Source organism: Neodiprion pinetum, chromosome 4 (genome assembly GCF_021155775.2).
Source record: "Neodiprion pinetum isolate iyNeoPine1 chromosome 4, iyNeoPine1.2, whole genome shotgun sequence".
Taxonomy (NCBI): domain Eukaryota; kingdom Metazoa; phylum Arthropoda; class Insecta; order Hymenoptera; family Diprionidae; genus Neodiprion; species Neodiprion pinetum.
In genome coordinates, this window is record NC_060235.2 from 26,426,858 (window position 1) to 26,917,214 (window position 490,357).

A 490,357-nucleotide genomic window follows, 5' to 3' on the forward strand; every position below is an offset into this window, starting at 1 on the left:
GTGCATGCGGCCAGGAGTACTTGGCAGTGATCACGTCTTCTTGTTTGACCTGAGCAAATCATTCCTTCCGTCACGTGAGTTCATACATGCGAAGGCGAGTAGCTTGCAGAGGTAAAATGTAAAATAACGACAAGAACAACAGTTTCTAATCTTCGTTGGTGTAAAAACGCGCATTATTTGTTCCTTGAGGCTTGTCACGTTACCGCAGGAACCAGTCGCGAGCTCTCCGTCGTTTCTTTTTACAACCTGTATTCAACGCAATACTTCCGATGACCGCAGGAATGTCGTACAAAAATCGGCACAAGAAAATCCAAGCCTTGCTTGACTGTAAAGGACTCTTCTCTCATTCTGGCACCATCCTTGGTCGAAGAGCAATCTGTACCACTTCAGCGGTTCGATTGAAAAATCATGGATTGAAAATTATTACGAAATCAAAGAAAAACTAACAATAAGTGCGGGACTGAAGAATGAATGCTGGTTTACTGATTCTTCTAACGATAAAAGTCGATATTGAAGGATGCTATTTTTTTTAAATTCGTGTATAGAATTATCGAAGTAGTTTCGATTAAATCATGGTAATTATACGTGACTGAAAACAAGTTTTTCATGCTTTGTAATATCATTAGAAAGTTGAAAAACTGGTTGAAATTCTGTTGTATTTAGTAGATATTATTTTCAGCAAATTTGAATAACAGGAGCTACGAGAGCAATGTGAGGCAAGGTTTTGTAATTGAAACGTTCAAAGTGATTAAGCTCTGGTGTTTTAAATTTTAATGTCTTGGGCTTATTTTATCGATCATATAAATCCCCAGCAGTGGTCTGAAGAATTTTTTAAGAATAGATGTATCTAAACTGAATAAAAATGAATTCCTGTAAGCAGTGTAAAGAATCGGATCAAAAGCTTCAAGATTCAATTATTCCTAACGCTCCAATTGCAAGATCTTAATTCAATTTAATAATAAGAAGGCATCCTCTTTGCTTGCGTTATTCAAATTTGCTGAGATTCATTCTCAAAACTGAACGATAGTTACCAAATTCGAAAATTGACGCAATTCTGCGTTCTACTCAGAAATAATTTCGTTTGTTCATACAAAATTGGCCCTTCTTTTTGAATTCGAGCAAAATGGACTCAAATTTTGAAAAAAAAAATGTGTGAAGACAAACGTACGCCTTAAAAAATCGCATTGGAATGACGGTTCGAGATTGCTCTATTCCTCCATTTCCAACCGTTCTCCGAAGAACCTAATTAACCAGCTACCCGAATTCCCACGAAAAAAACAAATCTCCGTTAGCAGAGATAACCGTGACTTAATACACACCCTCCAACGAGAGCTCGGCGTGGCTGATTCGAGGACGTGATCAGGATAGGGCGAGGGACCGGGGTCAAGGGTTCACTTCCATCAACCCTAAAGTGATTCGAGGCTGGGTCGGGAAACAGGACCGCGTAAATACGCCCCGTACGGTAGTAGAGATCGTAATCTCAAGTCTCTTACGATTAAGCGAACTGCAGCTCTGCATCGGGACACTTGTGTGCCTTCGAATATAAGCGCGGGGGACGCACTAAATACTACGTAATTGATACAGGACTCCTAAAAGCCTTCCATCAAAGAGTTGCGGACCCTTTGCGCTACGCGGTAAGTTCCCGTTACAACAAGCGGCGGACGTTTAACTGGACGAATGAATGTTTTCTTCCGTACTCGAAAATTCTGACGTATATAATTCACTAATGAATTACGACGAGAATCCAGAACTCGGCATAACTTTAACGAGGTATTCTGCACTTCGGCGCATGGAAGTGGAGTGCCAATTTAAATATTGTTTGGTTTTATGGCTACTTAGAAGTTAAACCAGCCTCTTGGTAAATTTGTGATTATAGGGATGCCGGGATAGGAAATTAGCGGTAATAGCGGAGTTTGCAGTTGACCGATTTTGTATACTCTTTATTTTGTAACGAAAATAACAATCACTCGAAATGATCGCAACTCGTAAATCGCTATACTGATCGTGGGAAAACTATCATTTGTTACAATATTCAGAAAATTGTGAAAGGTAAAAGCGGAACAATCGTTATGATAAGGTTTCAATATTATTATAGTTGAAAGAAAATGTAGAACGAATGATTATTTCGAGTTTTTACAAGTTTCCAATGCCACATTTTCTGATTACTGCAACATTAAGCCTGAGGGGTTTCATATACCTGGGACGGCTAAAACTAGGGTTATGCTTGAGAATTTCTTTCGTATACAAAACTGAATTTTATTGAACAACCATTACATATCTTTTAAAGTATGACATTTTGTCCATGTTGTGTGAAAATTTGGTTGAAAAATTTTCAACGGTAAAAAAGGTACGGTTATTTTCCTGGAATGTGTTTTTGTTGTTAACTTTTGCGGTACCAGGTGTGCTTCCGCCATTTTTTACCTGATAAAATCAAATGTCTCAAAGTAAATAGATAAAACTAGTACTTATCGAACCGGAATTGAAAAATGTATAAAAAGTCCAAAACATACAAAACTTAAAAAATAGGAACTTAGATCATAAGATCCAAAGTATTAATTTCTCAATATACGAATTTACACTTTAAAATCCTGCGAAACAGCTTTTCGCATATTTTTGATTATTTGCACGAGAACTCGAAACAACGCTTAAATTTACTCGAACAATCCTGTCGAAATCCAACAATCAAATAAAATTTCAACAATCAATCCATGTCCGCTAAAAATCGTAGCGTGAGAACGGCTTATATGCAGAAAATGGCGCATGCAGAACAACCAATAAAATCTCTGCGAACGGCAAACGAAGTTAAACCGAACAAACACTGGAATCGACTGTCGCTCTGCAGGCGTCGGCTGGATATAATTCGAAAATCCAAATTAAACATCAGTTTTGCCCCGGGGGAGATGGCGTTAAAAATGCATGGATATATATAACGTAGCAGCGACGCAGGCGCACGCGACCGCAATTGAATCAAGTCGCCCTTCGTCGGCGAAGCGACAATGCGAGGAAATTGAAGAAGTAAAACGTGCCGCGTGTGAACCCTGATCCAACACTGATCACCCGCGATTTCTGCAACTGTCACGTGACACGTGTCGTCTCTGTAAATAGACAGACACCGTCGCATTATATCGTGTCTCGACCTCGTGCCTCATCAGCACCGTATTGTGTCCTTCTGTCGAGGCAAAAAAAAGGGGAAGAAAGGAGGAAAGGGAAGGACGGAAGGGCGGAAGACACCGGAAAATAGAGAAGGAGGGGAAAAACACCCCGGGATTCAAATTCGCATTCATCCCACCAACTTACGCGCCGCGTGAATCACCGTCCGAATAATCATAATTCAGGACCCGAATTCGATTTTTTCGCGTTCTCGTCAGATTTTTTGGCCCACTTGGGTAATTTTTTTTTTTCATAACAAGGCGTATCGTCAGCTCGAAAATGTTTCGAAACAAAAACACAACTAATTTTGAACAACGATTTGTATTTTTGAACTATAAAGTTGATAAAGTTGAATGTGATTTGAAATGGACCCGTGACCTGAAGAGAAAATTATTGAGTGTTGAATTTGAACTGTAAAAACATAATTATTCAGCCAAACATCGACCCTTTGAATTAATTTTAGTATTTTAAATTTTCAAATTGAGTTAGTTCATTACGAGATGTGGATATCTCTCTAAAAGTATAAGCATAGAAAATACTGGACTTTGAAACAAAAGCTTTTGCTACTTATGGTTCATTTCAAATCACTTCAAGATTGTTAAAAGCTTGGTGAATTCGTAGATTTTAGTCTACGATCGATGGCTCATTTTATCCCGAAGACTATTTTCCGTTAAGTCACGGAGACAGCTTTATTTTTCGGTAATCAATTTAATATTGTAATTTGTTGATCATAATCAATATTTGCGCAATATTGTAAAATTAATTCTTCAACGGTGACAACATGATAAGGAGAAGAATGTACCAGTAAATGCTCCTGAAAATAGTATTCTGAATAAAATGAGAATCAATTTATTAGATTTTGAACAATTGCAAAGTAATTTCAAACGATGTATCGATATTTAAGCTTTTTTGCGTGATTCTAAGTTTACGTTGTTTTGAAATTGAAACTTGCAAATATAATAATTCAATAAGAACTCAATGTAGGATTATCTCTTAATATAATTAATACAAAGTATGGATTTTTGTCCAACTAGCCAGCCTTTTTAAGGAGATTTGATCCCCCCGAAATGTATTTGCTCAGGTAATTCTATCGAATCACACATCACGAGCTAATTCGAATATAACCGGGTTATATTAAGTAATGATTTTATACCACTAATAAAGAATTCTGATAAATGTTCGTTGCATGTTTTTTAGAACATGTTTTATTTTATTGACCGTTGCAGCGTTGGTAACGAATCGTTCTTATACTCTGACGATGAGTTCATGCGGTTAGTTTAACTTCAACTATTATAGGATCTACCAGCTCTCCGAATAGAGAGTCTAAAATCTTAAACTACGAAGTTTATACGTAGATTATTATCGGAAGAAGACAAATGTAACAACAGAGTCGCGTAAGGAACAAGAAAAAGTTTGAGATACGTCCTGGATCGAGTTTCTGATTTCTTTTAGGAAGTTTTTTTTTTTCTTCATTCGTAACAAATTATAACGTACGGGTTGACATTATAGGTACCCATATCTATACTCTCAACACGGTATGCATTTTTTTTTTAAATTCTTTTCAACTTTTCTTTTACTTTTCATCCATCTTTCGGTGAAGCGAAGAGTGCAGTAAATTGATGTGGTTATAATTTACGAGGGCTTGCCGGGTAGTCATTGAATTTTAAAGCCACGATAAATTAACGCGATAATCACAGACGGCTGATGTTGAAAAGATAACACTACATGTAGAGCTGTCGGATTTTATAAACGGTGGAATAATTAAGTCATGTAGTATATTTAGTACTTGCGCCGTTTGCTGTGTCTTTTTTCAAACCTTTACGTACGAATGCAGACTCATGAGCGATGCAGCATGGCGTTCGACACTTTCCATCTATACAGCTGTATTGATTGTAAAAGTATTTTTTTTTATTTTGTGTTTTTTATTAATCATTTATAATGTTAAATTGCTCTTTGGAATATTAATTTTCATGGAATATTCTGCAAGTTGTTGAATAAAAAAATTTTAGAAATCAACATTTTGTTACTTGAATCAGAATATTACATTGGAAAAAATTGAAATTGTTGAGTAAAATTGTTTGTCTTCGATTTTCATGTTTTTAGGATCATCCGACTTCTTTTCGCCAGATCGCAAAACACTCGGAGTATCTCATAAAACAAGACATTACGAGTAAGATCTATTAAACTGATGGTTGTTTCTTTTTGTTTGCTTCAATTGCATTTTTGCAACAGACTAGTATCTCGATTCTTAGTATATAAATCTTAACAGTATACATATCAGCCGTATTTTCAACTATAACATTTCTTCACCATTTCCGTAAAATAATGGTATAACAAAAACGGAAGCCAAAAATAAAGGCAATTTCAATCAAAAATTGGTTCTAAATTAAGCCAAATAAATTGCCATGAAGTAAGAAAACTTTCTCTCGTCTATCGAAGTCACACAGAAGGTGAAAGAAAAAAAGATAAAGAAAAAAAAAAAACATTCAAGCAGCTTATCACACGAGAAAAAAACTGTCGCTTCACAAGGGTTCAATTTATAACCTTTCCACAATTTACGATTGCGTTATAAGTGTAAGCGGCTAGACGATCAGTGCTAATAAATTTAAAACAAATGATAACAGGCGTACATATATACATATAGACACACGTGTACAATTGTACATATGTACGTACATCTCAGTTATTAAACTGGCTCGTTTCTCGACGTACGGCGTTTCGTTATTCGGGCCTCTCGGCTGTAGACGGATATTTTGGGGCCGTTTTAAGGGGAGCGGACACTGGGCCTAATAACAGGGTGCCGAGAGCTAAACAAACATACACGCCCACGGCTGCGTCTCTCGTCAAAGGAATAAAACTAAAATGAGGAGAAAAAAGAAACGAAAAAGTTTGAGAGAGAAGCTGAAGAGGGGGGATGAAAAAATAACGGTACATGTTTCGATGATCCGCCAGAGGCGTACAGGTAGCTTTGGTGAACGAAGAGGAAGACGATGAACAAGAAACAATTTAGAAAAAATATTCTACCCAAGATTTATCTAAGAGATAGATTTTCAACGTTACACCGCGTCTGGCGCCGCTTCATCCCGAGCTGAAGTCGAGTGTTCCATCACTTAAGTGTCTGCAGCCCGCGGAGCTGCTTGGGCTTGAAGTTTATTCGTTACTCGCCGATAACTGAGAGCCCCGAGAATTTTTCGAGTCCTAGAGATTGCTCGAATGGCATTAGCCTCGATGTATTACCACTGAGAAACCTGTAAATACTTAAAATCCGTAAAATAGTAACGCGCCGAAAGTTTTTTGGTTTCATTGCTCGGTGAAAGGCCAAATTTCACGGATGGAAATCGACGAGAGGAAAGGATATTGCATTCATTTTTCTCGTTTCGATCGAATTCTTGATGATTAAATTTATTTTAGACCGATTAGGATGAACGCGTTGCACGGAACTACTTCGATTATGATTTAAAGTTACATGCTTACGGTGAAATCGTTTTGTCGGAGTAATTCTGTTTAGCGAATTTTTTTCACCACTGAGCATTACCATCTTCCGACTTATTTATTCGCCATAAAAAAGAGTTTAAATTACCGAATACTAAAAGCGATTAATTATTCTTTTTCCCTCATTAATAATATTGCAATAAATCGAGTCGAAATTGAATTGCGAACCGTCAATATATTTCGAATATTTCACAAATTGTGGATGTTATTCTCCGTTTTGGTTGAATCCAAACTAAAATACCTGTAAGTTTTTTCTTCATCGTGTAGGTAGGTACTTGCTAATTTTAAATAGTGAATAAATAACGAAGAGATAATCGAGGTTGATAACTATCGTAATTCTATTGAGCTTTTTTATTCCGCTTTCACTTGAAAAACTTTATGCAAGCGCACAGCAAAAAAGAAATCCTGAAAGAACCTTAAAAGCTGGCTTGGGGAGATCAATTATTTTAAAAATTGTTACTACTCAACCATATTGCATAATACAGAGATGATCCTGTAAGCATTTTGTAAATCATCGAGTGCTCCAAAAAAATGAAATGAGAACTTTCAGCCACTTAAAACTATTAAAGATGAATTTTTATATAAACTTGAAATTCGAACTTAATGATCTACGAATTTCACTCAATAGGCTCTTTAACGCTGAGTATAATTCTCCGCAATGTGCTTCCAGAATTATGTCCATGTCATCGATTAGTGCGGCTGATTGATATCAATTTTAAAAAATTCCATTCAACTTCCCCCATGTAATTTAAACGGTGAACCTTTAAATTCCGAGATTGTCCCTTAAACACTGGGTTCGGGAAATATATTCGGTGAAAATCAGCGTCAAGTTTATTCGACGATGAGGTAAATGCGTCGATGCTGCAGTGAAAAGTCGTCGGCAGTCACCCGATTGAAAGCAATAACATGCCGGGGAACGGCCCCCGTCTTACATCAGTCAAAACATACGTGACTTTAGCTTGGCGAGACCTTTACTACCTTGTAACGTTGAGTCAACGCTCCGCAAGCACTCCGGCTTGGACGTTGCAGACACACAATACCTAAATACCGACGTGATTAGATCCTCTTGCACTCAGCTTGATACCGATACGCTTGCGATTGTGGATTGAGGTGGGCATTTTACTCTGACGACAATCGGATGTGCTGCTTCGGTCTTTGATAAGTATGAAATTGTACTCTGAAGTTACTTTTTCATCAACGTGAAAAACGATTCTTCGGTGGAGGATTATCAGCCTTAAGTTATTTTAACCGGAGGTTAACTAGATTCTGGTAATCCGGTGTACCTCATGCGTGAAACTTTTGAGATTACGTACGTCGGTTGGAGGATTTTGAGGAACCGTTAAAATCGCCAGTACCGTGTGAAATCTCCAGGGGTTACGGAAATTTTTTTGAAATAATGGAGAATTTTTTGATACTATAGTGAAATCCACCGGAACATCACAAGACCTATTAAAATTTTTTGATGTATTGAAAAAACTCTTGAAAATCGAAATATTTTAGAAGTCTAGCAAAACTTTGTGTAAATTCGTCAAATTCTTTGAAAACAAGCTTTAATTTGTTGTGAATCTCTGAGATCAGGTTAATTTATTTGCAATCGACGGAAGCTTAAAAATTTAAATGACTGAATCCCATACATTTTTTAATAAGCTGCCAATACTTGTTGAAGTTCATTTAAATTTTTAACAGTGCTCATCAACACTCTTAACCCTCTAAGAACTAACGAATTTTTCAATAAAACTATTACGCGATCTTTCGAAATTTCGACACTTCAAATACGTCAAAGTTTAGAAAATCCTTTTAAATCTTGGAACCGTCTGTACGTTCTAATTAGAAGTTGATCATTGTGTAGCCTCCAAATTTGGAAACCCTTTTAGTCAAGCATGTACAAAGTAGTTTACTATATGTTTTCTAACGATCTCAAACACGCGTTCGATGTGTGAAAAGCATGCAAACACATCGATGAGTGTGCCTATGTATATAAGACGTAAAGAATTTCTCACTTCGAATTCTGAAAATTGACTTGAAGGTTCGAGACTGAAAAAAATGTCGTACATGAATATTGTCAGAATATTTTCGTAAAATGAGTATCGTTATTATACAATAAAGATTTTTTTATTGTAATACAGCACATACCAGACTTTCTGGCTTCGGTTACAAAGCTTATTAGAAGAATTTTTCTCTCAAGGTGTACAATTTCACGGCGGTACTCGACGAAAAGTTTCTCATACCTATGAACATGATTTTTTGAAAAACGATCATCCACGACACTTGATATCGACTTGGATCGAAAGATCTTTATACGTACTCTGCGTCACGGCTTCCCTTGAAACATGGCACAATATTCCGATTCGTCTGTACCCTGTTTGTATCACGGCGATAGGTTTTCGGTGCGTGGCCTTTCCAAATCGCGCAGTTAAAATTCCGAGAGTCGTAGGTGAGCGTAGTCGCAGGTGATAAATTCACGCTCTATACGATGTCTATAAAACCATGGACCGCCTGATAGATCGAGCGTGGAGGCACGGATAGAGGGAGATTCCTCCATGCGACTCGTGTCGTGTACGCAGACTCGTAACGCTGGAAAGAGGCAGCGCATCGTAGAAGGTTTTGAGTAAAAAGATGCGAGATAGATGACGAGGCGAGCGAGTCTGGTTTGTGGGCACAGCGCTGCCTGCAGCCCACAATTATGATAATGGGTACCGTCGTCTTGTTAGCCCAACATGCTCTCTTCTCTCCCTCTCTCCCCCCCCACTCCGCTGCTTCGTTCGATAACTATATGTATACACACACTCTCGCTGTTTTTTTCCACTCCCTCTTTTTTTCTATTTATCCCAGTTGTCGGCGGGTATCCTCTCGTCCTTTTTCCTCCGCCTTGAATCGCATCCAGGGTCACGCAGGTTCAACCAAAGCGGGGTGAGCCAACAATACGAGAACCCGCCGAGCGGGCGTATGGTACCATATGAATACATGTATCCCCCGTAGGAATATGTCTATATGCACACGTCTCTCGCGTGTATGTCAACAACAAGTAGCACCGACGGGGTTGCATACTATTTGGGGAAAAGTTGTGTGCATAACACACACTGGACGCTCGCCGTATCCCGGCATCTCTTGCGTTTCGTGATCTTCGGGGTTTCTTTGCCGAATTACAGATGAGAGCTTCTCGTTAGTATTTCTTTTAATCTATATTCAAGCTTCCTTCGCGTCTGCCGCGCTGTTCTGTGATTCGCCGGTGCCGAATGTCGTCACGCTGGTGGCACACCTCGCGGTCATTTGCAGCATCAAATTCAACGGTTTATTTGACATTCGGTCGCTCACCTTGACAACGTGCGGAAGAATTAAGTTGGCTGTGCTAAAATTTGTGATTGGTCTAGGTAAAATAGATCCACTAAAAGAATTTGCATGCGTGGCTAGTCTCACGATTTGTTCTTTCGAATGTCTTCGAAAAATAAAAGTTCAAAAAGAACTACTTTTTTATGAATTTTTTTTTTTTAACCTACGTGCCTTACTAGCGGGAGGGGGAGGGGGGAGGGTCATTCAAAAGTGATCGAAATTAAGCTGCGTAGTTTATGGACAGCACCTAATGTACAAATAACATTCCGGAAGTGTTTGATATTATATTAGGATCCCTGTGTAACGCATCATGTTTTATTTGAAGGATTTAATGGCTGATTATGTTTGTGAATATACTTGATGCCGAAGCAAGTATAAAGTGTCTTTGGAACGAATTTTTGTCTCGCCGTAAGCATCGCTGTACACGTTTATCTCGATTTAAAAGGCAAGACGTTGAGTGGCTGGTGCAGGAAAACTTCTTAAGCAATGTAATATATATATATCTATATAGTATAATATGCCTCATGATCATACTTAAAGTTTACCCGTCATTTAAGTTGTTAAAGTGCCGTAAATTTCTCTCAGAAAAATTATAAGAAAACTTAGACCGATGGTTTGAAAGCTTCGCAAGGTTTTGAAGAAAACAAATGAAAGATGAGAGAATAAATTTGAGAAATGCACAAATATAGGATATATCCAATGTTCGGAATACTCTATTTCTCATCAATTGCAGTGCTGAGATTTCCGAAAAGATGAAACGTTTGATGAATTAATTTCCAACTAAAATTATTTGCTGCACCGTACAATAGTAGTTGTTTCTTATTTCTACACGTATATTGAGGTGACGTTCGTTTCAACCTGACGGAATATCATTCAGCTGAAGAGAGTGAAAATTCCTTCAACTAGTTCCTATGGATTAAAAGGGCAAACTGAACCATTGAGGCCCGGGTCAAGCATAAAAGAAGATGAAACTGCAAGCTCATCAGAAAACTGTAAGTCTCGATAGAGAGATAGCGTTCTCATTTGTCGTTTCCGGAAATTTGCGGAATGGGTGAGTAATTCCGCAGGGGCGTCGCGTCGCGTCGCGTCGGGGTGTCTCAGCGATAATTACAGACGCTGCAATCAAGGCGGATTGTCACCTTGTAAAGAGACGCGATAACGGCGCAGGCTACCTTCACAAAAACTTTGGTGGGCTCTGCGGCTGCTGTAGATCCTCGGTGCGCCAAAGACGGAAGAAGCGCCGCGGCCGCGGCTCGATCTCGCGTTAAATCCGCCGCGGTAGGTGCGGCTCGGTTAAACTCCGCGGCAGTAGCCGTAGATATACCGCTGTTTGCCCAGATTAGGCCCGACAAAGGAGCTCGTTCTTACGCGCGCCGCCATGTTAACTCAGTCTTGATTTAACCGAAGCGGCTCTCTGCATTTGCTCGAGATTAAGAAAAGCCTCCTATCTCTGGGGCCTTGTTTATGTTACCCTCTGAAAAAATTCAAAACGTCACGCGGCGCGGCTCGTAATCTTCGAAGGGGCGCGGGGAAAGCTCGCAAGTCTCGTATCGTCGCCACGGTATGAAAGAAACGAGCCTCTCTCTTTCCCTGCTGTTTTAAATGTCAAGGGGGTATATATACGAGTATGCGGATGAAAAGGTGGATGAATTTTGGGAATTTATATCTTCACGGCCAATCCTTCGGGCTTCGTTTTATTCGGAAGTATTCTGTAGAGCAAGCTTCGTTTGCCTATTTTTGTAGTACAACAAATTAATCTGAAACATTGTTATTGACAATAGCGTCAACTATTTCTCTTGGTCGGATATTTTGCGATGCCCGTAATACCGCGAAATGACTGAACGGAATAAATTAAACGTAAAGATAGTATTCTTGGATATTTCATCTTCTACGGCATCAGTTTGGAGCTAAGCTTGGATTTTTCGGACAAAGCTTGCAAGTTTCTTTTATATTCGACATAAAAATGTAACAATTTAAAAAAGGAATCGTGAGAGAGAGGATAGAACGACCAGGAATACTGTCTCCTGATTCAAAGTAAATCAACTAAGCCGTTTTTGAGATACCACGGACATTATACGAGATTAAAAGTCAGAACGGACAAGGCACACAGTTTTTTTTTCACGATTACTGTCATACAGTCTGCAATTATGTTTCCTATAACAAATATTCAAGAAGTTGGCGAAAAAAATGGATTAGCGGCAAAAAATTCGCTAATGCATACCTCGTTGAAGCTGCTAAACGCACCTCGTGCATATGGATGTACGAAAGTAAAAACTGCCTTTGCATTCGATAGGCGTAGCTGTTGGGGAACGGAGTAAAGGGATGGTGGCTGTTAGGCGTCCGGGTGGTCTGTGAAATCAGCACGAGGCGAGGGGGGAAGAGGGTGAAAATCTTTTATTTTTCAAATAGGCTGTACCCATGCCGTCTGATCTGACGAAGAGATATATGGGTAAAGGGAACAAAGACGCGAGATGAAATTATAAGTTATAAGTATGGAGTCGACGAGTCGTCGTCCTCGTCGTTCCGTATTTTCAGCACGACCTTAACAGTTTTCAATTAGCTGCAAATTTGCGAAACAAGTTTCAGACCGGGCGATTACTTCGCAGTCCTTAACTTATCCTCTCCAAGAGAAGAGATCTCGTCGTGCAGTTTCCCCTCCGGCTCACTCACGATGTGCACCGAAGTAGGTATACGGTGCAACGGTGCGCTGATCACGCCGTCAGGTAATTTCTTCCTTGATGAAAAAAAGGGATCAAGAAATGATAAAGCAGGCCTCCGTCCGCCCGACGGAACGTGACGTCGAAAATGGACGAGGCGCAAAGGGGGAGGGGGGGTACATCTTGGACGGTCTAAAATCATACCTATTTTTAGGAGTTTTTTTTTTTAAAGCAAATGAAACCACTTAGAGCAATTTGAGTAGAATGGCTTTATTATTTATAGTTTGAAGAATATTTTAGATTTTTTTTCATTGAAATTAATAACAAAATGGCGGCATGCGTAACTTCTCGGGTGCTAACTTCTCACCTGGACGGCAGCCTTCTTGATCGGGCACGAATTACCAGACGTAGGCAATGGTATTACACCATCCACGCGGCTGCAGTGGAGCAATGAAAACGAGAGCCCCGAGGGCTGAAAGTTACGGTATCACGGATTACATTTTTGACTCCTCAGCTGCAGTAGCAGGGGCTCGATGATCTCCTCTATCACGTATCTGTTGCACAAAGCCATAACAGCCCAAGACCCTTCGGTGCACCGCGAGATTATCAATCCACTTGAGAAGACGTCACCTTGCCTCTCCGATTCGCAACGGCTGATACATTTCATTTCATGCCATTCACTGCCTGTCGACCTGCTGTTCGGACAAGTGAGAAGAAGAACTTGAGAGGATACGTATAGGTGTGTGATACCGTGAAATTGGATGACTGTCTTTGACGGACTGGAGTGTTGTACTCGGGAGAATTTTTCTGATAACGTACTTACCGCGCGGCTTTTCGCTCATATAATAATAATACTATCGAATGGTAGGTCCTTGTAAAGGAAACGTGCTTTACGTTAGGTATATTATAATTGCGTCTATGTAATCGTCTGCGTTAAAAATATTCCATGAACGTGTCTTTGTCCGAAGAGTTATGCAATTTGAGCGTTTAGTGAAGAAATTTAACTGCGTGTAACGTAACTTCATCTGGAACAATCGAATTACGAGTTAAAACTAGAGGATCTTGGAGGATGGAATGGGAAAACACTAATTGTTAGTTACTTTGACTATTCAAGCTTGTTTAACAATTGGAATATAATCCCATTCTAATTCAGCTTTATCGCATCGTATATCAGAGCAATAAATTTTCTACTACCTGTAATTATTCGTGAGAAAATTTTTTTGTAATGTAACGATCATAATTTAAAGGGTATCGATTTTGCTGGTGTAACAACCCGCGTTTACAAATGACCAAATTTAAGCCCATTTTGGGGGATTGCTGGAAGATCTTGATGCACCGCCATGCTGCAAGGTTGTTTTTAGTAATGACCACCAACGTTCCATCGTTCATTACTTATGCGACGGTCTCTCCGCATGCATCGTATACTTAAGTGTAACGCTCGGCGCATCGACATAATCGCATCCCTGGCCACACAGACTGGCACATAAATATATCAAACGAGGATCTTGGCACGGTAATCGACGATCACAAGAATCGTACGAAGAAAGAATGAATCGAGGACGATCCCCGGATTGATCGGAAACGCCTTTGGAGTAGTCGTCGGCTTGTTGGGATGTGGATGCGATGCTGGAAGTGAATCGAAGTGAAGTGGGATGCACTCTGTCCGAAGTTCGTAGGAGAAGGACTGTGGTTTGTTACCAATCGGACGCGCCAAGCCGGCTCTAAATGGGAATCCAATTTTATGGACTTCATTTTTTTGGCCGTTGATCAGTAACGCCGATTCGCCACAGCTGGCGATACCACTGCGACAAGTGTTGAAACTATCTTCCCTTATCCTATTCTCTGATCCGTCGCAAACGGACTCTCGGGCGAGAGAGGAGTTAGAGCGAGACCGAGAAGTTGTTACTCCACTATTGTCGGCAAGAAAATCTCATTTTATCCTTACAATGAAACTACTGCAGTCTCCTCGCTGGCGAGCCTTCCGTGGATGAATGAATGAATGTTTCCTTCAATAACGCGAATCAAGTTGTACGTATACAGATGCGTGTTCCACACGCGTTAATAGGACTTGGCACTCAGAAGTTGGATATAATTTGTCCTTTACAGCTCGATGTTATGTCCAGTCTTACAACATTCGATGAAAATTATATCCACGCTTTGTATTAATTGTTTCAACTCTCTGAAGTGATTTTAAGATACATTGTATTAAAAATACCACACTTTCTATCAATACAATGCACTCATGGATCACTGTACCAACAGTAACGTTGCACATGTGCGTACAGTGGGTCAGAGGCGTTTCCTATCATCGGAGAATGGATAACCCTTTGAACCCAGTGCATGTTTTCTTCAAGATGTTTTATTCCTATCTTTTTTTTTCCTTTTCAATGGACGACGCCGCGGAGGAAAGAAGAGTATAAGGTTCAAGCACACGTATGTCTACGCCAACGCATTGCTTACTTTCGGTTGTCGAGCTCGTATAATGACTCACATACTTGGATATAATATGCATACGAGGATGAAAAATAGAGGAGTTCAGCTAGAAGAAACGCTTGCGTTGTATGGCACAAGGCATTTAAAGATTCCTAGGCTATCCCCAAGTCGGAACCCGAAGGAGAAACATCAAAATTTAACGTGATCCGAATTTTAGATCTCCGTGCTGTTCCAACAGAATAGAAAATATCAGGCATCGTGATTTATGCCCTAAACTTGAATAAGAATCCTTAATACGGAAATGTGAGGTACTAATGTAAAGCGAACGAAATTACAGTTGGAGAAAAATTTACTAACTGGGCATACAGTAGCCTACGCTACGTTTGTGAATAGTTTCGTTCGTTCGGTTCGATGTAAATTCAAGTGTTTTTCATGCTATGTTTCTACTGCTGTTTACAAAAATAGTCATATTTAAGTAAACTGTTGGGACAGTGGCTAACTGTAAATTGGGCCTCAACAATTGTGCCTTGTTTTCGGTAAGATACTTGTTACGCTCAAAAAACGTATGAATGAATATCACTAAGTTCTCAACTTTTTTGAAGTCACCGACCATATGACGTGCTATCATTTGAATTGCAAAAGATAGCTTCAAGCAACTGGTAGAAAATAAGTCGTGTATGTCAAGACCTAAATCACAAGCAATAACTTCCAACGTGACACCGCCGTTCGTATACATTTGAAATTTTATTTCGCCTCTACGGTTATTCCAACTACTGGCAACTTGTCAAGCGCTATTGGACGCCAAATAAAACGATGGTAAAATTCGGCCGAGATTATGATTTAGCATCAAATATTTTACAGAACTCGCCATAGAGTATAAAGCGAAATAATGCTATCTACCGTTTCGAGCACACGCTCAATTGTCCGTCTTTATACGATTATAATCGGATAGTGAAACTTTACATGAGACGTTTAAAGGAGTGTTCTGGTCGATTTCTAAGTGTCGTAGGCCTTTTTTGCGTTTAAGATACACGGACGTTGATATTTGGTGATACATACGACAATGTTGCAATCGACCAGGGCACCCCCTTAAAAAGGTACCAAATATGAAACACGTATCTATTTTTAAATCGGTTGAATCCTTGTTCCAATTTATTTCCTCCCCCCAAGGAAACTCAATACCATCAGTTAAAGGCGATTGGCAGGTTAACGTTAAAGCGAACTAAAAGATTTTGAATGAAAAAATCGTCGACTACCATGACTCGTATTTTATTTTGATTATACAACTTTTGCAATGAAAATTTCTTAGCGTCTTTTACCCTTGATATGATAATTCATTAATCCCCTTCAATCATGATATTTAACTTTAATAAAACCAAAATTTCTTGGATATAAGGATATACGCGTTTAATTTTGGGAACCCTTCACCCGCCTACAAAAGCCTTAATCGATTTCAAGATGGACACTCGAGTACTTTGAAAAAAAAAAATTTTTGAGCTACAAAACATAATTTTGTATTTTACAAGCAATCAAATTTGATTGATATTGTAATATCCTGCTGTGCTCGCTCCAATATTTCATTTGTGCTTGATTATTTTCGATTTTTCTGTTACGTGCGCTTTCGAAATTTTTTTATTCAAGGACCGAAGGATGGACCCCCTCGTGAGAATTATTTTTTCAACGATGGCAAGGGCGGCGACGCGACGTTTCTAGGGACGAGAAATTGCTCCGAAGTAAGCACGAACAGACCGTAAGAGCAGAGCTTTGCTGACTTACGGCGAATGCACCATGGCACAGCGGGTGCTGCCGGGTCGTTCGGGTCTCTTCGGCCGCGTTCGGGCGTCGTCGTCATCAGCGGCGAAACGCGAGGCCAGCGTGAGCGGGCGAAGCCGATGGCTGAGCAGACAACTGGTTGTGAGTAGTAGAGTCGGAGCATCGCGATCGTTCGCGTCGTCGAATATAAAGCGTCGAACAGCATTCGATCTTTGAGAGAAAAACGCGGGTTCCAAAAGACACCGAAACCGGGGAAATTCGCGACGACGAATTCACCGAGGGTAGTAAAAAGCCCCGCGAGCATTCTCGTCGGCCAATATTCACTATTATCGACGAATTTCTACATCGCTCCGAGCTGTCAAACGCTCGGTTTATTTTCGGAGCTATTCTCGGCGGCTGCATTCGAGACACTCTTCATTCCCGATCGGAAAACTCGTGCAAATTTCATGTCAACACCCAACGAGCGAAAGGGGGATAGAGAGAGCTTGCGGCTGTTACGAGTGCGGGAATAACGCGCGAAATTTGAATCGCCGAACGGAAACGGTTCTGTTTTTGTTTTCGTTGTTGTTGGTCTTGTGCTTCACTCTGGACTCTGAAATTTCTTCCGCCATCCGAACGTGACAATTGACAAGTGTGTTTTAACCGCTTAATAATATGTAATGATTCCCTCGTCAACCCGGGTCGACTCCAGGGTTTTTTTCGGTTTTTAAAACTGTCCGATTTCGAGATGGTTTCCACGCTCTTCAAACTTGCAATTTGCTTCCTGATCCTTCGCCAAGGCGCGGGCAACTTCAACTTGTTCCTGAGCCAGGCAGAGGTTCGAAAACTAATGGGTAAGCCGATTTACTATTACTCTGGACGATCTGATTCTAATCTAGTTTAAACGCAAGTAAAAAAAGTTGTCATGAAATGAAAGCCATTCAAAATTGTTTCACACGTTCGTTCCATCGCGAATTCGTCTGCTTTACACAGCGAAATCAAATCTGATGATTTGTTTACTGCTTTTGGAGCTAATTTTACGGATAAAATTGAACTCGTAATGCCTAGTATCAAAAAAATCTTGAGGAACTATTCACTGGCTAGTTTGACATAGTCTTGAGTTTTGAAGTCCAAGACTCAAGACTTTGTCAGACTCTCGTAAGCCCAAGTAAACCACAGTACCAATCAAACTGGGCATTGAAAATGAAATTTTCTTCCCTTTGATCTGACACAGATCGATCAGTTTCGTTTTTATTTTTTTTTTTCTACCGGGATCTGAATTTCTAACTCACAAAACGAAAGGACGATAAAAGATAAACTTATGGTTTGTTCTGCCACACATAAGCGAGTACATAGATGAATCAAGTCTGCAAGTTCTTTTACACAACCGGTGGAAAGTTAAATAAAAAATGATTACCGAACCACCAAACATCCGTGAATATCTGGTAAAAAGACGAAATAGAAACGATTCTATCTGAATCGTGATGCGACGAAAAGTATCCGTCAGGTACACGCAGCCACGCCTTTAACAATGCCAATATCAGCAAAAAATAAAAGGATCCGAAAAGGCGTGCGATTCACCTGATGCTTGAGAAAAGAAAGAAGGAAGAGAAGGAGTTGACTTTAGTCGGACACACGGTGTTATTAGCCGGCCACAAGCCGTGCGGCGAGAACTACTGCCTACCTACATAAGTTATTTACCAGTTATCTCATCACTCGTCGTCTGTTTCAACTCACGTACACGCTGCACTCGAACTCTCAAGTGCATAGTTTAAATTCTATCAAATAAATCTCACGGCGCGACGGATTATCTTACTTTTAACGAATCACGCGACGTGAAAGCGAGCCACGCGTTAAATCTCATCGCAGACGGCTCGCTTCAAGCGATACGGAAATCTTTGTCGATTTTTGGAGAATCGGTCTTCTTACCCTGAGCATCGATTCACAGAATCGAACGAACGATAAAAATTAATCGGTTTTCAGAACCAAATTCACGTATTCGCATTACTGCCGATCGCTTGTTTCGGCAGTCATCATTTACCCACCGAGCGGGATAAGCAGAGACGTGAAATAAAACAATTGCGGAAATCCCGGCGTTGCTTCGCCTAATCTTTGCAATTCGCATCCGGTATCATCCGGGAAGATTTCCTACCGTAACATCCGCCTGACTCTGCGGTGATCGCACATTTGCGTTTATTGCGGCTCAGTGGGCAGCCTGCGAAATTTTGTTCGCTCTGTTGAACGTTTCACGCAGGAAAGCTTCTCAAAGACGAGGGTATGGACGGAATGAATTTTCAGAGGGAGCGTGGTCAGTCTCGGCGAAAATTATTATACCTTCAGCACTCTTGTTTGCGTAAACAGAGTGGATACGTTATTATAGATGAATCGGCCGTACCGTCTGAACAAAAAGTTGCGAGGAAAAACGGAAAAACATCCCTGCCGTACGTGTACTAATGGATCTGATTTTAAGGTAGGGGGGATTTAGGAAAAGGTTTGATAATTGAAACGTTCAATATGATTAAACTCTGGTGTCTTTGGGCCGATTCCAATGTTTTTGCAATCGTTCTACTAACTGAGCCCTGAAAATCTTCGAAATTTTTCTGAAAAAACATTTTCAAAAATCCTGCATTAAAGTAAGATTATAAAGTTACAAAGCGCCAATGTGATCGTTATCCGTTAAAAAAACACGAGATTTCAATTATTTAGAACGTTCGAATCGTAAGATCTTTTTTCCAGTGTTACATACATCAGGAACGTTAATTGTTTCGCTCGCATTCACGTATCGTCAGCGAAAATAGCATCGCTGAAGATTTTCCAAACGATTTTTGTCTCATTCGATATTCGAAATTTGTGTGAAAAGCGCGATCGGGGATGACTTACGCCACATCCAATATTATACATACCTTATACTATAACCGGAATATTTACGATCCATTATTCTCGACTCACCCCGCCAGCTCATTGTCAGCCAGGCGACGTATGTGCCGAGCTCTGCAGTGTAGGTACCCACACACCGGGGCTGTAATAAAATATTATAACGAGGGCCTTGTTAAACCGTGGAGGCGTGGGGCGCAACAGGACCGGTCCTAGTTTGTTTAGACACCGAATAATCGACAGTCACTTTTTCGTCCTTTATTTCTTTTCCCTTCGTTTCTCTCGCCCTCTCTTTCTATTTCTCGTCGCCTTTCTTCCCGCTCTCACTCTCTCTCTCTCTCTCTCTCTCTCTTCATTTTCTGTTTATTTTCCCGCTCCGTGGCTTCTCCTCCTCCTCCTTCTTCTTCTTCTTCTTCTTCTTCTTCTTCTTCTTCTTCTTCTTCTTCTTCTTCTTCTTCTTCTTCTTCTTCTTCTTCCTATTCCCAATCGTCGTTTCTCTTTTTACGGTGGGCCTTACGGAAAGGGGGCCAGAGGCCCTTCGGATCCTTACTCCCCGATGTATATATATGCAGACGATGGGTTGGTATATACCTACTTCTTTCTGACCGCTGCCCATATGGACTCCCAGACTCTGGTTCAAGGAAAACTGGGTTTCTCATTTCGAACCCGAACTTGCTACTAGGGTTCCCGAATGGGCGTTCTCTGGGGTAACTGATCGTGATGAATTAACACGAGTATTATGCAGCCGTGCTGTTTCGTGAATATGCAACAGAACCGCGATTGAAAAGAAAGAAAAATCTCATTTCGAAAAGTGTTATGAATTTTGGATTATTTTTTCGTTGTTGCTGCTGGTCAGGAAAATATATCCTCACGAGGATATATTTTCTTTTTACTTGTGACATTTCTTTTTATTACTCGACCAGTCTTAAAATCCTAATCAATTATTTTCAAATAAATTATGAAAAATCCTAGAGGGAATGTAAACGAGACGTAAAAGAGACAAAATTTCGATCAAACCTGAATGCAGATTAATGCAGTACAGCCATACCCGCGTCAGCAGTTGCGATACAACGTGGGCGACCTACCGTACCTACTATGTGTAGTATAAATTAATATTCTATAGCCGTGTAGGACAAGGTACATAGTTGTAATCGGCGCTACTTTATATTAATCAACGCTACGACGTCGACGGCTGTTATATACGCATTGTACGCGTGTGGTTGGTAATTCAGTTGCACCAGCACGCGCTTGACAAAGTTACACAATTACGTACAATACATACCGAGAATAGACATCACGTATAATAGATGTGATATGCCTATGCGCACGAACCACATCACCCTAAGAGCTATTACCGTTGGATGTATCGTTGCATTAATAATCACGTAAACCAGAGTAATTATACAACGCACGCTTTCCGCTTTAATTTTATCCCACTTAGTTAACAATATCGGTTGAGTGTGTTACGCAACGTGTAACGCACATTCATAAGCTTAAAGTTTAACTCTGGAAATAGCACCACCGTATTGATTGCTCGTTCCCTTGATTATAACGTTGCAAAATATACCGTCAAGTTGTCGGCTTAAAAAATATGCGCCTAATAATAATAATAATAGTAGTAATATTTCAACACCACGTTAGATAGACCAAATTTTTCTCTCGCTTTCATCAAATATCTAGTGTGACCAAGGATAGCGAATTTTTACACGGTTTTGGTAAACGTTGATCGTATATTTCTATAATGATTTGCCCAAAAAATGAAAGTTTGAACACTTGGAATTGTTAGGATATTTTTGTTACGAATTGTGTGGCTAGGCGAAGGTTCGTTTTTATAAAGTTCGTTATTATTGGTGGAAAAATAGTGTCGTAAGAGACAGGAGCTAACGAAAGAATAGATGATTGGAATTTTGTTCCGAACTAATGAAAATATTAATATGTTAATCCAGTAGTCGATGTGTTTGCAGTAACGTGCAATTTTTTTTCTTCGCGATATCATAAACGAATTTATTCGTTAGAATAAATAAATGACGAAACGATGAAATTTCATTTCACAATATCGACTTGGTTTTTTGACAAGCAAATAAATTACTCGACTCAAGATTCACATGAATAAATATTTTTATGTCCAAACCACTTTTTTACGATCCTTATTATTTAAGGATCGGTTTTTACCTTCATCTGCATAACAGTTTATCTGAATTTCCAAGAACTCGTGCAAATTCATCTCGAGATTCCTTGTATAATAAATGTCAAACCAAAGTATGGCATACGATCCCGCATACCTGACAGCGTGACCCACGGCGGCAAGAAGAATCGATAAAATTAGTGCTGCAGCCTATGAGAATCGAGGTAGCGGGGTATAAACAGGTCCCAAAAATCTGACCGTTATCTAACAACACCGGGATTCTGTGATCAGGGCGGCACCTCAGGGTCGTATATGGCATCCTATTTAGATAAGAGAGTCTGAAATTTGTCTCGAAATAAGGCTTGCTTGCCTGCCTCTGGTGACCCACTCGAACGGAACTAATCTTTGGCATGCGCCCCTTATAACCGCAAGTTTTAAACCCTGCCCGCCGGAATCAGGCGCCTTTTAGTCCAGCCCACGCTGTTAAATACTGTTGAGCTTAAAAGGAAATTGATTTTTCGAATACCTCTGGTCTCTGAAAGAGTCATCCGGTATCCTAAAAGACTTTCGACGTTCCACTTTAACTTGTTTGCGATTTTATAATTCGCTTTTGTGGTGAATTTTTGACTGAACTAAAGCAAAGACTACAATTTTCTCGAATAGAAACGAATAGATTTCATACAAATTAGCGATTTGATCACAAACTTAAGGTATTGATTGAAACGCAGCGGCGTTGCAATCTGCACGTCAACTACGGTACACACGTGCGTACATCGAGCCGGCTTGTAACAGGATTATTCACATGCATTGCGTGTATAATATCTATATCATCATTGGCAACTGAAATCTGAGGTTCAATCTCACCTGGCTCGTCATCACGCACGTCTGACGAGGATTGCCTGCAGCAAGAAGTAATATCATAGGTTGCAATTTTTCGTAAATAGCTTAATCCAGGGTAAACTGCCACTCCTTATTGTATGTGAAAGAGCGTCCATTACCTTGAAACTTTCTTCTGAATTGACTCGTGATAGTAGAATTGGCTATTTCAAAAATTAGTGTCTATCACGCCGGTGAAATTATATATTCATTAACCCAAACCACAATCGACGTGAGTTTTTCATAATAAAAACAACAATTTTTTGGTCTACTATGTTCAAATCAGCAACTATACACATGACGTGTCGTTCGTGTTAGGATATTTCACCGCTGATTACAGGATCGTGAGATTGTGTCCATATTTCAGAACGATGACGTTTTCGTCAAATCCAACTGAACGACCTCTTAGTGATCGAAAATTGAGAGATAGTACGAGGCAATTACAGCTCGGGAGAAGCTTCGAAAATAATTCCGTACAGTCGAGTATAACCGGTGAAATCAATCACCTTGGGGTGACATAAATCATTCGTCAGCCAACATCGATCCTCACCATACGCCGAATATTCTTATAGATATCTGATGGATCGACGTTACGCGTCGAGGGAACCGTAGGCGGGAAAAAAACGCTGGGGTATAAAATAATAACCATCCGAGATTAGAATCCCGTTTAATTTGGCCACGTCAAATCACTGGAAGTTGAACAGGAATCAACTGTCACGGGGCAGTGTCAAAACACTAAAACACACCGAAGCGAGGGGCTGGTTGGCTTGCTGGCTGGACGCTGCGATCCCGCAACGCTGGACCCAAAAGCCTGGCTTAGCGTTGTGCGTCGGGCTTTCGGATCCTACCTAGTTAGGGTCTGACAGGCCCATCTTGATGTTACCAGCGGAGTGGGGGAGACCTCAAAGGGCCCGCTGGGACCCCGTGAAAACGTTTATGTACGCTCATAGGCGCCGAGAGAACAAATTTCGACGAAAAATATCGTCCGGATTCGAGATTCGTATTCGCAGCGTTTCTTTACTTTATCATTAAATCAGCTTTCAGAGACTCGCGATTAAGTTTAAAAGCTTAACGATATCTAATTGTTCAAATCCAGCCAATTGGTTAATGATTGGAATTATTTTCAGATTTATTATACTCATCATGAAAAAAAGTTTGAAGATTGAGAACTTTGGCATTTCTTCAGATTTAATTAAAAAATTTCTAAACCTGCGTGTAACGAATGAATTCTCGAAAATCGTAGTTTTTCACTGTCGCAGTCAAGACTGATTGTAAGTATACAAGTATGAGTATGTGACCACTTTTTCTTATGTAAGTAGAAATTTTCAATTTGAATTAATTATTGGTACATTGTGTTCTCAAAATTATTATTTGACTCACTTTTTATCGCAATCGTAAAAAGACTTTTCGACGAATATTTTTCGTATGCCATAAATACGAAGCTGTCAAAAGAAACGTAATCACCTTAGCCTGGTCAGGTAATATATGAGAAATTTCAGAAATTTATTTGGAGGATTAGTCAACTGGAAATAAAATTGAGGCCATAAGAGATTAATTACGCTCTCAGTTCAAAAGGATATCTTGCTGGCTCCTTCAATAATTTACTACTAAGTAAGTTTAGTAATAAAGTTTTATGATCTCAGCGTTTCTGAGTAAAATAATTATACCTACACACTTTCGAGAACAGTCGGCCATAGAGATCCACCACGTCAAAGCACACAATTCACTACAAAACGTCATCTAAATAATTCTGTGGTGAATTTCGTGCGTTTAAAATATTTCAGTGACTTTTCCAAATGAAAAAGTCGCCATTCTTGTATTGTCGAGAAAATTTTCTCAGCGATAGTTCCATTCGTTTCTAATTAACCCCTTACCGTCTACAAACCCACATTATAAGTGCCAACTGTCCAACTATTTGTGTAAATGTAAAATCTTTGTTTTATCTCGATCATAATTCATGCAATAATGGGTTAAATAGTTCACTGTTCCCGGCAAATACCTTGAAAACTCGTCGCTATTACGACTGTTCAATCAGTTGTCATAAAAACGTTGAAAAAGAAAAAAAAAAAACAAATCACCAAGTCTGAAACGAGATTTCCATAGGGAAGAGAGCGACTCGTACAAAGCATCGGCGTTGGATTAACTCCAATCCATCACCGCGTAAGACTTATTGTCAGTTTGCAGTATAATTGAGAATGAGGCCTGACGATGTTCGCCGTTTTGCGTACCCACGTCTCGCAGGCAATAAGAAACGACCGCAGTCGAGGGACGTCGAGATGTCGGACGGCATGAGAGGAACGAGCAGCGACGCCTCTGGTTCCATCAATCTCCGAGCTCCTCGTTAAGACGGTCGCGTTATGCGCGATGCAGGATGAGCTTCAGAAATATGCGTGTGTCAGTCCTACGTGTCCTGATTATATCCTTCTCCCTTTCCCTTCCCGCTCTGCGTTGAAATAAGAAAAAGAACAACGAAGACGACACGCGAAGGACCTTCGCTCAATGATCAGGAATATTGGACATTTACATGCTCGGGGTCGACCCGGCGATGGACCCCCGTCGATTCCTCATCTCGAACGAACCACGGATTATTATTGTACATATTATATACGCCTATGTACCTATAACCTCACCGCGATTTATGTGCCTACTTGTGTATTTCGAATGCCGGTTATGCTTCTTCTCCTTCATCTTCTTCGCGTAGATCATATATACAAGATACTACACCTGTAAAACCGATCGTTATCCGCTGACAAATAATATGTTCGTTTTTAGGACACGAGTTCTTTTTTCCAACGAAATAGTTTTATTACGGCGACAATGGTTATTTGTTTTTTCTTCTCCACTGGAGTATATATTTTTTTTTTTTTCTCAAGTTTTCATATTGCGTTAAAAGTCAGGGTGGCCACAGTTCGTCTGAAAAACCTTAGCGAACGTCAGGGATTTCTTTTGGTTTAGACAAATTCTGTAAATTAAGATTTTTAATGCGACGCGGTATTTCAATTTTTCAACGATTGTAGTGTTAATTTAGATTAACTCTTCACGATTTTAATACTCGCTCACTCGATTGTTATAACATACATCTGTATAGAAGATGTAAAAGATGATAACAATAACAACGCGAATATTTTATAGGTACGTGCTTTAGATTTAAGATTTATTCTCTCGTGTATTAATGAACTGGACGTTTTTGAATATAGAGAAAATATTGCAAAACGCGATATGTCAAAGCAAGTAGTTGAGAAAACGACTCAATTTTGAATCAATTTAAGGACAAAACTAAAGTGTGTGAGTTTTAATTGAAACAAGGCGGAAAGTTTTGAAAAATCGGTGCCTAAAATTTCGACACAAAATTTAATATTTTAAAAAAGAGAAAAAAACAAAAACGGTGAAACAAAAGTCAATTTATGGAATTTCCCACAATTAAAAATTGACGGAAATGATGAATGATATCTATTCTAAAAAGTTACTCTGTACAGGAAACATTTTAAAAAGCATCCTGCACTGAGTGTTTTTCCTTTTATTTCGCGGCACATTAATCTGTAAAGATTTGTCAGGGAAAATTATCACCGAAGAAATTACGCAGAGTAGTTGGAAAACAGGTTTCACGATAAACAAATACATCCCTACACAAACATTGGATGCCCTTCCTCTATAAGCTTCTCCGGGAATTGAATTGGTAAAAAGTAAGTGCGGAACGGACGCGGACTCTGTTGCATTGGCGCAAATGCTCAGGGGATATTCGCCAGAGACTGTTTCAGCCCTCTCGGTCGTATATCTAGTTCTTGAGTACTGGGTACCTGGTCGAGTGTCTTTGAAATCCCTCGGGGCATCGGGGGAGCTCAGAGTCAATTCCATTACACGGCGATTCAAACGAAATAATTTCACACCCCTCTGTCACCCCATTTTCGAAAGTTTAAAAAGAAGGGCGTTTCGCGTTGCGACCCTAACTCAATTCGTTTCGAACCCGTCACGATAAAGCTACTTCGCTGTCAAAGTCAGCCAGTGAAACCGGAAATTACGCGTCTTCGCAGACAATAATTCACGGTTGATGTATAGCCCAAGTCTTCCACTTGCAGTTGGTCATTCGTCTCTTTTTGTACGGCTAGCAAATTTGTTTGATTCAACTTGAGCCACTTGACATTCTGCAATTCTTTGTACATCTGCGATGTGATATGTGTATTAGCACGGTAAAAGAGAGACCATTGACTACATTCAGTCACAAATGGAACAGTTATGGACATCGAATTGTTATCAGCGAAGGAACTTGAATGACTGAAGTATTGTTTGACATCACGAGGAGTCAATAGAGATAATGGCAATCACTGAAAATCATTGCGGGTTAGTTGAAATCGGATGATAACGACGAACAAGTCTCGTAGCAAGCTTTGGACGTCAGTGGAAATCACGTGATAAGTTATCGAAATCAATGTCAATTAACTGAAATTATTCCTTCGACTTCGAAGTGAAAAGCCTTTCGGTAATAACTATTTTTAAAATAAAAATTTATCTGTAATCCCTTTTAAATTAGAGCAGCAATCAACTTGAAATATATATATATATATAGGTAGCTATATATTTCTTACTATAGATGTTAAATAAAATTATAACAAATAAAACGTGACTATTACGTATAAGACCCGTATATATTTTTTCAATTTGTCAATCTCGGTTCTTTCTCTCTCTTTGTCTCGTTATGTTTCTTACTTCTCTCCAAACATTATTCTTCGTTCTCAGACCTCGCAAGCTTGCGAGGCAATCTCTTGAAAAGCATAATTTTTGATCCGTAGCAAGAACGTTCGAACACGTCCCATTCAACTCTAGTGTGCCATTATGTACACTTTCTTTGTACGTAAAAAGTATTATAAACGGGATAGAAAATATGTGATAGGTACCCCAACGTGACGTGCAGGTTCAAAATCGCCCCGAGACCGTAAGTTAAAGTAAAGCGTGTTTGAGTGACAGGATCTTAACGAGCATCTCCGGCTTCTCCCGCAAAGATGAGTCGTAACTTTTTACTGTTATATGCATTACACCGCGGCGGCGCGCCAGTTGAATATATTTATATTTTAATTGATATTTCATTTCATTCCACAACGGACCGAAATCTATTTTACATGTTCAATTTCGAAGAACGATTTTTTTCTTTTTTCCTCTTCACTTATGAAATTTTCTCTATCACGCTGTTGTTATCATTATTATTGCAAGTCGCAACTGCTTTTAGATGTTGAATTCTGTTGTGTCTATTTGTACATACCTATACGCACACGCCTGTATATGTATAAGTATACATTGCACGTATACCAAAGTCGGAGGATCATAAGGGAGCAGCTAACGAGACTGTGAAGTGGAGTTGGGTTGCGGGGCAGGGGGGGAGGGGGGTGATTTTTCCATTACCGGCAAGGCGGACAAACCCTTATGCTAGGTGACTCGACAAGAAGCTCTGATGGTTTCGAATACACGAACGTATCGTGTATAAGTGTGTGCGTGCGTGTACATTGTACACACATATATACTCGTATATATTTTTGTTGAAAGAAACAGCTTTTGACAAATCAGCGTTTAAGTGGTTCGTATGTTGCAGCCGCGGCGGCTAGCTCCGCTTTCCTGTTATACTTCTTCTTTTTTTCAGTTTCACACACGTGTGTATATATATGTATATTACCTCAGGCATTTTAAATCAAAACCGGTAAATGGGTTATTATTTGTTATTGTTATTATACAGGTACGTTTGGTTCTTGCAGCGTATTAAGATATCGTTGGCATGCTTTTATTCATTATCTGATTCTATCAAGATGCGTAGTTGATTCTGTAATAAACATTATATAGATTAGCTGCGACTGGAATAATTAAGATTTTCTTTTACGAATCTTATGAAATTTTTATCTCGATATTGAGAATTATGGGTAAGACGTATAACCTATAAACCATGTTTTATACAAGCGATTTTCATTCTCTTTTCATCAAAATAAATTATTCACACTGCTTTAGTTGCCCAATGAATTACATTTATCGGAATTTCTAATCAGCTCCAAAATATATGTTATAATATTCATGAGAACGTTTGCTGATGATTTAGAAAACTTTAATTATCACAAGGCTAAACTGGCAATATTAACGCGATGAAATATTGGAAAATAAATTACTATCTTGCAATTCAACAATGACTTTGAAGAACCTTAGTATTCAAAATATGAGTTTATGTTAAGATTTATTACAATCTGTTGAATTTCAGAGAATTCCAAAATTGCGAAAGAAAGATTTTTCATAAAAATGCGTCGTTACAATTCAACGTTGTTGATTAACTTGAGCGTCTTGAATCATTCCCTCTGTCGGGCCGGGTTTCTGTCTCGACTATTATCTGATGAAAATTCACAGGCAACGAGCGAATGAGTAAGTTTGATAATGTGTCCGAAGTATTTTCATTAATGTAAAATATGCATTTTTGTATTTATGCTAAATTTGGTGAAAATTGTCGCACGCAGTAAAAAATTTGTGTGAACTCTCGGAACCTGAAGCACACGTTTTAGTCCCCATACAAACTGTTCTCACATTTTTTGTCACACGTACAATAACAACTATAAAAAGAAGGGTGAAAACCTACAAATATTGAAATTAAAAAAATTCAAGCCGAAGGTGATCCTTATCGCGCATGTATGTATATGTATATATGTATGCACGAGACCTCTGGGCGGCTTTGCGTCCTCGACGGAAAAGGAGCAACATTGGAAAGCTGTTTAAAATTTTGCCGTTTGAAAAAAAGAAGGGGAAAAAAGTATACGCGGATATCTCGTCCGGGGATCGGGCCAACGGGGGGCCAACAGCCCTGCCTGGTGCAGTTATATGGACCCTGTCTGCCAGTCTGCCTTTTTAGTGTGAGCCTCATCCCCCTGGAGAGGCGGCCGCCTTGTCCTGCAGGCAAAGTGATAAATGGTACGCGACAATCCCTGTACACTCCTCGGGGAGTCGGTCGGTAAGGGAAGATATATCTATCCGAGGATCTCGAGGGCGTTTCAAGTGTGCGTACATTCGTGTACGAATGTATTATACAACGAAACCTCCACCGATCTCCAGCCAGGTCTCCGAATAGTCACCGTCACGTCTGCAGGGTAGGTCAGTGTTTCCGTCCCTTTTCGTGATAATGATTACGGCCAAAGTCGAGAGGGGACTCGGAGTTTATGCCCTACGACAGGGGTAGAAACATGATGAATAAAAATGGATTATTCCGCTGGATCTTGACTCGCCTGTCAGAATTTTCTTGAATAATGGAGAGGCTACGGTTCACTTATTCGTAAATTTTCTCTTGTTGTTCGTTTACCGCTCAACCATGCCGCATCTTTCTCCCTAGAACCCACGTCGGGAGAAAAAAGAGCATTCTGTAAGCGTCAACTGTTTTGCGACGTTGGAACCCCGAACCCAGGCACTTGACTGAAATTATACCGAATCATCGTATCTTGGAAGAAATTCTAGAATCACGGAATTGTTTTGCCGTACGGAATTAACTAGCAGGGTCTTAAACTTACTAGGGAATCGTATAAGAATGAATCGTATGAGAATGTTGAATTTTCATTTCATGAATTTGAAAACAGAGAAGATTGGCGGATAAATAGCCAATGATGTGATCGTTTAAAAAGTTTAAAATTTCAACTGGATTTTCGATCTTTGGCTAATCAACGTAAACGTGAGGTGAAATTATGGTATCCCTTGAAAATATGTTGTATTTATTTCAGTGAGTTTTCGAACTAATATGAACATTCTTAAATAAAAAAATGTCACGTCTGCCGCAGGTGCTTATCACAATAACTAAATTCCGAGGCATGATCGAGCAACTTTTTTTTCCAGGTATAAGGATAGCAGTCTTGAATACATAATAGGGTGAAAATTGAAATCCCCGTTTGCACAATCGGCACAGAATTGAGCCTCGTTAATACGGGTATTCCTAACTTTGGGTCAACTTTTGTTGGACATGTATTTGTTACTATATTGTTGCAAAATGGTAAAATGCACAGTGAAAAATATAGACACGCACTTCCTGCTGCGGTTTTCGGAGCGGCCATATGCTCGGCATTGTTCGCTAATGTCTCAATCACGCTTCCATCTGTCACACGAAGCCGTGGAACAATGCGCGGTATTATTTCTGGGATCAATCGGCTCCCCTGTGCCAAGTGCCAAGTGCCAAGTGCCACCTGCACGCACTTAAATGCTGGTTGAATTCTCTGCTGGAATAATAATGAGGAACAGTTGATTAGCGTTCCTTCTGTTATCATTATTCTTATTACTTTTTCCTCTTTTGGTGGGGCGAAGAATTTGTCCTATTTACTTTGGGAGCTGCAGGCTCCCTGAAACTACTCGTGTGAACAAATAACAGAGATGTGAACGAGGCTGGTACTTGAGTTTGCGTGGACCTACCGCATGCACTGCGTACACTCTTCAGAACTCGGGTGCATGACGTACTCAAAATTTATTTTCTCACAGTCTTCATCCGAAATACCAGTGTCATGTGGATAAATAACGGATGGCGTGTGGTTGCTGCATTAGGAACAGAAGTGTTTGTCCGAACTTTCTGATCTTTCGAAGTAAACCACGTCTTTCAACTCACGGACTGATTTTTCTAATTGGAATACTTTGTATCATACTTCGTTAAGAATTCGTTACATTTTCCTACCACACGAACGTCGCGTATCTGATACGTTCGCAAAAATACCGCAACTACTCTCGAGTGGTCAAGAATTTGAACATGTAACGCGATCGTGGATTGGATTGATTTTTTTGGAACTTAGCTGATATACCGATACCCTTGCTGATAGATCGCCGGGTCCTACAGGACGAGTTTATGTGCACAGAGAGTAAGAGGGTAAAAAGTAGTCGAGGGACTCTTGACGATGTCGTGGAAATTAGAATTGGGACCCTCGTTGGCGTTGAAGGAATCACGAGGGTCGGGGTGAGGAAAGAACGGGTGAGAACGTAATTTTTTTCTCGCCTTTTTTTTCACTATCGCCGAGTTTTACGGCTATGAAATTTCTGAAAACTTAGGGTAACCGGATATATCGGAGGGTTTTGGAGTGCGGCTGCCGCAGGCCGTGTCTCCCGTTTCTTATAATCCTTAAAGACAATTCTCGTAAAGCAAGAAGCCCAGCTAGTGCTTGATTATTCTCGTAACTTTATACAGCAAGGTCTCAAGGTGAGTTACGACCGGTGTCACTTAACTTACGCCTTCCTGGACTGCAGGCTGTTTCCTCGTCCTCAAGCTCTCCTATACTCGTTCAGGACCTTTGGGTGTATACAGACTTATGCGTTATTCAAAAGACCGACCTGCTTCCACCCTATTCCCTGAATTACACCCTTATCCTTCGAGCCGCCCTAGGATCTACCGGAAAATATGCTAAGCACCGGCCTGACGGCTACGTTATCTTGTAAATACGACACGCCACGGATTCGAAGATCCTGCAGAGTCCAAATCGTCTTGTAATACCATGCTTTTCCGATTAGTGCTGTGTGGGCGGGAACAAAAGTTGGGATGAAGTAATTCCGTCCTCTAAATTAAAGTCCTATTTCCTTGTTGCAAACAAGTCGCTTGATTCATTTATTTTCCAAGTGGTCTGTTATTATTGAAGAGTAGGTACCGATGTGAGAAACAACTATTTTATTCTACCTTCATACGTTACTGACGTACGAAAGTTACATGCAGTAATGAAAAAAATTTGAAATTTTACATTTTACGCATATCTACTACTTGAGTTCAGCGTTCACCAATAAAAGTAGCGAAGCCAAAACCGCTTTAGAAATTTCATGACAGGTTTTGAAACCATTTTGGAATTTCGGAAATAATTCGTTACACGTCTTTTGAAGTAATTTGAAAGCCTGTATTGAAATTGAGAAATCTGTAGTTCGTCGAGTTTGCATTCCTGCGGATTTCGATTCAAATAATAATCTTAATTAAGAAAAAACGTGATACTTGTGAATGAATATTTTCAAAAGGTATAGTCTTATAAACCCTTGCATCCAAAGGTGAAGGCTGAATCGAGCTGCTTGTTGTAACGACACCGAAGCGAGCAAAGCCGCGGTCAGAATCTTGCTGGCAAGTTTCGATTTTGTAACCGTGCCATGGGTGGGCATCGGTCGTGATCTCTGATCTTCTCGATTACATCTCGAAGATCGGTTCGAGTCAGATTTCGTCCCACGTCGACGAAGCTGACAACCGTTCTGCGCGAATTTGAAAAGGGACCTTCCGAGAGACGAGAATTCAAAAAGAGGCAAAAGCGACACCGAAAAATGAAATTACAGTCATCCTTTGTGCGCGGGCGTTGGTTCGTGGGGATCCGATATACCGTACTCTGCAACCGGTGCGTTTCTCTCTCTTTCTCGTTCTTCCTTTTTTTCTCTCTCACACTCGGTCCCTTGAACGGCAGTTCCTTATTCGTCCTCCTGCACACCGAAGGACCGAACAGGGCTGAAAGGGAGGTAGGAGGCGCAGGGTTCGTGTTCGAAGGTGCCGGGTTTCTGGGCCTATTCACACCGATCCCCGAGAGACTGGGCCCCGGGTCTTTATTGTAGACGAAATTTCTCTCTTTGCCCGGCTTCGCCTCGGCTCGTCAAACGAGTGAAAAGAGTATTTTGACAGCGGGGGACACGGCTGCCTGCAAAATTCTCCCGGCCGTTTCACGCCTCGCAAAAACCAAAAAAAAAAAAAGAAAAAAAAAGAAAGGACAGAAATTCTCCCTCTTTGGTCGATTGTGCCAAGTACTTGCAGCAAGAGCCTCGGTGGCGCTTCGAGACGACAGGTGTTTATTGATTATAAACTTAATTGCTCCCCGCCACTCGTTATCCTCGTTTTAATTGCACGCCGTCGACTCGTTCCTCTTAAGTTGCGACGCTTGAACACTGTGTGCAACGCTTTCGGTAAATACCGGGCACCGTTGTTCCTCCTGCTATGAAATGCTTGTTAAAATATATCTCAACACTGTATTTATTTATTGTCTTTTGGTTATTTTCATAGGCCGTAAGATCGTTCGGCCGAAAGTGCGCTTCGGGCCTCCATTCGAAAAAATTGTCCCCTTTGTACTCGAAACTGCAGCAGCTGCTTTTGTCGGCCGAGAATAACTCGTTTCACGGCGTATTTTTGTATTTCATATTAGGATGTTTCGTTCCTCGATATTCGCGAGAAATGAATTTTTACCGATTTCGGGGTGAAGTTGTTCCATGTATTCAAACCTTTCTTAATTCTGATTATGAAACGGAGATATAAAATTTATATTCATTCGTATACTTCGACATTATTGAAAACATTTTAACTACGCTCTTCCCATGCGACAATATCATATTTCAATATTATTATCACCTGGAATCGATTATTTCCTGTCATTCATTTCATGCATTAATGAAAATCACTCGTCAATGTGTCAGGGGTTATTGGCAATCATCTTGGAAATTGGAAAAAGTTCGAGAACGCAGAATGCAAAAATTTTTCAAAAACCCGAATCAAGCTCTGTGCAACGAGTGTCGTTCTATATATTTTCAATTTGCAGAATGAAAGCTGACGAAACAATGAATCAGCCATACAATTAAATAAAAGTTATCAATTAGACCAAACCACGTATTAAGTGAAAATGTACGAAATCATTTGAAACTCGCTGCATCGCTTTTAGTTCTAAAATGCGAGCCTTTAAATCATGCAGCAAGCTATTGAAAATTCCACGACATCTGAAGCTGTGATTTATGTTGACACGCGCTCGTGCCTGAAATTGCAATAAATTGAAAAGCCTGCTCATTTATCCAAAGGGTTTGAAGTTCATCTACCCGTGCATGCGAGTATACCAGCTACGCATGTACCCCAGGTACAACGTATATTTAATATATGTATACACGCGAGTGTACGTAACGTGTATTTACCTGCACGGACAGTGTTCGAACCTGGTAACCGCAGTAATTCAATTTAACGGCATCGTTAATAATTTTGCGTTTACCTTCACTTTGTACATCGTTTGCGTCGAGGTTTGCCGTAGATTCACCGTAGCCTGCGGATAGCAGTTTCTGCTGTTCCTGCAAAAAGCTGGGCAACCTCCGGCAGACGGACTAAAAGAGAAATTATTTCATGTGCAAACCGGGATTCGAGAAGAGTGGGACTGTCGTTTTTTCACTGTTTTGTGTTTTATGTTATGCTGATAACTGATAACTCTTCGGTATGTCGTGTTTTTACGCCTGCAGATACACGGCGCTGCAGGTCTCGGGTGAACGTTGTTGCGGAGAATTTTAAGATCGGACAGTGCTCGATTCTGTTGAAGGAACTATGAAATATCTGGATGTATCAAAGAATAGTTCAGCCTTCGAAATGTCAGAATATTCTAGCTACGGGCAGGGAAAGTTTTCTAAAGAAGTATACCTGCGACAATGGTGAATATGGCTAATCTCGTTGTCGTGAATGGAAGTAAATAGAAATATGCCAAGTAACAAAATTCCTCGCTACGTTTTGCAACTTATGGTCAATTCTTGCTTTGAAATAGCCATGGGAGAATTTATACTTTGATTGCGGGAATACAGCGAATTTAAAATAACGTTTTTCTCTCTCTGTAGTTACCCTGCATATTCATCGAAAATCCGTATGTTGGACATTTCCTGAAAGGTCACAGAATTTTGTGCAATAATGTCGATGATTTTCGCGAAGCTACCGACCTTACAAGAGTTCAGATTCCAAAGTAATTTCAGAAAATAAGTCTTCAGCCACTTTATAGATATATGTAGTAGGTATATACCATTTACTTCAATACTATTTACAAAAAAAGTATGCCAATTCAAAATTGCGACGGACGTTGAAAGATGAAAAACGTCAAAGAATTTAGATCCATTCAATATTTAGAGTTTATAATCCATTCAAATACGAATCTGTTGAAAAAATGTATTTTTCAACAGATTTGAAAGCAAAAATTTATCCAGCCGAATGACATTTCACTGCACAGTGAATGAATCGGATGAAATTTCTTTCTTCTCAACAAACTTGAAAGAATAATTTTCCCGAGTTTAACTGCGCGTTCTGCGATTTGTTTGAAAATGACTTACTTATAACGCGCCGCTCGAAAAAAATCGGCAATTGCGCGGAAAATAATTGCCTCTATGTGCAGGGTGGTCAGCATCTCGGTAACTACCATGGCCTGCAATCATCGCCAGACTCGTTGGCACTGATCCCACGCAGCCGGCCGGTTTAACTCACTGCAAGAAGGAGTCGATACGCATGCAGCTCGGTACACAGTCCTGCTTTTTATGCTCTGTGGTAATTTCTCCCCAGAAGGACCTCGGCATTATTATACCGTCGTCGGTACTTGTATTTGAGGCAAAGTTACATTGTGCCGTGTGTAGAAAAGCAGGGTGCGAGAGGTGGATAGGCGCGAGTATCGAGTCGTCACGACATGAAAACAGCCACGCACTTGCTCCATCACGGAGAGCGGTGGTGAGCTACATGCCTGTGCAGAACTCGCTGCCGCAGGCTTTGGAAAATGGCAGCTTTCACCCCCACCTTCCTAAATGCTACCCTTGTCGAGGTCTAGCACTTCTGAAGGGTCGTACTTTTCATTTGCAGTCAGGGGAGCTCTGGAAATTCAGACATCAAAGGCCTGTGGCGGAACTCGCTTTTCAACTCCGTACCACATTCTATATATATATATATATACACACACTCTGCTATCTTACCTCGGGGGCTCGCGAAACTCAGGAAATATATTTCTGGGCTATTTTCTCGCTCAAGTAAAATCTATGATATACCGTATAGCGAATTGGTTGCGAAGTCGTTACGTGTTGATGGGTCATTGAAACCTGGTTAGCATAAATGGGCGGACTTCAGGGTAATAATCTGTTATTTCGTTAATGGAATACAGTGTTGGTGACTGTTGTGCCGAGGCTTCAACTCAGTTTAATTCTTGACATCGAGTCGTTGACTTTAGTGTATAACAAGATATTTTTTCTCTGCACAACTAAATCAATGAAATCTGGACATTTCAAAAATCCCTAAACTTCAGGCATCAAGCTCTATAGTCTTGTGTGGCGTCAAAGAATGTTTCAACTCCTCAACCGAAAATACTGTCATAACTCAGCCGCACAGAATAAGTACTTTTTGTCAAATTTGTTCCTTCGACGAAGGTGAATGGAGCAACATTAAAACCGTTGCAAAACCCGCGAATCAAAAGTGATAAATCCACATCACAGATCGTGGACGCTACGAATGTCGATTCTGGAATTATGCTTTGAAAAGTAATCGTAGGATTAAGATTCAATTTTTCGTGGCCACCCCGTATAGAGAAAGATTTAAGGAAGTTCGGGCCGGAGTCGGGATCCGGTAACGAATGGCGATGATAACCGAGTCGAACCGCTGCACGAGTAGTCGAGGGTAACCTGCGAGCCGGTAACGAGACACGAAGAGGAAATTTTCAAGTGACTTGAATGCACGCGGTTGTGTACGTTGTTTGCTGCTGCATACCTGGTACAAGGCATAAGCCATGCGGGGGCGCCGATGTGTGGAATAAGTGTGCATACCGACTTATGCAGACATTCGCCTCGAGGTCGACCCACCGTGTCGCACGAATTCCTTTTGTTTCACCGCAGCAGATCGGCCTTTACCGGTTTTCTGCATCAGATATCGCACCCACGACCCAACCTGTGCCCTCAGCCCTCCTTCCTTTTATTCCTTCTCTTTCTCCTCCGGTGCTGCCGACTCCTGGGTTTCACTCGCGCACTTCGTTTTCTCTCCGGGCCCAACTCGCGTCCGGGTCCATGCAGGAATTGGTTTACCCGTGCTGGCATCGGCTAGTCGGAAGTTAAGATTCGTTAGTTTTTGCCCCGTCAAGCAAATCTACACTACTATGTAATAGAAATAAACATGAACGAATTCGCGTAACAAGAGTTAAGACATCAACAATTTGAAAAAAGATTTCATAATCATCACGTTCCAAACGATTAAACTAGTGCTTTTAATCTGATTTTTATGTTTTGGATTTATTTCGTTCATCGTGAAGATCTCGAGAGATCGTCTGAAAAAAAAAAATTCACCCATAGTCCTCTCCAGAGTGGATAAAAATAGATTTGTGTAAGTACGGCACAACAGTTTTCAGCTAAGTTTTGACGATCTCGTGATGGACCAAAATAAGCCCAGAAACATTAGACTCGGATCAAAAAAACCAGAGTTTAATCATTTTGAATGATCTAATTATGAAACGTCCGCTTCAATCCTTGCTCAATCCAGCTCAATCCAGCTCAATCCTGTGCTTCGAATTTGCTCAGATTTATTTTTATCTCATACTTGCTAAGGTTTTCATTTCATTCGTGTATACCATCGTTCGTGGGAATATCGTTGCTGGAGATTTCTTGACGCGCCTTTTCCTCTACCCAACGATAAGTCTTTTTTTTTTATTCACAGTGAATCCCATTCACCCGTCAACCTTTTGAAACTAAAAATTGCTAGCTTTGGAACGTTTCTTCTATTCTAAGCTGGTAACTCCGAAATTTTCCACGTTTACTATAGAATATATTTACGTATTCCTTTATAATTATTACATAATCTTCACTAGAACTATAGATACGTAAACATACGTATCCCGTGGTTGGCACACACCCAGTCAGCACAGTCCAATCACTCGTGACCAAAGGTTTCTTGGAAATCCCCCTTAATCTTGTGAATCAGATTCGCGTGACACCGCATAAGAGGGGGATTGATCAATATCTCCTAGTCATGGGATGCATGCTGTTGAATGGCGGACGAGAGCATTCGTCAAATTGGAAACCTCGGTCCGTCAGTCGTGTGCATTCTCGTAAGAAACGTCGAGGAATGCACGCGACATGCAGGCGTTCCGGTGCGAGCGGAGCAACACCTGCCCAGCATGTGTGCCGGTGGTAGAACTCGGAGGTTTCACGGTTAGGGGAGTCTGAGGCCGGCGGCGCGAGAACCGGGGTGGAGTTGTTATTTATTTTCCCTGTCAGGACCTATTGACAGCCTCCCTAAATCAGGAAGAGGATATCCTTGTTACTCGAAGCAGAAAAACCCCGGCTCCTCTGATTCTTTCCATTCGGTGTCGACTCAAGTTCAGTTCCCAACAATGCCACTGCGTCTTACAATCGGGGTATAACAATAATTACTCGACATCGCGAGGGAGGCAGCTGAACAAAATTAGCTCTAATGGGACCGTATTGAGTTCGATCCTCCGGCACATTGAAGTATTGGACGTATAATTTATTGCGAATTGGTTTGACCTCGATAGTCCCTGATTTTGTGTGCCCAAAGTCCAATAACTCACGGTCCCTTTGTTTCTTTCATCTCTGGAATGGCATAGCGGTCGAGGTAATCAGAACCGGGGTCTATAAAATATCGAATGTCGAATATATATCGGATATCAAATATCGCTTGTACATTGCGTCAGGCTGAACCCGCAAACAAGCGAGCAAATCAATAGACTGTAATTCTGTAAATTGTTGAACAGACTTTGAAGTGCCTTTCACTATAATGATCGATTGCACGAAATTCACTCTATGCAGTCTGACGTGAAAGACCGAGATGCCGCCTTCATTTCCACGAGTGCACAAAAATAACGTACCAAGAATTTTGATTCGCACCAGGATATCGTGCTTGCAACTTGTACGCCGGTTTTTAATCGACTGTTCTAAAATAAACTTACCGCAAACTCGTCGTTAACTGAGATTGTGTGATTCCAAGACATGAACTGCAACACTTCAAGTGAATTCATAGTCACACTTGTTACTTCAAGTGAATATGAATAATTTCTACGGATTCTATCTAACTTCTAGTATGATCAAAACCTCGAGTCGCATCACTTTCAGCCGTTCGTAGTGCCCGCCAACAAAAAAAAAAAAAACTAACCAACGTGGTTAATTTCGGTATCCTGAAGACTTCTCGTTTTCTACTTTGTTACATGATGTAAGGAAACAAGGTGAAACAATGCGCATACACTTTAGTTGAACCAATCAGAAAACATATCCAAGGTGACGTCATGTAGGCTCGATATTTTGTCCTTTAGTGTTTACATTATCATTTTTACAACTTTTGACTGCACAAACTGGCAATTTTCAGCAAACAGAATGTATGGAAATAAATAAGTAACCTCAAGTAACCTATTTACGTGATTTCTGTGACGTCACCTTGGATATGCGCAGACTGAGCGAAAATCGGTCTTCAGTTCCGGCACACCTTATTTCCTTACATCATGCTTTGTTAATTGAAAAAACGTCGCTGTAAGATCACCGCCAGATTTAAACGTGATCCTGAACTCCGTACCTGGAAGAAATGGCCAAGGGGTGAGGACTGGTCCCTAACGACGTCCGGCTCCGTTGCTGCGAGCCCTCGGGTCACCATGGGATATGCCAATTTCGTGTATCTCAGATTTACCCTGGAGAGGACTTCGCTTCTCCTCGAGGTCCCTGGCGTGTAATCGAGGGGCAAGATCTCCGGGGACCTTTCGGGCGACGGACCAACCTTCGGGTATAGTGCGCTTTTATTTTCTGACTCATCCTGCTGGCCATTCGTTCCTTCGTTCGTTCGTTATCGGATACACGATGCCCGTAGTGCAGTGCATCGCAGTCCAGCAGCCTACTTGTCGGATCCCTTCTCTCCGGCGATGGGTTCTCGATAAACGCCCGACGACTCCCTCGCGACATATCAAACAAACCAACTATGCTGCCCCTGGCAATAATGTACTCACTGGCCCACCGACGCCCCCCTATGCTGCTTTCAAACAGTCACCACACCAACCTCTGACGTCTCATCTCGTGTTACGTGACGTCATCTAATATGTTTAGACGCATAAACGAATGGTGCATTTTAGAAATACGACGGACCTAGTTTCGTTTGATTTTCTGAGATGCATTAGATTTGAATCTGCTCTGATTAAAGCCAAAAGAATATAGAAAATTGAAAGATCCGTTGGTGATTGGTAATCGTGGTTTTTTTTTGCCCTTCGGTCGTCGTACTTTTATCTCTTTAGTTAATTACTGCGGCAAATTGAAATGATCCCATGGTCGCATTCGGCGCCAATAACACTTGTCGTAAAATATGATTACGTATCTTTATAGACCTATAATACGAATTTGTTCTCCATAAAATAATAGTGCCTACTTTGACGAAAACACAGATTTGTCTTAGGAAATTCCTGAGGGAATCACTTTATGAGTGAACGTCTACAAATGGGGAAAACAGCAGCAATAATCCGAGGAACTAGAGTTGATCAAACTATTCAAAACAATCACTGACACAATATAATCGTTCAAAGTGTCTGAAACTCATTTTAGCTAATTAATCATAAGCAGGCGCTAGATTTATACAAGTAAGGAATTGACTAGTTGTTAAGGAAATTGTTATATTGCTGTTATTCGTTTCGTAGCCATCTACGCCCGTGAACAAAAAGTCGCGTGTGAGGATCATTTGTGTACCTATTCTACGGAATTAGTCTCGAAAAATGTTATTCGTACGGTAAATGCTTCTTCTTTTCTCAAGTGTTCGAGGCCGTAAAAATTTTAACGAAATCGTACAGATCTATTGCTACAATGATAAATACGCTTGGATCACGAGTTCCAGGAAGCTGATTTACTGTTTGAAAAATAGTGCAGTTCTTTAGAAAATTCTTACCCCCTGACATACTTGTGAACATTGGACTTGACCATAACTATTCATAAAAAATTCCATCTTGTTCCAGGGCTTCAGGCCGAGCTTTACTACGTTCGCAGCGGTGTAATCAACGAGTATGCAATGACGTTCGTGGTCCCGGTACCGGCGCAGGTTCACAAGCTGCACTTTACATGGGAAAGTCTAGCAGGTAGACCGGTAAGTCGTTTGAAAACAATTGCACCGTACCTTCTAGCAAAATATGAACTGATATTCTTTGTGGGCAGGTAAATGCACGTGTATGTACGGCTTGTCCCGGCCGTAACCATTCCGGGTAAAATGTATATATTTCAGCTCGTAAAGTGCAGCCGCGGTTGTGTACCCTTCGGTAATCATCCAAGCTGGCAAAACACTTCCAAGATTCGCCGTATGGTTACACGAGCGTATATAATTCCGACTCTCCGCTCCTTGCATCATTCGCGAGCCAGCAGACCGCGTGTATCCACTCTTATCGTTAACCCAGCCATCGAAGCGTGCGCGCAACTCTGCAACCCATTTCGTCCGCCCGTTCCGCAACCTGGTGAAGATGCTTACTGATGCGCGCTGCTTCCCAATGACGCAAAACGAATCGTATAAGAGTATCACGGAAAACCCGCTACTGTAGCAATCCGGAATCTGTTGATTGCGATGAGCTTGTGGAAAAGACGAAAGTGTGTTTTTCCCCCAAAGAATCACAGTATTGCTTCCGATGATCTCGGGAAATGATCGATGCACCTAGGTTCTTGGGATAGGAGAAGGAAGATCGAACGTAAGGAGATTAGCTGCAAGGTCTGTCCCCCTAATGCCCCTGATAACTCGTATTTACTTTGAACCGGGAAACTTGAAGTTCATTGGGAACTCAGCTGTTGGACAACCTGAAAACGACCATAAGTAACTTTCTTGGAAAACTATGCACTGCGCTTATCCTCCGGAATAGTGAGGGGCGGGAGTCTTCGCTGAAGAATTACAGCTCTCAAGGAATGGCAGACTGTACGGGCCCCGAAATTCACGGCATGTGGCGTACCTCGCGGTGTTGGATTGACTCGTTCAGGAGGAGTTTAAAGAAATCCACAACCACCCGGGAGGGGACAAAGTATAGCCACGGCTTGAGCCTCCTTCGGGTTGACACGGAAGAGTGACGAGCTGCTCGAAGACATCTGTCAGACGTCTTGACTTAACGCACGCGGTCGGTGTCCCAAATAGCTTTAAAAGGCCCGAACACGCGATCCTCGGCTGGTTGACCAGTGGTATTGGTACCTGCGATACGCGCACACGGCGCACGATGCGAACACAGTCACTTTGACCGGAACTTGAATTATTTCGAACTGCAGAGCACGATGAGCGGTCGATTCGTCGCCAATTTTGCCAACAGCATTTAACGCTTGAGTTCCTCGCAGCTGAGCACCGATCTGTGCAACCGGATGTCCTTCTCTTTTTGTTTTCTTCACAAATCGTTCTAGACTATTGTGATCAGCGCGTACTCGTCGAGTTTATATATACGTATATACCTATAGAAGCGGAAATTGACCCGCTGGGACGGAGAAAAATAGAGGGCTGCAAGGATATTGCATTTGTATTGTATCAACATGAAAAATGAAGATGATTAAATTGGAAATTATCTCATCTCAAATTTCGATTGGTTTCCGAAGTCACATCATGCGTGTTCTCCTCATGAATTACTCACTCGATACTAAACTTAAAACTGTAATGTCTTTCGTTGTGGTGCGATTTTAGTTTCAACAAAACGCAGACGGATGATTTTCGGATTCCTTTGCACGAACAGCGGTTCAGAATAGACAAATTCTGGTTCGCGGTATTGTCTTATTTAACACTAGAACTACCAGACCAGTCAAAATGACTCGTTTTACATGTTCACTTTAAAATCCCTACTTTGTGTCAAATTTTTTCAAATAAAAATTCAAATAAAGAAGAAATTCTGACGGCTGATCTGTATAAATTATATACGTTTTCAATTACTGTCAACCATTTTGATTCCAGCTACCTTATGCAATGTCGGTGAACATCAGCAACCCGTCGGCATTAACCAGTTCCTTGAACGTCTCTCAAGTTGGTGAAATTCCAATAGGCGGAGTGCAAACTTGGGCCTTGTCTCTAAACTGTGGGCCATACGACGCTGAGGTTGATCTTGCGCTTCGCATCGACGTTTCGCGGTCTCGTTATAACACAACGAGCGTAGTTCTTCGCCGGAAGAAAATATGCCTGAAGGATAACGGGTATCCCGGGCCGGAAGAAGTCCTCGTTGCTGCCCCCGGGTCCAGTTCCAGTGGCCAGATATTTTACGCCTCCATAGGCTGCGCTTGCGCCTTCGTTGCGGCCATATGTGTTCTCGTCGTCGCGTACTATGTGAGGGACAAGAAGACCCGAAGACATAGAGATCCTCTGCAGTAAGTAATCCTGAGAAACCTAAGGATGTCGGAGAATTTTGTATCAGGAGAAAATTATTAAATTTCCGTTTCTAACATGGGAAAATCAAATTTTGCATTCTTTATGGGGAACGATTGTAATTTTCATGCTAGAAATTTTACGTTCTCGAAACACTTTTCCTTAACTCGTTCATCCATTCGTTCTGGTAAACGAAGTTCGAAAAATTTTTTCGGTGGAATATTATGGGCCACTTTGGCAGTGTTTGGATAGGAGTGAAAATGGTTGGAACTTTTCGACCGATGATAAAGTAAACCGGCTTTTCATCTTTCGCCTCCAGAGAGTCACGGGGCCTCAGCTCTGCCTGCAGCGTAGAAAGGGGCGCGGGTGTTGGTCCAGCTCAGACCTTCTTACCTCCGGAAACACCCCCGCCTTTGTCGGCTGCTTCAACCTCCAGTTACAGGAGATTGGACGACAGACCCAGCCGAGAACTGCACGAAAGGATCCAGGAGATAACCGTTCAAAGGTTTGTTAATGGTTTATGCGTAAGCTGTTGTGACGGGGTTCTCAAAGGTTCAGAAAATCTGGAAAATGTAGGGACATTTGTCTCAATATCCGGAATTCACAATAGTTTTTTTTCTCTGCCGAATCTTATTCCGGCCTGTCACGATTCGTAAGTTACTGGATATTTCGATGTAATATCATTTTCTGAGCTGGCAATGTGATTGTAAAATTCACTCATTGTTAGGGTTCTAATTTCATGAATACTACTTTTATCACCGAAGTCCGAGTGCTTGACCACTTGCCACTTTGTATATATACGTCAGATTTCAAGCTTGTACGATTTCGTAAGATATCACACGGTTTCAAATACTTTATGGAATTTCGAAGTATTTTATAGAACTACAAAGATATTAGAGATTTCAAATGATTTCAGAAGATTTTATGGAATTTCAAATGATTTCAAGAGGTTTCCAATAACTTCGCGTGATCTCATGAGTAATGTACACCGAGTTCCAAACGCGGTCAACCCCTCGCCAAAGTCCAAAGTATTTGTATTCTATCTCCAGAGCTCAATGTTACGTATCTTTCTTTAGAATATTTACGACAATGTCATGCACACATAGTTCCAACTCAGGGCGAAAAGTGCTTTCTCAACATGCGGACGTGAGTTAAGGACGATTTTTCACGTCACTGTAGAACCGCGTCGACGTAAAAGGTACAACGATCAACAGCTCGATGCCTGAAATAAACTCTGTGCAGAGCTTCGGAACGCAATAGGTTGATCTATAGTCTTTACACGGAGTGAGGACGACGTGCACGTTGGTCTAATTTAGTCCGTTTCGAAAATAAAGGGCTGCTTGATCGATGTCGATGATCCTCACTACGTGGAACAACTATTCGACCATCGACGCGTCCCCTGGTATGATTTATTCAATCAGTATTCCTTCCCATCTCAAGGTGCAGAGTTCGCCTACTGAGCATCGAACTTGAGGGCACTTTTGGTCGAGTATACAGGGGCAGCTATCACGAGGAAGGCGCTCAGGCGCCGAGGGACGTTCTCGTCAAAACTGCCGCCGAACACGCCTCTCAATCACAGGTGAATATCGAGTTCCAAAAATAAATAAAACGTAAGAAAGAATAGTAATGTGCCAAAGTTTGGGAGATCAAAATGAATCACCGTTCAAAATGAAGATAAAAAAATTTGCCTCAAATATAGAAGCGATCAAAACTATCTTGATTTACTAGCAGTGGCGAAGAAAATACCGAAAGAAAGATCGTCAACAGGGTCTCGAAATATTTGCAAATGTTTGTTCTTCTTTAATTTTTCAGAATTACCAGAAAAATGAAGGTAACATTAGGTACTTCTTTCAGGGTTATCCGTGAACTTGACTTCCTTCTCTCCTCAAAACTTTTCAAATCGAATCCGATTTAGCCGGATTGACTTAAATCCGCTTTAAACGACAAAATACCGTTGCTCTTTGACAGGTCGCTTTGTTGCTTCGCGAGGGTTTGGCTTTATACGGACTCAGTCATTCGGCACTGCTCCCAGTCTTGGGTGTCTCCATTGAAGACAGAGGCGCGCCGTTCCTCTTGTATCCGCACACCGGCTACAGGAACATGAAGAGGTTTTTGGTCAGATGCAAATTGAGCAGCGAAGGCCCCCCCAGAGCTCTTACTACTCAGGGTGTTGTAGAGATGGCTCTACAGGCTGCCAAAGGTGCTCAGTACCTCCACAAGAAACGCCTCGTGCACAGAGACTTGGCCGCGAGAAACTGCGTGTGAGTATTTTCAATTTCTAACTATTTATGCGACGCCTTTGTTTTACGTCTATAGTTGAAACGCGTTTGTTGCGTATCTTTATCGTCTCACAAACCGATCAGCTTGTTCAATTAAGGATGCAAGTCGAAAACCCATATTTACTATTAATTTTGTTACGAAATAGTCGTAACTTAAGTATTTATCTTATTATTATACGCGTAAGTTACGAAGAGATATCTTTTAAAAGTGGATAAATGTAGAATACTGGAATCACACAGAGATTTTCTTTTTTCTTCGGGTGTCAATTCAATATTGCTATTTGTTGTTCATTATCAGTTTCGGTGCAATGTAGTAAAATTATATATTTCATGATGCCAACGTGATGGAGAAAAAGTGTCTGACTGTTAATGACTTTGTAGAAAAAGTCTTCTGAATAGAATGAGTCATCGTGGAGTGAAATCAAACTAATCATACCACATATTTATTCATTTTTAAGTAAAATTATTTGATTAAATTTAAAACGAAACGTTGGTATCTCCAATTGTATCATCAAGCGCGAGGTTCGGCAAAAGTTTTTAAAAAATTTTTTATTTTTATTTCGCTCATCGGAAGTATAAACGCCTTAAAATTTATCATGATCCATTTTTCGAAATTTCAGAGTGGACGACGACTTGAGAGTCCAGATAACGGACAACGCTTTGGCCAGAGATTTGTTTCCTCAGGATTACCATTGCCTGGGTGACAATGAAAACCGTCCGATCAAATGGCTAGCCATAGAAAGTCTGACAAACAAAACATTTACAACTGCTTCAGACGTGGTAAGATTTAAAAAGTCATAGTTCTAGTTAATGGAAATCACACCAAATCTGGTTACCAACTTATGACAAAAGATTATATTTTTTCCCAAACCCTTTAAAAACTCGTCATTTCATGTCGGCCCGCTTCCGAATTGGCCTGAAACGCGCTACTTTCAGCCTACTTTGCATGCACGAAATGACGCGTTTCAAAAGGGGCGGACAGAAAGTATTTTGTACACCACGGGCGGAATGTGAAAAATCGCCTCCTAGCCGCCCTTGATACACGATATACCATTTCTTTTCCCTGAAAGTTCCACTCCATGTGGGATAACGCGTATATTTATTTCAGTGGGCCTTTGGCGTTCTTCTATGGGAGTTGACCACCCTGGCACAACAGCCGTACGTCGAAGTCGATCCCTTCGAAATGGCCGCGTACCTGAGGGACGGATACAGATTGGCGCAGCCGATAAATTGTCCGGATGAGCTTTTCGCCGTGATGGCATACTGCTGGGCGATGTCCGCTGACGAGAGGCCGACTTTCAGCCAGCTAATTGTGTGCCTGCAGGATTTTCACACGCAACTGACGAGATACGTCTGAGTTGACAACGAAGGGGGAAATAGGAGAGTTGAAAAACGCAGAAGAATAAAACGAAAACAATAATCAATAACAAATGTACAAATTTAGTTTGATTCCGAGAAATCTCAACACGTATTGCTGTATGATCTATATATCTGTAAATATTTTTTTTCGACTAGTGTCTGTTGTAATTTTATAACGAATAACTAATTGCCGGGTCTACTTTAAGGGGCGAAGAAGTCCAGATCTGATTATCAGCTTGCCGGGCGTCAATTGACCCTGAAACTCAGGGTTAAATCGAAGAATGTCTAAGTTATCGAGAAAACGTCCAAGAATGTGTCGGTAAAATCGAAAGTCGTGAATAAACGATAGACGATAGATGTCACGATTAAAGTCGGGTGTGTAGAGTTCCAGTTTTGTGTTGTCTTTCTGTACATACGAACCACAGTGAAGTTCAGTTTTAAATCGAAAGTGACAATGATTCGCGGTTGTTATACTTAATTTAGAATTGTAACATAACTAAACGAGATTAAAGAGACTAAACAAGTATACAGTATGCTCATATTCTTCCAAAATTTTCCGCGAACTATTATACTTGAAGGGAAATACTAACAATAAAAGACGGTATTCCTAAAGAAAGGAATTTGAGACGGATTGGAACATTGACTTTCAAGTTTCAGTTGACGCTCTGGTCTCGATGCGATCAGAGAGAAAACAATTCTTCGTTGATTGTAACTATCGCTACGCTTACGTGCGCAGAATTGTATGCAACTGACTATTAAATTCCGTATCGATCATTATTTGACAACACGTTGAAAGTCCAAGGCCACGATTTTCACGCGATGAGAAAAGATAAGTTATGTTACAGGGGGAAAAAAATTAGCAAAAGATTGACTGCGATCAAGTTACTAAAGCAAATTCGGTGCCCGTGAATTATAAGCATACCTATGATATACGTATACGTAATTAAATTAAGGAAAAGAAAGAAAAGATTTTTGCTGTTGGCAATTCATCACTGCCAATATTTTGCAAATTTATTTTATTATTCCTGAAATTTGAAGAGAGTAGATAATAAAAGAAAATATACAGTTAAGACTAGATTACAGATGTGTATATGAGAATTTTGTATACCGCTTTGCTCGTGAAAAAAAAAAATGAAAAAAAACTATGAACGTTCGATGTGCCAATTTTTGTATTTTTGTATATATTTATTATAACCTAAATACCTTTGTAAATAGATAAATACATACTATAACTTTACATGTACTAAACAACATAACTACACGATGATTACAATAAACGTGTCATTGTCTCTGTAACCCGCGTCATTCTTCTGTTTGGTTTTATTTAGTTAACCTGAATAATTATTCGCATAAGTTAATAAGATTTTCTTACAATATTCTAGTAATAACTACTGAAAAATAACTCACGCACTTGAAGATAAAATAGCTCGAAAAAAGGACGTTCACGAAGGAATCATTCGTCAAGCTATGAAATATGTCTTGTCTGAGCTCCCAACCCTGTAATTCATATCTAGTGGGCGGGTTGGGTAACGAAATTAATGGTGTTTCGGTGACGTCTTGTTTAAAATGACAAATGACAAACGTTCTTTGAAATCGGATATCAAACGAAATTTATTCTCAAAAGGATCGTGACATCTGCAGCCGAGTTAAAAATGAGAAGGGACCTGGCACATGCTTCATTTTCTCGTTTTCTTTTTTTCGGTACCTTTTCTATTTCCTTAGACGTGATGCCGCATGGTGCTTCAATGTGGTGATCATTTGAAAATTAATTCCTGGTTTGATATGCGTTACAATTGCGAACTTGAAATTAATTGTTACGAATTTTCAGGTGAAAACCAAAAGGAGGAAATTCATACGCCACAAACTGCGGGTGAAAAATGAGAAAAGGTTAGTAAAAAATGAGTCGTAGTCTTGCTGCACACTTTGTTGTTCTCAATAAATCAAATCACCTTGAAGCACCTATGTAGGAATTCTTAAATTTTAATATTGAATTAGAAGCAACGTGTATTATTGTATACTCGATCAAACTTTTGTTAGCAAATGTCAGTTTTGCACAATTTTCGTAAATAAGAGAATCCATTCAATAATAATATTCCGAAGAACCTAAGTTTTGGTTTTGAGAAAGTCCTGGGAAAGTTCAAAAGCACTGTGTGTCGATTGATTGAACACGTTTTTATGACGTTGCGGTAAAACCCTTGAACAGTTTCAGGCAATTTTCGCAGCTCAGAAATATGATAATTTATTAAATCATAAATTTGCGGATATCCCATGATGAAATTCATAAAAACTTTTCATTTTTAGGCAACTGATCTCCGAAAGGCCACTACTCATAGAAATAAGAGGGAGCTTTCGAAGCATGAATTAAATCACCTAACGCACAACACGTTGATTTTCAAAGAATGCGATAAACGCGTCGGTGGTTCCCATGTTTAGAAATCGTACAGTGAGCAATTACGGCTTGTGATGTGTTTACTTCTGCATGAAACGGCCATCGATCTATGGACATATTCGAGCCGTCATTACCAGCTGTCATTTTGCCAATGCTTATGGCATCGATTAGTCACGGAACATTAGCCACAGTTCTTTATCAACTAGGCCCCTCTGCAATTCATAGGCCTTGGGAACGACCCGGCCAACAGGAAGTTCGAACGTGTGAAAAACCTACACCGCTGTTCCACTGTCAGATATATGTATAACAGTTAGTTAGGATACTTTTTAGGGAATTTCACGTATCTCTTTGAAAACACCATTGAGGATATATGTATGCCGCGTCGATAAAGTCAAATAATTTAATTGAAAAGGCTAGTTCTTGATTGTCTTTTATATCAGTTTGCTAAAACAGAAACATCGGTGGTCTAATTTTTATTAATTGATATACATTAATATTAATCTTTATACATAAAGAACTGCCAGACAATATATTTTTGTTTACATTTTTCGTCTTGTAAATATGCGAAGGAATGAAAAATAAATCGTGATCAATTCTCTGTGTAAAGAAGTAGACATTTTGTTTATATCCCTGGAATATTTATTCCGAGGAAGAACAAAGGTTTAATTAGAAAATGCGATAAGATTTTTAAATGTTTTCCTCGTAAACGGTACAAAACATGAAGGTTTAAACATTGGAGGATATTCCGATATCAATGTACACTGCACATATCCAAGTTGTAGCCGGATCGAAATTTCGACCTATTTCAAAAAGCTGATCGAAGGTTGCTGGATCAGCCCAAATTTCGTAAACACGAGAAACCTTTTTAGACCTATCAACACCTGCAGTGAACGGCTGAACTGACATTCAAGTGACTGTCAAATTGAGAATATCAATCGATTGACATTGAAACGAAACAACGCATGATGTAAGAAGCAGATAGACACACGCGTGTCGCTTCTTGGAACAAATCACGGGGACTCAGCCCCAAGCGGGTCAATTATATGGGACCCAGAACGTGGCCGTTGGCATGAGGTACGAAGTACAATGTACAAAGCTGCATATAACGATGAGATGGAAGAGGAGCGGTCATCGAACGCGGCTATCGGAACGTGACTCCAATTTGTGGCCGAGGTTCTGCGGTCATTTTATCTCCAAAAAATAAACATAATCCATATCCGCAGGCGGCGACCGATGCGATACACTTCAATGTGTATTATAATATGAGTAAGTACAGGTGATGCCCAAGGTGAATGTTGATTTTCACTTCTACCATTGACTTAAGTATCTCGTTGATATTTTTTGCCCGAAAATAGCCGTCGTATACTTCAGACTGTACGTAAAGTCTAACGCGAGTCTCACGAATGTTTAACAATATTCCCACGAACTTGTACCCGTTTACTCTAAGAAATTGATTTTACGTATCGTAGCCTTTGGACTCTGGCAGTAAAAAGTTCAGGTACTCCGAGCAAATTTGTCCATTAACTGACATAGAGATCTCGGATGCGGATCACTTCAGTCGATTTTATACATTATGTTGCGATATGAAGTTGTAAACTTGATTAAACGCGAGAGGAGAGGTTCTATAAAGAAACGTTGCACACGTTGTATAGATGCGTGAACCGCGAACAGAAAATAAACTTTACTTAAGTGCGGGGTGGGGTAGGGTGGGGTAGGGTCCTGGGGATGGTAAGAGGTGTAGGAGGTGATTGGAGGTAGTAGGGGATGTTAGGAGGTGTTCGGAAGTGGTTGGACAGGGTAGGAGGTGTTTGGAGGTGGATGAAGGGGGTAGGAGGTGTTTGGTGGTGGTCGAGGAGGATGAAGGTGGTCGGAGGTGGAAGGAGGTAGTTGGGGTGGTTCGAAAACTCTGGTTTCGAACTTCAATACTGTGTATGATATAACATTATGTATAATGATTTTAGTTTTCACATTTCAGACAAGAAATACGCACTTTATCTTTCCTGCCGATCCCAGACTCAAGCTACACTAGGTGGGGAATCAAAATCACAAACGGATAGGTAGAATGTTTCAGCTTCAGTTTATTTAATATGCCTTAACACGAGGACAATCGTTTGTACGTTAATGTACAGCACTCTCCAAAGATGTGAAATAATATTCAAGTCAAGGTCGCAAGGGAATGCTAAAAAATCATTGAATATCAAAGAAGAAATCTGACTATCATGCAAGGAAAAAGGAGTACATTGAACATTACGTCCATCTGGAAATGAAGAATGTTGTATGAGTAGTTGGCATAGTGGTCTGTAAGTATTGCTGAAGTGCGGTGTTGATTTCAACTTCTCAACGTCAAAAGCAATGAAGCTGAACAGCAGATTTGTATCTAGGTAGAAACGGATTACGATGTCAGTTAACTACTCCATTTCCAAGAAATAAAGGATACCGTGATTTTATTTGAGACCATAATATTGTTGGAAAAAATTATCACGATTATGTATACGATTGGTCATTTTTGAACAATTCTGAGTGAAATAGAGTAAGTTCATCTATTGTAAGTCGGATCGAAACTACACAGAGGGAAATCGAGTTGGAATAGTTACAAACATCTGCAAGAACGAGCTGCCACAAAAGTTGCGCAACATGCACGCGCTATGTACATAAATTGTGTATGTATATGTAATACATATAGGTAGCTAGGCAATTTACTTCGCGTATTGCTGTAATTGCAGGTCTTGACTTCGGAAGGTGACTGTCTAACCATACGTTCCACCAGTAAAAGGAGAAAAAGAAGAAGATAGAGAGGTGAAAAAAATGTTGGCATGTGTACGTCGCGACGTATCTCAGGCGTGATAAATCCGAACGATTTCGCGTGTCGTGTTTGTCGGGAATTGTTGTACTCAACAGATTCTCACGAAAAATAATACGTTAACCGTTTACAGCCTGTATAATCTCGGCTCCCTGACTCACGCATGCACGGCATAAATAATCTTCTTTTTCCTCGTACTTTTGTATATAGGAATATAATACACGCCACGATATACGGAGAAAATCAGAAGGTTCATGCAATTTGAAATCCCGTTTTTCTTTTATCGGGCTTCAGACGTCAATATTCTCCGGAACCTAATCTCGCGAGCGAGTTGCGTAAATATTTGAACTTACGAAATTTTTAATGAATTTCAATAAGCTTTAAGCTGTCCTATACGCAACGCGTGACGTTGTATGGAACCGACAATTCGACCCCCGTTGTTTGTTGGAAACTTTAGTTGGATCCTCGGAGGGTTACCGCTCACCGAAAACGACAGTGTTTTGTACTCAGCATAGGAAAAGTTTTTATGGAGCTGCCAATTTCATTTCAATACAACCACAAGCTACTGCAGGGTGTAGAATTCTGCTTCGCACCCTCCTCGTGTCAATAGAGAGGCTCAAAAGCCTGTTCGTTTCAATCTTCGAAAGTAGGGGACGACTTTATTGCCGCCAAAGAATTCTAAAGCCGCCGAAACGATTAATCCAGAGGGTGCATAACTCCATATCATTTTCAGTTTTAATCTTATTTTACATTATTTTCTAAATTCTCTTCTGCCAAGGGATAGGCGAAAATGCATCTTATCTTCCGACTCACGTTTACTTCGAAACATAAATGAAGTTAAAATATTACTAACCGTTTAATCGTGAGTGGAGCAAATTTCTTGTAATTTATGGCACAAAAATCGTTTGCAATCATTATAATGGAATATAATATGCAATAGGTATTTCTCTGTTCCTTGGCAGTGCTCATTTTTACAAAACAAGTGTGGATATGTAGCGTAGGAAAAAAGAATTTCTTGAAACAAGTGTGGTATTGCATTCAATCTTTGTAATAAAATCGTGGTATATGACTCACAGTATATGGTAAGAAATTTCATGTCTAGAAAAAGCCTGCAATTTTATATCCAAACCCGTTAATCGTATCAGTGAAAATAGCATTGAGAATACTCGATGAAGATATCTTCAACAGTTCTGCAAAATGCTGTTTGCCTTTTTAGTTATTTTATTTCATTAAAATATTTTTTGTCCTTTAGTTTATTATTTTTAGTAAATTTTAGGGTCTTTGAAAGAAAGTGAGAAGATCTAATTCAATACTTATCGTACCTTATTCGATTGGAATTCTCTCCCATGAGAGTACAAGCAGTAATTTAAAAGTTTTATAATTTGAACACCAGTTCCCTACAATTTGTAGAAATTTTCTTGGCGTTTTATGATACTCACATTACTTGCTGAAGTATCGTCTAGAATTCCATTACCACTTTCATGGTAATCGGTTTTTTTTCTGCATCATCCGCTAGTTGAATTAGTTTCCTTGACTGAGAAATGTTGACTGCTTAGTTGGAGACATCTTCTGACGTGTTTCAATCGAGTTTTTCTGGCGAAGCGGCTGATTATGAAAACAACGGTACTCCATAGTTCATAAAACTCATGGATTCGCGAAGCTGTAACGATACGTAAAAAAAAATTGATCCATTGCTCGCAGCGTATTCGGGCTGCGCCCAATCGATTTCTCTCGCATACTTACGTCGGAATGGTGCCAAAAAGAATTTATTCCAGCACTTTTCAAAATCGCCAAATTTTTTGCCAAAAACACAAAGCGGTTAGCCTTAGTTTTTCACCATTTTTGGGGTCGAAAATTTTTGATCTCAGATTCGATCTGAATGACCCTTTTCTGACTAATCAAACCCCCAGGAACTCAGAAAACGCAGCAAAAAGAGCGTAGGACCAACAGGAAAAAAACGACGACGAAGAAATCACCAGCTGAAAAATGTGAAAAACACGGGTTCTGATTTTTTGCATGTAACTCTTGATCCATTGCTCGCAGCGTATTAGGACTGCGCCCAATCGATTTCTCTCGCAAAATTACGTCGGCTTAGTATATGTAAGAATTTATTCCGGCACTTTTCAAAATTGCGAAAACTTTCGCCAAAAATGCAAAGGGGTTAGCCTTACTTTTTCTTCATTTTTGGAGCCGAAAATTTTTGGTCTCAGATTCGATCCAAATGACCCTGTCCTGACTGATTGGTCCCCCAGGAACTCAGAGAACGCAGCGAAAAGAGCGTGGGATCAACAGGAGGGAAATGACGAAGGAAAAAGCACCTGCTGAAAAATGTCGAAAACTCAGGTTCTGGTTTTTTGGCTGTAACTTTTTATCTGCTGCTCGCAGTGTATCGGGACTGCGCTTAATCGATTTGTCTCACAAAATTGCGTCCGAATAGTGCCAGAAAAAATTTATTCCAGCACTTTTAAAATATTAATCTTCACGTAATATTTTTGATGTGTTCTGATACTGAAAATATTTATTGCTATTCCAGGTACAACCCGAGGTGGTTATCGGTGGTTGTTCGAGGTGGTTGGCGATTGTTGGAGGTGGTCGGAGGTGGACGAGGAGGAGGACGAACTGAACTGAGTCTCAAAGCCCTGTTGACATAAAAGCAGCTATTCGATAGAAATTATAGTTTGTAGTTTACACAGCCCATTGCATGATATTTCATTATAAGTACATATGTTTCAATGCATTTAGGAATAATTTATCAAATATACAGAGGTCATGTGCAAATAATAAATGAATTCGACCGCAGTTTGATGTATTTATTAGAGCTTTAACAATAAATTTAGGCTTTGTTACTTCTTTTATTTTATTATGGATAATCAAAAACATTTCCGACTAATCGTGCTGTGGAAGCATGGGGATTGAACCAAAGGTAGCAAAAGATTAGAGACAGTGTATGTAGAGTACGGGTATTTTTCTAATAATGCAAATAGAATAGAATACCACGCCTTGCGAATTAGCTTTCCAGTCAGAGATGAATGATGAATTTTAAGGACTGCATTATCGTTGTTGAATACTCTACGCCTCATGGGAAACGAAAATCTGTAACGATAAAATTGATGCACCGGATCATCGTCGACTTTAACTTTTGAAATGTCCTACCATTTTCGAACACCTCCTACCTCCCCCTGCCACCTCCGACCATCAATGGCCACTTTCGACCACCCCCTATCACCTTCTGCCAGCGCCGACCACCTCCTAACATTTCCGAACACCTCCAACCATCCTATTTAGCTATATTACCAGATTAGCTATGATATGAAAAGAGAAGAATTATTCATTTCGAAATGGGATTCTATTCGACGCGCGCTCGATGTATTCCATAACATTAGTATTCATAATTATTCCAACAACTTTTCATTTGCTCTCTCGATCTTGAATTTTCATAGGCATAGAATCGAAACGTTGTTTTAGCTGGTCGCAAGTGAAGTATCTGCGTTGGGTAGAGGAGCAGAATTGTTTTTCGAAAAGTATTCGGATGGAAAAAAATTCAGAGTAACTGTAATACATCACGGATGCGCTAATTTTGAACGAGATGAAATGAATGCTTCGTATATGAGACGGTATTTAACGCTGCGTAGTGATTTGAAGACCTAGAAAGGTGACAGGGAGAGAAAGAACGACGCTTCTTAACACTTCGAGTGTATTTTAACACACATTTGAAAGATACGTGCGAAATTTTTCATCATCCAACTGTCGCAGAACGGCAGCGTTATTAGCCGACCCGTTCACTGAAGAATATATCTTGGGTCAACGGCTGACCATCGAAGGGCCTGGCCGCTTGAGTCTGGAATCGGCAGGAGAGATGAAGTGTGTATTTCTTGTATGAAACGTGAAAACTAAAAGCATCATACATCATATCATATCATCATACCTCATACATCATACATCATACATCATCATACATAGTATCAAAGTTCGAAACCATAGTTTGGATGTCGGACGTTCAGAAAGTGACGTCACCAATTCAAAATCAGCTAGCCGAATTCCTCAGTCTGGGAACAACCGCGTAGTAGAGCGGACGGATGAGAGGCGCGCTCCGCAAATTTCGAGTACCGGGTTCTCAACCTCCCGGATCTCGCGCTTCGGGTCCGCTACGCGGTGAAACTCGACTTCCAGGATAAGCGCTCCGTGGTTCCTGGTTCATGTTTACAATAAATTATTTCAATTCGTTTTTCGCGCAACCCCAAATTCGGTAGCTGTCAGTCCGCTAATAAAATTTCTCGACTTCCAGGATAAGCGCTCCGTGGTTCCTGGTTCATGTTTACAATAAATTATTTCAATTCGTTTTTCGCGCAACCCCAAATTCGGTAGCTGTCAGTCCGCTGATAAAATTTCTCGACTTCCAGGATAAGCGCTCCGTGGTTCCTGGTTCATGTTTACAATAAATTATTTCAATTCGTTTTTCGCGCAAGCCCAAATTCGGTGGCTGTCAGTCCGCTAATAAAATTTCTCGACTTCCAGGATAAGCGCTCCGTGGTTCCTGGTTCATGTTTACAATAAATTATTTCAATTCGTTTTTCGCGCAACCCCAAATTCGGTAGCTGTCAGTCCGCTAATAAAATTTCTCGACTTCCAGGATAAGCGCTCCGTGGTTCCTGGTTCATGTTTACAATAAATTATTTCAATTCGTTTTTCGCGCAACCCCAAATTCGGTAGCTGTCAGTCCGCTAATAAAATTTCTCGACTTCCAGGATAAGCGCTCCGTGGTTCCTGGTTCATGTTTACAATAAATTATTTCAATTTGTTTTTCGCGCAACCCTAAATTCGGTAGCTGTCAGTACGCTAATAAAATTTTTATAACTTTATCGTCTTCTCATAATCTTTCTGGTAGATTATATCCATAAAAAAATTATATTAAACCTTACACATTATTTTTGAATTGTTCTCATGCTGAAAATATTTATTACTATTCAAGGTATAACCTGAGGTGGTTGAAGGTGGTCGGAGGTGGACGAGGATTTGTGCTGGGTGAGTAAAACACTTTTATAATTATAATATTTGATGGCAATTGTAATTATATTTCATCTGAAATATTACAAACTTGTCACATTTACAATAAATTATTTCAATTCATTTTTTGTGCAAGCACATATTCAGTAGCTATGAATAATCTTATACAATTTATTATATTATTAATTAATTGATTAATTACATTAATCCTTACACAATATTTTTGATGTGTTCCTATACTTGAAGTATTCATTACTATTTCAGGTATTACCCGAGGTAGTCGGAGGTGGACGAGGAGGAGGACGAGGTGGACGAGGAGGAGGCGGAATGGGTCGTGGGAGAGGACCTCTCCTCTCCTCAGAGGAGTGGAGGGGGAGGGGCTGGGAAGGGGGAGAGGTGGGCGGGGAGGGGAAAGGGTCGGGAAGGGAAGGGAAGGGAAGGGAAGGGAAGGGAAGGGGAGGGTGGCGGGGTGGGGGCGGGAGGGGGGAGGGCGGCGGGGAAGGGGGAGGGAAGGTGAGCGGGGGGGAGGGGGAAGGAGGGGGGAGGGGGGGAGGGGGGGGGGAGAGGGCGCGGGGGGGGGGGGTGTACTGCTCTATTAACTATAACGGGCTCGCATCGACATCCGTCCCCCACTCTCTCCCTCCCTCCCTCCCGCCCTCCCTCCCTCCCTCCCTCCCGCCCTTCCCCCTCCCTCCCGCCCTTCCCCCTCCCGCCCCCACCGCCCTCCCCCCTCCCGCCCCCACCCCGCTACCCGCCCCTCCCGTTCCCTCCCCGCCACCCGCCCCGTTCCTTCCCTTCCCTTCCCTTCCGTTCCCGTCCCTTTCCCCTCCCCGCCCGCCTTGCCCACTTCCCTGCCCCTCCCCCTCCCCTCCTCTGAGGAGAGGAGAGGTCCTCTCCCACGACCCACCCCGCCTCCTCCTCGTCCACCTCGTCCTCCTCCTCGTCCACCTGGTCCTCCTCCTCGTCCACCTCCGACCACCTCGGGTAATACCTGAAATAGTAATGAATACTTTAAGTATAGGAACACATCAAAAATATTGTGTAAGGATTAATGTAATTGATCAATTAATTAATAATATAATAAATTGTATAAGATTATTCATAGCTACTGAATATGTGCCTGCACGAAAAATGAATTGAAATAATTTATTGTAAACGTGACAAGTTTGTAATATTTCAGATGAAATATAATTACAATTGCGATCAAATATTATAAAAGTGTTTTACTCACCCAGCACAAATCCTCGTCCAACTCCGACCACCTTCAACCACCTCAGGTTATACCTTGAATAGTAATAAATATTTTCAGCATGAGAACAATTCAAAAATAATGTGTAAGGTTAAATATAATTTTTTTATCGATATAATCTACCAGAAAGATTATGAGAAGACGATAAAGTTATAAAAATTTTATTAGCGTACTGACAGCTACCGAATTTGGGGTTGCGCGAAAAACGAATTGAAATAATTTATTGTAAACATGAACCAGGAACCACGGAGCGCTTATCCTGGAAGTCGGGAAATTTTATTAGCGGACTGACAGCTACCGAATTTGGGGTTGCGCGAAAAACGAATTGAAATAATTTATTGTAAACATGAACCAGGAACCACGGAGCGCTTATCCTGGAAGTCGAGAAATTTTATTAGCGGACTGACAGCCACCGAATTTGGGCTTGCGCGAAAAACGAATTGAAATAATTTATTGTAAACATGAACCAGGAACCACGGAGCGCTTATCCTGGAAGTCGAGAAATTTTATTAGCGGACTGACAGCTACCGAATTTGGGGTTGCGCGAAAAACGAATTGAAATAATTTATTGTAAACATGAACCAGGAACCACGGAGCGCTTATCCTGGAAGTCGAGAAATTTTATTAGCGGACTGACAGCTACCGAATTTGGGGTTGCGCGAAAAACGAATTGAAATAATTTATTGTAAACATGAACCAGGAACCACGGAGCGCTTATCCTGGAAGTCGAGAAATTTTATTAGCGGACTGACAGCTACCGAATTTGGGGTTGCGCGAAAAACGAATTGAAATAATTTATTGTAAACATGAACCAGGAACCACGGAGCGCTTATCCTGGAAGTCGAGAAATTTTATTAGCGGACTGACAGCTACCGAATTTGGGGTTGCGCGAAAAACGAATTGAAATAATTTATTGTAAACATGAACCAGGAACCACGGAGCGCTTATCCTGGAAGTCGAGAAATTTTATTAGCGGACTGACAGCTACCGAATTTGGGGTTGCGCGAAAAACGAATTGAAATAATTTATTGTAAACATGAACCAGGAACCACGGAGCGCTTATCCTGGAAGTCGAGAAATTTTATTAGCGGACTGACAGCCACCGAATTTGGGCTTGCGCGAAAAACGAATTGAAATAATTTATTGTAAACATGAACCAGGAACCACGGAGCGCTTATCCTGGAAGTCGAGAAATTTTATCAGCGGACTGACAGCTACCGAATTTGGGGTTGCGCGAAAAACGAATTGAAATAATTTATTGTAAACATGAACCAGGAACCACGGAGCGCTTATCCTGGAAGTCGAGAAATTTTATTAGCGGACTGACAGCTACCGAATTTGGGGTTGCGCGAAAAACGAATTGAAATAATTTATTGTAAACATGAACCAGGAACCACGGAGCGCTTATCCTGGAAGTCGAGAAATTTTATTAGCGGACTGACAGCTACCGAATTTGGGGTTGCGCGAAAAACGAATTGAAATAATTTATTGTAAACATGAACCAGGAACCACGGAGCGCTTATCCTGGAAGTCGAGAAATTTTATTAGCGGACTGACAGCTACCGAATTTGGGGTTGCGCGAAAAACGAATTGAAATAATTTATTGTAAACATGAACCAGGAACCACGGAGCGCTTATCCTGGAAGTCGAGAAATTTTATTAGCGGACTGACAGCCACCGAATTTGGGCTTGCGCGAAAAACGAATTGAAATAATTTATTGTAAACATGAACCAGGAACCACGGAGCGCTTATCCTGGAAGTCGAGAAATTTTATCAGCGGACTGACAGCTACCGAATTTGGGGTTGCGCGAAAAACGAATTGAAATAATTTATTGTAAACATGAACCAGGAACCACGGAGCGCTTATCCTGGAAGTCGAGAAATTTTATTAGCGGACTGACAGCTACCGAATTTGGGGTTGCGCGAAAAACGAATTGAAATAATTTATTGTAAACATGAACCAGGAACCACGGAGCGCTTATCCTGGAAGTCGAGTTTCACCGCGTAGCGGACCCGAAGCGCGAGATCCGGGAGGTTGAGAACCCGGTACTCGAAATTTGCGGAGCGCGCCTCTCATCCGTCCGCTCTACTACGCGGTTGTTCCCAGACTGAGGAATTCGGCTAGCTGATTTTGAATTGGTGACGTCACTTTCTGAACGTCCGACATCCAAACTATGGTTTCGAACTTTGATACTATGTATGATGATGTATGATGTATGATGTATGAGGTATGATGATATGATATGATGTATGATGCTTTTAGTTTTCACGTTTCATACAAGAAATACACACTTCATCTCTCCTGCCGATTCCAGACTCAAGCGGCCAGGCCCTTCGATGGTCAGCCGTTGACCCAAGATATATTCTTCAGTGAACGGGTCGGCTAATAACGCTGCCGTTCTGCGACAGTTGGATGATGAAAAATTTCGCACGTATCTTTCAAATGTGTGTTAAAATACACTCGAAGTGTTAAGAAGCGTCGTTCTTTCTCTCCCTGTCACCTTTCTAGGTCTTCAAATCACTACGCAGCGTTAAATACCGTCTCATATACGAAGCATTCATTTCATCTCGTTCAAAATTAGCGCATCCGTGATGTATTACAGTTACTCTGAATTTTTTTCCATCCGAATACTTTTCGAAAAACAATTCTGCTCCTCTACCCAACGCAGATACTTCACTTGCGACCAGCTAAAACAACGTTTCGATTCTATGCCTATGAAAATTCAAGATCGAGAGAGCAAATGAAAAGTTGTTGGAATAATTATGAATACTAATGTTATGGAATACATCGAGCGCGCGTCGAATAGAATCCCATTTCGAAATGAATAATTCTTCTCTTTTCATATCATAGCTAATCTGGTAATATAGCTAAATAGGATGGTTGGAGGTGTTCGGAAATGTTAGGAGGTGGTCGGCGCTGGCAGAAGGTGATAGGGGGTGGTCGAAAGTGGCCATTGATGGTCGGAGGTGGCAGGGGGAGGTAGGAGGTGTTCGAAAATGGTAGGACATTTCAAAAGTTAAAGTCGACGATGATCCGGTGCATCAATTTTATCGTTACAGATTTTCGTTTCCCATGAGGCGTAGAGTATTCAACAACGATAATGCAGTCCTTAAAATTCATCATTCATCTCTGACTGGAAAGCTAATTCGCAAGGCGTGGTATTCTATTCTATTTGCATTATTAGAAAAATACCCGTACTCTACATACACTGTCTCTAATCTTTTGCTACCTTTGGTTCAATCCCCATGCTTCCACAGCACGATTAGTCGGAAATGTTTTTGATTATCCATAATAAAATAAAAGAAGTAACAAAGCCTAAATTTATTGTTAAAGCTCTAATAAATACATCAAACTGCGGTCGAATTCATTTATTATTTGCACATGACCTCTGTATATTTGATAAATTATTCCTAAATGCATTGAAACATATGTACTTATAATGAAATATCATGCAATGGGCTGTGTAAACTACAAACTATAATTTCTATCGAATAGCTGCTTTTATGTCAACAGGGCTTTGAGACTCAGTTCAGTTCGTCCTCCTCCTCGTCCACCTCCGACCACCTCCAACAATCGCCAACCACCTCGAACAACCACCGATAACCACCTCGGGTTGTACCTGGAATAGCAATAAATATTTTCAGTATCAGAACACATCAAAAATATTACGTGAAGATTAATATTTTAAAAGTGCTGGAATAAATTTTTTCTGGCACTATTCGGACGCAATTTTGTGAGACAAATCGATTAAGCGCAGTCCCGATACACTGCGAGCAGCAGATAAAAAGTTACAGCCAAAAAACCAGAACCTGAGTTTTCGACATTTTTCAGCAGGTGCTTTTTCCTTCGTCATTTCCCTCCTGTTGATCCCACGCTCTTTTCGCTGCGTTCTCTGAGTTCCTGGGGGACCAATCAGTCAGGACAGGGTCATTTGGATCGAATCTGAGACCAAAAATTTTCGGCTCCAAAAATGAAGAAAAAGTAAGGCTAACCCCTTTGCATTTTTGGCGAAAGTTTTCGCAATTTTGAAAAGTGCCGGAATAAATTCTTACATATACTAAGCCGACGTAATTTTGCGAGAGAAATCGATTGGGCGCAGTCCTAATACGCTGCGAGCAATGGATCAAGAGTTACATGCAAAAAATCAGAACCCGTGTTTTTCACATTTTTCAGCTGGTGATTTCTTCGTCGTCGTTTTTTTCCTGTTGGTCCTACGCTCTTTTTGCTGCGTTTTCTGAGTTCCTGGGGGTTTGATTAGTCAGAAAAGGGTCATTCAGATCGAATCTGAGATCAAAAATTTTCGACCCCAAAAATGGTGAAAAACTAAGGCTAACCGCTTTGTGTTTTTGGCAAAAAATTTGGCGATTTTGAAAAGTGCTGGAATAAATTCTTTTTGGCACCATTCCGACGTAAGTATGCGAGAGAAATCGATTGGGCGCAGCCCGAATACGCTGCGAGCAATGGATCAATTTTTTTTTACGTATCGTTACAGCTTCGCGAATCCATGAGTTTTATGAACTATGGAGTACCGTTGTTTTCATAATCAGCCGCTTCGCCAGAAAAACTCGATTGAAACACGTCAGAAGATGTCTCCAACTAAGCAGTCAACATTTCTCAGTCAAGGAAACTAATTCAACTAGCGGATGATGCAGAAAAAAAACCGATTACCATGAAAGTGGTAATGGAATTCTAGACGATACTTCAGCAAGTAATGTGAGTATCATAAAACGCCAAGAAAATTTCTACAAATTGTAGGGAACTGGTGTTCAAATTATAAAACTTTTAAATTACTGCTTGTACTCTCATGGGAGAGAATTCCAATCGAATAAGGTACGATAAGTATTGAATTAGATCTTCTCACTTTCTTTCAAAGACCCTAAAATTTACTAAAAATAATAAACTAAAGGACAAAAAATATTTTAATGAAATAAAATAACTAAAAAGGCAAACAGCATTTTGCAGAACTGTTGAAGATATCTTCATCGAGTATTCTCAATGCTATTTTCACTGATACGATTAACGGGTTTGGATATAAAATTGCAGGCTTTTTCTAGACATGAAATTTCTTACCATATACTGTGAGTCATATACCACGATTTTATTACAAAGATTGAATGCAATACCACACTTGTTTCAAGAAATTCTTTTTTCCTACGCTACATATCCACACTTGTTTTGTAAAAATGAGCACTGCCAAGGAACAGAGAAATACCTATTGCATATTATATTCCATTATAATGATTGCAAACGATTTTTGTGCCATAAATTACAAGAAATTTGCTCCACTCACGATTAAACGGTTAGTAATATTTTAACTTCATTTATGTTTCGAAGTAAACGTGAGTCGGAAGATAAGATGCATTTTCGCCTATCCCTTGGCAGAAGAGAATTTAGAAAATAATGTAAAATAAGATTAAAACTGAAAATGATATGGAGTTATGCACCCTCTGGATTAATCGTTTCGGCGGCTTTAGAATTCTTTGGCGGCAATAAAGTCGTCCCCTACTTTCGAAGATTGAAACGAACAGGCTTTTGAGCCTCTCTATTGACACGAGGAGGGTGCGAAGCAGAATTCTACACCCTGCAGTAGCTTGTGGTTGTATTGAAATGAAATTGGCAGCTCCATAAAGATTATGAGAAGATTGTAAAGTTATAGAAATTTTATTAGCACACTGACAGCTACCGAATTTGGGGTTGCGCGAAGAAGGAATTGAAATAATTTATTGTAAACATGAACCAGGAACCACGGAGCGCTTATCCTGGAAGTCGAGTTTCACCGCGTAGCGGACCCGAAGCGCAGGATCCGGGAGGTTGAGAACCCGGTACTCGAAATTTGCGGAGCGCGCCTCTCATCCGTCCGCTCTACTGCGCGGTTGTTTCCAGACTGAGGAATTCGGCTAGCTGATTTTGAATTGGTGCCGTCACTTTCTGAACGTCCGACATCCAAACTATGGTTTCGAACTTTGATACTATGTATGATGATGTATGATGTACGATGTATGATGTACGATGTATGAGGTATGATGATATGATATGATGTATAATGATTTTAGCTTTCACATTTCATACAAGAAATACACACTTTATCTCTCCTGCCGATTCCAGACTCAGAAAAAGCACCTGCTGAAAAATGTCGAAAGCACCGGTTTTCGTTTTTCGGCTGTGACTTATGATGCGTTGATCGCAGCGTATTGGGACTGCGCCCAATCGATTTCTCTCGCAAAATTACGTCGGCTTAGTATATGTAACAATTTATTCCAGCACTTTTCAAAATTGCGAAAATTTTCGCCAAAAATGCAAAGGGGTTAGCCTTATTTCGTCTTTATTTTCAGAGCCGATGTTTCTTTTTGTCTCAACAAAAGAAAAAACTGATATAGACGGACATAGAGATAGTCAACGCATCCTCGAAGGACATAAATAAAGGTCATAAGATATAACGGTACGGCATGAATAATCAACAAATCAAATGTACCAAACCACGTCATTGAAATAGTGAAACGGTTTATAGTTTGGAATGGGAAATGTGAGAGATATATGTATAAATTCTGTGATTGGTTAGTTAAAGTTGTACGGTATTTTCGGAGGTTAACTAATGTAGGGAGCCTGAAGACGAGGCTACTAGACGGCGGAACATGCATAAGGTGTACTGTTCATATTTTTATCGCAACCGCAGATCTGCGGAGGCCATCGCAATTTACTTGAGATTATTATTACATCCTAAGACAATTATCCCTCCTTTGTGCCGCAGCTCGTTCTTCGCCTTGTTCCGTTGTTCACCTTCAAATGATTCTTATAGTCTAGATCTGGAATCCACAATTCCAGTCGGTTTTAGTACGTCCCTTGACTCTGCGAAGCTAGGCAGCATGGCTCCCAGTTCGCGGATCGTTTCCCTGCTAATTACCTGCAGCCTTACCGTTTTCGTAACTTATCCGGCCCGCGGGGCTGAAATATCGTCGAAAATTGACCTCGACGAGGAGCTGACCACACCGCCGTCCACCTTAAGCACCTCCGTGCTGAAGGCGTACGTCGACATCAATCAGGGCGGAGGACTCGGCCCTAAACCCCAACGAATCTCTTCGAAACAGCCGCCACGTGGATTCAGACAACCCGCAGGGAGGCCGGCCAATAACCATGAGGACGATGACGACGAGAACGAGTTCGTCAGCATCGATGATCTGTTCGAGGGAAACAGGCAGCAGATTCATCAGAACCCTTTGACCGGTTCACCTGCCGCCAACCGTCAGGTAAGAGGACTGAAGAGACTCGCTGATTGGGCGGAATCGGCTATGAATACGTTTGAATTAGCTATTACTACTCCATGGGATTATCTAATTCAATGTTTTAGCAGTTCTGGGTTAGTTGCCATCCATGAATTCATTGGGATATCTATTCAGTAATCAAAATTGTCGGCATTGTTTTTCGCCGCTCGACTGGATTTTGAAGAGGTTTAGCTCCCACAAGTTTAGCTTTCACAGAGTTATGCAATTGTTCCCCGTGCGATTTATAGTTAGTCGAATAAGGAAAAATAAAATCAAGAAACTTAAACTTAATGTTTATTCGTCGTAATAAAATCTATTTAACTTTCCAATGACAGTTCAAAGATAAGCCGAAAGATAAGCTGTCTACCTCAAGCCTAACAGGTTTCCATGCCAATTTTAATAATCGATTCATTTAACATGGAAAAATTTTAGTTCTATTCGTAAAATATTCAATGTTTTTCAAATTCATGCATAACTCCTTGGAGACGATTCTTCAAGTTTTCCGAAACCTCTGTAACAAAATATCGTTATCATCACTAGAACACACTAGGGAATTGTGTTTAAATTATTTAGAGCCGATTTGGGGGATTAATGTTAAAAAATTCGTCCGAGCCCTAAATAAAGACCACCCTATTATATATGTATACATTAAATGTGTTTTCATGTAACTTTTCTTAACATTGTTGAATTTCCTGATGAATTTACATTGAAATGAAAATAAGAATTGATGGTATTGATGAACAAAAATGGAAAATGAAAAAGGGCATACCTACGTTGTTATACTTGTATCGCTAACTTCAAGAACTGTTAGACTAGAGAAATACATCTCGTGACTAAGGTTGACCAATTTCGTGCAGGGATTTTACGGAACTGAGTCTGGAGTTAGGCCAACGATTATAAACAACATTCACGTAACAATAAACGCCAACGACTCCGGGCCCGGAGTGAACGGCTGCAAAAATGGCGTCTGTGACGTCAGGGTATCCTCGAAACCCGACGCCGAGGGAAACGTGATAACAAATGTTCACCTGAGCGTCGTCACCAAGTTGAATAAGACGCCGGTGCAGGTTACCGATGTTCCTGTGATTGAAGGAACGGCGGGATTACCAAGTCCCGATTTCGATCAGCTCCCGGCTTTTCACTTTGTCGATCAAAATGTTCGGCACACTGGCTCCTTCTTCGACAACAACATTCCTCAGGTAATGATACCTAATTTCGCAACAATGTATCTGCTTTCTGGAATGAGATTACTTCGTGCTAATGTGTATTAAAAATTCGGTTTTCGAATGATTTATACACCTCTACTTCAGAGAAACGAATTGATTCAACGTCAATCCATTGAATAATTACACGTGACAATTTCATATTTATTCATCAGAAGTATAATATTTTTTTTCGAGTAAAAGACAAACATTATGATTCACAAAATAAAAATATTTTAATCTAATTTCTTTCGTGAAATTTCGATGTGCGAATAAGATGTTAAAATTACGAAACATTATTTTTCCTGTTCTCTTCAACTTTTGACGTTAATTAACAATTTCTTCTGGTCAGTTTGTTGTTAGCTCAATATTCAACTCAGTTTTGTTTGTTTATCAGCGTTCTCACCGATGATACATTGGTTGCCGTTCATTTTTTCTTTATAAATTTTAATTCATTTGTCGATGAACTGTTTGAAAAAAATTCCGCTATCACGGATCACGTTGATGAATCTTTATATTTATATGACTGTAGATTCCTTTACTGAAAATAATTAGAGATTTGAGGAATCGAAAGCTGAGACAAACGATGAACTTTACATCTAATTTAATTCGATCATCGAGTAATTTGTATGAAAAACGTTTATTTGTTAATTCGCATGACAGACCATTAGCAAATTGATAATAATCAATAAATTGAAGTGAGTTTCGCCCAGAAAACTCGTAACGTCGGCTAATTCCTATATACATTTTCTACTATATACCATATACTATCTATTATGTGTCTCTACCATATTTGTCAAGTTAGTTTACACTGCTGTCATTGCGCGTCAAAAGTCAAGGCTAGTTTCAAACCGCTGAAAAAATAAATCGAATGACTGATCGCACCAATTAATTACAGGTGCAGATCAGAATAATTTATTAAGCATCTCAGCTTCGAACGCGTGAGACGGAAGGCCCTTTTACATCTCAAGCATAAATATTCAGTTTCACTACGAATTATCAAAGTGCTGATGTAGCGCTTGAACGACAATTACTGTTTTTGAACAATCCTACAACGTTCTGAAATAACGACTTATTATTATGCGGTGTAACGTTAATAGCACACCTGCCTGTGTAATTTAAATTCATTTCCATATACGTTAATTTTAATTAAATTCAATTCAGATAATCACGTGAAACTGTGCCAGCTGTACAATACAGAATAACGGATTGCTGAACTTTTTCTCACTTATAGATTCCAATTCACAGACAGGACGTTGACTCCTGGTATCACCAGCCGCAACCCCTTTTTCAGAGAGCTAGACCCGTTTGGTATTACGGGAGAAATTTGGACCGAGGTTTCAAAGAGTCTCGCGGATCTTGGCAAGGCCCTCGTGGGTGGACGGAGACCGGAAATTGGGGAATTATTGACGATAAAATCGAACCACCCCTCAGCAAAACGAAACTCAGCAACGAACGAGATTGACGGAGACTTTCCCAAGTGATCAGAAGTGTCTATTTTACGCATTTCATTAAACGACTTACTCATTCTTCATTTTATTCATTCTTGACGTAGGTGTAATACCTGCATGGTAGTAATAACGGTAATCAATAAGACATGATATTAAATAAAAACCTGATTGACTTACCAAATCTTCAAACCGAACCATATTCCACTCCCGGTCCTGCGTACCTGACTTATTGTTATTCTTTGGCTGATGAATTTGGAAGTGAGATTTCATATTCACGGAATTCAAATCATTGATGACGCAAAATTTTCGTCTGGTTTTGGATTAGTTATGGAAGAGCTGGGACACAAATAATGTATTCGATTCTATAATATGCAGAATATTAAAGCGATTATTTCGTGTTTGTGTTATTGATCTGAGTGGTCAGCAGTGGCACTGTTTGACACTTCCGATGCTTCATTTTCCGCAGTTCTTATTCCGAATCAAATGGTAACTCGATAATCGATCATATTTCCTCAAATGCACGAATTCGGTGAGTGATATCCAACTGAACCCAATCTTTATTCAAAATAAAACGATCCGAGATCGACCAATGAACTTGTTCTAATTTTAAGTGATTCTCATACACGTTCTTCGTCCGATGCCATCACGACGCCTGGCCGAGCATATTGGCGTACGTGAAATTGCATTGGGCAATAGCAAATCACTAGCTACCACTCTGACGCATCTTATACTGCGTGCATTATGTATACCAAATAACGAATTCACAAATCGCTCACATGTATAGTGATGAAGAACAGTAATGAAATGGATGAACGCATATTCTGTGAAAACAGCTGGAACATGAAGTGATAGGAACAAAATCGACGGAAGAAACTTCCGATTTTATGTTTCAGGCAAAGACACTTGTTAATCAGACTTATAAATGATTGTATTACATGGGAAAGTATAAAAATTCTCGTTAGAATAAGAAAACTCATAACAATATGTTCATCGTACAGAATTCTTCATATGAAAGTCGCGGCACTCGGCACAAGAAGACAATCATGAATTTACGATTTCGACGTTTCCATCTTCGAACATTGGATGCTAATTTCCATATTTCTTAATAATAAATTGAATAATATGCATACGCACAACAGATTACGACCTAATTCTACATGCTGAGGTACATAAATCTGATCTGTTTCATCGTTAGAATTTCACGCTGCTCAATTTTGCTTACAATGTAGGATTAATGCATTATAAAGAACCATATTAAATGGTTCATCGGTGCGGAAACATTGGACGGAAATTCGAACAATTTAACAGTAAACAAGATTTCAGGACGTTAGTGAGAACGGAATTATTGATCGTGCGAAACGCGCAGATGACTTCAATGAATAATACTAGGATAAACTGACGTAATATTGACATCGACGTATCCGCATTCGGTCAAATTATTCTTCGACCCTCTCGATAGTCACCTTTCCGTTATCATTTATTTCTTTGACATTTATTTTACGACTGTAGGGCTTGCCATCGGGACCAATTCCCGATATCGATTTGGAATTGGAGAAGGTTGAGTAACTGTTGCTGTTTTTTGACCCGGAGGCTGTTTGAGAGAATTTGGATTTGGCGCCGGGTGAATCCTAACGAAAAATAGAAAACTTTCTTAATTACATAATTTCGCTTCACACATAGCGTCGACCAACAAGTCTTCCTCTCCCGTTCAGAAAAGTGAAGAAAGTGACTTCCCGATCAAGCTGTTTCGATTAGCATCTTATACCGTTCAAAAGCTCACCGAATTGATTCCTGGACTTTCACTGGTGCTATCCTGGACAGTATTACCAGCAGAACTTAGGTGATTGAAATTGGATCCATAGACATTGGGGAAAACGTTGTTAATTCCAGATCCAAAATTGTTTGGAAAGTTGACATAAGCCGGAACTCCATATCGCATGCGATTATTCTGATTGAAGGACCTATTGATACAAAACAATACTGTTTTAGATACTGGTAGAACTTTCATCTGGGGGTGTACTTTTGTTTAATGTCACGTTAAGTTAATAAATTCCGAGTGTCATCAGAATATCGTCACTTCCTATGGATTCTTTAATACTCGGCTTGGGTATACCCAAGCATAAAAGTAGGAATCCCCCCCTCCCCCATCAATGCCTTTCCGTGGGTCCAAGAATGAAGTAAGAGTGCATCTGCACAGTTTCGTTCCTTGATATGTTTCAACAAATTCCGTCCGTGGAAAGTGTTAGTTGATTGGGACTTCCCAACTCTACTGGTTTATACCTAGTTGCTAGTTCATTTACCGTTTCAAATGAGAGTATGAAAGAGACATAATGCCGATGAAACCACAGCCAAGAATAATAAATATATCAAAGTGGAAGGCTATTACAGAGAATGATTGGATTCAATATCATCTTTGTGAGGTTTGACCCCTTTTACATGTTTTCTAATTTGATTCGGTTAGTTATATTATATGAGAAGTTATTGTTGAAGTTTGGCGAATCTTCGAAATTCGAAACTCGTCTTATCACGTTCGAAAAGTTGTGGCAGGCAGCTAAGTATGCTGATTCATAAAACACCGAAGAAAAATAAACACGAAGTGAAAGTTTAAACAACGCAATGCGTGCTATTGAATAAGAAGGTCAAGCCGGTAAGTCATCGTCACTTCTGAGTATGATTACCCGAAATCGCAGTATCTTTCTACTACGTAGAATAAATCATGGTTAAAACGCATAGTCGTGCACGTAATCAAAGCACTAGTAGATCCGCATGAGACAATGAAAACACAAAGTAAGCTGTTTTGTCGTTACATCAATATGTGACCATATTCGTGACTAAAAATAAGAGTGACGATATGCCTGGTTTGTTTCTACAGGTGCTGAAATTAAGGCGCAGGTTGAGTAACGCCAACTTATTTGCAGAAGAATTTGTGTCTAATGTAGTAGAGGTACTCACAAAATGATACCGAAGGAACAGGAAATACGAATATGAACCGTAATCCAAAAAAATGTTCATCGCTAGTTAGATACAGATCTTCTTGCAATAAACGCGTATTAGGTTTATTTGTAGGAAAAGTAAAATTTGTTTCATATTACGGTTGAAAGGGGCCCTTGGATCGAGCGCCGAATGCCTCCTGCTGCTCTTTGAGAGGATTGTCATTCTGCCGGAAAAAATCTCAAAAGTTAAAGCCGTCCGATGGAAAATCAGTGATTTCGTACCGATTGACTTAATAAAGAAAAGCAGGAATGTCCACCTGAAAATCCTCCGTTGACGCGGTACCGAAGATCGATTTTCCAGTGGAATCGATGTAGGAGTAGCTAACCACTCCAGGATTTTCAGAGTCAGTGTGTACTTTGTAAGACCAGGAGGATCCCGGGTTTCTAGAGGACGATGCACTGCTTGACGAACTATATGTTGACTTGCTGTCCCTGGTTAAACTCATCCCTGAGCTGCTGTATTCTTCCTGCGAGGATACTATGAATATTGAAAAAAAAAATTGAAGAAAATTTACAAAATTCATTGCAGTATTGAATGTATAATATTTGTCGAAGATACTACAATCGAGTAAAAAACATGGATTAGAAGGCTGTCGACAGTAGTAGGAATAACAGAGAAGCAGACTGATTCAACTTATCGTTAGTCAAAGTGTTACTTTTTTCTTATCTTTCAGTGCGATAAATTCAACCAGCGGGACATTCAGTTAGATTTCACTCCTTATGAAAATTTGGGATTTTGTTATACACAATTATGATATTTCTGCATCCTTTTCGCAATTAGATTTTAGATTAAATTTGTAATTTTGTTGTACCACGTAAGAGTACCTTCCCTGATTTATAAAAAAAAAAAAAAAAATCAGACTTCCGTTCTAGATTTTCTAGCTGGCAAAGGTTGAAAATTGTTCAAATCCAACAATTTTCAATTATTGTGGGGTTGAAAAGTTGCATCAGCGAAAACTACGCGAGCATTCGATTGGAACTTAGTTCATCTTTCTGGAATAAGGAATTTGAAATTTTTCAAATCATCTTTCGGTCGCCAAATATTAATTTGAAAGACTAAAATCGATAGTTCGACAACTTGAACAATTGTTACTTTTTTATTTTACGAACTTCTTTAAAGGAAGATAAAAATTTCAACGGCTTATTCAAGACAATACCTTAAATGGTTTGAAAGTTATACGTCGTTTGGAGAGGGAAAACGTGTTCCATATTTTCAATCGGCTTTTCGACTGGCAAGTGGATTCAATTTCGAATCATAAAAATTATGATTTTTACTCTCTAACAAATCTATTACTACTAAACCATTGCAGATATCATCTCGAATAACCGCTAAAATACCATTATTAGGCAGTTGTTTAGTCTGTTTGACTTGTAACCATCATCGTAACTAAAACAATTATTCGGTCTCTCCTTGTTTCACATTTGAATTAAATTATGTATGTGGTACTTAATAACGCATGAACGATTAAAACTTTACTTCCAATTTTTTTACAACTTGACAAATCAACGATACAGCATTTTAAAAAGGTATGCAATCGCATGCCATTACAAAAAATTCGGCAAATCATGTCTTTCAGCCGACCATAGAATGGTTGTAGATTATGAACATAAAAATCATAAATGCCCATGCTGGTGCATCAAATCTACTGCAACGTCGGACCATGGAAGATAACATTCAAAATCACGACTGTGTCATTGTTCAGATAAAAACTGCAACAAGGAGAAAAAAAAACGGAGATAGATTTGCGTATTCAACACATTACTAACTTATTCCAACGAAACCTAATCAATTAGTGCGTGGTTATCGGGATTCAATGAAGCTGACACATCTAATTTTTCGCTATTTCATACTTCCAAATTCCATTAGTTTCTTCGTTATCCAAAGATCAGTAAAAATCATGCAAATTGAGCCGCTAATAGTCGCGAAGTATGTCGCAACAAGATGCTGGAGAAGGTTTTATCATATCATGTGGAAGTATCGACGGAAATGGAAGATGACGTTATCAGAGACAGAAGATGCTCCGTGATCCCTTATTTTACCAATTTGTTGTTTCTTACAAATTTGCTGAGACTCGAGAGACATCGGCATCGTTATAAGCGTACATGGCACGTGTTAAACAAAGTAGGAGCAATTCAAAATGGTATTAAAAAATTAGACGCACCTTTTGCTCCGGCGGACTGCAAAAGGATATTTACCATCACTAGAAGGCAACAAAGCGCGCAAGTCCACTTGACGCTCATTTTAGCCAGAAAACTTGTTGTGTTAAAAAGGATAGAAAAACTTTGATGGTTTTCTTCGTTAACTTGTACAGTATGACTACACCTTGTTGATATTGCGAACTGGTATGCTCTTATCACACTCTAAACGTTGATGGTAATAACTGGGGGAAGCAGCCACTCATCAGGTTATATAGGATCAGTAGCTTCTGTTTACACTTCAGGTCTGTAGCAGCACGTTTGGCTTAACGAGGTTCAATACTTTGCAAGCATTGTCAAAATTCTCAATCAAATGATTTGAGAACACTCAAAACCACGAAAAGACTGTCGCCATTTGCGTTTTACTGACAGTCACCGGAAGATTTTTCTCAATAATAGAGTAATGCCAAGAACCTTTACCGTCACTGATTTCGAATCCGATGTCAAAATTTCAGAATTCAACACGATCGATCCAAAATAGCGGATCACCCTCATTGAAAAATCGGTTCGACTTCCATGATAATTCTTACGTTAGGCTTTGAGGAGTCGCTGATCCAGATTCCAAAATCGAAATCCGGAAATTCGAAATGGAGGACCCAAACTGGCAGACATTCTTTGTCAATATTGGCTGGAATTCCATGAAAATTAGTATTCTGGGGGTTTCTGGACAGCAGATCAGTCACTCATAAATGGCATATTGTTATTTATAAATGAAGAAAAAGTATATACATACCCAGATCACCTTCCATTGCTTCCTTAGATTGTTTTTGAAGAAATCCAAAACACGCTTGTCTTGTTTCGGCCGTTCCTAATCGTTTATGGAAGGAAAAATATTTCATTTAGGTACAAGGACTGAAGCCACAGAATTGGTAGCCAAACTCATTCACTCATTCTACAAATAATGTTTTAGATCTACGACGATGAAGTTCAGAGAATTAGACTACAGCTACGGGATGGGAAATGGTAGATACCACAAAATCACCTTCCATCTTTGGGATTCGAATTAAAAATTGTGAATTAACAACTCCGATTCTCGAGTTACACATTTTTATATGAAATTCAAAGGGACTTTAACAAAGTCAGGCCTCCATTTTCAGCGTTTAGGTTTGAATTTTAGGTTTGAAATCAGCAACCCTCAAAACTCTGTGGTAGAAATTTGTTGCAATTTGAAGCTGCTTCGCGAGCAAATGTTTGGTTATTGCTATGGCATAAGTGTAAAGAGCTTACAATATAAGAGTAAAAAAAACTAACCCTATTTAACAATAATATATTTCGTTTTGTCATTGTTCAGCTCTGCAAACATATTATGCATAATTACATATCTTTCTTGATATTCATTGTCAGTCACTTCGCACGGATTGAGCATAAGATTACATGCATCGAAAATGTAATCTACTGGTAATATTTGAGACATCGCCTTAAATTATTGTATTCCTTTACTAGGGCAAAAGACCGAAACGAAAATATCATTTTTTGTGCCAAATAATACAATTTACGTAGAATAGGATTCAAACCCTTTATAACTTCCTTCATCAAGGAACAGCTTCTATCTTTATCGTTCCTAAAATATCCTCAGTCACGCGAGTAGATCCTCATCCCGAAATTATTTATCATGCTTTATTGGAGAAAAATTATCCACTGAAATGTAATTACTAACTATTTTCCAAAACCGCGACCACTGCGAAGAGGTAACCTGTGGTCAACCATGCTCAGATATGTCCTTTAAAAGTGAAAAAACTTATTCTGAAATTGCAAACCAGTTGACGGTCAAGAAATCATTTTTTTCTGAAACAAATGTTCTTTGCTTGTATCAGAATCAGTTACTAGTGACTTATTCCAATGAAACACACGGCATAATGGAATCATTACAAGTACAGTACGTTTTGGACATTAATATAAACATGCCCTCCGAGATATATAAAAATATGTACGCACTTAAAAAAGCCGGAAAAGACCATATTGCAAAGTTTCAAGCACGTGTGTGACATTTGGTTTTCTAAAATATTATGCATACTCGTGGAAACCTGAAACGCTGGACATGAACCAGGCTACACCTGTTTAAACTAAGCAACCACTTCTCAGAAGCAGCTCTGACGGTCGTCGCGTTTTTACATGATAAATAGTTGAACAGCTGGTTTTTTCTTACTAGAAAAAAAAAAGAAATTAAGCTTATCAAAGTAGCTCGCTCCAAGGTGACATGAGGAGTGCAAATGCTTTGCTTATTATTATCAATGTACGTACCTAACGATAAGATGTAGATTTGAAACCGTAGCTACAGTGAAAAAGCTGAACTGATAGTCGATGGTACATTTGATGGTAGCAGCTGAGGCTGCGTAAAAACCGTATGACACTATCCGGTGGTGGTCAAGTGGGCACTATGTAAATTTGGAGATTGTATCTACTCTACATATAGACTACAGACTCGTGTCAGTTGTACGTAATTCTTTTAAGGTACATAGCAGAAATGGAACATAGAGCTTTGATACACGGTTCATTGGTGAACATTAATAAACGGCCAGTCATACTTTGGTATAAGGGAAATTGATTGACATTAAACTGGACAGAAGATTTTACGTCTGCAAATAAAAGATATAATATTAGTATAGAAATATATGTGAAAAATCGTGTATTATTTTGGCTTCCTTTTGACAAAGTTCTTCTTTCAGAATTTCCACGCTGTGTGAAACCATTCATCTTATTATAATGCTGTCCACTTTAACTTTTTAATTACTAGCAACGGCAAGTAGCGTAACTCGATGTAGACCGTAATATTTTGATGTATTTGATATTCGTTACTAGTTATACGACTAGATTATTAGTTGAGTTTGACGTTGAATATAGATTGGTGATACGAGAGCCATGATAATACAGAGACAAGTTGGCTGGTCATAAAAAAAATTCTACCCGGGTGATGTGGCTGGTTGAGAACAAAAATCTCTTATGAAAATTCTAGGGGCACAATCAGTATTTCACAAATTATAAAATCCAATTACAATTGGTAATTGAGTAATTCTGGTATGAAACTGCAAGTCGTATCGAAGACCATCAGCAAATTGGTGATAACAAGCTAATTCAGGTGAATTTTTGTCAGAAGGCTTCAATTATGTCCACATTCTGAGAAATTACCTTTCGGAGAAAATGCGAATTGTAACGTGACTAATTAAGAATATACATTATGCACGTTTAGTACATGTATTTACGTCGAATGTTATTTTAGCTAACACTGGTCTCTTTAGTACGTTCTAAACTCGCAGCCATTCTTAATCAGCTGGATAAATAAACTGAATCATTAACGACACCAAAGAATTACACGTGCATTTTATAACGATTTATCGACTGTCTCGATTCTAAACATATCAGATGAAAACACCTTCTAATTCTCAAATATAAATAATTAACTCTATCATGAATATTATCAACGTGCTGATATTATAGCGTAGTGTTAATTGTACACAATGGACTCACTGTATAATCTGATTTCATTCCCGTACAACTTGATTTCAATTAAATTCAATTCCAGTAATTACGTCACACCGTAGCAGTCGTACACGCAGAATAATGGATTACTGAGCTTTTTCGCGTGTGCAGATACCAATTTTCAGACATGACGTGGACTTCTGGTATATTACCAGCAACACCAAACATCTTTCAAGACAACTGTTCGGTATTACGCAACGAATTTTAATCGAGGTTTCAAATATTCAATACTTCAATAGATCTTCTTCCATGTTGAATGAGTCACGAACAAACGCGACAGAATCAATATTTCCGACTCTATGTGTAGGATATAAAAGATATTACTATCTGGTATAATGCTAATCTGTGGAGCTAGATTACCCGACAGTAGCGAATGCTTCATCCTCTGCAGCCGTTCTTATTCCGGATCGAAGTAGGTAAGTGACATTAGAATGTACCTAGTCTCTGTCCTCGCCACTCAATTCATATCGAAATGGCTAATTCATTGGTGTCAAATTTGAATAGAATCGACTGAAGATTTGAATATGAGAAATAAAGGGTACTGTAACGATTCTGAAGTGAACAGAAATTATATACGTGTAACGAATGTTACCCTCATCTTATTGCAACCCATTACTGAAAATCATCTAACGCAAAACGAGAAACGATCGAGAACGAAATGATCCACGATCGACTAGCGGACTCGTTACAATTGAAACATACCTGCTTTTGTCTGATTCAATTACGATGTCTTACGATCAAGAAACACAGCGTGTGTCACGTTAATAATTAGTGAATCACTAGTTATTTTTTCAGCTCTCGTTACACTACTCGCATATTGAGCAACACACAAAGAGCGCACATGTATACAGAGGTAAATTGTGCGGGGGAAAGTTGAGCCTCAGAAAAGACGGTCATGAATGCACGATGCGATGAATGTGGGGAGAAGGCCTTGGAGTGCCCCGTAAGAAATTACTGCGTTCCTCCGTATACGCCTGTTATAATATCCATTGTGCATACAATGCCGCGAAACAAAAACCGTCGGCAGTATCGTGTTTCCAAGTTGGACAATGACAAGCACACGAAAATTTTATATACGATTCTTTTTCCATGTATTTTTATTTTTTAGTCTATATATTTATTACACACGAAGAGCTCGTTGCAACATTTGTTTCCAGTAAATTCAGCTATACGCATACGCGCAACAATTGATACGAATTAATTCTACCTTCTTAAGTAATTATTATATCTGCTTTACTTGCTAATGATTTAACGTCACTCTATTTCGCTCGTTGTATCGCGTTGCATGAGATTGAAAAGTATGGGTGAAAACTTAACCCATGCAACAGTGAACGCGATTTCACGACGTGGGTATAATTGCCGAGAATAGATTTAGATTACGAATCAGGAGTGATCGAAATAAATAATCATACGTAAGTAACGATATTAAAAATAATAAAAATTTCATCAATATACCCCGGTGACATTTTTCTTCTTATGCGGACACCTATCGGTGTTTCGAAAGAACTGTGAGAACAGAATTTCCTAACTTGCCAGATAAAATTCAAGCCAGTCGAGATAACTTGAGTGAAATTTCACTAGGGTATAAGTAACATTATTCTCATATCATTGATATCCTGGCCAATATGCACGGGTATAAAAATTTACCAACATTGAATATCACATTTCGTAACAATTGACCATTAGGCGTATCTAATTATTCGATACTCATGATATGTACTACGTTAAACTGTCGTATAATATTAGGCTCGACGTGTAATGTGCTCTTTCCAAATCATTCTTCCAGCTTCTTGCGCGTTACTTTTCCGTTATCATTTACCATGGTCTCCGTTGATTTGTGACTGTAGCTCTTACCATCAGGACCGACTCCCGAGGATGACGACGAGCTTGAGGAGGTTGAACGGTAGTTACCTCCCGATGTAGCAGGTGCCGTTTCATAGTAGGTCGTTTCACCGGAGTCCTGTTAAGCAGTTGAAAATTTCGTGCTTCAACTTCACTCGACACAGAAAGTTGATCGCCCACTTTTCTCTTACAGAAAAGTAAGGAATGGGACGTATTGATTCGCGGAAATGTCTAAGCACGACTGTCCGATTGCACCTTTGTAAGAATATAATATGCCATGATTAAAATCTCACCGAGCCTATCACACCATATTGTGAGGATCCATCTGAGCCGACACTGGCCGAGGAAGCGGCATAATCACTGTTGGCATTGGGACCGTGGCTCATGCCATTGCGGACGACATCATTATTAGCGAAGGGAAAATTGTTCGAGAAGAAATTTGGTACTCCTCCATATCCCCCGAAATTATTCATACCGTAGAACCTGTTAATAGTGTAACAGAAAAAACGCTTTGTTGAAAATAAGGGGAGTACTTTCGTCAATGTGTATTCGGGGTTAATTTCACTTTATTATGCTAGTCCATTGACCCTGTCACAAGGACACCGTAACCTCTGATTATTCTGAACCCGTTGATAATTGGGCGCATCGTGCTGCCGCCTTGTATGACCTGCACCTCCTCTAGATTCTTCCATAGTCAACTTGGGCCTGGATACTCTAGCGTACAGGTAGACCCTTGGCCAGGGCTGGACCCGCTCGGAAAGGGCCGTCATGAATGCCTGTTCGCGGATCCAAGAGTATCCGTTACGCTTATCCCGGCTTCGAACGGGAGCGTAATAGAGAAAAAAAAGTACCGAAGAACCACCACCGAGAGAAGTTTTTACAGGAAAGTGAAAAGCTCCTCGATAAAATGGCGGGATGAAAGGTTGCCCCAAATGGGTTTAGCCTCTTTTTTACTTATTTCATTCGATATTTATTTGTTTCAACAACGAAAAATTCTTCCTGATATTTTATCAATCTTACGAAGCCTCGCTGCGATTAGGTCAAGTGATATTTAGAGGGGCTGAACCTCGTCGAAAGCGTATTGGTCATACAGTCACGTCTGTAATGCGTCGATGAAAAATAAACACATAACGAAAACTTCCAAAGCATGTCGTTCACGTCGTATCTGCTTCAAAGCGTGCGATGAAACAGGGTCTGCTTTCGCCCTACCGACGTATGATTAATCAGGAAATATCTTATAACCGTTTTAACCAAACTCCTCGTAAAGCTGATATCTACTCGCATGCACAAAGCGAAGGTAACAGTCACGATGCTCATTAGTTGAGAAGCAAATGACTGTATCTTATGTGTAAAATAAATAAACAATGGTCGAGTCGCCCAGTCTGTGGAGTAGATAGAAACACCAATAAACCACATATAGTTGTCAAAATGTAAGAATATAAGCCGTTGTGTAGTTACAATAATGTATAGCTGGTTTCATGCAAGCTAGAAATGCGTGTGGTGTCTGTAAATGTATAAACAAGTCGTTCAAAAAATGTATACTTGTTCACGGGACAACGGCCGTCTAATTACAGAGGCCACCGTCACCGTAGTATTCACGAAACGATAATGGAGGAACATAAAGTAAAATTCTTAAGCATAATTGAAGGGAACGTTTATTTGAGTGCAGCGTACATTTATCATTAGCAACATGCAAGCGTAATTCCTATAATACACATGCAATAAATTTGAGAGTAAAATTTGTTTCAACTTACGTCGGCAAGGAACTCTGGATCTGAGCTTGAATAGTCGCCTGTTGAGCTTGAATGCTTTTGATATAGTCCTGAACGAAAGCTTGCAAGTTAAAGCCGTACGCAAGATTAGAAAATAAAGACTGATAAAGTGGAAAAGCACCAACGTTGGTTTGAAAGTTTTCAGCTGGAGCGCGACCGGTAATTTTTTTCCCAGTCGAATCTGTGTACGTGTATATAACCTGTCCTGGATTATCGGGATCAGATGTTGTCGAGTAAGCGAAGGATCCTCCTGAAGGGTTACCGGAAGTGCTGGTAGATACAACCGCTGCACCGTCTCCGCTGGTTACGGTTTGGGTTGTTCCCTGACCGGTTCCTGTAGAAATTACGGAAATTGAGCAGTGCTCATGAAGTTCGACAGCATCGTAGACGAAAAAATTCATTGATGGTACTGCAGGCGAGTGTAAAACTACATTTGAGCTGATCCATCAACTTTCGGCCGGCCCTAAGGGTCAAAATTTGGACTGGCAGCCATTTGGATATGTTAAAGTGTAAACTAAGATACGAGAATCATTCAATTTTTAGGCATTCAATTATTATCGTTTACGAGAAAAGCATTGATTAGTTATGTCGCGTCTTTGTCGTTAAACCTTGGTCATCGAATGTTCAGCACTTAGTGTCAAAGACAAAAAATATGACCTCGTGTTTTTTATGTAAAAAAAATCTGATCTCGTATTTTTTGGCAGTTCCTTAGGATTCATCTCGATTTTTTCACGTAAGGAACACCAAGAATTCTAAAATGTGATGAAATTGATCCATATGTTTTTCATAAAGGATACGGACTTGAAGAAACAAAAATTGAACAATTGTCATATCTCAGTGTTTGCAACATATCCAAATTGAAGTCAGTTTGATATTTTCACCGTAAAAGGCTGGTCGAAAGTTGATAGACCGGCTCATCCGTTACCCAGGGGAAAAGTGCTCGGTGTCACGATATATTGCAAAACATTTGCGTCGAAGCATAACGTACTAAAAAATCGAAACGACTATGAATAAAAGCACATGCGTAAAAGCGTTAAAATAAAAATGACGGATTAAAACTTTATCAGCAACTCTTTGAATAATTTCCCGTAAATAGCGAGAATGAATTGAAAAACAGACCAACTCAACTTATTGTTAGTCAACGTGTCGATCTTCTATCTTGCCATTGTTCAATATTCAATTGATCCAAAAAATGGGAAAAGCTTCCCAGAAATTTATCTCCGTAATCTCAAATCGGAGATATTATTTCGCCGACCATCAATCTATGCGAAACTGCAATCTATCAACTTCGTATGACTTTGATTACCTGAATTGCTTGTAGAACTACTGCTGTAAGCGAATGCCCGTTTTTTCCTGACTATGGAAGCGGCTCCCGAGTCGAACTCGTTGAGGCTTCGCCGTTCTCTAACTGGCAAGAGAAAAAATTTACAACATAATGAAAATTTCACTCGATCACAAAGATACGCATTTACTCAACTGAATTTTGTTTACACGCAAGACAGTCTCTTATGGTAACCTGTATCAAGGTTATACCGCACGTCTCGCGTGAACGTCATATAACTTATGGATACAGATATGTGTGTCAATAACGGTTTTCCACAATATAACGCAGCTGAATAAACCATTCGCGAAATGGCACAATGTTGATATTTTTAAATTTATCATGTGACAGTAAACATGTTTATGTACGTGTTTTGCTTTTCCTTATTCACCGACAGCGGAGAAAGAGGCTTTAGAAAATTTTTGTTCGTGCCATGTTACAAGTAGATGAAAAATTATACAGCAAAACGGTGATTAGATCATAGATCTCACGTGTAACGAGCCCTTTTTTCGAGATCTTTGCTGTTTCAGGGTCTACACATCACTCTGGCTAAGCTGGAGAGTTTATAATATGAACTCAATATATGTCGCAACTTTTTTTTACAATTAATTTAATATCTATGTATACTAATTGTGGGCACTTCACGAACTCTTAGCTCTCATCGTCACTGCAACAACATGATACCTACAGCGCGTGTCTAATGGCATAAGGTCGTAGTGACCAAAAATACAATTTGGTAGCAAGAGGGGGTGGAGTTTTATTTTTTTTTCTCTAATATTTGCTCTGAACATGATCGAAACGGATAATTCTATTGAAATCAAGATTTTGAAAATATAAAGGCAAACGGTCGTATGTTAGGCAGATGCAACCTTTTTCCATTAATAAGTATACATGAAAACAAAGGTAACCGCCATTTTATTTTTTTTCGACTGCTCTGAAAGCAATTGGAACGCATAGATTAATCGAAATCTGCGATAATTCAAAAATCTTAGAAAAAAATTATCGACGATAAACCTAAATGATCGTAACCGCAAATTTTTTCTTTCCCCAATCAAAAGGCGTTGGTGGCAAACGCCTTAAAGACTACTGCAATACATAAAAAATTGAAGCTAACAAAGTTTTTTATGGTGAGGATGTCGATCTTATAAACGAAAATTATTCAAATCGTTAATTATCGAAATTATAAGGATAACAATAATAACTTTGGGTGGTTATGCCCTTATACAATTAGTGTAGTAGATAATTTTTTCATTTCTAATCAGGAGCAAAGAGTCGCATTCACTAGCATATACGACCTTTTGCTTTTAGTTGATAAATTTATACTTGAGGTCAACAAAAGTGGAAACAATTATTCTCGGTAGATGCGATCTTATGGATATAGTTGATAAAGGTTTTTACAGCTGAGTCAGTAGTAAAAGGTTGTATCAACAAGTACGTACGACCTTTTTCTCTTAGGTTTACTGGTATTAAACTTCAACGTTTCTCACCATATTTTCATGTTTTAAGCGTAGATACTTTCAAGAAAAAAATACACGCGCTTGTGTATTTTTCAACAGCAAAACGTCGTAAGATGGCGCTTACAACCTCACACCATTAGACAGGCGATATATTGTTTTCGAATTTATTCATATGCGTGACACTTTCACGAACACTAACTAATAGTTTTCCACGAATTCAGGTTAATTTCGATAAAACTGCGATTTCATGTTTCCTACGAGTACGAATGTGTGTCACTGTAAGCAATTAGCGGTATTATGACTTTCCATCGACTCAAGAACGATTAGATTAGAATTGAGAAGATCGTGACGACCCATGCATGCTGGCGCAGTAAACCTGCTGCACTATCAAACCGTAAAAGCGATACGTGGCATCAAAGAAAAACTAGTAAGTATATGTAAAATATGAAACCAATATATGTTTCACGGATAATCGTAATGTATTTATTAATATATATATATCTTCATTGCCATATATCACCCATTCAATGCAAACACTAACTGGTCAATAAACGAACCACGTATTTCGCAAGTTTATTCGATATATCTACGCACAGCGATTTGTTGGTCAATACATGCCCATTACTTAGGTTTACTCTGTGGGAAATAAATAGGTACATACATTGACAATATATTGGGTGTTTGTGGTGGAATTGCATGGTGATCTCATAGCGTCTTGTTATGTGTAAAATGTTCAATCTAACAATGACAACTGAGTATTAAATTTCTTGCGAAAATGAAAGGAATAAAATCAAATTCACGAATTGAAAGATAAAGCGTGCGTGGGTTAAGGTGCATCGCAAACTTGTTCTAAAAATATCTGTATCGCGCATCGATGGGTTAACGCGATGTTATCGGGTTCAAGGTAGCGTATCCATGTTGGTAAAACACGACATTGCACAACGAGACGCATCGTGCATTTTTACGTCGAAAAAGTGGCATCTAAATGTGTGGGAATTCTTCGTCGCCGGCTCGACTCACTTCCGTTACATGTTTATGTTCGACCTGACGACCGACTGATTGGATCAGCGATTCCGCAAAAACTATCGCAACAAGACTCGGGAGAAAAATTCTCCAATCAGTGTAGTACCCAAAAGCATAGATGAAAACGGAAGCCGACGTTATCGGAAAACCATAATTATCGGTGGTTCCGGGTTTTACTGACGTGTTGTCTCTTTTATACTCGTTAAAGTATGAGATAAGTGAATTCCTCGGTTGGACAGCCGACGCCGGGTCGTTACCTCAGCGTCTACACGATTGCGAGTGAAAAACAAATTTGGTATCACCGAATTCCGACGGAGCAAATTAAGAAGACTTTGAAAAGAACTAGGTAAGGTATCGAAAGACATCGACTCACTTATTGTTTCGGGTTTCGAAGGGGTCGCCTCGATGGCAATATTTGCTATCGCCAGGAGGAGAAAAAGGGCGCAAATCCACTTGACACCCATTTCTTTAATGAAAACTCGTCGAGCTGAGAAAAGAGTGAAACTTTGCCGGGTTCCTTATCCAACTTTTACGATATTATGCTACTTTAATACGAATGTTAACCGGTCTGGTCTTGTTACACTCTGGACGCTAATGCGAATGACTGCGGGGACTGGCCGCCCATCAACTTATATAGCACCGGTAACCTCTGTCTGCGCTTCAGTTCTGCAGACGTTCGTTCGACGTAACAAGCAACAACACTTTGCCGGAGCTCTCAATTGCACGATTCAAAGAGTCCAGGTGAAGCACACTGCCCGAGATTGCCGCACTGATATGGTTTCTGCAGCAGCATCATCTCGTATTTCAGAATTTTCAAACTAGTTAACACGGAAATATTGCATCGAGATTATGCTGATTTCCTCCCACATGTTATCGCAGAACAATTTTTCATATATTGATCTTTGCTGTGAAAATCCTTATCAGATAATTCACTTAATCTAACGTGAAGGGCTATTATAGTTCCGAGCATTGTGCTGTCAGCTTTTGTCAAGCTCAAAATATTGTGAACGAATATTTTGTATGAATAATATGTACCTAAATCAGAGGGTTGAAATACATGGTTAAAAGTTGTCCGAAACTTATATCTATTACATAATGTATTCCGTTTCAATGAAACTCCTGAAATTCGTTCAAATCCCGAATTAGTACGAAACTTTTTATCCGAGCATCGAATTTCCATGTCGAGTTCCTGTGTTGAGAGAAACAGTATTAATCTTTCGGCTGTATAATTCGACAGAATGATGTAACAATTTTTGTTTCTCAGTTTTCTCATTAATCAGTAATCTCGATAGAACGTCTGTAGTCGCCTCGTTCATGATTCTTCGTATTCGAAAAATCCGAAGCGTTGCAATTAAAATGCGATCAAGTTAACTTCCAAAGATCAATGCGCCTTAATTAATGTAAAGAATAATTACTTTTGCGACTATATTTTTTCAAATACATTCGCGAGTGAGCGGAATTGATCAAATTCTAATGTTGTTTGCTAGAAAAAGAAGCTCTTCTAGCTCTTCTCGAAGAGCAACTGTACATGCAACTTGTAAACTATGTCCTTAGCTTGCATGGAAAATCATGAAAGTAAGAAACGGATTCAAAACCGGCTTTCATATACCGATTTGCAAAAATTATTTCGCGGACTGGCTCAATTTCACCTCGACTCCGATTATTTACGTTTAAGGATATGTATATACGTATGGGATGTACAGTCAGTTTGAAAAATGTATTGGAAGAAAAACATTATGGAACGAGGGTGTAGACAGTGCCACTTGAGTCAATCTAGTTACAGCCAACTAAAGAAATTCATTGGATAGAATTAAAGGTTTTCAATCACTAAATTTTGAAGTGTAACCACCTCATTGTTTCAACTATATCATAGAAATTACGTTACTCTACTATTTTTCTTTTATTATATTTTAGTTCATTTTATTCGTAATTAAATTTACCGACGTTAATTTTTCCGAACGTTGATAACAAGCTGTTTACATCTTGGAAATTCAATGGTTAAAAAATAATGACCCGAATAACAGATACTTTGTTAATCACATTTACTTTAATTTCTTTCAGGCGCATCTTATCAAACTTTGTTATGTTTCTTTTTCGACATATTGGTGACCAGAGTGTACTCCCCGTACATCCTTAAATTAATCGTTATACCCATCGTTTATTTTCATCCCGACCCCTGCGTCACAAGTATTGCGACTCGAGACTGCAGCTGCGGCGTAAATCCGACAATTAGACACAAATACTTTTGTTAATTTTCCACATCGCAATAAGTCTATACAAAACAGGCTGGAATAATCGTGAGCATATCGCAGTTTCAGGGGTCAGTTCTTGGCCTCGCGGGGCATGATTCTCTTTGCATTGACCGTGATCTGTGAATTTATGGATCTGGTACATGCTAACTTGCGATCCTATATTGTGCTACGGTATACGTAAAATAATAATAATTTCTTGCTCGCCGATCAAACGTGTAACAAATTGAATCCGACGTTCACAATCGCTGTCTGAATCATCCGTAAAATTATTAATGCGAAGAAAAAAAAATACGAAGCGGAACATCGTGGTTCCCATTTTTCAATTTCTCCTCCCGAAGGGCAAGTCTACGTGTCAGGGTCATCGTGAACAGAGACCGATGATCATAGTCGACGACCCGCAGAGATAGAAACTATTTAAAGCCGGCAATAGTTGGTGTCAACAACGACGCATGGCTGTCACGTGCCGTGGCAATCGATCCAAGATCATGGCCAAGGCCGTTTTCTGTGAACTGCTAGATCTCGGTTTGTGAAAGATTTGCACAATTTCGTGGAAACCGATGAACATGATTAAAACGTCGATCCCTCTCGATGGAAGAAGTCCCAGAGTATGCGGTATGCGAACTTTGTATTATCATACATCCACATGCTCATGTGTAATGTCAGCCTTAACGGCGCCGGATAATTAAGTTCTACAGTGACTCGTAAAACGAGTATTTAACTCTTCGAAATCGTGATCGCGTTGTGATACGCATAGATATCCGGCGTTTCTTTGGCGTTGTGTAAAACGAAAATTTGAATGGTACACGGCTTACTTCATCTGGATGGATACTGGCCTTGGCCTTTTTTATTGTAAGCAGCATCCTTGCGCATCGGGTTCAACCAACATCCTGGTTGATTGGTGGGAAATTAGCTGCGCATGCTTCTCACTGACAGACCGAGATTTAATAAGATGTAATTCCCGATTCACTGTTAAATAGCTGGAGGCAAAGAAACAACAACAATCCTCGCAAATTATTGTTTGATTTTATAATTTGCAGCTACACTGAAATACTTGCAATGCCCGATCAATTCACGGTACAGGTAATCGATTCGTATACCATGATCTAGCAGCAAACGTGATAATTGGATGCAATAAAGAAGGAGATTGCCGTTTTTTTCCTCGCCTGTGGGTTGAACTTTGACTTGCTTATTTTTCCATCCTTATAACTTTGTTGGAAAAAACAAGTGAGTTCCAACCATGTTTTTACGCCCCAAAATATTTTTACAAATATCTACTCTAATCTAATATACATAAGCATGCAATAGTTGAGTAGTGATGATGCTGTGATTTGAAATTTCCATAGCGTCATTTAGATTCTTGAAATTATCGAATCACGGATGATAAAATTAAATAAGAATTTAAATGCTTTTATGCGAACGTGAATAATATCGTACACATAATGTTTTGATCTACGCATAAAGATTCAGATATAATTCCAACTGAACACAACATCAATGGTATAATGTTTAAAATTGGACATTATACATCCGCGCTGAAAATGCATGAAAAATATGAAATACCAAACAAGTGCTGAATGACATCAGAAGTTGTGCCAGAGACCCAAAACGGCAGCAGTTATCGGTAATCTCGATAAAAAAAAACCTGCTATCTCTACGCCTTTCAAATCACGATAATTAGTAGTTAGACTAGTTATTAATATGTTGTGTCGCATATAAGTGGAATGTAACTAACACTCGACATTACATGCCCCAATCCGTCAGTCTTTTGACAGTTTGATTGTGTTGAAATTTTGCGAATTACCGTTAAATTTACCGTTCATTATACGCATAATGCAAGATAATTGACACCAATGCGATGCGAAAAAACAAGTTCTAAAACACGTGATAATTCCACGAGAAAAACTTCGACATTCATACATATTACATCGTGAATAAGCCGATGCGGGTCACATTTCTAGGATTAAATGAGATTTGAGAGACGCATTACGTCGGGGCCTCTGGAATCCAAAACTTTCTAAAAGATGAATGATCCTCCATTGATGTTACAGCTTCCAGCAAATATTGGCGCAGGTCGTTAGCCCGAGTAATGAAAACGTCACAGACCCAACAATATTACGCCATAAGGAAAAACAATTTCAAGTTGCGGTTACTGTACAGTTTTTAATCGTTTTTATTTTTCACCATAGGCAAAAAATGTAGTCATGGATACGAAATAAAAATGAGCTTTGTGGCTCTAATTAAAAAATCTGGTACATACTACTATTCTTTTTGATCATGGTCACTCGTACTGTACTTATTTTCTTCTACAACCGTTATGCTAATTTGATTATCGTGCAACAATAAGTTAACTATCTGAAAAAATGTAACTAATCAAGCAGCCATATTTAATGCTTCAATAATTAAATATTGTAAGATTACCAACTGTAATTACCGTAAACAATTACTTGTGGCAAATTTTTGTCCACATATAACGGAGAGTCTCTGCCTGCGAAGTGGCGTATAATAAAAAAGGTAAAAACAAGCCACGTAAGCAGCTGCGAATGGCCGTAATACGATATTATCGGATGGATTGTATTGTCTTCAACTGATCATCCGCGTGACGCAAGCTCGGAAATTCCCGAGGAGAATGTCAGACAAAACTCGCTTACCTTCCGACCGAAGATTATACTTCATGTTTAATTCTCGAGAACCTCACCGCCGACGGTCTTAAATCCTTCTCACCTACAACTTTTCTTCTACGGGGTCAGCCAGTCCAGCTGTAACAAATCACGCCTCGTTAAATCCCGTCACGATAATCTGCAATGGGCTATTTGCACATGAATTTTAAACACTACCGAAACCCCTGACTTTTGGAATTACATCGACAATTTCTTTCAGGCCATCCAGTGGTTCCGAGTTCCAGTTTCCAGCAGTGTGATGGTCGAACCATTCCCCCGATTGTCCAAAACATGTTCCATCAGTACTCAAGGGTGAAGTTTAGCGGTAGACGCCAAGTCTTTGTAAAATAATTTCAATTTCAATTTCAATTTTTGTTCAATTTGAGGCAATAAATTTCCAATACAAATCCTCCCGGCATATAGGATCGTCAGTTCAAGTTAAATAGGTATCTCACAGCACGTGCCTTTTCCCATTCAAATAACGTATAGAACAATATGCTTAGTCCAGTTTCTTGACGAGATTTTTGCAAGATAATCGTGAATAGGATTAGTATGGATATAATAGTGTAAATAATTGAATCAATTTCGAATATCATGCAAGCTTGGGTTACGTAAGAACAACCAGAAAATAAGTATTATATTAGATAAATCAAGTCTTTTTGGAACTCTTGTTCAAAGTGGTGGACTAAATCCGGCCTTCCAAGGTCCACGAAAACAAAAACCTCGTTATTTATATTAAAATGAATACAGTCCATATGTCAGATAGGACTACAGGATTATTGTTAAGAATTCCGCGGAAATTCTGGAATGAATATGTTATTCCACGTGCTATTTGAATGGGAAAAAGTTACATGTTTTTAGTTGGGCAAAAACTAACTTTTAAGCCAAGATTCGTCAAAATCAAGAGAAAAAATTGCCTCCAATCTAAAACAGTTTGATAACGATTGGCCGTAACTCTGTTATGAAATTATTGATATATTTCAATAAACCAACGACAAAAGGTCTCTCTCTCCATTACACATGAAAAAAAAAGGAAACGTTTACTCAAGAGATGACAGACGACTTGAACATTCTCGAAGATTTGAGGGTTCGACAGTTTATGCATGAAAGAAGATAATATTATTATAGGATCGGATGGATGTTACATGTCGGAGGGTCACCAACCCCGACGATTTACCAGCTAAGGAATCCAGATATTCTATTATGAGCTTGGATTCGGGTCTAGCCTGTTATTTATCTTCTTTTTATCCTGAGGTAGGGCTGGCTTCTGGACGCAAGGAGACCTCTCAGGGCTGCTAACAAAAATATAGGCAACGCCTAACGGCAGTAGACTTAATCTCGTAGAGATAGTTTGAGATAGACCCTCGCTATCTTAATGGTCAACTTAAATACCTGTGGGACTCGAAAGGTATATAAACCGGATCCTTAAACGACGGTCCCTTAGTGTGGTTTGGTCAGTCGAAAAAAATCAGGTGCTCCTGAGTGTAAAATGAATTTTAAAATCATTCTCTTTCTCGCGGCAATCGTCGTCGTCAGTTACGCTGAGGTTGAAGGTATAAATTTCACACCTTGTCTAAGATTTTTTTTTCGACATAGTTATTCTGCGCGTATTTAGTTTCTCACGCTTCGTCGGATTGTCAAGTACATAATTTTACCGAAAAAACCATTTCATTACAATTATATAATGATAATTACCGAAAAACCGTTATTGTAACAAGATAAAGCTGTTGGAGAAAAAAAAATTACAAGAAACTGCTCAGTTATATGGATCAAGTCTGTATTCACTGCAGCTGTAGTCATTGCTATTAGATTCCTATTCAAGTTATATACTTTTTTAGATAAAGTACGTTCGCAATTTCCGAGGGAAATTCTCGAGGATATCATTGCCTGAAACCATTTTATTCAGACAGTCGACAACAACAATTTTACAAATGATTTTTTTATTGCGAACATAAGCTTCATCAATTGAATATTTTTTACTTATTGCAACTCAGTTATTGATCTTGAAAAAATTCTGACAATATCGAACTAAAATATAAATATTCAGTGAACAGAATCATTCGTCGACTGGAAAATCGTGAATTCAAGTCCAGGATAATCACATAACACGAATGACAGTGATATTTGTCAGGTAGTATGGCGTGTAACTGATAAATTTGAATTATCTGAATAAACTTTCATTATTGGTATACAAAGAGACATCAGCTAGGGAAAAACGGTAAGTCGAGGACGGGCGTGTTGTTACAAATGAGAATGTATGAATGTCAATCGTGACGTGACAGATTATTAAGTTGGGCAACAACGGCATAAGAATAATGTTTACAAAGTGAGTAAAATATAGATTATGTTTTCAATGACTCATTTCTCTCGCATTTCCATCGCACGGAAATTACGACTCAGGTTATACGGTGTATTGTTCGTGTTCTGAGAAAATGATTGGTTTGAATGTATGTTTTATATTATCTCCTTATATGTCATCATGTACGAAAAATGTATTTCAAGTGAAAAAATAACAGCTATACGATCAAATGTTACAAGTCTTGCAACAAAATCGAATAAAGATAAGCCATCTGAATCGAGAATCTCTATCATTGATGGTATCCCGAAATATTGTCTTATTTATGGTGGAAAAAATTTGAATTGGTAAATTATTGATTGATTTGACAGTAAAATAAATTATGTCTCCAAATCTTGTTAAATATGACGATGGAAGATTTCTTTTTCACTACACTCAACTCAAACAGGGTCATCAGTGAATCTGTAAATAAACAGTTTTTCATTCTCCACGATCCGTTCCATCGAAACTTCTAGGCAGTCTTTAGTCATGAATAAAGTCTGCGAAAAATGAAATAAAACATGTAAATTTCTCGGGCCTGTAACTTATCAGTCGCAGTCAATCATCCGAGAAGAAATTTACCTAGCACAAATACAAAGAAGGCGTATACTATTAATATGCAATGAAGCGTCCATCTTTTCGAATCTTCATGGTTATTTCCCCGAGACCTGGCTGTCCAGCTTGAACAGGTGTAGTTTGATTGACCTCCGGTGTTAACGGAGTCTGGCAGTCCGCGAATATGCATAAATTCTAAATGTGTGGTATGCACGTTTTAAAAACGGCAAACCCTTTTCACGATTCTGAAATGTGAAAATATTTTTGCATTTGACAACGTGTAGCATGTTTATAAGAATGTCTGCTAGTATAATACAATGATAACGATTGCAGTACGTCGGTTATTTCAAAAGGTGTAAAAATAGTCGGCAGTTCCATTCGTTGAAATAAGTGTGTATATGTATAATCACAGAAGCCAGAGAAAGCAGAGACGTACAAACAGAGAAGCTAGATTACATCGCAAGTCCCGATGCTGCACTTTATAGAAAACTATCCGGCTTTCCCATGAGGAGAAAAAGGTACTGGTTTCCCTCCGTGTACGATGAAGAAGAAGTCGCGAAGCCTTCGGATACCGATAAGAAGCTCGAGGCCATCATAAAATCGCTAGAGGAACTCATCAAGCAGTTGCAAGTGAAAAATTCTGGTGAGACGCTAAGCGACCAAATTCCTTGTGACAGCCAGGAAAATTAACTAACCGTCATCGCGCGCGTAGCAAATCATTATCGGCTTCCGAGGGCATTAACCAAAGTGAAACTAACAGAGCATCCGTCAAACTAATCACTCTGGGATCGGACGACGTTGGAAAATTTTACAGCTCGTCTGATTCCATCACAGTAACTCTCGCTCTCTCTCCCTCCCTTACTATTATAGAAAATCGCGATCAAGTTGCTTATACACTTTTTGCCCAGTACTGTGACTAACCATATTTCATTCATTCGTCCATTCATTCAAGCTCTCTCTCTCTTTCCCTCCCTCTCTCTGTCTCGCTTTAACAATTTCCACATTTCTGAATAATATGGCTTCCACTTTAAGGTGGTATATCGTACAAGTAGGTGACTAGTAAGGTGAATGAATTTTCGTAAATTATACTCCGACAACCAATTATAAAGTTCAACTGGGATTTGCTTTATTCAAAAGTACGTAGATCGAGCTTCATTAACGTGCTTTTTCATCAGAATCAATTATCACTAGGCACTGCTGTCCGGTAACATTCCAACTGATATACGAATATTGTGAATCTCGCAGCTCCTCAAAATGCTCAGCCTTACGTCTATTACCCAGTTCCTACGCGTCCAGGAACCGGGCCTTCTTCAGGACCAACTGCTCATTCTGCTCCAGTGACTCCTGCGCCTTCGAGGGCGTTCACACCTCCCGAAGTCTCGTCAATTCCCGAGTCTACGGTTCACACCATCAAGGTGGAGGTCGTGCCGTGCGCGAAATGTTTTCCTCAAGAGGAGCCGAGCAAGAAGAACCCGGAGGCAGAGTCAGAAAAGCGCGTGACACCCGCCAAACCGTCAAAGTCGGACAGGGACGCCGAAACGCCTGTATTGAACGAAGAGAAACCGGCAAATTCAAAGGAAGGTTCGAAAGATGATAGAGACACTCCGAAAGAGCCGCAGCCAATGAAATTACCCGAGTTTCCTGACGAGAAGGACTCGAAAGATTCGGATGTCACCGCTGATACAAGCGTATGAATGCCCGGGGTCTAACTTCGGTCTAGTTTCACCTGATTTACAAAAGAGCAAAGCAGATCTAGGAATTAGTAAAATAAAATTCTATAAATACAATTGCTAGGCCAAACATCCGATTTTTTATCTTTGCGACTATAATTGATTTCGTTTCAACTCTTTATTTTTCTTCGAAATCTCGAAATCTCGATTTCCTGTTACCGAGGATTAATTACCTGTGTATTTATTCATAGAAATTTCATATTCTTCTGTAAGAAACCTCAATGCAATAATATATTAATATTTTATAACCGGTTAGGTTTATACAATGAGGGATCTTGTGACGTTTGATTTTGTGATTTTAAACAACGACAGATTTCATAAATTTATAAATTTATATAAAGAATGTTAGCAAAGCATTTGCCCTTGAACTTTTCTGGTGTGTGAAATAACTAATTATATTAACGTTGAGGAGAGGATAAACTATTTACTGAGACCATTTCTGACAAGATCATATAAAGTTATACGCATTATAAGACTGATTTAGTTTAGAACATACAATTAGACTAGAACAAAATAACAGATTGATTGTATCCCTATACTGTATTGATAAGGATAAAATAGTGATGAAAAAAATATATAATTATTAATCTTCGGAAACGACTTACCAAAATTGACAATGCGAATTTAAAAATATTTATTGTAGTTCGATATCCATCAGCTGTTCAAATTCGATAAATATTAGTGGAATGCAGTGTTGAGGTGATGAGATTTTAATTAAGAACAATTTCGCGTTAAGGTGACACGTCATTAAATCTGTGAATTTTTTCGAATGACTCTTTTAACGATTAATAAAGGTTCTTGTAACAAATATTTTCTGCCTATGTATTTGGATCAGAATTGTATTCGATACATTTCTAAATATTCGTTGAAATAACGTCGAAAATAAGTGCCCCTCAAAAACGTGTTGCGTTAGAGATTTTTATTTTTTGTAAAACTTTGAGGTGATTCCAAGACTAAAAGTGACTATACCCCTTATTGAGACCGCGATATTTTCTGCTGCCTCATGATTGAGATGTGTTTCGAAGTCTCCACAGGTGATGCTTCTTGATTGCTACCACACGGTATGAAAGTGTGTCAACATTTTGTCATGTGTAAACGCTTCACTCTGAAATATGCAACATCTCGTTCCAGGTATTTCCAGGAGTAATAACGAAACACCAAGCTGTATCGGAGTAACCAATCGTACAAGCTAGTTCGTATATAATACGTTCTAGGATTATGTTTACTAGTTCCGAATAATTGTTACTTAACTCCGAGTATAGCCTCAGCCCCGCCACACAAATGCACGAGTGACAATGCTTTAATGATTCGGTAATCCCCAAGGTCCGAGACTACGTGTGTAGACGTGATTTTAGGTCCGTCCGTTTGGTTTCTTAAAATCTCTTAAATGGAGAGATTTTTATGATGCAAAAACCGTCGTGGCATGGAGCATGAGATACGCGTTCAGTAAACTTGATTTCAGCCAGGTTCTTTGAATTTTTTTTCTGAACAGACCGATCGAGCGGTTGCATTTCTTCCTTCCAACATGACTACGTGATTGTGCGGCAATAACGACGCTGCTGTTACACAGTATGCGACGCTTATAGAATCTCAATCAGTGATCTAAGGTCGTTTATACTTGTTAAAAAAGGGCAGTCGTCCAACTGGACGCAGTAGAATCGATTCAACCATGGCGATGCGCGTTTCGATCGTGTTTTTGAGTGCCTCGATCTTATGTTTCGCCGGGACATTGGCAGGTAATAAATGTACCATCCACGCTCTACTTTCCTCAAATCTTCGAATAACTCTTCACTCGGACTTTATACACCGACCTAAATCAACGTGCGTTGAAGTTACACTTTTACCGCTTCCAGATGATCGGATATTCTTCAACGCTGAGGATGAACGCCGGTGGAACACGCCGCCGGAACTCATACCAGAATCGGTTGGAAAATCTAAAGTGACACCGGCAGATCCCCAAGGAAGATTCCTGCCATTTTCTGCATCCTTTTCCCTAAGTGCAGGCGAGAATAATGCTCACTCACTGAACGTTGGGGCGAATGACGGAGGAGTCAGTCTGTCACAAAGTGCAAGTCAGGCTGACAGCTTTGGCTCTTTCGGCGGTAAAGGGTACGTCCATTCTTTTATTTCAGCTGAATACTCTGAAACAGATTCAGGGTCGATAGGGAAGATAATTAGGTCATGAATTCAAATCGATCTTCGCCATCTGAAAAGAATTTGTTAACTGCTCAGAAATCTTATCGAGTATTTGAACCCGTTGCTCTCTTAATTATTACAGTCATTGGAATGATCAGTGGTACTTCCCACGCTTTCGGTATTAGCATAAAAAAAACCGCCATTATTCAAACGTGAAATATCTGTACGTGAGTTTTTAGTAGAGAAAGTTGAGAAATTATTGATCAAAGTGTGTAAAAAATGAGTTGTGTACCAGAAAGAAATTCTGTTCACCATTGCAGATTATAAGAGTTTGATATCAAAGCAGCAATTGCTTTAGTCATCCGCATAAGTTATGCCGCCTGACATGCTCACCCGAATTTACGTGACTGAACTGTAAAAGAGATCTCGGGTGTGAAAATCAAATTGTGTCACGAATAAATACCTTTCATTGTATTATATTACATTATACACTGAAATTCAGTAAAACATCAGTGAAAAGTCACCGAATCGTCACTGTATATGCACAGATTTTTTTCCCAGTCGTATACTTGTAACTGGGAATCAGTGAACTTGAATGATTCAAATTAGGAGAATACTTCGATCATCCGGTAAAACAAAAACAAGTAATGTGATTTCCGTGAAGTTGTTAACAAACTGCTTTACGTAATTGAAATTCGGTTTAAAAAAAAATTTCAAAAATCGCAATTTTCAAGGAACTTCTTTTAATTAAATTCAACTTGATTAACTCGAGTTACACTTTTTAAACCGTTTCTTTCCCGGCGTTTCAGAGTAAGTACCATGCATCATTAATCTCGGTTTCGAGACTCGTAGCCAAAATGATTTCCCCGGTAAAATTAAGCCGAAATTTGTCTCACTATCTCAGACCCGGGTTATCAGCCAGTCAATCTTCGTCCTTTTCCGCGGGTCTAACGGGGATCTCAGCGTCGGACTCGAACGCGTTCAACCTGAACCACCCAATCTTCGGAGGAACCTCGCAAGCCAACAGCAATTCGTTCAGTCTGGGCGAGGCGACTGCAACATCGCACGGCGGCGCGAACAACGGTCACGCGACATCCGGTGCGCAGTCCAACGTGGGCGGGGTGTCTTCGGGAGCGACTTCCGGCGCCGGTGGTGGACACTCCTCGGCCAGCGGCGAGGCCTCGGCCTTCGAATACCAAGGTCACCGTCAGGGTCGCCCGATTTGGACGAACTTTGGACCGAACACGGAACCGAACCGGAACAACGGCTGCGCGGGATATCGTCACAGGGGCAACTTCCGGTCCGGGAACTACTTCGACCCGAGCAGAGGCTGCGGAGGCGGAAACAGCGTCGACGCCGCGAATCGCCAACCCTCCACCCAGATATCAGCAGCCTCGGCCAGCTCCGGCGCCTCCTCAACCGGAAACGGATTCTCCTTTGGCCAGTCCGTATCGCAGAGCAATTCGGGGCCCAACGGACCCTCCGCTTCGACTAGCCACAAGGTTCAGACGTCCGGAAACGCCCAGGGCTTCTCTCAGGGGTCCGCCGCCGCGGTGGGCCAGACGAACGGACAAACCGACGCGAGCTTCGGCTCTGGGACCCTCGTCGCGAGCTCCCAGGGGACCGGAAACTCCTTCGGGAGCGCCGTTTCGGCGAACAGAGGGCAGCACTCGGTGGGACAAGTCGACTCGCACACTCGCGGAGACGGGACGGTTCAGGGAACTGCCAATGCTGGATCCGTCAGCTTCGTCAGGTTCCCTGAGGAGTCTGGTCAGAATATCCCCCGCGAGTTTGTCAGGAGTCGGCCTGCTTCACGCTCCGAAGATCAACGCAGACGCAAGACGAACAGGAACAGACATCCGGTTGACACCATCATCACAGAGATTACAGACTCCGTTGCGGATCTCTTTGATATCTGATCGAAGTGATCAAAGCGCAACGAATGAGCCGTGGTGACTTCGTTTTATCTAGTTATCGCAAACAATGTCTCGTGAAAAAAGAGTATGAATGTTTTTAGCCAATTTCACGTAGGCGCATACGGTTAGATTCTTAAGAATGTGTAATTAATTAATCGGTCCAAAGTGTTGACAAGACTTCGAAGAAATTCGAAATCGTATCAACAGGTATTTGTATCGTCTTATTCAGTGACTTAAAACGTGACTAATTTTTTCACAATTACTCTATGATGTGTCGAAAGAAAATTTGAACAAAAAATAATCACTTTTTGTCATATTCTTAGCACTAACTACCAAATTTTGTGGAATTATCGAGTCTATTCAGACCCTGACAGTGGACGCGTTTTGCACACAGGTTTTTTCCTACATTAGTTTGCTTGTTGAAAACAATCCTGTGAACGTGTAGCAAGATAAAGTTCTTTCAACCAATTACGCGGAATTATTTACTCCTTTCCTCCATAATTACTCTGGAATAACTTATTTTTAATTGAGGATACGATCGTACTGTCTTATGCAGTCTGTTGTTCTCGCTACGAGCAAAAATCCGACCGGAATCGTTAATGCTCTTCATGCAAAACGTGTCTTCTATTTATGGTCGTGAGTTCATTATTATGTTAAAAGCTTGACACCCCTCGTCGATCTTCCAACGAATATGCACTGAGGCAGTTAGTCAGCCAAAAACCGATAGGTACGTTTTGTTAATTTTATAACGAAACGATCACATGTTGGATATTTATCAGATTATTATATTTATTCTTAGGTTACGAATCTAGCATATTCTTTTGATTTTACTCTGCCATGACTCATTTTATTGAAGAAAATTGTTCTTTACCCATTCACTGAGACTTTTTTTCCTCGTAGTCGAATAAATGGAAACGTTGAATTGAACACCGAATATGAAGAAATCTGTCTGAATGATTTTGTGAAAAATATAGTTTTCTGAATAAAATGTACTATCATAGAGTGAAATCGAACAAATCTACTAAATTTTTAACCATTTTCAAACAATTTTAATATCAAAATTTAATCAATATTCAACGTACCACCATCTCGTAATCAAACTGCTAAAAAAAATCATTTTCCGGACGACCAATGTACGATTAGCCAAGACGTATAGAGGTCGCCGGAGAAATCCTCAAAGTGGGTGAAGGTTTCGAACTTCAAGGTAAAGGTCAATGTCCCGAGAAGTTAAAGATTCGGTAGCGGCATCTACAGTTTCTTGGCCGATGGCAAGGCGAAAACGATGGCTACTGTCTTCGGTAACTTATCGACATTGGCGACTACGCTAATCTCTACGACTAACAATAAGGCGACGGTAAATGTCAGATGTAACCGTCACTTGGAACGAAAGAATATCTCAGACGATTCGAAGTTACCGAAAGAACCGATGGAGAAAAAAATAAAAATTTCAATCTCGTGAGAAGTTAAAGATATTCGAACGTTGCAGAAATATCCCACGAATACTCAAATCATTGTTTTATTCGAGTTTTGTTGGTTGTATTGTTCACCCGTTTATTAGCGCGCCTTAAATATTTTATAACTCCGTATCACACACTTGAAAACATTCCGGGACACGTTTTGACTATTGTATTTCAAGGAAAATTAGTTATCTTTTGCAAAATGGAGTATTGAGTATTAAAACAAAATTCATAAAACAACAAAATACCGGTAAATCGATCATTCTACTGAAACAAATCATAACTCATTTAATTTTCAACATTTTGAGCTGAAATTCGACCGAGTAACTATCAAGACACAGGTATTTAAGAAAGAAAAAAAAATACGGAGATACTGTGTGACAAAAAAAGGTATTTATTTGGGTGAGTGTATTTTTGACAAAAGAATGAATTCACGATTTTTACGATATTTCATTATTTATCATGGATCAAATCGTATTAGGTGCCATTTTGTTTCTATTACCCCAGCGTCACCGTAAAAACGTACTAATTGTTGTACTGGGTAAGAAAATTAACTTCACTAAACAGTGCCCAGCCTTACCTTAGAGAAAAAACTTATCGTATCTAATTATTTGCATCCAGTTCATGTGTACTATACTTAATATTTGCGTTCGAGTTTTTCTCAGAATACTCCGTGGTCAATTATACAAAGATATTGCGATGAAGTTGTACAACAATTACTCCATGACTCGGGGATTCACAATCAAACTAAATTGGCTCTACCAGTGAGTCATAGGTAATTCACGATTTTAATTGCAGAAGAGAATTAAAAAGGTCTGTAACTGCCATTTTCTTTTTTTTTTTCAAATTAAATTTTGTTTCAGAAAACATTGCCTTTGCCACTTACATACTTTCCAGACAGAAATTGAAGGAAACAAATGTTACAGTCTTTTTTCTCTCTCTCAATCAGTGTGGCAAATAAACGATAATATTTGCAAGCAGCATAGAAATAATATAAATAAAAAAACAACAACACAACGAATGGTCATCACTATTCGCAGACATGTCTCACGTCGACGACGCGAAATGAAGTTTCGTTTTGCTTTCAGCCAATCATTAGCATTTTTAGTACGTTTATAGTGGTAACAGTCTCATCATCTGCGCGTATTATACTAATTTGCTTGGATTTCGTGGTATCTGAAATGTCTCGCACAGTTGATAAACCCTACGGATGAACAGTGATGCCGCTAAGCTTTCATCCCATATGCTGTTTTTACCAGTTTCCCTGCCGATTGAGATCTCTCGAGCATTCCGACTTCGTAGTTAGTTCGAAAGGCGGGTTCTCAGACACCAGAGTGTACATATAATTGCAAACAGCATAACCATACAAAGCGTATCTTCTTCGAATGTTCTCTACTACCATAACGTTTAACATTGACCGTGGAGTCGGGAATCTCGTTGCTTATTATAAGTGCGGCTACTTAATCCACAGGGAAGAGTTGAATTACTGTACTGAAATTATCATCTTGGAATGTTAATTGCAGTGTTTTGTGCCAAGCCTTTTACAGTAGACCTTATCCTACGACTGTCTGTTCTAAGATTTACAGCAACACTGCACGAAGGTACAGAAAGTCCTACGAAGCTGAAAACCTTTCTGCGTAGCGCGTTATTTGATATCGTCCACGATCCAGCTGAGCACTTTTAATGCCGATGCCATTGAATTGAATCAACCGATTACTGAAATCGAATCGATGATGCATGTTCGCGAGAAGACGCTTCGCCTCTTGACTTTATTACCTTTCCTTTAATTGATTTCAGCGATTCTCCTGTTTCTGATTCCGATCTTTCAGGCTACCACTGCAGTCTGCGTCATCCAGGTATACGCATATTGATTGTACATAATGATCTATACCGCGGCTTTTTAATCGGCATTAATAACCGACGATTGGAACTGGCATACTACTTGTGTGGGACTGCGATTGAAATGGAGTAACTACGCGCTTACATCCAAGGAATCCGCCGAAGAATTGCTATTAATTATGAGAATCTTCCGTACCAAATTGCCCAATCGTACGTTTGAATTTGAATTAAAAATTAATATCGATGTCTGGAAATAAATATCAGATTTCACACACGAACGGTAATTGCTGCTCGGTTCCTTGCCAAATGTGAGGATAGTTGAAGATTGAAATAACTATTATTCCCGTCTGGTAAATTTGCCGGCATCACAACCTTGAGGTCGCAGCGCCGATTAATTAACCGAGACTTTGCCTGTGCCTCGGGCACGAGTAAGTTTCTCGAGACAAAAAATCCAAATGGATAATATGATCATCTGTTAGCCTGCCTCTTAAAAGAAATGATCATGTTTACGAATCCTGCACCTTCATATCCAAAGCAGAATTTCAAGAATTCAATTTGTCGTTTCACATTGTCAATTGATATTTCAAGATTAACTTGAGGCGTTGTGAAGAGCTGACGACAGGTCAAATAGTTATTTTAACTAGCTACTTTGCTTTGAATATGTTACAATCGATGGCTCATCTATTCTTATACAACGCATAGAGAACATGATTATAATATGGTAGATTAAAGGTTACGCGTCACTAAAATCCCACAGTAAACAAGAAGATGAATTCAGCTATGACGATTGGTGGAATTTATAAAGATGATTTTCATAGAAATACAAATCAATATAAATATATTGAAAACGAAATTAATTAACGAAAATTAAAAATTAACGAATTAATGGAATAAAATTGAAGTTTGCTATGAATAGCAAATTCTCAAACATTTTTTGCACAGACCATTTATCCGGAATTCGATGGTAACCTGAATAACTTGATGCGAGTATCAATTTCTTACAAATTCAAAAGTGAAACCAAGATCATTTCGCATTCGAGAAAAAAAAGTTGACAATCCAATGAGATAAATGTATTGTAAGTACCTAGTTTCTGCGTATGATGTAACCCGATATTCTACACAGTCGTATGAATACCCAGTACGCTGGTGAGATTTTATTGCTTAAGTGACCAACAAATCGTCGAACGCGAATGAATAATTCTTATGATTACCACCATAAGCTTTTAGTTGCATTAACTCAAAGCTTTTCTTAATGATACTTTGTAATTATATAGATATGAGTGTCTGATTTCTATAGAATCTTATACGGAGACCTTCGAATGTTAGAAGCTGACAAAACACATTCAGAAATCGACAACGTCTGAGTTTCAATCCAGTATATAACGCGAAAACTATGAATCATACGAAGAACAAGCTGGGAATTGAGAAAATTTACTTTCGAATGGATTTCTAAATCATAATATACAAAACAATATAAAAGTCCCTGGAAGTTTATAAAAAATCAAAAATATCTTAGTTTTTCGGGCTTCCCAAAAACTCTGATAGTATAGAAAACCTGAAGTTATGAATACTATGCGGTATAAGTTTTAAAAAAAAATCAAACAACAGTAATTTTTCAGCATAAACAGAATTTTGAATTATTTACTTTATTATCTCTGAGTTCGCAAAGTGCTCTTTGTGAGCTGAAAAATTATATTTTCTTTTCAGAAAAAAATGCAGCAAATAATGTATAACTTGCGAACTAAATTCAGCCCCATATTAGAATTCATGCACAATGTTCTACAATAACGAAGGAGAATCTCAAGAAATTTCATCGAAATAAATGAGTGTTTCCGAAAAACCTAAAAAACAAAGATATTTTTGATTTTTTTCATCTTCAGAGACATAATATTTTTCAGATTATGACCTCAAAACTCACTTGAAATTTTTTCGTTCCCAACTCTTTTGTATAATGTACAGTTTTTGAGTTTCGCTGACTTGAACTCGGACGGTGACGATTCTGGAATGTAAATATTAGGTCAACTATTATTGTCTGAACGCATTCAAGTTCAAATTCACAAAACATCACACTCACCTGTATTAATTAGTGAAGAAATTTCATACAATTTGAACCAGCTCTGATTGTAACACAGTAAGGATTTTGGTCAATTTGGTTACACGTGGAATATTCCACGTAAATCCGGATGGATGCAGTACGCAAAACTTACGTAATCCACAGAAGAAAACTGTTCAAGATTTATAGGAAGTTAAAAATTTTTTTCTAAAGCCCCGGGAGTTTCCAGAGGAATCATAAACCGTAACCGATTATTTACGGTGTGAGGTTGTGTAAAACTGGAATTTGAAATAGGTGGGGTCAAGGTTCTCTTCTTGACTCACACAACGAAACTTAACCGTCTAAGTTGGCTCTTTTTTAGTTTGAGATTGGTAGATATAATAATGAAACAGCATGGATGATCACCACACAAGGCTGCGTTTGGTTATTCCCTAGAACTGTAAAAATTCCTAATTACTAGGCACTGAGCCGGCATCGTAAGCGGTTGAACAATAAACAGATATCCGATACAGACACGTTAGGAACAGAAGATTACGTAACTATAATGGATTATTAGTGTGCAGAACAGTAGCTATAAAAGCTGCAACATCAAAGGATCCATCGTAGTTTATCTCTGGTTTCCATATACAACAGAGTTCAGAATGTGGAAACTTCGAGTATTGGGTCTACTGGTGCTGGGATGCTGTGGCGTCGTCTTTGTTTCCAGTGAATCAGTTCAAACGGAAGGTAATTTTGAGTAATCCTAATTCATCAAGTCAGTTCAGGTTCAGTTATACAAGTCAATTTTAACGATCTCAGAAATTTTTTGTGTACTGTAAAACCGGTAACTCAGCTTGCTGTGTAACATCTAACAAGTGATCATCTTGAAATCGGTGTTTTCCCTGACCCAGTCAGTGCATCGATCTCGTTTGTTGGATAAAGTGGAATTTCACTGCTTGCAGGGCATACTATTAACTTTTCATATTTACAATCGGTAATTATTCATCCGATTCAGTTTTAACGAATTCACTTTGCTGTAATCGGTAGATCCATTATTGAACTAGCAGAGTCTGCAACCACGATTCCATTGCAACTCATGTATGATGTAGGACAGTGATACGGTTAATGATGTACAGTTGGAGTCTTGAACTTTAATCGAAGGTAATTATAGGTGCTACTTTGACATGCGACGACACATTTTTCGGCATAAAGCTTCGAAAGCCGTTAAAGATCCTGCCTACAAGTCCTATGGGTCACAGTTCCGTAAACGCGAAATTGACGTGCTCCGATAACAAGAAGCACTTGAGCAACAGCCTCTGTAACAGGATGTGTGACATAAATTTAGATTCGTTTATAATTTGAGTTGAGTGATGCGTGGGTGAAGACTTGAACAATTGTGGAAGATAGCACATCATACTAGCTATTGCTCGTCAAGTTGTTAACGTTTCGCTTCTTATTATTATTTTTTTTATCAAAGGTGCGACTGCTGCGAATGATGGCGATATGGTAACACTGTCCACCGAACTCAAGCCCCCGCCACTTCCGGCTGCAGGTGAACACCGCGGAATTGCTTACCTGGTCAATCTCTTCGCTGTCAGAAACAAAACTACTGACACCTCCGAGGAAAATGGTGAAAATACCCTGGTCGATAACAGCCCGGAAATCATCGGTATGTTTAACGATTGATCTATCTGATACACCTACTAACAGAACTTTTTTGTCACGACGGACAGATACTTTGAAACACAACACTTTGAATTTTTAATGCGTGTACATGGAAATCATTCTGCAGATGGTAGGACCGTTTGGAACGCTAAGCCGTCTAAGATTTTACTGAAAGTTGTAATAAAATTAAAATAAAACATGACTTAACATTCTTGCATTAAAGTTGAATATTGTTTTAAATTGTTTAATTGCTGAAGGTTTACTTATATTGCATATAAAAAATCTTGAAAATTAGCAGTACATTGAACTCGTTTTTCCGAAGATTCTCAAAATTCGATTTATTAAAAGTATTCAATCAGAATGCTACAGAAAAAAAAAGTGCCATGAAACTGGGTTTGATCAAATTTTAAATTTTAGATACGTTTGATCTATAACTGACTAATATATTCGAAATGTTGGACTGGATCAACAATTACGTCCGACCATATATCAATCCCAAAATCTTTGATCGTCTTTCCAATAATTTTTTGGAATTTAACCGGGATCATTCATTACTACGTAAAAATAAAAACAGCTTTGAATATCCCGAGTAAAAAATAACCCATCACTGTAATATGTTTAGCAATGCATAAAATATGTAAATGAAACCTTTATTTCAGGACCCTTAGCTTCTGTACTTCTTGTTGTTGACGAAGAAGATGATGAAAAAGTCACTTCAGAAGACCTAGCCGGGAATTTGGGAGGCGACTATGCTACGGTTAAAAGTTCCAATTCAAACGAAGCGCCGAAGGGGACCGAAGTCCGCGATGTCGTAGGAGATAAACCCAAAAAGACGAAGAAGATCCGTAGCAAGAGAACACTATACAAAAAATACGGCGGATACGGTGGCTACCCTAGCGGAGGTGGTGGCGAATATGGTGGCTACCCTAGCGGCGGTGGTGGCGGATATGGTGGCTACCCCACTGGTTCTTATGGTGGTGAGTGGTGCCCTTGACCTCGAGCATTTTTATCTGGAAGAAAAAAAACAATCAATCTATGAGATCGGAATATTTTCCAGGTGTACTTGCTTCGCCACTATCTTGATTTTCACACCTTTCGCAATCAGTGTCAATTGATCGTAACCTTTCGGGCATTCAACCTCACCATAATTCTCCAAATCCAGTCCGACATTTACTTCTTCTTCTTCCGCGTTCTCAACTAATACTGAGGGAAAATCGTGAAACCAAGCAGCCCAAGTTTCTGATTGCGCATGCGCGAGCTTTGTTGTCTGCGTTATGACTACCAAGAGTCACAATAACAACCCAATTTCGATTTATCACTTGACGCGTGAGAGTTTGACATTCCACGAGTAAGTTGGCTTCCCTGCCAAATTGGAGGACAAAATGTTATAAGTTATTAGAAAATATTATTAATAATTATAAAGTAGAGTTCAATTACTTTCCTCAGTTGGTCATTCAGCCTGCTAAAAAGTTTCGCCGTTTTTTTCGCGGTAAGTCACCTCTTGTTTGTCTCAAACTCAATTTCTCTTCACTTTCCCGCAAGCGCAGGTTCCATTCAGAGCGAGAATAGACCGGAGTGGATATCAAAGTTACTTTAAATCAATCTAGACATTGCTACCTTATTTTCAGGAGGGGGTGGATATGGTGCTGTTGGAATCCCCGTATTTGTTGTGCCTATCGGCGTGTATGGCGGCGGCGGCGGCGGAGGTCGGGGCAAAGGACACCACGGAGGTGGGGGCGGAGGTGGAAACTATGGAGGTGGTGGATATTACCCAGTAGGAGGCGGAAGGTGAGTCCTATCTCAATAGTTTCATCAGACCAACTCTGCGCGAACGGATTTCATGGGAACGATGATAGCGAAACTAAATTCTGTGAAAAAAAAACAAAAAACTCTTCAGGAGTTGAAAACATCGTCAAAGCCGAATAATGTCTAATAATTGTTGGCGGACAAGCTCAGATTGGCGGAAGAAGGGGGGGGGGGGGGGCGAGTAAAGAAACCCGGTGAAATTTACAACGTCAAAATCGGAATTCTTGTATAATGGACCACTTCTTTCTAGTAATTTTTCACCTCCGCTCTGGAGGAAGTTGAACGCGGTACCTATTCTCGACGATTACAGAGTGGCTCGCGTTATTGCTCGAATGCATTCCCGTACAATGCACATATGCTTATAGCATTTTTTAATGGCATAACGTTGTAACTGTTACGAAGCAATGCTTCTGCGAACTTCAACAAGTATATTTTGTACGTAGACATTGTTTTCGGTACGCCGTTTCAATTCGACATATTTAAACTATTTGTAGATCAAAAACTTTCCGAGCATGCTAAAATGTATTGAATTTGTCATCTACTGCCTGAAATTTAGAATGAGAAAATTTATAATTTCGTAATATGTCTGAGTATTCGAATAGGTAATTATATCTGACAATTATTGTTCAAATTTATCTCAGTGTTTGTAAGTATCAGACATGTCTGTGTTAAAATTTTTTAGGAAATGACCTTTTCCATACAGGATGTCCAAAATTAGTTGGAAAAATATTAAACGGAATCTGTACACTATACGATTCCAAGTGTATACTTACTGCTTAAAGATCTAAATGAAACATACAGAAAAAGATGAATTCATCAAAATACAATGCGTAAAATACATAGTTTTTAGTTAGAAAATTCATCAAGTAAAATCACAACCACATCTCCTATGAGTCGAGCGATTCCCCAAAAAATTCTGCGCACAGTGTGGCACAGAGAAATTTGAAATACTGGAAAACAAAAATGATCTTACGCGAGTGCGTGTGTCGTGAAGGTATTAAATACCGTGAAAGAGAGTAAAACGACTTGTGTTATTTCAGGGGTGGTGGCTCTCAAGCCTCGGCACAAGCTTCAGCTCAGTCGTCTAGCTGGTCGTATTAGCCGAAAGGCAATTTCGAGTTCACCGTGCCTTTGTGCGTGACGGAGAATTACCGGTAAGCTTTAATTGAAGTCAAATGACTGCCGCGTGCTCGACTGGCTCGCTTATAAGTTCTATGCAATCGTAATTCGTGGCAGAAATTAACAAATTATTTCGTATTTTCAGCTTCAAGTCGAGACAGGAAGTGCAGAAATAACGATGAACACGATTGATCGTTCAATATTTATTAGTGCTCAAAACAATTAAAAAAACATAAATAATAAAGCAAGAATTTTGATTGTAAACGAGCTCTTTTTTACCTGGTAAAACCGCTGCGAGGACTTCGCAAAGTTTTTGCAACAGATGACATTTTGTCCTGGATACGTTCCTTGGGAGTCATCGCTCCTGTGTAATGAACTCGTTTGGATTCCACTCCTTCCTCATTTTATACGTATACATGTATACACTTTATACGTATATATACACAATCTCGAGAAGAATCTTGTGCATGTGTGTATAATCACTAGAGCCGGAGCAACTAGTCAAAATATTTCCTTTTCGCTGGGCTGGCGTTGAAACTATAGATTCACTGATCTTCTCAGCCAATTAGCAGGCGCCTATTCAATTACCTAAAATATAATTTCAAAGGTCTCACAACCGCGGACTTGGAATCTCACGCACTGATCTAGGGTATGTTCCGATATGCACTGCGAGCACTGCACAGTGCTCTCACTGTAGAAAAATTCGTTCCGATATGGACTGCAGTATACGGCCGCAGTACCCTAGGGAAATATATGACGTCATGAATAACCACCATATTTCTACTGCGAACACTGGAGGTTTCGAGGTAAGGTACTCGCAGTGCTTTGATCACGTGATTAGTCAAATTCAATAGACAATTGATATTAATATCAATTTTTTTAATTTAACAATATTCCAACAATAGTTCTCCTCATTGATTATCAAACTATAATAATACACTCATTTATAAGCTGCGTATAACTGACTATAAAGGAACGATTTCCCAGTATACTAAATTCACGTTACACCGTACAGTGGTCGCAGTGTATATCGGAACATACCCCTAATATTGGAGAATCAATAAATCATTATTTTATTCGCTCTTTTGTTTTGATTGCTCGGTATTTCTATTAACGAGTGTTAGATTCATGTCGAACAGACAATAAAGCACGAGCGATTGCCTTGTATAAACCGAATTTATGCGAGAAGAAATTATCTTAGCTTCTCGATGGAGGTTTCTCTCGACTGAAATGTTTTGATGCAAACCTAATTCCGTTACTTTCATCGGAAATTCAAGTGTTTTGTATTGCCAAAAGGCATATTGTTATACTTACTCACTTTATCGAAATGCTAACTTGTTCCTAGCCAAGCCTTTGAAACTCTTTGCCATGTACGATTTCCAATCTTACTCGATCTGTTGGCATTTTGCTAATCCAAATACGATTGAACCGTGACTCGATGAAAATGTAACAGACTGATTCTATCCACCTGTACCGTTCGACATATTGACCGGTCTGAAATCTCACGCTTACCGTAAACATTATCCTCGCGAGAGTCGTGACTGGATGGAAATCAAAATGGAAATGCAAAAAAATATAAATATATCAAAAACAAAATGATATGTAGATTCTTAGAACAGAGCCGCGTCGAACTAATGGCAGAAAAACAAAATCTGTTATAAGCAACCTCTTAAGCGTTTTTTGCATTGGCATTATAATTTTATTTCATTATAAATCATTTTTCATTCACCTGGAGGTCACCAGGTAATCTGAATAACCTCATCCAATTTACGATTTCATACGATTGAAAAAATGAATACAAGGTGATTTCGCATTCCAGAAAAAAAGATTTAAGTTCTCGGCAAGACAAATGTTTCCGCATATTTTGGTGTATCGCGATATTCTTACCGGTTGTGTGAGTACCAAGTTCGCTGGTGAGATTTTATCACTTGAGACATAATTGGCAAAACATCCTGATTTTATGATGACGAAAATTTCATCGTACACGGAGAAATACGATAGGCTGCGAAATAAACAATTTTTATTATTACCAACAAAAATTATTAGGTGCATTACCTCAGAGCTTTTTTTAATGATACCTTGAAATCATAATATATATGAGTCTGTAATTTTTATAGACTTTTATTCAAAAGCCTCCGGATGCTAGCAGCCGACAGAACACATTTTGAAATCGGTATTGTCTGACAATCGATATACTACCTGTATAACTCTGAAACTATGAATTATACAAAGTAAAAGTGGGGAGTAAGACAGTTTCAGAGTATGGTGAATTTTTAAGTCTTAACATACAAAACAATATGGCAAACCCCGGAAATTTGGAGGAAATCAAAAATACTTCGATTTTTTAGGTTTCTCGAAAACTCTGATAGTGTAGAAAGACTAAGGTATGAATTCATTGCTGCAGTAATTTCTTATAAAATCCAAGTAATGGTAATTTTTCAGCATAAGTAGAAAATTTACGGTTTTCGAGAAACCCGAAAAACAGGTACGTTGGATTTTTTATCACTTTTCACCACGTGGAGTCCGGATAAATGTGGCGCCAAAATTTTACTTTAGTAAAAGAAAAAATCTGTTCAAAATTTCTGGGATATTAAATATTTTATAAAATCCCTAGGAGTTTGCAGAGAATTCGTAAACAACAACTGAAAATTTACGGCATGAGATCATGCAAAACTCGAATCCGAAATAAGTGGGATCAAGGTTATTTCCTTGTCTCACATAAAGAAACTTTATCGTCTACTTTGACTCTTTTTACAGTTCAGGAGTGTTCGATATGATTATGGGATAGCATTATGATCACCAGACAAGGTTGCATTCAGTTATTCCCTAGACTTGTAAGAAGTTTTAATTACTATGCACTGAGGCGAGATCGAGAGCGGCTAAAAAGTAAACAGATATCCGATACACACGCGTTGGGAGTAGAACATTGCGTAACTACCATGAATTATTAGCGGGAAGAACGGTAACTATATAAAAGCTGCAACGTCAAATGATCCATCGTAGTGCATCTCTGGTTTCCATCTATAACAGATTTCAAAATGTGGATACATCAAGTACTGCGTATCATTTTGCTGGGGTGCTGTGGCTTCGTCTTCGTCTCTGGCGGATCAGTTCAAACGGAAGGTAAACTTTGAATAATCCCAATTCATAAGGGTCCGGTTAACGTCAAGTCATTTTCCACTTCATCTTAAATTTTCTCCACTACTGTAAATCCCGCATCTTTGCTCATTGGGTAACAGCTAACAAGTTATCGTCTTTAGATCGGTGTTTTCCCTGATCCAATGAGTGCGTAGATCTCATTCATTGTGTATATCGAAATTTCGCTGCTTACAGGACATAGCGACTTTTCACATTTACAATCAATGATTATTAATGCGAATCGTGTTCAAGCAGTGTACTGCAAGTTAGAAATCATTTTCTAATTCACTTAACTTTAATCAGTAGATCCATTAATCGACTAGCACAGTCTGCGACTGCGATACTTGTGATTAATGAGAGACGCGGGACAGTGATCGGATAAATGACGTACAGTCGAAGTCTTGAACTTTAATTGGAGGTTATTGTGGATGCCATTTTGCCATGCAGACATATTCTTCGATAAAAGGCATTAAAAGCCGTTGGTCATCATACTTACAAGTCCTAGGGTATAGTTACGTGAAATCAAAATTTTCATGCTCCGAAAACAAGCAGCACTTGAGCATCAGCTTCTGTAACAGGATATGTCAAATAAATTGATATTCATTGATAATTTAAGTTCAGTGATGCGTGTGCGAAACTTGAACATATGTGGAGGAAAGCACATCATACAAGCTATTGCTCGTCAATTTGTCTACGTTTCGTTCCTTATTATTATTGTTTTCATCTAAGGTACAACTGTTGCGAATGATGATGATGTGGTAACACTGTCCACCGAACTCAAGCCCCCGCCACTTCCGTCTGCGGGTGAACACCGCGGAATCGCTTACCTGGTCAATCGGTTCGGTGCCAGAAACAAAACTACTGACATCTCCGAGGAAAATGGTAAAAATATCCAGGTCGATAACGGCCCGGAAATCATCGGTATGTTTAACGATTGTTCTATCTGATACACTTACTCACAGAATTTTCGTGGCGATGGACAGATACTTTGCAGTTTTATTGCGTGTGCATGGAAGTAACCCTAAAAACTGCCGGACTGCTTAGAAAGCTAAACTGTCTTAGATTCTACTGAAAATTATGATGAAACTACGTAACACATGACGTGACTCTCTGACATTCGAATTGAATTGAATTTTAAATCATTTACTAAGTGAACGTTTACTTATATTACATATACAGAATCCTCGAAATCGGCGGTACGTCGACCTAGTTTTTCTAAAGAGTCTGAAGATTTGATTTACAAAAATTATTCAATCAAAGCTCTAGTGAAAAAAAACTACCATAAAACTGGATTCAATTCGATTTCAGAATTTTGACCGTCACTGCAATATGGCTTGCAATACATACGATATATGAATGAAACTTTCAATTACAGGACCCACAGCTTCTGTAATTCTTGTTGACCAAGAAGAAAACAAAAAAATTACTTCAGACGACTTGACCGGGAATTTAGGAGAAGACTATGCTACGGCTCAAAGTACCGATTCGAAGAAAACGCCGAAAGAAATCGGTGTCGAGACGATTGTCTCTGAAAACCGTGATGTCGCAGTAGGTAAACTCAAAATGCTGAGGAAGATTCGCAGCAAGAGAACTCCATCCAGAAAATGCTACTCCTGCGGAGGCGGAGGTGGTGGCGGATATGGTGGCTACCCAAATCGTTCTTATGGTAGTAAGTAGTGCCCTTCACCTCAAGCATTTTTATCTGGAAGATGGAAAATAATCAATCTATGAGATCGGAATATTTTCCGGGTGCACTTGCTTCGCCACTATCTTGATTTTCACACCTTCGCAATCAGTGTCAATTGATCGTAACCTTTCGGGCATTCAACCTCACCATAATTCTCCAAATCCAGTCCGACATCTACTTCTTCTTCTTCCGCGTTCTCAACTAATACTGAGGGAAAATCGTGAAACCAAGCAGCCCAAGTTTCTGATTGCGCATGCGCGAGCTTTGTTGTCTGCGTTATGACTACCAAGAGTCACAATAACAACCCAATTTCGATTTATCACTTGACGCGTGAAAGTTTGACATTCCACGAGTAAGTTGGCTTCCCTGCCAAATTGGAGGACAAAATGTTATAAGTTATTAGAAGATATTATTAATAATTATAAAGTAAAGTTCAATTACTTTCCTCAGCTGGTCATTCAGCCTGCTAAAAAGTTTCGCCGTTTTTTTCGCGGTAAGTCACCTCTTGTTTGCCTCAAACTCAATTTCTCTTCACTTTCCCGCAAGCGCAGGTTCCATTCAGAGCGAGAATAGACCGGAGTGGATATCAAAGTTACTTTAAATCAATCTAGACATTGCTATCTTATTTTCAGGAGGGGGTGGATATGGTGCTGTTGGAATCCCCGTATTTGTTGTGCCTGTCGGCGTGTATGGCGGCGGCGGCGGCGGAGGTTGGGGCAAAGGACACCACGGAGGTGGGGGCGGAGGTGGAAACTATGGAGGTGGTGGATATTACCCAGTAGGAGGCGGATGGTGAGTCCTATCTTTATAGTTTCATCAGACCAACTCTGCGTGAACGGATTTCATGGGAACGATGGTAGCGAAACTAAATTCTGTGAAAAAAAAACAAAAAACTCTTCAGGAGTTGAAAACATCGTCAAAGCCGAATAATGTCTAATAATTGTTGGCGGACAAGCTCAGATTGGCGGAAGAAGGGGGGGGGGGGGGGGCGAGTAAAGAAACCCGGTGAAATTTACAACGTCAAAATCGGAATTCTTGTATAATGGACCACTTCTTTCTAGTAATTTTTCACCTCCGCTCTGGAGGAAGTTGAACGCGGTACCTATTCTCGACGATTACAGAGTGGCTCGCGTTATTGCTCGAATGCATTCCCGTACAATGCACATATGCTTATAGCATTTTTTAATGGCATAACGTTGTAACTGTTACGAAGCAATGCTTCTGCGAACTTCAACAAGTATATTTTGTACGTAGACATTGTTTTCGGTACGCCGTTTCAATTCGACATATTTAAACTATTTGTAGATCAAAAACTTTCCGAGCATGCTAAAATGTATTGAATTTGTCATCTACTGCCTGAAATTTAGAATGAGAAAATTTATAATTTCGTAATATGTCTGAGTATTCGAATAGGTAATTATATCTGACAATTATTGTTCAAATTTATCTCAGTGTTTGTAAGTATCAGACACGTCTGTGTTAAATTTTTTTAGGAAATGACCTTTTCCATACAGGATGTCCAAAATTAGTTGGAAAAATATTAAATGTAATCTGTAGACTATACGATTTCAAGTGTATACTTACTGCTTCAAGATCTAAATGAAACATACAGAAAGAAGATGAATTTGTCAAAATACAATCCGTAAGATACACAGTTTTTAGTTAGAAAATTCATCAAGAAAAATCACAACCACATCTCCTATGAGTCGAGCGATTCCCCAAAAAATTCTGCGCACAGTGTGGCACAGAGAAATTTGAAATACTGGAAAACAAAAATGATCTTACGCGAGTGCGTGTGTCGTGAAGGTATTAAATACCGTGAAAGAGAGTAAAACGACTTGTGTTATTTCAGGGGTGGTGGCTCTCAAGCCTCGGCACAAGCTTCAGCTCAGTCGTCTAGCTGGTCGTATTAGCCGAAAGGCAAATTCGAGTTCACCGTGCCTTTTTGCGTCACGAAGAATTACCGGTAAGCTTTAATTGAAGTCAAATGACTGCCGAGTGCTCGACTGGCTCGCTTATAAGTTCTATGCAATCGTAATTCGTGGCAGAAATTAACAAATTATTTCGTATTTTCAGCTTCAAGTCGAGACAGGAAGTGCAGAAATAACGATGAACACGATTGATCGTTCAATATTTATTAGTGCTCAAGACAATTAAAAAAACGTAAATAATAAAGCAAGAATTTTTATTGTAAACGAGCTCTTTTTTACCTGGTAAAACCGCTGCGAGGACTTCGCAAAGTTTTTGCAACAGATGACATTTTGTCCTGGATACGTTCCTTGGGAGTCATCGCTCCTGTGTAATGAACTCGTTTGGATTCCACTCCTTCCTCATTTTATACGTATACATATATACACCTTATACGTATATATACACAATCTCGAGAAGAATCTTGCGCATGTGTGTATAATCACTAGAGCCGGAGCAACTAGTCAAAATATTTCCTTTTCGTTGGGCTGGCGTTGAAATTATAGATTCACTGATCTTCTCAGCCAATTAGCAGGCGCCTATTCAATTACTTAAAATTTAATTTCAAAGGTCTCACAACCGGGGACTTGGAATCTTTCCGTAAACACTGATCTGATATCAAGAGATTCAATAAATCATTATTTCGTTTACTCTTTTGATTTTATCAATCGTTATTGCCATTCACGGGTGTTAGATCCGTGTTGATCAGAACATAAAGTGTAACCGATTATAGCCATCCTGTGTATTTTGTAATTGAGCCTTTATGACCTGCTATAAAATGTTAGACTCGTTTTGCTATCTGAGACTGTAATAAAATCCTACCGATGAGCAATTCATGCGAGACGAAATTTTACTGACGTTTAGACGGAGCTTTCTCACGAACGAAATCCTTTGTAGCAAACCTGATTCCGCTACTTTCGTCGAAATTTCAGATTTCTTGAACTGCTCAACGTCAAGTTGTTATACTTACTCACTTAATAGAAATGCAAGCCAACTTTTCCGAACCTTTGAAACTCTTTCTGTATACGATTTCCAAGCTTACTAATCGAACTGTTGAGGTTTTGCTAATCCCTAAGTGCGGTTGAACCGTGACTCGATAAAAATGTAACAGACTAATTCTATCCACCTGTACCGTTCGACAATTTGACGGGTCTGAAATCTCACGTTCACCGTAAGCACTATCCTCACGGGGATCGTGACTGGGTGGAAATCGATCATCGCTTCTTTGGCATTGTGTTCGACGACTTCACCGAGATGACTCATTGCCGCAGACTGCCACTTCGATAAATTATAATGGTCAACTTATTCAGTTTAGACTGCTCGAAAAATGAGCAGTTTAGGAGAGGAGTACTCTCGTTCTTCGCATCACGGAATCCGGACGCCAAGTTTAATAAGAAGCGTGAAAACGAGAAAGGAGTAGGTATAGATATGGAAGCAAATATTCTCTTATATGATAATTTAGTATGAGTCAAAACTTGTTCTGTCTGAAAATTAACCAAAGACCTGTCCAAAAATACACACAGTTCACAGTTATTGCTGTTAGAATGTTTTCACCTAATTCGCCATTCTGTTAGAATGTACCACAAATTTTAAACTTACACACAACTGTGAATAACTTTCCAAAACAAGCGGCAATGTCCCGACACGAGCAGCCAGATTAATTTCTGCGACTATCTCGGTGCTTGATTCAACCTCGATTAACGCCAGAAGATTATTCAAATCGCGTGCACGCTGATACGTACCAGCCGCTGAAGAAGAAACTTGTTCGATGTCCGAAATGTTGTGGGATCTTTGGTAAAACCTTAGCTTTAACACATAATCGATAAGATCATAAATTCAGCAGCTGTAAGCCGAATCTGATGATTATATTTTTACAATATATTATCTCTCGGTGAATTTGATTTCTATTTCCGCAAAGCAAACTGCTGCCGAGATTTCAGATCAAGAGAGCTTATAAAGATTGATTTGGAACAATCAACTATTACCTACCTCTCAGGTGTTATATTGCAGATCTTGGTTATCGATTTCTCCAAATCCTATCTATCGATGGTTGTGACTGAATTACGCCTGGCTCCCTGAATGCGACTTGAGAAGTGGTCAATAAATGAAGAATATTCGGTGAAAGCCATGCATAAATGTCTATTTATTGTGTGGTGTAGAAACTAAATGTACTATTTCTATATTCACTTAGCGGTTATACAGGGAAATAAAAACATGTTAGACCACACGAAGTGTTCTGCACAGTTTGATACATAGGCTGAACAATACACGCATAAACTTGGACCGCCAAATTCTTAGCCTACGCCTAATTTTAGAAAAATTACAAAACTCACAGTTGTTAGCGATTATATGACATTAATGGCATGTGAAGTAACGTACTGACGTACAACGATACTTGGCTCTTAGCCCGATTCAGTTATGATTAATACGTATATCGGCCAGAATCTTACATTACTTGGATTATAGGTATTGTATTAGCAACTTTCTCATACATTTTTCAGAGCTCAAATAGTTGTCGTTATTGAAAAACAAAATGAAACTGCTGTGTTGGAGAGGAACTAGTGGGCCTGTTCCGAATTCTTACCCAGGAATGTCAAGATCTGGATCTTGGAAATTTTAGATGAAGATCGTCGTAATGCGTTTAAAACATAGCAATACAAAATTAGCGGTCCCTATATGTATATGGGCTTTCTCTTATAAGGTATATTCTCCTTCCTACGAGTACGCACATTGTAGATATCAAAGCGTTCAACCAAACAGATTGGTAGTAAAACCCGGAGATCTCACGATGTTGGGTAGCACAATTGTGCCAGGATTCTTGATGTTGCCAATCTGACTGGTCGCAAAACGTCCTACTCCGTGATCAACGGGGCCAGTTACTAAAATGTTAACTCCGCTTCCGTATTTCTCATTCAAACTTTGTCCTAAGTTTCCTCCATAGTTGACGTACCGGGTTTGGGACCCCGATGGATTCATTATGGAAGTAGAAACAATGGAGCCTGTATTTTGAGTGACAGAACTCAAAAGCGGATTAACATGTAGATTCACTTGTTGCTGGCCTGTGATTCCCGAGAAACGGCTGCCTCCCGTGCTTTTTGAACCCACTACCGAAGTTGACCATGTCGATTGCAGCTTATCACCAGGGAGAGGATTTCCAGAAAAACCTGCAATTTCAAAAGCCGCTTAATTCTATTTCTTGAGCTCAAGTAGGTCATTCATATTTTAGAACGATGTGACACCTTAGACTTCATAATTTGGTTCCCAAAATCGAGTAATATTGTAGGTATATGATTTTATAGCTTTTGCTACATTGATCATTATTGGAAAATGTCCGATTTTTCAAAACAATTCGTGTTATCAAAATATTTTGTAACTGATTGATGGCTAAAGATGGGTACAAAGTGTCAAATTGAGAAAGCTGTTACTTGAAACTGAAAAGCTGCTGTTGCGAGACGCTGATTTACTGGAGCCAGTGCCAGAGCTGCTACTCTGCTGAAACTTTGCTTCGAATGTGCCAAATTCCGTATTGGGCCGCTGTTGGCCTTGGACGTTGCTCGAGGATTTAGATATTTCCATGCCCGATTGAAAGTTTTTGATAACTTGACTCTGTAACGAAAGTTATCTGAGTTAGGCTTATGAAACACTTAGTAATACAAGAACGAAACGTGAAAAAGTGTCATTTGATCCAGGGTAAGTTAGTAGTAATTGGCGATTATATGCGGAAAAGTCATTTCAAAATGAAATGTATTTTCGAATATGGCTCTGTGCGTTTTTTCGCCAAAAGAGTATATTATAATTACGGCAGATAGTCATTTAGAAATGGACATAAGTCGCACAGATAATCACGTCAATGACATTACACAGAAATTGTGTTCGTTGACAATTGCTGTCAGATTCCTTTCAACTTCTAGTACAAGAAATTAAATATAGCTTTTCGAAAAAAACCGATGCTACAACATCGTTCATCTTGACATATTTGCATTCGTTGAAACCAAGAAATGTACAGATGCGAAGTACTCATAATTTCTAAAATAACCGATTTTCAGGACATAGTTGATCTGTGATGATTCTATTGTTACGGACAAGTTAAAAAAACAATAAAAAATGAATCTTCAATTGAAAATAAGAAACATCCGGTAACAGTACCCATAAAAGTATTATTGAAAATAGAATGGCTCGTACCACATCAGCAATATTGCCACCGATGCTCACGGCCTCAGACGCTCCATTATTCTTAATCACATTCGCATCATGTGCATAAGAGTTTACAGCAGTGGCAGAATTCAGATTCACTTCGGAATGAGAATTTGCGTCACCAGAATTGGTATTCAAATTGATGTTCGTTCCAGCATCATCGTTCACTTTAGCAGTGTTTGTATTCATGTTGACATTCGTCTCGGAATAAGAGCCCGAGTCACCAGTATTCGTGTTCAAATTGATGTTCGTTCCAGCATCAACGTTCACTTCGGCGATGTTTGTATTCGCATTGACATTCGTCTCGGAATAAGAGCCAGAGTTATCAGTATTCGTGTTCAAATTTATGTTCGTTCCAGCATTAACGTTCACTTCGGCAGTGTTTGTATTCATGTTGACATTCGTCTCGGAATAAGAGCCAGAGTTATCAGTATTCGTGTTCAAATTGATGTTCGTTCCAGCATCAACGTTCACTTCGGCGATGTTTGTATTCGCATTGACATTCGTCTCGGAATAAGAGCCAGAGTTATCAGTATTCGTGTTCAAATTTATGTTCGTTCCAGCATTAACATTCACTTCGGCGATATTTGTATTCGCATTGTCATTCGTTTCGGAATAAAAGCCCGAGTCATAAGTATTTGTGTTCGTTCCAGCATTAACGTTCACTTCGGCGGTGTTTGTATTCGTATTGTCATTCGTTTCGGAATAAAAGCCCGAGTCATAAGTATTGGTGTTCGTTCCAGCATTAAGGTTCACTTCGGCGGTGTTTGTATTCGCATTGTCATTCGTTTCGGAATAAAAGCCCGAGTCATAAGTATTTGTGTTCGTTCCAGCATTAACGTTCACTTCGGCGGTGTTTGTATTCGCATTGTCATTCGTTTCGGAATAAAAGCCCGAGTCATAAGTATTTGTGTTCGTTCCAGCATTAACGTTCACTTCGGCGGTGTTTGTATTCGCATTGTCATTCGTTTCGGAATAAAAGCCCGAGTCATAAGTATTCGTGTTCAAATTTATGTTCGTTCCAGCATTAACGTTCACTTCGGCAGTGTTTGTATTCATGTTGACATTCGTCTCGGAATAAGAGCCAGAGTTATCAGTATTCGTGTTCAAATTGATGTTCGTTCCAGCATTAACGTTCACTTCGGCGGTGTTTGTATTCGTGTTGTCATTCGTTTCGGAATAAAAGCCCGAGTCATAAGTATTGGTGTTCGTTCCAGCATTAACGTTCACTTCGGCGGTGTTTGTATTCGCATTGTCATTCGTTTCGGAATAAAAGCCCGAGTCATAAGTATTTGTGTTCGTTCCAGCATTAACGTTCACTTCGGCGGTGTTTGTATTCGCATTGTCATTCGTTTCGGAATAAAAGCCCGAGTCATAAGTATTTGTGTTCGTTCCAGCATTAACGTTCACTTCGGCGGTGTTTGTATTCGTGTTGTCATTCGTTTCGGAATAAAAGCCCGAGTCATAAGTATTGGTGTTCGTTCCAGCATTAACGTTCACTTCGGCGGTGTTTGTATTCGCATTGTCATTCGTTTCGGAATAAAAGCCCGAGTCATAAGTATTTGTGTTCGTTCCAGCATTAAGGTTCACTTCGGCGGTGTTTGTATTCGTGTTGTCATTCGTTTCGGAATAAAAGCCCGAGTCATAAGTATTGGTGTTCGTTCCAGCATTAACGTTCACTTCGGCGGTGTTTGTATTCGCATTGACATTCGTCTCGGAATAAGAGCCAGAGTTATCAGTATTCGTGTTCAAATTTATGTTCGTTCCAGCATTAACGTTCACTTCGGCAGTGTTTGTATTCATGTTGACATTCGTCTCGGAATAAGAGCCAGAGTTATCAGTATTCGTGTTCAAATTGATGTTCGTTCCAGCATTAACGTTCACTTCGGCAGTGTTTGTATTCATGTTGACATTCGTCTCGGAATAAGAGCCAGAGTTATCAGTATTCGTGTTCAAATTGATGTTCGTTCCAGCGTTAACGTTCACTTCGGCAGTGTTCGTGTTGACAGCTCCAGAAGATCCGGATGAGAAATGACGTGGAGAATTGAGAAACGGGTTTCCAGCGTATCCTGCAAGTTTAGTGATCTCTAGACTAACCACCCCAATGATAACTAATTTTTGAAAATTGAAGCGAAATGTGTAAAATGCGAGAGCAGTATTGAAGCTCCCTGAAAACGAATGCTTACCACCTTGTCAACCAATTGAAGTATATTCATGCAGACGTAACGCAGATGCGTGGACATACACACATGTTTAAAAATCGCCCGAAGATCTTATTTCAATGGCAGTGATAATATGGGTGATAGGAAATGCGGCAGGTCACGAGATTTCAAATATTTTATTTGTCACATGTTTGAAACGGCTTGGTCAATTTTGGTTTCGTTGCAACTGGGTTTATCCAAGTATGAAAATATTTATATAATACTGTTATTTGTTAAATAGTGTATTGTTTACAACAAGAAAGCAAAGTCACTGCACCACCTTTGTGTCACATGTTGTAAATTAATATACATGAACACAAGGCTGAAATCTGCAGTTAATATTAGTATTGAGGCAATGAATCTTAATGATAGGTTCTCCAACCAGTTAGTAGAGTTAAGCATTAGAATGGAAAGTCACGGTTGTATAAATTGTTATTAAAATTTGACGAGCTACTGCTTTTAGATTCGGAACCGCCGAAGCTTCCGCTTGAGCTAGTTTCAAAGAAGGATGAAGAACTCTGGTGTCCTCCGGCTTGACCAATGTTGGCTACATCGAGGGAAGAAGCTCCATCGAATTGGGTCTGTTCGCCTATCACAGCCGTGTCGAGATTACTATAGCCAGTGTTTGTTCCCACAAAATCTAACTTATCGGCTTCGGCGTGTTCGAATTGCTGGTTTGCAGCGTTCGCATAAGATCCGCTGTTCTGGCTCCCCTGAAAAAATTGGCTTCCAACTTGACCCTGCAACGATATGTTTTCAGTTGAAGTGCTATGCAGTGAACAAAACTTTCGATACAATATCAGCAATGAAGTGTTGAGATATGTAATGTCGTCGACAATTTTCTCTGAAAAATAAAATAACTCGAATGTTTGTCTGATATGATCATTATCCAAAATATGCATGTCGTATACGATACTAGCCCCCTTAATTACGAATGTATACAAAAACAGAATTGTTCATACCGCATTGGCAACGGCTCCAGCGGCATTGACAGATCCAGATCCTTGATTGTTGCCTGATCCTGTAATGCCGAGATCATTGTCAGCTCTGACAATGTGTACTACGGGTCCGCTTTGGGCGTAGTAACTTATCTTTCCACCCAAGTTGTCAGCTCCGTTATTTTGATTCAATCCCTGATTTTGGTTTTGTCCAGCATTCGCGAGAGCTCCAGAACCTTGAATAACGGAAACTCCCTGCTGAATACCGGCGTTCGAAAATTGCTGAGCGTTCAAGTTCTGTTGGTTTTGAAGCAGGCTGCTACTTTGCCCGATGGATTGCGCGTTCACGTTCAGGTTCGTATTTGCTTCCGAGAATCCCGTATTGAAATTGGTATTTGCATTAGTCAAGCCGATCTGTCCGGCGGAAGATTCAACATTTCCGAAACGGCCTTGCGAGTTGGCGTTCAAGTTCTCATTGCCATAAAACTTTGCTATATTGGACTGGGAATTTGCGCCTCCCTGTCCGACGGAAAATATGTTTGTGAGTCCTTGGCCTACGGCAATCGCCGGTTGCAACACTACCGGCAACAAACCAGAGGAGAACCTAGACGAAGACGAAGAGGATTGCGACGACGCCGAGGAAGAAGAGGAGGATGTATGAGACGACGAGGACGAAGACTCCACGTTACCACCTAAAAATGGTTGTTACTGTAATTTTAAAATTCTGGCACGACTGCGGCAGCAGGAGAAACTAATCGTGAACAAAAATTCTAATGATATAAATAAACTAGAATGGGCAGCTATTTCTGAAGCATAAATTACTCTACACGAATGTATTAATCAAGTATTCTACAACCAAGATTGAAGAGACGATATGCAGCCGCATTTCATACCGAAATCTGAATGAAATGTAACACTGATTTTCAGCAAAATGTGTCGGATGAATAATGGGGCTAACATAAACAATCACTTTGGCACTTGGACAACGGTTAGATAGAAGCCGTGGATTATTTGAAGACGTAGTGAAACGTCATTGCAGTATCCGAAAAAAAACTTTACACTCAAGCGTATTTGTAGTTTTGTGTATAGCAGTTCGGTGTCGGGTGAAAATTACAAATTGAACCGGAATACCATCCGCCTACCTGGGAATGGGAATCCAAAGAACGGCACGTTCGGTACCGGTGCAGGGTTGGCTAGTCCGACCACCGAAAATAATATGATTGACCACACCAACATCTTGTAATGAAAACTTGAAGAGAACTGCACGATATTGGGTGCTATCCATTATATATCCACCATCTTGATGGAGTAATCGGTAGGGATATGGAAAATTGGTACCCATCGGCTAGTCATTAAAAGACAATTCGAAAATTTTTATATGGAACTTGATAATGAGTTCCAAAATTTGCTAAGCTGTCTGATCAACACTGTGACACTAAGCGTAATAAGTTCCGTCTTCGAATCCGTATTCAATCCTTGGGTGACTAAGATCCTCCACTTCTTTACGCCAGGATGTCCCATTTTTCACGTGAATCATGAGTTAACAAATCGTAGTAAATATTCAGGAATTTTTCCAAGAACGTATTTTAAATTCGGTTAAATATCTAACTATACATTATACTCTTGAAACATTACTGTCATTGCAATTTATACGAAACATAGTTCTCGAGATATGAACGAAGAACTTCATGTGTCGCAGGTAAGACCAGCTAGTAACATACAGTATAACTTTACTGGGTGTAATTAAAGAATAACCACACACTACTGGAAGATGGCGTACTACAATTAGGTACAAGTATTTGGAGAGCATCAAAATAGATTAAAATCATCATAATTACGGTGAGCTGCATGAAAAATGGAGGCCACGGCATCTTTTCGAAATCTGATATACATCTTTTAAGGTAAGCCGTTAAAAGAGAACCACAATAAAGCCTCAGGCGTGTCAAATTGAAATATTTAGGAATACACATTTGTTGGTGCTGTAACGTAACATGATGAAATATGTGTCGTTTTTTAGGAAAGTTTCCGAATATCACATTTACAGCGTCCATCGACGTAGATAATTGAATCAAACGTAGGCATACGAATCAGGAATATTTTGTTCATGACTGAATTGCATTTGTTACTGTCGCAGAATATTGCAACAGATATCTACTTATATCTTGGGCCATTCATAGGTTTCACGTAGAGGTCAGTCTTCCAAGAACATATTAAACGTTTCGTAATGACGTGGTATCGCTTATTTACTTTCACCTTTAATTGGCTATATAGGTAGAAAGTCGATGATCTGCGAATACGTAGAATCCTTGAATCAAAATTCATTAAGTATTCGGTTTTGAATCAGTGTGAACCGACGCGTCGTCAAGCTTTTTTGATCGTTGTAGACATCGAAATCAAACATTTTTATATAATCGGTCAGTAAGTGGTTTTTGATTTGAGGTTTATCAACAATTTTCATAAGTCCTAAGTGTAACATCAATCTTTATACGGTCGCGTTTCGAGGCATCGGAGCCCAAAATTCTATTCTAATAGTCAATTCAATAAATCTACTCGGTGTAAGACTTTCAATTTTTCTTTCAACTTCAAATTTCAGCAAGTCCTGTGACCAGTCCATTCATAATTGACGGGCAGGGACTCGTTGCGATATCTATTTTACCGTCATAGGCTACTCGGCGTCAGTACGATTCCTGATTGAGTTGATATAAATACGTTGCACATACCCACCAAGAGGCGAATGATGTACAGCGTGCATACTACGCCTCGAAACCGGGAGGGGCGTTCCACATCACTGTACAATTACAGCCGGCTTGTGCAGTGCTCCAGGGTTAAGCTAACGGTATACCATCATCGATTCTTTATTTTCCACGACTTCCTCTTGGAACGAATCGCATACTCCGAAATAAGCCGTCTCACGCATGACTGGGTCCTGTTCCCATGATACGTCTTAAACAAACAAACGAAAAACATTCTACACCCGTCTCGTTCGTTTCCCTTTATCCCGCTCTCATCGGTTCAACTCCCAGACTGTCATTGGCTGCGGATTCAAATTGCGCATAACGTTCTGCTCCTGCGGACACCTTCCTCAGACCAAGAGACGGTAGTCCGTGAACTGTTTCATGACACTGTCCAACAAGAATGGATTGTGTTTATTCAGCAACAAAATCATTTCGTCATATTGGTTTTTCTCTAAGGATTCCATGCTGATGAGCTGGCGCAAAACACTTTTTTTTTTTATGTTTTGAAAATGAAATGAAACATTTTATACCATAATTTTCCAAACTGATCGTGAGGCACCTTTTAAAGTTACCAAGCGTTACGAGGTATCAAAATTTTATACGCAATTTTCATTTTTATGGTATCCTCGAAAGCAGGACTCGCTTTGGATTCGAATCTGTTTACAGAATCCACCCATAATCAGTACTGTCATACTGTTTTTTTTTTTTTTTTTTTTTTTTTTTGAGATGGTTATAAAAGGTTTTTTCTTTTCACTCTACTTATTATATCCAATGGGATAGGAACTCTCCGTGATCACTTGCGTATTCAGCGACGAAAAAATTCTTTGCAAAACATTGGCTCGCAATTGTGATGAAAAATCGTAGTGAGACGGTGTAATCGCGGACTAGTTCATCACTTCGCATAGTCCACGTACACCCGGAGGCATAATAATGGTCCGTGAACCCGGCCCAGCAGCCCGGGAAGGACAATGGACCGAATCCGTGGGGAGATGACGCAACGGCAATCTCCTCGTGGTGTCTTCGCGTCGGTAATCATGCAGGGTATTCCGCCAACAGCGCACGTGGTCCTTCATCAAGCAGACCAGGGAGCGAGTTGGGATCAGTTTTTTTATTCCTCATGCACGGGCGGCTCTGGTTCGCTCAGTTTTTCCAGAGGTTCGCTTACGACCGTCAGCTAAGGTCAATGCTCGGAAAATATCAAGTCGGGTTGGAAGGTAAATTGCAAGTATACAGCACTCGCAATTACGAGGACAAATCATTGTTCGACGTGCACTTGGTTGACAGTTTATGAGGATAACTGGTATGAGCTGATCGAAGGGTTAATCTCTGTTAACTAATAATAGCGTACGTTGATTGCCATTACAAAGATGATAAGTTGATTAAAGCGAGGTTACGGGGATTGCAAAATCCAAATTTTGCGCTTGAAAAACATCAGTGATACCGTTCAATTGTGGGACTAATCCTAAATAATGATCGGAGGTAAATATTAAATTTGTTATAACTCCTCGAGCATTTGAAAAAAAAGGTGGAACTTCTCGAAGGTTTCGTGGAATCTGATTAAAAAATAATTTTTTACACAAATTTAACAAAAAAAATTAGAGGTTGCAGCTATCACCTAAAAATGTTTCAATGAAATGAAAAATGGTGATTGCTGAAATTGGTCTTTTTACCATTTTTACCACTTAATTACTATAATTATACTGTTGTTCAGTTACTACAGTCATTACTCTGATGAAATAACACGTATATTCATTTCTACAAATACTTATGATAAGTTTCACGTACAATTAGTTGTTTCTCAAAACTTATAAAGAAAACCTAACGTTTGTAGGACACAGAAAGCAATACGACTTAACATTACATTAGTCAAAGAACTTATAAGAAATAAATTGACACTAAAAAAGCCTCTCTACATCGGATTACATAACTAAACACATCCATCGTTGACAAAATGTCCTAAATATGTGAAATAAATAAGAGAAATTTATGGTGTAAGAAAGGAGAAAGGATCTCAATTTAAACCATTAGAGTGAAAACTACTTTGATATTATTACTTCTTAACTTTCGGCGTAAAAACTTACGACTATAATACTCACTTGTACTGTTTTGTCTCCCAGAGATGATCATTTGTCCAATCAGTTTTCTCGGTAGCACAACTTGAAAAGCAGTATCTTTATACCATAACTTTCCCTTATGGTGGTACGGTGATTGTCAATTGACCGCTGAATGCTTCAGGTCTGTGAGATGAGTTGGCAGGTAATTATTGCAAGTCCCAAATAATATGCAACTTCTCACAAACTATTATTCTATTACTATACTATTTGATAGAAGTTTCGCCAAAAAACGTCTCGAGTGTTAGCAATATCAAATGTGATTACTCAGTTCATTAAATACTACAATCCAATGATTTTTGATATAATTATTTTAAAAAATTGGTCATCAGATTCAACATGATGAAGGCTGTGTCAGGTAATTCCGAATGATTGATCATGGAAACTTGATAACCGTACCGTGTAAGGAATTTATTCGAGTCTAGATTCATGCGTAATAATGGAAAATACGACGCTGCATGTTTTTAACACATATAAATTCACAGCGTTTTACAGTCAGTTCTTGCACCAACGGCGTTATGTGCCGTTAGATAAGACTAATATTAAAGCGAGAGACAGTTATTCCTTAGAATAAAGAACAATATGAGGTTGAAGTTTGTTACGTGCACGCTACACTGACCGTACGAAACTATGTGTAAAATTCAGCGGCTGCATAAGATTTTACGATCTGATTAAGAACGACTTCGGTAATTAAATAAAATTATTTCAAAACACTGGATCACGCTATTGGCAAATTAGTATGAACTTTATACTAACCCGCAGTGCACGCGAATGTTTCAGGCAACTTACACGAGCTTGCGGCCTTATGGAAAGTAATATTCCTTTTTCTGTTATTCATTATTACATTCCTGGGCTACGGTGTTTTCCCTAAAAATGTAATAAAAGAGCCTAAAATTATACACTAAAGTTTCGACATGCATGTTTTGACTCAAATTGTTCAAAAACGGTGAAAAATCTATTAGATTCGTTCATCGACCATGAAGACACAATCCTAACTTCGTTATACTATATGAGCAATCTCATTTCGTACCTAAGTTCTCTCTTCGTTGTTTCACAAGCAGAATGGACTTGGTGTAAAACATTATAATCAACACCCTAGTCATTCTAGTGGATAATAAATGTTATTCAATCGGACGCGTGAGTGCACCTAACGAATTTTTCAACGGTTATTGCAAATCCTGGAAATATAGGTACGAAAAAGAAAATAACTGTGTACCGAGCGTTAAGCATTTTGGGTCGTATTCCTCAGTCTGAGATATTTAAGACCAAGATCTAGTGGTTGTACAGCATGATATTTTTTTTGTTCACATTTCGTTACGCATTAACGTCAGAAACTTCAAGCTCGTAATTACACAGATCACAAGTAATTACAAAGATTACAGGGATTACAAAAGATTACAAAAATTGCACATAATACGAGAAGATCACCAAGATTAGAGGGAATCAGAAGAATTGTAAGTCGTTACAAAGATTACCAGGATTTCACGGATTACACAGATATCATGAAAAATCCAAAGAAATCACAAAAGTTTAGAAAGAAGTAAAATGGATTCCAAAGCTTTCAAGGACTGTATGAAACTACAGTAGTTTTTGCTTTACGAAAAAAAATTTGAAGTTTGCATTTTTCCCATTTATATTACTCGTAAAACAAAAACTGCCAAACCAATCACGATTATCCTATCTCACGCGATAGGTACAGGTATAATAAGGATTTTTCTACTTAGGTTATATTCAATATTTCGTCTCCAAAAAATTTGCAATTTTGTTTAAATGTCAATAAATATAATGTGAAAATTACGATAAATTTTATTTCGGTGGTTTGTGTTTAAAAAAATACCCAAAAAACCTTCAAAGAAACAGCCTTCACACTAGACGACTCCATTAATGTTCAGGGGTCTCAAAAATTGATTACGTTTTATTGGTCACATACTGATGATAGTTATAGATGTGAAAATGAAGCAGATACGGATTTTCAGTTAATTAATACCATTGTTGTAACATTCAAGTTCACCTTCGTACAGTTCATCTATTGAATGAAATTCTTCGGTAGAAGAAATTACAGCGTAAAACGAATTTGTAATTGCTCGATTTGTCGAATTGAATTTACAATTCGGATCTTACCGTTTCTAAGAGACAAACTGACTTATTCGTTATCCCGGTACCGCGGTATGGCCCTATTTCTATCTGGGCCGCGACAAATTGCCAATGAAACTCCGTACAATTGAATCGTAAGAGTCGCGTTATGTAGCCTGGAGTGAGGCTTGGAGCTATTCACGAACTAGACGAGCTCGGAAAGAGGACTTTGCAACGGGTTTCTTTGAATCAAAACATCGACTATATACAGAACAAACGTAATCGAATTTGAAAAGAAACATCGTGTTCTTGCAAAACCATCATATTTTACATTTATGACGTGAACCCTTCTCGGACATAAATAACAAGTAGACAACATCATCGTTCAACGCTGTGAATAAATTGAAGATAGTAGGTATTATTTACAACCATCGGTTTAAAAAATGAAACATGATAGGCATTCTTGTTGCTCCAAAGTTTGCTCACGACTCGAGTATCTACTCGACATTTTCATCGAGTCAAGCTACGTTGGTATTAATTACTGATTGGATCTCACAATTAGTTTCGATAACCTTCGTGCTTGCATGGTCTGGTTCACCATTCAACTCTCAGGCTTCAGTCGATCGATAATAATCACACTTCAGACGATAACACAGCTGTGGCATACCTGACGTAAAATGAATAGCCATCGAATAATAGTCAGCTGCAGATGGCAACGACCTCGAGGGAAAGGTGATACGGCCTATCAGTCAATCACTTGAGACTATCAACCGTACATATAAACTCAAGGTCAACAGAGAAAATGTTCACGCAGTATGTCTCAGAAGTGAACAAATAGCTGACTATTCCCTTATCACTTTCAAATCATGATATACTTAAGCTACAAAGATCTTCATACAAATAAAAAAAAAAAGAAATAATGTAATAATCAACAAAAGTTTTTAACTTCGATTTGCATCGAAATTGTTAAAACCTATGATGATCGTGATCGAAAAATTGACTGAAAAACTTATTCTATGACGTTAGCATCATTAAATATTGAATTTTACACATTAAACAAATATTGATCATGATCAACAATTTGAAATATTGAATTGACTCGTGAAAAAAAAGATCAATCGTTTCGGTGACTTTGTAAAAATTACTAGTCTTCTGAAAGTGAAATCGAACGCATTTACCGAAGTTAGATTTTCTTACGAAGTAATTGGAATGAAACAACGATATCTAAGCTTCCGTTTATAATTACAGAGATCTTCGCAGCTTAAAAATATAACGATTCATACCAAATTCTCAATTTTATACCCCGTGATAAAAATACTGGAAAGTATCGTTTTATCAACTTCTCGAAGATGATAAAGGTATGGAATAGATCGGTTTGCCCACGGAAATACATACTCGTATACCCAAATCAGATGTGTATCGTCGAAGTCAGGCGATGACTTGAGAACGGCAGGCAAAAACATCTGGTTAAATGGTGATGCGGTGTAAAATCGAAAGTGACGCAATATTCGCGAGCCTCCAAGCTGGTTAGTTAATGGTTAATCCGACAACGTGTGTGTAGGTGAATCTGGCAGCGAGTGTGAACGACGTACTTGGCGAATGGGTGACGCGCGACCGACGATCCTGACCCACGACCCAGGATATGTAGCCTTCGAACAACATTATACGCGCTAACCAACGAGCCTCGTTAGACGGACAAAGTTAATTCGATTGACCGGCGATAATCTGGGAATAAAATTCCAGCCACAGGCTTGCAGCCGGATCGTTACGGCGAGCTTATTTATACACGAACAAAAATCCCGAGAAGGACCGTAAAGTTCGGAGAAATTTGGACAACGGATAGGCGTCTCATCCGCTTAGTTGTCTCGACGCTGGAGCCTAGATTCGACGTTATTTTGGCGGACCTGGATTTATTGCAGCTTTTGACGTCACTGTGCCAAAACCCGCAGACCGCGGCATGCCCATAACTCAAACCTGCCGCTGTTATAGGTCGAAACGATACAGTTGAAGCTCGTGGTAATTTACGATGCTGTAAACTCGACGTTTAACAAAGTAATTATTAATCGTGATGCCTGTTGCCCGCGGGCGTGACGATTACAGATCATAGTCGATACTGAATTACGAGTTACGAACGATCGTGGTCAGCGTGTGATAATCGTCAGAAAAATGAAACATGAACTTGAAACTGAGGATTAGTTAAGAGTTCTAAGTCCACGTAGTTTAATACAGTAAGAGCCAGGTGACTCAACGGCTTCGTGAATGTATTTACAGGGCATATAATTTACAGAGATTTTTTATTCGATGTAGAGAAAAGTACATGATTACAGTTAGCGGGTAATAGTTAATTATTACCACAAATCTATAATTTTAGCGAGTGCTTGTCCAGCCTGCTTGGCTCTTTCGATTACCGATTTACGTTATTTAGCCCCATTAAATTGTGGGTACGCATGTACCTACCATTTTATTAATATTTGTCATGATTGTCACAGAGAGCATGTAAAATATTTTCGTACAGAACTAACGATCTGTTTTATTACAAGCTTAACGTATTCGACTTACAATCTCAGATGATCATTGTGAGGAATTCGCTGGACGATTTCTCGACAGATGGAAAAAAAAATGATCATTCAAACCTTAACATCGTTATAACATTTTAAATTTGAGGTAAAAATAGTTTCATCTCAAGGCATTTTGGACTCTGAACTCATTTATTCATATCAAACCATTTCAAGTAATATCCAGGGCTGGATATAGTATCAAGAAGTCGTATGCCTTGGGTCGATCAATTTCAGTAAACCGTTATAAAAATGAGAAAATTGTTTGTTCCTTTTTGTAACGTGTAAGTCGTGTTGGAAAAGGCCTCAAGCGTTATATCTCGATCTGGACCGACTTGCCACTCTATTTACGTATTATAAAAATCGGATTGAAGCATCAACATAACGGTCTGTTCCCGTCGTTGCCTCCCTTTCGATGTTCCAAGGGATCGTGATTCGACTCATCGAGAACAGAGTGACTAAGAATAAAATAAATCTCGAAGCAAGTCGAGCGAGTGAGTTGTAGATAAAATTTTTACAAGTTACTAAAAAAACAAAAAAAAAAAAACAAACAAACAGAACTCGACCATAAGAATATGAACGAAGTATTTAAATTCCGCGAGGAATGCCAGCTGTGAGAAGATTCCCTGTCAGGAGTGAGATGTATAATCACCCCGTATCAACTATAGAATTACCTCGAGGGATTGAGAACCGAGTATGGCGGTTAAACTCGTATTATCATTAGTCTGGAGCGACGCGGAGATCTGTTGAATGGGGAAAAAAATTCCCTGGGGAGTGGCTTTCATCGCGCAGAGCGGGTAGCTGATCCCCCTTTCCTATCAAACTGCAAATGGGCATGTATTTATGTCTCTGAAATTGATTACGTTCGTTAAATGTCACGGGATACGATTTGCATATAATTTATGTCTACAACCTTGAGTAAGCTCTCCCTGCCGCTCGAGGGCGATTCGACTCTTCGCGCTAATAATTATACATGTAATTGCATAAAGTTTTCCGAAGCTTGTAGGCCTCGAGGTTTCAGACCGCAGCATCTACCGGCGACATAACATTGGTCAAGTGGGATTTCATTTTTGAACACCTTGAAAGTGAGGAGAATCGTCATTGTACTTAAGAAACTTTGTTATTTTCACCGGTAGAACAATATTTTAAATCTTAATGAGCGATAATTCTGACTAACGATAAATTTAACCTTACGCAGTCAAAGATCGTTTCCACAGACTGTAACGTAGGATAAAAATTTTTTAACCGTCAGACAGGTTTATTTTTGAGAAAATTTACACAAGATCATCCATCTTCGGTCAGTTGAAAGTGTAAGTGTACGTATCATCGCAGGAATCGTGCGGCCATTTAACGCGCTGAAGATGTTTATCCATCTGTCTGTTTATCCATCCTTTAGCATTACTCACTGGAGTAGGTACTACATGGTCTATTATTAACGCATCAACGTTACTCATTAATATCATTCGATCATACCTATAACAAGGAAGACGGGGCTGATTAATCCTTGAACGACGTAACTATATTCAAATTTACCGATTAATGTGTAATTGCATGAACCCGGATTGATGACGAATTCCTCCCAAACGATTCTGAAATTAAATTAGCTGAGGCTGACTGCAGTGTGCTTGGTAAAAAGAATGTCCTAGATTGAAATAAAAAAAAGTAGACAAATGTGTAACGGTTATAACCTCTGCTTGTTGCCTGTCCAAGTCTCTAAAGAACGCGAAAACGTTCTACGTTTCAGACAATTCGGAGATCACATGGATGCATTGGGGTTTTATTTTTGAATTTAACAAACTTCTTTGTTATTCGTAGTGTAAGGTAAAACTAGCATTTGTTATGTTTGAATTGATAACGTGGAATATTAGGTACCTTATAGAGTTTTTTAAGAATCCATGACTTGACGATTTGTAACCAAAGGTAATCATCAAACAAACACGATTATATATTAATATGACAACAAATGCAATATTTCGTATCTTAAAAATTGCGAATCGTGCGGATTTTTTAAAAACATTCTTATTTTTGAACTAATATTTATATCAAAGTCGTGTTAAATAAGACCTATGCAAAAGAACGTGAAATACTTTTTTCGACTATCGTCATTTCGGGACTAAGATTTTTTAATACATCAATAACGGACACGCAGTCTTAGTATTCCGACAAGTTACAGGTACATTTCGAGAACGGTTTTAAAGAGAAATTTTTACAAAACTGCTTGGCATAATAAAAAACGCAAGCTAACATCCCTGCCATTTGCGGTACGGAATTAAAAAAGGAACCGCTTATTCCTATGGTACGAATAGCTCAACATCTCGTACCAATCTGAACAAAAGTTCACTCGCGTCATCGAATTTAATTTTGAATTTTGATTTCGATATTCGTGTCACCCTGTAACGAAAATAGGCTTGTATGATCAAATTTCTTTATTACTTTAATTGCTTACAGCTAACTGCTGTCAACAGGTGTAACTAATTTCTTTGCTTTCCGCAGGGCATCGAGCCTTTGTTATTATAATATGCCTACGAATTGTTCGAGCAACTACTGCGAGTGGATTTACGAATTTGACCTTTAACCCCTGACCTGATCCGTCTGGCCTTCCTCGTATTTTTCATCCTTCCTAGGAGCTCGATTGTAACTCGACGACGACCGTACACCAGTAGATCTTGGACCAGGAAGATGAGGCTCAAGGTTGCAAGATCTCGCTTTGTGACTCGCTTCTGCAACAGGTTGGACCTGTCTCCACCGGCTTTCGACCATACCGAGAGTCTCGGCCAACACCGCGTAACAAGTTACGGCTCTGCATTTCTGTAGTTCCACTCACACTGTTATACCTGGATCTATTATATCCGAGGAAGAGAAAAAGATTCGGACAATATTTTTCACGCATCGCGATATTGCGGACTTTCGTGATTAAAACATGCCGATGATGCGTGCGTGCTGATTGCTAGTCGAGCTGCCACGTTTCCATCCCGGCAATTCATCCGGCTCGCGTGATACACCGAGTGCCCCTATTTTTATCTCTTTTTTTATTTATTTCTCATTTTTCTCTCTTCTTCTTTTAGTTTCTAGTCATGTTTCTCCTCATTCTCTGATATTAACGGGATGGAATCCTGGGAGGGCCTAGCAGTTCGCACTGTAGGGAGGAGAGGGGCGTACATATATATTAGAGAGCCCCCTGGGCGGGGGGCCCAGTACCGTTCAAAGATGCGAGCCGTTGGGATGCTGCGGTCGGGGTTCATTCTCGTCTTCCTTATCATTACCTACGCCAGTGAGTACCGGATATTACTTGACCACGTCGTACGCACGTACCTAGAAAAATATATGCATCTTTATCTTATCAACGATCGAAATGATCATGCATACTCGAATCGCACAATTTACTATCATCAAAATTATATATCAAAGTGAACCCGTACAAGTGATTCATTGCTTACGGATTTTCGTAAAAACTTGGTGGAATTGTGAAGTGAAATTTTTATCCAAGACACACCTCGAACGAATGTTGCGGTGTACTCGGGATTAGAGAAACAAGACCTTTGTCTTTCAACAGAATACGACTCATGCTAACTTACGAATATGCACATATTCTTGAGTTAGACAGTGTGACCAATGTCCTTGCGTTAAAACCACCTTTTTCAATTAGAAGTAGTTTTTACGCGAAAAGCCATCTCACGGTTCAATTCCGCTTTCTCGAGTTTTAATCAAATTTTAAGATTATCATTGACGAAGGTTTTATGCAGTATTTATTAAATTTGGACATAAATTACGAGGTTGAAGTTACAGTAATGCTAGTACAAAGTATGAAGTAGGTTTGTGTAATACAACGTTACAAGGTTCGACCTGACCAAAAATTGAAATTCATATTTATTGCGGTAGAATCGTCGAATCTGTAGAGTTTCAGTTGAATCCAAATCGATTTGAGAAAAAAATATTGCTAGTTCACACGATTCCGTGAGAATCTTTTCCTCTGGTTCTCTTTGTGCAAACTATACATATACACATAAAAAGAACACTACTTGCGTCGATAAAAAGTAGTGATAGTTGTTTGACAAGTTTTGTGAGAAATAAAAGGTTGATAAACATTATAATGACGTTCTTTTTTAAATTTTGCATACAGACACCCTGCCTCTGCAATACTTGCCGTCAATTCCTGGGTACGTTCCGGTCTACATCCGAAACGGCGATGAACCCTTGGAGGATATTAACCTCGCGCTCGCCGAGGCCTTCGCTGAGCACTCATCTTCTAAGGTACCTGTAACGCTTACACGCATATATGGTTCCATGTGTTTAATTATTGCATTCGAGAAATGCAGCTAGAACTGCCTAGGCTGAAGGTCCGCGAGGATGCATAATGAGAAGTGACTACAGAGGGCATGAAGGGGTTTCTTGTATGCCTATAATTCTTGAAACCCTTCCGATATACGTACATTCGCTAAGTTTTTCCACCCTTGTTTATACGTTATATCCTGAACAGAACCTGAAGGAATCTCCGATCACGTTGGACGCTCTGCAGCCGGTTGACTACGAGCAGGTTTCGAACGGTGTGGACAAGGTCGAAAAAAGCACACCGGGCGCATTTGAGCTCAACGAATTAGGCGCTGAGCAGAAAAACGACGATGCGAACGCCGAGGTCTTGAGCCTCGACGAGCCGGCGCCAACGGCGGTGCAACGCCGGGAGACGAACCGATCGGACGGTGAGAAAAAATCCGAGGCGGTCACGCTGGAGGTGAACAGGTCCAGAATACCGCAGCTTCTCACTGCCCAGGAACACGAGGATGAACAGACCTCCGAGGCGAAAAAAGTGCCGCCGATTTCCCTCTCCGAGGAAAGCGCAAATGAGGTAGATAGTCAAAGACACTTTTTAAATGGATTCCTGCATGAACCGAATTGAATGTTACGAGAAAAAAAAAATGGATAAGGAGACTCGATGTGATGCTCGAACGGTCGTACAATTGTGGCTTAAAAGGTGGATGAATTTTTTGAGAATTTGTATTTCAACAAAAAATTATTCAATTCCATCGGCGTTGATTTTATTCGAAAATACGTGGATCATACAGACCCTGTACGACTATCCCTTCAATGACCAAAACAATTTCTATAACTAATCGCGTAGTTACGGGCAACAATGATCCATTTCCTTCTTCTTTTATTTTTTTTTTTTGTTTTACGCCAAGCCAACACGTAATATAACCGTGCCCAACTTATAAACTTCGTGATAATAGACTCGAAAACTTGAAAGTAAAGACGTTCCTAGAAACACAAAACGTGTATCACGACTGTGATAATTGCATTGTACATGCAACAGAAATAAAATTCGCATAGATATGCGAGAAAGTAGATGACAACAGTAACCGTACTGAGGTATCCGTATATCGTGCTTTAAACATACTTTTAGCCACAGAGATGCATGAACTTGTAAGGCTATAGTTTTAGATTACAACTTTAGAAAACTATTTTTTTTAACATTCATGATAAAAAGACGACTTATACTTCTTGAAACGGTCTAAGAATAAATACGGTGATTATAGGATGAATATTGACGAACATGACGACTTTGCAGGAATTCAAAGAAAAGTACACAAACGATGGATGCTCGACGTACGGTTATGTTCAACAGCGATATTGAATCAACCAGAATTGCAGAGAATTCATTACAGCCCGAAACTACAAGTACAAGTAGTGTCTACACACAAGAAACAAATTGAATTTAGTAAAAATGGCGATGAAACATGGCGAAAGAATTGTTTCCCTGATTCAAAAAATGCAGACTCGCTCAATACCGGTCCGAATCAGCGATATGATCACTACTTTGTTGAGACAAATAAGATTAGTTTAAGTTAATAAAATATTTCTGTTGCCATGTTTACACACCATGTTTTGTAAATTGAAGAAAAATTTTCTCTGTGTGTACCAGTTCGAGGCTTGTTTTGTTTTTGGAATAATGCGTGTCAATTTTCCAAAATGGCCTCCATAATTAAGCTCATAAAACAATGGAACCGATATCTTTTTTTTTTCAGTTGAACAGCGTCCCAGCCAAGGAAACGGAGGACTCGGACAAGCTCGGTTCTGAAGAGAAGTCGGATCAAATCAAGCCGACCGACGCTGCCGATTTGAATCCGAACTACCCGGAGCTGCCGGCGGAAATACCGCAGCAACACAACAGTCAGGATTTTGGAACACCGGCTGAGGGTCATCCGGAAGTCAACTCGCCGATGATCATCATGGGGGAAATCAATACCGCAGAATCAGTGAGCGAGCATTCTTCAAGCTTGTCAAACGGAAACAAAGATAACTTTGAGAGCAGCGGCATGGCGTCTGATGATTCCGCGGCCAACGTATCCGAGTGAATGATGCTGGTTAAGTTAACGTAACGTAACGTAACCCAGTGTTAAGCTGTAGCAAAGAATGCAAGGAAGAGCCAAATTGCCTATTGCCAAAATGAAGCTTCGTTGATTAACTTTATGCGTGACGGTGTAGCTGATTATAAAACGCTGCGAAGTCAGCTGGGAGAGAATCCGATTAATTGAAATTGGTCAATAATTGCGAGTAGCGAATTGTTAATGTTACACGTTTCGTACGAAAGAAAACGCAGAAAAGAAAAACACGTTTAAATTGAATGCTACATTTTTATTTCTAAGACGGACTTTTATAAAAAAAATTATTAAAAAAAAAAACAAAACCAAAAAAATTATTAAATAATATTTATAAAACTATCAACCATTTTCTACAAGTAATTATTGTGTACTGCCTACAAACGCACGTTTTATAGTTTCGTCGATTCAACAATGATGTTATTCTCGAAAACAAATCACACGTAGTCTTCGAATCGTTGAAAAAAAACATCATTCCTGATTTTGTTATTGTAGAACTCATCAAGTACGGTTTGAGCCAGGTTTGCATTAGCAGTTAGGAAGAATTCTAAACAACCTTGCACGTGACGTCATCGATAAATTGTAATAATCAACTTAGCAACTGTGTGTAAAAATCACGGTAGAAACTACGTTTCAATAATTCAACATGCGCGCAGTGCCAGACCTCTGCCATATACTTACTCATCATTCATTACTCTTCTCCATTTACTATTCTAGTTAGGGTAATCATTTTGAACTATAAGAGGACATAAGAAATTGTACAAAATCACGAACAAATAGTGTCAAGGGTAACCGAGTTACAGATATAGATGTAGTTTTTCTACATCCAAATTTAGGTATGTGTAACAGTTCAACGGACAGTATCGTGTCGCTTTATTCAGATCTTTCGGTATTGTATGCAGGAATAGTTTCTATCGGTATTTAACTGCAATCATTACTCATACTTGAAAAATGTATAAAAATCGTGGGCGTGATGGCTAATTTCGGAATGTCGTCGGGCATTAAGAATGACGTCAAACGCGGCATGATCATTGTCACGACACACGTGTAAGTGGCGATGATCGGATCGCAAATTATTCACGTCTATAAACTTTTATTTCTTACTTATTTGATGTGTTTACTTTCATTGCTCATACGATACATTACACTATCAGTCAATTTTCAACACAGTATTAAAATAAAGGTAAAAATATTTTTCCTTCGCCACATAATGCGTAAGATGTCACACATTTTATGGTCTCAAATTAACATCCGGGGTCTGGTGTCTCTTATCGTATGAATCGCGTGAGTAAATACCGGAAACCGACATCTACACATCGACGCAAAGACAACAAGCGAGAATAATTTGTCGTTGTACGTAAGTCGAATGTAATTTGGCCGGGTAATAACGACACGCCAAATGTGTCAACCGGTACCGGAGTTCCCCGGATTCATTAATCACCTTACGATATCTAAAACACCTTGACGAGTAAACGAAAAAAGTTCCTCTGGGTTTTCCTAGCTCTTTCTAATCCCGTAAAACTGTTCGCCCAGTCGCTGCGTCAAGGTAACTGGAATGACATTAGCGACAGAGTTTCCAGTACCGTTTGTGTCACCGTGTGCCAGGAGCCGGTGAAAGGTCGTCTCGTCGACGTCGACCTCGAGGTGGTTCCTGTAGTCCTGAGCGAATCTCTCGCTGGAGATGACGAACCGGCGGGATTGGAGGCTGCAGATGTACGCCGGAACGTTCTTACCAACCGCCGGAATGAAGATATCCTCGATCGGGTGGCACTGGAACTTCCTCGGTTTGAACTCGGCACGCCGAAACTCTACCGGCGAATCGGCAATCGGCGATGGTTCACGGAAGTTAGTCCCCGCTTCCGGTGGCGCCATTTTTTCTGGGACCAAAGACCGAACCATTTCGGGACTCGAAAATCGAAGGTTGGCGAGCTTCGACAGAGCGGCGATGGCGCTTTCCTCGAGCTCTCTGGATGTCCGTCTGTGATCAGCGGGCATCGAAGCTTTTTCGGCCGGCGGCGCAAAGCTTGGCGGAAATTCCAGGGTCCTTGAGGCTGCGGGTGGAAGCAGGAGGCCGAGCGAAATTACCGTTCTTACAATCGCAACGACAGCCGGGACGTTGTAAGTCATCTCGATTCGCTTGGCTGCGCACGTGAGAGCAGTCGCGATATGACCGCACATTCAGGGCGGGAGTCAACGATCCGGAAACTAATTAACCGCGGACGTGCGTACACCGTGTTTTGACAGGTTGCGCGTAAATTGACTCGTAACACCGCGACCAACAGCCTTATGTGACGTGACGAATCTCAGGGAAGACTCGGAGACACTAAAGCTGCTGGGCCGTTTCATCCGGGGAAAGTTGATCCACGATCGTGCGTTTAGGAACTTGCCTAGGCACCAAGGCGCGATACTCGTATCATCTACTAGCGTGCACCGTGATCGCGATATCTGTGCATATATGCGCTTCTTATCTCATGTTTGGCTTGCACGTGGCCGCGGCGAGAATCCTCGTATTTCAAGCCTGGTGCGACACACGTCACTAGATACGCCGTATTATAAGCTAAGGAATCGGATGAATAACTACACTGTCGTATGAGATTCAATGCTCGGCGACTTTTTCATGGCGATCTTGATATTTTACTGAAACATTTACTGGGTTTTGGGCTCAAATTCAGAAATAAATTGATTTTCGGATTGACTTTTTCACCAATCTCGTGTAAGTTCGAATTATTAAAAGGAAAATTATGAACGGTGTAACCACGTTACGGAACGCTAGAATTTCGAATCTGTGGTATGAATCATCTGGAGGAGAACCAAACTGAAGAATGATAAAATTGTTGAAAATTTTCTAAGGCCCTACCTGAATAAATGCTTCGTGCAAGGTTTTCTTACTTCCTTACAATCGTTTGAAAGTTTCAACACTCGGCAATTCGAACCAGTAAGGATATTGATGCGTTGAAATATTTTCAATTTGTCCGGTATTATGACCGTTTCAATCGATGAGATGCCACATAGTCGTCAACCTGAATTCCAACCATTTGGAGTTTTGACTCACATCCACGTTTCCTGTTTTTGATTTCTCTTATTTAGCAGTTTAGTGCACGAGCGTGCCTTTGAAATGGGCTTTTCCAGATCGTTTAAAATAACCCAAACCATAGTTAGGTCTAAAAAAAATACCCGAGACGTCTATAAGGTGTATTCTGTTATAATTCGTTAGAATCGATTAGGATGACTAATTGACGTTGGTATCGTTTCAAACAATCTTTTTTCACCACATCTATTATAATTGCATTTATAAAGTCATAATTGAAAATCATAAAAAATTTAAGACTGTGGAATCGCGGGAGATGAGTATACAATAGCGATCCGTGAATTTTTTTATATAAAGCAGTAGCGGAACTTCTTGCGCTTCGCAACCCATAATCGAACGGAGTCTCTTCAAAAATACTTAAACTTGCAATATTCCAAAGCTGCATACATATTTTGTAATATCTTGGTGAAAATTTGGCATGAAATACGGAGATATAGCGTCAAATTGGAACACTATCGAATACTTTAAAATCAGTTGGATGTTTCCCCGCTATATTATATCTTCGTGTAATTAACCTTTCGCCTAGTAAATTCGCAGAACAGTCAACGAACAAGCTAAGAAGTAGATCGCCACGATAGAAATCTTCTTTGTCAAGTAATGGCAGTAATATGGCAGTAACATACTCTGCCGATATTGTGGGTTAGCTCAGAAGCAAACTGTTAACACATGAACGCAATTTGTAATTATTTACGCTGCTTCAATTCGTCGGTACTTATTTCACTTGGTTTCTACGTCGAAACAGTTACAAGATTGACTGAAACATGATTTTATGAAATATTATTATGGTATCTAGTTGACGATAGTACATTGATTGTTTCTTTCCAACAGGTAGAATGGAATAATACATAACATTTTTGTGCAGTATGTCAGCCGTATTAGGGCACTACAGATCGCGTAATATTTTGCCGTAATCGTTTATATCGGTAAGTTACCATTTAATTTTTGTGACAGGTGAATCCACATACGGCTGGCTCTTTACTAGAATGTTTGCTCAACGTTAAGCGCCACGCTAGAATTTTGACATTTAAAGAAAATTTAAGTTGCGCAAATAAAAAACAGTAGTTATAAAATTCTACGTTTTTTATTAAATATTTTTTTATTCGTAATTTAAATGCTATTCGTTTATCTATATACCTAACTTTAACATGCGTCAAGCAATGGTTCATTCACCACGAGCTCTTGAAATAGACCTGCAATTTACTTAAAGTGTATTCATGCTTTGCGTTAAAGACTATAAATATGCTCCTGCCACAGTGAGTCGAAAAGATAAGCTTCAAGAGATCCTATGGTATATTTACAGAGTAGAGAATTTTGTACAGAATTTATGAGTATACCCAAAGATTCTTAGTTATCAACCTAGATATAGATTTTCGATTCAATAGTAGTTCTACAGAAACACTGTGCTTTTTACTCTCGATGTGCAGAGTTTACAGCTTTTAAGACAAATTGATCACTGTACGTATGAATATATCGCTCGTGCCCAATAATGTAAAAAACGGAAGTGTAAATACTTGAATATATTAAGAAACAATGGGCTTCAAAGTCTGTGTGGCAAGGTAAAGTGTAATAAATTTAAGGTTACAAACATTTTTCTGATACAAATTTTCACATTGAAAATATAAAATCTGAAACGTAATAGTTCTAAAATTAGAACTTCACCATTTAATCCATCAAAATAAGTGAAATGTTATTTTGAAAATATTGTATTATAAAATATTGTGGATAAATAAATTTTTGTTGGCAATTCAGACTGTTACAGTTTTTGATAGCAGATATTCAGCTTGGTATGTTTGGATTATTTTCTGTAAAGGCAACGTGGCTTACTAAATTTCTTTCATAAAATATTTTGCTAAACATGGACAGTTATTGAAAATGTTACCCATGAATATTCTCCTGGGAATCGATGAAAGTATTTCTATGTGATAACTTAATGTTAAAATCAAACTTGCATTATTCACCGATTGAATCTGTTACTGTACTTTCGTGGTTTGGCATTGGAGCAACATCTTCTTGACTTCCTATCACTTCTCTTTCCAAAGCGATTTTTTTCGCCTCCTCGGCCTTGATTCTGGCAAGTCTTTTCTGAATTGCTAATTGCCTGTTCCTCTCCATTCTTTCTTTCATTTCATCGGTAATGTCTGGGTGGGATGTTGCGATAGCTTTTCCAACTGCTGCATTAGAATTGCTCGAAACAATGGAGGCATGGGGTCGTTGAGGGGTAACGGAGTGACGTTGCTTCTCAAGCTCCTCAGCAATCAGGGCGTCGAACTCATCGATGGGTGCGGAGTCTTGAACGGGCTCATCCTCCTCCTCCATTACGTCGTTCAACGCGACTTCCTCATCCGTCAACATTCCAAGTCTTATTTTTGTCAGATGTGTTTTAACTGCCTTTTTGTTCCCCAAAACTTCAACCTTGCCTAGAAAGTCATCGAACTCGTATTTTGGAAATATTCTGTGCGCCCAATATTCTAATTTGTTCATCATCCGATCGAGGTCTTTCTTCTCGCAGCCTTTTCCCTCAAATTTAAAGTTCTCGAAGTGTTTCTCGATCATGTGAACCCCTTTTGGCCCCTTCAGTCGCTCAGCATCCAATTTTGGCTGAGGGTTTCGCACGATACGTTTCTGGCCCGAGGTTGATGGATCGATCCTCCTTTGTCCTGAACCATCAGGATTGTCCGAGTCATTTCCGTTTTCTGGCAAGTTCGAATTATCCTCGATCGCTTCATCCGACGCGTACCCACCTGTGTTTGACCCGATTTCATCGTCAACATCATTCGGAAGCAAACTGTCTTCAGGATCAGATAATTCGGCCACGGACATCTTAAAATCGGAAAATCCAATTTCAGGTTGATAGCAACAGAGAATTCTTTGTTGTCTGACCGAAGCACTCGAAGTCGTTATTGGGAACTTGGTGATCGTTGAATCGAAATGTCAACCAAGGACTCAACTACCGCTTTCCCGCCAATCATTCGGTCAAGGTGTGTGAAAATGGCGGATAGAGCGGCTGTAACGAAAAGTTGGGCGATCATGGGGATAACCTCAAAATGAAAGGTATATACAGTAATGTTATTAGTAAGAGTATACGGAAACGATTTAGAGTACGGATTGTCTATTAGAACTCATTTTCTCGAAGGCTCGAAACATCAACATTTTTTTCCTGATTTTCTATTTGAGAGCTGAATTCTCCCGACGAATTGTTCATCCTTTCGAGAAATGATGTCAGCAACTTTTTATTCAACTGATCGGTTTGCGTTAATTCACGTGTAACTTGTTCGTGGTAATCGTTCGCCGTTTGTTCCACTTCTTGACATGTAACACTTTCTTTCAGGCTCGTTTCAGGCTTTCCCGGCATTTTTATTCGGATAATATACACGACCGATAACAGATATACCCGCACAGTACGAAGTACTAAAATAACACGAAACTGATAAGCTAATTGAATCTATAACACTATGAGAAAAAATTGAATTAGGAATGAGAAACATTCAGCGTGGTTTCTGTCGACCTCTAGTAGTGGCTACATTCACTGTGTACTACATACACTGATATATATCAGTGGTACTACACCTCAGTGCGCTTGCGACTTCAAAACTGGACAAATTCATCTGCTGCCAACTTCAAACCAAAGGCAGTACGCGTCCAGCGTCGTGGGTGGCCGTGGGATATTCACACCAGAGCACGTAGTACCGACGCAAAAATAAAAAGTTTTGAACCCCGTGTAAGATCGAAGACAAGCATTTGATCGTGAGATTCGTTTTAACTCTAGCAATGGTTTTTCGATAAAAATGATACATGCCAAGTGCAGTTTGCTTGAGTTTAAAAATCACTTGACCAATTTACAATGGCTAATAGCAATGTTGAACGTGGGATTATTGTCAAGATATGCGTTGAAAATTTTGTGTAAGTTTGTATACAGACCTATTTATTTGCTACATATTATGGAAAATTCTGACAAAGTTGTTACTTTCTCATTTCATCAATGTTAACCTCATCATGTAGATCCTCGAGATAAGAGATGAATAATCTTCATCTTACCATTATTATTGCTATGGTTGTAACTCCCACTGCAGATATTTACTGATACAACAGTGTTGACCACATAAATTTATGGATTTCAGGACCTACGATCATGCGATAATAAAGCCAGGCCGAAATCTAAACGTTATCATTGGTCCCAATGGTACAGGTAAGTCTACAATTGTGTGCGCCATAGTCCTGGGCTTGGGAGGGAAACCAAAAGTTATTGGAAGAGCGTTACATGTGGGAGAGTATGTAAAATCTGGTCGACAGAAAGGGAAAATAGAAATCGAGTTGAAAAACCCAGGGAAAAAAAATCATACTGTCACCAGAACGATAACGTCGGATGGACATACGCAATGGATGCTCAATGGAAAACATGTAAGCCTGAAAGAGGTGGAACAATTGACCAAGAGCCTCAACATTCAAGTTGACAATCTGTGTCAGTTTTTGCCACAAGATAAAGTTCAAGATTTTTCTAAAATGAATCCCCAAGAGCTGCTCGAAAACACAGAACGATCTGTGGGAGACCCTATACTGCTTGAATATCACACTAAGCTGAAAGAGCATCGAAAGCGACACATTGATCTGCAGGAACAACTGATTAACAAAGGTAACTTGCTTGAACGACAGACACAAAAGTACGATAGATTGAAGGAGATTGTTGGCGGTATTAAAGAACGAACTGCTATCAAGACAAAGATCTTAAACCTGAAACAAAAAAAAGCTTGGCTCCAGTACGATCAAGGTCGTCAGCAATTAATGGAAGTAAGTTACTAAATATATCTGACAACGAGACTGCAAACAATTCACTATCATAACTTGCAATTTTCACATGTTATGTACACAATTATTTGAGATGAATGGCGCTTTTAAGAATATATAGTTGTGTTTAAATTTAGATAGTTGCACATTGATTGAATAATCAACAAATGGTAATATTGAATTGACTACTGAAAAACAAGAAACTTTGTTCCAGTAATTCTGTAGAAAATAGTCTTTTCAATAAAACGAGTCTGTAGAATGAAATGAAAGAAATCTATTAGATTTTTAACCATGTGACATGCAACAAGCTTTCATTTATAAATTCAGTGTTTTTTATCATTATATTTTTAAGAATGTCTTCGTAACTCATGATTGTAATAATTTGATAAATACTTAATGTATACGTGAAATCTCTACATGAAATTCATAAAAAGTAGATTTTTAGCCAACCTACCTCCTTGAACCGAGTATTTGGTAGCTGTGGTAGGGTGTATCAGAGAACCAAGAGTCATATGGGATCTTCTAAATAATCTTGAAAAGTTGAAAAATATACATCGATTTCTTGAAACTATCGAAACGGTTTCAAAACTTCTAGTTCCTTTTTATAAACTATTTTATTTGTTCTAAAAATTTACTGAACTATTACTTTGTGCTACTGCTCTTACAGATATTAAATCAGTTTTTTTTTTTATCGTATTCACAAAAAAGGGGTATAATAACTACAAGCGTATATGAGACCATAACATAAAGAATAAACATAAAATTAAACGAAGACAATCACCCATGGGCAAATTTTTGTAACGAAACTGACAGCCCTGAGGTTGCCGCCCCAGAAAATTTGGTAATTGTCTGCAATTACTGATGGGAATTGCTGAATTCTTACATGACTTGGGACAAGGTTTTCAGTAACTTTTTAACTTCATACTTTTATGATTTTTGGACCCCACTTGAAAAACTAGTGGAAACGAGATTAACAGTAAATTACATTTCCGTGGTTCAAATCAAAAGGTTATAGCGTTACAAGTTTACTACAATTCAAGACACAATGCATAAAAATATATTACAAAATAATTCGGAAGCAATAATGAGGTGTAAAAAACAAAATTTAGAGACTTCGAAGCTGCGTTTCATCATTTCTTTGAATTAAATTACTGTTTTTCCAAGTATTTAGAAAACTTATCTCATATCATATCTGATTTAGATTTTACGAAATTATTTATTTGCAGGGAACGAAATATTTAATTTATCTGTATATCCAATCCAACAGTGAATCTACATTGTCTGGATCTTGATTCTTATAGGCAAAGCAAGAGTGGGATGCAGCTTCCAAAGAACAAGAAAAATTAAGAGAAGCTATGAAACCAATTGATAAAGATGTGACCAAGATAACGTCTCGTTATAGTGATGCTGAGCGTGCAGTTAATTCACAAGTAAGTACTCTTTAAAAAATTGCCGTCTTGAGTTCCTTTGAAACATTGAGGCTGATAAGATTTTGGTGAGAAGATTGGTATTCTACAAACATGCAGGGGATTTTGATCTATCATCAAAAAATAAAACTCCTAAGTAAATCGTGCTCTAAAGGAACTTAATTATTGCAAGTTTCAATAATTTTGTATGTTAACTAATTCGATTGATATCTTACAGGAAATTTAGATAATGAATATTTACCTTAACATTTAAGCTTTTCTCAATTTGCCCAAAGTGCTTTATTTATTTTGCTGTAAGCAACGGGTGGCTCAGTCTTCCCTTTCATGTCGTTACAACAGTATAGAGTTCGTTTGTTTCAGAGTAAGCAATTGGTGACTAAAGCTCGCAACTTGAGGAATATGGTTGATCAACTTTTGTCATACGAAGAAAAAATTCAGGAAAGAGACAAATCACTTGCAGCTCAAATACATGCAGAAGTAACTCGCGATCAGGAGATTGCCAATGCACAACAGATGAAAAGCAAGCTTGAAAATGATCTCGAACTTATTACCAATGAGTTTGGAGATGGTAAGAAATAATGCAAAGCAAATTTTTATTATATGTTGGCAATAAATTTGCGTTACAATAAAATTATCTATTGTGGTATATGATTCTCGTTTCAGAGAAATCCCTGGTGGAAAAACAACAAGATATATTACATCGTATCGAAAATCACAGAGCTTTCATAAACAAGTTTGCAAGTCACGTACATAGATTCAAACAAGAGGAGGATCAGATCAGGTCACAAATACGAGGTAGGCATTAGCAGAAATCCTATAATCCTATAAAAACAGATATTAAAGCATCGCAAAGGCTAGCAATTCTCGAATTTTGACCTGGTACAATTAAAACTCGAGGTTTTCCTCGCACATTAAGCCATCTTCCTCTAAAATTTATGTATTTTTAACAGCTTCTTGAATTGCGTTACTTTCCCACTTTGAATTATGTGGAAATACTAAATTTAGATAAATACTGGTCAAGAGTTGCTATACCGAAACTTGTCAGTCGTGTTTTTTGAACAACCAAAACGTATAGCTTTTCTGTTCATCTCGTTTGGTCTTTATAGCTGGGCAGAAACTTTCCTCTATATTTACATAGCCTATCCATCAGAAAATTCATAATATTCCAGGAAATGTTAACGGTACTTTAAATTTTCTTTCAATTCTTACTTGCAGATTTGAAAGTAATGAATCTAAGTCGTTGAATTTCAGTAAAATATCTCACTCGTTTACGTTTTAATGAAAAAATGATATTCACAATGGATTCCAGTCCTTGAGGGAGAGCTGCAGTCTGTCAAAGATGTGGAGAGGCAACGTTTAGCGTTGTTGAGGCAGAGGAGTCAGGATGCATACAAGGCTGTCGTATGGTTGAGAGAGAACACTGACAAATTCTCTCGCATAATTCACGAACCAATGTTAATCAAAATTAACGTCAAAAGTGCAAAATATTCAAAGTATTTCGAGAATATTATTTCAAATCGTGATTTATGCGCATTTGTTTGTGAGAACAAACAAGACATGAATTTGCTGATGCAGTTTTTGAGAGATCAGGAAAAACTCCAAATCAATTGTGTTCATTCAGATCCTGACAAAATAATCAACATGAATCCTAATATACCTATCGAGAATATTGCACAATATGGCTTTGAGTACTACTTGAGCTCACTTGTCGACGCCCCTCAGACTATTCTCAACTATTTGGTAATGAACTATCGAATACACAACATACCAGTGGGGAATGACAGTGTTGAAAATAACGCTCAAGACGTTCCTTGGGCAATAAATTGCTTTTATAGTCGTATGTATTATTAGTAAAATTATTTACCGAATATAGTTATTCTACACTTATACCACTGGATTCCTAGTAAAAATGTTACAAAAAGTTGGTATCATTAGTAATACTTCTCACTTTAATTACCTTTCAATATTAGTTACCAAAATCATTTTTATCAAAGTAATCGTGTTGTGCATTTAGCATGCATTCTAATTTCGTAGAAACAGTAATAAACCTGTGTAGTTTATCTTGAAGATTTACCTAGTAATACCTACAGTTTGTACAAAATAAGTCTTGGACTTTTGGATGCAGCTTCAAATAACGGTAATGAAAGAATAGTGATAATTGTACTTATTTTCCTTACATACTTTGAAGACTGTTGTTTGTTTATGCATCAATAATTTTTGTCTTACATTTTCACAAGGAATCCAACGTCACAAAGGGATACAGACGTTTCGGATCACCTCATATGTGTTCATTAATACAATTTTTCTCTACAACTTGCAGGAAATAAATCATACTTTGTATCTCAGTCTAAATACACCCGCGAAAAATCCACCAAAATGTCAACCGTTGCAGGCAATGGTTCTCTTTCTGTAATCCTGGATACCGATAAGCTGAATGACATCCAACAACGGTAAAAATTTGAATGGTTGCGCACTTATTATTGCACGAAAATGATATTCTAATCTTTATTTTAGATTGAGATTACTTGTGGATCGTAAGACAGCAGTAGCACAAAAAGTTGTAGCAATTGAAAAGAAACTTGAGGACGCTGAGAAAGAAATGGTAGAACTTAGGGCAGAAAGAGGACAGTGTCAGCATCACATTGAACAAATGAAGACAGTCAGATCCAGAATCGCGATGACAACACAACGAATCGATTTGCTACAGGCGCAGAGAACGAGTATCGAAGAAATCAAGGAAACGTGTAAGAGAGAAATTCAGGTAAGTGTGGATGTCTTGTATTGGTTAAACAAGATTGCATTCCCCCAAATTTTATTAGAGTTTTCGAAACATACGCGAATCAGTGTTTGTCAACTTTAGTATACATTACTTAATTACACATATCTACAAAATTGTAATATAGCCATAACTCATTACTCTCCTATTTTATAATCGTATATGCCTTTGAATGTAATTACGATGATAATTCTAGGCTGTCGTAAAAGCGCAAGTCAAAGTTTATAAGAAATATAATGAAGCTTTGGAGGAATACATAGAGACCAGTAAAAACGGTGCTCATTCTAAGTTGGAGATGAAACTATTGCAACGCACGCTAGTTGCCAAAACAAATGAATATCGTGAGATGAAAGAAAGATGCGCTGCAGCTGAACGAACTGTTCGTAAATGTGAAATGGAATTACAGCCCTTGAGAACCGAAGCAAGCAGATTGCGAGAAGCTGCTAAGGTTATGACAAATGGTCTTGAACCCCAAAATAAAGATTTTGCCAAATTGAACAAAGCTTTTTCAAAATTGCCTAACAATATTGAAGATATTAATGATGAATTAAAAGTATCTCAAGCAAAAGTCTTCTGTTTGGGTAACAATGCAGATGGAGACAATGTGAGTGTGAAATCATTTAAGCGGGTTATAAGAGTAGACAGCTGAAGAGGTGGATGAATTTTGAAAATTTACATCTTGAAAACACATTTTTCAATTCATTGGCGTTTGTTTTATCCAAAGTATATAGATCAGGCTTCAGTAAAAGTGACGTCAACCATATATTTTGTCCTACCCGCGATATCTCAGAAACTGCTTGACCGATATACTTTAAATTTCGAAACGGTATTCTCGGATAATTTAGCCTCTTAGCCGTGGCCGCACTTTTTTTTATCAATTAAAAGAAAAAGAATACATTTTTACCTAAAAAATTGGAAAAAATTTGCGACGTGGCAAAGAGGATAAACTATCCAAGAATACTGTCTTTAAATTCGAAGTGAATCGAGTGTGCCCTTTTTGAGATAACGTGGGCACCCCAAAACATGACACCGAGTGAATTGGTCAATGTTATTTCCAATAACAATGTTTTCGGTTGATTCATTATAAGAAAAAAATCTAAGTAAAGCTTCATCTACATTCGTTCTAATAAAACAAACCCCAATGGAATTGAATAGTTGTTTGTTGAGCTATAATCTCCAGAAATTCCTCAGCTTTTTCAACCTGCTACTCGTATTTACTTCGTTAGCGACGAAGTAGTATGCAATTCGTTGGTAAATTGATTAATTTATGTTTCTAAAACTTACTTTGACATTGCGTAACAGGTTCTTCAAGAGTTTGAAAAAGTAAAAGTTGACGTTGAAGAGTTGAAACAATATATAGAAGCAAAGACTGCTGAAGTTCACAACATTAATCAAGAGATGGAAAATATTCGCAAGAAATGGATACCGCCGTTGCAACAATTAGTTGAGGATATAGATAAAAACTTTAGTTCATATCTAGCCAGCCTGAATTGTGCCGGAGAAGTATCTATAACTCATGGAGAAAATATTGTGAGTAATTTTTGTCCAATCCTACAAACTCCTCCTTGCTGACTTATCGATTTTCCTTATAATTCAAGTTGGCCAAAATAAGAAAATCAAGCGTGCTACATTCATAGAACCTTTGTACAAGTTGATACATTTCCTGTTTTCTCATTGTCCTGAAGCCTTTAGTTGGGAAATTGTTGAGGTCTGGCACCTTTATGAAATTGAAATTTGATTCCTGTAATTGTTAGAAACAATTTTTTGAATAATGCTCTGACATAGATGGATTTTGAAGAATACGGACTAAAGATTCGGGTAAAATTTCGTGATACTGATGAACTTCAAGAATTAACGCGAACGCATCAAAGTGGAGGGGAAAGAGCAGTAACTACCGCGATATACATGATCGCCTTACAAGAATTGTCGACAGTTCCATTCCGTTGTGTCGATGAAATCAATCAGGTGGGACTTATTATTAGCTTTTGGTGTTGTGCTGTTCATAAATCTTACTACATATCACTAAGTTAGTGATTGGTTATCATAATGAATTCCGAAAAGATAAGTAAAAATTGATTGATCTTAGATTCTTCGTGTTTGGCATTTCAAACATGTGATTCAATTAGTTATTACAGTTTTTCACGCTCTTAAATTCAACGTTCTCACGAACATGTTATTTTAATATTTATTTTCAGGGTATGGACGCAATCAACGAGCGTCGAATCTTTGAACTGATTGTTAATATCACAGGCAAATCTAATGGATCTCAGTACTTCTTGCTCACGCCAAAGGTACGTTAATCCAACTATCATGGCAATTAATTTATTCAAACTTCATTTCATTGCAATTCAGATGTCATTCTCAATGATTTACGAAAATTAGTTTGGAGTATAAATTGTTTTACTCTCAATTTTTTGCTAACCAGTGTTACTCATTTCTCTGCAATATCTTGACAACTTTTATAATCTACAGTAATTCCAAACATTACAAACATCGAGAAAGTAACATGAATTTTGAATAAATTAATCAGCATGAATCACAAATGAATAAATCTGGAATATTGTTTCAAGCAAGTTTCTAATTCCGATCGGAATATCTTGTCTAACAAGTGTATTTCATCGTTATTATTTTAGCTGCTGCCTGCATTATTATATACAGAAACTGTAACCGTTCACTGTGTGTTCAACGGTCCGTTTGTAACCTCAGCCAAGGAGTTCGATATGAACGAATATTGCCAAGAACTCGCGTACCAAAATAGCGAAGAGCAGCAATGACAAAACGTTAATAACTTTTGCACAGATTTATATATATATATATATATAAATATAATTATATATATACATATATATATAAATGTGTGTGAATAAGAAAAACTGTGTTCGGAATATATTATATGTTCGTGTAATGTATTGTTTTGTACACAGCCATTTCTCGTTGATGCTTCATTTCTAAAAATAAGTTTTAAATATCAGTACCTTTAAGTTTTTACTCACTGATAATTTTACACTCTTTTCAAACAAAGTTAAAAAACTTATGTTTCCCAATAAGGCTTGCTTAATCGTCGGTCTCAACACAATGAAGCTTCGAAGTATTTGCATATCCTTACAACTGATTAACCAAAACCGTCTCCCACTTACCAATATATTTACAAAAGTATAAGATAAAAATAATCCAACCAGCTTATTGATTACCTGCGTTTAGAGAAATGATAGTGGAATATTTCTGGTTTGTATTCGCCTCAAATCGAATTTATGCAGTATCGTGTTAGAAAATAATATTAAAAAAAAAAAAGCAAAATTATAATAGACTCAAGTTTGGAAATGCAACAAAACGATTGAATGTAGGAGACAACATAAATTTTAATAATAAATTATACCAAAAAACCATCACGTCGATGTAACTTACCTTCATGAGATATAGCGGTAAAAGACAGAATTAAGTTTTATTTCATTTGATCTAACAGGTTCAATCGGGATGTGTAGGTGTGATCACAGACGCAATGGCCATACACATGCGTTTTAATTTCAATAATGTTTATTTTTCTATTCAGCACATTATTTTGTTAAAACAGATGCTTTTCTTCTAGCAACTTGTCCTGTTGGTTGGAACTGTTTATTCGATGACGTCTTCTGAAATTGAAAATTAAACTTCTATCGCCGAGCAATAGTTTGGAAATGAACCACATACGGAATCGTAAGATTGGTAAGACGCAGTATTATTTGTACAGTCGATTCAACAGTTGAATGACAGTATATCTAAAAACCAAAACTTGACGAGTTCTAAGTCTTAACCTGAATTAAGGTCAGTTTTTGAATTCGTGAAAAGCGTTTGCTGAATACTTGTAGTAATTGTTGCAAGTTGGAATTGAATTCTGTCATGTTTGAACAGGGATTACTTATTAAATAAGCAATTTTCAAAAAACCTTTAACACGTGTAACTCACCTATGGACGAATCTATTTTATTTCTACTATTACGGGACTGTAGCTTTCCGTGAGCTGACTTTTCGTCTTCTTTTCGGAAAGGCAAATCCGATTCAGAATTCGCGATAGGTTTGCAACACGTTGCAATTCCCTGAAATCCGAAATCAGTTTTCATTTTTTAACGAGTATCAAAAGTTTGTACGCGATCGTTCTCGACGAGTGTCGGTCAGAAGAATTTAAAAGATTTGGTCCATAGTTAATTCGAAAATGAATTGATCGAAGCTTTTCAAAAATTTAAAGTGAAAATTAGTTCGACAATTGAACAAAAAACTTATACGGTGTTGAGATTATAGTGTAGACCGCAATTTTTAAATTATCCATCGTACCTTGATTGTGGTGCAATTACATGCTCTGAATATACTCACCTGTACTAAATCCATGCGAGAATCTAAGCTGAATTGTTTTCCTGACATCAGAATGCCCCGAATGCGACGTCGCATAGCTGAAACAGTGAAAGAATCTTAGAAAACTGGTGTGATTGAAATACGGGAAAAAGGAGCCGAGGGTAAAAAAATCCCCAGGATATTCCTTCACTATGCTTGTTGACGTATATTCGTTTAATTCATCGACCATTGATAGCCATAATTGAGTTCTTTGTGAGAATTAATTGCCTGAAGGATTTTTCCATATTACCCGGGCTGTCCATGGCTTCAGATGGATTACGTCCGAAAGTTTTCATGCATTCGTTGAAAACGTCGGCTGTGTCGTATATAGCCGCGAAGCTGCCGTTGACAATTTTTGGAGACATAGGTGAATTGGCCAACAGAAGGCTCGATCCAAAATTTTCATTCTTCTGACGTGTTTCTGGAAATTACAATTTATGTACAGGTGTCTTCTTATTATGACACGGAGAAATGTCGAGTACGCGGATTAAAATTCCAATTCTTATAGTTACTACAAAATTCTAGTAGAGTAGAAAACGATTTTCATTACAATAGCAGTTTGAGTATTGTTAGAATCACAGAAAAATGTGCCACAAGAAACTAGTTAGCGTGAACGTAGTTGTCAAAACTAAAATTTCTTGTCTGTCCGCGTTTAATTTGCTTGCTTATTTTACTACATTCTTACGGTTAAATAAGGCGTTCACATCAATTTATCGTTGCACTAAAATCAAACTGTCGCATTAGTTAGGAAAAACTACATCCCGAAGGCCCATAATCAAAAAGAATAAAAATGCGTACCAGATTTTCTTTTCACAGCTAGAAAACCCGTATTCATTTCGTACCCATAACTATATTTTTCCTTCACGGTAAAAAATAAAATAGTTGAGGACAGTATTGTACAGTAACCAAAACTAGAAATTTCTCTCTCTGCAACGTTCACTATTTTTACACAGTATATTGGTGATAGTTTTGTTCACATACGGATGATCAAGTGTAGTTAATTTTGCAAAAGAAATAAATCTGTTATTTTCGTGATAGTTAAATAACGTCTAACTATTCTGAATAATATATCGTCAGGTTGGTAATAGGCGTAAATTTCCCGGATGTCCTAGTATTAAATCTTGTAACGTCTACCGATTGTTTGATCGTAATCCAATATTCAACGGTGCGCACTTGGATATTCCTCACGCAGTGAATTCATAACGAAAAATCTTGTTGCTATCGATTTATGTGGATGAAATTGAGTATTTCGATCATACCGTATGTGGGGTATGCCACGTCAAATCGAACGGTCGGTTTACCCGACCCATTTTAATCTGATTACCCCTTCGCACGATCAAACTACATATTGAAAAAATGAACTTTGAATGTTCTTAGATTTCTTCACAACTCAGCCAATAAATTAATTTCAACAATGTTTTGGTTTTTCGCGCCTACGTAGCTTAAAAGCTGGACAACATATGAAAAAAGTTCCTCCACAAAAATTTTAGGTTTTCTTGTGAACATCTCGGGAGTATTTTTTCGGATTTTTCATGAACCCCGTTCAGTGTAGTTTTGATACAAAATGCGTGCAAATTATTCGTAACTGAAAAGTTTCCTAATAAAATGAGTTATAATTTATACACGGCATGCCTTCTTCAATGCGAAAGGTGGTCTGAAAACTTCATAGTGGGTGATGCAGTGGTTCGGAAGATATATCAACAAATATTCATACACTTGCGAGAATTCGGTTCAAATTTCGCGACTCGGCAAGCAATTGCTCACTCTGCGCGTGGCATTGCTGCGCATCCGAGCGCGATCTTCAATTGTTGCGCGTCTTGTTTATAATCTCGATTGTCGACTTTTTCTCGAGGAGCATACTTCGGTCTATCATTTATCCCGATTCCTGACACGATATGTGAGTTCAGTACCGCAGCACAATATCTTTGAAGCATACTCATCCAAGGTAAGAATTCAAATATTTGTTGCGTATCGTAATACCGAGTGTAGAACTTTCACCATTCGTAACGCGACATTATAGTACGTATGGATGAGACATTTCACAATGCCATGTAAACTGTTACTTGTAACTTTTGAACTACTTTTCCGCCCACTACGAAAACTTATAGACAATCTTTGGTATTGAAAAAGATATGCAGTGTGAAAATTTCAGCCAATTCGATTAGGGTATTATTTTGTTATAGAAGATTTTCGAAGTATTTTCAACAAAACTATACTTTAACGGGGCACGAAAAATCGCACAAACTTATTTTTAGAAATTTCATATAAAGATGGCGAACTTTTTCCATGTATCATGTGAATTTCAAGCTATGTTAGCTTGAGAAAATGAGAAATCGTCAGAAGCTGATTTTTTGACTAGCTGTGGTAAGAAAATGCCTGGTCAGGAAAATTTGAAAAAATTCAGATTTGATGCTTTCAATACGAATTTCAAGCGAGTAAATTGGCGAAAACATCAAAAGTGGTCAGGGAAAAAATCTCGTTTATTCGTTCGATTTGACGTTGAATCCCCCATATACACTTCAACAATGTGTTTATTTCAAGGGACCGATCTACTTAGTGAAAAAATACGTTGATCCCTTAAAAAAATCACTTTCAATGCGAAAAAAGCTGTTCTTTTTCTACATTTCGTTAAACTAAGTAAAAATTTGATAATTTCGGACTCATCTTTGCCTCAGGTTGCACGAAAAAATTAGGAAAAATATTGCGTTGAAGTAAATACCTTTTTCTTTCGAGTTCCCGAGGACAAAATGTAAAATCAAATCAAAAACTCTGAACCTCCCCGTGTATGGTCAAAAACAACGAAAATATCACGCGCGATCCTCATGATTTCATTTGGCCAATTATCAGCGATAAGGTGTCGATACGCGCCTATTATGTACGGTTAGAACAGGAACTGAAACGTTTTTACCTTTTTTATCAAATATATATTTTTATTGTTTTAAACTGAGAAAATAATACATATGTAATTGTGTGAATTGTGAATTAACGAAACGAGTTACCTGCTAGGGATACTTTTACTCTTGCCGGTGATCCGTTCATCGTTCCCAGTATTTCAGAGGCTGTGCCTCGAATTTCTGTCCAGTCTTTCAGGATATCATCCCCGGTGGTTCTGAAACACGTCAAGTGTTTTATTTTTTCCTAATTCGAGCAATGATATTTTATCATGCAAGATGTGGAGAAAAATGAACAGTTACTTCTGAGTAATAGAAAACATGCCCACTTGTCAAGTTAAAGACCGACGGTCCTTGAATTCAACGGCGTTTACCAAATTTGTTGTAACGACGACACTCTAATGTTGAAAAAATCAGATATTGAAATTTTAAAATAGTTCAGATAGTTGTTCTTTATCCGCAAATGTGTCCACGAACTCGCGTACGAGTACGTTTTCCAAGCTTTCAGCTGCTTTGCACTTTTAAAGAAAGTCTTATAAACCACAGAAACAGTTTTATACCAAAATTTACTCACGCACAAATAATACCAAAATGACAGACATAGGTTTTGTGAATTTGAAATCCCCGAATTGTTGTTCCTTTGTACGTACATATTCTTGTTCGTACCCTTGAATTCGTTTTCAGAATTTCATGAAATAGACCTGAACATCGGATTCGGTAACCCGAAAAGGTACGGCAAGAAATATGTGAAAAATGCAAGTAAATTTGGATTTTTGCCTATGTTAAGTTGAAGGAAAGAGTAAAGTCATCGCAAATCGTTCTAACGCTGAACTACCTGCGCTTTCTTCGTGTCGATATAATTCTTGACGAATAGTCGACACAAAACGCGCCGTTCAACTTGTGTACACACCTTGTTGACGTCACGGTAAATCTTATCACATATTTTCCATGAAGAGCGGCAGGGACGCAGTGTACTCGCCCTCTCGAGTTCATTCTCTTCAGCAAACGTTCGGTCAGCGAATTGTCGCCCCGTAGACGAAACACAACCATTCCAAGATGTCTCGGAGCTGGAATCTCGAAGCGAGCGTCGCCCAGCACCAGAGCTTCAAATTTCTGAGCTAATCTGACGCCCTGTAGTAACCCAATTTTTGTATTTTTACAAATGATCGATCGTTCATTTATCACTAGATCTTACTTCAAGATCAATGCTAGAAAATTTTTGGGGGTATGGATATTATAAAAGTAAGCGGCCGAAAAAGTGGATAAATTTTGGAAAATTATCCCTCAACAATCAATTATTCAATTCCATTCAGGTGCCTTTTATTCAAGGATGTGAGGATCGAGCTTCGTTCAAATATTGTTTTTATTACAATCAGTCTATAGAAAGCTTTATTATTGACCATAACGCCGACTATTTTGCGGTTCACTAAAATGGTCCAACCGATTCACATCGAATTCGGAAACAATATTTTTGGATTGTTTATCCTCTTTGTCACGACGTCGCTTTTCTTAATTATCATAATTTTTTTGTTAATTATTACGATTTGTGGCAAAGAAGATAAACTATCCAAGAATACTGTCTTCAAATTTGAAGTAAATCGGTGGAGCCATTTTCGAGACATCATCGTTGATATTATTATTAGTAATAAATCTTTGTATTAGTTAATCCCAATAAAAAAAGTATGTAAAGAAAGCTCGGTCTACAGACTTTTGAATAAAGCAAACAGTAATTAAATTCATTTATTCGCTGTCGAGGTATAAATTTTTAAAATCCATTTCTCCAACCCTTTACAAGTATCCACCCCATTAAGAAAATCTTGTGGTCATTTGGCAGAAATACTCGTTGTAAGAATAATCGACTTGTGATCTTTACACAGACTTGCCTCTCGTATATGCTTCTGTAATCCAGTGATTCCAAAATTTCGTAATACAAACCAAAGTTTGAGGGCGCGGAACCTTTTCGACAGTGGAATTTGCCAGTGCTGAAATGATAAACGACTTGTTTTTAACTGATTAATTCGACGCACGGGCATTTAAAATGATCTTAAAAGTTCACTGAAACAGACTTAACGTTAATCAAATCGGCATGAAAAGGAAGCATCGAAGAAATCGGGTTTGCCTAAATCCGCGCTCTTTGATATTAAAATAGTGAGTATTTACTCAAAGTTGTGTCGTGAAAATCTTATAGTCAATTTATCGTTCGATTTGTTCGAACTTGGTGTATTAATTTTCAGTTCTTTTGGGTGTAATAATTTCAATTAATGACTCACCATATAGTCGATAGCCAGACCTGAAATATATTTCCGAATTTTGACAAAATCACCGTGAAAAATATTTAGGTTTTTTTCTAATTACGCAGTCGAATACTGAATGATTAGCAATGAAATATCACTCCAATTTCACCGGCATCGTGCGAAATAAATTATTCGTTCTTGTTGAGAATATTTCGCAAATTTTTTTACGTAACTCTGCAAAATATTTTTACGGATGCAAACTAAAATTGGGTTCTAGTTTTATTTTTGGACGCCTTTATAACAGAATTTTACAAGTTTACACATTTTACAAGGATTTTTCCGAAGCTTCAGCGGTTCAAGAAACGAGCAAAGTTTAGAATACGATTCACCAGTTACTTTTGTAGGTTAGAGGAAGTATAATTTTATTGACTCCATTGAAATTTGACCACGGTGAACAATTTTACTGGATAGAAATGAACCCTATTTGCATTAGGTGAGATTAATTATTATGAAATAAACGTGACAATCCGGTCCTGATCTTGATTACAGCGCGATAGATGTATTTAAATTTGTATAGCATGTCTTAGCGAAGTGTAAAATGAAACAATGTAGGTTTTCACAAGGAAATAGATTTTCAACAAATTCCGGAAATATTAATCTGGAATCTTTTAAACTTCTCTATAAAATTTTGACAGAGAAATTATATATTATATATATATATATATATTATATATATATATATGAGTATGTTTAGTAGTTCTGAGTCACTCAGAATTACTAAAAATAATATTTTGCACCTAGATTTGTGGATTTTACGAACAAAATTTGGTCAGTAAAAGTGCTCAAATTTTTATTCTCATTTGTATCTGCGGTGAAAAAATTGTTAATAAATATTAGTTACCTGAATTTTCGTGTTTCAAATACAATGGTTCCACGTTGAATGTCCGATGCAAGGCTTGGCTACTTCTCACCCTAATGACACAAGCAAACGGTCCATTTTCCATGTATGTAATTTTATCACCAACTTCATAGTTTCTTCAGTTATTTCTTCGCGTCAGATGCGAGAGGAGGGTGAAAAAACGGGTTATTCGCAAACTTGGGCCAAGACTTACCACATCGCGGTGCAATCGAAGTGCACCATTAGCCATTTACTCGGATTGAAGGCGAAGGAGTCGGCGTATTCGATTCCTTGGAGCCAAGAACGAAATTCCGGGCAAACAAAGGCGCTTCCTGCATAGGCAGCGTCTATATGTAACCAAAGCGCGTGTTTAGCACCTAAAAAGGGAAAAAGGTCAGACCCTCGGTGCTGCGACAAACTATTGTAATAGAAATCCTAGGTTGAATACCCCCTCTTTTCATCTCCCGACTTACAGATTGGACCAATTTCTTTCAAACTGTCAAAGGAACACGCTCCAGTCGTGCCCAAGGTTGCGCAAACCTGAAATAAAAATATGCATTCCCTGTAGTCACCGTACATCCATTCTATTCGTTAAAACGTGTGTTTCTAATTTTTTAATGATTCGAAAATGGAATGCCAAATTTTGGTTATCGCTTCAAAGTGTTACGATCGTAGTAGACACATCATCTGATCTGCCGAATATTTGCGCACAGTTTTGCGTTGAAACTGCAGTTCGTGATGTTTTTGTCAGAAATCAATACGACGTCAATGATTTGAGAGTAAATTAGTTTCATACGTAACTCGGCTAATTTGCCATAACAACGCATAGGTATGTTGTTTTTCTACAGCTGATCGGAGAAGTTCCTTCAGCAGAAGAGAACTGATATAATTTATTGAGGCGAAAGTCTTGTAAAAATAATGAGTTTGCGGTTGAACCTTAGGTACATATAACAACTCCCACCAGCTTAGGTATCAACCCACAAAAGTCCCTCGGGGACCAACTATCTGTAAAGGATGCAACAGCCGGGGGAATAATACCAGAGTGCTCACAGCACAACAGAAATAACAATAAGACGCTATTAATTGGGCCAGAGGATCGGGGCGCGAGGCGAGAGTAAGAAGATTGCTTCTCCGTCACCGGTTACGCATCGACATCGCTCAGCTTGCTGCAGGATAAATGAGGAAAAACACTTCTCCGGATTTAGTATTTGATACATACATACATACATATATATATATATATAGAAATAAAGAAATTGAGTGCAGGAAAACTTGTAGCCGGAATTGGCAAGAATTTCACAAACCGCGTCTATTTTCAAATCATTTCTTCAGTCGATGATCACTGTTTCAGATTGGGGAAATATATATATATGTATATATATATATATATATATATATATGTATATATTTTTTTTTTCTGGAACAAGGTCCAGACTTTAGTATTTGTAGAACTCAAAATCCTCATTACTTACGAAAAATGGTACGAGCCCCGCTTTGCGATCGCGTTCCAGGGCGTCGGCTAATTTGTCTCCTCTCATACTGAGGTTCTCGTCGGATTCAACGTAACGCATTTGGACCAATCCGATGAGTGCCGCTTTTTCGACGCTTGAGTGTGCCTGGTTTGAAAAAACAGAACAATGAAGGAACGAGATGAGTTCATTGACTATCAATAATGCCTCGTCGCATTGACGCGTGTTGCACAAATCATCGTTTTTGGAAGCTCTTAAAATCAGCATTTTTCGGTCGAAAAAAATGATCGGAAAAAAAATGATACACCAATGCGTAAATTTTTTTAAAATTTAGGGAACTTGCGTTGTAGTTATGAATATTTCAAAATACCGCGTGCGTTCTTATGGGGGATTAGCTTTTTCGACCGAGTTTTGAATTGGATTCACTCTCAAACGAACTCCTGAAAATTCACGGAACTGTAACATCAATTTTGTCGCATTGAAACTAATGATCGAGAGTTTTTTTTTTTTGTTTTTTTTTTCGGAAATTTCGACATACTCTTGAGCGAAGATCTTTCTGAACTTCCATCTCACCTGATCAGAACAATATCCGACGAGTCTAGCATTTATGTTGGTAGCTGACTCTTCCGGATGTATCTTCTGATTGTCTTTGATCGCTCTGGTCCTCGCTGCCAATAAACAAACCAGGGTTGCCTCACTGGCCGTAGTTTGAATCACACCGCCGCCAGATCGCCCCGGAGAATGGAGAAATTCTTCAGGCAACGCGATCATCTTTCCCAGCCAATTCATCACGATCATTTCGAGCTCGGTGCAAGCTGGACTCGAAGCCTGTGGGTACACGTTAAGGTTGTTATTCTTCTATAGCTGGATCATCAGATGGATTCAACCAATATACAGAAATCAAAGATTTTCGCATTTTTCATGAGAATTGGATTTGTTCATCGAGTTTGGTTCGCTGTTTTCAATTTACACTTTCGAATTTCGCAATTTTAAGATCCAACGAAGAAAGAAAATTAGGAACAATCGTCACGCTACATTACATTACAAAGTTCATTGTTAACTATCCGGTCAGCGAAAAAAAAGATCGAAAACAATTATAAGCAAGAAGTAATTTGAATCTGGCCGATTCCATTTTTCGAGCGCAAAATTACAATTAACAAAAATAGGTCTGCTGACCGATTACGAAGTGATTTTCATTAATTTCCCAACATTCTAATTGGTTTCCACTGATTTCCAGTAAATTTTTGCCATTCTGTCCATATCGAAAGTGATCGTGAATCTGTTACAATACTAATATCGAAAATCAAAGAGAATCACTCCGCAAGCCTGTAAATAGAAGAAAATCACACGATGAGGTAGAAATAACTCGAAATCAATGTCGACGAATCGATGCCATTCATCCGATATCCAAGCGAACATCACTAGGTTTCTTCGTGAAATTCGGATTGGCGGACATGAAAACGGGTCTATTTTAAGTTTTAATCTTTTTTCCTTCACCGAGTATAACAACAAACAATCGATTTACCAACTATAGTACATGCATTATTTAATTAACACATAACGTCAACGATCGAGATTAAAAGAGGGCTGAATCTCACCCAAGTGAATCCCAAACAGTTTATAGCGTCAGCCAGCATGTCGGCGAGCAGACTTGCGGGCGAATTAAGGGCGGGAAAATAAGCATGCATGTGCGGACTTTGCCAGTGTGTGATGCCCGGCATGATGCAGGTCTCCACGTCGCCAATTATGTCCTCGAAGGGTTCACCTTCGACGGGAGCCGAGGCAGGCAACATGTTGCGAAGGTATCCGGGAGACACGGCGGGATAGACTCGTCGAGATCGTACGGTCTGAAGGTAGTCGGCGATGTAGTCGACCATTTCCTTGCCTTCGAGAAACAAACGCTGCGTCGTTACCTTGTCAAACTCATCGGCATCGGATCGTGGTTTAATCCTATCCATCGTCAGGCCCACGTTTCGTTATAATCGATCAATATCAATGATGAGTAATTAGGGGATTCGAAAAAGTTATCGAAGAGTCAACTACGTCACGGAAACTGATTGTCACAGAACGCAAATATCAATTTGAACTTTAAATCAGTTGCCTGTACGTAAGGCTGAAGGCGCGTCGAAAGTCGGATTTAACTTCGTTGGGTATTGTTCTCTTCCGAAGTCATGTCTTTTCATTTTTCGCTGAGTCATGTGCGAAATAACGATACAATTTTCTTAAATTTCCCTAAAAGTCTACTAAATTGACGACATTGTTCTACATTAAAAAAATTGATTAATTATGTAAAATATGGCTTACGGTGTTCAATGAGTACCTAAACATTGACCATGGATTTATCGGAAGCTCGAGAGTTTTTGTTACTTGAGATAAAAATCGATATTTGCAACCTACGTAATAATAATCAGTTCTCGCAACGTACCGGTTCCCTTGAATTCTGGGGGGATGATTGTGCTGCGGGTTGAAAAAACAAAGTCAAGATTTTCCAATCACCTTGCACAAAGAATTGAATTGAAAGAAAACAAAAAGGCCGAAATAGATTGAGATAACATCTTTCACCGTCTACGGTAGTTGTTAATCACTTCCCAATCAAAGGAGAAACTGCAATTACTTTTTAAACGTCACACTGTGTTTTTCTATCGAACAATTTCAATCGACTTGCACTCGAGTGGTCAAGCTATTGTTCTGCACCGAATCGGTTTTCACTCGAGGTGGTGGAATAATTCATGCGCCAGTAAAAATGTCGCGTATCGTATTAGGTAGTTCGAAGTCCGTTATACTAGTTAGTACTAACTCGAGACAAAAACAAAAAAGCAATGTTTGTGAAAACTCTTAAATTGGCTGAAGGAAAACTTTACCCAGACCCGCGTATTCGTGCGAAAAAATTTTTGACGTTGCACGAGAATGTTTTCCATAAACCGATAAAGAAACATTTTCGACTACAGTTGCGTGAAAGTATCTTTATTTCGCATACAATCGTCTCGAACTCCGCAACAATTTGCGGCACTTAAAACGGACGGACGTTCCTCCGATAGTAGCGAAACATCAGCTGTGTTTCGTAAGCCCAGCAATACCATTCCCATAAACCGTGCATGGCCTATTCCGTGAGTTTCTGCGTCGTTTCTGAATCGTCGTCCCTCCAGTTTCATCGGCTCCTGTTCTATGTATATGAGCGATAAGTCGTGTCTCTGATTTGACTTTATTGGCAAAGCATCGATACAGCTGAGACCATTTTTACTCTTTTAACCCTGTATTAAACTATTTCACTGGGATTTCTTTTACCGAGGTACAGGGTAATAGCGCCTTGATTTTCTTTATTGGCTTACAGTGCCATCCCTAAATCCTAAGGATTTCCAGGAGTTCCGTCTATCGCCAACATTTATCCTTCGTCCCCGAATGAATGATCGGTGTAAATATATACATATGTATGTATATATCTAGTTACGCAAACGGCCGTTCGTGAATTACTCGTTAAGAGTAGGTTTTTGAGATTTTGAATTTGAATTTATTTCACGTCATCGTTTCCTTTCGAACTTTATGCATTTCATATCTAGCCATCACGTAATCGATATAACAATAATAATAATATACGAAGCCTTATTATTAAAACCTATTCAATGAATCTAAGTTGAGAAAAACATATTGCAGAAGTGAATAAAATATATTTTATCAATAAAATGTAACGTTATAAGAGCGAGTAAAATAGCGTTCTTTAAGCAAACCAATTTAGTTTACTTGATTCTATCGCATGCATTAGTATAATTATATGAAAGGAATAATTTGCATTGCGTTTGAATTGAATTTTTTTCGGATCAATTTAATAACAAGAAGGTTACACAATTGGCGATTCAAGTTTCTTAAATCGATTTCAATATTTTCTCTGTGCGAGTACATTTTATTTCAATCGAACAAGTTAGAATTAGTCGATGCGGGAACTTTTGATCACTTGCGTGACCTATTAGTCACTAAGCTGTTGCTACAAAATTTCGATTCAATCGAAATAAAACAATTCTATTTCCGCAATATGAGACGAGAGGAAATCGAAGCTACGGAGCGCAAAAGGAGAAAGAAAACAACAGTGTTAGAAGGTTGAGAAACTCACCGTGTCTGCGGTAATCGTCCAGATCCATCCTGGCTGCAACACAAATATCAACGGTGTCTTGATATTTATAAAAATTTTGCAATTGAAGTTTCAGAGACGTTGAACAGATTTCAATATTCAGATGTGGATAATCATAGGACCCAGATTTCGAAGCAGCGGTCGCACCGTTTTACACGCATTAGTCGAGATGATCGAGGGTATAAATCGAAAAATTTTCAAACGGCTCCGGCTCGTGGCAAACCTGCGCTTCCAGGTAGCGGACGAAAGATTCTGCGACCTGGGCAGCCGGCGTCGAAGCGAATGCCGTCAGCCAAGAACTTATCGCGGTATAAGTTATCAGGGGGAGGAGACCGATGCGAAAGGCGGTTGTAAGGATTCTCATCGACCGACAGTCATTATTCGTTCGAGCTTATTAGGCTAGTGTCACATGCCCTAGAACTGAATATTTTTCCCACCACCGATCACCCTTCATCAGTCTCCTCGAATACTCTGCAATTCGCGATTTCGGCGAGAGGGAATCGATTCTCCAAAATGTTTTTGCGCGGAAACAAGAATCTTTATTTTTTATTTAAAATTGTCAGTGTTAAAATTGACCAATAGTGGCCGGTGTGAGCTACTGTAGAAGAATTTTTGCGAGCAATTCAGAGCTTTAACGTCAGATAGTTATATTGGTGACAGGTAGTATTATATTGACCCTTAAAACATTGACAAATGAATTTTGTTTTTTTTTTCCTTTGCTCTTTTGTTATTCATGCAACTCAAAAACTGTATCTCCGTGAAGATCTAAGATTGGATCAGTTTTAAGTTAAGAAAAGCCCTGTCGATTGAGAAGAAAATTATTCAAATTCGATCGTTCGTTGTTCAGATATCGTTGGACAAAAAATTCATCACACGCACCCCAGACGCCTATCAAAAAATGGTCGGAGGTGATTTTTTGGTCGTTGAAACAGCGAGATTTAGTGAAAACTCAACTTTTCGTTTCTAGCTTTCGGGGTGATACAGTCGCCTTTCTGCATTCTTCTCGGGGAATCATGTGTGTGGTTTGGAATATGGCCTAACTTAATCTAGTCTTTGAGTGCCGTAAATCACTCAAATGCAATTTCCAGACGAATAATTCTGAAATTATTGAAGTAATTTGAATTATTTTCCCATAGGAACGAATCTTGCAGAAACAAGTTTTGCGGAAACGGTTATCGCCCACACAATCATTAATTCACACTCTTTGTAAAGTACAAAAAGTTAACGAATAATAATAAATTAGAATGAAGAATATTTCATTCCAGTTTTGTGTATAAACATGAGTGATCGGTATCCAATCTTAAAATGTTTATTACCAATTGAATATCAAAAATCGCCGATGTATTTTCGGCTGGAATGGTGTCCACGATTGTGTTGACAACCGACTATGCTTCACGATGACGTATCATTCAATTTCATTTTTATACCGTGACTCATTTTGTTCAGAACACTATTTTCTGCAAAGTTACTGACACAGTTATTCTTTCAGTAGCCGATTAAATATTGTGATTTGCTTATTATCGTCAGTATCAATGCATTGATTTAAAATCAAATATTTAACGATGTTAACAGAATAATGTCAAAGGCTAATATTGATTTATAATTATTTTGAGTTAACAATCGTACGTAAGAATTGAGCGGTGGTCAAAAATTTAGTTAAATAACCTAACGTAATTCAAATTCGCTCCCATCGTTGATTACCGGAAATATACATTGAAAGTTGGAAATCGGTACGATTTGACCTCAACTATCGTGTGTGCTAAGTGATAACGGTTGAGTTTCTTTATCTTATAGCTCAATTCGACTTTGCATTATTAAAGTAATTTCAATGAATCTTGAAAAGCTGCCATTTGCTTAAACCACAATTTTTTGCATCCGTGAAGTTGGTAAATTTACTTATGATGTTTTTTTTTTGTATCATCTTTTATGAAGGGATATTAGATTTTATTATTTTTCCCGTTTGTTTCAACCCAATAGATGTTCTAATGCCACAAATCAAACTTCGCAAGTTTCATTGAAACCTTAAATTCTGACGCGTCGACCTTTGATAAATTGAGTTATTCGCTTTGATGATAGTTCAGAACTTAAATCGCATTAAATCATTGTACTTCGCTTGTACAACCTGTACAGTTGTATTCAGCATCGGATAAAAATATGCTATTTTTCTGAAAGTAAATTATTTTCATCGGTTAAACAGCTAGACTTCGATTTCTCGACGCTGCGGGTGCAACGCGGTCGTATAATTGAAATTCACAAAGTGAAGTATTATCAGCCGCAGGGGTGGAAAAATCCGAGGAATTGCGCTTGGCCATGAAAATGAATTTAACCTCGTCAGCGCTACTTTCAGGTTTCTCGATGCGCGAACAAATGGGCATGGACATCTCCCGACGAAGTCTTACAACCGTTGATACACCTAGTACATTAAGTTATATCTGCCCTCACCATCCTCCGTCAGAATCACGTCTCCGTCACAATGCATCAACTACGTTATAAATCATCATCTAAAAACGCGACGCATAGCTTTTTAGAAACTGTTGAATTTTATCCTTACAATATTCTTACAACTAATTAAGTTTTCACACGCGTTTCTAATAATTTTGAATACTTATACGAGCTAATGTGAATTTTTTTCCATCACAATTTTGTGCGTAAATTATAATTATTTCACATGTACAACGTATAAAGAATAGGAGAAAATTAGCTTTATCATATGGTTTGACAAAAATATGCACGTGACCATACAGTTTTTACAAATATTACAGAAGAAAAAAATTCAGAGCATTTTAACCAAATCCGGCACCATATAAATTATATCCATGTATGTTTTTTGTTTTTTTGCACTCTTCTACATATGAGCACTTTCTAGAATTTTCGAACAGGAAATATACATACAGATTTTGAGAAGTCTAGGTGAAGTGATTTTTTTTTTTTTTCTCTCTATTCGCGAACTTCCATTAAGACGTATACGGTAGAATAGTCCGCTAATAATGACGTCACAATTTTGCGAATCATAAGGTCACATGCCAGGGTTTTGAACGTCGAATAAAATCCGGTTGTCCAAAGCTGACGATTATTTCCAAAGCCATTGTGACTCTGACGATAAACAAGTCGGGACAGCGGGACGGATAGTTGGTAACTTCATTTACTAAACAGAGAATCCCACTAACCGGTAGGGGTCACTGCTCCGCAGGCGTGCTTATACCCATCATTTCGTTGACTTTGAGTTTAACTTCATCCGTTTTTTGCGATATCGAAAAACGGTGCTGCCTCGCGATGAAATCTTTTACAAATCGCAGTCGCGTCGATCTAGCGAATTATCCGAATTTTAATATTTTCAGGCTGCAATTTTACGATTTAATTTTACGAATAATGTAACTGATACTGCGGATAATTGTAACAACATTTTATTCGATGACTCCTGATTGAATTGTTAACGGTTTCAATTATTTGCCGATAAAGGAAGCCATCGTCAACTATAAGCAATCCGTGGAGCGGAAAGTCTTACACATAAGCCAAGCACAAGGTCAGCTGCGTTTTCACTAAGCTATTCAGCTGGAAATAACCGCAAGTAATTTCACTAAAATAAATATTTTTTGAAGGGATCATCTGCAGTTGGACGATGTTGGACGATGAAACCATTGACAATGACGCAAATAACGTTTTAGATGTAATAAAAAGCCGCCTGAGTCCATTTGTAGCCAAATGCACTCAACCAACTCACTTTATCAGATGAAATAGTACGACTGTGGATTAACTGTTTCCGCATATTGCAGAAATATATTGTCTTCTGCTGGGACAAGGTTTTTCCGATCTAGAAATCCTCTTGAACTATGAAATTTTTAGCTCAGATCTTAGCGGTGCATGATTCCATGTGACTCTATGCTACTTAAATAACGTGTAAAAAGAACACTCGTTCCAGTTTATTTGCCGAATTTCCTAGATTGATCGTTTTGTACAGTTTAAGCATTAGACTTGCTCCATTTTAATATAAATGATCACATATTTGTTTTCGAAGATTTTCGAAGCATGTCAGAAGGCTTGAGTCCCCCCGGACACAGATTTTTTTTAAAACTAACTAATCTTCATGTTTCAGAAAAAAAATATGGTCCTAATTTTAATTATTCTACTGTGAATATTGACAAAATTTTTGTAGAAGATTACAGTAGGAAATGGAAAAAATGTAATACTTAACTAGCTCTAAAAATTTTCTGCCAACTTTCCTGCGGATTTTATGCATTCGTATTATTTTTGAACTTGGCACTTTAACAGAGAATGAAAAAAATTATTCAAAAATCTGCAAAATTTGAAAGAAAATCGGTATTTAAGTAGCAAGGATAATGTTAGGCAATTAGTTCCGCTGCGGGGAATCCTTCGTTATCGAAACATAATGTAATATTCGATTATAAAACTCATTCCGTGCGATTTGTCCAGCAACGGTCGCGTCGTTCCGATTCAAGGCTTTCATTCGCCTCGACAAAATTCGCACAATGGAAAGCCTGCAGGAGTCATAATTTGAACACGAGAAGGATAGGAAGTGAAGTTGACTAACAATTTTATTGATATTTCGGATCTAATCATGTATGAACAATCTTACAGTTTGTCGTAGAAATAAGATTTCTACAGCGGATTTGTAAAGAAAAATTCAGGCATGGTATATACTGTTCGAATTCGCATAAAAATGACTTTTGATTCGTTTATCACGTTCAGAACTTACTTACGTACGAATCGAAGGCCGAATAACATGATTGGCCATAAACTCAGAAAGTTTTTTCGACCCTCATTGACATTTCTACGATAGGTAACATACTTGGCAATTTTGCGTCCTCCACATTTGAAAGCTGCATTTTTTCTTCGTGCCTATAGATACAGATTTCAATAGAAGTAAATCAAACAAACAAAACTAATTTACGTAATGATTATTTTTTGCTCGATAAGGACGTTTCATTTTGTTTCAGATTTCACGTAATATTCATGGACGGCGCTTGCATTGTTAACATAACAGAAAAAAATCATTTTTTACATCTGAAATCGGCGTTAAGGAAATTCACAAACTATTAATCTGGTCCGTTTAAAAGTTTGTAAAAAAAAAAAACAATTTTTTTTTAATTGAATTTTTTCGTGACCCTTATTAGATTCATATACATGAAAAACGAAATGTGACATCGAAACGTCTGGATAAAAAAGGTCCAAAGAATCACAAAAAGCACTCTCAAGTATTAGAAAAATCATACAAGCGATGACAGTCAAAGAGAAAGAAAAAAAAAAAAACTCGCCCTTAGGATTTTCACACTGCAGGTTCCAAGTTCACAGAACAAAAAAATATTAATATCCAATTCGAATTTCCAACTACAAATTCAGAATCGTGATTGACGATTAAAAAGTCCTTGGATACCACATTACATGAAACCATTACGATTTTTTTTTTATTTTGAACCACTATAATGGATCTATCGTTACAAATTTTGGAATTCTGACTGAATTTATTACCGGCGACCCAAAAAACCTGCGCATACTAATTTCCACCAAAATCCGAATATTTTTTTACTTTTTTTCCATTATATTGGATTCGCCATTTTAGATTTTCCAAATTTGACCTTCATGGAACTAACTTTCATTCGAATCCGTTCATTCATTCTCAAGATATCACCATTTTTATTTGATTTCCTGTAAATTCGTTCTTTAAATCATTGAAAACGTACCGAATCGATCAAAGCCAAAATCTAATCAGTTCTAAATTTAGACCTAAATCATTGAAATCCGGTAACTCGTCGAGATATCGTCGGTCAAAAATATTGATCACATACGTACATCTAAAAATAATTGGAGGGGAAAACGTGAAGATCTATTGAAAACTCAACTTCTCATTTTCACGGTGATTTACAATAAGTTCCTTTTATTTCTGAAAACAGAGAAACGGGAAGTTAGAGAGTAACGCGTGCTAGATTCTCTGGTTACACCTACAAACTTATTTTTATCTGACACGCAGTACTTTATTCTTCGGTTACGTTAAAAAAATGAAAATAGTTCAGAACTGTACAGTAACCACACCTGAAAATTTCCTTCACTTTAAGTTCACGGATAATCTCTTAATAGTTGATCGTTTCATGTACACATAACTCTCATTGATCTAATAGTTATTCTCTTAGATGAAACATATGATTATACCCGTAGAATGCAACGATCACACGCCACGCGTCCTGTGGCGACAAATTTCCAAATGCCGTTGAAAAGGGGAAAAAGCAAGTCACTTTACAGTCATTTCTACTTCCATTTTCCTCCATTTTCTTACCCTCGAGTCGATAGAACGGCGAAAGAAGAAACGGGAAATTAGAAAAGTCGGAGTCGGAAGGGGTAAGATAGTCGAGCCGCTAACAATATCGACAGACTGATTTGGCGCTGGTTTGTATATCTCATGGTTATCTTAGCTTGGGATTTCGTTGAATCAGGCCAACGCAAATCTATTACGAACTGCGTGTAATACTTTCTATAGCGATGTTTAAAAGCACATCTCATCAATAAAAATCAAGTTTAGGTGTCTCGTAATGTTTTTTCTTCGGAAAATTAATCTGTTAAATGTTGGCAGAATCACGTGAATAAAATAGTGACATGCTTGTAGTTTATCAGTGTTTGATTTTCAATTCGCACGTCATGAAATGCTGTTGAATTGAATCACTCGTTGTCAGTAGTCAATGTCGGGGAGCATTTTAAACGCTTGGTTGATTGGCTATTAGGGATTTTGCAATAATCGAACCAAATTCGTATCAACAAACTGTAAAAGAGTAGACAATTTGCTTCTGATACTTACTTTGCAGTAAAATACAATCTTTCAGAAATTAACGCTTCGTTCTTTTTGCTTCAAGACGCTTAAAATGCATTCGCCAGTATTTCGATCTACCAGAATCACCAACGACGAAGCTTGGGCACGAAAGGATTTTTATAAATTCTTCGAGTTTCGATCTTTCAAATTGACAAACGGAATCAAGTGACGTTTTTGAATAAACAAATTTGTAATAAAATTTGACTTCGTGAAATTATGCGAAGCTGATTGTCTGCGTGTTTTTTCTTGTCACTAAAACATTAGTGCAATGATCTCAGGAGAATACGTAGTGATACTTTTTACAGTTAGAGACTGAGAATTTTCATAAATAGCCGTAGAGATGAAATTCGGGACTTACAACTAGTTCTATTTGCGACAGGAAATTAACAAAATTACGAACCTTGTTGATGGTTCACTTTTGGCTCTTCAATAAGTTCGGTATCTGCGAAGAAACCTGAATGCTCGATTTTCTGATTAACTACAAACACCAGTTTTGTCGGAAAATTTTACGCTGGCCGATGTGGCTGTATGAGCATCGCTCAACAAGTGTCCCCTTTTATATAGCCAAGAGGATCTAGGAACAGGCGCACGCGTCTCTGCGCTTACGCAGAAAGAGAAGACGAATCTTTGGTTCACCTATGTCGGGAGACGTAGATGGTATTCCAGGGAACCTCGTCCTACATCAATTGAGCTTAAAATATTGTCTGAATTTCATCGCAATTTAACCCTAATCCCACCTCAAGGTTCGAATCGGTATAAATTACTTATAGGTACAAAAACCCCGAGATTTTTAGTTTTTCATTCGGCAAAGTTTTTTCTTCTTTTCATTCGCATTTCTTATTTTACCTAATCAATCAGCCACGCATTCTTTTTCTTGAAATGATCTTCAAGCTGTATCATATATTTTGACAAACACGAAGATGTGCGCGGCTGTATAATTAGCTGCGATATAAAATTATTCATCCGTGAATAATTGTCCATGAAATAAATACATATCATCAAAGTGAGTTATACTACCCATGGGGGGGGGGGAGCGGAGCATAAAGTCTCAGCTGTTCTTTTAATTACGAGATGTTTAAGATTTGCGCTCGACGGTCTCTTTAAAACAGATTTGTGTCGTTTGTTGGAATTTGCACTGATGGCAGCTATTTCGAGAGCGTTAGAAACGGATTGTCAAAATTGCTAAAAATATTTAGTTTTAAAATAACTACTGGGGCCTTCCACTCCAATTCAGCAAACGGTAGACCATGACATTTTTTACCTGCACCGAGAATTTTTTCTACGTTAGTACGACTACTGAAAAACTTGTAGGAATTTTTTCAATTTTTTTGAATCACGTCCTTACCCTGTGGTTTTTTTGAACCCATATCAAAAACATCCAAATTGATTTTTATGAATCGAGATGGTCCCACTCTGAATCTTGCGTGAAAATGTTTCTTTTCGGAAATCAAAAGTTTCTTTTCTTATTTTATAAAAATTCTTATAATCTTTTCACGGGTCGTACTGACGTAGAAAAAATCCTTGGTGAAATTAAAAAATGTCATGGTCAACCGTTTACTCAAATGGCGTGGAAAGCTCCTGCCATTTTTGATACTTGCCAAGCGTTAGAAACCTGTTTTGGCATTTATTTTTTTTATCCCTTTACAAGAATCTTGCCCTGCTATCGCATTCGGCAAACCAAAACTTTCAAACGAATGATCAATGAGAATTTTTGGTAGCTTATTCGTACCGTAAATACCTAAATTTATCCTAGTAATTGTCTGTATTGAAATGGGAAAAATATAAAATTATCAATAGATTTTGTAGCGACAATTGGTAAAACCTCGTTGACTTTGTATAATAAGTATCGTGCGTTGCTACATGATTGTCGTGTATCATAATTAGCAGAATTTAAAAAATGACGGTCATCCAATAATTGACTTATCTACATTTTTATACGCGAGCCTTTTTCGTTCTCTAAGGAACCTGTTTTTTTCTCTTCCAAATCTTATGAAGATTATAATTCGTTCGATTTTGTCGAAAAATGTGAACTTGTCCCAATTTCATACTAATCAAGGAATTTTTTTTTTTTGAAACAATTGTAGCATCATCGGTAGATGTATAAGGGGGGTCTGGGTAATTTTGTTCACTTAGCCCTGATGTCAGCTCCCCGATTCCAACATCAGCCTCGATTCCTGCCTTACCCACAATTCGGTCATACGCTTATCTGATACTTGCTCTCCGATAAGAATACTCTTACCGATAGACAATTTATTAATTTATACATTTATTTATTAAATAATTCATTTATCGTTTTTTTCTTTCCAATAACAGACTCGCTAATAGGAGGTTGAATCCATCTGAAATCATGCAGGCCGGCGGAGGTCATTTTCCATAATTCCTCGTAACTGAAGTATAATTTCCGAAAAATAACTGCCAATCTGACAATATTGGAGTTTTTCTCAAAATTCTTGTTTTGGAATACGTAAAATCTCACACTCCGTCAGATCAGATATCAAAATCCAAAAAATTAACAAATTTGCAAAAATTATAGTGATTTGAAAATCAATAAACAGTCGTTTTCCTGAAAAAGCACAGTTTCGATTTTTCTGAAATTTTAGCATATTTTGATAGGGAGTATACACTATATATCCTATGAATGGCAATATCGATTTATTATTATTTTTTGAGATATCGACTTTCTTAGATGAGTAGTATTAGGAATAAGAAGGCTTCCTCCACTGAATACAATTCAATTATTCATTTCCCTGCAGATGAAAATTCCTGCGAAAAATATATAATATTAGTTTTTGAATTTCGTATCAGCTTTTTTCAATGGATTCGTTAATGCGGATCGCATGTGAAATTTACTTTTCATCCCAAACATTTTTGCGCAAATACGAGAGGCCTACGTTTAATTGCTGCAATTATTTTATGTTGTCATTTTTTCCGATTCTTCAAAATGAAACATTGGCTTTCATTCTCTTCTTTGTGTTTTGACAATCAAGTTAAAATGATTGTGGGTAAGGCAGGAATCGAGGCTGATGTCGGAGTCGGGGAACTGACGTCAGTGTCGAGTGAACAAAATTACCCAAAACCTTCCTTAAATATCTACTGTCATCTTTGTCAAAGGTGTGTCAAAACCTCCTCAAATTAGTAGTTTGCTGCCGATGAGCAGACTTGCAAATTGCTCGATCTTTCCAGCCTTGAAAAAATCCAAATTTCTCATGAAAATTTTTTCTATTTCAGCGACACAGCCATGCGGTTATCTCTCGCAACTCGGGTCTCTGTCATCATCCCATTTCTGGCCTGGCAACTGTTGTTCGAGCCGCAGAGCGATGCAGGTAACGCAAAATTTCTCTGCTACATATTTGTTGGCGCTAGGTAATCCTACCGACAGGTCGCGTCGTGCCGAACAAATCGACTCTCTAATGCCGACGCGACTTGGAATAGCAACAGATGGCTTTTCCGATGGCCGTACAGACTGCCTCGATGAATTTTCCTTGCAAATAAAAAAAAGTTCCCGCTCGGAAAAGCCGTGGGAAATTTTTTGAAACGCAAAGTGTGATCATGAATATTTGTCAAACTTTGGTTTCTTCGATTGAATTTTTTCTTAGAACTCGGTAGGATTTTCCAATAACTATTACCTATGCAATTTACGAATTAATTAAATTTTTTTAAACAGATGATTCGATTTTCGTATTCATATTTCGTATTCGAAAGTTTTCTTCCTTGTTAGAATTAATGTTCATGATTTTTCGGGTACCAAGAATCATGCTGAACAAAATCACGGGAAAGTTTTTTTAAAAATTGAGAAATTAATCAAATCATTGAGTTCAATTGGTCAATTTATACGAGCAGAATGTACGCCGAATGGAAGCGTCAACAATACCATATTCGTTCCTGAATAAATTTGAAAGTAGATTTAACTTCTTTTCGCATAAATATACCGCAAAGTTTTAACAGCGTAGTACGGTACAGTATATAAATTTATATACACGTACGTACAGTATACGATACGAATATAAGCGCACAAACACAACGATATTTGACGAAATTTTTATAATTACAATTCTCTCTGCGATGTATTCCGCATGTATGGGCTACGTGTACAAAATTCAATTTTTGTTTTTCACCCCCGTATCGAAAATAACAAGTTCTATAGAATATTCATTTCGACTAAATCGACGAAATGATTCAACTGAGGATTTCGCCGTTTTGTCATATATTGTTTACTACAATCATCGCAACTTGACACCTAGTTATCGGTAGAGTGCTACTACTCTATCGTTAGCTTAAAAATACGATAGTTTTATCAAATAATCAACGGACACCAATCTGTTAGTACAAATAATATAAAACATAGCGAATCGTTTTGCGATACGTCATCTGATGGTAAAAAATCAAACTAATACAACCAGATAATGGAACAGGTATACCAGTGATTACGTTCAATTAATTTATGCGACATGAGTAATTTGAAACCTCAAAGATTACGATTTTCCTCGATCGGAATTAAAAACTTGGGTTATGTTTTAATAAAATGGCGCCGAAAAGCCGGCTCTGACGTGATGAGGACATTTACGATACGTCATAGTCTTCGCACACATCACGCTGGCAGATCAACCGCACCGTGCAATAACGTGAATACGGTAAAAAATAAAAAGAAGAACCGAGCGAAGCCAATTTTCACTCGCGCAGCGTCGATTAGTTCGTACATCCGAATACGGTTACGCATAAACGTAACGCATTTAAGCGGCGAGTCTGCGACGCGTATGCAAATTATTAATCGAGCTTGCACGCGAGTATCGTCGTCACACAGGCATCGCTCTACACGCTCCATGGGCTTGCCGGCGTATCGACGTATGCGCAATATCGCATCTATCGACGTAGGTAACATAACGTAACGTAACGCAACGCGTATATGTGAGTAAGTGTGTTACGCCACGAAGCTTATTGCACGCAGCCAAGTTAAGGCATCGCTGTCGGTGATGGTAAAAGGTCCGCATGGAGGGGGATATACCGCTAGCTGGCAGTGTTACATCGACCCTCAACCACCGGTTCGTTTTACCGTTGTAGCCCGGCGTACGATGAGCTATAGTTCATTCAACTATATACTCGGCGTCGAAGCGTGGCCGAAGAGGTTCTTGACTCCTGAAGGACAGCCTTGCCGGCTCGACTCGTTACTCGCCGGTCCAGCTGATGATTATTTGATATGGTGCTCACGATGAACGATGATGCGCGACTCATGATTATTTCATATGGCCCACGCGCCCACGCGATCCGCTGGACGTTTGCAACGATCCCGTCTAATGTGCCCAAGCCGTACACGTAGAGTACGTAAAGTAGTCGATTCCAATCGCATTGCCGCGGGTGATCGCGTTTCCTCAAAATTTGATTCAGCGGAAAGAAATCACGTAGCGCGGTATACGGTATACGGTACAGGGTAAAAGGTGCTATGTCTCATTTTTATACCGCGATACGTTACACAAGACTCACGTGAACGCTACTTTGTTTGTGTGTGTGTGATGAGTAAGTGGGTAGTAGAATGGGTCTAGGTGTAAATGTTCGTACGCGCGAGATACAATTTTGCGAACCGTCGAGTGTGAGTAATTAACTCTTACGTGACACACCGGGGTCAAAATGACCCCGCGGAAATTTCACCGTAAATTCTATGTGAAAAGTATTTAAAACAGTCAACCACCTGGGTTGATACGTACGGATCAGTAAATCCCGAGATCTGGAAGAGTTGACAATACTGATACAAAAAACACATGAACGACACACGTATGAGTAACAGCTGGAATTTCGGTATGAGAGAATGAGAAAGTAAAAAATACGTGCGGTTTACAGAGGGCGTGAATGTGAGCTTTCGGGTGTTTTGAGTACGTGTAGAGAATAAAGAAGGCGGTAGAAATTTGGACATGACGAAGTGAAGACACGTTCGGAGGAATTTGAATCTGGACGTGTTATTCAGAAGGTACCGTTCGAAGTATCTTCAGTAATGAATGAAACAATATTCTTACGGTATAACAGGAATGAGTCTGTACAATTTCGAATAAAGAAGACCCGGGTAACAATAATTCGAGAAAGGATTTTCTAGTAAAAACGTTCGAAATGATTAAACTCGCGATCAGTGTTTTTGGACTTATTTTCCTCGCTCACAAGAAAAACATCGGGAAAATTTTATATCGCGGTATAGTTATAAAGCGCCTTTACAATTCTTGACAACCATTTGTTGCACCGTACGTGCACAAACCCATCTTGCAAAGTTTCTGGCAAACTTTATAGCTTTTTATGGCGAAAAAGATAAGCCCAAAACCATTTAAATCGGATGAAAAACACCACAGTTCAGTCATGTCGAACTTTCTGATTATAAAACTTATTTTCAAATTGTTAATATCCTAGGTTGAACTATGTTCTATTGTTCAACTTTGATTAGATGCAGTCAGATGTTGTTTTTCTCATTCTTACCATCGCTGACACAAATGCCATTTTGTCAAGCTTAAAATAATTTTTTTTTTTTTCTTTCCTAACGTTTCATTGACCTTTCATCCTTAAGAAAAGGACTTTTTGAAAAAAGAACGCCGCAATAATCTTATGGGAATTGGGTTTCAGTGAAATCGTCTGGATTTTTTGTGTTTTAGATCTTGGCATTCTAAAAAATAGCTTTGATTTTTCGATGGAAAATTGGACATTAGAGTTTATAAAAAAACGTCACTGCATTTCAAATAAATTGACGGAGTTTTTATTTGAAACAGTGTGACGTTTTTTATTTAGCATGTTGAAACTTTATTTGTGGCGTGATTAAATCTCACGAGTGGATCGTTGTTTAACTTACTTGTTGCTGACATATTTTTGCAAATTATAGATAAAACTAATCGAAACGCGTCGGTGATCCGTTCGGACAAACGGCTGCAGTATCCCGGAAGTGTGAATAAGACACTGATCGTTGTCAAAAATCCATTTCTAGTAGATTCGTACGATTTCACTTTGATACAAGAGCTTATTTCATTCAGAAAACTATTTTCAACAAATTTAACGAATCAATTTTTTTTTAATACCTTCGCATCGTTGAATATTTGATTTTACTATTTTTCACCCATGTCGATTATGATCAACAAATAGTGACAACATATTCTAGTTGACTGCTCGAAAAAAGAAAATTTGTTGCAGCAACTTTGCAGAAAATAATCTCCTGAATACAATGAGCTGTCGCAGTGTAAAGTGGAACGAATATATTAGATTTTTAACAATTTCGACGCGATTTGAAATAAAATAACGATACATTCAAACTTTTGTTTGTAACTTTAGTATTTTGTATTTTTACATTTTTTTAAAGATCTTCGCAGCCTACGAATATAATAATTTGATGAATACTTGATGTACGACTACCTCGTAACGATATTGTTAGTTAAAAAGTGTCGATTTTCGGCCAACCAATTTCCTTGAGTCATCGTCAACTGAAGGTGAAAGACCCAATGATCGTTTCCTCGATATACACTGGTATTATTATATTCCTATTGTTCAAAGTCATGGACACTCTGCGTGCGGAGCAGGGATACCAATCAGGAAGCAAATAGCTTATCGAGTTATCGCCGTTCGCGCCACGCGGCCTGCAGACTGCAGAGTTGTGTAAAAAGTCTGCATTTCCAATCACGGACGATCGCTGCAGGCGTTAAGGGCGTGCCACCATATTGCATTTTCGACACCCGAACCGTTACGCATATTACGCGAATACAAATACAGATGATCGAGTTGTCTGATACACGCCTTGCAATTACCAAGCCTGGGATGTTGCGTGCACTGTAGGGTGGTTGTTTTTTCAACATTTTCTTTTTCCTTCTTACGCGCCCTTAGAAGAATTAGTTTTTAGACTCAAACGAAGCCTCGTGAAACCGGAACTTGGTAGCAAAATTCTAAAAGGTGACTCGACCGGTTTGACTTTCTGAAACACTCTAACCAAAACATTTAAAAGAAAAAAAAAAAAAAAAAAAACACCCTATATTACTGGTTGCAAGAGGAAGTGGTGAGCCTTACCAGATTCAATGCCCGATTGCGCATGCGCGAGCACGAGCAAAGCGATTACAATTATAATTGAAAACCAGGAAATGTAATCGATTACTCTTTGTAGTTGATGAGGAGGTGATCAGATTGCCTTATGATTCTGAGGAAAATATTTTACTGGTATCGCAGAAGATTTTCACAGTGATGAATGAGGCACTGCAGTGAAAATGTGAGAAGGGCTTGAGTTGATTAGAATAAATTATTGTAAATTATTCAATGTTTGAACGGCAATCCGAGCTTGCATGATGACGAATGCCTTAAGGGGCACACCTAGTGTGACAGCCTAAAAAAAAGGCGATTTTTGGGAATTAAAAAAAAAACTACTCTATCAATTATTTAAAAATTTTAAGGGTATATTTATACATCCAATCAGAGAGCTTAACGGTCTCAGCCTCACGTGTCATTTTCGTGCACAAGGCATGACAATAAGTTTTATTACTTGAATGTTACAAAAGCTTATTTTACCCAATTAGCAAACATTTGCTCTGCCGTGAATTAGAATTGATTACATCTGGGTATATAAATATAAATTCAACGTATCTTGACAGGTTTTTAATATTGTTCCCATAATTTTATTGACTAATTACATTTCCATCTCTTTAATAATTTTGCAAGATCCGTTACGGGTGAGACATGAGACGCCGTCGACTGTATGTTAAAACTCATGTTAAATAAGAGAAGAGTTCGTAGTTTTGCAATCGAATAGTCACAGTCTTGACATGAGTGAAGAAATTACTGCAATCGGAATTCGAGGTTCATCCTCTTGAGAATTCGAAGAATGTTCGAAACGTTTTCGGACCAACCGCAACCTTCCAGCCGGATTCGCAATTTCGCTCAACGCAGCTCTACATCCGATTGTTCGGCAAAGTTTGCAAAACTCAAGCTCCGTAAGTTGGCCGTGGAATAGTCTCAGTAACGGTTTTTATTCGCGCAACACAGCGAATCGCAATTTCAATCTAACGATGTTAATTAGCAACGCAATCAACTAATTACTCACAATTATTTTCATATCTTACCCCGTCTAGTTTTATTTGCTGTACGAAACTGCTAATTATGTGCCTAGCAACGCGACGTGCGCGTTTTTAATATCTACTTCAATATCGTTATCATGTCCAGTAAGAATCAACTTCTTGTAGTATTTCGCTTCCGTATTTGCGCGTGTGGGTGCCTGTATGTATTTTTTTTTTCTCATTCGCTTTAATATTTTGGTTCATTCTCGCTCTAGCCCAACGAACCGTTTACCGGTTTCCTTCGTGTTCCAACCGGCAAAACGGTTATCCACACACAACCGATAAATTCGGATTGGATGACTGCGATATAAGCCAAATTCGAACAATACTAACAAGTTACATCAATTTAGGGCTATTTCATATAAATCAGGAACAATAGGTTCGTGAAATTTCCCAAACTCGCTTAAGTCGAAACTTAATCGATATATCGAGTGTGATGTATAATCACTTGCGCTAAACTAGTAATTGAGTTTGTTTGATTAAAATTTGAAGTATTTGAAGTAAGTCAAAGCGGTTGATGCTTTTTAATCAATTTTCAACTAAACAGAATTTTCTTTAAATTTGGATTCCTGATCCCTGATTTTCGATGTTATATCATAACCTGTACAGCCGTATACCAAACACTTTTAATACCCGACACCTGGAGACGCAGGTTTTTTTTTTAATCCTTTTTTTCAGCATACGCGTGTGTCGAGTCTTGATTCGGTATTCCGTAAGCCAGTACCTGTAATCAAAACTATTGCTCACAGACCGTTACCCGAAAGGCCTAAAATACTAGACATAAATTCAATGAGATCGATTATATGGTGCGTGAAAGGATTCGCGTATTTTCTGCGCGATTAGTGCGACGGCGGAACGACCAACATCGTCGAATCTTTTCAATAGCCAACCATATAACAGTTATAATGCGACTTGCTGGAGGAGCGGTATAATAATATTCATAGATCAATGTACGGATTACGTAGGTACATTCAACCCTGCAATCATGTATTAGGCAATACGTATACGGCAAACATTATATGCAAATTTTTTCCTCTGAATATATAGTGCGAAGGAATCGTTGTTGGGCAATTTTTTTTTTCCTTAGAGACTTATTCCAAATATTTCGCTGGAATATCAACTTGAATGGATGCGAGTTTTTTTTTTTTTTTTTTCATTCGGAGCAAAAAAGATCGCGAATCCATGAATCTGAATTTTATACTTTTACGACTCAACATATTCTTCACCCCTAAATTGCTTCTACATTATTAAAAAGTAACCGAAAAGTGATATTTGAAGATAATTCTTACTGAGCTAACCTTTATTAAAGTATAGGAATACTTTTTTATCGTTCCATATCAATGAGTAGTGGATGATAAAAGAGATTTCAGTCCCAAGAAATTCTCATGTATACTAAATTAGCACAAGAAATTCAGTGTTTTTGATCGAAACGTGTTAGTACAATGAGTACGGGAGTAATAAAAATAAGTGAAATATTGATTTCGCTAACAATTAGGTACTTTATGTTCGTCGAAAATTGTGATATTCCGGTTATTGTTAGGATCGCATCTAAATACCCAAGACTACATTTTCAAAACAAAATCATTACAGTAAATATTATAGAAATTCGTAAATCGATCAATCTATTGCCTTCTAATGTAAAATTGTGTCTTCGGAAAGAAAAAATATCATAATCGAAACAAGAATCACATAAATCAGAAGATAGGTACGTAAGAAATTCATTGGCTCCGATAAGAAAGAATTGACGAAAGTAATAATTCAACGATGAAATCTGACAAACCGTAACTTGGATCGCAAAAGTAGCTAATATCGAAGCCTGGTGCTTATTAGAATCTGCTTCGAATATACCAACATTTTGTAAGTCGACCGGCGCTAACATGTATTCAAAAATCACATGTAACCGTAAATGTCCGAGCCTCAGAAAATTTTGCAAACGAAATCTTAACCCGAGATGCTATACGAAGTGATTCAACCAAATCCTGGTATTCAGTGTTTTGAAAGTTACTATGATAACACAAAGAGTCTGATTTTCATTAATTTACACCCAGAATGATTAAACACATAAGAATCTTTCGATAACGGATCGTCGTTGAAGTACAACGTAACAGCGTTTATAAATTTACTCTCGATTCGTGAAGCCACTTCGTGCCTGAAACTCTCCGGCTGCAGGTGAATCCTGGATAACGGATATTCCGTATGATACATACGCGCGAGCACGTATGTGCATATAAACAAAGGACGGTGAATCGCGAGTGTATGTACAAGGTATGCCACACCATGTACACAGCGTTTCAAAATCCAAGTAACCATCAGGCGGCAGAAGCTGGTGCCCCGGGTAGGGGGAGGACAAGGGGGCGGGGGGGAGTTACAGGAGGAAGGAACACCGAGGAGGGGAGACGTCGGACACCTGTGGCTCTTGGATAGCCGCACTCTCAGAGTCACTCAGCGACCACCACCACCGCACCTCCGAACCACTCACTCAATTATTTTGTTATACCGAACCTTGGATATTAAAAACATACATACATACATAAATATACACGTTTTCGTATCACGCTCATAAAACAAAAAAATAAAAAAAAATTAAAAAAAAAAAAAAAACGACATTACAACATCACCCGGTCTCGAAAGATTCCCCTGCAACCGTCCTTGTTTCTCGTTTTTTTTTTTTTTTTTAATTTTTATTTTCCTATTTCTTCTTTACTCTTTAACCCCTTCGTCGTTATCGTTGTTATTATTATTAATACTATTATTGTTATCATTATTATTATTATTATTATTATTATTATTACCGTTGTTGTTATTGTTAATATTATTTTTGTTGTTGTCGTTATTATTATTATTATTATTATTATTATTATTATTACAATCGTCGTTGTTATTGTTATTATCTCGTTGTAACGTTTCTTTTTTTTCTTTCCTCCTCAAATTTTACTCCTTTTTATCCGACCAGAGAAAAAGGGGGGAAAATAAAAGGACAAGATATAAATATATTTGAAAAAAAAAAAAAAAAACAATAAAGAAAAGAATTTCAATCGGAAGGATTTTCACAAAAACACGCATGTGCGAAAGAAAATTTACACACGTACACGTACACACTGATATAGAAGAAGACGGTAAACGAGACGAGATTCGGGAATGTTAGATGTTACGGTGAGAAGAAGATATCATAGTCGTACCGCTCGTATACCTTCTTTGATTGGTTAAGAGGGAGTGGTGTACCCCACACTTCGACGACCTGCGGCGAACCGGCAACGAAATCGGCCACGCGGAAGACGCCGGTGATTCCGAGAACTGTACTCAACGGGTATCATCCGTACACGCTGATCCGCGGAATTGCAGTTGTTTCCTACCGACTCTCGGCGTGCTCTTCGTTAATCGGTCGTTTTGTGTTACGATCCGCAACCGTTGATACCGGTGCGTAAACTTATGTTCACCGTCTGATAAAGCGATCCGGCAACAACCTTAATAATAATATATTTAAAATCTGAACGTGTTGTCGCAGTAAATCTGACTGGCTGATGAAGCGCGGGACATCTTTGAGGGAACTTGTGAGACGAGAGAAGGATAAAAAGAATTAAATACAGTTTCAATTTGTTCGCGTGTTGAATTCAGTTGTATATTGAAACATTTATTCGGTGATACTGCGCGATGTTATTCAATTTATTTCAATGTATCGATGTTTGTTGAAAATTGTGACAAAGAATTTAATCCGAATTCATAGATTGCTATATCGTTGATCGATGACCGGTGAAGTAATAATTTTCAATTTAAATACTTGAACTAAACGAGAGAAGTGTATTGAAAACGAGATATCGGTGGTAACGTTAACAATAATTATTATTACTCTAACGACGGTAATAAGATTGATTAAACTCGAGGGGGAAAAAAAAAACAAAAGCACTCCATCAAAATGCGTCGGAAACATATTTTTGCTATTGTTAATATTATACGTAACTGACTCGAAACGGTGGAGTTCGTTACCAACGTGCTATATACTAATTACAGTATCGATTGGTGACGACAACTTATCAGTGAAGTGTGCATATTGTATATTTGTAAAAGGTTGCCAAGTGAGGGAAGGATACCCTTAAACATTTTCGGATAACAGGATATGCGATTCAGACAACATGCCTAGCACAATCAGAGGTCAGTGACTGCATAAATAATTTATCAATTCGTTTTTAGGAAAAGTAAACTAGACTCGTCGAGCGTACGATTTGTGAACATCGGGGTTCGGGTAACGGTTCTTAGTAATTTCCGTAAGATAAAAATATTGCAAAGAAAACAGTGAGTACGACGGTGATAATTTTGTTCGGGACAATTATTGCTCATCGTCGGTGTACCAAAGCGAAATTCTTTGTATAAAGCGGAAAGTGTCGGGCCGTTTGACCCGACAGGTGTCAACCGAATAGTCCGTACCTAAATGTACACTGCGGTGTTATGGAAACAGTTGTCATTCGTACAAAAGGCATTGTATGCGGTACTCCAAGTACCCGCAATGAAAATTGCTTTTTCCTCGCAAAATTCTGTGCCAACTATGACCACCCGTAATAAAATTCATTCCGAATTACCTTGTCCACCGTACTTACCCAAAGCACCTCGACACCTGCCGGGTTAATTATGGTGAATTTTAGGGTCAATGCCTTTGTCAGTTGAGGGGAAGCTTACAATAGAAAAGAGGGACTAATCTGCCAGAAATACAATCAAAGAGGACGGTAGCGAAATCGATGGAAAGCATCCGACTTCGTTTCTCGAACCACTTTGATTTGTAATTTAAAAATCACTCTAAATCGGACACAAAAGTAGGGAATTTGTGTGAAATTACAGCTATCCGGCTATCGAGTAAAAAATGTTGAAAAAAGTCGTTTCGAGTAAAGCGAGTCCATGTTTAACCGATCAGAGTAAATAATTCGAATTTCAAAGCTCAATGCAAAGATGAACCTGGTAACGCCAAGGTGTGCAATCTGCATCGTCAGCCATTCAAAGGTTGTCATAAAAGTCGAGGGGGCGAAACCGCGACCGCAACTTAACTCGCTTCCCTCGAACTTGGCGCAGTTTCCCAACAAACCGGGTAACTGTACAACATAATCGATTTCGCATCTCGAAGAAACCTCGTTCCGCGTCCATTTCACAATGGCAACGAGCGTGACAAAAATGTGAGGATTTTATCCAAGTTAAGAATTTAACACCGGTGGTAACAGTACCTACCTCTTCTTAGCCTTGCGGTCGCGGAGGCAAGTTAAGGTCACAAGCGGTCAGTAACACACTGGCATGGCATTGCCTGTAGTGCACGGTGTAGTAAGGAAACGGCGTGTAGTAGGCACTCGTGTAAAACCCCCCTCGTACCGCGTGCACGTGTGTCGTAGGTTCAACGCGGATTGCCTACACGCTGCACGTGTGTGGAGGCAGGCATTACCGCACATATGATCGGTGCACACGCGCAACGGCGTGTATACGCGTGTAATACCTGCGTATAAATACGCGTTACCGTTAGAAGAGGCGTTCCTCCTTCATCCTCGTGTGACGCTCCTTCGTCGTCGATTCTCAATCCCGAATTCTCGATCTACCGCATCGCGAGGAAATTCCGGTTTCACAATTAAGTATGCACGGTAGGTGTATGCGTATAATAATCGGGCTTCGGTCGACCGACGATTCGATCCATTTTCAACGGATAGTTCGCGTAAATCTCGAAGCAGCTGATCGTGGGATGTCAGTGGTAATTGTGCAACGTGCGATCCGAACGTAACACCGATTATGGATACGAATGATATTGGCATTGGTCGAGACGACGCGATCGTTGCGTTTACAACTTTAGGGATTCCTGAAATTCGTCGGTTTACCATGAATTTTAAATACTGCTTTCCGCGCCACACTTGAAACTTCTGGAAGACAATATCGTGGTCGTAATTTTTTCATCACTACAATAAAACGATGTAAAACTACTGATTGCACGATTTCAAAAATATAAATTTATAATGTTGATTGTTTTTTTTTTTTTCTAAATTTATTCAGCAAAAAATTTTCCCCCGCGGAATATCGGATATAATAACAACATTAGTATGTAAGAAGATGTTGTAAACACGTTGTGAGCGGCTAAATGTATTATTTGCGTGTATAAATAAATAACCGTATAACGCATATAACGGCACTGTCATGCTGGATTTTAAAATTCCTCTGTATAAAAGCTGTTACTGCGGCTTACGCACAGCGACGACGGAAACGTAAACGACATTTATTTTACCTGCTAAGAAATTGATTTTGCCGCAGGTCGATAGGCGCTACATCGGACAAATCTTTCTCTTTATTATTGCATCAATTTTACTCACCTTCTGCAAGCAAGGAAAATTCTCTAATATAAAAATAAGGAAACCTTTGCCTTGATTCGACTATTTTATGTGGTATTACTCGTTGGCTGTGGATGTGAATATTTTAATCGACAAAACTGAAATTGTTTCGATCAAATCATTTTTAGTGTATAAACGTTCGTTATAAGGTAAAAGGTCCGAATATTTTTCAATTCATCAATCAGACGGGTTCATGTATTTATCGGTACTTATTCGGTAGGTTTTGAAATTTATTTTCTTGTGTTCGCTGTGCGTGAAAAATCGGCTCATAAACGTGATTTATCATTCTTGAAAATTCAAGATTCATCAAGTCCGTCGATAAAAATTGAGGAAGTTTATTGCGACATAAAAACTGTGGTACCTTATACATAGCGGTAAAAAATAATTAATGAAAGATTGGCTGATCCGATACTACATGTACCTCCATTTATATTGATCGAATAATCGAACGTCTTTTTTGACTAAGATTCGTGAAAAATATGTATATGGGGACGTAAAATGTCGATTAGCATAACTCTCCAACTTTTTCACATGATATACGGAACTTAAATACACGTCAGATCTTCGCAAAGAATCTGTCAACCTGCACGCATGTACATGCAATAACGTTTATTACATCACATGTACGTATATAGATAGGCAGAGCGAATATCCAACGGGCGAATGGTCTGTCGACTGATACAATGTAATTTTCATGCGCTAAAATCCGAAGGCAATCGTTCGCGAGGATGACCAACCATCGCGAACGTAACCTCAAAAATTTTGACAGTCGTCGCTGGTAATTGTGTTCAACACCGACAACTGTAAAAATTTTAGAGGTTACATACATCGCGGCGAACTGTAATATGAATTTATGACGGTTGGTCACCCTGACAAATAACGGCTCTCGAATTATACCAAATGCGTATTACATTGTAGCAGATGACCGACCGTTTGGCCGTTAGATAATCACTCCGTAGATGTATATATATATGCGGATATATTTAGGCAAGTGCGCTAAATTATCGACGTAACCGCGCGTAAGCAGCAATGATTTAATACGCGCAAAATAATCGCCCGACCTGGCCCAACTTTTCTCCCAGACTCGAGAACAACTGTATTATAATAATAATATGATTAAAAAGTGATCGCGGGTCGACGAGCCGTGCAGGCCGTATAAATAATCCGTATTTACAGTTCCGCCGCATATATGTTATATCTATGTAAATTTAACTCAGGTCAGTAACGAATAAGAAGTAGAAGCTTTACATTCCCGGCAGGCAACTTCGCTCCGTTAATCTGCATTCGCCGATATTCTCAGCTCTGACGCAATATTTCGACTCCGTCGAAAATTGGTTCTTTTTCTTTTGCTCGACATACCTACGACCACAAATTTCTTCTCGTATTTGCGATTCGGCTGAGATATTAAAACTCGATTTGTATTATAGAACTCATAAATATTGTTGTAAAATCATCTTGAAAGAAGCTAATTTTTTGAATAACGTTGTGCAATATAGCGAAATTAAACGAATGAATTAACTTTGTCCGACAGATGCAACTCGGAATGTCTGTGAACGGGTTCGTAAGTGATTTTTATTGGGTTCTCTTATAACAGAGAAATACGGTAAAACACGACGCGGAAATTTCGCAGATAAGGAGAAAGTACAGTGCAAGGTTCGTAAAATTTTCAGAGCATATGAAGGCCAGGATGACTCGACAAGAAAAAAACTAGAAAAAATTTTCGCCACGCGTATTCTATAATTCTTCCCAAGTTGGCATCTCATCAGGAAAACCATAAATTTAATGGTTGGAAATGAAATTGTTAATCGAAAGAACTTGAATTATCGAAATCAATGAAAAAACTGAAATAATTAAGAATCATTCCGCATCACTGAAAATCACACAAAAGCATGGAAAAAATCGCGTAGCAAGTGTCGGATATCATAAAAATCGTTGCAAATTTTGCAGTAAACATCGAACGGTTTCACTTCGATAACATTCTATCGACTTCCATCACACCACGTGCCTTAGTTAAATTCCAACGACTTGTTGCAAAATCAGGTGTATAAATATTGGAAGTGACTAAACATCGCTCGAAATGAACCGCAACGGGTCAGGATCAGGATTTGATTTCCAAGCGAATGACCCCTTGGGGATTACGCCGACGACGCGAGCGTGTCAGGTGGCATAGACCTTGTTTGCGCGAAATCGATTGCAAAGGCGCGTATGAATGTTGTAACAATCGGCGGTCCTCGCACACCATCGCATGGTCCGAAGTTACGGGAGGTGCTCGGTAAGAAAGTCAACATGGTTCGGCTTGGCCCTGCCCGCCGTTGGATGGACGGACAAACCGAACGGGCGGCGGTTTCGGGAGTCGAACTCACAACACTGGCTACACGGGACCTGGTTCAACCACGAACGAACAAAGGCCAAGGGGTCAACGACCCCGAACATGCGTTAGACTTGGAGCCAAACCCACGGGCTAGGAAACCCGTAGGCATATATAACCAGTGTCGTTTCCTATCTTGCGGGCCCGGTCTAACAGCTGTTACGAAGACCAGGCTAGAAACAACTTTTCTTTGCATCCGGACTGCGATCGGCTTCGTGCATCGATGATTGTTAACAACGCAAGTTGCACTGTTTTTGCCTGCCGTCGGATTTAGTTGGCTCGACGTGATTCGTACGGCGATTCAACGCATCCTTTGGAATGTCCTTGTGCACTTGGATAAAAGTAGGAGAATGCTTTCCAATTTTGGGGAACGAGTTTAAATATCATTATTTTTTTCAAACTGATTTTAATTCGTCGACCGTTGGCTGTTGGTGATACTCGGGTGGAAACGAAAGTGACTATTTTTTGGTGAGACGATTTTGTCAGTAGGATTTATGACTCTCCAGAAAAGAATCTACTCCACCTAAGCGTATTCATAATTCGTAAATCATGTCCGTGTTCGTTTTGAGAAAAGAATTTTACAGACTGACTTCCTGTGTAATGACTTGATCGATTTGAATGAAATTTTAGAATTAGCGAATGACCGCTTGTTGGGTGAAGATGCCTCATGAAATACTTTAAAACACTACAGCAGTTGCGATTTCCGAACGGCTTTGCGTCGATCAAATCTTTAAAATATAACGCGTGCTAAATGCTCCTAAAATTATATCGATCCAGGTTTTTTCTGTCATTTTTAAAGGTGATACGAAGTTGTAAACATATCGAAGATGCGCGACTGTTCGAATCATCTCACGAACCGGACGTGCCCTTTACTTTTTTTCACGGTGCGTGTTTGTATCAAAATTTATTTCGGCACTGTTTTATTTCACACATAAAGTGGATTACGAATTCTCACGTAAAAATTTTTATAGCTCCTCGATGATCCTGATTCATGAGCGTGAAACCGTTTTGCGATAATTTTGCCAATTAAATCAGATACGTGTATACGACGAATCTATAATCGTACCATAGCTTTAACTTGATGTCGATAATTTTTACCGGCCACTTTACACTTCTGGTGCTTGGGAGAAAAATTCTGTAGCTATAATATGTGGTGGGTACGTATTTAATTTGCTGAATTTGCTAACGTTGCGTGATTTTGCCCGGATGGTTATTATACAGTACAAAGTACATAAAAATACATTTATGCGTTCATTAAAAAAGGCTGTACAACGAACATGTAACAGTATCTAAAATTCAATTAACTACCTCGAATAACTGCACTATTATCCATGCACAGCACACTTCGAAATATGCCTAATGATTATTAGATTCAACGGTTCGAAACCGCGATGCATTATTCAGTATAAGGAGAAATTCACTCTCTTCAATAATAATCGCTGGTCAAACAATTGATACTTTTTATTTTTATTTTCGCTCTAAATAATCAAAAACAAAAGAAAAAAAAACAGACATTAGATCTGAAAGACTTGTCAGTATTAGTGTCAAAGAACTAAAACTTGATGAGAAATGGAATTTTACTCATTTCGCAATGATCGTTTGGTAAATAAACGATGATAATTAATACCACATACACTTGTGGAATGTTAAAAGAAGAAGAAAAATATTCGAATTGTATTTGCGGACAGCTGAGTACAGAAATCTCTCACGTTAATTCACGAGCTTTTAACGCCGCGCGGTAAAAATCCTCGCCTGTATCATTCGTATAATAGTCTCCGTGATCGAATAAGCCTAAAACAACTCAACCTAACCTAGCCTAACCTAACTTCAAACGACATTTACAGATCGGCTTGCATGGCACTTGCCAAATCATAGGTATGATTTGCGGTTCGTTAACCCCGAAGGATCGTGGCGACGTCGATGTTATCGTCGAGTTAACGACTCGCGTGGAGGGCGTATATATACGTATTACGTATAGCCGTGTCTGGAACGCGGCGCGACGTCTACGTGAGATTTGTCAGACACATATGCGCAAGACTTGCTTCACTGATCATTGATCCCTCTTTTCGTCTTTGGATGACGCAACGAGAATCAGTTTTTGGAGATATGTACTCATGTTTACGATTTTTTTCTGCTCGTACCATTCCTCATTTTATCACTTTCCAGACTTCCCACTGAATGCGAAACCGTGCATTAAATATTCTTGCCGCGATACTCTTCGGTCTGAAACTACGCTCGGTAATCAACGAACACTGAAAACGAATTTACGGCCGAAATGAAACGCGAAGTGTGCATCGTTGTTGGACATCTTGATTCCCTCTCGCTCCGTCAAATATTTTCAGTTCAATTGTTTCCATGAGTTGACCGCCATTTGTGTATAAATTACAATATTCGTCCATCAATCATTTCTGCATCGTGGCTCAGGTCAAATATTGTACCGTTTCATTCTCGTTGAGGCGTATTTTCAATACCTAACCTATATTGCTGATTGCCGTACTGTGCATAATTACAGTGATTCGTTAGAAAAATTTTCTACAGCTCGTTTCGCTTATATTTAGAGGTTTAAATGGGAAAACAATTCTGAATAATACTTCACTGCTAATTTGAATAATGCTATATGACGTTCGTGCCTTGGCGTGGTCAATGTGCGGTACAAAGTAGTATTTTTTTTTAGCCTTTGCGAAGTACCCACGTCACGTAACAGAAATGAAGAAATATTTTGTTGCTGTCTAAAAAATTGCAGTTTGCACGTCAGATTTCGAGTCCTTTAATCAGGCGATACGCAGTCGAGACAACGATTTGTTTCAAAAGCTGTGATGATAGGATAAAAATAAGAGCGCCGTTTAAACGCGGCCGTTTAGCGCAAGGAGATTCGATCCATAGCCGCCGATCGATATCTGTAGATCGAACCAAAATCTGACAGACGATTAAAGCGAGACTCGTTTTCGAAGCGTTGAAAGAATTAAGACTGGAATAAAAATGAAACGAAAAAGAAGAAGAAAAAAAAAAAAAAACGAAACGAAAGTTGCGCATGTTCTGAAATTGTATTAGCAACGGTAAGACGGAACAGGTATATTATATATTACCGGCGTGGGCGTCGGTCGGCCTCGCGACGAGAGAGAAAAGAAATTTGGTCTCCTGTTGCTGCTGCAGGCGCGGGTTGAAAATTCCTTAATCACGATTCACCCGGTATAGCCGAGGTCAACGGCCTCCCCCAACGTAAAAGAAGGATCCAACTTGGCGTGACCAATGCCGCTGGCTCAAGTTACGTAATCGTCAACGACCTAAGGATCCGATAGGTCCTTACGCCGAAGTCCTACTCGCACGGACCTTCCGCATATCCACACTCTATAACCTAAAATTCTCGTTACGTTAACATACCCTTGTACATTTCGTCTTATACGAATTCGGTTATACGTTGCGTTATTAAACTCCGGGCATCGTGCGCACATGGACAGAGACGTCGCACGCAACATCGATTCACACGTATCGAGTATTCAAATAAGTAGGCACACGGCTACCGCGACCTGATGTTGTACCTACTCGAGGGCGAGCTGCCCGATCGGCGTGTAAGAACTAACGAGGAGAGTACCTATCAGGCCTCTGGATAATGAATTCTGCTCAGACTTCTTAAGAACGGTTCGTTTCCTTGGTCGGAAATATGTCGAGGAGGCTGGTCCACCCAAAATCAGATAGTTGTGCGGTTAGAATTTATTCAATTGGCGTAGTCGCAAGTTACATAAAGATCTATTTTATAAGGGTGATGGGCAAAAAGTACAATAGCTGTGGAATGGGTGGGTTGCGATATTGGATTTTTCACAACTGCAAAAGTCTCATTTGAAGAATTCAACGGTGTAGATGGTTGAAGTGCAATTATAGAAAAGTCCAAATGTGGAAAGGTTAAAGTGTTAAAAACCAAACTTTGGAATCGTTGAAACGAATGTAGAAATGTAGAAAAACATTTTCATCATTTGGAAATTTTCTCCATTGAACTTCAGCTTCTTTCAACATTCGATATCGTAACCTATCTATTATATGGCTATTATACTTTGTGACTCCAATCCTTTGGAAGTATAAAAGTAGAAAATACTGGAATTATAAACGACAGCCGAGATATCGACGCTTTATGTTGAATCACTTCAAAATGTTCAAAAATCTAAAGGTTTTCTTCAACTTTACTGTACAGTAGCTCACAATCAGTTTATTCAGAATAATATTTTCCACAAATTCGCTTGAACGATTTTTCCATCATGATGCCATAGTTAAATATTTAATTTTACAGCAATGCACCCATGCCGATTATACTCAACAAATGGCAATATTAAATCTATCGCTGAAAAAAAAAACATCTGTTTGGATGAATTTGTAGAAAGTAGTCGTCTGAACATCAGACGAATCCATAAATAGATGTTCCACCAATTTCTAAGCTATATTTAATCTTTTCTTTGAAATTCCCTTATTCTCTATTTCTATATATTCGATGAGACCTCCGTAGTTTACGAATACAATCATTACATAAATACTCAATCTAGGACTATCTCGCGATGAAATTAATGAAAAGCATCGATTTTTGGCCAACCAACTTCTTTAACGGCAACCAGCAGCAGCAGCAGCAGTTGGAGTCGAGGGCGACGACGATGGAGATGTGGCGTGAGATATTATACGGGGGGTGGAGGAAGGTGGAAGCGGCTACTGACCTCTGGCCGTGCGTATCGGAAGCCGAAATATTAGGGTCTCGAAACATTTTCCTCCTTTTTTTTTTCTACTTCTTCTTCTCGCCCGTTAACGAAGATCGATTCGCCCGTCGACCCCTCATTTTTCCATATTACTCCGCAACTTATACCGACCAACACGATCGTGTTTTACACGCCTCCTGACGCGTCGAATATTCCGCCGATATAAAGCCAGTCGGAAATTGTGCAGTCGTGTATTGCGTGGGTGGTGGGGAAACCGATTTTACTTTCTCAAACTGCGTTGACTGATTACCGATACACATGTATGCTGCAGTGCAATGAGCTAGGTTGAAAATTGAAAGTATCAGCAAGCGCGTCTGAATTCATAGGATGACGGATCCTTTGACTTGAACGTTTCTTTTTATTACACATATAAACTTTAAGAAGACGTGAAAATACGTTCGTGTTTGAAAATGTATTCTTCTCTACAAGCACCACAGCCCCGGATCGAATTATTTGCCCTGGTTTCGCATTTCCTCTCGAGTTCCAGTAACTGCATCAATTATTCAGCAGTAAAATTCTACCTCAAAGATTTCAACTGCAGGGTCGTTTATATTTGGCGAACAGTGATCAAAGTTTACTCGAAGCGAAGACGAACTTTTTTGTTTTTATTGCTCGCTTCGCCGCGGAAGTGTGAAAATTATATTCACAGATGCAAAATTAAATCGAATTGTGCACGTGATTTAGTTACTGTCTAATCAACTGTTCGTTCCTTCAAGCCGTGAATACATTTCCGTAAATACGGTAATATTTTCATCTACTTACGGATTCTGGATAGGTCAGGTTAGGTTAATAAATCTGCCGGTGAAGGAAAAGTATTACTGGAAATATATGCACGTTGAGTTATCATCACTATTGTTTCCTGCATTACACCTCTATCCGTACTTGTTTGAAGACAGATAACAACCATACACGACGCAGTATACAGTTACTGTTCAAATAAGTATTCGTTGCTTCAATACGTGAACAAATTTCGGTAAATATGGAAGTATTATCATCTTCTGTAGGATTAGGGGTAGGTATAAGGTTAGGTTAGGTTGGTAAGACTGCACCGTAGAGAATATTCATTGCGATGGCTAAGGAATTTCTACGGATAAATCCTTTCACTGCAGAGCCATCCTCGGTGTTACTTCCTTATTATACGTGTACCTATACGTAGAGCTATTCGAAAACGTATAACAACTATGTATGTTCAAGTCGGGACGTAAAACACGAGGATCGGTAGCTCCGTACTTTCCTTAATGACGATTTTCCGTCATAAACTATTGTATAATGAATATAATAAAATTATTGTGAGTCCTGATTTATCGTTCAGAGGTGAAATACGCCTTGTACGTCTCGACTTAACGAAGAGACCACCGGTCGTTATCGGCTCTCTAAACACTTCCAGAAACAGGAAATGTTGCCTTACGATTTATCACCTCTATTCAAATGAGCCTCACCTAGTTTCACCTCACCAATTCGAAAAAGTATGCGTGTAATAGATTATTAGCTATACACCTATATCCGTTGCCGCTGCGTCGATGCGTCCTGCTGAACTCCGTGCCGGGGATTCGAATTTTAGGAATTTGGGTCAAGGTCTACGAGGTCCAGGGTCCCCGCCTTCGAGTTGGTGAAGGTCTAACCGCTCCGATCATCTCCTAGTCTCTCGTCTCTCTACGCTTCTCGCTGCGCCTTCTCTGAAACCTCAACCTTCATTTTCTACGGTTATTACCCTCGAAGGTTTCTTCGTCTCTGCGTTATACCATAACTTTTCAACGTGTCGTCGGGGAAAGAGAAAAACATGGAAGAAAATAAAAATCCGAACGACGTAATCAAGCGAACATAATTATTGCGACCGTACATCTGCTGATTTACGAAACATCGCGAAAGTCGCTCAGAATTAATTTTTGTGGTTCACTAAGAGGGTCGCAATTTATAAACTGTCACAGAGTTGCTGAGAAGTTCTCTACACGAATTTCACCAAAATTGGTCGAATAATCTTTACCAGGGAGTTGAAAACACATGAAATTCGAAATGCCCCAAATGCCTAAAAACATGAAAAGCTGCTCTCATAAATAGGGCAGATTTTTATCAATTAAACAATTTTTTCTCACACGATAAGGCCGTGTTGGTTATTTGTCGATAAGGCCTGTTAATTATTCCACACCGAAGTTGCAATTTTAAAAGTATGATTCGTAGATCCATGCAATGGGTATAAGCCGGCGTAATTAATTACAATTACCTGGTTACTTATCGCATATTACGTGAATCGATTCATCTAATTATTATATACAGACACCATAAAATTGATCGACAAACGTACCGTGTGCACTGTCAGATTTGGATGATTCACTCACATCTAATCTACCTGTGCAAACGGACTATCCCTACGCTTAAGTACTTACACCTTTGTTTGCTAGAGGTCCTTGTCGCACTAACGACATGGTTTGAAATTCTTTGAAAAATACTTCAGACAACCGCGACGGCGAATGATTTTTTTCAGGATTCAAGTGTACAACGTACATTCCAAGTAAGTGTTACCGAGTACCCGAAACAATCGTATTTAACTTTCAAACTGTTTCCCTTATCTCTTCGTTAATATAAATTAACGTAATGTGTAATACGATGAAAGCATAACAGATTGCAAAAAGTTTTCTATGCCCTAAAATCTGTGACTTTTACTTGAAGTAATTGGCTGACTGCCTGTGTTTTTCCAATTTTTTTTTTTTTTTTTACAAATAATACAGAGATAGCTCCATCGATTTTGTTCAAAATTCAATCAGCTCTGACAAGTTAAATGACGCCAGACCAATGGACACAAACTTATGTAAATTGGTCCAAAAGTTGAGCGTCTCAATTTTTTAAACACCATTCCAGACTTCGTAAACCCAACTTCAAATTTCGAGGGAGTTAAATAAAAAAAAATAAAAAACAAATAAAATGTAAATTCCTTGCGGAACAAAAACGATAATTGTCATACTTTAATTTATACATGCCTGCTTTTCACTTGAAACGATGATGTCATTGAAAATTTAACAGCTTGCAGGGGAGGATCTTTGTTCATGCAAATTGCTGCTCGCATCTATTATTTCTCTATCGTTGTCATTATAAAGGCGGTGCATTACGTATGAGCGGATAGATACTCGGTGTATAATAGTTACCCTCGCGTAGAGGAATACAATGTACGGTTACAGCTGCCAAGTTACGTCTAGGCCCATTCTATACACATGACTATCGTGTATGTATATATACGAGATATATATATATATATATATATATATAGATATATCTACACATGCGTAAACTTCTATTCGTTGAGATGGACTAGAATACGTGAGACGGCAAGCTAACGCGAGACTTACCGATTGTTCTCTGCAGTTGCGACCTGGGTCAAAGTGAGTATGAGCTCTTTTAAATGACACGTATCTACACACACTGGAGTACAGCAACGTTGCTTGCTTTTTTCATCTCATACGATTCAGAACTAGGTTCGTGAATACGCCCTCACGGAAAACTTCGTTTGTGCCGGTGTCATGACTCGATGGATTCGATTGGTGCCTATTCGACTGGAAAATCATGTGTCGAAACATGCATCCGTCGTAACGATACGTCAAATTTTTTACTTCACTTTGATTTATAAAGTACAATACACAATATCGATTATATGATCCTCGTGCAAGCCTCAATTTCGTTATTACCGTTATTGTCGTTATTCGACTAGGATCCATTTTCCATAATGAGAAACGTTTCGTGACTACGTTTAAAAAAACCCTGCAACTTGAAATTGGGGTATAATAATAACCCGTCATCAATTACCTATATTTTAGTACACCAACTGTAATATTCAAATCAACTTACCGTAATAATAATGATCGCTATAATCGGCGCTGTTCAATTAAAACTGTATTTTGTGATGCAATTTTTTATAACCTCCGGTCTATTGGTATTTATAATATTTCTCTTGATAGGAAACGATATTCTCTAGATAGCTGTAACTTCATACTCCAAGTCATGCTGTAGAACGTAAGTCCGTTAGTTCGGGAATACGAGTCAATCAATGAAATGACGACATAATTTGACTTGACCGTAGAGCGTGAAATTTTTGTTGATTTATTAATATTTCTTTGACATAATTTGATCTCTCGTATAGCATGTTTAAGACGTGATAGGCATGTTGTATTCGAGTAATTACATACACCTGGATTGAATATTTCTCTATCTGTATCTATATATACTATAGGTGCATAAAATAGGCACGTATAAATATTTACCCATGGAATCGTTAAAATACCGTTCGAAATTGACCGGTTTCTTGAAAAGTGAACGTAGCTGACAATGAGTATAATAAACCGTCATTGCACTCTGAGAAGTGGGGTGGATACAGATTTCGACATGTCGCGATTACCGAGTATATCAAACAAGCTTAAACATGCAGATCATCAAAAAAATTACAGCAATTTTTGATACGCGTGGACATACTTTGAAATGGGTGACGTCACAGAGTATCTTCTTTCAATTTGCTCAAATGACAAAACAAAGCGAACGCGCAGATTATTTTTCCTTCAAGTGCTGAAATATGATGTAAAAAAAGACTTTGCGATACTTTCTTGTATCTGATAGCTCATAAAAAACACTTATAAGCAACGTCGCAGGACATGACATCGCGAATCGCTCGGTTCTGCTGCATCACATCGAGTTATTCGCTGACTGAGGAGTACCTAAGCGACATTACAACTAACGAGAATTACAAGATAAGCGAGTCAGCACGTAAATCGGCATTCGGTGCGGTTTATGCGGTGACAGTGTCATCGGTTTTATAGACACACGTATGCTCGCTTATATCGACGGCTACGTCGTATCTCGGAATTTGGTTTAAGAACAAGTTCTGAGATACCAAGTTTTTGAATCAGAGTCTGTTAAGATACCTACTACGTCTGTTAATCAAATTCTCATACGATATGCGACGTTTCTCAACCAGATTCTGCAAAAATACGACGCATATTTATATTCAACTTTGAAATACGCCGATTTTTAATCTAATTCTGGAATACGATATTTATAAATCGAAACTCTGAAATATGACGGTTTTTAATCAGATTCCAGGATACGACGTTTTCTAATCGTCTTCGTCAGAGATACTAAGTTTCCGAATCGAATCCTGAAATTCCAAGTTTTCAAAAAGAATTCTGAAATGCAACGTTTTTGAATCAGAATCTTCAGAGATGCAAAAGTCTTTCGTACAAATTCTAAGATACGACGTTGTCGAACCAATTATTGAATTACGACGCTGCTAAGCCAAATTCTGAGATGCAACGTCGTTGAACCAAATTCTGAAACACGGCGTCTTCCAACAAAATTTCAAGACACGCTGTTGTTCCGCTCTGTCGTCGGTACAGCCTCTCCGAAAGAGGATCAGCGGCTCTCGCGAATCGCGTAAAGTAAGCATCGCGACGGCGCGTCTCGCCCGGAGGTCGGTAATGAGTCACGGATAGCTACCCATCGGCTAGCTAGCTCATAGTTGCCGTAGGTACGCGCACGCTCCCAGTCATTGAACTTGCCAACTTCGCGTTACACGCGCGCACACAAACGCACGCGCACAGTTTCGCTTCTCAGCTGATTCCGACTCCCCTCGGTCTGCTCTCTCGCTTGCTCGCGTTACATGGTACCGCTCATTGAAGTCACGCTCAAGTTAAAGGTCAGTTTATGAGATCACGGAGGCAAGGAGAACGCCGCGTGCGCTCGCCGCTCGTTATCACTGTCATGCATATACGCGGATTTCGCATCGCGATTAACCGGAACGAACTCTTTGTGCACGTTTCCTTCCTTTTTTTTGGTTTTTTTTTTTTTTTGTTTCTTTTATCTTGAACACAGATTTTGTTCACGTAACTATTCTAACGCGTTTGCAAACTTTTTTGAAAATCTGTTTTTAGCGATACGAAGTAGAGGTAGAACTGTAAGGTTAATCGATGAAAGTAGAGTTAATTCATTGTTCGAAAAAGCAATTAACCGAAAGGGTCTGTTAACCGTTTCATCGAACGAACGATGAATTGGAAGCGCTCGTTGAGCCATTCATCGGAATAACGATCGATCGGAAATACCGATTAATCGATCAACTGGAAAGACGACTCGTCAAACTTTCGATGCATCGATTAATCGAGCATTCCTTGGCAAACCTGTATTTTCCACTTCTATTCTCCAGAAAAATTGCGAACAATTGTGACGGACAAATTTTGAAAATGGAACGCATGAATAATACAAACTACCTACTTGATTTTCCGTCAATTTTCGATGTCTCAGAATTTTTTTGAATGATTGTAAACAATTGGCTCCCGTCAAGCTCACTTCCATAAAACTCCCATATCATTCCATCTTTTGGAACGAAAAACACGAAACTGTTTGAAATTCATCCGGAGATGATATTTTCTGAAAAATCGTATGAAATTTGAGATTTTGCTTGAGTAATATTTTGCCACCAGTACAAAGATCGATGTTAACCTCCACGCGTCAAATTTCACATTTAGTAATTCCTATCAAGTGAGCCGTTTTCTTTCGCGCTGCTTGCGGTTTTGGGAATTGCTTTCAAGTAGTTTTTTGCTTAATCGAGAATTGGTTTTCCATCAGATTTTTTTTTTGGCTATCTGATTATTCCGCCTCGCCACGTGACCTGGCGCAGGTGTTACACTCAACGCAATTCTACGCGCACGTACGAATCCGCGTAAACGTAACGCGTTTAGAGCGACGTGCGTCTCCGAGCCGCGTGACATTCGTTTTATTTCTAACTCGCGTACGTCTAACCGTCGCATAAATTTAGCTTAATAGATACGCGTGTCTAGATTAAAATTACCTAGGTTAGGTATACGTCCTATCTACGTACCATATTTTACGTACCTATGTATCGGGGTCCTGATGCCAGGCCCCACGAAATTGCCACCTACCTATTCATTCCGTCACGCGCGCATCAAGAATTTCGTACGCTTTAAGACTCACGATTATATTACGTCGTCTACTTTGCATAGAAGTTTCGGGACGATTTTTTATTTTTCATTCTATTCGTTTTTTTTTTTTTATTTCGTCGCTTACCAGAATAAATATTTTCGCTTATCTTCAGTCACGTCACTACCATCCTTAGGAGTTATAACGGGTCAAACTTTAAGCTTTATTTTTTCCACTCAATCAATGGATAATTCAAATCGATATGTACCTACGGTTTATTTAAATAGTTTACGCTGACTGTAGATGCTGAAACATGTCGAACGTTAAATGTAGAAAATCTATGTACGATTACTCAGTAAATGGTGATTTCGCTAAATTTCAAAATAAAACATTGTGATTCCTATTTTTTTTTCTCGAGTATTTACCAAAATATTTACAATCGGTAGCAGAAACCCGATTTTACAATGATAAATTAAACACTCACTGACTACGCTGAAACCTGTCGAGTTACAGTTGCTGCAATATGAGAATCTTTTTATTTTGTATTTTGAGGTGGACGTGCACAAAGTATAGAATAACGACGTGGTTTAGAATGTCTTTCAACGTTTTAAAGATTTTTAGTACATCTTGTGAGATGTATGTATAGTAAGATTAACTTCAGTTATGACTAACCTAAATTAATTTACAACTAATTTATTATCATCACCTGGTACATTGATCTGCGGTATAATTAAACAATTTCAGTACGATGAACAACCGGATGTTAGAATAAATTCGTCCTCTGCACTTATCAACTCGTTCGGTTTCAGTTAATCAGTATTACTGAGGAAGGTAGGGGAAAACGATTTATCAATATTTTCTCCTTGCCCATCGGGAATCAGGCGCTCGTCCAAGCCAAAGAAGTACTTCAAATTCGTTATAAGTTATCAACCATTCAGCACTGCTTGGTGTGTCAAATTTGGCACGTTGATTAAACAGCTATTTTTTAATCATATATTCATCGATTTCAATGGAAAGCTTCTCAAAAAATTTGATGGGCTATTCAGGCACTGCGGAGAAAGTTTCGTAACTAGAAATATATTAAAAAATTCATTCATTCAGGTGTAAAACTCAAAAAACCGAACTCTTTAAAACTGCCCGTTTGGAGTTGAGAAGTTTTTTTTTCTTGAACTGACGTGGGTGTCAGATTGAATGGAAATTGAAACAGGAAAATTTTTTCTTTTACTAAAAGTGTAGTTCCTCTCTCTCTCTCTCTCTCTCTCTGTCTCTCGTAAATTCAATCTGTCGTTTTAGGAATATTTCGCCGGTCGGTTGGTTGCTCTGAGATATTCGACGGGCGGTGTAAGGTCGATGACCGCAGGTGTTGCCTTGGTTGCCCTTCTCACTCACCTACCTGAGCGAGCGCTGTCTTTGTGCGCTTTGAATATACCAAATATATACCAACACCAAGATCGCCGGCCTGTCTTTTATCTTTGTCCGCTGAAAGAGTAGCAAAGGTATTTTTACCCACCGCACGTCATAAAACCTCCTCGCCAAGTGTATAGCGCCAAATTAGACCGCGACGGCGATCTTGCACGCATCTATATAATACACTATCGGATTCTTCATTTTATATCGGCTACATTGGCTCGTTAAGCATTATCGTTTTCCAATTATTCCATTTACCGAAAACGAGATGAGGGGTTGAATAATCGTCCTTATCGATTCCCCCGAAGGCCCAAGAAACGCCCTGGTCTGTTATATTTTGATCTTGGCAGAATTACATTCTAATGACATGCGCGTTGCTTCGATAATTTTAATCAACTCCCAGATCGTTCGAACAATTCAGAATCACGGACATCACTGTCCGAATAATTGTTTGGTTAAAATCATCAGTTAATTGTGTTCGAGTTAATCCTAAGTTGTATTTCGAATCTTGAGAGAGTGAAGAACATGTGTTTCTTTTATTTTGGACATTCGTTCCAAACTTGATGAATTGTTTCAACTGCGAATGATCGTGCCGTGCAAGTGTGTAAAGCCGATGATCAGTGATGTGAAATGCATTTGAAAAAGTCCGAGACTTGGTCGATGTCAACGAAGATACCGGAAAGTTTCAATGATTTAAGAAACGTTTCCCTTCGTTGTCGGAGTTCGCTAATACGGCTCGATTCCAGAAGATCGGAGAAAAGAAATCTGGGATTCGTACCTACTCGTCACGGTTTCCGCGCAATGAGGCAGGCAACGGACCCGTAATGAATCCATCGCTCTGACCGCGCCGATGATCTTCGATCATTGTAATCCGAGGATCGAAAGCACGACGTTGTTTTAGTTGGAATAGTTTTGTGTAGCACTCGCGGGAAGTCGCCTCGGCGGTACAACGACCCCGGTAACCAAGATCGGTGCCGGGACCACCTGGTCAAACCACCTTCATAGTCCTACGATCCTACGTGTATGAATATACGTACCCGATCCTGCACGAGTCCCTTCGCAGTCCCACATATGATGCCGATGGTCCGTACTTCCATACTTATACCCAGAATTCCGAATACCGATGGGCCGTCGCAGGGTCTTCGTAATTCTGTTCCTGCCACTCGAACCACCCACAAAGAGCAATAAAAAAGTGAACAGGGCAAGACCGAGTCTTTGTCTGTCTCGGAGCGGAAGCGAACGATGATTTCTTGACGATGCATCGCGTAGAGCTTAAAAAAAAAATTCAACACTTAAAATCTGTTCTTCCATAACGTTATGTACCTACACCGCGGAAAAGGTTTCATCTTACGGTTCTACACATTTTATAGTTTGGTTTAGTGTTTCATAGAATTATCGCGAGAGGTCTCACAACGAGGTTTATCGGAACAAAAAATTTACTGCCGGGCACCGAGTAAGGTTGGAAAAAATTTTCTCATCATCCAAGTGCCAAACGTGCGATGTTTACCAACGCGATTGAGCTCCTAAACTCGGTAGGCATGTAAGACACCGAGAATGTTCGGAACAGTTGCCAGTAATTTTTCGTGAACAGGTTGGCAATTGCGTTGGAAGGATCTCTAATGCTAATTAATCTATGAGTAATTTTCTAACCGCTCACGAACTATCATATTTTATGACATTTACTTAAAAGATCTTCTCGTTATGCTTCAACGATGTACGATCACATTCCGCTCGTTACCGCAAGTGAGCAGGCTGAATATTTCTTTTTTCGGATCCTTGTTTAAAAATCGGTCGTTTTTTCGAAGATTGAACGGGTAATCTTGCCGAAGCACTTTTCCCGCTCAAGTTTAACAACTTCCTTATGGGATATTCGTCAGTTTATATACATTTCATATTTGGTGGGGACCGTCGCTTCGCTGCTTGACTGGTTGACTGGTTCGCTGGTTCAACGGGAGTTCCCAGGAAGGGTCGTGATGGTCCACGTGCTTACAGCACAGAGATCATTGACCCATCTCCATCCGCAGTCCGAATCGGAGAGGAGGCGGTGTTTTTCTTTTACCGCGTCGTCCGCGAATCTTTTTTGCTTCTACATACACGTTTCGTACCCTGCGTGCGGCGTACATCCTGAAAAATTTCATTTATCGTACTTGCTAGAAAATTCGGATAAAACGGGTACGTCGTTACGCTGCACAAAACCGTAATCGTAAGGAATAGTAAAACGTACTAGATTTTCTGGTTACGGCTGCAAAATCAACTTTCTTTCTTCACTGATATAAATGTGAATCATTTTTGGCTCTTTGACCCGACAACGAGACACCGAGCACATCGAACAAAGTAACCAAAACTAGGAATTTCTCTCGGTGTGCCTATGCATCATGCCCGAGGTATTTTTCAGTCACCGGACAATCCGCCTCGCCGCGTCTCGTAATGGCAGTGTGGAATACTCACGGATAAAGGTACGCATACCGGCACCATTGCTGCACGTACGCACGTGGCGAGGCATGTATTTGATATACCAGATTAACGGGTGTACGATCAGACGTAGATTGCAGCATGCAGTTCTCCGGTTCGAAGTTAGTTCCTGTAACATAAAACCTGTCCGCGCCTATTTACCGTTCAAAATCAGAGTGTATATACACAGTACGTACTCGAACGTACATTGTGCGTGTATATACGTCTATAGCGTGTAAAGATAAGCCACGGTGCAAGGTATGTACGCCCCGGGTAGTTATATTTAAAATGGGATTGTCACGTCTACGCCCATCTATTTTTCCAGCCGGCGCGAGTCTCGTCGCGCACGAATTCACGCCCGCGAGTCTTATGCTGGATATTTAAAGAAGCTCCATCGTGTGTTTGCGTTTACACGTTTATGCGTCAAATTCGCTTTTACTGGATATAATCGATCTGCTGGAACCGATCTCCCGGCAAGATAAAATAAAATACACCTTTAACCACTTCGCTGATTCTAAAGCGTAGAAAAACACTCACGGACGAAAGCGTAAAACGAATAAAACAAATACGCCTGCATGGAATGAGCAATGTTACCTTAACAGAGCTGCTGTTAATGGTTTGAGATCGTTGTTTTATGCATTCTTAACGGGAACTGTTCGTCGAACCAATAATAATTAATTTACGCTGTTCGTAGAGTGACATATTTTTTTATTTACGCAGCAGGAAACAGTTTTTTTCCTTTAATACTTGAAACTGCACAAATTTTTTTATGGTATCATCACGGTTATAGTGCTATGCGATTTTCCAAAAAAAAAAAAAAGCTGTACGTTTTTAGAAAAAACCGGCGTACAAGTAAGTCGAAAATCTGTCAAGTGTTTCTTTTTTCTGCGAATAAAAATATCAGACTGATTTGGTCTCTCTCTTGCCGAAAAGATACAATCTTTTGTCGCATTTGTCGTTTACACCTCGATTATAGTAAGTTCAGTCTGATTTAGAGTAAAATATTAAAAATACCTCTTTTTTCCTTCGTGCACTTTCAAACGATTGATATGAGTCCGTTTCCCAAATATGTTACTATACAATCAACTCGTGCTTTCCGTTTACGTCTTGTTGACACTGTTTATTAAAAAACAAAATTTGCGTTACATCAGAACTCCGTGAGAGTTGTAGGCCAAAGGTTCATTCACACCTGATTTCAGAATTCAGCGGAAGGTGGGTCGCCCCGTAATATGGATAGAGTGTAAGGAAATTCTGCACGTGAAGTCGAAGCAACTAGATCGCACGATTATTGTTGGTGGTGAAATTGTTAGAGAAGAAGGGACTCGGTGTCGTACCTCGATCTCTAAGCACGTTATACCTGCTTAGAAGAGAATAAGAGTTATCGCGTCCGTAGTCTGAGAGAAGGCTTGAAGATCGACGGTAACGGTTTTACGGTCCCACTAGCTGCAGGGATAACGGGCTTGTCCGATTAGAATTCAGCCACCCGCTGCTGGACCGCCGCTGGCGCTTTGATCTTGCGATAGCCGGTGAGGTAGAGCCAGGCTCACCTCCGTAAGTGAAGGGCGCATAGCCGGTGACTCGACAAATCATTACTTACACGTATAAAGATATCTATTCTCTCTCATTTGAATGAACAAGAAATTCAGCAACGGGTAGTCCCTCTGCCATTAACAAATAGATGTAATCCTATTACAGCCGGGCATGGGAGAAAAAAAAAAATTCATTACAGTGCAGAAATGATTCTGACTATCCAATGCTGGCGCCAGTAGCGTCTGTCAAGACAATCCGTCCGATAGTCTTTCCTAATTGGAAATGAATACTCGTGTCGGTGTAATTGCACAATGAACACTTTATTTTTATTGAACCTAGGAAGAGCCCTGTTCGATTTCGACGTGACGTATGCATCTCCGAATGTTTAAGTCCACGTATCGAAAACGTGGGAAAGGGCTTTACAGCGTAATTATATATGCAATTCTAGACAAAAGGGCTCCGATTCATTTTCATTAGATGCAAAAGTGAGGAAATGGCGTGAAGCGACCAGGGCAACGTCTTAAGATGAGATCATTTGCTGACGGGCTTGACTTTGATTCTTATTCTAAGTCAAATTAGGGAATCCAAAGTTTTTTTTCTTCCTTACGGTTCTTCTGTATCTTGTTTCCTCGAATCTTTTTGAAATGCAGCTTGCAATGATGGTCCGTGTACATTGGAAATGAATATTGATCTCCGTGATTGCACAACAAACCTTTTTTCCAATTCAACTGAAGATGAAAATGACTTGTCAATGTGCTTAATCCTTCCAAACTAAAATAGAAGAGGTATAGAATCTTATTGCTTCGTGATGCACTCTCATTATCTCGTTTCTTTAACTATTTTTTAAAACCCAGCATTACAGAACCATGAATAGAAACCGCAGTGTCAGTGGAACGATTTAGCGCTACTTAAGTTTTGTTTGATCGAGTTGTAACGATTTCAGCCTTCTGCAACGTGACTCTGGATGTCATCAGGCTTCAGTTTTTACCTCACTTCCTCGAAAAATGAATCTTCGCTGTAAGAAAAATGGAATACGAAAATTTATAAACTATAGTTATCAGATGACAATTATCTAACACAATCTGTTACTGGATTTCCAAATTGTCGACAAAAATTGTTGTATAATAGTCCAATTTTGATCAATTCTAACACCAACATTTTTTCTGCAATGTTTCACGGAGTAAACTGAGAGAGCCACAAAATCTGTAAAATTTCGAATTTAGCTACTTCTGAAACTGAATACGAAAACGCACGACAATTAATAAAGGACATTTAGATATACATTGTTATGAAAGTCAACGAACTCTCCCTTTCCTCGGGTCGTTTTTTCCACCACTCAGCAAAGTTTGATCGCTCTCGTGTGGAATGGCTGAGTTGCCAGTGAGTTCTTATCTGATCGGTGTAGTCATACACACTACACTGTGTGTGTGTGACGCGTATGCACGCCTCTATTAATACTCACCGAACCATTTTACTCTCAATTCCCAAACAAACGGTCCGCTGTGACGCTGATGTAATATTGTATGTACCTCGGTTTGTCACCGCGCTATCTACGAATTCTAATCTAATGACATTCAAACTTCTATGTATACCCAACGTGGCCGAAACAACAGTTGTCCCGAAGCTGTACGTACAAGCCGTTCGAATCGGAGCATTTCGCAGCTCATAGGTCTAATTATAATATCCGTCGTACTATCGCACTTACTCATTAATTTGTGATGTTTTTAACTTCGCACGGTTTCTTTGATGGTCGAATATTTCTTAAGCAATTCTCTAATTTTAGGCACTAGCATAAGACTTTGGTCCAAAAACACTATTTCCAACAGTTTTTTTTTTTACGCGAGTATTATTGTCAATAAAAAAAAAACATACATGCTTTTGAAAACTACGTGAATTGAATCTCAAAATCTGTTCGTCCGATTGACCTGAAATTTGGACAGATCCTTGATTGTATAATTTTATACAGAATGGCCGATTAATTTGATCCTAATAGGTCACACTCGAGTAGAATCGCATAACGATTACACGGGGTGAAATTTACCCTAAACGTCATCTTTTCCTTCAAAAAAAAAAATTCTAAAAATATAAAAATAATATCTAGCTATTGTTTAAGGATCGCGAAAAAAGCTTTCTCAGTTTTCCTAACCAAAATTGATTGTTTAAATATTCTAAAACATCGCCAAAGTTAAAGAAAGTGTCAAAAATATTGAACAAAAGATCTTTAGCTCGCGGCCCATTTCCACGACCAAGAGACTCTACAAGGAGTTTAAAAAATGTTTGAGGTGAAAAGTATCCCCGATGACCTATTAGGTTTAAAGAAAAAATTTTAAACTGTGGAAATGGTGAAAAATAAAGTTCACTTTTGAAAGAGAAACGACTTTAATCGTTTCACATTAATAAACGAATAAACATTTTTCTTCCGGTCATTTTATAGAAAATATTATATTCACAGATCTGTCCAAATTTCAAGTCAATTGAACGAATAGAATTTGAGATTCAATCAACGTCGTCTTAATGAACATGGTTTTTTCTACTAACAATAAATCTATTGTCAATTGATATTTTTCAATTAAAAAAAAAACGAAATCCGCCCTTGTCCTTCTAATACCCACACAAAAAATGTTAAAAATCAACGTGTTCTTTGGACCAAATCCTTTTGCTAGTGACTTAATAAAGCTCTAATAAGAAAAGAAGCTATTGAACGAAATGACGTGCGCACTTTTCTGTTTGTACTAGTCTTGCCTCAATACCGGTAACAAGTGAATAACCCTACTTGCTTACGAATGAAGATGAGCGTTTGAATGAGAAAATTGCGTAATTTTGTGAAATGACCTCAGCTTCCTCTCGCACACAAACTTCGGAGATGATTCGGAGGTATTCTTTCTATACGCTTCTAGTTACAGTGCATCACAGACTTTTTCGCTCTTTCTTTTTCATCAGCCTTAGGCACAGGTTGTTGTAAACTGAAGAACGATGAATACATATATTGTATACAGTAATTCGTCAAACGCTAAATTAAACTGCTGCCTCGTGGTCTTGCAGGTCGAAATCTTTGCGGCAGCCTGTCACCACGGGTATGCGATGTGTGATTTTTTATTTTCATCAAACAGTCGTGGATAAAACCCGACACTTGGACGAAAGAAAAGAACGAAAAGAGAATCTTTCTAAGCATTAACCACCTGCGACTACGTAATCTACCACTAAATCACATCTCATGGCAGAATTCTATGCCCGCTATTGGGTTAAAAAAAACCTGTGACCACAGAATATGGATAAGAAAAGTCTTTTTGGTACTGAGGCATACGCGTCATCGACTGCACTTGGCTGACCTGTCGCTGAAGCGACTACTGGCGCACTGATTCGATCTAGTGCGCAAGCTATCCTCGACACCTTAATTTAACGCAATATTATGCAAATCACTATTATATACATTTGATTTTCTTAATATATTTTTTTTTCGTATAGAATGAATGTTGATCAATTGAAAATTGAGTCAAGGAGGTTGGCTGGTGGGCTGAAAATCGAATCTTTATTCATTTTATTACTACGACATGGTACACATATCGAGTATTCGTAAAATTACTCTGTTCGTAAGCTCCAAAGATTTATTTAAAAATGCAAAAAATGAAAAGTTCTGGAATTACAAACAAAATCTCATCGATGCATTGTTTCAGATCGCTTCAAAATTGTTAAAAACATCCTAGATTCATTCGAATTCACTCTTCGATGATTTATTTTATTCTGAAGTTTGTTTTTTCCGACGATGCTGATAAAGATTTTCTTTTTTTCTCCAGTCGATTCTGTGTCGTCATTTATTGATCGTAATCATTTTTGGTGAGATGTCGTAAGATTAAATATTTAACAATAGGTACAAGAGTGATGAAAAAACGTCTTCTAGTGATTTTCAAGGAAATGACTTCTGATTACAAATTTCACCGTAGATTGAAATCCAACTAATCTACTAAATTGTTTCACAATCTAGAAGCGATTTCAAGTAAATTATCGATTTCTCATCTTTTGTTTATAATCCTAGGATTTTCTGTTTTTCAATTCATAAACATATCTTCCTAGCTAGGAATACATAAATTTCACGAATATTCAATGTAAAACTATCTTGTGTAGTAAAATGACCAAAAAATACCGATTTCTGAATAAACAACGTCCTTAAGAATCGAAAAGAATTTTTTTTCTACATAAGGGAAAGTTTTTATTCTTTCTCAGTCAACTTGTCAGCCAGAAATTGAGAAACAGTTGTACGAAATTAGACAAAATACAATCACGAATTTTATATTTAATGTATATAAATTCGATAATTGGGATATGCTTTAGTGTTGAAGTTTCGAGGACGTTGACTCGTCGAAGAAGTTAACTAATTGCGGTGAACCTGGTACGGTTGCAGATTCGTTTTTACGATATTGCGCCATTAAATTGTAGTAACGCCGCGACGAAATCGTGAGCGGTGACAATTGCCGGATGAGTTGGGCAAAAAAATTACCGTTCTACGAGAAAGGCCAAAAAAATTTGGGGGAATCGTAAAATTCGCAGAAAAAGCAAATTGAGTCAACGATTGAAGCGAGGTTTTTCCACGTTCAGACTTGAATGGCGAACCATGAGCAACATGCGCAACGTTTTAATCACGATAGTTCAAACACCTGCAAATTGTCGGCAACGACGAGTGAACCTAATTTTTTTTCACCAATTCTAATGCCAGCACGAAAATATACGTCGGACTTTGATTTTTCATTCAATTTTGAAAGTTTAATCAAAACTTTTCAAACTCTCTTGGAAATGATGTAATTTCTTAGATACTCGATTCATCCACTGAGTGTCAACTAGGCGTGACAGACCAATTATTTTGAAGATTTCGTCATCGTCGATCTGTTACGCTATTACTGATTCGATTTTGACGATTGAAAAATCTTTTTGACATATCCAGTGTGATTTCTGTCAAATTTATTTTTCCGTCCGAGTTAAGATCTGACTTGCGCATAAAAGATAAAATAATTGCAAAAATGTGTTTGCAATAAAGTTAAAAGACGTGCAGCGCAGTGCCCATGAAACGTACAATACCAACGACTAAACTACGGATTCACATCGCAGGGATTCGGCAGGAAATACGTGGTTAAATTTGGCACGCCATCGCGTATGTTTCGGGAAGCTTGTACCTACGCTTTTTTCGGCTGATAATACAGTTGCCAATAATATCAATACGGACTCGTTTTTATCCGCTTTCTTCATACCAACTGCTAGTTCCTTGAACTACTATTTTGAACAATAGCTTCATCGGTTTTTTTTTTTCGAATAACCTGATTACCGAATACCGAAGAGTATCATGTGTTCTGGATCTTGAGTCGTCAAAACGAGCCCAAATTTGGCTCTACTATATGAAACTGTTCTAACTAATGGGTTAATAATGAAAAATCAAATGACAAAAAATGGTGAAAAAATTTCAAGAAACTTCTGTAAGCTTGCTTTGAAGTTGTGAGAACCTCAAAGCAGTTCACGTACCCATTTCCATGGGGAAGGATATTCTCTGTCTACAATCTTGGTAAATTTCGAAATTTATTTATTCGGAGCTTGCCAAAATTCATAAAACTTTAACAGTAATTTCCTATAATAAAAAATGATCATCAAAATATTTTTACGAAATTTGATTATCATCCTTGTTGGGGTATCTTGACCACCTCAAAAAAGAATAAGTACCACTGAAGCTAATAACACTGCACAACATTAAATTTAGCCTTTGTAATTAAATGAATCTTTTTTGTATAATTCGGTACAATAAATTTGATGGCGTCTCATTGATCTTTAGATAGGAACGATGTAATAAAATATTGGAGATATAACAGAATATTTCACTTTTGTACATTTTAATTGGTGAACCGGTGTCTTTAACATCCTGACGTGATACATCATTTCAATTGCAATAGGAGGTAGATTATTTGAACGTGCGAAAAAGTATCGTGAAGAAAGTTTCGCTGTCTTTAGGGCAAGTTGAAAAATAGTTTCCTTTCCGCGGAGTTGTATTTCTTTGTCACGACTCAAACGTAGGAATAATCGATTCTGACCGACTGCTGAAAATAAACAAAATACGCTATTTCCGAATGAATTACGTGCGCACGGGAAATAGCGAATCAAATTGAATCGGTGTATTTTACCACTAGTGAAGAAATGGTTTGTTATTTCTCAACGCGCACGTCATTCATTGAAAGATTTTTAGTAGCCGGCCGAAAGCGGCTAATTTAACATTGTTATTGTAAAAAATATCGTGTGCAACTCGCGGGTAACGGCGCTTCTGAGTTCGTACGATAACTTCGCACTCACTAAATATCGTCACTTTTTCCCACTCGTTGCACAACATAACATTTGAACAAAGTAGCGGAGCTCGGTCGATGGCGCCAAATTTCATCGGCGCGGTAAAAGCGCGAATAGCGAAGCGCCGACGTGCGCATGCGCGTCGGGGGTGGTTTCACGGGAGTTTCGAAGGCTCGGCGGGTTTCCGGGTGGAAGGCAGCGAACCCCGGATCGAAGCAAAGCGGGCTTTCGGCCGCAGGGCGCATGCACGGGAGTCTCGGGACTCGGAAAGCCCGTGTTACCCTCGATTGCTCGATGCACTCGAGGCCTCCCCACCACCCGTCCGTAAAACGATACACCCTCGACGTGACGTCACGACGACAACCCTCGGCGCATCCCTCGGCCGCGCAAGATAATATTCCATCTATAGATACCTACGCGCGGGGAAAGCGCTCGAATCGTTACACACCACATGCTTGTGTTTTGAGCGGCAATATTTGAGAATTTTCCATGGTGTGTATGCATAAATGTGTAGGAGGAGTCGGCGGAAAGAGTGGGTGAATTTTGGGAATTTTTACATCGACATCCAATTTATTTCGTTAGAAAGGATGCAGATTCACCTTGATTCATGGCTTTCTTTATTTATTTTTCATCACAATCAATAGATAGGAAGCATTTTCATTGACAATAGTATCAACCATTTTTCTCGACGGCATGTTTTGCGGTGTTCACGATGTACCAAAAGTGGCGCATACGATTCATTTCGAAGAGTCTAGCTCGATAACCATATCGAAAAAGACCTGGAGGCTTTTTGACACGCAGTTGGAACGAAATATTGTACACCGACATAACGAAATTTCCCCTTTACTTTTTTTTTTCTACAATAGAGTTCCAAATCGTGCCAACGAGGATAAACTATCCTTAAATACTGAACTCAAATTAGACGTGAATTGGTTGAACCGTTTTTGAAAAATTTCAGGCACCTAAAATGTTTCACGTTATTGTCAATAACTATGCTTGTTGTAAATTGATTTGAGTAAAAAAATATATCCCGATCTACATATAATTGAATAAAGTAAACCCAAATTGAATTGAATTGAAGTTGAATTGTGACGAAATTTTTGTAAATTAACATAATTAAAGCCACAAACGATCTGATAATGACAAAATTCAGAAATCAATTCTTGAAATCTAGAAATGAATTAGGAGTTTAGTTACCACCTGAACTGTAAAATGATGATTATTCCAGAAATTTTTCGAGTTTTAATCGTAATCGCGTCTGGTAAAGGCTTAAAGTATACATGGATACATGTATATATATGTTACATGTACAGTGCACACGCAGCGTCTCGGAATGGGATTCACCGTTAGGTGGTTTTAAATATTTAATCGGTATGCGCGGTGCGCGGGTTTGTAATTCATGCCCGGGTAGGTACCAGCTTCAAATTATACTCATCCGACGCGTGTAACATGAACCTGATGAAAAAATTATTCGAAAACTTATTCAAAGTAATAATTATCCCTCTGCAGCTCGCGAGCCGCCTTAAAATCGGTAATATATATATTATATATATATATATGCAAAAATAATCGAGGCGTTACGATCATGCAAATTTTTTTAAATATTCCCCCTAACTGTAATCATCCGTATACCTATATTTCTGAAACAATAAATGTGTATCCACGCGAAAGATACCGAGTATGCGGAAAAGGATTTTCAATTTATCTACTGGTGGAAGAAAATGGTTCCTTCATATTGGGAAAACAAAATCCTGGATTAATTTGGATGAAATAAAAAGATCTCTGTCACGTGGCGCAGGCGAGAAAATCTTATTTATTGCGAACTAGCAGATTTTCTAACAGGTATAGAAGAAAAAAAAATATTTTCTTTCTCGTGTTAAAATGAAAATGGTTCAATTGTCAAAACCGTACAACAGGATTATTTTGGAATCAGGTACCTTCTAGGCTGAAAATAAGAATCCCATACATAGGAAGGATATTTTGATCAGCTAAACTATAGTTTAAACCATGTTCCAGTGTGAAAAACATATTCCCCTAATCCAAAGAAGTCTAATGTATTATACATAAATGCGTGCTCTGTTGAATCGATACACGTGTCGACACGAATGACGCTCAATGCAGGCGACGAAAGTACAAGTAGCGGCGTCAAGTTTGTACTATTTTCTTAATTTCTTCCAAGCACCAACAATGAACTGGAATTCTAGGTTATTTTGCTTCTCTCGTCCCGTCAAATCGTTATAGACGGATTTTAACCAGAAATCTAATTGCCTTTTACATCGATTGTTTTATGAAATAATTTTTATTACAGAATTTGCAATTTATGGGGAATATTCTGTCAGTGGATTCGAATTGGCCGTCAAAGAATTTGTCCGGCGAGGGTTCGCTTTAGTGATAAGAAGTAGTTCGGGTATAATTTTAATCTCTCAAGGCATGAGCAAGTTATTTGCCCGTCAAAAAAAATTGATAGGAAAGTATTGAAAATTGTTTTTCTTGATTGATTTGGCAATGAAAAGTTGCCGTTGATTATTTTACAACGCTTTATAAATTCGTGGACAAAAAATATAGCGTAATTTGAAAAGGGCTGAACCACCGTTGATGATAAAATTTGGCGCAAGTTTCGGAAAAAAATAATTTGCATACATTATTTGTGCGTGTCGGATAAAAAAGTGACAAGGTGCGAAGAGAGAAAAAGAAATGGAATGATAATATCGACGATTTGAAGCCCCTTCGAGCGAGCGGCTTGTGCCGAAGCACCGGCGAGGAGTGAGCTTTCAGATAACGCGGCAAAAATTATCTGCAGGGTAGATGGATAGGATATTGAGTGTAAAATGGCCTCTGCCGGAGCAGGGCGCGCTAGCGGCATCCAGTGGCTGATATCCGAAGCTGGCCGAACGTTTTTTCACAAGTGCACCACCGAATCGAAACACCAGTTTCACCAACCCTCCGAATTCTCGATAATAAAAATTATTATAAACGTCAATATTGCGAGTGAGAGGTTTTGAAAATTATTAAAGAAAAAATTATAAGCGCACACAGCTGTGAGTTGAGTACTAAAGTGGTGGTAGATACCAGAGGAGCGTACTTGACATTCGATTGAATGACTGCGGTTCGCTTCGTTGAAATAATCGTAAATAAGAAGGATGGGTGAGAATTTTTTTGAATCATGGATAAATCGCGTTATCCTGATGCAGTTTAATGAGAGAAAATTACTTCAAGACGCGATGTGCTATCAACGTTGAATCAGTTTCACAGTTTTGTGCGATGTTTTGTGACATTTATTCGGTAAAGACTGTAATTCGTGTTAAATTCATCATATTCGATGAATATCAGTTACTTAATTTTTCTAGATAAAAAAAAAAATAAAATAATATGATAATACAATAATATAAGAAAGCATTTAAATCAATCGCGAATAAATACTGCACACGTACATCGATATAATCGAGCTCGTTGTTAGAAATTTAACGGTCGAGGACAGTGCAAGATACTTAATTGCCATCGAAATGTGAGGGAATATTTCTTCAACAGCACGTGAATATTATACAAATTTATAACGCAGAAGTCTCCGTCATCGACTGAGGTTCGATATAACGTCTTTTCCTTTCTCGATGATTACCTGACGACGAGAGAATAAATTCAAGTTACACGAAGCGGCAATAACGGCAATTAATCGCGTGGCAAAAATGTCTCGGTTGTAATGTTCGAGTCAACGATCAACACCTAGGAATGAATAAACAATGCGCGAGGTGTCGCCGTGATAAATCTGGCCCTAGTAACCTATTGACTTCTTTACGTTTACCCCAACCTGGCCTGGCCTGGCCTAGCTTCACCTCGCGTAGCTGCTCGCTCTTGCAGGTATGTGCGAACTCCGAATCGTCGATGAAAAAACTGGAATTCAACGAGCAAGATGCGCACTGCGCCGTATACTTGTTTCTGTTAATTAACACCTAATTAATGCAAATTGCGAAGTAAAAGAAGAAGAAGAAAAGGAAGACAAGCAGCCGTAACTGAAATAACACTAAATGAGGAATTAATGTGTTGGGAATTTGAGAGACAAGAAGGAAGAGGAAAGAGAGGAAGAAACCATTCGACTGGATCGATTTTAATTAAGACTTAAGGTGTTTCAGCTGCCTACCGCGTTATAATATTCCTGCGGAAGCTGCAGATGGCGATTTTAATTTAAATACGAGTGTAATTGAAAAATCTAATTTACCCTGGCGAATGCTTGAACTTTCGAAGAGAAGACTGAAACTCTAGGACTGAATTCTACCATGAACGACATGGCCTTAAAGTTCAATCCCTATTTAAGTAGCTGTTGAAGGTTATCCACTCAACGAACGGACAAAAAAAAAACTATAGTTTCAAATGCCACGTAGAATAATACACTGTTAAAGCCACCGGAGCAGATATATAGGTGCACATACACACAGCACGTGTTTACGTTGTAGCTGCAATTTGAAATTGAATTTAGTCCGATTAACCATAAACAATATATAACGACATTATAGAAGAGTCGAAGTATCATACGATAAAATAAATGCTAAATTCTTCGTAAAAATAAAATCGTAAATAAATATAGATACAGAAATCGATTGATTGATTAATTAATTGATTAGTTAGTAATAATGACCTCGAAACACTGTAGTTCAATTTTCACTTTTTATCGCTAATTATTAAATATACCGCGTAATTCTAAGAATATAATCTAGAAGAGAAGAATTTCCACCGAATAATTAACTGAATAATAATTTTTGCAATAAAAAGTCAAATCGATTTGACCCAACTTTCAAGTCATTCGCCGTGAGGAGTTGTACGAATTTCAACTAAACACACCGCGTCAAACTTTCAGTGACCAAAATTACGCCATGAGAATTTTCAAGTAATCGAAAAATGGCGAGATTATGTACTGACCGAAAGTAAGGAAGTAAAAAAATATTGAAAATAATCGCGAGTAAACAAAATGGCTGAAGTCGCCGGAAGCCCCGCTTCTGCATCGGCGGCTGAAACTCCTCAACAACCTCGAATTCAGCAGCAGCAGCAGCAGCAGCAGCAAAGTCGACAACAAACCCAGCAAACTCAGCCTACACAACAGACTCAACAGCCCCAGCATCCGACCTCAGACATTAGTAGCTCCCAGCTTACTTCACCGCCGATTACAGGAACAGGTACTTAATTATTACAGGCTATCGAAAAATCAACTACGCGCAGTGCCAATTGACCGAGAGAAATTTACAGTCCTTAACTGTTTTTCACGATTTTACCGTAAACGAAAAATATCGCTTTCGGTACGAAATGATTGGCGAAAATATAACAAAGGAAATTTTTTCTGTTAGTGGTTCAACATTTCTCAAACTGATTTCAAGCTATCGGTCATCGGCGTTTTACGATAGTTACTGCAATGTCGAAATGATTTGCAAATTATTATTATTCAACGGAATGATTGTGGACTCGATTTCAATCCTCGGGGTCTCCGACTCTGGAGACAAAAGCATCTTGTGATGAGAAGGCAAGTTCTGATTTTCGAAGTGTCACACTTTGAAACGAATAATTTTTTTAATCAGCTATTTCTATCGTCAAAGTCATTTTGTTCTTAATTAGCAATTCGCTCATTTCTATCGTACAACAACCATCGGTATTCGACAATTGATAACCTGTTACGATGTATACAGAGACTGGGTCGCCGGTTCGAACGTTGATACTTTTCACTAGTTCGAGAGATCGAGTATTTAAAATGAATATCTACAACGTGACCGCAAAACTGTATTCTTCGCATTTTGCGGTAAGAGCCGATGTCAATTCGAAGTACTCTGTATGACGGTCACTTTCGAGGAACGATAATTTCATCTTCCACATGCTCCTGCAATATTTTCTGCCTACCTGTATACGTCTAGGTAAAGTTTCTTCAATTTACGTAATAGTTATTACCGTTGACGGATAAGAATCAAGTGTAATTAATCCATTTAAATCAAATGAATATCCTAAACATCCTCCGTGCGGTAATTTTATTCTTTAAAAACAATTTTTGTCTTGTCAGATTCATCTCGGTTCTTCGTTTCTGGCATTATTTGAAGTAAGAGTGTATTAATATTGTGTCAGGATAGCACACGAACGTCTAATCGTACTTATCGGTTATAAAAATTTCATTCAAAGCAGTATCGGGGAAACGATGAGGAGTGATCAAGAGATTTTCTATAGCTGGCAATGGGTCAAAAATTTTCACACCAAGTAACAGAAATATCTTTAAATAATTGTAAGTGTAGGTACATACAGAAAAATGGAATACCAAAAACAACTTACTATTGTCTGAACATATTAAAAAGTTTGTCCACTACACATTAACGTACAGTTGAAATATCCGTTTCGTTAGAAAAATTTAGTTTAATTAGTCTGAAATAAAAAACAAAAAATTTAGTGACCCCGGTAGTCCATTTTTCCGCACGTTGTACAAAGAAAGCGTAGAAATTTTCGTGGCAAAAAATAATTTCCCAAGGGACATTGAATGATCAGATAATTTTGCCCGTGGAAAGTCGTTGGAGAGATTGTAAAAATTTAACCAGGTCACATCGATGCGTTACGCAAAGTCTTCGTCCAGACGTTGGTGCGAAAAGTAAGCTAAACGCGGACTGGAATGAAAATTAGTAGCGATTGTTCGAAGAGCTACGTGGGGGCAAGATGCAACTCATAATTTCATCGGCGATGCACGGTTTGTAAACAAGAACATACACACACGAGGAGGTAGGAGAGCTACTCCCGCAAGTGTGGGTTGCCGGCTAGCGGATCTGTCGGTCAAGTAACGGAGTAAAATCGGTCCCGCTAGCGCGCGAAGGCCTGGCGTGACGTGTTGTGCCGATAACCGTTAGTTTAGTTGTATTTACAGCGAGCCACGTGACGACGTCGCGACTCAGGAATCGCCAATCGCGGGATCCTCGCTTAATACATAGGTATACAACGTACATGCACGCGGAGAAGTTTATCGCACGAGGGCGATCGGCGCTGTTATTGTGCCTATGTACGTACCTGCAGCAGCAACCAGCGACGGCGCTAATGATGAGAATTTAAAAGTTTACAAGTTCCGTTGCGAACGGGGAAAGACGATTGGAGAAATGCGCTGTTAGCTCCTAGACGGTTATTCGAGTTTCTTATACTCTCTCCCACCGGGGAAGGATAACAAACGCGATCCCGACGACAAAAGACGTCGGACCTGTGTTGCGCCTTATAATACGTATTGTAGGTACCTCTGCGTAGCCTTCGCGAGGGATTTTACCGTTGAATGAGTCACGCGTGAACTACCCACCTACGTATAGGGGTATAGTAGAATGAAAATCAATGAAACTATAGGCGCTACACCGAGTTGTAATGGCTGTCGCGAGATACGAGAGACGATTTTAATTAATTATCGTTACATTCGGGCGAAAACGGGCGTGAGAATCGATTCCGCACAACGAACTAATCCACCCACTGAGCATATTTCTACCACAACGTACGACGGTTGATTGGGAGGTGAAGATAACTGGTGGTTGAAGTCACCGCGATCACGAATCGTCGAATGAGTCGTAAAACTGAATTCCTGACTATTCTTCTGATAGAACGAACGTGGGATTCTCCTCGTTTTTACGAAATTGACGGCTTTTTAGTCGCTCATTTCGTAGCAGCTCTCAAGGCGAATTCAACGACTCCTTGTTGCTTGGTTTTGAACAATCCAATCGCGAGATATCTCGATTTGAAGTATCTACAACGGTAGTGGAAATCGCACGTCGCTGTGGCGCATGCGCAGACGCGTTTAAACTCGCGCGAATTGTAATCTTGTACCGGCATATATGTCACGATCTATTCATACAAATAAGTCCGGCTAGGGCTCGTTGGATTCGTTCCGAAGTCAGGTATAACACTGACTGTGGAAAGACCTACCGCTCCGTAAAAACGTTAATCTGCTAAATCGGTTTTCGCCACATTATCTCACTCTGACGCGAAGACTGTGCAATATTTTTTATCCTAACAATATCTCAACAAAGTCGCATGTGAATTTCAACTTTTTGTGCAGTGTCTGAGTACCGCATAGAAGCTCGTGTGTACAACGCATCATCTGTCCGTTTATACGGGAAGATGCGTTTCAGGATTGCGGTAAAACCTAACACAAAGTATGTAGTCACGGTACCGCTATTTATTCATGTATGCCTTCTCAGCGGCGTGAATTCGTACGGTGAAATTTACCGTCATTCATGGAACCGTTGAAAGTCGTGTGTGACGAAACACGGGTTCATAAGCTAATACATTCACTTGTAATTCCATCGCGTATGATACAATGATCAAGCTCCCATGGCTCTGTGAACACGAGTGTATGTCTAACTACGCCTTGCACGTGTAGCCGGTATACCCATAGACGAAAAACCTCTGCGTCGATAATGTCATATTATTATACATTTTAAGGCTTCACTCAATACATCTAATGCTCTCAAAAGCTCGAATGACAAGCATCGAGAAACCATTTTTTTCTCTTTACTTGCTCGTAAAATGATAAAGCGTTTTAACGAGCTGTCGTACACATTTCCATCTGCACACTCGGCTTTTAACGATCGTGAGTATAATGAAAAGCATCGCGTAACTTATTTATTTAGTATACACGTGGTATAGCAATCAAAATAGTGTGATTTTCAACCGGGTGCATGGTGTATAATAATAGCGTTCACAATTAGTGGAATTCCCCGGGACCCATCATCGAATTGGATCATTATGGAATAACGATCATTCTCATACCATTCGAACGAATCGCGCATGAAATTAGACTCACGTTTAACCACCGTTTTGCAACTCTCCCTGTCAATTAACGATTCAAAAAAATGTTCAAGTCAGGAAACGAATTCCTGAGTGCGCATCTTGAATCTTATTTTTTCATACTCGAAAATAGCAATGTACAAAATTGATGTACACGCATGTATCGCTGTATAAATTGACATAGATATCACGTTTACGAGCGTGTTACTTATATTTATTTCACCAACTCACGGTTTATGCTTTTGAAGTTGACACTTGCGATTAAGAAGTGTCAGTTCACGATAAGCCGTGCAACGAGAGGCGCTTTATTTTCACAACACTACCGCCGCATTGCCAAGAAATCATAACGATTCGTTAAAAAAGTACACAAAGCAGCGACAGTAAAAACAAAAATCTCATCAGATTTCGGCGTGATGAACAATCGTCGTACCTATAACGATTTAAGAAAAGTTTTCACTCTCTATGTTTAGTAAATGATGTTATTGAGGTCGGTGATAAGAAGTTGCTGCATAGTGAGACTGGATATTGTAAATGAGACTCTATTAAATGATAAAAGGTAGTAAAAAGTAAAAGTCGTAAAGTGAGTACTGTTATTTGAAATCAAATCCACTATCCAAGTGATATTCCAGTCGATTTCAACCCTTGGTATCGGGTCTAACAGATTATATTGTCACGATATTAAGGCTAGTTTGGCTACAGAGTGGCCAAGCGTGTTCTTGGTGTGTGCGATGAAACGAAGCCCCGCTCACTCTCTCGCATACCAACACTGTGGTGCCCTGAAAATCGTGTAAAATTTTGTGTTGCGAATGTGAATCTATACCAAGGTTGTTGTATTTACAAATAGGTTTAAAAAAAAAAACTTCAAATTTTGCTCAATTAATTCAACTACGCGGATTCTCCTTTAGAGTCGAAGCTTGTTTTTTTGTTTTCAGTTTTTGCATTTACAAGTGTGAAGAAATTCATCAACATATAAATTAAAACCGTGAAGTCAATTCAAAACATTTAATTTGAAAATGTGTTCTGATTACAAATCAAAATGAAATCCAATAAATTATCTCGACATTCTCAAGTTTTCCATAAGCAAACTTCAGTATTTGATTTTTTATCCTTTTTTACTACTCGAGCAGAATAACTTTTGTGGGTACCAGTCAAGTCACAGGAAGATGTTAAGTTCTTCGTATTCGGTATACTGTTCGAGTTTGTAGAATAATTGGATACAAGTGAATTAATTGAAACTGTTAACCATTTCAATTGCTAAACACCCCGTACCATTCGATCAATTATTGACCTGCGTCACATTCATGACCTTATTATAGTGACAATATATCACAGCTTGAGTATCGAATAGGTCGCCACTAATTCATTGTTTAAACTAAATCAGCATGTACAGGATTCCAAATGTAGACCGTTTATACATGCTTATACACACCATACAATAGATGACGAAAATGTTCTTTCTCCTCGAGTAAAAAAAAGCACTAACAATAAGAGGTAATATTAATTTTCAAAGAAATAAGAGAGGAATTGTCGCCGAACAATTTTCAGCAAAGAAATTTCAATTTTGTCGTTATCGATAATCTCGAATCTCTATTACGTACGTACGGTTTCAGGGAGCCTGAACCACTGTCGACGGAACTGATATTCGTTCGATCGTTGATAAAATGAGAAAATGACGAGAATAAGAGAGTAAAAGAACCGTGAAACGATAACTCCCCAAAGTTTTGGTAATAACTCCCTACTCGCGTGACATATATATCTCCATCCGTGCATCTCTATCCGTTATTTAGGCCAAGAGGTCGATGTCCGACAGCCTTGCAAGGACGGTCACGATGACGACGAACGGTTGCGTACCAATGTAAACCGGCAGATAACGCTGGTGTGACGAATAAAAAGCGCGGGAAAACTGCATTACCGACGGAGAGAATCTGGCGTGCATACCCGCTTCCACCCCACCGGCAAGAACGGTGCCCCGGCAAAGACGTTTCGCTATGTTACCGACGGCGGAACGGGCGCGAGAACATTCGTATATTTAAAATGGAGGTGGAGCGCCGCCCAGCGCGATTCGCCAACGATTCGTGTTGTTCTGCTAGCCGAACGAGCCCGAGCCCCTCGGCCTGTGTGGGGTAATCGCTTGCGACACACGCTGATGAAGCAACGCTCACTCGGCGGTGTGTCGTAACAAGACATTGACTCGACGTTTACGACGACTACTGAATGAAAATGCTGTTTGCCTCGGAGAAATACACCGTTCTCAGCAGAGATGCGAAATTTGCAAATTGGCACCCAAGGGTGCATCGTGCGTATAGATGTACCGATTTTGGTTACCTTAGTACCAGTTGCAGCCGCATACTCTTTGTGTGCAAACTGAGGTTGTACGGCCACAAATGGTACAGCGGACAAACGCTAATTTTCAAACAATGAAATGTAATCGATGAATCGGAAACTTGTGTTAAAAAAAAAAAAAACTTTGACGAAGCTGGAGTTTGATCGCGAATTGAGTGGAACCGAGGAGATAGAAAGTAAAATTGATCGACACAGGCTATGATAAAAATATCGCAAACGGCGTATCTTGTACTCTAGGGGAGGATCGATCTACCGTACCAATAAATCGGCCGATCTTTCCCGCGCTTATCCCCACCGCGAGGATGCTCTATTACGGGAATTTTCAACGACCATTCGTAAGTAGTACACGGTACCGTTGACTTGCCAGGCAACCACTTTTCCCACCGTCCGTTTGTCTAACTGTAACGGCGTCGTCGCTGAGAAATAGAGACAGAGAGACGGAGAGAGCGAGACGTCGGAGTTTTGGAAGGGATCTCTCGTGACGTCGGCCGAACCGGGAATCGGCGATTATGTAAGGCAATAACTGTTCTTGCCGGTCACGACGCGAGTTGCAAAAACCATTTTGCGCTTTTTTTTTAAATCTTCGTTTCTTTCTTCGACGTCCTTTTCTCGGATGCTCGCAGCGGTTTGCACGTGCAAATTCACGATCCCAGTACATTCATGGGTCAATTTTTTCTCAGTCATGCTTATTCGTTATTATATATATACATATCCGTTCTGTGTACAGGGTACATATAGATTTGACACAGTTCTATGAGAACAATATTTGAACAGCTGGTCTTCGTGTCATGTGCCCACTTCGTACGTGTAGGTGAAGGCACGTATATGGGCTTTTGATTGAAAAATTAATTAAGTGATCGGTGGTGCGGACATTATTACATATTACACGTCATACCTACCCACGCAATTTAAGCTACATTTATTAGTTTTTTTTTTTTTCTTCCACGAATTCATCACGCGGTATATAAGATATAATACAATCATTTCACATACTATACGTGCATGAAATCCCGTACGAGGATGCTGACTTTCGTTCGCTTTATAGTCGCATTTACAACCATTTATAACCGTCTCAATTTGTTCGGATTATTTTCTCAACTACACATGTGATATACTCCCAAGAATTTATGCTGATTCGCATGTCAAATTGGGCAAACGGTATTATCCAGAGTCATTCATATTCCACGCACGTTTTCGTTCGCGGATATTAAAACGACCAGACTTTACCGTATCTCGTTTCGGTATATCCGAACGATCATATCAATTAACCGATCATAACGTAACGTCTAATTGCCGAGCATTTAGTCGTAAGTTGCATAGCTTGGCTCTACAGGATTGAACAACTCCAATTTTTCATCACTTGCATCCAATTCGCGAATATTTTTATAAGAAGAAAAGAAATTATCAGCTGCAAGTTTGGGATTGTTCGAATTCTTGTTTAGATGCTTTCTTCCGTTTCATTACTACATATTTCAAATCTACGAACCGGTGAACGGTGTGTTTCTTCCGCTTTCCGTAAATAATACACCACCGTGCACTGCCATTCGAACAATCGATCGTCGAGTAGACTTCAAGAAGATATCCAACCTGAAAGTTCTACCAGGCTAAATTGATGCTCGCAATGGCTATTTTATACATGGCAGAAATGCAAATTTATCAGAATCAGTAAAGGACTTTTTTTTTTTTTTTTATAATTAATGCATACGTTCCATTCGTCCATATTTGATGCAACGAATGAAATAATCGACACCGTAATCACTGATTCAAATAAAGTGTACAAATAACGTCCGATTTAAATGTATACAAGTTTCAGCTAAGCGTGATCATTCTGTAAATTTCTGTAGATCCTTGGCTATAGACACTTATCGAATACTTGGATTACGTAAAGAAAAAAAAAACTTTCGCCTTTATTACGCAGACTTTAAATAGTATAAAAGGAGTCATTACAGAAGCCGAGTGTTTGCTGAGGTCTGTGCGAGTTGAAAGATGTCTCGAACGTTTCTGTACCTGCGGCTGCATCTGCACCAAGTGGACCTTTTACCTTTGCGTTTAAAATTTTTTGGCACAATATTCCGTTTCTAGAGAAATACGGATCGGTAGACCGGTAAACGAAGGCTTCCTCGAAGGTTTTTCTCCCCTCTATTTTAATGTTTACAATGCGAATCGACGCGACGCTGAGGAGATTGTGCGACTCTGAATGGCTTCGGGCTTCAGCAGTTGAAAGGCACTGTGTAATAAGCGGCTCGTGATTCAAAATCTTTGGCTAATATCGACCCCGCCCCTTTATCGATGAGAACCCGGACTCCAACGCGCCGAGAAAAACAATCACTTACCGCGCGACAGATGAAAAGTGGTACGTGTCATACACGGAATGGCTGGTGCAACGGAGCTCGAGGGTAGAATGGACCACGGATAGAGTGCCCGAGGCCTTTGGTCTTACGGAAAGTGATTCCGACTCTCAGCCGGTGGTGAAAAAACAGCCTGCCTGTTTCGGAGGGATGAATTTCGTCACGGTTCCAAATAAATTGACGCGTGATTGCTTGAGGGACTCGATGGAAAGGCTGCTAATTCCATGCCGTATCAATTATGGGAAATCTCATCATCCAACGGCGAGGGTGAAGCATCGGATCAAACGCGTTGTCACGCGATCCTCACGATTTTCAAAACCGTATATTTTGACGCATCCCCCAAACTGCTTGATTCTTTTTTCTTTTGAAATTGGATCGGAAGCGGAATTGAGTCGATCAGGTTTCGCTAATCAAACCTATGTAGACTTGCTCCTGATGCAGCCTGTTTTCAATTTATTACTTACATTATACGAACAGATAAGTTCGATTCGATTCTTTGAATGTGGTATAGCTACAGCGCAAAAAATTACGTATTATGATACGATTTTTTTGGCACTCTATCCTTCTGTTTTTCAAACTATGGCCTCATGCCACAAGCCGCAGAAACATAGGAAAGAAATTCGTACCTGCAACGCCAGCTGTTTGTTCTACCGTTTCATTGTTTCGTAATTGGGTTTTAGGATGATAGAATCTAGGACTCATTACATGAGCCGATGTTGACTTTTCGTTAATGCATACACTGTAACTGTACGAAATATTTTCACGAACAAAACTTGACCTCGGATTATTCGGGAAAATAATCGAGGAATGAAAATCGCGATTAATTTTAACTTCTATTAAATTTGTTGCAGACATTTTTGTGGCGACTGAATCTATCGCTCGATCTATATTACTTCGCGGCGTAATCCGTAAACTAGCTTTTATTAGTTCTTAAGGGGGTGGGGGGGGGGTTAATTCGGTCAAAAAATGGCACATTTTTATGAATTTTTATTGAATAGACAATTAATATAAATAACGTTATCCCAGTGGGGTATTATCAAGTCACATTTGGAGAATACTCTGTGAAATTTTCGTGAAAAAATATAAAGATTAGAGCCAGTGGCAGCAACTCTTGTCAGACACCTCGGAAAAAAAGCCTTTTGCGGTGGACATCAGAACTCAAGACTGGATCATGTAAAACACAAAAACCAAAGCGATTCTTTTAGTTTACAAGTTTATCTAGGTAACCCTGTCGAGAAATTTTTTTTTTCATTTTTGGATTTGTGGTGGCATTCTAATGTCAAAAACCCGATTTTCCCCCTTCCCCGACCCCCCCCTCTTAAACATTCGCGAGTACAAATCGACCGATGGTTTGTTCCGATTAACGGTCAGGCCGCTGCAACTACTCAACAAAAGTCTATAATAGATCATCTAAAGTTGCTCGTAATTGTGAAAAAAAATGTTTCCGTACCCGAGGCTACATGGCATAAGTATATGACTTGGAAGTCTACGCCGACACAGAACTGTGTCTTGCACCTGTACCTGTACTTTGAATTAAATTTTATGGCTACCTGATGTCATTACCTGTCAAGGCATAGACGTGAAGTATACTGCAGTACGAGTACCAACAGACGTTTATATGCATAGAACGGCGACCGTATATCACATGCGTTTTGGGTAAAAATCAGCTGTAAGAAACCGTCATTGATCGATCATTTTTTAACATGTTATTCTTTCCTTTTTTCACAGGTGAGTCAATTTAATGCCCATTCCCAGTTTCATCGCTGCGAAATACTAATTCCAGCAATCGGTTGCGGAGGTGAGTAATTTGACGACTGTTATCAGCTGTAAAAACTGCGCAGCCGCGTGTCGCTACGTTGTGTATTTATAAGGTTTGAATTGGCCAGCATATTCGAGAGGGTGAAAGGGAAATGGATACCCAAATCGCCTCGCTAAACTGAACCAGAGAGAAAAAATGTTTGCGATAAATTTGGTACTTGGTTTAAATCTTTCTCGAACTCGAGTCGCCATTATTGTTGCGAACGTGGCGAGTTTGCTATTCGAAAAACGACCCTGTTTATGTCTCGGTTCATCAATTTCTTAAGCCAAGAATTGCAATTTTTTTTTTCTTTGTCTCTCCTTTTCTCCAGGATTGCTCACTTCCAGCACTTTCTTAACGCGAAAGTTAGACCTAATCCTCAACTTGTGTCGCGCCGGACATGCGCGTTAAACAGAATCCCTAAACTTCCCGCTTTGACTTTCGATTGTGCCCGGGTATTACGTGTTAATCGTCTAAAACGAGTCGATCAGCGGCTCGGATTGCCCCTTGGCAAGCAAGCATTTGCGGCCTACGTGGCGGGCAGGTAGGTATTCATGTTCGTACTCACACGTGTGTGAGCAAGAAGGAGTCAAGCCATCTGTTAAGCCGGTCCTGCAGATCGTGAGCTTTCTTCGCCCCGGGCATCGAACTGTTTCCGGGCCTCACCGAAGAGAACGTCATTTTTTCTATATACGTCCCATAGAGTCGTGTACATGTTAAAAGATACACCAATACATATGTTCGCCAACTTCCCTCCAACCGGGCACATACAGGGTGTCCAGTCTTAATTTCCCTTGGCGAGTACGATATCGGTACATCCGTTTCCATTACCTCAACAACAGCTCTATTAGATGCTTTCAATTCAGGGCTACACTTTGTTTCCTTCGAGCAAAGTTTAGACATTAGTTTTTTTCCTGCAAATCCCTACCGAGGTAGAAGATTTATAGCTCGAGTCGAAGGGGTGCTTTACAGTACGTGACTATTTCCCATTCGAATAAGATTCAAGAAACGGTGATTTTCCATTCTCTGCATGAAATTTTTCTAAATATCTGTCAGTTCGGTATTAGGTACACAGATATAAAAATGTGGATAGATAAATTATCTTAAAAAAGAATGATTTTTATTTTTTACACCTCGGGGCAACTAGAAACGGAGTGTCAGAAAAATCAGGACTGAAAACGATGTGTTATTATTTACACGAAAATGAAGTCGTTTGACTGTCAGACCATAATTGGAAAATTCCGCGGAGAAACTGGAACGATTACTCGTGCACACGTTCAGTTAAAAACACTATACTTTAGGAAAATTTTTAGTTCGGAAAAATCTAATGCTTACACCGCCTAGTAAGGCCGAAAAAAATATTACCCTGATCTGAAACAGTCCAAGGTTTATACGCCAGCACATTTTTGTCGGTCAAATTCTTTTTCGTTTCCTGTCTATCATCGACATGTGGATCACTTTTATCGGTTCCCATTACCTGCAAGTCAGGCACTACTGTTACAAAATTGCAAATTTATCGAAAACTTCAAAGCAAACATCTCAACCACTCTTGATAGACTTGGCGTATAAAGAGTGAAGAGGTGCAAGCTTATGAAATCCATGTGTTGGATCGGGTGGCCGAACGGTCAACACTAATTATATGAATTTTTTTGGTCCAGCCTAATCCGCTAAGGTTTCTTCGTGCAAAGCCAATGAAACGTTTGAAAAGATACTTCCATACAGACAAGCACTGGTTCCTATTTGAACATATAGGGTTACTACGTAATACGTGTACTGTACGTTTGAGAAATTCCAAGTGAAGAAATAATTTCCAAATATCAGAAAAGCTTAGCGTCAACTGCGGTAAAAGCAAACTCATTTCGTCGAGGCTGCTCTGCGGAAAGTCGGAGCTTTTGATCGCAAACAGAATGAGTTCAACGCGCCACATGGTTGAATAAAAATGGAACACACTGTACATGCGCGTATATCCGTACACACGGTGAATGTTCGCACGTGTACATTGTAAGTACGAGTGAACCGCATAAATGTATTCGCCAAGAAACGAGTTACGCAACTTGCGAAAACTAACTGCGTCGTTCGTTTATTGCGATATTATAGCCAGGCCCCGCGGTTGTTCGCGCAAGGACTATTTCGAAGTTTCACAAAGTGCGTGCGGTGCTTCATCATCAACACACTTGCCATCCACATCCACAAACCCGTGTACAAGCCGGAGAACTACCGGTAAGCGATGTGTGTTTCAAAATTTTGCATCATCTTCAAAAGCGTGCACTCCGCAACGCTCCACGAGTCGAAGGTCGTAGAAAAAAAAAAACTCTTAGTTCCTACTTCAGAATATAAATAACTTTCATTTAGATAAATGAACGCGAAATGGGTAAATGTGCTCGATAAAATTCGCCAAGCTAATGGATGCAATGATCATCGGCCGAAGGAACAGTCGCGTCCATCCTGAACCACTGATTAAAGTTTTGTGAGTTGGTATATCAGGATATCGATCAACAACTGTTAACCACGCATTAACGTTTAAAATATCAGGGATTCGCCGTATCAAAGAGGTTTCCAAACACTCAGGTGGGGGGTGGATCGGCAGGAGCTAACGAGGCAAGATCAACTTCCGCTGAATGCCGGCGTTTTTACAATATTTCACCTTCCGTCGTCGTGACTTGAAGGACTGCCGTTTGCGAAAGGAGTTTTCTACTCGTATGGTTGGTAAACTGCGCCGCGTTCAATTCAATGGTTTCTAGCATTGTTTCGTGATGTAACGCCCCCGCGAAGTGCAAACTTCCGCTTATGAAATCTCACATTCAGCCGGGGAAGTTGGAGCTCGGGAGATTCGAACGTCGCCGCTACAGCTTCTCAACGACGGTCTTCTCGTTGAAACGGTTCCAACTGACGAGCAATTTCACGTGTAATAGGTACGGTTTTTTACGTACAGTCCCTTTTCAATTTCAATCTAATTCCGAAACATCGATCCTCTTTCGTACCGTTTGCGTAACGTCGTCTCGTAAAAACTGACGCAACTCTTCACGGTGGACGATTTTTCGAAAACTTTATTATTAGACAAACGTTTCGCGGGGTCCGAGTTATTTTTTATTCCATTTTCATTAATGGAATACGGACAACCTCTTGGCATTGAAAGATTATTGAAACAAGAGCAAAAGATCGTAGAATTGTGAGATGAGCTGCGAATGCTCTTCAACAAACTGTTATCCAAAATGTGAACACAGTTTTTATTGCAGTATTTACGGTCGTTTCCGTGAAAGTGGACAACTTGTCAAAGCAGAGATTTATATTTTCTTGAATCTTCTCTGAGGAGACAGAATAAACGGGAGGAAAAGTTCACATTTTAAAAAGCAGCCCCATGAATCAAACGGTGATTTGCAAATCTCAGAGGCCAATGGGTCAGAATTTTATCGACGGTATAGCTGCAGACGCTGAAGTCGCATTTATCGCGTCGATCAAGCAGTTCTTACCAAATTTGGTATAGAAGAAACGTTCTCTCGAGATATTATCGCGGCGAGATCCGCCTTGAGATGTTGGATACCTTGTACTAATAGTAAGCGATTTAGAATCAAATAACAAGCCTAATTTAGTTCATCCGTGCCTTCTGACAATGAGAAGATGATCTCATGTTACCGGTGTTTGTCGATAATAATTATCTTAGCTAAATTACCCACATCTTCCATTTTTATATTATTATCTACATAGATCTGTTGTTCATATTTGTTCTTTTTACGGTATAACAATGACTAAACTGCTCACTGTAATTTATTGGCGATGCTATCCGGAATCGAGACTATAACAATATAATGTTGGGGTAATAAGTAATTTAATAAAAACGTATTTCATAAAAAAAAAAATCGCTTATCGCAATCCACTATACCGAAAAAGGATTGTTTGACCCGAACAAATACATTTGGGCGGGTGGTGAAAAAATTATTCTGTTACCTGAACTAAATCTCACTTGATCTCGCCAAATCTTTCGTTCTTTCGTAAAATCTATTCTATTTACTTTTTAGCACCAAGTGCTTCCTCGACTTGGTAAAAACTTACAACAAGTAGTAAGAACCAGGAACAACATCGTATTTTTTACCAATCGCAATGAAATATTTTATTGAACGAACAAAATTAACTTTCTTTATTTCATTACCTTAAGACTCTGCCGTTTCTATCGTTATCCTTATAATTATCTGGACGAAAATGGAGCTGAATGGAAACGATTATCAAGCCGATGAATAAGCGCTCTGTCGTTCAAATCCTAGAAGCACCGAGACTAATCAAAACACACGTAGACGCATTCGTAGATGTTTTGCGCTCCAGGCAGCAGGTCACCTACAATAACAATCGTAACTCGCTGCACAATAAAATAACCATTAGTGACACGTACCGCCCGCACTGCTGTCACTCGTTACGTAGATACCGTGAAATTATTTTGATACGGGATGATCGCTTGCGTCGGTTGTCTCTTGCATCAGCCTGCAAACAGTCGAGTTCGTAGGTGCAGCACTGTTAAAAACGATTTACGTATGGAAATATTTACAGTCTGGTTAAAAAAATTATGACAGAAATTCACGTATTTTTCGCACTGATTTTATGCCGTGTGTTATATTTGTTACGAGTGCATAAATAGTGGTGGAATCGAATCGAATACATATTAGAATATTCGACGGATTTGAATAATCAGAATACATTTAATCATTCTAGTAATTCGAATGTCTAATTCAAATTATTATAATTATTGAATTCAAATCTCAAATTCTCTACTTTTCTCTTATTTTTAAAGCACTAACGATTAGTCAAATGGAAAGGATGACTGTTATAAAAAATCTTGTCAGGAAGTTGAATGTAAGGGGCCATCCATAAATTACGCCACACGTTAATGGGGGGGGGGTATCACCGTAATGTGACATAGTCGGACAAGGGGCAGGGGGGGTCAAAAGCTTTGTAACGTCACATGTTAAAATTTAAAATACTAAAATACGAAATTTATATATAAAGATTATTTGATAAAAATAAGAAAAAAATTAAAATAACTATTTTCTTTTGATTATTTTTAAATAAATGCATAAGTTTGAAAAATTTTTGACATCACATCAGGGGGGAGGGGTTTAAAAGTTCTAAAATTCGTGTGACGTAATTTATGGATGGCCCCTAATTCACGTAAGACTTTGTCAAAATTATACAAAGAAATTAAAAGAATTTATACACGGATGGCGCGAATAGATTGACTAAGATTTCGTTATTGGCTAAGGAGACCAGTTTAATTTTTCGAAAACATCGGATTATTTATTGAATGAGAATTACTGAAATCATTTTAATGTGCAAGTACATCAAACAGCGAAACAAATTTATTTCAACGAAAAGTAGCGAATTTATTTCCAGAAACGTTATTTGACAGCCTTAGAAACCGCTGGTTATTCTCCCACAATGGATCAGTGTAAATTTACTGACTTATCACGTATTTTGTGTCGAGGTCTTGATGTATGGTTAATAAATTTCAGTGAAAATAAATTCAATTCACTGAAGTTTAATTGTAGGGTTCTGATTTAAAGGGTAAATCGAAAATTCCATAGTTATGATTGATTTCTGAAGAACCTAATTTCTTAAAAAATGATCCCAAGTTTTGTGCATTGCTGTCAACTAAATTTCACAACCAACACAAGTGACTCTGTCGTGTAAGATAATTCCCCGTTATAACTTGCCAATTGTACCCAAGATTTTGATATAGTGAAAAAATTTAACGTTTCGTATATTAAAAAAACTGTAATTTTCTCGCACTGTTTATTCAGGTGCGTATATTTTTGATCAAAGTGAGAAGGTTATCGGTGTCGATCATCGTCGAAATCGTCACGGCAGATATTCCAACATCATTGCATGCAATCGGCGATTTATCCTGCGACTTGTCATGCTTTGATTGAAAAATGTACATTTCATTTAATATGCGTGCGTAAACACGCTCTGCTCTCCTCCACGTGTTTGTAGCGATCGTAATGCGTTTCCGTTAATGACTCGCTACTTTTTTTCTTTCTCTCTATGTATACCGCAACGTATATACGAGACGTATATTTTTCTTTTTGCCCAAGTTTCGTTTCCCACGTCAAATATATTAAATAGGTTACGCATAAGTGGGTGTGAGTGCGTATTTAGACAAGCGTGTATATCTTCTTTTTCTTTGGGGTATAGCTGAAGTGTCCGAATAGCGATGATCCGTTGATTTTTGTTCGCTCGGCCTAATATTCACAGTGAAAATTAAAGTGTAATACACTTCGTCAGCAGATCGGCTTCCTCTCGGGATTGAGAAAAACCAATTCAGATTCGTGTGAAATTTTTTGTCGTGAAATATTGGTATAAAAGGTTAGTGAATTTGCGTAATGATACTTTTTGTCAATTCAATGAAACAATCCTTAATTGTCTTAAATGATCGGTCGGCCACATTGAGATTCCCAAATTTAACTCACTTTTTCATCCCCCCTACTCGCGTGTACTCCTTTAGCGAAAAAGTATTGAATTTCGACTCGCCAACTTCCTTCAATCGTTATCTCACGCATGCCAGGAGATAAAAGTCTATCGTCCTGAGGAATAAAAACGTTGGACCAGGAAGTGATGGACTCGGTTATGCAATCGGTGCGGAACAACGCCCTCCGTTAACCTTTGAAACAGAGATCCATGTCCACCTCGACGTCGATATCGTTACGACGAGACGAGAAGAAAGGGGGCGTATTCCGAACGCCCAAACAGCTCCGAGGCTTGTTTGTTTAAACTAAATCATTTCACACTTTTCTGCCCCGCACAATACCACGTGCTCCGTATACCGAATGTTGCGAAGCTCGAGGAGTTACTCGGCGAATAGTAACGCAGGCATCGCTTCGTTTCACCGTAAGTTAAGCGTGAGTTATTGGTTATTACCACCGGTAGTTGGCTGGAAGTTCGTTACGGGTACGTACATACATAAGTATATAATGTCTGTGAGAAAAGTGGAGTACTCGCGTATTAGCACGTGGTCAAATGATGTATGTAAAGAGGGTGGCAGGTGGTAAGTAAGTTGGTAAAACTTCCTCCGTAATGTAGCGTTGCTAATACTCGCAGTTCTGATACGATTTACAACCGATTCAGGTCGACGAAGGAATTATGCTTCTTACAAATTCATTGCTCTTCTGTGACAAAACTATTCCGTGTAAAAAGAAAGAAAGAGAGAAGAAAAAATACTCGGTACATGACGCCACCTCTGCCATGATCTCTACGTAAAACAACGATTTTTCATTTCTATACCACTTGTATCGGTATGATAGATCAGAAAAATTCGCAGCTGGTAGGTATAAAGATTTATTTCGCGTGTCTTCCGAGCTTGCAGATTATCTTCGCGCCTATTGTTCTTCGAGGCGGAGTTGTTGAGCAACGTGCGGTATAAGGATAGGATGGATAGGATGGATAGGTGGGCGCACGGCGTTATACCTGCCGAAAGAATCGATACTATTTCAAGACTTGCACCTACATAGATCCACTGCCAAGAGTAAAGCCAATGGAGCAGCGAATCACGAACGGCGGTAGGTATCGACACACGCGTTTCTTACGAGGCTTCTTAGTTTTCTCCATTTTGTTTTTCGACTACTTCTTCTTCACCTGGTCGTAGGAGACACTTGGTTTAATTTATAAATAAAAGCAACGGTGTTGTAATTATAAATATGGACAATATATCGCCTGCGAGTATTACACGCGTGTGTACGTATAGGTGTAGGTACGTTATACGCGCTAACGTTAAAAGAAGAAAGATAAAAAATGACGAAGGTGGAGAGAAAATGAGTGCCGGTGGTGAAGAGATGGGCGCAGGAGAAGGAAGGAAAGAAGAAGGGTGGAGGGGGGGGGGGGTGGCCTAGATTTCACTTCGTTTGATTAGTTTGGCACGACTCCAGCGCAAATTAATATATTCCCTCTTCTCTTTTACAACACACCCTGCTATATACGTGCATGTACACGTTTGTGGGTGAATGCCTGCCTCGATCAGAGACGATCTTCACCAGGTGAAAAACCGCGGTACGGCCTGCAAGGTTGCTTTTGCTCTTAAGGGATGAATCGAAAGTTGGAGAGTGAGACGAAACCGTTCGAAAAATCTTACGGCAATGTTGTTCGTGCCAGTGACGGTGAGCACGAATGAGACAGGATTCTTACTGTGTGACCGAAATGAATCTGAGAAAATTAGAACAACGTAACCTAATTACTTATCAACAATCTGAACGAAAGGTTTCGTAATGATAACGCTAAAAATAATTGATCTTGGATGCTTTTGAAACTATTATAATATTTTTGGGCCCATCTTGCTCACTTACTGGATTCCGAAAACTTGTTGGAAAAACGTAATGCGAAAATGTAATCCTCGACGAACATTCTTTTTATCGTACTCGCACAAATCTACTTTCATCTTCTATGGAGTTAACGATTTGTAAAACTTTTTTACGTGATCTCTGGAGATTTTTATTGTTATCAAAGTAAGCTCGTAAACATTAAACTCGGATCAATAACATTCTAATTTTACAATCTTTTTTGAAATCACTGATATCTTAACGATATCTGATATCTGTACTCTAAGATTTTCAGTCTTATCTCAGGGTTGACAAAGACGCAGACTCGGCTTATTCGACGCGTGTAGGTAAAGGTATAACGTAATTTGATTATTAGCCGCACGAGATCCGGTTTGAGACGAATGAAAGTTTGATGTTCCGGACCATATTAAGGGGTGACATTTTATTGTATAAGAATCGATTGTCACCAAGTCCAAGCTCTGACCAAGCGCGTGTTAAACATTTCTCGATTGTTCTCTGCCGATCATTGTTCGCAGATACTCGGTACGAGTGTATAAGTCATATACGTATATCCGAAGATATATAGGCAATAGGTACAGCGTTAATTGCAGCAGTGTATAATGATAACAATATGACACAACTGGCGATTGATACGAGGCTTGCAAGATATTGTCGAACAATCTCAACTTTCTATTTTGCTTTATCGTTTATTGGACACACGTGCTGTTGTCTTTTAGCGTTGCTTGTACTTTGTGGCGAAAGTGAAATCTCATCGATAAAGAGATTAGGAAGATAAAGTAAGCGAGAAGAAGAAGAAGAAGCAAAAAGATACGGGATTGCAATCGAAATTCCAGAGAAGATAATTAGAAATCGTTTCTTAACACATTTTCTACTCTTTATTAATTCAATGTAAGAAACGAAAGATTCAACCACTTGCACAAAGTTATCTGTTACTCCATGTTCGTTCGATTTGGCTAAGATCTAAGCTGAATCGTTCAGCTGTTTGCCCACTGCGACGCCATATTGCTAGCCACGATCATACTTCGGGTACCAATAGAAACTAATCAAATATATTTGCTCCCTGACAAGCTTAGCCATGATGCAAATTACGCAAAATTAGAGTATTTTGATAAGAAAGTATAAAGGTTTTCGTTTTTGACGTTTCGATATTAACAGTCTTGATTCAATGGAGCATTATTCATAGCCAGTTTTCACCACGAAATTCCACGTACAGAAGGGTTTTTATCTACTCTGCCTAAATCAAGTCACTCAAAAACGATCATCATACACATTAATGCATGTATGACTGAGTATTTTACTCTCAATGCAGCCGTGATTTCTCGCCGTGAATAGAAAAATCCTGTAAAGTCTTTCAGAGAGAACAGAAGTGGCCCGCACGGCAGGTTTAACCGGCGAGTACAATGTGTATGCGTTTTAAATTCAAGTCACCCGAAATCGCGAACGGCGAGCTGCATCGCTTGTGTAATCCGTGAAAGCGACGCTTAACCACGGGCTCACAATCAGTTGAGCCGCGCGAAGGGGAATTGTATCGACATGACAACCCGCGCAGAGCCAAAGAAACAACGAGCTCGAATAACAGCTCTTGCAGAGAAAACCGGGGGAATGCTTTTTGGATGTGGATATCACCGACGCCCGGCTTTCGAGGTTAACCGTTAATCCGCGACGCTTCTTTCATGAGCGTGTATACGGGTATATATATATATATATATACACGTACCTACTTGATTACCGATATTCATCCACCTGCCGAAATGATTATAAGACGAGAGAAAAAAATTACATCAAATTTAATAAAAGAGGTTTACAAATCTTGAAAGTTTCCTCCTACTTTCTTTTATTTTCGTTTTATTTTTAGATTGATCAATGGATCGAGGAACTTTTTTAAACGAACTAAAACTCAAATTCCATTCGTTCCTAAACAACTCTTCCACGTAAACACTGAGAAATTGAGTACCTATATCTCCTTGTTCATTATTATTTACTTTTTCACTTCATTCGATTGAGTAATATGTTTGGATTGAAAAACGAGATTGAATCTAATAATCTCACTAGGATTAATGCAATGGTTGATCTACTAATTTTTTTTTTTTTTTTTTCTCCTACTTGCGACGCAAGTAAATATCGTTTCGGAAGTATTCGAGTAATTAACAATCTTTCAATCCTCAAGGTATTCACTTGATTCGAATAACAGTTACCCAAATCATGTCATAAAAATATTATAAATAGAGAACGTATTACAATAAGAGGATATTTTGGGGTTTCAAAAGGCTTTAATCATTCGAATAGTTGTTAGACAATATTTACTTATTTTTAGTAGAAAAAAAATGGATCGAACAACGAATGCACTGACCCCAGGGCGAATTTATTATATTTGCAAGTGCATCTTATTCGAACCAGACATATTAGGGAGAACAAATGAATATATTCGCTCACGAGAAAGTAAATTTTTCTCTCAGTGTAACCACAATAATACTGCAATGCTGTAATTCAATTTGCACCCGCAGAAAAAAAAAAAAAAAAAAAAAAAACAGGGTCTGATCTGGATATCTGCTCAGAATTGACGGTTTCGGTATGCAAATATATCTCGTCAAAACAGACAGGATTCCGCATCTTCCAAAGTTGTCTACCTGAAAAACAGAAAGGCAGTTTTTTATCGGAAAAAAAATATATGAATAAATTCATCGCAGGTGACGAATGACCGACATAAATTCAAAAACTAAAATAAGCAAAACATGCTGCTTCTTATAATGAATTTAACGTCGCAATAGAACCGTGGAGCATCGGATTCCGTTGACAGAATTTGAAACGTCTAATGCCGGCGCTGCGCCAATACCGTTACAGTAAGACGTGTGGTAGTATGTGCAATGTATAAAGTGGGAATAATCGATGAGAAGGAACGCGCGCTGGGTGATAGTTGTTTCGTCAAATCATCGCATCGCGGTTGGGTAATATCCAACAGGCAGGGGGAGTCGCGTTATCCATTACATAGAATCGATCGAGACGAAGATAAATGACGCCTTTTGATGAGAAATTATTCTATCGCTACATAAGGTGTCTTGTACGTTGTTTGAATTTGCCCGACGCACGTTAAGTTCAAACACATCAGGGACGAATTATAGGTGCTACTTTGTGCGCCAACTTTGGGCAAAGGTTTTACCGTTTCAGAGATAGTTTTTACTCTCGGTTCGTAAAAAGGGAGCTGCATAACGACGTCGGCAATCATGCTCCAACTCAAACGCGCCACTTTTGGGTAGTAAAATAAAAACAGTATGTATTCCAACAATATTTTATTGCAGCAACAGTCGGTTTTTCTTTTTATTTAACAACAATGTTACATCTATTTATCGTAGAAATACGTGACGCACCTAGCATAGTGCAGTTTTACTCGATGTTACGCAAAAAATATTTTCCAAGAGTCCTTGAAATAAAATTTTTTTAACAGTTCGCGAATAACAAATTCGTAATTGCTGTGGACAATCAATTTTTCTATCTCTATTCCCGAATGTTTTAAAAAGAACCGACTATAAGATTGTAAAATTATTCTTTATTTTCTTTCGTTTAAGGTTTTTTTCGAGATTATAGCTACTTTTATGTAGCCAAATACTTGGATGCAGATTGTTGTGAGATTGCAAACCAAGTGATTCGATTACTCTGCAAATTTTACCGACGGATCACATGAATAAAGTCGATTAATATTGCAATCAGAAAGCAGAATCTTTTATGCAAATGCAGAAATAAAATTGAAATTCCAAGGTAATTTTTTTTGTGAATAGTGTTCAGGCAAATTGTATAAAGACCTCTTTTTTAGACAAACGACGCGAAGTGCCACCCCTGAAATTTATTCCTCGATGTGTGATTTATAAAAGCGTCGGTTTGGTGTTGAAAGAAAAAGAAAAATAATTCTTCTCAAACGTGATTTTATAATCAACGTAAATATGCAATCCACACATGCACCGCTGCAATGCGGCAACTTTCGAGGTTGCTTAATTATACGAAATGGGATATCCGAGGATCATACATGCGTACTTGTGTGTGATGTACAAGTGAAGGTTTCAAAGCCGGGAAAATTGCACACAGATATGTATGCACCAGCTGCGCGTTCTGCACCATGATAAAAATATGTACCGAAGATTACATCTGCTTCGAAAGTTCTCCTCGATACACAGGGTGCATATGATCGGTGCGTAACATAGCTGGTAACTCATATACGGACCATAGCAGGCTTTTTCGTATCAAGGCAACGTTTTTTACATTCGGGCAAAAATAAAAACCTATCCCTAATCTGAATCGGTCGTGTACCTACAGACAGGCGATACGTGCGCGTCGGAAACAGCGAGACGAGCCCATTATTCCAGGATTCACTTGCACACGGGGGAAAGGCTTGCATCCGCCAACTTTCGGGTCATTGACAGTCGAGTCCGGCATACCCGGGTAACGGTAAAAAGCACCGAAAACCATCGGAGGCAACGCCGAATAACGTTTATTTCAACTCGCTCGAGCCCTGTATTCTTGCCCCCCCCACACACAGCCGCCAAACCTGCAGGTATGCCGTTATAATCCTGCTTCGCCTGAATATACACACGCCGTGGAGTCCGAAACGTGCGCGTGTTCCCGCGGGAAGGTGCAGTGCATGCCGCATGCGAGTTCCCGCATTCGCTTTCCCTCCGACTGTCGGTCCGATTGGAATTTCAGCGCACGTATATAAATATTACGCCGATCTCCCCAGGGGATGCGGTTTTTTATTTTATCGACTAAAACATCCGGCGAGGAAGAATTCTTGGGATACGGCGTAATGGAGTTTAATCTGTGATTATTAAGCAAATGATGAGAGCTTTTTGACAAATTATCTGATTGCAGCCAGAGAACGGGCGACCGAAGATACGTTTTGCTTACGTAGCGACGAAAACTTTAGCTGGGATTGTCTGTTTGCTCGCGTCGAACGATGAGAGAATTTAACTAAACAATACAAAGCGCCATAACCTCGTAGCGAGTGAAAATCAGCTGCAAGTATGTTTACTCTGTTTGCCTTAACTTACGCCTTCCTTTAATGCTCACTCAACGGCAGTCGCTTACTTGATGATCTTCCAAAATCTGAAATGATTTATCATCTTTTCACGGCCCTTCGTGAAAATACATACGAATAAAATTCACAGAAGATCTCACGAATCATTTTAGCTCACTGATTAGCAGTGGAATAAAATAAATCCCAACAATTCAATCAGTGTTTCAGCGGACGAAGGATGCAGATTAAAATATGACTGAAAAAAACGTTTATTGACTCAATATTGACAAATGTTGACATGTGATTTTATAAAACTTCTGCTAGAGGGTGGTCACTTCTGAAAACCGTGAAAGATGCAGACATATGTGTATATATTCGTGGTGAAGAGTTACACGTATAATATACGGAACAATATCGATTCGAAAGAAATTCGATAGCTGAAAATAACGAATTTACATTTATTCTGATGTTCCATATCTAAATCCATAAGAACACCGTTAATCGATACATTCGTGGATGTATTTATTTAAAATAATTCTTTCGGCCGTCACGTGTAAACGTCAGATTCCACCAACACGAATCCGCAGGAAGTCTAATATTAAGAAATAACATTCGCCTATACCGACTGCGAGTATCAAATTATAATTGACGTTTCGTTTATCGCTGTTCTCGTAGTATACATGAATAGAAAAATCTGGTTGAACGTCGATTTTGTGATGCAGGTCTGTTACTTACCGAAGTCGTCAGAATGTCAGACGCCTGCATGCATTTTAAAATTTATGGAATCACACTGTTTGTTCTCATGAATTCATCCACGCCCTTTTCCACGCAACTTCGATCAAAATTCAATGTTATCCTCAATTCGAGATCCGAAAATTCGCCTCGCCGCATACACGGATTATTTTTGGCACTTGGAGGAAACTGTACCGAAAAGGGCATAAATTGCATCGCTTATTCCGTCTAAACTAAGCTCGCGTTTACAGAAAAGTTGCGCAGGCTGGTTTCTCGACTTCTGCGAAACGAATACTTAAGACACTGCGTGCGAAGCGAGGGAACGGCCTTGCAACAAGCATCTCGGACCGAGTGGCGTATCTTTTACAGATAGGATGCATGTACGCGTGTAAGCGAACGTGAAAGAGAGATTGGCAAAGCGTGATGAATGAATAATGCCTCCTCGGAAGCCTTAAATGAGCGAGCGAGTACAATGACACAAAATGGCGGTGTATGCGTCGGATACACATATTCTAATTTTACTCAAAGCAAAAATAGTTCCTATCTCTGGTGACGAACAGTCCGCTGCCATGTCTGATTCTCTCATGCCTGCCCACCGAACCACCTGCTTGTCCCACTAAGCACACATAGCTACACGTGCCCGTCGCAAACTCCGAAACTTTCAACTCACCATCGGATCTTTGTTGCGCGTATGCAAGGCTGAATCAATTTTGTATCAACCGTTGAACAAACCGCCCACGTTTCCGCGCCCTGCGAACTAAAAGAAAATTCGCGGATTGCGGTTGGCCAAAAATGGCGAGATAATCGTACGTTGGTGTTGATTGAATTATTATGTTCGCAAGCGACGAGGATATGTTCAAAAATGCAAAAATCGAAAATACTGCAATTATAAGGAAAAAGTTGGGAGGATTTTCAAACGTTTTTTCCTCATTTCTTAACGTCTACGTTCCTCCTCAAGTTTACTTCGACATCGGTGGGACGATTTCACGTTGCTTAAATTATTTCAACCGATCACTTTCTCGACAGTTGACTATGACGAATCTTTTCGACGTACCTTTAACACGAAGAAACAATCTGCGACAGCGACGTGGATGCAACTGAAACTTGAAAATGTGACTCGAGCTTGTACGAAATGTATTTGCTTACGTATATTTGTGACGAATCACAGAGTCCGTGGCGATGGTCGATATTCACGCGATGGAACTCCGATCTGTGTTTCCGCGGACGCCGACACCGCCATATCGGTATTATACGGTTCGCAGTTACGCCGATTACCAGCCGCAGTTAGAATAAGAGCTGAATGTAATTCATTGAAGTGAGATCAGGACGCAATCACCGTCACTTCAAGCTTCGAGCTGAGAGTGGAGAACTAGGCCACGCCTATTCCGTAATTATCATAGATTTATTTCTATCCAGCACGCAGAAAGCATTTTATTGTTCATCCGATTGAAAAATTGCACCAGTACGGTAGAGTGAATGAATTGTGACAGCTAGCGATATTTCGTTATAAATACACTGTTATGCATTTAGGATAATAAGCGTATCTCAACTGCTGTTGATTTTAAGCGCGAAGCCAGCTAATTCTTTCCAATACCGTGATTCCACGCCACGAACGATGAGACGCGTGAGTTGAATCGCTGTTCTCGAACGGTGCTCACAGGCATGCGCATGTGGAATTATTCGATACTAGCTGTACAGAATCCAGAGCTTGCATGTTTCACTGTCTATGACATACAATATGCGTTTCTACTCTAGGTGTAATAACACCGTTTCATAATCACCGGTAATAATCTAATTAGTAAAATACACTTCTTTAAGCACACAGAGCGTGAAATTGCGCTCACTTGTAATATCTGTGCTTACAAGTTATAACGTTACAGGAACTATCCAGCGGGTCCGGGCGTTAAATCGTAGAATATACGCAACTGTGATGACATATACTCGCATACGTGCCGAATAACTATGCACACGTGCATCTCGTAATTAGTTTCACGCTCAACGAAATTGTGTGTTCGAATTGTATTTTTTTTTTTTTTTTGCCATTTTGTTTTTACGCTCGTTATAGCGAGCGCTACGGCGACTGCTTAAATTAAAAAAAAAATGAACTGTTACACTAATGGGCAAATCGCAATTAAAACAAAGCGTACTTACACGACTCATATTTTTGCGCAACATAGGCGTGATAAACAATTATAAAATTAAATGTCAACTTTGTTTCTGCATGTATGTCAATTGCAATTTTGAGTCCAGCATTTATGTGACGCAATTTCGCACGAACACATCAAAATTTTTGCACAATTCGTATCCAAGTTTTGAAACTGGTACAACTAACAACGGATTTATTAATACATTTTTATCATAAAACCTTTCCCATAATTTTTCAGTATAAATTATCGTGTCTTATATATTCCAATTAAGGAGGTCGGTTCGTCTCTTTATTTATTTTAGCAGGAGATGATCGTACATTAATTATTTATCGAATTATTATATTCGTAGACGTAAAAGATCTCGTTAAATTACAAAAACAGATAATAACTTGATTGTAATCAAAAGCTTAAATATTCGTTTCAAATAGTTTCAAAATTTTTAGAAATCTAGTAGGTCAGTTCGATTTCAATTTACGTTGGCGCATTTTACTTGTAACAAATTTACCCTTTTTTCAGTAGTAATTTAAATGTAAACATTTGTTTCAAAGCCTTTATTTACAAATCATATATTTCTTAATTTTATATTCTTAAACCAATTTTCAAAGCTTACGAGTATAAAAATTTGACGAATAGTCAATGTTACGCTATCTCGTAATAAAATTAACAAAAAGTATCGATCTTCGGCGAACCAACCCCCCTAATTTATTTTCACGCTAAATATGAAAATCCTAGAGAGCTTAGACCCTCCGACTTTCTATGGCTGCGTCTTAGTGCTCATAGTGCGAGCAAGAAGTAAACATTTGATCTCCTAAATCCGAACAGTTATTTTCGTGTAACTAAATGCTTTCCGCGAGGTGCTTTGAAACCCGCAAAACTTGTCACGCAATTTCCTTTCAGTGAAAATACTCGGCTTTTGATTAACCGTTAACAACAATAGAACGAACTGTGACGCAAAAAATCTCTACAACAACAACAAAGCTCGATCATTTTGTTTTTTTGTTAACCCTGATTGAATTTGCAGCAGACGTAATACACGGCTCGTGCACTTTGGCATATCTTATCAAATCTTTATTTATTTTTGTATACGCAGAGCTTGCGGTGGTGCAGTTTTTATTTGTTGTTTTTCTTTTGTTTTTTACCAAAGTCTCGAAGCGATACCGCACGCTCCAAGTTATTTTCTAGAAAGGAAGCTGACATTCTGTTATTATTATAGCCATCCCGGCAAGTTGCGTGGATAGATGTTTCATAATATTATAAATATATGCACATATGTATATACACACACACACATATATATGTATAGACGATTAGATCGCTCCGCTTTATTGCAAGCACGCACGCATACATACTGCTACACACTTTTAAACGCTCGAACACACAGCGTATATAACACGACAGGCGAGTGTTAGCTGCTGCACAGATTCCGACAGGGTCAATGCAATTTATCTCATATCAATACGGAATAGGTACAACTATGTCGATAAATAAATATATGCCAGTACAACGATATCGCCGCAATAGCCGTATGACGTCAGACACGATAAATATATACGCTCTACAAGGTGGTCAGGAAACAGGTCTCATGATTTAATCACTTTCGAAAAAAATCTCATCTAAAATCGCACGAAAAATCGCAATTATCGCCGGTACCAAATCTGATGCTTGCGCCGAAAGCTTGAACCGACTGTATTCTACTGGTATCAGAGATTGTTGAAGAATCCTACACGAGTTTATAAATCAGTCAAATTTTCGAAACTAGTTTAAAAATATCTGTAAATATTACAATTTATTTAAATATTGGCAAAAGGAATTATAAACTATATATAGAGAAAGTTGCAGTTCAGAGTATTTATTTCGTCTTTGAACGACATCCAAGCCCGGAAATATAATTTTGACATACTCTTACGTGATACATTTCTGGTCACTCGGAAATTCCACGGTAATAGTTCAAAACCGTAGTGAATAATGAACCCGTCTGAAATTGCGAAATGCCTCATAAACAAATTTTCCGCAACTGTGAACGCCCCGCTTCGATGTCTGGAATAAAGTCTCGATTCCGCGAATACGATACGTTCGTATAAAACGTGGCGCAGTTGAGTGAAAAGAAGTTTATGAAGACGATCGTTTTTTCACGGTGACGAGACCTGACGCGAGATACCGTTGAATCCGGCCCGATTTTTTCCGCACCTTCGGTATCCAAAGAGCAAAAAAGCAGAGCTGGGATCGAAGGCTTTGGTACTACGGTACCGAAGGAAAAAAGCAGAAAAAAGTGTCCCGCTCGTCTCGGTTTCAGCCCGGACACCAATATCCGAATTGCAAGGAGACACCCTGTGCGTCATACTGTAGACACGTGATGTTGTGTAGAAAGTAGAGGCGTAGTAAGTCCCTCGTGCATGTGTGTACACGGCATAACGCTAGAAGTTGCACAACGTGCTGCTGACGAGTTTGAAAGTTGCTTTTTTTGGCGGTAACAGAACTGACGCGTTTTTATACAGGTGTATCGCTCAGAGGTAACCACGGACGAACAGAGATATATGCTCAGGGAACAGCTCAGCTGACCGATCGTACATCGCTGTATGCCAGCGGAACAGAGTCGAATGTCGGATGATTTAGTTGGGGGTCCTGATCTGGTCGGACAAAGAGTATATATGCAAGAGAGGAAGATGGTAGTGTGAGAGTGAGATAATAATGGAGGAATGGAAAACAAGAAGTATATGATTCAGAATCGTATTATTCGCCTGCAACCGCGGAAAAGTTCGTGAAAGATCCTCTTATCCGGTTGGAAAAACTGTTGTTCTCTACGGGGAGGAAACTTTTGTAACCCCTCTTTGGAAGAGGAATAAGAAGAAGAAGAAAAAGAAAGAATTAAGACATCGTTGATCCATAGAAACAAATCGCAAAGCAGACTGCAGCTTCTATGAAATTTGAGAGAAAAAAAATTCAGTTCTTTAACAACTTAGTTCTTCTCAGGGAGTTAGTTTCATACGCAATTTTTCTCGTGCGATGCGCGTACGAAACTAATTTTTAATAAAATTTTCCAAACCTGGACCAATTCTTTTGTAAAAATTGTGACTATAATCTAGGACGTGAAGAAATTAATCACTTCTGCTATTGATGAGGAACTTCTACTAAATTGGATGTAATATATTTCATTAAAGTTTACATTTTCATACCGTTCCAGAATTTGCCGTGGTCAAGATTACTTGGGCTCGAATAAACAACACTCGAGAAGTTGAGCGTTCAAGTTGAAAATGTAGAAAATGAAAATTTGCAATCAGCTGCTACTTAATGCTCATCAATTGGAACACCCTCAATTCTTGAACAGTTTCTAACTTGTTTTAAATTCTTGATAATAGTAGCAAAGATCGCCCGTTCACCCAATCAGATTTCCCCACTGAAATATTCCGCAAGTAGCAGCTGAAGTCAACCTTTGCAACCCTTGACCAATGCCGCATCCAGTTGATCCATCGATTTTGGGTGAACGATAAATTGCTCGTCACATAACTGAAGCCAACAGCTCAGTTCTGTAATTGAAATGGTAATAATTTTCGGATGCACCGATTCAACGAACTTTTGACACATCGATTCTCGTATCTTGAGATTCATCTCGTTACGCGTTACTTCGTTATCTAAAGTTATCGTAGGTCAACAAAAGCGTTGGTGTGAGTTAGACAGAAGTGGGTACCTCATATCAACCCGTCGGATCGAACATCTAGCGCAACTACGCGAAAGCTCCGAAGCTCCTCTTCCTGTGCTGCTGCCAGACCAAATCGTGACGTCGGCAGACGTTCGACCAATGGGAAGAAGTCTTCGAACAACGTCACGCAATTTCACAAATTCCTCGTAGATATCCTCGACTCTCATCGATTGTAGGTACAACTCGATGGCGATAGTTCCGTTTCCGATGCACTTACGCTAATGCCAAGATTATTTTCAACCACTTTTGACTCATTGCTTCCCCGCTTAAGCTGTCACGATAGTAACGATGTCACGACTGGCGGTGAATCTTCTGCATACGGAATAGCTGAGGCTACAACGATTGCTTGCAGGGAACGATTGCGCGTAGAACTTGGTTCTTTGGTCCGTATCTACCGTGCTTCCTTTATCTCTTTCACCTTTTCACTCCACCTTGCTTCACCGAAACGACGAAAATTTTCTGCCCCTCGTTCGACTGGTTTTGGTCAGTCAAAGAAATTTCATTTCGCTTCACTGCGGGTGAACTTGGGGTGCATCTCAAAAGTGGTGAAAAATCGCAGCTCTTCGAGTTCGGCAAGCGTAACGTTTCTTATCTCCGGAAAATATTTTCAGCTACATAATTCACCATTTAATTAAACTCGAGAACACTCATGGCTAACAGTAACTTCTCTGTCAGCAGGAATAAAAATTAATCACCTGTATCCGGGGCTTTTCTGGGCCTATATTTCAATTACTGCGTTAAGTACAACCATAACTGGTCTGCGTGTATATATGTTATATGTATATTATGTTTAAAAGAATACAGGGTACAGGTATGAATGTCCAGTGCATGGTAATAAGTGTACTGTACACGTACCCACGTAGAATATCTATTTCTATTATTTTAAATCGCCACGTAGCGGTAAAGATATGCGTAACAGGTAGTGGTAATATAATAGCAAATGGTCTAATCGCACGATATAATTACCTCGACACACCGGAGAATATATAACGTATAGGGTATGCATATACGTATAATGTGTATACACGTTACACCTGTGAGGCAGTTTATTACGAGCTGCCCACCGCGAACTCGGAAGTGAATAAAGTTTTCGACTGGCAATAAGATAAGCAGCAGCAGCAACATCAGTTTCCTCGTTAAAACAAGTCGGTGCAAATTTCATAAATGAATAATTCCACCGCGATGCGATGCACCCGTATCTCGCATATCTACCCGGCACATAGTCCGATGTACGTTTCCTCTCAACCGTGGATGCAAGAATCTTATGTTTCAATATTTCGCAATTTCGTCTTTGCGTGAAAAGTCTTTTCACATGTTGTGTACAAAGTGCGAAAATCACGAATAATTGGCTCGTAGTTTTTTTGTTTTCTTCAAGTCAACCAAGATTGAAAACAGTTCGTGAGAATTGAAAATTATATGATCATCAACAATGTCTTCTTCAATGAATAAGACAAGAGCGATCTACCATCTAATGCCTTTGGTGACGATCACGGAAACACGTAACAAGTCTCGACGAGCCTTAATGTTCGTTAACGTGAACGTTGTCGTTGTTTTTTTTTTTTTTTTCATCCTCATAAACTCGCAGTACTTTTTTCACACGGCCATAATTGAAGCCCGACGAAAATATCGAACTGCCGCAAGTGTTCTGCAGTTTTGAAAAGCGCAACTTGTCTCATCGAACGGTATATTTTCACGCATCAGGTAACTCTAATCCACCCACCCGCTCCGGGTATTATACATATACCCATTATATATATATATAATAATATCTGGGTGTATGATATTATACGTAGTAGGATACTGACAATGCACAGGAAACTTATACGAGACGTAATTCGAAGTGTTTTTTTTTCTACCTCTGCCTAACCATCTCCTTTCTCCGGGTAAAAACTTTTCTCCGCATTTCACGTTGCAGGTTACATACCTATAAGGCAGAGAGTGAAAAAAAAACGGTATTTGGAGCTCTTTTTTCTAAAAGTAAAAAAATAAAAATAAAAATAGAAATAAAATAAAACCTCCCACATCCTCGGTATAGATTTTTGTGCTCGGCATGAGAGTTGAAAGAGTCTAACGGTACGATATCAAGTGTCTTCATTCGCCGCTATAACCGTCGTCCATTTCACCATTATACGGGTTTCTATATTTCTATAACCGAAAGATCGCCAGGAAGATCGGCGGGTGGAGTCTCGCATTGTTCGACCTCTTTGGATCTGGCCGTACAATGGCGCCATATTGGAGATGCGGACGTTCACGAAACGCGTGTATAATGGTATCAAAAATTCGACACAACTATTATTACTCCGTCTTTCACCCACGACTCGAGTGTAATCTTACCTCATGTTCTATCAGGTACAATGAATCAGTTTCTTGCTATAATTATCTTCCTTCATTTCCCTCTTCACTTTGCTTCTCAGTTCCTGTTTCTCTCGATCTTACGTAACCACTTGTTGTCGTTAAGTCATCATCCTTGAAGGACCGTAGTGCAATACTGCAAATGATCGGCACTCGAATGTAGCGTCTTAAGTTTTTCTGCATGCAACTAACGCTCGTGTATCTTTTGCCTTATGTTTTTCGTCAAACTCCGATACTCAGTTATTTAAAAATACAAATCATAATTCTACATTTGAGTGATCAGAGACAGGATACTTTTGAGAAAACCTCGAAAAAAAATGTGCAAAACAAGTGGTTTGTTCGTTTGTAAATTTTTTTTTTTCTCCAATCACATTCTAATCATACGCGAACGAAACCTTCCAGGTTGGGAATAATTTGTGCAAATACAAAAACACGTTACTGATCGGACTGTAGATTGGTTGCAGGTTGAAAAATTCATTCTGTCACTGTATTTTAGTCGCTTTTCTAGCGGTGCCAAAATTTTTTTTTAATCTATTTGTATTACCTATGTACGCATGGAACGACAATTATAGGTATGACAGTATTGTCGGGAAGAGTTTCTCACTCTTGAGGTGCACGCCTAATACTTCACCTTGCAATTAAGTTCCATTAGGTCAGGTAAGGTGATTATATTTATTTCTCTATTTATTTTATTTATGTATTTTTCTAGCAGAGAAACTGTAATAATTATAATTCAAATTTAATTTCACGTGCCAAAATGATCATCTTAAATGTGAAATAATATAGACGTGACTGCCAGAAGATTATTTTAAAACCAAGCTGAAGTATACTTTGCTTTCAAAGTTTAGAACTCTATTGTATACCCGATTGGAAATCTGCGATTTTTTTGTCTACGAAAAGCAGCAGCCTCTTTGGTTGAAGATAATCTATGACTTAAAGATACTTGATGTTTGAACGATTTTATTTGAAATCGATTCACCACCTGTTGAAATTAATAAAAGATTTCTTTCGAATATAAAAAAAAAAAACCGTCATCTTCGAAAGTAGTAACATTTCTACCAGACTGAAGTACGATACGTTGATAATAAGTTCTACTTTAAGTAGCTGAATAGTAGCGATATCGATATAATAAGATTGATAAAAATTTCGATTTGTCTTTGATCGACATGTTTTCTATTTTTCACTTTCCGACGTAAGAAAAAAGTGGAAAAAAGTTAGTCGCTCTCTAAAAGGTTGTGTGAGCGGTTTCAAATTTAAAACCGAATATTTCTATTCTGGGTATTTGAAACCAAAAAGGATCGTTTTCGCCATCTAGACTCAAGATTTCATTTACTACACGGAGAGAAAAATCTGAGAAAAATTACCCTGCTGTTACTATAATCGTGATGTAAAAGACACCTAATGCAGTTTTTACCGTGCTGCATCAGAAAAATGCGTCGTCAAATTTTAAATTTTGTGCTGCCGAAATACATAGTTTCTAAGCAAGGTAGTAATTTTTTTCATAAAAACCCATAATTTTTGTAACATGCATCAATAAAAACTGCATTAGGTGTCTTTTACATCACGATTAGTAAGAACGGGGTAATTTTTTTCAGATTTTTCTCTCCATGTAAGAACGGTAAGTTTCAAAAAAAATTTTTAATATACACAATATCGTATGATTTTTCAACTGCAGTTATACACTACAAGTGAAAAAATTTCTGGTAAAAACGAAGAATATCACCGTCAATCATTTACTGATTTGAATTTATAAACCTTCGTCAAAAAAACATTCAAATCCGGTACCTCCAAAAATTCCTACTTGCAGAATAAACGGATATCAACCCCCCCCCTCTCCCAAAAAAAAACAACTCATTCCAACCACGTCCGCGGTATTACAAAGAATCGGCGACTCGCGTTTTTAGTCGATTCTGGTAACCACGCGCCAACAATTTCTAATCGACCTGTTACGATGCCATAATTTTCATCCGACGAACGGAAAGCATCGACGCTTAACCGAAACGCCTGACAAAGTACATACCTACGTACACGCACACATACATACATAGGTACAGTTCCGCGTCGGCGGCCGCGACGATGTCGGGATAGATGCGCCGCAAAGGCGGATCATCCTCCGTGCGTCGGGACCAGCGGACCTACCCCAACGTCGTACGCGTTGCACCCCTGCCTCTCCCCGGTCCCCTCGTTCCTCGGCCACCCCCGTCCTCCCGCGGCACATACGCAGCCGCCCCCGCCCCCCCCCACCAAACCCCGCGGACCCCCCCCCATTATTTAGCCGACAGGATCATTTCTCTCTCTCTCGCGCCCTCTCCCTCCCTCTTCCTCCCTCTTCCTCCCTCCCTCCCACCCTCTCGCTCTCTCTTGCGCGCGCGCCACAACTTCCCGCGCTCTTTCACTTCGCGGCTCTCTCGCTCCCTTTCTCTCTCACTCTCTCTCGGTCTATAGTCGCCCGCGGAAAATACTGGTGGGGATGCGAAGTCTGCGCGCATCAGTCAACCAAGAGCCACCGCGGCGCGAACCACTGTCGACGATTCGTTCTTCGAAGGAACGAACGAACGAACTATAAACCCCGGTGTTGGTTCGTTGCGATTACACCTACACCTACACCTACGCCGACACACGTACAAGCATACGTATATAAATATACATATACATATATACATATGTTATATAATACACACATATGTATATATGTGTGTGTGTAAACACATTGGCACGAGCACACGAGTTACGTACGTAAAACAAGGGGTTGAAGAATTTTATTTTTCCCCTACCGCAAAGAGAAATTTACTATAATACGTCGCTAATGAAGTAACAAATTGATAAATTAAATTTTTTTTTTTTTATTTATCCTTCTCTTCTCTCTCTCTCACTCTCTTTCACCCTTTCGTCCTGTCTCTTTTTTAGAATTTTCTAAAATAGAAACAAATTTGTATCAGTCTCGTTTTTCAATTCCATTTTTTTTTTTTTTCCATATTTTTAGTTTTTCCTTATTCTCAAATCGTGACTTGACGAATCTCAGTAGACAGTGCAAGGAACGATGTTGTTTCATTGATTAGCGACGATTCAAGGTGACATGTGACGGTTGAAAAGAAAACAATTGATCGTTCGATAAATTTTGAAAACATACTCCTGCCGTGTTTTCTTCCCTCCCTACCTCCCCCCTCTACTTGCTCTACGCCGAGGTACACATACAACCGAAATGTATTTGAAAACAAGTGAACCACTATCGTGAGAATCGATGCACGTATATAATACATGATATAGAGACCTGCGACTCCCCTGCAGTGTTAAAGAGTGTTCGCAGCGGTATATTTAATAATATTGTATAATAGTAAAAATATACTCAAAGTATCTAACTACAGTGTTTGACAAATTTTTGTCAGTTTCTCTTCGGTTTCTCAATTGAAAGTAACAGTTTTTTCTTTTTTTTTTTTTACTACTTCTGTTTATTGGTTCATTTGTTCCGTATGCAATTGTACAATATGCAGTACAAACTGCAGCTTGTTGTCATTCATAAGTATACGTAACGTTGAATTGTGTGTGTAACCTCGGGCCTGTGTGTGCATGTGTGTGTGTATATTCACATACATTGTGTGACCAATCACAATTGGATCTTATGAATGAGTTTTGAAACGCACAACACACTTTACTCAAGTACGATTTTCATTTATTCTGCAGGATACAGAAATTTTTAATTCTTTGACAAAACGTTGAAAAAAACTGTTGGAATTGGAAAAATTTTGAACAAAGTTATTACACGTTAAAAAGAAAAACACAAGATTTAACGCAAAATCAAAACTTGGTGATGACGATTCAAGAGCTGTGATTTAAAAAAAGTGTTGTGATTTTTACCTAGTTGTGCAACTCAGTTATTGTGGCTAATTGTATACAATAATGTAGTTACATGTAAAGTTGGAGCCGATGTTGAACATTCGGTGAAAAAAATTTCTATCCAGCTGCATAAAAGCAAAAACGAAATTTAAACAAAATTTAAAGAACGGCGCAACGACAACTCGATGAGGACTGAAACGTAAATTGTTAACTGTGACGTGAATTCAGTGAAAGTCTTTGGATTAACAGTGTGCGATAGGTTGGCGATGATTCTTTAGTATTTATTCATTTTTCTTCCCAACACACATACTTACATCTAGCGTAATATCGTCCTATCTCCTCTCCGTCCGCGTTACACGATTTATATCAAGTAATTCACCGCACTAACCTCACGTTGATACAAGCTCACATGTACGGAGTGCATAGAACGATTATGTAGGCAGTCCGTATGACTAAAATGACAGAATCAATTGACATCGACAAATGAGGAAAACACATATTCGGCAAAAATTTTATCCGTTACAACAACGAAAGAAATCAGCGACACTTAGGGAGGGTTAGAGTTTTGAAAAAAAATTAGTTTCCCCGTACTGATTCACAGTCAGAAATTGCAGACGATTAGTGTGAGATTGAAGTTAGTTGAGCTAGTGTAACGATGCAGGTTTGTGGGAAAAATTAATCTTCGCAAGTTATAGGATTGTCTGAAATTCAGTAAACCGTAAAGCAGGACATCATCGCCGTATTTTGAAAACGCAACTTCTTCAATATCATACCAAAGTTGCAAAGTAACGATCTTTTTTCTTATAATTTTCCGTCACGTTCAAGTTACCAACTTCAACTTTGTCGACTGGTTGCTGTGTAAAAACAAAGTTATTTCAATTTTTTCAAAGTTTTAGTTTTACCTTCTTACGACCTTGGCGGTCATTGTCTACGATACGACACGATTAACGGAATCATTCTACGAGTAGGGCAACACCCATCTGAGACCCAGCTTCCGATCCTGACCCTCTTAATCGAGTAGCGCCTATTCGCTTCGAATTATTATTACGGATGTACGGTGTATCGGGTGCGTGCACAGTCATAAAGTGGGAAACAGGGTTGAAAGATACGATCCCGAAGTAAAGGTTTGAAAATCCACTCAAAAAGAGATGATAATAATCGAGTCAAATTTGACGAGAACGGTATCCTCTAAACACTGAGCAGGAATTTAAGAACAAGGAATGATTAAGACAGCGGAAAAGCTCAATTGGCAACCACCTCGGAGAGTTCCATTGCCCTTGATCGATTGACCGATATATCAGTGAATCGCAGGTTCTCTTAGCTTCGTTATAACAAAGACCAAAGAGTCTTTTGGAGTTTCATTGATTTTCAAACGGGAAGCACGCAGTTTTTGAATTTTTTCAAACGATTGCACTGACTTCATGCGATTCTATTTCGAATTCAAGGGATTTGGTTCTTGACTCCGTTTTTCAACGATAAGAGGCCCGTACTTTTCGAATCAAATTGAAACCCGACTAACTAGACGAGGTTGAAGTTGGAATCGTTGACGTAAATGAAGATTCGGCAAGAATCACTGTAAATACGTTTTGCTTTATTACGGTTTAATGATTTTCGGACAATCCGCAATCCCAAGGTTGAAAAATGACTATTTTTCGAAAACGTGCATCGTGACGACAATTTCAACCTCATCTTACCACAGGGACTTTTCCGACTCTACCGTGCTCCCGACGAACCCCAAAACTTGAGTTATTTCGCTGTTCTCACAATCTCGCGATGCCGCAATGCGTTGTCACAGTAACGAGACTCCGACCAGACCGTGGAAACTGCGACATGATTTCTCTGGTACTCGGAGGCAGAAGATTCCCTTCTCGGCGAACGGATAATAGGTGAGGTTGAACAGACGCGACGGCTTGCCATTTCATTGCGAAATAATTTATGTTAAGACAGACACTGTGCGGGATTATTTCGCTATGACGAAGTCAATGTCGGGTATATCATAACGAGGAATTTCCCTAACCACGTGCCACCGAAACACGGTTCCATCCCGACACATGTGAACCGTTATACGTTTAACACTCACCAATTACGTGGAAACTTTAACCAATACCGAAGTGCACTGATAGACTGAAAGAAAAATGTATGGTGAAAATTTTCGTAAACCTTCTTTTAAGGTCACGCAATAAGTCGTTAAAAATGTCTGGGGTACATTAAACGACGAATCAAGGTTCAGGACCTACAAAACTATGCGTGGACAACGTTTTTCTCTCGGTATAAAAAATGGATTTTCATCTGGTTGAATGAGTAGAATACAGTTTCGACTCGGTGTCTGCAGCAGAATTATTTCCGAACCCTGTACAAGAGAAAATTCTTTAAGTGGAAAGTGTTAGACGTGTCTAAAAGTAGATAACACGTGGTCAGCGACTCGTTGGTTTCTTTTCTTTTTTTTGTAAAATTTTACCGTAGACTTTTCAGCTGTATAATCATTGCTCTAAAATCGTGAATATCATGGAAAACAGATTACTGTGCGCAAACTGTATGACAACAAATTGAAACCCTGACGGGCCCCGAGTTTCAAGGAAAAAGAGACTTTGCGTTGAGGTCGTGCCGCGTTATGAATTCGTCTAGAAAAAAACTGTGGGCGAAGGTTGAACACAGGTATTAATCGTTCGCGTTGTTGCAGACATTATTGTTAAAGACATTATTGTACAGATGTATCGACGACGGAAAATTAAGGTCTTAACTTATTACGGTGGTGATCAGTTATGCATGAAAAATACAAGTCTAATTGACTCGAACTCCCAATGATGTCCGTTATACCATTGAATCAATGTCTTCAAGGAAATTTTTGAAATTTATTACAAGGCTTGTGCTTACTGACTAATCTTATTTTTGAATAACTGGTTCAAAGTTTTGACAGCAATCAAAAAGAACGTGTTACGCACTCGTGTCGGAAACGCGGGAACGGATCAGATTCAGAGTCATAATAATCTTCTGAATAAAATGAGTCGTCGTAAAGTAAAATCAAACGAATCTACTAGATGTATAAACGATTTGAATCGATGCTATTGTTTATAATCTCAACATTTTCTTATTCCCTAATTTTGAAAGATATCATCGCAGCTTACGAATTATACATATAACGGTTTGATAAATACTGAACGCATGATTATCTCGTAATACTAACAACTAGAGAAATGAAGTATTCGCAACTACTGTATTTTAATTTCATACGAATCTGATGTAAATTTAATTCGTTAAACTTAAATTTTTACTCGAGCCGGTGTAATTTTTAATTCGCACAAATTCACGTGTCGTCGAGATAGTTTCGCTGCATTTGTCTGAAATAAAAACATTATTCAATCAGGGTAAAGGTGCAGTTTCTGGTCAATCAATGCGCCATCCTTGGCCACTCATGTAAAGCGTTTCAATTGTTTCTAGTAATAGAAATCTATTCAGTTATTCGTCAAATGACAAGAATACTTCCTGCAGTGAATATCAGTGCAGCTTTTGACTACTCGATTGTATGAAAATAAAATTTCATAGCACTCAAAGCCGGCCAAAGATTTACGTAGCATTTGTGGCCAGACATTTTTTATCGCGCGCAACGAATTTGGCCAAAAATGGTACGTACGTCTACCCTAGAATCAGATTTACGAGCTTCACACGCGACTCCATTTTCCAAACAAGCATCAATTTTCGGCCCAGCAGCATCGTCAAGATGTGCATGCTGGTCAAATCTCAAATCTAGGGTTTTCCTAATCGCAATTTACGACCGCGATGCGTCTGACTTCGGTATCCGCGGGACGACGCGAAGCTCGGGCGTCTTTCGAATATAAGCGATGTGGAATTACTCGAGAAGTCTGGTGCACGTCGTATATAATACGTGGGATAGGTAGGTGTAACGTACGGCGTGGCAGCGCCGGGTGTGCGAATTATTTTCGCCACGGGGGCATTGCTTCGTATTTGGGTCGTACACGTTGGTTCTCGTCGCGTCGCCTCGACGATCTGGCAGCCACTGTTCTCTCGGCTTGGCTATCGGCAGCCAGCAATCGTCGATCGCGATTCGGCTTCGCGGCTAACAATAAGAAATCGATCTCTCCGCAGACCCCGGCCCATCTCCAAGGATGAGACGGCGGTTTTCCACGATGAAAATCCAAGGGAAATAAAAGAAATGAGGGGGGGAGGGGGAGGGGGAAATTACCCAGGCGGTTGACAGTCGTTGCTCCACGCGAATCAGGCGCTTACACCGCGTGGGCAGAGCTTAATTGGCCACCGATTTACGCCGTTGCAAACGTGAAACGTTGAATCCGTTTACATACATATTTGGGAAGATAACTTCACTTTGCTGTTTTCGCGCCGCGTTTCGACGATTGAACGAAACTCGAGTTGACGAAACTTTTGAGCGCTTTTGAACTACCCGCTTCTGATTCGAGGTATTTGTGTTCGTTATTCAGTCCACGTAAGGAAATTTTCAAACAAGGAAAGCTATTTTACAATTTTTACAAAACTTTCGACGAGATAAAATTCCAGTACCTATTAGTTTTTTCTTGATTCATCAAAGTTTGTTGAATTTTTCAAACAATTCCAAAGATGCGGTGCAACGATTTTTTCTAAAAATGTCTCGCGTCAATTTCCTCAGCGTTACAAACTTCGACCGCATTTTCATTCGGAAGTTGTTGAGCATTTTTAATTACAAATTTTCATCAATTTCCACCCATTAAATACTTGAAATACTTGATATGTGAAAAAAAAGTTTATCCACGTTTTTCAACACTAGTCCAGCTCTCGGAACGGTTTAGTTTTTACTTCGATCCGAACGTCATGGCCTGCAATACAGCATCTTCCCACGTCGGATTTTACCATACCAAATGTACCGTTGGTATAATTCGATCTAAAATCAATTGGACAAGTCGTACAAGACTGCAGACACGCCCGAATGAGACCAACTACTGAAAATAATTCGAACCAATTTTCACGTAATATCCCGATATAAATAATCAAGGAAATAGAATCGAACCTGTTATTCCATGCGACGTATTTATGCGTGACTTCATCGCGCGCCGTATAACAGACTCAAAAACTGCCTCAAATTGGAAGTTCGAAGCTCGAATAATGTGCAAAACAAACTTCTTATCTATCTCATGCTCATTTTTCATCGATCCATTTGTCGGTCAAGTTTTATCGGTTCGGAAGCCAAATTTTCTCATGTTTTTCGCCGTGTAAAAAGAGAAAAAGACAGAAAGACTATAAATTCGAATGCCGTATATTGCGTACATATATTTGCGACTCGACGACATAATTGCGCGGGCGATTAACGAGCATCGGTATAGATCATGAATACCGTGTAGAATCGTAGCAGTTTTCCGCATTTCCATGCTGCCGCAACGCTGTGCCAGATTACATAGATAGATCTCTTCTACCCTTCGTAAATCATGGATATATAGATGAATATTTGTTTTACTCAACCTACCACGGCTATGTGTACCTCAAATGCAATCACAGTGCATACACGCACAGTTCTTATCCTACAAACAGATTCGTAACGCGTTCACATATAGCTTTGCTTTGACATAAACTGTGTCACTGTCGGAGAAAAGCGCGTCATCCGAGTGCGCGTATTATTTTTAACAATTTTTTTTTTAACCTCCCGCAAAAATTTTCCTTGAAACTTGGTTGAACCAACCTCCAATAATTGAGTTATTATTATGTCGTGTCAAATTTGAAAACACGTCAGGTTTCAAAGAAAGTCTGTTTCGGTGACTTCGTAGAAATTACAATCTTCCGAACGAAATGAGCCATGATAAAGTGAAACCGAACGAATCTACTAGATTTTTAGCTATTTTGAAGCGATCTGAAACGATGCATCGAAATTCAGCTTGTGTTCGTATAATTACAGTATTTTATATTTTCGTATTTTCGAACTTTCCAAGAGATCTTCTTAGCATACGAATGTAATAAATTCATACATACTCAGCGAAGACTTGACGGTTTGGTATCGCTTGAACGTTTTAAGTATCTACTTGACGCTTCATTTTGATCAATGCTTGATTACAGTTTGATTACCAAGTCTGTGAATAGTGATCATCACGTTCTTTACGGGCATGAATCTGTCTTTGAAGAGCTCATCATGGTGTTTCGAAGCAGAAAATCATGTCGTCTCTCGGCACCATGCACGTAATATAACAGTGCTTACGAAGACAGCTACGAGACCGGCCTGCACGATATATTTTCTTAACCATGAATCAAATATCGCAAGCGCTCGCGTGCGAGTTACAAAGTGTTAGTTGAATCACGTATAGGGTGGATATAATTACGTGTAATCATGTGTAATTACGTTCACACATATTCAATGGCGTAAGATATTTGTTGCGCGTTTTCTTCGGGTAATTTCAACCAACGACAAATGAGTATCGTGGATTTTTCATTACGCATCCTCTTGCATTGGGTCAAAACGTCACCGAATTTCAAATCAAGAGGTCTTGACTCCTGCACGTAAGGATGAACGTTCACGCTACAGCTTTAAAATCGAATGCAGGTTTCCAGTTATTAACGTTCTACGCCTTGCAGGCTTCGACTGTTTGTCGCGTCACATGAGAAAACGATATACACGCGTTACACGAATGGAATTTGCAATTATACCGTAACAACGGATCGTAACGTATTTACAGTACTTACATACATAATATTCAACAAATTGCCTCGGGGTACGTAAATCATAAAAGAGAGACGCGTTTCCGTACGGTAATAATATTGTATTCGCCTGAAATTTGCACTTGGCGACTCGTAACGTAAGGAAACGATAATATTTCCGTGGCAAGATAACAATTTTTGACCGTAGGGAATGGCTCTATGGTAAATGCTAAGATTAGAAAAATGTGTGAATTTTTTTAATCCGTTCTAACACACTCGCGAGAGGTAGGTCAGGAGTAGCGGGCAATCATTTTACCAATTATTCGTAAATACCGTTCATAAAGCACCAGGAAGCTAGACGCATGAACGCCAACGTGACTGGGATCATGCGCGTTTCACAGAGCGATTTAGCATCCCAAGCGACGCCATTTGCACCACTGAATAGTTGTGTTTGTCCCTACTGAACTAATCCGCTTCCGGTTTTCGTTTAACGATGAAGTTGAGAACGATGTACGCTCGCGGAAAGCCTCGACTGCTACGAGGAATCAACATGTTTTCGTACGAATTTCATTTTATCAAGAAAATTTGTACGGCGAAATTCTGCTCGTTTTCCGCAAAACACAATGGAAAATACCTTGTATGACCTGTCGTGACAATTAATATCAGCAATCGAGAAAATCGATTGAGTTACAAGTAATTGTTTCTGCAACAAAAATAGAATTGAAAATCAAGTTTGACGGTGTTAGAAATGTTCAATGTTCGAATAGCTTCAAGAATCTAGTAGATTTTATCGAGAAGACTATTTTCCTACGCAAAGTTACTCAAACAGTTTCCCTTTGGTTTCGGTAGGCCATACAATATCGCCATTTATAAATCACAACCGATGTCTGTGCGATATTGTAAACTTGAAACTTCGACGGTGGCGACGTGATAAAAAAACGCGTGACAGTGAATAGGTAGAAAAAAAAACCGAATATTTTCGAATCGAATAATCCGTCGTCGAGAGAAATCAAACGAATCTGATCAATTTCTAACAATTTTGAAGTGATTTCGAATAAAGCATTGATATCAGAGTTTTCCTTCGTAATTGCATTATTTTCAAATTTCGCATATTTTGAGGGATCTTTGTGCCTACTCAAATAGTAATCTAATAAATACTCACTTTACAACTATCTCGTAATAGTGTCAATAACATGTGTCGATTTCTGGCCAACCGACCTCCTGAACTTTCTTTCGTTGAAATTTTTTCTCTCTGCCTCATTTTTCGAAATATCCTAATGGTTCGTCTAAAATAGGACACTCTGTATAGCCCTAGATGAAGGTACATGTACGCGCGTAAAGGTGGATGTGAGCCTCACGTGCGGATGCACTAATAGCAACGTCGCGCGGACGTTAAAGAGGACCTGGAACGGCAGCGAGTCAGTGGGGCACTAGGACCACCACTACGTGTCTCTATTCTGTGTAATCCCACGCTCATATGTGAACGGCACACAGGCATTCCAACACCCGGCACATATCCCCCCTCGCCGTTAGAAAAGTCTCTATTCCACACACCACGGATACATATATTCATGTATGCATATGTACATACAAGTGGCGCAGTGGCGTAGCCGTGGATGTGTAAGGCGAGCAAAGGCGTCGTTAGCCCTGCGAGGAAATTCAGATATTGTATCTAGGAGCCGTTGAAAATGTGTGAAAAACTGCAGTAATCGTAGATTCTTTCGTTTGATTTGTCAAAAAAAAAAAAAAACTTCAACTAGATTTTTCTCAGAACAGAGGAAGTTTGTGAAAGTAACAGGCAGTACACCGTTGAAAAAATTGAAACAAGTTTAACATTTTTCATTGTGCGATGCTCATAACCTATCTCCAGAGATGTTACCTTCCAGTGTGCTTCAATCTGAGCACTCGGAAAAAAGTTTCCAGAGTGAATCATCGGCAAACTTATTCTCTGGCTTTCGCCGGTAAACGTACATAAGTACCTAGTAGTAGATTTCGCGATCCAATTTTGGTGTTTTGGGCTTATTTTGTTCTCCGTAGAGATCGCTTGAAAACAGTTCTACGAATAATCGTTTTCGGAGTGGATAAAAACAGTTTTGTGTAAATGCGATACCAAAGTTGTTCGTTAACGTTAACGTTTACATTTGTGCATATGTTATAACTATACCGTAATATAAAATATCTCGAACGTTGGTCAGAAAATTAATGAGGATCTCGTCAGCGAGTGAAATGAGGCCAAAACTATTAAAATCGAAATTGAAAAACACGAGAATTCAATGAATTCGAGCGTTCTAATCGCGCAACCATTTCTCAAACTGTCAATATTTCAGCATGCGTTACTCGAACTTGCTCAGACGCATTTCTAACAAACATCAGGGATGTTATTTCACTCGTATTCACTTCCATCAGTGCCATTGAAATTTCTTGATATTTTTCAACCACTCCGTGCTCTTCCCGATTCCTTCTTCGATTCGGACGGTGTCGCCGATTTATCCTCGCCTGCATTTACCGCAGGTATAATGCCCCGCGACTAGCGTCACACCAGTGCGCCATACGCGTCCGTCCTATGTAGAAACTTTGCTCGTTACATATATATATACCTACTGTGCAGAAAGTAGCGAAGATGAGAGCGAAGCGCACACATGCGCCCTCACACGACTGTGGCGGTGTGCGCGTAGCTGCGCATGCACCTGTGTAACGCGTATTGCAGGGTTGCGCGGGACGCGGCGCGCGGAGGGTGAGCCTCGTGGTCGTGGTGCAACTGGGTCTGCTGGTCTGTTCGCTCGATAGCAAGTGCGCCGGCTCCCTCTTGGCGGGAGAGGGAATTCGTGCTTGCACCCGATGTTCGAGCTTAAAGTGGAAACGCCCGAGCAGATCCCACCGAGTTGCGGCCTCTCGACGGGACGTGTAGACCTCGAAAGGGCTTTTTCCAAGAGCATTTGTGCATCGTCGGAAAATGATTCGTCAACTCCATCCCCTCACAGCAGATTACTCGTTACGAAATTTAGCAAGACGTAAGATTTGTGCGAATTCATTTACCCCTGAGTTTGTAGCTTAGGGAAGCAAGAGTTGTTGAAATTTGAAATTTGGTCCGACTGTTCTACAATTGCGTGACTTGGGTAGGAACCAATAAAATTTTAACGATTCTATTTTAAACACCTGTTTTTGTTCACGTTTTCAATAGAACTATCACGTTCTCTTTATGGAAAAGAAAAATTTGTTTCTTGGAAACCAGGGACGAATATATGTCGAAATATATCGATTTACGTAAAAATCGTATTATTGTAGAACATGTTTGTTGTGTTTCGAAAAGTTTTGCTGAACGATCCTACCAGCTATGTCCTAAATGACAACCAGTTCTGCTTTCTCTCGTTACAACTACGGACAAACAAGCGCATAGGACTCAAAAAAATTTTCCCAATTCTCCTTTGGAATATGAGTAATATTTCCTTCGAAAATCGAGTCACGATATCCCCAGCCTTCGTATAAACTACTTTTTCGAGGTAAAATAATTCGCTACGGCTACAGATGGTACGCCGCAGTTCCGAAAACGATACTATGACATTTCTTACGATTTTTAAAATCATCTGGCTACGGGTTAGGTTACGTCTTTCGTTACGCAACGCAGTTTTTCAAGGGGAGAGTTCAGGCTTCTTCTTTTCGTATTTTCGTTACGTTGTAAATTAAAAATTCAATCGAGCGAAGATTCAGTCCCACGTAATTTTATAGATAATTTGATTCCAAACTCGAAATCTGAATCTTAAATTTGTAGCAAAGAGCGAACACTTCTCTGTCGACAAAATCGACTTCGTTAATTTGCAAGTATAATAGTTGATAACGGATCGTCTAAAAATATGATGACATGATTCTCTTTTCTGAATTAAAAAAAAAAAAATAACTCACATTCCGTCATTTTAGAATTTTTTTCTAATCAAAACTACGCAACAGTTTCGAAACTGGTAAATAATTCTTATGTGACTGAATACTTTCTTCGAGTATAAGAAAACAAATTTTTTTTTTTTTTTGCTATGAATATTTAATAAATCGCGTTGAAAAGAAGCAGAATGATAAATCACAGCGTTGGAGTTGCAGAAGAATACTTCTAAATTCTGAATATTTACCAATTGCATTTAAATTATCCATTGTTTAATAGTACTAAGAATATATGTCTGCAAGTTCATATACTAGATTAAAAAAAAATGTCATTTACGCAAAAAAATCATCTATATCATTGAGGCATAGGACTTATCTCTAATGCTGTAGTAAATGCCGAATTGCACTTTTCTCCTTTCACCGCAAGTTCTGTGACTGCATACGCATTGAATGTCTCTTGTGATTCAAAACACGCGGGGTACGTCGATCTTTCTTACCCGCTGCGCCTCGTCAAAATTGCATAATTTGTGAAGACACGACCAGTCGTCAACAGAATGATAAAAAATTACCAGTTACGCTGCAAGCCGCCTTCCAAGTCACTAAAATAGCTTTTTATGCCGGTGCAAACTTGAAAAAATTTAACAGACAACAATTCGTGGAAAATCATAGTTAAAAATCGCGCGTCTACTCCACACACACCTGTGCCTAATATCCTAGGTATGATAATGTCGAAATGGAGAAAGTGTTTTGCTTTTTAGACGCAACGTAACGTATGCAATATCACAGTCACTTTCTCTTAGACGTGTCATCGCAGCCTTGTAGCCTCCATGTCGTCCATCGTTCATCGTGTATCCCCCCGTCAAAAAACGACAACAACATCGACTAAGATGGAAAAATAAATTGAGATAAATATATAGAACTACCATAATATCGATCTCTCCATATTTGCCACAGTGGCATTGCAGCGTTCTCTGTAAATAAACAAATTGGACAACAATTCGTGCAGCATTTATTCCCGGTAAAACACTTTTTCGTACTGTTATAGACGATACTAATTACACCGTAATCTTACAGCCTGGGAAAATCTGCGAACACCGAAACATCACAGTACATACCGTATATACGTACAAACGAGTATGCTCGTCTTATAAAAAATTTTCGCACAATTGCACGCAAGAAGACTCCTCCCCAACTCCTATCATCATCCGCATCATACGTTACATACTCCTTATTTCAATCTCGACCCAAATGTTATTGTAACACGTATTATACATTTCTAGATATGAGAATCAGTTTTCGAAACTCATCGGACCGTAGACACATCTATGATATTTACAACCCTTAGTACAAAATCTGTGTGTACGAATGAAAGTGAAGACGAGAGAGAAGAATCGAAAGAACTGAACGGCTGTGCCTTCAATTTTTAATCGATAATAGTGTGATAAAGAAACGATCAAAATTCGTGGTAGTGAAAACAAGAAGATGCAGAAATAAAACTTTTACGCTATTAAAAAAAGAAAAGAAAAAGCAAACAAAGAAATTGGAACGCGGATATAAAAAAGGAGGCAGTAAACAGTGAATCCTGTGGCACGAATTACAATCGCAGCAAGTGCACTCTGTGAGCGTTTCAGTGCCTACTCGAAAGGAGACTCTGCAAGGTGTTTTTCCTTTTTTTTTTTTTGTTTTTGTTTTTGTTTCGTTTGCAATTCGGGTGGGTGCGACGAGATTCAGTGAGATGCCAATAAAATAGTGAACATCGTTACAGATGTAAGTGATAATTGGCGGGACGGCGGTATAAAGAAGAAGGCCGTCAAAACGGCGTTCAACATGTTTGAGATGTGGAGTGCGGTGAGCACGAAACTGGAACATGCGGGGGCGGCCGGGGGTTCCCCGATCCCCATGGCGCACGCACCGCACGGAGCTCACACGCCCCACGCCCCACACGCCCCACAGACGCCCCACACCTCCTCCGGAAGCATAAAAGGTACGAAATCTCCCGAATCACGGCGATTTTACGCCGGCGCCGTTTCGTCGTACCTCCAAATAACTCCAATAGTTACTGCTACCTAGAAAATTAGGTACGGTGAAATGATTATAGTTACAATGACCGCTAGAACGTATTCGTTGTGGTTGAAAAAAAATTTACACGGGAAATAATAATTGCTGTTGCATCTACTTGTACTTCAACCGCATGAGGGACTGCGCGCGCTTTTCTTATTGACGTTACTGTAATTTTCTTAACGCAAACTTTTCTCGATACAGTAACTCGGAACATTTATGCAACAACGTTGGCAGAAAACTGTAATTACTTTAACTGAAAACTGCGCGGGTTTCTCATTTCGTCGAAGCTGTAGTGAATCCATCGGTAATATTTTTCTCGTGTTGTACAATTAAGTGTATTGAGTGTGATTATTGTTGTCGGTACTTTTGTAAATTATGGTAAGGGTGAATTTTTTTAGTTTAGTATACATATATTATCGTTGCACAAATATCGAATTATCTCAATAGTTAACAATAGTAATACGTACTAGATTTTTAGGTAATTGCTTTGAAAGTAATTTTTAATTTGTACCCAGAACTACATTTTTCGTTCATGGTAGAAAATAGAAATTGTTAAGAACTGTAACTATAAACTGCAACCAGCAGTTTTTCTCGATGTGGCTATTACCGTTATAGCCGTTCCAGATTTGGGAAGTTTCAAATTCCCTTGAACGAATTATCGTCGTTGGTTTCAACGATTTTCAGGTCAATGGACCTAATTAGTCCACTTTGACAAATGGAAAATTAATTCACAAATTTGGTAATGTTGTACAGATTGTTATTTTATGACTAGTTCATCTTCAAACTCGCGAACCAAATCAGAACAAACTGATCGTTAATATAGTATCAGTTATCGGCACGTCTCTAATTGTTTAACGAACAGCTTACAAGGAAATTTGTAATGCAATTATTTTTCGGAGAACTATTTATGGAAACGACGATTTGAACAATTTTTTTGACCCGAATTGAAAGATGTATTTGGGTCAATTTTCTTTTGTAAACGTTTCCACAGCTTTCAAATTTGAGCCTTTAGGGCTTGAAGAAGCAAGTTTTTTTCAGATGAAAATGGCAATCCGACTAAATTCTTACTTTCCACGCATTAGTCAAAGTCAACTCTGACTACTTGAACCTTAATAACTTGTGTGTTACAAATTCGAAAGGTGCCGTTAATCAATCTGAACGTAATAACGATGCTGTCTCTTGTAATCAATCATATATAATCTCTCTCTTCCGCCATATGTTTAAAGAGGAAGCCGATTTTCACTCATCGTTGGATTTCAATTTTTTTTCTACTTCACTAGAACCAATCGATTTATATGGAAAGGTATCGAACATGCAGAAATTTAAGAACACGTTGTAATTTTTGTATTTTGTCGTTCGACGTTCTTCGACGCCCTAAGAGCTGAAAAACTTGATTTCATCACGTTTCATCTTATGCCCGCATTACAAACTAGTTTGATTGCGTTAAGGCTTAATCATAATTTTTTTTAGAAAGGGAACCACAGTGACTCGTAGAGCAAGAAAGAAAAAAAAAATTCCCATTAATAAAAACTAAAAACAATGGCTGTTAATTCTGAAAAACGAATGATCGAACTTGAGCTACCGATCGATTGCGCGTTCGTGAAAGTACATGTGCATACACACGAGCACTAAAAGTTGATCCTCTCACAGTTTGTTTTTCAATGTTTATCTTATTTTTTTTTTTTTTTCATCCTACTGCCAGTCGTAACAATTTTTTCCTCTCTCTTTGATACTTCGTTTTTGCCTCTTGGAACAAATTCGATGGTTCGAGTGGCGTGACCATTCAATTATCCCCATCAAAAGATCTTTGATCTACTGTTGTGAAACCAGTTAGATGTATACAGGCACACACAATAATCACAATGATCATCTGATCCGACAACGACGGCCACCCAGTGGCTATAATACTAAATCTACCGTACGATTGAAACCGTTCGATTCGGTTGATATTATTCATACACACGTGGAGTGCATGCAGGGTTTAGTGAGGTGGGCTTAATTATTATTCTTTTATTTATCCTCTACCTGCGGGTGTCCTTGCCGATTTCGTGCAGCGTCACACTCGGCCAGTGTCTCTCCGCTTTTAATACCGCAGCTATAAATTGACGCCAGTAAAATTAATTGAATCGTGAAAATAATCAAAAACTTGAAGAGAACGACGAGAAACCAATGGGCTTATCACCGACGTGAATACATTTTATCGCGTCTACGCTATGATAGGTAGGAATTTTTTTACGGACCACTTTAGTCCGAATACTTTTAATCAGACACAATGAGAAAAATTTCGTTTTTTGCATTAGAACACTGTAGTTATACTAAGAAATCCTAGTAAAATGAGTATAGCTGTACAACAGTGGTGTGAATATTGTGAGGTTTACAATAAAGTATGTCACAAGTAGCTATTTACAGTGTGGTTATAGTTATTAAAAATATAGTAAGAAGAATGACCAAAATCGAAGAGAATCGTAACCCATACCCACAATATTGTTTGGTTACAGTGACAAAACTCGTTTTAATTTTGCGCCCAGGACTACATTTTTAGAGTATAGTGAGAAATCGAAATAGTCAAGGACCGTGTGTTAACCATAACAATAAATTTTTCTCAGTTCCTATACATTTGTTCGATATCTAGAGCGAAAAATGTGTAAGAAATGAAAAATAGGAGGAGCGAATCGAGCATGGTGTGGGAAATAAATCTACTAGGTATCATACTTGGATGAGCAAAGCATGAGTTATCGCCTTTCAAACTACGAGAATAAAGTCGCGGCTTTTGAATCGACGAGGTGTGTCTGCAGTAAAACATCGTATATTGCACGGGGAATTTAGTACTGTACATTATATAGTACAGCCGATATCTGATGGTTGGTTTAACGCAATCAGACTTTGCTGAAACTCGCTAGAGTCAACTCATTGTCGATCTTTTAAACACCAACTTTCTTACGTGCAGTTCTGAAAATCAACTTTCAACTCAAAAGCACCGACGTTATAACGTACGATGTCGCTCTGGGCAGTTTTGTTTATTTAATTAATTTTTTTACCGACTTTGTTTCACCGTCGTTTGACCAATCAATCATGGATCACGGCTTAGGCCCGCTTTCTTAAACGGTGAATCAGTCGGGTCCGCGAAATTATTCTCAGGTGCAAATTTCTCTCTTGGTGACGTATCAAACAACGCTTCAATCTCGCGAAACGAAGCAGTATTCAACATCGTTTCCCGCAGTTTACATCGACATTATATATTCTCCGAACGATCTCCGAGAGTCGATTAAATACAATCTTTACATTTTATTAAATACCTTTTGCAAAAAATTAATAAAGGACGGTGAAATAAGAATTTTTCTTCGGTGTAGTTAGGTACATGTAAAATTGATTGTACAAACGGAGTTTTGGGTCTTCCGAAAGGTATTCCATTTCATTGCTATCATCATCGATCGACGAGAGTCAAGGTACAGACGTATAAATTGTAGCTATCCCTCGCAAGTTGAGAAATAGCGGTGTTAATAATTTAGTATCAATGAAAAAAAAATAATGATCTAAAGAAATTTATCGGCGATAAATAATATTCTGCCGACAATTGAACGGACATGAGAATGATTTTGGTTACCTCAGAATAAAATTGTTTATTATGCATAATGTATATATATTATTGGCTGGCAATATTCACGTGTGTAATGTGCCTGTCAGAGTTATGCAGCGAGAGGCCCTGATTGGATACAGATGGTTGTTATTTTGTAATAGCAATTAATTGAAAACTGGTCCCAGGTCGAAATCGCGATAGGTGCCACACAACCAACGAACTCCTCGCCGATACGCAAATGCTCGTGTAAGCATACAGCGACACGACAGCGGTGCGTTACATACGACGTGTGGTCGGTATGTGTGCAGGATAAACATGCACATGCCCACATGGATCCAGGCACTTTCACTTACGAAAAAATCAGCCCGATGACGAAACACTCGCCAGGTTACAGCCGCAAGAGAGTATAAATGTATAATCCAGCCAAAGTAGCCGCGAACATAATTCACAGAAATCTTATCGTCAATCGTATCGTCGTACACACACGTACGCTCGTAATTAGATCTTGTTACCGGATTTGGCCAAATCGTCCGAGGAGAAAATATAATTCAGCTACAACGAAGAAACGTTGCGTTGTTGTTTTAGTAAGGTTGAAAAAAAAATTTCTAGCATTATTATTCGACTCGTCAGATGTTGGAATATTTTCTTTTTGTAATTCGTGGTTCATATCACAAGGAAATTACATTTTCAACGGTTTTTTTTTTCCTGTCATTACCGACACTTGAATTTCTCTGAATAGATTCTGATTCGGCATTCGATGATTTTTCGCAAGAAAACGATCCTCTTTAACAACGCAAATTATGCAGCTTGTCAAGTTTTCTAGAAAATGAAAGCTTGTTCTTTGGATTCGAAAATATTCATTCTGTAACTGGGAGTCATTTATTTTTTAACGCTACGTCTTTTCGCTTAGTGTAGGTATGCTGTAAAACCGACAATAAAATATCTGGCACGGAGATACGCTGATTATGAGAAAGAGAAACTTGGAGTTCGCATCAGTGGCTGTAATTATCGAATACATAGTAGTCATTGATAAATACCGGGATATATTTTGCTTGACATCACTGCCGGACAAATGCTGCGTGGGCATCAAATCTGTTCATTAATTTGAAATCGTAAACGTAACTGTATTATCATGAAATTTGGAATGAAACATTAAATTAACCAGATTCTTGCGTGGGACTTTATTCAAATTCATTTCGACAAAATATTCGTTACATTTCCTGACATTTTTTATTCCTGATAGACAAAAGTTGACAGAATATTTTATACAAATATAAATGTACGGAACATGATTTTCGGTATTCATTCATCATTGGAACAATATTCTTTTTGTGTAATTCGTGTATTTGAATGACGTGACAGCAATATTTTGGCACGCTGAGTGCAGAAACTGTACCTGCGCTTTACTCAACGAAGTTTGTTATACGGTAATATATCGACCCTGAGAATATTTGGCTAATTCCAGTAGGGAAGTCAATTACGCAACAATAGAACTAAAGCGCTTTCGTTTTCTGTTAGTTTCACGTATAATACTTGTGGCAGGTATACAGAAGTCACATCAATCACTCGGCGTTGGGCTTCATTTGCGCTGCATGAAAAAATACGAAGAAAGCACGTGAGTGTAATTTGTATAATTGGACGACATTGCGAGTAAAGGCGTGATTAACTCTTCAAACAGCTCTTCGTCGGGCAAGTCGAATATACCTGATCTCCGCGGTACAGTTCTAATCGCAATAACTGTCCAGGTTAGTCGCATTTTGTCAATAACTACCCGCAGCCATCCGCGTTGCGTTCCCTGGACGGAGCTGACGCCCGATACGCGTCTCGGGAGAAAAAAATCGAGTTGCGAAACTGAATCTTAATTAGGAAAGCAAACTGAAACTCACAGTGGGTATTATTGCTAATTCATTAGCTGGCGTGGGCTGCAATCAATCACAACGGTGCGATGAATATTTATCCGAAAGATCAGCCCGCCAATTTCAAATTCAAATGAAAACGAATTATAAACTTTTAAGAGGAAACGGTGAAACTTAACAGATCGAGCCTACGACTGCGCATGCGCGAGCTTTTCTATCGTTCCATGCGGGCTAGTCACCTTAAGCTTCGGCTGTCAAGCACGGCTTATGGAGGTTATGTGGGTGATCCATTTTTGCTTGTTGATCTTCCGCAGGTCTGACGATGAAATAGAGGATCAAGTGATTGGGGAAATGTTAGCAAACTTTTTTTCCTCTCAACTCACTGATCACTGATTAGTGCTACGGGATTCATCTTAACTGTATAATTTCAATTCGCAACTCAACGCACGAGAGTTTGACATCTCGTACCCCGTTTCTCCTACCTTGGATGCGAAAATATTGCCGCGATACGATCTCGCCGACCAACAGAGTTCATTTATTTTGCGTATGCGTTGTAGGTCGCTCGCAATCAGCCTTCTATAAGTTTCGCTATCCCTTCTCAGTCTTTAATACTACAAAAATACGATTAACCGACGTTCGGATTACCTTTTCCTGTTGATGGAGTCGTCTGGATGGAAATTGTGTAACATCGATGTTCCAGCGTAGAAATCAATTTTTCACCGCCATTTCCCCTCACTCATACGCAAAGCCAAGCTTTTCACCCCAGACTCCAGAAGAGCATTAATAACAAACAAGGCGTAATAACGAACGTTCGAACCGGAATTCGTCGTGATGCACTCTTCGGACCTGAAGTAAATATTTCAGCATCGCGTAAAAGTTCTATCAACAGCCAGCATTTAGGTGATAAAGTATTCAGAGTACCAAATGAGCGTAAAGTCATGATAATTGGCAATGATGCCAAGATATTCAAACTTCACGAAATTAGAGTTGGATTTCCGCCGTTTAAAGGATCGTTGACTGCGGATTCCCTACGCACGTAAATTTCCTTCACCGTGCACGATTCGTTTTTACGAAACACGTAGAAACTCTTTCCTTTTGGGCTGATCCAGTTCTAGTTCAAGTTGTAGTTAACGACACTTGGCTTCGCGTTGAGCTAGGTTTAACGATAACCATGCTACTTCCCGAGCTGCTAGTAGATTAAAAACTGGTATTGTCGTTCGCCGAGGTGAACCAGAATACAACGATGGAATAGACAGTCCGTAATTCAGGTTAGGTTCGGACGGATCAGGACGTGTCGATTTCATGGCAAAAGTGAGGCTTCTTTTAAACACGTTTATTCTGTTGAAACGGAAAAAATATCTCCGATTACGAAACGTGCGTGTATTGACATATTCTTAAGCCTGAAATCCGAAATTTTTATGAAAAGTCAACACAGTTTCTAAACATCTCGGGTCTGATGAGCTAGCAAAATCGCCTACGATGATAAAAAATAGGAGAACTTCGTCTTACCTACTATATTTTTCAAAAATTTAACATATTATTCATTTCGTATGATGAACAGTAACCTCTGGCGAGGAGAATCTCTTCAATTGAAAAATTTAAATAATTTCTAAACGTTTCGGGGTATTCAGTTATTAAAACATCCAGTAACACGTATCGTTGCAGAGGAAGCTTCACTGTGCCGCAGTGAGTTTCAAGACGGTTATATTTTATGAGTATTTCAGTAGTTCGCACTCCAATATTCGGTTCCTCAAAATACACGCGCATATCAAGTTTCACGAATTCGCTACCGTTCAGCTGCTGGATTTCGGATCATCAATGCAAAGATGTGTTTCATAGGTGACACGATAATTATGCATCTTATCAACTGTAGCCAGTGTCATATCACATCTACCATCACTCACGATCAGTGGTAACCAAACTACCGGATAATGTTTATTTTCTGAAAACTGTAGACATTTTCACCGATTCGAAGTGTACTCTAAAAATTCGCAACGCGATGACATCGGTGGTGGAATTTCCCGTTTCTCGAGGGAAAAGTGGCGCTGGTGTTTGGCGTGGAGCTTTGGCGTCACGGAGGGCTGAACGGAGGAGAGGAGAGAAAGGAAAAGAAGAATGGAGGAGCGATGTAGAGTGGCGAGGAGAGGAGAGGAGAGGAACGGCAAGGAAGTAGATGATGGTGAAGCAGGAGCGAGCAGAGGGGCGGGATCGATACCCGCTGTGCAACTGAGGCCTGCACACGCCGGTGCCGCATCAATACATCCGCGCGTGCATAAGAGCCGTGAAGCCTCGAATGAAATGCAGCTTTGCTGCGAAGCCGGGGGAGGAGGACCGCCTTCCTCAGCACCTTTCAACGCCCTGCAGCGCGATATTGTCCTTTCATTCCGAGCTAAATGGTCGCCGCAACATGCCGGTAGAAGCTGCACTTCGTTCGACTGATTATTGCAGATATGCACCGACACCGAGTCTTGGGTCCTAAGGAACCGTACGATGAACCGTCATGGTGAACGCGAATGAAACAACATCCCTGCCATGTTTACCGACTTTTGACTCATGCAGGGCGGCAGATGAACGTCGCATTGTCATTCTGAATTGTGCTGTCGGTATTTTATCAACATCAGCAATTTCTGGGGCAATGAAAGGAATGGAGAACGTTAAGACGATGGCTTAAGCTTTCCGACCCTGATTATAGTTTACTCGTTCATAAAGATAACCACTCCTCATATAAATTATTCGATTCTTGTAAAGTTCTTGTAAATGGGTCGTTAGTCTGATTTCAACTGTCAAGGTAATAAGTGAACCCTTCGTAAACATTACCCGGTTCCATTTTTTGGTGAGGTTCGACGAGAACTTCAGTGAAATTTATCTCATGTAGGCATGCAGTTTATAGCGGTCTGCCATTCCGGAAATGCCGTTGAATCGTTAGCGCACGCACGAAGCGTGAGGTCATCTGGGAATGGAGAAGAAATTCCATTCCAAAGTTACTTCCAGCGAATTTTTTGTAACCTCATTTTCACATCTTCATGATGCATTGCCGTTGTTTTCACGATTATTCATCACGCGAACGGTAAATATACGAGCATATACAATCGAAACACTGTCGGGAACTTTTTTCTAAGAGTCTGATAAAAGCGTATTGCTCTACTTATTTCTGCGAAATAGATTGTCTCGTGTTGTTGCCAATTAAAATCCCTTTAAAACATTTATACTCGTCGAAGGAAAGAAACCAAATATTGTTTATACGCGTATTTCGCATACATATTACATGTTTGACAGCGTTGATCTTCACTCCTTAACGATGCGGTAATGTGCTTACCTGTGTTACGAGGCTCGTTTACGTACGCAGCGTGTGTGCGTGTGTGTGTGTAAATGGAAAGCACGGAAACAGGTCAGGTTGTTCTGAATTCAAAAGGAGTAGAAAAGAAAATAAAATTACTAACCAGATGAGAACTGAAGAGAGAAAAGAAGGGGAAAAAAACAATACTTGCACCGCCTTGCTTAATCGAATATCGCGAATATAACATGTCGACTGCTCAAGCGCATGTGTATACCATTATACGTAGGTATAGGTATACTTACGTAGGAAGTGAGAGTTGGCGGGAGGGAAAGTTTTGGCAAAGTGAAATTGACTCCCGTCAAACTCCGTGTATCGTATCGACTGATATTGCCGCTGAAATCAACTGGGATCGAGGTTGCGAGCATAGATCTGCTCTTTCCTTGAATTAATTATTATGTCTGATACGCTTACGTCTCGGGGAAAGGGTCGCGAATCAAATTTTATAAATGACACAGATCGTCGACGCTGATTTCAAAATAACCTATTTATTTATGGTTTATTGTAGACCGTAATGAGAAAACTCGAAGAGTTTAAGCTGATGATGCACCTCCAAAAAGATAATGAAAAATATCGATACGGAACTGCTTCCAGGCCGAATTTGCAGTTTCGTCACTGCGATTTAGCCATTCGGAGATTTATTGTCAAGGTTCCTCGATGTGAAACTCACAAAATGGTCAAGATCTTGAGGATTGCGTTGCACTGAGACCGAGTTCAATGCTCATACCTGCGTTAATGACACTATTCCAGTCGAACAACACTGTCGATTGAGCTGGAAAAACTTGCGAGTGCGTACCTTCGCAAACATACGTTGATGCTTAAAAATGTGATTTCAATTCGCGGTAAAACGTCGTACTAATTAATGACTTAACTGAACAATTAACGTCATATTCAAAATTCCAGATACATTGACGTACCTATGTAATAAAAAATAAACCATCACGCAGGTAATCTGCTTTTCATGTATTTCACCGAAACGATGCCTGAAACTTCGCAAATGCAAAGTTAAAACACACTTGAATTACACCAAACATTCGGAATTTCCAATTTTTCCAAGGGTTTTATCGATAGAAAAATCACTTTGACCTGGTGTCAATGCGGTTGCCCGATAAACGCCGGTTTGGAGGATCGCGACGAATCCTTAGTAATCACGTGTATATTCTGTGAAACATTCCGCTGAATCCCAGCAAACAGGCAAGTAACCCTAAATTTTGTACTACTACGTATTCAAAATTTAACCAGGGTCGTCTATTTTCTGGCGTTTAACGGTGAGTTTAACGTTCCTCGACCAGCGTGATCCGCGGCAACACGTTCTCTCGGATTCTGGTTACAGTACGCGGGGGTTCTGTTTTGTCGAGAGAGAAAGAGCGAGAGATGAAACAACAGCGACGACTCAAGAAAGTCAGGCCGTGGTCGCTGCACGGCCAAGAGAATAATCGGCGGTGAAGTAAACAGGCTCGCACACGAATTACACAATCGGACGTCAGTGCGCGCGCGACCAGCATTGCTGAACGCCGCGACGCCGGGCGTCGCGTCCTCTCCTTCATCCTCGACGACGAATCCGTCCCCATTGACCATCTGCGATATTTCGCGAAAACCCCGCGATACTTCGGACAAATTGCCAGATGAGACTGTCTTCTCAAATCAAGATTATAGAATTCGTTCGAATCTGTCGACACTTTATTTCTTTGTAGTTCAGACATGCTGACTCGAATTTAGGTCCCATTTACAACCTCTGGATCCTATTGTCAATAGAGCCTCGAAGTTTGAAACAATTTTATATCGAGATTGAACATACGGATCTTCATACCGCGTCGTCGGTCGCACTCGACAGAGCCTCGAATCTGCGGACCTCGAGAAAAGAAGATCTCAATGATATAAATCTTGGTCTAAGCCCGGAATATTGCAACTGAGGCTTCTAAAGATCGGATGAGTACCAATTTTGGTTTTCGTTAGAACCTCGAACATCGAGATCGGTACTTGTGCGCGTTTTTGAGAATCAAACGAGGTCTTTTTTACTCTGGAAGCCTAAGAGAACCTCGAGATTTTAACGAAAATATGACGAAATTGGATATTCGCGCTTATTATCTCGATGCTGAACATTAAGATTTTTGTTTTCTCACGATGAACCAAATTCAATGACGATTCCAACAGGACGAGATAGTTTCGACGATCAGTTATGTAGGCAAGGTGGTATGTGCGGGTATGAAAAAGCCGAAGCAAACGGTGAAAAGAAAAGTCCCTGAATGCGGAGGTGAGCTTGAAGCTTGCCCTTCGACGATCGTTTTGTCCTAATTCCAAGTGTGTTACAGCTGGACTACTCGATGCACGCAGGCATTCGCGCCTGACGTTCTAAATAATGCCATTATTTGGCTTATTTCTTGCGCCACAGCAAGGGCTCGGTGTCACTTGTTTGTTTGACCTTACAATTAGATCGAGATACAAGCGAGCCCGTAATTTTGACGCGTGGATTGTTTGAGGTGGATTCATACCGCCGGGATACACGCGTTTGTACGAGTGTAAACTTTGATGTCGTACCTTAATAAACCCGCCGCCCGCCTTGTATACCAACCGCAATGTCACAAGGCTGCACTACGCCGAATCAAACACGTTTTCGTTTTATGGCCTTCGCGCGATTTTCACGTAGAAATTTCTTGTCCCCCTATACAAAGCGCGCACAGATATACACGATACCTGCCTACCTACCTACGCTCAGGTTTTCAGATTGATTCGTCACGTTCACTCCTGCCTAAATGCGCTAACCTCGGTCCCTGAGCGTCCGTGATGCTCAAATCCCCGATAATAAGGTTCGGTGAAGAAAATCTGTCGACCATTTTTGATAGCATTTTCTTTTTAGCGAGCTGGTACACTGACAATAATTTTATTTCTTTATCGTTACCATAATGGATTAGGTATCGTCGGAATCGCACGAAAACGTCGTATAACTATTTATACTGTGATTACAGTTATGTTCATACTACATTTTGAGGTTATTGCGACGTCAAATCTGTTTGTTAAGTCGATCACGCTTCTTCGATTAGATGAGGTCTTAACATCAATTTATTGTTGAACCAATATCTAATCGTCACGGTAGTAACAACAACAAAATTACACTACGAGTTACCGTTACCAAAAAAAATAATAACAGGTACTGAATTTTCTGGTTACGGGTACACAACTAATTTTCATTTTATACCAAGTACTATATATTGTCCGGCCATGGTAAAAATTAAAATAACAAAGCCAACTGTACGCGAATCGCATCCAAAAATTTTTCTCGGTGCAAAGATGAATATTTCCCTATGATTCATCATCACTTTCATAACAAAACATTCATATTATACGAAGAATATATCGGTTCACGTAAAGCTGATTGTGAGTAAAACTTCTCTTGACTTGCAATTCGTACAATTCGGATCACCTTACAGGATACGTTTCTTTTACAAAGTTTTCCCGGCGATGCAGAGCCAAGAAGAGCCTCCATGCCCAAAAAACGATACCCTGACAGTCCGCGGTCTTATGACAAATCCACCAATGCGAGCGGTGAAAACAAGCTTTCGTAAGCCACGCGTGCGAGCACGTGTCCTTACTTGGTACTATTTGAATACACGAGGCATGCGTATGCACGTAGTTACACACATACCCGGGGGAACATTAAACCTTCATCCTTGTGCCGGTTAAAGGATAATAAAACTGAATTGAGTATGCAGCGTTTACATTGTTTTTCTTCCCGGCCTTTGCTTTTTTTTACTCTCAAGTTTTTTTTTCCTCTCTTCCACGTACAAATTCTCATTCTACAAATAGAGTATCGGAGTAACGTTACTCGACAAAACTGGTCGCAAAAAGTCACACAGCTCAAGTACCATACGCGGTTATTGTCGAATTGAAACCAACGAGATACCGTGACGTCACGAGAGTAGAGACATTACGCCGGTGCTCCGGTGAGAACAGTAAAACAAAATCAAAAAGATGAAGTAACAAAACATGTAACGGTTTGTCACTGTACCAAAGCATTTCGTGTAACCCGCATTGCGCAACTTTTTCACTCCGTTTCGTATTTTCATCCTTTACTCTTTTATTTATTTTCTTCGTTTCATTTTGGTCATTTTCACTTGCATGTTTCAAACGCCAGCATAATCACGTGCGTTAGATAATTTGAACAAATACTCGATCGGTGCTTGCGAATAGTGTCCCTAAATAAATAAACCTGTTGTACGATGTGAAAAATTTTATTTGCGTAAAATTATCATCAAACACCAACAAGTGTACAATTGTTACCGCAGAGTTGAAACAAAACTTGAAGATGAGTGAAAAATTTTTATGCACACAGTAAATAGCGATGACGATGCAGCGAGGCGCGTTTAATATAATCGACAAACCTGCCGTGCAGAGTTTTAGTAATTTTGTACTTTGTACGCGGGTATAATATGAACGCTGCGAATTGCGGCAGGTAGAAGCGTAGAAACTCCTAGAAATAACGGATAGAAGTTGGTTGACAGCAGCAACGGCGTTGCGACAGCTGCTGAATAGCATCTCACAGAGATTCTCAATTTGATAAGCAAAAAAAACAAAAAAAAAAATAAAAAAATTAAAGAACTCACATAACTTGTGCGCATATATATTGTACAACTGTCGTTGTCGGCTTGCTGTTAGAAAATCACAAACATCACATTAATGTCCGTGGAACATTTTCACAGGTTTTTCGTTAAAATTAGCTCAGATTTATTCAATAATAAACCTCTATGCTTGTTTCTTACCTGGATTCTATAACCGACGATGCTACCGAAATAATGGTAAAATAAAAAGAGGCAAAGTAAATTGAAACGGTAAAACAATGCGGAAGATCAAATGGCTGGGGTTTAATTCTCACGGTATCTGGCAGGTGTATTGATTATTGGTATACACGCAGAATGCCATCCGTATAAACGAGTTGAGAAGTAGGTAATTTCGTTATCTCCAGCAGGAAATCGAAACGAGTAAATAACTACGTATCTCCCGCACTCTACGGTGGATGTAAGTAACGGCGGATGATCGTGTTTTAGTTATTCAATAATATTAATATACACATCTCGTTCTACTTAGCCTCTTGCGTATATACGAATATAATGGCACAGATTACATATGTATTGTTGATAGAAAAAAAAAAATCGCAGTTTTAATTCCGAGTACGATAAATCGTTAATCGCTTCTAATTGCTTTGTCACGCTTGATCACCTTATCGTTTTGACCGTTTGCTTAAAGAGAAAAAGAAAAAAAAAACAACAAAATGAAAATGAGAGCAGAACGAAATTGAGGGTAACGGTCAAAAGTAAAATGGGACAACCTGACGCGGAATCTGTTATACATGATATGTTTTTTTTTTCCTCCGAAAATTCGTAAAAGGTTGATGTTTGTATAATATACATATTTTCTACACAACAATCCTGTAACGTTGTCGTGTGTGTCAATTGGAAAAAATTTCCGACCGATATTTTAGAGCATCCTTTACGATTGGGGTCTAATTCTTCCATGTTCATCGCTCAGTGATTCACGTTGATGCGTTAATTACTAACCAAATATACAGAGTAAATATACCGCCAGAAGAGCGAATACAACCAATTGTATAATAATGCGTGACAAATACGTGAAACAAAAATAGAAAGAAAGAAAATCAACGTGATATAGTTTAACGCCGCTGCATCAAGAGGTGAAATAAATTATTGTACATTCGAACAAAATGTTTCCTGTGCTTCGAATATCGGTTCGGTGCACGTTTACCACGGTTTGAGGATGAGTCATTGTAAGCGGTACCCGCATTACTTTGCCATATTTGCAATTTCATGCACTGGCTACCATTTGAATCGAATCAAAGAAACGTCGACAATTTTGAAACCATTTGCGAAGCGAAGAGCCGATTGCTACCACACACGTTTCCTTCTCATCGGTACGGATTTTTTTATCGATCATTAAGCTCGAAAGAGTTTCGGCATTGATCTACGCCGCTACTAATATTCCACACCGCTTGCGTTGGTATTTGTCTGTGTCAATCGATACACAGAAAGATCCTTCCAGGTGTGAGTGAAAAACATGTTACGTCAAACAGAGAGTGAAAATAGTATTCTCGAGCACTTATCTTATGGCTCAAAATTGTCCCAAAGCTGCGGGAGCGCGAGAGAGTAAAAAACGGCGTCAGGGTGACCGGAAACGGTGGTGGGATCTATGAGAATGTGGAAAATCGGTAAAATTCAAACGGCGTATCGGGGCGGGTGAAAATGTGGGAAATTTAAAGAGACAACGACGGAAGGCATCTCAAGTACGTGGGCCGCAAGGCAGGCAGGCAGGCGTGTGTCAAGAGAGAGAAAATGCATCGCCGGCTGAGAACCGCTGGGTAGGCAGCCTTGGCTGAAGTTGTCGAACCCGCGACCCAGTTTCACGCACGCACCAACACAGCGCCGAACGGTGCATGCGGTGTGCATTAACACGTACGCGTTCCCGCGCGCGAGAACGACACGCCAGATAAAATGCTGGCAAGTGCCGCGCTGCCGAGAGGAGCGCACCAGCAGCGCCGAGGCCCAGGGAACAAACGAACACCTATGTATATGAACGGAGCTTTTATTTATTTTTTATTTCCTTTTTATCAAGAAGTTACGAAAATCCTAAACTATCGACCCCGTTATACGCGAAACTAACAATCTTGAGCTTAGATTAAGGGCTTACGAAAATCTTACCCTTACCGATCGAGTCATTTTTCCATCGTGCCCGTTTTAGGGATTTCGTTCCTCACTGGCGAAGTTTTTCGTCGAGAGGCTATGGCGATCATTGACGATTTCGAAGAGGATAGAATCGACCCCGTTAAACGTGACGCAAAAAATCTTGGACCTGAGTCGAGGGCTTGTAAGAATCCCACCATTACCAACGGAGTCGTTTTTGCATTGCCCTTTTTTTTTTAGATATTCATCTATCGGTGGCTGGCTTCTGTTTTCTTCGAGATGTTACGAAGATCCTTGCCGATGTCGAAGAAAACAAAATCAATTGTTTGTCACCTTTTACAGCGTGATTAAACTTGGCGCAAGAAATCACGAGTTTAAGTCTGGGTCTTCCTAAAATAAAACCACCCTTATCTAGAGAGTTTTTTTTTTTTTTATTGAGTATTCGTTTTTGGGTAACCGCCTATTGCTGACGGACTTCTTCCGTTTCGAAAAGTAACACGAAATGAGATAATATATCACAGCACTATTTTCATGTAATATTTACGCTAAGAGAAGTAAACTGCGATTCACATTTACAGGCTCGGTGATTTATTTTTCCTAGCATGAATATTTCATGAAAATAGTATCATGCCGTATCATGTTTATTTTGCTCTTGATTACTCTGAGAATCCTAGAAAGTCCCTTAGCTGTGCATATGCTAATGCTTAAAACTGCCATTAATGCAAAAATAACTCGGTCGGTAAAAATAGGACTGTTACATGATGTCTTTTCGAGGTTAGAGTATAGATTCAACACATTGAATACTGTTGAGAGAGACACGCCACTGTCTTAGAATAAGTCTGGCTTTTCATACGCCTGGAAAAATGTTACGTCCCTCTGTCAATCAGCGTCAAGGCACTGTCGAACTTTAACAATGATAAAATAATATTGGGAATATTTTTTACAATGTTGGTATCCCAAGAGAAGTAAGTCGTTTGGTAAAAAGCAAACACGTGACTTGGAGAACAAAAACGGAAGTCCGGCGAAGCGGAAACCGAGTTTTGTCCGGGGTATAAATGTCGATAGGTTTTTCCTACTTTTAATTGACAAGGTACAGCATAATGGATAAGGCTTTCGGTTCCGTCCTTGCCGCTCGACTGCGAATTAACACCCAGCGTCGTTTGCTTCGATATCTGCCAATTCTCCGGGAGGTCGTTCCCACCTGCTCGAAATGACAATGAAGAATTATTCGCAACGGTTGTGTACACCTGTGTTGCGGATAAGAGCGCGTTGCAAATTTTCTCATTTTCTTACATCGACTCTTCTGTGTTCCCTTGGTTTTTATTCCTTTTGTTCGCCTCGCCTCCACGCGCATTGTGCACTTTCGCAACATTTTTTAGATCGGAACGAACGTGCCTTCATCTCTTTGCGCGGTAAATATGAGAAGGTATAGCAAAATTCCTCGGCAAACTGAAATTGCCACAGACATAGATTGAAATTCTCTGAAAACATTTCGGCTCAATGGGTCTCATCATGTTCTCGCAATCATCTCGAACATGGGTTTTCAGTATCCAACATTCCACTATCACGCTGTTGTCTTTCTTACAATTGAATCGAGAATATTAACCAGGTTCTTCGTTTGTTCTATTTTCTATACTCTTATCACGAGTAGAGAGAGAGAGAAGAATCGAAACTTTTTAAGGATCTAATCCACTCATACTTCTTGCCCTAGTTCCTCTAAGAAAGAGAACTATTCTGTTGTCTTGCTTGTTCTTTTTCCACGTCAAAGGTGCGCATCTCCCCTATCAAATAAACGCGATAAGAGAAAGAGACTAGAGGTATAAAAACAAAATGCGTCGTCGTGCCGCAACGTACTGTAAAACAATTAAACGCTAACTGCACGGAGTCGTATAGCATGCATACACAACCGTATAATTCCCACGTTTTGTACATTCACGATATGCGTGTATGCAACGCACAGAAAATCACCTTCCGTTACGCAATCTACAACATTGCCGTCTTCCGTTGCCATTTGTGAATGAAGTGGCTGGCTAGGTACTTAAATGGTAGCCGCGTGTACTTGGGCGATTTTTCACTCGTCGTTGAATGGAGAAATGGAAAAGCATCGAACCATTCCCTTCACAAATTCTGAACGCGGCGCTGACCTTAGAGTAGAAATCTCGAATCGTGAACAGTGAAAGATGTATTTTCAATACCTGCGCAACAAAATGTAACAGTCGAAAGTGAAAAATTGCGGGCGTAAGAGAGAAGTCGAGATAAGACGATGCCTCTGCAATCGAGGTTTCTGATTTGCGATTAGCCGTTCGGTTCAAACAATGTGTGCATAACTTACGAAGATATGGAGAAGTGGTTGAATTTTCACTACGTTCTTACCTGTGCAAGCTGCGCGATGCGCTCGTCTGTGACGCATGCACCCTGCACTCAGATAAATGTTACCTGCGATGTGCCTAAACAAAGAAGGGAATCGCCCCATCCAGAATGCAGCGTTCTTAACGAATGATAATAATTTCAAATGCATGTGAGACTCGTAACTGGGAACACTTACACCCACACTGCAATATGGTATAAGTGGACAGATAAAGTGGGAGGAATGCGATATCACAAATATACACGCGTGACATAACAAGGGTAAATAGAGCCGCTATAACTCGACAGTAAGTTGTTTGAAATTAGTGAAGTTTTTGATTTTTCATATTTGTCCAAACTTGCCTTTGGTCAATCGAAATCGCAGCAACATCTCTGCAAATCTTTGACAATAGAAGAATCCAGACATGCGTATAAGTGTGTGAAACAATAAAACAGTTGGTGTTAACCATTTTGCGGAAACAACTTTTTCTTTCACAGTATAATAGAAATGTAGAAATTCATCTCCAATCAATTTTATAAAATATTTTTAAATCAGAAAAATGCCACCGAATTCAAAGAAGTTTTGGATAACCTCACAAATTCTTCTGGATTCTTCAGACGTGTCGAAGTCGTATGAAATCTTTTGAAGTCCTCTGAAATCTGACACGTTGTCTTGGCAATATCTCGTGAAATGCAGTCGAGTTTAATGAATTTTTTAAAAATTCGTTGAACTCGTGTATTGAATCTGTAAATTGAATAAAAGTTAACATTTCTTGGCAACCGAAAAGTCTCGTAATGTTTTAACGAAATGTTATGGAACTTCGTCAATCTGTACAAGTACGAAGTTTCTCAATTCTTATCGAATTATCTCCTCAAGATCAAACAAGTCTCTGATACCTTGACATTTCGAAATTTGGTATTGGCAATTTTTGATCAAGCAATTAATCGAACGATTCACAAACGACTCTTTGAATCCTCAATTTTTTTTGTTTCTATTTTTTGTTGATACTTCGAGAATTAGCGAGTCAAGAAATCCGAAAATGAGCGTCAACCCTAATATATTATGATTTTTTCAAGCGCCTATCCGCAATAACGCAGCGCTCTTAAGAAATGAACCTCGGTGAAACAGAATTAAAGCGGGTGACTCTGCAGATGCCAAGTGAAACCGATCGTTATTCACAATCAGTATAATATTTACGACAATACGAGTGAGCGCTGGACATAGAAATAAAATACTCGTACCTACTTCTTGCTCCGAGCCCGCGGCGTTGCCCTAGGCTTACGAGTGATTGTGAATTATTTGTTTGTGTACATACTACGTGAGCGTTTATACACACGGAGATAGAAAGAAGAAAAAAAAAAGACGACGGTTAACGCATGAATATAATGCCTCTGTATCGCCGACATATCCATACCATGGCCGTGAGTACTATCACTGACTAGAGAGATTTGCGAAATCTTATTACAATACATGCGTGTGTACAATACAATATATATCTGCAGGCAAAACGATTCGCGCCGATAATCGAAGGATAAAAAATGCAGAGATCGGTAGATACGCGGCAACTTGCTTGAGGCTTGAAAAATGCACGAATCGTTTCCACGCGCCGGTATAACGTTTACAGGGTACTTCGACATATATAATGTGTATAATGCACAGAAATTGCGACGATCACGTTTTTTTTATCTTTAAATAACTCATTGATTATTGAATACGAATGTAGCCTGTAAACGGTGATATTGACCGTAACAGTGACACAAAAATTGACGCGTGTGTGTGTGTGTGCGTGCGTGAGATGTAAGAAAAGAAATAACAAACTTTAGTGCGATTCTAGAGTGTTGAAGTGATAGTGGATTTCTTTATTCTGGGTGAACGTGTTCACTGTACGACAGCCGGTTCCTTTTGGGCCATGCGGCTTCTACTTATATCGTTGCACGTTGCACCGAAACAGGTCAGATCTTCTGCGCTTAACGGACTCGGGTGATGATTAAATTACCGGCTAATGATTCAATGCCTTGAAGGAAAATCGATGCACGATTGAAAAAACTGGACAAGTAAACAGTAAATGTCCGTTACATCTGCGTTGTGAAGAATTTTATTTTGATTAAATCAAAATTTTCAGTAAAAGTCATCAACGTTTTAGAGTCTTATCTCCACGAAAGAGATAAAAGTCAGTCGAGTCCCTTTTCCTTCGAGCACCTCAACTTGCCTGGTTCCGAATATGTTCCGAAGATCGTAGTAGTGCTCGTCCCTGCAGCAAAATGTAAAACAAACATATTCTGGTAGCCGAGACGACGACTCGTGTCTACACAGTCGATCGGAATTGCCTGGATCTTCGTGTCCGTAAATGCGTCTCTGCTGCAAGCCTGCGAGGGTGATTCAAACTTCGACAGATTCCCAGTGCAATGAGTGTTTTACAACGTTGCATTGGCATGCGGTAGGGTGTGCGAACGAGCCGTAAAATCTGTTGATGTATTTTTGGAAACCGAGAGAGATAGATGGAGGAGAAACGGAGCGCAGAAGAAGCGGTAAACAGTGCAGGAGCTAGCAGAAGAAGCCGGCGAACCGCACCAGCAGCCCGGCTGGACCGGAGAAACGAATTAAAAATAACGCTTGTATACCTAATACCTATGTCTGTCGGGTCGGATATGCGTTCAACGAGCATCTCGCGATGCAAGGGTCTCTCCTCCTAAGTGCCTGCTAATTGTCCGATACTTGAGACGTACAGAAATTCATCAAGAAATTGTCGCGAAACCGAATTTCTCTGCGTCCGGTTGGAGAGGAGTTGCGGGTTGATCGAAAATCGATACCTATTATTTATTAATTTTATTGCGAAATTATTGTGCCAGAACAGGAGATAGGTACTGGGATTCGATAGCAAAAGCTTATACATATATGCTTCGTTTCAAATCGCGTAAGAATTTTTTTAAAATTTAGTAGATTCGTTCGATTCAAGCCTGAAATTACTCATTTTATTCAAAATAATATTTTGTACAAAGTCACTGAAACATATTTTCATTTCTTCTCGTAGTCAATTTAATACTGCCATTTATTGATCGTGATCAATATCGGTCCAATGTTGTAAAATTAGTATTCAAGGATGCCGGTGTATTATAAAAAAAAAAGACTTGCAGTTAATTTGTAGAAAATAGTCTTTTGGATGAAATGCGCAATCGTAGAGTGAAATCGAACAAATCTACCAGATATTTTTTTTACCATTTACAATTACTTGGAAATGAAGCACCGACATCTGAACTTTGGTTTAATATAGTATTTACTTGTATTACGAAAAATGAATGTTGTTTCAAATCGTCTCTCATAAGTCAGCCAAAGCCAATGGAAGCACACCTGAATGTGATTCTTGGTGGAATTTTGGAACACCACTTCGTGCGTGATATTTCGAAAGGATTCAGGATCATTTGAAGGAGATAATATAAATAAGACCGTTACTTCAAGAATATAGCAGGGCCGAGTCTTTACTGGCTCGATAAATTTTTTCTCCCAGGACCGCAAAAGCGGTTTTTAATTACAATAATCACCGTGTTTGCTCACAGCCTACTGTCGTTTTGAATCGCGATTGTTAGCTGCCTACGTTTCGAGCCAACCAACTTAAAAACAGCGTTGTGTGCATGCGCGGAGAAATTTAGAAAGCACGATGCCCGCATGAACAGGCTCAAATCTTGTCCCGTACCGTTGGCAACTTTGCGTTGGCAAATTTACACGTCTTGTCAGTTAGCCTCACCCGAGGAGAAAGGAAATTGAGAGAAACAGTTTTTGGCCGAGACTTCTGCCACATCCGATGGGCAATGTTTTTTACTTTCGTTTCACCAATTGGCAGTAGTTGCTAATTTGGCAGTCAAACTCGCGATAATCTTGCTTGCAGGTCCAATCAATGAACTATTCTATAGAATTCGCGTGGTGAATACTGTTCGTTCATTGAAATTTTTCAGGTGCTTGTGTTGTATTTCAGCAAAAGTTTCGTCACCTGATACAATGTTCATGAATTAATTTATACTTTTTCTGGTGACGACAGGTAATCGAGTACGGTACCCTGTTTATTTCCTTGTGTATACTTTCTTTGCATCCGCCTTATTAACGTTATGTTGTCTCATGAGGTATTGTTTACAATCTTCTCGCCTCACGAGATAACCTTTTTGCCACGAACGATACTGTTTAATACAACAACTATCGCGTCACGACTATAAGCGGGAACCGAACCACATTTAGAGATTCTTTGATTTTTAATCTTAGTAGTTCGAATTTTGCATAAAGATTGAGCAGAGTTTTCCGTCAGTGATTATTCACCAGGCAACCGTTGTACCTCAACTTTCGAATTTGTAAAAATATTATTCGGTTGTGAATCCTTTTAATGCTTGTACATGATAGTACGATCATTTTATAATTAATTCGATTTCCTAATCAAGGAATGATAATTATGATAAAAATTTTACTGTCTGTAAAAATTACATTGAGAAAAAGACTGCATTATTTCCGACTAATGGAAAAATACCATTCTGAAACTTCTCACCTAAATGCATTTACGGCTTTTTGCGGCTTGCTTCAAATCATATTTATACAACTTTACTCTTGGTATTAAACAATACGACCTTTCATTGCTATCGTCTTATAGTTGCGTATTGCAATATCTTATGCGTTACGATTGTAACGCGATTATAATCTGCTAGTGGACTCAGCTTTTTTTCTTATTGTCAACCTGGTATATTGGGAATTTTTCTTTCACATCAAATCATGGATGTAAAATTGAAAAACTACCGATCCGACGATGGTTTATTGCGAAACTCGACACACGGTGCAACACCGTCGAGTTATGTTCTTTGTTGCATGTATATGGTGTTTGGCGAACATGTAGCAAGCTACTCGTTACAACGTAATGTGGTTAGAGATTACGTGTAGGAAACGTTGCGGTCTAAACGAATCCGCATAAAACAAGATTTTAATCAGATTGCGTCAACTCCAAACAAATTTCAATAGAAATCGCAAATCCAACGCCGCCCGACCTATCAAAACTGTTGCATCCTCTTAGCCTCCGAAATTAATTATATCCTAGAATTAAATGTTTGGAAAAATATTTGGAACAGTATATGAAAATGGTTGAAAATTTTGTCCTAACACAATTCAACCAATCCAAAATTGTCAAATCTTGGAATGGAAATGCGTCTCATGCATCGGGAACTTTCCGACATCTCCTCACCTGCAGGTTGATGTTCTGGAATGACATAAAAACAAAGCTCTGCGTTACGTCCTCGTGATCGACGGATCGACGGATCCTCGTGCTGGAGGCAGAAATGAAACGAGCCCAAGCAAAGTTGTATCAAAGCGTATAATTCACGCCAGCAGCTGTGAAAAAGCAGGCGAAACACACTTCGCCGAAATTAGTTTCTGCACGTAGAGTTAAGATCTCCAACGTCTCCCCGCATTATACGACTGTATATAATATACTCTGTATACGTATACGTATACAAACCCGATCTGATGAAGTTAAGAATTCAGGCCTCACCGCGACTGGAGAAGGATCTCAGTTTCTGGAACCAGAAATTACTCCGTGAGATACACGACACCGTTATATCTGTAGGTTCTCCCTGCGAAATCAAATATACAATCATCAGAAAACCCTCGATGACGCGCTATTTCGTTCATTGCGGTCAGCTTACGCGCTTTCGTCCCCGATTTTACCTTCGACTCAAACCGCAAATCCGTTGAGCTGACCTAATTATAACTTCGCTACACGCGAAACTTCGTTTCCGAGTATTTTTTGAAAAGGAAAATACACCGGACACCAAAGGCGGATGAGATACGTACGAAGAGGAAACCTCCGCGCTCCGTCATCCTACGCGTCATGTTTGAATTTGCGTTTGACTTTCGAAGAGTTGCAAGACTTGTTACGATTCTGATCAGACTTTTTCCACGAAGGTCATAAAATTTCGTTTCCGACTTCAGGAAGTGCTGAAAATTCGAAAGTAGATGCTAGGACTCGAAAGAACGGTAAAATTGATAAACTTGTTTCTCGTAGACGGTAACGCCGAAAGGCCTAAGAATTGGAGGATGTTCATATCTCGGTGTACTGCGACTATGACGTATCCAAACTACTGCCAGATAGAAATTTTCAACACGAGAAACGGGCCCGGTTAAGTTTGAGGATCGGTCCACTTACACGGAGATGTATTCGGAAAAGTTGAAATGAATCGATCATCCGGATACTGCGGATAAGCAGTGCAACCCGATCGACTCGCAAGCGTGTCTGTGACACAAGAAATTACTAATCACTGACCACTGACCACTGACAACTCTGACCGCCGAGAATGAGTGCTGGGTATAATACACTTGGGGTACTGACCACCGACTATCGCCGCAGTAAGCTCATAGGTCATGGCTGTGGAACCGGCGTCTACGAAACGGTGCTAATTTCTGTGTAAAAAAGTTTAAAAAAAAAAAGAAAACAAACAAAAAACCTACGAATTCGCTCGTGAATTTTCTTCTTTATTATACCGCTATTTTTATTTTTCACATATTTGTTTACCTTCCATTTACTAAGTGACCCGAAACGAAGTGGCTAAGTCAGTCGTCGCTGGGTGTGTAGGACAGAAACAGAACAGCTGGTACAAATATAGAAAGGGAGGAAACGGTTAAAATTGACCAGAAGGAATTCAGACGGAGCTTTCGAGCCTGACGTTGTGCATGTAGTATCCAACTCTGCGCCGAATCGTTCGTGTACACATCGCTCATTCCGCCGACGAAATCTTTCCGATGTCGTATCATAGGATTTCAAGCCTATCGTCGATCAGATCCGATTGGATCAAATCGTAAGGCTGACTCACCTTGTCAGAAAACAATTATCCTCTGCATACGCCCAAGCAAATACAAAAAGTGCTTAAAACAACAGTGGGATTTTTTTAACCCTTCGCGGTCGCACTGGGTCATGTTTGACCCCAGAAACCATATATTTCTCATGGGACGATAAATCAATGCGACGGCGAAGCGTTATAGATTCAAATGGATTTTGCTTTGTTCAATTTCAAGTGTCGATGTCAGAAATTCTTCCGTTGCAATTGTCAGAACGAACGATGAAATCGACGAAAGCAAGATCGATTCGGACACAGTTTGTAAAGGAATTTAATGTTATTGTTTTCTTACGATTATCAAATATCTAGAAAAGGCTTTTCAGTCATATAATCTATATCTCTACGGAATCTTGTACGTTTCTCACATAAAATAAGTGTTCCAATGATACGACTAAATTCAATTATAATAATCGTAGTTCCAAAACATGATGAGTCGACAAAGATCACTTATATATTTTTAATAATCAGTGAAACTAGAGAGCTTATCTTAAAAAATTGATATCGATATCCGGTGTACAAGTTACGACAAATGTATACCTATGCAGGGTTCGTACGCTTTTTGGAACCCGAAATTCCCAGACTATTCCAGACGTTCCAGCCTGGAAATAGGATTTTTCTCAGTAACCTTCCAAGAAATATGACGCTGATTAATGCCAATTTTTTTGCATATCAATACTAATAACATTCAATGTTACCTAGTAATTAATATACTGTCCGACTACTAATTTACAAACAACAGCCAGCGATTTTCAGTAAGAAAGAAACGAAAGGAGGTTTGATATCAAGTAATTTATGTGTAAGAACGAGTTCATTTCTTCAAGAAACTTAAAATTCCGGTCTTATTTTCGAAATTCCCCGACTTTTCCCTGACTTTTCCCTGCTGTAAGAAACTCCCTGAGTTTTCCCGGTTTTCCCTGTGCGTACAAACCCTGCTATGTGAAAAACATCCCTCAAGCTCGAACAAGGATTATAATTCTCCTTGAGAGAGATCAATGGGCGAGGAAATCGGAATCGCGTACAAAGGTTGGCGGTGAGCCGCAAGGGTTTAGCGCAGATGCATCGAAATTGAGAATCGTCTCTCTGAGAGGGTTCCTTAATCAAATTCCTTGCGCAGCGTGAGAATCATACCTTTCTAGGTAGAAACGCACACGGCCATACTAATTGCGAGGGTTAAGCTCGTACCGCGTGAGGCCGCCACGCCACGCGCATACCTGACGCGTCGCCCGCCAAGAGCGGTCTGTTGCCGAAGTGCGATTCGCTCCGCGATGTGGGTCAGCCGCGAGACACCCGTGCCGACCGAGTCGAGCCGAACACCGCCGGAATCGTCCGAGCGCCAATCACGCTCCGAATCTGGGTCAGCTGTGCTGCTGCGCATGCTCACCCGGCTCCCCGGTCGTTCACCGGCGAAGTTACTAACCTGCCGACGGCGATGCCTGCCGCACGTTACCCGCCTCTCTGCGTATCGAGCGCCGGAAAAATGTTGCCTTTCCACAATTGAACTTTATCGTCGCGTTACGTTACGTTGCGTTGCGTTGCGTTGCGTTACGTTACACAGGGCCTCTTTTTTTCCCGCTCAACCGCCGAACGTTTGACGTCGGTGAGCTAGAAGAGCGCGCAACGATCGCACCCCGATTCGTAAAACGGGACCGACATTAAGCGAAAGCCAAAAAGGCCCGGGTTCGGATCGCGCATCGGCTATTCGCGGAGGGGCGGCCCTGATTCGAAAATCTTTTCAAATGCCTCGCGATCTTGGCATCGATCGGACATTCGTGCGATAGTTTATACCGCATCTTCTTCGCCAATGTCGTAAGACCGTTGCCACACCGGAGCTTTCTTAACGGAACCGTACCCTCCATTCTCGTCTTCGTTTTGCTCGACACACAATCGAGCGACTGTGTGATCTACCCTTCTTCTCGGCCGACATTCGCGATCTTCTGCGCAGCAGCCCTGGTCCGTATACCATTTTCTCAAATACGCGTTTCTGCTTCCTTTCTCGCTTTTGGTGCTGACGACAACTCGCCCCTTTACCTCGATCAATGAGCTGCTATTTAGGGCCGCAGCATGCTCTGGCCGTAAAGATCCTCGCATGAATCGACGCGGTGGGTCACGGATGTCGCGTCGCATGTATAAATACCTGCAGACCCGTTGCAGGCCTTATTTGTTTTCTACACACGCGCTTAGAGCGCGACGTACATACACCTTGTAATTCGCACCTTACACCATGCAAGAATAACTAAAAGAAATTTGCATTCTATATTTATTGTTCCACAATATACATGTATCAAGTATACACCTGAATTCACATCGTCGTTTCAGAATGTTTTTACCCTGCAAACGGCGCAGTAATTATTGCGTGAAATTTTCCAAACATCACCCACGCTGGGAAAAATTGTTATCTATTTTTTACAATCGTAAGCATGGAGCAGAAGTTAATCAAGCATTCTTCTGTTTGTTTCAGGTGAGATGCCCGTTTCTATTAAATCCACTGACGAAGGTCAGTAGCAGTAAGCTGGTGAGTATAAAGGATCTGTGGAGTTTGATCAGATAAGCTTAGAGGCCTAAAGCCACGATCTACGCACAGTGAACATATAAAAGTGAAGAGGAATATGATTATCATGTACAGATATGTATAGTTCATGGTCAATACGAAACGCAATTATTCTAACACATCCGCCATTATCGAAATATTTAATCAAAGTTGGTATACGTGGTTAATTTTACAAATAAATTTTCTTCCGTTTTATTTTACATTTACAAGTAATACATTTATTATAATTACATCTGCACGCACGCATCGTGAACGTCACTTGTATAATTCACTTCTATAATATGCTGGCGTACGCTGTAAGGTCGTAATACGAGTCGCTCGTAATCGGGAAGACATGGGGAACACATTACATGTATATGTAACGTTACTATTTATCAGCAATCAAAAGTTGTTTGTTTACGTAACGTTTTTAATTACTGCAACACAAGATAACATCGTATAGTCGGTAGCTGGTATGTCTTGGGTTCGTTCCCTTTGTAAACGGTGCGTGTTTAACGTGTCCATTGTACCTTCGGTCTCTTTTGTACCTTTGACACGGGTCTCATTCGTTTCGTTTCATTTCATTCAACTCCATTTCATGTCGTTCCGTTTCGTTTCAGTTTTATTCTCATTCCTACTCCCATCTTAGTTTCTTTTCCCTCGTTTTTCTTTCTCCCTTCTTTCATTTCATACATACCGAATGCATATCATATGTACCGCAAGCAGGCATACACGATAAAGTCCCAACCGTGTGTGAATGTACCGGACAAGGAACTTACATCTTATTGTCCGTCGGTCGCGTACATGTATATATATATACAGTGTATAACTGTTATTCCTATTATGGTGTCCAAATCTTTTAGTCTTGCTCGGAGAAACGGTGCAATCCGCTTTCCATCTTTCCCCAGCCTCATGCGATCCATTATTACATCTCAAAAAACAACCAGCAAAACAGGTCAATCTTCACATACACCATTATCTATGTGCATACGTGTCGGGGTAGTGGTACGTAACTACACGTTCACATCAGGTTAAACTACACACGAATGTTACTGATAACCTGCAGAGAAGTTACGATATTGTAGCGTAAAGACAAAGCTCTAGATATCCATAGATTCGGGCCTAAGAAATTACAGCAATCCCATTTTGAGACGAACATTCTCCTACGGGAGTTCCTGAGGCACTGATTAACAATCTGATAGCAAGCTGCAAAGTCGAGAATGACGGACCAAAATTCAAAGAGATGAAGAATTTTGGTGAAAATTATTATAATACATATGTTTAGATTTTTTATCAGAGTAGGTACTTGATTAAATCGGTTTTCTTGATCTTTACAAACTGAAGATAATGAATTTTCTCAATTTATTTTTGGTTAAATTTCCGCTATTCCTTAAATTTTGCGTATATAAAAGAGTTTCAGCTTATACGGAATTGCGGTAGTTTGAGGTTAGATCAGCCGTTAGCATACATGAAAATCAGTTGTAACGAGAGCTGCGCCGAATCGACACAGACGAAGCCCCATGTAACACGAGAATTTCGAGCCATGTAGTCCCTCGAGAACTCTTTTTCGTCTCTTTCGTTTTCAACACTCGCGCTCGCGGTCGCCGAAACCGCTCCGAGTGTACAAGGATAAGAGCAGCTGGTGATTTACAACGACGCGACGTTAGCTCCATCTGTTTTATTTTTTACACAACAATACAAGCCGTAAGGGCTTCCAAGTGTTGCTCGATCGCGCCGCGGAACACGAGGATCCAGTCGTCGTAGACAAGATCAGCATTCGAATGCGAATCGCGTTCCGAAATCCACCGAATCGTTCGTTGTTCTTTTATCGCCAATCAGCGTGTTCATCGGACAACGTAATTACACCGTTCCAACAAAATCATGGAAAAACAAGTGTAAGGTACGGATAATCTGCATAATACATGCGCGAGTATACATGAAATAACTTGGTTAAATATTTCCACAACAAGGAAGGGGCGGGGGGGGTAAAGCGAGTGCATCGCGGTGCAAAATTTATTTATTTCTAGTGTTATTTTTAGAGCGTTACGTGTCGCAGGTTGGCAACCCCGTGCGCGGTTATGCAATGAACGAGAAAGAGAGAGATAGGCGGCTCGCTGTTAAACGGGAGACAAGGACGCGCATTGGGAACCGGCTGGGCTTTAGAGGGAGACGGACGAACCGTGCGGGTGACGCGATGTGGCTGCCAGAGAAAGTATAGCCTCAACCGGAGCGTCGGCTTCACCCGACGTCGTTCCGAAGGCGAAAAGTTTCGACTTGGGGAAGAAAAAATAAACACCGTTCGACATTCATTTAGCGTTTTCATATCTTCGCTTTATTTATTTTTTTATTTTTTTTCTCTCTTTAACGAGCACCGTTTTAACCACGTGTCCGTACGCGGTATTTTTTTTCTTTGTCGTGATTTTTGTTCTTCGTGCTAATTGTAAGAGAACGAGAACGTAAAACAATACAGAAAGAAAGAAAGAGAGAAAGAAAGAAGGGTGGAGATAGAAAACTTCTCAACTTACGGGCTGCGAAGGCTGTATCCTGAACTGAGGCGTTAATAAATGAGTTATAATAACGCCTAAGGAAGGATGCAGCAGCGTAGACGGGGTTTCGGTTAAGCGCGCCTCTTCGTGACTGCGATCGTGCAATGAGCTACACAATACCTACTTGCACACATGTAACATACGTAAAGCTTACCTTGTAGCCGGACTGTTGCGGTTGAGCAAAACTCGGCACGTCCTGACAGATTTGCTCCGTAGATGGATGGAGAGAAAAAAATAATTGAAAAGAAAAAATACCCTCGGGACTCCCTCGGGCTCTGTATCCACGCGGTTTATGAGCGCATGAGCGTAAATTATACGTATAATAATGAGAATATCATGGCTGTGAGTAACGGTCGAATTCCGTAATTTGTGCCAGAACGCAAGTAATGAGTAGGTATAATACCTGTGTGCTTACCCTGGTACCAAAGTACGCATGTATATGCACAATTGGATGGAGAGAGATCCCTTTATTGTTAGTGAAATACCGTTGCTTAACACATTAGACAAGTCACGCGTTGAAGGCCGTACTCTTAATGAAGATTGAACGCTCATTTGCGCAGTTTTATTGAAATTTTGTTAATGCGCTGCTATTCTCGCATTGTGATATGCTGCTTTCCGTTTATCGACTAAAGCTATTTAGTCATACACCGCAGCTTGACCAAATTACCTTTAGCTTACCTTCGTACTTATACTTTCCGACGCACGAACGGTTCAAGAGGAAATTACAAGTCGCAGGCGAATTTTTAAAAGCATGATGCGTGCGTAAAAAAAAAACTATTGAAAACGGAAGTTTGAATTTAGGAATCGTCGCGTTTTTAGAGTGTGAAAAAAATTTAACAATAGCCGTATATGTGCATGTGTAGATTCTCCCGCAGAATTGTTGAATGCGGTATTAAAAATTGTGAAGTCATTATACAAATAGTAAGTATGGGTATTGTAATGTATAATGATGGAAACATGCCGCGTTGTGCGACATCGTGCAAAAATATTCTGCCATTCGTCTACTTTGTTTGTCATGCGTGTATGTTACATGTGATAAAATAACACCCACCAGACGCGCTTGCGCAGTTTGTTAGAGAGTTGCAATACGACCGAGAGAGACGTGGAGAAAGAAAGAGGAAAAGAGAGAAAAACTTGTTCGATTATAACGCAGTAACCAAAATTCGAGAAAATATTCAATTTTTGTACCATATTTATTGCGGGGATATACAACGTACGGGTCATTCTGCTGACTATCAGGCATTTTTTCATGCGTCCTCCTAAAATTTCTAAACTGGTATGATAAGGTTTTTTTTAATCAACTTTTTTTTCTGATCACGCGGCATAGGTTTTTTTTTTATTTTTTTAATTATACATTCAAACATAACCAAACACGTTCAACGTGTTTTTTGCGAATTCGTACAAATCCCTTGTAATGTACTGCAACGAAAACCCTGCGAATGAGAAAGTGTTCTAAAGTAAGGAACGAATTTGAAACGAGATACATTGAGAAGTAAAATTAATTGAAGACGAGTCCGAAAATCCAATGTGTCCCTCCTCGAGCATCTCTGTGTACAATTGTATACTTAACTTCGGAGTGTCGAAGGGGGACGGAAGCACCTTGAAGTCTGAACGAGGGGTAATTCATCGGAGACAAAACACTGGACAAATTCTATTTAGTCTAATTCCCAGGGGTTTCCAAAATCATACTCTCCAAATCAGATTATCAATCTTGAAATTCGCAGTGGCATCGAAAACGCTTTTATAATCAGTGGTTTTAATTTGACGTTGACAAAACGATAAATTGATGTTACAACATCGTTGGACCGAAAAAGTGGACTACACTAAACATACAGGTTTGAAGGCTTGGAGGAACTGCAGTTTGAGAATCGGCTTGTCGTGCCAGTTAAAACTGACAATGAGATAGGAGCCGGTTTCTCCATTAAACAGACCCCGGCCAGTGCGTGGGTAACGTAGAAGCTTCTAACGTTGGTAACGTGTCCTAGGACTAGGCTGGCGTAGGTAACGTAGGTGAGCGTCGCGCATTGCATTACGTTGCACAAGTTGAGCGTGCGGATCAAGAAGGCGGCTATCCATGTTCACTGCTTCGGGTGGTTTTCCTCTCATTCTTGCATCCTCTTTTATTTTTCATCTCACCCCTGTTTCCTTTTCTTATTTATTTATTTTTTTTTTTATTTCTTTTTTATCATCCTTCTCTCCTCCGTTTCGCCATTAACAGGATTGATCGCAGCCTCCCGTTTTCTTCTCATCTGTCAACTGTCGCGTTTGCCGTTCGGGTCAGAGAGATACACCTTATATACATACAACATGGCAACAATAAAAATAACATGCATATGTGGCGTAGGTATATTATATCGTGTTATCCAGCACAATAGATACGTTTTACTCACCTTGTGCGTATGTGCGGACGGAGGCAATGAAGGACGAAAAAGAAATGAAATTCAACGGTATTCGCGGCGAAAGTGATGATAGATATATTTCATACACACGTATAAGTGCCGGGATCAATGATCAAAGGAAAAAACGAACATGGGGAAAGAAAAAAATTTTAAAAAAAAGCAAATCCGATTGCGCAAACACTCGGCATCGCGGTATATTAAAACGCTTTTACTGATAAACTGAAATAAGTGTACTAAAAAAAAAAAAAAAAAAAAACTACACTGTTTATCTCCCTCCCCCCCTACTCGCTCTTTCTCCTTGTGATCTTATCTTTCGATTGTGCCTCTCGAACTGCCTACACGGTTAAGTCCGCGAGGCAATTCCTCGGAGACTAATAAAGATTGAGTCTAGCCATGCCTCGTTGTCTATACATATGTACGTATATAGAAAATCACGATAAGAAAGTAGCGGAGGGAAATTGTTGGACTGTTGCTAAAAACAGCAAGCGCACGACTGGCCTAAAAAGTAGAAGAGGAAGACGAAGTCGATAAGTGAGATGAGTCTAACAGTCTCCTAAATACCCGTATGTCGTGTGCGAGGTGCTTGCCTTAAAATTATTTGCCCATGGACGTGAATTTTTATAGCTTATTAAGGGGGTGTTCTAGTCGATTTCGACGTTGACGTATATATCCTAAAATATCGAAGTCCACGTGTCTCAAAGGTGAAAAAGGACTCAACAGCCCCATTCTGTACGCAATTCTGAACAAAAACACTCCGACTCATATTCATTTGATGCAAAAATAAAGAAATAGCATAGATTTTACGAAATGGTAATAATAAATTCGTAGTATTCATGCCATTTCATTATATGTATCTGCTTCCAATGAAAATCTGTTGGAGTATTTTTGTTCAGAATTTCGCATAGAATAGAGCTTTCGAACTCTTTTCCGTCTTTGAAACACGCGGATTTCGATAATAGGAGATATATACGACATGTCGAAATCGACCAGAGCACCCCCTTCATCTACGTTCAAAGTTCTATGCGGTTTCACGCTACGTATTGTTCTATGAATCGACGACGCACTTGATGCGCGTTGTTTGCGTCGCGTTCGCCTCGTAGAAGCTTATCAACAGCATTGTTTGCACCTCGTTCCCTCTCTCTCGCTCCCTCTCTTTCTCTTTCTCCTTCTTCTTCTTTTCGTCGTCGTTGCGTTATTCTTTCTCCACTAGCATACGAGGCACGTGCACGGATGGACCCAGCTTCGCGGCATAACCTCGTGGCGTCACCACCGTATGTTACGCATCACGTGGATCGTAAGAAAGCAGCGACAGGCCGTGTAACCGAATAAAATTCTGTACGTTACATTTCAAGGCGAACAAATCAGAGGACTTGAATTGGGATTTGGTACAATTATAAGGGCTATCACTGTCAGAAATAATGTTGGTTTTATTAAATAGTGTCGGACTGACACCAAATCTTAGTCTAGATTTACCTACACTCAATTTTTCTAACAGTTTATGTACGCGGTAATAACATCAGGAAAAAAACACACAAAAAAAGCCAATGGTTAATATAGAAATGGAACCGTTCGTTAATCACGTAACTCCGTCATCTCATTTTTATTACGTTTAGAATTTTCTGACAGCCCCTTATAATTTTGTAATTCTACAAACATCCCTATAACGACTATTACCTTCTTCGATTGAAAATTTCCTTCAACCGGCAAGTGGCTTAATTGGTATACATTTGCGTGAGCCAGACTTGAAATGCGGCGTTTCTTCGCCGTTTCGTATAAGTGCAAGCTACGAACTCGTCTGTCGTAATAGAAAAAAATACTCTCCGCAAAAAAATGTTGCACAATCTGCACACGAGGCAATTGAACGCGGCACGCAAGGCTTTCGTTGAGGTACTCAAAGTACAAATGAACGCACGCAAGTCACATGGCAATAGAGATAAATGACGGTGTTATAGAATGTTAACTTTTTCCCCAAGACTTTATCCTATGCATCATCTGTTGGAAAACAATGAAACGAAGAATCTGGATACTCAAAATACTTATCAATAGACTTCAGTCAATTTACCGAAAGATAATTTAATAAATTTCCAGTGATTAAAAAGAAATTTGATAATTATCCCACGTTGTCGATTCGCGACAGTCCGTAAAATGTTATTACTAGTACGTACTGCGAAATAACGAATAGCATATGTTGAAGTCGTAATACAGGTACGGAATGTCCTACATGTGTACAAAGAGAACGTTCATTTCGCATAAGAAAGAATGAACCGAAACGGTAAAACAGGAAAACGACGAAAAGAGAGTTCGTTCGTTTCGGTACGAAATTTTTTTTCGTCTCTCGACACCTCCGCGATTCGTTTACAACATTCGGTACGAAAAATGTTGCTGTGCGACGGCGAGTGAATTTCTTTTTCTAAAATAACATCTAGTCGATGAGCTAGGCCATAGCGCAGCGCGATGAGGAGCGGCCGCGGGGGCGCAGGGGCAAGTAAGTTTCCGTCTGTATCGACGGAGGCGGCGCGTCGCGACGCTGACGTAAAGCGCGCGCTAGGGACTCGGGCAAGTTCGTGGCTTCGGATCGCCGAGGTGGGGGAGCTGAGGGGGTTTCGGCTATCGTCGCTAGAAGTAGAGTTCAGTGACCTCGCTGAGCGCACCGAGTAGTGGGGGGTTCTCTCTGACATATTGTTGGATGCCAGGCCGGTCCGGTGGCTACTAAACCGTTCGGTTAAAACGAAATCCCCCCCGTGGAAAAAAATATTTCATGCCTTTAATATCGGAGAGGATATATTTTTATTTTATTATTTTTTTTTTTACGAAAACCCATATATCCCGCCCGGCGAAACACGCGCCCCGGTTTTCATCTCTACGACGTTTCTCGCGCTCCTCCCGCACTTGCGTTTCACTCGTCCTCGACTGTCATTCGAATTATCGGATCAACTTTTCCGGCTGAAAGAAACCCGCGAATCGCGTTAACAACCGCCTCCGGCAGCTGCACCCGTTGCCTGCGTAAGTTACGCCTTTCCTTGCCTTGTCTTGCATTGGTCAGAAGAGCCTGGGCCTTGCTAGCTGGCAAAGAATACCGAGAAGCGGTGTAGTCTTCTTGCCCACGGGGACCGCGCGGTGTGCTCGCTCGAACAAGGAAGCGTGTGTGCGTGTGTGTTTCGTTTCTTTTTGTTTTTGTTTGTTTGTTTTGTTTTTTTTTTTTCTTCTCCTTCTCCTCCTCCTCCACCCCCCTCCGTCTCGCACTCTCTCTCATCTCTCTCTCTCTCTCTCCCTCTGTCTTTAAAAATGCGTAACCGTGCGGACGCGGAAAATTGGGAGAGGTTCGATTTTCGTTCGATTATTAGCCGAGTTCGCGTTCTCCGCGTCGCGACGACACCTCGTTATTCCTCCGTGCCCCCATCGCGGCGTTAACGTGAAACGTTGTATCTCGCCGCTTATCTAACTCCTAAACCTCGGTTGTTCGCGAGCCCACACGGTATATAATGTAATCTTAACGTTCGGCCTGATGCGAGTGAGTGTGTGACTTGCGGAAAACTGGGGGATCATCGAACTCTCGGAGTGTCTTACCGTCACTCAATATCTATTTAAATAACCGCGCATCGTCTTCTGTTATTAATATACAAGTTGTGGTACAGGTGCAAGCCGGGGATTTTTAAAGATATAAAAAGTTTGTGCAAACGGTGCTTTGTGTGGTGGTGAGAAAAGATACGTAACAACAACAACAACAAGAAAGAAAACGACAACATCAACAGTAATAATAATCAGTGATTGTGAAAATTGTGTCTTGGTTGTTTTTATTACACGCAACGCTTATCTGCAGTGACGGGCGGTGCAGTTTTTCAACGCTTACATAGCGGTCCGTTTCGCCGACGTTTATAATAACGAATGAATTGATATAGGATGTATCTTATGAGTGTGTAACGAAATCACGGAAATGAAACGAGACGCTCCGACCGCTGGGATGAAAAATATCGCAATTACCCGGCACCTCGAGGACAAGACGCATCAGGAGAGAGATTACGATGATTTTCATAACGTTGCGTTTAACATAATATAAAATATTAAAATTGTGTCTCTTACATCGTGGGCAGTCACGTATAAGTTTTTTTAGTTCATCGGATTAGTGAAGTGGCGTTAACATCTTTCTTCTTTTTCTCTCGCTATCTCTCTTTCTCTCTCTTTTTCTCTCCGCTACTATTATCATTGTAATTGACATATTTGGTTGTTCTATCTTTTTTTTCTTTCTCCGTGATCATTAAGCTTCGTAGCTCGATCCACGTTCGTCGCAACGTTCACTCGAAAAGAATTGCCGAACAAATGACAGTGCGTGCAGTAGTGGATTTAAATTTTGCGGGTATAGATCGATCGGGGCAACGCTGAAGTTGTTCCCTTGCTGTTGGGTACCGTTGAAACAAATACAGAACCTTAGAAGGCACAAAATTTACACGGTCTTCGATATTTTCTTCTTATTCTTTGCTTTCTTTCGCTTCGATATGCAAAATGCAAAGTCTGCGATAAACGAACTAAATAATTAACTGCAGAAGCTCAGTGTCGTGGTTATATTCTCAATACATGAATCGAATAGCGAATGCTTTCAAGTATTGCACGCCCACACACTGTATTTAAATTCCTCATCACGCGACGATCATCAACTATGTATATACACGTGTATAGGAACAAAACTTATTGAATTTTATTCCGCATCACGCTCTCTCCTTTTTCCGTCTTCTCTCTCCGTCTCTCTCTCTCTCTTTCTCTCTTCGATTTCCGTTATTTATATCGTATGCACCTTGTGAACATTCAAACAGGCGTCGATTATTCGATTATTAACAGTAAAATTGAATAAATTGAAAAATTTCGAATCATAGGCGAAAGTTTTGTTGAAACACAGTACCAATACGGAACGGAACGGACCATTCATATTCTTATTTCCCGACGATCGCAAAAGCTGAAAGAGCGTCGAGTTCCAATATAATCAACCGTCGTACGTAACGAATAAAACCTCGATCCTTGCCTAACTACGCGATAAATAATTAGCCCCTGTGCACCGCCGGAAGAGCGTTATATCATATCGTATCGTTTGCAAGGCGATATCGCTCCTTCGGTATTGCACGATATTTAAAATAATCTAGCTTCGGGTCACGTGTTCAGCGCGACAATCACGTAGATGAACGGCTAGATGGCCGGCCGCCTATGACCGCTGCACCCGTCCGATATTAGGCAAACGGACGCACACGTCTCTCCCTCCCGATCCCTCCCCGTCCCTCCGTCATCACCTCTCGGGCCCTCGAATGGACCCGCGATCCGTCGGTCCGTCACACAGGCGCGCCGAGTTTTGAAAATCCCGCTTTCCCGAAAACTCTCGATAGCCGCGTAGCGAGGCTGTGTGCGCGCGTTTCTGGGTGTGTGGGTGTTTTTCGCACGAACACGCAGCGCCTCTCCGTGCTGTTCCTACGCGTCATAAAGACGTAGCAACGCCGGGTGACTGTACTCCGAGTTCAACGTTCTCTGTTATGTAATGTTTGCTTGCCTCCGCTGCAACAGTCCGCGCTAAAAGGCCGCAACGCGGCGCTGCCGTCGCCAACTACGCGACCAGACGCTACCAACACACCGTATCGGATCGACGTAGCCTCCGCGTCTCTCAGGGCTCTCACACCGTTCCGACATCCCCGCATCATCCCTTGACGGGTTTATAACACCTGCCAGCCCCTATCGAATATCAAAAATTCCAATTTCATCGCTTCTCCCGGGGGTTCAGGGTCTTCTTTCATTTTTTTTTCCCCCCTTTTTTTTGCGGGTACGTTGAACAGTAAATTCGTTTACCACCGGTATTCTGTCGTCAGCGTACTCAATATTTCATGTAAACTAAACCGACGTGAAAGCTCGGTTTACCGTAATTTCGATACTTATATTCAATGTGAAAATAGTCGTCATCTTGATCTTGATCAATTTTTAATGCACTGAGTGCAGCGGTAATATTTGACTATTCGTTTTTAGTTGAGTTGAATCTTTTTCAGAATAGACGTAGCATACAGGAAATCGGACTATAAAGTTTTCGATTAAAATTTAGTCATTATTTTTACTTATACGTAGTTAATTCTCTGAGTACATGATCTTATTGAGTGTCTGAATTTTGGATACCCGAACGTGCCCCGAAATTGAAAACATTTATCAAGTTTAGCGAATTTCGATAACTAAAGTCCGAAAAGGAGAGGTGGAAAATTTTCAATCCTACTATAATATATGATCGTATTTACTTGATATCTCGTATCGTAGTATAGCAGACGTCACAGGGCGACGTCATCGGGTTACACCTACGCAGGAGAATAGGAGACGAAAACATGCATATGTTTTTTGATGCGCAATTTCGCCGGCAAACGATCTATTATCACTGAACGCTACCTATATACGTGCTGTCTGCAGTCCCTGTTAGCCGCGGCAATTGATATATTGGAATGATTCCTTCATCGGTTATATTACAACGTTTATGACCGTCGTAGAGAATCATATAGAGCGACAAGTAGTCGATTTTTCTTCTCTCCTCTCTTTCTTTTACCTCTAGCTTGAATTCTTTCTATATTTCACCACATTCCCATCGTTATCTCAATCGTATTTTTATGTAACGATGAAAATTTTGAAAATTTACGTATAATACGTGCGGATTGTTTTTCAGAAAAATAGAATGACAGATTGTTGGGTTTAGGTGTAACATGTATGGGCATACGGTATCAGATGCACCGGCACACGTTATGTGTTCTACAGTTACGCGTATAGATGCGATAGTATCGTGTATGGACACATCTGCAGTCTAGTAGCTGCGGCACGTGCGCTTTCCTAAAGTGGGTCGATCATGAACCCGTCTCTTCTATAACAACATACATATATATCTATGCATGCATCGGTTTAGTGTTATTTTCTTCGTAATGTCATTAACGATATAGATAACAAAACGGAATTCCCGAACGTCGGACTAGGTATACGCATCAAGAAAAAATGCGATTTGCTGTTATAACATATTATAATTACCGTGTATATATGTGTATATATATATATATATATATATATATATATATATTTATTATATACACATATAACCGTGATCGGATCATCGACGCCAACCAATTTACCACGTATATCCTTTTCCACCGAATACCCGATCCGACCCCGACACAATTTCTCATTTCTGAAAAAACCAAGAAACGTTTCCGCATCATCGCGTCCTGTGTGTGTGCGCCGGATCGTTTCTTCGTTCCCAGTACTGCGTCGTGAACATTGATTGGAATTATATTATATTAACAAGTACATACGCATACTGTACATAATATTTTCCCGAGAGCACCGGAGTCTTGATCGAATTTTCGTCTTTTTTTATCAGCTGACACGCTGCACTATATTAAATATCGTTCTAAATTGTAACAGTCTTGTACATTGTCATTATATGCACACACGGTACAGACTTGGGTCTTCAATAAAATCTCGTTCGCGCTTGGATATCATCGATGTTTGAATATTATAACCGGTATAACCTTTTTTTGTCTTTTTTTTCTAAATACCCACGGAAAATCTCAGGGAATTCGAAGTCTTGGGTAGTTTTTTTTTTTTTTTTTTTTTTTTTCAATACGAAGCGGATTTTAGAGCGGGAATCTATACGTATCCTTTATTTATACATAATTATATACCTCGGTGTAGTCGTTGACGATCCGACTCTCTAAATCCTTGCGTTACACCTACTTACTAGTTTTACGGTCTTTTCGAATATTAGCCGCACGACTCGCGTCCGTTCTTCGGCCGTTTAACGATTCGTTTTAACACGCGTGGCGTGTTAATGTTATTATACGATATTATTACAAATCGTGGAGAATTTTTGTTCTTTGTTTATTACATCTTTTTTTCTAATAACAACTTTTCATTTTCTTGGCCGCCGCTTCGAACCGAAAAACTCTTCGTTCTATGCGCTCGAGATATAAAAAAATATCCGAATACACATCTTTGTAATCGTATTGTGTTTCAACAAACATAATTGTTATGTACAAAGAAAAAAAAAAAAAAAACCCACTAGATAAATATAATGAATGCAAAGTATCTACCAAAAGTAATGAAATTCGTTTACCAATGATAACTGGCTAATTGTAATCGTTTTGTATTGGAAAAAACGCCACTTGGTCTTGTCGTTTGTAAACTTCTTTCCTCAGATTTCAACCACGTGATGATCTTTCTGCAGCAATTGTCCAGGAAATTGATAAAAAAAAAGAACTCAAACATAATCAATAACAGTACGAACAGAAATAAAAAATAGACTATACGTTATCATCGTACAATAACCGGCGACATTGGCACAACACGAGTCTTGTAAAGGTCTGAGATTTTGTCGTTATTTAATTATTTTTCTTTTTTTTTTTTTTTTTATCGACAACATGTATAATCGATCGGTACATAAGACTAAGTATTTTATAATCCTCTAACAGCATCGTATATATTCTTAATTACTTAATCCGAAACTAATTTTACGCATAAAATTATACCTATACATATATACGCGTACGCAACATAAAATCAAATTGCTTATCGAATAACTTACAAATATTTCTTACATGTTAGAATCCAGCTTTATTACAGACCTTCCATCGATATATTGTAGGTAATTAATGAGATTTGAATCGTTTTATTTTGCAACAAATAACTTAAAATCTTTAGTATTTTTCAAGTCATTACCATTATTCACCGTAAAGAACCATTTCCCTGAAATATTTTTTCATCGTACAATTGTATAATAAATTTCTTTTGTGTTGCAAAAAAAAAAAAAAAGAAGAAATATGTGTAGAGTCCAAAGCAGTTGTATGAAAAAGGCCGTAAAGTTTGAAATTCCCTTTTTACCACTATTTGCGTGGATATAATAATTATCCGCCATCTTCGAAGTTCTTTCTACGGTTACGTTAACTTCTGCAAAAAGCTTTGGAAGCTGATCCGGCCTCTGTAATACCTATAGTTAGTTTTATCGTCGCATTGATTTGAGTGACTAAATTACTTTCTTGAAACTTGGAATGAGTGGAAGGCGTTAGCGTACATTCTAGTATATGTGTAAACGACTGGGATATATATTCAGGTATATCTAGAAAAACGATTTTTCTGCGTTCGCGAGAGCTCTGCCAGCTGTAAAAAGCCGAGTTATTTTGAAGGGAACCGATTAAGAAGAGAAAAAAAAAACAAACAAAAACGAGCGGTAATAATTGACGCGGTTAGAAATTTTTACACGACTTTCTTTTCTCCTCCACAGAGTTCGGAGCCAAACTTGATAATTGTATGTATAGGTATATATATACTATACAAATATATAAGTCGAGTGCTGTCTTTATTTTTATCGCACGACGCGTAACGGTCGAAGGGGGTGGGGGATACATTTTTGTAACGTTGCTGCTTTTTTTTTTTTACAGCTCCACGTTTTGACGAATATAGGCACACTAATAGCTTACGTTATAGACACGAGGGTATACGCATACATCTATTAACATATGTGTAAATTATTAATAATTAACATACATATATATATATCAAATCAAATGAACCCGGTAGTGCATAACGCTGCAGGGTTTATAAATAACACGTATATTATTTACACAAAAGATCGAAGACGCGAACGCGCTAAGCGTTAAACTCGGGGAAATAAGAAATAATAGAAAAGATAATCACCGCAAACGACTAACGAAGCTCACGTAAATCAACGCTCTTTGAACGAGAGCGGGGTGGGCTGTTATTTTCAGAATACATCGAGAGATAGTGAAAAATATCTTGCGTCTGTCCTGCGTATCGGATCACGGAATAATCTTTGAGTATCAAAATTGACGTGGGAAAACTGGTGAAACTGAGGCGAGGATCGAGGATCGACGGCGCTTACGGGATACAGTGAATCGCCGGTTGTGTCGCGGTGAATGGCTTAATATGCTGAATGAGGAAAGTTCGCGACACCTTCGTGAAAAGTCAAAATACAGGGATGATATCGTGATACGGCCTAAATGGAGAACAACCTCTCAATATACGGCGGCCCCGGCACGTGGGGCGCTGACAGTACCAGTCCTCAACCCACCGAGGGACAGACCACCGTTGTTGGACCACCCCCAACGCAGACGAGCGGGAGTGCCGGGAACAACGTTCTGGACGATCGTAGAGCCCAAGCAAATTCTATACGAGGTAGAAATCGCAGTAACGATACGTTCTTTTCAACGGCAAACCGAGAGGAAACCGTGAAACTTTTCAGTCAGGCCGAACGACTGCGCATGCGTGAGATCTGATTGAGCCTCTATTGGTCGGCGAGTTCGCACCGTGGCAGGGGTGCCAACTTGCTCGAAACGGGGCTTGAGGTGTCAAAAAACTCTCCCGCGTCGAGTGACGAATGACTCGTAGCAGTCGTCGGTCGTCGGTTAGTTAACAACAAGAGTTTGCCAGGTGTTCCCGAATCGCTGCATCAGTTATTCGTGGTCTGGTCAACCTCGAGAAATTCGCATCACCGACGTAGCTTCCGTGAGTCGCGTTTTACAGCTGAAGCTCGAGGTGGCCAGACTGTACGAAAAGACGATCAAACTCGCGCATGCGCAGCCGGATGCGCAATCTGAAAGTTTCACCCCGCTTCCTCGTGGTAAATCAGTTATTAAAAGTAGTTGTAACGTTCGCTTCAATGATTTGGACATACGTGTAGAAGATTCCAAGGTACAAATACCGATATGCAAATACTTGGAATCGCTGATTAGATGCGATCAAGAAGGGTGAATCAATTTTTTCCGTTTCATTTTCAATTCAACGTTTAATAACTGGTGTTGATACGGGAATGTTCCCCTTCACAAACCAACGATTATAGATTGAAAGTTGATATCCCTATCTTTATTTTAAGCTATAAAATTTGACAAACGGTTCGTAATTGTTTAAGTGCTGTCATTTTACTCGAAACGACGTTTTTAACACTTTCAGAACGATAACTTCGAAACATCTCACACAATTTTGACGAAATCTTCTATACGTTCTATTCTAGTACACGTTTTCCACTGGAACTATGATGATTTAGGTCTGCAGGACTAAACTGTGAGAGTTATAAAACAAAGGCTTGCTGATATTTGACAAAATTCCGAACAATGTACGGATTTCATTGGATTTTAGCATTCTTTTAATTTAAAATTCATAGAACCTGGTTATTCAATAATTTTAATCCCTGCAAAAGCTACTTGAAGGTATAGAAGGTGTACCAAATTGCATAATAAAAATTCTACGAACAGCGTCAAAGTTACAGTGTGAAAAGTTTTTAAAAAACGTCGTTTCGAGAAAGATGAGTGCAGCAAAGCTAAACAATTGTAGACCATTTTTCAAATTTCAAAACTCGAAATGAAGGTGAAACTAATACCTCTCAACCGTTTAATTGTTAGTTATTTGCAAATGTTCATGTATCAACAGCAGTTATTTAAAATCAGCTTGAAAATCAAGCGTCAAACGTTGACCAACCCCTGTAAAAATTTCGTAACATCGGGGTCGAATTGTTAATTGAATTCTCAAAAAACTTAAACGCTATTCCTCAGAATCGATCTGTAGCTACAGAAGATCGTATCAATTAAGAAACAATTATTCCTTGTACTGTAATATTATTTCATGTCCCTCGCAAAATTTCAATTGTCGCAAATTTGGCTTACTTGTTCATTTCAATAAAAAACCGGCACGCAAAAGCCTGACGAGCACAAACGTGACGAGCTAGAAAAGAGCTCCCAACAAAGATGCAATTGTCATCGTGAAAAAATTTCCGCGTGAAAATTACGACGCGGTTCGTTCTGATAGCGATATGCTGTTTTTTTTTTTTTTTTTGTTTTTTAGTTATTTTTTACGTCTTATCGGCGTACAAGCATGCACCCACTGTATTATAGAGAGCGTCTTATCGTCCCTACCCATGCGATATTCATCAATGGTTGGTGTACAGCAAGCAGGCTTCGAGATTGAAGGTACACGATCAAATTTCGCTCTCACGCATGTCCGTATTACCTGTGCGACATGTTATAGCTGCTCAGCTATAGACGGACACATCATATACACGTATACATATAACATATACAGGTACGCGAATTCAGATAAGGCGGTATAGGTGATATAGATACGTGTATAAATATGCCTTCTTATACCGCACGAGCTATAATAGAGCTGATTACAAATTAGAACTAGATATACGACCACATAAATTATATACCGTCGAGATTATAGACACACACACGGTCGCACACACGCGTGTATTGTATACACCTACGCATACGTATATACTTGTAAACACGTCTCAGATCGAATTTCGGATAATCGTTATATACCGAGCCGGGGTCAATGAACGCGGGAACTGATTCACGCGAATACTAACCTTCCATGTTTCGCTATATATGTATATATATATAATATATATATATATATATATATAGAGAGAGAGAGATATACACATATGTTAGAGGCATCGGAGATTGCTCGATCGCGACTTTTCGCGTGAGTAACCGACGTCGATGGCCGTGCGTCTCGCGATTTTAAATTATTTATTTCAATAATGCGTTCATTAATTCAAATCCTGCATACATTTACCGATGATACGATCATCGCAGTAACAATTTTGCACCCCACTAAACGTCTCTGATTTTGAGTATGATTTGGTATGAGAAATGGAGAAAAGTTTTTAACTTTGTGCGATTCTTTTATTGTATAATCTATTGTATTTATTGCATATTTATTTATAATCGCGTCTTTGTCAGTAACTCAGCCTGCATTTTGCGACATTCAGTCTGAGCTTGGTATAGAAAGAATTGAGAAAAATAGCGGGCTCTTTGCTGTGAACCAAAACTGTCTTCACAATGAATCGACAAAAATCTGCGACATTTTTTTTCACCTTTTATCCGTTTACTGTATTTATTTGTTATTATTGAAACCTCATGCTGTTCCTAATTTTAGGTCTTAGAATCCGTAATCCGTTTGTAAACAAGGAGCTTGTATTGTTTAAACAGAAAATGATCAATGAACTTGTTGTAGAGGGCTTATGTAAACTATTTCGAATGGGGAATCGAAAAATTTGCACTTTGTCCAAAGGATGACTGTATTAAAAAATTCATACCACTGATTTATTTCGTTGGCCGGGGAATCGGACTTTATATTAACAAAATATTAATAAGACGAAGAAGGCGTGTATATATATATATATCCTCCTGCACATGTTCTAAACACGATGCTCGAGACAAGAAGATTATACCTTGTGACTTGAAATCATCTAACTCTACTGACAGCTTGATGGCCACGTCTGGGTGCCGAAGCAAAAGTAAAGTTTGGTGAAGTTTTCGGTGATCACTGAGTGTCCGCAAAGTAAACTACATGATATAAAATGATCGTTCGATGCTCATTGGTTATCAAATATTTAGCTGCGGCAGATTTATCGAATATTTTATACAGCTTCATACACTGTTCCTGCAGTATACATGTACGTATAATAACCATTTGTCGAGTCGGTGAATTAATATTTCGCGGGGGAAAATTACTGCGAAGCTGATTACATTTTTTGTTTACGTTTGCAAATGAATTTAGTAAGGTCATCGCACCGAAGGTCTAATCTACAGTGAAAGTGCCTGAAATACTAACAAACTTTGTATCGTAATGTAAAAATAAGCGATAATTATTCGCGACATGTATATAAATATATATATACGCATTATTCGGGATTAATCCAACCCGCCCGATTCAAAAGTTTATAGTCAAGAAAAGATGACGTTTAAAAAATGTTCAGCAATGTTATTTGCACCAATGACAGTAAGCGTGAATGGAATTGAATTAGAGTAAACTCGAATTACACAAGCAAAGATATCGACAATTCGGATAAAGATTTTATCATTATAACGTTCAAAATGATTAAATGCTGGCGTTTTTGAGATCCCATTCTAAGAAATTTCTCAAATTCATTTCTATCGTACAATAGAGTCGTTGTTTCATCAGTGTTCATCATCATTGGTGCCAAAAAAAGGTGCTGAAACTCTTTTAAACGATTCTCATCTGTTTTCATATATCACTAATTTCAGAATCACGTAAAAAAAAAAAAAAAAAAATTTTGCTTTCTACGAATCGTCGTAGAATACACATTCTAATCTACACGTTGTATGTGCAGACTTACAACTATAATCTCTCACGTGCTAATAAAACTATGAAAAAAGCTATCGTCAAATCTAAATATAGAATATGTTATGTTTGATATTATGCGTGCAATGATGCGTGTAAATGTAGCAAGTTTCAACGGCGTTCACCCGTCGCAATCCACGCACACATGCACATTTTAATTTTTCTTCGTGCATTGGATTGAAGCGTACAAACACACGCACCGTGTGTTAAAAAAAATCATATCCTTCGGCTAACTATTTTGTTTAATCGAATTCGCCGACATGATTACATATTTACGTACTTGAAACGCTCGTTCAGTCCTGCGAGAATGAATTAGAAGAAGCTATTATCTCTTAAATTATATTTTTATTTCTAGAAAGCTTCGAGACTATCAACGTGTGTTAAAACTCCCGTCAAATTGCGATCGAACGGCGCAGTTAACTCGATAGAAAATGAATTCCAAGTGATTTCACATGATTTCCTTTCCACGACATCGATTTAACCGATTCGTTGAGCTTCAAAGTTACCACCACAGACCATGTCCAACATGTCACTATATACTCTACTTCAATTTTTCACCTGGGTGAATCCTCCGTGTTTCGATACCAATTTGCGTGGACTCGTAGCGCGAGTTCACACTTCAGGATCCTTAATTGTTTCAACCATTTGGTACCAGTTTCGCAAGATCGCCTGAATGCCTACATTTTATTTCAATTCCTTTTCTTTTTACTGATTTTAATCTGTTAATCCAGAAATTCGATGCCATTGGATATGCAGACACTGATTGCTACACTTACGATTATGGACTTTACTAACGTGCTCGTTCTATCAATTTTTGCAGCCCAAATCGAGATTATCCCGTGCAAAGTGTGCGGCGACAAAAGCAGCGGGGTCCATTACGGTGTGATCACGTGCGAGGGATGCAAGGGTTTCTTTCGGAGGTCGCAGTCGTCGGTGGTGAACTATCAGTGCCCGAGGAACAAAAATTGTGTCGTCGATCGCGTCAACCGAAACCGATGCCAGTATTGTCGATTGCAGAAATGCCTTCGACTAGGCATGTCGAGAGACGGTGAGTACAAAAAACACATTCGTCGCTTACTTTCTGTGCCTTTACCTGCCTACAAACCGAGCGCAAAATTTCTATTTGTCGTCTGAAACTTTTTTTCTTAACTTGGTAATACAGTAAAAAATGTTTCAATCAACCGAAAAATTTTTGTGAAGAAGATTCGAATAATTGGATTTCGAAAGTGATTTAATTGAAAAAAAAAAAAAAAAAATTAATAAAGCGCGGGTTTTTTAGGATCTGCTATCACTTAAACCACTTTGAAAAAAATCAACACCAAGAGCTGGCGTTAAAATTGATCGTCTTGAAATGGAACAATTATACCTGCTTCAGATTTCAAGTCTTTAAGTCACTCAGAATGCGACGGTTGTGTTTACTCGCGAGCATAAAACGAAGCAGCCTTAAAAGAACCCCGTTAAAATTTTACTTATCGTTAGCGTGCCGCAAATCTCGCGAACTCTACGTAACTTCAGGTATACCTGTCCATACATACATACATACGTATATATACGATGTTCACCGTTGATGCGTGAAAACGAACTTTCGAGAAGAACTGCTCATGCATATACACCTATACCCACTACAAGGTTCGGTGATTCATTTATCGCATTTTCGGTTAAACGGACTGTTGACTTCTTTTCAAGTCAGATTTTCAACTGCTTGGAACATGAGAAATGATTTCTGGGCAATGCCCTCGGCTGCCAAAATTTCAAACTTTGAATCCGAAAAAGAAACACCGACTGTATAACAGTTGTACCAAATAATTATGACTACTACAATTACTATAATGATAATAATATGCAATAATAATATACGTAGGAGTCAGAACGCGCAGTGCAGTCTGCACAGCTCTGAAACAAAAGTAATTTATTGCGAAACCACCTGCAACCAGGAGGGGGAAAAAAAAAGTTGGACTTAAATAGTTACGAACAATAATGATAACCAATTAAATTAAGTATACGGGCGACTTAACGCGAGATGTTGGAATAATACCGTAGAATGAGATGGAAGCAACGACGATATTATAATGCGGTTGCATTTTTCTTTGAACGATAAACCTCAACCCCAGGACAATTATTATTTTAATACTCCGATGATTTGATGCAATCGTTCAACTTTTGGATTTTCATTTTTTTTTTTTTTTCCTTTCTATTTTCAAAAGATGAAGAAATTCTTTTCATATCGTGACTGAAATTGATTTTGCAGTGAAACGCGCTTTCCAATAACCGTTTGCACAGATATTTAGATACTTTTTTACGGAAACGGCGATTTTGAATTAATTGTAAATACGGATGACATTCGCCGAACACATTTCTCGTAACTTTACAATATTAAATGTTGACGTGTAATACGAAATAAATTGCTTATATTTTCTCATCGCAATTTTTCACCAAAGAATCTCGATCCGTTGCAGAATCCTCGCGCGAAATAAGATATCTACTTTACGAAGTTATGCCGGGAAAATTGCGCAGAAAAACATTCATCACCGGAGGGGTTGCCATTGAATAGACAAAAATCGATTCGTTTGCTTGCCGACTGCTGTGCCGAGGCACTGCAATGGCTTATCAATTCGCATCCAAGCAATTCCTTGGAATAATAATTGTAGCGGAATTGCCGGAGATGATAAATAGCGAGTGTCATGCAGGCCGGAATTTCATTTCAAGAAACAAAATATTTCACTTACTTACACCTGGGCGAATATACTTGAATTTAACGTATGAAGCTGTTATCGGCGGATGGACTTTTGTAATTTTAATCCACGGATTTTATTGTCAATTTTTCAAAATTCAATTCCATCGACTTCGCTTTCACTTGACAGAGCTTGATTTAAATTTTTTTTTTTTCCGATATAATTTTTGTAAGAACCTTATTTGGAAAAAAATTTGGTAAAAAACGTTATGGCATTATATTTCCATTATAAAATTGCAATTTCATCGTCTTCGCAATTCGTTTGAAATGTACAAGCTAAAGAAATCAATGACACTTTTGTATTCCGGCTAAAAGGTTGTTTTTATCGAGTATTAATGCAACGACTTGACGATGCAATTTTCCGCAAAAGAAATATAGCCCATTCCTTCGAAACTATTATAAATTTTCATTGCCACGGCGGTTTCAGTCACACAATTAATTCTAGTTCTCTTTGATACCCAGCGCCGTCCGCATCAACGAAAAGCAACGGTTAAACGGCTCGAGACTCTAACCGCTCTTTTATCTTATGGCATACCTCGTGATCTTCTCAGCAGTACTTGTAATTCCTCCTTCTTGCGACGAAACGAAATAGGAATTACAGATAAAAGGGAAGAGAACGGAATTATGCAAAAAATATGCCAAGGTAAAAGAAACACAAACAAATAAATAAATAAAACGACAACAACAAATACGGAAATTGTCGCGCGGATTCGAAAGACGGCAAAACACACGTTGTATGCCGTTTCTTTTACGCCCGTTCATCCGTTCGCTGCTCGCTATGCGATGACTGTTTAGTCATCCGAACACAGGTGACTGAACTTGACTTAACCTAGAGTAACCCCCTAATTCCAAGAGCCAACGACTTCTGCCAGTCCGAAACTTCCCGGGTATATAATAAGTCGCATATATACGCACGAACGCACGTCACGAGGCGTGTAACAGCTGTTTGTCAAGATTCCTGATTTTTGCCAATGCCTTTTTTTCCCCCGCTTAATCGTTCCGATCTTTCCGCGTTCTTTTCCTCTCGTTTTTTTTTTTTTTTTACCTTCCTTTGCTCTCACTATTTTGTTTGCCTTTCTTTTTTTTTTTTTTTTATTTATATCTTTCTTTTTACCGCACCACCTCGGCAAAGTTTGCCAAATCTTAAATAAACCTCCCGTCTGTGTTATCTTCGCACGTTTAATTTATGTCACCTAACGACGACTCTTCGTCGGTGGTTCGTAGTCGTTGAATACATCGTGCATGGCACACGCGCCATAAATACGTACGAATAAACCTTCCTGGCGCTCTCTGGAGAATGCACGAATTAAGGACACTGATATATCAGTCTGCGTAACGATTAACCGTTAAGGCAGTGCGAAAATCACGAGATTATTGAAATTAGTGTTCGGAAGTCGAATTTTTATGGAAATTAATGGGAAATTAGATCTACATATGTAGAAGGAGAGTAAAAAGAATGAAAATAAAAATAATTAAATTTGATTGATTTGTGTCCCCCTCGTCGAAGTTTTTTCTCTTCTACTCACGAAGAAACATAGTGAGAGAAATCTTGGAAATAACAGAGAATTTTTAAATTTTGGGGAATTTGGAATAAACGGACACTTTCAGCCGTGACCGAAAAAATTTGCCTCAAAAGTATCTGACAAGTATGATGGAAATGAAATTGATTCAGTTTCAGCGAACTTAAGGTCTCGTAACTGTTTCCTAAGTTTTCGAATGACGTCCAATAAACGTCGAAATCCGTGTTCAATGCATTTCAGAATTCATTGTACTCGATTGTATTGTATCTACAATAGCTAGAGACTTTCAAAAGCCGGATCTTATTGTCATATCTTGTAGAAAGTTCTTTACTCTGAATAGCTTAACACACTAACATAACCTGCAATCGAATTAACAGTTACATTTTAAACCTTCAAAAAAAAAAAAAGAAAAAAACCGCGTCACTTTGGCGATACATGGCCATTCGTTCGTTTCCATGTCCACAACGATCATCGATTGCTAACAATAAATTATGCCGATCTACGAAATTCAAAACGCCCGGTTGTTCACTGAAAAAAATTTCGTTTGCTACAAAGTTCCCGAAAAACAGTTACCGTAGCAGTAACGGTTTGAAAATTATTTGAAAATAGACATAAAAATATAATGCGAGTGGCGATAATCGAAAAGAATAGTGTCGCATACTAGATTTTTCAGTTAGAGGACATTACAACTAGAAATTTCTCTCCGACAATCGGTTCATATTGCCGCGATTATTTTACGAGCCTAAGAAACTCAAGTTTTGTCGTATTTAAAAGGGACGCGGTGCGACTGAATCTCATTTATCTTATTCAGCGTACGAATACGCTTTCGCTTAGCCAGTATGTTTAGTAATAGCGGTTTGATTAGCGCAATGATTAGCATGAGGCTCGTTCGCGGTGCGTAACCTTATTATTCGTTTTAATGATTTTTCCGTCAGTGCCATTAATCACTGACGCGTAAACACTAACCGAATACGTCTTCGCGTAGAAATTATAATTCACTCGCCTCTGTGCGATAGTCGCGTGTCCATTTCTTCAATCTGAAAGAGACGAGACTGCAGTGTTAAATGAGGGTAAAGAAAAATTCCGTACGATGACTACTTGAGACTTTGTTTTCATAAAGAGATACGCGATCGGTGAGATGATAATCGCTCGGAATATTTTTAAACAAATTCTTCAAACAGTCTGCGGAAATATTGAACCATTTTTCTTGCATCAAAAATTCAAGAACGGTGTTGAAATTTTTTTTGTAACAAGTTTAAAAATCAATTGGATTCTATGAAAATTTTTGTACCGATTGACGTGGCAGGATTTCACAGGTACCTTAGATTCGATCGTCGTTGGTAAAAAACAGGGTGGCCACACACTTGGAAAACCTGAAAATCCTGGAAATATCAAGGAATTTAAAAGGGGTCATTGGCGGGGAATTTTTATTTACCTTATTTTATTAACATACCAGAAATGAGAAGATGTCACGGAATACTGGGTCTTAAGGCTTGCAAACCTGAAAATGTTATGGTATTTTTATTTCAAAAACTTGTGGTTAGCCTGTAAAGTCCGCACACGGTACATTATTCAGCGTAAAATGAGAGGACTGCAAATTCTCTTCGTTTCCCAGAAGCACCAAGTCGGTTTTTATTAAAGGAGTAGCCAATGCGAACTCAAACTGCAGCGGTACGAGTTGACTAATTAGATGTTGCAAATGGGAAAACCCAGTCTTCGAGTAAAAATATTAGTTTCTTCGTGGAAGAAATAGTTGTCTTAATTATTTCATAAACAAAAAGTTGGATAAAAAAAAAAAAAAAACAGACGGGGAGAGGCATAGAACTGACGTAAAAGTAAGCAGAAGGTTCACGAGTTTCGTCGAAGCTGATTTTTCGAATATAAAATCTGCCAATCAATACGATGTTTGAAAAATTCTAATCGATTTATCATAAATTTCTTTAAATTAGATCACCATGTTTTTTTGAAATCCGTCATTACCATATAATAGAATAATTATTCAAGCTAGCCCCTAAACGAACTGTGAATAATAAAAAAGAGGCTTCGCACGCAACCCGAGCGGTATTAAAACAGCCAGGAAGCGAGCTGGATAGCGGTTTGAACGATAAAAGAAATCTTTGTATTTTTCTCACGCAAGAATCTCCTCGGCGGCGGTCGCGTCGTGCGGCATAGCCTGTGTGCGTGTATAAATGAAATATCACGCGAACCACATGAACTCATTTTTTGGAAGGAAAATGAAACGTAAATTTTCACCCGTTTGTTACGTTCACCCGTACAGCTATAATCCGATCACTTCTTTCCCAGCAATATGGTGCGGGCATCCAGAATACATACGCGTATAAGTTACATCCGGAAATTCACGAGCCGGCAAATTGCGCAATGCCGGAAACACTCTTATCGAATAACATCCTCCGCGTTTTCCACTCTCGGAAACAAAGGAAATACCTTTAAGAGAAACAAGACGGGGATATCAGGTTTGAATAACACTGCGATTTATAACCGACGTGCAAATATGGTTTTTGCAGGTTTCTTTTTCACGACTATCAGTCCGTCGCGATCGATAGATACCAGAACTTCTGCTGTACTGTAAAGTAACCATCGTACCATTGGATGAAGACATTTTTCCCCCTTACTGCCGCATACTCGACTATTTTATGTATCTTGTAAAATTTCTCACTCATCTTAACTCTCAGAAAGAATTCGAGTACAAAATTATATCACGCAATACGTAAGTATGTTTCAATTATAATTTCGAAACGTGTTCTTTCCTGCACGATTCTAACAGTTACAGTCTCCTGCAATGTCTACAGGAAGTGGACGACGTACTGTAATATACAAAACGTTAAGCAAAAAGTTGGCCATGTCATGAACCACGTTTATTTGAGTTGCATTGAGCTAGGTTAGTTCGATTTCCAGCATTCTCTGCAATATAGTTATAATCGACGTTCTCGAATTTCATAAAATCTTCAGCAGGCCTTTCAAACTTCTAATCAAGTTAACTTTTCACCTATAATAGATTGAATGGTAGAACTTTTCGAAGCGCAAAGATATGTTGTGGTTTTTTTTTTTTTTTTTTTGCTTCGCGAACACAGTGTGGAAAATTTCTTCGTGAAATCTGAACCGTTCCATAATAATATCCGCTCCTTGGAAAAAGGTGTACGTTATACATCGTATATATCGGTAGGGAAAAAGGTCAGCGGCGAACGACGACGTGGCTTTCATAGCTACCAACACCGTACATCCACCTACCTCTCTGTTCCTTGTGAGAGACACGAATGTCTGAAATCAATCACGGAATATCAATAGTCAGAAGTAGACTCACCCAACGCGTTATGTTATGAACCGACAAAGTGAATCCACCAGGTGAAAGACACCGTCGGCAGGAAAAAAAATTGAGTACAAGTTTCAGGAAAGTCACAGAGACACGATTAATGGTTAATTGATGGGGCAGATCGATCGATTATTCGCTGAAACACTAAAAACCACGAGGATAAGAACTACAATTTACTCATAATTTCTACAGTCGACGTTGGACGTCGTCAGTTTTTTTTACACATTCGGAGATCAGGCGAATTCTTAGGCGAATGCTTTCGGGATTAATTTCCTAGAGTAACGATCTCAAATAAACTCCGTGAATCATAATGTATCATCGATATCCGAACAGAGTCCCAGAATTTCCTTTTCGCTTATCAGACACCCACTTGTTTCGCATACGCAGATAAGCGGTTAATCAGTTATTCGGGCTCGTATTTGTCTAATCGTGCAATTGTGGAAAAAAATTGTACGTACAACACGCGTGCGCAAGTGGAATGTACAGGTATGCACATTGATACCAAACTCATTACACATGGGTACAACCTGCGTGGAGGTTTAACGCCTTTCCACCTACGTGGAAAGGCGCAACCGTAAAGACTTTCGAAGCTATAGAACGCCATTAGCCCTGGCACGCGCACCACTCGGGGTGCACGACCTTTTATCACCGCTTCCCCCTCTCGATTCGGCTCCCGCTTCACCCCACGTCTTCCACTATCAGCGAAACAACTTGACGACGACGCGACGACACTCGACGATCTATTCCTCAATCCGTGTCTGCACGAAGAGGAGGTTTTCCTCCGAGAAGGATGTAAGATTACTCATACGCCGAGAGAAATTTTTAGTTCCGGTTACCGCTCGGTCCTTAACTATTTTCATTTTTTACCACAATTGAAAAATATAGTTCTAGGTAGAAAATGATAATTAGTTTTCTAGCTGTTAACGGATAGTTTGGATCCGTTACTATTATTTCTCATTACGATCACTGTTACTATATTTTCTTGTAACTGTTGCGAAAATTTAATGCTTGTGCAACAATAAATTGACTTTAAAGCCTTATTTAACTGAAAAAGTAGAGTAAACCTCAGGAACTGATTTTGCGTTGCAATTACCAAAAAAGGATCGACGATAGCGCAAAATGTTTACGCGTACCTCATTTTTCGTAATTCCAACAATATTCAAACAGTTTTTTTAACGACACCTGTTTTGCTGAATTTTTCTAGTTAGTATAACAAATGAAATTTTTCTCAGTATACGGATGCGCAATTTATCTACTGATCCTATACTTCGGTTCATTGTTCTTTCGATTAATCGATCAATCGCATAGCTCTTAAAAATACCCACGTGTGGTTGACGGTTGTACGAAGGCGATTCTGTTGTACGACTGGTGTGTTTTCGAAGGTCTAGAATGTCGCCCAAAATAGGTCTCCAAAAGTCCATACAAAGAAACTACAAGATGCCATTAATGCAACTATCTTTTTTCTGAATATGAATGACGACATTTCTTAGACTGCGATTGATATGCGATATTTCACCTCGCAATTGGCCGAAAACTGCAGAATTTCTGCGAAAGCTTTACCTTGTAACGACTGTATAAATCTGTATTCATGCACTGCGAGATTTGGTGTGATCGCAGAGATAAATTTTCGCATACATTTTTCATAATAATCCAAGAATCTTCCTGTTAGGAAATTTTGGAGTTTAATTTTGAAATTCAAGTTTTCAATTTATCGCTACATGTTGAGGGGACGCGATTATTGTTTTTTCACAATTTTAACCGTTTGCGACACGCTCCATTCATTCTCAACTCTGTTGCAAATCCAACAATATTACTATTTACTGTATTGTCAAGAGTTTCTTTAAAGAATCATATCGATGTCTTTCGATGACAGATCACCCTACGATGATTTACACTTATATGCTTATGATTTGCCTTGCATTCGACGACGAGTGTAATTCTCCATTTCCCTCTTACGCAGTTACGTGTCACACACACACGCGTGTGCGTTAGGTGCGTAACGCTCAGCTTACGTATCTGATACCCAAAAGCTCACAAATTGGCTGACTAGGGCTTCTTGCGACACCTTACGAAACCGATTCGCTTCTTCGAGCTCCGAGTCCTTTGATTGGGAGAAGAATCGTAAACGCGAGGGAGGAAGTAAAGGGATTTCAATATCCCTGCACCGACGCGCACCTTCGTATTTGCTCTTTACTCTTACTTCGAATTCAGTTCGGCATAACATTTGTATTTTTCACATTGCGCCATTGGTTACATAAATATAGTCGTATATTGAAGTGCTTTTAGTAATTGTCGGACAATTTTGCAACCAAACCGTCAGCGATACTTCAAATTTCGGGATAAAGTTTGAAACGAACAAGGTACCTTGGGAAGGGTGGCAATGACTGATCGTGAGTCACTATTAGTTATAAACAAGATTTAACAAGCCGTATAATATGCTACGAACAAGTCTTGTCTCACTTTATTCCGTCGTTCCTTTACATTTCCACCATTCCCAACCTTACCATTCCGTCGTTATTTTCTTCTACCATTCCCACCCTACTCCGCCACTCCCAACCTCACCGTTTCATCGTTCTTCTCTCTTTCCACCATTCTTCTCGGCCCGCTCAAATTTGAATTGCAACGACAAAATGTCAACCAGCCGTGCGTGCGTTGGAGGAGTGATTCGATGCTCCGGCAGGGCTTCGCCCCCAGATTATGACGGAGTGTTCTGCGATCCCCGTCTCCCTCGGCGTGTCTCGTTTCGTCTCGTCTCGTCTCGTCTGGTCTCTCACCCTTTCCGTTACATTTTGCTGTCGATCATTTTACCGCGAACAACAAATTGGCAGTAAAGAATTTCCGCGGCGAAGAAGAGGCCGGAGGGCGTTGACAGTTAACAACGCTTGGATAAAAATCTAGCGCTCGTTCCTCTTTCCCCTCCTACGATCAACCAAGTCAAAGTCCTCGTCGACCCCTCGAGTGTAGCAGCTACAATATAACAATGTTACACATTATGAATACATGTATATATATTTGCACAGTTCCTTGAACCCGAATCGGTAGCGACATCTTTACGCGCTAATCTGCAACCGCTTCGCCGAATTGCGATACCTACTCGACTACCGTTCGCCGTACATATTACACTTGAACTAATAGCGTGACGCGGGCGTGATTCGCAATTCCCAATTGTTTTCATCACAGCTTAAATTATCCCGCAGAAACTTCTACGTGTGCAGCAGGACGTCTTCGTTCATTCCGGAATTTTGTTGCGAAAAAGAGGGCGAGAAATGCAACGAAAAATCCGCCTTTTCACTTCCTCGTTTTCCAAAATTCGTCGGCTATCGCACGTATTTTCATCAACCCTTGCGCCAACGAACATCTTCGTCACGTGTCAGTGCAGCGCAGGCAACAGCGGAACGAAACTTATTGGTGCTGACCCGACATTTGGGCTTCGTTTGTGCGGTGCTTGCACAAAAAATTATAATCCAAAACGCCCATCTTGTTTCATGGACGTGAATTTTTTACTGTAGCGCCGTGCCTTCAAGATTCTCTAATGCGTTTGGTGTATCGCAAGAAAACCAAAAAACGGTTGTTCTCTAATTTACGTTCCTCTGTTGCTCTCCCTGCTCCATCTTATACTCGTCGATCAATGCACTTTTAGTTCGGTGTGATTTCATTGCTGTAGAAGGAGAAGAAGAACCGCTGCTGCTTATCAGTGGCTACACCCTACATCGCGAAAGACCGAAGTTTCCGCAGCATTTGTATACTGTTACTGCAGCGAGTTATTACCGCAAGCCTCAACTCTTTTCACTTCCGCAAACTCCGCGATAAGACGCGCGTCCCCCTCGTTGCGTAGGTGTGTGCGCTCACGTGTGTTATACATAAGTACGTTTCATTTGCTCTTACGCCGCTGGCCTCGCCGATTTCCTTAAAAACAACCGCTTAGCGCTGCGACACGATCGTTTCGTTGTACAAGTGAAGCTCGTCATTCTTTGATGGCGCAGGGGAATTGCGTGGAAAGTCTGAAAACTAAATGCTCCCTTCCAGCTCCGTGTTAAGTTTGTTCGTGACTGTTCTCCAGTTCTATATACTCCCTGTGAAAAAGTCGACTTGAGGCAACGACAGGCCAAGAAAAGAACCGCAACTTCCATCGACCGTATCATGGATGTGAATGTTCTCGTTTTTTTAGACCTGTACCCTAATCTAAAGTCATTTTCAGAGCCTGACTTTGGTGATCGGTAATTTTCGACTCTTCTTTTTGCCGGAGCGCGCAGCGCTCAGTGATATGTACATACCTGTCTGTTACTTGTATAAACAGTACTCGGTAGTTATCCCCTTACCTTAAGGAAGTAACGCAACTACCCACTTGGTCATAAAAACATTTGCCCGTGGTTTGACCTAAGTAGTACTTAATCTGGCAACGTCGCTTTTCATTGATTGTGTGCGCGTTTATATGTGTGTCAAATATGCCGTCGACAGCTCATCAGCGGTATCAGTGAATTTCTTTTAAGCGCCAGTTCGATATGCCTAAAGAAAAGAAGCCAAGATTTTATTGGAAAGGTAAAATATGTCGTGTAATCAAAAAACGAAGAATTATAAAAAATGTAATAGCCTGCACGAGCTGTCACATACGTTGAAATTTCAAAATGCGTGCTCATAACCTCGAATATGCGACGTTGCAATATTTTTAGCGAGGGTCCGAAAATTCGCTATTAGTACTTTTTATTGTTTTCCATTATTCCTATCATAAGTCACCTTTGAATATTTTTAAGCCGGATAAATGATTCTGAGTATTTCATCTCTCTGCTGTTTACATTTCATTCTGATCTATCCATCAATTACGGAGATATAAGGAATAATGTGCAGCTAACTCCGTCATTTCTCATAAGAGGCCATGTTGAAGTGGCTTGTAAAGATATAAAAAGAATTACAAATATCTCGCGTAAAAACCCACCTCGGATCATAAAAGTTTATATGAGTTCTTTTTACATTATAATCGAACATTCTGCCAAGTTTGGTATTTTTCTGTCCATCGATTCTATTTCCTGCGTTACTTCCTTAACTACAGAGAACACACACTCTGTAACTACAGAGTTACAGAGGAAAAATAATAATAATAATAATGGTGAAATTAAGACATCCACGATAAACATTCTTTCGCTCTGTGATCCAATCATAATTTCAGTGGCAAATTCGGGATTCTCTCTATGATATCGCTTTGGACACAAAAATTTTACGATATGAAGAAGAATTCAACATCCGGACACGAGATACATTTTCAAGCGTGGTATTTGCGGAAATTGCCCCCCGCGATTGGTACCGCATATGCACATTGCACGTATCGAACATGCATCTCTTGATTTGATTTGAAAACTTGACGCAATGAAAATTTTTCGCAAAGAGATCTGAGCTCAGGGTGAAAAAATGCATTTTTTTTTTTTACAACATCTGCAGTCGGACGAATCAGCGACGGGAAACTCGTCTGCGTGCAACGGAATTACGAGCCGCCGCGGATGGCTTTGGCAATTCGGCCTACATTGAGCGCGATTCGTATGCGAATTAATCGGGACGAATGAGCTTTCGCCCCCGCCCCTGCATCGCATAGCTGCGGCAATCACGACTCCAGCTTGGCGTCGCGACGACTCGCAACACACGCTGAACGTTGATAAACTACGTACATATGTACGATACGCTCCGCGTTACACGCGCTATATATAGCTCCTGAAAGTACATGCATCGCCGGCCGACCGGCGTGGATACGCATGGTTACGCATTGTACTCTGTATGCATGTATCATTTATGATCAAACATTAACACGCTCAGGTATGAGGTGGGGGCGGGTTGTACGCGGGAAGGTTCGTTTCTGCTTGTCGCGCTGAGGAAAATATTGATGAGAAAAAGAGAAAAGAAAAACAACCGAAAAAGCTAGTTTCGGTGATTTGCGTCAGCTACACCATACCTGCACCAAAATACCGAAGTGTATCCGAACACCGAAATTACGAAGAGAATGATTAAGATAATTGGTCAAATTAACGGACCTTTGTTAATTACTTGAATTTGACTGATGAGTTACGTCGAGACACTCGATATTTCGTTCTTCGTTATAGCTATCAGAATTCACATTTTTTCCGGTTAACACGATTTTGTTTTTCAATCTTGGTTTTTACCGAGTTAACGGTGTTTTCGGCACGTACCGAATATATATAGATTGGAAAATTCTTGTCGAAAATTTGTATCGAATCTTCCACACCGAACAGACTTAGTGCTGACCTGTGAAAGAACTCGTTGCAGGAATCGAAGGTTGAAATGCTGCAAACATATTACGGTTGCACGAAAAGATTTTCTATGCCTGCGGTTAAGCCTTGACGCGTCTATGCAAATAAATACTTATTGCAACAAATTTATTCCAATAAATTATCGAAGAGTTATTTTCCCGTAGTGACGAAAAATGAATTACGGATACGTGTTCCCTTTGCAAGACATATGGACACAAAACGGAGGTAAACGTGTTTTTAAAGATTATAATCACCGTAAAGAATTTTCAAAAACGCATAACTATATCTTATAGAATTTTAAAAAGTAAATTCCAAGTATTATAAAAAAGTCACGTTATAAAGAAAGGTAATCGAGTATATAAGGATACTAAAATATTGAATTGTCAGAATTCTCATTTTCTAGATTTTGATATTCTGAATTTTGACATCAAAGATACGGAAATAAATTTTCGCGTATTTAAAAATTCAACACCGCGACCCTTCCATTTTCTGACGTTTCGACGATTCTACCCCAAATCGCAACCCGTACCAAATGCAAATATACATTTTACGAGTATAATACACAATGCAAACTCCTCCCCACAACGATACCACGTTACGCGAAGCATCCCCCAGGCATTATAGGCATACGTTACAGGCAACCACACACGTACACCTTTACAGGTACGCTGACGCTGCTCACATCTCACCCCGGTTCTTCCTAGCGGCGTCTCTCTCGAGAACGCTCGCGGTCGATCACCCCTCGTTCCCCCCTCCCCCTCCCCCTCCCCCTCCCCCCTCCCACCATCCGCGTCGAGCGATACGCCGACGTCGAATGACGTCACAGCCGTGCCCCCCACCCCTCCTCGTCTTGGGCATCGTCCGCGCCGCTGTAGCGGCGTGACGTATGCGGCGAGATAGGGTGTGACGTCACGGGCGGGGACTTCCGCCAGCTCGGCCATACCGACTGTTCCGCATTCCCCCACGGCCGTTCCCGGCTCTCTCGGATCTCTCCCGACGGCGAAGTAAAACGACGCGGTGACTTCACCCTGCAGCAGCCGAGATCCTGTTACCGGTCGCACGCGGCAACTGTACGACGCAAAAACGATCCTCGCCCTTTTTTTTAAAAACTTCTCAAATGTCACCTAAGTTAACGTTGCGAGTGAAGAGGTTTTTTTTTTGGTACGAAAAATAAAAAAAGGTTAGATTTTACGGTCTCGAAATTTTAGTTCAACGGTTGTATATGGAGGAAAGTTATTTTTAAAAATAACGTCATTCGTCAGGCACGTAATTCGAACGGTAATCGCTAATGTTGACCAATTGATAAGATCGCCTGTATATTAATGTGTATGAATTATAATGCAAAATTCAATGCACCTGACAATGATGTGATTGGGGACTTCTTGACAATTGAACAGCTGAGTTCATCGATAATTTTATTTTATGTAGGGGAAATCAGCGTGAAGTGGGGCACTTGAGAAACGAAAATGATTATAATGGTTATTCGAATAATATTTTTATACTCCTATTTACATACAATAATCGTCAAAAATATTCCGCTTTCTCGGCTCGTGAAAAAAATTCGTGATGATGTATATATATATAGTAAATATTCAAATTTGACCTGAATAAACGATAATTCACGTGTCTTTATTTTATACTAATCAACTGCTTGTTCAAAGAAAGTAGCAAGTTGAATTGAATTTTCTATTATTTATTTTCTTTCAAGTTATTGATACGAATGAATCGATCATTTCATAGAGGAGCTTTCTAATTTGTCAATGAAAAATGTCCGTTTTCAAAGCCATCTCACAAATTCGAGATAACGAATACCGATTCAATTTGAAAGCTAATAATAATAATACTGATATCGATAAAAAAAATTAATTCAAAGTCTCTCATGTATTTTTATTTCCGATGGAAAGCACATGCAAATATGAAACGCCCGCGTATATGAACAATTCATTGTAACCTACTACCGAAGCTGATCGATGAGGAGCAGTTTCTACACAAGTAGCGTGGACCATCCATCGTGGTTGAGGAAGTAGCCGGACGGTTTGATTTATTTCTTAAATTCTGACAGTACGAAAGTGAACGGGAGGGAAAATGGGGTACAATTAGTTTGCATCTACCAATACGATTATCATGTGTTTTATCGTTTGACAAGATATTACAATTCTCTGGTTAGTCTGTAATCAACCGTACTAAACTTTCACATCGTGAAAATAATCTTTCTGGGTCAATTTCGGCATATTTAAACTCAATTAATCCTCGTGCATCTGATTCTTGTACACAGCGTAGTCCAACGCAAATAGACAACTCGTGTTGTTTATGCGCATACCTATATTATATACATGACGTATAGGCGTGTAAATGTATTTTCTCATTCATAAACGAATCAATAATTTTTCAATTATCATTCAGTAGACACTAAATTATTGGAAATGATCTGTGCAAATTAAGCTAAAGAGAATTTTATGTAGGAGAGTAATAACCGAGTCACATTGAATATAAAAAGTTTTAATAACCGTATACAATGCTACAAATACATCAAGTTCTTAAGACATCTTTTTATCTCACCCTACTCCACCGTTCTTCTCTTGTTCCACTGTTCCTACCGGCCCATGCAACTTGTCGTAACACTGCCTAATAAGCTCGACTTCATTTTAAGTTTTGTCATAAGTTACATTCCAACTGATTGTGAGTATAATGAGATGATGTCATCTTATAATGCTCATGGATTCTCTGTAACTTCTTGCGCGCTAACTTCCTGCTTCGTTCGCCTTTTGATTGGGAGGGCCGAGACAACCACGCTTCCAATTCCAAGGGTTCGGATGCCAATACGTTGGGTGTGCTACATGCTGTAATAATATATAGTTTGCACGGACTCGGCAATAATAACTGTAACCACGACTCTTTGTTTACCGCAACGTCCGTCTCAGCAGCGGGATTCGGCTCCCACTTTTCTCCGTTTCCGACGCTACCCGATCGGCCGATCCGACCGGATCAAAATCTGGCCTCGAAGGCATCTTATGGCATGAGCGGAGAACGGAACTACCGTTTTCTTTACTCACGACTCGCGCTGCTCACTATCCCACGACTTGGATATTTCACGCCGATTTCGTGACGTGCAAAATTTATACAATAAACGACAAACTAAACACTCCTCAATGAGCAGACTCTCTATTGACCTTTTCTTGGAATCGCGTTATAAAATTATAATTACCGATGAACGATCGACGCCGAATTAACAACGCAATAATCAAATTATGTCATTTCTGTTTTCAGCCGTGAAATTTGGACGCATGTCAAAGAAGCAGAGAGAGCGGGTTGAGGAGGAGGTCGAGTATCACAGACAACAGTTGAGGTTAGCCGAAACGGCGCCCGACAGCAGCGGCTTTGAATCCCAGACGCCGAGCAGTTCGGATCAGCCTTCCTACAATGGCGGGTTTGTACATTACATCCAAATGCATGGGGTATACTTCCTACGGATGATTAAGTGAAAATTTGCTGGTATCGATGACCATCTACTGATTCGTGGTCGGAAATAATCGGTACACCGACTTTCACGAGCTCCAAGGGTGACCAAAACGGCAAAAGAGCCAGGGAATACTCTGCCTAACGTCCCGCCAGACCTTAAAATTATAAGAGGAATACACGTGAAAAAGTAGGGCAAGAGGGAACGAACCCAGATTTATGGTTACGCGAAAGTGCATTCCACCCCTACTGATCGGAACGCGTGACGAGCAGTCGTTCAATGAAACTTTACCCAGTAGTGGAAAAATGTTCTCCCAGCATGTTTCTACCTGCACCCGATATTACTCGGCACAGATTTCTATATCCCCGCTAACACCATTTTCGAGTTCGTAAACTGCGCTAGCACTTTCGTTCCTCTCTATATAATACGTTGAGTGTTTTTTCTCGCACTTCGTGTAGGGGTGAAAAAAATTGAAGCCCGTAGACGCGGTGGAAAAAAAGTAGCCAAATGGGGGGGGATATTTTCTTTTCAACGTCCGACATAAAAAAAAAAAAATGCTACAAATCATTGACGAGGAATTGCCAAGACTCTCGGCTCCGTTCGTAACAAATAATGAAGGTACGATGGTGTTTATCCTCAGCTATCCATACGGCGGCAGCGAGTACACGTCCCCAGTTTCGGGAACCGGAGGACCAGGGTATTACGGCCATCCGGCTATGACCAGCTACAACGAGAACAACGACTATGCCGATAGCACGACGCCTTACGACCATCGGCCGACGCAGACGCAAGTCGACCACGTTACCCCAGACACGCCGTCCGTAACGGCGACTGGAGGAGTCTTGTCGAGCGGCATCCCCACCGGTAAGCTTGAGTTACGATTATCAAAAGTCCGTTCTTCAATTGCGGACGCAACAATTATTCATAATTTTATAGGTATAAACTTAGGTCGATGATCAGGCCTCACCTCTCGCGAATCAACTCTCCGAGATGTGCACCACCGATTTCCTTCCTTCTGTGATACTTGATGCAGTACATCAAAAAAGATCAGACATGTTTTTGTTTTGTACCAGTCCAGCCTTTCACCTGTAAAGCTTACCCGATAAACGTAAGGGATGTAAACCCTGAAAGTAACAAGCACTGTATATATTATCCTTTTTTTGATAGTGAATAATTTCACTGTCGAGCAATCTAGAAAAGTTTTTTTTTGGGACAAACTTCCGGAATGTCTTTTACACCTTGAATGAAAGAATTGGCTCATTGGAAAAATACGTGTCTAACGTTTTTTCATGCACTTCAACATATTAGAGAATGATGGAAATCGATGCGATACCTGTCAGAGAAAGATTATAATGGTTCAATTAATCACGCACTGATAAAACTACCGGACTGCCTTCGAGGGGAAATTACCATGCATATTATATTCGGTTGAATGAACCTAAAAAGTCATGGGGTCAGTTGTCAAATTCACTTAAAGTCGCACGACTTGACTCAAAGTTGTCATAAAGCACAAATCTTATTAAATCTCGCGAATTCATGTAGTCATTAACATTATCTCATAATCAGTTGGAGCAGGCCTGTTAGGTTAGCTAATTTTTAACAACCCATCGACAGGGACAGGGCTTTGATTTTGAATCAATGTAATAAAAGTCGACGCTTTGGGACATGACTAGAGATGTATGTGGTAAACGTGACCGGTAAATTGACCGTATTTTTACCGTCATAAACTGGTGACGTGACTGCACGAATAAAATTACCACACTGGTCACTTCATAAAATATATAATACTTAATCTAAGAAAAATATTCTAAAAATAAATCTAAGAAATTGTCTGTTTAGGCACATATTTATGTAATGAAATTATAATAAATTTATCAGTATATTCATAATCGGCTGTGAATGTAATATTGCGTTCTACTGAAAAAAAACGAAAATTATTATTATGGGAGGCGAAAAAAATTACGCGTTACTTCTATAATATCTCGTCGTAGTTTTGCAAATAACCGGTCATATTTTTAGTGACGGTGAATTTACCGAATAAAAAACATGACCGGTATTTTTGCATCTAAATAAGTGATGCCGCGATTGTTTTTACCGTAAAATAATCGAAAAATATTTTTACCGTAATTTCGCAGCACAAGATTAGATGAAAAAAACTGACGTCAATTTACGGTATTTTTTTGGTCATTTTACCGAGAATCTTAATTCCGGTATTTTTACATCTCTACTCATGACGCACTCACTTCATCTCGAAATGAAAATTCAGTATCACAGCGGGCCTGACAATGCTCTCTGATTACGGCGCAAGCCGATATAACTAACATCGTTTAAAGAATATTTTGACAAACGTTAGGTAAGTCGCTGTCATCGACGTCTACCGGAAGTAGCACTGGTGGTGGAAGTGGAGGAGGAGGAGGAGGAGGAGGTAACGGTGGTAGCGGCGGTGGTGGTGGTGGGGGCGGGGGCGGGGGTGGGGGTGGTGGTGGTGTTGGGGGTGCGAATGGTGGCTCCTTAAGCGGAGGCGGTATAGTTGCCGTGAAACAAGAAAGCTCGGTTGAACTGGCTGGCCTTGGTCACGGTTCCTACACGATGGTGGACTCCACGACCTTTCTGAGCAGCCAGCAACAGCAGAGGCCAAGTAATCCACCGGAAGAGGACGAAGTACCAAGTCTGCCCAGTATGTCCCATACGAGATGTGAGGCTATGTTTGTGTTTCTCTGCACGTGCATGTCTTTTATTTATACCTACTCATATCTCGACTATCACAAACCCGAGCAGCTTTTGCGGCAAAGCGTGTGACGAAAATAAGATACATTGAAACTGGGGGATTACGAGTAGGCGCTCCATATCGTTTCTCAAATTCAATCGAATTGCGATGTGCTTGTAGCATGTATCCCAAAATCTTATCAGGTTCCGTATAGTTTTATGTATTACGGTTACGGGACCCAAGGAAGGCTTTGAATTCCAGTGAAATTCGATACATTTTTCAGAGTCTGATAAAATCCCGTCAAATCTTGTAAGAATCTAATGAAATGTATTAACATTCTTGTGGAATCTTCAAACTTGACAAGGGCTTAGGAAATTTTATCAAGTACCCGTGATGTTTTGTCTTAACCTACGGAAATCCTCTGAATTGTTTCAAATTACGTGTAAAGATAAAATCATACAATCTAGTGAAATAGCACTTGGTTCACTAAAGAGTTAATTATACTCCGGGAAGTCTCCTGAATTTTTAAGATACAAAATTTTTCAACGCGTCAACTTCCCTTGATCGTCGGTACAGTCTATTATACCTCGTAAAATCTTGGAAGCTGATATTTTCGGAAATTTTCGGAAGCTTGAAAAATTTGGAGTCGGGCATTGCCGGCATTTTTCGATGTGATTAATATTTACGTAATTAAAACACCGTTTCCATGGAGATTTATACACTATCTACCAATTTCTTGAAAGTTTGAGCTGAGAATAGTGCTACGAGGCGTCACAGTTCGAAATCTGTAATGTATGGTCCTTTTCCACACGTGTACAAATCTTTCGTTACTAAATATACATTTCGATACTGATCGGTAAAAATGTATTAATGTAGACAGTTTCAACGACTTTTATAAATTTGTGAAACAAGATACGTTAGTCATACTCCATTCTGATCGGCACATCTGCAGTTTCTAATTTCTGATAGCTATGCTTTACCGATCGGTTCGAACTCATTCAATCGCCGAAATGCAGTATTATTTACCCACGGTATTTTCTACGCTGATATGTTGACTCATTAGTCTAATCAACTACCCTAAAAATCATTCGCTTCCGATGTCGCCAATGTGACATCTAACTGCTTCTTGTAATAAACAGCTTGCTAAGAAATGCATCACGTTTTCGTCAGTGTTACGAACGAATGAGTTGGCAATTGCATGACGGTATGGTTGTATATTATTCATAATCGTATAGTTTATCGTACACAAACCAGTCCTATCAGGTCTCATTTTCAACACTTTAACATCTGTCTTGATTGTTATTCGTCACAGCACTATTGGCGTGACGATAATTTTATACGATCGGTAATTGAAAAGTCAAATTCCAACGTAGCATGCACAGAGTTCAAAAAGTTTACACCCGTAACCTGGCTTTCGGGAATTGTTATAGACATCAAAGCTAACGTTTGAAAGTTAACCTTGCTTTCGCTCTTGAGCTCACAGCTAATCCATTTTACGAGGCTGCAGCTAGCAACCAGAATTAGCAACCGAACGTTCCAATGTTCATTCAAATACGGTAGTGAAGATCGAAAATCAATATTTTTTGAAACACCTTAAACCCCCGATACCTTTATACAATTATGAGAATAAAATTGAAATGTATTTTTCTATTTCCAAAAAATTTGACACGTTTAGCCGCTAACTTTGGCTGTTAGTTTCAGATTCGTATCCATTTTACTGATCCCTAGGTTGAAGGCAATTTTTCATTCGCTGAAGGTACAACGACCAACGTTTGCGATTGGAAATTCTGCCATGTAAATAGTTGATAGATTGCAGTGTAAAGCGTTGTTTGCATCCGTGTCGTCCGTTCGTTATAAGAATGTCTTAGCGTAGTATAAAGATACGGAGAAGACGAAGGGCTCGTATTAAAGATGAGGTTTATTTCGTTTCTCGCAGATCCCGCGCAAATCAGCGAGCTCCTTTCAAAGACAATAGCAGACGCCCACGCGCGGACGTGCCTCTTTTCGACGGAACAGATCCAGGAATCGTTCCGCAAGCCGCACGACCTCCCCAAGCTGATATACTACAAGAACATGGCGGACGAAGAGGTTTGGCTCGAGTGCGCGCAAAAACTGACCACCGTCATTCAGCATATTATTGAATTTGCCAAAATGGTACCAGGATTCATGAAGCTGTCACAGGATGATCAAATTGTTCTACTTAAAGCAGGTGAGCGAACTGTACATGTGTGTGTGTGTGTCACGGGTATATATGTATGTATATATGCAACGCCGATATCGACAGAAAAACCTTTTCATATGACGTATTCATGAGTCGTGCATATATGGATGAGGTTCAATCTAAATTTCAAGTGACACTACAGACACTCGAGTGATGAAGAGACCACGGTTTTTGAAATATTTACGGAAATCAGGAAAATGTTAATAATTAGTATCAATGACAATTCCTAATAAACAATACTATAAACGAAAAGTTACCTTTACGTTATGGGACATTCAATCTTAGAAACAAAAGCTATGTACAAAAGTCATATATCGATCTCAAAATTGAGTGATTACGTTCAACATTTTTAAGATTATTTTTCAACTTTTCGGAAAGATTAATATTTTTTTATGCACCTCTGAAATGAACAATTTTATCTTATCAACTCTGTAGACACGATTATAGATTTTGGTTAATTTTAACCGGGTTCGACAATCAATACGTGCAGTAATGGCAACTTCCTCTCAAATAAATTTAATACCTATTTAAAACGCATTTATCTGCATCAAATGGAATATACAACACAGCCGGAAATTAGTGGTTATTTCGTACGAATAAGCTTGTAATATATTTGATGTGAGTAAATTATGTTTTAATATTGTTTGGAACGGGGAATAAACAATGAGTGTTTCGATTTTTCCGTCTGAGGTAAACGGAAATAAAAATTTCACTTTTCAGGAGCAATTATGCGATCAAGTTTTTAATCGATTGAAATGAATCAAGTTATTCCGAGTGGAAATACTCCGTTTGACTCGTATAACTCCGCTTATATCGTGTTAAAGTATTTTATTTTTCGACGTCGATAAGAAAAATATTCATTGGCGTTCGAGTGCCGACTTGGTTTCTTTTGGTGACCTCAATTTGTGGTGAAATAAACATAATGCTGCACAAACATCTTTGATCGTGTCTTATTACGCTAAATTTCCTACTCGGTATTTCCACGCAGGTTCCTTCGAGTTGGCGGTACTTCGAATGAGCAGGTATCTTGATCTGCAACAGAACTGCGTCCTCTACGGTGGGACAATGCTGCCTCAGGATGCTTTCTACACCACGGACCCAGTCGAAATAAGCCTAGTCTCCTGCGTCTTTGAGCTCGCAAGGAGTGTCGCCGAATTGAAACTGACAGAAACCGAGCTCGCGCTCTACAGCGCCGCGGTTCTCCTCAGCCCTGGTGAGATATACCTGTTCCGACATCTTTCATCTTATCTTTTTTCAAACTCTCAAACCTGCGTCGCTGTTCAGAATGAGGGGTCATTTGCTCGAGGAAATCATAAATTCAACAGTTCAAGATCAAATTGTAAATTAAAAGGCACTTACAATTGAACGACTGAAATCGTCTTTGAAATAACGACGAATCAATAGAGATAATTGAAACCATTGAGAATTACTTGATATATCACACGACAGCGTTGAAGAAATCGTGGGAATCATCGGCAATCTTGCTGTAAACGCCAAATGATTTCAACTAATTGAAATTCTATTTATTTCTGTCTTGTCGCATTCTTTCCTTGATTTCCAATTAAGTCCACCATTTTGAACAAAAGTTCTGTTCTTGTTAATATCTGTTTTCTGGTTGCTCCAACGTAAAAAAAATGCTATTATTTTTCACGATAGTTCTGCTATTATCTATTATCTTCACTATTATATTCTTTCAAAACCGTACTCATGACTACGGTGAAAAATCCCAGGAAGGAAATGGATTAAGAATATTTTTTCACTTCACTTGAGTCGAAGAATCTTAAGCTTTGGGAGGTTTGTTTGTACTACGAAGGCTACTGTTCAGACATTGTTCGAGCAATGAGCAAAAAAGCAAAAAAATATCACCCTAATTTGAAACAGACGAGTGACCAGCCCCCTTGACACACATTTCGACGTATAGATCTGAGAGTTGAAACGGATGTTGCAGATCGACCAGGACTAAAGGGCCTCCAGGAGATCACGCGACTCTCCCAGGCAGTGCAGAGAGCGCTGAGGGCGGAGGTCGACCGCAACCACGTGTCGCCGATAAAGGGCGACGTAACGGTCTGCGACGCGATGCTGGCGAAGATTCCGCAACTCCGTGATGTATCCGGGCTGCACATGGACGCCCTCGCCAAGTTCAAGCGCGCCCAGCCGCTCCTCGAATTTCCGGCTCTTCACAAGGAGCTTTTCAGCGTCGACAGCTGAACGACCGGCGCAACGCGAGGCTTTCCGACGACGGTCCGCGTCGCGAATAGTGCCTGAATTGGAGGCCTTGCCGTGTCGAGGTTTGTATGCACATCTTCACGATCGCGGAAACATTACCCTCAATTTATTCGAGATAAAAAGATTTTTTTCAACACCTCCTCGGGGAGTTCGATTTTCAAAGCCGGTGGAACGTGAGTAAAGTGACTCATTTCCGAACAGTGCGGTAAAACGATGCTGGCGCATGCGCTCAACTGAAATGATCCGTTTTTCACACTATGATTCTCTGGCGCATTCGCACTTTTGACTACCTTAATTTTACGCACCCTGTCATTGGCGTGAGTTACTTGACATCAATTTTAAGCGCCGTCAATGGCACCTACGGTCCTTTCCCAAGCAAACTTTCCTTCGCAGATGTTGGAAAAAAACTTGCGTGTCACACGTGCGGGTGAGTCACATCTGACTAGTGTGATTACAGCGCCCGCCTTTGTCTTATGCTGTAAACTTCACACTCATGGGAAATTGCCCACTTGCCGCACTTATAACACGATATTCTATACTTGAAGTTAGCGAGAAAATTTATTTCAAACAAATAACATTTTCATTCTAGGTTCCTATTCAAATGTAAGATTTTTTTTTTTTTGCTTGGCTCAATCCGTGCAGAATTTTATTACTTTGGACCGTGTCATCTTTGTCCATTTCTCGACGGGTTAATCACATCGTTGTTCGGTCCTCAAGGTTTCAATATTTTCACGGACTTTGTCCAGCAATTTTACAAGTTGCGTGCGAGTCTCAAGACTTCGTAACGGTTAGCACGGAGAAGTCGATAGTTTTCACTGAGGACATTTGATTATTCACTGGGACAACTTCGCGATTTCATTCATGCACATTTCACGGGATTTCAAGGGAGTTTAGAAAATCATGCAACATTTCAACTGCTTCAAAGAATTCAGAAAAATTCCCAGTACATCACGAACCTCGACATGATTCCACAGGACAGCACTTCACAAAATTTGATTCGGTCTCCTAAGAACTTGGAAATACGAAAGAAAAAAAATACTTGGACTACCTGATTCGGTTCATTTGATGCAAATGATATTTCGTTCGATCCAGTGGGTCGGGATCAAAACTTGGAAGGGTATTTCGAATGGCCGATATACAGAAATTTCAAACATGCGAAAATGAAATAACGAAAGATGAATTGTTCGAAATTTTGATATTTGCAAGTGTCACTTATTGGTATAATAGTCATTCTAATTAGTGACACTTTCGAAAATCAAGATTTCGAACAATTCATCTTCAACAAAATTTCAACTCAAACGAAATAAAAATCCAGCTTAAATTAGCGTGCGACATTCAACTGAATATTATTTGTTTCAGATAACGTGTGATTGAATCACACTAATAAACTAAATTTGCAATTTTAAAATAGCGTAAATACTAAATGATATTTTCATTATTCCATTCGAACATATGGCTTAAATGAATCTACATAGGTACGATATCATAGGATACCATCAGATGCTACGAGGACTTCATAAACCTTGATCAGATGCCACAACTTTATGGACATGTAACAATTCATGAGGACATCACTACACTTTCACTGGTTTCACGGATTTTTTCGTTTTGAAAATATTCAAAAACGAGCCGAACACTTCAATGACCTTCATAACATATTTCATACGGTTTCATGAGATTTACAAAACTTTCATTCGAACTTGAGAGATTTTACATGACTCGAAACAATTCACGCTTGAATCGAACTCGAATCTAATTTGTAACGCCGCTGTCCATCTAATTTCAAAAGTGGTTAACCCCTCGGTTCTAAATAAGGTTCCTCTTGACAGAATGGCCGTGATTCAACCGCATTTAGAGATCGCAGACAATTTTTAAATTTACCAATATAAAACAAACAAAGACTGCATAAAATCTATCTACGTAATGAAAACTTGCAGTAAGAGCTGACTTGATATCGCGTTTGCATTTCCAAAGGCGTTCAGATTCGCGCGATTTAGTGTTTTTCGAAAGACGAATGATCTTTTCGTGTTAAGTTTTAAATATTGCCGTCACGGTTCAGTTTTCTTTCTGCGTATTGTAACGTGATTAAAAATCGAAACGAACTCAATTATTTGTTGCCGACACTTTAACACTTATCACCTTGTTATGTCCATGTAGAAGACTTGTTGCGTAGGGCAATCACAATTCGACTTTTTTTTGCATAATACTTCATAAATCCTTTCATCCGTCACTCAGAACTAAATTTTCCCGCTAATCAATTTTTTCCACACCGCCAAGAGCCGCGCGATCTTGTAAACGCAATCACGTACCTAAGGGTTAGCGGATTCCATCCATCCTAACTTGACATTTCCCATTTGAGAGATTAGCAGAATACGGCAATCTAAATAAACGTAAACACGGCAAAAGTGTATAAAAAACAAAAAAAAAAATTAGCTCTCCCTGAATACTGATCATTTTCACTAGTGCTTTTCTTTTTTGCATAATTTACAAACGTGAAATGCAATTATCTACCAACTAGGTTTAGCATATTCCAAATTACGCGTTATTATTATTATTTTGGCGAAACACATACACGTAATTATAATATTTACTATCTATTTGCAGTATTCCATTGTTTTTTCTCATACTCTTTTATTGTTACTGAAGTTTTTATATTGCGAGCAAAACTAGGATATTAAACAAATTTTCTACAATTTCCAACTTGGCGTTAGATGTCTATTATCAAGCAAAAGTATTAATTGAAACGGTTTCAAAAGAATTATAGAGAGCCCGAATCTTTGAGGAAAAAAACGATACAGTTTTGAACAAATATTTTATGACCCAAGAACAAACAAATCTTCCTGTAACTATATCGTACATAATGTATGTAATAAAGATACATACATGTATTGACCGAACGGTTAGGCAATCTTCGAAAATTTCGTAGCATGTTGAAATTTATATAATAATGGACCAATTCTATTTGTTGCAGATTATTTCCTTCGTATTGAACGTATTGGGCCTTAAATAAAAATAAAAAAATAAAATAATAATAATGATTAAAAAAAAGTTAAAGTAAAATAATAAGAAATAACCTTGTTACATATAAATTAAAAAAATCTCTATACATATATACATATATATATGTATATATATAGTATATATTTATATATATAATATATATAGTATATATATAATATATATAATATATATAAATATATAAATAAATAAATAAAACAATATAAAGTATACATATATGAAAGATATGCGTGTATGTTTGGGTACGCGCGTGTTCGCAAGCACTTACGTATATGCGTGTACACCCTATGTATACATATATGTATACCACACACACACACGTATACACATCAAAATGATATTATCAGTTGGGATCAGGAAATCGTGGTAAATAATAGAAATGATAATTAAGACTTTGCTCGTAATACGCATGCGCGAGAAATTAGCCCGTCAAAGTACGATTCTGTCTAACTTCATCGGCACCGTCTCCACGTACAGGGACTAGCAATATTATGTTAATGTTATTTATATACGTATCATATGTATAGGGTGTGCACATTATATACAGATATTTGTATGCCTGCGCGCCTGTATCTGCGTATACATGTATATTAAAGAAAAGATGAAGCTATCGGTTGTTATGATACATAAAAGTATATATTGACTAATATCATTATACAAAATTGCCAGCAAAGTGAAGACGATTAACGCGCGCGTTCGAATTTCACGCGTTGCATGCCGAGCTTCTTATGGCGGGTTCAATGAAGCTCGGGATGAACTTCGGCTGTGTCCGTTAAAACCCACGTCGTATTTTATTATTATCTTATTGCACTATTACGATTAGTGAATAATTGTACGAAATACGGGTGAAAGAAAAAAGCGCGTGTCAATCGAAGTCACGTTGCGCTGGACAGTCCGTGGATGAAAGACTCGTTGGAATACGGTAATGAATTACCTGTAGTTTACGTTAGTAGAGCCAACAATTATTATCATAGACGATTATTGGACGATTATAACACGTTTAATACGGATCGGACGAAACCTTGCATTACACATACACTTGTGTGTGTAATTCGTAAATTAGTTGACGATCGCTGGATCTGTGTTACGTGAAATAATAACAGATTATAATATACACGGATAAATAATTGAATAAATAAATATTTAAACACATGCATTATACATAGATTTATAATAGCGCTTAGCTTTACTCGGCACTGTCATTATCTAGACTGGACGATACAAACTGAATGCGGCTGTTGTGAAGAGAATAAAATTAATTAAGATGTAAAGTAAATAACGCGACGGCCTTCGTCCCCGGACTGTCCGCGGGCTTCTCGTAAGCGTAGTTAGACTTTAATTGTACAATTAACAGATTAACGTTTCGGTTAACGCACCGTAAAGTATATTTACAATATCACACCTTTTACGCTCTCGATAAGACGACGTTACTTTCTACCGCTTCGAGATCCCACGGTTGTTCTGCGATACAGGTATAAAACGACATTGAACAACTGCAATTTTGTTTTCCGATCCTAAAGTAATCCTCGATTCACGTACGGTATCCGTAATCATGCCACCCTCGATTTACGCCCTAAATGTTTTTGATGTTTGCCTGAATTCGTATTTCGTTTTACCATTTTGACTGCATGCCTAGTGTACTCATACTTGGAGGTGCAAAAATCATTCAAGCAGGTACTGTGGATAATAGAATACTTGCTGTAACGATATTTATAAAACACGTAACTATTAAGCACATATAGTCATGTCCGTATCCTGTATTGTCAGATATCGCAGTTTTTCTTTCACGATACGAATGCGTAAATTGGTACAAGTGCACTCGGATTATCCCACGCTGATGCCAATCTATTCAGGAAGTTATTTTCAAATCGATGGTTCAAATTATTATTTTATCCTAACAAGTTAATTTTAAAAAACAGAATATTCTTCACATTTTGAGATGGACAGATATAAGAGAGATGTGTTTTCGTTTTCTATATTTAGGAATTTAACTGTTTTATTTTATTTTTATTTTTTTGTCTTTTTTCCATAAACAAATTTTACCATAGCAATTATTCTTTTCTTCTTTTTATAAACAGAAATTGACTGAACGTCGAGTTTACATTTATAGTTTTCCTCCTTTTTCAGCATAGTTGTTTACGCGATGTTTATTACGGTTAATGCTGACAAAAACTACACGTATACGTATTTTATTCAAGTTTACGATTTTTACCACAAATTTGCCATCAGCGGTTGAAAATAAATAACAGTCGCTGCGAATTTTCGTGACAGTTGTAGATACATCCAAAAGTTGTTTGCTTGAGAAAATTTGCTAAAAAATAATTTCTTTCATATTTTCTTTTATTGTAAGACAGTTTGCGGTAAATTTAAATTACAGATTGCCGAAATTTTCAAATTTTTAACGATTACCCAAATAAGCTACTGGCACGAATCCCAATTTTTTCCTTAATGTTGATCAAAATTTTGCACATGCATATGAAGAAAATCAAAGCATTCTTGAAAATATCAATAAGACTCCTATGCGTCAAAACTCTCAAGCAACGTTTTGTGGGATTAATAACATTTTTTAATCAGTGGCATAAATTTTGGAAACATCATACAACGGCATGATAAAAATGGGATATCCGGTGTATGAAATGCTCGTACATGCTACCAATTGAATTTGGAAGTAACGTCTACACGTTGATGTAAGGTCGCTGGTTATTTGCGCGTGTATCTCACGAGTACTCCACCTTGAATATTCCGTCATGGAAAAAGCCGGAAGTGGGAAGAATAAGGTGCGTCAGCTGACACGTTAATGGTAGCGGAAATAAAGTATAAATATTATTCTATTGATTAATGATTACGTAAATGCAGTTCGTTTATATTGTAGGAAAGAAAATAAACCCACACAGAACACATAACAGACACGTTACACGTACACAAAAACATACAGACACAGAATACACGTTGCGACTATAGAAGTTATTACGATTTGGTGTTCAATTTTATAATAATATATATACATACACTCTTGTATATATATATATTAGAGAAAGTTGACAGATTATTTAATATGTGTGTATATATATTTTTACAGATATTTTATACATATATATACACACATGTAAATATATGAATATTATTATTATTATTATACATATATATATATAATATGTATAAATATATATATATATATATATATATATATATATATATATAAAGGAAAGGGGCAGCGATTTTCGACCGATCGACAAACCGACGCTGAATAGGTCGATATTTTTTATACCATAAATTGTTAATTTGTTGTAATATTATTATACGCGTTATTTTATCGAGTTTATGCATATATCTGTATATTATTTATATGTATATTTATGTATATGCATAAATATAATATATACATACATACATAAATCTATACGTTGTAATTTCGTTGTTCCCAAGTTTTTGAAAACCAGTGTTTGAAAGGCGACAGGCTCGCCGAATCGATCGAAGATCGACGCCTCTCTGCAGGTGCATATATATTATAATTCGATTTAGCTTTAACATCTAGATATTCAATATACATATTACATAAATGATTGTTGTGGTTGCCACGATGGTTTCTTTTCTTTTAATTCTTTTTATTCTTTCTTTCATTTTTTTAGACATAGGAAGATATAGGATCAGAGAGAAGGAAACAGAACAAAATTTTTTATTCTTGTTAATATTATTATTATTATTATTATTATCATTATCATCATTATCATCGTCGTCATCATCATTACAACGGATCTTCGATCGAAGTAACGGATTTTCTGTTTCAACACTACCATCTTTCGAAATCTCTCGAAACGTGTTACGAATCACGTCGCAGACTCCATTACATTTTATAACTGCATTAAACTGCAGTAAACCGGTGTTTACTAGATAATATTGTAAAAACGAATATAAATCAAGCCCGAGGTTACGGATTAATCGGTATAAGGCAGACTTAATTTAAAGGTTTCAGAAACGTTTCTCCTTCCCAGCTTTATATTTCCATTGCACTACGATCTAAAGCAAAAAGTAACGTTCATCGGTATGGGTACAGATAATTTGGCCGACACAAGCAAACATCAGGTTGTAATTTATCCGACGCTGGACATTATGGTTCGACAAATCACTTCTCACGTGGAGCTTCGAGTCTTGGTTTTTCGTAGATTTTGAACCTACAAACTAACTTTTGTTGACAATATTTGAATAACTTTGCGGTCATTAATTCATTTATCTTTGCTACCGATAGGATAACGAATGAGACACCTTATCAGCTGTCCAAATCGGTTCACTGATTTCTCAACCACAATTACTGTCAATCGAATTGTTTAACTACTTTCTCACGGTCAAGTAAAATCGAAAAAACGACATGTTAACATCGAAGAACAACTTAACATCTTCTCGACGTGATCCTCGATCTATTCAATTAACATCGTGGTAGATGAGCAGGAAAAATCATTCGCTTTAAACTGATGATTACCTGAACGAAAGTGGATCATACTCACGAGTAAAAAACTAGGTTCGTTGAGTTCTACGAGTTCTATTCAACGCCGCAGAACTCATCAAGTTTCCATCTCTCCTACCTGAGAGTCGGATGACGATAAAAACCCTTCGGTAGAAAATGGGACCAGTAACTTTTCTGTTTCTCCCATTAGAAAAATAAAATAACAATATTGATAATAGTTGCGTTCATCTAATGTCTGATGGTGAGGTGAATATGAATGACATACGTTTACACTTAACGAAATACATCATCTAATACTAAATCATAACTTACGTACCGAAATTTGAAATAATCCAAGTTTCTTGTTACTGAGGAACAAGCATTCCGTATGACGAACACAAGAGGTATCGTCTATTTATTCAAAATGAAACCGTTTCAAACTGGTTGAGAAGAAAATTTTGACATCATTTGGTCTTGATACAGATCCCCAATATCTCGTATACTTCTACATTAGACTATTTCAGATGAGGCTAATGTTGTTTGATGTTTTTTTATTCCGTTGCTGGAACAAGGTTGGAACATCAGTTTTAACCGACCTAAAAATCTTATTTACACGATTGTATCCATGTAACATCGTGCTCACAATTATTTTGTAAATTTTGCGACCAAACTTCAATATATATATTTTTTACAGTTATTGAAATGAGAAAAGACAACACGCAATGAGGCGCCTCAGAGACTTTAATTAAAAATTCCTATATTCTTTGAATAGATTTTGTGTAAGCCAAAAACCAATGCTTAGGCCTTGTTCCACCGCGACGAAAAAAAAATTTGACCCAATTTGAAACAGTCGAGTGTACATGGGTATGTTGAAGGTACTCCCGAAATAATTGATTGTGAGTGAGATTAAGAGCTCATAGCGAGTCTGAGGAAGGAAAGGGTGGGGTGATTTTTGTAACCACAGAAATATATAAACCAGCGATGTGTTCCGTCAACTCAAGATCGTCGAAAATGCTTTCGAAACTGACAGCGCGAATAATATTTGACAAAAGGGTGAAATACTGAGTCAGTCACATAATTTTCCTGATTAAATCTATTGCTCGGAGTTATTAGGAAAATTGATATTGGCTTCTGAAATTCATGATATTTACTGATGATCGGGAATCGATTGCAGTTATACCCAGAAACTGATGAATTCCATTTCTTAGCAAAATGACTCTGTTGCAGCATTTCTTCACAAAATTAAACTTAAAAAGTACAGTTTTATTCCAGAACTTATAGGTATGTCAATTTCAAAATTGACACATCTATGAAACAAACTTTGCATTCAAAGTTCGCGCTACCAACATAAAACAGTGGCTGCGTCACTGAGAACCGTAACAGTTGTAATAACTTCCTGAAAAATAGTATGCAATTCTTTTATTTCTAAATCGAAACTTTAACATCAACTTACAGCGATCCGTAAACGTAAACAGGTCTTAGAAAGCGTAGACTTCCATCGAAATACCATTGATTTTTTGATTGACTAAAAAAATTAGCGTTTTCCGCTAATCGATGCAATGTAACTCACGATCAATTTGTGTTTTTGTCCACTGGTCAAAGATGAGTCCTTCAGTTCCCTTGCAAATCGTGAATACCGTCTAATTTTCGAAAAAGAAATACTAAAACGAAAGAACGGTTATCCAATCAGTTTATCAATCATTGCACAGAGCATGAGCATGCAACAATTCGGACACGCGGCGTGCATTATAGTATACATACCTCGTATGTGTATCTATTTCGATATATGCGTTACACGTATATATTGATACTGCCAGCGCCAAAGTATACCAGTACCTGCTGTGGTTTTAGGATATAAGCGTTTTAGGCAATTGAACATAGTTTAGAGGTTACAGTAGTCCGTAATATAAAGGCTCGATAAACCTCTGTAATAATATTTAATAGTAATAATAATAATAACAATAACAACGTTTATGAAACTAATAATAGTAACGCACCAGAATATTAATAATAATAACGATAACTGTAATTGTAATAATATAATAATCTTAACAACAATAATAATAACAATAATAATATTAATAATAATAATAATAATAATAATAATAATAATAATAATAATAATAATAAGGAAACAATTGAGAAAAGTCACCACTCCAGAAGCCCAGCGGAAGTCTGAAGATAGAATAATAATAGAAAAAGAAATCATCATCACTAATAACAATGATAAAATAATGAAAAAGGATTTTAAAACTCGGATAAACAAAGGAGCACCACTGAAGCCCGGCCGGGGAACCCTGGAATTACCACATTTTTACTCATACGTACGAATAGAGGTATGAGCAAATTGTCGTTCGTTGAATTTAAACTTGAATAGTTGTAAACGATTCCGTTGCTGATATAGAACATAACCGCGTAGTAACTTTCGTAACAAAGGTTAGCTTTCGTTTATTCATCATTTCATATACGTACACTGTTTAAGAAATTTCCAATGGTGAGAAACCTAGTGCACTGAGAAAAAAATAGTTAGTCCAAGAAAATCGATATTTAGTGATGTCGGAGAAACATATATTTGCTGGGTTGGCGAAAAATTTTAGTAGAAAGAAAATGAACGTTCAGCCGCGGCTAGACAATATCCATATTGCTCGGCTTGCAAAAAAAGATTTATTTGGCTGAATTGACAACGTTTATTCTCAGTGTATAGCAACAACGAATTTCACCGTGGACACACCGGTGGGAGTTGGGAATGATAATGTGGCGCTGGGACACCTCGTGGCAAAAATATGCGTTACTCTAACTGGGCCATATTTAATTTTAAAATACCTCTTGCATCCTATTTTCGCAGCATTTTAATTCCGCATAATAAAACTGAAGCCACAAAGCTTGCACGAAATTGTCTGTACTACTCCATTCGCATAATTGACCTAAAACCAACTGTCAATAGCCAATTTTTAGCCAGATGATTATTATATTAAGGTGCAGAACATTTTTTTTTTTTTTAAGCCGGTGTGAATTTATTTTGTCCCGTGGAGTTAACAGTATAGAGTAAACTTTCTTATCCGAATAAGACTCTTTCGGATTTTTGGGCAAAATGTTTTCCCCTACCAGATAACGTCTTTCGACACATTGGATCCCAATACTTGAGTCGCGAAAGGTTTGCAAGATAGAAAAGTGAGGTTCATAGAGGTCTAGTGTCGTTACTTTTTACCAGTCTGTAAGTATAGTTGAGTGAAAAGGGAAAGAGAATAATGAAATTGGTGATAAGCCGAGGTAAATCTGTCCCTACTAAAAATGACCATATCTTAAATCATATAATCTTGTGACCGAAATCAGCGTGTAATTTATTACATGATTTATCTTGTAGATTCGAGAAAAATATATGAAAATCACGAATCGACAGATATACTAGATCAAAAATCATATAGAGTTGAGTACGTTTGATGATTCGTACTTTTGTAATTTATTGCGTGATTTTTTATTCATTTTTCTCGAATTTACAAGACAAATCATGTAATAAATTACATGTTGATTCCGATCATAACATCTTCTGATTTATTACTTGAACATTTTCGATAGGGATGTCTAACAATACACGAAGGAGGATCGTGCAAGCTGTTTTTTTTTTTTTTTTTTTTTCAATTCAGCAAGGCTGGAAAAAGAAGGACAAACAAAAAAAAATTATAAAACGCAATTGGACTGATTGTGAATTATTATATACTCGCTGGATTTTTGTCCAGATACGTCAACGCTGCTGTATAATGTAAATGTACACGTTAAAAAATATCTTTATACTTACGCGTCTACTATAATTGTACCGTCGGCTGTGCTCCCGCGGAAACCGCAACTGCATTTTTTTACCTACGTCTTAAATTACTAGCTCCGGTCTAACCGAAAGTTTGGTAAATTCAACAATTTCTACATTTCGCTGCATAGCTCGTATATGTATGTATTTCGGACTGATTCTAATAAACATAAACTTATCGTAACCTAGGTGTATGCGAGTAGGTGAACTAGCGTAAATGTTACTCCTAGATCTGATATTGTATCACACATTTAATATGATAGAAAAAGAAAAAGAAAAAAAATTATACGTACTTCGATTGTAAATGCGTTTCGTGTTCTTCAGTATTTCTTAATCAACATATTTGTATATTTACCTTCAGAAACTGGATATTGGACGTCCAGTAACGCCTCGACTGGTTTATTTTTAGTCATGTGTATATATTTTTTTAAATACCATATATTCTGAACGTTACTAGACTTCCCGCGTTACCTGGCCATAGATATATACACCAAACGATACACATATATATTTAAAGTGACTACGTATCGGAGAAATTATCTGAACGCGACAAAATATCTAAATAAATTATTAGTCTTAGTAAAAAATTGAATAGGTACTTTATTGAATAGATGTTTTAGTTTTTCTGCTTGGCCATGAATTATTTCTGTCAAATTTGTGCGTACAGAACCGTGAAAATAATATTACACACGGATTATCGTGAATCTCATCTTTTGACATCGCATTTTTACCCACACCTGAAGTAGAAGGCTTTTCTATTATTTCACAATGAAACAGCAAACAGTTTCTTTCGTAATTCGCATAGCATTATAACCTAAACATGTAGATTGTCGTGCATACATATATATGTAATAATATGTATATACATGTATACACGCGCACCTATATATATATGTATACATAAATATATGTGCATATACATCGTTTAATGCTTAGAAAATTTGTTGTTGATACAAGAACTGATGATACTTGTGAGACTGTGCGGGCGCCTTATATATTGAGAAAATTAATTAAAATCGAAAACGATACAAAGACAAAAAAAAAAAAACTAAAAAAAAAAAAAAAAAAGAAAACCACATACATACCTGTAATATGATATGGGTAAAAAAGAAGCATAAAAGAATATGTGAATAGGTAAAATTTTTGATTCTGCGAATTGAATTAGTACATTGTGTGTTAAGGGCGAAATGAAGGCGATCACACGCGAGTGAAATCCCTTTTCCGCCCGCGATGCTCGCGATTTTTTTGTTGTTCTAGTCCCTGTGAAAATACGCCTTCCACGCAAAGTTACACCCAAAATGAAAATTGTAATTTTAGGCCCGCTACACAAAACGCGAGAAGGCGTTTTTATTCATGGGGGGTTGGACGAAGAAAAAAATTTAGTATCGAACTGGATTTCGCGGGACGCATGGCCAACGCACCTACGTTACGTGAATACTTTCTTGTGATAATCTAAAATTTTGACTGAGCTGCATTATTATCTAATTGTAAGCCTGCAGCTGATCCGCGATATTTCTTTATCTTTTCGTTGTTCTGTATACCGATTAATTATTATTATCCGTCGCTCAGTTTTTCAGTCATTGAGTGCAATTCAAGTGAAATATACAAAATATATGATACAAAATATCGGAATAACCAGGCGCAGTGTTGAAACTTGAAGATTATAATTAAAGATTGAAGTATGGTAAAGCCGACGTCTTGTCGAGCACTTCATTGGTTTGGGAATTCGATGAGCTTTACCTACGTTCTTTTTCCACACATCTTCACTAAACGCTTTCACGATATAACGCATCGATAATAATTGTCAAGTCTATCGTAGCAACCATGTGCTTTTCAAATCATTTAAATTATTTTTCAAACATTTCTTCAGATCCTGCAATATTCGTAATAAATTTTTGTAGGCATTTGAAAATCCGTAAATCTCTTATTCCTCATTTGAACAGGATATTTTACGCTTACAAAGAAAAAAGTAATGAAATTAAACGAAATTTTACGCTATAAAGGATCATGTGAATCTAAAAGAATGTTCGATCGAAAATTGTGTAACTTAATTCTACTAAGTCGCTAATAAGCACTTTATACCTGGAACTTTTTCGAATTAAACGAAAGAAATAGAACGTTCCGTTCACACCTATAATGTATCGCGAAAAAGTTTATCACGACGATTTACTAATTCGCACAAATTTCGAACCCCCCGGAATAAATTTCTCATCAAGAGTGTACCATGGGCACCATGAGCTGAATCTCCTGGCAAGCAAGTGAATTATTCGACGTCTATTATCAAGAATGAAAATACAAATTTGAAACTCGACTCGATCGTAAATTAAACCTGTGAACTTACTTAAAATTGCGAAAGCAAATTTCGTGGGTGAAATATCTGATATGTAACTAATTTGGCATTGGTACAAAATCAACATTGCCACCATTCCCGATTTTAGAATTTCAATTCGGTTGTTCAATAATTACGAGCATTCACTAGCTTTCAAAAGCTTCTAATTGTAAAACGGCATCTAAAATATTGAGCACGGTGAACATCCATCGTCAATGATTAAGACTGAAAACACGCAAATGAACTTTCAAAATTGCCTATAGTTCACTCTTAATGTACGCACCAAGCGCATGAAGTAATTCACCAAGCTGTATAATCCCGAGTGCAATTTGACCAGTGTAAAAATTATTTTGTTAACGTCTCTTCTTTCTGTTGGTTTTATTTTTTTATTTTTTATTAATTTTCTTCTTACCACGACTACGAACTTATTATCTAACTAAAAACTATCATAATTCATGTGGATCGATTAATTTCACCTAAAGTACATGATATAATGTATAATACTGTATGAAATGTTTATATGGAATTTCCATGAGCAGGGTATCACATATACTGTTAGTACAAACGAAATAAATAAAATACATCTGAATGATTGAAAAATTGAATCGTGAAGATTTTTGTAAAATCATTTTAAACACGGAGCTTGAGATATTAGTATGGTATTATTATAATGAAACGGATTCTGCTTTCCATTATGACACTTTTGTTTTATAGCAGGATATTGTACGGATAAATAGATCAATCAATGACGCACGTTCAGCGTATACTTTCGCAATCATTGGAATAAATAGCGTAAGGTTGGGATACGGACGGAATATCGAGAAATTTTCAATTAATACTCAAGTACTTGAAATTATATTTTCAAATAATATTTCCGAAGGCGAGAATTAGCAGTCAAACCACGCGGCAACATCAATTAGTCGATGTCTCGCCGATATTTTCCTACGAGTGACAATTAGCCTGACTTGAAAATAAATCGGGTCAACCTTTTCTTCTTATCGAGGAATTAAACACTCCTGAAGTTGGATCTTTGCACCTGACATCGGGGTATCGAAACTTTGAAAGATTTCGCGACTTCAAATGATTCCATGTGATTTGAAGTGAGTTAACGTAGTAACTTCACAAGAGTTGAGATGACTTCACGCGACTTGTCGAGACTTTGCGAGATTTCGATTAATTTCAAGCGACTTTATAACTTCGAGTGATTTTACGTAAGTTCGTGGCTTAAAGTCATTGAACTGGATTGTTCTTTTTTCTCTCATTGCCTGCACCTGACTTCGGGCATTGTTACTCCGTTGCTTCATATGAGAACGCGATGGTACACAGATCACAGAATTGTGTTCAACAGATCCAATTGCATCCCACCAACGTGTAGCGCGAAATGATTACGAACGTATAACGAACATGTGATATAATTCATCCATAGCTGTAAAGGTCGTAGGATGAGGAGTCGGTGCTCTCCAGTTATACGTTGTTGAATTAATGCATCCTCTATTATTGTAAAACTTTATATGAATGAAAAGAATTTAATTGCTATACGCGTCCGTTACGACAGTTGTTACAATATTACCATAATTATATGATATATTTGCCGTATTTCTTTAATGAGTATATAAATTTACCTGGGAAATTTGTCATTGACAAACTATATGAATAACTCGACACGGAAGTAGAGGCATTTACAAATTATACCCGTTAATCTATATACATATGTATATCTATGGCATAAAATAGAAAGTAAAATATTGATTAATGATATATATGTATTTTTAAAAGAGGTATATGCTGTTCTGTCGTTCGGAGATGTACATTTATTACTTACATATATTATATATACATACAGTTATATATTACACGAGTATATTCGGTTCATAAGCGGACATTAAGATTTTTATTTTTTTTTTTCAAAACACAAACCACACATATACCATCATTTGCATTGAGACTTGGTTAGAACGAGTGAAGAAACAATGTTTACCTGTACATTTGTTGAACGAAGGTGTACATTTTTACAACTGTACTCGTTTATGTGTTCTGTTTTTTCGAAGTTGAGAAATAAAATTTCCACGCTCCGTATCTTGACCGTACTTTATTTCGAGTACATCGCAATTCCGACTGAAACACTATCTTTGCATCCCCCCCCACCCGAAAATCACGTCCTCGAACTGCAACCGTTAAATCGATATGTTTTGTTCAAAGTACAGGAGCAAGCGACACACGTTCTTTCAATGTCCTCCAATTGCACAAGATTCGATACACAGTTTTCAAAAGAAATGGTAAATGTCTAGTAAATCCGATCAGCAATATTATTAGAATAACGAAATTTTTCAAAATTTCTTTAGCTAGATCAACTAATCCATCGTGAATATTTCAATAGTTCGTGTAAGAATGATTACAATTTGAAAAGAAAAAGTGATAACCACAGTGATTCGAAAGCTTGTGTAACCTATAATAAATTGTATTGAATTGATGAAAAAAATAGTTTACACGCCTATACGTTCTCTTATTTACACGATAACCTAACTTTGAAAGTTGAAGATATTCCGAGTAAATTTGAAATTTGAAATACATGTGAACACGATTAAATACGTCTAACAAAACCGATTGATCACTGAGTATCGAACTTTAACTCCAATTGATACAACGGTATTAAAATAGGTACATACATTTTAAAACTATATTCGAACCAAAAGCAGGAGATACGTACATCATATTTAAAGGTAAAGTAATGAATAACTACAATTGATTTTGTAAATACTTAAATATATATATGTACCTAGTTGAATAGACGGAAGAGAAATAGAAAAGTGAAAAACACCCTTATCGAAGAATTTCACAATTATACGTACATACACAGTACACACATCATACACTGAAACACAAAAACACGTACACAAACAGTAGAGATTCATTGAAGAATAATGTTTCCTCAAACAATTGATTAATAATGTTGAACAGAGATATATTGTAAATAATTTGAAAGAAATTAAAAAAAAAAAAAAAGAAGTAAGCAGTTATTAATATGCAATTATAAGGTCACTAGATGCGCACGCACCGAATAACAAATCATGGCCACGAAGCTGAACATTATATTATATACAACAAACGTGGGCATATATAACGCAATTATGAATACTTTTGAACGTATTGCATTGAAAGAATTACAATGTTATGTACATGCAAACTTTAGTATGGTAATATGAATTTCTGGGGTTTTAATCATAGGATAATATATCAGCATAATATTAATTGTTAATATAAAATGAAAAAAAAAAAAAAAAATTAAATAAAAATAAAAATAAAAATGCCTTGTTTTGTAGCATCTTTTAGCTTTATACCTATAAATATGTATAGTTACCTTGGTCATGTTTAGACTGATTTTTTATTACATTAGATTGTGAAACGGAATCGAGACATTTTCTAATACTACACGAACCTTATTCATCGACACGAAATTATAACCCGTACAATTAGACTTTCGTGGCTAAAAACCCGATTTTTCATAGATTTAACGTTTTACGCGGGCTCGAGATAAAAAGTAGGTTACTCAAGTCTCTTAATTGTAAATTAATCCTCATCGTTTTACGTAATTCTTCTCGACCGGCTCGTTCTTAGAAATCGATTTAAGTGCAGAAGTACATATTTGCAACGAATCTAAAACTGAAATGACATGAGTTTATTGCTTATAATCGCACCTTACTATTTTAATAAATACTGAACTGACAACGAGCCCCGCGGTATTTAATTCTCAATTTTCCTAATTCATACTAATTTTCCGCGAGCGATGCAAATGAGTAATGATAACGGCATTGCCAGGGAATCCGGCTATTTGTCATGTAAATCGTTTGCATTCTATCGCAGCTCCTTGGAATGATATTATAGGTATGAAATATTTTTAATGTCACAATTTATTTCCCAACAACTCAACTATCTAGCATTAAATTGTTACATTGATTTGTAACATATTCGTGAGCTAATATACACTGACGGAAACAGAGACAAAAAAAAAAAGAAAACACTTAGAAACTAGAAAAGGTAAAAGAAAGAAAACAAGCAACAAACAATTATGTACTTGATACGATGTAATATATTGGTTATTTATTTTTTTGTTTTTACAAGTATATATATGACACGTATATAATAAATGCATATGCAGATAAGAACAAACACACACACACACACACACGCAAATATATAAAGTAAAGAAAAATTATATATATACTTTATATATAGTATTGAATTTGTTTTATGTATTGAATAATTCGTATATTATTGTAATTTTCGGATGTACGTTCTATTTGAAAGTAGCCTCTTGATTAAACGACTATTATAAGATTTCTAGAATTATTACATTGTGGATTTTATTGAAATCTGCCCATATTTGAGTAAGTAATAAAATACAATACATAACTAATTATAACCACACTATCTGTGAATGTTATTTTTGTATGTTGGTACAAAATTAACGCAATGTATACAACTATATAATAACTGCAAACATGGGCAGATTTTTCACACAATGAATTGTTGAGATGATTACGATTAAAACTAACAATTAGTTATTATCAAAAATTATTAATTAATTGTATACACGTTAATTACTATCGCATAATATTATTGATTATTACATTACATAATGCTTATGTCTACATTTTGTCGCCCCTTCGGATACCTTAAACTTCGGATCCAGAGAAAATAAATTTTTTTATATTTTAGAGACAGAAATACACTATATAACGAGACATTAAAATTCGTTTTATATCTCTGAAGTATGAATTTTATTAATTTTATCTCTTTTTTTTCTTTTGCACGCCGTCCTTGTCAGCCTCGTTATTAATGCATATTTAATAAATTTTTACATACATCACATTACGCTTACAATTAGAGGAAATGATACGATATTCACGACAATAATATCAACTCATCGAGGCTCTCAATGTTCAATCACGGTCAGAAAACTAATGAGCACAAACTTTGAGCTAAAAAAAAGTATACTCCGATAATTGGTCTGTCTTGAAAACCGTGAATCTGTTTTTCTTTTATGTAAATATCTCCTTTGACGTTGTTTTCAAAGGACCTTTCAGCAAAACGTTGCTACATTAATTGCTGTGCGATCTACTATATTTATTTAATTATTCCCACAAAATTGAACGAATTGATGATTTTCTAATTCAAATACCGGGTCGAACTAGATATTATTGAAATGTGAAATGATATGATTGTTACTACGTGAAAGGATTTTCTTTTGTAAAATGGATTTGCCGACATCGATAATTTAAGGTTTTTGTGATATGGAGATATTTTGTTCATAGAGATTGTTAAACATTCGCCATATCATTGCTTTAAATTAGATTATGACAAACTAAAATTATCCAAAAATTTAGAATATTATTGTCTGTGGAATATCTTTACCATAGGCGCGTTTGTTTAATTTTACTACTTGGACATTGGCGACTTATTTTCAGAGTAAGTGAGAACATAAAAGTGCATATAATATAGAACTACAGACCAAAACGGATGAGTTGTTAGTTATACTCAATTTGTTGTACCTAGCTATTCGAAATTATATTTATCAATGCACCAACTAGTTTCTGCCAACAACTAAACAGTTAATGATTCAATTGCACATGAAATTTTTTCGAGCCTCACTCCCTTGAGTCAGCATTTGAATAAAACATGATTTACATTAAAACTGATCGGATTTGAAGGGCCAGTCGACTTGGTAGAAAATGCACCTGACATACAAAGTACTGTGAATAGCAGCAGGAAGAATAAAGAAGGAATGGTGATAAGTGAAGGATTTTAAATAATGGACGTTTGAAAGTTTGAATGAATAACGGAAAATATTTATTAAACAGTAATCATTCCAATACCACTTGCCATAAATACAGGGACGATTGTATACAAGTCAAAAATACTCAAAGTTCAAATTCCTGTAACACAGTAACTGTTGTTTGAAATACATGGCTTCTATAATACTGTCGAAATCCCACTATCCAGCGATATAACATGTTATCAAATAGAACTTTGTGAAATTCATCACCACTGATGGAAACACATTAGGTCAGCTGGATAATCTTTCAGTGCTGGAAGAGGAATCTGGACCCCAAGGCTCACCGCACGAACGAATAACGTTCAAAGTTGGTACAAACAATCAAGTATGTCGCACTTTAATGTAAAACAAGATCGTTCTTTAATCCTAGTCTTATTCTCCAGGAGTGATAGTGTGAGCCGCGGATATGAGGGTGTCGTGAATTTCTTTGGCATAAGCCACCTGAGACCTTACGGTCATGAGGAACTGTGGATAGGTGAGAGCCGGACCTTCTTGTCCCGAGACAGCCTCAGTCCTGGTGGTGGCAACGGACATCGGAAGATACCTTACAGAGCTTGAATTCTGGGACAAGCATTCAATCGAAGTTTTCAGATGAAGTTCAATCTGATCGCATATCGAATAAAACTCCTCAATGTTCTTGTCGAATCTGTATTGGACGGGAACATCGATACCTTTGTAAGTTCCTACGTCGACGAGGCTGTTTTGTTGCAGAGTTGAAGCTGCTGTTTTCAAGGCGACAGCGAGAGAATCTCTTAGCGGACCGACAAGGGATTTCACCTTCGATATATTATCCAACTTTTCTTGCGTGTGTTGCTGTTGTTGCGGTTGCTGTTGTTGCTGTTGCTGAGGTTGCTGCGGTTGCTGCTGCTGTTGCGGCTGCTGTTGTTGCTGCTGTTGCTGCTGCTGTTGCTGTTGCTGTTGCTGTTGCTGCTGCTGCTGTTGTGCTTGGGGTATTTGGGGGTTAGGTTGCGACATTTGTCCTAATCCCATTTGTCCTGGCTGAGCAATTTGCGATATATTCATGTCGCAGTAATGTCACAGCGCTCAACTCCTTCTTTTCAAACGAATTGGTATTCTCTCAAGTCCACCGACGAAGATTGAACGAACGCCACAAAGAAATATATCGGTGAGCCACAAGGCTCACAAGTCACAACCTATGATCCTGTAATTTGTAAATACAATTTTGACAGAAAAGTTGCGGAAACGCAAGAAAGCTTGAACCAACAGTGTCGACAAGCCGTTCCCGTTCATCACCGTGAGTCGGTAATACAGGTATTCTTATTTTTGTTATGAATCATTGTTCAGATTTTCGCACGAAAACTCGATTCATTCGGAAAACTAATCGGTTAATAAATTTTCACATCTGCAGTCATATATTCGTACGATTTTGCTCAATTTTACAGGGATTATAACGAATCCCAAGTATGCAAGCTAGATTACATCCGATATCTATTGGCGTTTTTTTCTCTGGCAGATGACGCCACTCTTCTCTACGAGAGAGTCGTTGTATCATGAATGGGAAGACTGGTGAGTGGTAGATATTTTGGTACCATTATTTTTAATTCAATATTACATGCATACATATTTGCTAATCTGATTTCCGATATACGCAATCATGAATTATACCGATGTTATGTCAGTGGATATAACTGAACCGAGAAAAAGGATCGTATGGAATGTGGAAAATTCATCCCGACACTAGAATCACTACGTCATTCGATTCTCCCTATTTACGAGAGTGAACTGAACTACTCAAGCAATCATAGTTTTTTCGACTGTCGGTTTCCCCAATTTACCGGCTTGGGAGATTGTATTTACGGAGTCGAATAAGTTATTGTCTGACTTGAGTCAACGTCTGATCGAACTTATCCATATAACATACCTATGTAAATCAAACTAAAGACAAACAAAGCTTTACGATCATGAAATCATCAACGACAATACACCGGCATATATTACGATGTTCTCAGTTATGCCCACAGATTACGATTAGAGATTTTGATAGCTTGGTGTTTATTCAACGGTGTATGCGTCATAAATGCCGATTCGAATACTTCAGTAGAAACTGCATGTACTTGCATGAAACATTATTTAAAGCAAATTACTAATTATTCACATCCAAGTTTTTACTATCTATTACACTTGCGACATTTGTTCTCTAGTCAATCAACCCGTTCGGCAGTTTGTATGTAGTATTTTGAATATTCCGTATGTCCAAACCTCTACATTAGAAAAATAAGAAACTATGCAGAGCACAAAATAAGTAGCATGAACGCCCCTCGCCTCTAATCGAACAGAATAATTTGTATTTCAACAAATTCCATTACACTTGAGCATCGTTTAATCGTAACTCGATGTTGTATCGTCGATGCACAATTATTTCATAAAACAAGACTTCGTCTTGTTCGACGACACTCGTGTCTGACATATATATTTTCATAATATCCAATTATTCGCCTAATAACGAAATTAATTCAGTCGACAGAAAATACCTGTAATCTAATTCAAACAAGCATAAGTTAAACAGGCTCGTGATCAATGTTACTACCGCAAGTTGTAGCGTACACGTTCCGTATACGATAATGACTACGGAAGATGTGCAAAAATTTTAACGAATAATAGTAAAAATTCCCGAAAACAGCCTGCATCGAAGTCCGGTTGCGGTTTTCTGCATATGAAATTAGGGAAAAAAGGCGAATAAGACAATTCGGCGGACGTTGCACTCTGCGAGTCGCACCTTGGCCCGACACTGCGTCGAGCGGTGAAACGAAGAATGAAAGGCAGGGGGGGGAGGGGATCGGTCCGTGAGGTGAGCGATAGTTCGCGGCGAAAACGCTACGAGCGCCACGAGCTCGTTCCGTCATTCCCTCAGAAGCTCTCGAAACGTGCGGACAGTTGCCGAGGGTTTGCGAGCGGGCAAGTCGACGAATTTCGTATCGTACCGAGGAAGGAAAGATATTGATATAAATAAACTGTAGCAGCAATCGAATCAGTGAAGCGTTAGCAAACAACGCGGGTAACGCCGATGCATTTGTGATTATTACGGAGTGATTTTGTGCCAATAACAGTGTTTCTATGCTGCATCGAGTTATGTGAATGAATCACCGCCAACTTATTTCGTGCGCGTTCGTTTCGTAGGCTTATTTATTATGCGTCGATTTCATTTATACCAGGAAATTGAAGTGTTTCTCGTTTTTATTTCTCATGGAAACCTTGCGTGATATTGCAACGAACAAATTATTTAAACGGAATTAATTATTATCGATTACGCGAGCAGCACATGTTATAAATCTTTTCTTTTTTTTTTTTTTTTGCTACTCGTTCCTTTGTTTTCTGTTTACTTTTCACTACATCGTCGTAATTCTATGTTATACTGTACGTACGGGAGGGCGCAATGTTGTTACTAAATTTTTACCGGCAAGTTATTTATCAACAAAGGACAAGCGCCGAGTAACGCGAGGGATTATTTTACCGGTACATATCGTTAAAATGGGACTAAATATCGGCAAGATTCGAGCAAAAACGGTTTATTAACGCGTCTGGAGTCCACCGCCATCATCGGGCGATAGTCAATTGTTTGTTTACCTCGTCGCGTTAGCGTTGCAATTGATCGATCGAGTGAAGCGAGCCGAGCCGAAGCATCCATACGTGTCGCAAATATCGTGAACGACAATAGAGTGTAGCAAACAAAGTAAAAAGAAAATCGGGTGAACTAACGAGTGTCGCAATGTAAGGAAAAGTGTTGCGGTATCGGCGGTAAGATTAAATATACAAAAAGTGATCGTCGAGTCGCGCTCCTTCGTTATAAATAACCCGTGAAATAATAACGCACCGTATAGCAGATGCGTGGGCAAGGCTCAATTGAATAATATTGAATAACGGGGCCAACGGTGCATCCTAGATCGTAAAACGTCGCCATCACCGTCATCGTCGTCATCGTCATCGTCATCGTCATCGTCATCGTCATCGTCGCCGCACCATAGAAACTTTACTCTCTTCGAACAAGCAAGACCGTATCATCATCCAGCGGACAAAAGACGCCAGCGCTACCCGACATCCTCCTCTCTTCGAACGCAAAGGTAGGTAAGATGCTTGGCTTGATATTTATTCACGCGGCCCGCCGCCGGCTGCAAAGCTGAGATGCAGGCAAGGAAGCCGGGGCATTCTCATGCAGGCGATGCACATGTTGCGTTGTCGGGCCGTAAGTCCCAGCCATTCCATTCCACAGCTCCGTGAGCTTCCTGCGACCCCATCGCATCGCCCGCAGCGAAAGTCGTCGGGATCGTCCATTTCGACCGTTGCGCAGACATTAAACCAGTCCCCGAGAGGCTGAACCGGTATCGCTGATATTATTTTCTCGCACGATGAATTATCCGATCTTATTCCGAAAATAATAATGACGGTTGAAAACGAACGAATGAAGGTGCAAAAGAAAGTTTCACCGTATTGAAATATATGTATATTATAGGATAATACAAGAGTTCAACTATTGATGCGTAACGCGGGTTAAATTTTAGCAATACAATATCCCGTTCACCTTGAGTCGAATTTATAAGACTTTGTTTTGAATGATTTACAAAAAAGAAAAGAACAGTTGGGGAATATTCTAAAACGGAGTTTGCGAAGCTACTGGCCTTTTGGCAATTGAACGTACACGATACTCCTCATTAATCGAATTTTCATTCGCGTTCTTTGTTATTTGCATTGCAAATTTATGCTCTTGTGACGAGGCTGAAACTAGCAGCCAAACGTTGTAATGTTCAATGAAATAAGGTAGTGAAATCCGAAAATCAAAATTTTGTTAAACACCTTGAACCCCCAACACTATTGTAGAATTATGAGGATAAAACTGCACTGCATTTTTCTATTTCCGAAAAGTTTAACACATCTGACTGCCAACTCTAGCCGCTAGCTTCAGCTTCACGTTTGCGCCGGTTAATTCTAATCTTAGATATGTGATAATTTTTTTTTTACAAGTTAAGAATATTGTTTTTTTTTTTTTTTGTTCTATATCTACAGATCTCCGGATAGTGAGCAAGTAGAAAATGACTAAATAACAAGTGAGAATCGACTACATATCTCACTTGTCTGGATTTAATGTGTTACAGTTTATTTCGTTAGTAAATAGATTATCCACGAGAAGCGTCTGAAATAGATTTCCCTTTTCAATCGTTCGGTTATTCAAATAATTTTGTGTACAGAAGCGTAACGAATTTTTAGACTTTTATAAATAAACTATATACTTTACTTTAACAAAATTATAATAATAAAATATATACGTATAATTTTATTTCGAACCAGTTCTTTTTTTTATAAACGTCTCGTCGACAATCAAATTAGGAATTTGAATTATTAGTAAAAACTAACGATATGAAAATTTGTTATATATTTTTATTCGACCAATTCAACTTGTTACAAATTTTATTCTTTTACTTTGACACGTATAAAAAAACAGTGAATATCAAAGAATACTCTTTTACGTGCGGTGGCATCATCGGTACACGCCACGTGAGATTTTTTTCGCATGCAGAACCTGATCGCAATTTCGTTCAGATTACGCTTTTCGAAATGTCGTTTAAATTATTTTCTCGTCGATGCAGGCTGAATGCTTCAATGCCTGACAAGAGAACAGGAGAGACAGAGAGAGAGAGAGGAAGGGGGGAGAGCGAAAGAGAAAGATGGATAGAGAGAGATAGAGAGTGACAGAAGTGTGCTGTAATATGCGATGCGTCTGTACAGTATGACTTATACGGGGTTAGGTACATTATTATACGTATGCATACTGCGAGCATCATCGAGTTATGTACATACAAACGATACGTTTGACGACAGTAAAGAGCCTCGTACCATTGCGAGTATGTGCAAACGAAATTATCCGTTCACTTATAAATACAATCGACCAAGCCAAGCCGCATTATGCGGCCAGACACAACGTTGTTTGCATAAAATTGTATTTGCGTGTATATTCCGTCAATTATTCTGCCTCTGTGTAACGTTGCTCTGCGATGGTCAGAGCTCGCTGACTCGTGGAAGAAAGAAACAAAGAAGTCAACAATGACACATGGTTCATACCGTACCGAAATGCATGTCTAACAGATCATCGAAAGTAAATTACAGCAATAATCCAGGGGTAAAGTAGTTTTTAATCAACGATTGATCGAGCATTAGCGATATTTTATGTTCGATCTTTTGCGCTAATGTTGTCACTCGAAACTTGAAATCTTATTGCAAAAACACGGCTCCGTCTAGTGCGTATGCACACTCAAGTAAAGTCTCGCCTGGCACGAGACGCTCACTCGTTTCTAAACGTGATGTTGGCTGTTTCGTGATTTAAGAAGCGCGTTATTTGCCTTAGCCAGATTTATTTTCACGACAGTTGTTTGTTAAACTCGCGTTCCAGGGACAATATGGATGTAAAAAAAATTTCTGAACGACTCTGCAAATCACTTTTACGCCTGTAAGATTAATTTTAAGCTTACAGCGATGCACTTATTCCACACAAGAAAATCGTTTACATGCAATCCAATATTCGCCACCTTAATGGCAACCTTCGGCGATAATGTTCACGTACCAACTGTTGATCTGTAAATTTTGCAGGAATCTGTTTGGAACTTTTTTGAGAACTATAGGAAAATTCTTGTAATCTGTAATGCTTCCGCATATACGAATTTAAGTTGAAGAAAATTACTTGCACATTTCTCGACCAAAAGAGTGGATACATATTAAAGTAAATATCAGTTGTTCGCGCGTCGGAGGAAAACCAATTTATATTGTAAAACGTCGGGCTCAATCCGATTTCGAGAAAACGTAGCTACTGGATATCGATAAACTAGTTGGACTTGAATAGCTTGTAACTTGCATAAATTTCACAAGATTTCACAAGAAAAGTAGGTCTAGAAAAAGCAGGAGACTTACGACGATGATTGAATTTAAAAATATGACGGTACGCTTGTAACTTTGCATTATAAAATGAATTTTTATTTGCAATACATCAGTCTCGTCGTTGTACGTAACATTTTGTGCCTATACGTTATACTGCAGTTTTCCATGCATGCACATTTTATACACATGGATATTTTTTTCGACATTATGCGAGATTAGCATTCATTTAATACACTGTCACATTAACACGCCGCGGGAAATGTTATTTTGTTCTTATCTTTGCGTGATAATTAATATCTCCTCCGGTATATACCGAATTCGATCGAATCATTTCGTCGTTTCGCATCACGTGCTCGTTCATCGACGAACAATTGTGAGAATAAATTACGGAGGTACAATATCGTGAACTGACAATAAAATATCATGTATCCGAAATCTACGAACATTTGCAAGGAGTTGTGATAACAATAATAATATTAAACTGGCTCGAATAAACATTCAACAAATGTTGTTAAAAGATAAGACTTCTAAAAAATGGAATTTATATTCAGAAAAATGTCTAATCGACACAATGAAAAGTTTCATAAGACCAATAAAATCGCTCTCGTCATTCTTGAAATAACGAAAAAAAAATGTTTTTGTAGATAATGATCGATTACCTTTTCGTAGGAAAATTTTGCGATTGAATGAAAAAGTAATTCACTTTGATTCGCTGCGAGAAATGGTTAGGAAAAGACTAAATGTTTAGGTAAACAATTCAATTATGTCCGAAGGAAGATAAAAAGACTTTTTGTCAGCTGATAAAATTATTGATCAGATTCGTTACTCGAAATAAAAAAGCTAGTTGTAGGTTGTCGTAGCTCGGGGTGGGGGGGTTGGTCGGTCGTTCGTGTGTAAATCTACATTTCCTTCATACATCAACAGTTGTAAGCACGCGAAGCGCAGACTGAAGGAAAGGCTTGGTTCTCTCGTCGGTTCGCTTCCTCTTTTTGGTATATACGTACAACATGTATGTATATATATATACATGCGTATACAATACGTACATAATCTTTTCCTTCTGTATTTTCTTTCGTTTCCTTCCACTCGCCGTTAACCGTTCGTATACAGCCCTGTAATCCTCGGCGCCATCTGCAAGCCAAGAACCCTTGAGCCTCAAGGTTTGATGAGACAAGTCCCAAGCCTGCAAGGCCCCAAAGCCGAAGAACGTTCGTAACGTGGAATACGCGTAGTGTACCGCGTTTGACACACAACGTGTATGACGAGGAGTTGCATAATCGATTGGCTAATTGGTGCAGCACTGAGATGTCGAAACCAACTCGATCGTTGAACGCTTCGTCGGATTTTCTTTCTTCACTTATTATATCATACTTGTTACTATCCTACATAATGTAATCTCGTTTAATTCTTCTTCTGATTCTCTACACCGTTCTACTATTTGATCAACCAATTTCCGTAAACCGCTGCCAAGGGATTACTTCCAACAGTCCGATGAGCATGAATTTTGCCAATAACCAACCCCAACTACGGCAGTATTCCCATCCTGAACTCGGCTACAGATATCGCGATGTTACGACGATGATACCTAACCCTGCATACGCGATAAGTTTTATTGTCCACGGCGTGGTTGGTGGGCACGAACCGCAGAACCTTCGTCAGCACGTATGATACAGCACGGCATGGCGAGAATAATTCACGTAGTCGGACAAGCGATGCGAGGGGAGTATAACGAGGCCAGGCGTGTAGGGTCACCGGCCGTCTTATCGTACTTCGAGTAAATATCTTTGACGTACTTGAAACGAATATTTGCATACGTTAAGCGACCCGACATGTGTGCCGTACTATGCCTACTTTCCGGCCTAAAATCTTGACGTCTTTCTTTTTGCAATTGCACATGTCGTGGTCTTCTCGTACGAAGCATCAATTTTGTGAAAACGAGATAAACCGTGTTTCTCATCTACCTTGGCACGTCGGAATTCGACAGTTATGCGCGATTGACGAAAAGCTTCTTATCGTTAGTTTAAGATAATTCAGAGTTTAACGAGCGTTAAGTAACTTCTGCTTCATACAATCGTTATAATCCTCAACTACCGAGTACCTACAGGTTGTGCCAAAGTTCGATGTACACTTACACTGCGAACACGCTTCGTTCGTGAAAAACATGGTGTGGCATGCGGGAACGCGAGAAAAGAGAATCCGGATGCTCGAAATAACCTGCCTGCACTGGCAATAGGTACATACTTACACAACACTGGCACGGGAGGTTATATGCTACTCCGTACTTACAAATACGGATATAATATGTGTAATAAAATCCCGCGAGCATCGGCATTTTGCAGTTGGGTTTACGGCGTTGCCCTTGGTGCATGATGCTCGGAGTTTATTTTATAAACCTAGATACGTACGGGTTCAAAGAAGAATCACTGAAAACTGCTCAGGGAGTTAAATTATGCCACTGTTCCGGTCGTGGATATTCCGCTTTTATCGCGGTCATTCGTTTCAAAAAGATCTTCGGTATATAATGTTACGTGCGCGTGATCTACGGAATCGGCGGCACCCTTATAGATCTTTTTTTTTCTATTCAATTTGATGGCGATTATTTTTATTCATCATTTTTCAGAGCTTGTCGAAAAGGATCGGGACAGGCCAAATTTTTGGCCCGGGAGAAATCAAAGAACTTTGTTTCGGTCAATTTATTGACACCTTTCTCTCTCGTTTGCTACTTTGTTGCGCGTAAATTAAACGGGAACAGAACGACGAGAGCCGAAAAAAGAACTATGGTGTAATATTTCATTTTTTGTTCGTCGTTGGAGCAAAAATTTTCTTGAATCAGATAAGTAATTATTTACATGTACTCTGACTGAGGTAAATAACGACGTCTTGGACGTGGAATATAAAAACATTATAGTCAAGTTATGTACGAGTACCTCGATGCAGTAGTGTTTGAATATTATCTCCCGAGACAATTTTTAATTCCCTTGGTTTGAGAAAAAAAATTCCATCTGACGTATAATAACAAACTACAACTGCAGACGTATCGGGTTTCTAATTTATCATGTAATATTTCAAAAAAGGTAGCTAGGACAAGTTCGATTATTACTCAAATAACAGTCGAATCTTTTATCGGTTCCATTTCAGTCCCACGCATAGCTGAAGTTCGTGTAATCACTGTACCGACAATTGCTGATTTCAGTCATGCTCTTGGATTATTTAAATTAATTTTAGTTCCGATGTTTTATTTCATATATCTTGACTTTGACGTCGAGGTCAAACGTTAGGTAAAAGTATGTTCACGTGGAACGGTGGCTCTCTCGAATTTGCAAACGCGGGGTAGAAGTGCATTGAAGTACAATACGCAACGTTTAGAGTATATAAAAAGTCATTGTTACAGAACCCAATCCATTCCAGATGAAAAACAAATTCTAAAAACTGCTCATCACTCAAAGTATCCGCTTATGAATCATACGAACATACACTTTTAGTTGGACTATCAGAGCGATGTCAAGCTTCTTTGAACCCGCGAATCGCGCAGAGTAGTGGAGTAATTCGAAAAAGTTCTCACGAGGGATTGTTCCGCGTACTTGTATCTTTCGGGCATAGCTCGATTCGAATCCGTGGATATCATAACTCGAAAGAAATTAAGAACCCGACAACAGCCATTCCAGAGACCAAGTCTACAAGTACAGATATAAAATGCGCCAACGTCAAGTCCGGTGGTAAAGCTGAAGCTAGCTGCCGGAGACGCTAAGCTTCTTTTGTAAAATAATGTAGATTTCGATGCTCGTGATTTTCTAACAGGCATTAGTCCGCGTGGCCGCTTAGACTTTGTAGTCGGTACGAGCTTCAGTGTTGTGTAATCCGAACCTACGAGAAGAATGATTCTGGATTAGCACCCTACCTGAAGGTGGTAGTGCTTAACCCTAGAACGGTAACGTTACTTTTTTTTTCTATCCATTCCGGCAACATGAGTGGCGGAGGGGGGGGGGGGGGGGGGGGGGGTGTAAAACGCCCCGATCTTGTAAATTCCATCTCTCGGGTACATCATATTATTAAGGGTCCTGTAGGGTCTCATTTTCTTCGTTTTTCTTTTAATAAAGAATCACGTGGCGTAAAAAATTCGCGTGGAATATATTTTTCAACCCTTGTTACTGTTCTAGCGTTAAATGTGGTCATTATCGAATATCGTTGCGTTACCATGGGCTGAAGTATATCTCAGAATAAATCATAGAAAATAAAAGGAAACTCTAGCTTCTCATATTTGAGAGTCAGATGAGTTCTGTTTCAAACCCTTTCGATTTTTTCCTTTGAATAACATATCTAAGTTTTTTGGCATTTCGGGTTCAATCCATTTACCAAAACAGCTTTGATTTTTTAACATGTTAGATATTACCAAGTTTCAAACTTTTCGATGCAACAAAATATATAAGGGGAAAATAACTGCCAACTACCAAAAATCCTACATCATTGGAATGGGGAAAAAATTTGAAGACCTTGGGACTGAACGTGGAGCATAATCACACGAGCTTAGGGTTTCGGTAACGCGTTATATCAGCTATTTAGAGACATTTCAGCCCATAAGAGTAACGAAGTACCGCAATGACCATATTAAGAACCACCCAGATGTATTTATCGGTAAAAAAATACACCGTTGCGATTAATCGCGTAGATTCGTCGCATCTTCTTGTCAATTCTACGTGTACCGTGGCATTCACGGCTGCATGTCCAAGCCCAGACGGCAGGCAAGGCAGTAGTCGACCAGCCTGGCCGCCTCTGTACACTCGAAGCTGATGTTTCGTATATACCGTTTGTTTGTTCCTTCGTTCGTACGTTCGTTCGGCCAAGTAATTTCTCCACCACGGTACGAAGCTTCGCTGCGAACGGAGCAGAACGAGGGCTGCTGCTGCTGCTTCTGCCCGGGTGATGGCGGAGGAGATGAGAACGACGCGATCTTCGGGGGCTGAGAGGGGAGGCTGGCAGAAGAGGGATGCTTGCCTTCATACAGGCGCGCACACACGTTTATATACACACCTTTATATAGCATCGCGAGCCCGCGTTCAGAGAAGAAGAAGAAGAAGACGAAGAAGAAGAAGTACTAGTAGTAGTAGTAGTAGAGGAGGAGGAGGAGGAGGACCTTACCGACGTGCTGCATGGCGGACGACAGGGCGAAGGGGAGGAGAGGGAGGTGGTCTCTTTCCTCTGGCCTCTCTCGTTCCTCCTCTTCCTCTCCTCTCCTCTCCTCTCTTTTTCTTTTCCTATTTCGTTTCCCTCCCCCCTCGACCATCCCGCTCAGCGTTGCCGTCCTGCTTCTCTCGCACCTCTGCCTGCCGGCCTGCTTGCCTGGTGCGGCTCAAGCTCGTTCAATACTCGAGAGAGAAGCCAGCCAGCACAGCTCTTGCTCGAGTCGCGCGACCCACAACCGAACTTTTGTCGGACCCCGGGTGTCTACCTGACTCACTGCAACTAGGACAAAAAGTGATGGGTATTTTGTGAAAGGGACGGCATGGAAGCGAATCGGATACAAGAAAAATTAGACGAATATTCGGTTCTTTGGTAAACGATCCTGGCGAAGGACTTCGCAGGCTGTAGGATATTAATTGTACCTGCTCACGGTTGTCTTATGGTCATTTCTCGTCGCGATTGCGGTCTGTGGAAAGATTCGAGAGTATGGGCATATCAAGTTTTGCGATATATCGTGCTTGATCTAAAACTCGAACCGTCGTCGCACCGAGGATGAGAAAAATGTCAAACCTTGTATGTTGTTAGAATATTTTAGTGAAATGGGCGTCGTTTGGATGATAACGGTATCGAGATATATTGTTGGAATTATAAGGAAATAGGATTGAAGTAACCATTAAGTGTGATTATACTCGTCGACGCTACATTTTATAGTTATTGCAACGTTAAATCAGTCCTCTTGGTTAACACGGATTCATTCTTGCAACGATGAATATCTAATTATCGCAATAATTATACGAAAATATAGTACGATTGACCATACCTAAAATAATAGTTAGACATACTGGATTATTTCCTGGTTACACATACCTACAAAACTTATTTTCGTTTTTTAACCATTACCATACGGTCGTATTCGTTTTTGATTAGAAATGAAAGAGGTTGAGGACTGTTTGGTAGCCGCAACTAGAAATTACATTCTGCGTGACAATGACAACGAGTTTCGGTGACGAAGGAATGCGTCATTTAGCCGATTTTCAACATTTTATGATTACTAAGGTTTTAATGACTGGCCAAGGACTCCAAGTATCGAAACTCATTGTCAGAATATCAATGACAATCATGAATTTGTCATCAAAACTTCGGATACGTGATTTTCTGAGATCCTAAATTACGCCGGTGATTAACAACACCCATAGTACGTCTCGATTATTTTACGACTTTGCTGATCGCACGGTAAGCAAATCGGAGGAATTATGCGATAGCTTTGTTTGTGTTGATCGATGATTTTTTGGATGTTGAAAAAGTTGCCGAAATTTATACAAGTCGTCATAATTTTCGCGCTACTAAATTGTCGTTGAAATCCGGCATATCATCGCGAAGATTTTTATTGAGATGAGAAAATTTAATTGCCGTATCGCATCCAAAAACAAAATGTCAGGATTTTTATATCGTAATGTGCTTGAAATATCTTAGGATTTGATTTAGAAACGGAGTTAAACGTATACCGTTATATACAAGTGCATCGTAATTTTGAAAGATTTCTTAAACTGAAATCCTTTGTTGAAAAAGCAACTACGTTATTGCATATGCAGACAAACTTGTTCATTCCGGAAGGTACTTGACCTTGTGGGAAGGAATTCGGCTTCCGATAAAATATATTTTGGTTAAAAACGGCGGAATATTTTTACTGCACCACCCTCCTTTACGCGTAAAAAAAAAAAAAATGCCGACAAGGGTCCGAATGAAATCGTCGGACTATTAAACAAAAAAAAAATATTTTATAATAATTAGTAACCTGAGAGAATACGTTACGTGTAGTTAAGGATAGTCGAAACTCGCAAACATCATTTGGATCAATTCCTTTCATCGATGGCCTATCACAAAACATTAAAAAGATACTATCGAAAGAGAGCATTAATGTATCGTATAAAATTATTAACACTTTGAATAATATATTTACATCTTTAAAGTCGAAAATAGACATACTAGAACAAAGTAACATTGTATGCGAAATCGAATGTAAAGATTGTGGCAAACGTCACATCTGGTCAATCCTCACAGCATTTCAAAAAAAGAATGGCAAATCATAAGTACGATCTCAAAACGCGTGATCCTGATAGATTTGCTCTGGCTGAGCATTCATTGGTTGAAGGCCACAGTTTTGACTTTGAAAATGCAAAAATAACTGACAAAAAACTAACTGGCATAAGAGGCTTATCACAGAAATGATACACATATCCAAAAACAATACTGTCAACAGAAGAACTGACATTCAAAACCTGGGCCACCTCTATTCTGACATCATTTAAAATTGTCTTTATAAATTGGCATAAACTGTTATGAAAACAATTAGGCTAATCCACCAACAAATCTGTTAACAGGCGGATGACATTCAAAGTTTGTTGTTAATTTAAATATTAAGAGAACAGTTAGCTTAGTAAATGGAAGTTGACACTCGCAATGTAATTCATGTAAAAATCTGTAATTTTTTGTATATTAATTTAAAGAAACCTGATGATGGTAGGCAGGGCTTGCCGAAACGTCGTATAGAAAAATAAAGTTAGGCGTTTAATTAGCATTGTTTAAATCCTGACCGTCATCCAACGAAATCAAATAGTCATAAATATCATTTCCCACAAGTGTATTAGAAATATTTTGGCATATTGAAATTGTTATGAAACCGATGCTTCGTGGTTGCTCGTCAAAAAAAGAAAAAAGAAAAAGAACCAACCGAAACAACAACAACAACAACAACGATCAGTCTGAATGTAATCAATTTACTATAGAAACGACTGAAGGATTAAAGGTCCGCGCTTGTATTTAGTTTAAATTAATTTTCATTCGTTTTAATGAACAAGTTTTCGAGTCTGACTTTCTTTAATAAAGGTTTCATGTGATAGACTAGAAAATTTAACTATAGAATGGCATAGAAACAATTGATAACGTTAAAATATGAAGGAAACACGTTGAAATAAAAATCACTAGTATATTCTATAACTCTTTAGAATAAATAAGGAACTTAAATTTGCATAACGTCAGTTTGTTAATGCCGTATTACGATTTATCGAATATCAAACAATGACGAAGTCGCGAAGTACGTAACAAGTTTGTCGTAAAAGAGAATCGCATCGTTATAACGACGTAACGAGCTTCAACCTGACAGTAAACGAGAAATATTTCTATCATGTCGTTGATAGTTTGCAAGCCATTCCATCCATATCCTAGCGCTTCCACATTGTATTCTATTATACGTTACACGAATTGTGTTACAAACAGCGATTATACACATGACACTTGTAAGCTGAAAATCCGTTTTTTTTTTTTCGTCTTTTAAACCCAGGTTTCCGAACCAACCCGGATAAAATTGAGTTTAATTCGTTGTACATGTTTGTGACGCTTTAATCATTGCATTTTTGTTTAACGTCATTGAACATGGAATTAGTGAGGTAACCCGTTTGGTCATTTTATTAACTTTAATCAATATTTTAATGTTCAAATCAAACCACACTATAAACAATTTTTGTTTTCTGCAAGTGCGCTAGTACAGTTTTCGCCCAGTAAGTGTTCATGATACACTACGAACGAGTTCAAGCTCATGTTTATTACTTTAAGATAATAGTTACTATAGCATATTATTCGAAGATCAATCGGTCATTCTTACGGTTTCTCAGTATGGAATAATCACATATAATTTTAAATGTATACGCTTTTCACTTTTCTTAAAAAAACAATATTAAAAGATGAAAAAAATGTTCTCTTTCTTTCTTTCTTCTTTATTTCTTTTTTTTTCTTTTTTTTTTTTTTTTTACGTCGGGTAAAACTCAGCGTTTTTAACTTATTCAGGGAAAATTGGGCCCACTCTGAAAAGCTCGAACTGTACGTGCAGATACGGAACTGCGTGAATGAATATATAGTATATATAGAGAAGCCTCGTCGCCCGGAAAGATTCCGAAAAAAGTCCCGAGCTCCGGATAGGTAGGTAGGTTGGCTGGTTGGTTGGTTGGTTGGTTGGTGGTTGGTTGTTTAAAAAAGTTTCGCCCGAGCGGCGTACGTACAGAATCGATTCGGCGGTGGGAAGGGTGCGCGATGCCGTTCGCCCAGGGCCGCGATGGAAGGGGGCGGGGGGTCAACGGGGGCGGAGGGGACATGGCCTTAAGAATCAATCCTGGCTTCGGCCATCTGCCATCCTCGTAGCCGGGGTCGCTAGCGTTTCGGACGACGATGCCGCAAAAATTCAACCCCCCACCCCCCCACCCCTCGGCCCTCGGCCCTTACCTCTCTGTTTCTTTCTCTCTTTCACACATAAACACTGCAGCAGCAGCAGCGTTTACACACTCACACACACAACTTGATTGCGTGTCTGTCTCCGCCGCAGGTAGGCAGGTAGGTACGCTGGCAAAAAGTGGGTACCTACCTGAGTAACGCTGATCGTGCCTTACGTAAACTGGTAGTAATACCGCGGTGATTGCCTGAAACGCGAAGAAAATTAATGGCCGATATAAATATACGGAGGGGGCGGCGGAGGGCGGGGGGGGGGGGGGGGCAATTACTGCATGGTCTTGACTTCGTAATCGTCCTGCTATTAATACAATATAAGCTATGTATAAGTAAATGGGATGTTATACACACTGTGAGAAAAATACTACTTGAGGAATTTATTTTACGTTAGCGGAAGTTGAGAAGAAAATACTTTTTTCGGATTTTTTTTATTACGAGACAGTGATCGCCGATCGTATTTACTATTGGGTTTTTATGGAATTTTTATTGTATTCGTTAGCAACGATGATCTGTTTTTGGTAAAGAAAATACTGAAATTTGAAGGAAAAGTTTTGATTTCAATTTTACATTTTAAATAGCTTCGAAGTTGTTGAGAATTCGGTCGATTCGTACGATTTTACTCGTTTCATTCGGAAGACGATTTTTTATACTCTCGTTGAAACATTTTTCTTTTATCAACTTGGCACGGTTGAATATTCAATTTCACTATATTGCATTGATGTTGGGTCACGATCAGCGAATGGCAATATTAGATTGACTGTTGAAAAAAAAAAAAAACAATCTCGTACTCTGACTTGAGAGAATATAGCCTTGAGAATATAATGAGTAAACCTAATTTTAAAGTGATTTGAAATAAAGCATCGAAATCTAAGCTCTTTTTTGTAATTCCAGTAGTTTCTATTTTCATATTTTTAAAGAGATCCATGTAGCTTACGGGTATAACGGTTCAAGAGACATCGATCTTTGGCTAAAGAAAAACTTCTTAGAATTTATTTCTATTTTATTTCATTATTGATGACAGAAAGTCCTGCAGGTTGTTGCTCGAGTGTGCCGAATTATCAGTATATTTGAGGTTTTATCACGTGAAAAAGAGAAGAATGGTACATACCTACTTATATTCTGCCAGGAGTAAAATTTTACAATACCTAGAATTTACAACAGTTGTGTGGTAAAATCTAATTACTGAATTGTAAATATTTAAATCCAATTACTCTGGATTGACGAAGTGAAATGAAAAAAAATTTATATTTTTCTGTGAATTTCATCTGCGTTAGTGAATAGACGATGCTGGAAATTTCATGCGATCAAAGTTAGTAACGTTACTGTAAGGATGCATGTTCAAGAAAAATCCTTACATCGCACCATTCGAATAGCCTGAAATTTAGTAAACTATACCGAATCAAACACACCGATATTTTTCAAAAGCCAACTACTCGAAAGTCATTCTAAAATTGAAAAATAATGAATTTCTTCCCGATATGTCGTGACGTTAGCGTTTCTTACTTCAACATCGTGAAATTTCCCGATATCTAACCTATCAAAAAGTGGCAGGCGTTATTCTACTATAACGATAAAATTCGAACGGGGCGAGGGGGGGGGGGGGGGGGGGGCGGAATGCTGGGATGCGTTTGGACGAGAAATAGAGGTGCACGCAAGGTATAAAAGCGTTATAAAGATGGTGGAGCGAGCGAGGAGACGAGGACAAAGCCGAAAGGCCGAACCAGTTTTCGCTCCTCCGAGTTCTTCTTCGCTGTTGCAACAGCATCGCGCGGTGAGAACGGGAGAGTAAGGAAAGATGATTCGAACGAAAAGGTTGCCGGTCGAAGCCATCCGGTATGTGACACGAATCGTACCGCGGGTAGCGACGTGATAAAGGATGAGCAGGTACGGGTATGTAACATATATGGGTCATTCGACAAACTGTCAGGTTATAGCTTTTCAGGGCCATCATTATATTTGTTCATCTGCAACCCAAGTATTTTACGGGTTACGTCAGAATGCGTAAGCTAAAAATAATCGAACATAACTCGAACAAATCGGTTAAAGTTTAGATTTTTTTAAAACGTTGCATTTGAAAGCAAAAGTTCGTAGGTTTCGGTACTTTGTCTTAACGGTGGAAAAGTTTGTTTTTTTTTTTGATAGTTTATAGTTTCTTTTTTGAAGTATTTTTAAATTTCTGGTAAAAATATTCGTTTATCTTTTAATAATTATATAAAATAGGTACTCGGTAAGTAAGACAATTATAATGATTGATACTTTGATTACATAAATTGATATTTTATTACGTCGTTAATTGGAGTATAAAACAAAAACCAATTGGGAAAAAATAATCGGTTTAATCGAAAATTGATTATTTTTGGTCATTCTTAGACTGATTGTGAGAGTACATGTCAAATTGCAAACCTCTGCATGGAGAGATATGTGTGAGATAAGCTGTGGTTACTACGTAGCCCGTAACTATTGTCATTTTTTATCGAACGAGTTTTATCATAATTATAGTGAGTTTTATAACCGCAACCAGAAGATCTAGTGCGTGTTATTACTATCATTTTCATTCATGGTCACTGGTTCTACATTTTCTTCTAACCAATGCGATAATTTGATGTTGATGCAACAATGAAATGATCTTACAGCTTTGTTTAATGGAAAAAATATAGTCTACCGTGAACGACCAGATTTCTAACGTTGCAATAAACACAAAATTTGCTACCGAAAAAAATAATCACATTAAATACTTACATGCACGTAATAATTGAACTCTTTCGCTAAATTCTTGAGAATAATATATTTACAATTATAAATATAACGACTGTACGTTGACGGTGTTTGAAACTTTGTAAAACACACATTGAATGAGTAACTTGGCGTATTCTGAAATATGGGTGTCCAAGAAGGTAGGAGAAAAAGAAGATCGAAAATTCGGGATCTAGGCTATAAATTTGATACGAAATCGTTTGTGAACAAATTGTGCGCTGTTTTCAATTCGTCTTAATACGAATGGCTGAGGATGAAACGACGTGCAAGAAGTTAGAGAGAACGAGAGAGAGAGAGGGCAAAGAAAAAGAGTGACGGTGTTGCAACAACGATGAGCGACTATCATAGCCGGAAGTTGGGTAGTCGTTAAAACCTCTGTACATGAAATACAGGTGTGTTTCATCTCTCCGGTATATTAAACATAAAACGCGTCGTCGTCGTCGTCGTGGAGAGGGAGTCACGCCGTAAGAAAGGCTGCGTGCCGCCCGGATCTTGGAGTATTCACTGAAAATAATACCTACCGGTAACATAGTTACAGGTACCTACGTATTTAGATGCATGCATACGCCGAGCTGATGGATAGCTAATTGTAGTAAGCCTTGAGGAAAACCGATTCGCGGCAGGCAATTACTGTATACTTACACCTGTGTATGGATACCTGAAATACTCGCGTATAAATTACAATAAATAAAGAAATTCACGGCACGCTGCGAAATAACACGACGAGCAACGTGTACGAAAAATGAGATGGGGGAAAATCAGGAAGGTGTAATGTGGCCAGAGAGCTGGATATTTCGAGGGACTATTGAAAGAATAATCGCGAGGCAATATAAATTGCGAGCTTGACGATGGTGACGTTGATATAGCGATGCGATACTTTGAGGTTATCTGAATTATTTTTTTTTTTTTTTACCTTCAGAGAGTCGATATTTTTCCCTTGAAATTTGATATTTTTTAAAGGTATGATTTACGCACATAGTCAACACGTCCGGTGGAGTTTCCGAGTTATCTGCTGATTTCTAAAAGAGCCAGGCAGGCCCTCTAAAAGTTAATATCAACTTCATTTGATGAATGGTGACTTTCTTCTCAGTGTCTCGTTGCGTTGATACTTGCAACTTCGATCTCGCAACAAACAAATTAAGGATGAATCGGTCGGTCGAGGAGTTTGATTCTATAGTTAAGGTGGTTCTTTATTGGCTGCGGAGTCATCGGAACTTCATTTTGGAAAAGTGTATAATTTAATTAGAAGTTATTGGAATAATGCACGATAATGGAATTCATGAATACTAAGAACATTTTGGATTATAGTATATTATAATTTTAGTTAATAAAATTCTGCCCATAGTCTTTCATTTCAGCACCGATGTCATTGGATACAATTAACAGCGATTGTATAGTTCCATTATTGTCGTACATCTCACAGTACAATAGATTTTTTTGTCAATAAGAAATGAACGTTTTATTCTTCGTTTTGCTATTATTAGTAATACATCAATCCAGGTTAGGTGAAAACACGATTCATGATATCCAAATTCCGCGCCATATCATCGGATCTCTGATCCGACATTTGTAATCTGTACAACGTCGTGTTTATCATTCGAAATGGCTCTCGGCAACGTCTACTGTACAACATATCGTTGGAAAAATCAGTATTCTAATAACTATTACTTCGTTTTTTTTTTTCAAGGTCTATAGAGTTCATGAAATAATTGTGACAGCACTTCCGTTTCAAAAAAGAAAAAACTTTTAACGGTCGTAAGTGCTGTGTCAATAATCCAACATTCAAAAACCTCGTTTTCACGTTTTTTACCGGTAATCTGGTCTGATGTACAACGAAGGGATTCACTTCATTTCTATTAACAATCAGTCCAAATCTGAATTACAGGTGAGTTTTTTGGATTAAATAAAGAACCACCTTAAGAAAAGAGAAAAATGTGCAACTTCTTATACCGACTCTCTCTCTCTCTCTCTCTCTCTCTCTCTCTCTCTCTCTCTCTCTTTCTTTCTTTCTCTTATCATCATCTCCCCTCCCTTCCTCTCATTTCTCGACATCACGCGGTGGGCGCGCTCCAATTTGCGGTTGAAAAATATTGCTCCTGCTGCTGTTGTAAGAACGAAACGCGAATCGAGGCATGAACGTGCATAACTTTACCCACCGGGGGCGCTGCATATACTATAAATATAATGCGCGGACAAAAGAAGATCGCCGATTTGCATTTTTCTGCGGTGTAAAGACTCGAGGGAAAGGGGCATGGATTATTATTCATTTGCCGTGTATAATATCGTCACATCCTAACTATATAACCATTACACACGCACGCACACACACACACACACACATATATATATATTACCTAGATATATACCGCATTTTTCCTGGACCCTCGCTTTCGCATTTTCTTATTTCTTTCACTGTAAACTGACGTGTATTGTCTTAGGAAGAAAAAGATGAGCTTATAAAAATAAGATTAAAAATGAAAAATAGCGAAAAACCTTCAGAAAGAAAAACTGCGCACAGGATAAGTAATGAACTATTGCTATCTTCGAATCTTACGAAATCTTTTTACGTTGACAATAACTTAGCTATTAATATTTTATTTACATTGACTGTAATTTGTGCAAAACACATTGCTCGGTACTCTTTTTCTCTTAATTTGTGACTCGACGATGAGGTCCACTTATCCTCAAAATCCTTGGATCTGTGATTCGGTTTTCCCATTGTGCATAGCATCGAATAAACTACCCGCGTGGTTGAAACTACGCTGGACAAATGTAGATTCGAGAGCAGCGAGAACCGGAAGCTGTGTCGTGCGTCATCCGATGCCATTCGAGCTTTCGAGTGCTCGTACCTACCCGCGGTTCAAACGAAGATCAATAAAGTGCTCGCTTATATAGTTGGCTACGCGCGGGGAGGGAGAGAGAGAGAGAAAATCGAGCCTCTCCCTTCGACGCCAACCTCCCCACAAAACCTCGCACCAGCCCATCGCCGAGTCCAGGTTCCAAATAACCGGTCCGACCGGAGCGAAAATCATGACGACGATATTTCGATAGGGAAAGATAAAAAAGTTTTCGACGTGTTGCAATTTTTTATTCCCGTAGAAATTTCCATTTCTTTACTCTTTACAGTTTACACACTGCAATTTGACGAGAAAGGTGTAGCCGACTTCTAGGGTATGATATTGGGAGCTGAAACCTGCACTGAGAGAAATTTTTAGTTCCGGTTACTGCTCGGTCCTTGAATATTTTCGTTTTTAACCACGATCGAAGAATATAATTCTAGGTAGAAAATGAAAATTAGTTTTGTAGCTGTTACCGCAAAGTCTAGTATCCGTTACTATTCTTTCTCATTACGATCACTTCTACTATATTTTCTTGTAACTGTTGCGAAAATTTAATGCTTGTGCAAGAATAAATTGACGTTAAAGCCTTATTTAACTAAAAAAGTAAAGTAAACCTCACAAACTGATTTTGCGTCGCAATTACAAAAAAAGGATCGACAATGGCGAAAAATGGTTAAGCTCACCTCGGTTTTCGTAATTCCAACAATTTCAAGCAATTTTTCTACTTACTGTAACAAATGAAATTTTTCTCAGTGTGACGACGTTTTCATCACCCATGAATTTATCCGCGTTCAATGTTTCATTTATATCTGCGTATTATAAATTCGAACATTTTTACCGGCAGAACTTTGATGACACGAGAAAGGCACAATTTGACAAATTGTGTAATAACCGACATTTTAATCAGAGTCAACACATTCACCTACTTATCTCAAGATGCGGATAGAAAAGACGCTGTCTCATCGTCACGCATATGTACATTTATTTTGCCGGTATTTAATCAACATACGTGTGGGACTTCCATATCACTAATAAGACTTACATATATATATGTAAGTAATCCGGGAACTTGAAAGAACATAAGAGATGGGTAAAAAATATCAGCTACGCGAGATGTCGACGCAATTCGGTGAAAACGAACGTTTTCGGGGCGCGTTATTTCCTTACCACAACTCACTGTACCTCAAATGTCCAAAAATGCTTCCGAGTACGTAAAGGTACGCCTGTAGGTGCGAACAAACGACAAATGCAATAAATTTCGGTCAGTATTAAGCCTGAAAGATGATTAACGCATGAAATAAGGAAATAAGGGTTGCGTTTGCCCCTCATGGGTTAGAATGCTTAATGCTTGGTTGGTATTATTCAAGAGTTGTAAAAAAGTAAAATACAGGGAAGTTGGGATATTGACCAAAGCTGAGCCACAAGACGATTATGCTGAACTAGTAGGGGCACCTAATAAATTTAGTATTGTGGTGATAAATTAGTAATAAAAAATGAGATCTTCCGTTCGATTTTTTAGTGGGCTGATTTGGCTGGTGCAGCTACCAGGACGTAACTCGAGAGGCTCTTCCGAAAAATAAGTTTTGCGTATTATTCCAATTTATACGTGTCAATTGTGATTACTAGTTATTCGAATGTGTTAACATTCTTTCCTATTTTTCATTATTATCATGACTTGAAGAGTCTCACATATTTTCAGCATACGAAAAACGTTTAAATAGCATTTTGCCCAGAATTCAGATTGGAAAAAAGAAAAAAAATTCAGACCGCAGATAATATTGAGCTCGCCGCACGGTGTTGGCAACACTGAATTTTGAAGAACATAAATTTATACTTGAGGCAGCGGGGTTTTTTTTTTCTACAGCATTATGAGATTAAACGTAGGCATGTTTACGCCTCTCATACGTCGATATCGGAAATATAATTAAATAAACAACTCTACTTTTCTTTGAGGGGAAGATTTGCACACTCGTCACTTCTCTATCCATCCCGATTTCCTCAAAATAATGTGTAAATTAGAAAACACATTTCGATTGGCTTTCTATTTAAGTTAATAGAGTTAACACTTTTACGAGTACTTTTACTCAGGATAAATTGTGCTCTTTTTTTTTTTAATAATTGAACAGTGATCCTAATCTGTACTTTTACACTTGTCAAATTTAATTCACGCTCATCTCGTCTAACGTAAAATTGTAATATCGTAACGCTGGCGACCGATTTTGTTTTTGTCCTAAATATTTCCATCGTACTTGAGTCACAAATTCACTTTTTTTTTTTTGTAGATATCAGTAAATTGTCTGGGTCGGTCAATTGTACGTGTAATGTGTATATTATACATATATGTATACTCTCTTATACGAATGAGAAGAGGGACGAGAGAGATGTGACAAGAAGTCGCATCGTGGTTATATTATAGTCTATACAGCAGATAAGTTGGAGCGTTATTTACCGCTCTTCCCTGTAAATCCCTTAATCATACTTGTCTTATTTCTTATTTCTCGTTCCAAAGAGTCGCTACACGTATATAACCGTAAAAAATTGTCGCCAGTAGCAGGGATACACTATAAATCAGACTTTTTACCTCGCCAATTTCACGTGCGGGACGACGGGCAAGGAGTCAAATTCGCCCCATAAATCACCGCCCAGGTTATACCTACTCTTTCTCTGATATGTATTCCGTACACATGTACTTTTTATTTTATTTCATTTTATTTTCTACTTTTTTATTACCATACCGTGTACTCGTCATTCGTCATCAATCACCTTACACAAATCGGTGGATTTTTAATACATCAATTACGTACATGTTACACTGATGATACGACATGTACAGAGCGAGTTTTTACCTTAATTTCAATATGCACATATATTGTAATAATTTGAAATAAACAATTCGGATGGGGTAGAAATTGTCTTATGCATTGAATGCAAATCGAGCTAATAATTTAATGCGAAAATTCACGTGTAATACAAAATAAAAGTTTAAGCCATCTCGTTAAATGAAACGTGCGTTTTGCCTTTTTTCCTCGAAAAACTTTCTCTATTCTTGTTCATTTCTTTTTTTGACACAACTTCAATTTTTATAGCAGCAGACCCCAAAAAAAAAAAAATTCAGTTTTTCGGGAATAATCAAATTTTTAAAATAAGCACATTTCTTTTATGAGTGATTTGAAATTTTTTTAATTATTTGCGAATTTTTTTTTTCCATTCAGAACCATTATAAGAAAAACTTGAAAACTGAGTACTTGGTTAAAAAATTTATTCTTCATGAATAACATTATACCGAAAAGTTTTGTACCGAGATTTCTTGTGTTGATACCTTGATATGATTTCTTTTTCATAGAAAGAACAGTTTTTGATGTAGAATTTAATATACGTGCACCTATGCTGCAGTTGCGTTGAAAGAAATGTTGAGTGCATTGTGTTGACCGAAGTAACGCGACGTTTACGACTTGTACAAAATTCAACGTTATAGCTACTCTGTTCACTTCTACGTCTTCCATGTTGATTTATAGCTTACGAGAATCTCATATCCGCCAAGTAACTGCAAGAAGCGAAGCCTGTTATCAAAGGAGGAAAAATTACTGCCTCAACTATAATGATTTATACAAGGAGAATCCTCCATAAAAGCACGTAGTCAAGTCGTCGGTTAACGTTCCTTCCTTTCAAATCCAAGGGACAATATTCCATGATACGCTAGTTGAGTTTTCCAATGCGATGAACGTGAATTAAAAATTGTGTGATGTAACGAATCTTTAAAATTAACTTGTACTAAAATTTGCTATCGTCAGATTTCTACTCCTTAATCACGACGACGATCATCTGAAATTAATTGTAATTCAGGATGAGCGAAAAAAATTTTTTCAAACTTAGTGATGAAATGAATGAAACTTGAAAATAATTCAATTTGTATTCTCCCACTGCCGCGCAATGATTTCACTGCGCACGATACAGGTTGGATACATTTTCATTTCGTAATTGAGAACAGATACGATTAGTGCAGAACGATATCTCCAGTTTGTTGGCCCCAAGCCAGTGGTTTTGATGTTGATTCTTCGGTAGGTATGGAAATAATCGGATTATTCGATCAAATTCTCCAATTATTTATACGTTGCTGAAATTTTACCCTACTGATTGATACTGGACTTTAATCATAGGTCCTAATGAAATGAACGTGTTTTTTTTTTTTTCAAACTGTCATCTATTAGTTATTTATTTTATCCGCGATTTTTCACGACTCACTTTTCTACCGTGAGGTGAATGATTTATTGTTACAATAAAACGAAACAGGCACTCCTGATTGTGAGTTAATTCTACTCAATGGCTGTGATCGAGATGGTAAAATATTCAGCGTTGAGTGGAGTGAATATCAAGTCCCACTAATTCGATAAAGCGTAATCTACCGTATATCTCCGATAGCATCGCACCTTCGCTGCAAGTTGGAAAAGAAAAATCTTTTGTCGATGTTATAAGCGCCCTCTTTCCACTGTTCAATCACGCAGCGATCGTGTAATACGTCAAAATAGTGGCTTACACACTTTTTATACATCCATTATTGCGACAATTCTTTAATCCGATTAGATTTCTCCTCCTTGTTGTAACTTGACACTTTCTTTTGTTCCTTTTTTCCCGCGAAATCACACATTCACCACTTTGATTTAATGATATTAATCAGGACGAACATGGTGTGTATTCGGTAAAGGATGAATGGACCATAACGTCTGAAGCAAAAGTAAATTAAAACAAAAAAAAAAAGAAATTGTACAAAAACACAAACGAAACATCTAATTCTAGTTATAAAACGTTTTCTTAAAGTATAAATATCTCATGTCGATATTTTTTTTTTTTTTTTTTGCCATTCGTAGGAATGTTGTTCAACAAGTGAAATTGTCGGAGATATTCTAAACGGTTTTTTTTTTCTTCTTTTTTTTTCCCAACTTTTGCTTCAGACTTTGTCGAGTTCTGTGAATCCTGCAGTATACCTACCTTCACATGATTGGAGAGAAACCCGTGACGTTTTTTCACGTGGTGTAGACATTTTTAATCTTGCGTTAAAAATGTACGAGCACATAATGTATTCTAAATTATCTGAATGTATATCTGCAATTTCCTAAACTGGTGATCCCGTCAATCGCACGGCTTTGATGTTTTGAGAGCGGCAGATCAACAAGCACCGGTGGGTTCCGCAGAGTGCCCACTCGTAATTATCTTGATTGCGTTCGACGCTTGTATAGGTATAAATCTCGGCCTGTGCCTATAATCATCTTGAAAAATGATGATAACGTGAACTTCGGAGCTTATGCACGAGTTGGAATTTTTCGAAAATTGTGTATCAGCTGAAATCTAGAACAGATTGCTGAACTTGTCTTTGTGATTTTTAAGAATTTTAAGAATAATACGTGACTGCAAAAGTTTTACCTTAACATCGCGTGTAATCATGTTATTTGTTTTTTTCTTCTTTTTTAAACCAGTCTTCTCAGACGCAAATTTCACAGTTTAGCAAAAATTTGTGGAAAATTTATTCGAACTTTGTAATGTTGAATGAGGCATGAACGTTCATGTTAGCGATAATTAGCCTCCGTTAATCAGGGATTGTAAACCAGTACTGGTAAAAATAAGGGTGCTTCAGTGACGAGTCAAATTTCTCTGTAGCCTATGTTGACCAAGTCTTGATGCAACAAAGGTAACTATTTTCCCTTTCGATTGACTCGAAGCTTCGAATTCTAGAATTCGAAATGGTGGATCTATGTGTTGGTCAAAAATTCAGGAAACTATTCGATTTGAACGAAATTTGATTCCGAGGTTTTCTACAAGGCTGAACACGAATCTGAATCCAAAATTTGAAAATTCAAATTGGCGGATTCAACATACCCGATAATAATGCACAAGTCATTTGATTCGGATGAAAATTGGTATCCTGGAGTTTCTGAAGTCGCTGATAAATTCATTATGGCCGACTCTTTCGATCCGTTGTTTGAAATTTTTTCATTCCAACCTCAGGCACGTGATCTGCAACCTTTTCAAAGTACGTCGAGCACCAAGTTTCGTTAAAACGAAGTAATTTCGCTTATTTTAGACCGTCATTTTGAACGTCCGAATTTGAGTTGAGATTTATAATCAACGTCCTCCAACCTCCCGATTTCTAATCTTTCGTTTCGTTCGAAGGTAGGCAAAAACGTACGTCTCTAATGAGCGAATCACAGACTTGGACGTTTGTCGCGTCATAGTTTGGCCAATACGCGCGATAGCTAAACAATACTCGGCGATCCAAATTTCTTACGCGCAACTTCCCATCCGCGAGTCAGTACTGAAAGAAAAAAAAGTTCGAACGAACTTTACGTGTAGTTCTAAAAAAAAAAAAAAAAGACGTTTAATTGATTCGACAAAATTTGGTTACAGGCACCAACGAAAGTATTTCGTTGCATCAAGCAAGTACATTGCGTTCGCCGCATTTGTTGTCGATTCAAAGGAGCGACACTTGACTCAAAATAATCCTTCACCTCCGTGAAAGGTACACCTCGTCCATATACACCGCTAAACACGCGTTTCCTATTTCCCCCGCGATCGATCTGCGTGCAGCAGCTCGCGTTCGGCACAGACGACCCAAATTGAGGCGGGAGGGAGCGGAGGGAAGACGTTGATCAATTCGAAGTTTCGTGATTGGCAGGTTTCCCTCGCGATGCGTTGGTTAGACCTAGTCGCGTCCCTCTCCCTCCGTCGGCGCGCGAAATCGGACCGCGTCGAAGGAGATCCGTTTTACGCAGGGCCAGAAGGGACTATACCCATACCGCAATGGTGTCGTGGGTGCCCTGTCCCTCCCTGGATAACTCTCTAGGCCTCGCCTCGCGACTGGCCGACCGGGGCAACGCCATCGCCACACGACGACACGACGGCGATGGCGCTTCGCGTTCGATCCGGTCCGGGGAAAGACAGCGTCGTTCTCTCTCGACCGCCCCCGCCGCCCCACGAAAGGAACGCTGCTGCTGCTGCTGCTGCTGCTGCCGGGCTTCGTCGTCCTTCCCCATACCCCGGCAGCCCCTTGACCCCATCCCGTTCCTCCCCCTCATCCTCCTCATCCACATTCAGCACTGCGTCGTCGTCCTCCGAGGTCCTCGTCGTTGTCGCAGTCGCCCCGCCCGTGAACTCCGACCGGTAAACTCGACGGAGAATTTCGGTGAAAAAATGGTATACGTTAAAAACTTAGGTTCAAAACCGCCCCCGCGGGGCAAAGGGACAAGAGAGTCTTATTTAGGATGGTTCGTTGCCTTCGGTTGAACCTCGAGAGTGGATAGAAGCCCCGTCATCTAAACTGAGGATTGTAGGGAAAAGGGTAGAGACCAGCTGGAGAAATAGTTTTTTCGCGATACTTTTCAGCTTCAGCACCGTGAAAGGGGAAGAGGAAAAAGTTTAGGTTTGTTGGTAAAATATTAAAATCGATTCATTTCCGTCTTCTGGTAGAATCGAAGGTTTAAATTAAATTGGTCATACGATTCTTCATGCATATCATTTGATTGTAAAATCCTGCAAGTTGCAAATTTTTTCATCGAGCGGTTTCCGAGATTGTCGCGGGAATTTGTCGGACTGACCAACGAACTGACATCTTTCTATTTCTGGGATTCTAGAGGTTCGAAAACGTAAATAATCGTTGAAACTAGAAAAATTTATTTTCGATTGAAACTAATACTTTTCTTGTATCACTAAAGGTATTCGCAACGACGATAGTAAACACGAATAAAACAACATTCTTACTATGCAATGGAAGAGAATCCAACGAGGAGAGTAGTATCTTTTAGGGGTGTTTTCTTCCCCCAAATCATGGAGCCTCTGATGTGTAATTTCATTCATTTGGCCTTTCCTCACTTTGGTTAAAATTAGCAATTCACTGAGTGAATCGTCTTAACAAACAAAATCTGTCGTGTATTTTCGCCTGAAATATTCATTTTCGTTGTTGCTCTTAAAGTTTCGGCGACAGGTACTCGTAGATTTAAGTTTAAGTGGATGTGTTATTATTTGAGAGCCATGGTGAAGCGTAACTGGAACTACACGTCAAAAGTGGAGCTACCTATTTTCGGCAAAAAAAAAAAAAAAAAAAAACCAGAAGTTTCAGAAGAATCTGTGATCCGGAGATCTGGTACTCTTCTTATTATAAATCGAGATATCATTTTTTTTTTTCTGATTCCGTATTCAGTTTTCCTTTCCCTTTTACCAACCTTTTATTAAGATGTTGGGGCCCATTCATCCTTAACCGCTGACTGGAGATAAAGTGTAGGTAAAAACGGTCGCCCCTCTCCTAATTATTGGTATCCGGGGGTAATTGCACTTTTCTCTACACTCACCGACAACTCTTTTATGGGATTTCGATGTAAATGAGTCGGTAACTGCATAAAATTGCAATTTCACCTGTAGTATTCACTTCCTTCTACCTACCACCGTAAAGTCCACATTAGGTCGACTGTCTTTAGATCCACAAAGGTGATATTCCATGAACAAAATGCACTAAACTTGTCGTAAATTGGATAATTCAGTAAGGTTTAACACCTAATATTCTCTGACAGTATTAGTTTTCTTTCTACGAGATTAGAAAAAATTTTGTTCAGTAGACTTGTGACTCACGTATTTTAAAGAAAATACCAAGTTTCGCTGCCAACACTGCAGTTGCGGTTAGCTTCGGCTTTATGTCAGGTTCTTCCCTCGACGTCTTAACCCCTTGATGTTCTACACACGGTGTACGCAACCTCAATTTTCTAATTTATACTGAGTGTACTTTTTACACTAAGTGTCTAATTATTATGCCGGCACTGAAGTGGGGCGGTAAACTGCAGACCGGATGGTGTTAACAGGTTAAGGGCTCATTGGCACAAGAATTCGCTACCGGCGTCAAAAGCCAGTAAAGAAAAGAAAAAACAAAAGGAAGTAAGTTGAGGGCTACGTTAGGTTGCACCGGTGACTCGGGCGCTTAGATGATTTTCTTTGTTATAAAAAATGATCCATAATCTTTGCATAAACTATCAAGAAGCTTGACTTGTTGTAATGACTGCAAGACACACTGATTGTACGGTAACTGTAAAAGTTCTTTTTACGCTTCTAGGCCTCTTGCTAATTGAATTAGCAAAACTTATATACTTCAGGTTCGAGTTAAGGATATGAACTAAGAATTAACAAACACCCGAACGTGTGAAATTTACCTGTATAACATCAAGTTGAAAAATGAAAGCGCATATTACATAAAACGTTGACAATTCCGTGAATGATTTAAATTTCCAAGCGGGTCGCAAGATTAAACATATTATGCATAGAAGACACATCGATTATGCAACGACTGGAATTTCGCAGTATGTAACTTGTAATCCTAGTCAGTAATAGCCTCGTTGGAATCTTGAGATTGGATCACGTCCTGTTGGTGCAGATTACGATGCAACTCGTTTTGACTGACGAAGAGAACTGTCACTTTTTAACACTCCTAATCTTTTGATCTAGGACGTTTTTCGTCAATGTCGATCTCTTTTCGCGACTGAAAAAAAACTTCTGTCAAACAATTATAAGTCTTTCCATCATTGTTTTCACATGATGTGAAACAGAACTAACCGGCAGATCGATTTGCTGAACTACATAGCCATGGTTATTTATAGGGAAAGATTTGAGAGTTTGGAGTCGCTTTATAATCACAGCGTATTTGAAATACCTATTTTGAAAACAGTATCTCGAAGGTTGTCTCTTCCACTGTCAAATTCCGCCCGTATCATTCTGTCACGCTTTTCTCTTTATTTCCGTGGCGTCTAAGTTTTCCTCCCGATCGAGAATTCGAAACGTGGTCCCGAACTTTTGGGCCTTACTTTACATACCTGAAACAAGTATCCTCAGGGACCCGTAACGCCCAAGTTGAACGCCCTTCGTACATCGCTGTGCATACGCCAGGTGGTGAACAAATTTATGCCCGTTGTAGCAGACAAAAGTCAGTTTACAATGGAGATAAGAATCGTCATATTTTTTCTTTACCGTTGTGGGGCAGATTAATTTTGTGCAAACATGGTTTACAAAATAATAGTGTAAATTTAAATGGTGGGAAATTATTTAGGTACATCCGATTGCGTATTCACGGATTTTTTAAATTTATTTTCCACTTGTATCTCGAAACAATGCATCTGAAGTTCCTCGGTGAGTTACGCACTTCTCCGACCTCTGCAACGAGTGTAACAGACATTTTGCTGGATTGATCTTTCAGTCATCAACAAACTCAAAGCAGAGCTTCAAAATCGTAGATCTGTTTATTTAATATCGAGTTACCGGTTCCATCCATCGATTTCAAATGGTTTTTCTTTTTATTGTTGCAGGTAGGACATCTTTTTTCTTCACTCCATTGGGGTTTGCAACATTTGTCGACTGACACGTGTTCTCGTTATACGCCAACGCTTCCGAAACAAAGATGCAATAAGTATATGGGACATTATTCTCAAAATCGAATAGCTTCGAAAAGTCAAATTTTTCTTCGTTTGTTCTATGGAAGAAAAACATCAACTTGATTTTTATTAGATTTCCATACCAATTCATTTCTGTGTTCAAATTCTTGAAAACCATAACCGCTCCTTTCCATATAAAATGTAATTTTTTGTTAAAACAAAATGCGAAAAAAATGAAACTAATGAAAATTGCACTTTTGATAGTTATTACGATTTCAAGAAAAATATCCCACATACGAACATTGTTGCTTCAGATGGAACAGGGCAAGTATGTATTTAAATGTTCTCATCGTGCTTCTTTGGAAAAGGTATGTCCATGCCGTTTCACAAAAGAACTCACCGGTTCAAGACTGCTAGTTAGATTCAACGGATTGATCGAAACATGATGTCGAAGTACTTGAATGACATAAAATATATAAACCAACCAGTCAGCTGAACAGGATAAACTCAATTATTTAGCACTATTGGTGACTAAGCCATAAAAATTTCAAGTCATTGATCTTTGAATATTAAAAGCTCTCATTTAATTTCCAGATTAAAATGCGAGTGAGAATCAGCAACAAGTATATTTATGCTGTTTTCTATCAATCCGTATTTCTGACTTTATCCGCCTTTATTCTTTAGGCCGCCTGAATCGAAAGTTAGGAACCAGAAATAATTGTATATAAAATCACCAGAAATCTTACTTACGTGAATAATGGCGGATATGAAAGGAAGAACATTTCTAACTATGTGGTGGATATAAATCTGAGAAAATTCGACTGACACAAGCTAAGACATCAACGATTTGCGAAAAGGTTTAGTAATTGAAACTTTCAGAACGATTAAACTCTGCTGTTTTTGTCCCGATTCTCTCGTTTCCGATCTAATTTTACTTACCATAAAAATCTGCATAATGCTCCTGAATTTTTTTTCCCATTCAACATATAATTATCACGATCGGGGGTAAAAATAAATTTCTTTACATACTGTGGGTAAATTATATTTTTATCGACAAACGTATTGCGCTTTATAAATATACCATCAGCTATAACATTTACCGAATATTTCTCAGACCTCGCGCATAAGATCTTATCAGCTAGCAGACAGAGGAGCCGAAAACATAAGAATAGGATTAGCAACATGAAATTTGAATAACTTTGCACGTTCTAATCACAAAACTTTGCCCTAATAATAAATTGCTGATATGCTAGCGTGTGTCGTTCGAATTTGCTCAGCTTCATTTCCATCATGTACCAGGAATGTTGTTTCATTTGTGTTCACCGTCGTTAACGCAAACGACGTTTCCGCAGAATGTATTACGTTCTAAACGGTTTCCGGTCGATTTATTCTTGCACCGAACTTTGCGGATCACACGAGGTGTCAAAAATTTCCACCAACAAAATTATCTGGTCGGTTGCCGCTGCGCCGTCCGGCATGTTACCAACACGGGTGTGTCGGTGTGCGTTTTTACATAGGTGCCGTCTGTCCATCGTCCGCAAGACTGAGCGACACGCAGACGGATCCGCCCCACGTCGCTTTGCTATATATAGGCGAGAGTGTTGGGACGAATATAGGCAGGTATACAGGGTTTCCTATTTTAGATTATGTATCGGAGTAAGCATCTCGGTAAGTAAGTTCCGTTCTCTGGTCAAAAAGTCTCCGTGCTTTCGTATCGCCCTCGAGATATCCCCACGCCAATTTTCAATCACGCATATATGTATATTCGAAGCGTGACAATCGGACGAGTGAAGGAAATGACAATGGTAGGAATAAAAATTGCGAAAGAAATGAAAATGGCGATATTTATTTACATAGAAATCGAACAACTTATCGACTCTTCGAATCACACGCTATTGTGCCGAGACTACCTTTATACCAAAATAGTATTCTATGGTTTTAAAAACTTATAATTTATGTAAAACTTGTATATGTGTAGAGGGGTAACTTGGGAGAGAGGAAATGAAGTATTCCTTCGATTTTTACGATTTTTTTCAATCCATTTCTTTCTAACAATAACAATTTACGTTACATCGCAATAATCATTATCGAACATTGAAAACCTATTAGTCTACTACGAGAAATAGTGAAAAACCGCAAAGAAATATGTTTCGAAAGTTCTCCGACCATGCAGAAAACGTTTATAAAATAGGTGGTAAGAATAATACCTAATACTATGACTCTAAGGGTTAATGCGGCAACTGATGTTTCGCTTAAATACGTGTCGCTACCAGCGACACCGACGAATCGGCCAGCGCTGCCTGCCGCTGTTACACCGAGTACCACCTAAATGCCTGCTATGATCACGAGTAAAACTTAAAAGGCCACGCCGGGCTTGGCGCAGCGCGTGTATGTGTAGTTGGTCCGCCTGCAGCGTGGGCACAACGAATACGAACGACTAATACCATACTTTTCTCCTCCATCTGTTGTCCGTGTGGCCTGGACGATAGGTATATAATCCGCCTTGTGCTACCAACGCGTTACACGCGTTACACACGTCCACGCGAGTGACGCACGCACGTGTTCCCAATGATATTAGGGCACGTAGTGTGGACCGAAGACGCGGACACTCTCCTTCATGGAAACGTTGTTCCCAATCTCTTTTGCCTCGTAGACCTAGGCAGCGAGTCCGGAGTCACGAACTCTGGTGAGAAAACGAGATCCGGTCAGTCGATCTTTACCAACCTTTTGACAAAGGATGGTAAGGCAGATTTACCGGTTTTGAGCATTTGGGTGATTTATACGTATATCTTAATTTTTGATTACCAACGAAGCGTGACGAAACACTAAAACTTGGTCAACGTCGGATTTTAGTCTTGAATCGCGTATAATAACGGAAGAGACTAAAAGACGAAAAAGACTATCACAAGTGATACTTTGACCACTGTTGGTGCTTCTGCTGTCCTATCTACACATTTTTCTTAACAGTCTGTAGGAACTAGGTGTTACATCTGAAATTTCGACCAATCAAACAGCTTGATCGAAAACTCTAATAGGTACTGATGTCTCGAAGCGTGAATGAAACTTGGTGTAACCTATTTCAAGAGCACAAAATTGTTAACTTGTTCGTTATCAAAACTCGCAAATATGTAAAAACTTGATGAGGTTTCGACGAATCTAGATAATCGATCGAGTCTTCGGATACGTTAGGTTTCGTAAAGGCGTTTTTTGTCAGTTGACGTTGAAATCATTCAGGCACGATTGTGATTATTCCTGGGCAAAGTATCCCGCATGCGTTGAACCAGGAGGATGTGCGCGTTTTTCAATCAATACTCAAACCACATTTACGCACGATATGCAATCCTTTAGACCACTTTCCCTGTACGACATGACCCAATCGAAATGTTTCTAGAAATTCGATGTACAGGCACTAGGCGTGTAATTTGAGTAAACACGTGCGATACGGTATCTGTGCAATTCTTGACATAGAGGTTTTTCCTCTTGGCATTAGCAAAATATTGTATAAATTAATACATCTACAGATCATATAAATATGCATACACAGGTTAGTCGGTGTGTCTCAACAACTCTAATGTATTTTACATAATACACTAATAACGCTTATTTATCAATGCAATTTTTTTTTATTTCATACACATACAATTCGGAAATCATGCGGACCTAACATATGAATAAATTATTATTTCGACTATACAGCTGTTGACGGGGGGAATTTAAACGTCGATTCTGTTGCTTTCCACTAGTACAGCAGCTGTCAAATTGGTTTTGTAGAAAATATATATAAACTTCGTTCAAGTCCGGGAGGGGATTGTAAGGTAGTACAATCGTCTCCCTCCCTTCCTGTCAGGTCCAACTTCTCGCTTCGGTAGGTTCGGTGCACACAAGTAAAGTGTATCTATATACGCGAAGCCGCTGACCTTTTTTTTTTTTTTATTATTTTTAAACCGAAGATGTGAAATTAAGAAAAATAAACATAATAATAATAATAACAGGACTATAAATATTCGCTCGGCACAGAATGAGTAACCGGACAGTATGTGACGCGTACAGATACATATATATATATATATATGTATACGCACACGCAGAGTTGTGCTTATCGCGTTCTTTCGCGTATAAATTACTAGAATAATCTACAGGATATATAAAACATCTATGCGTGAATACAATCTGTCGTACTTCTCTTTGGGTATTCGATTTGTAACTCGATGGATCATCGTAATGTATAAGCTTGTCTATATTTCTACTTGTCGGTGAAAACGGAAATTGGTAAAAAGAAAAAAAAAAATTGATCCAACGGCAACGAGACTAATTGTAAGACGACGATTAGTACAATCAGAAAATAGCGTAACAAGGAAGGTCTAGAAATGCAATACTGTACGGAGGCGTTATGCGAAACTGCGGGAGAAACGACGGAAGGAGGGAATGAGTAGGTGTATGAGCGCAGATATATATGTGAACTACACGAGACGGCGCATGGCGGAGAGCGGCGGCAACGTGAATAAAACACACAGCACATACGGAATTGAGAATCGTCGCGAATACCCAACTATATATATATATATACACACACACACGCACACGCATGTATACGCGTATAAATTTGACTAGGAGCAGAAAGACAACGGCAGGAGTTTGCTCGGACTCGCGGAGAGGAGACAAATCGAGGTGGGAAATTTCGACGGCGTCTATACCGCGGCACCGCGCACTTACATGATAGAAAAAACTGTTCACCTTTGAGGTAACACATACCCGACGATGCGAAATACGAAACGGCGCAGGTGTGCTCGCCGCTCAACAAATGTAATATAAATGCATAATGCGCTCTAGCGTTTAAGGAAGGGAATTTTTGGCTAGTAAGCGTACCGTAATGACCCGCAGCGCACCGGTCCTTGGAATGCGGTAATTCGTCTCTTCCCGTCGCACCTGCAGGCATATACTTAAACATCGAGTGTATTGCGTGGAAACTTTGCGCGTCCGTCGAAGCTGCGTTTCGAACACGCGGCAAGTTTCACAGAAAACACCCGGTACGCACAGGTCGGAGAGAGACGTACGTACTTACCGTTAACTTTGGGCGAAAATAGTGCAGGGAAGAATTCGTTGGTACGGTCGTAATAGACGACGCTTTCACGATACATACTCGGTGCATACGCGTTCTCTCGTCTCGCGTCGTACGTGTGTGTATTTCACACACGCACACGCACACTCGCAAACGGCGGCGGAGGCAGCTCAGCGCACCGCACCGCACGATCGGACAAAAGATAATCGCGGCTGTCGTGACGCTCGCAGCTATAGTAGTAGGTAGTAGGTACAGAGGCGGCGAGCGGGGGCCGATGGGTAATAGGGAGCCACCGCCGCACAGATACGAACTGCTTCTCGGGGCGTCGGCAGGGGGGCGGCGGAGGGAAGGGGATGGGAAGGGGGGAGGTCTGCCTCGAAGCTTGGGAGTTGCGAGCACGCGCCCCTCCCGCCCTCCCTCTTTCCCCACTTCCCGGCATACCCGTCGGTCGAGAGGCAATGAGAAAGAGAAAGAGAAAGAGACGGCGCGCTCTTCTCCGTTATAGGTGTGTGTGTGTGTGTGTGCGCGCGCGCGCAATGCATGTATGTATGTACACAGAGGGCAAAGATACGCGCGAGTCGGCTCGTCGGCTCGAAGCGCAAAGTCGCCCGTTCCGTCCAAAGCAAAGGGGAATCGGTATTAGGGGGTCGCCGGGGGAGGGAGGAGAAGCGGAACGGAGGAGACAGGCCGCCGGGGCAAACCAAGCCGAGCCGAGCCTAGCCGAGTCGAGCCCAGCAAAAGGTACGGCATGGGACGAGCCGAGGTGATACGGGCCTTCAGGTCGAGCGGGGATGGCGCAGGGTAGCTCGGACTCCGTCCGTCCATAGTTTGCGGCATCGAACCGCTACGCGATGCGAGGGGAGTTTTGGTTGACTTGGTTCTCGATGCATTATTACTCATAGGAGCCGCGCTCCGATACTAGGCGGTTCAGGTATTCGATTGATTATCGTCGGTCGGCCGATGAATCCTTTATTGCGAACGGACCGGCTCGGCTTGCTGGGAGTTATTTCTTGAATTTCGAGATCTAGTATCGACGCTGCGCGATAAATCCGGAGATGAATCCCCTCGTATCCGTGGAACTTCACCCGTCGTGCTTGTTACTTTCGCCCTCTCATGTCGTGACCTACAGCCGGGTTGCGCCCGCGAGGTACGAGCCCTTTTAGCTACCGACGCGAATATTCTTTTTTACTTCGGTGTGATCCGTACCTGCAGCGGCGAGAAAACGTCGAGTCGGGCTACTATTGAGTATGCGGTCGTTGGAACGTTGGATGCACGTTGGAAGGGAAGGAAGGTCAATCGAACGCTCCGCCGAACGGAGGGCCTTGACTAGTTTCTCTCCTTAACGATAAGTGTATGGGTAGTTTCCATCTCTCCACTCAGCCGGCTACTTCTTTCTTTTTTTCTCTCTCTCTCTTTCCTTCTTTCTCCGTCTACTTTTTCTTCTCGTTGGATTTACCCGTGGTGCTTACAGCCTCGGACTTTTGTTCAACGTGCTCGATCACGTTCCAACTTTATTAATGCGAAATTTAAACGAACGTCGAGGAGATAACCGCGGCCAGCGTTGCCATTAACGAAATACTGACCTTGACAGTGTCCCTGTTAATACGGCTTTGCGTTTATTTCACTAATAAAGTGAACACCGTCTAGCCACGGTCTGTCGGGATATTGGGAGAAAGAAAGGGGGAAAAAACAGCTAACAATGAACGGCATGTAAAACACATATCATAAATAAATTTCATTCACATTTGAATCTGTGAATCTCAAGCCACACGGCGAGAGTTTAGTCATAGTACAACAGTCGAGCGAAGATAACGATTGCGGCACAACTTTCAGTCTAAATTGTTGTCGTCGATGTACGCATCATCGATAATCTTTCGTTATTGAGGCTTATCGTTGCGTACAAGTCCCGTAATTACACTTGCCGGTGTATAAAGGTGGCATTTAGATCGTAGCTCGACTCGCGCGTCGCGTCGGTGCGATTGTTAACCGTACGCTTTACCCACTCTAAATGGTAATGCCAACACGACCGGAATGCTTGAGGCTAGCAGGCTGTTACTCGAACGCAACCACCGATGCATTTAATATTTACTACTGTACAGATCACCGCTGCAGCTATTCTAACGTCGTACGGAATATACCATAATTCCGAAGTCGCGTGACGTGACGGATATTGTCATAAACATGTAACTCGCAATCGTTTCGGGTGCGCATGACATAAAGAGCGATGAATCTTCGTCTCGAATTGCAAATAACAGTCGGGAACACGGGGATCCAGCATACGTGTACTTGGAACGTATCCCGCGGTCTCGTCCCGCGTTTATCAGTATGTTAATCGGTCAAAGTCGCACCGTGCAATATCGCAAAGGTTACAATGTACGACGATGTACAACAATGTACAACCTACCGCGACTCAGGATCCCGTCATGAAAAGATTCTTTGAAGCGTCGAAGAGTACCCGTATGCGTACGTATCGCGAGGTTGAAAATATTTTACGCAAGACCGTTGAACCAGCGTGAATTTTTCATCGGTTCGGAATCCTTCCTAAATCACACGGCGTCGTCGGGGCAATGACGAGACCGACGATGAGGACGAGGAGAGCCAACGAGTCGACGCGACGTGCCAACGAACGAACGAACGCAACGATACGAACCGAACCTCGGAGAAGGAACGAACGCCGCCTAGTCGATGTAGGTACACGTATACCGTCACCCTCACCGTCACCGAGCGCCGAGCTACGGTGAGACCGAACGAGAAGGGAAAACGGCTGCAGGGGGAGCCCGGGGGGACACCCGGGACGACGGCTGCGGGGAGGCGGACGATGGGGGGGGGGGGGGGGGGGGGTAGAGGGGAAGGAGAACCCAACTGCTGCCGCTGGCACAACGGTGGAAGCGAGGCCCGAGCAAAGGCAGATCGGGAACGGGAAGCGAGTACGAACCGAGCGCGAGGCAAGCGAGCGACCATCTTGCGTGTGCGATGCAACGCTCGGGAAGAGACACGACGAGCGGAGGAGCGGCCGCGGCGGGGTTACGATAATACTTCAAATTTTCATTAATTACAAAGAAATCCCGTTTTCTCAGCGGCAATTTTTCTACCGCACGCGCGTTGTTTGTACGTGCGCGTACACGTATGTAGTACGATGTGTATCTCGCTGTTGACGGTTGCGTAACACACCGAGCACGTGGATAAACTTCTCGCGCGCGCGCGCGCGCGTTTGTGTGTGTGCCTCTGTGTGTGTGTCGTGTGTCTGCGACCACGTGGTTTGCCGCGCGAGTTTAAACTGTGTTTTGACGTTTTTCAAACGTGGCGAGAGAGCGTGTATTTCGTTTTTTAATACACAATCGCGTACTTGTTTTGTGCAGTTTTTTTTTTTGCTTTCCTTTTCTTATGTTTATTTAGGCTCATTTTTGAAGCAAAGGACGTTGCGGTAGAGCGGTGTGTCGCTGCGGGAAGAACGCTACAGAGGCCGAACAGCTGATCGATCAGCACGGCAATCGGCTTTCGCCCGGAGGATTATTATTATCTATGCGCTACGAAGCCGCGCTACGAGATTGATCCTTCTCGATTCCGACTCATTGTCATTAAATGACTTCGCGCTGCTTATAAGAAGTGTATATACATACACTTATATATATCTATAACGCTGCTGTTGATCCACCGAAAGAGAACGAGCCAGTCTCCAAAGCTCCTCTTCGTAAAAAGAAGGTCTTCTTTGTTCGTTGCCGCTGCAGTGTAAGAATCGCTGTGGAGTGGATAGCGGCGAGGTGCCGAGGCGAGTTAGAGTCGGTTGTACGTAGCTGGCGAACTGCATCGATTGTGAGATAGCTGGAGAAACGGAAAGACAGGAAGAGGGAGAAGGGGGGAGAGAGAGAGAGAGAGAGAGAGAGAGAGAAAGAGAGCGAGCGAGAGACGGATTCGAAATCCGAAGGTATTATACGGCAGCCACAGGTATAATACTTGGGTCACGTCAAGGCGCGTCGTTTGCCGAGCTACGTTCCTCCTTCGCGGCCAGGTAACCCAAGTTTCGAGACCCAGCGCGGCGCAGCAATTTCCTCGCGCATATTATACCCACAGCTTGAGAGCTCGAATATCCGAGGAGACGTGCGGGGAATAACGGAGGGGGGAAGGAACGCCGTGGGCAGGCAGGCACGCGATTTCTTCTGTGTCATCTACATACATACACACGTGCACACACGCACGGACTTATACCAGGAGTGACGTGTACGCGGAGCTAGCAGCGGTGGACAACGTTAACCAGCGTGTGCCGTCGTCGTCGTCGTCGTCGTCGTCGTCGTGCACTTATTATAGCGAGGCGTTGAAATCTGGAACGAACGCCAGCCAGTCGCAGTCGGAACGAGCCGCAGCCGAGCCGAGCGAGCCAAGCCCTTCGTACCGAGCTGAACGAGCGAGCGGTTGCTTGCAGAGAGATATTCGGTTCGGTGGGAAAGCCCAAAGTGTGCGTTGTTCGTACTCTCGTTTAGTTCGTGTTGGTGTGTCGTCGTCGTCGTCGTTGGGTTGAGTATAACCGCGGACCCGGTGCCACCGCCGCTGTCTGAGGAGCAGTTGTGTGTCTGTCTCTCGAGCTTAGACTGCTTCTGCCGCCGTTGCTGCTGTTGCTGCAGCACCGATTCACCGCTGCATGCGCTCGGTTTCGCTTCACGATCCGTCGGCTCTCTGTATCTGCGTAAACCACGTGAAATTGTTGCATATATTTACAGTTGCGTGTTAAATCACTAGCCGGCTTTACGTGCAGGAATAATTACACACAAGCGCACGTACAGACACACACACACACACACATATATATATATCGTTGTATCAACACATACCGAGGGAAGTGACTACATACTTGACCCCCAGGAGGCTCGGAGAGCTACTCCAACCGATCGACCATTGGGGAGAGCACACCAGCCAGCGGCGTTGGAATACTCAGGTAAAAATTCTCATCTTAACAATCAGAATTCTATCCTACGTACACCTATTGTCAGCGTTTTATTTTTCGCCGATCGAAACGATGAATTGCAATTGTAACGTTGTGCCGTTATCGACGTGTATCACGATTAGTACCTACTTCTTTTTTTTTTTTTTTTTTCTCACCCGTAATTCACAGCGTGTGACAATTGTATCGTTACACGTAATCTACGTACGCGTGGTTTTATAATCGGTGATACGTTGTCGGAGGATGAGCGTCTTCGATGATATTACGATTCCGGGCAACGTGTGAAACTAACGGACAAGCGTTAAACCAGGGTATATACGAATCGTTATAATTGTCGTGACTCTTACGGCGGCGTTTCTGTCGCTGTGTCCAACCACGCATATTTTTGTACGTGACGCACCTTTCATGCTTGGGCTTGGCTCACAGAGTTCTCTCCTCGGCTAACTCGCACACGCGCAAATCATCGTCCACCACGCACACGAGTACGACGTTTATACCGCACTCGAGGCACGTACGTACATGTCACACGCATGATACCTACGCTAGCTCGCCCGCTCGAGTCCCCCCTCATCCCCCTCATCCCCCCCTGTACGCTTACATAAAAGTACACCGGCGTGGCGGAGAACCTTCGATATCACTCGCATCAACGCAACCCAACGGTCAGTGGTCGGGTCGTCTCGTTCGCGGACTGCTTCCCCTCTCCTCTCCTTCCCTGCCCTCCCCTCACCGCCAACATATTCCGTTCCATTCCCCGTCTTCTTCTTCGTCTTCGTCTTCTTCTATATAGCAGCCGCGTAAAAACATACAGGTAAACTTTTAACCGGTGAGATCGGCGAGCTGGCAGCCGGCAACAGCGAGAGTACACGCAAAAAATACGCGGAATCTGTGTTAGGTAGGAAAAATTGGGAGATATGTCTACCTGGGTGGTGGAAATGAGATTGTTGTAGGAGTGTTATTTATGCACACCGTTATGGACGCAGGTATAACTGCGGTGTGTGATTTTTTTTTTTTTTTTATCAAACCAGATATTAATTCGATTTACAGACTCGATACACGATGACATCGTTCATGTTTACCGGTGTGGATAATTTTGGCAATGCGATTACAGAGAGACCCGGCAAACTTTTAGTCTCCACTTGTATTAATTTTATTTTATTAGTCGTCGGTTTCGCTGTGACGCGTGTTGTTTGTTGTGCGTAACTACGTACGTTCGATACTTGCTGCCGGTGCGGATTGGCATCGGCGAACACGAACGACCGATTCTTTCCCCTCTGGCTGCCTTCCCTCACCGTCTCAGTCTGATTCTGCACGCGTTAAAAAGCCGACAACCGGACGGACATTCTTCCTGAAACCCGTTCCGCGGCTCGGAAAGCCGGGACACGTACGGATGTACGGATCCATGCGTGTTTTCTCGATGCCCGTGTGTTTGTGCACCGTGCGCACACACGCGTCAGCGTTACATTCCCCTCTCGGGATCCCTTCCGTCTCCTTCTCCTCATCCTCATCCTCCTTCTTCTCTTCTCTCCTCGACTCTATACGCCGTGAGACCCCGAGACAACGACTACGACTACGACCAGAGTTGCGGGTCGATCCGTTGCCTTAAAAATATTGTTCCTATAGTCTCTTTTTCCGTCACGCCAGCTATGAAATTATCCGACGCGATCCTCCGTGGATACTATGGTACATAACGTTATATCTGTAGACCACGCATATATATATGCAATGTCTGATTAGATTATACGTGAGTGTATTATTATTTTTTTTTCTTTCTGGTTTCGCGAGATCTCACCGTGACGCATCTCATCGTCAGTAGTGTCACACGATATACACCGAATGAGTAAATGGTGAATGTTGAACGATTTTTCTCGGCAATTTTGACAAATGAATGTACGAGGCGTTCTCCACTGCTCAGCCACCTTTTTTTTTTTTACGCATCCTTTCGGGTCCGTTTCATAATTGGTTACACGGTAGTACTAGTATTTTTTCAAATTTTTTAATTCACTCGTTTCTGAAATGCTCTTTTTTTCTTCTTCTTTTAAACCCGTATATCATGGAAGATTGAAGTCTTACAAAAGGATATTTTAACATGAATAAGTTGTGTTTTTCCATGAACTATTTAATGCATTTATATGTTTTATTTTTGATGGCGTAAAAAAGTTGATTTCAGCAAAAAAAAAAAAAAATTCCCCTCAATACGGCGACACCTTTGATTTCGTGTAAATATTATCGGATGTTTGACAATGTATTGGGAACGGATGAAAAAAAATTGGCATCGTGAACTTGACATTCTTGCCGAGTAGAAAGAATATTTTACCGAGAAAGGTGAATTAACGTATATATGAGTTCCTCTTTTCCATGAACTATTTAACGCGATTTATGTTGTATTTTTAAAATTCACAGAGAGTACCTCTAATTGTAAGCAGTACTAACTAATTATGAAACAGAACCGAGTGGATAAATAAAAAATGACTGATTGTGAATTGGCGGAGAACGCCTCATACATAACTGCTAGCGTTTTAGAAGAGACTTTGTTAGAGGGGAGATGTATCTTTGTGTTCCTCTTCATTATATATGCGTTTTGGTATTGGATTTCGTTACAATCGTTAATTCAAGCGTGCCTGTCGTAATATGTGAAAATTACTACCTCTACGTTGATTTATATCGAAGACCAAGTGCTTTTGGACTCGATTCGAGATCCGGCTCTCCTCTTTTTACGTCTGCTACTCATTGCTGACGTAATTCGGCGGTGAACTGAATTTCTTCGAAAGTAAATTCATCCTTTCGATTGTACCTACGTATTACTATTATTTTTAATTATATTTTATTTTATTTTTTTCTATTTTTTTTTCTGTGCGTGCGTGTTTACTGAAAAGTATTATCTTACGTAATCACGAATTCATTTATCGCTTTCGTTTTGTTTCCTCTTTCTACCATTCGGAATTGGGGAAATTTGTCAAAAGTTTTACACACTATTTGGAACGATTTACTCTTGAAGGAAAAATACACGCAAAATCGGATTTGACTATGAATAATTCATTGAAATTTTTTCAACCCCAAGTTTTCTTTTTTTTTCTCATTAGGGAAATTGATGTTATGAAAATCTCTCACGATCAACCTTAATAATAATAACAATAATAATAATAAGAAGAAGAAGAATAAGAATAACAATAAATAGAGGGAAAATAGCAACGATTTGACAGTCCAGCGTGTTCCAAATATCGACGAGGGGTTGAATTTCTAACGGTCTTCGTCTTACTGTTAGAATCCACAGTCTAGATTACACGCTTTTATGCTCAGCGTTTCCGTATACATGCGTAGTAAGCATGTATTACTGAAACTGTAATTACCTGTGGTTTCTACTAAATCACGTGGGATTTACCGCAATTCGTTGATCCGACGAATCGGCGAACATGTGTGTTATTATCTCATGAACGAATTGGCGCTTATTTTGTCTCGGTCATCACCCGCGACCTCGTGATAAAAGGTAGATATTGAAAATACCTGAGCAATCATGCTGCAAAGGTTATGACGGAGATATTCCGTGACAAATAATGCAATTTTCCTTTACGCGAAAATTGCTCACCTTGTCATTCGCTATTCGTTTATTTTTTTCGTTGACATTATACGCGGTTTTGTCGCACGTTACTGCAGAAAAGAAAAGGAAGAAAAAACATGTACGTATGTAAAAAGATGCTGAATATATGTATAATATATACCAGTATAGGATCAACATTCTTCTACTTTGAACTATAAGGTGTGATTTATTTCCATGTGTGTATATCAGGGGAAAAAAAAAGTTTGAAAGCCTTCTGATAATACCGTTATTTCATTTTTACTCACTTTTAACGGTTAATGAGAATCAGGATGATAATTTCCTTCTATTTTGCACGTATGGAGATCGAATATGTAATGTTTACTTATAATCTATAAAGTAACGAACGTGTTGTATGCTTTTGTTAACCGGTTTTGTTGAGTCTGGTACTATGATAATAACCTACTGTATTATATTATACAAACAGGTACGCGCGTAGTATCTTCCCGAAAAGAGCGGTAATTAACGATTGTGTGTTTTTAAAAAATCTTTTTTCTTTTATTTTAATTTTTTTATACGTATTTCTCTCTTTCCTACTAATTTCAGATTATGCATAATATGTACATGTTGATGTACGCATAATGGTATAACTACGATAATCATGCGAAATATCGTTTTGTCGGTACACACGCTTACCTGTGTACACCGGGTTCAAGTACTCTTGTATTAAAAAAAAAAAAAAAAAAAAAGAAATGTGATGAATAACGAGTTAATTATCCACATTGGTTTTTAGCTATGTATTTCTGACACAGTGTACTCGTTTTATTTAACACACTTCGAACGACGACTGACAACGCAGGCGGAATTGACTGCAGTTATTTTTAACTACCTGAAAGATACGGCTGCTTGCCAATGTGTTTAGACGAAGTAGCGTAGTGCACGAATGTATTAATTCATCTAAATTTGAGATATGCATGCATGTGCGTATCTGTAGGTATGTATCCCTGTACATATCTTATTCTCGTCGTCGGAGATGAACCACGAAAGCTTGGCAATATGCGGATTCATTGCCATTATCGAAATCGATCAAATTCCGGTTGACATTCAATCCGAATACGTTATGACCGGTGAAAGTGTGCAAGTGTGATGTACCCAGGTATACATAACGAAATGTGAAATTCATTGCACTTTAATCGATGCACTGTTATTATGCGCGGTTTGAAAAGTTTTTCGAGCAACGTTCACAGGCTCGCACGAGTTTCGCTGATTTACGAGCTATGCGAAATTTTATTACAGTGATTTATTTATTGTACGACGATGCATCGATCGTCTTGACGTTCGTCTTATTTAATCGGTTACACGAACACACGAGGACGACGAGGACTTATAGCCGACCGGCTGCAAGGATAGAAAGCCAATTAAAGTGTACTTCGATTCGGAAAGTGATCGTCTGGATAATCGATAAATATGAATCACACTGAAACTGAATGATGAAGAAATGAAGGAGAAAAATGTGAATGTTTTATTCAACGGCGGATTGTACAAGTTTTTCGACATTTTTTTTTTACTTTCGCCGAACGCCTTCGTATGAGTTTATATATACAGGGTGCCGATTTGAAACGTGAATGAAATCCAAACGCGTTGACCGATTTTCGAAAACTTTGTTCCTCTCCAAAGTAGAACAACGAATGTTTTATTACGCGTTTGAAAATCGGGAAAATCTTTATTTGCTGTTGAGATACAAGCTGACGAAAAACATGTTTTGAAAACTTTGCTGGGAGACTGAAAAAAATTAATATTAAAGAATGTTCAACTCTTTCGAGACGGAAAAAATGTTTTTGGAAATCTGTCAACGCGTTCAGATTTTATTCACGTTATAAATCGGTCTCGTTTTTTTTTTTCTGCCCACCTTGTATATACCAGTACTTATACTCGTTTACGACCGGTTTCAACGATGAGAAGATGCAGGTTTGGAAAGCTATCGATTTCCCAGGGTTAATTGGGTTGGGTTGGGTTAGGTTGGGCGAATACGTCGAGCCGGGTCGAAGGGAGAATGAGGGCTTGGATGAAGCTCCTCCATTTTCCGCCCGTTCCGTGTACCGAATTCGTTTCACCCTGAGGAAAAAATAATTTTAACGCTACAATACCTCTCAATTTTCATTCTCGTTCATTTTCGCTACGCTTTTGGGCCAACTTCTTTCGTCGTCGAGTATATATTCATGGTTGTGAAGTATACTACAGCTGTAGTTGAATTATCAATAATGCGCGAAACATCGATCGACCGTAAAATTAAAATTTCGTCGTTTCGGAAGGATTTTGATAGAGTCAAATTTGCAACATGTGAGTAGGTGTAAGTCTCGTGATGTTACGGTTTACTGAATTTCAGGCAGGTAATCCAAAATTGGGAAAAACGATTGTTTCCTTAAATCATCGCTGCATTTTAATATTACAAACCTTAATCTCATCATTGAACTTGGCTCGATTAGGTAAGAGATTCTGTGTTCTCTCCAACTCTCACGATTGATAATACTCGTTTACAATCCAAACCCTTTTTTCACCGGACTCTACAAGTCAAGATGTGAAAAAATTGATAAGTCGGTTGTTGAGCCAATTTTTCTTCACACCTTCGAAAATTCATCTTCTTCTACTTCGCACCTTTCATTACCAATTATGTATTAATGTCAAAGTCTTTAATCGTCTGTATTGATTAAAATCATCCTTTCACGTTCAATTCTAAACTTTTCTTATCCATCAATACCGGAAACGATTGTCTGTGATATTGCGATTCGCAAAAGTCACTCTGAACTATTACGGCATCGCTATCGCAACACGGTGATGGTCTCCAAATGAAACTGACGGTTAAAGAACTCGAATAATTATCATTAATAATTTTAACAACGTTTAGAAAACATTCTACCATGCTTGTAAACTCCACGATCATCATCCATAAAATACAGTCAATCATTGTACATCGATTGAAAAAGATTTTGCTATGTACCTACTATCGTAGAGCGATGGGTTTTGGTTTATGGCGAGCCTTGCAACCATGTTTGACGGATGATTTTAACCACTTGGTATCCGCAACCCTCTGTGACCACCGCCTTTGTCTCCATGCCGCATGGTGCTACGTATACACAGTAACAGCCACGTCGTTTTGGCACTTATTGATCTTCCCATTATACCGGTTAGACTGCTTCAAATTACGGCAATATGCAATGTATACATATACGGCTGTGTATATATTGTTTTACTTTTTGTTAGAAAAAGGTCCGACCGTTAGTTTTTACCGTAAAGAAAATCATCCTGACAATGAGAGATAGAATTTTCAGCTCGTTTATTCAGATGGGGAGGAATCATGTGCAAGGAGTTAATTCTCATACCTGAGCTAGCTAAAATTACCAGATTTGAAGTTGGTAACGTTGCCGTAACGAAATATTGATGCGAAAATCATTGTTTCAAAAATGAAGAACGACTTTGAGAGAATTTAATAATGAAGATTTGAATACACTTTGATGTTTGCAGACGGATTACTCAATTTTACAATCGGACAAACCTGTTGTTTGCGAAGTTACGATTTCTCCTAAAAATGAATAGTTACTTTGACGTTACGAACTTCAATCTCGTGGAAAAATTTGTAGACTTTAAGAGGATTATTTAGTTTGACAGAAACCAACGTTTGGATCTTGTTCCAATATATATATATATTAAAAAATCCACCGAATAAACGAACAATTTCTCTCATTGCAAACAATCTTTACACGTGTTTCGTGCCTATATCTTACATATGGATATAAAATTTCGGACATGCGGTAGTTTTGTTCAATTTTTACGTCTTCTTGATACTTTTTTTTTTTTTTTCTTCTCAACAATTTAATCCCCGCCCCCCGAAAGTCGCAGGTCGCGTATCCTCGTCATAAGCGCTGAGTCAGCCAGGTCCTTTCATCGCGTATACCTACCCGCCTCTGCGAATCAATAAATTCGCCGAATTAGGCAGCCATTAAAGTTAGCGAGTGTAGCGTGGCGGGCCCCGTTTTCTCTCGACGTCGTCGTCGTCGTCGTCGTTTTGTAAACGCGCCCGCCTTCCAGCCCTGCAGCTCCTCTCTTGTACGTATACCTCGAGACTATCTCACCTGTTCGTTCCCCTGGTACCCCGGATCCTCGGCAAGTACGTACCAACCACTCTTGTTTCACTTTTACACATATTTTCAATCACGAATACCCGCTTCTTATCTTTTTATTCGGCATACGGATGCCCGCAATTTATGCCAACTTTTATCACTTGGTACGAGTTTTGGATACGTTCGTTTTGTCGCAGCGGCACGATTGAATTATATCGTGTTTTATATTGCTGTTGCTGAGATGGTGATACACTTGTCTCTCAAGTCACTGTATGTATACAGTGAGAAAGTAACGAGGTAAACGCCTATGACGGTTTTCACTCACAGAATATAATCGTGTGAATTATGCTTCAAAGACTCTTTTTCGGTTTTTTTTTTATAATAACGTTGACGAATGTCAACTAGTTATCAGAGTTCCAATATTGTGCACAAAGTGAAGCAACTCCATTTGGTAAGTTCACAAAGTTACTCGAAATATTTCAAGATAAAAATGGCAACGGAAAGGATTTTCTTATTCGTCAGAATCTAATATGTTTGAATAATTAGAAAGCTTTTTATAGCTTGCGCCTCGGTTTTTGTGGAATGTTGTACGGTTTTCCAATCTGCATCATGCGATAGAAATTTGTCACGTTAATGTATAAACGACGCAAATTTCGGAAAGATTTTTATTTCACTGCGCGATTTATAAAATTGTCTACGGGGCTCGGTATTTGTTATAACGATTGGAAGCGTACTCACATTTCACGTAGACAAACTCAATTCGTTCTAAAGTTTCGAAATTGTGGTTTCATTCGATAGTTCGATACGTTCAATATCTCGATTCGTTGCTTATCTAAAACAGGTTTATTTTTGTTGGACGGTGGAAAGTGTCGAAACAAAATATGCGCACATTTTTCTTCCACTTCTCAGCTGCTCTGGCGATCAGTGATCATTAATTACCCAACGTAAAATTTAAAAAAGAATGTTATCTCAATTTCGTCCAACTCTTCCACTCAATGGATCGTGCATAATTCTATCTCTCCAGCGTACGTACGTAAATGTATGTAACGGCAGTTAGAGGATGGCTGTCCGAGTCGTTAAACTAACCTATTACAACCTGACCCTGAACCGACGTGACCTTTCTCAACCTAACTATATCCACTCGCTACCCTCTCTCCGCGTTTTTAAATACATTTGACATGTTAACGTTTGTCCGAGAGAGAGAGAGAGAGAGAGAGAGAGAGAAAGAGAGAGGGATAACACCATCCGGAAGTAACAATATTCGTGTATTTGACGACAGGGGCGATCAGATTTGACGAAGGATTAAAATGGAATACAAATATTATTTACAGGTATCATTGTACGAAGTTACGAATTTCAATTTGTCACGCAACCGGTTGCAGAAATGCTGAATCAGTAACGAATTTCGGTCCCGCGATGCAGGGACGAATTGTATATATTTTGCAACTCCTTATTTGGTACGTCGAAAGTTGTTTACCGGAGTTGTTTATTCGATTCATTCGGAGCGCTGTTTATCCGCTGTTAAAAATGCACGGATATAAATGCTTTTCGATTTGATCCGTATTTCAATTTATGCATTTCTTGGTCGTGTTTTTGGACCCGTTGGAGATCATTCTACGAAAGTTGAATGGTTTTATACGTGTTCCAGATATAAGGATATTTGGATCGTAGAAATTTAATTGCGAAAGTATTGAAACGACAAAAAAAAAAAAAAAAAAAGAACTGAAGCAGCACATAATGGCCATAAAAATATATATAAGTACTTATTATCGTTATCCAAACGTGAAATTTTTGGAGTTTCTTCTTGTCGAAATGCATAAACTACTTAGGATACTTACTTGAGAAAGTCCAATGTGGGTTTTAAAATTGAAAAAAAGTCTAAAATACCTCAAGCATACACATTATACTTTTAATGATTAAATCATCATTTCCCCGCGATGATAATTCGATAATATGACTTTTGGTACAGTCATTTACGCATGTATGTTTATTTCGTACTTATACCGCTGCGACGAAAACATCGGGATATTCAACGCCCGACATGAACGATTATCGTCATTATTAAATGTTGAAAAATGACGTAATGGAGTTACCAAGCGAGATGATAATTCGGTGATCGTTTATTTCATTCAAAGCTTATATCGTGTTATAATGCTAGGGAATTGTATACACGGTCGTTTCGTTTCTTTATACCTTTCTTTTTTCCTTCTCTTCGTTTATTCACGCGTTCGTACGTGCTTTTTTAAAAACCTGTCACGCTTGACGGCGGTGAGCTGTGTTCATATATTGTCGGCGATGCATCATTGAGTGTTTAATTCGTGAATTAATTGAGTTGACTTATTGTTAGCCTTCTCGTTTTCAAATGGATATAATAAACGGTATTGGCATACTTTCAAGATTGAATATCTCATTGAAACCAAGTCGCGTTACACTGCACGCAATTTTATTGTACATATTTTTATTCAATCTTCGAATCTCAAATGTCCAGTTCTTGTCATTCTGATTAAATATTGTACTCTTTAATACGTGTTATTCACTCATATTATCATCAAAAATAAAAACTCTTTGAAAATTTCTCATACAAGATGTTTCTTTGGTCAAATTTAGTTCTATCTGTATAAGGTTGAAATTAGTAACGTTGCTGCAGCGATTCATTTCTATGAAAATAGTCGTTATTTCACAATTTAGAATTAGCTGACGTTTAGTAATCCCGCAACGAATCAAAACTGTATACTTCGTGTATTTGAAAAACTTAACTGTTACACTTTAAATCTGTTCTGAAATTGAAAAACACGGATTTTTTTTTCGATGTCCGTCACATTAGCGTTACTAACATCAACCTCGTATATCTGGAATTTGGAGAGCCTGTGCGTGTTTTTTTTTGTTTTTTTTTCAAGAGGCCTCTTAGACTTGAGGCGAAAATCCTATAGGTACATCAAAAGAAGTTTTTGCTTAGCAAAAATTAATTTCTTCGACCTTGTTCCTTGCGGTGAAAAAAAGATACTTTCCTAATCCGAATGAGTAAACGAATAAACACGAATTTGAGGTCAGTAACATTAACGTGACGAGACATTGAGGAAAAAATCTCCAAGTTACAATTTCAAAATAAATTTGCGAGAGTTGATTTCGGACTTTGCGAAGTGTATCGTTACTTCAACGTTAGGAACTTCAAACTCATGAATAAACTCCAACGAATTTCGAATATCCTGAACCTCTATTCACATCACCGAGTAAACAAGAGTTTCGTGATAATGTACGAGGAAAGAAAACGTGTAGGAAAATGATTACGTGACTGTTAGAAAACCATGTTTCCTCCTCGATTTGTCAAAAGTTGCGCGATGTGGAATCCGGTCGTCAACGGTTCATGAATGCCTACGCGTAGTCGGCTATAATAATACAGAGTACCTATGCAGAGCGATTGTCCGTCGTCTGCTACAGTTTAACGCGCATGCGTTAAAATCCGAGAGCAGTTGTTTGCCAGGGCGACCAACCGTCGTTGAACTAACCTAAAAAATTTTGGGAGTTGTCACTAGCAGTTGTGCTCGACACCGACAGCTGTGAAAATTTTTTAGGTTACATACATCGCGGCGAAAATAAGTCGTCCGGATTTTACGACGGTTGGTCACCCTGACAAACAATTGCCATCGAATTTTAGCGCATGCGCATTAAACTATCACAGACGATGGATCATTCCGTCGACAGATGATCACTCTGTATAACACGACAAAGTCTCGGTCAAACCATCGGTCGTTAAAGAAAAGAGCGATTTGTTCGACCTGGATCTCGGATGGTACGTCAGGCTTATTTTCTGACCATCCTGCACAGTAACATGTGCTATGTAACGCATACAAATCGTACATCGTTTACGCATGTATAACGGAGAGACGTGTCGTCAGACTCGGCGTGGACAAATCTCCTTTCTCGCTGTCGATTTCCCCAAAGGAAGAACCTTTACCGAGCCTTTCGATTCGTTCCATGGTGCAAGGGAAACAAGTCGTGCTCTAAACGGCGATGCGCAGCAGCAAAGTCACGTGATCCCCCACATGACGTCACGATAAAAATTCCACTTCCGTCGTAAAAAGTACAATACATGACATCCGTAATCAATTATTTAATATTTGAACATTATTATCCAATCAAACAAGATTCGGTGGATGTTGAGAATGAATGGCTGTTTTATAACTATTAAAAATAGTGGACATAACGACGTCATGTGGGGGCCAGAATTTTAAAATCCCATTGCAATGGTTTGGTCAATGGATTTTAAAATACAGAACCTCCACCTTTTTTTTTTTACCCAATTTTGGTCGTTCTTTTCTATTCTTTAAGTTTATGGAATTAAACAATGGAAGAATTTCTTACCAAATGGACCATTTTCTATTTGACCCATTTTTCGGTCTTTGTTTATATAACGTTGACCAAAATGACTGAAAGACTCGTAAAACGTTTGTTCAGATTGTTTTTACATTCGTATCGATCTGTCTGTATTGTGTGGTGTATAAATTATTTACAACCATACAGCATATTATAAGATATACTCGGGGTAAATTGAGGGAAAATGATTAACCAGTTGACAAAAAAAGCTCCTTTACATCAGTTTTTGACTGTATCTCGCTTCCGTGAATATTATCGTCGTTGAACGCGAATCGACGGTCGATAACTCGATGAAAAAGCTGTCAACGGGTTCTTTCGTCGTCTCTCAGGCACGTGTTTCCACCAGCCGTTGATTCGGAAAGAATGGTAATCTAAAATTTAGAAACGAACGCGAAGTGTTTGTTAATTTGCAACTCTAGCGATATTACTCTTTTGTTAGGATAAAATACGTTCCATAATAGAAAACTTAATATTTAATCGTATTATCGTTGAATATTCATTAGATACTTCAGAAATATTAACACAGTTAGAATTCTGAATCATGTGAAAACAGGTTTGACGTATAAAGAAGTAAGAAATCGAGAGAAGTATCTGAATATCTACAGTCGGTTATATGTTCGGAATTTCTAGAGCATTCCCACGGTAATAGAGTTGAATTGTTAAAGTGTACAAACGAACAGTTTCTTGTAATGTTTCTCAATTTTGTAATATCAATTTTTCAATCATCCAACTGACAACATAAACGAGTATTGAAAGCTCACATTCACGCTTTTCTTCCATCATAAAACTTTACGCACGTACAATAGTGATAACATCATTGTTATCATCACGTAATAAATCAGTTTATGTTTGGTAAACTCGCAATAAATTACTTGAAATTATTTTAATAACTCATGTTAAAAAATAGAAGAAGATTTAACCGATACGTTTTGCAATAAACTACACGAGTTTCGAAGTAACGGACGTAATTTATACTGAGATTGGGGCGACTATATTTTGATATCTTATGTCAATTATATCATAATGTGCAATTTTCTTCATCGTTAGTTAAACGTGCCCAATTATAAGCGCAGCGTTTCTTCCCGTGCAAATGAAATTGTTGAAACTCGCTTCAATTTGGTCTTTGTATTTCAAATAAATGATTTTTTTTTTTACCGCCTTTCGCACGTCCGTAGAGCAAAGAAATGCAAAGTAATCAGATCGGACATCCTTTCTCATCAGAAAAGATAAACTCGTGAATGTTACTACGAGCAATTGAATTTCACCAATTTTGCAGTGCATAGATTTTTTTGTACAAGTTTTTAATCTCATTGTATTTGTTTCTATTTTGGTTACGTCGAAAAAATATTTAAAACAAGAATGAAAAGAAAAGCGGCGTTTAATATTTTTCTCATACAAAGACCCAATTTTCCGCACCCCAGTTGAGTCGGATCAATTTTTCTCACGCTTGCATTCCACGTATAAAGTACCGGGTATGAAATGTTTTCCTCTTTGTTGAATTTTGGCATCCGATTTCAAATGATAGGCCAGATTTCCGTACAATTTTTCTCCCGTTGCAGACGTTTTTTTTTTTTTTTTCCTCACCTCGACGTTCGTAACATACACCTAGAGCATATTTTCATTCGTTTCGTTTAAGCTACGCAACCCTTGTTAGGTCGATGTGTGTGACGAAAGCTCTCCTGTCTCTCGACCTCGTCGTTCTCTTGCAGGGGAACAGCCACATGTACTAACACTGCCATGTGCATAATATAACTCGGGAGACTCGGCGACGCAGTGATCTTTTTTTCTCTCGGTAACCACGATGCTTGTTCTACATTTTATATTTATAGTCTTTACAAAACCTCCGCGACGCTAAAAAACTATCGACAACGCGTGCGAGCAACATTCTCCGGAAATTGATGAAATTTTTACTGCACTTTCTTAATTCTGTTTTACTATAACGTAATGTATATTATAATATGCGTGGTTCGTAAAACCGAAGTTTTAAGTCGATGAAATTTTCTTAAAATTTTGTATTAACGTACAGATGGAATGATTACGTAGTAGAGAATCAAAAACTTCAATCCCTGCTACCTTAGAAATTTAAAATTAAATTTGGATCACTCGTTTTTGTATTTATAGTTGTATTAAGTGTAACAAAAAGTTGTATTAAGTGGGTAACAAAAAGTCACTTTTTATAGAGAAATATTCTATTTCTTGTGATTTTTTCACTTCGGGTTATTTGTCATGAAAACATTATTCTATTCTAGTTTTTCACCCCATTCAGCGGTTAGGTTAATACGTTGCATTTTCGTTATTCAAAGCTTGGCAAAATTGTTGAATTCAGATCGCGCACACTTTGTGCGACACGTAACATTCATTCAATGAATCCCGTCACTAATGTCATAGTCGCTGTTACAAAATCACTGATTTGTAAACTATATGAACGAGTGATATTCTTGGAAAAAATGTGACAAAACGATCAGAAAATCTCACTTGAGCTAATCTAGTTACATCTTAACATACAAGAAAAATCTCAAGAGGTTGAATTTTAAATGTTAAAATCTCGGAACGTTACGAACTTCAAAGAAATAACATTATATTACGGTTTTCTTCCTCCGTGCTATACCAACTTCCCTAATTATTTTGCAACTCTGGGAGTTTTATTTACAGTTTTTAAATTTTTGTATTCATGTTTTTCCTTCGACACATTTTCGAGCTGACTTGTACGTCCTGGCATACACGCTTAAAATATCGCTGCGTGGGCCTAAAATGCTTTGACTGTAATCCTGGCTCGGAATGATGCACGCAACAAATACAACGTATCATGTAAACGGCTGTTTCGTGATTTAACGTGACAAAGATGTCTCGACCCGAGGTTCGAAAGTACAGTTGTTTATCAGGTCATGCAGCGATGATCGTCGAACGTCTCGATCGTAACAGTAACAGTAATGGCAATGGTGATAGCAATACCGGTATTAAGATATCGGTTAGGAAGCGATAAAGTAACGTTACGGAATCAATAAACTCGATGCTGTATGTATACCTATAGTACCTACATATCTAATTGTAAGCGAGATATACACGCATCTTATGATTCACGTAGAGGGTACAAGGGTAGGATGTCGAAGCAAGTCATTACGTCTAATCAACGCGAGTATTACAGTCGATTTTATACATAGTATAAATCTGCGTTCGTGGCGCAAGATCTGCTACGAGAGAACAATACTTGGATGATGATGATGATGATGATGATAAGATAGGATGATCTTGATCATTTGTTCACGTTATTCACTCGAGTAATATTGATTAACACTTTATTATCATTTTGTAATACAATTATAACTGAATTTATTTTTATTACGTTTATATGTATGCAACGCCGTTACTTTTTTTTGTTTTATTCCATTTTTCGAAACATCCATAAATTCCAGAATCAGTAGGAAGGGCCTGTATGGTAAAAGAAATTATTGTAACGAAACTATTGTGAAATTTGAGTGCGTAAAATGAAATTTGTTTGATTTTTTTTATCAACTCCGATAACATGTATAACTAAAGTTTAATTGTCGATGACACTGAAAAGAATTGTCACTCTATTTTTTAATGGAAAAATCGTTATGTATAATTGTATTGTAATTGTGTATGATCAGTAATATTGATATTGCGTTTTGCGTAATTCGACATGCCTGAATTCATTAAACGTAACCTACAATGGTTCACTTTCAACTAAACCTTATTTCATCTCAAAAAAATAATCAAGTCGTCTTAGAAGTACGTGAATAGATTTTATTGAACAAATTCTTTGTCGGATATAGGAAAGAATTATTTTACGGAGAAAAAATGTTACATCGATTATCAAGAAGAAAAGTTTATTAAAGATCCTAGCTTACGCTGCTGATTGATCTGATTAAACATCTTTTGTTGTACAAGCAATATTTTTCCATTTAAAGAAAGCAATAATTTTCTTATACGTAAGTATACAATTTCTACAAAATGAAAAACTTGTATAAATGTAATTGTTGCTCCAGTGTCAAACGGATGTTCTTACAATTAAACTCGATTTGTTTGTCTCTCCGGTGATACGTAGCTGTTGATTCTTTCTGTCGTTATTCTTTTTCACACGATACCATTTTCCTATTTGAACAGTTGTAGACTGTACATTTGATCACATCTTTGACGCGAGTGCGTTAACGAGTAAATAAAATACATACTTTGAATTCGAGTGAAAATACGATGCCTCTTATATACAATGCGCGCATCGCGTAAAGTGACCAATTCACTAGTATCCCTTATGGTATTACACATCTAATTGTAAAACCCGACTTAACCACACTTACTTGCAGTGCAAAAGCTTATCGTCGTAATTCCTTGAGTTTTTCTTTTCAACTTCCGACAGTGTAATTGTTTAAGAAAGTCTTTTTTTTAACATTAGGACTGTCAGTAAGTAAATAAATCCACTTTTAGCTACTTTTCTTTCTATGACGTAAATTTTCGTCAAACTTTATCTAAGTTTTTTTAATCATCAAGTTCGGAAAACCTCATCGAAATTTATAATTAGCTTGACTGGAATTTGTTGGTGAACACATGTGACCTTTCTGAATTTTTCTTATATTGCTTAAATTCGAATCGATCTCCAGTTAATTCTCTCAACTTCTACCTCGGTCATGTGATCTACATTAATTTCCCGTTCTAAAGGTGATTTCCATTGATTTTTAGTGATATTCCGATTCTACGGAATGCTGGGAAATCATTGGAAATAGATGAGAGCACGTGATAAGATGGAAATGTATGGAATGTTGATGAATTTAAATCATTTGTGAGATCATTTGCCGTTTACCGGAACACTTTCAACCAACGATTTCATCAACGTCGCAGTATGGATGTCAAGTGATTTCCAACGATTTTTGTTATCTCGATTTTGATTCCTCGATAATTTCGCGGAATACGTCAGTCACATCATTGAACTCGTTTTAATTTACACCTCGATTATCATTAAAAATCAACGAATCCCTGCCACTTCCGTTTTTCGCACTTTTATCCGCCTTGTTCCCCTGCAATCGCGGCGACAGCATCGCGCTGTACAAAAATTTCTCGTTACGCAATTCATTATCCCACAGCCCTGCAAGCAATGATGGAAGAACCCATCGCTTCGCTGTTCCCAATACTTATTCAGTTTCACGTCTTCCGTATTGATTCTTCTTAGCCGGGCCTGCTATATACGGTTGACGAGGACTCTCTTCTCTCTCTCTTCTCTCCTCGTCTTCTCTCCTCTCCTCTCCTCTCCTCTCCTCTCCTCTCCTCTCCTCACGTCTCGTTCGCAACGGCCGCAGGCGTGTCACGTGATCAGGTCTCGTTGCCACGGGACACGATGCGGTGGGTAGCCGTTGGCTGCTCTTGGACTTATCGAGCAATAAATAGATCCTAGGCTGCCGCGTTGCGTTGCCTTGCCTTGCGATGCGTTACGTGACATTACGTTTCGCCGTCGGCCCCGTTAGCTTCAAATTATTACAAATATGTATGTATAGAGAGGACGGACAATCGATTTACAAGCGATGCAACGAACGAGTCCGAAATTGCATCGATCGGATCAGATTGATAAGTGCGAACCTTCGCGCAATGGGCAAAGTTACGAATCGGAAAGTCAGTTATCGAGTTGCGAAATTGCTAAGGTATAGCTGTATGAATCGGGAATTGAGCCAATATGCAGGTTTGTTTTGCCTAGGTAGCTCGTTTGATCAAGTGACACGAAAAGAAAATAATTGGTATTTAGCAATGACGGTGGGAAAAGAAATCTTCCCTCGATTCTTTTGATTCATTCTGTTTTGAAGCGTTAGCCTGCTTCAGTTTGTGGCAATAAATTTGTCTTCTTTTTTTTTTTTTTTTTTGCTGAAACAAACTCTGAATACTAGCTTTTGCCGTACGAAAAAATCCCTCCGTTGTACTTCGCAACATGTGACTTTTCCCTATAACTCGGATAAACGTTTAAGCAAAAGTATGTAGTTATTACAATTCGCCTAAACAGTCGCGAGTGTGCTCTTGCATGGATATAAGCTTTTATACAATTGAATTATTCTTAGAAATGACGGTAGCCTTTTTTAAATTAAATTAAAAGTACCGGAAACGAGATATATTAGTTATCAAAGTGAGGACTATTTGTACCTTTTATTTGTTTACATGTATATAAAAATGTTCTGATAAATAGCCTGAAGTTTATATCGCTGATCGCTATGATCACCGTCGTTTTAGCGATGTTACGTGGTATGGTGCAGCGTATAGTTTAATACAACCGTGGCGTATATATGTGTACGGTACATGCAGTGGCGTAATGTAAGGAAGCGAATGAATGAATGCCGAATGAATGAACGAATGAGAAATGTATACGCGTGCAGAGCCACGGCATGTCAGGAATGTTGAATATACTCGCGTTGTATTCGGTTTGCTCAGCTGTCGGGTGAGATATTTGCGTCTGATTAGAAAATTGAATAATCGAGTAATTGATTAGTGGCTAACCTCTCTTTTCCTTAATACACCAATAACCATATTTCGAATGCCGTTACCTTTTTCTCTCTTTCTCTTTCGCTGCATAAATGGACCTGAACCAACGATCTTTCACGACTGACAATGAATGAACGAATGAATGAATGAGTGAGCGAATGAATGGACCAAGTCAATGACGATGCTTGTTGTTATTCATTTTATTGTGGCCCGTAGCCGACATTGCGATGCTAAACCGTCAGTCATTCATTGTTTTATCTTCCATCGTTAACCGAAATCGCATGCAACCTACCGTTAGAGTATAAAGAATGCAACAAATGACGGGAACTAGTATAAACGCGAGAAGAAGGAAAGAAACAACAGACGATGAACGTAAATTATATTTACAAGCTCGATAAAATTCATACTCGATTAATCGAGTGGTTGTTATAGTTAATGCGGCTCAAAGTTCACCTATCATGCTTTACGGAACGACGATTTTTCCTTTTGAACTTTTATCAGCGAATGTTGCGGAACATGTGACACGGATATGAAAAATTTAAACAACCGATATCAAGATCATTAATTTACGAGCTAATACAGATCCGAACGCTTATTATACCTATTATTACACATTACTCGAATGTTTCAGTTTTTATAACAAAATATTTACTTTCAATGTTTCAACTGATTGCGAACGGAGTTACATACTGTTTCAACCGGTCCATTGTTTTTCAAGCTGACTTAATTATATCCGGATCTCACCGACAAATGTATTTTCTTTCCGTCGTACAATCACTGAATTCTGCGTGTCCGGTCACTCTGACTCGCTCACATTATTACTTTCATTCTTCTAATTCATCTTCATTACACAAATCATCCTACATTGGTTGCATGATTTTATTATTTTATTTATCTTTACACGAATCAAACAGGTGTGTGAAAAATATGGAACATTTCACAGACTTCTTGCCGCAGACTTATGGCGTTTTAATTTAAACAAAGTTCGACCTCCGTACCAATTTGAGATACGAGGAGAAGGAGTATCGAGAGACGACTCGGCGTGGCCAATTAAAATCCTCCGACCCGAACTCGAACGAAAATAACTTCAGCCAGGAATATTCCTTGGCTCAGAGGATGCGGACTCGAGGACACTCGGTCGGTTTCTTGTGTCATGTTGCATACCTGGGTGCCGGGACGATCAAAATTGACGGCAGCCGACTCGGCTATGGTGGTGTCGGTGCAGCGGGTGCACTGGGCCCCATACTCGTTTTCCCCCTTAAGCAGAGGGGCAGGGGAGAAATAAAAGGAAAGGAAGCGAGGCGGGAACCCCGGGACTTGAGAGGCAACGGCCGCGCAGTAACGTGTAGTTTTCATGGCGTGGACGTCGTCGACTCGACGAGACGGGACGAGAGGGCGGCCATACTTGACGGTTTGCTTACGCCGCTTCTGTCCTTGCGCGGAAAAAACCATCTCGGCCATTCGTGAGGAGAGGAGGGAAAAGAGGTTGCCGGAGACGAGCGACAATTGTTAATCCTGACGATTAGACGGCCCGGAAGATTGTCCGAGTGGTGTTTGTGTATAAATTTATACGATCAAAGAAGCTGTGCAGTGTCGCGATTATCGTTAACCATATTATTACTTATCCTATTCGCCCGCGACGTGTGATTCGAAGTGATTTTCAATCACGATCGATCATTCATTTTTCGTTTCTTCGTCACACTTGCGGTATACAGGCGTTTTCAACAAACAATTGTCGCAAATGTCAGTTACTTATGTTAGGGGAACGGGCGTTCGCTGGATGAGGATAAAGGCTCAGCACTCCCGTGATTCTGCAGATGCATCGTTAGATTCAAGGTATCACTCGAGATTTTATCCAGCGTCTTCTTTCATTTCGAAATTTTACGTACTGTCGAACTTTTAGTTACATCAAATCGGCGTCGAATGAATTTGGTGTAGCAAGTGTATTGATACACTTTGTTTTATCTGGTATTCATATTTATATTCGATTTTGGATTGAAAATCCCGAATAATCTGGTAATCCACGGTAAACTCGTGTGGAAAAATTTCGTTCAAGTGGATCAAGTGGCGACTCTACTATTTTCTCTACCTTGTCAGGTAGTCTGTACACTGACGGAAACTTCTAGTTGTTGTTAGTTTTTACGATCCTTGACTGTTTCCATTTTTTTTTTTTTTTTTTAACGTAATTGAAAAATATCCTTCTTCGGGGTACAAATTGGAAACTAGTCTTATAGCCGTAACCATAAAATCTAATGTCTTTTTCTATTCTTTTTGATAACGCGGTCACTTGTACCTGTTGCTATGATCCAATGTTGGTCTAACAGTAAATTGATGCTCAGGCCTTATTTATTTATTTATTTGTTTATTTATTTACTTATTTATTCAAGCGCAGTAAACTGAACAAACCGATTCAATGTTGTAATAACCAGAAAATGCATTATCGATAATTACAATCCAGTATAAGTATCTGGTATTTCAAAATTGTTCCTCGCATCCGTTGCCTCTTGAATTTGATGTAATACAATAAAATTCGCTGCCACGTGATTACCCGTATGACGGGATTGTTTATTGAACAACAAAAAAAAAAATCAAAAGCCAAGATTTATTGAGACTTTTAGTACTTGAGGAAGAGAGCGATAAATCGAGGCGGACTATTAAAACATGGACACGATGCATTCACGCGATCTTATGCTCGCGTATATGAAATAATTGATTCAATAAATCGCATGTACACAGTGATCGAAAAGTTGTGAGATCCTGCACGTTTGCATAGATAGAAGTTTCATCGATACTAATTATTATTATTTTGCCGTGCGTATGTGTGTATTATATGTATTGTGTATAGGTACGTTTATTACCATAATTATTTCGTAATTGGATCGATTTGTGTCGGATTTATGAATTATTTATGTAGACGTTGCAGTGTATGTGACTTACGCAAAAAGCCGCTCGTCCCGCGATGTCGTAAGGTTGTTGCGGTAGGTCCGGAGGCTTCTTTCTCTATTCCCGAGACTCGTTGAATTTTTAAATTTATTCAATTGCTTTATAGTTTGTCTTTTTTTTTTTTCACCGTACTAAACGATTTTCTTCTTTTTACCGTACTGTAAAGCAAGTACTGTTAGTTTCTTGCTAATCGGTATAAGATAAATCGTGGAGAGATGAAGAAAAATAGCGAAGCTGATTTTACTAGTTTTAATAATTCATGTCAAATCTCGAGAGTCGTGCACGACGTTAAAGCATTGACACAACTACTGATATAACACATGATTTTTCTTTTAATTATCACAATGTTGTTAAGGATAGTTACAAGTGAAAATAAATAGTGATGTAAACATTTTATAGTTAATCTTCGTTCACCCAAATTTGTCATACCAAGTGGATTCATATTTTAATTCAGAGACTGGAAAGAAACTTAATCGCGATGTTGAGAAACCGAGAAGATTTAGAAAATTCATATTTAATTTCACCATATTACCACTTTGATTAAGTGAAGATGAGAGGTACTTGAATTACTACTACTTTTTCCCCCGTTTTCAAAACCATTTCTACTTCATAAAAAACTGATGATTCGCACATCTGTGAAACTTCATAATTTTTGTATTTGCTCGAAATTTGAACTCATAATAGGCTTTAACGAAACGAGTAGTTTTCATCCGGTATCAAACATTTATGTTGCACATTTGTCCAGATATTATTTAAATTAATGTCGGGAAACGGTATTTTTCAAACAGCTCCTTGCGTCGCAATTCTTCTAAATTTTTTAAAAAATTTCATAATTATCGATGCAGCGTAGGGAACAAAAGTTCCAACAAGCTACCCCATAATTGTACCAATAATTCGCAATTGACAATTTTCACAATGTATCAAAACTGTCGAAAATATTAAAAAATTTCTGTTGCAATAAAAATTTTCCTCAACGCCGTGAATCTTCCGTTACAAAGAATGTACAAAATTCATTCATTCAATTATGAAAGCGTCATCTTATTTCGAGCAGTATAATTAATGTCGACTTTTATCGACGTATTGCATCGGTTAATTACGACGATGTATTTAAAATTTGTAAAAACTGATGTGACGCAAAAAATTTGACGATTTTCAATTGAATTCAAATCGTTTTATATACCAAATTATAAATACATATCCATGTATACAATAAATTGTAAAATTTCAACATTAACACGTATATATATATATATAACACATATATTACAACATGCGATTTCGTGGCGTATAGCGGTGATAAACGGAATCGTAAATAAACCGAGACATACATAAATAATGATGCGAGTGAGTCACCGATACGCCTCATATTTTCATTCATAAATGCCCCCCCTCCCAACAACGTCTCTCCCCCCCTCTCTCTCTTTCTCTCTCTCTCTCTCTCTCTCTCTCTCTCTCCCTCTCTCTCTCTCTCTCTCTTCTCTGCCTCGGTTCGTACATCGTCGCGGGCGGCAAACGTGCTGCGCACACATCGTACTACATACATTTATATGGTCCGTGGTGCGCCGGCGCGGCTCGAGCTAATATATAGCTTGTTATTTTATGGAGTAGTCGTATAGTGCGAGCGTTGTGTGCGCGTATCACAACACACCATGCTTTGCATATATATTACATGACCTTCATGTATATATGTATTATTATGTACACGGTATGGCCTGTGCGCGTAGGTATTGTATGTAGGTGTCTGGGTCAATGTCTCTTCCGGCAAAGACTCTCTCTTTCCTCTCTCTTCTCTCTTCTCTCTCTCTTCTTCTTTCTCTCCGCCGTTTTCTGTTTCGACAATTTACGTTTTGAATACAAGTGCGGAAAGTCGACAAAACTCTTCCGTAAGTATCTCTTACCGTTGTCCAATATTTATCTCGTGTCGTTGAACTTCGTTTTAACAAATCGGGGAAAACCTGGACTGTATGCCGTTGTATTTTAACCGTCTTGTCTCTGAAGTATGATCAACGCGGCGTCAGATCACGCGGTGAAATACAGGGTGACTCGAAATGTTGGTGAATCGTTCTTTTTATTTAGTCGAAAGTCTCAAACATGCCTCGATAAACGATGTTTTGCAATCGGCTTATTAATTGTAACTTCTATTATATTGTCTTGAAATTATTAATGGTATCGGGTTTAACTGTATTTTTAGCTTTCGTTGATTATCGAATTCCATTTCATTCGTACATACTTACATACATACATTCATTCGTTCATTCATTCATTCATTCGTTCGTTCATTCATTCATTCATTCATTCGACGTTGTCATACTGGTCTTGGTTAATTGAAAAGGAATTGTTGATGAACTTGTGTAACTGAAAGGAGTTTGAGCGTTAATTATTACAGCAATTTATAAACTGTTATAACCTTATGAATTCCAATTAGGCAGCCAAGTCAATGTTATATTTAACTTTAAGTTTCCTTATAATTACATGTGATTGAAAATTATTTGGAGCTTTTTTTAAGATGCACACTGTAGCAAATTTCGTCGGAAAACCTTAGAAAGTTGTGATAGTAATAGGCATGCTACCGAAAGTAACCATTAGTGATTGACTCGAATAGAACAATTTGAATTTGAAACTGGAATAGAGTGGCGCAAACAGTTGAAGCAAGGAAGTCGGCGAGGAATAGAATTTTAACATCACGCAATTATCAATTGCGTCATTAAATCGCAGTTGTTGATTCAATGTTTGGAAAAAATATCACGGTTATTCGAAAATGTTTATGAATAGTTGAAAAATCGTATATCTTATCAAACGCTCGACTTAACTAGTGACTTTTCGTTTGTTATTCGTATCGCTTCACTTTGATATAAAAATTGCTGTAACATTGCTTGTTATTGAGGCATAGCATTGAATTGACGATCCTTAGGCGACTCCGAGATCAGCATCAGGTACAGGTGCACCGTAATGTAATGTACTCGGTTAATTGTACGAAAGAAAGAGCAAAAACTTTTCTATCGCCCGAAAATTTTTGGAAATTTGATATAATTTTAGAAGGGAGAGAAAAAAAAAAAAAGAAAACAGAAAATGCATGATTTACGATTGCGAAATGATACGAATCACAATACAATGCTGTCACACTTTTACATCGTTAATTACATATACTTTTATGGAATTACAGTCAACCTCATTGTCAGTGTATAATTTCTTAGCCCTTTGTTTCTTCGCCATACTTCTCGAAGTTTAGAGGAAAAATACGGTCGTTATCAAGATTTGCTCATCCGCTTAACGCGTGTTTATTTACACCTCTAGTCATCATTTATGCGGTGACTACTTTTTGCATATGTATATCTATTGTGGTAATCGGTACACAAAATGTTGCATTGTTAATCTTGAAACATGAATCAGGATGTAGCAGGTTTTAATCCTTGCGGTGTATTAACGCTATATACAGGTGAGGGTAAAAAAAAAAAACCCGTCCCGATTAGAAACGTGAATAAAATCCAAACGTGCGGTTTTCAAAAAATTTATTTCGCTTGAATTAGGTAATGAATAAAATCTTCTTCACATCTTTCGTAGGATCTGTATATCGATGTACTAGATCTTAAATTTTCAAACGAGTATGATTTTTGTACCAAAACTGTCAGGGTATGAAAAATTGGAAACGGAACGTATTTTGGGATGCGATATTCCGGCTTTTAAAGAAACCGTGAATTCTGAGGTTATTTTAACGGTCACCGCAGCCTAAACCGTCAAATCTCACGTTCGGTGCTGACATTGTGCCAAACGCGTCAGCTCTGTCATTCAGTCGGTGGTGTTGACGGGTTGTTGGGTTGTTACATTATACCAGATGTTGAAAACATCGAATAATGCTTTGGATCCCGCGAACCGAAACACATAATTAAACGACAACAGGGTCAGCTGTAATCGATTATGTGCCCTCCAAGTAAATGCAGCGTATTGTCATTTTGGATGAGATACTCGCCCAATGCTTGAGATCATTTGCGATTTGAATCTGTGGCGTTACTTTGGAGTTTATTGCAAACAGCGAAACGATTGCGCCAACAGTTGTCGCAGCTAACGACGATGGCGTGATGTAACTTTATTCATTAATTGTGTTTAATCTAGATGTCACTCTCATGTTCGCGTTTACGTCTGTTTCAGGTGTGATGGGGCTTACTGACGCCAGCAAGTATGAGCTGAGACAGCATAACTAATTGTAAGTATAATTTATTGTTGTAGATATATCACGTCGGTTGTGTGTGTGTGTGTATATATATATATATTATAGTATAAGATAATCGCGATTTAAATTATTGCTCGAATATGGACACCTAGGGACTAAATTCATCGAAGAAACCTATACGACTACGAATAATTTGTAAAACCTATGGTATGTTTGAGTGAAAAGTATCAACCTATCGGTTTGATAATATTTGATGAAACAATCCATGAATGAGATGGATCACTTAATTTTCTTCGGATGTTTTTTTTAAGTCTCACATAAAGCAAAATTTGTCGAGTTATTTGTAATCGAAAACTTCGCAAAGATTTTTTTTTTCATTATTCTGTTATTTTATAATAATACAATAGTCGAAGTTTTATTTTGAACAGGCACGTCTCTAGATTCACAGGTTCAGAAAAAAGTACGCGATGTGAAAAATTCGATGTAAAATTTTTCAGTTGCTAATTTGTTGGTTAGTTTTTTGAAGATTTAAAAAATATCGACATACTGCATGAAAAGTAGACGTATATGTAGTTCGATATTTCCTGCGCTTTGTAAATTAATCCGGAAAATTAAACGTCCCGTCTTGTTTTCGCGGAGAAAAATATAATATAAAACTTTTGGCGTGCGCAAATCTTGAGTCTATCTAAACACGCTATTACGTCATCGTTATTCGAAGGGTTTCGACAATAAGATCGGACGAAAATTCTCACGAGCGATTACTTTTATTTGTTTCATTGAATTGATTTCAGTCGAATGGTTGCGCGTGCTTTGAACACTGCAATTGGACATGTCGAGCAGTATATTTTGCGAATTTTTAACCTAAATACAAGAAGACTTCATCCTGAAATCGGAAAATTGACGGGCAAGTCAGTCGTTCGTGAAAACTATTTGAGCGTCTCACATTACGGACTGTTTATACGATGTACTTCATTAATGTGAAATATTTTTTTTGTCTTGCTTCCATGAGGGTCAGCTACATGCGATGACAAATGATCTGATTCCATATTGATTAGTGGTTTTCCTGTCGCAGGATGCTTTGTTCTCTGAATCCTAATTTTGAATGAGCATTTGATAACTTTTTTTAAATACAATTTTTATATCGTTGACACGTTCCATTTGATTCCTTTGTTATCGAATTTGCTTCAACCGCAGTGTGTAAATCCCTTTGGTTTGTAACTGCGGTGTCAAGGGGTGTTACGCCAAAGCGATTGAGATCTCGATATCGTTCGGAATCATTTTGTAATCTGCGAAATTACACTGAAATTATTAATATTGAAATGAAATTCTGCACCGGTAATCGTCAAAGCGATCGTTGGTAGTTGTGCGAAATCATTTAAAATCACCGGACTCTCTCTGTCATCTTACGATATCGTATGAAATTTTAGAAATCATGGGAAATCACGTAATCAAAGTAAAATTTATTTTGTCAAATGGTTTCTCGTAATCACATTTATCAAATGTAAACGATCACGAAATATTTAGGAGCGGTTAATGTGCTCGCCAAATGGCTACATTGTGCTTTTTTCTAGTAGGTTCTGCTTTACGAACGTCAACTTTAATTATTCGATTAATTACCGACTCTTCTGATGGATGGATGGATTATTCCAGTCCTGACAAAAGAGGATGAATTGGTGTTAGGAAAAGACCTGAGCTCAAATATTCATTCGCTTTGTATACTTTTCGTACACTTGCCAATTCAGTGTAGCTAAACCTCAAGCACCATACCGTACCTATAACAGATTTCCCTGAAAAATGTCTTCCGAACCTCGGCTCATTTTCTTGAAATCAATCATACTTCAAACTTCGACTCTACGACGCCCTATTGGCGTAACTCTACAAATGAAACATCGTACAACGAATATTGGACAGTTATCTTTTTCAAACAAATTTAGGAGCCTACTGTAAGTTGGGATGTGTTTCTCTGGATAATAATAAACAGAGTGAAGTTTGGTGACTACCAAAGCGTTCGGATAGCCAAGAATCGCAGAACTTCATGGGGTTCGTTGGGGTCTTCATGTGTCGTAGAAATATATCGTCTGGTATGTTCAATCTCGTTTATTGTCGCTTTAGCAACCGATGTATTCATAAGCTGGTGGCTTTGCGATTACAAATGTTTTTGGTAACGTCGGTAGTAATTATTCGATAAACGTCGATGTGAAAGGGCACGATGGAGAAGCGTCAAGACCATAAGATAACTACTGTCGTCAGCCTGAACCGCAGGCGTTTAATCGCGACCCACCCGGTCCGCATCCCTGTATATTAAGACTCGGGTAAAGATGGCGGCTTGCTGTCCCGGCTCTCTGCCATTACGCGATTCCAAGGAATCGTACACTCGTAGTTTACTCGTAGTTCGTGCGAAGGATGGAATCACGGTGGACGGCGCAGAGAGGAGAGAAGCGAATAGAAGAGGAGAGGAGCAGAGGTGAGTCGAGAGGAGAGGAGAGACAGAGAAAGATAGAGAGAAACAGAGAGAGAGAGAGAGATAGCAGCAATCAATACGCAGCCGACAGCAAAACCACTCCAACCTAGCCGAGCCCGAGTCAACCTGACCCCTCCAACCCAACGTCGTTGGATACTCGCCGAGATATATGCTTCCCATCTATACGTAGGCTGCACATGTCTCTACACTCGCCACATCTTCATAACGGAGAGTTTACTCGGGAGAAATTCTCTCGCTTTGGAAACATTGTTGTACACCCATCGTATTGTGCCATGCCACTTGGCCATTTTCACTCGTGAGTTAGCTGAAAATCTGATTAATTCTCCCCGTTTTGCAACGGGTTGAGCTTATCAAGATATGTAACTGCAGTGATGTTTATTATACGGGTCACAAGCTTCACTGACGAGTATAAATTTTATATGTTGTTTGAGGAAGAGGAGTAACGGGAGGATGTGTGCTTGCATTGTGTACACTTGGGAGATTGAAGCTAACTCTAACGTTAACGTCACGAAACATCAGGAGGAAGTTCATTATTTCGTAATTTTAGAATGACTTTCGACGAGGAGTTAGCTGTTTTGAGAAATATGGCTATGTTTGGTTCGTTATGATTTACTTAATGTCAGATAATTCTAATGGCGCGAAGTAAAGATATTTTTGCTGAACTTGCCTTCTTACAATAACGGTACTAACTTTAATCACACGTGCACTTATCTATCGTCCAGACAGCGCACTGACGGTATTTCGTACCTTGTAACAGCATTGAAAACGCGAAGTGTGCGTGTCCGATCAACTTGCACATATCGACAAGCCTGATCCATGGTTTAATCGTTAGTCAGTCAGTTGTTCAGAGAGTCCTGTAATTGCTGTCTTGACTGTCGATGATTTTAGAAATTTTCGAACGATACAAATTACAAATCAACTTTGATTACCATTTGAATGGTTCCATCACTCCAATAACTAGCTCGCTTGTAATATCCGTATCATCATAATACTTAACACGTTCACAGAGGATTGAATTACTGAATGAAATAGACACGCGTCTGACTGTATGAAGTATTTCTGATTTTTACTTGAATGTTTCTGTAATGTTGTTACTGCAAAAAAGCGCTTTGAAGATAATGTTACGATTGTGTTGAATCACTTTGCTGATGAAATAATCATTGCGTTTACAGTTGATACAGATATTGCATACATTAAATGACTCGTGATGATAGTTTATTACTAATAAATTTCGTTTAACGATCACCGTCTACTATTACGAGTTACATCAGCGTAGCAATGAGTTTACAACTACACAACGTTATGAATGCAAATGCGAACCTGCGCGATAAATTGTACAGTGTAGGTAAGGTAATTAAGTAACCGTGAATTTTACTTGTCGTGCTTTTAATCATTCTTTATACTTACTGAGGGAATTTATTTGAAAAGGTAGCTAGATTAGTTGAATAAGTAATTGAGGGATATGCTAGTGTTCCGAGAAAATACGTAATTCGGATATTAATATAAACCATTGTTGAGAATGCTTTTAAGAATTCGTATCATTTCGAAAAATTTATCTAATAATGTGAGTTAACGAATTTAAGAAAAGTTTCACGGATCAAAGTCTCACCGTATATTAAATTTGTTATCCGATGGGTGATGCACGTGTTATTTCTGAATCTCTCTAAACATTCAATGGTGAGGAAATCAAATTTTATAACCACGATAAACATTGTTACGCGTTACGAAGGATTCCAGAATCTACACTAGGTGAACCTGCTAGTTCGTATAGTTTTGACAACTCGTTAAGGAAGTAGGTGGGAATTCAGAGCCAGGATGGATTGACACGAAGTCATCGACGGAATTACGCAGCTCGTACAATTACAGTAAGACACCAGTTGAAAACTCCGGGGAAAAAAGAAACTGAATAAACAGTCTCTCACGATGTGGGGTGGACTCTATAATCCGATTCAATAACGACCGTAAGCAGCAAATGAGTCTTGTGTACAAATGTTCATAAATAGTAATATCCAATGACTCTTGTGTTAACCTATCGTGAATATAATGAAATCGAGAAACACATCCAGGCAATCAATATTTCAGCACCGCAGATGCTGACTTTATTTATCATTTAAACGTAATAGGTTTGCGGAGGGAATGCGAAAGATCAAAGTGGCTCACTCTTCGTTCCAATCCATCAATGCGAAACCGATTGTCAATGTTCCGAATCGTGTTCCGATAGAAATATGTAGTTGTACGTTTTGATGCCGACGAACACGACAGTTGCTACTGTATACATCTCTCATCGATCACAAGTATGTTTTCGTAGCAGTGACTGAACTGCAAATTTCATCTCGCCAGCGTTCATTGATTAGTAATTATAATTTCCCAATTTTTTTCCATTCACTTCTTGTCACTTGTTGGGAATTTATCTCATGTTTGACATGACAGATTGAATTGAAATCACAGTCTCTAATTCTGTAAAAATTAAACCTACTTGTCGGAATATTGGAAATGACATCTCAGATGCTCTGTTTCTGAATTAAGAATAGGACCAACGCTTATTTCGAATCTTTAATTGGTGCAAAATAAATCATCGACCTACCGATATTTCTCTTAAAGCAGAGTTACGTGTTGATTTCATTCTTACAAAGTTTGCAATTTTCCTGTACAGTGTTTTGACCAAATAGCAGCATCAATGCCCACTAATGTTCGTCACAATTACGATTATTTTTGCAAGTAATTAAGTCCCCGTTGTGACAAAATACAATATCCTGAAAATACAGCAAAGACGAGTGTATTTTAAAAGCCCATTTAAAACTTCTCCAAACATATTTCAAGGATCTTTCTAATTTACATATCATTCCGAATCCTCTTTGTCGCACGTTTGGAAGCTCAAGAGCTTATCGAGCGTGAGTGATTAATGAGCAAAAACGTTGAAATTCGAACGTCCCATCCCTTTTATTCTTTCTGGACTCGCAACGTCCGGCTTTATTTAGATCATTATTACCAAGTAATTATTGTGCGCATCCTTTCTCTTCCAGAGGACTGGCATGGAGAAAGAGAACTCCGGAGGGAGCGCGGACAACGCGCCAGGAGGGACCTCGACCTCCGCGTCTGGGGCTTCGGTTACATCAGGTTCAGCTGCCGAAAAAATTCAGGCAGATCAAGCGAACCCTTTGCTGGACCCGACAGCTCTCTTCAATGGTAAGTGCCTGTCATTTTCATCGCGATTTTCACGAAGCATTCCGAGCGATGCACACTACTGGGTGGTCTTTTTTAATCGCCCCAGGCGAATACCTCGGGAACTGGAAGAGATACGAGAAAAAGTTTGATACAAACCCTGAAGGGTTTCGAGGGGGAAAGATAACGCTGATACGCGTTGATTCGTGGATTGACCCACTTTCGTGTTTCTTCGCGCACTCTGCGATTTAAGACAGGGAATACGTATTGAGAATATTCCGCAATGAAACTGGAATAAGTATGCATATTCTTTGTTTTTTACATAATATTTGAACGGTAAAAAACTATTGTACGCTGCGAGGCGTCCGTTTAAACTTCATTCAAAGATCCTGTAATAATTTGTCCTAATTCACAAGTCCATCTGCATCGCTACGATTATTGTCCCTTCAACGAAAATGAGCAACGAATTGTGTGGCGAACCTTACTCTCTCTCTTCGCCACTACGTCTATAATCTGCCGATTAAACTACCTTTCACCTTTTATTTGCGAACGCTGCTACAGGGACTGGCGAAATGAAACGGTCCCGGGATACTGCGCGGTATTAAAAGAGGACCGGCGACGTCGTAGTTCCACTTCATCCCCGTTCCACCACGAATGTCTGTCCGTCCTGCCGCTGCTCCTGCCGTCAGGACGAGCGAAGGGACAGAGGGGCAGCAGGGCTCCGGTTATAACGGGGATGGGGAGCAGCTATGCCGGTTCTCGCTGTATATTTATTGATTGCCACCTCACCTAGCCCGCTTCTCCTCTCCTCTCCTCTCTCCTCGGCACATCCCAACCCATCCCCGGGGTTCCTCCGTCGAATGGCCCCCGCGCTGTTCCCGCTCTCTGTCTATCCGTCTCTTTTATTCTCTCTTTACAACCTCGCCATTCGAATGTCGGTCCGAAGAATTTCGGACCGCCAGGAAGTCGGCTTGACTAGAGAGGGGCACTCGAGGAACGAGAGTTTCGGCATTAAATCCGAGTTACCCGTGCAGACACGATTTTTCTCTACGCCGGATTCCGTCCGTCATATAGTAGTTGGAAACGTAATTTGAGGATTTTTTTTTACAGAGCGTACCGCTTTGAGGTGAATTATTCAATATCTCGGGTGAAACAGGTTTCACGGAACATCGTTTTGGATATAATAAGTTTTCCGGCTTTGTGGGGGATATTGTATTGGGCTGCCAATAACCTTTCTAGCAATTGTAGTAGTAAGCAGAGGTCACCTCGGATTTCTTGATAGGATAACCATCTTTTTTACAGATGTAAAAATATTGCAGTCAATTTCAAACACTCGAGAGTTGGAGCATTTTAAAATTCGAAGAGGATTCACGATTGAATTGTGAATCAACGCCCGCTCACCTGTATTGAATGCATCGAAAGACCACGTAGAATCAAAATAGAAGAGTTCTGATATAACAAGCAGTTGATTCGACTCGTAACGACAACTTTGTATTGATTTACGGGCTGCAAAGTTGAAAATCACAAATGTTCTGCGCATCGTCATTGCCGGTAAACTCCTGTTGCATTTACAATTTACTATAAATTGAACTAATTCAAGTTTCAAACGTGCACTGTATTCTGCCAGTTATACAAGGTACATACGAGCGTAAAAATCCTTTCTTCTTTTTATATTGTTTTAGCGACAGGAGCGAGTGTAACAGCCTTTTAGAAGCTTGTTTTGTTTCTCGAGAAAATGAAATTGACATGTCGTATGCGAATAGCTTGAGGCAGCTTTCATCTCCGGTTTGAAAGACGTTTTATTAACTCCTTTATTCAGTACCGACTTCGGTCATTTCTCTTTCTTAACAGATTAGTGTGCCAGTACACATTATACAGGTATATCTATTTCCGGAAACTATACGGGGTCGAAGTTGACGTTGTATAATAAAAACTCGCAAGTATTCATGATTCGTGAAATTCATGATCTTATGGTCTTTTGACGCACTATCACTTTCAGAGCGACAGTCTTACGCTTATATGGCTGTCCGTCAACTGAGTTCACTTTCGAACAAATACAACTTATAAATTCCCTATACTGGCGATGATACAGATTTTTACAATTTAAAAAGTTAATTATTATTAAGTATATTTGTTTTCAAAGTAAAATCAAAATTTCTTAGACCGGGCACTTTTCGAGTTGGGGTTGTTTGTGTCTCACAAAAATTCTATGGTGTTTTCACGGGCCTCAAAAAATATCTTTGCGATATTTTTAAAGTAAAAATTTGAAATCTGGCAGCCAGGGTTTATCTTAAAAATGTATTGTTCTTAACCATATTATGGTTCTGAAATAATTTTTTTCGTGAATTTAGAATGGTTTAACTATGCATGGCCGACTGGCTGGCTTCTTTTTCATCGAACAATTCTGGCCTTTTTTTTTTTACAAATATGCCTCTTCCCGTTCATTTTTCGTAATTCATCTTGATAATCATTGTGGTAGAGAACCGTTCGAACTAAAAGATAGATCTCTTTGACTTGCAATTATGGAACGTATCTCGTTAATACGGAACGCTAATACACCATTCGTTATTTTTCGTCTCGACAACCTCAGCGATGACGTAACGGAGCGTCAAGCGTGACCGGAGCAATTCCAACTACCTACGTTCAAGGTACAGTATATACGGCGCAAACTGTGCTCGATAATCTTTTACAACGTATACGAGGATACCTGCAAAAGACGATAACTCGTCAACGATCCGGAGCTAACGTTTGACGGGAGTTACGGCGTTAATTAACTTGGTCGTGAATACGCCGTAAGATGATTCGTCGAACCTCCGTAGGTATCAATTTAATATCACTCGTCATCTAAGCGAACAACTGTATGTTCAGAGAGGTGTCGGGTGAAAACAAAAATGCAAATGCTAAGGTTAAGGTTCCTTCTCTGTTTGCATGATTTTTTTTATTTTTTTTAAATTTATTTGTTTTTCATTCAACCATGTCTCACTCGCGAAGAGTTACTGGTATACAGATAGATACACGCCGGTCGATTTCTTTGCAATTTAATCCATTCAGAGTTGGGATGTTGGCATTTGTGGGAAAGCTATTGGAAAAAGAAGTTTGCTGTAATCGATGCAGCAGCCGCTCTATAAGGTAGTCGAATAATCACTTATGGATATTTGTTGCGATGTGTAGAGCTTTGATCAAGGATTGTGGGAACCGTTTGGTTTATTACGATTAAGCTTGTTAGCGACTTCACGTTTCCATCGTGTTTATAGACGGTATATTTGTAACGAGTATTCGTCACTTGCACTATTATTTTTTTCGTCACGCTTATTTATCACTAATATTTGAGTTTTTATGGCGGAAGGTCGTTACGGGGATATAACGATTTACTATTTCTACAAGTTTATTGATTGATTGATTGATCGACTGATCGACTGATCGACTGATTGATACCCGTTCATTCTTTGTTCTGGACGTTTCACGTACCTGCTACTTTGGATTATATATTTGACTGGCGTCTGTTGTATGTTTATCGTTTTTATACAACAATAATTCATGTTACCACAGTGAGTAATTGTTTAACATGTGATAGGTACACGGTTACTTGATAATTAATCTCATATTTTCGGGTTATCTTGACTGATTTGAATTCCATTTGTTTCACTGGCTGTAGTGACCTAGAATCTTTACAATGTATGAAAAATCGACAATCTGGACCTGAATCTGGATCAAAAATTTCAAATTTGGTAATATCGATGAACAACAGATTGCAGGGGAACATTCATTTATCCAAACGCTACAATATTGCTACTTTTTACTCGTCTCAAGTAATCGGCGAAAATAATTTTGTCAAACTTGAACATGATCGTCAGAAGTTAATCGAGTTGTCGACCTTGTGTAAACATTTCGTTGGTTCGGCACAATTTTCAGGATAGTTTAATGTCAATAATGAAAGCCTGCGTTACTCGCAGGTAACCAATTGAAGAGCCTAATATTTAATATCTATCTTTTGATTATATGCGCTAATGCGTTGATCGAAATCGTCGAGCAATTGATCCGTCTTCATTGTTAAATCGTTATGACTTTGACTAAATGAATTCTCGACTAGAGATTCGTGTAAATTCGTCGTGGAAATAGCAAAATTTTCTACAGATACCCGACAAATTTCACGCGACACATTCAAACTCTGATATTTATCCATAGTGTGATCGCTTCGGATCGTTTGGAATGAATTACCCTCAGAGAGCAGGTAAAGATCGGATCAGGTTTAGTCGTCCTTTCTCGCTGTTTGCAGCTGCATGCGTGCGTGTCTCGGCAACGATGCAATGCATGCACCGGATTGATCGCAGGTTAAAATGGCCGCTGTTTGACGCAGTTCGGGATGAAGAGGCGGTTGGCGGCGGGGCGGGGGGCGGGGGGGCACGACTGCAGATGCGAAATGCAGACTGAACAGCTTTTCTCGTGACGACGTACAGTTATTGAACCGCCGACGACGACCTTGTCGAGGAATTGCCGATGCAAGTCGACCAAGGTAGACAGACAGAAGCAGGCCGCTGCATAAAATTGCCTAGAAACCTGAAACAACGTAATCATTTCTCGAATCGTAATGATAGTGTCGATAATCATCGTAGGACGTTACTATCCGTCTTCAAATTGGATTATATTTCCAGTACGAAAGCTTCATCTTTTTACCCTGATTATATTTTGACAAAAATTAGTGCGGCTTGGTGGGAGTTGACCGGTTCTGAAAATTATACTTATTTCGGTATGCGTACCCGGAAGATACTTTTGTGCTTAGATGTAATTTGTATATTTCTTTTTTTTTTTTTGTTAGCATCGACGTCGTTTACGGTATGTTCGCATTTTTAACGGAGGATACTGAGTCGAATAAAAACTTAATTTAAATTAATTATTCCTGGTGAAATAGATTTGTAGGAGTTGCTTGACTATTTAAGTTTCCATCACCGTGGAACAATGGAGTATTGAAACAAGTGGAGTATGAGAAAAGTAATGTAGTTATCGTAAATTGTAGAATTCTAATTAAAAAAAAATTTGCACTCGATCACGATCCTTATGGAAATATTTCGAGTTGGTTAATTGATGCGTTGTCGAGTATCCGATGATGTATTTAAGCTCTGCAACGACAAAGTAGCTATCCACAAAGTTTGCGACGTTGAATTTGACATTTCTAGGAAAATTTCGCCGCATTGCAAAAGTAGACAAAAGTCTTTTACATTTACAGGATATTATAATTAGCTTTGAACGACCGCGTTGACTGTCACTTATACCGATATTTTCAAAGCCTACGTATCACTGATGTTAAAATACCAGAGCCAGCTCATCAGGGAATCGTCAGAGTATCGACACTCGGAAAAATTTCGTACACAAAGCAGTGAAACTTCTAGAACATTGGATTTTCTCTTTTCTATCTTATTTGCCAATGCATACTTAAAATTCTTAACACGCAGGTATGTGAATTGAATCAGTCGATTATGAATTCTTGCACTGAGTAAATGTAGAGCAAATAATAATATTAATTGACTTGCTAACGGGTTCAGGCTTGAATAAATAAAAGTTCTTGCTGATAGTTTCATTCGGGATTTATGCTTTATTAGTTTGATCTGAGAAATGAAATTACCCTGAATACAATCATAGGTTATACCCTCATCAAAACTCGGAAAAAGCTTATATGCTACTGTATCAGACGGTTCTTGACAAGCTTCGAAACGGTTGAGTTGATAACCAAGACCTAAATTTTACGAACTTAAAACGGTCACTGGTCGTGAAATTCGATACGGTTGTATTGTCTGTATGTAAGCGGTCGCTTTGCTTCGTTTTAGAAAGCATAAAGCAAGAATCTCTAATGAAATTTGGAAAGGGTAATTGATGACTTGAGTTTCATGTTGAGATGCCTGCAGCCGTAGTGGAGAAATCGACAAACAATCAGATTGCAGCCGAATGTTTCGAATACAATTCCGAAAGAACAAGAACAAAATCAACAAATGCCTCTCCTTCATCCTACGATGTATTCAATTACCGAGCATGGTTCATAAAGTAATACAAGTATCGTAAAAAACTTATCATCTCGTGTTGTTTACAGCCAATACTTGCCCTCGCTCGTTAACATTATTAATCGACAAACGTCTTAGAATTATGAATATTTAAACTTATGTGAAAGAGGAGCAACTATGAAAAAGTTGAATAGTCGTAACTGAAAGAAGCTTGCGTGACAAAAACCTGGGATGTTTGAAAGCTACTTTTACTGCCAAATGACAAAGTTACGACTAAATTTTAAGGAGTGGGCTTCAAAATCCCGTCATTTAACAAACGGGTGATACCATTGATTTCCAATGATTTCTTAGCTTTCTATACGTGGTGTTCTTTGTGTATGTGTGTATAATATAGAAATCACTGAAAATCATTCGAAATTAGGTGTAACAATGTTTCGAATCGTACAACAAAAAGGTCACTCGGGCTCAACTCACGTCATATCTTTCAACGAGCGAACAGAACTTTGGTGGATACGAGAGGCTGACTTTGGTCTCGTCCTTTTGTAATAAACACGGCGTAAGGAAAGGCCGAAAAGGACGCCTCCTTTCCTCTCTCTTTCCGTCTCGGGCTTCCTGACGAGGTACGGACACGTTGGTATGCACTCCTACTACTGTCAGAGTCCAAAGTTTCACTAGCGAAACTCACAAGAGGTCGATATGTACACGTACAATTAGTAAGCTTAGTTAGTCTGCCACGTTTCAAAGACGCAGCATATCTTTTTTCCCTTGAACTTGGCTCATTCGACTCAAACGTGTCTAATATTTTTTTACATTTTTTTTTCTTTTTTTTTTTTTTAACTTACGTATTATCGGATATTCTTACATTCAATTATTGCTTATGTCTTATTTTCAAAGTACAGTTGGTCCGTTGATAGACGATAATTCGAGATTCTCAGATGGCATCATAGTCATGATGACCAACGCGTATAACGGTTCAGTCAAACAACCGTCCAACCTAAAATTTTTGATACATGTATAATTAACTTGGTTTTATGTTCTTGGTATCAGTTGATACTGAAATTCGGTTCTCAAATCTGCTGGTTTAGTGAAACTTTGAACAATTTCTTTAAGAGGGATCAGCATGCGGCGACTCTTACGCATATTCAATCATTGCATGTAACTACTATAGTCTTGAACCACCTTCCTTTTAAACCACGGATTAAAAATCAAGATTGAAGATTCGAACTTTTCGAAACGATAAGCTACTTTGACAAATGGAACATGCGGATTGCTGAGATCACGTTAAATTTTCCATGGTTTAGAAGTGATTGAGGTGCGAGTATCGCATACTGTCAATTGGCTGAACAAACAATCGAGACGCATCGCGACGCGTGAAAATTGCAGTGGTTTCCTAAATCCCTGAACTTTCTTCATATAAGTACAGTACTCGTATAAACTTACGGAGACATCGATGCCAACTTGGTATTACTTTTAATTTGATGCCGGTGTAGTAGATTTATAAGGCACAGGTATATACCTTGCGTAAAACGACGGACAATTGATTACGAGATACAGACACGGGAATTCGTCTGGCTGCGTCGAACTTTGTCGCATTGAAAGTGCCGACCTTGAATCAACCGAGTGCAGATCGCCTCGCCGATACCAAACTGGTCTGAAATCACTTGACAACATGGCGCGGTCAGGTAGAACGATAAAACTTACAGTTGCCGGTTCGAGGTGAGACAAGAGCGCAGGTTTGTCTACGAAAGCTGCACTTGCCCCATTCTCTCTCGTTTCTTCGTCGTGACTGCTGCATTTCGTAGGTCAGAGTCATTCGTCTTGGAAACTAAACTTTTACTTCCGTATTGTCGTATGTCGTGGGTACGAAAACAAGTGTTACGCGTGCATGATTTTTGTCCGATTAGTGTACGGAAGAGTAAGACGGAATTCTAGCGGAAAATACGAGAAAGACAGGACTTTAAGTATTGGATCCTGAATTGTCTCGTTCGAAACAACCAACGCGTTTGTCTAATTGTAAAATAGAAACTGGTACTGTGATAGGCATTACTGTGCAAACTTTATACACGACAAAGATGAGACTAATTGATGGAAACAAGAATCGAATATGCATGTTTACGTTTTAGGCTCGAATTCCGTTGACCGAGACGAATGTTTCTGCTCTGCAAATTGCAGTTCCGTTGGATTTCCAATTAATAGGGGAGCAGAAAATTTTCCAAACTTTGTTACACGTGACTGCATGTTAATTTATTATATTTACGATGGTGCGTCGGTAAACTTCTTGGCTTGAAAATAATGAACGGAAGATCGAGTTTATGGGATGAATCTATCTAATCACAGGTATGAGGTGGTATTGTGAATATTTCGAGGAGCTCGGCATGACTGAACCTATTGTGAGTTCGTTCGACGAATGAGGAAAATGTAGATTTCATGGCGATGCACGCAAGGGTTTCATACTTTTTATTGATTTCATTACGAGATAGCCGTACATTCGATATATTGTCGAATCATTATATTCGTAAGTTTCGGAGGCTTCTATAAAACTGGAAAAACAGAAAATACGTACTGGATTTATCGACAAATACTAGGCTGGCGATGCTTCGTTTTGGAATAGCTTCAAAATTGTTGAAAATCTGGAACAGACTAGTTCGCAATTTTACTTTGCGATAGATCAATTTATGAAGAAAACTGTTCTCTACAAATTCGCTGAATCACTTTTTTATTGACATGTCGACGTTATTAAATATTTAATTTTACCATGTATGGCAATATCCAGTTGATTACTGAAAAAAACATCTGAGGAAATCAGAGGTACAGTTTTACCACAAATGCAGAATTTTTATTTTTGTTCGTAAAATAATTAAAAATGTGAAACTTGTTGTATAATTGCAATGTATATTTCAAACTAAACATTTCGTGCCTGTGTATTTTGACCTCTCGTAGAGCTGTAATTAGAAAAAAAAATGTCAAGTTCATAAAAGAATTGAGTAAATATTCAACTTTGATCAAACAGAGACGAAAGTTGTAATCAAAGAAACAGTTATCTGAGTGCGTGTAGGCTTCGGATCTGCAATACAACGACTCAAAATTTTGAATAATAAAAAATCAGAGATCCAAAAAGTTGACGTATTCTCGTTTAGATGTAGAAAACTCCATATACATATATATATTTCTTTTTTTTTTTATCCTTATCAGGTTTTCCTTGAAAGAGAGCTGCCGTCTCTTTGCCATCTTTGTTGTTTCTCCTTTTTCTTTTTTACCCATCGCTCGCGTCCTCATATCGTAGAAAAGCAAAATGGCCGTGTTATGAAATCGATTGACGAGGGGTCGGGGCAAGGATAGCGGGTCCATATCCCTCGAATCGCGCGCAGAAACGTTCCGAAACTACCACTTCGAATCAATCCCAGCCGTAAAAACGTACCGATCGACATTTTTTGTAAATTAAAAATGAACGCAGCAAAGTACTTTGATATAAACGAGACGAGTACTTCATTTGGATTCTGTAGCGTCGCACTAATTGCGCGATATAATTACCGATGTATTCTACTCCGTCATAATGTTTTTACATTTTAAACAGTTGTACCTAATTTGTTTCGTCTCAAATACAAAGCATACATCTAATTTCACATAACGCTGATTTAAAGTTTAGAGGCACGTTGATCTTGACGATTGAAACTTTTATTTAATTTACCGATATTTTCTTTGGTTACTGCCCAAATAGACATTTTTGTAAAATTTTTGGAAAATGTAAGTGCCGTATAGGTTGCATCCTTTGCCAAGGATATCGAACGTAATACTGAATTTTTCGGAACATAACAACGTGTAAAACGTAAGATTATAACTATATTTCGATGCAATATTTTCACTGTATTTCATTATGGATTTAAAAATAGTAGAAAATTTCATCATATTGAAGTTAGTGACTATTTATGCTGAGGAAAACTAGTCATTTCGAGATTTTTGAATTGTCTGAAATTCAGTAAACCGTAATAAAACAAAACACACTCATATTTCGAAATCTTAGTTCCTTCAGAATCATTGTGAAATTAAGAAATCAGTAATTTTTTCCCCGATGCTTCGTTACGATAACGTTGCTAACTTCACCCTCGTCAAGTTTCGAGTAATTCAGTGGTTTTTTTCTGGCACGTGTAATTTTTTTCCGAAACACTTGGAATAATGTGAGGACAAAAATGTGTGACCGCAAATTTTTCAAACCTTCCATGAAAAACGCGTAATTTAGCTGCGCTATGTTAATGTGATTTTCAAAAATACCTACAATGATTAAAACCTCAACTATTCAGACCTTGGCAGTATGTTAATGAAAAAAGATCGTCTCCTATAAATGTGAAAATATTTCTAAATTGTATGTATATAAAAATTTGAAATTCCTTTGAAATTTTCATTAATTCAGTATAGACACCCCGGAATCAAATCCTCATTTAACGTCATATTTTGTTTCAGTTAATTAAATTACCTACAATCACGTGACGGTAAACGAGTTGATTATACGCTGGGGATGATATGAATGAAAATTGAAATTTTTCTCACAAAAGTAGCACTTTTGTCAATACGTACACACTAACAATCTCGTTTTTTCCGTGTTGGTTTAGCATACTGGCCTAGAGGAGACAGCTCAACATCATCGCTGTTCAGTGGAATGCCAGGTGGTTACAGTCTGAGTCCTCATCATTTGCCATCTGCTTATGCGATACTTGGTCGGGGTGGTTCAGGGCAGGGATATGGAGGTCATACTCCCACCTCTGCGCCACCGCCACCACCGTATTCCCATAGCAGTTTAGGCACCTTGAGTGTGGCTGCGAGTCAGGCCGCCAGTCTGGGTAATTATTACCATTTTCATTCTTGCTTTAATCAACGCCGTCAATCTTTGATGAAATAATTTTTTTTTTTTTTTCATACTTTTTCGTTTTTCACGAAAGTGAAAACACAGCAGGAGAAGAGAGTTCTACGTCTTAACGGACTAGTAAATAATCTCCCGAATTTCATGTACATACTTCCTAAAATTTTCGTCATGTTTCTAACAACTTCTTAAGGATGAACGGACTCCAATCATTCAACAAATTTCTAGCAATGTTATTTGAGCCAGTGATAATGAAGGTGAATGAATCGACATCTTCATCATGTGGTGGAAATGAATCTGAGCTAATTCGAATTACACAAGTTTTGTAATTAGAACATTTAGAACGTTGAAACTAATTAAACAATAGTGTTTTTCATCGAATTCTGATTGTTTTTGGCTTATTGTGTTGGTGATAGAGATTTCTAGTGATTGTTTGAAATAAATTTTAACATTTTAAGTATGCTGGTTTGAAAGGTTTGTTGAGTAATTTACAAATAATTTTTGGCGATCTCTTCAGCGAGCAAAATGAGTTCGAAGACGTTATAATCATATCAGAAACACTAGAGTTTGATCATATTTAACGTTCTAATTATAAAACTTTTCCCAGTATGATGGTATCTCAGCTTGTTTTATTCGAATTTAGACAGATTCATTTATGTTACTTAGCGAGTATGTTTTTCCAGTCGTATTCACTATTATTGGCGTAAATAACGATACGAGAGGGTTTTGGACCCGTTATGTTGCTCCCTCTCTAACTTTTGACTCTGACAGTAGGTACGGTGTTTTTGTCCTGCACCCTTCATAGTCACAATGGGCAGAATCGACCCGTCGATCACCTTTCGGCTTAAATATCTAATAATCCCTGATTTCAAACGAGACGTTGTGAAAGTGAAAATGCCCCTTTCGCGCCTTGACCTTCTTATGATTTTTCTTTCAAAATGTGTTACCGTTTCATTTCTTTTAAATCGAATTTTCATACGCAATCTAGACTTTTGAAAGTATCTGGCGTAATTTTGTTAATCCTCATCGGGCCGATAGTTGCTTGAGGATCAGTTTTTTTAAAACTGACTACGTCGAATCGACCCCGTGTGACTACAGTGAAATTATTTAGTGGTGTGACTACGAAGGGTTAATTTAACATATCTTGAGAGCCAACGATACCCACTTCCTTTAGAACACATCTTTGCGCATACGTACAAGTAATTTTTGGAGCCTAAATTTTCGGAAATGTAAAGATATTGTCCGAAATGAGATATTAAAATTATTATTTCGATAAAAATGTTTTGCAATATAAATTGTTATTCCAATAAATGAATAAGTTGTATAATACGTGTGTCATCCATATAAATACAATCATAAATTGTAATTTGTAAAAGTGTTCGGATTAAAGTTTTGTGAACTTTGTAACATCTTTTTAGCAGTTGTTCAGGTGAAGAATACATCATTCTTTGGTCTTTTGCTGGCATACACAGATTTTTGAACCGAGGTACGAAATTCGTTTATTTTACAGGTATCAATCCAGCTAGTGCAGCATGGTGGACTATGGCCTCGCATCTTGCTGCACATGATTACCTTGCGAGGTTACAAGGAGCCGCCGGGCTCCCCAGCTTTCCACCCAGCGCAGAAAGCTTACTGCCACCGTATCCTGGCTCATTGCTCAATCCGCCACCGTTATCATCTCACAAGTCCAATAAATGTAAGTCATCGCCAAATGTTGACTGGAAGTGTATGAGATACTCAGAACAAAGCATAATACGGAGGAAAAAACTATCACGTAATAGATTATTTTATTCCGACTTGTATTCGTTTCTGTACGGATTAAAATATGAAGAAAATTGATCGTAAATCTTGAAAATTTAATTCATCTCAGCCAATTTCGAACCATAATGTATTGTAATTTTCTTTCACCTTTATCTCACAGCTAAATCTAGTAAGAGCCATAAGACTCCCGCAAGTAGTAGTTCCGCAACAGCTAGTCTGACGAGCAGTTTGGCCGTGAGTCAAACACCAATCTCGCATCACAGTACTTCAACTACTAGTACGTCTAATTCGCAGACGAATGTTGTCAGGTAAACATTAATGATTATAACGGATAAATACATCATTTTCTTCAGGGGTTATAGACGATTAGTTGAGTGAAAAACCGATATTGCGGGCACCACAAAACACGTCACCGAGCGAAATGGTTAACGTTATTGTCAATATTAAAACCTTTTATTATATATTTCTAATATAAAAAGAAAATATTTCAATGAAGCTCGTTATGTATACTTTTAAATTAAATCAACTCGACCTTGAATAGAATTTAATAATTCTTTGTCGAGATATAAATTCCTAATATTTATTCACTTTTTCAGTCATATACTCGTATATATTCCCTTGAGAAAACTTTCATTTCAATCTTCTCACGTATAATGATAATAACTCAGACAAAAGAGTCTGTGAGTGAGTGAAAAATAAAATTACAACTAAATACAAAACAGGCAAATATTAATTCATATTATTAACATACTTGTATGTTGCTACCGCTACAGCTCTTCTAAGGAAGGAAGGTGATTATTTTTTGTTATCATAATATCTAGTTGTAACTTAGTAGTGTTACATATCAATGAGAAATTCGTCATTGATAAATAGGGCAAGATTATCGATAAATTGATTATTTGTCACGGAAGTTTTGTGACAATGAAAATCTAATTTTTTTCACACAGTGACCCCAGCAGTATTTTGGGTGGTGTTCGGCTTCCACCAGATACAGAAATCATCAAGTACACGTCCAGTATAGTCGGTCCGAAAATTCCCGGAACGACAAATCGAGGGAGAAAGAAAACGATTTCACTTGACACTCCAAGTGTCAGCGTTCATCCGCCGCCTCTACCGGCTATAAGTGCTCATCAAACTAATACTTCTTCCTCTCTCATGCTAGACCCTCGAAAATATAATCGAACTGGGGTATGTAACATTTTTATCAATATGATTTTCATTTTTGTACAATAACCAATGATATTAGACTGGTTAAAAACCTGAGTACCTGGACAGTACCGCAAAATTTCAAACAGTTTCGTAATGCCGAACATAGCAATCACAGATTTCATTTTGCGTTCTATTCAAACGATTATTATTTAATTTTCAATTTGAAATTTGGATGAAATTGTTTAAATTTCGACAAAATGAGCAAATCCTCACTCTAGAGAACTTGAAAGTGTACGTTCGATAAGACATCTTGACTGCCACAAATGAGATCACTAAAGTTTTTGATGATAGTGGATGCATATTTCATTTACTATTTTTCTTATAAAGTGTTGATATAAAATGTCTAGTTGAATAAATGATTTTATTGTTGTTTAAAATACTGTTTCCACCGGTTACAGACAGTATTGGTTTAAATAATAATTGAATATGTGTTGACGGATTACTGATTCTATTTATTTGCAACTTTCAGAATGATGCGAATGACTACAGAGATTCCGTTGATAGGGTGGAAGTAATTAAATTACCTGCACATTCAACAAACGGATCAGTCCTTACAGCACCGCCTACATATACCACCAGTAATACGAGTAATACCAGTGATACAGATGCGCCTCTCAATCTTTCGTTGAAACCTGCATCAACTTGTAGCAGTACACCTATAACTGGAATTCAAGCTCTTACTCAGCTGAGCAATTTGAGCCAGTCTCTTTTAGCTTCAGACCGAACGTGTAAGTCTAATAAATTAATATATTCAATCTCATCCAGTTCGTTACTATTTGAATCAAATTTTTGTCCTTCAATGAACCTCATTAGATTAGAATGTCAGGTTTTATTATTGCGACTACAAAAAGTTACAAAGTGAATTAATCCGATCGGAAGCTTCAAAACGATTTTAATACTGTCTCAATGTTTAATCAAATACAAAACTCATGAAATAGACACTCGAAGAAGGCGATATTTATTGTATCAATTTTCAAATGTTGAACAATTGTCAAATTTACGCTCTTTGAATTTTATTTTTAATACAGCACGGCGGAAGCCTGGTCCAAAACCGAGACGAGTGCCGCAGAATTCGGTCCCCGTACCTGCCTCACCTAGTCCATCGCTTGCTCAGCTTTTTGCCGCTGCTGATTCACCGCAAAGGCCAAGCAGCGGCAGCGAAGAAAATGATAGCATGACAGCCCACCACAAAGATGGGCGACCTAGAAATCTTGGCCGCGGTGTGTCGAAGCCGAAGAAGAACACTGTTGCATCCCTGTTAGCTCAAAGTAGAGCGCTTGGTATTAAACCCACACCTGCTTTAGATCCTAGTGCGCCATTAGCGCATCAGGTGTCTCTGCTTAGATCTAACATATTCGCTGCGCAGTTGCATGCAAGTACAGGATTGTTGGATGAGAAGATGCAGGTACGAATCCATGTTTGTTAATGCATTGTAATGTCAGTTTGGGGTTTACAGTAACACTGTTGAATCATGGATTTTATGCACACACGTTAACTTTTTTGAGACACACATACATCCATCATTAGCTGCACAATAGGAATATATCAGGGTCTACTATCATCGATGAATATGAATGCAATTTTGCCTTTTGAATACGTATATTATCGAGCTTCTATATTTGTGATTAAAGTTGTGCTAAAACTTGAACATAAGTAATGCCCAAATCGTTATTTATCCGGGGAAAGTTGAACGAAAATGTCTACATTGTACCGCTGTTGCAGGAAAAAATGAAGAACAAACTTCTGGAAGTGTCCGGAGAAGAGAGCAATATGGATGTGACAAGCGAAAGTGGCAGTAATACAGACGTAGTTACAGACACTGATGACGACAACGTCGAAGGAATACCTAGTGCTAAAAAGAGAAAATTGAATCCTAGTGAAAAAGATCTGCAACTAGCTTTGGATCATGGATGGAAACGCGAAACCGTTATCAAAGGACTTGGAAAGACAGGTGTTATTAAAGGAGATGTTACTTACTACAGCCCGTGTGGAAAAACATTCAGAAATACTCTTGAGCTTCTAAAAGTAAGTTAATATCCGCTATGATAAGTCTATAAAAAAGTACAATATATGCAGACGGAACATTTCGATGACATATTGATGTCATCACTGTAATCGATATGCTTGTAATCCAATAATAATTGAGACTAATTTCAGTACGCAGAGATTCATTACGATTTAACGCTAGAAATTTGGTACACCTTGTTCAATGATTGAAAATAACGATGACATAATTTTTCACAGTTTCTGGAACAACAGAATTCCATGGAGCTCACTACTGCTAACTTTTCATTCTCGTCGCGACCACTGGTCGGTGAATTTCTGCAACCAACAATGGGTTTAGCTGAGGCGGAATTCGTCAGACTTGGATCCCAAGAAGTTGCAAGAAGATTGGAAGAGTTAAGGGTAGCAGGAGGTCTGCGGGATGCCAGACCAAACAATCAATACGACAGAGATAAATTGGCTTATGCTAAGAAACTGGCTAAAGAAGAAGCTCAGAGATACAAAGAGCAAGTTAGGTAAGCAATAAGCTTTGTATACTTTGATTTCACTATCGTTGACATTCAATTTCATTTGACTCCACTTTTTCGAGCGTACTTATCAGATTACTTTTAACAATCAATAAGTTCGAGAAAAACATCTGTCGGATGATTTGTGGTGTATTCATTTATGCTAACTTATTGTTAATCAAAATCCGACGAACCTTAGCGATTCTTCCTTGCAAAGATAGTAAAATGATGTGACTCGTCGCGTGTAAGTTATTAGATCAGTTGGTGTATCGTAAATTTATTGTTAAAATTTTTTTTTCACACACCCTGGTACGTTTTTCAACGTTACATTCAACTCGTTGAAGTTTAGTTATACCTATTGAATTTCTGTTTATTGATGTTTCTGTTTCAATGCATTCTTGAGCTGACAGTGCGTCCTATACATCGTTCAATATGTAATCTAGTTGAAGTAAAATTGTTCTTTGGATATACGTAGTCAAAAAAAAAAAAAAAAAAAAATTTTACCTTAACAAGCTCGATATAGTCTGAATTAATTATTTGATTATTCATTCAGTAATTGAACTTCATAACAAGCTAATTATTTTTTTTTATTGTTACCCAGGCTAATAAAGGAACAAGAGAAGTCTGAGAGGCAAGAGGCGGTGAGGCGAGAGCGAGAACTCAGAAACCAACAGCTGCTCGAAGTAAGTGCTATTAAATATATTTATTTTTCATCTAATTATAACGACTATTCTCTTCTTTGGGATACATTTCGTACTTGTCTCTCTGCCATGCGTGTCGCATGTTCTATGTGTGCCATATTCCTTTAACCGATAGAAAATAGAGGTGACAAATTTCACTTATAACAAGTCCACCATATTTACCCGCTAGCCATAGTGACAGGAGAACCTAGCATGTTTTACCGTTTATTTTGTTAATATTATTATTTAAGAATTGTGTGCTATTTTATCTTATTATTTAACATCGATTTAAATTAAAACATTACATGACGTGTAGGGCTGGACAGAAAAGGAAAAGAAAAACGAAGAGATGGCACTAGTGTTGATGTTACGGTTATTTCTTAATGTTGTGTACTTAGCAAAGCATGAACATTTTGTGGAAGTTTGCTCCTGAAGTAAATTTTTGCAACACGATTTTCGAGTTGCTGATTCTTGCCAATATGTTTTTATTGAAAAAACGAACAGATTTTCATATAGTCTAATTTTTATCATTCAAAGTTTGTATGCGACTTATCGCTAAGGATAGATGTCACTTTTCATTGAAACAACGCTGCGACGTACAATTGATTTTTTTATTTACCAAAAAAAGGAAAAAACGCTAAAAAAAAAAATTAATTGAATGAACTGTGATTCAATTACAAATTGTGAAGCTCTGTATATACTGAAAGTTATACGACTGTAGATTAGCTTTGAATAAAAAATTCACCTAGTACCAGCATGAAAGCATCAAGTTTGCAGTTTATTATTTTTACTGTGATATTACAAGATATTCTTACAAGAGATTTGTGCAAATTTTAGTGTCTAATTCACCTCAATGTTGCTACTTTCTTATTAAAGTGCCATCTCAAAATTTACCTGTTCCACTGTAAATTAATTGTAATGCAGCGACTGAAGCATTATACCAAGGTCCATATTATCGTTCCATGTATGAATTTATTTTTCATCATAATTGATGAATTCTCGTCACATGCGTTTACCAATTACTACAATTGGTACTACTTAGTCGCAAAGCCACATTCCAGTTAGGTGAGGCTGATATAATTGATGATAAATATTCACCTTAAGGGTTTCACCATTACAATCATTATATTGTATCTGACAGAGCTCTGTACTTGATCGTAATATTTAGAATTACATTTTATATTACTCAGCACTATTGACCAGGAAGTCTTCGCTGACATTTTGAAAATCTTGAGTTACAAAATAGTTTTGATCATTTGGTGATTGCATAAAAACTTAATATTACAAAAGTTCACTACTTTTTGAGTGTGCAATGTTATTTGGAAATATATACGAGTAGATAACTGAAAAAGTGGGTGAGTTTTGAGAACTAATATTTCGCTACCCAATTCTCCAATTTTATTGCGATTTGTTTTATTCAGAAGCACTTAGATCAAGCTTAATTTTTTTTTTTTTTTTTTATGAATGAATTGTTTGAAAGCGTTGTTCGTGACAATAACGTGAACCATTTTTCTTAGTGACATGTTTAGCAGCGCTCACGATATCTCAAAAAAGGCTCGACCAATTTACCTCAAATTTGGAGTCAATGATCTTGAATAATTCATCCCCTGTGCCACCATCCAACTTTCTTTTACTTATTGTATTTCTTTCTTAATTAAATTTTTTAAAAATATCTTATATTCGGGACAAAAAATTAAAATTCACTTTCAACAGTTGCAATGTTGGTATAAAAAAACCGTCAAAGGACGTTACATTATCCACGAATACTGTCTCCCAACTTGAAGTATATCGGTTGAACCGATTTTGAGATATAACAGACATTGCAAATTATTTCATCGAGCAAAACAGTTGACTTTATTGTTAATAATAATACTTCTAATTAAATGATTCCAATCGCCAAAATAATTAGATGAATCTTAATCTGCAAACCTTTCAATAAAACATACCGCAACAAAATTCAATAATTGCCTGCAAAGATATAAATTACTCAAATTCACTCACTTTTTCAGTCGTCGTGTACTACTTTAAAACAGAACCAACACTCTAGAGTAATGATCGTGTTTGCTTACAGAAATGTCGAAAGAGCAGATCTGCTTTGCAGTTTGTCTCTTTGTAAACTTTTGAATAACAAGAAACAATATATTAGAAAATCATTTCTTCCCTTCTACACTTGCAGAAAATACATGTTAAATATGTACACGAAAAATATCTTTCCTTATCACTCAAAAATTGCTGCTATATAAAGCTTAGACATTGTAATTTCTTAAATTTACAAGTCCACTACCATACGTACACGTAGTGCTTGTATGTTGACTGATAGATTGCATTCAAGGCTTATGCAAGCACAAGACGTGTGTATCAAGCTATCGCTGAGTAATATATATGTATATGCATATTTTATCAGCGTCAGCGATTAGAGCATTAATTTCTGTATATCAAATAGTTATATGTGTATGTATATGTCCGTTATCATCATTGAGTATAACTATTACACTTACGAAAATTTACTACTGCACTTCTGAAGAACTGCAGTTTAGTGAATGCTGAAATTCTGTAATACTGGGGATCAGTCATGTTTAACTACCGGATTAATATTGAAGACTAGCGTTGCAGCTCACTTCTGCAATACGGGACTTCAGTATTTCACATAACTGGAAAGCAGTCAAAGTAGAAAACATTTTCCTACTGCTGCTCAACAATTTTCTATTAGGAATAAGTTGAAAATTTCTTCAAGGGATTCATGATCAGCCGTTTTGAGAGAAATTTCCATTCAAATTTTGTGCATATCGGTTTTTGGTGGTGAAATTCTACTCTTCTCACATATTAATTGTTGATGTTCTTAACTTTTTTTCTCTTGTAACTGAAAAAATTCTTTACTCCAGTCACGTAAATATCAAGTTCGTAACATTGAATATCACGCGAAAGGCCGAAAATACTGTTGATATCGTCTCTAAGTAGAAATAAAAGATTATTTGATATAATAGAACAACTTAAATACCTGACCACAGGCACAAATGCTGATTTCATTTGGCACGTATTTCATAATTGTCGATGATAACGTACTCTTACCTCTACTGAAAATTATATTATGCAAATTACTCGCACTACTGATTCACTTGAATACCGAAGTTTGATTTCAGCAGAAACCAGTAGTATTTCTTTTTATCACACCCGACTCCAGTACTCGATACTAGTGTTGATCAGTAGTACATTTTCGCAAGAGATGTGTGACGAACTCTCTTTTATTTGTAAAAATTTGTTCTACCTATTAGAATGAAAAATATTGATAACAATCGTACATACAAACGTACTTTCTATCGGGTTATACAGGAATGAAGATATATACGTACACATCTACATATACTTACGTATACAAAAATGAATATTCATTGAAGTTATCTGGAAATGTACGAGCTCTGTTTTGTGAACCAGCATGAAATTTTTTCGACTTTATTGTGACCTATAACTGCAAGTACGCAGAGCATGGATGTGCGGTGTTGATTTATTATCGAAGAAAGCCAACAGCTTCTGGATAATTGCTGTCGATATACGTGAGATGAGATGTAGAAATAAGGTATATACCGGTTACAGGTTCAAGTATTTGATTGTACCGTCGTGATAAATTTCGTATCAAATATTTACAAAAAATGTAAATTATTATTAAATATGAAACCTGACGCGTAATCGGTGTCTTGTAAAAATGAGTGTACTTTGCATTGGTATTCAAAAAGTATAAAAAACACAGCCTCACCAATTACGAGAATGTGGTCGACCCGAATTGACCCCTAGCTGCAATGGCTTCTTTGCCCTGCCCCATCCTACATACACATAAACATGGGGAGGAAAAAAAAACCAAAAAAAAAAAAAACCATAAAAAAAACATAAAAGCTGCCACTGACAGTAGCCACTGGCTACGGCACGAATGCAGGGTCGCAAGCGCCTAGCATTCACGATCAAACAGAAAATGAAGATCATCCAGGAGATCGAGTGCGGAAAGAGCAAGAGCGACGTGGCGCGAGAGCTCGGATTGGCTAGCAGTACCGTTGCGACGATTTGGAAGAATCGTGAAAGTATCACAGAAAGTTGGCGAAATAGAGACGTAATGCAGATGGAAGATACTGATTTGAAAAAAGTGACGTCAATCCCAGAGGTGCAACAGGTCCAGAAGCAAACGCAAAACCATGAGTTGCTGGAGGTAAGATGTCGTTACCCTGACTGTCCCTCCTGCCCTGACTTGTTCACAAAAATTTCACCAACACGACACACACAAGCACAACAGTCATCAGGCATGTCACTTTTGTAATCGGTTACAGCTGCTAAAATATGGTTTGGCTAATTTCCATTAGTAAAACGGATACGTTTTCGTTTTGTTCGTTTTTTTTTTTTTCTTCTTCTTTGTACACGTAAATGATAAGGTTACAATATGGATAAAATGTAATGAATATCGGTTATTAGCATAAATACTTCAGGTAGATACCAAATTATCTCATTATGCTGATGCGTACATGAGTAATCTCGATTGCTGTACAAACCATTGAAATTAAAAGAGCAAAAATATAGACCCACAATCAATATGTACTTAATCGTCTGTAGAATGGTAGAAATATAAATTCACACAGAGAAATTATTAGCTAGTACCTGACTAATGAGTTACTTACTAATATGAGTAATGTAGACGGTGGCTTGGAATACTATGTCGAAACTTCTGAATTAGTTCTTAACATTGACCCGAAATGCATACAGCGCTGTTCTACTTTAACATTGAATGTTTTTTTTTTCTGTCTTTCCAATTGATCATTTCCAGTATCGTCAATTCTAAAGTATTGTTTTACAAAATTAAACTAGATTTTATTTGAATTATTTGATTTAGCATTGAAGAAATTTAACATTCGAATACAAATTGAATTGAAAATTAACGTAGCGTTTTCAATATTGCATTTTATGAAAATATCAGAAACTCCGTTGAAAAGGTTGAGTATTTCACGAATTTAGTTGCTTGCTAATGTCTACCTGAAATTACACTTGGCCACAAATTAATGCACTCAATACATGCACTGCTGAAAAAAAAAAAAAAAAAAAAAATTGAGAAACACCTTTATCAAATTATCTAATGTAAATCAGGTTGCGCAGTCACACAACTTTCTCTATTTGCTAATAAACGACACCGAAGGAAAATAGCACATCATATTACATAACTGTACTCTTGATAACAGAGAAGTAATCATTACAGTACAAATTTTATCCTCGAGACTCATTTTACTTTCCTTGACACGTGCAGGATTGATGAAATTGAAGAATATGTGGAATATAAACATGGATAGTAAAAAATGGATGTCTCCTATGCGTGCCAATGAATACGTACATGATACGAACATTCGGCCCACATTTGTAGCTTGTGTGTTTATAATATAATCACATGGTATGATAAAATTGTAATCAGATTGATACGGTATTTTTCAGAAACTAAACAATATGTAGGCATAAATAATTAAATTAGGTACAAATACAAACAGCAGCAACACTACCCTGTGCCTAGCTTCTCCTGTCACTACATATAACAGCTAGCTATCAACCAGCATGCCATATGTATATTTAAAAATTACTCTTACTATTATATATTTTATCTAATAAGTAGTTTATTACTGTACAATTAACATGCCAGGTGGATTAGGTGATAATTCTCCTGCGTACAACTAGAAAATCATTGCTTGGCCCCTGCATGGATGCTATGCTTCTCATTTGTATCTCGGTTCATTAGGTGTTGAAACAATTTTCTATAATCTCTGGTAGTATTTAGCACAGTACATGAATTCAGCTCGAGGGACGCAGTACTGATTTTTTCTTTTACAACTCAAGTCTTTTCACTGAGTGGCTGTTATCACGTTCCTTGTGGTGGTGACTCAGGGCTTTCAATTTTTTCTACATCTGTAATTGAATTTCTATTTGAAGTGCCTAATTGATATCAGAGTAGAGGCACTTCGATGACTAAAGTTGGTATTTTGACGATCATTAATGAATATAATCTGTTCTAACAATCTAGCTTACAACTATTTTGATGTATAATCTAGCAAATCGTATTTCGTTGAATCACAGTACAGTTTCACACACAAATACATGATAATACACGTCGGATTGTAACTCAAATAATATTTTATATGATTTATTTTTTTAATAATTTTTTTATTTATTTAACAATCCAAGTATGGAATAAAAACTCTGAAAAAAGTGGGAAAATAACTAAACTGGGGAATAACTTGTTAATTTATTATTATAAAAGTGCATACGTACTCGGTTGTTACTGTTACAGACGTTCAAAGTAGACAAAACGGGTGTCACAGTATTTTTTGCATCTCTGATAACATTTTCACTGACGCAACTTCCACAAAACACAATTTACTTTACAAATAACGATATATTTAAATATCGTAAGTGCTGTAGGTACTGCAGTAAACAAATAATAACGATAATAATAATACAACAAGTGTTTTAGACTTTTCTTCATTGACCCCTTGAAGAGATAATTTGTGCATTTTAGCATACAGTATTTTGCAACTTTATTTTTGATTCATGACTTATGCGTCATAAAAATAATACTGATTATACTTTGGTATAGAAAAATTTGTTTTACTTTATTCTTGCTTTTTCAATAAGAAGTAGGATTTCAAAGAACGAATAAAATATTTCAAACAATGGATTACAGCTTTGCTATTATGACATAGCAGATGTATTTAATATTGATAAAACGCGGGATTTATTGTGACGAATTTCGAGTTATATTATTACAGCTTTATTATTGGCAATTACAGAACTAGAGTCTTCGCAAGATAAGTTCATTAACCAGTAAAAGATCAAAAAATACGAAAAATACCTTATTGTTTTTAAAATCCGATAATTTCGAAAAAATGTTTCACAAACACGGGTAAACCTTATTCGTATACATTCAAATTTCCATGGTATAATTCTTAATTCTAATGTTAGTAAAATTACGATTTCATTGAAGCTACAGCATGAACGTCTTTATGACACTATTTTAAGGAGAATGCCAGATTTTATCCATAGTCTTAAGGTAATTTAATTGTCACAGGCTGACCAATCCAAAGATCAGAAAAAATTCCCAATTTGAATGTTTGAAGACAATATATTTTCAGAAAATTTGTTAAGATATTTGATAATACTTGTTTATGCGATATTTGGACCTAATCAACTCGCCTCGGTTACGTACATAAATTTTGTGTTGGGTTTTAAAAATCCGTAGATTACACGTATGAATGTTTCTTTGAGCGGTTTTCACTTACCTGACAATGAGGCGACATATGTGTAAAATGGTCCATCTGATCAGTAATAATTATAAGAATTAGTTTAAAAGTAGAATAGTCGTAGACTGAGATTCTTTGTTTTTGAATTACACCTTGGAATATTTGAATGTGTAAGAACACCTTATGAGCGACATTGTTTATCAGTACATACTATTTGCAAGACGAATCATCAAAATTAGTTGCAAGCTTATGTAAATTAGATAATCATCGACGATTTAGTGTCATTTCATTAATGTCTAATTGAACATATTTTATTATTTTAACGTATTCGACTGAAGTGCTTACCGCACGTTGGATAAGAAAGAAAATTATTATACGCCTTGTCAAGTATTCTCATTTAAAGCATAAATATTTCACCACATTTATTAGCTCAATTTGTTGTTGATTGGTTCTATTTTACGGGATTGAAGTTAGTGATGTTGACGTACCGAAATATTGAAAAAAAATTCACAGTCTTACAATCTTAGAGTATAAATTTGAAGGAGTTGGAGTTGCAAAAAAAACTAGTATGTTTTGTAGTGATACGGTTTATTGCATTTCGGACAATCTTTTATAAACTTTTAATAAACGTACATCGTGATATTAACATTACGATCTTCAACCTCATTCAATTTTTGCTTTCGAATCTTAGATACAGTGCACCTAATTCAAAATTATTGTATTTTCCTTTTTCCTGCTGAAATTTTCTCTTAAGTAAACAAAAAAAAAAAACTTTTGCCCAGACCCAATGTACGTAAAAATTTTATTTGATAACTTATCGTTGTTAAGTGTGACGGATGCTGTACCTATTTTCTGTATATGTGTGCCTGGATTTTGGATTTCAAAACCTTTCTATTTCTTATAACGTTATTATCCTTATACAACGGTAGCTGGGAAAGAAACTTAGAAAGTATTCATCGAATAATTTGACTAATTTCTTTCATAGCAATGCAAAAATTTTGCGGCGATAAGAATATCGTTTTGCAGGCGAATTATGTTTCAGTTGCAAAATTAGAACCGTACTTGGGAGAAGTTTATCTGAAACTTCTTCAATCGAAATTTCTAATTACCAATTATTAGTAGATAACATCGATTGTTTATCAATATTATGGATGTGGGTGACGTGTGTGTGGCATGTGCGCAGGCGCGGAGAAAGAGGCAGGAGGAGATGGAGAAGATTCGCATGGAAGAACAACAACGAAAGCAGCAGGTAATGTCATATGGAATTAGTTCACCCGTGTATAATTCTTTAAAGAAATTGAAAGAAAAAAATAAGCTTAAATCTTAAAAAAAAAAAAAAAAAAAATGAGAACATGTCATCTTCTTTTTTGTTGCTATTGGCTGCTTCATGTCGCATGCTTTTAAACACCAATTTCCAAGATTGTCAGTGATATAATATTTTTGTTCTTGTATTATTTATTGTGTAAATTTTTTTTTCTCTTTTGAAAATAATAGCACATTCTTTTACACTATCAACAAAGTTTCTCGCTCATTGAATCATCATGTTGCTTTTCATAATTATCGTTAGACTAAACTTTCTCAACTATCCTAACAACCAAAGCTTTTAAATTTTTTACACGTTCCGATTTACCGTAGTATTCATAGCCCGGTAACATTTTTTGTACGCAACACATTGTAAGTTATTTTTATGTTATTTCTCTTTCAATGAATCTACTTACTGCAGATTTATAAGAATACAGTCATGAGAACGAATTGTTTCTAGTATTCCAGTTTAGATTTCTCAAAATACTCAATGCTATTATCAGCTACGAACCGTAGTAACAATCTCAATTAGTGATTGAACTAAGTGCCCCGGGCTGATCTATTGGTAAACTTGAATTATTGAAGTCTATAGTATTAAATCAAAAGTAAAAAAAAAAGTATGCTGGAGAAATTCATATCTTCACATAATCTTAGTGATGTACAGAACTCGTTCTTCTGGTTTGATCTCACTCTAAGGTCTGAGTTGTACTTGACTGTGAAATACTTAGAGATGCGTTGTTTGAATTCCAACTGAAAAAGATGATGGATGTGCTTGAAAACAAGACTTCCTTATATTATTTCAATCTAAAATGAACTTGTACTACAGAGAAAGTAGAAAGAGTCGTGTTTGAATATAGATTTTTAACGATGTCAATGGCGACATATAAAGAATTATTTTATTTTCTTTGCAGGAAAGAGAACTAAAAAGACAGCAAGCTGTGATGCTTAAGGAACAGGTGAGCACGACGAGGATGCTTTAGAAATTATCAATACCTATTATGGAGTAGATTAGAGTGTGTGCTGTAGACATAGTCAATGTTATGTTTCCCACTGCTTTTATTATTGTATACCGGAGAGAAATGTTAATGTTTTGAATTGAGTTTGAACGTAGGACATCTCTTTTTATAAAATACTATTTAAAAAATTTTACTTAAAAATTGCTTCTGTTTGTTTCTATTACGATCTAGTTGTTCCATTACAGAATATCATTTTACCATGCTGAGTATAATTATTGCCCGTGGTTTTTTTAGCCATATAGCAGTGATGGCGAGGTTTTCTTACGTGCTTTTCCTACTAAATCTCATACATCGCGATCATTTCAATTGCTTTAAATGCTGCCTGTTACTTTTTCATTTAATACATGTGATATTACTACCATGCCAAATGTCTATTTTAGGTACATGTTTCCTTGCTCTGTTGTGCTTTGCATCATGTCAACATGGCTGGGGGATCATGAATAATGAAAAACAAAGAAAGAATGTATTTTGTAATTTAAAAATACCTCACAATCAGACATTGTTAAATTACCGTCATTATGATGGATAAATGGACATCTAAATGTTTTCTTCAGTTTTTATGTGTGTTAGTTTTTCCAATTAGTCATTTTTCAAACAATTGCTTTTATTATGACGTGAAGTATAAGACGTAATATTGACACAGCAGTATAGTGGGGCCAGGTACCATTGAAATCAATTATAAAATCACCTTGTACAAATCGTTTGAAAAGATCCATCCAATATATCTACAGTTTCGCCATCACTGCTACCAAGTGATGAATAGCTCAGAGCTAATTATTATAAAATAAATTGCCAAACGGTACATTATTCTCCTGTGATACATGGTTAAATGAAGGACACAGAGAAAGAAGTGTCTAAGATGTTGGGTTAAATTTTTTGATGTAACGGTCAGTAACCAGATCGGTAAAAAATGTGGAATTTATGAATTAACAATGTTTGGCAAATCAGACATATCTATTTATTGGCAAGAGGAGATTTCGAGTAGCATTATATTCCACAATGTTCACCCAGGTTTGAAGTACTAAAATTCATTAGGTGGACTGGAACTTAGTGACTATTGCTACTTTTCTATTACAAAAAAAAAAAAACTTATCAAACCTGACGTAATATGTTTCGCTATTGGGTCATGTGAGTCTTGTTTTACTTCTAAGAAACGCTTTAACGATGTCAAGAATAGTATGCGATGTTACTGCTATTGATGTAAGTCATACGGAAACGAACGAATAGAGAATAAATTCCAACTGGCCACTTGTCACATAATTCAACAACAATCATTGCATCTGCATGTGTTTCATTAAATATGTAGACTGCGTATCATTGTTGAAATTTTGCAGTATCAGGACGAAACTTATATCTTCTCTTACGTTTCACTGGAAAATCATAGATTTTCAAATAATTTTACATTCTACCATGGTTCTAAGGACAGTATTGTATTGGCACTTCCATCTTATTCCACATTTTATTTTATTTTATTTTCTCTCCTCCTCCCCCCCCCCCCCCCCCCTCGCTTTTTATTTATTTATTTATTTATTTTTTTTTTCCATTGTTTCTTTGAATGTTCCAATTACTAGTACAAATTAGTACAGAAACAATCATTTAGACAAATATTAGTTCGAATGTTAGCGGTGGATTGAGCACTGGTGGACTGGATGTGTGTTTTGTGCCGCAGATGTACATGCAGGAGCTGAGCAAGCAGCGCGAGATGCTCTACACCGTCGAGCTGGTATGTCTCATACCTAACCGTAGCTTTTGAAACAAATACCATCCCACTCACTTAGTATTATATACTGCGATTTCAATGAAGGTTTGCTGAAGAATATGTTCACACATATTATGTATACTGCCGATACGTTATTTTCCCCATTAACCGCATTGCTTTGCTAGTGACTTTTCATCACATCACTGTGACGGGGCGTAAAAAAAATTATTATATATTCATTTTGGGAATTTGTTTTCTTTTTTTCCTTCACGCACCTTACTCTAATTCACAAATTAAAAATAAAAAATAACATCAAATGATGATACTTTTTATAACTAAATTAATACTTCTACTATGTTCAATTTACATACACTGAGTCAGTGTATTACACATTATTAATCGCTATCATTACCTCTTCGTTATAATCATTGGGCGAATGCTTTTTTTTTGTTTATTTATTTATTTATGTATTTTTAGGTCAATTTAAATTTCACTACTTGTTCGATTATCTCTTTAATTACACGTTCTATTAGGTGAAACTTATAGTAGATGTTAAACGTATTCTTTTCTTCTTACGAATTTCCAATTAAGCTGAATGTCCCAGTTTAACTGATAATTTTTCAACATACACGTTCAGTTTTTTGGTGGTCACATATCAAAAATAATAATTTTTTATTTCTCGGGTATCTAACAACAGACTTATATGATTACAAATGTTACAATGATCATTATTATGTATTATGCATGTTGTATGTATTGGAAGATCAGATAATTAATAATGGACACCATTCATCTTACCCTCTACACAAGGCTCTAAGAATGATTTGCATTAGTTGGTAGTGGGAATATTTTTTAGCTATCATCGATTTTTCTTCTTTTTTTTTTTTTTTTAAACAACTTACTGGTGATTTGGTATGAATTTTGAATGAAGGAAATACTTATAATGAACCTCAATAAAGATAGTATCGGATTTTTTGCGATTTTCTTCAAATGAACATGTTCATTTTTATTCCTTATTCGAATCCGTGTGTAGTTATGGTTTATACATCAAATGCATGAAATTGGGATATTCCTGAAATTATTCAGGAAATATTTGTCAAGGCTATCAAAACCTGTCTTGATCAAAGGTGTTTGGTATATATTGTAAGAAGTAATATTTTCATCCATGACATATCTCATGTTATAAATTTCGTGAATCAGAATGCGTTCAACAAAGCATTCACGGTATATGATAGGTAACTATTATTGATTGTGTAACATCTGTAGAGAACAAAATAACGATAAATTTCACGCGTGAATACAATGTAGATGACTAAAAAATTCCGGTCAAGTAGAACTATTAACATCATCTTTCACATTGTGATATGCATAACGCCAAAAAAATCTACTACCCGAATGCGATATTTGATAAATCTCTTGAAATATGTTTTTATTTAACTGTAGAATACATGTTACGTGTAACATAAAAAGAAAGTCAAGTTTGCTTATTATCGTTTCATTCATATCAATCATATCACAAATCGTACATTTTGTGGGTTTTTTTTTCCTTGCTTTATTCATTCCTTTTATCTTTCACTCGAACAAGATACCAAAAATAAATTATCTTCCACATTATGAAATTTGTTTAGTTGCACTTCTGTGTTGCTTGGTGTTACGTGTTTTGCTTCTTCAAAGTTAATAGCCGTGGACATGATACAGTTTTGATAAATAAATCAATAGATATCCTGTTGTAGATAAATTTACCAAATTTACCATAAACTTGTATTCTCTTATAGTTGATGCTGGCGTTAAAAACCATTTTTCATCGTTAATTTAGTAACTAAAAACACTTGTTACGTTGACGATGTTTTAATTATTATTATTATTATTATTATTATTTATTTTTTTATCGGATTTTTTTTTACCAGCCCTAATACTTTGGATATCGGGAAACTATGTCAAAGTCGATTTATTCTCCATCAAAATCACTATACTAAATCTGAATTATATCATAGTTGATAATGATTTTTTTCATAAAGTTTTTTAAATGCGTACTTCTCACGTTGATTAACCTGCAACTAACGTATGTCTACCGACTAATAAATTCAACGTTAGTTGTTTCATCCTTTAATCATTGAATATCATAATTTTTGAAAATAAATGGACGCTTATTTTCAGCCCAATCCTCCTTTTTTTTTAATTACTTTTTATGCATCATTACTAACGGCAGCCAGTAATAAACCGCCCATCTTAAGTAGTATGAAGAATCGCAGTTCGGTAGTACAAAAGTACACACTATTAATTCCTAGTAGATGATATACAAGAAGCTACACGATTTTATTACAAAAATCTGTTTAGTCATGATTTGAAGGTATAAATTAATTTCACTGTGAAGTAAAAGTGGTTTTGCCTGTATAATATACACATTATTTAAAATCATTCTATTCGTGGGGAATACTTGACTAATTGATTGATAACGAAAAAAATAATTTATTACACTGACTTCAGTTCACAATGTAAATAATTATGTTGCAGCAGCATACACGTTATAGCAATGAAAGACAGTTAGGTGATTGCCATTATTTCGTGATAGAAAATATTTGATTATTCTCAGACTAAGTTCTGGTCAACCTGTATTCGAGTATGTGACGGATGTAGAACAAGTTTGGGTTTACGTGATAAAACTTTTAACTTGTTGGAAGCCATTTTACTTCTTGCACGTCTTTTGAAAAAGTTGAACCAGAAAATTTATGTGATACTTTCAATACCTTCAGGATCATCGATACCGTATTGTAACTACCATTATTTGTCATGGCAATTGGTATTACCTATATGTTAACATTGCGAAAGCATGAAAAAAGGAAGATTGTTATTTGTACCTGTTCATATCCGATTACATAATTAGTTTGAAAACGAAAGCATAACGCTAATTTTTTGCAGTCTACATCTACGTATACCTTTGAGTCAATTCCATTAAAAAAACAAATAATTAGTCTCGTATTCCATGTTACCGTAGAATTGTGTTTACTTTGAAGAATAATGTTTTGTAATGATATCGATCAATGTCATTCAAGTTTATCTGTTGAATTTTGGAAGATACATACAAATATCTAAATCATTACACAACGCTATTATATACAATATAATGGAAAATGATAGGGTGTTGGTGCTGATCATTGTAAAGACCGATTATATCAGTTTGCGTAACTTTTGTTGAAACCCTTGTTACACTTATTTCTCACCACGCGACAAGTCTGAGATTTCATTCTGCTTATTCAACCATTACAGCTATCAAGTAAAAAGCTTCTCAAGACTATTATGGTTATTGTTAGGTTCAATCTAAATACAACATAGAATTTTTCATAGGTTGTGCACTATATTTCAAAACTTTACTGTTCGTGGTTCTTGCCAAATATTTTTTGATGCATGTAGAATCAATAATTTTTGAAACCCGGCTCACAGTTGAATACAATTTCTCCTTACATAGTTAGTTGTTCAGTAGCACACGAACTCATAAAAGTCCTAAAAACTAACTGAAATTCTAAATGTCCCAGGAAAGAGAGAGGAGACGACAACACATGGCATTAGTGAGGGCATTGGAGAATCGTAGAAGAATGGAAGAACGAGAAAAGAAACGACTAGAAGCTAGAGCTGAACGAATTGCAAATAAAGAAAAGCGTATCGAGCAGAGGAAACTTGAAATGGAATTGATTGAACAGATCAGGAAACCCGTTGAAGATACGGAATTGACGGGTTAGTATTTTCGATTTTCTATCCAGATACTGACAATCTTTTTTTGGCAAGGTTACCAATTATTTATTCGAACAACTAACTGTTTAGATGTTAAATGAAATGCATTTTAATGTTCTATTGCAGATCAAAAACCTCTGCCAAAGTTGAATAGGATACCAGGTTTGAAATTATCTGGTCAAGCATTCGCCGACATCGTCATGGTGTTTGAATTCCTGCACAATTTTGGCGAAACACTTGGTTTTGGTAAGTCCTCAGTTTGATTGGTGAAATAGAATTATTTTATATCTTTTCCAATGAATCTGTAAATTGATTTTTTTTCTCTTTTATATCCCCTAAAAATGCCTACTATACAAATTTATGCTGTATTGTACAAGGGAATTTTATTTTTCACTTATTTTCAATAGATATGGAGTCACTGCCTAGTTTGAAAAGTCTTCAACTAGCTCTTTTGAACGATGAGGAAGCTGAAGAGGAATTATTGTCTGTGATGACACATCTTTTAGTTTGTGCAATAGAAGATCCCGGAATTCCACAACCAGCACGTCATACTACTGGCTTAGGACAAAGTCTACGTCAAGCAGATATAACTCATGCCAATATCAGTGAAGTTCTGAGAATTTATTTATACGCAAACGCTACTGGTGAAGTCAAGGCTTTGACTGGCGTTTGCCTAGAGCGTGAAAGGGATAAGAAATTTGCTGATCACCATCAGAATGGTGGTGACAACAATTCGAGCTGCTCCGGAAAAAATGCTCAGTTCTATGAACATTTGCACAGTAACGAGACATGGAAAATGTCCGAAAAACTGAGAGATAAACCATTTTTAGCTTTAAATCCAACTGAAAAAGCACAAATGCTTGCATTTCTGTGCAATGAGTTACTTCAAAATAAGGCTGTGATAAAACAAATTGAAGGGAGCTTAGAAACTTTAGCGCAGATGAAAAAAGAGAGATTCGTTCTGGATACTAAGATCAGAAAGTAAGTACTTTTCATTTCTTCGTTTTGCAACTTATTCCTACTCAACAAACCACTAAATTCATGTACTTCAATTTTTCAAGTTATGTCTACTCATTGCATTAAAAAAAAAAACAACCGTGTTGAAGTTCTTGAACGTGTGATATTTTCTGATTATAACATTGAAATTACACTTTCTTTCCAGACTCAGACAACTACACAACAGAAAAGTACGCATGGAAGCAGTGGGTGTTATAGTGAACAAGTCTGGCGATACAATAACAATAGAGAAAAAAGAAGGAGACGAGGAATGTAACCCATCAACGGCTGCCGGAGCCACACCTACTTTGGATGAAATACACCAAGAGGACGAGGTCGAAGACATGTCAGAAAATGAAAGTGAAGGCACTCAACCTGAAGAGGTAATTTTTCATTCTTATATCTGACTTCAAAAATCAACATCACTTCTCCACTTACAGCTAGTTTGATCATCTCATTCAGTAACTTGAAACGAACACTCCGCAATCTACAGAGTCGATAATTTGCCTTAGACGAGCAATATGCCGTTTTCGGGGTTCGTTGTACCTGAAGCTGCAGTAGTTATCATTTGAATCTGACATGTAGCATTAGATCAGTATTTAGTTTTCTGACCGAGCATTTATTGCCAATACGGGCAGAGATCTACAGAAAAAGTTGATACGGTATGCTTGGCTACCACACTCGGTTTGATTATTATGGCCACTGATATGCGTTTACACATCCGTAAAACATGTCTTCAAAAATCATGGCATATGCACGCCGAGACGTTTGACTTATTGGAATTGCTATGCTAACAATCACTTGGAAAAATGGTTGATCTTGTATATTCCAACACCTAGTTGTATTGAACTATTGCCACTTTGTAGCGAATCCATCCATTATATCAGCCTTCTATCGTATTAGCAATTATCAGACAAATGTTTCATCCAGGGTTGTCACTCTACTTGGAAATAACCGGAAATAATCGGAGGTTTTTGTCTGTATTGGAAAAATTACACAATGTTACAGTCTTCAATATATACTTAGCGTGATTTTAATTAGAACAAAAAATTTAAACGTATGAGTGAAGTACAAACTCTTTGAAATAAATAATGTATGATTTTTCACGATTGTTTAAATTTTTTCGTTCATAATTTTAATTTCAAATGACAGAAAATATCTGAAAATTAAAATATTGTATCTGAAAAACCTGGCAAATTCGGAGAATCGTACAATCCAAAATGAGTGACAACTCTGTAATTAGAGTTAGATAGAGGTATGGATGACACATAAGTGAAAAATATTTGATGATCGAACAGGAGGAAGATAAGAATCTATCTGGAGAAGAATTGGGAAAGAAACTAGATCGTCTTTTGAAAAATTCCGAAGAACAACTACAAAAATTGAACAGTTCGTCGAAACAACTTCGCGCTCATGTGTTGGGGCAGGATAGGTATTGGCGAAGGTACTGGGAGCTGCCGTGTGCAGGCGGTATATATGTTGAAGCAATGGAAAGTGCAGAGCCCGAAATTCTTGATGTTCAAGCTGTACTAGACGTAAATTATAAACCTACACCCGAAGATGAAGAGATACAAGAGCAGGATATGGTAGAAGAAACGACAGAAAAGAAAGACCTTAATGATGAAGTGTCGAAACAGTCGCCGACAGATGACAAACCATGTCCCGAGGAAGTTGAGAATGTTGAAGTTAAGTCTGAACTTGATGATGTTAAAATGGAAGTTGATGAAGTTAGCTGCAAGGAAAAACTTGAAAATTCCATAAAAGAGGATTTAACGAGTGTGAAAAATGAAGTTAAAGTGAATATTGACAGTATTAAATCTGATGCGAAAACAAATGTCACATCCGAAGAGATTAAACAAGAGACTGAAGTCCAAAATATTGAAACCGCAACTGAGCAAATAAAGAATGAAGAAAATAATACAGATGAAGAAATAACCGGTTCGGTCACGAAAACTATGGAAGATAAGATTGTAGAGACTATACCGAATGGAGAAAAATGTAACCATGTAAATAATTCTCACTACCCAAATGGCAAAGAATTGAATGGAACATTTATTTGCGGTAAGTTTGAAACATATTTGGCACTAATGAAACTTGCATTAGCTTTATGCCAAACTTAGAGTTGCAGCGTAATCGCCCATGGTGGCGATTTAAAATACTGTTGCTGTATTCAATATTTCCAGGTTTTTTTTCTTTCTTTTTTCTTTTTTTCTAAATTTGAGGAAATACATGAATGTAAAAAACACAGGAAATATCCTTGACACCTTAGGTAGCTGATTATGAGAACATACTCTCAAATCTTGGATGTTGAGCTTTATCGTTTCTTAGTATCTAACACGCTATTGCCCTATAAATCGTTACTACATGATTCAAGACTAAATCTCAAATCTCGTGATATTTTTCTTATGCAGGTGGAAATACTGAGCCTGTTTGGTTTTCTATTTTCCCTCGGGAAACCTGTGATACACCAGGCTCGTGTACCAAGGCTATTTTTGGAATAGCAGAGACAACAGAACTCAGGATACCTGTATTTCCTCCGCCTTCTAGTCCATCCTATGACAGGTGCGATAGTCCAGCACCCTTGGTTTTAACTCAGGATGAAGCTACTCAGTTAGAACACTTGAAAGTCCACGGTTTGCCTCCAGCTGGCGATCCGAAACCAGTGCCAGAAGGTGAGCTATTCCATATATTGACAACTATACATATGTAGGCCACCCAGTGATCTTTCTTTCTGAGAAAAGTCTCACCAAAATCACCGATGAAGAACAACAGTTTGGTTCGTTACTTGTACATACATACATGAGTTGCAACGAAATCTGAGTGGAACACCAAACTGGAGTTTCCTGTGGGTCATTTTTGTATAAGTGGTGCAACATATTTTTTGCATTTTTCTCTAAAAATGGCGGAAAACAAAGTATTTGGATACATATTTTTTTTTTTTTTTTTACCTCAACAGCTTCGATTCGCATCGTTATTAGAAGTAGAGAAATTAAAAAAATACACTCAGGTTTCAATTGATCTAGTGTACAGTTTATGTCGTGAAAAACATATTGTGCACTTTTAGGGTTCAATATTCATTGTATAGTATAACGACTAGTTATACTGTCTTTTTGGAAATTGTGACTGTTGTTTCAATGGGAAAACCTACTTATTTGTCTCACATGTCATGTGAATGATGAAATTTTGAAATGAATATTTGAAAGCATAGCAAAGTAATCATATGAATTTTGTATAATGCAGAACTTCGGTATGGTTGGTGGAGAGTATCAGACATTGATACTTTTCAAGCGTTGTTGGAGAAACTTCACTCCCGTGGTGTGCGAGAAAAAGAACTGAAACGGACAACTTGGGCAACGATGGAATCTTTCTTAGCTATAACAGGGAAAATTCACGTTGACCCTGGTAATACTGCAGCTACAGATTTACAAGGGGATGATGATGAGAAAGACATTCCTACGCCAAGACCTGATAAGCCTGATGACTGGAGTGAACAAGTGGCTTTGCGAGTCGATGCTCAGCTACTGGAGCAGGTTGAAGCACTCGAAGACAAGGTTGCCAATGCCAGTATGCAAGTTAAAGGCTGGAAGTTACCACCCAGATCTGGTACAGACGAAGCCGAGGAATTAGAAAAAATTAATGAAGTTGAACAAGTTAGTGCTGTTGAACAAGCAAGACAAAGGCTATTATCATTAGAGGCAGCAATCGAGAGAAGGTATCTTAAACCACCTCTCGGTATCTGGTAAGTTATATAACACAAGCAACTTAAGTTGGTTCATCCAAAAACAGTACTGAGTAGAGCTGCGGTTAAATCATTCACGTATTCATATGAATTCGAATCGTTGCAGTAATCAAACGGAAACGATTGGAAAGAAATTGAATTGTTTGAGGCGTATTAAAATTTATACAAAAGAATCGAATAGAAATGGTTAAAATCGAAATTGTATATCACAGATGAAATTCTTTTCATTATCTTCCCCTTTAGTGGCTAAGAGAGGACTTGTGAAAGTCAGTTTATTAGTGAACTAGGTTAAGGATTGTTACACGAAAATAGTTTTTCATGTGACAATATGTTTTACATTACAGTACCGGAGATCCAAATCTTACGGCTCTTAAGGCAGAGCAAGCAGCTGCAACAAATTCCATTGTGAACAACTCAGATTCGAATGCTCTTGGGCCACCACCTATTGAAGAAACAACGCCACGGGGCCTCAATAACTGGCGAGAGGCAACTGCTAGGGCGCATACATCAGCACAGCTGGCAATGGCGCTTTACATGCTGGAGGCCAGCATCGCCTGGGACAAGAGCATCATGAAGGCAGTGAGTCTAACACCAGCTAGAAACTCGGTCTGCATCATGCTGCGAAACCGCTGCGTCTCACTCAAAGCTACCACTCAATACAATCAGCTATTGACTACTACTCAGGCCTCTGTGGGTATTCGCACTAACTTACTAACCGAATTCTCTTTTCATTCTTTCTTTCTTCCTACCTTGAAGGGCATCCGAAGAGAATGTTATCAAAGTTTAACTTGCAATACATTGTTGCGCATTGACTATGGAACATTTAAATGCTAAACCTCATTAAATATGGAGACTTTGAGTAGGAAGAGTATTCGCATACCCACTAAGGCTTAATGTTCCTTTCGGCTCATCCGGTGTGCTATGAAAAAATAACCTTTACACAAGCGGTTCTTTGGCATGATATATTCATGTTTTTTACCTCAGGAGCACCGAGGTAATAGAATTTTTATTTTGCTTCGTCTGGTTTTTGCCAATATTTTCCACGTTGTATTGGGTATCCGAAATATTCTAATTCCTAAAAGTCTTCATGTATTCAAGAGTTATTCGGATACCTGAAATATTTTAACGTAGACATTCTCTGGGAAAGAAATGTTGAAATTACAGTATACATGTTAGGAATATTTGAAATTCAATCATTTAATTATAAGAACATCAACATTCACACAGTGAGTTCAAAGCAATGGTATCACATTACCTTATTATATTGTCTAATAAATTTCTCTTTAATCTGTAATTACATGAAACCCTAAAAAATGCTCATGCAAGGTTTTACTCATAGGAATTTCAATATTTATAGTAAATATCAAAATTTCTTCATCTACCATCATCAACACTTTTACTTTTTGATACCAGGCTAAACTGGCAATATTTCTATGCTTGTATTCAATATTGCAAACGTCTTTAAACATTTTCAAATGATGAGTAAAGCTTTTCATCAAATATCATTAACAAATTGGCCTGTAGACTTGACACGTTTTTATAAATTATTTTTGCTACTACACTACAGTATTTGTGCGCACACCATAAATAAACGGACAAACACGATCCAGATAACAATATTCAACCTACAGATGCAATAAATGGTTGTATTGCAGTTTTCACGTAATAGAAATTTCTCGTGACAAATTGTAAGGTTCCTAAAATGTTGTTTATGAAACAATAGATTACAATAGTATAGACGTTGAGCTATCTTTTTTGTCCATGCAAAGGCTTGAATTTTATATTGAAAAAGAATATGAGCATTTTATTCCGAATCATGTGTTATATTATTTTCTAATAAAATTTCAGATTTTTTTTACAACTTTCCACAATGCATTTCCAATTTTCTCGTTTGATCTAAAAGTTCCTTTTTTTTTTATTTTCTTTTTTTATTCTTAATCAATTTTTCTGTTTAAAAACGGTGAAATCTTGTATTCTTTTCTTCTAATTTACGAAGTTGAAGCAAGTGGTAAGCAAATTACAGCAAACTTTTGATAGAATGAAGATAAAGCATTTTTCACAGTATTCAAAAACTAAAAATCAATATTATATTTTCATATTTAAAAAGGTTGTTTCAGCATTCATGTTATTGCACAATCAGTTTTACAAATGGATATGAGAAGCATGTTTACTGCAAAAATCGCATTGTAATTCGTTTTTGCATCTACAAATTCATTCTTTCATATGAAATATGATATATTGAAACAGCTAGAAACAGCTAGAAACGTTCCAATTCACGTTCCAAACTTGTATGAAATACATTACAATTGTCAATAATAATTTTTTTATTTGATGTATTCGAATGTGTATACTGTATAGTACAGAAATTGAATTTGTTCTTTAAATTATCACAACATTCTCTTTTGAAACCTACGAAGAAAATGATAGATGGAGGCTTAGAGTTTCTACTGGTCAAACTACAGATGCACAGGAATCTTGAATTACATCAGCATGAATTTTCATATAGTAATATACCGATGGTGTTTAGCGTTTTTCTGTTTTTCTTTCACTTTTCGCGTTACTTTGGCATAAACATGTAATTTGGTTGCTATATTTTTGCATTCGATGTTGATTAATTTACATATTTTTTTGCTGTTGTATGTATGAAATATTTGATGAAAAATTAGCGCATTATATGCTTAAGGATCTTCATACACAAATCTATGCAGGAGTAGTTGATACTATGTTTGTCACAATCGATAAATTTGCTTACGGCTTCGACTTTAGCCACATTACTTTTCTGCTTAGCGAGAAAAAAAAGGAATGGTCAACGTTTCTATGCAACAATTACGTGTCATCTCGAACTCTTTGTTTACGACTTATTATATATATAATACTATATTTTTTGGTTATTGCAACATTGAATCTGTTCGTTGGGTTTACTATATTTTTTCAGTTAAATAAGTCTGTAACAAAAATTTATTGTTATCCTAAGACCAAATCATCGCCATAGTTACAAAAAGAATACAGTACAGATTTTCATTTTATAGTAACAAAAGAGATGTTTCTAAAACTAATCGTAACTCCCGTAAATTTCAAGTTTTGCAATATTCAAGAAAAAATTTTACAACTAACCCTACGTCGCAAAACTCATTATATATATGCAGCAAGTCGCTCTCCGAGCATTAACACGAATGTTTTCGATAGTGAGTAGTTGTGCGAGATGCACAGTGTGGCGGAAAGTGGAAGAAGTAGTTTCAGTTCTATTTTTTGTCAAAGCTAAATTTGCCGGTAGATAGTTGAAAAATGTGCCGCATATAATTTCCATTGATTAAATTGTGCTTGTCAGATATTTCAGGAACCATATTGTAAACTATAAAGTACACTATCCGCTGTATTAAGTAAACACACATTCAACGCGCTTTTACAATCATCTATTTTATGGTGTTATCAAATTTGCTTTCTTATACTAAACTAATGCTTGCAGTGTAACTAGCAATAACATTGTGTGCATAATTTTACGTAATATTTAATTTTGTATCAAGTCAACACAACACTTCTGCCGCCATGATTGGTTCAAATATTGATTTACTTCGATCAAGTTGAGTCAAATTTGTATAAGAATTCTAAGGTGAACATCAATTAAAATTTGGCGAAATTGATATTCACATAATTTTTTTGTTGCCTGCACTTGACTGACTTGAATACTTTGACTAACTCAATTCAGCTGCATTAAATATTCACTCGCAGTGTATTAGTTTTCAAACTGTGTCCGCCTGGAATTATAGCTCTCATGTGTGCTCGAATCTTAACTTCTAAAAAAATTGGTCCAAACTTTGTACAAATAATACATTACTCTCTTTGCAAAAGAGGTATCACTTTTGGTGTTGCATTACGTAGGCACGTATTCGTTTTTTTATGATTGAAATTTTTTGTGTAGTGCAGTCATGATTTTTCAATACATACCAACAGATATAATTTATTGCCAGTGCTGATTTAAAGCTACTTGGATATTATATTGTTTCATTCAAACTAGTTTTTAACGATTGTTTTATTAATATCTAGCATGTTTGCTTGCTATTAAAATACATGTACAGTATTGAGGTGCGTTTAAATCGTTTCAGATTGTGCTGATTATTCTTTAATTTTTTTGATACATATGGAACATCTAGACTTACTCTTATTTGGGATCTTTTGTTCTTTTTTTTATTATTTATTTGATTTAAAGTTCATGTGATCATCTTTTGAACTAATACAATTAAAAGTATTCTTCGTGTACGACTAATTGAATACCTAATCTACATTCAATTATCATGATTTTATTTCATCATTATTTCCAAAAATTCAGCCTTGGGAGCCGATAGGTCCCGAGATTTATTTATACAAGGTTGTTTACCTGTATCTACATGCGAGGAGTTTGCGAGTGAGACTCAAGATACCTACCTTTATACATAAATAGCATAAGGGAAACGGAACATCAAGCATGTACTCCCTGTATGTAGTTTCAAGAAAATGACACTGTACACGAATGATTTATTGAATGTATAATAATTCAATTCCCGAACTATATTTTCAAAGCTGTTTACTATTCTTATACAAAATCAAACCTGTCAAAATAGCCACAAAATTTGTAATCCTTACGATGCAATTAAACAGCACAATCTTGAATAGGACAAAAACTGTTGCTCATCACTTTGCTAATCAACGAGTCTCTTTTTTTTTTCTGTTTCCAGAATTGCCAGTTCTGTCATAGCGGCGACAACGAAGACAAACTACTGTTGTGTGATGGTTGTGACCGTGGATATCATACTTATTGCTTCCGTCCAAAAATGGAAAACATTCCCGATGGTGACTGGTAAGTGCTGCTTTTTAAGAACAGCTAAAATCTAACTCTAATGTCGCATTTCAACTATGATACAGAATTTTAATCTGGATTATTTCTCACAAATCAGAATACTGACAAAATCTAATTTGCTTTTACTGATATAATGCCCATCTCTCCACTAAAATCACTACTGCAAAATAAAGATTACGTAAAAAATGCCTTAAAATGTAATTCAAATATTTACTTCAATATCGAAGTATAGAGTAATAAAGCGAAATGCATTTTTTGGAATCATTCACATTTTTTAGTACATTACTGATTTTTTGAATGAATAGTGAATATGTTTCTTTGAGAGACGAGAGTTTGTCACATAGCGTAAAGACATTTTCAAAGATTTTATTCGACCTCACTTTGTACGCCGATTTCAGTAAACTCTCGAAATTTATACTTACAATGCTTAAACAGAAATTTAAATCTCGTTTTTAAAAGGCTAACGTAGCGTATATTATAAATTAATTTTTTATTTCAGGTACTGCCACGAGTGTATGAATAAAGCAACAGGTGAAAGAAATTGCTTGGTATGCGGTAAACGAATGGGAAAAAATTTAGTTCTATGCGAATTATGCCCAAGGGCTTATCATACCGACTGCCACAATCCTGTAATGCCTAAGGTAAGGTGTTTGGACCAATATTATGTTTTACTGTTTATTTTTCCAATGGGGATCCGGGCATGACAAACTGAGCGTAGTGAAGAGCCAGAGATAGCAGTCATGAAACTGGTGTTTGCTTGATAATTTAAGTTGTTTCAAAGCGACATGGATGCTTTCATTCAATCAAATTCTTCGTGCTTGATATTTATGTCTTTTATAACTTCTCTGCAAATCTTATTACTCGAGAGAATCAAAAATAGCTCTGAATTTCTTTGTTATAGGATTTCATTATCAATATAAAAATCGAACCCAACGTTTGAACCATATTTTTCAATAGTATCTCTAATAGCCAAGTTTGGCATGAGGATCCCCATTCGTTGATGGCTAACTAATATACGAATAGATCAGGTAGTTGAAAATGCTTCACCGAATTTTTCTAAGTGAATGTCACTCCAAACAGATGCCTCGTGGAAAGTGGTATTGTTCCAATTGTCACAGCAAACAACCAAAGAAACGGAACAGTAGTCGAAGGAGTCATACCAAAGGAGCAACAAGGGATAGTGAAAGTTCTGACCACCCACCAACTAGGTATAAAATTTGATTAAAAATCTAAGGTATACACATCACTTGAATAATAGGTAAAAAAAACTATTTTATTCCATTTACAGTCCAACTCCATCAACAGCGTCAAACACCCATGTCGAAGATGTTAGTTCCTCAGAGCCACCTACCCCTACTGCATCACCTCGCAAAGAAGGCAATAGCAGAGCACTGACGAAAAAGCAACAACGAGAATTGGCACCATGTAAAATTTTACTAGAACAATTAGAGCAACAAGATGAAGCGTGGCCTTTTTTATTGCCAGTTAATACAAAACAGTTTCCAACGTATAAGAAAATTATAAAAACTCCAATGGATCTCAGTACCATTAAGAAAAAGTTACAGGACTGTGCGTAAGTTAGATGTTTTTCATTAACACCATAAATAAAGGACTTCGATACCAACATTCGTGCTTTCAAAATGAGGCTGACATCGGCTTTCTTCATTCGGAAGAAAGAAAAAAAAAAAGCAATTTGTACAGTCAATTGCATACCGCATTTTAGGCTCTATGTAAAACTCTTTAATTTGCACTCATTAGTGAACCAGTAGAACTGATTTCAGTGACTCATTGAAGCTTCAATTTGCTGCATGTATACCATAGCCGTTTGTAAAGATCTGAAGTCAGATAATTGTAACATAATGCCGAGAATAACATGAGTCAACATGGTTCTTGTGCCTGAATAATGCATAGTTTGATTTCCTTCCTTTCATCGTAAAAATGAATAAAATCGTTATTGTTCTTTTCAAATTTTGTTTCTGTGATCAAAAAAGCAATATTTTGAAGTTTATTGAATTAAATTGAATTGATTGTTTGAATAAAATGAGACAAAACTTATTAACTATCAGACAGGTTAATTTTTGACAAAATTTACACAAAATCAGCCACTTCGAATAGAAATTTGAAGATGTACTGTTTAATTTCTTTTTTTTTTTTTTGTCTGTTGGGGTAACGATTATAGACTAAATTACTTTCACGGGATAGTAAAATATCTACGTTTTAAACAAAATAATATATCTTAAACAGTGTACCTATAGAGTTCTCTTATAGGTATCTCGTTCCGTTTATACCTTAATCTGAACATCAAGTAAATACCATTCGTAATCCAGACACAGATTTTTGTTTAACCCGTTGACAGGTGTATTTCAATGAAACGTTTAAGTGGATTTATACAATTCTTACACAGCATTAAAATTCGCCTATTCAGATGAATTTTAAATCGCTTAAGATCAATTAATTTGACTATTTGTGTACCAATTAATTGACCGTTTTCAACTAGAACTGAAAAAAAAGGTCCAGAAGTAGTTGAACAACATTTCTGATATCGGAAAATTGGCGAATAGTCAGGGACTTTCATTGGTCTGAAAAAAATAAGGAACTATGCTCGTCCATAAAGAAAATACATTCTTTACAACCAGACATTATTAAGCTTCATATTCAATATCTTTTCAGGAAAATATAACAACGGTATATATAGTATCAAAAAACATCGTATGATGTAATTCCATTGAGAATGGGAATCAATGGGATCCATCCCTTGAATTTGTTTACTCAACGTAACTCAAATTTTTTTTACTTCGTACAAAGTGACTAAAAAAAATTACATTTTTCGCCACGCAAATTCAAGGAATTTTATTTCAAATAGAAGGTTGATTTTATATTTTACACAGCATTAAATAACGTGCATTTGCCTGTTGAATAATATTCTCGGTTTATTTACTGAAGAATTGGATTTAAAATTAAATGTAAGATGCATATGGCACATGAACACTTCCGCATTTCTGATAAGCAATTCCACAATTTTCTTTGAAGAAAAAATTCTTTGTATGTGGTAAAATTAATATACAAACTGAAGTTGAATAGTGATCAGTACATAACATGAACAAAAAACGACATCATCTTTAGTTTGCAAAGAAATAATAGTGAGATTGTTTACATTTATTTCAGGTACAAATCAAGAGATGAATTTTGCATTGATGTCCGACAAATGTTCATAAACTGCGAGGTGTTCAATGAAGATGACAGTCCTGTCGGCAAAGCTGGTCACGGAATGCGTAGCTTTTTTGAAATGCGTTGGACAGAGATTACAGGAGTGCCACCACCTCCTCCGCCGACGCATAGCTGAGGCTCAGCACGCTCACGCAACAGCTGTCACAGTTTTGCGCACTTCTATTACTAGTCCAATGTAAGGTTTCACCAAATGTATAATTACAAGATCTGTCGTCCAGATATCTATGATTGTTTAGTACTGTTATTGTTAAAAATTGTGCGCTCGTGTTGAATTCTTGTAATGTTAACGAAAAATACGATTACCAGACAGTTTTGCAAATATTGAAATACCGTATTTATTATTGTACTTACTATCGTATTAGGTATATAATACGATAAATTTACATCAACAAAAGTTTTGATATTGTCAAGAGATTCTGTAATCACACCAATGAAAAGCTTTAATTTTTATCTAACACAATCATCAAATGTCCTTGCGACTTGCTTCCATTGGCTCAGTGTAAAAGTAAAGTGTGGTCTCTGCGTTTTAGTAACATATCCCAAATCAATTAGTGGTCCATTATTGTCGACTCAAATTTATTTCGAGCTAATTCTGACCTTATTTTCTCGTAATTTATTACTGTTGGGTATTTAGATTTTGACTTTTATGATCAGTTAACCTTGATAGCACAAAATTTGCATTTATATTTTAGGAATGTGTCTGAAATCATTCGTAGTATCGATTAAGTTGTCAAAATATTTCTACAACATTGCATGATGTTATGGAAGTAATTAAATTTGAGTATTTACTCTCGTAAATCATGAAATTTATGTCCCCACATCGTGGACGTTTATTTTTGTTTGCTTTGAATAATTTTATCAGTGAGTAATGTTATTACCGACACACACAAAATGTCAGCTAAAATCTTGAGCATTCTGTTGCATCTGTGATAAATAAAAAATGATAACATTTATTGTAATGTAGATGAAATTCATTATTTGTTGATGCTGTAATAGACTACGTTCATACTCTCACATCCTGCTTGTCATTCATTCTTTTAATACTAGAATTTCAGTAATAATTAGAACTCCACGAATCTCTCTTGACAAAAGAAGTTTGGAATATATTTTAGTATATTTCCTTTATCACTCATTTATTCTGTCATAAATGCAACGCTCCATTAACGACAGGTATTTTGGAAAGCTGAGAGCTTGTTATGCGTAGTGACAAATAAATCACTTTTGTTTATTTGGTAATGAAAAATTAACATCACATGTCGTATTTATGAATGAAAATTTGAAACGTAGTGAAGTATTGTGACTACTCGCAAAAGCACTTTTTAAATCTTGGCAAGATATCTTTTCTACAAAATTGATCAATCGACTGGTAGGATATTCAATATTTCAATCTCAGTAAGGGTATATTTTTCGTTGCTGTGAACTAGGAACAACAAGGCTTATGTGCCAATTGAAATGAAATAGATCGGAAAAAAAATTGTGTGTCCTACATTTTTTCAATTATGTAAAATACTTGGATACACTTCCAGCAGTTCGTGTTATTTCGTTAAAGTTCGAGCCTTGTCAATACCATTAAGTATTTCTCTGCATGTTTGAACGAAAACGTTGATGAATCATTTTTTCCCTACAGATAATAATCTGAATTATTTATCCACATATCTATAAATTTTTCGTGTGATCGCTCTATTTTATTTTAGAATCATTCACCCAATTTTCAGAGCTCACACGAAAAAACCTCATTTAAATGTTCTACTGATATTGAACAAACGGGACTTATTCAAGTGGGAAATTCTCGAAATTATAAGTAGAGACCGTGCATCATCGAATTTCTAACCATGGCCTGCACTTAGTGGAGTAAACTTACAGTATAGGTCAAAATATTTAGTCGAGTATTCTCATCGGAATCAAACTTACTGATGTTTCATAAGAATAATTTGTGGCTACAGTCAATATGGGTAACAGATCATCTTTCTTAAATTTGTCTGGATAACATACTTAATATATGGCTAAGTATTTCAAAGGAATGATAATAATTCACGTACTTATATTGCAATAATTTCTTGCCTAAACAAATTTCCAATAATATCATGAACGTAATAATACTATAGACAGAGAAAAATATTTTGCACAGTAATGAATACGGAGGCGAATAAAATTGTAAGGTTACTATAGAATTATAAAATTGTGTAGCATAATCCAAATACATTGGTATAGAATGAAATGCCATTCCACTGTTGACTATTGTTTTCACAATTTTTTTTTTTTTTTTATTGCATAGAGAATCCTCTAAATCGTATTTGCTTGTCAGTATTTTAAAGTTGTAAAGTGAAATTATTTGTACGATGCATTCATTATGAGACTTAATAAAGTAATTCTTAATTTTAAAACACACTATGCGTTTAAAGAGAAATATTTCGAATTTGGTATCTTGCGGAGTTCTAAAATTGCTGAACGAGCATAGTAATTAGTTAAGATTTGATTATACATCCGAACTGTATATCACAAGCTATCGAAACTTAAAATGGCATTACGGTCTAGCGTACGAGAAAATATAATTTACATAACGACTGAGAACAAGTCCATGAATTCACGTGTTCTTGAACAAAGCGTTTCATGTAAGTGTATAGAAAATCAGTATGTAAAACATCATTCAAGATTATAGAATAAGCATCTAGGATATGTGTGCGTCATTTTTTTTTTTGACGATATATATATATAAAATATATGTGTATATAGAATAAAATATGTTTGTATGATACGAACAATGTTTTGGAATGTGCATACCTTAACAACGGTGATTTGATCCCGTATCGAATCGTATTCTACTCGAAGTATTTCGAAAAAAGTGCTCTGGTTACCACTGAAAATGAATTTTAGAAACTTAATTGATTGCAGTCTTGTGTGACGAATCTGCTTTACATTACATGTACATGTTCAAACTATGACGATTTTCTGCATGTTTGGTTAGACTCTGGTACGATAATCTAATTGTACCGACATGATTTACGTCACATATTTTGGTACTCCTACCAAACGCTCATGAAAAATTATTGAACTTTCCATTCGTCGTATGATAGATATTCTAATATAAAAACAAACGCTAAAGTAAAAGCTTTAGTTATGCAGGAAGTGGGAAAAATATTGTGTGACATTGAAGGTAACCAGAACTCTTCCGTCACGCTATATTCCGATATGATACACTCTGTGTCTACCCTCAAATGTGGAAAGTGGAACATGGTTGTGCTTGTGATATTCGATGTCTCTGATTCTATTCCAGGTTCATCTTGCAATGCATTTTCCACGTTTGTTAATCTATATCAAGATGTAACAAGTGCCTACTCCTTGCTCTCAATCATTTGACAAAAAAAACTTAAGTTCATGTTCCATGTTCCAGGCATAATTTTGTTCTCTAAACGTACAACTAGTATGAAAAGCTACTTCGCAGTGTGTGAGATGTTGATTTTGAGATACTTGTAATGTAACGTGTGAATGAGTGTTGTAATGTATCGAACAAGTTATAGTCTTTTATAACCACAAGAATGACCATTGCGAAAATGATTAATTGAAATGTAATATCTTATTTTGTAAGAAATTGATGTAAATTATTGTCAGTACATTAGTTAAGGAAAAAAGTACAGTATTTGCACAAAAATCTAATATTAAATATGCCTACAATAAGCGACATATATTAGATTATAGTTGACGCGATAGATATCACAAAAAAGTAATTTTTTAAGGTATATTAATTATTTAAATTATATAGTACAGTTATTAGTACGATAACAACGCTTTTTATACGAACTTTAGTTATAAATGTCAAATTATCCGTTACGATGAAACGAAATGCAGTCGAAAAAATGTAAGTTAATAATAAATAATGATTGTCTATAGCATAAACAGAAGTAATATTAAGTAGCTAATACGTGCGTGCCTAGACTTAGGCTCACAATGCTATGTAAACGAATAAACAGACTTAATTATTGTATTGAGAAATAATAAATAATCAGTAATAAACAAACGAATGGTTATTACGGTGATATCGATGATTTAGGGCTGTGCGAAAATCTTTTTACGAGATTCGCGTGCCGTGTGTTTATTTAACCGTGTTGTGGACTCGGAGAAATTCAGATCCGTTGCTCGTAGCGCATCCGGACTAATGCAAAATTACTTCAGAATAGTGCATGACAGAATTTGTTCCAGCACTTTTCAAATCGCGACAATTTTCGCCAAAAATGCAAAGGGGTTAGCCTTACTTTTTCTTCATTTTTAGAGCCGTAAATTTTAGGTCTCAGATTCGATCTAAACGACCGTTCCCTGACTAATTGGACCCCCAGCAACTCAGAAAACGCAGCGAAAGGAGAGTGGGATCAACAGGAAAGAAGTTACGAAGGAAAATGCACCTGCTGAAAAATGTCGAAATCTGAGGTTCTGGTTTTTTGGCTGTAACTTTTTATCCGCTGCTCGCAGCGTATCGGGACTGCGCTAAATCGATTCGTCTCGCAAAATTGCGTCCGAATAGTGCCAGAAAAAATTTATGCCAGCACTTTTTAAATATTAATCCTCACGTAATATTTTTGATATGTTCTGATACTGAAAATATTTATTGCTATTCCAGGTACAACCCGAGGTGGTTATCGGTGGTTGTTCGAGGTGGTTGGCGATTGTTGGAGGTGGTCGGAGGTGGACGAGGAGGAGGACGAACTGAACTGAGTCTCAAAGCCCTGTTGACATAAAAGCAGCTATTTGACAGAAATTATAGTTTATAGTTTACACAGCCCATTGCATGATATTTCATTACAAATACATATGTTTCAATGTATTTAGGAATAATTTATCAAATATACAGAGGTCATGTGCAAATAATAAATGAATTCGACCGCAATTTGATGTATTTATTAGACTTTTAACAATAAATTTAAGCTTTGTTACTTCTTTTATTTTATTATGGATAATCAAAAACATTTCCGACTAATCGTGCTGTAGAAGCATGGGGATTAAACCAAACGTAGCAAAAGATTAGAAACAGTGTATGTAGAGTACGGGTATTTTTCTCATAATGCAAATAGAATAGAATACCACGCCTTGCGAATTAGCTTTCCAGTCAGAGATGAATGATGAATTTAACGGACTGCATTATCGTTGTTGAATACTCTACGCCTCATGGGAAACGAAAATCTGTAACGATAAAATTGATGCACCGGATCATCGTCGACTTTAACTTTTGAAATGTCCTACCATTTTCGAACACCTCCTACCTCCCCCTGCCACCTCCGACCATCAATGGCCACTTTCGACCACCCCCTATCACCTTCTGCCAGCGCCGACCACCTCCTAACATTTCCGAACACCTCCAACCATCCTATTTAGCTATATTAGCAGATTAGCTATGATATGAAAAGAGAAGAATTATTCATTTCGAAATGGGATTCTATTCGACGCGCGCTCGATGTATTCCATAACATTAGTATTCATAATTATTCCAACAACTTTTCATTTGCTCTCTCGATCTTGAATTTTCATAGGCATAGAATCGAAACGTTGTTTTAGCTGGTCGCAAGTGAAGTATCTGCGTTGGGTAGAGGAGCAGAATTGTTTTTCGAAAAGTATTCGGATGGAAAAAAATTCAGAGTAACTGTAATACATCACGGATGCGCTAATTTTGAACGAGATGAAATGGATGCTTCGTATATGAGACGGTATTTAACGCTGCGTAGTGGTTTAAAGACCTAGAAAGGTGATAGGGAGAGAAAGAACGACGCTTCTTAACACTTCGAGTGTATTTTAACACACATTTGAAAGATACGAGCGAAATTTTTCATCATCCAACTGTCGCAGAACGGCAGCGTTATTAGCCGACCCGTATCTTCAGTCAACGGCTGACCATCGAAGGGCCTGGCCGCTTGAGTCTGGAATCGGCAGGAGAGATAAAGTGCGTATTTCTTGTATGAAATGTGAAAGCTAAAATCATTATACATCATATCATATCATCATACCTCATACATCATACCTCATACATCGTACATCATACATCGTACATCATACATCATCATACATAGTATCAAAGTTCGAAACCATAGTTTGGATGTCGGACGTTCAGAAAGTGACGTCACCAATTCAGAATCAGCTAGCCGAATTCCTCAGTCTGGAAACAACCGCGCAGTAGAGCGGACGGATGAGAGGCGCGCTCCGCAAATTTCGAGTATCGGGTTCTCAACCTCGCGGATCGCGCGCTTCGGGTCCGCTACGTATTTCGAGTACCGGGTTCTCAACCTCCCGGATCCCGCGCTTCGGGTCCGCTACGCGGTGAAACTCGACTTCCAGGATAAGCGCTCCGTGGTTCCTGGTTCATGTTTACAATAAATTATTTCAATTCGTTTTTCGCGCAACCCCAAATTCGGTAGCTGTCGGTCCGCAAATAAAATTTCTCGACTCCCAGGATAAGCGCTCCGTGGTTCCTGGTTCATGTTTATAATAAATTATTTCAATTCGTTTTTCGCGCAACCCCAAATTCGGTAGCTGTCAGTCCGCAAATAAAATTTCTCGACTCCCAGGATAAGCGCTCCGTGGTTCCTGGTTCATGTTTATAATAAATTATTTCAATTCGTTTTTCGCGCAACCCCAAATTCGGTAGCTGTCAGTCCGCTAATAAAATTTCTCGACTTCCAGGATAAGCGCTCCGTGGTTCCTGGTTCATGTTTACAATAAATTATTTCAATTCGTTTTTCGCGCAACCCCAAATTCGGTGGCTGTCAGTCCGCTAATAAAATTTCTCGACTTCCAGGATAAGCGCTCCGTGGTTCCTGGTTCATGTTTACAATAAATTATTTCAATTCGTTTTTCGCGCAACCCCAAATTCGGTGGCTGTCAGTCCGCTAATAAAATTTCTCGACTTCCAGGATAAGCGCTCCGTGGTTCCTGGTTCATGTTTACAATAAATTATTTCAATTCGTTTTTCGCGCAACCCCAAATTCGGTGGCTGTCAGTCCGCTAATAAAATTTCTCGACTTCCAGGATAAGCGCTCCGTGGTTCCTGGTTCATGTTTACAATAAATTATTTCAATTCGTTTTTCGCGCAACCCCAAATTCGGTGGCTGTCAGTCCGCTAATAAAATTTCTCGACTTCCAGTATAAGCGCTCCGTGGTTCCTGGTTCATGTTTACAATAAATTATTTCAATTCGTTTTTCGCGCAACCCCAAATTCGGTGGCTGTCAGTCCGCTAATAAAATTTCTCGACTTCCAGGATAAGCGCTCCGTGGTTCCTGGTTCATGTTTACAATAAATTATTTCAATTCGTTTTTCGCGCAACCCCAAATTCGGTGGCTGTCAGTCCGCTAATAAAATTTCTCGACTTCCAGGATAAGCGCTCCGTGGTTCCTGGTTCATGTTTACAATAAATTATTTCAATTCGTTTTTCGCGCAACCCCAAATTCGGTGGCTGTCAGTCCGCTAATAAAATTTCTCGACTTCCAGGATAAGGTTGCTGGGTGAGTAAAACACTTTTATAATATTTCATGGCAATTGTAATTATATTTTATTTGAAATATTTCAAACTAGTCATGTTTACAATAAATTATTTGAATTCATTTTTCGTGCAAGCACATATTCAGTAGCTATGAATAATCTTATACAATTTATTATATTATTAATTAATTAATTAATATTCTTATAATATTTGATGGCAATTGTAATTATATTTCATCTGAAATATTACAAACTTGTCACGTTTACAATAAATTATTTCAATTCATTTCTCGTGCAAGCACATATTCAGTAGCTATAAATAATCTTATACAATTTATTATATTATTAATTAATTAATTAATATTCTTATAATATTTGTTGGCAATTGTAATTATATTTCATCTGAAATATTACAAACTTCTCACGTTTACAATAAATTATTTCAATTCATTTTTCGTGCAAGCACATATTCAGTAGCTATAAATAATCTTATACAATTTATTATAGTATTAATTAATTAATTAATATTCTTATAATATTTAATGGCAATTGTAATTATATTTCATCTGAAATATTACAAACTTGTCACGTTTACAATAAATTATTTCAATTCATTTTTCGTGCAAGCACATATTCAGTAGCTATGAATAATCTTGTACAATTTATTATATTATTAATAATTTGATTAATTACATTAATCCTTACACAATATTTTTGATGTGTTCCTATACTAAGAATATTCATTACTATTCCAGGTATTACCCGAGGTGGTCGGAGGTGGACGAGGAGGAGGACGAGCTGGACGAGGAGGAGGACCAGGTGGACGAGGAGGAGGACGAGGTGGACGAGGAGGAGGTGGGGTGGGTCGTGGGAGAGGACCTCTCCTCTCCTCAGAGGAGGGGACGGGGAGGGGCAGGGGGAGGGGCAGGGAAGGGGGTGAGGTGGGTGGGGAGGGGGAAGGGAAGGGAAGGGGAGGGGCGGGCGGCGGGGCGGGGGGCGGGGGAGGGTGGTCGGGTGGGTGGGAGGGAGGGAGGGAAGGCGGGAGGGCGGGTGGGAGGGCGGGGGGGGAAGGGTGGGAGGGTGGGAGGGAGGGAGTGGAGGACGGATGTCAGTGCAAGCCCGTTAGAGTTAATAGAGCAGAACACGCCCGCCCGCCCGCCCGCCCCTTCCCTCTCCCTCCCTCCCTCCCTCCCTCCCTCCCTTCCCCCCCGCCCCCCCCTCCCTCCCTCCCTCCCTCCCTCCCCCCTCCCCCCTTCCTCCCCCTCCCTGCCGCCCTCCCCTCTCCGCCCCTCCCCTCCCCTCCCCTTCCCTTCCCTTCCCCCTCCCCACCCACCTCTCCCCCTTCCCTGCCCCTCCCCCTCCCCCTCCCCTCCTCTGAGGAGAGGAGAGGTCCTCTCCCACGACCCACCCCGCCTCCTCCTCGTCCACCTCGTCTTCCTCCTCGTCCACCTGGTCCTCCTCCTCGTCCAGCTCGTCCTCCTCCTCGTCCACCTCCGACCACCTCGGGTGATACCTGGAATAGTAATGAATATTTTCAGTATAGGAACACATTAAAAATATTGTGTAAGGTTTAATGTAATTAATCAATTCATTAATAATATAATAAATTGTACAAGATCATTCATAGCTACTGAATATGTGCTTGCACGAAAAATGAATTGAAATAATTTATTGTAAACGTGACAAGTTTGTAATATTTCAGATGAAATATAATTACAATTGCCATGAAATATTATAAGAATATTAATTAATTAATTAATAATATAATAAATTGTATAAGATTATTCATAGCTACTGAATATGTGCTTGCACGAGAAATGAATTGAAATAATTTATTGTAAACGTGACAAGTTTGTAATATTTCAGATGAAATATAATTACAATTGCCATGAAATATTATAAGAATATTAATTAATTAATTAATAATGTAATAAATTGTATAAGATTATTCATAGCTACTGAATATGTGCTTGCACGAGAAATGAATTCAAATAATTTATTGTAAACATGACTAGTTTGAAATATTTCAAATAAAATATAATTACAATTGCCATGAAATATTATAAAAGTGTTTTACTCACCGAGCACAAATCCTCGTCCTCCTTGTCCTCGTCCTCGTCCACCGCCGACCATCTTCAACCACCCCCAACGACCACCGCCAACCACCTCGAGTTATACTTCGAATACTAATAAATATTTTCAGCATGAGAACAAATCAAAAATAATGAGTAAGGTTTGATATAATTTTTTTATCGATATAATCTACCAGAAAGATTATGAGAAGATTATAAAGTTATAGAAATTTTATTCGCGTACTGACAGCTACCGAATTTGGGGTTGCGCGAAAAACGAATTGAAATAATTTATTGTGAACATGAACCAGGAACCACGGCGCGCTTATCCTGGAAGTCGAGAAATTTTATTAGCGGACTGACAGCCACCGAATTTGGGGTTGCGCGAAAAACGAATTGAAATAATTTATTGTAAACATGAACCAGGAACCACGGCGCGCTTATCCTGGAAGTCGAGAAATTTTATTAGCGGACTGACAGCCACCGAATTTGGGGTTGCGCGAAAAACGAATTGAAATAATTTATTGTAAACATGAACCAGGAACCACGGAGCGCTTATCCTGGAAGTCGAGAAATTTTATTAGCGGACTGACAGCCACCGAATTTGGGGTTGCGCGAAAAACGAATTGAAATAATTTATTATAAACATGAACCAGGAACCACGGAGCGCTTATCCTGGAAGTCGAGAAATTTTATTAGCGGACTGACAGCCACCGAATTTGGGGTTGCGCGAAAAACGAATTGAAATAATTTATTGTAAACATGAACCAGGAACCACGGAGCGCTTATCCTGGAAGTCGAGAAATTTTATTAGCGGACTGACAGCCACCGAATTTGGGGTTGCGCGAAAAACGAATTGAAATAATTTATTGTAAACATGAACCAGGAACCACGGAGCGCTTATACTGGAAGTCGAGAAATTTTATTAGCGGACTGACAGCCACCGAATTTGGGGTTGCGCGAAAAACGAATTGAAATAATTTATTGTAAACATGAACCAGGAACCACGGAGCGCTTATCCTGGAAGTCGAGAAATTTTATTAGCGGACTGACAGCCACCGAATTTGGGGTTGCGCGAAAAACGAATTGAAATAATTTATTGTAAACATGAACCAGGAACCACGGAGCGCTTATCCTGGAAGTCGAGAAATTTTATTAGCGGACTGACAGCCACCGAATTTGGGGTTGCGCGAAAAACGAATTGAAATAATTTATTATAAACATGAACCAGGAACCACGGAGCGCTTATCCTGGAAGTCGAGAAATTTTATTAGCGGACTGACAGCCACCGAATTTGGGGTTGCGCGAAAAACGAATTGAAATAATTTATTGTAAACATGAACCAGGAACCACGGCGCGCTTATCCTGGAAGTCGAGAAATTTTATTAGCGGACTGACAGCCACCGAATTTGGGGTTGCGCGAAAAACGAATTGAAATAATTTATTGTAAACATGAACCAGGAACCACGGAGCGCTTATCCTGGAAGTCGAGAAATTTTATTAGCGGACTGACAGCCACCGAATTTGGGGTTGCGCGAAAAACGAATTGAAATAATTTATTGTAAACATGAACCAGGAACCACGGAGCGCTTATACTGGAAGTCGAGAAATTTTATTAGCGGACTGACAGCCACCGAATTTGGGGTTGCGCGAAAAACGAATTGAAATAATTTATTGTAAACATGAACCAGGAACCACGGAGCGCTTATCCTGGAAGTCGAGAAATTTTATTAGCGGACTGACAGCCACCGAATTTGGGGTTGCGCGAAAAACGAATTGAAATAATTTATTGTAAACATGAACCAGGAACCACGGAGCGCTTATCCTGGAAGTCGAGAAATTTTATTAGCGGACTGACAGCCACCGAATTTGGGGTTGCGCGAAAAACGAATTGAAATAATTTATTGTAAACATGAACCAGGAACCACGGAGCGCTTATCCTGGAAGTCGAGAAATTTTATTAGCGGACTGACAGCCACCGAATTTGGGGTTGCGCGAAAAACGAATTGAAATAATTTATTGTAAACATGAACCAGGAACCACGGAGCGCTTATCCTGGAAGTCGAGAAATTTTATTAGCGGACTGACAGCCACCGAATTTGGGGTTGCGCGAAAAACGAATTGAAATAATTTATTGTAAACATGAACCAGGAACCACGGAGCGCTTATCCTGGAAGTCGAGAAATTTTATTAGCGGACTGACAGCCACCGAATTTGGGGTTGCGCGAAAAACGAATTGAAATAATTTATTGTAAACATGAACCAGGAACCACGGAGCGCTTATCCTGGAAGTCGAGTTTCACCGCGTAGCGGACCCGAAGCGCGGGATCCGGGAGGTTGAGAACCCGGTACTCGAAATACGTAGCGGACCCGAAGCGCGCGATCCGCGAGGTTGAGAACCCGATACTCGAAATTTGCGGAGCGCGCCTCTCATCCGTCCGCTCTACTGCGCGGTTGTTTCCAGACTGAGGAATTCGGCTAGCTGATTCTGAATTGGTGACGTCACTTTCTGAACGTCCGACATCCAAACTATGGTTTCGAACTTTGATACTATGTATGATGATGTATGATGTACGATGTATGATGTACGATGTATGAGGTATGATGTATGAGGTATGATGATATGATATGATGTATAATGATTTTAGCTTTCACATTTCATACAAGAAATACGCACTTTATCTCTCCTGCCGATTTCAGACTCAAGCGGCCAGGCCCTTCGATGGTCAGCCGTTGACTGAAGATACGGGTCGGCTAATAACGCTGCCGTTCTGCGACAGTTGGATGATGAAAAATTTCGCTCGTATCTTTCAAATGTGTGTTAAAATACACTCGAAGTGTTAAGAAGCGTCGTTCTTTCTCTCCCTATCACCTTTCTAGGTCTTTAAACCACTACGCAGCGTTAAATACCGTCTCATATACGAAGCATCCATTTCATCTCGTTCAAAATTAGCGCATCCGTGATGTATTACAGTTACTCTGAATTTTATTCCATCCGAATACTTTTCGAAAAACAATTCTGCTCCTCTACCCAACGCAGATACTTCACTTGCGACCAGCTAAAACAACGTTTCGATTCTATGCCTATGAAAATTCAAGATCGAGAGAGCAAATGAAAAGTTGTTGGAATAATTATGAATACTAATGTTATGGAATACATCGAGCGCGCGTCGAATAGAATCCCATTTCGAAATGAATAATTCTTCTCTTTTCATATCATAGCTAATCTGGTAATATAGCTAAATAGGATGGTTGGAGGTGTTCGGAAATGTTAGGAGGTGGTCGGCGCTGGCAGAAGGTGATAGGGGGTGGTCGAAAGTGGCCATTGATGGTCGGAGGTGGCAGGGGGAGGTAGGAGGTGTTCGAAAATGGTAGGACATTTCAAAAGTTAAAGTCGACGATGATCCGGTGCATCAATTTTATCGTTACAGATTTTCGTTTCCCATGAGGCGTAGAGTATTCAACAACGATAATGCAGTCCGTTAAATTCATCATTCATCTCTGACTGGAAAGCTAATTCGCAAGGCGTGGTATTCTATTCTATTTGCATTATGAGAAAAATACCCGTACTCTACATACACTGTTTCTAATCTTTTGCTACGTTTGGTTTAATCCCCATGCTTCTACAGCACGATTAGTCGGAAATGTTTTTGATTATCCATAATAAAATAAAAGAAGTAACAAAGCTTAAATTTATTGTTAAAAGTCTAATAAATACATCAAACTGCGGTCGAATTCATTTATTATTTGCACATGACCTCTGTATATTTGATAAATTATTCCTAAATACATTGAAACATATGTATTTGTAATGAAATATCATGCAATGGGCTGTGTAAACTATAAACTATAATTTCTATCGAATAGCTGCTTTTATGTCAACAGGGCTTTGAGACTCAGTTCAGTTCGTCCTCCTCCTCGTCCACCTCCGACCACCTCGGGTTGTACCTGGAATAGCAATAAATATTTTCAGTATAAGAATACATCAAAAACATTACGTAAGCATTCATATAATCACAGGTTTTGTTTTTTGGCTGTAACTTTTGATGCGTTGATCGCAGCGTATTGGGACTGCGCCCAATCGATTTCTCTCGCAAAATTAAGTCGGAATAGTGTA

The 490,357-nt window shown here is 38.7% G+C and overlaps 16 protein-coding genes and 2 long non-coding RNA genes across 54 annotated transcripts; 11 read left to right on the forward strand and 7 right to left on the reverse strand.

Annotated features, from left to right (window-relative positions):
* Positions 1 to 16,964: 16,964 nt before the first annotated feature.
* On the forward strand, positions 16,965 to 48,626 carry dnt (tyrosine-protein kinase Dnt). 2 transcript variants are annotated; one of them, XM_046623911.2, is made up of 8 exons: positions 16,965 to 17,668; positions 41,370 to 41,497; positions 43,316 to 43,722; positions 44,040 to 44,225; positions 45,161 to 45,299; positions 45,689 to 45,981; positions 46,620 to 46,779; positions 47,108 to 48,626. In XM_046623911.2, the coding sequence occupies exons 1-8, from the start codon at positions 17,563 to 17,565 to the stop codon at positions 47,354 to 47,356; spliced, it is 1,668 nt and encodes a 555-aa protein (XP_046479867.1). In that variant the 5' UTR covers positions 16,965 to 17,562; the 3' UTR covers positions 47,357 to 48,626. The 2 variants fall into 2 exon arrangements, with proteins under 2 accessions (XP_046479867.1, XP_046479868.1); XM_046623912.2 differs by having other exon boundaries at positions 45,167 to 45,299.
* A 4,450-nt stretch (positions 48,627 to 53,076) lies between these two features.
* LOC138190815 (uncharacterized) lies at positions 53,077 to 55,308 on the forward strand. Its single transcript, XR_011176907.1, has 3 exons — positions 53,077 to 53,255; positions 54,458 to 54,890; positions 55,081 to 55,308. It is a non-coding gene; the product is annotated as an uncharacterized lncRNA (long non-coding RNA).
* Positions 55,309 to 62,264: 6,956 nt separating this feature from the next.
* LOC138190814 (uncharacterized) lies at positions 62,265 to 64,567 on the reverse strand. Its single transcript, XR_011176905.1, has 3 exons — positions 64,247 to 64,567; positions 62,612 to 63,044; positions 62,265 to 62,421 (listed from the first exon to the last, which is right to left on the reverse strand). It is a non-coding gene; the product is annotated as an uncharacterized lncRNA (long non-coding RNA).
* A 1,037-nt stretch (positions 64,568 to 65,604) lies between these two features.
* On the forward strand, positions 65,605 to 68,895 carry LOC124217598 (uncharacterized). Its single transcript, XM_046623446.2, has 3 exons — positions 65,605 to 66,046; positions 66,919 to 67,260; positions 68,498 to 68,895. Exons 1-3 carry the CDS (start codon positions 65,666 to 65,668, stop codon positions 68,726 to 68,728), a joined length of 954 nt encoding a protein of 317 aa, XP_046479402.1. The 5' UTR covers positions 65,605 to 65,665; the 3' UTR covers positions 68,729 to 68,895.
* LOC124217601 (sericin-2-like) lies at positions 68,566 to 78,325 on the reverse strand. Of its 4 annotated transcripts, XM_046623454.2 has the most exons (6): positions 74,637 to 78,325; positions 74,324 to 74,531; positions 71,965 to 72,185; positions 71,807 to 71,871; positions 70,495 to 70,675; positions 68,566 to 70,342 (listed from the first exon to the last, which is right to left on the reverse strand). In XM_046623454.2, exons 3-6 carry the CDS (start codon positions 72,151 to 72,153, stop codon positions 70,151 to 70,153), a joined length of 627 nt encoding a protein of 208 aa, XP_046479410.1. In that variant the 5' UTR covers positions 72,154 to 72,185; positions 74,324 to 74,531; positions 74,637 to 78,325; the 3' UTR covers positions 68,566 to 70,150. The 4 variants fall into 4 exon arrangements, with proteins under 4 accessions (XP_046479410.1, XP_046479407.1, XP_046479411.1 ...); XM_046623451.2 differs by lacking the exon at positions 74,324 to 74,531; XM_046623455.2 differs by lacking the exon at positions 74,637 to 78,325 and having other exon boundaries at positions 74,324 to 74,609.
* Positions 78,326 to 78,459: 134 nt separating this feature from the next.
* Positions 78,460 to 85,406, reverse strand: LOC124217599 (sericin-2-like). 3 transcript variants are annotated; one of them, XM_046623448.2, is made up of 6 exons: positions 85,169 to 85,405; positions 82,301 to 82,402; positions 81,120 to 81,328; positions 80,977 to 81,044; positions 79,516 to 79,705; positions 78,460 to 79,340 (listed from the first exon to the last, which is right to left on the reverse strand). In XM_046623448.2, exons 1-6 carry the CDS (start codon positions 85,257 to 85,259, stop codon positions 79,155 to 79,157), a joined length of 846 nt encoding a protein of 281 aa, XP_046479404.1. In that variant the 5' UTR covers positions 85,260 to 85,405; the 3' UTR covers positions 78,460 to 79,154. The 3 variants fall into 3 exon arrangements, with proteins under 3 accessions (XP_046479404.1, XP_046479403.1, XP_046479405.1); XM_046623447.2 differs by having other exon boundaries at positions 80,977 to 81,328; XM_046623449.2 differs by lacking the exon at positions 82,301 to 82,402 and having other exon boundaries at positions 80,977 to 81,328; positions 85,169 to 85,406.
* Positions 85,407 to 91,170: 5,764 nt separating this feature from the next.
* Positions 91,171 to 95,052, forward strand: LOC124217603 (neurofilament medium polypeptide-like). The gene is made up of 3 exons (XM_046623456.2): positions 91,171 to 91,257; positions 93,007 to 93,237; positions 93,840 to 95,052. Exons 1-3 carry the CDS (start codon positions 91,194 to 91,196, stop codon positions 94,286 to 94,288), a joined length of 744 nt encoding a protein of 247 aa, XP_046479412.1. The 5' UTR covers positions 91,171 to 91,193; the 3' UTR covers positions 94,289 to 95,052.
* An 898-nt stretch (positions 95,053 to 95,950) lies between these two features.
* LOC124217597 (secreted protein C) lies at positions 95,951 to 98,844 on the forward strand. Its single transcript, XM_046623445.2, has 3 exons — positions 95,951 to 96,060; positions 96,178 to 96,433; positions 97,365 to 98,844. The coding sequence occupies exons 1-3, from the start codon at positions 95,994 to 95,996 to the stop codon at positions 98,377 to 98,379; spliced, it is 1,338 nt and encodes a 445-aa protein (XP_046479401.1). The 5' UTR covers positions 95,951 to 95,993; the 3' UTR covers positions 98,380 to 98,844.
* Positions 98,845 to 101,667: 2,823 nt separating this feature from the next.
* Positions 101,668 to 108,558, forward strand: LOC124217604 (uncharacterized). The gene is made up of 7 exons (XM_046623457.2): positions 101,668 to 101,689; positions 104,282 to 104,451; positions 105,182 to 105,373; positions 106,029 to 106,346; positions 106,998 to 107,157; positions 108,216 to 108,329; positions 108,440 to 108,558. The coding sequence occupies exons 2-6, from the start codon at positions 104,367 to 104,369 to the stop codon at positions 108,274 to 108,276; spliced, it is 816 nt and encodes a 271-aa protein (XP_046479413.1). The 5' UTR covers positions 101,668 to 101,689; positions 104,282 to 104,366; the 3' UTR covers positions 108,277 to 108,329; positions 108,440 to 108,558.
* A 2,700-nt stretch (positions 108,559 to 111,258) lies between these two features.
* LOC124217600 (probable glycoprotein hormone G-protein coupled receptor) lies at positions 111,259 to 115,314 on the forward strand. The gene is made up of 6 exons (XM_046623450.2): positions 111,259 to 111,417; positions 112,162 to 112,353; positions 112,808 to 113,101; positions 113,752 to 113,911; positions 114,972 to 115,085; positions 115,196 to 115,314. Exons 1-5 carry the CDS (start codon positions 111,333 to 111,335, stop codon positions 115,030 to 115,032), a joined length of 792 nt encoding a protein of 263 aa, XP_046479406.1. The 5' UTR covers positions 111,259 to 111,332; the 3' UTR covers positions 115,033 to 115,085; positions 115,196 to 115,314.
* A 1,904-nt stretch (positions 115,315 to 117,218) lies between these two features.
* On the reverse strand, positions 117,219 to 123,656 carry LOC124217308 (putative uncharacterized protein DDB_G0286901). Its single transcript, XM_046622716.2, has 6 exons — positions 123,563 to 123,656; positions 122,445 to 123,112; positions 121,937 to 122,222; positions 119,270 to 121,350; positions 118,513 to 118,693; positions 117,219 to 118,251 (listed from the first exon to the last, which is right to left on the reverse strand). The coding sequence occupies exons 1-6, from the start codon at positions 123,654 to 123,656 to the stop codon at positions 117,836 to 117,838; spliced, it is 3,726 nt and encodes a 1,241-aa protein (XP_046478672.2). The 3' UTR covers positions 117,219 to 117,835.
* Positions 123,657 to 135,018: 11,362 nt separating this feature from the next.
* Positions 135,019 to 139,375, forward strand: LOC124217147 (enolase-phosphatase E1). Its single transcript, XM_046622485.2, has 4 exons — positions 135,019 to 135,165; positions 136,015 to 136,145; positions 136,372 to 136,737; positions 137,915 to 139,375. Exons 1-4 carry the CDS (start codon positions 135,102 to 135,104, stop codon positions 138,242 to 138,244), a joined length of 891 nt encoding a protein of 296 aa, XP_046478441.1. The 5' UTR covers positions 135,019 to 135,101; the 3' UTR covers positions 138,245 to 139,375.
* LOC124217148 (protein TIPIN homolog) lies at positions 138,081 to 144,465 on the reverse strand. Its single transcript, XM_046622486.2, has one exon. It carries the CDS (start codon positions 144,174 to 144,176, stop codon positions 143,307 to 143,309), a length of 870 nt encoding a protein of 289 aa, XP_046478442.1. The 5' UTR covers positions 144,177 to 144,465; the 3' UTR covers positions 138,081 to 143,306.
* A 506-nt stretch (positions 144,466 to 144,971) lies between these two features.
* SMC5 (structural maintenance of chromosomes 5) lies at positions 144,972 to 295,404 on the forward strand. Of its 5 annotated transcripts, none has more exons than XR_011176942.1 (14): positions 144,972 to 145,256; positions 145,475 to 146,141; positions 147,440 to 147,568; positions 147,926 to 148,133; positions 148,229 to 148,360; positions 148,875 to 149,402; positions 149,886 to 150,015; positions 150,080 to 150,326; positions 150,538 to 150,945; positions 151,644 to 151,871; positions 152,127 to 152,306; positions 152,537 to 152,632; positions 153,928 to 154,043; positions 176,366 to 176,380. XR_011176942.1 is itself a non-coding variant. In XM_046622471.2 (14 exons), exons 1-14 carry the CDS (start codon positions 145,198 to 145,200, stop codon positions 295,283 to 295,285), a joined length of 3,111 nt encoding a protein of 1,036 aa, XP_046478427.1. In that variant the 5' UTR covers positions 144,972 to 145,197; the 3' UTR covers positions 295,286 to 295,404. The 5 variants fall into 5 exon arrangements, 4 of the variants coding, with proteins under 4 accessions (XP_046478427.1, XP_046478426.1, XP_046478428.1 ...); XM_046622471.2 differs by lacking the exon at positions 153,928 to 154,043 and adding an exon at positions 295,282 to 295,404 and having other exon boundaries at positions 176,366 to 176,460; XM_046622470.2 differs by lacking the exon at positions 153,928 to 154,043 and adding an exon at positions 184,242 to 184,517 and having other exon boundaries at positions 176,366 to 176,460.
* Positions 151,352 to 173,660, reverse strand: Hdc (histidine decarboxylase). 3 transcript variants are annotated; one of them, XR_011176943.1, is made up of 17 exons: positions 173,538 to 173,660; positions 166,303 to 166,335; positions 163,796 to 164,082; positions 162,771 to 163,025; positions 162,201 to 162,344; positions 161,202 to 161,268; positions 160,943 to 161,105; positions 160,732 to 160,802; positions 159,867 to 159,886; positions 159,480 to 159,578; positions 158,507 to 158,727; positions 157,705 to 157,814; positions 154,956 to 155,126; positions 154,688 to 154,764; positions 154,284 to 154,413; positions 153,747 to 153,970; positions 151,352 to 152,082 (listed from the first exon to the last, which is right to left on the reverse strand). XR_011176943.1 is itself a non-coding variant. In XM_069135443.1 (15 exons), exons 1-15 carry the CDS (start codon positions 166,328 to 166,330, stop codon positions 153,954 to 153,956), a joined length of 1,860 nt encoding a protein of 619 aa, XP_068991544.1. In that variant the 5' UTR covers positions 166,331 to 166,618; the 3' UTR covers positions 153,364 to 153,953. The 3 variants fall into 3 exon arrangements, 1 of the variants encoding a protein (XP_068991544.1); XR_006882785.2 differs by lacking the exons at positions 154,284 to 154,413; positions 173,538 to 173,660 and having other exon boundaries at positions 166,303 to 166,619; XM_069135443.1 differs by lacking the exons at positions 151,352 to 152,082; positions 173,538 to 173,660 and having other exon boundaries at positions 153,364 to 153,970; positions 166,303 to 166,618.
* Hr3 (Hormone receptor 3) lies at positions 185,145 to 356,563 on the forward strand. Of its 10 annotated transcripts, XM_046622476.2 has the most exons (12): positions 303,535 to 304,331; positions 308,488 to 308,650; positions 309,727 to 309,780; positions 310,054 to 310,480; positions 315,276 to 315,503; positions 331,559 to 331,718; positions 332,389 to 332,612; positions 334,102 to 334,443; positions 336,392 to 336,664; positions 337,665 to 337,889; positions 338,625 to 338,964; positions 341,874 to 356,563. In XM_046622476.2, exons 4-11 carry the CDS (start codon positions 310,306 to 310,308, stop codon positions 338,882 to 338,884), a joined length of 1,887 nt encoding a protein of 628 aa, XP_046478432.1. In that variant the 5' UTR covers positions 303,535 to 304,331; positions 308,488 to 308,650; positions 309,727 to 309,780; positions 310,054 to 310,305; the 3' UTR covers positions 338,885 to 338,964; positions 341,874 to 356,563. The 10 variants fall into 10 exon arrangements, with proteins under 10 accessions (XP_046478435.1, XP_046478429.1, XP_046478436.1 ...); XM_069135441.1 differs by lacking the exons at positions 303,535 to 304,331; positions 308,488 to 308,650; positions 309,727 to 309,780; positions 310,054 to 310,480 and adding exons at positions 254,277 to 254,386; positions 255,447 to 255,858; positions 267,380 to 268,083; XM_069135442.1 differs by lacking the exons at positions 303,535 to 304,331; positions 308,488 to 308,650; positions 309,727 to 309,780; positions 310,054 to 310,480 and adding exons at positions 254,326 to 254,343; positions 255,447 to 255,858; positions 267,380 to 268,083.
* A 1,745-nt stretch (positions 356,564 to 358,308) lies between these two features.
* Positions 358,309 to 359,505, reverse strand: LOC124217149 (mediator of RNA polymerase II transcription subunit 29-like). The gene has a single exon (XM_046622487.2). The coding sequence runs from the start codon at positions 359,346 to 359,348 to the stop codon at positions 358,698 to 358,700; it is 651 nt and encodes a 216-aa protein (XP_046478443.1). The 5' UTR covers positions 359,349 to 359,505; the 3' UTR covers positions 358,309 to 358,697.
* Positions 359,506 to 361,210: 1,705 nt separating this feature from the next.
* Positions 361,211 to 477,662, forward strand: LOC124215960 (bromodomain adjacent to zinc finger domain protein 2B). Of its 16 annotated transcripts, XM_069135663.1 has the most exons (31): positions 361,211 to 362,404; positions 400,571 to 400,643; positions 426,237 to 426,291; positions 431,764 to 431,926; positions 442,503 to 442,730; positions 444,261 to 444,446; positions 444,672 to 444,819; positions 445,285 to 445,302; positions 445,459 to 445,699; positions 446,190 to 446,448; positions 446,749 to 447,125; positions 447,443 to 447,745; positions 447,965 to 448,239; positions 448,832 to 448,913; positions 452,839 to 453,105; positions 457,350 to 457,415; positions 458,380 to 458,424; positions 460,154 to 460,207; positions 463,717 to 463,915; positions 464,039 to 464,158; positions 464,320 to 464,893; positions 465,075 to 465,291; positions 466,207 to 466,969; positions 467,320 to 467,580; positions 468,149 to 468,647; positions 468,992 to 469,337; positions 473,360 to 473,481; positions 473,981 to 474,122; positions 474,562 to 474,689; positions 474,770 to 475,054; positions 476,647 to 477,662. In XM_069135663.1, exons 4-31 carry the CDS (start codon positions 431,773 to 431,775, stop codon positions 476,822 to 476,824), a joined length of 6,537 nt encoding a protein of 2,178 aa, XP_068991764.1. In that variant the 5' UTR covers positions 361,211 to 362,404; positions 400,571 to 400,643; positions 426,237 to 426,291; positions 431,764 to 431,772; the 3' UTR covers positions 476,825 to 477,662. The 16 variants fall into 16 exon arrangements, with proteins under 16 accessions (XP_068991764.1, XP_046475889.1, XP_068991767.1 ...); XM_046619933.2 differs by lacking the exon at positions 400,571 to 400,643; XM_046619937.2 differs by lacking the exon at positions 361,211 to 362,404 and having other exon boundaries at positions 399,149 to 400,643; positions 468,992 to 469,226.
* Positions 477,663 to 490,357: the final 12,695 nt, after the last annotated feature.

Coding starts and splice junctions, on each gene's coding strand:
- LOC124217600 (XM_046623450.2), top strand. CDS start 111,333: ATGTGGATACATCAAGTACTGCGTATCATTTTGCTGGGGTGCTGTGGC. Junction 113,102..113,751: donor CCCAAATCGTTCTTATGGTA/GTAAGTAGTGCC, acceptor TCTTATTTTCAG/GAGGGGGTGGATATGGTGCT. Junction 113,912..114,971: donor TACCCAGTAGGAGGCGGATG/GTGAGTCCTATC, acceptor GTGTTATTTCAG/GGGTGGTGGCTCTCAAGCCT.
- LOC124215960 (XM_069135663.1), top strand. CDS start 431,773: ATGGAGAAAGAGAACTCCGGAGGGAGCGCGGACAACGCGCCAGGAGGG. Junction 465,292..466,206: donor AAGGCACTCAACCTGAAGAG/GTAATTTTTCAT, acceptor ATGATCGAACAG/GAGGAAGATAAGAATCTATC. Junction 466,970..467,319: donor GAATGGAACATTTATTTGCG/GTAAGTTTGAAA, acceptor TTTCTTATGCAG/GTGGAAATACTGAGCCTGTT.
- LOC124217604 (XM_046623457.2), top strand. CDS start 104,367: ATGTGGAAACTTCGAGTATTGGGTCTACTGGTGCTGGGATGCTGTGGC. Junction 104,452..105,181: donor TGAATCAGTTCAAACGGAAG/GTAATTTTGAGT, acceptor TTTTTATCAAAG/GTGCGACTGCTGCGAATGAT. Junction 107,158..108,215: donor TACCCAGTAGGAGGCGGAAG/GTGAGTCCTATC, acceptor GTGTTATTTCAG/GGGTGGTGGCTCTCAAGCCT.
- Hdc (XM_069135443.1), bottom strand. CDS start 166,330: ATGGATCTGGACGATTACCGCAGACACG. Junction 158,728..159,479: donor TACAGAAGCATATACGAGAG/GCAAGTCTGTGT, acceptor GGGTTACTACAG/GGCGTCAGATTAGCTCAGAA. Junction 155,127..157,704: donor AGTAAAAGTATCCCTAGCAG/GTAACTCGTTTC, acceptor TGTAATTTCCAG/AAACACGTCAGAAGAATGAA.
- LOC124217603 (XM_046623456.2), top strand. CDS start 91,194: ATGAATTTTAAAATCATTCTCTTTCTCGCGGCAATCGTCGTCGTCAGT. Junction 91,258..93,006: donor CAGTTACGCTGAGGTTGAAG/GTATAAATTTCA, acceptor GTATAATCACAG/AAGCCAGAGAAAGCAGAGAC. Junction 93,238..93,839: donor GTTGCAAGTGAAAAATTCTG/GTGAGACGCTAA, acceptor TGAATCTCGCAG/CTCCTCAAAATGCTCAGCCT.
- LOC124217308 (XM_046622716.2), bottom strand. CDS start 123,656: ATGTTGGTGTGGTCAATCATATTATTTTCGGTGGTCGGACTAGCCAAC. Junction 121,351..121,936: donor CGGTTCCGAATCTAAAAGCA/GTAGCTCGTCAA, acceptor CTAAACTTGCAG/GATACGCTGGAAACCCGTTT. Junction 118,252..118,512: donor CAGCAGCTTTTCAGTTTCAA/GTAACAGCTTTC, acceptor TTGAAATTGCAG/GTTTTTCTGGAAATCCTCTC.
- Hr3 (XM_046622473.2), top strand. CDS start 219,220: ATGGCTGAAGTCGCCGGAAGCCCCGCTTCTGCATCGGCGGCTGAAACT. Junction 219,425..315,275: donor ACCGCCGATTACAGGAACAG/GTACTTAATTAT, acceptor CAATTTTTGCAG/CCCAAATCGAGATTATCCCG. Junction 332,613..334,101: donor GTCGAGCGGCATCCCCACCG/GTAAGCTTGAGT, acceptor GACAAACGTTAG/GTAAGTCGCTGTCATCGACG.
- LOC124217599 (XM_046623447.2), bottom strand. CDS start 85,259: ATGGGTGTCAAGTGGATTTGCGCCCTTTTTCTCCTCCTGGCGATAGCA. Junction 82,403..85,168: donor TTCGAAACCCGAAACAATAA/GTGAGTCGATGT, acceptor TTCTCTTGCCAG/TTAGAGAACGGCGAAGCCTC. Junction 79,706..80,976: donor ATCCAGAGTTCCTTGCCGAC/GTAAGTTGAAAC, acceptor CACTATTAACAG/GTTCTACGGTATGAATAATT.
- LOC124217598 (XM_046623446.2), top strand. CDS start 65,666: ATGGCTCCCAGTTCGCGGATCGTTTCCCTGCTAATTACCTGCAGCCTT. Junction 66,047..66,918: donor CACCTGCCGCCAACCGTCAG/GTAAGAGGACTG, acceptor AATTTCGTGCAG/GGATTTTACGGAACTGAGTC. Junction 67,261..68,497: donor TCGACAACAACATTCCTCAG/GTAATGATACCT, acceptor TCTCACTTATAG/ATTCCAATTCACAGACAGGA.
- SMC5 (XM_046622469.2), top strand. CDS start 145,198: ATGGCTAATAGCAATGTTGAACGTGGGATTATTGTCAAGATATGCGTT. Junction 145,257..145,474: donor ATATGCGTTGAAAATTTTGT/GTAAGTTTGTAT, acceptor TATGGATTTCAG/GACCTACGATCATGCGATAA. Junction 148,134..148,228: donor TACCAATGAGTTTGGAGATG/GTAAGAAATAAT, acceptor TTCTCGTTTCAG/AGAAATCCCTGGTGGAAAAA.
- dnt (XM_046623911.2), top strand. CDS start 17,563: ATGGTTTCCACGCTCTTCAAACTTGCAATTTGCTTCCTGATCCTTCGC. Junction 41,498..43,315: donor AAAGTCTAGCAGGTAGACCG/GTAAGTCGTTTG, acceptor TTTTGATTCCAG/CTACCTTATGCAATGTCGGT. Junction 43,723..44,039: donor AGACATAGAGATCCTCTGCA/GTAAGTAATCCT, acceptor TTTCGCCTCCAG/AGAGTCACGGGGCCTCAGCT.
- LOC124217148 (XM_046622486.2), bottom strand. CDS start 144,176: ATGTCCGTGGCCGAATTATCTGATCCTGAAGACAGTTTGCTTCCGAAT.
- LOC124217601 (XM_046623451.2), bottom strand. CDS start 74,742: ATGAAATATTTTTCCTTCCATAAACGATTAGGAACGGCCGAAACAAGA. Junction 72,186..74,636: donor AGCAATGGAAGGTGATCTGG/GTATGTATATAC, acceptor CAATATTCATAG/TATCCTCGCAGGAAGAATAC. Junction 70,343..70,494: donor AAAGTCCAGGAATCAATTCG/GTGAGCTTTTGA, acceptor ATTTTTCGTTAG/GATTCACCCGGCGCCAAATC.
- LOC124217149 (XM_046622487.2), bottom strand. CDS start 359,348: ATGAATATATCGCAAATTGCTCAGCCAGGACAAATGGGATTAGGACAA.
- LOC124217147 (XM_046622485.2), top strand. CDS start 135,102: ATGCGAGCCGTTGGGATGCTGCGGTCGGGGTTCATTCTCGTCTTCCTT. Junction 135,166..136,014: donor CCTTATCATTACCTACGCCA/GTGAGTACCGGA, acceptor TTTTGCATACAG/ACACCCTGCCTCTGCAATAC. Junction 136,738..137,914: donor CCGAGGAAAGCGCAAATGAG/GTAGATAGTCAA, acceptor TTTTTTTTTCAG/TTGAACAGCGTCCCAGCCAA.
- LOC124217597 (XM_046623445.2), top strand. CDS start 95,994: ATGGCGATGCGCGTTTCGATCGTGTTTTTGAGTGCCTCGATCTTATGT. Junction 96,061..96,177: donor TTTCGCCGGGACATTGGCAG/GTAATAAATGTA, acceptor TACCGCTTCCAG/ATGATCGGATATTCTTCAAC. Junction 96,434..97,364: donor GGCTCTTTCGGCGGTAAAGG/GTACGTCCATTC, acceptor TCACTATCTCAG/ACCCGGGTTATCAGCCAGTC.